Source organism: Melozone crissalis, unplaced genomic scaffold (genome assembly GCF_028551555.1).
Source record: "Melozone crissalis strain CALT ecotype California unplaced genomic scaffold, PUWL_Pcris_2 ptg000027l_1, whole genome shotgun sequence".
Classification (NCBI taxonomy): domain Eukaryota; kingdom Metazoa; phylum Chordata; class Aves; order Passeriformes; family Passerellidae; genus Melozone; species Melozone crissalis.
Window position 1 is genome coordinate 72,800,080 of NW_026535805.1, and position 576,716 is coordinate 73,376,795.

Here is a 576,716-nt window from a genome sequence, read left to right on the forward strand (position 1 = left end):
GGTTTGTACATGAAAAGTAATTTCCACAGGCTTTTTTTTTTCCACTTTTAGGTTAGAATTTCTTCTGAAAATTTTTCCCCAGGAAATTGTATGTTTCTTGGTATTGTGTGAAAAATCGTAGCATATTCTGCTGCCTGGAATGGGTTGAATGTACTGTTTTGTGAATATGCATTTGAATTCCAAACAATATCTGGGCTGATTGCGCTGGTAGAATATTTTATTGCATTTTATTCATAGGCATTATCATGAATGCAATTACTTTTCTGTCTGTGTTGATATTTGATATGTTTTCTTCTTTTTGGACAGAATATTCAGAAGAGACAGATGCCAACTTTTTCTACTACTCAGAGGAAAAGAGGTTCCTAATTTGCTCAAAAATACCAGAGTATTTTTTTTACTATGAATTTGGTCTTCTATGGATATTATCTTCCTGTAAATATCTCTTTTCATAGGCAGATAGAAATATGCAATAATCTTTATGGTCCTAGAAAGAAATAGTGTAAATAAATGGCAACTAGTTTTCAGGTTGCTTCATTTTACCTGTGACTCTTAATTATTATATGTCTGTTTCCATAATTTAGATTTGATTTATATGCAAATTCTAATTTTTTTGCTTTAATTTTATACACACAAGCTGTCTTGTTGAGCTTAGTGAAACTATCCATATGCCTAAAGTTAAAGCAGATGCATACATTTGCAAGATCTGGAGAGCTGAAAGGAAATAATGTGATTTAAAGATGGATCACACACTGCTAGTGATAAATAGCAAATAGTTGGCTTTATACAGAATATAGAGAACATTTATCTATGCATTTTGAAATATCCTTGGCATAATTTATAACACAAATATCAAATACCCATGCTGTTGTAATTAAGCTCTAGTAACATCAGGATCTCAAAAAGAAGATGAATAAAAAGTGGGAAATTTGCCCCTTGCATTCAGTTAACAATCTTAGCTCCTCTTCCTCAGTTTCAGCTCTCTGTGGCTGGGTGGTCAAAGAAGCGAATTGCAGCCTGCCAAAGGTGGTTGAACTCGGCCTCTTTGAGATCAAAGCAGAGAATCCTCCCCGCAAGATAATCCCCTGCCAGCCGCTGTGCCAGCGCAGCGTGGGCCAGTCTCCAGGGAAGCTGGGGGCTGCTCTCGGCTCTGCCTCTGCCCAACAACGTCATGCCACCCGTGTGGGGCTCCGCCTCGGCATCCCAGGGATGCATTCTTTTCTTTTCCCTATATACTCCGCATATGCTTAGGGCTAAGTTTTGCCATTGTGCAAGTATGTGCATAAAGTAGCTTTAGCTGAAGAACAGGCCAGAGGATACTGGAAAAATACAAGCATTGATTGAGTAAGAATGCCCAGCTTGATTTCTTAGCCAGCCTTCCTCTCTTTCTTCCCTAGTTTTGCACAAATTCCAGCCTTGCTGGGAAATACGGATATTATTGAACGTTGGAAAAACTGGTATAAAGTGGTAGCACTGATAGCCATGATTTAAGAGTTTCTGGGGAGGACTGATTGCACAGGTTAATTATCCAAAAGGCTTGAATAAGAAACAATCAAGAGATCATCATTAACTGCAAAAAGTTGCAGAGCCTAACAATTAGAAAGGGAGAAATATTAATTTTCGTAATAGAGAAGAATGTAAGATGTAATAGAGGGACAAAATAAAAAAAAAGTTATGTAGAGTGATTATCTAGGGAAAAAAGTGAGTTTACCACAGTCTTAGATAACAGAATGATCTCTAAGCTGTGCTAGTAGAAGGCTTTGTGTTCATGAGTTTAAAAGTAGCATTCACAAACTTAGTGCTGATGGAAAAAGGGAAACAAACCTTTAAAGACATGAAAAGATGGTATAAATTGGAATGTTCCAATTTCCTAATGTGTATGTCTTAGTAACAGATATTGGAAGATGAAGTTCCAATTATTATTATTTGTGGCAGAATCCACTCTGCCAAATTTAGACATTTATCTTGTGCCTGTATTTCAAATTCTCAGCAAAGATGTCCTACCGAAAGTGAGTCATTTCCCTGTGCAACCATCAAGGGGAGATTCTGTCTGCAATTTTAAGAACTCCCCACATTGATCATGTGAAAATTTGCAGACCGGCGTGGTTTTGTGGTGCTGAAGTAAGCTCTACACACCTGGGAGTCCCAGGGAAGGTGTAGAAATGCGGAGTTGGGCTATGACACAATTTAATAGACCCCAGGGCCCATATCCAGTTTACAAGCTGGGATGTGTCCCTGCTGCGTTTAGTCCAGCAGGGAAGTGCAAAGTCCGGCTCCTGGGGAAGAGCAGCCCCAGGCACCAGCACACACTGGGGGGCTGGAAAGCAGCTGGAGGTCCTGGTCAGCACCAAGCTGTGAGTCAGCAACGTGGCCCTGCTGCAGAGAAGGCTGATGGTGTCCTGGGCTGCAGGAGGAGTTGCCAGTGCTGCCAGCAGGTCGAGGGAGGTGACACTGCCCCTCTGCTCAGCAGTGGTGGGGCCACACCTGGAGCGCTGCATCTGGTTCTGGGCTCCTCAGTAAGAGAGACATGGGTGTACTGTAGAGAGTTCTGGGCCACAGAGATGATTGAGAGACTAAAACACACACAAGAGTTTCCCTCTGAACACCAAGAAACAGTTTTTCACTGTGAGGGTGACCAAGCACTGCCACAAGTTGCCCAGGGATGCTGGTGCTCATCCTTGGAGACAATAGAAAGCTGTCCAGATATGGTTCTGGGCAACCATCTGTGGGTGGCCCTGCTTGAGCAGGTGGCTTAGATCAGATGGCTTCCAGCGATCCCTGCCAACCTCAGCCTGCCTGCAATGCTGTGATTTTGTGAGAGCCATTAGTGTTTTGAGCTGGAAGCTGGTCAGATTATTTTGCATCAGTACTGGTTTGGTTTTAAACCTTTAACAGGAAAAATGTCAGAAGAGAAGAGAAGAGAAGAGAAGAGAAGAGAAGAGAAGAGAAGAGAAGAGAAGATGTCACTCACTCCTTCCTTAAACTTGCCCTCTTTTCTGCCTTGCTCTACGAAAAGTTTCATTCTGTCTGGGAAATGTATTTACTAAGACTTCAAAACAATATTTTTTAGTGTTTTAACTTACAATTAGAGCTAATTTAAGGGTCCATGCTAGAATTCAGTTTGAGTCTCTGCCTTTAGAGGGCATTTTGGATGTCAGGAGTGGCGGGAAGTATCACAGACCCTTAATCAGCTTGCAACTTTATGTACATGATCACTTCCCTCTTCCACCCAGGTAAGATGCTGAAAGAGGTCATACACGACATGAAACACTGCCACTTGCCTGGAAGGCTAGATCTCTGCTGGCTGTAAATCAGCTTGAAATCCAGAGGTATTAGAAAGCTGGTCAATAGCCTTCACAATGTGGGTCTTTTTGAGTGACTTATGAGTTAGCAGATCCTACTTAAAATCGTAATATGAAAAAATTCGCATATGTGAAGAAAAGCCTCCTCTCCCTAAGCATGCACACACACACTCTCCAACTCATATTTTTGAGTTATGGCTCTGTCTGCAGACACTGCACAGACTGCTGCGACCTTGGGGCTGTGTGATGGCATGGAGATCTGGATCTGCTCAAGCTCATCTGAATAATTTCTAGAGGAGTCAACTGGACCTTCTCAAAATACAGCTTCTCCAGGATGAAGGCTTTGAATGGGAGGCTAATCGCTAATGTGTGTGTTTTTGTAGCTGAAACTTTTCCCACTGCACTTGTGTGTTAGAAGCTGGAATTTGGCTTCCTGTCTGCCTAGTTTCTGCCTGAAGCAAAATTTTTATGGCTGAGCTGTGAACCCCTTAGTGGAGACGGTTGTAAAAGAAAAGCTTACAGCCTTTTTGACTAATTGTGGCCTTACCAATGATTACCATAATTTTTTTGAATTTATTTTTAAAATGTTTTTCCCCTCTGATCTCACTCCATGTTCCTGAGTGAGCTGGAGCTGAAGTGTGAGAATAAGGTACATAGGTAAAAAATATGAAAAAAAAAGTTGCTGGGAAAAGTTTTTACAACTTTCACAGCTTCCCACTCACCTCCCCAGACCAGTCAGAAGGGAAAGGGATGGCAAGGTCACAGAGACGCTAATGCTCTTTTTCCCAATGGAAAAGTAATCTTATATGTAAAACAAAATAATTCTCAATCCCGTTACAACCAGCAGCTCATTTAAAAAATTCATTAGTCATAAAAAAGATGTATTTATCTCTGGGAATTAAAAAAATCTCATAAATTAATCACCTCTGAGAATGCCAGAATGTAAGTTTCTTAAGACTGCACTCGGATCTGCAATTTCATAACTATTTTTTGATTAATTTTCCACCATTCTTTGGATAATCACCTTTTTCATGTGTGCTACGTAGTTGCTGCTTTGTTCCTTATAAAAATCCAGGGAGCACTTTATGCCTCTTATGACAGTAATATCTTACCTGAACTCTTTTGCAGTCTTTCTGGTACCTGAGCAGTTTCTTCAGCAACAAGCAATAAGAAGACATGGCAGGAGAGGGTCTGTTATTTATTAAACTGTTGATAACTTCTGAAAGACTGAACTCCATAACATTTGTCATGTAGTTTAAAATGACAGGATTCAATCCACTGGGGCAAAATCTAAAATAGTAGGAAAAAGTATTTTAATAGAAATGATGCAACCAGGTACAATATCAGAATTTAGAGTAAGCAGACAATACACTCCTTGTGGTGCAGCTGGAGTTGGCTAAGTTGCTTTTACAGGCAAATTATGATACACAGTTGTGCAATAATCTTCTTGTCTGGCTGTGCTAACTTCACTGCTGGGCTGAGGCTCTGTTACTGCATCATTAAACATCCTATTGTTGATATAATTGATTACTCTGAAAGGACACCCACCAGGATTAAGCTTGGAAAATTAAAATATGGAAAACAGCATTTTCTCATTTTAATCGTGTGTGTTTTTCAGTTCTCAGTACAGTAGCCTCACATGGATAAAAAGGGACATTTTGTGTGTGTGTGTGTGTGTGTGTGTAGTAGCAAAGGCAGGAAAACTTGGAAGGACAAAAGAGAATGAAAGAAAGTACAGAAGGATTCTAATGTTTACATAAATCATAAATAAAGCGTTTTATTATAAGGATAATTGTTTTACTCATGGGCTTCTGTGAGTAGCAAAGACTAGCAAAGGAATTCTAGAAATCATCCTTAGATTATAAGACTGCTGAAGCATTTTTTCAAATTTCAGTATGAATGAGAACAGCCAGGTGAGGGAAGAAAGGAGGGCAAAGGCAGGAGCAGTGGCAATTCTCACAGAAACTGCACACAGATTTCTAACAGTTCTGGCTGTGACTGGCAGTGGATCACCATGGTAGGGAAACCTGCTAAGTGTCCTCTAGACACCAGTGCAGATGGTGCAGATAACACTGGCCAAATTGCACTCTTTTCCAATTACTGTGAAATACTGACCTTTACAGAACAGTTTGGGAATAAAAGATGTGACCCATTACTGGCTACTTTCAGCTGTGAGTATGATGTAAAAGGTCCATCATTGAATTAAGGCATTTGAAGACACAAAAAGTATGCTTTGCAGCCTCCCAATGTGAAAGATGAATAACATCTTGAAAGCTGGCAACATTTATGTGGAGTGTTACATTGTGCTTATCTTCAAACTTTTACAAAAATCTTAAACCATAAAGTTTTGCTTTAAGAAAAAATGGAGACTAGTTAAAACCAGTTACAAAGATGGATGAGAATAAAAATTGTTAGAATAACAAGAACTTGGGTGTAATATGAAACTATTTCCTCAGGTGGGCATGTGAGACCTAGTTTTGTAGGAAAGAATTAGAAGCACACTGAAATTAGTAGCAGCTGTGAAGCATGTTAAAAACAAAATTCTTAATACAATGGATATAAACATTTCTACAAGGATGTTTCCTCTTAAATAAAATTTGCCCACAGTTAGAAGTGTTGATGTGGTGTTTTCTGAAGTAAAACTGTCATTTTGGAACAGCACACAGTAGATAATGAAAATCTTCTAAAACAAACAAACAAACAAATTCTAAAAAAACTTCCCTCCCACATCCCTACTCCTGAAATCCCAGGGTAGAGGACAGATGTCAAAACGGTTACCTGTTCTTGTAGGCAGCAGCATTCAGCATTTTCCTGGTGAAACCTTCATTCAACCATTTGTCTTGTATTGCTTCTTTGACTCCAGGCCTCTTAGCAGGGTCTGGCTCAAGTAGAGACTGCATGAAGTGTACAGCTCCTGTGCAGTATTCCAAGAAAATGGCTTGTTTGCCAGAAATATTTCACTATCTGACCTTTTTCTGTTTCAGAAATGGGGCACTTGCCCTGCTTCTCCACATTGCAAGCGCCCCAGGCAATATTCAGTCTCTAGGGCTTTCCTTTGAGTCGGCTGTGGTCCCATAGGGTGACCCTTTTCCCCCAAGAACAGGGTGGGCAGCAGTGGCCAAACCATGCTGGGATGCCTGTGAGGGACCTTTGGATGCTGCTGTAGACACAGTACTGGAATTCAGTTCCTACTTTTGTTGATTTACCCCAGTGAATGCAGCCAATGATACCAGCAGTAATCTCAGCATTGTGCTCGCTCAGCATTTGATCAGACTCTGATCAAAAGCCTCTGATCAAAAGTCAGCACTTCTGTGCCAGCTGACTGCACAGGAGTTGTGTTCCTCACCCAAAGAAGCCAATTGCATGGATAAAACTCTCTGTAAGGAGGGATGGAGATGGACTCCTGTGCCCACAGGATGTGCTTTGGCTCCCTGGAGCTGGGGCAGAGAGAGCTCAAACATTCCTGTATGTCAATCACTCCAACATTGCACACAGCCATACAGTCCCTCTCTCTTTTTCTTTTGTCCTTCTTGTGAAAACTTTACTGAATTCTTCCATATTCCTTGGGGAAGTGGGGAAGTTTTGAAAGGGACAAAGTGAGCATTAAACTGGGAACATACTGCTCCTTTCCCTTGTAATCTCCTTCAGAAGAATTTAGATCTAAAGTATGCAAAGCCAGTTTATTACTGCTCTCTCACTGAATTCCCAGTGGGTAAGAGAACAATGGAGTTATCCACAATCTTCCACTAACTGTGTGGGCTTTGTAGAAAAGCAGAGATAATGCATTTGTTAGTAGAAACTATAACAATAACATAAACAAGAAAAATTAGAAATAAAATAACTGTAACTATGGAGGGATTCTACAGAAATGAAGCTGCTATCTGGCAACTGATCTCCAAAGAAAGAGAAATGAGAGACTAATGCACAGACACTCTTGACAGCTATGGATAGATATCCTTATTCCATTTACTAGGGGAGAGAGAGAAATTGAATCATCACATTTTCTTCGCACTCCAGACTAGATCCAGCTAGCTTGCTCTGGAGCTGCCTGCTGCTTCCCAGTGCCTCAAGCAGCAGCCACTGGAGCTAATCCTGGCTCCTAGGATCATTCCTGCCTCACATCACAGCCTTGGTGTTCAGACCCATGGGGAGATCTGAGCACCTGCTGGTGGATACTTCGGCAGGACACGTCTCATTCTGCTCTGCTGTCCCACCTGGGCAGTGCAGGTAACACCTGTGGGAAGGGGCCTAAGCCTGTGGTGGTCACCAGAGAGGATGCTACTCCAGGTGGAGAGAAAATAGGGATTAAAGCCAGAGGTGGATAAGAATCACTGTAAAGCAGCAGGATTTTGACCTTTGAGGGAGCAAACCTTGTACTGCTGACTGAGAGTGAATGCACACCAATGTGAATTCTGGGGTTTAGAGCCATGGATTGTAATTCAGGCTAGAATTTTCAAGAATTATCTTTCTCAGTTGTCCCAAAAATACTTCATTGACTGTACCTCATTAAAGATTGCCAGTAAAACTAACTGAAAAATGCTTGTTTTCAGTTTTTTCTCATGAAAAATATGAACAGGATCTTCACAAAAATAGTCTTCCCATGTCTTTAATAATCTCAGAGTTGCAGGGTCTGTCAGTAGCCAAAAGATAAGGTCTCCAGGAAAAATATCTAAGGTTTAGATAACTTATTTGTGGGAAAACCAGGAAAGAATGCCTGGCTGTGACACACAGCATGGAACATACTAAACATGGCAGTGTTTTCATTTATTCTCATTTATTACAGAGCTGATCCACTCATGTTAAAGCAATGTACATTTTATTCCCCTGTAAATAAGAACCAAGAATAATGGTCTGTTCAAAAGACAACAGTGTTATTTTTCTTGTAGCCTGAGATAAAATGATATTGCCACAACCTCAAGAAAGCTATTTCTAAATGCAAACAAAGCAACTGGAAAAGGTACATCTTGATTTCCAGAAGGCTTTGTTATTGCTAAATTCACATAATTACACTGGTTAAAACTTTCTTGCATTGGTATTTTTTTTATAAAAACTGAAGTGCTTTACCAGGGGATATATCTGATGGAATAGGGCTGATTTCTCCAATTAACATCTTCTGATGCAGTTGCTTGATATTAAAAGGTTCCACTGTGAAGGGCAATGTGCCAGTTAGCATTGCAAACATGCTCACACCTCTGCAAAAGACAAGACAGACATCAGAGCTCCATATAATGCTAATAAACACTTATTTAAAAATCTCACTAAGCTATGAGTCAGTTTTTAGAGTTGCCTTCAGCATCACAAATGAGCTTAGAAATTACCTCCAAGCAGAAATTTGTACTGACTACACATCTTACGCCTTTTTTTCTTTGTGTAAATGCCATTTTATCTAGAAAAGAATGTTGTGGGAACTGTGCATGAAATAGAGTGTGCAGTGAGTGATGGGAAAGCCTGCAGTGTTGAAAGTGGAGACCTGCTGTTTATTTTAAAAATAAGCTAATTGGAGTGACAGTGTAATGTACCCAGCCCATCAGAATAAAGCATTTTGGTTTGGAGGCTGAGTGACAACACAGAGCTAGGACTGATGCAATAGATCTTGTTCCAAATAGTAATTCAGTTCTCTTGCTTTGCTCAGATTGCTAAATTAGGTGTGACTTATGCCTAGAAGGCTTTCGTTTGGTAACAGCTTGCTGTTGGCTAAAGACTTAAATCTTTAACTCTTGCAAAAGACTAACAGTCTGCTAGCAGCAATCAGCCAGCTTTGTGAAGGTTTGCCATTCAGTCTGGAAAAGTACCAACATTTGGAAAACTTGCTCAGCTGTCCTGAGTTTGTGAACAGGGAGGCTTCCTTGAACACTCTCCATGGTGCTTCCTTGCTCCAGCTGAGCTGCACCACCACAACAGCACTGCTCTTCACCATGGAGCGAACCATTGAACCATAGAATGGCCTGGGCTGGAAGGAATCTTGAAGATCATGCAGTTCCAATCCCTCTGCTGAAGACAGTGACACTTTCCTCTGGACCAGGTTGCTCAGACCTCCCTCCAATTGTCCTTTACTATTTCTCTACTGAGCTCAGCAGAGACAATAATTTTAGGAATTCAGGCAATTTTAATTTAATTGACTTGTTGGTACACTAGTGCAGATGATATCTGTAAAACAAATCTGTGATGTGCTCAACTATAATTTTTATTAATGTGTTCAAGCAATTGAAAAACATGAGATGGAGCTGCCATCTAAAATCTCTTTTAAAATGTTACACACAGTTACAGCTAGTAAACACTAGCACACTTGGTAGTTACTTGTAGATGGAATCTGATGGCATGTTAAACATGAAGGTTTATCAGGAGCCTTGGCTGTACTGCAGCTGGAACTGGTTGGTCTTTGTGTGGTTGAGAGTGTGCTTTTGACTGACTGGCTTTCTGGTTCCTGTTGTAATGACTCCTTGTCAGTTCTGCTGCATAAAGTCAGTCATTCTGCATTACACTGAAAGATTTTGATTCTAGAGCCCCACGAGTTTGTAGTCCTTTGCCTATTTTGTGGCAATAGTAGCAACTTATCTTTTCAACTAATATTTTAGTCCATCAGAATTCCCTTTCCCAGTATGATAATGTGAACAATTCCAATTTAAATTTTAAATATACTTTATGCCTGAGGTGCAGAACCTGTCTGAGTTAAACACCAAGGGCCATATAGATGTTTTATATGGACCTTGACCTGTTTTTTACTGTGTATTAACAGAGTAAGCTCAGTAAATTGTTCTAAGGTTACTGCTTTGCCCTCATTCAGATATCTGAAATGTGAAGTTAGTATTACCCTATTTAAGTACTGACAGCATCCTCTATATCTGATTAATCTGTGCTATGTTTACATAAATTCAGAGTCACACTCTTGAATACCAGACATATATTGAAGTAGTTTCATAGTGTATGTTCCTTCATCCATAACTTTGTGTTCCATTCATACCCTGTGCATTTAGAAGGAGCTGACATATAGGAATCATGGTTATCTAAAACCCCAAATACATAGTATGTCTGGCAAAGCAGGTCTTGAGAGGAATAACATACTTTATACATGTATGGAAATCCTTTTTACCTTTTGAGCACATAGGCAAACTAATCTTCTGTTTTAGGCACCTGAACCAGATGCCTGTATGTAGTACCAGCAACCCTTTAGAGCAAATTAAAACATTTTGTCCTTTGTGAACACACAGTTCAGTCTTTACTGTTCTTTACACTCTTTACTGAGAACTCCTCAAGAAGCCTCCATATCCTTGCAGATGGACAGGCAAGTGTGACACCCCAGTTCAGAGCAGCTGTGTACATCCAGGCCCTCCTTTCCTTTTTTGCAGGTGTCCTGAATGAAGTGGTTTAGATCAAATGCAGCATTGTGTGTTAAACACAATCATGGAATGGTTTGGGTTGGAAGTGACCTTAAACATCATCTCATTCCAACCCCCTGCCATGGGCAGGTTCACCTCCCACTAGAGCAGGCTGACTAAGGCCCCATCCAGCTTGGCCTTGAACGCTTCCAGGGATGGGGCATCCACAACTTCTTTAGGCAACCTGTTCCAGAAGCATAACATTGAATCCTTTAAATCAATATGCTTGTGGGCTGGGATGGGAGGGGGCATTTCTAAACCAAAAACTGCCATTACTCTTAAAAGCCTTGTGAGCTATTTGAAATCCATGGGATTTTATCACTGGCTTCAGTAGCTGGATTTTTATCCTGACACTTGTTAGTCAGGATACTGTAAGGAGCTATGGCCATAATTGTAAATAAGTGGGAGGAGGCTAGATGAAGGTGCATTTGACAGGCCAATTTTTTTTCATCTTAACGCTCTAGGCAAAGCTTTGATTTAGTCTATTACTCATGCTCATTTGCCCTGCCCTGAAACATATCTGCTAAAAATTGGCTTAAAAATGTCTCCTAAGTGGAGTCCCAGACACCTGGTTACTATCAAAAAGCTGAGGAGAAGCTGATACACTGGCGCATATATATATATATATATATATATATATATATATATATATATATATATATAGGTATATACACACACACACTCTCACATACATATATATACAGATAAACATGAACTGCCTTTGGCAAAATGATGGACATGGAGAGCTGTTCTCCTGTCCAGATCCATGAAGATTAAAGAATACAAAAATCAACTAATCAACTTAATAAATCATCATTTTCCCAGCTCCACCTAGGGAAAAAAAGTAAAAACCCCTATAATTTGCCTACTAGAACTACAAACTACAAATGCATTTGAAAAGTCTAAGATACTTTGTGTGAAAAACTGCTCTTCTCCTGGCACCTTCTGCATTCTTGCTTATTACAGGAGATGTATCCTGTAGATGTAATAAAAAAAGGACAATAGAGTCCATAAAGGTTTGTGTCATCTGTGACAGAAAATAACTCCACATTATTATCATAATTCAGTATGAAGGGCCTCACTAACACGTGGATGAAGATATCACAGCTCTGTTATAGCCACATCTTTGGCCTGTGTGTCCCTGAGACTCAATTTTTCTGTACAGATTTCTCTTTTTAGGCAAAACACGTCTTGGACAGAAAATGCCCATTTGTCAGTCCAGGGCTTTCAAGGAGTCTGATTTTGACAGAAGTTGCTCAGCTCTCAGCTGATACCACCTGCCAGGACAGGAGGGGAGGGAAGGTCATTTGAGGGGGCTGATATGTAAAATTCTTTCTCTGATTTTTCTGCTCAGGTTCCTATCTACACATGCAGATATACCCTACCTTCTGCTGGCCTCTTGAGGCACAGGGTTTCTCCAGAATAGCCTGTGTATTGACCACTCATTTTTTTCTCCAGTGTTTTGCAATGGAGGCACATTTCAAGATACTCTGTTTGGTTTTTTGCTGGCAACCTTTCCCTGACATATCTCTGCTTTTGCCTTTAATGCCCCAAAATAGAATGCCAACAACCCATTTGTATCAGTCTTGTCTAAACCAATCTGTGCTGAGAGTGTTTCAATAAGTACATTTTTACGTCTACTTACATGGACCAGACATCTACCTTTGGACCATATTTCTTATGAGCAAGGAGTTCTGGGGCAGCATAAGCTGGACTTCCACACTGGGTATGTAACAGCTCCTGGGAGAGACCCTCAAATCTTGCAGTATTGCTCAGTCCAAAATCTGATGGTAACAAAGCCAAAGGCAAATAAGTTTTGGTCTCTTTTCAAATTACTTTAACTTTACCACTTATCCAAAAATAGGAGAAAGACAAAACCAGCAGCTAGTTGTAGCATCTAACGATGTCTCAGCCATGGATGCGAATTTGAGTTTGAATAAACATGCCATGAATTAGCAGGGGCCTTACAGTGAAGTTACCCCGCCATGGACCTGTTTTGGTTGATCTTGGTTTAATTATTTTGGTTTTATTTTAATTATTTTGGTGTGACTGCATGAGCTCTGTTGACTGCATGAGCTTAAGAACACAGGCACATTAGCATGGCTTAATGAGCTATGACATTGGGCTCAGCTCTGTGTGCTTTAGCCCATGGTAAATGTGGGGGGAAAAGTGCTAACTTAAGCCTTTTTCTCTGTGTATGTGCATGTGTGCAAGGGGGAGGAAAGAGAAAAGTGTGATTGTAAAGGACTGGCTAGCTATAAAACAGGGGTGAAGAGTTGGTGCCTTTTTTTCTCAGAGGTGTTAAGCTTTTAAAAGTTTGAGAAACACTGGCTTAAACATGTGGCTTCTCTAAGATTTAGCATCCCTTGTAGGGATTTTTCTGTGAGGTTTCCATAGAATAAAATTAATGTTTCTCTGAGCTGTGTTAACTGCTTGGTGCAAATTCTCTCATTTTTATAAATGTTTGCTTCACAGGCCTAGCAAGATTTCTGTTAGTGACCAAACTTTTTTTTTTTTTAACACATGCCAAATGATGAGGTCTCTAGCTGAAGTAAGACTAAACAGAAACTAATGTGTCCATACCTGTGTTTCACCCCAGAAGATTTATTTCTTTGTCCACAAATCACTTCTGCTAGGAACAGCTTTCTACACATAAAAGCTGTAATTTTTTCTTGGTTCACCAGCAATACACAAGGGAAAACAATAGGCAAAATTGTTTTCCTAGTTCTCTTAAAAATACATTTTGCCAAACTTCAAATAACCAAACTGTTTAGGTATACTTCATAACTTGAATTCATTCTAAAATCTCAAATATATTTACTGAATAATCACAAGCTCACTCATCAAGTATGGTGTTTGAACAGTAGCTGAACCTGCGCGCACAAAAAGAGCAGAAAATAAGCCTCAAAGATAACGGTGCACGTACCAATGATTTTGATGTTGTTGTTCTCATCAAGAAGAAAATTTTCAATTTTTAGGTCCCTGAAATTAAGACAGAAAACAAACTTTAGGATGCCTGATTTCCCAGCTAAACATTTGCAGATAGTTTTGGGAAAATTTTGATTGAAATAATAACAATAGTTCTGCAAAGCTCTGCCTACAATTGTAACAAGATCCTTATTCCTTCCTGAAGTTTTCAGTCAGAAAAATGGAAACTGCATCTACATTTCAGGGAATATTTTATGAATATATATTTTAAATAAAGTATTAAGTTTAGGAAACATCTGTTCTACTGATTCAGACTTTTTTAAAATGAATTGCATTTATTTCTTCTTCTGAGTAAAAAAGTTGCACATATTGGACCACAGTTCTTTTGGCTTTTTCAAGTACTGAGCACTGCTGAATATTTCTGATTTCTTTGCAAGCAAATCGTGCCTGGGAAATGTGAGGGATGAGAGAGGAACTGGAAAGTGAGGTTTGCCTTGCTTGAAGAAGAAGGGAGATGTACCAAAGCTGTGTTGGAGACAGCTACCCTGAAAGTGGAGACATCTTCAGTGCTGTTTGTGTAAACAGAATCAACCAGTATCAGCCACCCACCCCACCAGGAGGATGCAATTCAAGCCGCAAGAAAAATGCTGGCTCAGGTACTTGTGTCAACATTTACATATTTCCAAATTAAAAGAAAAAGCCAGAATAGTGCCTCACTGTGGGGAGTGCCTGCAGTGGTAACTGAAATATTTTTGATCATGGAGGAGTCCTCAGCCAGTGTAATTTCAGAGCTGGGAGCCAGTCAAAGAGCCTGTGATGCTTTGCTAAGTCCTGGATTTGCCTTCCACCTGCTCTGAAGTTGTGAAGTGCTTTTGTGAGCTCTTGGAGAGACCTTGGAGGACAAACCAAAAGAAGTGATGGGACCAAGGAACAAGGGCTGGATGGCCTGGTGCTGCATGATCAGCACTGCATTGCTGGAGGGGATCCAGCCTGGAGGAGGTCAGGATGGGTGGGTTTGGGGTAGCATCCTTTTAACTCTGTGGCTCTGGATGGGACAGCATTGCATTCAAAACCCTCTGCTGCCCCAGGCTGAGAATGGGAATGGTTTTAATGATATCTCTTTAATACTTTTTAATTTGAATAGCATGTTTTCTGGAGTGGCAAATTAGCCAGTGCCCAAAAGCTGGGAGGTAGAATTAAAGTAAATTTTTTCATAGCCTACCTGTGTCATAACCCTATGCACTGAAATGCTGCAGTTTAAAACTATTTGTGTTTCAGGCTTCTGCAAATCTGACATCTCTATCAGATTTAGCACCCTACAGTGCACTCTGATGACTTTTACTCACTGCCATTAAATAATGTTATGTTGGACTGCTACAACTGCTGTTCTATAGGCTGAGCTGACTGCTCACAGTGCTAATAAAAATGTAGATTTTCTCGCCTGAAAAACCCGATAATGGTCACTATGAAAGTTTACATAATGTCAGAAGTTATCTTACATGAAAGATACATCATGTTCTCTTTTTTTCCCAAAGGAAACTTTCCAAGGAATGTTGTAAATTTAAGCAACACCATGATTTCTTTCCTCCTCATTCCCATGGGGACTTCAGAGAGAGAGAGAGAGCCTAGAGGGCAGCTTGTGATGTTTCTCCAGGACTTTGGTTCAGTAGGGATTCAAAGGGATATATGACATTTTTATATGAGGGAAGGGAAAATATCCAGGAAAAGCAGCCAGGAAAAATGAGGAGCTGTACAAACAAGTGAGTGGCTGTCACCTCGCGCGCGCCAGCTGCAGGGGCTGGTGGCTGCCTGCGCACGCGCTGCCCCAGTCCCGTTGCAGGGCAGTGGGATTCAGCTTACACATCTTTATTTGAGGTTTCTAAGCTCAGATGCATTACCTCACCACTTGGCTGTGTCCAGAGCAGGCACAGGGATAGTAAGCAGAACTCAGCTGATGAGTGTTAGCTTGTGGAGCTGTTGAGCCAGATCTTGTGCCTGAGACTTCTTATATCTGGCACAGGAAAATGCTGGGGGTTGATGCTCTGTCCTCTGGGTCATTTTGGTGACTGTGAGAAAAGATCAGCCATGATCTTGTATGGACAAGAAAGGCTACTACCCTTACTCTGAAATTCAACTCAATTTAACCTGTAAGGATTTGTTGTATCAGTGCTGATTTAAGTGATGAATTGGAGAAGCAAAGGTTAAGAAACCAAATAGCTGTCTGAATACAGTGTCAGATTTCTGTTGAGATATCAATTTGGACTAAAAACAGCTAGGAATTTGGCCAATTTTTCATCAAGTTAAGACAGTAGAAAACATAGTTTTTCTGAGATACATGCAGAGTTAAAAATTAGGAATGCCCACAAGACACTTTTGAGAAAAGTGAATTAAATTAGCACATTCCTAAATGATGAGTTTAGGGATGAGACCCTACCATCAGCAGACACCTCAGTTATCGGCATAGACCCAAGCATTGGCACACAATTATCCACCTCATGAACTCATAACTGGTGTCATTCTACCAGGACCCTCCCCATGGATCAGCAGCTGCTCCCAACAGACAGCTTGAGAACCTTCCTTTCCTTGTGTTAAAGCAGTGCAAGGAGTTGAGCTTTGCTCAGTGCTTAGATGGGAAAACCAGACTGGGTTTGTAAGGTAACTTTCCAACTTCTTCACTCATCTTTCTGGAAACATTGATGCCTTCTTTTCAGAAGAGGATACACCCAAAATTATCCTTGCTGGTTTAACCTCTGCAGCGAGTTGCAATAAATCACTGCAGCTGGAGCTGAGCAGGGAAGCCCTTCCAGATCCTTCCCAATCTGCTTCTGGCACAGGTCAAGGCCACGGCTCTGAATCTCAAAGCTAGCAGCAGGTCACAAGTTGTAGTAAAGCTGACTGAACGTACACCTGTGACTGGGCTCCTGGCAGATCATGGAAATTCATAAACCCTATGACAAAGTGCTGGAGAGCCAGGGAAGAATTTTTCTTTGGTAAGGGCAGTTTGATAGTAAATCAAGTCACCAGAGGAGTTCATGCTACTTTGTACCTGCCTACTTTCAGGGTATACAGCAAAGTTCTTCTGTCTCACAAAGCTTTTCCTGCAAACCCTGAACAACAGAAAAAGGAAGAAGTAGGGCAAGAAGTCAGGCTAGTCTCCAGCTCTCTGTGAAGAATTATTCCAAACAAAAAGATGGGAACAGGACTTGAAAAATTAATGATGAATGTCATCATGGGAAGAACATAAATGTTATGATCGTGAGCATTGAAGAACTGCTGTAAAATAGATTAGTAAGGGAACCAGCAAGTCAGAGATGTCAGCTTGGACTAAATGGGTGAAGCTCCTTGGGCTTGTTTTCTGGGGGTTTTTGTTGTTCCTTTAAATTCTCTAGGTCAGATACTGACTATTTCTCTCTTGACCATTCCTTGTTAATTGACAAACCCAGTGTAATGAAGTGCTGGATTGCAAGCATTTCGAGTCACAAAGCACTTGTAAATGCTGAGACATCACATTTACAGTGTATTTGTTTCATGGTTGCTGTAACAATGCAGTCAACTGGATTACTTTTTAGGTCCTCTGGGCTTTCTTGGTAAGTGCATTTACCATTTAAAATTAAGAATCTGATTGACTGTGAATCATTAAGTAAAACAGAAAAACAGTGGGAAAATAACTGTGTCTTGCCTATTCTTCCATCTAAAATGGAAGTCTCATTCTGCTGCTCTTGGTTCATGTGCCAAGATCCCTGATATGGGGGAAGGTCATCTCTCCTTGTGTGGGCTGCTCAGGTTCCACTAGCAGTGACTGAAGTCATGATCTCTCCTCGTAATGCAAAAGCCAACAGGGAGAGTCATCAGCCTGTCACAGACCCAGATCTGCAGGACATGTCCTCGTGACAAGCAGTGGGCTGTGATTGCTTGGATTTCAGTTCTGAATGATGTATGGTTATTTCGATATGTTGTGGCTAACCAAAGGACAACAATATTTATATGCATAGCCACACTGAAATATTTGAATTAGATACACATTTGTCATTAACTAATTCCAAGATAATTGTGGCAAAGTATTGGTTTGTTGTGCTCATCAGTTCTTGTCCCTGGGATAAGTATCTTTTCTACTTTACTGCCCAAGGAGTTCATAACAACTCATAACAGTACTAACCACTACTGAGAATAAAATGCTTTGTTAATATGAGCTGAGAGAACATAGTCTTCTTTGTAACCCCTGTTTTTATGATGGAAAAATAAAGAAATGCTCTTGGTGAAGAAAAGCACTCCATGTTCTTGCAAGCTTCCTTTTCTTACTGTTGGAAAGAAGAGAAACATCTTACCTGTGAACAATTCCCTGGCAATGCAGGTGCTCTACTGCAGACAGAATTTGCCTGGTGTATCTCCTTACTTCCTGTTCCACCAGCCTCTTTTTGTCACAAATTCTGTCCAGGAGGTCCCCACCGAGGCACAGCTCCATCACCATGTAATAGGAGTTGTCGGTCTCCAAGGTCTCATAGAGCTGAACAATGTTGGGGTGCCGAATCATCTGGTGTATCCGCGGCTCACGCTTCATGTTTTTTAAAACATAGTAATCCTGCTTGGCTTTCCTCTTGTCAATGACTTTTATAGCTACCTAAATGGCAGGATATTTGCAAATTAGCAGCAAGCTTTGCAACAAGGATTCGTTTTCAGGAGGATATGGAATAAGATGACATGGGGGAGAGGCTTTTTGGGACATGGTGTCAATAATCAGAATCACAGAGGGAGATATCCCTGATGGAAAAATGTTCTTTTTAGTTCTCTTTAAGGCCAAAACAAGAAGGCTGAAGTCTGTCATATCTGTCATTCTCATTGCATTAATAAAGATGGATATATGAAATATTCTGAAAAATTAAAATCCCTTTATATTTGACTTGTAACTGCATCAGAAACATACCACCTTTTTTTCCTAACATGCTCCCTTCTTAGTCTAAAAGCCATTCCAGGTACTGGCTATTACGGGCTGGGGTTGGACTCATTGCAGTTTGGGGAGCTAGCCAGACAGTGTAGCTACTGAAGACACAAGAAAAGTAAAAGTCAAAAAGTCACTTGAGAGTAACCCACCTTTCCACACTGTGTCTAGTGGTGTATTATTTTAGACCAACTGAGATATCTGAAGATAACTAATGCTATCCATGTCCTGCCGTATATAAGTGTTTGCTGTTGTAGTGGTTGGCTTTTCAGTCAGTGTTGTCCATGACTTCCATAACTTTAAAGATGCATGGCACTAATTGCTGAATGAGGAGTATTAGGCAAAGCAGATTTGAAATTGTCCTTATGCCAGCATCCTTTTCTCTTTCAGCGGGAGGATATCTTTGTTGTCTATATTTTATAATTGTGAAAATAGTTGCACTCAGTACATATTCACACATGTGATTGATTATACTCAATAAACTTAATTTATGAGGTTAATTTATGAGGATAAGGTTCAGAGGATAATTCACTGAGTAGATTGTGGTTTTCAGATTAAACAATCCGAAGTTTTCTGCCATACATTAGTGTGAGGTTACTTGTGATTCCATTCCCCTCTCCTTACAAGCTTACCTTCTCCCCCGTGGGGATGTGCAGTCCCTCCATCACCTTGGCAAAGGAGCCCTTGTTGATCATTTTGCCTACTAGGTAATTCCCGACTTGTTTGGAGTGAGGGAAAGTCTTCCCAGTTTCTTGGAGCATCTCGTTAAAAAAAGCAGGTATTTTTATATCCTTTAAGTTTTTCTCCCATTCTGGTAATATCTCATCCCAGTTGCCAGTATCTGTCATTTTGTCATCCAAGCCTGCTTTCATTGCCATGGGCATCCCTGGAGAGCTGGACTTGTACTGCTGTTTTCCAGATGTAGCTTCTGATTCACGGCAGATCCAGGCATTAGGTCTGAACATCTCGTGGTGCAAGTGCCATCCTGCTGATCACAGAGCAACTATTCCTTTTCCCCTGAGACTCCAGGTTTGTCAACTGATCCCTAGCTTGGGCACACAGATCTGCTCAAGCAGAACCCAGTGGTGGATTATTAATCTAACCTGATATGTGATGCCAGTTAATGCCCCAGAGCTACCAAGTCAGATGACACACAATCCCAGCCTTAGCCTGGAGTAAAAGGCTCTCTACCTCCTGCAACAGCTCCCTAAACACATATTCAGTGCAAGTTGCACCAAGCTAAACTGAGTCACAATTTTCCTGACATGCATATGGCTGGTGTGCAAGGACACACAGTTTACTCTAAAAACACTGTGGTAGCATGAATGCAAAGCTGCAAAGCTGAGTTATGTACCTGATGCTGTCAAACACTTATATATTTGCTGTGTAAAACATATAACTATTTATGCACTTGTAGCACATTTAAGTTCTGGTCTGGGTCGCACAGAGGTCTTATGTGTTTCATGGGATATAATTCTTGTTCTCTGTCCAGTGGGGACTCTGTGTGTCTGTGTGTACATGTGTGTGTGAGCTTTTTCCCCTGTACAGAAATGATTGATAAAAAAGAAGAAAAAAAGAAAAAGGATTTTTTTCCCCTACAGCTGTTGTCCATCTATATCTGTCTTCATCACCTGGGTTCTTTCAAAAGTCATGGAGAGAGAAGAGATCTTTTCCAAAGAGTGCTTTCACATACCTGCAATTTGAGATGGGAGTTGCCATCTCTCTCCACTGACTACAATGTTTGGGACCCAAAGCCCTTCCCAGAACTTAGTGCGATGACAAATCCTTTCTCCACCCGTCGTCACGTAGAGTTGAAAAATAAGCAGTGTCCTGCTTACCTAATTTGACTTGTGAAGCTCACTGAGGGCAAAAATTTCCGAGGATGAGTGAAAATTAGAAGGAATTAAAAAAAAAAAGTGTTCATACTCCCAAATGGATTTACTGTTTGCTTTGCAGCTCAAACTGTCCTGGGTGGGTTCAGTGCATCACCATCTGTACACAGCTGCTTGCAGGCACTGACACTTGTCTTCTAGTGTCTAACTAAAAGATAAAGTCCGCTAGGTTGAACAGGTTGTCACACTTCAAGGTATATCTGTTGGATATATGCTTTTAGCATATATCTGTTGTATAGGATGCTTTTAGCTATTCGTTACAGAAAGTCAGAAACAAATGAGACGTATTTTTTTAAGGGAAGACAAAGGAAATCATCCCTGATTTGTGCTTACTATTTGCTCTGCCTCTTTCCTGTCTTCCTAAATTACTGTTCCTACTGAAAACAGGACAATAAAAGTGAGGGGAACCACTGATTAGAACAGAAACCCCATATTTATGGCACATTTCTGAAGAAAGGGAAAAAACCTCTTAAAAAATATAACGAACATTTAAAACATGATAGCTAGCTAACTTAACTATTGCTATTTTTGGGGAAAGTCCCAGCCCAACACCTTTAAAAATGTTGAAATCAAAAAGCTTCCAAATACCTTTCAAAGTTTGGGGGGTTTTTTGGCACAGTGGAAGATTTTAAAAAGAGGAGTAGGGCAGAAAGAGCATAAGAGACCCCATCTCTCTGTTAGAGAGTCAGTGGCTACTGATCACAAGCCAAGTGAAGCTGAAATGCTGGATGAGAAGGGAGCCACCCTCCAGTGCTGATTGTGTCTCTGCTCTGTGGTTCAGCTGTTATGTGATGTGCTGCAACGCAAAGTGAAAAATGTGTGAGGAGACACCAAACAGAACAGTTCTCTGACAGAAGAAAGGTGCCAATGAGGAATAATCTCCAACAAGGAGAAGGAAAAAGGAAGGAATGACCTTCTGAAGGAATGACCCACAGAAGGAATGACCACCTCAGTGGCTTCAATAAACAAGCAGCCTTCCTCCCCAAACAAGCCCCACGGAGTAACATCCTTGCATTCATTTAGGGGTATGGTGGGAGGGGAAAGAGTTCTGCTTCCTTGAGAAATAAAACAAATAAAAGCAACAAACCTGCAGACCTGCAGATCTGCAGTTTTGCTATCAACAAGTGGAAAAAAAATCGATTTTTTTATAAATTGGAGACTAGCTCCATGTTTAAGAAGAAAACTTTTGCTTTATCATTCCGTATTCTTTCTACCTTCTACAGAAACTGAAGAGTGATTCTCATGATACCTGTGCTACGGATCCAAAAACATGAGGCCATCTGGGTGCAAGAGGCCAGTTTATGTTAATGCCAGGCTTGTTAAACACGCTCATTTGGTTCAGCAGAAATTAAACAGCACAAGCAGGAATCTGTCACTTTGCAGCCACCATCTTGGATTTCCTCCTGCGAAGCAAAATCCTGCCCGCAGCTCTTTCCAAATCTCTTCTTGGTTTACATTAGAGATGAGAAAAAGTGGTCTTGGCTTATGAATTTTGCTGTTGCAGGATGGAGCCTTGGCTTGATGAAAGGTTGGGGTTTATTTCTTGAAGGAATTCTTTTTGAAGTCCTAATGTATACTCTTGTGAATACTGCCAGTTTTGCAAGATCTAGTGTGAGATTTTTTGAAACAGCCAAAAAGTCAGATTCTTAGAGCTGCAAAGTCCTTCTGAATAGATTAAGGAGTTCCCCCAAAACCTGGACTTTGGGGATTGCAGAGCACATGCCCTACCTAGAGATGTGCTATCCACAGGTACTGAGGTGTGACAACTTGGTGGAGTCCGTGTTGCTGCACAGGAGTGATGCTGCAGGGGGCTGGGAAACAAGGTTCATTAGTCAGGGGCAGCATCCTACTGGAGACAGGTCTGATTAACCGGGAGGCAGCATCCTGCTCTCAGGACAAAGTCAGCATCTCCTGGATCAACACTGTTGTGGAGATGTACCAGCATGTGCAGAACTAATGTGAGCATCTCTTTTCCAAGAGTGGTGCTTTAATGCACGCCAATTCTTTGGTGCTTTGGCAATGCTCCCCACTTCCTTGACTTCCTACTTCCCCACTAGCTGGTGCTGTCTGCTGCTTGAGGTATTAATGGTGCTGGCTCAGGTTTTGAGCTTGGCCCACTGTAAAGGTCTTGAAGGTTGTGAACAGTTTGTATTTCCATGTGGCTTGGGTTACCTGGCTGTAGGATGTCAGCTCAGCAGCTCCTTCTAAGACTGAAAGCTTTTCAGGTTTCGTGCTGAGAAGTGGGGATTTCCTCTGCTGAGAAGGAAATCCAAGATGGTGGCACCTAAATGTGGTGAATGGAGCGAATAAAGGGGAAAAAATTGGTTTGAAGACATGGTAGGAGGAATTTAATCTAAATAGCAACCACACAGTCTGTATTGTAATAACTCTTATATCCTGGAACCACTTCAGTCTGTGTTTTATAATGTACCTAAGATATGCCCTTATTGCACTGTAACACCTGCCATATTGTAAGTTATTCCTGACTTCTCATACACTTTTTGGCAGCCATGGAGTTTACTTTAGAAGTTACTGCACGTGCAAGTTCAGCAGCTTTTCTGCAGGATTTACTTAGTGCCATGTGTTAAGGAGTTAAGAAAGCATGCACTCAAGGGCAGGTCACACTCTCCCCAGAATGGAGTAAATCAGAGATTGCTCTCTTTGAGAGTCCTAGTACTTCTTTAGTCAAAGAAGTGTCTGTTCTTCACCACCCAAAGACCAGTGGAATCAGAAACATATGGTCTGTTATTTTCTCTGTATCAATCTGGTCCAGCATTCACACAAGCGAATGGGAATATTTCTTTTGTCTTCAGGGCTTGGATCAGGTTGCTAAAGTGCAAAAGACTTTATTCTCCATAATATATTAAATTTTACTTCATGTATTTCCAAGATGTCACTTGTGAACATATTTCACTCACACCATCCATACCACTACTAAATTTACATCTGATTCTGCATGGATTCCTTAGGGTAGTGGTTAAATTTAAAGATGAATAGGTTTACTTTACAGATAGTCTTTGTCATCTGCAATGCAATATATGCCTACCAGATTTACAAAAAATGTTGTCATGCATGTTGGTATTTCTTTTAAGATCATTTTCCATTTCTAGGAAAGAAATCTTGCATGTTTCATTAATTGCCCTTGAGTACTGGCTCATGGTATATTTTAGATGAACTATTTATGTCACACATGTATTTTCTCCAAGTGTGGGTGTCTGTTTTCCAAACATATTGGCAACTTTGGTCTAGTAATCCTCACTTTATTCCTTGAGATAGCCTTGCCTTTTCTTTCGTGTTTCAGTATTGTCAGGCTCTTGCATGTGTTCATGAATATGAAATACAAAAAGCATTCCTAAGCCTTTGAGCAAGGCCAAAACCAGGTACCTGGAGTTGAGTATGTCAGGTGAAGCCTACGTGTCACCTCTCAAAACACATCCCAGCCTCCAACCACTTGCCACTCAAGGGCTTCGTGTGCCAAAGGTGAATTCTGTGGATTATTTGCAACACTGTTTACAACGGTATCTTTAAACACCTTTCAAACCCAAACCCTTTTACCCTTGAATTCAACATATTCTTCAATGTTATGCTATGATGAGAAGTGCTAGTCCTTCATTTGTGTGTGGACCAGGAATGGCAAAATTATCTCTGCAATCTACTTCCAATTTGGTTTGAAGGGAACACTACTAGTAGAGACAAGAGTAATTTTTCCAAATTCCCAAATAAATTGTATTTGGCGTCTGCCACCAAAAGTGCCCATAGATTATGTTTATATTAATCTTTTGGAAACTGAACTGAGACATTCTGCTCTTTTCACTAAGGTATTAAGAATGTGTGGTCAGAGGCATAAGGTGGACTCAGATTGCTGATAGAAGTAGAGAGTATCAAAGATTTTGCTGAAACTGGAAGAGATTTTTTTTCGCCGTATCAATTTTTTTTCTGTTATATGAATTTATTTCTACTCCCCAAATAATAAGCATTTAGTGAAGATTGTGAAGAGCTGGGTCTGTCGAGGCTTTTTTGTGACTGGGACAAGATACCAAGGTGGCTGCAAATACTATAGCATCTGGGTTGTTTTTCTTGTTTACCTGATGAAGGGAAGGACCAATTGTTACGCACCTAGAAACGGGGTTATTTAGATATTAATAACCCTAATAACCCTAGTTATTGGCTAGGATTATTTACTTTTTGACCTGTGGCAATTCCATCTAACTTCGATGGAAAAAGTTCAAGAATAAGACAGCTTAATTTCATCATTTACAGTTATGTGTCCTCATGGACACCAGTAAAGGGGGTCTGTTGTTTAACTTTAGCCACTTGGTGGTGCTTGAATTGCCCACAGATATCCATCCTGCCAGCTTTCAGATTCTGCTTAAGGCAGACATGGCTATCCCCAGGGTCCCATGTCGCATCTGCCAGCCCCAGAGGGTGTCTTGGGTACCATGCAGTGTCTTAAGTGGAGCTAGACATCTGTGTTAGACAATGGGACTGTTCTTTCAGTGCCAAGATAAGGATGAGATTAATCACTGCTGGGGCTTCTCCAGCTGTACTGGGATCTCCATGGCGTACAGCACAAACTCTGAGCCTCTTCTTGCATGTAGGAATCTCCATGTAGGAAATTTGATCTCAGACAATAGCCACTCCTCATGGTTACTGTCCAAAGTGTACTAAGAGTGTGTGTGTGTGTGTGTGTGTGTGTGTGTGTGTGTGTGTGAAGATAATCTCTTGCCCTTGATAACCTGCTAATTTAAAGGTGGTTTTCATCACTGTAGCATCGTGAAATTTTACGTGCACCATTATGATTGTCAGCAGCTTGATGACTTCAGGAGATGAAGTTGCATTGCTGGGGCTATTTATTCACTGATTAGATAAAGTCAGATCTCATTATTACCTTTCTTCATTCATGTCTTTTGGAAAAAGATAGCTATGTTCTTTTTTTTCTTGAGTTTGTCTTTATTGAACTCAGGGGAAATCAACAGTATCAAGCTGTAACTCTTAATGAATTGAACTTAGAATGAACTCCCCTTTATTTGTCAGTTTTTTGTTGCTTGTTTTATATTTGCTTTACTTCTCTGAATATAAGAAAGTGATACTATTATTGTCTGGAGCCTGTTGTGATCAGCTATTTTTTTTTCTCCCTTAAAACTCTCAGTATAGACCTAACATTGTCCTTGATCAAGTAAAAGAAAAACTACTTCTCACTGAAATGGGAGCAGAATCATGGTGATAAAAAGCCATGAAATCCCACTGAAGATGGGTGGAGATCATACCACTTCCTGATAGACTTTAATGCAAACATATGTTGGACTTTCAATTAATAATGGTCATTGGAGAGCAAGAGGAGGGTGGACAATGTAAAAAAAAATCTTAGATATTTTGTTTATGTTCAGAGGTTTAATATCTTGCTGGCAGAAAAGAGGCAAATGGGAGCCATTAAGTCCATACATTTGTGAGATTTCTCCTTGGTTTCCTTGTCTCTGAGTCCTCACCATCCAGAGATTTCAGGCATGCAGGAGTAGGAGTGATGCCCTCTGCCCAGCACCCAAGATTACTGACATCCTGAACATGTAGAGGTACCAAATTGTACAAGATCAATGCATGTTTTTGTGATGCCAACAATACAAAGAATTACATTACAGTATCCATGTTCTCAGCTGTCCATCTGCTGCTGAGTTCTGTATTAAATTGCATCTTCTGTTTGTTGAATTGTAGTTTGTAAGAAATGTGATATGCTGTTTACAGGTTGCTTTTCTACAGCAGCATTGTTTCGAGGCCAGATGGCCACCACATTCATGGTCACTGAGAGCAGGGAAAAATGAAAGCTGCAGAGATCCTTGCCTTTGCAAGCTCCACAACTTCTGCCAGGGTGAGTTCCCTGCTGTGATCTTGCAAATTAAGAGATCATGCTCAGGTGATAGCCAGGCTTCTGCAGTGGTATGATTTTTCAACCAAGCTGGAGTCTAGTCCCTTTTCCCTGGCTGAAGGGTAAGAAGATAGGAGAAAGGATGTATCCCTGTATCCCTTGATCTTTCAAGGTTCCTGCCATGGGAAAAGAGTGAGAATCTTTTGTGTTTTCTTCTTTCTGAGGGGTTAATCATTCCTGAGGGAGACAACTCTTATGGTTACACCTGTCCTTGCTCCCAGATGAGAAAAGATGTCAATACTGCCTGGGTGGTTAGGGGAAAACATAATACCCCAAATAGACGCATGAGATTAAATTTTATGAATGTTGTGAAGGACAAAGCCTTAGTGGAACTCTCCATCCTCCATCCTCTCACTTCTTCAACTGTTTTACAGGATCCTTTTCCTTATTTTGAAAGATCCTTTGTACTGTGCTCTAAGCATCGCATGTACGGATTTGTAATCTCTGAACAACACTAAAATGGTAAAAAAAAGGGAAAATATTAAACCATTCTCTATGTTTTATATGGGTTATCCCCTTAATGCTTTGCCATTAAATTGATTGGGTTTTGGATTTTTAAAGTAATAATAAGGACCACAGACCATGCTTACAAGTAAGTTATTTGATTTATTTCTTTAAATGAACATCTGCAGATTTTGTACTACAAAGTGAACCACAGGAATGGGCAGCAGAGTAAGGTCTATTGTGCAAACCTATTGACAAGCTGTCAGGTTTAAACTGACCTGGAACTTTTTATACCATGACAATACAGTGACAACATGACAGAGATGCCCATTTTCAGAAATAGTTACAAGAAAGAAGAAGAGCTAAAACCCTTTTCTTCAAAAGAACCTGAGCAGAATGAAGTTTGTACTGCCTTCAGGTTCTCATTCCTCTGTGGATCAATAAATTAAGGAGCACATCAATACCAGATAGGAAATTAATCTCTTCAAAGGACAGCTTCCCACTGTGGGTTTCTGTCTTGCCATGAGAAGTGCTTGATCTGGGTGTGCTGTCAGGAATAAAAAAAAAATCTATTTCATTGTCTTTGGGGATTTTTGATTTACTAGATAAAACAGATGGGATACCTGTTTCTCAGCCTTAATCTGAGATGGTTTGTTTTTATTAATTTATTCCTTCATTAGAGGGTTTGCTTTCAGGTGGAGAATAAATAACACACAAGTAAATAGTTGGAGTTCTTGACTGTCTCTGAGCAGGCAGTGCTGAGCTGGCAGGCAAAAGGCAGATGAGGGCAGAGCAATAACTCCTGTGAACCTTCCTTGTGCTAGCAGTGTTTGCCAGCCCCAGCCGGCTCATCAACACTGGATGCAGGATTTTGGAAATGGTTAATTCTCCTCATAGACCCCTCTGCATGGCCTCAAGGAGAGCTGGGGAGTGCCAGGCCCAGACTGCCACATCAACACTGGATGCAGGATTTTGGAAATGGTTAATTCTCCTCACGGACCCCTCTGCATGGCCTCAAGGAGAGCTGGGGAGCTCCACTGGGTGTGCAGGGGGCTCCCTGCCGGGCCATGGGCAGGAGGTTCCTCGGTTAAACTACAGCACAAGGTTTTTACACACAGCAAGGTAATTCCCCACTGATTTATATCAGGAATCCAGTCTGGGAAATGTCTGGGTGAGGTGGGGGTGCTTTCATGCACATGCTCGCGCTTTTGCCTCCTGGAACACCTTTCCTCCGTGCATCCAGAGCTGTGCTGTATTCCTTGCTGCTCTTTGGAGTAAATCCCCTGTGCTGTGGGGCTTCCTTGGGGTCTCTGCTGTCACAAGAGGGAGGGCAGTGGCTGGGGAGGGCATGGGGACACACACAGCACACTCCACAGCTGAGGGCATCTCTTTTTCAGTGAGGCAGAGGCATGTTAAGCTCATAACCTTTTCTAGGAGGATAATTTTGCACACTACCTCTGTCAGACAAACAACACGTGCATGTAACACATGCAACAGAGTTGCTTATAAATCAGATAATTAAAGATGTAGCTGACTATAATGTCTTGAAGGGAGTTTAGTATTGGGCAGTGACTTTTATTTACAATTTAACAGTTAAACGTATTATACGACATAAACCTTGAAATGGCTTGATTATAAAATGTGTTTTGGAAAGTCCATGTGCCTTCCCCACAGAGTGCTAAATCTGGTGAAAAATGGGTAGCATCAATAAACACCAAACCTTGTACCAATAAATGTGTTCCCTTCATTACTCAAAGAGCCCAGAGCTATGGAGGTTTAAAGGGCCCCATTCTCCCCTCCAGGGGAATAACACATGCAGGGTAGAGGAAACTCAATGAATTTCAGCATGCAGCTTCCTGCTCATTTCTCCATGGGAGGGGGATGGGTAAGGACTTAGTGCATGCTTTCTCCTTGGAACAAATTAAATATATGCCTCCCTAACTTGCAGATGGAATATCTTTTCTAGTTAGTTGTCCTGCTTGTGCAGCCACCATTAGATGCCCCTCAGAAAACATCAGGCAAATGAGCTCAGTGTCCCAGTCTCACCATTATCACAGGAGGGGTGGCAGCTCTGTGTCCATGCAGCACTCCAGGCACCCTGGCAGACCTTCACACCAGCACAGTGTTTGGCTGTAAATTGCAGCCTTTGAGTTCTTGCAGTCCTAGCAGGCAGTGTGAGGTCTGCTGTGTTTTTGAATAAAATGAAATTGCATTCTTGCCATAAAGTTATGCCAGATAGGTTTAATGCTCCTGATATTAGGTGTACTTTATGTATCTGTAGAGAAGATATACAAAGACGGGGGATGTGTAATTTCTCTCAAGTATCTAGAGAAACCTGTTAATCTGGTGCAGGTTTAGTGGCATTTGTTGCTTCCTCTCACTACAGCATCATCTCCCTCTTTCAGCCCACGAACTGAGCTTGGGGACTGCCCCAGACCCATCCCTGTGCACATGAAAGTGTCTGATGGGAGGCAGATGCTGACTCTGTGGGGGGAAAAGGAGAAGACTGACAATTCAGTCCGTGGTTTTCTCTCTGATTTCAGGTGTATGCGTGTGGGGATCATGTTTTCTACCCTCTCCTCCTCCCTCTTGCACTCTGCAAAGATGGATTCCTGAAAGACCAGGATAAAATTGCACTACACTACAGTGACTGAGTTCCCAAATGCCATTTTTTGCAGCAAAATTTCTTCCCATATCTCAGTTTGAGTCTAAGAGACATCTTTGCCCAGACTTTGAATCAGATCCAGAGATGGGTATATACATTTTCTGTGTATGTCTGTTGAATGTTTTAAAGTATCTACAAAGTTATGGCAACCTTATTATTTTTAGATTATTCCCTTTAGGTGAGGGGTTTTTTACCCAATGCATTTATTGAATAAGTCTTCTCCCATGCAGCTTTAGCCTTGGTGTGGAAGAAAAGGTTGAATTTGATTCAGTATTGTTTTTATTGTTTTGTTTTATTGTGGGTTTTTTTGTTTGTTTGGTTGGGTTTTTTTGTTTAACAAGCTTTCTTTTTTGCACCTGACATTCTCAAACACAAATCCCAAACCAAGCATGAAGACAGAAGCACTCCCCTCCATGTGTCTCTGCAACCTCTCCAAAAAGGCAAAGTGGGAGCCTCCCCAGACACGACTGTTGTTGCAGATGCATTGCCCCTGTGTGGCAGATGAGAGAATAATCAACATGTGGGAGCAGCGAAATGCTGCTCCAACGCTGCAGCAATGAGCACAGGATGAGAGCCCCTGTAAAACAAAATAGAATTTTTGCCCTGATCTCTTTCCAAGTGCCATAAAATTGCATTTATTTCAGGCACATTTCCTTAACTCTTGCTTTCATTATGTTGTTCTCGAAGATTTAAGCCACTGTATCTGAGCACAGACTCCATGCAGTCCCTTGGATAATCAGAAAGATGCTTATTCTGAAAATTCAGTTGAGCTGCTGAATTTCACAAACTGGCTTTTCCTTTTCCATACCAGGAGTTGCTTTCCTTATAGCATGGTAGAAGCTCAGCAGCTCCCAGCCATAGCTCATGTTTGTTCCCAAAATATGCCAGGAGACTCTGCAGACCCCCATGCTGCCTCTGCCCTGAGCCCCCCAGCCATGCCAGGAGTCTGCTCAATCCAGGGCACACTGTAGTGGCTGTCTCATCCAGGCAGGACAGACCTTCTCCTGTAAGCACTTCAACACAACTGTGTTACCTCCAGGAAAGGTGCTTTTGTTGCTAAATATCTGACAAAGATCAAAGAGCTTAAAATTTTGGACTCTGAACCTACTTGGTTAGTGAAAGCACAAGTTGTTATTTTCCCTTGCTGTAGACAGCTGTAACAGTTATAACAACTTTGTTCTTTTGTTTTCCCCACTTGGAGAAATCCTCATTACCTAAACATCACCTCTGACCTTTTATACTTTCAGCATGCATTTTATTAACTCCCTTTTCACATGGGGCATGTGGTGTCTGCCACTTGATAAAAAGAAGACAAAGTTTGCACTTCAGATGCGAAGAGTGACAGTGGGAAAGCTGGATCCTTCCCAACTGTTTACACAAAACACCCTAAAAATTGTGGGAGTGGGTGAACTCAATCTGTGCATACACAGCGAGATTTTCTTTGGGCTTCCAGCTGGAACAAACCTATTGGACTTAATGGGATTCAGATAGGGAGAGTGCAGTGCATCCCCATCCCACCCTCTGCATGCTCTTTATGCAGCGATGATAAATTTCAATCAGTTGCCTGAGGAATTTATTTTCACAGCACCTCTTTACTTCCCAGGCTCAGAAACAAGGCATCCAGCCCTTCTCTGCCAGTAACACTGGAGGTTTTGCATTTATTATACATTTGGTGAAACAGTATGCGACAGTGAAAATTTACTAGATGTTGCAGAGAGAAGCAAGGGAATGTTAAAGCACAGCCTAGAAATAAAAAATGAGTACTGTTTGCATGTACTTTTATTGATTTCTGACAGCCATGCTATTTTCAGGGACAACAGAAGGGAAAAGAATTCCAGTCTTTGAATGGATGAGTGATATACTACCCTCTCCTTTTTAACTAGTCTGATATATTTATTTTTTTTGTGCTAGTGTGTGCATGTGCAGAAGAGTGTCTACCTAATTGGCCTCAAGAGGGGATTAAACTAAATAAAATCACGGCCCACAGGGGGCCTCTAAATATGGAATTTTAATTTGAAAATTTTTGTGGGTTCCAGTGTAATTCAAGCTTTTCAAGCTTTATTAGTGCAGAGTCGCTTGTGCAGCTTGCAAGGCTCCCATCTCAGCCAGTTTGATACGGGGCAGAAGACGGAGCGCTGCCTGCAGCCGGGAAAGGCTCAGCCACACAGCCAGAGCCACGCTGTCAATGCAGCACACGCTGCCTGCAGGGACAGCCCAGGCACACCCAGGCACCGATGCCACTTGAAGGAGGCACTGGAGAGAGGCAGTGACAGTCAGCAAACATCCCTGCCCTGCCTGCCTCGGAGGCGCTGCGAGCAGATCGGAGTCAATACCGGCAATTTTTACGTGTTCGCTTGTAGTAAAAGTCAAAATATGCAGCTTGGTGTAACTAATTGCTGTGGAAGGAGAAAGAACCAATGGTGCTCGTTGCTGTGAAACTGTTAATGGAGAACTTATGGAGAGAAAGTCCAAGTTCTCTCGTCCAAATTGGAATGTGAAAGAAATCTGTTGGAAGGTGATGACAGAAATGAAGTAAAACAGTTGTTTCCTGATCCATGTGCCAGATGTGTCACATACTGTGATAAATAAGATCTGCATCTTGCACTCCAGAAATTGGGGAATATTACAAGCGTTTATTATAGTGAGGTACAAAAAAAATGTACTTGAAATGCTTTGTTTCTCCTGGCACCAAGCAGTGAGAAGTTATTGCACAATGCCTGGAGCTGCTAATTCTTTTGTTTAGGTTCAATCCAACACAGCCTATTAAAAGCTTAAATTCAATTTTATTGTTAAGGTATTTATTAACTGATTATGAAAAGACATTAAAGGGCTCATAATTAAACTATTAAAATGTTCCTTACCTTGACGAATCCTCAATTTTCCAAGACTGACTTCCACAGTATAAAATATCAGAGTTTTAATTTGGAGAAGAATGCCTCTCGCAGGAAAACCCCTGCTCTTGCTTCAGCCCTTGAGTTGATCCCAGGCTGCCTTGCTGCTGTTCATTAGCCCAGAATATCATGGCAGACAGCCTAATGCATTGGTGGCATTTCTTGGGAAGACTGCTCTGTACGTTTGTGGCATGTTGTCACACATTTGCAGAAATAGCTGCATGTTGATATTGGATAACCCAGTCTTATTACTCAGGAAAGAAGTCTCATTGACTTTTGGCCCATATGCTTTTGAAACTGTGTGCTGTGAACCGCTTGCTAGCCCTGCTGGGACCGAGGGCACGTGCTTCCAGGCAAAGCTGATTCCCAGAATAAGATGCAGTTCCCCCCAATTCAAAGCCTGGGAAGACAGTGGAAGCTGAGTGACTGGATCTCCCACAGCAGCTCAGCAAAGGACCTCAAAGAACCTGCAGACCCTCTGAGTCAATGATTTTATATAGGCAACTGCATTATGGCTTCATCCAGATGGTTGATGTTTGGGTGGGGTGAGATGGGTGCTGGAGGCAGACAAGGGAGCTGAGTCTCTTTGTGGTTTCCCTTTGGAAATTGCTCTATTCTTCAGAAAGACCATGTGTCCAGCACCTGCACCAGGGATAAAACATTGACTGGGTTGTCCTCCCAGAGGTCTTACAGCTCTCAGCTCTCTCTGGCTGCCTGTGTCCTCGCAGAGTTTACCTGCAGAGCTCCTTTCATACGGACTCCACCAGGAGGCATTTGCCATGAGAACAAACAGAAAATACGTCTGATTATCACAAGTAGAGATGAAAACTTGAAACCCCTCACAAATGTGATTTGGGTGAACCTCTCCAGTCCCAGGAAGCTGATGATGAGCAGTAATTCCCAGAATATGGGAGCTGTCTTTAAAAGAGAAAATCAGTAAGTTGGTCTGTCCCACCTTGATGATGCAACATCACCTACGACCTTTACTCACATTTCAGAGAAAAAGACCTCTGCATCAGTTTTATAATTCTTAGAAACAAATTTGTTCTTAGGTTATGTCTTTGCTGCTGGATGAGTGCTTGCTCACCCCATTGTTTTATCCAATGGTAGAACCCCAATTCAGAGCACAGGTAGCATTTACTTTGGGATAGGTCTTCACTCCTCCTGGGATTTGCCTTCATTAGCCACATACTGTTTTACCCCCCTTTCCACTGAAATTTCCCAGTGAGATGCTGAATTTAGCAACCCTATTGGAAAACCCACCCTTCATTTTTGGCAGAGAAGCTGCAGCTGTAAGTGTTTATGGGAAATAAAGATATCTGATTAGGGTTTTTTTTTACATGCTAAGCTGCATACCCTCTGGTAACCTTATTGTTTGTTATACTGTTGGAGGCTGTGAAAAAATGGAAAGACTGTAGTCTCTAAGCAGCACAGCTAGAGCTGGCTCACCTTCGAGAATAAAGGTGCTGCTGCTTTTCAAAGATACTTTAGTGAAGAAAGTGATACTGGTTTTGACAAAACCAGGCAGAGCCTTACAGAAAGGGCTGGTTAGGAGTCTCAGCAAAATGTTATTTTCATCTGGAGTCATATTTACCCTTAGGGGACACATTAGAAAAGACAATGGACAGTGGGCCACACTGACAGTTTATGGGAGGAAATAAATGAAAGAAATAAAGCTGCCCATACTTTTGTGAAGCTGACACAAAGAGGGCTGACAAAGGTCATTACTTTATGGCTTTGCAAGTGGCAAAACTATTGGTTGTCCTGACTTGTCACGGAAAGTGAAAACACCTACGGTGCAGGCTGAGTATATGGAAAGAGAGATGATACTGCAGTGAATGGTCAGTGATGAATGTGGTGAGTAACACATGATGCACGTTGCCTAAGCCAATGAGCAGATCCCCTTGAGGAAGGCAGTATTTTTGTGTTGCTTCTTTATACAGTGTATGATTTGTTTCTCCTGAGTAGAGAACCTAAGACCTAAAGAGTTTAGTCCAGCCACTTTTCCAACTTCACAGGAAGCTGAATTCCCTAAGTCCTTCCTCGCTTAGGCTGAAGGATGCCAGAGAAATGAATGTTCATGGCCAGAAATACCAGTTCTGGGAACAGGATGCTCATCTCCCCACACACACCATCCCAGAAGTCTGTTGTGACCCAGAGGTGATTGGAGAAGAGCCTCAGCTCCACCTGAGCAGAATCCAAGCACAGAGATGCAGTGGGGATGAGGGGAGCTCCATCTGCTACCTGAGACAGGAACTGAAACCTGAAACTAGGACACACTCAAGTCAGAATCCAAAGGACTGGATGGACAGGATTCCTTCCAGTGTAACCAGTGACACTATGATTCCAGTCAGGTTCACAGAGAATCTGTGCCACAGGGCTCATAGGTAACAACTGGGATTATTTATGTTTTCAAAGTTTACATGGTGGATTTCTTGGTCTAGCACAGGTTTGATCTAGCACAGATGGTCCAGCATTGCCAAATAAAGTACATTCCTAACCCTGGCTAGATAACCCAACTTTGCTCTTTCAATCTGAATTCACTGGGAAAACAACATGACTTGGGTTTTAGGCAATGCCTGTGTCTTAACACCAGGTTTATACAGGAGACTGGAGCAGCTCACTCAGGCTGTGGTGGCTTTGGGGCTTTTCTCACCCAAGTCAGGGAAAATGGAGCGGAAAGCTTTAGGGTCCAGGAACCTTGTAAGACCTCTTTAGAATTTTGTCCAGTTGTATGTGGCTCAGTGGCCATTCAGTCAAGGCAATGCCTGTGGCTGCAAGAGGTGCCCAGTGTGACCCAGGGATGGGTGTGGGACCCCAGTCCAGAGAGAGTATCCAGGGTAGCTTTCCTTCTGAACCCATGCACAGTTTGTCCATTCCTATTCCACAGTTTGTACTGCTCTTTGCACTTAGGGACTAAAAGCTGGCCCTGTCTTTGCAAACAGAGCACTGAATGTGGTTTGAGTGGCCCCTCAGTGAGAGCAGGGCAGCGTGGGGTGCATGAGAAGTGCAGTGTCTCTCGTGCAAGCCCAGGCCTGCTGTCAGCCTGGCTGAAGAAATGTGTGCTGGCAGTTCCTGTCCATACGTGTTACTGACTGACAGATAGTGATGGAGGCAGAAAAATGTCAAAGTGTTAGAAAAGTCAATATTATTAAGACCTTGCTCCCCTTGCTTCTCTGTTCTGAGTAGTTTCTTGAGTATGACCAATTACATTCTTTTTTTATGACCAGTCAGAAAAGCAGTTTTTATTAGCTAGTTTGCTCAATGATTCAAATGTATAGACTTTATTTCATTCTCATTTGAGTTGGAGGAAAGCATACAAAGATTTTTGCTGGCTTAAATTAGTGGAACTGCCCCTTTGGCTGAATGACAGGGCCCTCGCCTTGCAGAGCACAGCTCCAGCCCTGTCTCTGACTTTTGCCTGTAAATTAGTTTGTGAAGTGGTGTTTATTGCTACATTGGGAGGTTAAGACAGCCTAATTGTATGTTTGTACAGGAGAAAACATCACGCCAGAGCCTTAAGCAATTATTCTTTCCATGTCCTTTCACTGTTTAATCTTGACACTGTTCAGAGGGGAAAGGAGACAATTTGTCTTCACCCTACAGCCAATTAGCAGTAAAAGTGCAGAATGGCTAATGCAATATCCACTGAAGTGCCATCATCCATTCATCAAGATAAGATCCTGAAATAACATGCATCTAGAACCCCTTGTTGGGAATTGTTCTGAGTCCAAGCCTCATCACAGCCAAGGATATCTCTGTGATTTATAACCAGCATGTGGTTTCAACATCTGACAATGTTCTGCACCTCTCCTCCTACTTTTCCTCTCCAGTGGCCACCTTCTCTTTATGGAAAAGCTATTCTCCAGAGAATAGGTCTTTTTAACAGACCATTGCTCACTGAAATGTTTTGTCTTTTCTAAGACAAAGACAGTTCACAGCACATTTTTTCTAAGCTATGGGGAGTCACAGGGAATTACCTTTTGCAAGGAGGACATGCCAAATATAAGCTAGACATGTAGTGTCCTCTCTGAGTTGACTAAAAAGCATGACACAGCAAAAGTAGTCCTTTGATATGAAAGCTACTCTGTTAGAAAGAAGAAATCTCTCTTATAGACTTTATAATTTACAGAAGGGGCAAATGACTTAAAACCATCCAGATCTTGAGCTCCACATTTGCATGCAAGGATCCTACAGGGACACAGTCAGAGACCCAAGGTAAATGACCAACACCAGTGGAGTTCTGGCCATGTACAAGTGATCTGTATTTGGTTCTGAATGTCCAGGACTCAGTTTCCTGGAGAGTGACTGCAGGCAGGTTTTCTAGTTGGTTTTTTGTTTTTGTTGTTCACAAAATGCTTCCCCCTAAAGTTTTAAAAAACCCATCAGGTCTATCTTTCCTGGGGCCAGCTCAAGAGGGCCCCAAGTATTTTTCATTGTATGTTTAGGCATATGCAGTAAGAACAAGATCATGCTCCGATTTTGCTTTCAGTTGGCAGGGCAGAAATTTTCTGGGCTCTTGCCTAAGAGTGATCCAGTCCTATATGCTTTAAGAGGTTGAATTCAGCCCTTGACTGTTGGTTCAGGTAATTGCATTCCATCAGGAATGGGCATGACCCCTAATTTCACTGTTCACTCAATCCTCAGTGTGCTTCATTATCCTGACCCATTTTGCTGGAGCAAACAAAGTTTTCTCTAAAAGGTGCTGAGTTTTGATACAGGAAAACTACACTTTTTCAAAGAGACTTTATTTGCTGGATGGAATAAAAGGGAGGTGCCAAGAACATTTTAATCAAATGCTCGTTATGGAGAGGATCCAAGAAAAAAAGCACTGCCTGCCCTATTCCTTTCCAAGTTAACAGACTATTTTGAAGGCTTCAGCATCTTTCTAGCTATGTGTGCATGCACAAGATGTTCTTAAGCTTCCAAAAAAGGATGAGGTGGAGGAGGACTAGTGGCTAGCAAGATGGGAACAGGACTGTGTGTCAGACAGATCTGGGAAATGTGTTAGACCATTCCAAATGCTTCAATTCTGACCTTTCTTCAGGGGGAAAAAAAGTGCTTTCTGTAAAAACCCTCAGATCTTTAGCTTCTCAGAGAAATTTTCTTTTGCCAAGTAACACAGTCACTTAAATTCCATACATCTCTGCTAGAGGGTATGTCCCAGCCTGATGTGCTAATAAAATGGGGAGTGTAAATCTGGCCTGGATGCTCACGCCAGCCTTGTGGATGTGAGAGGATGAGAGACTGGCTTTAAAAGCGTCACTGCCTTAGGATGCTCCTGGGTACTGCAGTGTGTGTGGAAATTCTGCTTCCCAGTGCCCCAGGGACAGGAGAAATGACATCACAATGATGTCATGCTCATCCTGAGCTTCCCTAATGTTAAACACAGCAGCATCTGCCTCAGGGGAGCACTTGTGAGAGAAAGGTGTAAAAAACATGACACTTTCCAACTCCAGGCAGAGTGGGGAGCTCCAGGCAGCAGAGCACTGATGTTGTGTCCCCTGGGGCCTGAACCAGCTTCTCTTCTAGGTGTCTGACTGTCAAATGTGCCGTGGCGCGTTTTTCCGCTCCTTCATTTGCTTTATTGAGAGCGGCATCGGTTACAGCTGCTTAAAAAATATCTGAGCAGGTTATTATGGGAAAGGACAGAAGAAGTTCTTGCTGCTCAAATGCAAAACTCAGATGGTTTTCTTTGCAAGAGTGAAGATCATTAGTGGTTTTTCTTCCTGGGCTGTTTCTGGGGAGGGGAGGCATCTTTGGTGTGAGAGAGCTAGCAGAATGGGCAGTTGGGGATTTTGAAGAGCTGACTGCAGCTCTGGCACTGATTCCCTCTGAAACTTAGCTAAAAGTTTCAAACTGGAGTCTCTGAAAGGTCAATAATAATAAGTAATAGGGCTGGCCAGAAAACAAGAATTCTGTTTTGTGAAAAATGTTGCGGTTTCAAAATTTGTTTTCATTCCAGTGTAGAAAGAATATGAGATCTTTCTTCCTTTTTTTTTTTTTTTAATTTTTCAAGGGAGAGAGGAGAAAATAAAACAATAGGCATATTAAAAAGAAACTTAGTAGTCTAGTTGGGTAGGGCAATGGTTCAGATGAGGAACTTGACCTGACATCTCCCCATCCAAGGTGAGATGGGGGATCTTGGCGTTACAAAGGTGCTTTTCTCACAGAGTAATTCCATCCCAGAGAACACAAATTTTCCTGAAAACTTTTTTTTGAAATATTTGTGTTTCTTTAAAAAATTGTAATACTATGACTTTGTTTTTCTTATTTAGAAAGAGATTTAGGATATTTCTTGATAATTTCTAAAAGCCCTTTGCAAAAGTATTTTTATTTTTTATAACAAATGCCAGAGGCAGAGAGAGCCCTTCATCTCACAGACACTATTCAAATGCTTGTTGAAATTAGGGGAGATACATAATGGCAACACTATTTTGCCATTTACATATAAGGTTGTTAAAAATTCTGTTTGTGTGTCTTGTTCTGCAATTTCAGACAGATGTGCTAGAAATGCAGGTCTTAGCATCTCTGACTTCACCTCTGCCACCTCTGAGATGTTGATGGTAATACAAGGATTTTTTCCCAGCTGACATAGGTGTTGATAAGTTCATTTAAATCTGCACAGCTCTATGAATATGAATATGACGAATATGCAGTCTTAACAGCAGTTTAGAGTACCTCACCTCAGATAACTTCTGTGGACAAGACAGAGTAATCACAGACACTGTCACGCAAAAATATCAGAAGAGCACTCCAGACTGTCCAGAACAACTCTGCCCAAACAAAGGTCTGGTTGACAGGCCAGCTAATGGCTGTTCTCAGTTTTGGATGTGGTACAACAACACAAGGTTGGTTTTAAACAGTCTTTTTTTTTTTTTTTTCTTTTTTTTCACATTTTACCCAATTTTTTTTCATGGGAAAGCTTTGGAGGGTTGTAGGTAAAGTGAGCCATTATGAAGTACAATGGGGATGAAGTGCAGCTGCAGCTACTACTTTACTTGTTATAGTTAATATCAAGTGCATTAGTGGTGCTAGAGGAGATGAGATTGCAATTGTAGGAAACTGACACAAGAAACAGACTACTCTGCAAAGCACTGCAGATATTAGACTGACAAAAGCAGCCTGTGAACTTGTAAAGTAATTTCAAAATTCAACTGGGACTTTCCAAAGCAGAATAAATTTTCTGTAGGCAAAGTAGATTTAGCACCTATTCTTGCATAGCTGTGGGTCTCCTTTAACCACCACTGAAACCAATTCAATTAAAAAAAAATCAGACTATTGGTATATAATAGTCTGTACTAATTCTCAAATCACAATATTTTTAGCCCAGCAGAAAAAAATCCTTGACAGGCCCTTTGCAGGGAGTGCGAGATGCCACTTTGTATTTTTATAATAGGGCAGAGACTCTAACAAGTTAATCTTTAAAAAACAACCTCCAAAGTAGCTTAAATGGTTTGAAATGGGAAAATGGGTTAAAAGAGTCAAATTTGGGTTTACATGGAAAGGCAACTAAATATGAGAATCTGCAATTTTTTTCCTTAAAAGACAGCATGCTCTGAGCTGCTTTACTTGGTGATGTCCAAGTTCAGAATTGGTTTACAGGACACAGGATTTACTCTCTGATCTTTCTTGAGGAGGCCCAACGTGGGTTTTTCCCAAACTGAGCACTTCCCCAGCTGCCTGGGGACAGGCCTTGGTTCAGCCCTCTGCTTAGACCTGAGAACAGAAACATACATCTCTTCTTTTGGTGGTGAATAAGACAGTAGGTAAAATTAAACAAATATGATTATTTTACAACATCCAGATTTGGGGAAAAAAAGTCTGTGCCTATCTTCTGCCTTTGGAAATTCCTTGACATTTTATGGGCATTGCAGAAACAGAAGCAGACGGTCCATAATGCAGGACACAAAATTATGCTGTTGAATAAGGGAACTACATAGAATAATATCTGGACCACAAGCAATAATTGTTCAATTAATACTGTGCTGCACTGAATTAATCCTATTTAGCAGCTGAAGCTGGTCTAGCTGGTATTTAGAATGTGCTGCTATGTGAGGTTTAGGCGCACATCATGATTACAACTTTAATATCATCATTGGCTCAGAAATCTAACAAACAGATTATCTGAACTGTTAATGTTGCAAGAAATAAGCCAAAGAGCTAGGAAAAATCACCACATTTAAGGCAAGCCCCTCCCCACAATACCTATTTTGAGGCCTGCATCTGTGTTGCTGTAGGGAAAGTGTGTGTAACTGGGAGGGAGCTGCAGGGGATGGGTGGGCCCAGGAAAAGAGCTCTCACAAACTTCTTGTGACATTATTCTTGCTGCCTTTCTCACAAATATGGTCAGCAATGTCAGACAAATAAATACATGTATCCATGTGCTAGCAGAGCTATTGCCTCAGGACAAATCTTACAGGTTCAACAGGGCGCTCAGAAATAAACAAAAAAAATCCACCACAATCCTTTTCATAAACACAGGAAAGTAACTGAAGATTCTCTGCAGGGGTAGGGATCTATTGAGGGTGGATACTTACCCCAGGAAACAGAAGATTTGGCTGTTGCCACAGATCCTTTTTCCCAAGATTAAAAATAACACAGAGGAAGAGTTTGTGGAACCAGCTCCTGAGACATTAGGTTTTCGGAATTTGGAATCAAAAAATGATTCTTTTGGCCCACGTTTGGTGAAAACAGTGGAAAGACTAGATTTATTTAAAAGAGAAATTAAAAAAACACCAGCAGTAATAAAAAACAGCACTGACTATGACAGTAGAACAATTTATAATTGGGGGTCAAGTATCCTATTAGTTTGGGGCTATTTCTCTTTAAATAGAAGACCAGTCACAAAGGATTCCTGAGAGATGATATAATCTGAAACTATATTGGAAAAAAGTTTGCTCCTCTCTTAAATTACCAGAGCCTTTTGTATCCTAGTAAAATACTTTATTACTTGATCTGGCTCTAGAGAAACAGCAATTCCATAACAAACCTTTCCCAGGACTTTAATTATTTCCTTTATTATATCCTGAAAAAGGACTAGGTCACTTCTGAAGGCCACAGAAAGAGTACAATTTTTTTTTTCCTGGGCAAACTAACAAAAACCAAAGGAATGTGTCTTTCTATCACAATACCAAATTGAAGCTAGGTTGCTACATACCAAGAGTGCAATAGCTCTGCTCCCAGAAACACGTCTCAGATTATATTTCAAAGAATCATCTGACAATCTTCCAGTGAATCTCTTAAAAACAGCCCTACCCCAACACAACTGTGACTCTTCTTTGCCACTATAAAAATAAGGAGGGCTTTCAAATGAAAGCCCATGTGGCTGTGAATCCTTGAGGTGCTTCTATAAAGCGTTTGAAGTTCCAGTGATGGACCCACCTGTGCATGACAGCACATGTTCATGCTTTCAGGAGACTGAGGGGACACCTCATGCAGTTACAGCTTCCTCCTGAGGGGAAGAGGAGAGGCAGGCACTGATCTCTTGTCCTTGGTAATCAGTGACAGGACCCGAGGGAGCAGCCTGAAGTTGTGTCAGGAAGGTTTAGTTTGGATTTTAGCAAAAGTTTCTTCTCCCAGAGAGTGGCTGGGGACTGAACAGGTTCCCCAGGGAGGGAGTCACAACACCAACCATGACAGAGTCCAAGAAGCATTTGGACAATGCTCTCAGGCACCTGGTGTGCCTCTTGGGGATGGTGCTGTGCAGGGCCAGGAGCTGGATTCGATGATCCTTGTGGATCCCTTCCAACTCAGCACTTCCTGTGATTCTGTGAAATATCCGACAGCACTCCACCAGCTCCCTCTGTGACTGCCCATTACATATATTGTCCCCCTGAAATCTACCTGCTGACATGGGCACTCAGCACAGAGCAGCCAGTGAAAACCAGAAAGATGTGCAAAAATGTTTGTCACCTTGAACAATAAACAGGCAACTCAGGGCCCTCCTGTTTGTAATTCTACTGAGGTTTTTTTGTAACAGAAAACTAGAGATTAATTCACATCTCAATTGCTAATTTCTCCCTCTTCCCTCCCTCCTTCCTTTCTTTCTTCATTCTTTTCTTCCTTTCTCTGCTAATTCCTTCCTTGACAGTGAACTGAGAAGCATTTGCTTATCTACAAGATATGATTTCTGTGTGTGCAGGTCATAATTTACTTCCCCAAGAAGAAAAGGAAAAAAGAAAAACCACAAGCCATGCAACAGTCTAATTAAACATGTAAAAAAGAATCTTCATTATGACTCACATCCTGTTCCTCTATCACTATATTTCAGGGCACTCAAAACCTGTTGTTTATAGAAATACCCTGAGTAATATGTGGTCCCTTATTAACTACATGGGTAGAATGCAATCACAATCTTCTTCTGATAGGGGGAAACACCAGGGTACAACTTCTTGAGGCTTCTTGAATGGCAGAAAAGTTCCAAGATTGAATAATAATCCTGTTATTGAATCCAAGAATATGTTTTGTTATTTATAGCATATAAAAAATTAATATAGGGTTTTTTTTTCAGGTGAAAATAATGGAGCAACAAAATAATCACTTCTAATTTCAAGTGAAAAATCTATGGAGTAAGTACAGAAAGAAGGATTAATGTGCACATGATGCAAAATTATTAGGGTTTGATTGGAAGGGCCGAGGATGGTTTACAAGGAAATCAAAGGGAAAATTTAACTGGAAAATAAGCACTTTCTGTGAAAGATATTAGCTGACCAACTACTATAACTAGTCCTAAAACCATAGTAACAAAACCCAAACAGAAAGACAGATTTCACCAATGGCTTCTCCCTCCCAAACCACCTCAGGTCTGTTTTACTTTCAAGCATGCTTTTTATAGAGTTGTCAGAGGCAGTACCCTTCAGTATCTCCTGCACTTGTTGCTCTGGGAGTACTTGCAAGTCTGCTTATGCCAACAGGCCTGGCATCTCAGGGGAAAGCCAGCAAAGCACTGGTCTGACAGGCAGAAACTCCTGCAGACTCCTGACAACATGAACTCATATGTATGTTTTCTTTGTTTCTTTCAGTGTGTTTTAAAAAAGAAGTCAAATGGTCATTACTGGTTATTACTGGTTAGTTGTGAGGATTTTTATGGCCAGTGGTGATTCTCAGTTATTGATTCTCAGGCATGTGAAGCCTGATTCTTCAATGGACCGATTTAAACTTCTCTGGAGTGGCTTTGCAATCTGTTTACCTGATCCTGCTCTCCCACCATCTTTTCAATACTTTGAGCCTCATTTCCTATATAACAGTTAATAAAAACACACTGGCAAGAGACCGTCTTTCCAAATTTATGAAACTGTTGTCTTGCTGTTATTTCACTTTTTTTTTCTTTTTTTCTTCTTTTTTTGTTTCTTTTTTTTTTCCCAGGTTTTTCTTGCCTGTCAAACTCATAGAGTACAAATATTTTTGAATATTTTAAAAACCTAAGTTCACACAGTAATTGGAAGAACAGTCCCATAATTTCCAACTCCAGGGGGAAGCTATCTTGGAACACAACAGCAAAAAGAAATCCTTGGGCGAAAGAAGAGACCTGGTCAAAATAAAATCACAGGTCATTGATTGAAAATGTAGATGTGATTACTTTAATAAGAAATGAAGGAAGGCAATTAGAAGAAACTGTGTACATTTCTGGAGCCTAGTTGAGTAGTAATTTTTAGAGTGATGAAGATTTATCTGGCTTAAAGAAATAAATGCAAATATTGTGGGGACCTACTCCTTAAGTTATCCTTTAGGCATGTGCTTAATGTTGCATCACTGGGGTTTAACTAGTGGGTAGAGCTGAGGGGCTCCCTGATGACTCTGTTTTTACTCCTTCCATGCCACCCTGCACAACTGCATCTTTCTGGGTGGGAGAGTTGCTCTCACAGAAACTTTATTGGCAGGTAGTGTGTTTATTGCTCTGATCAGGAAAGCTGACAGAACAAGTGTGGTCTGGTGTTTCCCTTGCCAGTGTCTTGCTGGGAATACTGACATTATTCATTTGTAACCTGTCAGGTGAACATCAGTGCTCTTCTCAGCCCTTGAAGTGGCTCTCAGTCACTTCTGCTAATGCTTTAGAATTTTAGCTTTTATATTTTTCAAATCCTGTGTTGCATTAGCGTTTAACTCCAAACTCCATATAGAATGCTAGTTAACTGTCTTCACATTTTGGTCAGACAAGACAATCCCTCTAGGCCTGAGATTCAAGGGCACCCTACAGCCTCAGGCCCTGAAAAATAGAAACAAAAGTGAATTGACGAGGAGCAAACTGGAGGTATATGGCTTCATTATCTGAAGATGTAATTGGGGGATACCTGAATGGGGTAGGGAGTGTTAAGGCTCACTCTGTATTTTCTGTACTCGGGAAAGCTAGGGATGTTTTATCCCACATCATCTCTGCCTTCACTAAATGCAGCTTCTCATCTCCAGTCCCTGCTCTGCAGCAGGTAGTGATGAGGTGTTTCCCTGCCTGCAGGCAGTTCAGGATACATTTTCTCTGGCAGGAAGAGGCAACAAAAGCAGTTCCTGGCTGCTCTCTTCTGCTCCCCATTCGCAACTTGTTGCCCTGGCAGTGGGGCTGGCCTGGGGAGCCATGCTGTAACCAAAATAACAATAACAATCCAGCTTAAAAAATATACCAACACATCTTTTCCAGGAGAAGGTCATTTTTGTTTTCAGTCTAAAACACACATAGTCCCCACATGCATACTTGCCTCCTCAGGTAAGGGCTGGCAAACAGGATGCAGAAATGAACAGTTGCACGTAGAGGGGAGCAGGAAAAATGAGACTTGACTGCCAAAGGAAGTGCATCATGCATCAGCTTGGCTACTGAAATTAGACAGAGCAAGTCCTCGCAGTGTGCTCGCCAGGTCTGACTCAAGCACAAACAAAGGCAGCAGCCCTGGTTCTCCCTGGTCTGGGCTCTATTTTCATATCCCTGAGAAATAAATAACATAACACATACTTCCTACAGAAGGTAGCCAAGGACTTTTCCACACTGCATTGCACATTATCATATAATCTTCACATCCAAGGAAAATTATTCCTCAAATTATTCCTCTTTTTGCAATATGTGAAATATATCTAGCATGTCCATAGATGGGCGCAACAATTAGGAAGTACATTCCTATTTGTGAATTACCCTGAGATCCTGTCCCACTCTCTGTCATGTATAAAGTAAAAGTTTGGAAATTCAATTTAAAGCCCTGAGTTTATTCATTGGCGTAATTCCCCTCCTGCTTGGCAGGACCAGGATTTCACCCAAAGCATTGCTAATACCCAATTAATCAGCTGACACAGAGTCAACAAATGCAGAACTTTGTGAGCACAGGAAAGTAAAATGCCACAAGAATAAAAATTTATAGTGGCCAAGCTCTCTGTGGAGCAGACCAGGAGGCTCACTCCATTCCCCATAGCAATTAGGATCATGTCACTGTTCCCTGTCAAAGGAATGGACCTTGCCATGGCTTTTTCATTTCACAGAGCTGTTCCTGGGGATGCAGGAGCTGCTAACAGGCTCTGCTCCAGGTGTTCTCTCCTATTAAGCTGGTCTTAATCTCTGCTCTCTGTCTTGAGTTAAACAGGCAGCTGCAAACTAGAAGAAAGGAAGTGGTTACTCCAGTACCTATGGGAAAGGCATTGATGTTGCAAGAGGGCTTATCAACAACTTCTATATGTACAAAATTCATGGAACAGCTCCCTCCCCAGGGGCTGGCAAAAGCGAGTTCCCACTTCTGCTGCTTCTGAGACTGACTCTGTGCAGAGACTTCTGCTGATGCTGTAACATCAGTGTGCAGTATGGTAGCCTTTAGGAAATGTGTATATTGATAAAACCCTCAGTGGAACTACAGCTTGCAACTGCAAAGACAGACATTTGTTTTACAAACATTGTAGACTGCTTTCTTATTCCACCTTCCAGGACAACTATAAGATCAGGGGTGGGGAGATGTTTCTGCACTAACTCCTGCAAATGGGGTCATTTGCAAAGTGGCAGCAGTGCCCCAATAGTGCTAACAGCTGTGTCTGCCACCAGTTTATACACTATTATAAGCTCATAAGCAATTCAGGATTTTGAGTAGTAGAAGTAGAGAGCAAAAAGGCAATCTGCCTTCTCTCAGGTTTTGAATAATTGTTGCAGCTTTTAACTAATTATTTCCACCACTATTCAGTTTTCTGGGGGCACTGAAAAACTCCAGCTTAATATTGAAATATGCAACACTACATTTTGCCTGGAGCAGTGCTGGAGATAGCCCTTCTGCTTTCAGATGAGAAGCTTGACCGCTTCTGCCCCTCATGGTGAGAAGGCCCAGGAGCTGCAGGTTCAGCTGCTCAGCCCAGTCAGCAGCTCTTTGTGTGCTTCTGGTGTAGGTGCTACACACTCTGCCTGCCAGGGTCTCACATTAGTGAGAAACACTCCTGCCTTCTAGTCATACAACAGTTTTGAGGGGGACATCTGCATCCCCCAACACAGATGGGTGAGAAATCCTTTATGGATGGGGACAGATTTGGAACTGTTCTTACTTCCCACTACCTTTAGCAGCAGGCTCTTGGATGCCCAGGGATTTTAACTGCAGGAAATACTGGGACACATGGACTTCATGTCTCTGAGGGGATGGATGGGCAGTCAAGTGCAGTTCACAGGAAATGAATTTTGGGCTCAGACCTCCAGAAGCAAATAGTAGGATGGTTGTGTACTTAAACTCTGTTGTGTGGCTCTGGCCTTTCTGTGCATTTGGACATAAAAACATGCAAGAGTCATCAACACAGCTGGTCCTAGAACCACTAGAGATGTGCCTGTGGGTTCCCTGACCTCAGCAGAGTCATAAGGGTTTGACCAAAGCCAAGGGGAATTGCGCAGTCAAGTCCTGTGGCATCAGGTCAGATTACAGGAGGCCCAGAACTTTCCTGATGCTATTCCAAAGTTATCCCAGAGAGATAACTGACCATCCACTTTTGGCACACAAGTCAGGAGACACAAGACTTCTTCAACATAAAGGAATATATCTGCCGATGAATTTGGGCAGTGTGCCCTTAGACAATCTCACTGGCCTCTCATCTGTTGGCAAATCACAACTGACTTGGAAAATTTGGCAAATCACAACTGACTTGGAAAATTTCTTTCTGGAGTGGTAAAGGGCAGGTGACAAGGGTGACACGGACATATTTTATGAAAAATCCTTTTGACAGGATTTTTCTCCTGAGAAGGTGAGAGGCCTCAGAAATGAAATGTAAACAATAATTATCTGCTGCTGTGGAATGCAACAGGTGCATCTTTAATTGGTCTCATGTGGTTGTTTTTAATTAATGGCCAATCACAGTCCAGCTGTCTTGGACTGTGGTCAGTCACAGGATTCTATTATCATTCCATCCCCTTCCTTGCTGGCCTTCTGATGAATCCTTTCTCTATTCTTTAGTGTAGTTTTAATATATAATTTTCTTTTAATGTAATATATATCATCAAATAAGAAATCAGCCTTTTGAAACATGGAGTCAAGATTCTCATCTCTTCCCTCGTCCAGGGAGCCCTGCAAACACCACCCCACAAGGGCACAAGTGATTGCTGACTCAGCAGGGAAGGTGGTATGTTTTATCCTGTGCAAGGCTGGGCCCTGTGACTGCCACAGAATGGGGGAAAGGACGAGGGGGCCATTCCAGCTGGCAGCCAGCCACCCTTTCGCCCAGCCCGCCACATCCTGCAGGGCAGGTGGGCACAGCTGGAGGGGTAGCAGGGCCATGGCCAATTTGAGGCCACAAAGTGGTTTCACCACTTTCCTGTGCCTGTGCCCTCCTCTCCTTTCTGTTTGGCTTATGGCAAGGTATTCATTGTCAGTGAAGAAGCACAAGAAAATGTTTGAAGGATGCACATTTGCACTAGCAACCAGCCCACTGCAACTATACCAGCTCTTGCTTATCCAAAAATGGATGCACTAACTGCAGTTTATTAGACTCAATTACACATTGAGTCTGTCAGGGCTGGGTCCACACAGAGATAGAAACTGAATGATGAGACAGTCAGGTTCAACAGATACTGTGTGACAGCTTTCCTACAACAAATTGTATGGGGAAGAAATATGGAAACCTTATTGTGGTAATGTGGCTCCTATCTCCTCAGTTCTAAAGGACCCCCATATGAAATATATTTATTGCCAAAAAGGTATAATGTTATTTTTTTTGTTCCAGAGTCCTTTAGTAGGAAGAAAAGTCACACTGTATTTTTTCAAGGATGAAAAAAGGTATTTTCTCAAGGTATTTATGTATTGAGATATTTTCTCAAGGATGAAATTCTGCCGTTCTAGAAGTCAACATGAATTTCCAAAAGGAAAACTCCTACTGATTTCAGTAGGACCAAGTTTTCACTCTACAAGTTGTTTCATTTATCCCACAAGACGCAAATATTTTAAATATTTAAAAACATGGTAGAATTTTATTCTTTGATATTTGATTAGAACCTGCTAAAACAGACAGTTCAGTGAGATACCTAATCCACCAAAATAATCTAAAGCCACGTGCTTTTCAAATCACCCTAGAAAGGGTCAGCTCTGCACACAGGTTCCAACATATTTGGACAGTAAAATGTTTCTCAATTTATGTTCTTTGGCTTGTCTCCAGCAGCTCAAGCCTTCAGTATTGTGTTGATGCCATCCTCAATGCATCCAGTGCTTTGTTCTCCACAGGAATGGCTGTGGTCTGAAGTTACAGGTCCGTGTGGTTTCGAGTACACATTACTATGCCAAGGTGCAGGAAATTAATCCACAGTTCTACCAATAGTTTCAGTGAGGCAGACTGTGTTCAAATGCAAAATTCTGTGTGCATTACTATAAATAATCCTTGAATCTGCTTTAGCTCTACTTTGGGAAACACATTTATGATTATTTTATCTATTAAAGGTCTTAGGCTTTGTCTAAGCATGCAGAATTGACTAGTCTAAAATAGCAGTTCTGCTTGGGCACTTCCATTAATTTAACAGTAGCAGGGAAACTCCTTTATTCTCTCAGAGGATAAATACTAACTTATAGGATACAACTACTTACATTGCAAGATAAGTACAACTTTAAAAAAAAAATTAAAAAATGAATATTCAACGTGCAAAGTTGGAGTTTATTACTTTTTCTTTGGCAGAGAGAGTTTCCCTGAGGAGCTGGAAAGTGCCATGCCAGGCAGCTTCGGGAAGGGAGTGATGGGGAGGGGAGCTGGGGTGATTTTCTTGCTTGTACCTGGAGACATGAACCCCAGGGAACTCATTAAGGTAATTCTATACCTTTCCTTTGGACCCACTTCTCCATGCTCTTCCCTGTGTCATTTCCAGTTATAAAGCCCAGTCTGTTTATGCAACATTTTTTTGTGGGGGCTTTTTATAGGACCCATCCCAGCTCATTCCCCAAGTGCATTTGCTGAGGAAGTGAGCTCACTGGCTGCAGTGTGTGGAAGTTTAGGTGCCTCATCACTGAGCCCAGCCCAACGCCATTCCACGTGCAGCTGATGCTGCTTTAACATCAGATTACTCTCCTTTAATATCCTGAAGCTCTGCCCCCAGTGCCTTCCAGGAACCTGTTCCTCAGTATTCCATCTGAGCATCTGCAAACCTGTCCTCTTGCAGAAAGCCTAAGAATGTGTGAGACAGAAAAGATAAAGAAATCCAGACAAGTTTTTCTGCTTCAACACTAAGAGAGGATCCCCCTTCCCTGGAGCTAAGGAATTGTGTAAAAATGAGCATTTTTTTTCTTTTTTGATAGATTGACAGATCAAAAGAATGACTAATTGACCAAGTCTGAGTGGGTCTAATTGACTTCAGCCCTAGACTAACTCACTGTTCTGCACCTGTTTTGAAGAGCTGATTCACAGCTTGATCCAAAGCTCTCTATTGATTTTAGTTTTTATTAGGACTCACAATTGCAACTGAAAAGGAGAATTTCTTGCTGATTTTGGTGAATTCCATTACAGTGCCTTGGCTGTTTCATAGTGTTTTAAATAATTTCTTAAACTTACCAGTGAAGCATTATAAAGCATTATTGAGTACATCTGAGTATTAGCAAGACACTGAAGAATATACTGTAGGCCATATGTACAACATGAGTATCACAAAGAACAAGGCTACTTTGAAGTAAATAAATGTCTAAAATTCCCATTTTACTTTTTTTCCCCCTCAATGTGGAGAAACAGCTGCATTCCATTCTCTGCTTCAGAAGTGTTCAGTTTGCAGTAGCCAAATAATTTTATCAGCCTTTTGTGTTTTAGTATTTCTAGACTTGTAGCTGAAAATGAGAAACTATTTTGGTCTTATGATGATTTCATAGGATGTGCTGATGGCCTGAGAGCTTTCATCAAACATTTATTCTCTTAACCTTATTCCACATGATGCATCCCAGTCTGTGGATTCTCAGTACACGGAGAGACTTTTGAGTCCACCCTAACAAGAAGTACATGGCTGATTTTAAGGAAACTCAGATTTGTTTCTCTTCCATCATCCACTTGAACCTGCTGTTCTGTCCCCCAGGTTCCAGATGCAACAGGAAGCCTGCAGCATCCCTTAAGTGGGCAGAGTGCCTCAGGGAAGGAGTCCTCCCCTCCTTCTCTAGCATACCAGTCCCACGAGGTGTCCAGGCTCCCATTTCCTGCTGAATGAAGGGTAAGATAATCTTAATCTTCCAGGAAAACTGCCTTATCTGAGGTAGATGCTCTTCATACCACTGAAATTCTTTGTAAATTTCACCCTTAAAATTGTGTCAGGTCCCTGCACCTATGATGTCCTTTTCCTTTTCCTTTTCCTTTTCCTTTTCCTTTTCCTTTTCCTTTTCCTTTTCTTTTTCCTTTTCCTTTTCCTTTTCCTTTTCCTTTTCCTTTTCCTTTTCCTTTCCCTTTCCTTTTCCCTTCTTTTCCTTCTTATTGGTTTGTTTTCTTCTTATTTTTCTTCTTCTTTTCCATCTTCTTTTTTTTTTCCCTATCACTGCAGTATTTTAACACTTCTGTGCACTGACAGAAAACCAAGTCATGGTCTGGTCTTCAAGATTCTGTGAGAACTGACAGATTTAGTCAAGGGTGAGATTTTGCAAATGCTGTTAAAAACACAGCTTTTCATGTGGCAACATGTTCTTTTATACTGGAACACATCCTAAATTTTCACACATGTGCAGGAAGTGAAATCACACCTTTTTTATGGCAGAAACAGCTTAGCACAGTGAAATGACAGCTTTTGCCTATAAAAAATGCCTTTAGTTTTGTGGAAACCAGTGAATTACTTGAGGCAAAACCACAAAGTGTTTCATCAGCAGCACAATGGATTTTAATGCAGCTCCTCCTTGAAAGGAGCTTGAGGAAGGCAGAGATCAGGAGATGCCACCACCAGGTGTATCGGCCTCACAGCCGCAATGTGCTGTTCAAGGTCTGAGTGCTTGTTCAAAGACTTTAACCATGTCTTCTAAGTCTTCCTTTCTCTCCTTCCTCATCTTCAAAGTCTGTTATTTCCTCTCCTTTGATCCCAAAATTTCATCCCATGGTATTTTTAACTCTCCCTGCCCCCCCAGACTGACTCCCATCCCCAGTCCCCTCCACATGTGGCTGCCCAGCTGCTCCGTCTGCCTCCCACCACCAGCCAGGGGGGCCAAGGGCCATGCAAGCTGTGGGCATGGCTGGAGCTCCCTGGTGTGCTTCAGTGGCACCTGCACACCCTGGGCTGTGTCCTGTCCAGCAGGACATTTGATAACCCTGCCATCATAATCTTATTGCCTTCAGTGGGAGCAAGTGCTGCAACAACTGGAAGAGCAAAGAAATAACTCTTTGTTGGGAAGATCATTCTGTAGAGCTCATAGCGGGATATACAACCAGGAGGAAAATGTATTTTAATTTTGCTTCTTCATGGGGCAGGAGTTGCAGTTGTTGGAAAAAGAAAATAAATTTAGCGAAATGTTTAATTACAGTTTAGTTATGAGTTGTGTGTGAATTGGTTTGTTAAAACAGTTCTGTAGCCATTGATAGTATGTGTTGGGTTTTGTGTGTAACTTAGCAGGTAGTCTTAGGAACTTAATAAATATTTAAACTAGTGTAGGAAAGTAAGAATGCTAACCTGTCTGGAGACAGCATACAATGTTCTTAGAATAAGATAAGCAGAAGATTTATGATTTTGTTTGTGAACTAAAGAATGTATTACAAGGGGTCTGTTGCTAGTCAAGGGGAACTGTTTCTTGGAGACCTTGTTATGAATCACATGTATAAAAGGGAAGCACCTGTGCGTGAAGTTGGGGCTCTGACTTGGGACGCTAGTCCACAGGCTCCCGGGCCCTTAATAAAGCTCCGCACAAAACTTATCTGAGTTTTGTGTCATTTATCAATTGGGCAACACAGTGAGGCCTGGATGGGTTGCCATGAATGCTATGTTCTCTCCCAAATGACACCATTCTCAGACATATTTTCCTTTCCTTCTCCCTCCTCTTTAACATCTGTGTGTGCTTCTTTTCCTTAGGCTTCAGAAAAACCTGTGGATTTCGAGGAGGTTTACCATTGTGACTCATGGGGAGCTCTCAAAGGGGACTGTTTAGAAGCCCTCCAGATGCTTTCAGCAGGAGCCACAAAGAGTCAGTGCATGACCTCAGTGGGATGCAGAGTAATTCCAGTTTCTGTGCTGATATTGAGAGCCTAGACTGTGGCACAAGAGCAAGGAGAGGTGAAGCATCATTTGCAGTAGTTGAAATACAAAAGTAAATCAGTAAGTAGTCAATGAAACGCATGCAGGCTCTGTCCTGCATTTGCAGGTACATCCACGTGTGTGGGAAAGGGTACAAGTGAAATGGGCATTTGTTCAAGTTTCTGGGCAGGTTGAATGCGCTGGAGTTGAACTGCCTGTTTGCTGAAGGAGGGGTTTTAAACCTGCCTCTAAGTCCAATAATCAGCTTTCTAACCACACACATCCCACACCTACATTTTTGTGTTCTGCAGCTTTCATGTAGGTCAAATAAAAAGCATCAGCACCACATCTACTTGTTTGCATTGAGGACCAATATGTTTTCTTTGCACTTTAAATACTGTTTAGAGCTCTCTTTATGAGCTTCAATTAGGAGTTTGCTATGGAGGGCTTATTAGAGCAGTTTTATTGGTACTTTGACACATTTTCTTTGTTAAAAGCTAGTTTAGAAGCTAGTTTAAGAAGCTTGTAAATGGGAGCCACAGTGAGCTGTCTGTTCCACTGACAAACACTTATCAACAGGCCTCCCAAAGCTTCCTCACATCACCTGGTCCACCCCTGTGTGAGCATCTGCAGTGAACCCCAGCATCTGCCAAGCACTCAGGAAAGGGAGTTGCATGAGGACCTCGGGGAATAAATATTAATTATGGGGAAAAACAACCCCCAAGCTGGATTTTTTTCATTTAATATAAATTTAGGATGTATGAGACATCCAGCCAATATGGTATCCAGAGCAATCAGTAAAAAAACCACAAAGACATTACCCAGACTGATTTCACCAGCAGAAGCAGAGGTTAGGACTGAGAGTGAGGAAGCTTTCCTGCTGCCCAACTATTTCTTCTGGAGTTTAGGCTGGAGGAAACCACAGCATTGGGCCACCTTCTTTCCTAGTTGGGACCTGGGGAAAGTCTCCTCCCTTTTGTCTCTGGCTACTCCACACTAGGGAGAAGATCCCTTCCCTGAACAAAGTGCAGTGGAGAGCAGCCAAGAGCCATGTCCATCCTCATTGTCACACACATGTCTGCTTGCCTCTGGAGCAGAAACCATGTGCTAGTTTCTGTTTTCTTTTTCAGTATACTTCCTGATTTAAAGTCACCTGTATCTGAATTGTAGCTACTGAGGACTGTGCTCTGGGAACAGGGAAAGATGCTGCAGCAGAGGAAAGAGTGTGAATGTTTGCCCGAGAGCACTGCCCACCTTGAAAGGCACCAACAGCCCCTCTCAGGTGGCAGGACAATGGAAACTAATTCATGCTTTGGATTCCCCTTCATGCTGTAGCTGTGCTTGGATGTGGACACCCCATCCCCACTGGCTCCCTGCAGCTCCTGGCTGCCCCGGGCTGGGTTCCCCCTGGGCCGGATTCCCGGCTGAGCAGCTGCCCTGTCAAACATCAGCGGCTGCCACGTCGCCATCCTCCAGCCCCAAAGGCACCGTCAGTGCCCCAAATACAGCTTTCTGCAAAGCCCCTGCCCGCGAGGGTCTCACCTCAGCACCCCAGCCACGCCTGCCGAAGCGAGTTCAGGAGTAGGTGGAAAGTATCTCCCGCAGATCCCTCGGGGAGTGCTACGGAGTATCTAAACAACTCTGTTTCATTAGCTACACTTCTATTTTCCTAGGAAAAGTATGTAAGTAAATATTTTCTCCAGACTTTTTTTCTTTTCTCTCCTCTTTTTCTTGGCTCCATTTTTCTCTCTAAGCCTACAGTACATCACTCATGATGACTTAAATAGTGAAAACTGTCTACAGTTTATCTAAGGATCAAACAGCTGTTGTCTTCACAGGCCTTTTTTATTAATATGAATTAATGTTTTCCAACTTATTTCCTACATTTCTGCTGGGAAGAAAAACCCTTCCCAGAAGCATTCTTTGGCAGATAGCAAAATAATTTGAGTAGCAGATATATGATCTCATTTTTTTCTGGACAGATTACAAATTGGAGATTGGCTGAAAGCGGATGAGCACAATAAGTATTTTAATCTTGCAGTGATTTCATGTGCCTAAATGCTTCAGCTGCCTGCACTTTCCAAGCTATGAGCTGCATCCTTAAGCACTTAGAGTGTCTCTGATTACGGAGGATACCTTGGTCTGTTTCTGTTGAAATGGAAGAGGGAGTTGGTTGATTCCATTCGTAGGTCACTGCAGAGGTCTCTGAGCATTAACCACTTGCCTGACCAGCATTTCTCAGATGAAGTGCTTTGGAAACGTCAGTGTCCATGTTCTGCTCCAGCCCAACCGTCACAAAATAGGTTAATTTTGACAAGATGGGCTGGTCCTTCTCTGCAGCTGGATCCTGCAAAGTGGGTCTGGAGGTAAAGACCTAAGAACACCACCTTAGACAATTCCAGTATTATCTCCAGACACAGTCTTTACAACTTTAAATTTTCTTTAAACGGCTGTATGGAGAGTCAGTCCTGCTACAAGGTTACAGTTGGGCCTGGGAACCTTCCTAGGTTTATTCATGTGAGCTTTATAACCTACATGTGTGCCACAGAGACTTTTGCCACTTGATGCAGGTGCTTTTGGAACACACATAGTTACAGTAGTGACTCATGGACCAGCACACTCCCACATCTCACTATTTCTGAAGCAGGTAATTTTGCATATCTTTTACACAGAGAACTTTCCCCCCAGGGGAGTGATGGTCATCAGAGACGCAGCAGATACAAGAGAAACAGCTGACTCTCAAATACAATTATATCTCCTTCTGGAGAAGGTTTAGAATTTTCAGTTGCATTTCCTCAGTGTAAATATGCTGTTGGCTGTAGGCAGTCTTTGCATGTAAAGTCTGTGTTCCTCAGTAGTCCTTGCTTTTTCAGTGCTTCTCCCATCAACTCCAGAATAATAAATAACTAGGAACACAGTCTCCTCTGCATCTCAAATTATATTTCAGTATAATGCTTGGAAATAGCGGAGTAGGTAGTTCCTTCTCCTTCAGTGGTATTTGATAAGCAGTGTATAAGTTGACGGGAAAGCTCTCAGTGGTCTCTTGGAGCCTCGCACTAGAACTCTGCTCTCCCAAACCATGCAGAAAAGCTGATAGTGTGAAAGCTGCTCTTTTCCTTCTGAAAAATGACTGAATGGAGAATTCTGTTCAGGTATAACAGAACTGGTGCAACTCAGAGGCCCTGGCACTTGTGGCAGGTCTGTTACTGAACCCAGGCTGGACGTGTTGCATGTCATGACCAGCACTGCACTGTAGTAATTTAAACTTGAGTGATTTACTTAGATCTGTACCAATTTTGCACCTCGACTCCTTTTCATTTCTTTTAATTTGATATAATTCTCTCTGTTTTCCTACTTGCCTTCTTGATTATTTTCTTCCTTCAAGAGGGCTTTTCTATATGTAGATGATAGGAGCAGCTGAAGGAAACAACCCAGGATTCTGTGTCCTGTAAGAGATCCATCGCATTGGAGTGACCTCCACAAAACCGATTTCTTGGCGCCTCAATCTCCTCCAGGCCTTGCACATAGCTGCAAACCAGTGGGCAGGTTTTCATCAGTATCTTTAATCAGGTTTCAAGACACTATAAAAACACAACAAAAATCATAAAAATTCCTTTTGTCTCAAACACATACCTTAGCAGTAAGGGATGTATCCCTAAATATTTCCTCAGGAAAAATTAATGAAGCAAATTAAAAGAAAAATTCTTTCAAGCCATTCCAAACAAACTCATTTCACAGCCTTTTATCATACTTCCTTGCCGTTTGGGAAATTTATTTAAGTTATTAAAAAATTCCCTAAAATTCTCAGCTGAAAAGTTGGCTTCTGTTTTTTCTACAAAGCTAACTCACCTGATTTGTCAGAACAGCTCGAAAATGAAGTGCTAACTGGTGGGTTTTATTGAAAGGAAACCAAGTGGAACAACATATGTATTTTCTTAGGAAACTAAAAAGCTCACAGTCCTGTGGTGTTCCTTGGGGTAAATTCTTTGTTATGAATTACAACCTGCTTACTGATGAGTTGTTAATAAAAAGTAGACCTGCTGGGCCATTATTTTTTTCCACACAGTATACCCAGTTTAGCTTTTTTTTTAACGTTTTCATTAATACACTGAGTGTGAATAAATCTGTTTCCAATTTGTAATTGTTTTCCCTTCATCTGGACATTAATTTATTGCCAAATCTAACACTCTTCTATTTTTAATATCCCTACAAACTGAAGAGTTGTTTTAAAAAGAAAAAGAAAGTGGGAAGGAACCCTCTTTCTTTCCTCTTTCTTCTTTCTTTCTTCTGTCTTCTCTCTTTCTTTTTCTCTCTCTTTCATCTTTCACTCTTTCCCCCACTCATTATCTTCTTCCTTCTTCCTCTCTTTCTCTCCTAGATCATGTCCCAGGGTCTGGGACCAGGAGAATGGGGCACTGTGGTTCTCCTGGGGCCCCACTGTGTTTAGAAACAACAGCCGCCAGCTGAACTCATAAGTAGTAGAAAGAAACATTGGAATCAAAGTAGAAACAGATGGTAAACCTGAGGTGGCAGTACAACTTCATCTAATGTGGGATGGTGTTTTATTTATTTGATTAATTTGTTTATTTTCTGGCTAAGCCTCTCTTTGCATGTGGGAGCTTCCTTCCTCACTCATTACTGCTCTGCAGTCTGGGCTACAGCAGCAAATCTCATTTGTGGAAGAAAATGAAAGGATTAAGCAGAGGGCAGTCAAATGGCAGTATATTTATTAGCAAGTGGCTCTCCTCCTGTTTTGGTTCTACACATTTGAAAGTATTCACATGAACTGGGGGTGTGAGTCCAGCCCCTAATGAGGGAGCACTGATATGGCAGGCGGGAACGCCTCAAAAAATGAATCTACTCTTCCAGCCTGTTTCTGTTTCTTGCTGTGAGGGGAAGGAGGATGTATGGAGGAGAGAAAGGGTAAGGGAGGGTGTGTGGTTCCTGGGATGTTTTCAGAAGGAGCAGCTACTGGGGTGGCAAACCTCTTGGCAGGCTTTAAGCTGTGCTTGTTCATGGAAGGAGAGATGCCAGGAGAGGGATGGAGATGCATATATTAAAAGCAGCTGAAGCAGTCCTGCTAAGGTGCGGGGGATCCAGCCAACAGCTCAGGTGTGGTGGCTTTCAGGGACGCTGCACACAGCCAGTAGCAGAGTCAACACCAGGAGCACCTGGCACCATGGATGTTCATGTGTGATTTCACTGTGGCCTTCTGCCTACCACCTATTCAGCTTCATAAAGGCCTTTTCCCCAGCCTCCCCCAAGAGCCCAGGCTGTGGTTTTGAGGGGCAAAGAGCCACCAGTGGCCCTCAGGCTCCCTCTCAGTCAGAGGAAATCACAGAACTACAGAATCATTAGGTTTGGAAGAAACCTCTGGAGATCACCCAGCCTAACCTGCCTGCCAAGGCAGGGTCACAGGTTATGCAGGAACATTTCCAGGTGGAAAGTATCTCCTGCAGATAGGTTTTGAATGTTTCCAGAGAGGAGATCCATGATCTCTCTGGGCAGCCCATTCCAGGGCTCTGACACATCAATGTAAAGAAATTCTTCCTAAAGTTGAGGGGTGGAACTTCTTGTGGTTTAGATTACAGCCATTGCTCCTCACCCTCTCACTGGGCACCACTGAGAAGAGTCTGGCACCTTCCTCTTGGCACCCATCTTTGAGATATTTATGTTTTGATGAGATCTCCTCTCAGTCTTCTCCTCTCTAGACTAAACAAGTCCAACTTCCTCAGGCTTTCTTCATGAGAGATGTTCCAAATCCCTGATCATTTTTATGGCCTCCACTGGGCCCTTTCCAGTAGCTCCTCGTCTTTCTTGTGCAGAGGAGTCCAGAACTGGACACAGCACTCCAGATGGGGCTCACCAGGGCCGAGTGGAGGGGGGAGGATCACCTCTCTTGACCTGCTGGCCACGCTCTTCCTGGGCACCCCAGGGTCCCACGGGCCCTCCTGGCAGCAGGGGCACTGCTGGCTTAAGGTCAGCTTGCCATCCACCAGACTCCTGGGTCCTTCTCAGCAGAGCTGCTCTCCAGCAGGTCAGCCCACAGCCCGTACTGGTACTTGGGGTTATTCCTCCACAGGTACAGTACCCTGGAAAGGGACAGCAGTCATGTTTTTCACCTCTGAAAACCCCAGATTTCCAGGGAAGAGGACAGACACTGAAATCCAAACCTTTCTGGACATTTAAGCTGACATTATTCAAGGTTAATTTTCAAGCTGTAGCAAGCAGGCAGTCTTGGACTCAGCCCTGCTGCAAAAGCCAGGGGGCTCTGATGTTACTGACATTGTTTTGTTATGCACTAAACACAGTCAGGACATGGATGAAAGTGCCAAAATAGATAACCACATGTGTGGTGTTTGTGTAGCAATTGCACCCACTACACATACCAAAGCCAGATGCAGTTCTGTGATGGACTGGATGTGCTTATGCTAAAACTCCTGGCAGCAGTTGCAGGTACTTTAACCACTCAGATGCTAGCATGGAAGCACAGGCTACAAGACATAAAATAAAGAGAAAGGAAAAAGAAATAAGCTTTTCCCCTACTCCCACATGGCGCCAGTATTCAGTTCCCTGCTGTGGGGAGCAGTGGGGACCCAGCACATTGCAGAGAGCAGTTTCAGAGTTTCTTTGTCTCCAATGATTTTGACAGCAACTCCTGTTGCCTCTGCTCCCCAAAGAAGCTGGTTTTCTCACTCTGTGAACTGTACACTTTTGCAAGCCAGAGAAACTGATGCAGACACATTTTATATCTCAAATATTTTTCTTTTTTTTTTTGTTAAACCACAGTTAATTCTTCCCTTTTGCCCTGGGTTATAGGACTTGTTTCCGGAAACAATAGGAGCCTAGCACCTTCCCATATGATCTCTTTCTTCGTTTTAGCTGCTTGTAAAAACCTATCTTGGTCTCTTGAGTCCTAAAGAGTAATAAGTCCATTGCCTCCCCAACTGCCTACTCCATCTGGGACTCTCATTGGGATTCAGTCCACACATTCAGTTCAGGTGGGATCTTCAGAAAAATCAATAACCAACATGTCTGGCAGCACTTTACTGCATGGTATCTGTGTCCTGCTTCCTGGCTGGGATTCTCAAAATACTGATGTTCTGTTGAATTGGGTTTTTTTCCAAGGTTTCCAGCCACCTCTCTGTTGCTCTGTGATTTTTTTTTTCCAGTTGACTGTAATATATCTCTCATAATCTGTACAGAGATGGTCATTCTTCCTGCTTTGCTGTTTCCCTTCTAGCTGAGGCCCTGCAGTTTGCAGCGTTCAAATTACAGCCTTTGGCATCGTGGGATGATGCTGCTACTTGGGAAAGCTGCGGGTGACTGCAGCCTGACAGTGACACCCTCTGCTGCTGCCAGCACGCTCCTGCCACAGCACAGTGGACTCTGCTCCAGCAGGGGAGTGTGGCCGTGCAGGGCCTGTGCCCCAAGGTCACCTGGGCAGTGGGGGACATGGGAGGAGGCGTTTTTCCCGGGTCATGTTTGTACTGAAGCAGTAAGACAGGGTGGTGCTGTCACCCACAAATTCTAAGCCACAAAAGCTTTAAATTCCCTTGCTTGGGTACAGGTAACAGCCTGCCTGAGGCAGCACAGAGCTATAAAACAGCACAAGCTGTAAAACTGCTGAAGGACCTGGACCTGCTCCATACTGAGCTTTTGGATACTGCTGCTAGCTCGGGGTTGAGGGCTGATAATGTAGGTCTGTGAGGCTGCAGCTAATGTAAGGAGCTGCTGTGCAGCTGTTCCCCTAGGGAAAGGAGCAGAGCTCCATGCTGGACTGAAATGGCCCTTTTCGCCCCGTTCATGTGAATTTAGCCATTCATGCTTGGGGAAATATCACTGCTGCTTTTAGTGTGGGGGAAGGTGAGGCACGAGGAGATAATTGCCTGATTTTCAGCCACGCTGGCCATCTCTACCTCTTGCTCATGGATATATAATGAAACCTGGTCATCGCTGCTGAAGAAATCAAGCCTCAGCTGACTTACTTAAAGTCATACAGGCAGTACCTGGAGAAGTACTGACCCTATAAATGCTTAGTCCCTTGCCGGTGGGCCAGCTGGGAGAGCATATTTCCACTTCTCAAAAGCATCTTCCTTGAGCAAGCGCTAACAAAGCTTTGCCAGTGTTGAAAATGGCCTGGTTTTGTGTAATTGTTCATTCTGCTGAGGCTGGCCCTGACTCAGTGCTTCTGAGTGCTTTGGAACGTGAAGCCTGCAGAAAGCTGCTGGTCTGTGCAATAGAGAGTTAATGTTGCTGCTTCTGCAGAGCTCCAGCCTTGGAAGGAAGGAAGGAAGGAAGGAAGGCTGTTGATGACTCTGGATTTCAGTTTTCCCAACTATGACACTCGTTTCTCTTTAAGGAGTGGGAAGGGTGAGTACTGAGGTCCCCTGGAGAGATGGGGGCCCCTTATCTTCACTCTCCCTCCAAACAATGATAAGCAGTTGTACTTTTGCAACTCTACCGCCAAACACTGACATAATTTCAATCCTGAACATGAAATAATTTTGTTGTCATGAAACACAGCAAGTATCACCACTTTTAACTTGTACTTTTCCACTGCTCAAAAGTCTAAAGAGCATTTTAAGCTGGCCAGTGAAGGACTGAGCAGATTTCCAGGCCTGTGGAGAAAGTGTACGGGTTGGTTTTGGAGCACCTGAATTCCATCATCTAACAGCAGGGACAACTTCACAGGGCTGCTCTTCCATATAAGACAGGATGCCTATTTAATGCAGCATCTGCAAAAATTCTTTAAAGATTTCTGGAAATTTTGAATTATCTATAACTTTATTAATATTTATATTGGATATGGGTACAAAAGAAAAGAAATAATTTCTAAAAAGTAGCTTTAGGTCACTTGTTTCCCAAATTATTGATAGCTGACCATAATGCTTTTTAGTAAACATGCAATGACCTATATGTGGGCATTTCTTCTTTGGAAATTACTCTTTGCCATTATTTAGAATAAAACAATTTGTCAGAATAACAAAGATCTGTTTAGGAAAAAACATTAATTGATCTTAAAAAAAATTAAATTGATCTTTGGCTGGTTGAAATTGATAAAGTATCATCCACAAATATTTTCCCCTTGTGCGTTTAAATTCATGAAATAGCTGTTGTGTGTTGAGAACTTCATATGCAGGAAATCTTCCATCTAATAACCAATTAAGATATTCATAGCAAATTTCTTCTGGTACTACATCCATGCTTCTGGGGAAGAGTCAGGCACATTTTTCTCTTTTAACATTTTTTGGATAATTAGACTGTCTTTTTGGTTCTGTTTGTGATTGATGCTTAGCACAAGGTCCATGGTGAAGAAGTGCCATTGCTCTATAGCACTGTGGAAAACGCCAGTTTAGCAGATTCAGGATAGAGAAGATTTGTCCTGAGGACCACTGCCAAAAAAAATCTATGAGTAAAAGGCAAAGCACAGTATGACTATTCCATTTCCTATAAAGATAAAAAGAAAATCTTCAAATGACCTGAATATTAAAATGCAATTTTTCTGGATATATTACAGGAAAAAAAAATGAGTACGAATACAATATAAGACTTTGAATTACATTTTTCACCTCATCTATCCTGTGATTCATGTTAAAGGAAAAAAATATGCAGGACAAAGGGAAAAAAGAAAACTTTTATTATTTTATTATTTTTATGCCTTAGTCAAACTCAAAATATTCTCAACCATTGAAAATCCAAGGCACTTTGTGTTTAGCAAATAAGTCACTGGGGAAAAGTTCTGCTTGAAGAGGTGTGTTATTCTACAGATTTTTAGGTGGATTCTGTGTTAGCATTTACTAAAGTATCATCAGAAGCTGAAATCCCCAGCACAGTTTCCTGTCATACCATTCTCTTGTGTCCTAGTCCATGCCACGTAGCCCATTTTATATTAATCATCCTTCCCAAGCTCTGATTCATAAAACTGTTATGAACTGCAGGCATTTGCTACACGTGACATTTAGCAGGAACAAATTATCTGGGATGAAGGAATTTAAGGGGTTTTTTCCCCAATAAATATCTATATATTTTCCTTATGGCAATGAAGGGCTTAATGAATCTGATCTTATTTCATCTCAGGATGAAAGATGTTTCAGGGTGGTTAATGGAGAAACTTGTCTCAGGCCACAGACTCTGTATGAGAATTTGATGATTATTAAACCACAGAAACTGAGTGGAAATTCTGCTTTAGGTCCCATGAACACTGCAGAGCAGATGGACAAGAACACAAATGAATAACTTTCCCTTTACTGTTTCTGAAAATTAGAGTCTCACACCTGCCTTTGTAGTTCTCTTGTATGGGTAAGACAAAATAAATCAGAAAAACATTTCCAAAGGCAACTGTAGCACCAGGATACTGAAGTGTCAGTGGAAGCTAAAGGAAGTAAGCAAGTAAGTTTGGACCTCTGAGCTGCTATGTCTGTGTCCCAGGCCTCCACCCTTGAAGAGGTTGTAAATCTTATAAACTTTGAAGCTATTTTTTCTTTTTAATAGAGCAAGCAGCTTTTTGAAGGAGTTAATTGACCAGCAGAAATGTCTGGAAATTCAAGATTTCCATTTCGTGTGACAATGCGGCATGTTAAAAAAGATTTCACTCCCTCTGAAAGGAAAAATCTCTCATGAAACTTCTGGCAAGTTTTTCCTTTCAGGAATGTCAAGATAATTTCATCTGACTTCTAAAAAATGAAACAGAGCAGCCAGCTGCCCCAACACAACTTCCTCCATACAGGTTGTCATGGAGCCTAAGCGATCCAAATGATTTGGATTCCAGGGGGAATTACCTCCTTCTTGAAATAAAATGAATTGAAACAGACCTGAGATCGTTGTCCTTGTCAAAGATATTTACATGTATTTACACTGTTAATCAGGTCTGTTAGACAACAAAACCAAAATCTAGTTTTTAACCTGCCGGTCTCCAGATAACATATCCACTCCGATTGATAGATTGTCTCTGCTTGCTCCAACATTGCTTAAATTGTCCTCTAGATTAAAAAAACCAAACAACTAGAAGTAACTTCTAGCTTCTTGGCTAGAAGTACTCATCAGGGTGATCACAGAACTGCATTAAAACATAAAAAAGAGCCAGCCAGACTGCAATAGTTGCCTCCCTGACATCTACTCCAAAAGCTTTATACAGTTTATGGATGGTTTCTGACCTCACCAGATCTCCCTCCACGCCCATTGCTGTGTGGCCCCAGACACACCAAGCCCACATGCACTGTTTGAGCCAGAGCCTGGCCCCTGCTGAGAGGAGCCCTGTTCCCTGCCTTGAGGGCAAAGACCTGGCCATGGAGCCCACCCCTGCCTCTGTCTTCTCTGCAGCAACAAGATGTTGCTGACCTGTGCTCAGTCATCATCTGCCAGAAGCACAAGATCTTTCCCAGAATATCCATCCATCCTTTATTGTCCAGGTGGTTATTCCTGGCTAGGTGTTACATGCAGGAAGGAATCCAAAGTGAGCAACATCCTATCTCTTTGTCAGATAATTTCTCCAATTTGCTTCTTCTGTCCTGAAGCTTTTGCAGTCTGTATATTGAAATCTTCAATACACAACATCCAGATCATTAAGGAGTGTGCAAATGTTGCTAAGCTTATGACAGACTCTTAAAGAATACCATTTTCACAGTAAGTTAATGGTTAACTATTATCTGTGGGTACTATTCCACCCTTTCTAACATTTACTCAATAATGATTTCATCTAGACCATGTCTCAGTCTTTCAATTATGTGACAGTGACAAAAATCATGTTAAATCACAGTACACCAATACTTCTTCATTCTCTTCTATCCATCTATGAGATCTGTTACATTGTCAGAGGGAAATAATCTAAATTGATTCAGTGTATTCTGGAGAAATTCATGTAGCTGTTACTTGCATTGATAACTTTTGGGTTCTTTTGGATTTTTTAAAATTTGCTCTGGTCCTGTTCTGAGAATTCAACCCAGTGTGAGGTGGCTATGATTCCAGCTTTGCTCTTTTAGAGACAGGAATATTTCTTAGCCTTCATGCTTCTCTTGATTCTCACCTGAACTCTACAAATTCTTGCAGCATTTTTGCAACCAGTAATACTCTGAGAGCATTTTAGCCAGATGCTTTAGAGTAGAGGTGTGGCTGATCTGAAAGGCTCTTATTTATGTAAGCACTCCCTTGCTTCTTCTTCCCATACTCTAGCAAGAGATCTTATTTTCTGTCTGCTGTACTGTATTTAAGCCACTCAATTCAGTAATTAGCTTCAATGAAGGCTGAAGCAAAAGAGCTTTTGGCCTTCAGAAGATCACTCTCCAATACTGAAGTTCCCCTTCAGTACTTTCTTGATTTTCCTCTTATGGAGTGACTTCTCATACTCATTTTGTGCCTTTGCCTTCCTGACTTAGTTTTTTACTGTCACACTAATTATTTTTGCCTTTAGCCATCTAGCTTTGTTTTGACTGCTTGTGTGTATTCCAGTGTTTGAAGTCAAGAAAGAGCTTGTGGTGTAATCAATTTGATTTTATTATCATTGCTTCTTCTTCATTTGCTTTGGAATAGTTTATGCATCTATCTGCAATATTTGCTTCTCATAAAAATAAAAAAGTCAGTTTTCCCTAACTCTTTTTTTTACATAAGATGTCTTTACATATGCACATACTTATCTGTTCTCTGAATATATTGAGATCCATGTCCTTGAAGTCCCTTTTTGGTCCTTCATGAATATCTGCATCATTTTGTTCTATGCCAATCCTGAGTTATCATAGAATTCCAGAATGTTTTGGGTTGGAAGGGACCTTGAAGATCATCTTGTTCCAACCTCTCTGCCATGGGCAGGGACACCTGCCACTAGACCAGGTTTCTCAGAGCCCAATCCACCCTGGCCTTCAACACTTCCAAGCATGGGGCATCCACAAGTTTTCTGGTTACTTTCTTCCAGTATCTCGTCTCTATCTCAGTAAATGATTTCTTCCTAATATGTGATCCAAATCTGCCCTCTTTCAGTCATCCCACCATCCCAAGCATATGTTATGCCTATTAATTTTTGATCATGATATATGTACGTCCATTGCCTCCTATTAATCTCAATATTGACACCTCCAGCACACACTCTTTCACGCCTCCTATGACAGTTTTATGGATAAATCTGCAATTACCTTTGGCTAGAAACAGATATTGACAATTACATCAACAATAATAAAAATTAAGGAATTAGGTCAGGTATGTTTTGTTCAGCTTCAGATGAAGAAAAAACGTTGCAGAAACAGCACAGTGACGCCCCCCTCGATGTGAACGTGGTTCGTCTTCCTGGGATAGAGTTTGTGCTGGAAGCACACGATATCCTGGCAGTAACACAGCAAATGTCCAAGAGGGAAATGACACGTTAAAACGAAAAGACAAACACATTTTTCACCCTGACAGACAGCTGGCTTACATCTGTATTTTCACAGGCATCAGCAGTGTTGACTGTTATTGTTAAATGCTCAGATTCTGCACTGGAGTGTCAGAGGGCCTGAATTCTCCGCAGTGTTATTGCCCACGTCTCAGACATCCTGAAGTGATTAATGGGCTTTGGGGTCTTCCCCCCAGGACGCCCGAACGTCAAAAAACACTGGCGGGAAAGCAGGACGCTGTTGGGGCGCTTCATGTCAGCACCGCATCCACGGCAGAGATGGCTCCCGCTGGCCAGCAGGGCGGCTCGGGACGGGACGGGATGGAGGAACGGGACGGGACGGGACGGGACGGGACGGGACGGGATGGGACGGAGGAGCAGGACGGGCGCGCACCTGCGGCTCCACCGCCCACGCCCACAAGTGGTCACCCACGGCCGGGAGTGGGAGCGGGAGAGGAAATGGGAGCGGGTGCGAGAATGGGAACAGGAGAGAGAATGGGAGCGGGAGAGAGAACGGGAACGGGAGAGGGAATGGGAACAGGAGAGGGAATGGGAGCGGGAGCGAGAATGGGGAGAGGAGAGAGAATGGGAGCTGGAGCGCCGCCCCGAGCCCCGGCGCCCAGGAGGTGGCAGCACAAGGGGCGGCGCTGGGGGAAGCTGCGCCGGGACGGGACGGGACGGAGCGGGCTGGGGCGGGAGTGCGGAGCGGGATGGATGTGAGGAGCGGGATGGGTGTGTGGAGCAGGATGGGTGTGTGGAGCGGGATGGGTGTGCGGAGCGGGGTGGGTGTGAGGAGCAAGGTGGGTGTGAGAAGCAGGGTGGGTGTGAGGAGCAAGGTGGGTGTGAGGAGCAGGGTGGGTGTGAGGAGCAGGGTGGGTGTGCAGAGCAGGATGGGTGTGCGGAGCGGGGTATGAGGAGCAGGGTAGGTGTGCTGGGTAGGATGGGTGTGAGGAGCAGGATGGGTGTGTGGCCCGGCAGCCCTCGGCGGCAGCTGTCGAGGGAAAATCCCACGGTGGGCGCTCTTGCAAGAGCGGCAATGAGAATGCGAGTCTTTGGAAGGTCCAGTTTTGTCGGAGCAAAATGAAGGCACCAGCACATATTTACAAAGTGTAGATATCCTGGCTCTGTTTGTTGTTCATCTGTTTCCACAGCGTTGGGGTGAGTGTCCAGAACCTTCCCCAGCTCTACCTTTCTGTCAGCACAGGAGAATGCCGTAAATCTCGTCACCCCGGTGACTGCCCCTGGCAGCTGGGACAGTCGGCTCTCAGGCACAGCCACCCCACAGCAGCAAGCACAGCCCCTCTCTGCCGTACCACCCAGGCTGGACTGGGCACACCCACAGTCGGGGTGTGGAGGTGCTCAGGAAACGTCTCTCTGAGACAAATTGAACACTCAGCTATCTTGTCAGTCCAGTAGCTGCACATGTACCAAAAATTGTGTGAAGAAATGATTGTGAAATGTGTCAAAAAAGGGAGATGCAGACTGAGAGCAGCAGGTTCTGGGCTTATGCCCACATGCGGTTGTCCCATCTTAAATGGGTCCTTGTTCTGCCTTTATGGTGCCTTTGCAGCAGTCAGTTAATTGCATTGTAAGGCTTGTAGGTTGTGGAGTTATGGAGAAGCCAGAGTTTGATATAACAAACCAGAGTGACAACCTGCTGCTACAGGAGAAAAGAAAGTCCAGTGGAGGGAGCCCCAGCATGGACCTCTGGAGCTGGCCTGGAGGCACATCAGCAATTCCTGGCTTGGCCCCAGTTTGCACAGTGGAGGAGTGAGAACCATACTCTGCTTCTTCATCCTCTGTGTGGCTTCCTATTGCTTCTGAGATCATGGCTCCAGTGCTGTGAGGTGCATGCACTTAAGGGGTCTGAGTGAAAAATGAGCCCCAAAAGCTCTTCCCTTCCTACTGGCCTCTGAGTGGGGGCTGGTTTGTTTTGTGTCCTCCCACTTGGCAGGGTATAGTAAGAGCCTTAATGGATCCCAAAATGCAGAGTGATGCATAGTTATGTTTCTTTCCTGTGCCCCAACAGATTCCCTGGGAAGCCCCTCTGTCCCTTGGCTTCTGAGCCCCAGTGTCCTCCCAGAGGAAGGAGCATTTTGCTTTCAGAGGAGAAGAGCCATCACAGCAGGCTCCACATTCCCTGATGCTTCTCCGGGTGAAGGAATTTGCTTGAGAGCCACATCTATCCCTTGCCATGAGCTAGCCAAGATGCTGTCTCCTGAGGGCCAGCACCATTTCAAGGGAGAAGCCCCCTCCTAATTCAAAAAAGGAGAGATGCCAGCCCATCCTTCTTCAGGAGCCCACAGACTTCCTTGGCCCCTGGAGTGGTGAAAGGTGGGGACATTCAGAATGCACCATAAGATGCTTCTGGTTTTTAGTGGCCCTGAAAGGGTTCAGATGTACAAGACTCTGAGGATCTCTGGGGACAGTGGGATATTTTTGTCTGTCACTTGACTGATGTTTGCTGTCATGTAGAGAGAGTTTGTTATTCTTTGCTGTATGGCTTATATTCTTTCAGGAACAGCAAGAGTTCTGAGTCTGGGATAGGTGATTTTCCTGCATTCACATAGGAATAACAGTAATAATAACAATAATAATAGTAGATTAGTTACTTTAGAGAAATACTCAGTGTACCAGAATGCTCCATCTTCTTCAGGGTAGTTGCTCCCTTTTAAAAAGACAATCTTGTGTCAGCCTTTATGAAACAGGAAAAACTAGATTATGCAACTGGTGTTATAGACCAGTAGTTTGCCTATTGTGAACTTGTGCAGCCCTTGAAAACAGTAGTTTTTGGCTTAAAATCAGCATATAGCTTAGGCATGTGCTTAACTTTAAGCATGAGAATAGTCATATTGAAATCAGGGGGAGTGTTCACATGTTTACAGTTAAATCTCAGTCCAAATGCTTTGCTGAATTTTGTGCTATTGGGGACTCAGAATGCTAATACAGTTTTCAGAGCCTGACCCTGCACAGTATTAAATACAGCTGAGCTCTCTAATTCCCACTGAAGTTAATGGAATTGAGGGCACTTGGCATTCCTTGGGCATGTGCAGTCCAGCACAGAACCAAGCCCAACTGCAGGCACCAAGCTTGAGCCTCCTGAAATCCAAGCATGATGCTCCTTGACTGCAGGTCAGATGCGACTTGCCAGACGTGGAGAGCACTGTCAAAAGAGGATGTTTCACCAGGAGTTTTTGGAATCCAGAGGACCCAAGGTTACACACATGACAAAAATACAGCATACGACTGTAAGAAATTAAAAGAAGGCGCAGGGGTGACTTTGGAGGGTCTCTGCAATGCAGGATTTTTTTGTCCATGTTCATTAATTACGACCAGAATGTGATACTTCAGAGTCATTTAGAAGCACTTCTTCCTGACTTGCCTTGATATTTGTTAATTTGCCAATTTCTTGTAGCTGTTGAAGCAAAGTTTTGACATGAGATTTGGAAAAAGAGAACAGACCTGGCTGAAAGGACTATATTTTGTAGATTTTATTTTTATGTTTATGTTTTTATTGGCTTCCATGTCATTTTCTTTTTATATTTCTTATTGGAAATCAAAATTCGGATGAAGAAAAGCTCCAAAGATTTTCAAACCACAAATTCAATTGCATACTTAGTGCTTTTAAAACACTCTGCAGAACAGTCCATCAATTTTTGGCAATCAAAAATTATGTTGAACATTTTAAATATTGGTAAGAATCTGGTAAAAATGTATTTATGTTTTGTTACTTATTTTTCTCCAGCCATTTCAGAACACTGGCTGAAACCATTGACAAACCTCTTGACAGCAGTAATTTTCTGTTTTTCTTTAATTGCCACTATATAACATAAAGGTTTCTCAGTCAGGAATAGAGTTTTGGATGGCTTTGCAGGTGGGTTTGGGTTGGGGAATCACAAGGAGATTGCCTGGCACAAGGAAGGCTGCAGTGGTGACTGGAGGGACAGTTTAAGGGTTTGATGGGGAAGAGGGTAGTAAAGAAAGAAATGGAAGAATTCAATGAGGCATCAGGTTGCTCAGATTAGAGCAGTAGCAAAAATAATGATTCTGGCAGCTGTACTAGAGGCTATGGAATGTTTTTATCAGGGTGATTTTACAGTTGAGGACGCAGCTTCTCAGCAAAGAACATTTTCTGTAGCAAAAAGAAAAGGCTTAATTTGAAGTTAGCTTGACCAAATTGATTTTATTTTTTTTTCATTAAAATGATACAAACCATTTCATTAAAAAAAATCAGATAAAAGCATGATGTATCACTTAGAGGAAAAAATGGGATGTGGGACACATATCTCCCATTGTGTGATGTGCAATCAACTCACCAGGTTGCATGGCAGAGAAATGAGCATCCTTTTGGGGCCTGGCGGGAGCTGTAGGGCAGCCACGAGGCTCTGCTCTCTGTTCCTTTCTGGGTGGGGTCCCTTGCCATACCAGATATATTTCTCAATGCACATCTACATGCTCTTCCCACTGTACCATGCCACAGAGGCAGTAAAGACCACATGACACTGAAGTGTATTTTCCTATGGATTTTGACTCAGAGCAAGCAGAATCTGCAAGGGAAATGTAAGGCAGCCTGACATTGATTCTACTCTAAATAAAGCCTGCCAAATAAATAAAAAAAAAAAATTCAACATTTGGAATTTAGCAACTAGAAATGCTGGAAAGTTTAGCCTAAATATGTAAAACTTCAAATGTTAGACTTTCTGAGGAGGTGCTTTTAAAATATGATCCATTTATCCCATATTGGATGAGAATGAACATTGGAATTTTCAGCTGAAAATTTTGCATTTCAGTGAAGTCTGAGCAAAACTGATGGGAAAAGAAATCACAGGTTCAGATAATGAAGATATGAGGTGATGAAAACTGGATGAAAATTTTAGTAGACTACACGGGAAGTCTGAATGATTTAAAAATTGCAGAGGAAAGCACATCACAGCTTAGCTAATGTTCTTGTATTCTAGCCAAGAGAATAAAGGGAAATGGCCAAAAATTCTCCCCACTCTTGAAATTGCATAGCAAAATCATGTTAAAAACACTGGAGATAGAGAGCTGTCCTGGAGAAAATCTGATGCGTGTTTCATTCAGGCTGATACTGGAATCTGGAGGAGGCTCAGAGCAGGAGGCTGGGATGTGTGATGGTGTGAAGGGAAGCTGGACTGAAAAAGGCATCTGAAGAAATCAGATCTGAAGTCATGGGAGCAGGATGAATGCCCCAGAGAGGTGGGAAAAAAAAGGAGAAATCTGACACTGTGACCCTTTCCTCCTTTCCCATAGATCATTCTTTAATACAGATGGGCCTGACCCTCCTCCTGGGACTTCAGCAGAGCACAGAGCAGTGTGGCATGTGGGTCCCGTGGCACTTCAGAGAGATTTGCACCTCTTAATGCTGTAAACACCCCCAAATATCTCAAATTCAGTTCCAAGGTTTCTGCTGAAGGCAGCTGCCCATGTAGCCCGATTTGATTGTACAGATTTGCTGGCCTCAGTGGAAGCACAAACAGCTGATCCCGGACTTGATGCGTGGATAGAGCAGCCTGGGGGTGCACAACAGCATTGCTTGAGTGGGATCTCTTTCCCTGGGCTTTCTCATTCCCTCTCTCACATGTCCTGGGAATGCTCTGTTCCTCCCAGACCCCATGATGACCGAAATGCCACAAAACAAGAAAGAATATTTGCATTCGCCTGTGCACTGTTGCCCTCTGCTTCTCCAAACTGCAGGGGCCACCTTACAATAATACTTATATAGGGCTATATATTTTCTTAGCATTGTACAAATATTAACTAATTAATATCCAGGACTCCTGTCGCCCATTCTGCTAGACTCTACCAGCCTCAGGCAAGTCATTTAAGCTCTGTTTGTCTTACTTCTCTCATCTGCTGCATATTGTTTTTAATTGTCCTCTGAGAAGCCAAGCAAATTGAATGAGATCTCAGACATGTAAAAATAACTTGCAAAGGATAATGTGGAATGGCCTTGCTAAACTCCTTTTGGATCCTTTCAAAATCCAGGCTGTATTCTAGCATCACCACAAATGGCTAGACTAGGCACTTGACACATCTCATCCATGTGTGACTTCAAAGGGGAAAAATAAGGTTTTGGACAAGTGTACTTCACATCATGGAAGGGAAGGGGTATAAGAGACAGACCTAAATACTGAAGTAGGAGGTTGCTTAACCTGTCCTAGTCTACACAGGAGTGGATGCAGAGTTCTCCATGAGATGTTCTGGAGCTCTATATGAGTCATTCTGTGTGCTTCTCCAGCAGCCCTCACTGCCTGGAAGAGACAGCGAGAAATGCAGTAGCACTCTGGGGAGCATCCTGACAGAGAACTGGCCCCAGCGCAGACCAAAAGCGCTTGGATTCTAAGTTGTGCATTTATCTTTGGGCCCAGCCTAGCTACAGCTTGGGCCCCTGAGCCTGCCCTTCATGCTCAGGAGGAGCAAAGCTGGTGGCATGTGGATGGTCAGTGTTGTGCTCACCTCTGTGTGAGTACAGGATCTGAGTGGGAGTCTGAGGCTTCGCCACTGGTCATGGATGAGTGGGCTCATGAGATCAGTCTTGCACTTTGGCCCTCCTGGTCTGGAGATGTATTTCCCTGGACCACATGCACTGTGACAAAGTTGCAGATGGTCTGTGATGGTCTAAATCAGGTTTTCCAGGCACAGATTGTTAGGAGGAGAGGTGTAACGGGGAAATTTGGTCAGCAGTGGTGGAGTGGTGAAGACATGGCATCAACTTTCCCAGGAACATCTCTAGGTCATGGTAGAGCAATGTGATTCCAAAAGCTTTTCTGATTGGGTTGATGGACCCTGCAATATCAGACAAAATCCCCTCCTCCTCCCTTACTTTCTCTCTCTGTGTGCAAGGCACAGTGGATGGAAGCCCTTGTGCTGGTAAATTGCAATAGCAGCTCTGTAGGACTGAGAGGTTTTCCTCCTGTAGGGATGGATGCCCACCAGCTTGGCCCTCAAGATTGCTTTGCACTGCTGCTTGACTTTGCTCAGCATTCACAGGCTGGGAGATCTAATCTGTGTCAGGGGAACCCATTAGAATGACATGCTGCTGCCCCTCTCAAGGCAGAAATAATACAAAATCTTCCTATCAGGTTTTGTTTGCTTCACCTGACTTTCTGCTTAAACGGAGCTTGTGTCTCACCACACTCTTGAAGAAGACAGCTCAAAAGTCCTCTATCCAGGCAGCGTCGCTTTTGCAAAAGCTCAGCTTCTCCAGCACTGTTATTACAAGATAGGAATATAAAACTTTGCACTAAAATCCATTTCTGATTGAATGAAATATTTTGCACAGATTTAAGTGGCCTTAGGAGGTTTTCACAACCTGTATTTTTAAATGAAGGAATGAACATGTAGAACCTTGACCCAGTAAAGTGGAAGTACCTTATGCAGAAGGTTGCAGGCTGTATTCAGAACATTCTGAACATTCAGAACAAGTTTATACACAAACATTCACAAAGCTGGTTTTACTTTTGAATGAAAAACTGGCCCTTTTAATATAGTCTCTAAAATGGATCATTGCAAGTGCATGTATAGCATTGCGGGTTGTTCCTGGGCATAATCAATATGCACGTGAGAAAAGTTCTGAAATTGTAGCTTTCACAACGTGGTGAATTCTTGAAAGTATGGGAAATCTGTGTTTAAATCAAGGCTGAGTTAGACTGTGTTTACAGCTGTTAATATAAACAAGGAAACCTAGCTACAGAGCTCACAGCATGACTGCGACATCATGTTTTTGTTACACTGAATGAAAAGTATGCATAATAATCAGCAGATTATTTGGTATTTAAATTCAAGTATGGATTCAGTTATAAACCTCTGAAGATGGATATTGAATTTAGGCTTTTTAACTCTGTCATCTTTTTGCAAATACCTAATAATTAATTGATGCTTATTTTTGCTTACAGCAAATCTGAATTAAAGTGGTTACAATTAAGCAGTAAAACACTGTAATCAAGATTCAACCCAAAAGTTAGCTCAGCTCTCTCTGCTAAGCAGGGAAAGAGGAGACTGACCAGGAAGGCATGCATTAAATACACACACCATTAAAACAGCTTTTCTTCATGTATGCATCTTTCAGGTTGCCTACTGCTTTGTCCTGAGTGAAATGAAAAAAATCAGCCATAGAATCTCTATTGGACTGAGAAGGATTTGTTTGAAAGATTTATATTATTTTAGACACTGAAACAGGCTTTAGGCTTACAAAATGCACAGCTTCTCTAAAGCTTCTATGTAAATGGCTTTGGGATAAAAAATAGCACAGCTCCATTCCCTCTGTCCCAAACAAATAATAAATACTCTGGGAAGAATCAGAAAGGTAATGAGGATATTTAAAAATTATTTCTGGCACACGCATGACCTAATTTTAAGCTTGTGGGGTTTAAAGGAGCTTTTGTTTGAATGTAACACTTTGGCAGGAAAAAGAGGCTGAGCAGAGGTGTTGAAATAGCACAAGAAATCTGGAAAAGACGCCTCTGAACAGCCCTGGAGAACACATGGTATGTAGTTACATGTCCTTAGCTGGTGGATCCTTGTTTGGTTTTACTCCTTCTGTTTCCCAGTGGAAAACCCAAATATTTCGTACAAACATTACACACAAGGCCCAGAAGGTGCTCACTGTCCTTCTGCTTGGGGTTGTGATCCCGTGGTGTTCTGAGCATGTGCCTCATGTCACCTGTGTGAGAGGCAACCAACTTTTCTAAGGCTTTGTAGGACCAAAGCTTTCTTGTGTCTCAGTAGTTTTCAAGGTTATCTGGCAGAGTTCATAACTGGAAAACATCAGTTTTTCCATCAGTCTTTTTTAAGGTACTGTCCTAGTTTTGTGGAGGCAAGGGGTTCCTCCTCGCTCTGTGGCCTCCACGCCCCAGCTCCATGACCACCCAGATGTGTTCAGAGACAGGGGAACGTTCTTGCCTGCCAGCTGGCTGTTATCTGTGGCATTATCATGGCAGTGGGGGCTGCTGAGGAGGGTCACCGACCCCACCAGGCAGAAAGTGTTGGCTTTGTGGCCATGGTTAGATGAGCCAGGGAAGAGACGCATGCTGGAGGGAAAGGTAAGATGGTTTTTGCACAAAGGACTGTGTGAGAAGGTAAGACCAGACACCTAAGCTGACTGGGCTTTTTAGCCCTTTTTAGATTTTTTTTTTATAAGTTTCAGTGATTTATTTAGTGTTCTATGACTGAAGATCAGCACTTTCCCATCAAAATGGGAATTGTTCTCTTCCAGCTTCTGACTTCTTCACAGGGACCTTCTGAGGAAAATGCCAAATTTGCAGTCAAGCTGCCCTTTGAGAGCAGTGAGGAAACCTCCATGCATGTGGAGATGCAGCACTGTTAAACAACCTTGGCATTCAAATAAACACATTGCTTTCTGCTTTATTCTCTCCTGGGTCAGCCCCAGGTTTTCCTATGCTCAGATCTTTTCTTCATGACTGCTGCTGACCTTGTTTCCTCCCCAGTGGCTCTCTGACGGAAGAGAGATGTCCTAGGAGCTGGTGGGACCTGGAAAACCCAGATTCCCCCATCCTTCAACTGGAATTGTCCTCCATGACCTTTGCCAAGACATTCCCCCCACCTACTGCTTCTGTCTGGCATTGATAAAAGCAGAAAACATATTTATCTAATAAACGGTCTTGTGAGGATGAAATCTAGCAATGACTGCAAGAGACTCAGTTGCTGTGTAGTGAAGACTGTTTAAGTGTGTGGATAAAAGGCAGCTTTATGTTAAGGTTCTCCTGGTGCTTCCTCACTTGCTGCTCTTTGACTAAGCAAGCCCAAACATCCACATTTTCTGAATGAAAGAACTTAAAAAGAAGTCTCTGAAGGGAGGGAAAAGGTTAAAGCCTCCACAGGACACTGTGCAGGAGTACTTGCTTTGCTCTAAAAGTATGGATTAAAAAATATAAGACTTTAGGAGAGACCAAATTACATCCTTTCTGGCCTTGGAAGTGGGGATCCTCATGCACTCCAGCGAAGCACATCCTTGTCCCCCCACCCCTTTTATTACTGCAAACATTGTCTATATTCTGTTTAGAAGTCAATTTTTAAATGAATTGAGAAAGGTCTCATGTGAAGGCAGCTCTGCTATCCCAAACAAGCAGCTCTGCCATCCTAAACAAGGCTCCAGCATAACCAGTTTCTGCATGCTGCTCTAAGTTGCCTACTCAAGCACTTCCCTACAGATCTGGCTGCCTCTGTGGAGGGTGCTGATATAAAAGCACAGGGATGGCATTCCCTGATCCCCATTCCTGGGGTACCAGAGCTGCAGGCGTGTAATCACCCCTCTGCAGCATGCACATCTGAAAGCGGTCAGCTCCCAAATCCTCCTGTGAACCCAGCCCAAAAAATGGAAACCTTTTGTTTCTGAAATAGGCAAAGTCTTATGACTTTTTCCAATGATTTCCCCACGCCCCCCCTAAATTTTTTGGCTGGAGCCTAGTCACTAAATCTAACCCAAATTCAAAAATAGCTTCAGCTGTCAGTGGGGAGGGGAAGGCCTGACTCCAGTGTGATGTTCCAAAAATCTGGGCTTTTGTGTGAGCTTAAGTAGGGGGAGGTTGGTTTGGGTTTTTAATAGTCCATCAAACCTCATCCTGTCCTGACACTGGAGCTTTACTCAGAGCTGTTTCTGCTTTGTTGATGTTGTATACCCAAGAGTTTTGACAAGATGTTAATAGTGTACTCAGTGTGTGCTTGGTTCACAGCAACTGATGCTTATTGACATCTGAGCTGCTTTCTAAATGAGCTTTCCAAGTTCTTCATGATTAACATTTTAATATTTCCCACTATATTTTTTTCAACAGATGACTTCAATGCAGAGGTAAAAATCCTTTCTGCGTCCAGGCAACTAAAGAAGAGGTGGGAACAGATTTAACAGATTCTTGATTTGTTTTTTAGCTTTAAAAGATAGTTTGATTTGACTCTTTCCATGACAACAATTCTCTCACTCTTTTTCACATCCCAGAATTTCCTTTTCTAAAATTCTTTCATTTCACAAATATCCATGTTGGGGCTTTCTTAGCCAGGTTATTTTAACCAAAGTTGAAACCATAGGGTTTTTTTAATCTTGGGTACATGATCTAGCAAGGATATTTTACCTTCTATTTGGAGAACCAGAAACTCTGTACTTATTCCTGATTCTCTAGTGCAGAAGCAAGAAGGGCATCAGCCCTCAGTAGGATGAAGGGTGAAATCCCCAAATTAACCTTTGTGAACAATCTCTTGATTTGTACCATTAACTTCTATGTAGTAACTTCCAAAGAACAGCCTTAATTACTATGACCTGGGGCAGCTATATCTGGTCTTGGGGAAAGCAGGGACACTCTGTAAGTACATTAATGGGGCTATAAAAGTTGTCTCCAGGAAGGAGAGAACAAGTGTGATGAATTGAGTTAGCAGGAAATGGAGCCAGCCACAATAGTTCTGGGAGACCTGTTCGTGGTCTTGCTCTCAAACCATAACCAACTGCAGCCAAGCGTGACTTCACTATTGTTTTTGAGGTGGCCCTGGTGAGTTTTTTATAAGATTGGAGATAGGATTCCTTGGCATGCAGCCTGGACTCCGCTGCTTCTTTCGTGGGAGGGAGGCTGTTGGGTTTTCCCTGCTGTCTCCTGCCTCAGAAGTTGAACTCAGTTGCTACAGCACACTGAAAGCACCCTGGAAATGGAAGGATTTTTCCCTTCTATATGGCTGTTAAAATAGCCAGAGCCCTGAGCTACCCTACCACCGAGCCTGCATGCACATTCCACACAACCAGCACTTTGTGCATGTGGAGCAGCTCATCACCACGAGCACACCACTGCAGTCAGCAGCAGCTCCCACGAAGGGAAGGATGGATTATTTTCTCTGTGGGAAGTGGAAAAAGCAGTGCAGGGAACTGGCAGTGTGACCAAAACCATGTGAAGAGTCTGTGTTGGAGTACAGCTTTGAAGGCACACATCCTTGGCCAAGTAACAGAGGACTGACAACCCTTGTGCCTCTTGCTCTTCTCCTTAATTCCTGGTTAGGAATGGAGCCTGTGGCAGCCTGGACATGGTTGTCTGTCTTGCGGACATATTCCTCTAGCTGCAGACTGGAGTGGGAGCTTTATCATTGGCAATGGTGATGGTTTTTGCAGGTTTTTCTGGCTTTGGTCAGTCTTAGAGGTCTGTCATTACTCTCACCTTGAACTGGTGACTGTGAATGTCACTTACCCACTCACATGGAGAAATAAAGCCATAAAGCTCCTGCATCTCTCTAGATACTGCAAATCTTTCTGTGGCTGTAGAGCTGATCCTGTCTCCTCTGTTGATAACATGAGTGTGCTTATGCCATCCACCCCAACCAAAGCTGCTCTGCAATTCCTGTTTATTTGATTTGCTTTATAAAGTAACGTGCCAATTTGAAAATCATTAGGTATTCCTACCAGGAGTCAAAGACCACATTCAGAGTGGATTACACGCATGTTTCTTAAAAGTGTTAATGTGCTAATCTGCTGGTTACTTGATCCAGGCAAAATGCCATGATATTCCACATGAGCAAAATACCACGGTTCTTGGAGATTTCAATATAAATATTACCCACTGTGTTTCCACATTTGAAGTGTTATACTTGTCTATTAAAATCAACAAGCTGGAACTAGTATCTGGAAATAAGTGATATTACTATTTTATTTATGAACTTCAGATTCTTTTTAATAAAATACCTTACAAATAAGGAACAGAACATGAATCTTGCTGTTATTTCATGTATTCTGTGTAAATATTTCAGCTATGCCTTGCAGCAATAAAAGCACATTATACACACTGCGCATTACCATTGTGACCAATAATGTTTGACTTACTGTGCTGTATTTAGTCCAAAACCAAAACAGAGTCAGGGCAACATCGTGGCTGTTTTAACAGTATGCTGTAAGTAAGGCATGTAATGAATAAGGCCTCACACTAAATGAGAGCTTGCTCATTATGAAGCTGCTTGGATTATAGAGTACTCCTGACTCTGTTAAAGAGCAAAAATTCCTTATTTGTGCTCTGGAACAGGGGTGGGATGAGGCCACACAAACAGTAGCCAGCCTGTGCTTTTGCAGTTCACAGCATGGCCCCCAGTGTTTCTTGCAAAGCAAATGCATGAATGGGAGAATACACTAATTTTTGGCACAGAGGGACCCCTCCAGTGAGCCTGCAGGTATCACCCAGACATGCCCAGAGTTCTCTCTGCTAGGGAACACAGGGTCACTTCTGCTTCTTTTCTTTTATGCTTAAGTTGAATTATCCCTAAAAGGCCTTGTTGCTCTAAGGAGCAAAGGCCATTGCTGTGTCAGGATTCGGCTCTCATTGACTCCCTCTCCTTATCAAAGGGAGCATGAGGATGCAGGAGGCTCCATCACTGTGCAGTATCTGACCGTGAGACCTTCCCTCCTATGAATATGGTGCCAGAAGGGACAATTTTTTCATTTCTTCTGTTTGCTGTCATGCCATCAAGTTCAAGGAAAAAAAGACCTGTGTATTCTCCAGCTCAGCCTCAGATAGGCTTTTTTTTTTGTGTGATGAGGCTTTTTTTTTTAGCAAAGTTTCAATGGGGCTGAATGTAGATGTAGACACAGCAAAACTTCTGAGCCTTACAATCCGGGGCATGAAATTTATGTTGGTTAGAACTAGTAGGGGAAAAGTGTGTAGTTATTGGTTTCATAATAATCTGGTAAACTAACACACAGTATGAGCCATCTTTTCCTTCTTTTCATCTTTTTTGGAATCTTATTTTTAATTTTTATTAAAATGCCAGAGGAAAAATTATTTCTAGCTGTTTTAAACTCCCTTCAAATATTTTTTCAGGTCAATTCCAACTTGCTCTTCTCTCATCAGTTTAGGCCACTGAACTGGAAACCCTCACATTTTCTCGGTGCTACTATTATACATATACCCATCATTTAAGGCTTAAGTAGAAGTTGACTTATATGCATTCCTCGGGTATAGATTTCACTTTTTATGGCTGCCAGACACTTACATTCTTCTTATCAAGGGTATCACATGAGCCATAAGGAGACAATAGGCCATATATCTTTGTATTCAGTGATAGAGGCTTGGGCCTGCCCATCTGCCATCTCTTGATGTACCCCCTGCTACAGCTGAACTTTAACAAGTGTCTTTTATTCAGAGCTTATTCAGAGTAGATGTGGGATAAGAGTTAGGCTAGAAAACCACCTTTGGCTTAGAGACAGATGTGCAGCTAATGATGTCACAGCTGGTAAGACAACAGGCTTAGGGGATTGATAATGGCATACAGAGCCTGCTCTTTTGGATCATATTTTGCTTAAGATGCCAGTACATACAGTAGAAAATTACCATCTGAGATCCATTTGTGACATCTGGTAAAGGTGATGCAATCTTATCTCCTTTCTGAGCATGTCACGGGTCTGCAGTGTTTGACCAACATTGCTAGCCCTGCTGGTAGCCTTGACAGTCCCAGTGAAAATACTCAGCCACGGGGCCCTTGGCTCATGGTCCTCTGTCTGTCTGCTCTGTCAGTCTGCTCTGTCAGTCTGCTCTGTCCAATGGCCCAGGCTCACATCTCTGCAGCCACTCTAAGGTCTTGGCTTTGGGACCTAAATAATAAGTGTGGTAGGAGAATTGCCTGCTAAATGGATGATCTGTCAGAGGGCAACTCAGACCATGAAGGAAGAGGGGTGCTGGTCTGTCTGCAGGGATTACTGAAGGAGCCTTTGGTGTCACACACCATGCCAAGGGATCTCATGCAAATGTCTCAAATTAGGTGAGATAAATCCAGATATTTTCCTCTACGGCTTCTGTCAAGAGTTTTTCATTAATTTATTTAAAGATACTGGGACACAGGTACAGCTAGATTGTGAGGTCAGAAACAGAAGAAGGGGGTTTTACAGCCCTTTTTAATATCACAAGAAGTTCTTATTCATGGAAGATCCTATGCTCCAGTAAGAGCAACCCATATTTTCTTGATATTCTCCCTTTGTTCAGTCCTCTGTGAACCCAACTGTGCTTTGGACACAAAATGAAAAAAGCTCTCCAAGCTCTGACTTAGATGGTGTTAGAACTTCAGCTCTCTTGAGGAAAAAAAATTAAATAGCCACACACAGACTAAAATGGTAACACAGCAAATCAGCCAAAGCTCGTCAGCATGTAACCAAGGCTGCATTGTTCTTCCCTTCCTCCCTGCCAATAATTTTTGAGTCTAAGGATATTCTGCTATAATTCATTTCCTGTGCTTAAGTAATTCTGTCCACGATGCCAGAATATCTAAATCTGGTAATTACTTCCACTGTCCCACTTGGCACAGCTCTGTTTAAGCTCCCAATTAAATCTTGTAGCGTAGAAGTGAGAAGTGATGATACATTGGTTTAGAACATCACTAAAGTCAAGGTTAGCAGAAGACAGTTTTGCAGATTCCTTTGGAATGATGATGTCAAGGCAGGAGTCTCACTCAAAGCCTGTCCCTGACTTGTAGAAACATTTCTGTTGAGGTTGTTTGTAGTTAGTATTTATTTGTGCACATCTGAGACTTGGTCTTCCAGTGCCATTTTAGTGAAGTAGTAGAGAGAAATAAATGTTTTAAGGTTTGCTAGCTTGTATGAGACAGTCTCTGAGTTGTCAGAAAACTGTTTCAATCCATCTGAGATGAAACAAACAAGTTTTCACACAGATATTACTTCTTAACAATGCCTTTCCCTACAGCTATTCAATATTTAGTTTCAATTCATAGGCCTCTTAAATTGAGTTAGCGATACAGCATAATCCTGGAGCTATCCTGTCTCTAATCTTGTAACAATACATTTTGTCATTTCAAAAAATGGCCTCTCTTTCTTTCTATTTTTTCTTTTTTGTTTGTCCCAAAGGCAAACATGCTCATGCTCCAGGAATGTGTCTATTGCAGCCAAAAGAGGAAATCCAACTAATCAAATGTTATCAGCAATTAACAAAATAGTTTAATGATTTTTTCAGCATTTGAGAAAAAAGAAAATAAAACACCAGGTCTCACTAAGTTTATTTAGCTGCACTAGACTCTGGTATTCTGCCAATGTTCTTTATAACAGGGATTTAGAAGTTAATAGTATTGGAGATTAGAAATTGGTGTCAGTTACAGAACTGTGCAAAGGGATTTCTTTGCATTAAGACATAACAGCTGAAATGAATAAAATACATTTCATTCTTACTTTTTTCATTTTGCTGTAATTGCAGTTTTGGCATGCTGGCCAAGTCTCTTTGTCCTGGCGGGACGACCCCATTTCTCATTCAAAGAATACCGGGAAAAATTTTAAAAAGGAACGGATATCATAATTTGTCCTGAAACAAAAACCAGCCAACTCAACGAACCCACTAGCCCCTTTATTTCCTTTACATGTAGCGCAGAAAACCCTGATTAAAAAGTAAACAAACAAGAGGAGGCTGTGTGCCTGCTCAGCACAGGAGCCTGCTCCTGCCAGCCTGGCAGCTGCTGAAGGCTGTTGTCTGCAGTCTGGCCTGGAGTGGCCACGTTACACCCTAGGGCTGGGCCTCTCACCTGCCAAAACCATTGCCACTGCCCTGAGATGCTTTGGCAGTACCAGGTCTGGTTCCTGACCTTCCCTGCATGAACCTGGAGAGGAATGTCCCCTGCCTGCCAGCAGTGCCACCGAACCTGCCTGTTCCTCCAGCTGGGGCTGGAGAATTCGATGCCAGCCACGGCCATGGGCAAGGGAAAGTTTTGCAGCCGCTCCTGGAGGGAGGCAGTAAGATCAACGCAGGCATGTTTTCATGGTCTTCCATAGCAATTCACAGCTACAGCTAAAAATAATACATAGCAGCCTTTAAAGTTGCCAAAAGCTCTTAATTAAAGTTGCTGGGGGATGTGAAGGGGGTGGAATCACAGAAAACCCATTGATTAGGTTCAATAGGGCCTTGTTTTAAAAAATGGAATTTGGGGCCCCAGAGTAACCCTTTAAACAGATCTTTGTCAAATACCTCAATGATTCAGCACGTGCCATTCCACATTGAGGATTTATTACAAACTTAATAACATAAGTGATTTTAATGGACTAAGCGTGTCCACGTGTGTGTGCATGCGTACTTGTAAGGGATTATAGTTTTCCAACTACTAATTTCCTTGAGAATTAAAATGTTAATATTTGACACACACTTGAAAGCCTCACAACAACAAACAAAAGTTAAGCCGAGCTGTTAGCACACAGAGAAAGTACAGAAAACTTGCCAACATCACCCATTTCAGTTTTATATAACCAATAGCTTATAAACACTTAACTGGAATCTGTGCAAAAATGTGTTTCTGGGCTGAAACCACCTGCCATGTCCGGTTTCAAATAAATGCCACCTGCTGAGGATCAGCCTTTGACAAACATGTGGGCAAATCAGTTTTTAGGCCAGCAAAGTGCCACTCAAGAGCAGAGTGAGTCTCGTCTCGCCAAGGAACACAGGGTTTGGATCACAGATGAAAAGAACCCCATGCTGTAGCAGATGCAGCTGTGGTCTAGATAGCAGTGGTTTTAGTGGCTGTTTAACAAGGGCTGTCCCTTATCAGGGAAGCACTTCCTTAGCCATCCTTATTTACTAGTGATACCAGGCAGAGCAGGATAGAAAATTAATTTTTATTAGGGAAAAATAGTAACCATAACATGGCTTTAGTGTTTTCTTAAAGGGCAAGTAAAGCATGCTTTATTTGTTATAAATGGTTTTATGAACAAAAATTTATTTCAATGCTAATCTTCAGGTAAGACCCTGGCGCACAAAACCTAATAGCTGTGGGAAGGCCCCTTGTGTACATGAGCAGCTTTACACAGATGCTGTGCATGGATCACTAGCAGGAGGCACATCCTGGGTGCCCTATTTGGCTTTGTGGCTGCAGGAAGAACCATCCTGGCAAGACATGAGAGGCCCTTTAATGAGGATCTTTTGGAGAATGTCCTTGCAGGTCTTGCTTTGGAGCATATTCTGTACAAGGATGGCCCTGTTGGACGAGACCTATCATCATCCCCTGCCATTTTCTAAATAAGACCCATGACAGTGTTACCAGAAAGTCATGTTACAGTGCCCTTTGTATCTTGGAAGTGTTTGGAATGCTGTGATTGGTGACTAACTAGATCCTGCTTTTTACTAACTAGATCCTGCTTTTTACTGACTAGATCCTGCTTTATCTTTGCCTTTTTCAGTAGAAAAACATACACTGCATTTTTACAGTGCAGTATGTAGCTTTTCTGGGAAGTTTAGGAGCAAACTTTGGAGCTGAGTATGATTATCAGGAATTATGAAGCTACAGTGAGAGCAAACATGAATAAAGCAGTGTTTGATTTACAAACCTGTTTAGACAGAGGAGATGCTCCTCAGCTGCACTGCAGGACTGTGCAGCCCTTGGCCACGCTGAGCCATGCGGGGCTCCGTGCAGAAAGCTTTTTTGTTTCTTGCCAAAGAAAACCTTTGCCTGCTCTGAGACAGGCTGCAACCTGTGCTCCTCAGAGACCAATTCACTGCTAGCACTGGGAAGTGAACAGCAGCAGAAGGTGGGAACATGGTAAAAGGTTTTGTGGAGGTTTGCTGTTCATGGCCTGAAGAAATGCTGGTTCTATTGAAGCACCAGGGCCAAAGGAAAGTAGCTGGGATGCCTGACCAGACTCATCTGTGCCTAGAGAATGCCATCAGAGGCAGCAGTCGTAAGCCTGACTGGCATACATCAAATCCTGGGTATAGGTCCACACAAGAACACTTTGCTCAGAGCAGCATTGCAGCAAAATTGAATGTTACCCTTCTAACACAATGGCCCCAAATCCCTAAGTGATTGTTTGTCATGTCCTTAGTCCCCATGAGTGCCCAGGACTGATGGAGGCACAGCTGCAGCACAGTGTGGGGAGAGTTTTCCTTGCAGGTCAGGAGAAGGAATAGCATCTAAGCAGGCCAGGGAGGAAAGTGGGAATTTGGCAGGTCAGACATAGGATGGCATAGAAGCTCATTCCCTACTCGAACAAGAGACAAAGTAACCTTAGAGGTGCTGTCCTGACATCTGCTTAAGTATTTTATGGAACTTCTCTGGGACACAGTCTGTGCGTCCTATGACCATTAGCTGTTTTATCCCAGCAAACTCTTCTGCTACACTAGTACAAGCTTTACTTAATTTCATGAGACTATTACCAAAACACTGATTTCACTGAAAAAAAGAGGTGGTTTTGTTCCTGGTATGAAATACCATGAAATTTAAACTATTGAAGTTTTGTTCTGATTTTTAATGGAAAGCTTGAACATGCCAAATATGTCCAGAAATGGTAATTCCATTTTTTTGGACCATCTGTATTTCCAATGCTTGCTATTTTCCTGGAAGTACCCAAAATATTTATTGCATTTTTTTTTTTTATTCCTGCATATCTTTTTTTTCCAAAACAAGTTTTTGTTTATTTTTTTTTAAATATTAAATGGGAGCAGAGAAAAAGTAAAAAGTATATCCCACCCTGGTGAGTCCAAATAATGAAAATTAGGAAACCTTTCTTTTACTTGCATATTAATAGTAATTTCTGACACAGCCCCTTGGTTTTGCAAGGCTCATTGCCTGGTTTTTAAATGTGTGATTGTTTTCTTGTGTCCCAGACAGCAGCAGTAAGAGGGAAGTCTCAGTTTGCCCTACAAAACCACCTTTCCCATAGGAGCAAAGGTGTTACCAGTGGGGCTGTGGGAGTACAAGGAGGCTGACAGTCACACAGATGTTTTACATTAAGAAAGCTCAAAATCTTGAGTGCTATCTGTTCAGAAATTCCCGCATCATATTCCAGCCACCAAAGCACCATTTTGCACCTTTTCTGGGTGTTGCTCCAGTTATGTCATCCTCCTGATGGATTTTAAGTCAGGTCTCATGGCATGTGTTGTGTTTCCATAGTCTCATGGCATGTGACACGTGCAAGCCAGACCCCAAATGTAAGGGAAGAAAGAGGCTCAGGGTGCTTTTCCCACTATCAAGGGTGATCAGGACTCTCAGAAGGTGTTTGGAGCCCCACTCAATGGCTGGGCGTGTGGAATGTCAGCAGGAAGGGGTGAGACCAGAGAAGGGCTTGGCTGTAGTCTCCCATCTGGGATGGAGTGGAAATGGAGGTGGAAGAGGGGCTGGGACAGGAAGGCAGTGTACAGACACCCCGGCTACAGAAGAAAGTAGGACTGGAATCCCCTTTCCTGTGTAAATCTTGCTCTGCTGCTGTGGGAGATGGCAGGATTTTTGCATGAAAGCTAAACCCTCTGGTCCCCGAGATGCTGAGGGGATGAGTTGAGGTGAGAAGAGAGCTGAGGGGTGAGTGGATCACCCCCTGTTTCTGGGAGATTGTATATTGTTCCCAGCCTGATTTTACTCAGCTTGTCCAGAGAAATTTCCACATCTTGAGCATTTCCCCCAAACAAAGGAGCAGGGAGGTACCAAGGTGGCATCCAAGTAATTGTTCCATGGACTCCTTTTTAATACTGCTTGTTTGCTATATGAATTAAGGACTGAGTTCATAAGGCTTTAGGACCAGTCTTATGGGAAGAGACCTGCCTTTCACTCAAGAAAGGGGAATAACACTGCTTGAAGAACCCTTTATGGCTGGAGCTTCACACAGCATAAAGTCAGGATTAGATGTTTCAGGCAGTGCAAATGCGTGGACTTGTAATGTGTCTGCTTGGGCCCCAGCTAATCCCAACAGGTGCCATGCAGACATACTGCACATTAAGGATTTGTTGTGGGGATGAGGGTAAAAATAGCACGAGGCTGGGAGAAAAAGTGCATTTCAAAAGCAATTTTCCTCTGCACAGAAATTCTGTACTTGCAAACAAATTTCACTCCTACACAAGATCCACATTCACTAATTTTATTTATACTCATATGCAGTTTGGAGGAGAGTCTCAAATATGCCGATCCAGCATTGTTGGATTTAAAGAAATTAATAAAAACAACTCCAAGCAGCTGGTTGAAACAATTATGCTTTTCACAGAAAGCCTTGCAGACTGCACAGAAAGTTATGAAAATAATCCTTTCAATTAGTGTGTGGTCAGTGCACCTGCAAAGGAGACTTGTCCAAGTAAAAGTATCAACCAGTGTCAATGAGAACAATTCATGAATTCATCATGAGGGCCTTTTTCTATTACCACATTTACACAGATGTGAATCCCTGGGGTGCAGACACCAGAAGGGTAACCCTACTGTAATCCAAAGAGCATGAGAAACATGAGCTCAGATCAGGAAAGCTATTAATTTTTGTATATATTTGACTTCAGCATCTTTTCCCCTCTTGCATACACTGCATTTAATAATCATATCTATCTGCCTTCCTTGCACTTCTCAGCTCTCTAGAAAGAAATAACATATTAATTCCTGGTGAAAAATGACATCAGCTAGAGGACTCCAGAAGACCAAAGGGATTTGCAGCTCTGTAATTTTATCACCTGTACCACAGTTGTAAATGAGTTCATCAAGCTGGTAGAATAATACTCATATTGTAGTGCCGTTTTAACCCACTGGTGCTGGATGCATGCAGCATTATTATGTATAGCCCAATGGGTCATCACAGCAGGGTGATATTAGGGGGGATCAACTGAATCATTTGGAGAAAAGTATTGAAAGAATGGAAAGTCCTGAAGCAAAGACAGCTGAGATGAAAGTGGAAGTTGTGTAAAGTGTATAATATGTCTTCTTTGTCTTGATCTTCTACAATTTTCTTTTGTAATTATGCAAGAACCTCATATTTCTGTAATAACAGAAGCTTGCATAAAATGATAACAACTGTGTACATTTGATCTATAAAATAAAGAAAACCAACAAGTTTGTAGCTCAGTAAATTCCTGAAACAGCATAAAATATGAAAAACAGAGGACTAGAAGACTGTGATGTTTATCAGCAGCTTGCTGGTAGGAGACATTATTTTAATTAAAGTTTGTATTTATTGACTTCTTTTGTATCTGAGTATAATATTCTAGTGTTGCAGCACACAAAGTAAAGGCCAGCAGGGTGTATGTCAAAAAGCCAGGCCACAAAGGGATTGCTCTGATATCAAAGACCTCTGCACACTTTGAACATTTAGATAAACATTAGTTTATCCAAATTGCTTTAACAGTTTTTTCCAGAAAAAAAAAAAAAAAAACCAAAATGAAAAAGTGGTGATACTTTGTAAAAATTGCTGTTCTTTATATCTGGCTACCATTAGCACATTTTCCTTTTAATTCCTAATTAATAACTAAGAAAAATGCCCATTGGTATGATTTCATATGGTACATGCTTCCTCATGGCTTCTTTTTGTATTCCCTGCAAACAAAAGGCAAATAGAGGTATTTGTAATGTATTCTCTGTTGTGTGATGAGACCACTGAGAAAGCCCCGTGCAGCTGTAACGCCCATGATTGAGCTCTGCCCTGGGATTTGCTGCACTGTAAACACAGGAGTCAAGGAAGCTCCAGAGCTGCTGGATGTCAGTGACACCCCTGATATTGGAAAATTGACTCCATCTCCACCTCCAGGGAGGGGGTGGGATGCAGCAGGACCACATTGTACATATCCTAGTGAGCAGCACGCATGCAAGCTGAGGTGGAGATGGAGGGAATATGTAAACCCCTAGTAATGCTTGGAACACTTAAACGGTATGTAGAGAGCACTGGTAACAAGATGGTGAGCAAACCTCTCCTTCACTACTCCAGGAAAGTTAGTGTCTCCTTCAGCATGGAGGACACCATGCCTGCTGGTACCTTCTGGTCAAACCAGAAAAATTAGATATTAAGCTTTTTCTTGCTCAATCTGAGAAGGCTTTTTGCCTTGAGTCAGTAGAATTCAAGAGTGTTAATGAGAGCAAGGTTTGGTCCAGAGGTTTTATTTCCCTGCTTGTCTTTTTCTGGAAAAGAGGCTCAGTTTTGCAGTGCTTTGTCCCTGGAGAAGTCATTTGCACCTGTGCAGCATGTAGGCAGCCCTGCCAAATCGCAGGGAGGAGTGTTCGCGGTGCCAAACGGGCCTTGCTGATTTCTTATTTAGCAATCACATCTTAGCCCCTTTTCCCTTTCTTGCCTCTCTCTGATGTGCCTACTCAGCTCATTTGAAAGGTGTGCTCTGCAGCATTTGAAAGCAGTTTTCCACTGCTGCAGATGTGCACGATCCTGAGAAGGCCAAGAGCAGAGCTCGTCAGCAGAGCCAAAGCACAGCGTTCGCTTCCAATGCACGCTGGCAGGTCATTTCTCATGGATTTCAACAAAAGATGGGATTTAGCCCATCATCCTCCCCCCCCAGGATTGCCATTAAGGCTCAGGCCATGGAGGAAATGGTGAGTGCTTCCAGACTGTTAATCACTGCGTGTTTACAGTCTTGGAAACCAGAATGAAAGATCCTTGGAAATCCAAACCCGAGCACTTCTAGGCCTGATTCAGTACTGCTTTGTCCCCAGAGCAGGAACCTGCCGTGGTGCTTTGGCAGGGCTCTCCAGCCCCGCTGTGCAGGTGCGAGTGGCCACTGTGCCGGGAGCGTCCCGGGGACACAAACCCTCTGTAGCCCGGCCAGGGTGAGCCCACTGCAGCCACCGGAGATGCGAGCGGGAAGAGCTGCTCCACACATGACCTCCTTTCATCACCCTTTGTGACCATCTCAGGAAGCTGACTGCTGCGCTTTACACTTTTTCTTTACAGCTGGTTGGAAAGGTTTAGGGATTTTTACCTTGGGTTTTTTGGTTTTTTTTCCTAATGAAATGAAGAACCACTGAAATCTACAGTTTTCCAGAGGAGATGTGACAAAACAGATTTTAGAGTGTATCATTGCTGTTCTCTGAGTATTTTATTTCAGCACAGAAGGAAACTCCAGCTGGTCCTATTGTTTGACATCTAGACTCTTTTCAAAATTAAAATTTGATACAGGTGGTTTTTTTTGTAAGGCAGTATTTTGAAGATACTGACATCTGTAAATAACTCATGGCAACTGAGACAGTCTGGTTGAGGGTAAAGCTGGCACTTCCTACCCCTTCTGACTGTCCACAGAACTGCATTCCTATAGAGAAAACATCCCTTTCTTCTGAAAAGTCCTGGAAAAAAAAAAAAGACACAAAAATAGCTTTATCCATTTTCTTAGTTTAGCTCTACAGAGTTAGTCCTTTTGTTTTATTTGTATAACTGGATTCTGTAAATATTCAGTACAGCAACTTGCCAGAGATAAAAATTCATGTCATTCTGATGCCTCAGTGGGATACCATCTCTCCTCAAAGGCTGCTGTTGGAATTCTTATTTTTGAAAATAATAGGATCCCAGAAAAATAAGAAGTGCTTTACTGTACATGCTGTGTATGTAATCCAGAAAGTCCTACAGAGGCACAAGTTTATAATTTTAGTGGTTGAATGGCAAGTTCTACTCATTTCAGGTAAAACTGAATTCAGCTTCTCCTCAAACCAGAAAATGTCAAAATAAAAAGTTTGACCTTTGCCAAACGATTTCTTTCCAGCACCTAGAAATCAAAGCTGGATTTGATCTGACCTCACATTTCTAGAGCAGTTTCTAGAGATCTGAAATGGCACCATTTGACGAGTGCTGTGAATCCTGCCCAGCTCCAGAGGAGCTGCAGCTGCTCCATGGCAAGGCACAGGCGATGGGCAGGGAGGATGTGTCCCTGCCCCAGCCCCAGGCACAGGACGGCAGCCTGGCTGTCAGCATCACCACCTGCAGTGCCACACAGCTGTGTCCCAGCCCCAGGTGGCTGGAGCCGGGGTGCTCCCCCTGCTCCCAGCCAGCATCCCCCTGCACTGGGTGGGCATGGGGAGCTCGGTTCGCTTTCTGCCATAAGGGAGGCAGAAGGCAGCAGCAAGTCCCTGCTTTGGGAAGGGGCCACAGGTCAGGTCCTACAGCTGCTGTAAATAGTTGCAGCACTATTTAATTCAATGCAGCCTTTATTTACATCAGCTGATCTGGCCCCACTTCTCCTGTTTTCCTGTGCTTGTTTCCTTTAAGATATATATTTTATAGCCTTGTAAAACACCACTGTATATTCCTGTATAAACTAGTAAAGATATAAGCACAATGTGATTCTGTGGTTGTTATTACAGCAGTGCCTGGAAAGGGACCCCAGTGTGCCAGGCTCTGTGTGGCTCTCTGAGTGACAGGGAGTTCATGTCCAAAATAGGCAGGGCAAGCAGCAGGGGGAGGGAGGAGGGAATGGAACAAGAGAGGCTGGCCCAGCCAGGAGAGGAGAAGCAAGGCAGCAAGAGCCAGAGGCCAAAAGGAATGAAGCTGTGATGAAGAGCCATGAGCAGGAGGGGGAGATGGGCTTTGGAGCAAACAGCAATGAATGGCTGAATATGGCCAGCAAAAACTGTGCAAAATACTCTGGCATCTGACCCAGCTGCTCCTGCAGCTGTTCTGCCTGTGCTTGCCTCTGCCAGGCTTCTTCCTGAGCCTGAGGCAGGGGGTGGTGGGAATGGGGTAGAAAATGGTGAGAGGAACATGGCAAGAGCACACACAGAGGTACAAAGGACATTTCCTGAAAATCTCTGGGTCCAGCCACTGAAGGGAGGAAGGTGGCTCTTTAGAGTCCCAAATTCCCTCCTTCTCCTTCTCTGCCACCTTTTAATGCTGCCTGGGGCTCCTCAGCTCCCTAAGCAAAGGACTAGAAATAAATCCTGGCAAAGGTACTGATTCCTGTCGGCAGTTTGACTCATCTGCCATCCTGAGGGAAACTTTCCTTCTAAGGAAGAAGAAAATGAGAATATGCAGCAAGACCATCAATCTGCCTCAGTGTCCCCAAGTATTCAGGAAAAAGGACTTGCTTCAGCTGGGCAAGCTGGGCAGGATATGCAAAAGAGGAAGAGGTGAATTTTTTTTGCCATGTTATGACTTGGAGGCAGTCATGGACATCACATCAGCCTTCCAGCCCCTAGGAATGCCCAAAGAGAAGAACGCCTGGTGGGCTCTCCACAAAAACACCTGCTCACAGTCTGGCATAGGTGAGTTCTCTGTGCCCTCTCTGGAGGAGAGGACTATCATTTTAAAATACTATGGCAAAGGATAAAGGGTACAGGCTCTGTTTTATGGACAGCACTGTTGACCAAGTTTGTTTTCTCAGATTATCTGAAGTCCAGTCTACACCTGGAGCACAGAGTTTCACCCCTACATGCAGCCAAAACACAGCTGTGTCCAGTCCTAGGACACATCCTCCAGAAGAGAGGGAAAAGAGAGGAAAGATGCTGCAGCAAGACCAACTCAATAAGATCACAAATGACAGATGTGAAGGAATTTCTGAAATAACACTTATCTGAAAGCAGAGAAATCATTTTGAAAAAAAGATTGCTTGTGAAAAAGCAATATAGAGAAGACTTCTAGTTGCTGGACGATAATCAGTGATTACTCCAAGTGCTGTGTCTCGAGTTGCCGGTTTGAATCTGAGAAAGGTCAGGAACAACAGGGAAAGGACAAATCACAGGACAGACAGGAGGAACTGTGGTATAAAGAGAAAAGTTGTTTGTTTCTGTTGGCAAAACACATTCAAGAGCCTCAGGATGGGAGATTTCTACATGAACAAACACAGAATGTTGTGCTTCTGCTCTACTTGCTCTTGGAGCAATCCAAAAGCCCATTAGTTCTGACCACATAGCAGCCATGGCATAGCACTGTAGTCAGGCTTTGGGTTACTGATGTGACTGCATGTCTTGCAGAGGAGAACCGAGGTGGTGCCTGAACACATTGCAAACACATCTGCCCAGGCCTGGCTGTGTCAGTGTGCTGAGAGAGCGGATGTAAAAACACACTCACTGCAGCATCTGCTATTGACTTTAAAGAAATGCCTGTTTCTTCTTTATTCAAGCATATTTTACTGCTGGCTTGCATAATAAAGGGCAAGGAGAGATTTTATTTGTTCTATCAGAAAAATCCTGGTTTGTCTAAGCCTTTGTTTCAAGAGGCAGCAGCTCTGAGAAGGTTTGATGATGAGAAGATTCTCAGGTCTACAAGTGAATTTCTGATTAAAACACATCAAATTCATGGACTTTTGGGTCTGGTGGAATGCAGGAGGCTCATTCCAACCCAGCAATTGCCTTTTCTGGACTCCTTCAGTTTGCTGTGCACAAACACGCATTCCTTGGCATAGAAAACTTCATCCTGTCTTCCGGCACCCTTCAGGAGTACAGCCTGCATGCTCTCTGCCAGACTTTCCCTTACAGCCTCTCCTCCTGGCAGCAGAGGAGAAGCAGAGTCAGGGGACAGAGCAAAAGCAGAGCAAAGGCGTGTGAGTGGTGGGGCCATCACTCCTCATTACAGGGCCTGACGTGCTCGCTTGATGTGAGTCCTGCCTGAGACTCTGTGCAACAGCAGTGCTTGAAAGAACTCTTACTTCATTATTCCCATTTCAGTCTTTGACCATTTTAACCATTTTGTTTATTCCATTTTAACCATTTGTTTATTATCTGTCTCATTCATGCTGCATGCTTTCGGGCTAAGTGTGCAAGGTCACAACAGGACAAAAACCAAGGCAATGAGAAGAGGATGATGTGCATGGAAAAGGATGATTTCAATTTATACCTCCTTCAGCTGGGTGTAGCTTTTGTAACTTTTCAGGGTGGGAACAAGGGATATAGAATCAAAGACAGGTGGTTACATTTAGTGCAAGTAATTTACTAGCCTCCTGAATTTTCCTCTTTTTCCCCCTGGCACCTCAAGCATATTCCACCAGGGACTCTTATATGCTGTCAATCATCTAAAGAATTTATTTGAATAAACATCTTATGTCAACCTGAGATCCAAAAGGAAAGGATCCCAGCTCAGGAGAATAAAGTGCAAAAAGTATATAGAGGAGCTTTCAACAGTAGTAAAAATCAGCTCTCTTGAACAAAATTGTAAGGCTCCAATAATAGACCTTGATGACAAGCGGAATTAAATAAAACATGAGTGATGAAACCCTGTAATGTTTATGGTGAGGTAGTCCAGACAGATGATTATTAACTGTTACCAAAACAGTGTCTTGGCAGTAGATGTGCAGTAACCAGGATGGAGACTGGTAGCTAGTTTAAATTGCTGGTAAAGATCTGTTATAAGTTTCAGAGAATCCTTTTAACACAATGGAATAATAGCATGAAATCAGTAATTAAGTGTGTGGGTGAATAGTGCCTGACATCATGTTCAGAGGAGGGAAAGGAGTCATTTCCCATTTCATTCTGACTTGCTATCATATCTATTTCACAGCAAATACCTAAGGAGTTGGGTTGGGTCTCATGTCACTTTTAGCTAAGCAGCCATGAACAAACCATGTCACACCCTGCTTGGAATAGAAAATAAAAAGGGAAAAAAATTATGGGTTTTTTTTTGCTCTCTGACACACCTGGAAATAAAACATCAGTGATCCCTAGACGTAATTCACTGAGTGATTCCAGTCTGACTGAGACGCCCAAATCCAGCCTGTCCTTTGGCCAGGAGCAGTGACGCCTGTCAGGCTCAGGGGTAAGTGCTGAGGAAGCCTTTGGGGACCGGGAACACCTACATCTTAGCTCGGCAGGCGCGATCCATAAAAGGCTCCATGTGCGCAAACGAGCTGTGCCTGACCCATCGCAGACCCCGCGCTCCGTCACCGCGCGCTGCAGGGAACTGCTGTTTGCGTCCCTTATTGACAGGCTGCTCTTGGGAAGGCTTGGGAGCCCTCAGGGAGATGGACAGAAACTTCCAGGGCTTGTCACCCCGCTAGAAAACAGTGCTTGCCTCACATGTGTGCTGCACTGTGCCTTAAGTACCCCATTGCTTTTGTAATGTTCAGGGTCTGTGGTCTGCAGCTCCAAAACCTTCTCCCGAAGCTGATGAGGCAGTGTTTTCCAGACTCTCTTTGGCTGTACTCTTCCTTAATTGTTTTTCTGCTGTTGTTTTTCTGCTGTTATTTTCAGGCGTCTGCACCTGCAAATCCTGGCAGTGTTGTCAGGACAGGGCCTCATGGGAAGCAGCTCCCACTACTGTGGGATTTGACCTCCTCTCCTCCTCCTTCTTTGTCTCTTGGTTTGTATATTTCAGTTCATATTACAAAAAAACAAACATAGTCCACAGCAAAGTTAACAATAATAACAATAAAAGTAATAATAAATAATAATATACAATAATAATATTCAGTAAATTTTATCCACTAGTGTCTGTGCACACCAAAACTTAACAACCAGTCAATGTGAAAACTTTGCGCTTAATTAGCATGCTTCAATCAGCACAAACAGTGCTCTTCTTTACAAAACAGTACTGCAAGTCCAGGCAGCCAAATGGCAGCTTTATCCCAAACTCTTAATCTCATTCTGAGACTTCCCACCAACTAGCCCAAGTGACTTGTATAGTACCAAATCAGCTGAAGTTTGCTTGCTCAAAAACACAAATATCTGTCACCAAGATTTTTTTGTAGTACATCACCCTGACATCAATCCTGAAGTAAAATACATATAGCAAGTGTTGTAAACCTAGATAACTCTTGTTAGATCCAGTGCATGCTTCACATTTCAACTCAAAATCCAAGCATGTCATAGAAGATAGTACAGTTGTCTTCAGCAAAGATCAGCAAGCTCTTTCTGTTTTCCATACACAGATGCATGGCCTCATCATGTTAGTCCCATACTTGGATAGGAGACTTCTCCAAAAGCCATCAAACATCCTCATGTTGTCCTAGACCCCATGTCTAATTTTAGTTATTGCTGCAGACCCAGTTGTGGGCATTTCTCCTGGATTACAAGGGTTAATTGATCAGGTTTTAGCATTGCAGCTGAAAAGAACCATCTAGCTGAGAGCAATTTTGAGTCTGAGAGCCACTGGTCACTCCACAGACACAATGCAGCTGGAGATAGGACAAGGATTCAAGACATATGTAGGTTTGGTGTCAGAGTCAAACTTTCACTTGTCATTGAGCCAGGAGTTGGAGTTGTTGCTGAATCAAGGTGGTACTTATAAGATAGGTTTGGTGGATATTACTATCAGGCTCCATCTTCTGTATTCAGATGCAGTCTGACATTCCTTACTGGCCTATTCTTGGCTATGGATTTAGAGTTGAGTTTCATTTGTTCAGGAGATCAGGGTTTGACTGGCATTGGACATTAGTCCTAAGTTACTGTTCAATCAATAGCTACTGAGCTATTTTAATAACTTCAACAAAAAGTGCCAGGGAGCCCATGGTTATTTTGGTGTCTGTCAGGGTTTCCTGAATGGATTTTAGAATTAAGATTTATTCTAAGATTTAAATTTGTTTTTAGTGAAAATTCTACCTCTGTCCATCATTTAGTTTTTTAGATATTAGTTTGCATTTCTCACGTTCAATCCCTTTCCATTCCAGTAACCCAGCTGGCTTAGACAACTGGCAGCCTTTCACACTACCCTGTGCAAACAGTTCTCCTTTTACACACGGGGTGCAAAACCAGAGTCTGAGCCCACAGTCACCCACAGTCTGCTCCTGCATTCACCTGTGTCCTTCAAACTGGAGCTGGGCTTTCTGCTGCTGAGAGTGAGATGGGTGGCGTCTTTGTGCCAGTGTTTGGGCTCACACAAGATGCACTTGGACCTGCATTTTACTGGAAAACGTGTACTGTTTTTAATATCATCTTGGGCAGATGGGGTAGATAGGTTCTTAGTGTAGAAAATGAGACACCCTCTCCAGATGTCCAGCCCTAACTGTGACTGTGGGTTGCTGTAGACCATAGCAGACATCCTGTGACCCTCACCTCTGTGGCACTGTGGCACATGTGCTGCTATCAAGACCGTGCTGTCACCAAACTAAGTCTCTGCCTCATCTTGCTTGTGCACAGAGATGTGGAAACATCTGCATTGTTGTGGTTCCTGCCCAGCCAGCAGACAAGTCCCACACAGCCACTCACTCTCCCACCAGTGAGACTGATGAGAGAATAAGTAGGGTAAAAACCAGAGAACTTGTGGGCTGAGATAAAAACATTTTAATAGAGAAAGCAAAAGCTGCACACACAAGCAAGCAAAGCAAAACTAGTAATTAATTCACTGCTTTCCCCCTTTATGTGCTGAGCATGATGTTCCATGGTCTGGAATGTCCCTTTGGTCAGTTTGGGTCACCTGTCCTTGCCGTGTCTCCTCCCAGCCTCCCAAGTGCCCCCAGGCCCCTCCCCAGCCTGGCAGTACAAAAATTAGAAAAGGTCTTGGTTCTGTGTAAGCACTGCTAACAAAATCATCTCTATGTTATCAGCCCTGTGTTCAGGGGTTGAGTAGCCCCCTACCCGCCACCATGAAGAAAATTAACTCTACCCCAGCTAAAACCAGCAGATGCAAGAACTAACCTTCTGCTCTTGGGCAAGCTGAGATGGATCACACTGCCCTTGGCTGACCCTCTAAGCATGGGTGGATCCATCCCAGTATTTCATTTCAGTAGCACAGTGAAATGAGCATGCTTCATTTTTCCTGCTTCTCAAGGTGTCTCCAAAATAACTTACCAGCCTACCACCCTATCACCTGTCTGCTGAAAAGCTATAGTCCACTGCGGATCCTATACTCAAAAGTATTAGAATAGCGCAGGAAGTCTTCCCCAGAACAGTGTTAAGTACAGGCCAAATTCACATCAAATTAATCACTGCATGACAACAGCACTGTCACATGCACAGAGCTTTCATTAAGTGGCAGGAAGAACTACTTAATTTGCAATATATATTTTCTTGTTGCTGCCAGAGACCCCGAGTTACGTTCTTTTGCATGTACAGTCTGTGTTGCCAGAGAGCTCCCAGTGGCCCCCTGGCCCACAGCTGCCTATCATTTATTCCACACACAAAGTATGAATTAGCATTCTACTCCAATGTTAAAGCTGTTCATCATTAAAATAATTTGGATGAATAAGCAACACATTGGACAAACTTACGCCTTTAAAAATTGTTAGGTACTGTAGGGTTGAATCTTCTCAGCTCTGTTGTTTTTTCTGTGTATTGTTTTTTTTTCCTTTTTGAACTTTGCCGTAGGTCCTTTATTTCCTTATTTAACACCCCTCCTCACTCTCAAAGGGCTCAGAATTTTCCTTGCCCCAGAAAGCAAAGGACGATACATCAAATCCAGATCTCTTTGAAAAGAGCATAATGCACAAACCACAGGAGCAATGGGTGTTCTGAGAGCATCTTTTCAGTGCTAACTTTGTCCCTCACTTTGATGCCATATACTCTCTTGAAACATGGCAAATCTCTGTTAAAGGCGCTACCTTCTGGTTTTATCCCATGTTCAAGCCAGATCCTGTATCCTTGTAAAAGTTAGCAGTACAGGATAATAGAAAAAGTATGGAGAAGGCTTTCAGTCTAGAGAAGAAATTAGAGTTGACAATCAACATGCCACCCACTTCCTATTAAAAGATAGTGGGTTTTTGCTAAAGCCCTGAGGATTAAATCCTAGCATTACCTTTTATATCAGCTTTAACAAACATCTCCCACAAATCACAAGCAGATCTTCAGATAAATTAGACTAATTCCTTGTGAAAATTGCAAACACTGTCTCTCTCCAAGAAATTGTCACAGTGCAAGGGAGGCTGCTCTGCTTTCTGGGCTCTCATATCCCCTTTATTTTTTCTCCCTGCTTGATGTAATCCTTGTCAGATTGTCAAAGAGCATTTGCACAGTCAGTACTGGAGATGAGTCAAAAGGCATTTTAACAAATTGCTGAGCCTGGATGAAAGGACCATGGGTAGAACTGCCACGTTCCCATGGAAGACACAGTCCTCTCACTACCAAACTGCAGTACATTTTTGAGAGGGAACATCCTTCACCTGCTGCTAGGCACCCAAAGATTTACCAGCATATGGACCAGAGCCTTTTTTTTTTTTTTTGCTTTAAGATATTTGGCTGCCACATCTCACATCCACACAGATACTCTTGTGTCGTCCAAAAGATGGCAGGACTGTGGAAGTAGTCCCTGGCCCTGTGAGAGTCCTTTGAGCAGGGCTTGGCACTGCCTGGAAGAAGGTGGGTTGACATCAGCCCCAGCCTGGAGGAGAGAGCCTGCCAGCTATGCAGGCTGGACAATCCCATACCAGTGCTCAAGGCCACGTTTGTTTTTTAGTTACAGACACTGAAAAGACTCAAAGTGTGACCACTTAACTGGTGAGGATGATCAAACAGGGCTGGAAAATCTGCACCATCCTAGTTTTTAAGGAGACGAAAGCCATCCCAGCCACACTGGCCAGAGACTGCCCTGAGGAGGAAAACTTCCTGTTCCTTCCTAACACTTAACCCAAAAGCCCTTATAAAGAATCCCTGAAGTGTCAGAGTTTCCAGCACTGTCAATATAGGCAGAAAGAAAAAACAATTTTGGCATAATGAATTGTTTTCTGGGAGCCTTCAAAAGCATCCATCTGTAGTGACCATAGGGAGAAGGCTGGGGAGCAGAAATTACCTTGGCAGAGCTGGAAGTGAAGTAGCTACTTCTGAATACATGGAGCTCCACATCACTATTTCCCAAAACCAGGCTGCATTGCCAGGCTGATGCCTGATGCTATCTTACACTTGGCACCACACTCCAGAGCTCCTCTGCCTATAAAACACTTTGCAAAAGACTCCCGGGGGTGGTGGTATAAAACTGGAATGAAAGATGTAAAGAATCATAAATAGGAAGGTAGGTCAGATGCCAAAGCATAGAGAGGCTGGTGACAAAAAGGCTGTTCCCATGTGTAAGCACAGCTCTCTGTAGCACAGCTAAGTTCCAGCTTTGTTCAAATGGTGGAAAGTCTGAGAAGGGCATCAGCTGAGCCTTGAGAAATCTGGGACATGCTGTACTTGGTGAGCAGCACCTGGAAGCAATTGGGGATCACCCACAGTGTAAAGGCAGGGTTGGCCTGAGAATTGTGTCCCACTAGTGAAGCTCCAAGTTCACTTTCTGAGTCCCCAAAGAAGCAGCTGCATTAACTTGCTCCAGCAGAGATGCTGCAGAAATGACACAGAAAGGCATCTCACAGCAACATGTTCATTCCTTGCTTTGCCAGCTTCAAGGAGCACCATGATTTGAAGGGTCACTGGCTGTGAAACTGGAATCACACCTTTGGCCAAAAGAGAGGGTTATCAGGAAGGTGAAGCTTCTCTTATCTTCTGTATGGTCTCTAGTTGCTATGGAGGAATGATGAAAGAATTGTCCTGAGCTCAGACTCAAGGATCATGATCCAAATCTGGCAGAGGCTGTCCACGACTTGGGAGTTGGCCCTGGAGAAGGCACTTGTGCTCCACCTTACTGTAATTTGTCAACAGAAGTATGACTGTGTTCCTAGGAGCAGTTGTAGAAAGGGTTTAAACAAGAGGTAAAGAAATTTTAGGAACTACTAACTTCTAGTGTGGTTTTCATTTTCTAATGCAGGCTTTTGCCAAAATACACGAGCTGCTTCATCCAAAAAAAGAGTTTGGCCCCCACATTCAGACTAGCAGATTGAGCAGTGGTAGAGATTTTAGAGGCTGTAAGAAACTCTGAAGCAGGGAGATGACTGATTTATTGTTCACAACTTGTCCATCTAAGTATATACCAATAACCTAAGTGTTCATACTCTTTCCAAATACACCTATTATAATTCTGACTAAAGGGATATATACTCTTTTCTAGACAAAAAAGGCAATAATTTCCTGGGTTTTTTTCAGGAAAATATCTTGAAAGATGTTTCTACCCTGCCCTTCTTTTCTTCTAGTATTCTAGTCATACTGTTTTTATAAAAGATTCTGCAAACAGCAACCTTAGATTTAATTCATACATATTACTAGGAAGAAAGGATGCAACAGTAATAACCTATAGTAACAGGGACACCTGGAGTCCAGAAGGTCCTTGCTGTGTTGGGAAGAACAGGTATCATGGGCCAGCTTTCCCACCATGTGAGGAGTCTGTTCCACATAATTTTTCTTTGTTCAGATTTGTCTCAAAGTGGCCAGATTCTTGCTAACTGAGAAAATTGAACTTGAAAATCATTCTCAGGTCTCGCTTTAATGCAGCAGCAACTGGATGTGGGGATGTATGCACAAAGAAACCTTCCATTTATTCTTTTTGTTAAAAATTCCTTTTTAATCAAAGCCATGCTTTGGGGTATTTTGCTTATATGACTTGAGGTTTTTAACCCTTTGAAATATGTAAGAGTGGAAAAGAAGGAACATTTGAGTTTTTGTAACTTTTCCCTGTCCATATTTTCTTAGTTACATCACTGCTGTTCTTTTAAAGTGGTTTACTCAGCAGAAGATATTCTTTTTCAAAACCTTGTGTTTGAAAAATCTAGTATTTTTCTTTTTTTTTTTTCTTAAAATTCCTTTTTCTTTCCCTAGTTTGCCTTAGCAGGGATAAAGGCTTTGCTGAAGGCACAAAACTCTCCATCACAGCCGTGCAAGTGAAAGGGGCCACATGAGTGAAATGAGCTGGAACCTGGAACATCCTTTTCATGCTGGTACAGTTGAAACTGGCCTCAAATGAAGGGCTTTTCATCACTTAAGCAAGCAAGGCAGATGGAATAAGCTCAGGAATCTCACCAACTTCTTAGTGGTGCCAGTTTCACTTCACTAGTCCTTCAAGTAGAACCGCACATTAGCAACTTTGAATTTTCTTCCATTTCCTTGTCCTTACTTTGTGGCTGAGAACTTCTTGCCAGACCCACAAAGGTATTTAGGTGGCCCTTTCCCATATAAGTGTCCAGCTTGACAAAGTAAAATCAAAACCTTTTGAATCCCAACAAGCTATATCCTTCCTTTCCTTTGTTATTGTGGACTGTATTTGGTTTTTATGGCATTTATTTTTCAGAAGAGGATAAAACATTTTATCACTTATGAAAATGTGGTTACAATTTGTATGCAGCTCTATAGAATATTACTTGGAGGTGTAACTCTTGCCATGCCATTTTCTGAGTAGTCTATTTACTAAGTGTTAATGTGAGTCCCAGCAGGGTGCAGTTAGTAAACTTATGGGTGTTTAGAAGCTTTACACTAAAGGCCGTACTAAATGCTCGAGCCTGCAATTAGAAAACATGTAACTAATGCTTGCTCATACAAATTGTTTATATTGTCTGAGGTATTTGCATGCAGCTTTGAATTGAGGACAATTAGGCTGTTCCCTTTTTCAGACCCTACCCACAAGTACATATGTTGATATACACATATGTACTTACACATGTATGTGTGTACATGTATATGTATATATATACACACACATATATATGCATACACACAAAAATGTGCATCTGTGTATGCATGTGTGCACTCTCTAATGCATCCAGAACCCCAGATTTGGTTCAAACTCCCTGTCTGTAGTTCTGCTGCAGTGCTCAGCAGAAGAATTTAAGATTATTTATCCAGCAGGAGATGCCTACAGTGCTGCTCCTCTGGCTGCTTGTGTAACTGTGCTCTCAATCCCAGATTCACCATGTCTAACTTATGCCACCTGGAAATGAGGAGACAGGCATTGAGTGAGTGATCCTCTTTCCATTTAACTGCAGAGAAAACTCAGACTCATGCTCAGACACCTGGAATTTTGGTTGCTGTAGCTTCGTGAGATTTGTCATATCCCCAATGGCATGTCTGAGGTCTCACTGGAAAACTTTGCTGAAGCTAGACTGGAAACAGGATTCCCATGGGGAAACTCGCAGCCAAGCCCTTGAACCAGCTTTTCTTTCACATAGAATGGATCTGTGCAATTCAAACTATAGTTATTCTGTAGTCAGATTCTTGATTTTCTTAATTTAGGCAGAGATTTGTTTAAAACTAATTTTAGTCCATGGCCTGCAATAGTTTGTCCTAATCTATATAGCTGTAGGAAATAGAAATTAAAAAAAAATATAATCAAGGTCTACTTCTAAAGTTTATCTGAAGTCAAGTTCCTGAATTATGTCTGAAACACTCTTTACCATATTTTGATTGCACTGCTTCATAATGTACATATATAAAGCCTGTCTTTTTTCTAGAAAATAAACTATTATTAAAAGGGTGAAAAAATCTAACTATAGTGAACTTCTTTGCATTAATTGGTCACTAACTTTTATGCAGGCATCCTTAGTATCATCACACCTGTTGGCTTCATGGGCTGGAGTCTGGAGTTATTAACACTGAGAAATAAACCCAACTGCTGTTTTGTTTCACTGACCTCCTTTTCTGAAATGTTGTTTTAGAGCTTTTGCCATTACTGTCCGTGAGTGATGCAAAGTAAACAAGAACTCTCAGGTCCTCATGGATACAGTTTGTTTCTAATCCCAGATGTAACATCTTCCCAGTATCACAAGTCATTTTCCATCCCCAGCTCTCCTTACTTCCTAGCCCACAGACAGTGAACCTGCAGAAGGGGTGTGTGAAGGGGTAAGAGGAAGGGCTGACAATAAGGATCTTCCAGCAGATTAGATATATAAAATAAATATGTAGAGCAGATCAAAAGGATATTTCAGAACAGCATTTGTAATGAAAACAATGTAATTTTAATGAAAACCGTAATTGCACAAATCGTTTCTGAAGAAATGTCAGTATTTACTTAGCAGCAGGAGAGAGTCTGCCCAGAATGTCTAGATTTTGCTTGGTATTGGAGTTAATATTGCAACAGACCTAAATTTAACTTTTTTTTCCTAAGGGTAGGGTGTATGGGGGGGGGGGGAGGAGGGAGGGGAGAGGAGATCAATGACAAAGGAAACCCTCAAAGCTTTGATCTTTCACAGTGTTTTCTTGAGTACTCTACTACTACCTGCTGAAACCACACAACATTGTATTTTTAATTGGAAAAAGGATAGTATGTTTGTCTGTGATGGCATTTTGTAGGAATATGGGATCTGTGGATTAAAGACATGCTTGAAGCTATTTCTGTGGATGGTACCAGCTGCTTCTTTGCCAGTCTGGCATTGGAAGGGAGTCTACACCAGCGAAGAGCTCAGCTCCCAGAGCAGCATATGTCCCTCTTCTCATCCCACCACTGCCACAACTGCTCACCGAGCTGAAAAGGAAAGCAAGCCTGTCTAAACAAGCCTGACAGCCAGGGCAAGCATGGAAGCAGATAGGTCAGTCTTGGCAGAAATGCACCGAGTCCTTGCTAGACAATGCAAGACTTTCCTGTCTCAAGGATATTTGCCTGGCTGGAACTTTAGATATAATTATTGAAAAAAATATCAAAAACAAACAAGCAAACTAAATAAAATACAAAAATAAAAAATAAAAACCACCAAAATAAAATGAGCTCACTTACCATAACTGGGGAATTGCAAAGTGCAAGATTTTCCAGACTTCAGGCTAGGAAAATGTGTTGCTGTTTTTTCCCCTGAAATCTCCAGGGACATCAAGGCAATCAACAGAAAGCAGCCTGGTTTTGTCTTAAAACCAGTGGAAAGGGTTCCCTGGTAGGCAGTATTTCTAAGCCTAACTAGTATTTTTCAAGACAGGTAGCAAAGCTTGCAACAGATCAATTAGTTTTCATTGCAAAAGCCCCAAGTGTACCTCAGGGAACTTGATACCATTCTACTTTTTATTTCCTAACTAGCATTACTTGGGATAAACATTTATCAAATTAGGTTTTTAATGGGCAAATGCCAGTAAAATAATCAGATACTAAATATCAGACACACATATCTTTTTGAAATGCTATTTGAAGTTTTTTATTACTCCAGACAATAATATAAGGGTGACTTAACTTGAACTTCTGCAATCAAAGAAGGTTTAATCATATTTGTAAATTAACCTAATAGGCTGCCCACTGTCTCTGCAGGTGCAAAAGGATTCCAACTGCCAAAAAGCCATAGGTTTTAGTGATTGATTTTCCTGTAAACAAACAGGAAAGTGAAGCTACTGTATTGACCTTGGGATTTCCACCTATAGACAATTTATAAATATTTGGTGATACCTAAAATGTACTTTGAGCATGTGTTTATTATAATATACCATACTAAAATGAAAAACAGAATAAACTCCAATTACTTCCTAAACATTTTGCCTGATAAATCTGGAACGCGTTAAAAATATTTTAGGAATAATTGAAACATTTCACACATTCAGCATTGATGCAGCATTCTTTTTTATATCTAAACCATCTGTGTGCTACCCAATGCTTGTCAGATGGGCACTGTGAAAAGGGTCCGCTGATTTTCTGGGAATTGTTCTGGCTGAGAAAGCATTTGACCAGTATAACCACACAGGTCAGGATTTATTAGCCAAGGCAGCACGTCTCAGCACACAGGCAGGTATCCAACATGAAACTCGCCTCAGAACGCTGCAACCCCTACTGTTTTCCCCTGGAACCTAATCCAGAAAACATGACTTTAGGGAGGATCCAGCAGAGGAGTTTCACGATCTTCTGCTCTTTCATGGAAATGTGTTTGGAAGCTATTTTTCTGGAGTAATCCATCATGAAATAATCATGGAATGAATGTGTCTTATATAGAGATTCAACTACTCCTCCCTTGGCTTCTCTACCCACTGCAGTGGTCACTATAATAGAGTATCTCCTTCCCATTCCCAGACACCACCTCTGTATTTGTGATTATCATATTTGCCTTTTTAACCGCAAAACCATTTTAGGAATTCACGGATAATCGATTATTTTTAACAATTTCCACAGCCCTTTGCTACTTCCTGTGATGCAGTGCCCCATCCCGTAAACATTTTCATTTCTAAATATAAACCTGTACTTGGCTGCATTTGATTATACCCAGTTTATGAAGTGAGCCAGATCACCTTCACTCTCAGGAGTACTGTCATCTTTCTCTACTGCTTTCAAATCTGTGTAATCTGAAAAATGATGTATTAGAGATTATTTCTGTGGTATTTGTGTTTTAAATAAAGATTGTATTGGGTGGAAAGGAGAAAGGGGTGGATTCCCTTTCACAAAGTAGCCACCCATTGATATTTGCCCATAAAATATCTATGTTGAATTCTGGTAGGTACTTTTAAAAATGCTATTTCTTGGAATTTTACAGTCTGACTGGTTTGTCAGACTTTCATTTGTTGATATAATTTTTCTGTGAATAAAATCAGGTTGACTTGACAAGCTCCAGCTTCCCTACAGTCATAGTACTCTGCAGAGATTTTTATCTCTGCCTTCAGTACCACTATTTCCAGTGTGCTACTCTCAAATGAATGCCAGGGCAGTCAACTTACATTTATTTGGATCATCCCTCTTGCTTTTTTTTTCTTAAATTACAAGCATAGCATTTACTACCCACCTAAAGAAAGAGTAAGATCCTTAGCTGCTCTTCAAGACATCTTGGGGACAGTTAATCCAGCTGTTCTGAACTGAACAGAACTAAGCAGGCTTGCATTCTCTCAGTTTACTGCTAGATCAGAAAACATTTCATCAGCATCATATGATACTCATACTTCCTCCAGCTTTGATCCACCAGAACAGAGATACTTATTGAATGCATCTGTCTCATAACATCTCATTACTAGGAGTTTAACCATCAACATTTAGTAATGGACTCACAGAAGTTCTTCTCATACCTCTTGTAAATTTATGAAAGGCATTTCTTGTCTTATGCGGGGTTTAGCCTCTTTTGCCCCATGCAATGTATGAGGGGAAAAGAAGCTGGTTGCTACAGCTCAGGTTGGGAAGGCTCAAAGGAGGCAGAGCTTATATGAACCAGGCTTGGGCAAAAGCACTCAAACACCTGGGAGCTGCTTCCATAGGAAGTCTTCTGGAGGAGATTTTGGACAGAGCAGTCTTACAATGTGAGGGCTGGATGCCAACAGTAAGGCTCTTGTAACACACTTCTAAAAGTACCTTTTTTCTTCCTAGTGAGCTGACTGGGTACTTTCCTCCAGATCACAGTACCTGACCCGGGATACAGGATCTCTGTGCTCCCATGAGGCTGCTGCTTGTGTTGCTGAAGGCCTGGCATCAGCAGAAGAATGATGACACAAAAGAATGCCTTTGTCTTCAAAAGGGAGAGCAGAACAGAGCATCACTTCACCTCATCCAAGCTCTCATGCTCGGCAGACCATGATGCCTCACCCAAACAGGCTGTCACCCCAACAGCCAGCACAGGTGAGATCATCTCACTGCCAGCTCACACCAGGCTCTCAGTGCTAGACAGGAGGCTCAGCAGCCCCCAGAGTGCTCTAAGGAAAGCCAAGGATTTGCTGGCTATCAATAGGCCACGGAGATCAAGACACAGCTGGAGCAGAGGGACAAGGACCTGGGGGAGGAATGTCTCTGTGAAGACCTGTGGGGCATGAACAGCGCTTGCCCCCAGCTTGAGACTGCCCAACGTTGGCACCGCAGCAGCTGGTGCCAGCTCCTGGGATGGATGCCCGACAGGCAGGGCTCTGCCATGGTGCTCCAGACAATCCCTAATGGAGGTGTTGGTGTGATGCCCCTCACAGTCAGTGCAAACATCCCCTGAAGAAGCTTTTCCAAGCAGCCCTGGGTGTCTCTGCAGTGTGGCACAAGCAGAGGCAGGTGCAAGATGCCCAGGGTGGAGCGCTTGGTGCCATGGCTTTTCCCACAGTTTTGGTGGCAGTGCCTCTGCAGTCACCCCTTCCACTAGAGCCCCACCAGGACCTTCTCAGTGACCCAGCAATGAACCACCTCCCAAGGTCAGGTTCCATGTACAGAACTGAGCTGGAAGAGATAAAATAAACCCAAATCCACCCATCTGGTGCTCACTGCAGGACCTCTGCCAGCGTGGAGTTCCACTGGGATCCAGGCCTTACATGTTATATTTTCTGCAGATATTCTTACAATTAAAAACAGGACTACAAAGGAATCTGGGAGGGAGCTCTTGGCAGCATGTTGAAAGCCCCTGAATAATTTTTTAAAAGAAGATTAATGTAACTGTTACTGGTACCTCTAGGGAAAAGAACAGCTCCATTTTGCAGCAGGCTGTAATTTGTAAATTGAATCTAATACTGCCACATAAATAATACTGCAGAGATTAAATCTGGAGAAAGGTGTGAAATGAGAGAGCTACAGCATCTAAGAAGCAAATGCAGCAAACACTTTTACAGTCACTGCAGAGCAGAATGTATTAACAAACATTTCTATTGTTCTAGTCAGCTCTCTGCTAAATGAGAATAACATGCACTTTATATCACAGAGAAAGTGCCAAATATTGCAAATTTCTTTTCTGTTTCCTCGGAGCTAGCTTCTTTGGTCTCCGTGTTGCAGTCTTGTGTTATTGTTCAAAGAAAACTTTTGTGTCCTGAATGTGTTCTCTATGAACTGTAAAAACTCCAACTTAATACAAAAGCTTTGTATGTTTCCTGTCTGGGATAGGGGTCATGAAGCTACCAGAAGGCATAATCTCATGAAAACATTACCGTCTCTTAAAAAAAATGAGCAAAATGTAAGAATGTCCTGGTCTTGTCCTTTCATCCCCTGGCACCATGTGACATCCAGAAGCCTGTGCACAAGCCTGATCCCAGACTGTGAGATTTTATTGGTATTTAGATTACTCTTGTAACACATTACTCACTGCAAATAGTTATATCTACTAGAACTTATAACTAGTAAAGGAAAAAATGCGTGCTCTGTGTGCTGTTAAAGTGGTTAAAACAGTAATTTCCTGAGATATTAGCTCAAATTTGTTCAAAGGGACCATTTCACAGGCAAATATTTCTTAACTTCATCCTATGGTCTAAAGGTTTTTCTTTTGATTTCCTGTGTGTCCATCACCTCTGTCCTTATATCTCCAGGCAAATTTCTCCTTTGGCACAACAGGGCAGCAGCTGGGTCATCTCCCTTCCTATGAATTGTGCTAAAGTCTGGTCCCCTGCTCTGCTCCAACCCACTCAATATCCATAAAGAGGGAAGAAAGACATCAGCATTGGCTGTGAAGTGACCAAAGGTAATTTCCCAGCTTTGTCATAGACACTTCCTTGACTCCCAGAGTAGTCTGTCACTGGGAGTAGAGTGTGTGCAGGGTGATGAGTGAGTTGAATGCTGTACTCTTCATTCTATTAAGTCAAACAGACCATCTGTGTTCAATAAGACACAAAAAGTCCAAAAAGTTTCAAAGGTCTTCGCCTTGTTTTGGGCAGCTGCCATGTTCTGGTTGCATTTTTTACTCCTGCCAAAATGCTTTTCAATGCACAGGATTTTAGGTTTTCTGATTAGGAATGCTTGTGTGGTACCAGCCTCAAAAAACTCAAATTCAATAAAAAATGCGGACACAATTTTCTATTACTCTTTCCAGAGTTTCCTGAGACCTGTGAAAAGATTGAAAATTTCCAACCTGGAACAGGATATTTCTATCATTCCAGGAATTTACTATTCTTTTTCTTTTTTTTAGGGCTGAAAGACAAAAACTTTCCAAGACACCCAAGAGCTGCCAGTGTTTATGAGTATTATCATAAAAGATCAGAAGTGAGAGGGTTTCTAAACACATACAGCATTTAGCATTTCAGAGGGTGTCCAACATAACATTTAGTTGCATATACTGCTTCACCAACAACCCTTGGAATCTGATGCACTCTAAAAGTTGCTTTCTTGCAAAATTTCTGTTACTTCTTGCAAACATCTTGGATTTTATCTGCCTTTTTGAAGATGAAAACAAAACCCACATGGTACTTGGGCAAGAAGCCTTTTTTTTTTCTGGATTTTTGAAAGGCTTGAAGTCCCATAACTTACAAACATGAGAACAGCTGTCGTGGGTGAGATGAAGGGCCTGTCCATCCAGTATCCGACATCTAATGGTGTGACAGGACCAGAGAGGAAGAGCAAATGGGCAAAGCAAACGCATGTGGCACTTCTCCTGTTGTCTCCCAGCCGCCCACCACCTGCACCACAAGTATTTCTCATGGCAGATGTAGAGCTGTAATTTTTATTAATTTTGTAACCCTTGAGGGGATACCAACACAAACTGTGGATTGCTTTGTTTTTGCATTGGATTCCAATCATTTAAATGAATCCAGAAGGTAGGAAGAAAAAAGAAATAGGATAGGCAGGAACTCCTGATCTAGGCTCCCCAGTTGTGAATTTCTATGTAAGACTACTCGATTTCTCATTCAAGATGAGGTGACTTTGCTAAATCTGTAGCAGCAATACACAGACCATAGTTTACTTCAGGCATACTCCTGTGATACTTTTTTTTTGTGTCCCACTGTTCCTCACTCCTCCCTGGTCTCTGTGTTAGTGCTGTACAGTTTTACCTCAAATTTTAATAAGAGGGTTATCCAAACAGCTTTTTTGTCCAAGTTTGGAAGTAGTCAAGAACAGCCATGACTTGTTAGTCCATTATTGGTATATGCTGGGTACCCAAGGACTATCAACTACAGTGTCTCACCCTACTTCTTGCTATGGACTCTTTCATGGAAGGAATTCTATCCATCCTATCTCTGGTCCCCCAGGAGAAAGGTCTTCATTAGCTTTGGCAGGGTAAGAAAACCTGCTCCCCTCAGAGTGACACGTCCTGATTACAAGAGCTGCTGGGGATCCGAGGGTGGGATTAGCTCGCCACTGCACATCCCTGTCACACAGTTGGCAGCAAGAGGCATTTGGAGTCACTGGTTGTTCTCCACTGTGGGATTGCCTGTTGCAAGTGGTCCTTAGACAGCCAGATAGTCCTCCTGGGGGAAAGTACCATAATTATTCCTGGACATCTAGATGGGGTGTCTGTCATCTAGCCTCATAATTATTCCTGGACATCTAGATGGGGTGTCTGTCATCTAGCCTCACTGATCAAATCACACCATGTCCTCAAGAAGCGAATATTTGCTAAAGACCTGGTTCTCACTTTCTCAATGCAGAATCACTCTTCATCTCCCCATGTCCTGAAAAGAAAAAGTGGGGAGGGAAGGGGGGAAGAGAGAAGAAAGCCATGAAAATTCAAAGTTCATCTAAATCTATCAACATGTGCGTAACGCATGTTTGTGTCTATTAATCACTGCTGGGGAAACACAAAGCCACAATGCCATTATGGAAAAGACAACAGATCATTCCAAAGCCATATGGCCACCACCATTGATCCTCATATCCAGGAATCAATGAATGATCTTGACTGGTAAGAATGTAGAATAAGAGCCAATATTATAACTCCTCTGCTTCTACAGACTGTGGAGAAATATACTTGGACTGTAATTCAAAACTGCAACAAAGGGCACATGAATGTTCTATCAGTATTTGCTATCAAAGGATCTGCTCATGTGGCGTGATGTGCTCCAAGAGTGATTACAGCAACATTTTAAAAAATTGCATTGCCCTATTTGTTCCTTAATAAATCAGGTTTTTTAACAGAATCCTGACCCAAATCCTTGATATATATGATTCCATATTTTTGGGTAGGAATATATATATACTGAATATGACAAGTGGATGTGGGACTCAATGTCTTTGTTTTGGTGCTTTCATTGACGCAGAAACCAGATAGGGAATTTCCAGCTAGCATAACAGGCTCTAAATGTCTTCAACCATGTTTATAAGCTGTGTTAGAAGGTAGGTGGTCTCTGACATGGGCCTTTAAATGCAATGGGCCAGATATTCAGCTGGTCTTAATTGTGACTCTGTTGTCTTTGAGAGCACCATGCCAATTTTACCCAGTGTAGGATCTGGCTCAGCATGCCCTTTCCACAGTGTCTTCTTAATCTGTGTAAATCTGAGTTAATCTAAAGTAGCTTTCAATATCATTTAAAAATACCCCAAGGAACAAAATCCTCTTTACAAGGATAAAATGGCATCCAGAGATATTTCCTTATAAAATGGGCCTTCAAAAGCTCATCTCCCATTCTGCAGAAATATGCAGCAGTCTTCAGTTCTCAGCTGGCACAGAAAGAGGGCCTAAATTTGAATCTCTCATTGGACCATTCAAGAAAATTTGGATTTGTCCTGCAACTGTGTGTAATTTACAGTGTAAAACTTCAGATAAATAGATAGGAAAATGTCTTGTTACAAGACACTGTTAACCTCTTTAGGCAAGACCTGCAGCAAGAATGAAATGAAGCAGTAACACACGTTCCCCTTCACTGACATTTATGGGTTCTCTCCAGCCTGAAGAGAAATGTCACTCCCCTCCCAACTTTCATAAAGTTCAGTGTTCCCACTGGGTTGGCATTTACATATTTTTATTATAGAAGGCCTATGGGTTTTAGGTTTTTTTCCTGGTCTAGTTCAGCTGTCTAGTTCAAGCTGCTGCTGTCCCTCAGCTCAGCATGTTTTCCAGAGCTGAATGAGGAGCCACCAAATCCATTTTTCTTTCCTCAGTGTTTTGCTAGTTGGCACAGCCTCCCTTGGGAAGTGAGACATGATTTCAAATGCCCACTAGTCCAGGCCAGGAAGTGTTAAGGAGGGGGATGTTTGGCTGCCTCCCCATATGTTAAAACACTGAACTGGATATGCAGTCTGGGATTTTTCCCTTCCTGCCTGAAGGTTGTCGCAGGCCAGAGATAATTCCCAGAAGGCAAGGCATCTGCAGCCACCCTTTTTAAAGAGAAAAGGCAGTGAAACTGTATTGGCATGATCCTTGCTGCAGCACCCTGGTGAAGCTGGAGCAGGGCAGAAGAATATCTCCAGAGGCTAATTCCAGGGACTGTTTTTATGCTGTGCTTGGGACAGAGGTTGGAGCATGGGTTGCAAAATCCAATTTCCAAACACCAGTGATGTGATAGAATAAATTTGTGAACCTGTGGAGTTAGGAGGAGGTTCCTTGGATGCCAGTGACACCTCAGTATTAGACACCAGGCAGGGGTAACATTTGTGGTGCCAGGGGCCTGTGCAGGGAGCACCCTGCAGCACACAGCTACTCTGGGCTGTCTCTGTGTCCCAGATGCAGGAACTATGCATGTGCATCCCTTTGACCGACTATCAGGCAAGAATGCATGAAAATTAAACAAATTACTGGTTATTACGAGAAACATATTTCACTAATTGGCTTCTGAGGGCAACATTTTATTGGGCAACAACTATCAATAAGCAAAGTGTGGCACTTGTTTAGTATTAGAACTTTATTCTAGCCTAAGGGAAAGGAAAGACTAAAGGATCAAGGAGACAAATGAAAAACAAACACGGAAAGCTGCAAAGTTAAAAACACTGAGGGGAGGAAGCCACAAGGGAATGGGATTAGATTTCAGAGTCTCTGTAAGTGAGCACTAGGATCTTTCTTGTAAATTAATTCCACACTTAATTTTTGGAATTCTTTCTTACTTTTTCAGACTCCAGCCAAAACTAAGTCAGATGAAATGTTATAAGAGATTGGCATCCTGGGATGTAGTGGTAAACTAGTTTACTTTCCCAGTTTCCTTTCATATGTAGATTAAGCACTGAATTTTCTTTTGTCATTGCTTGCAAAGATCTAAGTTTCCTTCCTAAGGCATCATCTTTTATTAATCAGCTTATCCACAACAGAGTCCAAAGAGACTGGAAATGGGTTCAGACAGATGTTGATAAATGTCTTAAGTTTCTTATAAACTAAATCAAGGCCAGCCATGTTTTATTAATAAGCTAACCTTCAAACATACTTTGCCCTCTGCATACTGTATCACACTTTATATGCTATCCTGTTTACACTATTTGTCCCAATTTTATTCAAGGCTGTTAACATCCCTTTCTTAAAAAGGCAAATCTAACATATATCTATAATGCAGTCATAAGGGGTAAAAGAGATCATCTGCTAAAATACATGCTACATGCCAGGTGTGGTAAGGATTTGGAAAGACTAGTTTCCTCATTGTTATAACTCCTCTTCTTTAATTTTATTTAATTTTTTTTTGTACCTGTTGCTGATTAAACATGTTTAACCAGCGTGCAGCTTAGCTGATATTATCACCTTGCTGTGGAAAATAGACTTCTGTCATTCCCCTGCAGCTTTCTCCCCTCTCAGTGGCAATGTTGTGGCGTAGATCACACTATCCATCTTCTAAGAGCCTGTTCTCAGTCCAGACGGAATAGAAAACCCCAGGCCATTCCAGATCAACATGCAGTCTCATGGAGGATCCCAAATCTTTCAGCTGTTGCCTAGCATGAAGTGGACACTTGAACACAGACTTAAGATTTTTAGATTGTTAATATCATTAAGATCATTCATATAAGTTGTAAGCATTTAGAGTAATGCTTCCATAAAACAAATGTATGGAGGCACAGATGACTGGGCAGGCCCTGTGACAAGGGTGATCTGTGAAACCAGAGGACTTGTATAGTATTTCCAGTGGAAAATTTGATGATAGGGACAGATGACAACCCAAGGAAAACATTAGGGAGGTGAGGAGAGCATGGACAGTGATGTCTGGCTCAAAGTGTTAAGAGAAATGTTGATCTGGATGTCCCTCAGTGACCAGAACTGTGAATGTGATTGGTGACATTATCACCTTCATAAAAAAGCTTAGATTATTTTAGAGGAGGGACAGGAAAAAAAATCCCTCTAAATTGCTTTTGGCAACTTATTTTTTTAACCTATCCCTAGAGGTTGGTGTTTTAAAGGCATGAGAACGTTACTGAAAGAAGCATTACTGCAATTAGGGGAACATGACTGGTTAAAGGTGTCCTGTGATATGCCTTACAGCATGACATCTACAGGGCTGCATTTTTGTTCTCCACAAACCCAACTGTCAGATGTTTTGCAGTATTAATCCTCATTAGAAAGCAAGTTACAGAGAGAACATATCTTAAAGAGGTACCTTTTCTTTGTGATGGTGTTTTATAGAATTTTAGGCTTTTGCAAGATGATTTTTCAGAGATGCTGAACATTTAATCTTTCATTAAAGTGTTTTAGGGATGCAGAGATATCATAATTTTGACGAACAAAAATCCAGTACCTTCTACCTTGGGAAAAATCCTGTCTATATTGTCATGGATTACAACTTTATCATTGACTTAAACATTTTTATTTTAACATTGATAAAGTTTGCACTATCTCTGCTAAAGCTGGAAATTATTTATGTAAAAAAAAAAAACCAAGAAAAAGAATGTATAGTCAGAGGCTCCTCTCACAAATATGGCTCTGGGATATGCAGCTGAGAACAAGCACACAAGCACAAAATCCCAAGTAACATGTATCATGAAACACTTCCTATTAGGTCAGAGTTATACTGCTGATTCATTAAAATACAGTATAGCACTCAGATTTCAACTTTCAAATGAAATCTTCCGATAAATGGACCGTGTGGCTGAAGCAGCATGAAGTCCTGTCCTGTCTTCTATACTCCTCTCCCCTCCCAAGTTTCTTACAAAGCCTTCCTATGGGAAAAGTAATGAGAAGATAAGCAGAATTCAAGCCGAGAACCTTGAAGTGCAGCAAATTATTTATCTCAATAAAATGGAATATCCATGAGAGATCTGAAAAGACCATCAGATAATTAAAGTGATACATGATTGGAAAACTATTTCTGAATGTGTCAATTAAACATCTGTTAAATGTTTTAACAGAAACTAATGAAACTGTGGTGGAAAGAGAAAAAAAGAAAACCACCAAAAAGATGTCTCCAATTTGCTAGAGCTATTGTTTCACAAATGCATTCCCCATTGTACCTCAGTGTGCTAAAACGCTTTAAACGTCTTGCTCTCATCAGGTTCTTGCATAAAGGATCCCCTCTGCTCCTTAGGTGCTTTTTGACAAGTGTAAGATTCCCCTTTGCTAACCAGCCTCAAATCTCACTGAAGCTAATGGGAAATCAGGACAGTTCTTCACCACGCAGGCTTTGGCCCAGAGGCACAAATGAAAATATTTTCACCATCTTTATCGTGTCCAGGAGATGAAAGGAGAAATTTCAGTGGCGCTTAGCACTAGCCTTGTAGGCCTCATATTCTGTGCTTTTTCCAGGACACAGAAATCCCACGTGCCAATTCCTCTTATTTTTATTGTAGCTGATGAAAGTTCCCAGCATGGAGAATCATGAGAGTCTAACTGCCAACATTCCCTTGCGAAAATCCAACCTCTAAAAGATCCGTTTTCTCTCCAGAAAGAATATTCTTCTACACAGTTCATGACTGCTCAGTGCAGGGTGTCCTGCTGAACACCATTTCCAAGGACCTTCCCGTACCGTCCTCACATAAAGTTGTAGCATTACCTCCCACCAGGCTTTTCTGCAGTGATCACTACATTTCACTGAGGTTTAAGGCAGAAAAACTTCTCTGCAGAAAGAAAGTGAGCTGCACGATTCAATGGCCACCTATTCCATGAAAAGAGTGACTATCAGTGGGTGCAGTAAAGCTTGAAAAGCCTTGCTCTTTAAAATCAGTCATTTATTTTCCTATCAACTAATATTAATTTTCCTATCATAATAATATGTAGCAGCAGGCAGCCAGAAGCACACTTGAAGTGGACAGAAATTTTTTTACATTAAAGTTGTCAAACACCTCTTAGTTATCCCAGTGTCATCAATAGAAAAATTAGGACTATGTTTTTCCTAGCAAAATAAACAAGATCAGGACACAGGCCTGGGCTTTCAGCACAGGCCAACTATCCTTCTTCCAAGAACAGCTCCAATAAAGTAACAAAGACTTTCTTCTTCAATTTCTTGGGATGTTCTCAGAGGGGATGTTGACTGCAGTTTGTATTTCTTGTTCTGCCTAATTTGCTGAAAAATCTCAGCTGTACCTCTTCAACATAGTAATCAATTGGAAAGATCAATTGCTTTTAGTGGGTGAACTGCCCTTCCTACTCTCTGCAGGCTGTGTGGGACAGGGCAGGAATCGCCTAAACTCCCGTGCTCACTCTCTCTCACCTTGGAGTTGTTCAAACTGTGCTGTAGCAGCAGCAGGCACAAGCCATGGTCAGAGTGTGCTGTTGGGTGGTGTGGCAGTGCATCAGCCCTCCCCGTGGACATTAACAGCAGGGTGCTCAGTTTGGTGTGCCAGGGCCCTGGGGTGTCACTGCTGTGCCCAGAGCTGTGCTCTGAGCCTGGGCAGCTCCCACACAATGCGTGGCAAGGCAGCGGCTCTGGTGTGCAACGCATCCATGACCCAGATGTTGGGCCAATGTCACAGCTCCAGCTGCTGGCTTGGAATGGGGAACCCTGATCCCATGCCAGGGAGCAACTGCAGGGAGTAGCTGAGGGCTGTGCCTGTGTGTGAGTGTGTGTTTGTGTGTGTGTGTGTGTGTGTGTGTGTGTGCGCGTGTGTGTTTTGAAAAGCATTAATATGTCTGGCTGTTGGCGGGAAAATGACTTGTTAAATTGCTCAGAGGAGGCCTGGCCCACCTATAGTGAGACTGGAGCAGTGTATAATCACAGAGAGTGTAACTGATGGGAAAAATGTGCTGGGTTTACTGAGTGTAATAGATGCTAAAAGGTACAACCTGCTGTGTAGTTTAACAGCTCCTATTAAACCCACAGACAAAGCATTTGTTGGGACTGTGGAAATTCTACATCTCCTGTCCCAAAAGCCACTGGTGAGCACAAAACTTTTCTCTTTTTATAAACTGAATCATAAAAAAAATATAGAAAGGGCAATTTTTGAATATGTGACTGGATTAATGAAATTAACAGAGTACTACTAGTTTAAAAGAGTTTAATGATGCTCTAAGGAAAATGCAAACTGAAGGCATTAAAAAATACCAGCAACTGAATGAAGCTGACTTGATCCCTTCTGTGCTACAAATTGTTCCAGCAATGAAGACAACTGCTAGAATGCCAGGGTGCTCTGACAGCATCTGGTAATCTTTACAGCAGATAAACTGCTGGTGAGGCAGACATCACAGGCGGCTCTTGGACTATTCTTTTCCCTTCTTCTTGTGGTAAATAATCTTCAAAGCATGTTCAAGCACAAGCAAAACACTGGGAAAAAAAAGACAAAAAAAAGAACAACCATCTTAGAAGGGAAAGAGCAACAGATCGCAGATCACCTTCTGGAGACTATGGAGAGCAATGTGGCAGATCTACACTCAATTAAGAGGTGTTTGGACTTTGCAATTAGAGGAGCAAGTTGTAATGCAGAGCTCATTTCACAGTCTGCTGCTTGTAACTGCAATAAAAGCATCAGGGACTGCTCAAAAGTATATCTGGGTTTGACTTCAGCAGCGCTAAACCACACACAAAGGAAATCCTTGCTGCAGAGACTGCTTGTTGCTACAGAGAAAGTAAAAAAAAAAGAAAAGAAAAAAAAAGAAAAAAAAGAGCTAATATGCTAAATACCTTAGAAACCAGTTGACAATATCTAGCTCTGCAGCTGGGTGTATGGTTTGGTACTGTAAGAACCACTACTCTCATAGAGGTAGAGCCAGCCCACGAGAGTGTGGTGCTCCAAGGTTCCACCAACTGGGATCAGGGACATCCCCCCACCCCTGGGACAAGGCAGATTGTCCACATCTGCTGCACCAGAAAGGCAAGAGGTCGCAGCGCCTGTGGATGAAGGATGGCAGAGAGGAGGCACTTCCGACGTGGAGAAGGATCTCAATGAGAAGTTGATGACCACTGCAGCAGAAATTAGGCAGAGTTTAATGGTATGGAATTTAATGGCTGTGCATTGTGGTGGTGAAAGAATCCATGCTGGGTGTATGAAAGCATAATAAATCCAGGATGAAGAGAAAATCTTGACCATCGGAAAGTTATGGTATTACTGAGTAGCTTGTCACTGTGAGAAGACCTACCATGTCCAGACAGTTTACGCTATAGCAGCATTTTGAATGTGAAGTGCAGGTGCTACCAGACAAGGAAGGCCCTGGCAGAACCCAAGACTATTGATCTGAGCTGTTGATGGCTGCTTTGAACAGAGCTCTAAGGCTCCAGAGAACTGGTAGCTTTTCTCCAGTGGCTCTTCTGAAGCCAAGTGCCTCAGGTGTTCTCAGAAAGTTTAAATGGCCTGGGTTTGGATCATTTGGGTCAGTCTGTCTGACATCATCTTGATAATGAGCTAACTCTCATTACTCAAAAGAATAGACCTGAAAGAACATCATTTTGTGAACCATTGCTAAGGCAGTGAGTCTCATGATGGAAAAGCTGGATTGTGTCACTATAGGAACACAGCCACAGGACCCAAGTCTTTCACTTGTGCCTGTGGTTTTTACTGGGTTTGTGCATAGCCATTGCTTGAAAATGAAAAGAGAGAGACTGTGCATCCCTTAAGTACCTCATAGCACCTCAAAATGCATTTTGGGTACAAAGCAGCAGAAAAATAACTAAATTTATATCCTGCCTCACACCATCTACCCAAAAAACAAGGGTCCTGTCGAGTCTATTTCATCTCCTTATTTTCCTGCTCTTTCCACAGACAGAAGGCTAGTGACACCTGCCATATCATTTCCACTGTACTGCCTATTAAGTTTAATCAACTAGATCCTAGGAAGTTCTTTAAACTCAAAGGAACATTACAAAAAGTCCTTCCCTCAAAAGCCTACTGCTCACAGAAAGTGCTGATCCTTGGACTAAATTGGAGCTTGCGCAAATTGGGTTGTGAAACAAGATTTCACAGCCCTGATACACATTGTTATTTCTACAAAGACATCGGTGGATCCACTTCAGGTAATTTCCAAGAATCATGCCAGGCTGAACTTAAGCTCTTATATTTTCCCCTCAGTGCCTGGAAGCCCTGACTCACTAAGAAGTCATGTCCTTCAGTCCTTTATATATTTTCATTTTGTTTTTATCCCCACGTGCAGAAAACATTCAACAGTACATCACATTCAGGCGTCTTCTCTATTTGTACATTGGAGTGATCTTCCCTTTGTCTAAAGGTCAGATTACATTAGCAGTTCACATTCCTGGTTAAACATGCAGGCAGATGTTTTCTTCAGGGGGCAGATCATGTAGGAGGAGGCATCGTTTTCTCCTCCGGTCTTCAGTCAAACTAAACTTGTCATCTTCAGCTGTGTAAACGTGCATCTTAACTGAATGGCATATGCTTCATTTTGGATTAACATTTCAATGAACTTAAAACCATTTGAGGGTCTGTTATCTCTTTTCTTAAATCCTGGGACGCTGAAATTAATGGCAGGTCTGCTGTTAATTTCAGGAAATGGTACTGGAACTTCTGCCTCCCCCTCAGCTAAAATATGGTTCAGTCATGAAAAATGGAAATACATTTCACTCTATTTAGCAAGGACACATTCTGAAATGCAATTTGGCACTGAGGAAGTAAGTCTGGTTCATGAAATGGCTATGTATGTAGAAAAGAAATTACTTTTCCAAAGCCTCCAGCTTCTCTTTAATTAGACTAAAAACCCAAGACTGTGACAGGTTTTCTGTAGAGCCGGAGGTCCTTGTGGACCCAGCCTTCAGCTGCACATGAATGTTTCACCTCTACTAATTTTCTATTATTTTCTGTGAAACTTGCATCCCCTAGCTTCAATTTTCAAGGTCTAGAACTTGCCATACCTTAGACAAAGAACTTTATGTGAGTGTTTCACATTCGGGAGACCATAGCATAAATGCAGCTTTCTGAAACATTTGCTTGCAATTCACAGAGAAGAGAAATTTGAAATTATGGAAAAAAGATTGTAAATAAAGCAGTGTTCCCCCAAACAATATTCCCACAATATCACAGACTCTGAAAGTTGATTTTTTTAAGAATTAGGGTCGCTTTATTAGGAACTTCCTAGTGTCTACTTGGAGTCAGGAGGTAGAGATTTTCTCTGGGCATGCCCCATCACCTCTTCTCTAGGTGTTAGAAGTATTCACCTTCAAATTAACTTACCAGCAGGGTCTCCTGACGGCTTCTTTTAGTTCATTCATATGTTGTCAAATATCACAGTTGTCATATATCACCTCCACAGCAGATTGAGAGGAAGGCTGGAGTCTGGGCCAACACTTAGATTCCAGTGGCTCTGTGTATGGGGTGGGATTTAGGGTGACAGTGCAGGACTACCTGTACTACCATTTGCTATGAATATTGACACATCCCAACTGAATATCCTATTTTGCTAACAACTCTACAAAACTATGATCTGAATATTTTAAATTATCATGTGTGATTGGGTCAATCTTCTAATAAATAGTTGAACATATAGGCAGCAGGCAGAAGAAAATGTATCCATATCTATATCTACAGACAGGATTGGACTAGGAAAAAAATAATCAGCTCTGCTCCTCTTGAAGAAAGTGGTGACTTTTCTTTTTTAAAAAAGAGAGCTCGAGTACTGTCACACTGAGTGACCCATCCCCTCTTATGTGGCCTTTCTACCAGAGTTAGCTCTGCTCCTGTGAAAGCTTGCCCAGACTAGCTAAGCTTTGGAAACAAGGCTGTTTCTGTAGGCAGGAAGTTTTACTGGATCAGCTGGGAGAGTGCAGGGCTGCTGAGCATGCTGGCATTGCTCTCAGCCCACAAAAGTGTCACCACTCCAGCAATGAACATGTCCCAGCTCTGTCCCACATCCCTGGCTCCTCCAGGGCTCCTGTGGCCATCTGCCAGGGAATCCCTCTGGAAAAGGAGGAAGTCCTCTGATCTGATCCTAGTGCAGCCAGGTGGAAAGGAAAGAGACACATGATGGCAGCAAGGTGTTTCCTGTAGGATCACCGGCAAGTGGAAAGGAAATGTGGGACTACTTCGGCAAGAGGTATGGTCTGAGAGATGGAGACAAGGAAGGAATAATAGATCAGAAGAGGATTTAGGAGGGAGAATTGGAGGTGTGAAATCTGAGAAACAGGTCCTGGGATATTTAGGCAGCAGGGACAAACTTCTCTTTCTCAGCTGCCCTCTTTTCCCAGTCTCAGAGTCAGTAACTCAAAAATTAAGGATTTGGCAAAAAAGTTATCTTGCAAATGAAAATATTGCAACCCTGTGGGGAAAAATACTATGTGATTATGTAATTAAAGTCTGCATCCTGATACATATGTAAAGTAGGCCAAATTTAAATTGTGCAGACAGTAAATATTATTTTAAAAATTAAATTGTAGAAACATTTTATGACCTGTTGACTTTTTTGTTTTATTTAGGGGGAACAAAATTGTTGAAATATGTAGAGCAGCCAAAACAATGAGATGGAGAACACTAATACTGGAAAATATTCAAGCAGCGGATTGAAGTGACAAGAGATTATCTCAAGAGACCCACAGGCTACCAGAATTTATTTCTTCTTTACTTGCAAGTTCATATTATTTTTATTATATTTTTCCCCTTTTCTTTTTTTTTTTTTTCCTGGAAGCTGATCAAATATCTGTGGGGATAAATTTTAAGTCACAACAGTGCATTTCAGTGACTTAATACTGATGATGTCTCTCTTAATGACTCACTTTTCTGTTATTTCAAGAGGAAGTATGTGTCCATTCATGATAAGAGAAGAAGCCTGAATTTTGCAGAAATTTCTCAAGTCTGTGGAGTGCCATTACATCCAGCTTCAGACTAAACAAATACACCCAGCAACATATGGAATTAAGGGCTAAGGATAAAGTCCACTAATATCAAAGAACCTGTTTCTTCAAATGCTTTGCATCAGACCTCACATTTCCATTGGAAAAAACTTCAGAGCCCCATTGTATTAGGAGCATCTTAAGAGAGGATGTTGCTCCATGAACCTTCATGCTTTAAATTTGCTGTAAATGTTGTGTATCAGAGGTAGTTTCCAACAACATTTCTTTGTATGAAAAAATGGTAAATGGAAAATGTTTCCTGATTCCTAAAAGAACTGATTAGATGATCTGTGATGGCAGACTCTGGAAGAAGCAGCTCAGCCCTGGCCTTACTCTTCCCATGGAAATAAAATGGAGTTTTTTGGCTTTTACTTCAAAGAAAGACAAATACAATGATCCTGAGGATCTGTAAGAGTTGCACCCTCTGCCCAGCACTCCTGAAAGGGCTCAGCTCATACTGCCAAGACAGTGCCTTCCCACTGCCTTATAAATGCTCATCATCAAGAATATAGTATTCTCATTAATACTATATTTATTAAGGTCCATGGGGTTTCATACTTGAGGCCAAACTGTTTTGATTTACACTTTTTTCTGTTCTGGGAAGAATCTCACCACATTGAGGAGCACCTGATCCGTGGGTGAGCTCCTCCAAGCACACAGCCCCCATCTTCAGCAGGATGGAGCACCAGACCACAGCACTCCCTGGGAGCCAGCTCCTGAGCACCTCAGCAGCTCACTTTTGTGTGGCAGGGGTGTCAGCCTTTGGCCAAGAATATCTTGGTCCCAAAGCTGCACACTGTCAGATACAGCAATCTTGTGGTTTTTATCTACAGTGCCATTATTTTCCCTTTCCTTGTGTTTGCACAGTGAATTAAGTTATTTTGGAGCAGAGCCAGCATCATTCTCAGACTATATCTGAATATATTCCCATAGACTGTCATTGTATTTTGAGGGAAAACTAGACCAAATCTGCAGCTTTCTACTCCTTTTAGTATTAGTTCAAAGGAGAGGCTATCTTGCTGCTCTCTTAGATAAATGAAGTTTAGAAACATCAGTGGGAGTTTGGCTCTTCTGTCTGAAGAGAAGAAAATCTGGGAGATTTTTTAAAAAGTTAATGTATTCTTTTTAATTTGTGGGTTTGGCTTCTATCATGAGTTCCAAAAGCATATAGTCTTCTCCAAAATATGGCCTTTTCCTTGATTTTAATTAATTTGCCGGAGGATTAGAGGAATCAGCCCTTTGTCTTGCCCTGTTTGATAGTGTCTTTGGTGTTGAAGCAATCAGTGAACTTCTGTGGGTATGGATACAGGAATCACAGAATCACAGAACTGGTCAGGTTGGGAGGGAGCACAGGGTGTCATCTGGTCCAACCTCTTTGCTCAAGGAGGGTCATCCTAGAGCACATTGCCCAGGATTGCATCCAGATGGTTCTTGAATATCTCCAAGAAGGGAACCTCCACAACCTCTCTGGTTCCAGTGTGTGATCACTGACACAGTAAAGTTTTTCCTTGTGTTCAGGTGAAACTTCCTGTGTGGGAAAAAGGTTCCTCCACAGCTCCCTACACCTGAGCTAGGAGCAGATGCCGGGCTGGCTGTGCAAGACCAGGCTCTGCCCCTGCATGTGGGCTGCCACAGCAACAACCTCTTCAAGCCTGAAGATCCAGTCCCTCCTTAACCCTCAAGGGACTTCAGCAGCATTCATGCCTATTTCTTGTAAACATATGTTGCAAACATTATATGTAATTTTTGTATTGCAGTTGATAGCTTTAGTGAGTAATTATTCATAGGAGAAGCTGCTCTTTGAAGTCAGGGCTGGAGACCACAAACAGAGGATGTGTGCCCAGCCACTTGCAGGAAAATAAACACAGAGGCCCGTTCTGCTGTGCCACCTTTAACAAACATGCAGCGCTATTCAGGGCTTTTAAAAGAAAACAACAGAGTTCCTCCTGCCACCCAGTAAAAAATGTATGTTTGCAATCGCGTCTTGTTTTGCATATGATTGGTAGCATACTTTTAAACTGCTGTAAGTAATAAAAATATATATGTGCAAGTTGGCCATAAGAAATGCCAAAGTTTCACCTAATAAAATTTTGGTATGCCTCAATTTTCAAAGTAAATTTGATTTATTTGAGCCACCAGCCATCTGATGACAGCCTTGTGTTTTTTATATGAGTCATGTCCCAAGGGATCTAGAATATGCCAATAGTGTACCTTGGATCAGATCCAGTGTCCGCAAACAGGTTTTCATTAGACTTTGATGCCAGTTGCATTGGGGAGCAGGGAGGCTGCTGAAAACCAGCTTTACTTTGGGATCGTTTCTTTCTTTTAGAAAAAATAACAAAGATCTTTTTTAGAGAAGCTTTACGCCTCCACATTGTAGGTGTATGGCAATATTTTAGGGAACAGTAATCTGTTATTGCAGGTGGTCATGCTTCAAGCACTTCCGTATTTTGAGAATAGATCAGACAAAGTGCAACAACTTTTATTGAAAAATTGCCGAATTTGTAAATTAGAAACATATTTTTCTGTGGCTAAGATTAAGTTAGCATGTATTACAGTCACTGGCACTTCTCTGAAGCACTAAGGGGAATAAAATTACATAGACTATTCCACATATCCTGGGTTGGGACCATGGGCATACAAGAGAGCATCTCAACCCCCCAGTTCTAGATCCGGATGTTTAATATCTTCAGTAATACCATAGTGCCTTTAGACTGGAGGTCATTGACAGGCAATGCGTACCTCCCTTCCCCTTGTCCCCCCCAGTGTGGGCATTGCTGTCTCCCAGGTGATGTGGGAAGGCAACACCAACTGGATTTAAGTTCTGGAAAGTGCCATTGTTGTGTATTGCCTTACTGTTGTCTCTGTAATAGATTCAGAGGTATCATATTCAGCCTAAAAATGGACCCTGGTCTGCCTTCCTCTTCCTCTAAGGTAACCACACTTCGAAATTTTAACTAAGATAGGAGAGTAAATGGGAGTGGAGGAAATCCTGAGAGACTCTTGGAGGTGCTGATGGGGGCATACAGCAGTCCAGTAAAATAATGTCTTTGAGCCTTCAGATTTGCCTTCATGACTGGCAATTCTGTATGAATTCATAGAGACTTTGGCCTATATCTCTCACTGATAGCAGGAAAAATAATGATAAAAAAGAGAGAAGTTTTAATTGAGAATCTTTTTCTTTCATAATCCCAGAACACTTCTGATCTTTTCTTGTCTGAAGTTGTCATGAGATAAAAAACCTTGTGCTTCTTTGGCTGGACACCGCTGTTGACAAGGAGAGGGAATGGGGAGTGATTCATCCTCCACAGAGCCATGCAGTGCCAGATGGCAGCAGGAGGGAGGGACAGACGGAAGCAGGCTTTTATCCTGTGGGCTGCACCCCTACCAGGGAGGACAGGGTGAGCCCTGTGGCTATGTATCACTGTGGTCAGCTCCCTCCATGCAAAATTCTGTCCCTCCTGTTCCCCCTGTGCAGGCTTCTCTTCCTGATTCTGTATGGAGGCAGAATTACACCGATGCTGGAGATCCAGCATTCCTAGGGTGGAAAGCTGCTTCCCTTTCCCATGAAGGAGGACAGTGAGGGAAAGTGTCCTTCCTCTTCCCGAGTGGAGCCCAGCCCCACCTTGGCACAGGCCTAGGGGGAGGGTGGGCCCTTCTCAGCTGGGGCTTTCCATGTGGGTGCAAGTCTGACACAGCTGCAAGACCAGAGGCATTCCTGGATAGCGTCTGCTTGCTTTGGAAACTTTCTCTCAGCATTTCCTGAAGGCAACACTGCACAGGGCAAGGAAGGATGTGCAGGGCTTCAGGTGCCAGGGAAAGCCAAGCTCACCTTCCCTGTGAGACCACGAACAAACACTTTGGGCAGGATCTATGAGCCATTCAGGCCAGCACCTCAGCTGTTCCTGGAGACAGGCCTTCTCCACAAGCCACTCCTTCCTGCATTCTTTCCCTTCAGAATTTGGTATGTCTGGCTTTTACCCCCAGTGACAGGCAGCCCCAGAAATCATCTGTTTCCCCTCCTTGGGAAAGCACAGAAAAATGTGTGCAGCATTGTCTGAGAGTCATGCAGGTGGGGGCTGATGAAGGCCATATACAGGATCAATATCCATATATCTACAGGACCAAGAACCAGGGTTTTCTTCCAGTGACTCTCTAAAGATGCCCTGTGACTGAGTCCAGCCCACAGCAGTACCTGAGCACCTCTCTTCTCACTGACTCCAACCAGACATAAGGTGTCCCATGGCTGCTCAGGGTGTGTGTGCCAGCCTGACAAGTCTCTGGAATTTCTATTTTATGGCGCAGAGTGCTTATGGTAGAGGAAAGTCTGGAGCACTAAGTATCACATACTGAAGACTTTTTGGTGATGTGTATTATCTTCCAGTGGAATGAGCAACTCTCATAATTCAGGTTATTGACAAACACGTAGCATTAATACATGGTATTGATTATCTTCTTTCTACTACTCCTTGGTTTCTAAGCACAACAGTCCTTGCAGGAAAACCAGGTACCTCCCTCTCATTGGATGCAACCCAGCAGCTGCCCAGTACCAGGAGACACTGGCTGTGTTGCTGTGATTATCCTCCACTTAACATGCCTTTTAAATTCCGAGCTCCTGTCTGTGCTGCTTACGTTTTTCCTCAAATTATCTGGTTTCACACACTTGATGCTTGCAAACAGAATCCATGCAAATACCCCAGCAGTCATTAGTCATGCTTGGTTACACTTTTCAACAACTTCTCAGTGTGAAACCTGAAAGGCCCTGCTCTGTTTTGTGGCTTTTAAAGCTTGCAACTGGTAGAGGTGAAGGACAGATTTCTGGTGTGTGTTTATTTGGCTTTTTAATTCCACTAAATTTTCATGGGAAAGAAACATTTCTATGAATTCATGGACACCTACAGAGCACAATGCTTAATTCATTTTGATGTTCAGAATAAAAGAAACTTGCTTTATTTTCACATATAAGGTTTTCCTTCCGGCTGTGGTGAAAGCCTTTGAAAAGCAGCCCCAAGGAGGTGCAAGATTTCCTCCCGGACAGACATGCTTCCAAACTTTTCTGTGTGGAAACTTTAGCAGCATCTGCAACAGGAGAGAGACTAGGGCATAAGGCTTGCCAGACAAGCTTAGGAAAAACACTGTTTCCATAGCTAGCTGAAGAAGCTATATTAAAAACTGAGGTGAAGACTGAGGTGAAGAGTGCCAACTGCACCCACCCATAATTTACACTGTGAGAGATTCTGGTCTCCTTATATTATGCTTGACTGACTTGCAAAGAGAGGAGCAAAGGGACTGAAGTTAAACTGACATAAATTGGCCACATAAACCCAAAAAAGATTCAGTTTAAGTACCCCCCTCTGTGTAAATGTAAAGCACCCTCTAAGAGGAGATCTTTCAGAGTGCCTGGAGCACACATTGGACCAGCTTACTCCTGGCTTGCACATTAACAGATGTGATGCAAGTAGGCTTAAGGCTGCTTGAATGAGACCAAAGCTGATCTAATGCACAGCACTCCACACAATGGTTCTGAACGTGATCCAGTCTCTGCTGGCAGAAGCTGTGTGTGTATTCCTTTCCTGAGTTTATAGCCCCCTGTTGTAGCAGAGGCAGGCACCATCCATAAAACTAAAATCATCTTCCATCACCAGTCCCACTGGTGGCTCTGGGGCTCCTGCCAGTGTCACTCCCCACACAGAGTTCCTTCCCTGATCAAATGGACTCTGCCAATTCTGGCCTTTTTTTCCATTCCTTGGTCTGAGGAAGCAAAAGGGAAGCTTGAGGATTTTTTTTTTTTGTCAGAAGCCATTTTCCTTCATCCAGAGCAGACATACCATGACACTATTTTCCCAGCTATTGCCACCTGCCTGCCACCTCCTTCTTGTTCAGCTCACCTCAGTCGTCTTGTCATCTCCCAGCTGAGATGGTAAGCGATGACAGCTCTGTGTCTGGAGCCAGACATTCACTGGCCTCTCAGCTTTGCACCCTTCAATTCTAGTGGCCTGGGTGCTGGAGAAATGGAGGAGGGATGTTGATGTTTCTTAATACACTGCATATGAGGAATAATTTCAACTTTTCCTATAGATCTCAAAGTCAGCTGAAGACCTTAAGGTTTCTGTTGATAGCGTATTCTTTTTATTTTTATTCTTTCTTTTATTTCAGTACCCATTGAAGGATTTATGCCAACCTTTGGGAAAGCCTGCTTCTCTTTCCTGAGGCAAAACAAGCACCTGTGAAATTTGTGCTTGCAGAGTTTGCTGGGATTTGTATTGTGCTCACAAAATATTTTTGCTCCTTGCTTGGTGGATTCCAGAAAAGGTCAGCTCACCAACTTGCTTTATAACAAGGCATACAATGACCATGGGAAAGGATAGTATAAAACACATCTATGTGAGAAAAACTGGCTTGAAGAATAACTCTAAACTCTGGTTTCCTTCCTCCTGTCTTAATCAGTGAGAATTATAAATTTTTTTTTAAATCAATTATATTCCATAGAAAAGAAACCTTTTCCCCAGCTGCTTTTTTGACTCTTGTTCTCCAAAACATAAGAAAATATTGGACAAACAGGGAATCATTTACCAAGTCTGAGCTTACTAGAAGTGTTACAAAGAGAAGCTGATCTAAGTGTGTCCAGAAGAAAAGATGAAGGTAATCTGAAGATAGACAGAAGGGTTAGACTTGTCTCATCAGCTGATATTAATCAGTAAAATATTGAGAGGCAATGGGCACAAATTACAATGTGGCAAGTTCCCATTAGATATTTGGTGAATTTGTTCACACTGAGGATGGTAGAACCATCCAAAAGGTTGCCCAATATCCCCTTGAACATATTCAAAACTCAGTGATCTCACTCAAAGCAACATGATCTAACTTTGGAAGTGGACCTAACCTCAAAATATGAGCAGAGGTTTGGACCTGATAATGTCTTCCACACTAAACTAAATTCCAAACTATTCTATGACAACCAGGAGGCTTTAGAAAAGTGAATGAAGCTCTGCTTCTCTCATGAATATTTCAGCTGTAAAGCTGGACTCAGGTTGAAACTCTTGGGTGGGTGCAAGGAGAGCTCACATTTTTAGCAGTGCAAATGTCACTGGATTGTTATTGCTCTGTGTATAAAGGTTTGTCCAGGCAAGAACTGACCACTTGAGTCAATGAAATTACATGGGGTGGGTGTAGGAAGGAAAAGCACTACTCCTAGGACAGAGAAGCAGGAAAGCTCTGGAGAATTAGCTCATGGTACTGAGTGCTGCCAGAGAAAGTGAAGGATGGGGAGTTAGAAAATTTATCTTCCTCTACAGAAGTATTTACCTCCTTATATATACTCTCAGGCAGCCAGCTTGGCTTTAATGGGCTGTGGCACAGGCAACAGAGGCAGCTGAAGCAAGACTAATTTATGACCTTTGGTCATATTCAACCTCGAAGCAACAACAAGCTATTTCCTCTTCCTGAAACTGGCCCTCACTCATTTAATGTTATTGTACACTAAATTTTCTTCCTAGAGATGAATACTATAAGAATCTTTATCATGCTGTTAAGTTAAGATTTTGTTGATTTATGCAGCTTTTATTGGCATAGGTCTAATGTTGAGTGCCAGTCTCCTGCTCTGGTATCAGCTCAGAAATGCAGAAGCAAGGAAGTGCTAGTAGCAAACTCCCCAGTGGACCTACTTGTGAAGGCCCTGCGCTTCCCTTTTCCCATGCTTGTTCTGAAATAGACTGACTCTGGTGACATTCAAATGTGCTACAAACCCCATCTGTCTCCACTCTAGCATTTAGGAAGGCAAAAGAATTGCTGAGACAAGAGAAAGTTTAGATATCCAGCCTCCTTGTAATAGACTCCAGTAAAAGTTTTTGGACTTCACCATCAAACATCATGCTAATCCAATAAAAATCAACATTTTGAAAAATTTTTTGGTCTTCAACGTGGAAAGGCCCTGCTTTCCAGAAAATTGGATTGTCTGAATGGGTTCTCCTCTAAGTCAATCAAATAAGCCAGCCATGAACGGAAGACTCTTAAGCTTTCAACGTCAGTTAATGTTTTGCATTAGAATTATCTTCAGACATTGAGCAATGATTTAGTGATTTAACCTCAAGTTAATAAGTCTAAAATGTCTCTGAAACAAACAACGACTGGTTGCCCTAATTGTACTTCATTTTCAATAATGGGTATAAAAAGGGAGAGTTCTGAGTCTAGATCTAAGATATCTTGTTTATATGATAAAAACAATCTCTGTGGATTTGTGTTGGCTTGGAAACAAGCATTGACATGAGAATCTTTTCCCATACAACAACTTATTTATTTTGAGATTATTTTTAAACAACCACAGCACTCATTCTCTATCCAAGGATAAGACAAAAATCACTCAAAAATTTTTTCTTGATGATGTCTGCTTTAGCAGTTTCTTATGCAGTATTTCTTAGTAGTATTTCTGCAGTATTTCTGCAGTATTTCTGATATCTGTTTCCAGCAAATGTCCCACAGAAGGGACTGGACTGATAATTTGGGAAACTTCTTCACCTTAACTTGAAAAGTGTCAACATTTTTATTTAGAATTCATAGGGGTATATTATCTCTACATTGATGTCAGCTTACAATATTGCTGGGTTTCATGTGAGCCTCCTAAAACCCAAGTTCTTCCATCTCTGTATTTCCTCATACACACTCCCTTGAGATGGACAGGCCTATGTGAATAGGTTTTTGTCTTTTTACTTTTACTTCTTGAATATGTGAAAGGAGAAAATAAATTCTACTTTACAGCTGCTCACAAGATAATTCTCCATTTTTTTTCTGGTAGGATTAATAACCAAACTGTCATTAACTATGTCCTTATGCACCAACTGATACAAGGAAAGAACCATGATCATAAATGCTGACAAAACAGAAAAAAACCTTCGTCAGAGAAGGGCTAGTAGATGCAGAGGCAGGCCAGAATGGCTACGAAAACCAGTAAAATGCAGGAAAAACTGAAGCCCAGCCTCTGCCCTTACAGACAAGATGAAGATGAATTTTATCTATCAATTAAAAAGCTCTACCTAGAATCTCATTCTTTGAACACATCTCCACTGGCCACCTTGAAGAGAAGGCCTTGGATTCTGGTCTTCAAATTAATATAATGACTGAAGAAAACAGAGATGGATTTTGAAAGACCTAATTTAGATAGGAACCTGCCCATGGGATAATATTATCCTTGTGCTTTGAGGCCTGGTTAAAATGCCTGGGATGGATCCACACAGTTAAAATTCATTTCTCCATCCAATCTTGATTCAGGGCATATGTATTCTCTTCAAAGTTATATAGAAGATGCTTGGAAGAGCATTCACACAATTTTTGCTGTATTTCCCAGCCAGTCTAAGTCCATGCCCAGACCTTTCTCCTTGCAGATAGATAGGACTCACAGACAAAAGGAAAATTTCTTATTTCTCTTGATCTCCTGAACTGCCTCTTGTATGAAAAATATTTGACCAAAATAAAATAGCTGGCATAAGTATAGAGCTGCTGTCTGGTTTTTGTCTCGCTGCTCATGGAAATTTGAGCCCTTTTTATTTTCTTCAAGTCAGACATGCCTCTTCACCTAGTACTTTGGAAGAAAGGCAAGGTTTTCTTCTGATAGTACTGCTTTTATCCATGAGTTTAGATCCCTCCATAACATAAACTGCAATTTCCCAATTCCCTTTGGCAGTTGCTTCCCCCAGTAGTGCTCCCCTCCTTCACCATACAGATGTGAGAGATGGAGGAGAGCTCTTGAGCCACAGGAACCTTATGGACAAATCCTCCTCAGCTAAAAAAGCAACTCAGACTCCAGACCAGGGAACAGAAAACTTTTCTCATATCCTGCAAAGAGGGCATAAAAGGTCAAATTTTGCATTATTACAGTGGTGAAATGCCACAGACCGCAGTAGAATAACTTTGAATTTCAATGTATTCTTGTGCAACAAAGCCGACCCATGACCTCCTCAACTGAAAACTGGCTGGTGACCCCTATCCCATCACCCAAACAAAACACATTAGGAGATATAGTTCTTGGTTTGGATTTGGGAATGAGAAGATAAAACATTTTCTTGTCACTATGGAAATATGCAGTATAACATAGTTAAAAGTTAAGAAATTGAGAAAAACTGAAATGGTTGAACTGAGAAGCCTTTACAGCATTTTTCAACATAATGACACATCATTTTATGCATTGGTAGGAATGTGTAATTCTGATAAATAATTATCTAAATAATATAAACAGGAGTCACCATTGATTTTTTCCAAATTGCCACTGGAATTGATTCAGACAGCTAATATTTATAGATCTTCAGCAAAGATTCTGGTCCTCAGGCTGCCGTACTACCACTCACATCTGCTGGTCTGCTATACAGAATTATAAAACCTTCTAGTGCAGCCAACAAACATGACTCCAGAAAGGGAATCTGGGAAATGCTGAATAGACTACAGTCTGGGGTGCCAAATATTGCATTGGCCTGCAAGCTGGACTGCTCCCCTGCCCTGCTCTCAGACTGCTCAGAACTAAGGGCTGGGCATCCCATCAGCCCAACAAAGCCATCTCATACTTGGAGGCTTTTTTCTTTAATTACACTATGCCTTTTTCTAGATGAATTGCAGAGGGATAAGAATGTTTAAGTGGAAGATGAATCACCCCTACAGTCAGGCAATTTAATAAAGCAGAAAATATGAATGAAACAGCCCCTTTGACTGGTTCTGCATGTGGATTTAAAAATCAGAAGTGAAGCACTGGGCTTGGCATTCAGTTGGGAACCAGCAACACATGGAACAGGGCACCTGGATGACGTGCTTTTGGCAGCCCAGTTTGGGACATTTGCTTTCTGAGCCATCTGGAGCCTCTCTCCAAGGCCAGTGATTTCATTACTTAGCAATCTCAGTGATTCATCTGTTCTTGGCTTTGTGGCTCACTACAGGTGATGAGCTGGAACAAGTTCCTCTGCCAATAGTGGCTGTTCCTTGAATCTAGCAGCAGCCAAGTGGGAAGGGCACCAAGACAAGGGGGACCTTTTGAGAATTGGCCCTTTGATGCACTGGGACACCAGGGTTAGAGATACTTATACTCCTGTTGTCTGTGAGAGTCAGGAAGCCCAAATAACAACATAAATCTGGGCCAAAAGTCTCTGGAACATTTGCTCTGCTTGTGGCATCTACCACTTTTTAGCTATGTGAATATATTACACCTAAAAATAATCCTGGAGGATGGATATCTCATATCTGCACCATCCTGGTGTTAACTGAAAAGGTTACATGCAGGGGAAGACTAACAAGGAGGAATAGCCTGTGGACAAGGATGAAACCAGTGAAAAGCATTCCCTGCAATCTCCCAGAACACAGCACACCTTGTAATAACATCAAAATTATGTCTGAGAAGAGAACATTAAGGAAAAATTGGTAAGGCTCAAGGCTTACTCTCCAAAGCTGCCTCTGCAACTTAAGCCTGAACTGCAAACAAAAACTTCCTTGGAAAGCATCTCAGCGCAAGATGAATATCTGAGAAGAACAAAGGGAGATGCTAGGCTGCAAACAAAAAGCTTTTTGCTCAAGTATTCATGCACAAAATAAAGGTGGACATTGAGATCTCTTTTTAGTCTTTTCATAGCCTGATGTAAGTATTGAAGCAATATTCCTGGATAAAAATCAATAGATTGTAGCACATAAAATGAATGTTCCTTCCTGGAAGTGAAGAACTTAATTCAAATTTTCAGGCAAAGACCTGGGCCCATGTCCTGTGATTTTAGATAGGGTGCTTTTAATGGATAAATTTTCAGATGAATGAGAGGACTCTCCTCAGTAGAGGAAGATCAGATTAATGAACACAATGAACATGCACAGTTTCCTGGTACCTATAGGGATTCACACATGAGTGCTAAGGGAGCTGGCCAATGTGTTTGTGAGGCCACTGTTGACCATTTCTGCAATAAAATTATGGCAAATTGGAGGGATTCCTGAGGAAGAGAGTAAAGTATACATCTTCTATCTTCAAAAAAGGCAAAGAAAATTATGTGAGGAGTGAGGCCAGTCAGTTTCACCTGTACCCCAGGGAAAGGATGGGGCAAATAATAGTGAAAATGTTTCCAAAATATTGAGAGCAAAAGGGCTATTTGGAACAACAGCACTGCTATTCAATGGATAAATCATGCTTGACACACGTGACAGCCTTCTATCATAACTTGACTAGTTTGATGGATTAGGAAAGAGTGTGAGTTCTAAGTTTCCCAACACAACAGAGTGACTGAATGGAATTGAATCACAAAGATGGCTTAGGCACTGACACGTACTACAAATTGCGAGAGTCTGAAGAGAGCTGGCAGCGCTCAGCACACACATTAACATCACTTTACAGAACACATAAAACTATTGGCCCTATGCTAATGTCCTTTTGTCAAACCTCTGCTTATTTTTTAATGACTTGACACAACAGTATGTAAAATATATAGGGTTACATAAATTTAGTAAGCTATAGTGAACACAGTTACTGTTTGAGAAAGAATGAGATTTTAGGATTTGAGGAAAGAGAGGAGTTCATTAGTCCTGGGGTCTACAGGATTTTCCACCTTCCTCTTTAATCTGATCCTATCTGTTTCATGACCAATTACTTATGAGCATTATCTTCCCTATGAACACATCATGTTTTCTACATGACTTCAGCTTCAGATACGACAGCCATAAGGGTGGGGAGGCTTGTTTTGCTTCCTAGTTCTGGGTGGAGGAGGCACCAGCTTCAGCTGAAGGAGTTAATTCCTCATTGGTTTAAGTCTCTAAGAATTGGCTGTTCTGAACTACACATATTTCTGAGTGCAGTCATAGTTGTGTGAAACCATGTCACTTCTCACTTAAGCACAGACACTGAAGCACTGAGAGAGCCAGTGTGAGGCTTTCAATGGTAGGGTTCTTTGAAGGTATTTTTCCACTACTGACTCAATAAAACCAAAGTAGTGCTTCAAGCTGATTTATATTGTAGAGATCTTTAGAAGGGTTGACTAACCTTTTATTTAACTTTTAGGCCTGTCAGAAGCTGGGATCTCACAACCATAATTTATTCACTGGACAACAGTTTGCATAGTTGATTTCTTTCTGAAAAAAAGTCCTGACATATTGAATTGCTTTTAGAATTGGCAAATGGCTAATTATCCTTTAAGGTAGTCTTTAGCCATCTACACATTGTGATAAATCTCTGAATTTAAAAGAAGTATGTTCTGTACTAGCAGATGAATCCCAGCACAGTTTCCACAATCTCCATAAATAATTTTGTGTTACATGTGATATAACTGAAAATAACACATGATAAAGATGAAAATAGTTCTTGCACAATAAAATTTGTGGCATTAAAAACAGGAGCAAAAGTCACTCAAAAAATCTGCTTGAAGTAATCCCAGTGTCAGTATGGAAAATTACTCATTTTTCTGAGTGCTAGCTATGAAAACTTAAAGGGAGGAAAATTTTGCATCTTTATATTTATTGGCATCCCATGTGATAATATGCTGTCATTACCTAACAGATAAGTATTTGAAATCCAACTTTGCACTTCCCTGGAGCAAGGATCTGACACTTAGACTTTCTTTATAAAGAGAAACAGAAATCTTGCAACTTTCTCTGCTTCTTATAAAAATGGATGGTCTGTCGTTGTGTGAACAGGTATTTGCTAAGTATAACCGTACTTTCATTCATACCTCCCCACTCAGCAAGAGAGAACTCCAGCAATCCCCAGCAACACATTTTTCCCAAATATCCAGCCTCTTGTAACTTCCTGGGACTGAAAAATCCCCACTCCCAGTAAAAAGTTAGTGTCATGTTTTTAGGCTATTTTATTTTAAGGGATGTTAATATGTCACCAATTAAAAAATTTTGGTGGTTTTGTATATAAAATATAAACAGCAAGGTGAAGACAAATCTTTGGGTGAGAAATATCACCTAGCTGAAATATGGTTTAATGGGCTTCACAAAAAAGGATGGAAATTACATTTATCTCAGGGAACAATTATTGTTGTCCATCTACATAATACCATCATTTTGCTGTATTTTTTTTCTACCCTCTTGGTACTGGCAAGGCGAGTGACTAATATATTTAGTGTTATGAGAACTCTGCAAGGCAATGAGGCAATGACATCACATTACTCAATTTGTCTCTTGTGTCCTCTGAGGAGTCAAAGGTCTCGTGTACACTCAAAAGAAAATCAAGTGACCTAGTCAGAAATGAAACCACTTTCCAACATAAACAAAACCAAAGATCCAGTATTTTTGCAGTTATGACAAACTAATTTGAGACTTTTTAAAGGTTTTACCCTTGCTTTGAATTAGTAATTTTTTATTTTATTTTTCTGTTAAGTGAAAGAAAAATGCCAAATGCTGTCAGAGTATGAAACCTTTTGGTATGAGATTTCTCTGTTAGATGATGTTTCCTACCCTGATCTTATGCTGCCAATAACTCAAATACCTTTTAATGTGATCTGGCTTTTAATGTATAGCACTGCCTGCATTCCATATGTTTACCATTATCCATAGGTTCATCGGTCCCCTGTATTTTCAGTAGAGGCTGTTGTGGAAGGAGGCCAGATTGTGCAGCAACACAGTTCCGGTAGTGAAATTAGCAACTGAACAATATTCCCAGAGAAATAGTCCTGTTCACTTCTGGCCATAAGCCTGCTTCTGACACACAAAAAAGTCCATAGGAAAGAAATTGTATGTGCAGGTATGTTTGCAAAGCACATAATTTACATATAATTTATGTGTGTGCAACATAGCATATCCTGCACACATTCACAGAGAACACCTCATGTGCAGCTCAGATCTTCACCAGGTTGGGTAACCATTGGTGATTCCATTTTACTGCGTAAGAAATCCAGGCACTGAGGTGCTGGAGTGCCAAGCAACTTTCCAGAGTCCCAGTGTGAGTCTGAGCCAAGCTAGAAGCAGAATGTAAGGCTGCAGCTCTGTGGTGCCTTTTCCCCAGTGGCAGTAATGGCCGGAGGTATTGCTGTTTCATTCCATCCCCTGCTCATCTCCTGGTTTCCAAACTGCAGCACTGTGCCCCTGTAGCTTCGCCAGGACAGCTGTTTGTGTGGAAAGGCTGTGAAACATGTCAGGAAAGTGGCTTCAGGAAAAACTTTCAGTTTATTTTTTTTACGGAAAAGAAGGCATTTTGCAAATCCAGACCCCTCACCTGATCTTGTGCTGCTGCAAGAACAGTTTTGTCAGCATAATCTGAAAGCAGAGAGAGACAACAGGCAAGAGAGGATGAACAGACAGGATGCCATAAGCCATCATTAGCACATCCATGGCCTAAGCTATCCGTACATGCTGATGACATCCATGTGGTACTCTGCAGAACGAGGCAGTAAATTATCATATGCCTTTCACTTACCTCACTTCAAATTCCCTGTCTGCTCTCTAACATACTCTTCTTGTACTTCACTTTCCCTTAATGAACTATTACCAAAACAACCCTGAACATGGAATATTTATCCTCTGCTTAACCTATGTTTGGTCCTTGCATAAGCAATATTTAGGCATAGAATGCTGGTACTTAGAGATAAAATTTAAGAGTTTTCTCAGCAGGAAAAAGTATCTAAGGCATAAATGGAAGTCCCTGGCTTTGCAAGAAAATGACACTGCTTAAATGCACAGAAGAGACTGTTTTTTCTCTTTAGGAAACAGATTGAAGGTCACTTTTAAAGGCATTACCCAGCTGCAAGTCCTAGTTCATTCACCCCTTCATTCCTTCCTCCCCAGGTGAACTGTAAACAACATTTCAGAATAGCTGAAGCATGTGATTTTGCAGAGAAGGCAAGAAGAAAGCCCAGTAGATGGGCCATGTATCTTGGGAGATGGTTGAAGGTGAGCTCAAGACACCAAATATCACTCACAATCCTTGACATCCCACTAACACAGGGGTGAGCAAGCCCAGAGCTGCTCTGATTTCCATCTCCCTGCCACTCCCATGCTCCCCAACAGGCACATGGCCTCTACCGCCTCCTGCAGCTCAGGAGTCTCCTGAAGTCTTCCCCACCTCTAGATACTTCAATAACTGGGGAGGGACTTCAGTACAAGCCTACTGTAATCTCTTTGCTTTAATCTAGACCATCAGATCATCACTTTCCTTGAGCAGAACAAAAATAGATTATCTACCATTACCTTTTCAAAGATGTGGTTTGAATTGGTTTCCTTCTTTTCATTTTGTTCACTGGCTGGATCTTTCTTTATTTCATTAAGATTGAATTTCCCCATCATATTCCCACATACTTTTGTCTTTTCCTACTTAGTTTACCTGAGGAGCTAAACCCATAGTATTGTAGGGAAAGATGGTTTTAAGATGTGCTGGCTCCTCCTGTGCTGCTCATTTGGAGCTTGGAGCCTGTACAGAGCAAACCTCTGCCAGCTTACATGGTTCTGCTTGTTTTCTGAGTAACACAGTTATCATATGGGCTTTTATTACTTTTTCTCCATGGCTCACCTGAGACAAGCCTATCTTCTGCCTCCCAGCAATGCAAGGAATGCTCCTCCTGCTTTTCTGCATTCATACTCAATAGTTCAACCTGGAGTTATGAACATAATGTTGACATTTCCCAGGAAATCAGCCTAAAGGATCATGACTGGTTCCATCTGGCCTTGAAATCAAGGCAAATATTGGCGTTTTTTCTTAGGTGAGTACAGCCAAGTTGTCTGCTCTATCTGCCTTTCTTTTTTCTCCTTTCTAACGCAAAAATTGGATAATTTAACTTTATTCATCAAACATTCCAAACAAATTTCCATTGAATGTATGTTCAGCACATATTTAACATGTAGAGAATATATACTTGGAGGTGTAAATATAGTTTTACGTGTGTGTGTGTCAATATGAATGCATTTAAATACATAGCAGGCTAAATTATGATTTAATATAGGTCTTTGTATACAAGCCACGATCCTGAAGTTCCTTGACAGGTGAAACCAAAGAACATTCTTATCTTTCCTATAAGTTAGGATGAGTGAAGGCTGCTTGCAGATACCAGAGAGAATAAATATTCTACACAGAGTGCTCTGACAGCTCTTCAGCTTTCCCAGTTTCATATAGCTTTTAACCATGCAAACACTGCAACCACATCAAGATCCACGATTGCAGAGCTGGTGAAAATAGAGGATGCACACAGGCCAATGGAATTCCCATTTCATTCCTTACCCATTTGTTGATACTAATTATGCTATGTCACATGTCATCTCATGTCTCCTCAAGAATATAAAGTAAAAGGGGCTGGAGCTGGGTGAAGAATGAAGGAAATAGGAAATTGGGCAGAGAAGAGGTGTTTTTTATATTGTGTCTGTCTTGGTCCTGCTCTATGTGTTTGAAGTGTGAGTGCTCCCACTGATGCAGAGGTTTCCCACCTGTTCTGTCTTTTTAATCTATGCTTGTAGGCACAGCTGAGCAGTCTCAGCTCCTCAGCAGCAAAAAAAAAAAAAAAAAAAATCTGGAGAGAAATTTTCATACTGCAGAATTCTAGGGAAAAAAAATCCAGAATTAAGTAAAAAAAATAAAATTGATGGAAATCCTCAGTAACCACTGTCCTTGACCTGATCAAAAAACTCCATGCAAATTAAGACAGTAAGTGTAAATTAAGATATGGCAGAAATGAGGCTTGACTTCCTGAGTATGTTGGCTGTGTCTCTACTTTTGCACACAGTGAAGAAGCCATGTATGTGTAACACCCTATGAGGTGATCTGAATGCTAACTTGGTTCCAGCTGGTTACAAATGCACTCAGCTGGGTGTGTTTGATGGAAATGTGACCTTTGGAGTACATCCACCCTTTTTCCCTTGCTCTAAGTGCTGCTGGTCTATTTGCTCATATGTGGTTGTAGTCGTGGTGCTTACATTGAACACAGAAAAAGTAATGGAAATAATCCCTTTGTGGAGAAAATCTGAATTTCTGGATGCAGAGGAAGAATTTATTTTTCTTTTTATCTCCACATGCTGTTCCACTGATGATAGCAGTGGCCTTGCTCCGGGCTTTATACATGAAATACAAAATACAGCTGTAGTGAACAGGGAGAACTTCTACTTAAAAGGGAACAGATTGCTGGCATCCTTAGAGATCTAGAGTTCCCATGCATTGCACCTACCCACCAGGGCAAGGCTGCTCTAAGATCTCCTTGGAGCCTTCTCTGCCCCGGGCTGAAGGACCCCAGCTCTCTCACTCAGCCTGTCCTCATAGCACAGGTGCTCCAGCCCTCTGAGCGTCCTCGTGGCCACTCCTCTGGACTTGCTCCAGGAGGTCCACATCCTTCTGATGCTGGAGCCCCAGAGATGGATGCAGCACTTAAAAGAGCCGAGTAGAGATGAGGAACCAACTCCCTCAGCCTGCTGGCCGCACCTCTTTTGATGCAGCCCAGGACATGTTTGGCTGTCTGGGCTACAAGCACACATGATGAGCTTCTTATCAACCAACAGCCACAAGTCCCTCTCCTCAGGGCTGCTCTCAACCCATTCTGGGTGCTTTCCACCCAATCTGTGTTTGTGCTTCGGATTCCCCTGGCAATCCCAAGGCAGGACCTTGCACTTGGCTCTGTTGAACGTCATGATGTTCACTCAGACTCACCTCTCAAGCCTGTCCAGGTCCCTCTGGATAACATCCCTTCCCTCCAGTGTGCTGACTGCTCCTTGCAGCTTGGTGTCATCAGCAAACCTGCTGAGGGTGCGCTCAGTACCGCTGTCCCTGTCACTGACAAAGATGTTAAACAGCACTGGTCCCAACACTGACCCCTGAGGAATGTCACTCATCTGTGGTGTCCCCTTCCATGTTGAGCCATTGACTTAAACCTCTCTGGAATGTTATATACTCAAATCATGATTATATGATGAATATTTGATTTATATTTGCTGTATATTTGGGAAAAGTGTTACAAACTCAAAGTAACATTTTAACTTATTGAAGACTTAAATAAGAGTGCCAGGAATTTGAAATATGACATAATGGTGGCTAAAGGGAAAATTAAAAGACTTGAAACATTTCATAACATGAAATGTGATTTTAAAAAATGAATGGTCTGGGGAACTTTGCTCAGAAAATTGGATTTTGTAGGACATAATTTGCTGGTTTCATTCTTTTGAACACGACCATTTCATTCTTTTAATGAGGACTTTGAGTTCCCTTGTGTATTCTGGGGCTATTTGTTTATCCAAAGAGGCTCATAAGCTGGCATGAAGAGTTAGTTGCAATACAAATGGGCAAGTAAAACAGTACACATTAATAATGCAGAATGTACCATCAGAGGGAAGTATTACTGGTTGCTCTGGCTTGAGCTTGTGCTGGAAGGAAAAAAACCAATACAATAATTTTGAATGGGCTGAAGTTGATGGATTCCATGGAAGGCATATGAAGAAGAACACACAGTGGAGAAGCTGAAGGAAGACTTTTTCTCACATTGGAATAGAGTGAAACAAGTCTATATGTGAACAAGACGGTGAAGAAAAGCAATTTGATAAGGCCAAATGGTGCCTGGCTGAAGATAATACAGAACAAGACCTATGTTATACAGCTTTTAAAGCTGAAATAACTTAGAAACAAATCCAGAGGGGATGCATGCACCTCATTAAAATACTAGATTAGTTCTTAAGATTGTAATTTTTTATGCAAGAAAGGAGGTAACATAGAAGTTGCTATAATAAAAGAGAAAATTATTAGATCTTAGATACTCTGAATGAGAGGGCAATATGTGGGATTACACAGAGAGAGAAATGAGTAAAAAGTGACCAGGACAGAGAGGGGGAAAAAATTACATTGCTTAAACCAGAAAAAATATCAGCCACAGTAACATGAAAATGAAGAGCTACAGTTTCCGTAGGGTCACTCAGTTTTGAGAATTTGTTTCCGTATTTTTCAGCATCAGAAATCTTTTCCAAAGGGGTCTTCAGGAGCTGCTGTATCTCTATGACAGCTACTTCTTTATTACAATGCAGGTTTTAGTGTGAGTGTGACTTTGGGAACAGATTAAAGGATCTAAATTCTAATTTTAGTTTCCAATTTTACCTGAAGACTGACAGAGTCTGGATTCACCCAAGCTTTTGGGGAAGGTTGTCCCATCTAAATACAGTGAAAAGAATACGGCAGTTGTCATGTGCACAAAGCAGCACATGGTAGCTGAAAAGGAGAGGGAAAACATTTCTACACTCTGTAATGAAGTCCTTCATAGTCTTTCCTAGTAGTTCCCAGATGGACAAATGCCTCATGGCTGCCCACAGCCAGAAACCCAAATTCTTAACTTCTATCCCTGGGTGAAATACCCTGAGTGACTTGAAGATGCTGACCTTGTCAGCCCTCCTACATCTATTCCCAGCTTGATGCAGACAATGCATAAGATTCCCTTTTCTTACAGGACTCTTCCATGTCCTTTAAGTTCTATGCTCCCTCCCATGCTCCCCAGACATTCCCCTTTCTGACTTCTCTCTGTTGGCCTCATAATTTAGCACACTACATGTAGTTGTTAGTTTAGGTTGTGTCCCTGGCCCCTCCAAAACTCAGAACTTTTCAGAGCCATGTCCTGACCTCATTATCACTCGCACAGATCACCAGCACCTCCAGCCAGCACCCTGCCATGACACACAGCCAGTTTCCTGCCTCCCTCACAGAAAAGATCCTGAAATACAGGTTCTGTCCAAGCCATTCTTTCAGTAAATAGTACCCTGACCTCCAAGGGCAGAAGAGGTTGACATATCCAAAAGAAACACCCAAAACCCACTGAATATTTTGGGTAGTCCTGACCTTTGATTAAAAAATGTCTCCTTCAATTTTTAATTGTAACTTGGCCATAGCTTTCTTCTTTCTATAAAACTTAAGACAGAAGGATTCCCCTAAGGATTCACTTTGTTCTCGTTGGTGCTCCAGTCCATTCAGACAGTTTCATGTGTCTCACACAAAGACTGATGCAAGAAATTACTGCAAGCAGAAACCAACATCAGTTAGGAGGTCTCTGTGCCGTGGAGACATGACTAGGCAGGACATATTCAAATGTTCTGGTAGGAAATTAGGACTGTGTCATCAAACAGCTGGTAGAAGCTGGTGGGAATCCACCAAAGGGATTTGAATATAAATGATGTGTATATGGTGGCCTGAGCCATAGAGATGTGATATGTCTCTTTTCTGTGTCAGCTGGGGCCTGTGTATCGTCTGTGCATTTAGCTCAAGACACATAAACTAGAGTAAACCACGATGGGAGGATGGGGCTGAACCTGAAGAGAGTATGGGTTTTGCTCCCACCTGGAAGGAAGGGATTATCTCCCTGGAAAGTGAGGGCTAACACTGACACTGCTCAGTCCAGGTCCAGAGCATCCAAAGAGTTCAAAACATTTCAGATTCAGCTTCAATCCATCATTTCTCCTCCAGAAGGATGTCTGCATGTGCTCATCCCTTGAGAGTGGGCAACTCCCCCTCATTAGGGTAGGTGGACCCTAAGGTTTGCCCACAGGAAGATGGGGTGAAGTGCAGAATCAAACCTTGACTCCCCAAACTCCACACTAGTTCCTTCAGGAAGAACTTTCTTCCTCAATGTCAGCACAGGTGAGCTGAACAAACAGCGTGACTCTCCCAAGAAGTGAGGGCAGGAACCGAAATGCAAAGGGCAGTAGGGCAGAGACAGGTTTGATGAGGTTTCAGCACTGAAATGGTAAAAAGGAAAAAAAGGACCCATTTAACAATATTAGGGAATAGCAAGTAAAAGAAAATGCAGCCACAGAGAGACCCCCCAGGGACATCAACAGAGTGAGAGAGGAAGGAAGAAACCACAAAATAGCCTGCAGGCTGGGGGTGGCTGCTGGCTGTTGAGCTCTCTCAACAGTCTCTGAGCTAGGCTCCTATGCAAAGATTGCAGTTTTGAATTCCAAGGTCCTTTTCACTTCTAAACTCTCAAGGTTTTCCCATGAATACAAATAATGAAAAAGTGACTTGGTCCTTCTCTGAATGCAGGTGTATTGATTGTTGTGACGAAAAATCAGTTCCTTAGTCCAAAACCCATTTTTCTTGGCAAGGATGTGAGCAAAGGAACGGAGAACAATGACTCCAAAATGTCTGGGATACCCAGAGCTTTCTGAGAATCAGATTAACAAAGCACTTCAGTAAAAAAGAATTTTAAAAAACTCTCCTAGTAAACTAGATAATATAGAGAAAATATTTACTCTAGAAACTTATATTAATAAGCAGGAGATGTTTAGAATATGTGATCACACAAGGAATGTACTATCTGCTAGACATGAGTGCTGAGGGATGTGAGAAGATTAGCGAGGAAGCTTATTGTAGCACATGTAATCTATTTTTTATTTGAATTAAAATTGGGAGGTATGGGAAAATTAAAGAAAAATAAAAGGCACAAATACAGTACTACACATCCAAAACAGAAGAATGACTTTGGCTATCATTGTCCCAGGGGAAAACATTGTAAATGGCTATAGATAATGGGCTCCTGAGCAATACCAGAGCTCATTGTACACAACAGCTTTCCCTAGATATACTTGACTGTTAGAGGAAAGAAAAGTAGTAGCAATCATACTTGGAAATATGTGTTTGGCCCCCATGTTTTGTGAAGTAATAAAGCTGTCTCAGGCATGTCTAGTTCTCATGGAGTCTGAGGACTTGACAAAGAGCAGCTGATACAGAAATGGCAAAGTATAAAATATAAGGAAAGTGTCTAAATGTTCAAATCAAAATAACTAAATATTCTAGTTTAACTTATTTTTACGGTTTTTGTGTATATTCACAGCATGGAAGGAAAGAAGTGCCAAGTAGTACAGTTTAGCATCAACTGCAATGAACATGAAGGTCCTACCATGAATGATGATAGGCCCAGACCTGTTGAATATTTTTCTTCATGATTTAGGGGAGTGAGATACAAATACTTTATAAGAAAAGACTGAAAAGGTTATGACTGCATGAGGCTCTCTGCAGTACGGATGTAAAGAAAACAGGAGAAGGGAGCAGATGTTTGGAGGTCAAGGAAATTTCTGGGAATCAGATATCTCTAGAGGTAGCCACCAGGCAAGGAAAACTGAGCTCCTGTTAATGACCTCCAAACATCTGCTCTGCTCCCTCCCCTCTTTAGTTTCTACTATGATTTGGAGGATGTCTTGTACAACCATGATTTGTCACAGACAGGTTAGGGGTTTGGCTGACTTCCAGTCTCTGTTTGAAGTGGATGTTTCTGCTATGAAGTTTTTGTTGTATCCTTTGCAAGTGATTATCAATATTCAGTCTCATCTTCCTTGAAATAATACTGAATTGTGCTCCTGCCTCTGTTTCCTTCTCCTTATATTGTGACTTCTCTTTGTCTAAAAAGTTTTTCCTAATGTGTTGATCTGGTTAATCTCAAGTATTGAGATGACAGATTTGTTGTTGCAAGGTAGACAAGCCATGTGGCCCAAAGTTTGTTTCACAGTTTTGACCACTAAAGCAAATTAGAAGTTACCTCCAAGTGCTCTCTTGTACTGGTCAGTCACCTGAATGTAATGAAGCTTTACACTATGATGTTGTATGAGGCTCAGTGTCTTCAGCCAATTATGTGCCTTCTGTATCTTTGCTGCAGGAAAAAGGAAAAAAACCCCTCTAGTTTGTCAATGTGTAAAATTAAATTTTGTACTGGTAGAGATGAGGAAACTGGTGGAAGGGAGGTGTTTTTTCTTTAGTGGGCTAGTAAAACCTCAATGGTCAAGGCATTGGCTCTGTGAAATATTGGAAGGGCTTGTTTGAACAAGCTGGCTGGGAATGCATGGGCAGCTTTGGTAAACTCATCTGGTTCTTTTGCAAGGTAAGAATTCCCCACCTTGCCCCCTCACTTTTATATATAAAAGAAAAAGAAAACAAATCATTAGCCATGTCTGGTTTTAGCATATATTAGACTTTATATGACTGTATGAGTGGGAAACTACATAGCAGTCAGATGGAGAAGATGAGATGTGAGGAGAATACAAAAATAAGGAAACAGGGAAGCAAAAAGCAACAAGTAATGGCTCTTTAGTAGAGACAGTTACAGTAAACAGTTTGTTTACTATAGAGTAGAGCTAAAGAAACTTGATTTTCCCAAAAGCTTTGTCCAGTGCACCTTATCAGCTTTTCCAGCATCCTCAACTTCTTATTGTCCTTTCTCACCTACCTGTTGTTTTGTGTTGTGGCTGGTCCAGCGCTGATGGATCAGGCGTCACGTGGACAAGACAGGCCATGTAATATCTGTTACATATTTCTTGGTGGAGGTACTAAATAAGCACTCCCTCCTCTGTTTAGAAAGATATATTTTTAATGGTTTAAGGCACTTTGTAACTCTGAGGCATTCAACCATCTCTTGAACTCCTCTAAAACTGGACTGGTCTTTTAGGAGGACTGATGTTTGTGGGGATTCTGTCGATTGACAGACACAGATAAATGCTGAGAATAGTGTGTAAGTAGGCATGACATGCCAACACAAGAACATCTTAGGCAGTTCATCTAAATATGATGTTCAATGTGATAATACATGTGGACAGAATTGGAGGAAACAGAAAAGAAGACACTTAGAACCAATCTTTGGGAAACAAATTGCATTTGCCTTGTTACAGAGATTGGCTAACAGCCAACAGAAAGAGATTAACTACTTCTCATGAAAAAACTAAATTAAAGACTCATCTAATTCAATGAATAATAGCTCTTTAAAACGAGAAGCTGGCAAATTCAGCCCCACAAAAAAAATAAAAGGTATATAAAAAGTTGATAGCAAAGCTGATGGTTAAATGTGTGCTATAAACTGCCATATAGCAAAAGGCTGACATTTAGAAGGACGTTGAAGGTAAAATGTGAAGAACTTTGAATAGATGGAGGAAAGAAGAGGGACAAAAACATTGGAAAAAAGCATGGAAATGTTTTGCTGAAGGATTAGGGCTTTGACTGCCTCTTTTACAGCAGCAGGTGGACAGGGAAGAGGCACTGAAGTTCTGCTGGGCTTCATAGGCTCCAAGTTTTTAAAATCCAATTTAAAACACTTCAAAATATTATTAGAAAGTTGGCATACAGGTCATACTTCGCAAAGAGGTGAGAGGAAGTGCAAAAATTTAAGGCAGTTTAAAGATTTTTCTGTCTCCTTAAAACTGCACTTGTCCAAGAAAAATCTTGGTCCCACTTTTGGTCACACAATTGAAGTTGAATTCTGCTTCAATCAGTCTCTGTGACTTTGCTTGGCAGAAGGCTCTTTTGCAGTCAGAAACTGGGGGAAATTCACAACAGTGTAATGCTCCACAGACTGTTTTTTTCCTCATGCAAGTCCTTAAAAAGGAAAATTGTCTGTCTGAATTTTTATAGTTTAGGAGAATTTTGTTAATTTGAATGGGTCATTGAAAAACCTGTTCTCTCAGCAGCGTCTTCTTTGGCACCATGGATTTTTGAACTGTTTTCAATGTGGATTTGAATGTTTCCATCATTTAAGGTTATAACCTCAGGGAACAGACAACCTTGAAGAGAGCATTTCTGCAGGAAGTTGGTATGGGAGTCCTCACTAGGGGTTGGCCATTCCATTTACTAGAGGAGAAACTTGATTAGACTGGACAATTATGACACAGGCTTAGGCAAAATGAAGCCCATTATTAAAATATGCAGTAGTTTTGCTGAGGAAGGGACACTGTTCTATAAAATGCTGTCATTCACTACAAGGTGTTTAGAAAATATGGCATTGAAGGCACTAGGCAGTGTTGGGTTGAATAAAACCTATAAAACATAATGAAAGCCAAAGTATTGTTTCTGAGAAAGAGATTCAGATCTCCTTGGCACTGGATCAGTCACCTTTCAATAAAATGCTTTAGGTGAAATATCATGCTATAGATTTGTTTAGAGAAGTGCCAAATTTGATAGGCTCGAAGGCTAGTAATATGGCAAATCTCCTCTTCATCATTAACAATTCCAGGTCTTGCCAGAAATAACTGCTGTGCAAAGGGAAAACACTCTTCAATATATTAAAATTAGCTAGAATAGAGTGTCTCCTAATCAAATTTTGTCCTGAATTGCCAAATGATGTATAGTTGTTTGTGTTGTAGATAACACTCCAGTGGGGACTATGCTAAAATCCCTGAAAACTCATATTATGCAAGACCTCTGGCTGAACTTTAACTCTATGCTTAGAAGTGAGATGTTGGTGCTATAAGCCACCCCGATCTCCATCAAATACTATACATTTAATTGTACACTTAGCTAACAAAGACCAATTTATATTAAATGAGCAATGAATTCCCAGCTCCTCAAAATGAACACAACGACATTTCAGAGTAGCATAATCTTCATTTGAGGCCACACTCAGAGGTAGTGATGGCAGAAAAGGGACAAAGTGATCATCTAAACATTGGTAGGATTCTAGTATTCTTTGCCTTTACTTGCAACAGATGTTTCTGTGAGCTGGTCAGTTGTATCTAGAAGCTATAAAATAAAGACAGAAGGCTTAACAAATAATTGGCACAGGCCCAGCACTTAAATCAGCTTCATGTAGTATGAGAAATTATGCTGCTTTGAGGGCAACTATAAGGAAAATCTATTCAGATGGAGTGTACCTATTGAGTTTTGGATGATTGCTGTTTGAACTCCCACTAAGTACATTAGGGAGTATAAATTTCAAAAAAACATTGCACAGCATTGCTAAGGACTCTGCATGTATTTATCCTGTCAAAATGTTTGAAGCTATACCCGACATATGAGTTTTTAATTTCTTTCTATTTTTAATATTCCCCACTGGAAAATGTCAGTGCATCCACACATTGCCCTGGTAGTGCCATTCCAAACCTCTGAAATTCTCTGGAATGGAGAGTTAGAGGCTGGAGCAAAAATCTCCAGAGCTGAATGTTTGTACAAAGCACCCTTTATCTTATTTGTTCCTTTCTGAGGTCTACAAAGCCTGTTTCACTGTGCTGCTGTTCAGTCCTGGCTCATTTCTATTCTCAGACTGTACAAAGCAGATTTCAGATTAAAAGTTTCAGAGATTCCTGTAATGGAGATCTACATGAAGGGTTTCACAGTTGGATCTAAGCTGACTTGTACTGATTTCCTCCAGATGTCTGGTCACCTGGAGAAGGAGAAATATCAAAGGTCTCCCCACGCATTTCAAAATGTATCTTTTCCTTCTGCTGAAGGAGGCCCTAGTAGCCAGTAATGCTGCCATTGTTGGGACTGTTTTGGGAGAAGCCCCTTCTGCTGTCTGATGGAGTTATTCCTTCAAGGAGCTCACTGATCTCATAGTTTTAAATTATAAAGGTGATCTGGGACTCAATGCCATGCCCATGTTCAACCCCTCCACATGCCCCCACACTCAAGCTGATGCCATTTTTATAATGTGTTTGCATACAGCAGGCACCCCCTGAGGCCCCTCACCATGCTCACACTGGGGAAGAGTCTTTAGACAGAGAGGAAAAGAATGAACATTTGGATATCAATGCAATTCTCAGAGAATCTATTAAATCTCCTATAAAATCTCCTTTATGTCCATATCATTGGGGTTTTTTCTCAGAATAAAAAAAAAATTGGCCTTAAAAACTGGCATTTAACACAACTGCAGTGGAGAGCTTCTAACTCCTGAAGACTAAAGCCACTCTCTCCTGTAACAATATAAGCATCTTAAGGTCTTCCTTCCTGTGAACTGGTCCTTTCATTCACGGATGCTTTTGTTATTAACTATTTGATATAGTGTTTGCTGTTAGATGTTACTGTTGATATTTTGCATTTACTTTGAAGTATCCAAGAACCATTAGGACAACTTTTCCAGGTCAATACAGCCACCAAAACCCAAACCAGTAGATAAAATAGCCCTTTTTGTCAAGAGATCCTGCTATGGAAGTAGTTTACAAGGGGACGTGAAAGCTAAACCTCCCTTTAGCCCCTTGTCACCTTTGGAACCTGTGCAAGAATTCTTCTCTTGCAAAATTTCAACATATGAAATTCAAGTGTGTGGAACAAGACAACAGAGGTGGGGGACAGGCAACTGTCAATTGATATTTCAGTCAAGCAGTTACCTGCAGCAAGGGAAGAAAAAGAGCAAAAGACTCCATGAGACACATTAGTCACTGTCCTTTCATACCAGAAGACTCTGAGAGGCTACAGAGGAGGATGATGAAAGCTTTAGAGCAGATAGATGAATAAGAACCACAAAAGCTGGGTGATGGTGAATGCAACAGTTGCTAACACCTCCACGCAGTTCTGTTCTGTAATTCAACAGGGCCGTGGATGATAAGGACAGAAAAAGTTGTTTTATCCACAGGTTCATGTTCTTCTGCATAACATCTGACACAGAGCTTTGAATTCAGCCCTGACATAAGTGACTGAAGTGACTGGGTGGGTCAGCAGTGTGGTGTCTACAAATACATCAGAGATTTCTTGTTACCACAGGAAAAGGATGGCAAGATTAAACCAAGTGTATGGTGGCACTTGCAGTCTGGGTTAAGAATCCTCACAGTGGGTCCAAAGACTGGCAAGACTGGCTACAGATTGGTAACCAAGGCCACCACCAGTCATTCCTGCTCTAAATCAGCTCCTGCTCATCAAGTTTGGGAAATCAAAGATAGTGGTATGGGATGGCCATGTTAGTGTCCTGTTGGCCTCAGAAAACAAGGTTCCATGTTCCAGCACGACCCATCAAGACAGGAAGTCTCAGATGGTTCCTGAATTCTGGGTAGGTGAAACTGATTTCCAATATTTCCAAAATGCTTTAAATACCAGGTATGTGATCTGCTACAACTGCACCATGTTTATAAGAGCATCACTGCAAAATGCTTTTAGTGTTGTACCATCAAAGAGTTTTAGCTGTTCTCAAGCTCAAAGAATTTGTATTTATGCCCTGAAATAAACAAGAAAATATTTTAAAAGAAAGGGTATGTTCAATATAAATTTTATCATCTCCTTATGATTATTGCATTGATCCATTCTTCCTTTGCTCCGTCAGTATATAATATTGAGTATATTACTTTCCTACAAATGCCTGGAAAAGAGGAGTTAATGCATCATGGAAAATTACTTTGTGTGAAAGACATTTACTTTATGAATCTGGCTTTAAAATTCTCTCTCTAGTTTTAAAATTACTATCACAGCCAGATTGTGCATCAAAAAGATCCCACTTAGCAGAATATATGATCTCAAAAATGAATATCTGTTAGATTGTTCATACAGAGTGCTTTGAGAAATAATTTCTCACAGATGGAAAGCTATAAAAATGGCATTCTGCTATCTCGTAGTTTGAACCACAATCTCAGAACATATGAAATATCGATATTGAATCAAGCTGTACCTGGTTCCGCTTGAATGAATTCTTCCAAGTTCTTGACCTCTGTTCTAGCATTGTTTCATTTTAAACTGGAGTCCAATGGAAAAAAATCCCCAAACCTATACAAAGCACACACAAAAAACCTCCACATCTTCAACCTTTTCTCCATGAGCAGAGACAAATCAGGAATCACGTACTGTTTTCTAATGAGCCTATTTGATATTGTATACTGCCTTTGAAGAGTGCAATTATAATAAAGAAATGGCATTAACAGATCACACACGTGAACATTTACTTGGTGTGAAGTGTTTCACTGCTCTTCCTACAGAATAGATATGTCTTGACAAAGAGACCTGTCATAGAGGTCACTGCTGATGTTTTTAGGTGATGGAATAATGAAAATAAATGTTCACTACTGCTGACTTCTTCTGGAGATGATTCTCTATTGACAGAAATATTCTCAGAGAAAAATTCTAACATCATCAGTACAGAAGTCTGTCTGTGAATAGTGAATTTTTCTCTTGGATTCTCCTCTCTTCATTCAGCAATTCAGCCCTGGCACAGTTTTCAGAGTGTAGTGAGAGGATGCTTTCAAGCACATTGCCCTTAAATCACTACTTAGGCCACACTAAAAGTACCAGTATAACCATTTCCTGGAAAGTTTCAGTGCTCTCTCCAGGTGTTCCTAACTTTCTTAATAACAGTAATTCACAGTGTCAGGGTCCCATTAGTTACCAGATGGATCATTTAACCACTCACAGAAGGTATCCAGCATCTGCCCCACTGGTCTGTGTTTCCCAATCAGAGTCTGCTGCCTTTTGATCTTGGGCTGCAGTTTGGCTGTGACTTCTTGTGAACAGCAGCACTAACACTGACACCTAACGCCTCAAAGTCCACTCTTAAGCTAACAGAGACCCTGGAGAAACAGCTGGAGAAATGGAGCATCAGTGATCAGACAATTCTGCTCTTTACCACAGTCATGGTACCCTTCTTTTTTTTTTCTTTTTTTTTCTTTTGGGTTTTTTTTTTTTTGTAAATACCTTGTATAGAGCAACTTGTTCCAGGCAGGCTCTTATTTAGTTCAGCTCAGTATAGCATAGCAGACCATTTACAGGTACATTACTTTTATTTTCCATACCTTTCATTTGAACATATTCATTATCCTTCACCTAATAAATCTTTTATCAAGTTATACATAAAGCTTGGATTGATTTAGAAAAGTGTCTGTGGCAGGTTTTACAGCTGAAGATCTCCAAAGTGCTCTTTTATCACTACTGGGTTTTCCATGGCTGGTCCCTTTGTGCAGCGCAGGGACTAGCTGCAGGGACAGGGACAGGGGACACTAGCTGTGTCCTTGAGGGCATTCCCACTGCTTCTCCCAGGACAGCCACTCCTTGCCCTGTTCAGGACTCATCAACTTGAACAGTGCTCACAAAACCTGCTGCTAAAACTGCTTCTAAAAGCTATTCTTCAGGAAGCACGTGCTTAACAGGCGATGTGCCTGCAGATCCCCACATCAGCAGAAGCAGAGGTGAGATTTTCATGGCTATGTGGCTCAGTTTAGGCTGAGGGCCCTTAGGAACAAAATCTGTCCACCTTTCTGTGCAGGAGGTGGTCATGAGAGCAGGCAGGAGGCTCCAGACCACATGCTATGGACTAGCCCACCCCCTGCTGAAAGCAAGCCCAGGGATCTCTTCTGGGGCTGAATTCAGTGTCTAAAATCAGACAGATTCATAATTTCAAGGAATAGATTTGACGTGCCATTCAGATGTGGGATGGGTCTCAGCCCAAAGGTCAGCTGGAAGTTGAACACTACTCAGAAAGGGCCTGGAAACTGCGACTGAAACAGACAACCTCCTCCTCCCAGAATCCTTGTGTTAGTGGTGATGGGCATATTCCCTGAAAAAATTAGAAAGGGGGCTGTGGACTAAAAAGACTACTGCTGGATGAGAGGTGCAGCTGAGGTACATCATGCAAGGTGTGAAGTCAAACTTCCCCGGTGCTCAGAGGTGCTGAACCCTCAAACAATGTTCTGTAAGATGCACTCAGACAGCTTTGCACTGCAGAAGAGAGGTAGTAATTTTTAAAAAGCTTACTGAAAAGGAATTTGGCTCTCACAGGAGGTCAGCAGGATTGAGCTACTTTAGATCTACATTAGCATATTTCCTCTGTGTCCAGCCAGACATCACTGATGCATCACAGCTTTGAACTTTAAAGGAAGCTGAATGGCTTCTGCTACAACTTGCCCAGGGACTGCAAGGAGCCCCAGCATCCAATTCTGGGTCTGCCAAGGGAGCTGAGGACATGCCCTGGGAGCCCAGAGAAGCTTTTGGCTCCCAGAAGAGGATGTGAAATCCAGCCTCACCAGGCTGTCTGGAAACAGAGCTGTCTGGAAAAGCGTTAAGGAAGGGCCTTAAAACCTGCCCACTGCAGCAGGCTTAGATTAAAACAGGTATGTTGCAAGCAAACCTAAACCCACTCAAATGGCTGGAGACCCAGCTCCTGCTCAGCTTTCAGGGATTAAGTGCCTCACACTGACTAGCTTCACACTAGCAGCCAGCCCCCATGCTGCTCTACTCCCACCTTAACTGTAGATCCCGCCAGGACCCCTTTTTTCAGCAGGTGGTAGGCATTTGCTCTGCAATGCAAAATCTCTGTTGAACTTGCTAACTGATGGCTGATACAGAGCTGTAGGTAGTCCATTTTTTATGTTATTGCACATAGGCATGGAAGCATCAGCCTGTACCCAGCTGGCCTCGTGGGGCAGTGCTTGCACAGCACCTTTTTCCACTCACACATTAAAAATTGTCCTGTGTACACACTTCCACACACTCTTGTGAACACTTTGCTTTTGTTCTTTCTTGTTTTGTTTCCCTTAATGTAAAAGAAATTACTCAAACTGAGAACATATTGTTGCTCTTTGAGTGTGGAAAAACATAACATAGCAACTTGTCTTAGCTTTCTAATAGTTTCACGATGTGCTTTTAAACAATGTCAAACTTGTTCAAGGCTTGTGACATTTGAAGTTGGCAAGTAAGTCAACGTTTGGGTTTTTTCCCAAAAGCAAAACTTTTTAGAAATAAAATGGATTGCATTTATTACAAAAGAAAATATTCGTCCCTGTTTTTTCTGGTTTGGGGTTTTTTTTTAGACACAAAGTGCTGTGTATGCAGGATTATTTTTATTTTGTATGTATGTTGCAGTGCTCAACATTTTAATTGCCACTTCCTCAATAAAACTATTGGAAATCTTCCATCTTGCCATTAGCACTTACAAAATAACTGTTAACAATATGTTATCCAGACACAGAAACGTTATAATTAACATTGGCCTAGTCTTCAAAGTCTAGTGACTAAAATATATCCTATAAAATTACTGGACTTCATTCAATGCTATTCTGCTGGTTTAATGTTCAATAAATGTGTTGAGGGGAGATATTTGGCAGCATGAATTGGTCTCTCTGGCAGAGAGAATGACTACAATGGGGTTTGCTCTCTGCTCTATGGCAAGAGCACCAAGGCTCTAGTGGGCTGCCGAGCAAACACTGAAAGGTTGCTGCTGGTGTGAAATAACATCGCTCCCAGACACACTGCTGTGCAATCCTTCACTGCAACGCTCCTCCCCTGTCAGCTGACAAGCAATTGGACAGTTTTCACATGAGCAATAAAACACAACAGGCAGTGTATTTCTGGAGCATTATAGCACAACTGGGGTAGTGTCAGAAGGCTGAAGGCCAAGCGTCTCAACTACGGGAGAAATACAAGATTGGCTCTGAAGCGTCTTAATGCTATCCTTAAATGGAATTTCTACAGCACATTAAATAAGGACAAATACTTAGTCCTGTGACTTTAACACAGACATGGACATGACATCATTGGCAGCTAATTAAGACTTATTCCAGCCAGGATTGTGCTGCAGCCATAGCAGGCCATTGCACTGGTAAAGAGTTTGGAGGACAGGATGAAAAGGATTGGAACACACTTTTATTTAGATTAAGCTATGAAAAAGGCATGACAATGGATCAAAACCCACAGAATTTTGCAGGCTCTAGGTCATTTAAAGCAGTGTCTCCACTTAATCTGATCATATGAAGCTCTTTGCCCATGGGAAATATCTGAAAAAACTCTCTGCCTAGTTTCTGAGATAAACAAGACTAATGGACCAACAGACATGTGGATAGAGTTCTGGGAGTTATTTTTACTAGGATAGATTCTTAGTCCAGCCAAGAGTATCATTGTGTTTAGCACTCTAGCTGCTCGTGGGGTGAAGCTGTCACTGTCCCAGTATAATTTCAGTTCTTCCCATGTATGAAATACTTCACATGCAAGGTGATATCTGTGTCAGGGAGTGCAGAAGGCAAGAGTCAGGCTATACAGGGTTCCCACCTAGCAAGAAAAGTTGAGAAGTCAGAAGCAAAATTCTTGGTCTTACAGCCATTGGACTCCATAGGACACTGAAGAAAGGAGGGGTGTGAATGAGGCATGCACAGCTCTCCCACCCCTGCAGTTTTTGCCCTGGGTGGACCCAAACATATAAAGAGAAAATGCATAAATATGCACTATAAATATTAATACAGTTTTTCTCTATCCAAAAGGCAAAATTTACTGGTTCTCCAGATCACTTTACTGACCTTTTACAGATTTTTTTAGCAGGCAATATGTAAAAATATGACTGAAACATCTGGGCAGACTTTCCTTCAGAAAATAAGCTTTAGTAGGAGCTGTTTTCTTACACTCTCCCTGTTCTCTCCTCGCAGGTCAACTAGTGAGGCCACAGGTCGGAGCAAGGGTTTCAGTGGAAGAGCAGCACCAGGGAAGGGCTTTCATCTTTTGTGCTCGTTGCACATTTGAAAATTTCCTTTCTGTCAGCAATTTGGACACCCGGTCAGACCAGTTATTTTCAAATGGTTTGTCATTGTCTGAGCAGGTTTGGTCTCTTTGCAAAGCAGAATTTTTCAGCTCTGTCACAAGCAAGAACAGACATCTGAGCTAGTGGTTGGATTGCTGAGAGAAATTGTTTGGCCTCAGAAATACCCACTAGGACACAGTGCAAGGTCCTGTCATCTGGATATTTCTCTGCACTGAATCAGTGGGCTCCTTCTGTTCAATAATCTACTTATACTATAATCTAATAATACAATTGTGAAACTAAGTTACTGATCATTGTGAGGGTGAATGAATTGTGCTAGTATAACACCACTAGCAATCAGGTTTGAGATGAAAAACATGGACGGTTTTTAAAAGGGAAAAAATCCTTTGTTTAATCACTGTCAAACACTCAGACTGAAGAGAGAAAACTTATTTTGGAGGTTATATATTTTGTGCAATTTTTTTTGCCATCATCATACAGTTATCACTCACAAGGTCAGAGAAAAGGCACCTATAAAGGACACTAAGAAGTTATCTAGCTGATCCACCTCCAACATGGTAGGGCATATAACTACATGTACATCATTCCTACCATTTGCTTTTCTAACCTGTTCTTTCATCCTTTTGATAATTTGGCTTCACAGTTTCCCTAGACAATCTATTTCAATGGTTGGTTATTTATTATAATAGAAACAATATTCTTACTCTTCTGCTACCTAAGAGAATTGTTCCTTGTTTAAAGGAATAATTTCATTCCTTTAAAATAAAGGAATAAAATTTTAAATTATAAAATTTAATTTTATAAAATGATAAAATAAAATAAAATAACTTTTTTTTTTGCACAAAGGGCAAAGGAAATTTTTTTTCATTCTTTTTGCTGCTACCCTCATGTATCTGAAGGCTATTTTCACAATTCCTTTTGATTCTTCTGTGACTAAACAATCAAAATTCCTTCAGCTGTTATTTGTAAGATGTGATTTTAGACCTTTGCCCACTCTTGATGTCCTCCTCTGGTGCCCACCATGTCTTTTTGGAATGCAACACCCAGGGTTTACACACACTGAATAGAAGGAATATGACTTATGTCTTACATGATATCCCTGTCAGCTGGCTTCTTCAAACATCTGGGATTAGGAGGCAGAGAGAAGAGATGTGAATCATTCACACTGTGACCAGGGTAGGTATTGTAAGACAAAACATTTCTGTGATCTTTATCCAATAAAACCATTTTCATCTTAAACTCCATTTATTTTCCTGAACATTTGCCTGAATACACACGGAAGGTGTATGCAACTGAGGACACAAAGGCAGCTGTAACAAATTCAGACAGATATCCCTAAAATAAGTGTAAATGTCATCTCATCCTGAGTTAATATAGGTACCCTTCTTTAGGATGATGCAAGATTATAAATTATTCTGCAAGTCTGAGAAGAAAAAATTGCATATATTTATCAAACTGGTAGTAGACGTACATCATGGTGTAGTTTTAATGTTTTAAGAAAAATGAGGCAATGCTTATAAAAAATATGTGGTCTTCTTATGCTCTAAACAAGAAGGGAAAATACAGCAACAATGAGCTATCATTCACAAGCTGTCCTCAAAACAGGCCTCTGTCTTGGACCTGACAATGGGATTCTGACCTGAAAGCTTGTCTCTTTTTTTCCAATTATATTAGTCAGCCTAATAAAAGAGATGGCCTCTCTCCATAGATCTTGTTTCTCTAGTGGTTGTCATTGTGATATTTGCCACCACAGGCCCCTAGGAGTTTATGGATGACTGTCTCTCTCCCTCTCAAAAAGACAGAAAGAAAAAGGTCAGATGAAACCGTATCCCACGCCAGGTCCATACTCCTGTGCAAAACAGCAGAGTCAGGGGTTCCTGTGTCAGCCCCAGGTGAGTTCATGGGAGGATACAACAGGGTGCAGTGCCATGAAGAAACGTGACCTCGTGTCCCAAAGCCATGAGACCACCAGAATGAATGCTGCACTGGTGCGGTGACACCAGGGCTGGTTTTGGAGGCTCTCCTAGTGCTCCCTCTGCCCTAGTGCAGCTCCCAGACCCCAGCTCCTTGGGTGCATGGTGGCTTTGGAAAACACAATCTCCATTCACGAGCAGGAGAAAATCACCAAGTGATTTGTTACAAATTATTTGCCATGCTCTAAGAATAACCAACTTATTTCATTTAAAAAGAGGGCACAGAGGTTCCCTGCAAGCACGTGAGCACTTTTCCCCAAGGAAAATTTCATAATGGTTAATATAAGCAGAACTACAGTAGTGCATATGGTTAACAGCTGCTTTAACATGATATGGCATGACAACTGTCTGGAAATCATTAGCCTAACTTTTCTTTAATATTTGGGTAATTAACCAACAGAGAGAGCTATTTCAGCTTATCAGATAATTCTTTTTTATTTTTCCATTTTATTTACAGTACATACAGTGCTGTTTCTCAAAATAATACATGAAATGAATGCTGAGTGAATGAAAAAAATCATAAGTCTCAACAGATATTTGACATATATTTAGATCTTTCCAAAACATTGAAGCATTCATGGGTTCCAAAGAAGACTTTCCTTTAAGGAAATTAAAACATAAAACACTATTACTGTTAAGGTTGCATAGAGACTAGCAAAAGCCTGGAATATAAATATATATATATGTATATATATATATAAATGGTGTTAAATATATTAAACTGTAAAGCAGAGTTCTCAGGGACTTTGATAATGCCAATCATCTTTTGGTACAAAGATTCTGTAGCATGTTTTTATTGCTCTTGACAACTGTCACTTTCCCCCTTTTTTTTCTATCCATAAGAATTTTGTTAGCAGTACAGTTATTCTTCAGCTTAAACAGTGATATCAGAAAAATGTTAGCTCTTATAGTATTAGGCAGAACCAAAACTGAAGAGGAAGAGAGAACAGCACACATAGGGAAAGCAAAATAATCTTATTTTGATCTACAGAAAGCAAGAAGTCATTGTCGCCTGGTATGAAAACATATGAAAACATATATAAACGTGTGCAGCATACAGGAAGCATAGAGAGCTTGAAAAATATAATAGTTTAAGCCAGCAACAAAATATAATAGTTTAAGCCAGCGACTCTATAATGCATTGAGGTTGCTGGTCTAAGAATCAAAATTTTGTTAATTAAAAAAAATCGAAGTTTTGTTGCATATTAAAACTTTATTCATTCTACAAAGCAGTCACAATATAAGAATAATATCACTTCCAAAAGCTTATTTAGGAAGTAAATATGGTCAAAGGAAAGTCCAAAAATTTAGGATGTACATAAGTGGCAGAAATGAACACTCAAAATCCTAAGAGCTAAATTCTTTTCAACTTCATGAGTCCAAGTAGTAGGGAGCTAAGGACATAAAACTTCCCTTTTTGCTTCCCAGGATTTCATTTGGGCATTTGTACACCTGTCCTTCCTTGAGGACAGCTCAAAATTCATATTTAATACCCACAGAAGGCACCCTCTTGCAGGTGCATCCAGGTTCTTTTAAAGAGGGGAAGTGAAATGCTCCTATTAGTTTTGTCCCAATGAAGTTTTTTAAGTGGGGAGGGAGAAGTGACAGAAAAAAAATGACAAGGGGTTATTCATCTGCCTGAGAATAAACCAGAAATTAGTTTGACCCGACAGCTTCTATTTTGGATGCCACTAAATGCAACCTTCTCCAGCTGCTCTGCACAGCATGGCTTATTTCCCCGTTAACATCCTCACATGTACCAAAACACACTTTTTTTTCCAGCACACATCTGAAAGCAGAGTGGTAAATGCTAATCCTGTGATGGATTTTGGAGCACAGCTATGTTCTTGCTTGATAAAGATTCCATTTCAACGGTAGCTGTTTCGTAAGAAATATGTGTAGTGCACTGCTGTCTGAATCTGATCTATCACGTTTCTGCAAATACAAAACTTTCTAGAAGCCAGACACAAAAGACTTATTAAGCATCAGTAGCTTTTCCAGAGACTCGCCACTGCTGCTAATTAAGTGCATGTTAATGAGGACAGCATGCTTTCTAAATCCAAATCTAGCAATTTGGGCAGAACTCAGCAATAAACCCACCTTCCTGATAGGACTGGACAAACTACTAAAATGCCTGTTTGTGGTCATTGTTGGATAATATAATGAATAAAGCTACCTGGTGGTATTTCCACATCTGCCAGAGTCCCGTGTGTTGTGTGATGCATTGAGAGCAATGAGTGCAGTATCTGTGGAGTGACAGTGGAGATGGATCTGACCGCGCCTGGTCGGTGGAAGTTGCCAAAGCACAGAGCAAGAGCTCATGTAGCACGGACAGCTAAGCTTTGGGAATAGATGCAGGGCTGAATATGTTCCTAGTTTTGGTTCCATGGGAGACAAATAACTGAAAAACTAACATTTCCTCATAAATGTCACGACTTGAGCTATTTCTCCAAGATCTTCATATGGCAGAGAATGCTTTTGGGCTGACAGTCTTGCACAATGTTTAATACTTGACCCATAACTCTCAGGAGAGTATTTAATTACATTTTGTCTTCCCCAAGCTTGACCCAAGCTTCTGCTAAGTCATCCTGTGACTGAGAAGGACCTTTGGGGTGCAGCAGTGGAAGTCCTACTACCCTCAGCTGAGCATTCCCCTCCTTGCAGAGATCATGGGAATACTTTTGGAGCACCTAACATGAACTGCCATGCGCAAGCACAGTTTGATGACAGCATCTGAGCCAGATTCCCAGCCTTCCTGGGGAGTTTCTAGGAGTAGGATGTGCACTTTCAGATTGCTCCCATCTTCGTGCAAATAAGGCATACAGCCATTCATGTACAACAGGCCATTGCAGTAAACAAGCACACTGGGGTCTTGTGACCATGGATAAAAAGCAATTCTTACTGGGGGAAAAGGGTTTTTACCTCACTTGCCCTTTTTCACTCTCATAGGACAATAGTTTGAGTAAATCTGCACAACAATAGAATCAGATTTCTAATCACAAACTAATGTTTCCATTCACAGCACATTATTGGCCTCTGACCAAGTTACATGTGGGTCCAATACTGCAATATTCATTCAAATAAGAAGAGATTTATCAAAGTGAGGATCGGGACTTTTGTCTATAAAATCAGCTGGTTCCTGTTAGAAGATTCATTCAATCATGATGACGTTTGTAATATCTCCACCAAAATCAGTTAAACTCATTCCTTTTGCTTTGCAAGACTTGTCTCATAGTACATTATCAAAGTCTTTTTCTTACTCAGACCAGTGACTGTAAAGAATTATCAGGAAAAAAATCTGAAACTGCTTAGAAATACTGATTTCATGAGGTGGGTGGGATGACTGTACAGAAATCCCCTTCCAAATTAATAGCATTTGAATCCTGAAGAAAATGTAATGCGATAAAATTGTCTTCAATATCACAATGATTTTAATGAGTCTTAGAACACTTCAGTCACAGTAATAAAACACAGAATTATAAATAACAATAATAGTAACGGACAAATCTGAAAAATAAGTATTGCATCTATCTGGTAATAACAATAGTAAGAAAATGAGAAATTAAATCAAACCAGAAAATGAACTTTCAGTTGAAAGCTTGCTGTCCAGGCATTTTATAACTTAAAGTATGTCTAAACCAAAAGTAATAAGAAAATGTTAAATATACCATCATAATATTAATATTCCAATTTTTTTCCAGTTTCATAACTTCCATCTTTGTTTTTCAGTATTTAGGGTAAGATTCCTAGGAATGCTTTTCATAGTTAGCTTCCCATTTATAGTGTCTCTTCTGTTATTTGTTCCTTGGAGGTAAGAAATTACAGTAAAGGAAAAATAATGGGTCAGTGAAAGAAAATTAAAGAGAAATTATCTTGCTTTATTCTCATTTTCTATGACATTATAGGTAGTCTTCTTTTGTTAAAAATGAGAAATGGCACATTATACTTTCTAGATATTGTTAAATGCTGAATCTACCTGTCCACCAGACTTATAGTTCCCAGACTATTTGTGAATCCAGCATTGGACTGTAGCTTGTGCTATTCATGAATCCAACTGGCTCTTTTGCAAGTGACCCAACCTGTAGTTTATAAACCATTTGTGCATCCAGTGTTGGACCTGTAGTTATAGTTTTGCAACACCAGCAACATTTTTGAGAGGGCTGCTGCCAAAGAACAAATAATATCTATGCTACAAGAAACAGAATTTGTGTCCTAGCGCTTCCTCCAAGAAAAAGGAGAACATTACTTCCCGTCTTTACATGTTTCTGAAGAAACATTTAATCCATGAGCTAATTGGTTTATTTTGGCAGGAGAGTTGCCCTTTCCTCTTTCTCTTTTTTCATATTTTCCCTACTTTTCCATTTTTTTTCTCTTCCCCCACCCTGGTGAAACAAGAATGCTATCAGGACAGTTTTTTAAAATGTGAAGATCTGCTTAATAAACTTCTTTGAGACTATTTGGGACAGAGATATTTCTTACAGTTATTAGTTATGGCTAAAGATAAAATTATAAAGGCAAATTAGAAGGCTGAGTTTTTTACTGTGCAGCTATTAAATCTCTATTAATGACTTTATCTAGCTGTAAGCAACAAACATTACTGCAAAGCATGCATTTAATATACAGTGCACATGTAGCTAGATAGTTGAAGGACATTACAAATAATGCAAATATTTGCATTCTTTTTCCATGGGGATGCATTTATTGCTGTAACATAAAGCAGTCCGTGTTCATTTAATACAAGAATCAGTGTTTTTTTCATGGCAAATACATAAATCTTTCCCCCTGGATGTTTTCCTGTAAAACTCATGTGGCTCAGCCCTCTCATGCAGAACTAGGATAGCACTCACTGTTGACCAGGCCAATGTGGCCATGTTAGACCTGGACTTAGAAAACAGCTCTTCAGTATTAGCTGTCCTGCTGATGCTTAGAGGTCTTTGTTAGTGACCGGGACCTGCCTCTTCTAGGAACCTCACATACACATAAGAGCAAAATTTTTGCTTCCCTGAAGAGGTCAGAGGCTTGAGAAAGTAATTTGCTCCTCAGCCAGGCAGCTGTGGCTGCTACAAGCTCCTCACCAAAGGCAAGTGAGCATTCCCCAGCTGAGAGCAAGGGTACAAAACCTTTGGTGTCCCTCCAGGCTATGTTCTGAACTGCTGACTGCAAAAAATATTGTTTTCTCCATTTTTGACATGTCATAGCTGTGTTTGCTTTCTCCTTGTTTGTGAGGCATTTTTGATTTTGTTGGTTTGTTGGTTTTTTTTTTGTCATTGGGGAGCATTTTCCTTTTTCCCTCTCTCTCATTCTCTTTCAAATCCATCACTGTGTTGCCACAGAACTCATTTAAGCCATCAAGGATTTAAATTTAGCTCTGGCAAAAGTCAGAGGGTAGGCTTATGCACCCACCTCCGGTGATGTAAGGCTAACCTCAAGGTCCACACTTCCAGCTGGGCCCAGTGCTCAGCCCAGGAAAGCCAAACACACTGATTTTCCCATGCCCTCAGAGAGGCCTGAAAGCCTCTCTGGGCTGCCTGGTGGCAACCACTGGGGTAAACAAAATGAAAATTCAGCACAGTCAGTTCTTGTTTAATCCTCCTGCACCAGGACTGACCTGATCAACCCATCAAGGCTGTGCCAGGTTCTGTCACCTGAGGGACCTGGCCCCGGTCTGAGGAGCCTGCCTTGAAGTTCCCGGGGCAACTTTCAGCCAAAAAGCTTTGTGTTCCCTTTCCAACACTGACTGCTTTTTCCCACCCTCTGGAAATTCTCATAAAACATGTACTCCTGTTATTATTGTGGGACAGTAATGCTAATATTATAGTAGCACCCAGGGGCCTGGAATGAGGTGCACACCAGCCATGCCTGTTCTTCAAATACCCAGTCTTCTGTGCTCAGGGCAGGTTTTCACCCTCCTTTCCACACCCTCAAGAAGCCTGGTGGAAAGAAAAGTTACAGTATGTAACATAAAGCAGAGGGTAAGATAGAGAGGTCATAGTGCCCATCTCAGAAGTAGTAAGAGAATATCTGCTCTGTGCATCAGCATCAGTCTGTTTTTCAACAGGAATAAGACAGTCATAATTTTTCTGAAGGAGAGACTTTTAATGGCTTAGGGCAACCAACAACTGACTTGTGTTCCCTTCCAGGATTCCAAGATTACCCTTTCACATCCAAAAGGGAGAGAAGATGTACATGCTCCCAACTTCTGGCCCTCAGACACACCTTTAAAAATCGTACAGTGCCCTGGAAAAGTATTACAGAGGAGATGTCACCAAACAGAGCCTGTCTGAAAGAAGTTTTCCATGGTTCAGATAAGTGATCTGCTGGAGAGACATGGGAGCCCACAGCTCATTTGTTCATTAATTTATATCAAGAATGAAAAAAACAGTATTCCATTAGTTTTCACGGACTTGGTTAAATATTTAACTATTTTAGCATGAGAAAACTCTAGTTATTGTGCCAGGTTTTTAATGGAGAAGCAATTATTGATTGACACATGCTATTTATTGGTACTCTTTAAACAGATTTAACATTCCTCAGTCCTAGTTCTGCCATTTATTCTCCGTCCTAGGGCACCTGGAGACTGACCCAACACTTTGTCATTCTGCAAGGTACTCTGTGGCCACGTAATGTTTTGGAAACTCTGTTTTGAAGACTTCTAAAATCACGTTCATGGTTTTTGGACTGGTTTCTCTGTTAGTTTAAATTGGCAGCCCCGCACTGACTTCACTGAAAAGTCTGGCAATTTACACCAACTGTGAATTTTGATCTTTATTTCTTCTTCTTTTAATTTCTGAGGACAGATTGGTTTATTTTAAAATCTGGCTGCTGATTCAAAATGTGTGAAATAGCTTTTTTTTGCTGCATAAATATTTTCAAACAGTATTTTCAAGGATTTTGCAATGAGCTACATGAAGCTGGCAAAGCTCTGGTACCCCCTTCATCTTGTGCAAACAGAATTATGTAAAGAATAGGCCTCTGGGACATTAACATGTTCAAGCAAAAAGGACATTAAAAAGCAACTTTTTTCTCAGAGACCCTTAACCTTTCCCCATCCTGGCCCCTGGAGTGACATTCCATCATCTAGATATTTTACCTGATTTATCCTGACTAGATTTTCTTTACACCCCGATAGAACCAGCTGGCCAGTTCACTGCTTGCATTTGCCATCACTGCAGTGAACAATTTATCTCATGCTGTGAGTCCCTCAGTCTATAAAGCTTATTCCAGATTCAATTAAATTTCTAAGTGTAGGCACAAGGCCATTTGAAAGTTGTTTTTCCCTTGAATTTAATGGGGTTTGGCCTAGAAAGTTGATCCTCTGGCCTGGTAGTCTTTCCCACATAAGGGACGCCTTTCTTCCTTACTCAGAATTACCTCAAGATCTTCTTAGCAGTGAGTATTTGCTTAGCTATACACCTTCCTAAAATGCTTTAATGTGATGAAGCTGTTGAACATTTCCAAACATAGATGCAAATTTGAGACTGTACTGTAAATGGTTTCTGCATCCCTTTGAGCATTGTCTGAGGCCAAAACTCATAGCCAAGGAAGCAAGTCTAAAACCTTGCCATGAAAATCAAGGCTCAGTGTCTGGCTGTCGAAGGAGGGCTACACCCCCTCTGAGGCTGCAGGGATGTTCTTCCTCCCCCAGAGCTGGCGTTTGCCCAGCTCCCTGCACGTGCCTCAGCATCCTCTCCTTCCACCCAAGGTTTTCTTTCCCTTCTCAGCAGTGTTTTGGGGAAGAAATATCAACTTCATGCAACATCCACTCTCTTTCCTGATGAAGAAGAAATTTTCCTCTCAGCTCTAACCACTTTTATTCCAGGCTTCCAGTCAGTTGTACACTGGCGTTGCCAGAGGAAAAAGTTAACATTGGATAACAGCAAGACACAGACACTGCCAGGTACCTACATGCATGTGGGATGACTTTGATCCCTCCTTTGAGCCTAAATTCCTTTCACTTCCTCATCTCCAAAGGCTGTGGTGTGCATGGTGGTGCAAGGCCATGTGCAGGTGAGTGAGAGCTGCACAGCCAGTTCCAATCTCAATCTCAAGCCCAATCCTGATCCCCACACGAATATTTGTCACAGGTCTTTGGGTCATTAGATGTTGATGGATTCTCCTGGCTTTTGGTTCATTTGACAACCTGCATGCCTTGCACCGGTGCACTTCTCCATCTAACAACAAGAGATGCTGCTTGCTGCCCCTTTCCACCTGCCCCAGGTGTGCCTCCTGCCTGTCCCTGCTGCCCAGCTCTGTCTCTCTTTGCATTTCCAGCCCCGAGGGGCTGCTTCCCCAGCTGCACTGTGCTTCCTCACTCTCGCATTCCCATCACACATACACAAATGCGCTCCTGGTACATCTGCTCCTGCAGGGATTTCCACTGCTCTGTGCCCATCCTCCTGCTCCCAGTTTTCCCATTCACAGCATGGCAGCAGGGGCTGCCCAGGAAGAAAGCCCGGGGTTGTGCATCCACCTGAGCTGCTCCCTTCTCCTGAAGGTGTAGGGGCACGGCACAGGGGGCCAGGCAAGGAGGGCTTCCTCCCAGAGGCGAAACTGCAATTTATTAGAGGGCCGGAGTTGTGTCTTTAGATCTTTCCTGGCTCTGCTCCCGAGGAAATCATGTCAGCGAGAGGAGCTGGCAGCGCTGCCGGCGGCTGCCCCGGCCCCGCAGCCCTGGAGCACAGGCTCAGCTCGGCCCCGCAGCTTCTGAATCGCGGCTGAGCCGCACGGGGAGCTGGCTGCCGCCCCAGCCTCTCCGTGCGCCCTTCTATGAATCACAGGTGTTGTGCATTTCCCTCCACGGACTGAAAGGAGTTTTCAAGAGCTCCAAAATCACTCCAAGTTAATGGGAGCCGGGAGCCCAAAGTGCCCCTGAGGAGCTGCGCTGCCCCAGCGCCGCTCAAGCCCCGGTGTGTGCTGGAACTGGGATTCCTAAGTCACAGGATGCTCTTAAAATTGTGTTTCGCTCTCTCACACAAGTAGGAGCCAAGAGCTTGAGAGTTCTGGTCTGGCTTCTGCAATTAAACTGTTCTAAGTTTTTTTAGGCAAGTCACAATCCTACTGAGCCTCTTTCACCATCTGTAAACAGGAGATAACAATACTTAACATCCTTCCAAAGTAAATGTTAATGAGACTTCAGCAGCTTACGTCTGCATTGGGTCTTGGAGATACAAGGCACTGGGAGAGCATTATGTGCTGTTGTTACTAATTGTGAATATCCTTCACTTTAGTTTGTTGTCAATTATTATTAAAAGTGAGAATTTGTGATCCAGTGTAATATTGCTCAGAAAAGATTTAGTATCTTTCACAGCCTGTAAATAACTTGGTTGTATTTGTCTGATGCAGAGATGGTAATAGGAAACAGATTTCAAAAGTGGTGCAAAAAGGAATGTGTGGTTGTTCTGACAATATAGTTTTCTTAAATTTAAACCTGATAAATCAACTTTGGACTTATATTTTCTGTGAGGAGAATATTTTTAAGTGAGGCAACATAAATGAATTCCTTAACTGAAACATAAACATTGGCACAATGTTCCTACCCTTCTGTTGAATTCTAATGAATAAACAGACACATGTCAGGGCTTTAAACAACATTTGGCAAAGCAGTATAGAGAATTTGTTCACAAATTGCAGAAGGAATCTGAGGTGGCTCTTCTTTTTACCAACTTTTTAACCCCAAGAAGTGAAAAGTGATGCACACATTGCAAGTCCAGACACATCAGTGTCATGAGGGCATTGGGACATTTCAGCTGTTTACCAATGCTCTTTGTTACCATGAAATACTTATCTGAAGCCATATGAAATTTTGTAAATTAAAGTTAATGAGGCTGCAGTGAAGATATTAGATCAACTAAGCTGCTCACAGGAGAGCTCTGCTCAGCTCCCTTCATCTTTTTCCTTTTCTTTATTCCCTCTAGAGCCACAGGACACTAGATGCACCCACTCGAACTTTGTATCTCCAGCATGAATGTCTGGTTTTCCTCCCCCATCCTGTTCATTCCTATGGATTCACACTACCACGGGCCTCCCTGAAGTGCAGGCCATCCCTAAAATTCAGCCCTACTGTAAAGGGTGGACTAGCTTTTGGCTGTTGTGTCATGAAGAAGTCAGTTTAGGAAATGCAGACATTTTCCCAGGGATATGAGATTGCTTGTTAGGGTTTTCCTCTTGGAGACTTCCATCCCCAGTTGCCTGGGTCTACACTCCCCAAGACCAAAGGGTTCCCAGCCCTCCTGGGCCATGGTGCAGCAGCTGGAGGATTTCTGCTGCTGCTATAGTGCTTTGCACAGGAGCAGGTACGCACACAGGTACGGGTCACTGACGAGAAGCAGCCGATTTGTCTGCGGAAAATGAAGTCTGGGCTCCTTCTTTCATGGCTGAGGGGTTTTTTATGCTCTCAAGCCTCATAACACCACCATGTAGCTCCAGGTGTATGCATGGTTTTGTGCGTTTTTAATTTGGCTTCTTAAACGCTCTAGATTAAAATCCATAATATTTTTCTAATATAATAGAAAGTTTGGAAGAGTCAGCTCTAATTATTTTTATTATTGTTGGTAGCAGCTCTTGGCATACATGGATCTTTAATGGAATCTTGACTTCTGTGGAGCTGGAGCAGATAGGAATTTCTTACAAGGACAGAAAGGAGTGAAAATTCTAGTCTTTTCCATATTCCTAAGCAGCCAGTTATTTTGGAATCTGTTGCAGATGTATCCCATTAACTGTCAAGTTACTTAGTAAACTCACCAAATTACTGCACACTCACTCAATAAAAGTGCTAGATATATAAACTATCAAGGAAGTTCTCAAGGTTTTGTTTAAACTTCAACAGGGAAAAAATAACTGGTTTTGGTTTGAGGTTTTTTGTTTTGTTGATTTTTTGGGGATTTTTTTTGTTGTTGTTGTTGTTTGGTTTGGTTTGGATTTTTTTTATTTTTTTTTTTTTAAGCAAGGAATACAGCCAGGGAAAATGAATGTTAGAAAACTAGCAGCACAAAATGAGGGCTTACATTTCCAAACCTCGACATACCACATGTGCCTATAAAATACAGGAAATGGGTACAAATGTGAAGCTGCACACAGGATTAGAGGCACATGAACACATTTAAAGCAGGTGGAAATAATGTCAGCTGCAGCTGTGATGTTAGGTTTGTACCAGGGGGCAAAGAGTAGATGTGGCTGTACTGCTATTAAAGTACTCTTGATACAATATTCTGAGAAGAAAGCATAAACACAAAAAACTTCTGTCATCCTCAAACAAATGTACAGATGTTAGTTGCATCTCTTCCCATTGCTTTTAAAATAGGAAACCCTCCAGGCCTTCAGTTCAACTGCAAAGACGTCCAAATCCAGAGAGCTACTTTGTCAACAAAAGAAGCCTTGGGGAACAACACAGAAGTGACCTTTTTTTTGGTCAACTGGCATTACACTATCATGCAAGGCCAACACATGACATTAAGCTATTGGGAAATCTGTGGTCTGGTGCTAAGTTATCCTTCCATAGGTGTGTCATGCATTAGAACAATGATGGGATGTACAGAGAACAAGTAATAAGATGGCCTCTACTGCCCCCACAGACTCATCCCTACGAGATCATCACAGGCAGGGGTAATCCTCTGTAAAACTTCTATTTTCCCTCACATTTACCAATTAGGACCCTTTGGGGTATTCTATACCAGAAAGAGCCTGCCAGGATCAGTGTAAGGTCTACAGAGGAAACAAGGTTTTCTTCTCTTTTCAGATAACCCTACCATCAGGGAGGGCGAAAGTAATTTGTCATTAGCTATGCCCAGTGCTGCAATCTCCTCCCACAAGATCCTGGGGGCAGCTTGAGCTGTGAACCCACCAGCCAGGTGCAAGGGCTGTGAGATGGCACAGAGGCACAGCACAGGATGGGCCCTGGCCCTGTCTGCATCCTCTGGGATATGAGCTGCTCTCTGTGCACAGTTGGTAAAGTTTACTGCATCCTGTGCCTCTCCTGCCAAACTCTTGCTCACAGTGAGGATCCAAATCAAAGGCTCTTCTACTTCTGCAGCCCTGCCTCCTCGTAGCAGCTTAAATTACACATTTTCCATGGACTAGAGGAGCACCCATATCCTACAGCTTAAAAGCAAAACCTGAAGAATTGCCTGGTCCAAAGAAATTTGTGTTTCCAAAAAAAGACAAAATGAGAATGATTTCAGAGTCTGGAATCCCTTCAATCAGTACCTTCCAAAAACAACCCTAGCCCTGCATCCAAAATCTACTGAGGGAGAGAAAACAAACAAACCTTTCCCACTTCTGAAGATACGGCATACTTGCTTCAGTGCCCGTTAAATGAGATAGCAAGTTTTCCTCCTCCTTGCCAGGTTAAACTACAGATATTCCTTCCCATTCTCTTCTACTGTGCTCTTCCAGAGCACAAATAAAGCACCATCTGGCCCTTCATTAACTCTATTTGATTTCTTTTGATCTCATGTAAACGATGAGAAAAAGATCTAAGACTCCCTTCTCCTCTTTAGACATGTGCATAACTCACATCAGTGTCAATGAGAGTTAAACATGCCTACGGAGGAGAAGAAATAGAAACCACTGTGTGCTTCACTGTAGCATCTTTGCATTTGCAAAATGGAAACAAAATGGTCTAAAACCTAATTCCCAGATCACATTCCTCCAAGTTTCAAAGTGAACCTCAGAGAGGATGTAGAAATACCAGGATACTGTGACAGGACACAATGGGGTTGTTGATGTTCTTATTCATACAGAAAATCCTCTCGATTGTCATGAATTCAAGTGTTTGCAGCCCAAAGGAAGAGAAAAATAATAAAATTTAAAATGCATTTTGAAGTTTTCCACAATATACTTAATCTTCTGTTTATATACAAGACAAAATTTGCTGTAAATTAAAGCCCAAGGTCACGGTGCTTTCCAAAGCTCCTCTTTTATTTGCCGTCCACAACCCCCCTCCCTAAACAGCACCATCGCTCTCCAGATGAATGGAGCACGTTCAGCTTTATCTTTTCTCACTGCTGGTCAACTTGTACTGACAAAAGATGGTCTCTCTGTTTTTCATTGGGCAAAGAAGCAGCGGTTCTGGAGCGCTTGCGGTCGCCAGTCAATCCCTCACCCTTTCCAAGGCACGGGAGGAAGTTTGCGCCCATGTCGGGCAGTAAAGGCCGGGGGTACCCACAGCCCCGGCTGGGAGAACCCCAGTCACCCACGCAGCTGTGGTCAGGCGGGGGGAGGGATGTGGCGAAGCCCCCCACATCCCCTGGAGCGGGGTGTTTGCCGCGGGATGCCGAGGCGTTCCCTCCGTCCTGCACCACACCTGGCACTGCGGCTCCCGCTGCGCTCTCCTGCCAGCGAGCTTCTCAGCCTCCGCCCCGCACCTCAGCATTCCCTTCAGCTCCTTCAGCGATGGAACAGGTAATGGATCTCAGGGTACCTGAGAGTGGCAAGAACAGCTAAGCATCTCCAAGAGCTCATCGTTCTAAATACACGGCCCCTTGCAGCCAGCGGAAGCCCTCTCTATGCGTGTGTGCACATTTCTACACTCACACTTGCACATCTCGGGCCTGTCTCTGCGGTCCGGCACTCCCAGCCTGAGCGCCGGCGGTACAGCCGGACTGACGGACACCACGGGTGCTTTGCCGCCCGACCCGGACCGGAGGGAACGGCGAGCGCGGGGCTGGGGAGAGCGGAGCGGCTGCGCGGGGCTCCGCGGGTGCGCACGGGGCTCGGAGCCGTTTGGCGGCACCGCGGCCCGTCCCGTCCTCCGCGGGCGCGGAGCGCGGCCCCGCGCAGCCCCGGCCCGGCGAGCCGCGGGGACCGGCCCTCCCCGCCGGTCCGTTCCGTTCCCCTGGCTCTGATCTAGTGCAATAATCAATAATCATCCTTTAGTCTTTGAACACCAGGGGGCTGAGAGGACTTTTCAAGACAAATTCCTCTGGCGATGATGTATATTTCACACTTACTGTGCACTTTCCACTGAGAAAAGAGAAAGAAGGAGAAAGGAAGAAAAAGAAAAAAGGAGGAAAAAGAAGAAAAAAAACCAATAGAGTGAAAGAAGAAAACACTAAAGAAAATAATTTAATTTATCTACAGACATGAATGACTGAAAGAATCTGAACCGCAAGGCATGTCTATATTTAATATAGAATAGTGCAATCGATATACACGAATGTGTGTATATGTGTTTGGACATGCCTATAGATTTATGTTACTATGTATATGTGACTGAACATGCACACAGGCATTTGTTTGTTACTAAAAAGGCGCCAAGGGGTTTACCCACGCAAACTTAAAAGGATAGCGATTTTAAAGCCCCGCTTCTCTAGAGTCCCCCCCACTAGCGCCGCGTTCTCGTCCCGCTCCCCCGGTAATTACGAGCAGAGTGCTCGCACAGTTTTAATAATTGTCTTCTTTTCAGCTCATCATCGAGAAAAACAATATATTTAAAAGGTATATCTTGTATGCAACGCTTGATAGATAACTCGGGGGAAATGATCTCCTGGATGTTACTCTGAAAGCATTTTGGTCTGACTGATTGCGGAGGAATTTAATTTTGACGAGCCAAATCCCTTCATTCGGGTGGCAGGCTGCGCCGGGCCGTGCTCAGGGGCTCGGCCGCACCTCGCTGCAGCCGGCGTGCGTGGGCTGCACGGCAGAGAAGCGTGTTTGATGCCTGCTTCAAAAATCGCTGCCCATATGGAGCTCAGTTTTTCCCTTCATCGATGCCTTTCTAACCCTACAGCCTACCCGCCTGCATCTTTTTCCGCCGGCTCCCCGCAAACGCGTTCGCCCGCCACTTCTTTGGTGTCCCCATCCCGGCCGGGGGCGTTTCCCGGCAGACTGCCCCCAAAAAGCGAGCAGGCGGAACCGGGCCGTGGTGATGTTCCAGTACCGACACGGGACTGCGGGACCCGCGGCGGGTCCCGGAGTGCGTGGTGCCCCCATCCCATCACCGTGCCCAGACGTGGGCCGCCGCCAGCCCGCCGCTCGCCCGGACTTCGGGGGCGTTTGTGAGGGAAGGCAAAAAAGCAGAAAGCGAGCGCTGCTCCAGAATGAGCGTGTTTGCTCTCCTCGGCAGCCAGAGATGCGCGGGGCTGATCCGAAAATCCGGGCGTGAGGCTGCGAGGCGAAGCCTTGGCTCCCAGCGCCCCGTCCCACTGCTCGGGTAAAGAGCGATCGGCCAAGGTGCGCTTCAGTCAGCGAGACAGCGCAATTCCCCGCGCATATAAACACAGGAACGGCCTTTCATGAAATTCAGACAACTTTGTAAAACACCATCTACTCACACGTTCACACCGAGAAGAGCAGTAAAAGGATATGAGTGCAGGGTCTGGATTTTATATTTTCCTGTCCTCTGGGGTCTGGTTTTAGACGGAGGGGATTGTGTCTTTTTATTTTAGGGATTTTTTTTTTTTCCTTTTTCTGTGTGGAGAAAGATTAGCCTTTCGAGCTGAGAAATACAGGTGCTTCCAGGAATTCCTTTCTTCCCGCCCGCCCCCCGACTCACACATCTAAGACAGAAGGGCCAAACTGGGTTCTGCGGCACTGGGAAAGAGAGATTACAACGCTAAAAGTTAAAACAAAGGTTTCTCGTGTTTCCCACTGAGCAGTAGTGGGCTAGTCATGGCAGGGAAAAAGCCGAGTCCTTAGCAAGTGAAGGGAAGAAGGAAGAAAGCCAGTTCGAGACGGAGAGACAGGGACTTTCGTTCAGAAATTGGTCTACGCTTGGAACATGAAAAATTGACTCTTCCCTTCACATCTGCCCGATCATTTCGGTTTATTTATATCTGATGGAGAAAATATCTTCTCCTTCGCCTTCCTGGAAGCAGGAAAAGCACTGGTAGCTCTCTCCTACGGGATGAGCTTTTCTGCCGGCGAGAACAAGCGCTGCCCGCGGGATGCGCAGGGCGGGGGCTGCTCCGCGCCCTGCTGCCCCGCCGCTGTCCCTGCCGTGTCCCACAGAGCCCTGGAGCCCCTGGCACGGCAGGCTCGCCTTTGGGGGAGCCCTGCGAGGCGGGGAAAGGAGGCCCGAACCCGCAGTCACCCCGCACGGCGCTCGGACTGAGCACAGACCGTAAGGTCAGCTCCCGCAGCAGCCCGCTGGGCCGATTCCTGGCCGTAAAGTCCTTAGGTAACCTTGCATTGAAAACACGGGGGGAAAAACAAAACAAGAAGGAAAAAAAAAAAAAAAAGCCTTCTTTGATACGGTTCAGTAATAAAATAATCGGAAAAGTTAAATCTCTCCTACTCGGGCGCTCCAAGAAGGGAGTTCGCAATTAGCTGCAAAATCCCCTGTGAGTTAAGGACCTAATTTGTGAAGTATAAATTCACGAACTGTCTTGCTTTCTTCCTTTTTTTTCTCCTTCTTCATCTTTTTAATTTTTTTTTTTTAAATTCCCTGGACCTCCGTGGACATGTCTTTATTTATGTGTTAAAATACACGAAAGCTACAACTGGGACACTCCACAACACTGAAAGAACAGAAAATACACGCTAGGGTACCCTTGGCTTTGTAAATAACTGCTTTGCCAATAGATGGCATAGTGTCCTTTCCATTGTGAGGAAGCTCCGCTTCCCCGTTTATTTACCTGCCTTGTTTGTTTTGCATGCAGCATTTTTTTTTAAACGTGTAAACGTCGCTTTGCATTTCCTCCCCCAGAGTACAGAAAACATAGATATCTTTAAAAAGGTATATTGCAAAAATTAAAATTACAGATGTAATACATACTGTGAAACCTATAAAAATGCGTTTACAATGGTTACTTAAAAAAGAAATTTATAACTTTCATATGTACCTTACTCGTGCAATATGCAACTGCCATATGTTTCCTAGTTCCATAATTCAGTTTTTCCTGGACAGCTGGAGCAGGTAGTACTTCTTAAAGTACATTTCATGTAATATGAGAACTAGCCCTGACTAAAGACCGAGGGTTGCCATAAAAAGACACAAACCCTGCTTAAAAAATGTTGTTTAACTACACATCATTTCTTGCAATGGTATGATATAAATGTTCTCGTAGACCCACGTTACGATAAAAATGGGATATACCATATCTTTTTACCACTGAAATCCCAGCTTCGCAAACATAAATATTTCCAATTAGTGACTCTACCCCAAACTACAGTGATTTAAAGCTACCTGATTTAATTTTATTCCATGCACGTTTTCATTTTTTTCCTGAGACAATAATGAAAATATGAGTTAAATTTATAAGAAAGCAATAAAAAAGTAAAGCCAAAGGTTTCTTCAACCCTCATTTAGCGTTTGTAAATGCTTATTTTGTGACTGAAGTAATGAAAAGTCTATTTTTAAAAATCGTTTGTTTGAAACGAACAATAAATATAAGTGGGAGCGGCGTATTAAAGGCTGGAGATTTCCTTAAAAACTATTCATACTCGTGGCTGTGTAATTAGGAATTAAGATAGTAATAGAAGCGCTATAAAACGCAGTCACCAGAATGTTTATAATTTTAACACGGATGCCTTTAAACTGTGTTTTCAATGTTTTAATGTCGTTCCTCAGCATTTCCATCCGTCCGGAAAGCCGGTCGGTAGGCTGAGCGTTTATTTCCGTACCCTGATCTTATTTATACACCGCAGCAGGGGAGCGACTGTTTTTTCCCCCCTAAGTTTTAAAACGAGACCTGAGGCTGCGGGGGCAGCGCGCGGTGAGGACGGGCGGCCCGAGGGGCTCGGCGGGCGCACGGGGAAAGGCCGGTGCCCACCGCGCGGGAGACGCCCCGCGCCGCCCGCAGGACCGCGCGCCCCGCCGGCGGCTGCGCCGGGCTGGCCCGGACCCGTTCGCCTCCCTCGGTGCGCGGCCGTCCCGCGGCGCTGAAGCGGGAACAAATCTCGCCACGCCGTATCGATGAGCCCTCCCCAACCCCACTCGCGGCGGCTGTTTGAGGGCCGCCGTGGCCACGCTCCTGGCAGGTTGGGCTTGGCTTCGGCGCCACCGGCGACAACCGCAACGAGGCTCCCCGCGGTTCAGGCTAAAGCTGGGTCACTCCAGGCGACAAGGGGCTCTGAGCGCGATGAAAGCGCGGGGGGCTCCCCCTATTCCCCAGCCCTGTTCCCTTTCCTCGGCTCCTGAGCTAGGAGCACCGAACGGGATGCTGCATGCTCTGCGGTCCTGGGGGCTGGGTAGAGAGCGGCCTCGTCATCCGCTCGTTGTGGGACCCGGCAGTCGAGTTACGTAGTTTGAACCTGGGGAGTCGCAAGCGTCGGGAAACAGACCCGGCTCCCTCTCGCTCCGGCTCGGCCGCAAACCTAAAGCCCGGGCGGGTGCACCAGGCGGTGTGTCCGGGACAGACCCCGGGGCGAACACCACCGGGCCGGGGCACCGCCAGCCTGGGCCCTGCGCGGGATCAGTCGGCATCGCCTGCCCCCCGCGCTGAGAGCCGCGCTCGTTTCGCGCCCGAGGAAGGTGACACACACAAGTGGGAGCAGGGGCCCGGCCGCTCTCATCGGAAACCAATAAAGAGCCCCGCTCCGGACGAGCGTTCCTGCCGGCTCCCTAGTGCCACCTCTTCCTTCGGGCTGCAGCCCACCTGGCAGCGGGGAAAGCAGCCCGGCCGCAGGATCCCCGGTGGAGATGGACGTGAGGGCTCCACGGAACTTTCCTGCCTCTTTTAAGTTTAAGCCATGCTTAACCTTCTCTCAACCCTTTTGGAGGTCATCTCTGTCGCTGGGACAGTCGCTCTAGGCTTGCTGTTCACTCTGTTATAAAAGAGCTGAAAGTGCTAATTGGCCCTCGACACACGCTCAGCTGCAAGCAAGGGCAAGGGAGAGGGACGACGGCGAAGGTGCGCTTGGGATGTACAGAAAAAGGGTTTACAGACCAGTTTCTAACCTGCGCCTATAATTTTTTCTGGGGTTGATAATGTTTGCCTGACTAGCCGCCGTCAGCTCCTTGCTGTCAGTTTTACATGCCACGTCTCCTTAGGGTGAAGCGATTAGGCTCACTTGGGGGGTGGAGGGAAGAAGAGGCTAATGATATAAATATGTTTTCCTTAGTGACCGCTTCTCTGGATCCCTGCTGGGTAGTTACAGAAAATCATGTCTTTGAAGGGAAAAGGACCCTGTGGGTATTTTACTCTCTGGTGGCGTCCGGCTTCAATGTTCGCAAAAATTTGCAAAAATCCCATGTGAATGGAGAACATGGCCATAACCTTCCTGTAAATGCCCCTCAAGATTTTCGAAGGAAGGACAGGAAAATATCTTTCTGGTGGAAAACAATACATTTTTTTTCGCCTCAAGTCTAAATATGTTACTCTCCTACATCCAATAAGCATTGCCTCACCAATTGCCTAAAAACCCAGACTGCATTTTAAAGTCCGGAAATAAAAGTAACCCCAGAAAGGTGTTTTGGATATATATATTATTCTATTAGCAGATCACTATATATATAGATTCTTCTCTCTTTCATCATCCCATAAAAAATTAATCGGACAGACATATGGATAACAGGTTGTTCGATAAATTTAAATCCAAATTGTTATTTCAAAAAGTCAAGAAATGAAAACAACATGCCACATAGCAACCTACAGAAATCTAGGAAGGAGTAAAAAAAAAAAAAAAATCAACAACAAGGGGCATTCATCTAAAAACAAAAACAATCCGGGCGATCTGTCCATCCGCCGCAGAGCGGGCGAGCTGCGCGCACCCCGCTGCGCGGCGCGGAGCGGTGCGGAGCAAGGGCTCAGGGTCTCCTCGGCGGGAACGCGCGGCGGCTGGCTCTAGAGGGAGGGAAAAGAGTAAAAAACGGGCAGGATCAACCACCCCGTGCCCAGAGGCTTCTGCGGGACCTCCGCGGCACCACTGCCGCTCCGTCCCGGTCCCTGCCGGCGCGCCGCAGCCGCGCTGGCCGGAGCTGTGCACGGAGAGCCCGGCCGAGGAGCGGAGCGAGTCGCCCCTACGCCGGCAGGTCCCGGGGCCGGCCCGCGCTCCGCGCCCGGCCGCGTCTCTCCAGCAGCTCAGTCTCGCCCCAAAGCCCCCGCGCCCCCCGTCGCTCGCACCCGGGCCGCGCCGCCCGGATCTCGCCCTCCTCCTCCTCTTCCTCCGCGCCCGTCCCGGGCCGCGGCGGCGGAGGTGCTGTCGGTACCTGCTCCCGCGGGCCTCGCCGGGGCCGCGGCACCGGTGGCGGTGGCGTGTGTGGCCCGGCGGCCGCGGGCGGCGGAAGGCACCGTCGGAGATGGGCGGGCGGGAGAGGAGGCTGCGGGAGCGCCCTCGGACAGATAGCATCCATTTCCTTCCTTCCTTCCTCTATCGATCTCATCTCCACCGCGACGGCGTTTAAACTCCTGCAAGATCCTCTATCTTAGCACGTTTCGATCACTCCCGCACATCTGATTTCCTTCAGATTCAATCACGGCTGGAAAGGCAGAGCAGACTGACTTTAGACCACGGAACAGTTAATATGTCCCAGATTTAATGTAAAGATAAACTCCACAGCACTGTGCGTCGGTGACAGGCATTAAGCATTTTCTGCTCTCCTATCAATTCAGAGCGGCAGAAACTGCAGGGGTATTTTTTTCGTAGTGACGAATTTTTCTCAGACAAGTTGCCATCTCTTCCAATGTGGAAAGAGTTAGTGCTCCTACGGCGGTTTCGTTTCTGTTTTATTTTTTTCTTTAATTAATTATCTTTTTGTCACATACCTAATTTTTCACGTCTGGAAAGTACTTTTACAATTTTAACGCTGATAACCTTATTCGAAGGGATAATTTATCTCAAGGGTATATTTATTAATCAGCCCATTCCTCACAGCCTCTGATGAAACAGCTATTGAAATTAGCGATAAATTTGCATTTTACGGGTAGGTAAAACGCGATAGTGGAAACGGTTACGTCTCCTAAATGGCAGCTATTTCCGTTTCAGATTAGGATCAGAAATCTCAGCTGTGCCACTCGACGGCCCGAACAGGACCTCCAAGACTGTGACACAGGCGAACCACATCACGAATTTCCTTCTCTCCGTTCCCCAAAACAGAATGAGTTTGAGATCCTAGTCCCCTAAACAGTGAAATATTCCCTATTGATATTTTTTTACAGCTGGAGGGTTTCTATTCTGTTTCTTTCAAGGGAGCAAGTCACTCCATTTAGTTCTGAGGATTAAAAAAAAAAAAAAAAAAAAAAAAAAGGAAAAATGTTCCAACAAGAGAAGGAAAAAAAAAAAAAGGAGAGAAAAAAAACAAAAAAGAAAACACAACAAAAATCTCACTAGCTTTTTCATTTCCCTGGATATGCAAAGAAAAGAATATCTGGTTCCAAAACTTCAGTAGTTTTTACTCACTGGAAAGATACTAAAGAGGATTTTCCCTGTGACTATTTCATGCACCTGAATATGATTATTACTGAAGTTGCTGTGGCTGGATGCCTTGATGTTCATACAAGGCTCGGTTTAAACCTCGTTTTATTGCAGCCTCAGCGCTAATGGGTTGGGTTTAGCGGAGGTTGTGGATGCTACGCTGGAACCTCACTGCAGCCAGGGCTTGAATAACAACGCGATGAATCTCCAAGCGCAACAGTAACAGCAATAATTCCTGATTCCTTACAGCAAAACAGGGCAAAACGTCATTTTTTAACGTCCGAACGGTTTTCCCGGCCGAAGCGCCGCGCTCCAGGGAGCCCCCCCCTTCCCTCTGCGTTTCGGGGGAGGTAGGGCTGGGGGCGGGGGTGTCCCCTTGGCGTTCATTGCGGGCGCATCTGCCGCGGGCCGGGGCCGCGGGGCTCTCGGGCCGGGCGGGGCGGGCGCGGGTCGCGGGGCGCTCCCCCGGCCGCGGCGGCGGGGCCCCCTGGAAGGGCGGCGGGGCCGGGGCGGCGCTGATTGGCCTGCGGGCGGCCGAGCCGCGCCGCCCCCGCCCCGCGGCTCCGCCCGGCCCCCGCCGCCGCAGTGACACTAATGAGCGAGTTCTTCCCACAGGTCTCCTGCCTGGAAGTGCTGACAGATCAAGGCAACAAATTTCAATTACAAGCCCTAATTTGTGTCCGCAGAGCGTTTGTTACCCATGTCAGCCCTGCCTGGCCCATCAGACGGGGCAGAACGTGGAGGAGGAGGAGGAGGAGGAGGAGGAGGGGAAGAGAAGGAACGCATCTGCAGAAAGGAATAGAATTTTTTTCCACTGAAAAAAACCCCAAAACAATCCCCCCCCCCCACCAAAAAAAAAAAAAAAACTTGGCTGATAACTCGGATTTAAAAAGAAAGGCGAGGAAAAGCCCCAGCCCCTTGCCTGCGCGGTCGGGAGGACGGGAGGGCGGCCGGCGCGGCGGGCCGGGCGCGGGTGCCGGTGCCGGCGGCCGCGGGGCGCCTGGATGCGCGGGCTCTAGGGTGGCGGGCATGGCCGACAAGCGGAGGTCCTCGCCAAGCACCACCATGAGCCTCAAGGCTCACGCCTTCTCCGTGGAGGCTCTCATCGGGGCCGAGAAGCAGCAGCAGCAGCAGCAGCAGCCGCCACCGCCGCGGCAGCCCAAGCGGAGGAAGCTGGGCGGCGAGGACGAGGCGGCAGAGGACGAAGGCGGCAGCGGCTGCTGCGCCAAGAGCTCTCCCGCCGCCGCCGCTGCCGGCAGGACCTGCGGGGACATGGACCTGGGCTGCGCCGCCCGCGGCCCCGCCGGTGAGTGCCGCCCCGCTCCCGCTCCCGCCGCTGCCCGGCCCCGCTCCTCGGCCGGACTCGGCATCCCCGCTCCCCGCCGCGACCGGCGCTTTCATTCCCCGCTATCCCTTCTGTCTCTCCACGCTGCGTGGGCACCCACCACCCTTCCCGCCGGCCTGGCGGTGAGATCCGCGGCGCCCCTCGGCCCCGGCACGGGCAGGGCGGCTGCCGGCGGGGCTGTCGGGGCCGCGGCGCGGTGCAGGACGGCTGGGGCTGTCCCGAGCCCTGTTTCCGAGGAAAGGCAAAAGCTTATATGACATATATGTGTATGTGTGCTGCTGAAAGTGCATATGCAACAATGTATATAATTATGTGTGCATATATACATACATATATATATATATATATATATATATATATGTAAATGTATGTGTACACATAGACACACACACAGCACCTACATATATGTGTGTGTGTAATTTGCTGTGTGTGGAGGGGAGCGCAGTTTCACGCTGAAGAGCAGAAGCCCGTAGCCAAACGAAATGCGCCGCCGTCCTCGCACGCCGCACGGGCTGCGCCCGCCTCGGCCCGGGCCCGGCGTGGTGGCCATGGGGGCAGCTGGTCCCCGGCAGCCCGGCCGTGCTGCCGCGGTCCCGGCGCTCGGGTTTCCCCCTTCCCCGGAGTGGAGGCTGCGGCCTGGCCGCTCGGCCGGGGCTGAGGGACACCCGATGGCGACGTCGGCGCTGCCCCGGCCGCTATCGCTGCCCCGCTCTCTCCGCAGGCGGCTGCGAGGAGGGATTCCTGGCGGGCTCCCCGCCCGCCTCCCCCGGCGGCTCCCCCAAGGGCTCCCGGCCCGGCTCGCCGCTGCCCACGCCGCAGGCGCCGCGCGTGGACCTGCAGGGCGCCGAGCTCTGGAAGCGCTTCCACGAGATCGGCACCGAGATGATCATCACCAAGGCGGGAAGGTAACGGGCACGGCGGGGCCGCCACCCGCGCGCTCCCGGGCGGGCGGGCACATCAAAGCGGGCCCGAACCGGGGGAACCCTCCAGATTTACGAGGCAGGTAGATGGCGATAATGTTAGATGGGCACGGGAGCATGCGGCGTTTCGGGTTTCCTGTTCATTAGGGCGAGGTCTGGGAGAGCCGTGCCCTTCTGGGGGGAAGCTTTTCCCCTTTCCAGGGGACACACATGGTAAAAACCTGGGAAGTATAAAAGTATTTGAACTTATTAGAAATTACAAAAACATATTTTATTGAATCCATATGCTACCGTCTGCATTTTCAGAGAGGCTTTATTAATGATTGAAACGCAGTCTTAAACAGCACAAAGCTGCATTTGTCTTAAGAGGGTCCAGTCGGGGAATTTCTGTTTTATCTTACAGGTGCACTGAAATAACAGCAAAAACTAGTTAGCCGTAGTCAGGTTTTTACCCTCCTGCTCATTCAGAAATGGCAGAGATAGGATTTTTGTTTCCAGTAACTACTCTTAATGGATTGGTTTTTAATATATATATTTGTTAGCACAGCAGCAAATACTGAGTAAGCTGGAATAACTTTCAGGTTTATAAAATACAGAAGAGTATTTCATTGGCGTGCAGTTAGGACTTTTTGGGTTTTTTTGGTGCTTCAAGAATGAAATTTTCTGTTAAAAAGCATGCCAAGCTAAGAGCTAAAGGCAGTTTTATGTTCAAACCACCTCATTGGTTAATTAATCCGTTTCTCCACAGAAGGATCTAAATCTCGAACGTTTGGGTTTTCGTCGTTTTTGTTTTATTTTTTTTTTCCAGAAATTTGCTCGTATGTTCGTTTCTGCTTTCAATAAAGAAGTTTTACTATACCTTTCAAAGACAGAGTAGCTCTCGCACTTCACCTTTAGTAAGTTGCAGACAGGAAGTCCCGTGTCAATAAAGACCATATTGTTGGGTTAGAGCATGGCACATTGGCTTTTATAACTGCATCCTTGCGGTGTTATAATTGTATCACCGTAGATTTAGCTTTCTAATTCGCTGCTACAGCAGTGATACACCATTTTTCTGCTGTCACTTGAACCTTAATGGCAATTTGCCTTTTTGTAAGCCTTGGGCTTCCTGGGTGGAGGTGGTGTTTGCACATCTCCAGGAATACATTTCTTACTAATATCTCAAATGGGTTTTAAATGTGTGTACTGCTAAAGTAAAGTCTCAAACCCAAATGATTTACTGTCTAACAATAAAGTTGAAATGATGTGGTAATAGCTGTACTCCCAAAGCGTATCCCCAAACATACAAAGCATTGTTCGAGTAAATGCACTTTAGAAATCTGTTTTGACATATCGAATGGGCCATTTCATGGCTATGTAACTATAATCGTCCAAAAGGACTCTGTAGGCTAAAAGGAAGAACGAGGAAAATCCCACGAAGCGGTTACTTTTCTTAAACAACCATTCCCGAGTCTGTTTCGTATTAAAAATGACCTCTCTCTTTCCAATGTTCAGGCGGATGTTTCCTGCAATGAGAGTGAAGATCTCAGGTTTAGACCCACATCAGCAGTATTACATTGCTATGGATATTGTGCCAGTGGATAACAAAAGATACAGGTATGGTGACTTTAAGGCAAAAAACATATGATGTAAGCCATGGGGTGCTTGGCTGTTGGAGGAAAATATTAACACAACATAAATTAGCAGAAGATCATGTTTAACTCTCCTTGAAGGTTCTTATTTTCATCCCAGTGTATTTTAGAAGACCATATTGTGCCAAGTATGCGAAGGCAACTAAAATTTGTGTTGAAGCTCTTTATGATACATTTGCCTCACACTGTGTATGTACTGCGGGCAGATGCTCAGGTTTGGCTTTCAGAGTGCAGTTCTAGTGCAGTCAGGAAATGCTATAATATTTTATTCCTCCTCCTGTCAGTAGGAATTATTTCCTATTAACCAAAAAATATGAAAATGTACATTTTTTAGTGCCGAATGGTATTACCATTAACTGATAACATTATTAGCATGGATATCTGATTTAAATAACTTACAAGCTATGTAATGTGACTTAATAAGTAAGTCATGCTTCAAATAGCTTATAGAATTTAATTTAAAAAGCTCGATATTTGGTTGCTTAAACTAAAAAAGGTAATATTTCTAATTACTGTTATTTAAAGAATTAATGGCATTATTGTCTGGAGAATGATGTGAGGAACAAAAGAGGTTGTTCTCTGAACATTTAGGAGTAGTAATGTTGTGCTAAGCTCTCACTGTTTCGAGGGTAGTTGTGTTTTGAGGGAGCTGGTTGGGCTCTGCAGAAGCCACTTGTCCTGTGGAAACGTTTGCAGGATTGCAAGGAACGCAGCAGTTCCTGTGGTGAGCTGAAGCCGTTTCCAAGGTCCTGCTTTCCAGATGCAATCCCATGGTCCAGAGTAGCCAGGGGGGAAGCCTGGCCAGAGTAGCTAGAGGAGACAGGATCAGGTCTTTACCAATTGCGGGTTTGATTGTTTTAACCTATACTTAGCATAATGTAGGGAAAACCGCTGCAGATTTAATTCTAGAACTAGGAATATTTCAGACCATGATTAAAAGGTTGGTTCTGCAGGAATGCTGCCTTGTTTCCTAAGCAAATGCTGTCCTGTGTTTTTCCTGTACTTACCTCATTGACTCCTATTTTGCCATTTTCTTGTGTGGTGTATTAGACCTTTCTTAGGACCATTTTTGATTTTGAGTTTTTCTACAATGGGCACCAGATACCAGGGCTGATGATGCTCAGTATATACAGTCAGGGGATTATTTCCTGTGTCTGCCATAGAAGGAAAAAAAGCTTCTTTTTCCTTGTACCAGTGCAGCACAGTTCAAATGGAAGCTTTTTTGTTTTTTGCTTTGTGTTACATGTGTGCATTTGCTTAACTATCTAAACGTATAATTCCTAGAAGGTCTGAACAATTCATAAATCCATAGAAAAAGCAAGGTAATAATTCCAAATTTATTAAAATATTAATACTAAAAATTAAAAGCGGTTATACCGAGTATGAATTGTTTAAACCTCATTTCATTTAAAATAATTACAGTCATACTGACCTACACTGTCTTCACAGTGTGCTACATGGTGCCCAGATAACTGAAGTAACTTAATGAGAGTTGTAGGAAGGATGGTATTTTCTTAGTTGGCAAACTAAAAATTTTTTAATTCATGTATTAGTATGTATTAGCTTTTATCATGTATTCATGCCTTTAAGCTTTCCACTAAATGTTAATGTTTTACATGTTTTACTTGGTGCCTCTTCTCTTTCTATTCTGTGCTTTTTATTGCTGTCTGTTATTTCAACTCTGGCTGTTTGTGCAGCTTCACACACTGTCTTGCAGATCTTTAAATTTCATAGAAATGACAGCAATCACATGGAGCCTAGTCTTTAGACTGCTGACAGAGCAGATAGCAAAACTAATGGAAATGAAGAAAATTACATATAGGTCTGGACTTCCAGCAAAATTTTACCTTATAAATATTTGGAAGCTTACGCTGTAGCTCGAAATGTGTATTTATCACTGAATTTTCATTTATGTGCATTTATAAGTTTATTTACTTTTCCAGGAAAAGCATATATTTAGTATAAACCAAGATATATAAAATAAATGAAAAATGTTACAACAGTGCTCTGGGGTGGAGAATTTGTCTGCAGGAGAGAATTTCTCCACCATTCTAGATCTTAGCTATGCAGCTTGGTCTGAATTGTATGGAGCAACACCTGCATTGGATAATTTTTTCTGTTCTGACTGTGTTGCTTGTCCTTTTCTAATAAGGAACTGAATTGTGCAAATATATGGTTTGATGAAGTCTTTCTTGTTTTCATTTAAAAATACAGCTGAAGCACTGGATTTTTACTGTACTTGAAAAAGATAACTTTCAATTAATGCTTTTTAAACTGCTTTGTGAAGTGCCTGCCTTCAAAATAGGTTTTTAACCAAAGCAGGCACAAGTTTTGTTATAAAATCATCTTGTCAGCACTGGCCTATCAAATGAAATACAGACTCCATGTTTTCATTTTTTAGCCTTTTTGCAATACTATTTAATATGGTCTACCTATTAATATGGTCTACCGAAATATCAAGAGCATAGTTTCTCATACTTTCATTGTTTTTCTCTATCATAATGTTCTTTCCCTTCAATAGCTTTATTTATAGAGTCTTATATTAGACTCAACATGATAAATCTTCCAAATATGGAATTACTACTCAATTTGATAAAAGAAGGACCAGATTCTTCCCTATTTGCTGATGCCTTTTCAGAGCAGAGCTGTAGCAGTCAATGAACTGACACCAGTTTAAATCTCATTTTGAAACCTAGTGTTGAGACTGTGACTGATTTTAGAAAGAGCAAGGTCAGGTCAGAGCATGGATTTTAACTATTTTTGCAGGTGCCAGGACTATGTTTTGAAATAAACAAACAAACAAACAAAATTTCTTTTTATTTATGCAAAATTGAGCTTTTTCATGTTTTGTTAATTGATGGGCTTTTGCTATAAGCATGGGCCCTAATTTATTCATGCTGAATGGGTCTAATAGATTGTTTTGGTGCTCGTGGTTAGAGGTATTTGTTTTCTTTTTACAGGTATGTCTATCATAGTTCCAAGTGGATGGTGGCTGGTAATGCTGACTCCCCGGTGCCGCCTCGCGTTTATATTCACCCTGACTCACCCGCCTCGGGGGAGACGTGGATGAGACAAGTGATCAGCTTCGACAAACTGAAGCTTACCAATAACGAGCTGGATGATCAGGGGCATGTGAGTACTTGCTCTTTCTCGGTGGCATTATGTGTAGGCACACGTTGCTCAGCCCTGAGAGGCTCTGACGTGCAGCTGCAGGGTGCCAGAAATAGGCTTGACTTTTCAGAGCTGTTTTGGAACTTCACTGTCCACATCTAAAAGCTTCTTACTTTCTGCTCCAATAATTAACTGCTTATTAGAGCCTGCTGTTTTACTCCGCCCTCAAATAGAGAACTCCTTCTGCAAAGTAAGACTTTACAAGGCTAAATTGCCTAATACAGAGGGGCAGAATTGCTCTCAGTATTTCCCACCGAGCGTGTTACTCGCAACTTCTCCTCCGATCAAAAAGGACTCTAATTCACAAGTGGCTAGGAGAAACATTAATAGTGCGTAATAACTTCACGTGAATAAAAATACACATTTAAGTATTTTCTTAACCCAAACATTTGTGTGAAATCCCGTGAGGTGTTAATAATTGCAGTCAAAAACGAACAACATGGGAGCTGGGTTTGCTCCGATGATGATTTATTGCATACCTTATGAAGCAAGACCCTTTCACAGCTGAGGCTCATTACTTCTGGAAAAGCTGGCGAAGACGTATGCAGTATGAGTGTTCTGTTTGCAAGTTCTAAATTGTTTAGTTATGACATTATCTAATGTGACAAAATGTGTTATGTTAATATTTCCTTTTCTCTTCAAAACTGTTGAAACATGACAGATGTAAGCCAGTATCATTCCAGCAATCCCTAAAATAGTTTTACTTGACACCTTAAGAAATAATTAAAAAATGAGGATTGTTTTTAGTCGGGGTGAAGTCTTTGATTTTACAAACCCCTGTAATAAATGACAAATGTTGGCATCCTTTCAGAAGAAGCATCGAGTTCCAAGTGGTAGAGTTTTAAGATGTTAGAGGAAAGTTTTGAGACAGGATGTGGATTCCATTGTCCTTAGCGTAACCCAATTTATTAACCAGGACACTTTCTCCTTCAAGGAAAGGAGTGAAAGAAAATATACCTGGCATGGAGCACAAAGATACCACACTCATCTTTCGGTATGGTTGTAGCTCTGTGACATTGAGCCAGGTATTTTGCTAATACATAGTCAGAGATTTTTCTCCCTAATTTGTGTTTGAAAATGCACTGATCAGAGGCGGGAATACGGGCTCATGGCTGACCTAACAAATGTGATAACAAGGATAAAAAGACTTCCATTTGTGCAATAATTTTCATTATTTTATTTTGTTCTTCCTTAAAAGAAATGGGGGGGTATTCATGCCTCTTAAGTTAGCAGTGCTTTTCTTAGGATAGTACAAAAGAGGTTTTATATTGCTTCTTTCTAGAATTACAGTTATGGGGTCTTATTTGGCCGTGTCCATTTGAGTTAAGGTTAGCAATGAAGTTCCTTTAGTTTCCCCAGCATTTGTGTATTTGTGATTCCTCTAAAGTGGGACTTGATTTTCCCGAATCCTGAGTCTGGTGTAAGGGATTTGAAAGTGAAGCAGATGCAAATGGATAAAATGTTGCTTTTCCAGCAGTGTGCTGGTTTTTGTACTCAGTGGGTGCAGAGGGACGATCTGTGGGTACTGTGTGGTCCATCCGTGCACTTGCAGTTGCAAACTGCCCTGTGGTAAAATCTCAGCTATGCAGAGAATTGTGTTATTCTTTTTTTCCATCCCAGATTTTAGCTTTGTGTCTGTCCTGAACTGAAACCTGTGTAGTATACACAGCACACCATTATTTGTAATATGGGGGGAAATAAATTTTCTGGTCTTTAGCTAAGTATTTTGGCTTGGAAACGAGTGAAGCAAAGCTCAAGTACAGTGATTTGAGACACATTGAACTGATTCAGAGCTATGGCAGTGCCCCTCCTCCCCAAAATGGAAATTTAAGTATTAAAATAAAAGGACAAAAGAAGGATGACTGTAAAATAATTTCATATTTCTCAAATCTGGAAAATTGCAAACATGTCATTCATAATTACCAGAAAAGGCAAAAGCAGAAAGCAGAAAAGTGTCTCTTCCAATGGGTACATTTTTTCTTTTAAAGCTATGGTAGTGTGGAATGCTGTATTGAAAAAGCTATGTAGCCTCTGAATGCCTGTAGCAATAATGGAAAACGAATAATCATATTTTGTGATGAATATAAAAAAAACAATTGTTTCTCATAAGCAAGAAGAAACCATTTTTCTCAGGAGGGTACCAGGGGATGGATGGCGAATTAGAAGAGCTAGGAGTCAAGGCTGTAGAGTCCCTCCAATATTTACTCTTATATCAGAAGTTCTCACTCTCCCACCCCTTATGGGACATGGGGTATATTTTAGATTATTAGAAAGTAGTTTTTTTCCTCTTGTGGGTAGGCAGAGTGGTTCAGAGAAACCTCAGTGGGGTTTCCACCAAGCAGCATTGGCCTTTAGCTGTTGTTCTTTGGGAACGCTTTCCCTGCTTTCTGCTTCTGGCAATTTAATCCTTGTTGAACTTGTTCCTTTATGCTTCCTGTGCTTGTTGGAGGTGTAAGCTTTTGCAGAGTTTTTGTGTTAAAGTTCTGGGGGTCGGTTTTGATCTTGAAGGCTTTGAGGTAGGGAGCTTGCATTGTGTCAGTCTAGAGCCTTTTTACCTATTCTAGAGTATTAACTCTCAGGATCTCTGAGGGAAGTGGTTCATGTCAGTGGGAATAGAGACAGTATTTGCAAACAGGCTCTAAGGTAGAATTTGTGTGCAGTATTTATGTTGTGGCAGTAGTTGGTGGCAGCCAGTTCATTCCCCTTGCATCGTGTTGCCCTGGGATTAGCATTCTGTGGAAGGAGATCAGCCATCTCTAAGAGCCTCTCTGCTCGAGCATTTTCCAGGTTCCATGCTGCCTGCTGCTATTTTCATCAGCATTTCAAGTGTGACTTTGTGACTGTGCAGTTTTATAGTGCTGCTGAGCTCAGAGGTTTTTGAAGTACATGTCTGCACACAGGACACTCTCTGATACATGGGTTCCACTTGTAGTCTGCGGACATGAAGCAAAATTTGTACAGACATGTTTTCCTTGTGTGTTTCTGATCTCAAAAGAAGTTCCAGAGTGAATTTGCTGCTTTGGAAATACTATAGAGTCATTAAGACACACACTATAGCTTTTATGTGTTTCATCTAAGTTGTGATACTAAGAAAAAGTAAACCTGGATTTTGCAGTTGTCACTGAAAAGTGCATGGTCTGGATGCTCTTTGTTAATGCCTCTCATCCCTCTCTCATCTGTGGAGTGAGTGCTGCATTGTAAAAGCAGTCTCTCCCTCTGGCTGGTTAGAGCTGGCTAATTTTTCTATTTCAATGCAGTTTTTAAACTGAATTTCAGTGGAGGGGAAAAGTCAACATTTTTTATGCTATTTTCCATGCTTTTCAACTGAGTATTTTTTGATGCAGAGGAACATCTTTTAACTTTTAGTGAAAATGAGGCTGTTAGTGTGTTAATTGTTCCTTGGTGGTTGGGGTGGGTTTTTTCCCCATTTGAAAGTGGGGCGAGGCTGGAAGCAGAGGCGGACTGTAACTCTGCCCAGACTTGGCTCCAAGTAGCGAGCTCTGCTTACAGTCAATGGGCACTTATATGTTCTTGTCACAATGAAAAGCTGTGAAACATCAGTATTTGCACTTGCAGTTTTCGTCTTAGTACAGAGGGAATCTGTGCTCCTCAGCCCCACACACTTCCCTAACTGCAGAGAGCCTGAGTGCTTGTGCTTTGGAGGGAGGATAAAGGAGGATTTTCGGCAAAAGCAGCAGCAAGGAGTGTGTCGGTGGTGGGGAGGTGACCGTGTAGTCTTGGCACAGCCAAGTGGCTGCAGGATTGGTGTCTCCCTTGTGAAGGAGTTTCTGGCTCTCATTTGTTCTGGCTGAGATGGTTGTGCCATGGTGGTGCTCATGCTCAGGGTCAGCTCTGAGGCCTCATCGTGGCAGCAGCTCTCAAAAGCCATTGCAGAGGTAATCCCAGCTTTGTGTGGCTGCAGGAGTTCTGGTGGCCTTTGCTCTGCCTCCTGCCTGCAGTGTCTTCTGTCTGATCATGATTTCTTGACAGCTGCTGTGGCCAAAGTTTAATTTTACTTTTTGTGAGAGGTTTATTCCCGCATGAAGTGTTTTCATCTTGTTCTGGGAGGACTTTGTAGAGAGAGGCAGGCTCTTCAGCTGTGAGTTGAATGTAATGCCAGTTCATATTTGGGAACACAGTGAGATTTCTGATTGGGGTTTTTTGTGTTGGATTTTAAGGGCATGAAGGGAAAGTTGCTGTTACTGCCGATAAACTGTTAGATCCCATTGGTGCTTTTAAATGTGAAAGCCCTGTGAAATGAAATGCCAAAGTCTCCTTTCCCTTAGCTTTTTCTTTACAGTAGCTTTAGGTGATGCTTTGAATAATAGAACTAGATTGCTTTTGGAGTGGAGATGTTGCATCTCCCTCTCCTTTTATGTCCTGTCTGCATATGTTGCATTTTAATTCACAAAGGCTTTGCAGTTATGCATTATTTAGAGTTTGGAGTCCTTCAGATCACGAACAAAGATCCCATTGTTAGAAGACATGGTACAAAATCAAGAAAAAAAATATTGCTATGGAGTTGCTAATTGCCAAAACAGCACGTCAGCACAGAAAATTTCAGTAAAAGACAGAGGCCAGACAGGTTGTTCCTAGGAGATGACATGGATCAGTTTAGCTGTAATAGCCACCCAGATAAGCAGTGGGAGGTGTTCATCCATGGGCTGCTTTGATATCACTTGTTCTGATGTGTGAGCAGAGCTCTTTGTAGCTGCCAGGGTTATCACTGATGTGTAGACCAGCAGTGGTTTGCACCACAGAGCTGATGGGGTCAAGTAATCCGTGTGGGAGAGAACATGGCATGCTCAGTGGCACCCAGACAAATGGCAAGGCACAGAATTGCAGTGGATATGAACTGTGCAACATCTTTCCTTGATAATTTCTTTTTCTGTTGCACCAGCATCTCCCCTGGTACCACTGGGTGTTCACAGGGAAACAGGGTGAGGAATGTGCTGCCCTCTCTGCATTTTCATTTTGTAGATCTTTGCCATTGGAGAACTGAAAGGAGTGTTGTAAAAGAGAAAACACTTTTGCACAATAAAAAATCTTGCTCTGTTCAGAAACTCGAAAAAGACTTCATATGAGAACATCCATAGGACACTCCCTGAGCAAATTAATTGGAGCCTGTGATGTCATTGTCAAAACCTTACTTAAGGGCTAATAAAACCCCTGATTATCCAGAAACTGGCCTTACCAAAACAGGGTCATGTCATCTGGCCAGGACCAAGTGTATTAAACTAGCCAAACTCTTGTTTATCCAAACAAATGTAATGTCCTCTATATAATTTGGGTGAATGAACTTCCATGTTGTCTGACATAGGGGCTCTGTTGAGTGCTTGAGCACATGCACATTCTGAGCCTACTCAAGGAGCAGGAAATTAAAAGGCTTCCCCAGAATGTTGATTATTAGTGGTTCCACAGGCCAATAGCCATAGGACTATTTATTTATCAAGTTACTAATTTCTTAGGTCTTCCAACAATAATAGCTGAACTTCAATTTTTTTTTCTTGAATTTTTTTATTTTAATAGTGGTTAGCTGAAGTGGAGTAGAATAGAGGAAAAATTCTGTATTTTAAATGTCATTTAAAATTGAGGTACAGTACCAAGAGGTGTCTGTGTGTTTAATTTATGCAGTATGCATCCACTCCTCTTTTATGATTTATTTTTGATTGTGTTTTTTTGTATGCTGGGAGGGCTTTTTAATTGAAATTCGCTGTCTGCTTTATGGATAGATTGCTAGTAACACTTTGGAGCTTTGGATTTTGTTATCATTTTACTCTTAATTTTATGCTTCTTCAGAGTGTGAGAGTCTCAGCTTGTGTTCCAACCAAGACTTGTTTCCAGCCTTTGGGATATAAGGAAAAAATTTTTCTAATAGTACATCCTGAAGATTCCAAAAACAAAAGGCAAATTTATGCTGCTGTTAATCCTGTTAGGTCAAATCCAGACTTCAGTGGAAAAAAGTGACAAAACTTTCATAATTCTAGTGGGACCTAGACTTCATTCCTGAATTCTCTTTTTGTTTTTTGGGTTTTTTTGTTTTTTTCCTTTTTTTGAGCCAGTTTCAAATGAGCCAATCTCTGAATTTGGAGCTCCTGAGTCGTAATTTTTAAAAGCTTAGGGTTGGTAATAACATAAATGCACAGGGATTAGACTACTGTAACAAGAACCTTCAGAGGTTAAGGAAAACATTTGATTTCCAGTAAGTGGCATGGTAAACACATACCATAATGTGTTCCAAAAAGCTATTAGTCCTGAAACAGCAGGGTGTCCTTTCTAACAAATGTTATCTTTTTCCTTGCATGACTGCATAGATTATCCTTCACTCTATGCATAAATATCAGCCTCGTGTCCACGTCATCCGAAAAGACTGTGGCGATGATCTGTCCCCTGTCAAGCCCATCCCTTCGGGAGAGGGGGTGAAAGCCTTCTCCTTCCCCGAGACAGTCTTCACTACTGTCACAGCATACCAAAATCAACAGGTAATTCAGGCTTTCTGGGTAGCACTTTATGGGCTTTTCAGAGCAGACCAGAGATGTAAGAGATAGGAGAAAAGTAGACGCTGTCATTATATCACTTATGAAAATAGAGTTATCTATTTTTTACTACAAGTTGTTTTCACTGTTAGTATTGTTGTAGTGCCTGGAGGCTGTAGCTGAGCCTTCCGAGATAATGCATGTAAAAAACATCTTTCTTATTATTGAGATCACACAGTCCAATTAGCATGCTTAATGGTGTCTTGATTATAAAAACAGTATTGAAGAACAAGGCAAAGAGCAGTCTAATTTTTAAAGGTGTTTCTGTACCTTTAAATGTGGATATGTGTCAGGAGAGACTTTTTAAAGCACTTTTGTTCCTGACTCCAGTGCCTTTAATACTCCCAGGACCTTAACAGAGAAGCTGAATTCTGAAGAAAGTTGCAGTTATTTTCATTAACTGCATTCAGCCTATATTATTAAGGACAATTTATCTGGGTCCACATGGATTCAAAGTCAAAAGTGAACTGCAGGTTGTATCACTCAGCTCTTTCTACCTCTCGTTTAAGTTTCAGCGTACATAGTTATTATTATCACATTTTATTACTTCCGTATAAATTATGTCAGCTGTGTTTTTTGAAATTTTGAAATACTCATTGATAACTTCACAAAGAGAGGAGCAGGAGAGCTATGTAAATACTGAAATATAAGTTTTTGGTGATTTTCCCATTTATTAAAATAAATTACAGTTATTTGGGGTGTGGTGTGTTTTGCTGGGTTTTTGGTAGATTTGTTTGGTTTGGCTTTTTTTTTTTTTTTTCATGGAGGATAATAACCTAGAGATAATCTCTCTTTTCACATTCCCCTCTTGACAAGTACAGAAATAAAATTTAATTTAAATTTCATTGCAGTTAGGCAGTGAACTCTCTTAAATGAAGAATGACATTTGCCTGAAGTTTTTTCTCAGTAATTCCTGCTGCCATTTGACAGCTTTAAATACCTATTAGCTTCTCCAGGGACATGCAAAAATAATAATCAGAAGATTGGTCCCTTTTTTGCTATGTTTCAGGACAGCAATCTAAAACCATTCAAATATGAAGATATTTCCTCTGTCAGCTTTTTTTCTGTCAGTAGAGTTGTTTTCTGTGCTACTTATCTGAGTTTACAGGCAATAATTTTTCTTAATAATATTCACAGATAACTCGTCTGAAGATCGATAGGAACCCATTCGCCAAAGGCTTTAGAGATTCGGGCCGTAACAGGTAGGTGTTGGGGAGGAGCTGGGCTGCTTCCTGCTGACAGGATCAGCACTTGTACTTACAGACAAACTAATTTGAGAACTCAGACTCCTTGAGGGACCACTCAGACTTCCCAGCAATGTTCTCTGTGGGGAATCGCCATTGCTGCACCTCTGACCATCTGGGTCAGGAACAGACTGGCACTTGGCTTGGCTCATGTGCTCAAGTTTCCTTTCAGTGGAAGCCCTGACACACCATGGAGGCTGCAAATGGGCTTAATATACACTCAGGTCCGTGATTTCAGGCTGTGCTTGAAGTCTCCTCTTTCTCCTGGCTGGAGACAAGTTGCAGATGCCATTGTCAAACTACAAGCTCAGGTTCTCTTGCAAGTAAGGGGCACATAGGATGGGTTAATGACTGTTTCCTCGTTAAGGGGCAGAAACTAGTTTGTGCAGTAACCTTATGTTTAGTACACTTGCCTGGGAGGTGGGAGACCTGTATTCAAGTGTCTGTTTAGTCTAAAGAGTTTTAAATCCACTTCCTAGGTGAATACCTTTCCTAGCGGGCTATAGAAGGCCTTGAACTGGGGCTGGTTTCCACCTCTTCTGTGGTGGATGGACTGATTAATTGCTTGTTCTCTCTTGATCCGTGAATCTTTCAAAATATCAGTGGGAAATCTGTGTAGTGCAAAGTGAAGACTTAGGTTTGGTCCAGGCTGCCAGTGCCAATGAGGTATTTTATCCAATGACTTTAATGCAAGCTACTTAAGCCTGTTTTGAATTGTATGTTAAACCATTTCAGCAAAAAAAAAAAAAAAAAAAAAAGCAGTATTTCATTGTGGTGTACAGTATACATCAGTTCCAGCTACCACATTGTGTTTGGTGTCTGCAGCTGCTGTATTTATGACCAGGCCTTGCAGAGAAGGGATCTGACTGTGCTGGTAGGAATGATCAGAGAGTTTCTTTTTGATAGTTGTTTTATTGAGCTTCTCTGTTAGCAGAAGTTACAGCATTAAAGCCCATTTTACATAAAACCCAAGTTACATAAAACCTGAAGCTGGACAGTAAATGACAGTAGCTTTTGGAAAATGACTCCTTATAGAAGGGATGACGTAGTTGCAAAGATTTACAGACATTCACTGTATGAATTCTATTCTTTTTAGTACGTCTGAGATTTTGTCTTCTAGCAAGAAATAAGAATCCATGTTCTGGCCACTCACATAAATAGAGCTTTGCCCTCTTTTGTAGGTTTCTGGTTAGGAAATGAAGTGAACAGTAGCTTCCAGGTAAATGCAGTGACTGAAGAAGCAAAACATGCTGTGTGTACGTGCCCTGTTTGAAAGCTCTCTCTCCCCTAGGCAGTGTCTCTGCTGTGCTTGCTGTTTGCAGAACTATAAAATAAGTACTGTGGAATCTCCTAAGTGTGAAACCCCGATCCTCTGAAAAGTGCAAATTTAGATGGACCTAGAATTTCTTCCGTGAGAAACAAGAGAAGATATCCTTTTAGACAGCAAGGAAAGAATTGTTCAGAAATTAGTTTTGAACAGGTTTTGATGTGGCAGGACAGCTCTGGAATTATCTGAGGAGGATGTAGGAGTGCTGCACCTGCAACCACACAAATACAGTTATGGGACTGGGTGTATCCAGAGAGGGGGTTTTTGTTTGGCTGCTAGGAATAGTCTGATTCAGGCATTGGAAAAAAAAGCAAGATATTTTGATTGAAAGTTATTTTAAATGGAAATTGATTAGGAAGGGAAGTTCTGAAGGAAGAGCCAGCATCTCTAAAATGTTTTGGAGCAGCCTTTAGATGAGGTCTGAGTGTTTTTACTCTACAAACACACTCATTACAGAATTGACTCTGCAAACTCTTGTTTGTTGCAAATTGACATTGTTTTACTGAAGTCAGTATCACTGTTTTCTTTTGTAGTCTGCATTACTGGATAAGTATGTTTGGCAATTCAGCTCAGAATTTTAATTGTCAGGGAAAATTTCTATTGCTATACTCACAGATTATTGTTTTGCTCTGTTACTAAATACTGAAATTAAATGTTAAGGTTCTGTTATCCTCATTGTTCTAGCCGGTGTTTTTATCATTGAGGCATTTTAGTCTGCAACAAGGTAAAAAAATACTGTGGTTAAATTATACCAAACTTTTCAATATTGTTTTTATGCAGCTATCTCATTCTGCACTGCTGCATGCAGTAATCCAGTTTAATTAAAAATATGCCCTTCTAGGTCATTCCTGTTCAGTCCCATGGGCCATTTTACAGAAATCAGTAGCTTCACCTTTTAAAAACATTCCCAGTGCATTTGCAAAGTGCAACAGACTTTAGGTGCTGAGAATAGTTTCATTCTTCAGATGGGCCTTAAGTTTGACCCTATAAAACCTTTTACTCAGGAAAGAACCAGAATTTCTCCCTTAAAATACTTTGTGATAAACATAACTGTTTTGTTAAATAAACTTGGGCATTTGATAGCGCAAATTAGGGTGGTGATAAAATGTGGAAATTGTTCAAAGGCATCTTGTATGAATTATCGCCTTGGCTACACTCCTCCAGGAGGTGGCTTTTATCTCCGCTTTAACTAGAAATGAAAATTCACCATTACTGCAGAAAATTAAGGCTATCTTTTTAGGCCAGGTTCAGCTAATAAACGCTTTATAAATGTTTCCTGACAGGCATTTGTGTTCCTGGGGAAAGGAGTAGTACCATAACATGTGGTTGCTTCAGACTGGGCTATTTGCATAATTCAAGTTTACAAATACTGCTGCTCAAAGGCAAGCACTTGTATTTGGTGTGTGCCTGATGCTGACACTCAACAGGCCTCTGGGGCCCAGCAGCCAAAAATAACACCACAATTATACCTCTAAATTTGTATACCTCTGAGGTGTATTATTCATAAATAATTGTCAGAAAACAAATGGGCCTTTATCTTCAGGAAGCAGAGAGTTTTCTGAATAGTGTCTGACACCATTGTCTACACAGTTCTGATTTCTCAGGACACTATTGCAAAAAAATGAGCTAAAACTTTTAGTTTCTAAAGGTATTTTGCTTAGCAAAACAACATTGGTTTTTTCGCACATGATTTTGGTAGCAAAATAGCTGTACATCCTTGCCTTGCTCATGTTCTAAGTGCAATTTTCCAGCTCATCAGTAATGGCTGGGAATCCTGTTTTAATAGAAGTTGCCAGTGGATCACCTTTATTCTAACTAACTGCCAGAGCAATGATCTCTTTAAGAAATATACTAGCAAAACATTTAAAATCATTTTAGCCAAATCTTCCCACTCAAACAGCCCTCCCAAAAGGCACAAAATATTGAAATAGAGAGCCGGGCCTGTGGAATTGGAAAACACTTTGTGCAGCCCAGTGGTTGCAGGTCCCTGTGGTCTCATGGATGGGCTGTAAGACTCTTTTTTAAAAAGTAAAATCAACTTGAAAATAATCCTGAAATGTTTATATGTTTCTGAGATGGAATATTCAGAGTTGTGTGGCAAAATACAGCTTGCTTTCATGACACCATGATTCTTTTGTTCTAAATAGAATGGGACTGGAAGCTCTGGTAGAGTCTTATGCCTTCTGGAGACCTTCTCTGAGGACACTTACATTTGAAGACATACCTGGGATACCCAAACAAGGTAACAAGTGTCTTTGTGCTCTTTCAAAGCAAAAATGAAAGATGAAACTTTGCCCATCATACCTTACAAAGCTCTAGGTAAATGTGTCACTCACAAGGCAAAAGCAACCAACTAACCACAGTACAGCCATCCCCTCTCATCAGAGTTATTCTAAGTTAGAAAACTAATGCTAACTCAACCACTGTGGTAATAAAAATGTTTGATTGTAAAGAAAAATCAGATGACATGTGGAGGAGAATACCAGTTATTTAAGGATTGAATGACCTATTCCTTAGTGTTATGCTCTGGCTAGATACAAAAGGTAGAGATCACTTAGAGATGAATTCTGTTGTACACATCCAAACTGCAGCATAGGAATTACTTGTGTTTTTAAGAAAAAAAAATTTAAAATGGAATGAGAGAAGAAATGTTCTTTTAAGTAATGAATAAATAGGAGGAAGCCTAATTTTTTTTCTTCTTAGAACCTCTTCATGGTCTTAAAGACCTGAAAATTGTTCAGTAAATGGGCCAACAACTTTTTCTACATCCTAGAGCTTAAAGAAATGCATCACCTCTCTGTTTTGCTTTTTGCTGCTCTTCACTCTTTGTTGAAAAACTTTGTTTCCACTTTTCCCATTGTGCAGGTAGTGTCATGAATGAGAAAAATATTTCACTGGTCCATTTGGACAGAGAGTGGAACCTCTGTACTCTTTTCTGAGTTCTTTTATTTCCTGATTATACGCCAATGCACATAGAAAACCTCTTGGCCTTTTCCCAGCTAAATCAGACATTTTGCTCCCAATTCTTTGCATTTTCTGCTACCAAATTTACAGACATACAGTCTGGTTTCTTGATAATGTATTGATTGCAAAGCTGTTAAACATCTTCAGTGCAAAAACTCAGAACATAGAGAAATTCAGAAAAATTGCTTTTGTCAGCTTTTTGGTTCACTCCTTTGAGAAATCTTGTGTATCAGTCCTTGATGTGGGCAACTAAAAGGAAGATTTGTGCCAAGTCATTGGATGAGTGTTGGCAGAGTTTTGGGGGTGAGGGATGGTCTCATCAAAAAGGCCTTTAATGAGAAGATAGAATGAGACCTGAAATACCTTGTCAGACTGTGTAAGACTGAAAGGCAACTGATGATGCAGTTAATCCATTTAGGAGACAGAGCTGCTTTATTGGCTGTTTGTGTGTAGGAGCATTGTTTGGGAGCAGGGGAGCTGCTGCCATGAGCTTCTCACTTCCTTTTCTGCTGGTGCCTGAGGTTAAGAAGATTGTTGAAGTTACTCATGATATTATGGGAATGGAAACTTGCAAACTCTTTAGTCATCTATACCTTGGACATAGAGACTTTGTGAAAGACCCCATTAGAAATGTGTCCTGGTTGTTAATGCTGAAAGTGCCCATCCTCAGGAGCGGAGGCATTGATGGAGATTAAAAGAAAAATGTGTCTTATCATTTCTGTAATGTGGCAGTGCCTAATGACGCCTTGTGATTGTGGTGTCCTGTTAACAGAGAAGCAGTAGCAGGCAATGTCCTTTAATAATGTATTTTTCTTTTTACTAGCTCATCTATTATGATAATCTGTTAACTTATTGACAGAACTTCTCTCTTTGCAGCATCAAGCTGTTTGATTGTTAGTGTGATTCATAAACAGGACATCTTCCTCGTTAAGTGTCTTCTGCCTGGGAGACTGTAAAAGGCCCCAGTTTTCAGGAAGATGCGATCTTTTAAGAAAAGCAGGAGTTTCTTGCAGCTGGGAAACTTTCAGTCCTGAGAAAAGGCTTCACCTGTGGCAAGCATTGTGCTTTCAGGAGCATTCAGCTCAGTATTTGTGATATAAAGTTCTGATACCAGTAAATGAACAATTTGCAAACAGTTTGCTGCAAACCTATCCATTCCAGAAATGAAGCAGCTATGCGCAGTGTTCAGCCCTCACTTTTCCTGAAGTTATTCTGAAGTTTTTGGTTGTTCTCAGAATTTTTTTGGTTTGAAGTCAGAAGTTTTTTTGTTCTGAAGTTGGGAATTTTCCCGAAGCTGTTATCTGTGAGAGCCTCTGAGCTAAGTATCTGGTTCCCCAGCTGGTGCTCTGAGAGTGACAGGCACAGAGCATTTGAAACACAATGACTGTAGACTGTAGCAGGATTGTATACAAACCAAAAATCATAATTTTGAAGAAGGCTTCTTTTGATGGGGTACTCACTTGGCTACATCTTAACTGCCATGCAATTTCCTTCCACGTCATATAAGAAGCAGTTAACCTTTTGGGCAGGAACTCTAAGTACTGAGTGATGGTTGTAAAAGCATAACATAACCTAAATTCTCTTTCTCGGTCAAGTTGTTTCTTTAGAAACATGCATGTTGTTCACTCACACATTTTCCTGCACATGTATGTAAAAGTTTTTAATTAATATGAGTTGGATTTCATCTCAAGGGTTATTATAAAAGACAAAGGTGTTGATCTTTCACCTAGGAAGTGGACCTTTCCCAATGTGCTTCTTACACTGTAACATTCTCTTCCAGGAAATGCAGGTTCCTCTACTTTACTCCAGGGATCTGGCAGTGGAGTGCCATCTACCCACCCTCACCTTTTACCGGGCTCCCCTTGCTCCTCTCCAGCCTTCCACCTCAGCCCCAACACCAGCCAGCTGTGCACCCTTGCCCCGGCTGACTACACCGCGTGTGCGCGCTCAGGCCTGGCGCTGAACAGGTACAGCACCTCCCTGGCTGAGACCTACAACCGGCTCACCAGCCAGGGCGGCGAGACCTTTGCTGCCCCCAGGACTCCCTCCTACGTCGGCGTGTCCAGCAGCACAACTGTGAATATGTCCATGAGCGGCAGCGACGGGGATGCCTTCAGCTGCCCGCAGACTGGCTTATCCATGCAGATTTCAGGGATGTCTCCACAGCTCCAGTACATCATGCCCTCCCCATCCAGCAATGCCTTTACCACTAACCAGACCCACCAAGGCTCCTACAACACGTTTAGACTGCACAGTCCCTGTGCGCTCTATGGATATAACTTTTCCACATCCCCTAAACTGGCTGCCAGTCCTGAGAAAATCGTTTCTTCCCAAGGAAGTTTCTTGGGGTCCTCGCCAAGTGGAACCATGACGGATCGGCAGATGTTGCCCCCCGTGGAAGGAGTGCACTTACTTAGCAGTGGGGGGCAGCAGAATTTCTTTGACTCTAGGACCCTAGGAAGCTTGACACTCTCATCTTCTCAAGTGTCTGCACATATGGTTTGATGAAGCCTTTAAGTAAAAGTACAGTATGTTTGGTGTCTGCAATGTATTTCTTTTGGAATATGAAAGGACACTCGATGTAGCTTGTAAAGTGTGTGTATATATAATATCAGAGGAAGTTTCACTGAAATTTTGACTTGCTTCTGGCCAGATTATCCTCCTATTTTGAGTTACACAGAGTTTGCTACGGTGCAGACTGCTTTGGTTTTCTGGTATAATACACTTAGTTGTATAACACGTTGGGACATATGCGACAAATTAAGTAAGACTTCCTCCCCTTTACCCCTCCTCTGTTCTAACCCCTTTAAAGAATGAAGTGACACTTGGAGTATTAAACAACACAAAAAAGCCCACTTTTATTTCCTATAGTACTAGTGAGTTTCTTTAAAACATTCATACAATAAGCTGATGCACCAAAGGCATTTTACAGGTTTCTTCTGTTATAAGTGATAAAAAGGGTATTTGGACTTCTTGGTGTTAAGCATCAAGCATCCAGCCTACAAAGTAAATGGAAAGATTAGTTTGCCTTCTCATGATATGCTGGTTTTAGCTTATCAATGGCACAGCATTCTCACTAGAATTTTTTTTTCAGCATTAGTCTAGATTTATGATTATATATCTGAAGACAAATAACGCATATTCAGATTGTGGTGATAGGAATAATTCAAATCAACAGCACTAGAAGCAGCATTCCTTTGTATGAAAGGAACATTGGGGTGCTTACTTTTTGTCAAAGGTAGGACTTGATGCATTTTTTCCTCCATAAATATTGCCTATAAGACATTTACTGGACAGTAGGATATTTTAATGTATCTTTGTTTTTTATATTTTTACTTTTTTAAAGGAAAATTCCGTTTGATTTAGGGAAAAAAAAAAAGTAAAAAGTGAGCAGAATGAGAAATTCTGTTATTGGTTTCACCTGTTTTGTGTGTGTGACATGTTTTGGGTTTGTTTTTTTTCTTTTGTTTGCTTGGTTGTTTTTTGTTTTGTTTTGGTTTTTTTTTGGTTTTGGGTTTGGTTTTTTTTTTGGTTTTTTTTTTGTTTGTTTTTTTTTTTAATAAGGGCAAAAGGTCCTGCATCCTCAGTATTACAAAAGTGACCCAGTTTGCCCAAAAGTGTTTCTGGGAGCAGAACGTTGTCATAGCTGCCTTCCTGTTGCTCTGGTTTTGTCTTGGAATAGGAGAGGTTTCCTTCATTCCCGCCTCTGGTTTCTAAATGGCACTTGTAAGAATGTAGATCGCCATCTGCTCCTGACCAGACTTCTCCAGAGTCCCAAGGACACAGGGAGACACCATGGTGAAATTTCTGCCCTCATGTGCACCTGCACAGCCCAGGTGTGTATCAGTCCTTCTGCAACAGCTGCTCTCAGCTGCCCGTCTGTCAGAGCTGAGCCACAGGGGCTGGAAAGCAAATTTTAGTGCTTGACAGAACAGGTCATCTTCAACAGTATGCCAATCCTAATTTACACTGTGCAGGTGAGGTAAAGGCATTCTCAGGTGGGTACAGATGTGCTTGAAAACGCTTCCCCAGTCAGCATTAAAGGAGATTAAGGTCTTTCAGGTGTATGTTTGTTGGATCTTTTTGGTGAAGGTGAATTTTTATGTGTCTCACGTGTTCTTATATCTTTTCGGGCAAATAGTGGGCTTATCCACTCTCACTTCAAAAAAGACTCATTTCAGCTAATATTTCTTCAGTGGGATGGAAATAATATATGCAGAAACAGCTCTCTTGCTACCTCCTCTTATCTGGGAATAGGACAGCAATCTTTAAGCCTGTGCCTGAAGAATGCTTTATTTCTATTGGTTATGTATTTGTTTCTCTTAAAGATACATATAAAGTTCTCTTTCAAAGTTAGAAAGAGAAGATGATGCAATTGAGATGATATGGGCTGGCTTCTTTGCTGTCTTAAACTTTCTAAGTGACCTTTCTGAGTAAATCTAAGTTCACTCAGTCTCTATCAGATTTTTTTCTTCTGAAAACTGTGATAATAGCTCTTCTCTTCCTCTGAGGAGGGGGTGAGAGTACATTGAAGATGAAGGTCATCTTTACTTTTGCTGTGCTGTGGACAGTATGTTACAGATGAATGGCTGGGTGATGTTCATATATGAGGATAAAAAAGTAAATTCGTGTATTTCAACTCTGTTGCTGGTCTTGGCAGTGCAGTCTCCTTTGAGGCAAACTTCCTAGAAAAGACCTGCAATGCTAAAAATGCTGTTCAAACTCATGCTATTGGTTTGTGAAATGGTTCTAAGGTGCGTAGAAGATGATAGGAAAATTTTCAGCTATGCAAATTGTCATAGCTCTATTGGTTTAAATTAAGAAGTAACTTGTGTGTAGTTATTCCTACTCTAGGCAAAACTTCCAAATTTTGTAGTTGGAAAAACACTTAAGTGGAAAGATGGTACAACTAATCCATACTCGAAAAAGCATAAATAGCCATATCAACTTAAGAGCTGTGACTAGGTATAAATGTGGAAGAGCTAAATCATGAGTGTTCCTATAAGGAGAGAAAAAAAAAAAGGTTGCGCATGGATGTTCATGGTGGTGCTCCTGTCAAGACTATGTACTTTATTGTCTGGGAATTTTTTAGAACTGGTCTCTTATTTTTCCTCAAATTATTCTTATCATATAACCACCCAATATTGTTTTATTTGTTCCTTAAAATTTGAATAATATTGTAAATACTGGTTTGTCATTGTGAAAAGACTAGCTTTTTATCAATACAGTAAATGCTATATATGCATTATATCTATAATTATATATCTGTATTTTACAAAAGTGCCACAGAAAATATATTAAAGTGTGTATTCAAACACTTTTTACTACCTTTGGAAAACTGAGAGGCTTGGGCCTATTTTTTTCACTACAGCTTCAGCAAGACCAAAGGCAGTGACTCGAAGGTAAGCTCTGAATTTTAGAGATTTAATACAGCAAGACCAACAAGCCCACAATTCTTTAACCACCTGCAGTTGAACCTCTCTTGTTATTTCTATGTAAAAGAATAGTCCCAAAAAATGCTGTGTATAAGGAGATAGTGGGCTGGAAGCAGAGCTGTGAGGTTTTTTGTGGGGAAAAGGGGCTGAGCTGCTTGCCAGGATCTTTAGCCAGTGATGGAACTTTGGTACTTCTCACAGACCATGTTATCCCAGCTGCCAAGACCAGTTCAGCTGCCCTGTATCAACTGGATCTGAGAAGTTAGCACTTCCATACGACCATTTTCTTGAGCAGGAGCTTGGTACTCTGAGCTTTTTCTCTCTCTGTATTTCTTTGGTAATTGCCCTTTGGTTCTGCTAGTTCTAAATGCAAAAAGCCATTGATTTTGAAGGCAGAATTTACAACCAATAATCATGTGGGTATACTGTTACTCAGCAATGAGCAGCATTTCTCCCTCCAGGAATACTGTTAGGCACAGTGGCCTTATTTCCTATTGTACTGCAGTAAACGATTCCATGTGATGTAGGGCACAGGGCCTGAAAATCTGATTACTTCAGAGCCTAGGGTTTCGTAGTCACTTAACACCAGCATTGTTGCAAATGACCAGAATTAGGGCAAGAGAAGTAGGCATGAAATGCTTGATCATAAATATCAGGCCTCCAGGGAGGAAGAAAGCTTCTGTTTTTAATAAGAGAACAGTCCTTTTTTTATTATGATTTTATTTTATTTTTTTGCTATAGCACCATCAGACTCTAAGAGGGCTCATTTCTGCTTCAGCAGAGAGACAACTGGAGCAACTTAAAAGTCATGGACATTGTTGTCATTAATGCTAGTAAGCCTGTACCTTAAGCAGTTCAACAGAAAAAAATATAAATAATACTCAGAAGTAGCTCACAAGTTATATGGGTATATTTTTCTTGTAAAGATAATATATCTAATTAATCTGTATAGAAATATGCTTAAAAATGTTGCAATTCATCACAATGAGTTAGTGCTTTTTTGAGGCTGACTCTGCGCTTCAGATGACAAAACTTGTTAATTTGTCAGTTGAGCTCTTCATTAATGTGATCCTCAAGATTCAATATTTTGCCTTGTGTCTAACACAAAGTTGTCGATATGTCAATTTGGTATATGCTAAACTACAGGAAAATTTATTTTTGCCTTATATTCCATCATATTCCTCAACTACTTGGTTGATTCAAAACACTGATTTCAGAAGGTGACACACACTTCTAAGATATGATGACTTGCATCATTAGGAAATAACATTTCTAGAGAATTCAAGTTTCTTTAAATGCTTTCTGTCACTGCTGTTGTGTTCAACCTCTGGGAAGGTGTTTGTTGCCCAAAAAAAGGAGTCCTTTGCAGTCACCACTTATTTTTGAAATCCTATGTGTTCACCACTTACTCTTGAAAAGCAGTGTTGAATTAATTGGCCATAAAACCATCTCAGCTGGTGCCCAAACAGAGCAATTACAACAAAATGAGAAGCACCAAATCTGCTGAAGTACTGTGGGCATATAGAAACACTCAGCTGAATTTCATTTGTGTGTCACTTTCAGAGGTTTATTGGCACTTAAATAGTTAATATCTCACATCTTCCACTACTGCAGAATGAACATGAAGCTTCCATGAGATGGACAAATTTCAAATTTTTTTTCTTTGAAGCCTTTCTAAATGTTGGAGATAGCACCCAGGTTTCAAGACAAGCACCTGGGCACCATTTTTGCAGCAGGGAGTGGCAGGAGACATGGAGATCACACAAATGGAGCCTGCAGTGCCACCACACACTTTTGGAATGTCACAGGTGCTGTGGTGGCACCCACAATGTACAGTTCTGTCCAAGCACATGTCAGTGCACCTCTCACAGGAGGCTGTAGCCTAAACTGAGAACTCACATCAAAGGCTAGCCAGGAAGGATGAAGTGTGATGTGAAAATCCTTGCTCCACCAGAAAGCTGGGCCATGGCAGTGAGTGTTAAGCATAACCCAGCACAGACTTGGCCTTTGTCAATGCCGCTGCCACTTTGACTAATCCACACCCTTACATTCATTTGCACACCACTGGTTTTATTTAGATGCTATAATAGAGAGCCAAGAATAAATTTAGAGCATATTGAAGGAAACCTGGACCCACTGTGGCCAGTGGTAATGTTGCCACTGACTTGAGCTTTATGGATACCACATTTCCAGATCCTAAGACATCCCCCTTTCTGTTCCAGAGTGCTTTACCCACCCAGCAGCTGTAGTCATAATGGTCTTGGCCATTTTTCTGTCCATTTGTGATGTTTTTCAGATGGATAACTAGCTTTTTGCATTTCACATTCTTGTATTTTGTTTTTTAATTTGTGATTCTGCAGTTTTTGAGACATAGACTGAAAGACAAGGCAAGGTTGCAACTCGCTGCTCCATCCCCCAGATGCCCTGCCAATGGATGGTGTATCCTTTCCACTGCAGATAATTGACTATATACTTCCCCACAATGTTTTTATTGTATTTTACAGAAAAAAGTAATAAAAATAGAGGTTGTATCACAATCAAAGCAGTGTTTCCATTCCTCAGGCAATGTTTTTCAGTAACCCAAAGGAAAACACCTCCCCACCCTTTCCTAGTTGCTATACTTGGTATATGGCTCTCAGTAAGAAGAAAACCAGATGCCATATTTAAATGTAAGATGGCTGAAACCAGAAAAGCAGAAAAACGGAGTCCCAATTCAGGGAAGTGTTCCCAGATAGTCTTTGTATTCTTTGAAGTGCAATATGGACACTAATGCTTCCGGAGACATCTGCAAAGGCCCTTTGATACGTCCCCCAGACGTTTGCTGTTGGTGTGTGATAAAGGCCTCACTGATGGATGTAGTGAGCTCCAGGGATTCCCTGCAACACACTCAGGCAGGGTGTTGTCAGTGTCACACAAGGACGTGTAAGCAAATACCATTTATGTGGTTCTAGTAATTCTGTGCAGAAGTGGAGCCTCGCAAGTGTTAAACAGACCTCAGATCTGTGTTAAGAGACCAGGTTTTGGGGAGAACTCTTTACAGGCCAAACCCATGCAATCCAGTTACCCTTGTGGTAGTAACTAAAAAGCATCTTAAAGTGACTACAAAAGCAATTATCTAAGCAGACATTTCTTTCAGTTTGCTATCATTGGTGTATTAATTTCCTGAACATTTTGGGGAGGGTGAGAAGTAAACTAAATATCTATGGGCTATAGCACTGAAGGTTCCAGTCCCACACTAAATTTTTTGTGGAAAGAGAGGAGCCTTGGGAAAAAAAAATTAAGGAAAATGAAGACTGGTTTATGAGTAAGGACTGTTTAGACATCAAAATATACCATCATGAATGTCTAAAAATGTCCTGTCTAGTGTCACATCCTTGCATTCAGCAGAGAACAGAACAGTTAGATTAAGGAGTGATCTGTGAAGTGTTAGGTAGAGTGAAAACTTTTGGTAATTTGAACTACTTCTAAGTTTGAATGTCATCTATTTTAAGTCTTAACATTCTTGCATTCTTGTATGGTTTGTTTTTTGTTTTTGTTTTTGTTTTTTTTTTAAAGATGCTATTAGCAAAGATGAGATGATGCTTAAAAATTTCCAGCCAGATGTGGCTCCAAACTTTCCCAGAGATGACAGATATTTAGATGTAATTTGAATGAAACCCATTATATAGATAAGTTTGTTTTATAGCTGGCTGCAGCTGTGAAGTTTGGATTCAGATCTGTAGCTCCCCTCAACTTTGAAGACTGTAGTCAGATCTGTGGTTTTGGATTTGAATCTCCAGTTGCCAGTTGCGTCAGGCTGTCATTAACATCTGTTCCACCACCAGCTCGGTGCAAGACGGTGATACCAGTTTCAGCCTTGGCAGAGCTGAAGCTCAGAAAGGCCCCTTGTCAAGCTCACTGTTACACATGGGCAGAGACAGCAGCACTTTGTAGCTCTGTAGGTTAGCACCTCTCTATGTTCCATCTAATGGCCATCGATGACCCACCACAGAGCTCTGGCTGGTGGGCCACAGGCTGTTGGCTCCCACCCTGCAAAGTATGCTTTGTATACTTCCTTCGTATTATGTTTCTGTGTAAGTGAGAGCTGTAGCTTCCCACAGGGGTATTACATGATCCAGTGTGGAAGGAGAGAGGGTAGGTGTAATTGTAAATAGGACAAAAGCTGCTTCTTGAGGACCTCTCTGAGGGCTTATCTATGCAGAGTGGTTGCTGAGAAATAAACTAGGAGTGAATTTACAACACCTCAGCTCCACAGGTGGGCACTCTTAACATGCAGTTAGGAGAAGGTGCTCCATGTGAAAAATAAGAGAGGAAATATTCCACACAAGGGATGCTCCTGTGAGGATGCAGTGCTTTGAGGCTGAGGCAGCTTCCCTCTTGTTTGCTCTACAGGCAGACCTTAAGGCTTCAGCCACACTATAAAAATAAAAACCCACAAAAGTCTGTCTGGGAGGGTGTCACTGGTTGTCACCATGGCACAGACAGCCTCACCAACTGCAGTGACAGAGCCACCCATGGTAAATGCTGGACAACTCTTCTGACCTGTTAATAGCTGGCAGACTATTTGATGACAGTTGCAAGAATCTGATGCACAGCAGTATCCTTTACAGCAGTTTAATCTTTGTCATCAAATCCCCCAGCAGCCATGATTAATAGCAGCACTTGAGCTTGTTTCGAAAGTTGTATATTTGGCAGCTATGAACTTTGATCTATGGTTTCGCTTTAAGGAATCATTATGACACAAACTTTTCCTGTAATCCTTCCATCTAATTAAACCACACACAAATACTGTGTGGGGAAATATGATGCTATTGATATAAGCTGTGTGTTTATTACATTATTTTAGGCACTTTATTAAAGTGGATAGTTGTTCCCATCAAGATAGTAGATAAGCTCCCCAAAAACAATAACATCACCCAGAAAGAATATATAAGAAAATTTCCCAAGGCCAAATTCGATTAGAAACTTTCTTTGTTGATTAATACTGTGCCCTTGAACCCATTGAGGGCTCAGATGTTTTAACCTGGGCTAAAATTACTAGCATTTAATGAATTCGGCCTACTAATGTGTACTTTTCCACAAAATGTGTGCCTTTGTTCCAGATAGTCAAAGGACTTCAATACCTGGATGTGATAGTGTCTGTCTTCCTGAAGTAGTTCTTTCAGTATTTGGGTACAATTTAATCAGGGAGATTTCAAAAATCAAAGAAAAATTATTTTCAGGTAAATATTTTAAACAATAGAACATTCATCTTTTTGTAGATGAATCAACCATAAAGCAGCCATTTCTTTCTGATCTCTGTCCTGCTGCATATTTTGTAGAGAAATTCCCATAAGGCAGTTTTCAAGATGGGGCAGTTTTCAAGATGAGAATATGAATTGTGAATCAGTCTGATAATTTATTTTTTTTTAGGGCCAAAGTACAGGGCTACAGAGTCTGGCCTCAGCTGACTTGCTCATGCATTTCATCTTCATGACCCCAGCATTTGTGCAGAAGGGGTTTCTTTTCTCTAGAGCCACTACGGAGTCTCTGAGCAGCAGTTTTATGGAGCTGCCTGGGATCCCCAGAGTTTCTCCTGATTGGTCTACATGGATCTCCTAATCTGGGTGCCACCAGACTGAGAGACAACAGAGGTATAAATCACCACCTTGAAGCTTCTACTGCTGCCAGCGCCAACAGTGTTTATATTTGTCGATCACCATCTTGTCCATATTTTTGGGGTAGACTTTCTGCCAGCTGGCTTTTGGCTAAAACATTACTTCTGTCAGTACTGGTTAAGCCCAGTGACCATGCTTTCTGAGTCAGCTGGAGACCAGACAAAGTACCAAGTATAATAATTTTCCCAAATTGTCTCACAAATTTGCAGAGACTTCATATAAATGTAGAACAGCTGAAGCAACATGAGTGATCCTTTAGAGAATTCACAGCTGAGCACCCTCAAGCAGAGGAATAGCTGCCCATCACCACTCTCTGGACAGGATCAGAAAAGAGTGAAAGGGAACAGCTCTAATGCCATTCTTTTCCTGTGCCAGGTTTTCTAGTCTTGGTATTAATACTCTGTGATGATCTGTGTCCAAGACTACCACAAAACTAAGCAGAATTAGCTGGTACATTTGTCATGTGTCTGGTGTCATGAGGGAGGCTGGATCAGTGGCCAAAAGCGGCCTTGACCTAACCTGCTCCTGAATAGCTGGACATGAGCTACTTGAGCTGTCATCCTCTCTTTAGTGGCTCTTCTCTGAAAAGCAAAACTTGCTTAGGTAACCTGGAATCCCTCAGACATCTGCACAGCCAGGGCTTGAGTGACAGTCACAGCTTGGGCACAGCGGAGGTGTCACATTATTCTCAACCAGCCACACAAACTTGTGAGTGGATATGGGGTCAAAATGTATTTCATATACAAATAGAATAAAGTTTTGTATAAAGAGCTTATAAAACCTCATGAGGACTTTTACTAGTTCAAGGGCTGCCTCTTGTTCTTAGTGAACTCAATGAGAATTTTGCTACTGACTTCAAAGGAAGTTGAAAGCAGCCATGAGGGGTTGATTTGCACTCCTACATGTGTGCTTCTGCACACCAAATTTGCAGCTGGAAGGGCTGTGTTTTAGTTGTTTTTGTTGCTGTACTTACTTGTTGGGCTTTTGGTACTTGAGAGTTTGTATAATCACAAGATCCAGTACATGCAGATGGTCTACACACATGCAAAATGCATGCAATGCAAAAAGGATTCATTAAGCTACCTCATCTGAGTGGCTTCATTCTCCAGAGAGGCAAAAATCTCTTCTAAGCACATAATGGCTGGTGAAGAAGGTTCCTAACTTACCACTGGAGGATGCATAATACCAAATCAAATATAAATTATTCCCTTTGCAGGTACTTTCCAAGGCTCCAAAATGGAAAACTTCAGCTTCTATTCTATAAGCAGGCACCAAGCCCCAAGAGCAGATTCAAGAATCCAAACCTGTGAAAATGGTTTGGAACTTACTTTAACCACTTCTGAGTGCATCCTTTTCCATTCCTTCTCTGCAGCAATTTGCAGAGAATGAGACTTACCAACTACATCCAAATACACTCCATTAGGCAAGAGGACCCCTTGCACGGGAGTATGAGTTAAGGCTTTGATGGTTCAATAAGAGGAAGAAAGTTGTTTAGAGTGGGAGCACAATTTAAAACTAGTGATTCACTATGAATAGGGGAGTGATTTTCCAAATATCTGTCAGTTCTGTACAAACCATGTGAACACTGGAGGCTCCTGGGGGCCAAGGCAAAATCAGATAGAAGTAATTTCTGAGTCAGTAATAACATACTCTGTTTGCTTTACAGTTGACTGAGACCTGGCTGCTGCTAACTTTCTTTTAGAGATGATTTCATGAGCCATAGATCTTTCTGCTAGGAAATGCTCCTGGACTGTGTGCTTCAATAATTACCATCCCATTCTTGATAGTTACACATTCAACGTGAGTCTAAATAGCATTACTCTTGCATAGATTTTTAATGTACTTCATATATTAGCAGGCATTATCTATCATAACCTTCTTCAGTGATCCTGTAGCCAAGCAATATGCATTTAGCTCTTTCAACATTCCTTTGTGAAAACATTCCAGGGAGACCAGAAGAAAATTTGAGGCAGCTTGCTCAGAATCTCTGTGCAAGTGTGTAGCAGAAAGCAGAGTGGTTGGGCCCTCAGCCTCTCAAGAGAAAACTGCTTTGCTGCGTCTCCCATCCTGCATGACTCTTTTCTGAGTTACTCAGACCATGGGCACGGAGTAGAAGATTGCAGAAGCTTCATAGAGGATGACTGATGCAAAACCAGAGAGAATTGAGTGACCAGTATGATGTGTGTAGGAAGATCCTGACTCTGGAGATAGAGAGTATTGGTGAAAGCTTAAACAACCATGTGGTAAAGAGTTTGGGTAGTCCCATAAAGCACCAGCACCTGGTTGCTGATAAGAAACAAATCCAGTTTTCTGGGCTTACTGTTGTTTCTTTCCCCCTCATGAAAAATATGTACTTAAGATCTCACACTCTGAAGCCAATCCAGTCAACTTTTCAGAACAGGTTTAATATCTTTCCTTGTATTTGAGGTCAAAGGGCTTTGCTGCAGCTGCAGCTCAGTCAAATAATCTGGACCTGTTGCAGGAATTACTAGTCAGGGCTCTGATTTGTGTCAGCTGTAGGTTTAAACCAGATGTGACAGGGATACTTTCTGGTGTTGAAAGCTAGAGAAGGTGTCCCACACTTCCTGGGAGCTTAGCCTTGGGCAATAGATACTTAAAATATATTTAAAAGGCAGACAATAAAAAAGTGGCATTGGAAACAGAGTTATAACTCATGTAATAAACAGAAATATCCTATACCATGGTTGTGGTGGTGCCTAGTGTTGATTTTTATATGCTTTATATAAGGCTTGCTTTATGTCCAGGATTAGCTTTTCAACATCCAATAGTGATAAGGGCTTTTGAAGGACTATAGGTAGCTAGCTATAAGATAACGCCATAGAGAAGCTAATGGCTTTCTTTCTGTTTTAGTAAATATAGATACCAAACCTAAAAGTAAGTGTTCTGGAGACAGGTACCGATACAGAAGCCTGTCTTTGCCTGGTGGAGTTAAGACTAAGAAGGCTTCCTGGTTGAGAGGGAATGAGGAGACTGAAGGGACATTTGCACATATAAATCATCAATACATGCAAACTGGAGTTCCTGGTATCACAGCTTGGCTAGGCTCGCCTTTCAGCTCTGGCAGCCCTCAGTGTGAACAGGCAAGGACACAGCACAGATACTCATCATCCCTTTTGACCTGACAGCTGTTTCAACCAGAGCATTTGACACTATTTTGTCACCAGGTTTTATGCCTGTAAGTCCTGATGGGATCTCATGGATCCTCACTTTGCATTGACAACAGTGCTTCAGAATATAGTCAGTGACTAAGAATACTTGGATGGACAGTTTCATTTGGATAATTAGGAAGAATTTTCTCACATTGAGATATTAGACTTTCTAAAAAGCTGTTCACTTCACTTGCTGTCTGCTACGGGTCTAATACTGCACCCTGCTTCCCTGAATGTCAACAAAAAGGAGGAAATGTGTGAAATACCTATATGTTGCTGCCTGTGTCTTAGAAACTCAGAATACACCCTGCATATGTAAAAGCACAGCACAGCTCTCTTCAATAAGCAAAACGACAACACATGTATTTAAATATCAGAGTCTGCTTCTTTTCCCACACCTCTGTAAAATCAAAGTTTGAAACCCTGTAGGAGCTCTTTTAAAATATCCTGGCTGCCTTGCTGCAGACCATATGTTTTTTCAAAAACCAGGGCTGCAAACTCGAATAATTGCATGACTTGCATTCTATCACTGTAGACTGTGCTCCACTGGCTTCAACTGGCACGGTTTGGTAGCTGTTACAGATGCCACAATTCATTGCTTTGAAGTCTGCACATTAAAAAAAAAATGGGGGGGAGGGAAAAGAAAAAAAGCTTTCAAAAGATTGCCTGACTTTCTGTTATGAATAAGTCGATGTTTTGCAACATCTGTCATAGTCCCTGCCACTTCAGCTTCCTTCCTCTGCTCAGGCTTACAGGCTTTATGTTAATACTGGAGCAGCTAAGAATTCACACTCCAAGTGAGGTGCAGCAGAGTGGTAAGGGCAGGTAACTGCTTTCCCTGAGCATCAGGGCTGTAGGTGCTGCCTTGCTCCTGCTGACACGGGGTGGGGACAGAGACAGGATGTGTATTGCAGTGGCACTTCTCTGGAAGCACATTGCCATTGCAAAACCTGTCCTTGTGAAAGAGCCTCAGATCATCCCTGAGGAGCCTATGGGTACCCCAACCACCTCTCAGCGCTGCTCAGGCATTTACCCCTTCTTTACTGCTCTGCACAAGGTGTTATGGACAGCTGTGGCTTGGATCACTGGCTAACCTTCTTCTTTTCTTGCAGTTTGGAGGCTCAGGGCAGGGAATCCACGCTCTGCTCAGTCCATCATCACTACTAGCTCAAGTGTTGCTATTGGAGGAAATAAGCCTTCCCTGTGCTGTTTCTTTGGTTATTTTCATACTCCTAGATGCAATCTGTATAACCTCATTCAGCTGTTAAATGACAGAACTCTGAGGCAAAAACATGTCCCAGGTGGACTCGCTATCAGTTTGTTTTAATTAGTTTTCGGAAAATACTGCCAACAAGACAGAGCAGCGCTATTAGTGGTAAGATTAAGCTTTGACTATTGGAGTGCTTGAACTCTAAGAAAAAACACATTCACTTTGGCACCTTCAGCTGGAGAATTTGCAACGTGATAGCATTTTGCACGCAGTACAATTTCCCCAGTGGAAAAGTGACGCCAGGCTGTCCTTGGCGTGCGCCAGCAGGGTTCCTCACATAGTGCTCATGCCCGGGGAGGTGCCCTGGCCGTCAGCAGGCTCCTGACTGTGTTGAACTTTGGCTCTTCCATTCACACTCCAAATGGAATAATTCCACCCAGGCTGTTTTCGGGTTTGAATCTGGGGGCTGGAATTCATCACCTCAGAGGGCGCTTCCCCTGATTCAGCGGTGTGTTCGAGCACAAGCATCTGTAATCCCTGTAATCCATTTCACCCGGCTCGCCTTTTGCATGGAGGATGGGAAGAGGAACAGTCTGACTCCATAAAATCGTGAAACACTGCCTGTGACCCTGCTTAAAAGCCAGAGGAAGGTGTCCTTGAAACAATTAAGAGGAACTATGTGACAGCTCTTTACACAATTATTTTGAGTATCAGCTCCTTGTTAATTTCCAATATATTTTTTGTTTTGCTTCTATTTGCTAATAGTACTCTGAACTCTCTTTGCTAATAGTATTCTGAACATGGTGCTCATCTGTTTTAGCTGAGGTGGTGCTGCTGAAGTGGGTTCTTCCATCCCCCATTCTGTTGGTCTGTTTTATAGAACATGGGAAAAGGGTCAGGGCAAGCATAATTAAAATGCCAGCACATGAGCAGATTTTGTCCACATGTTCTTAAGATCTTGTTGTTCTCGGGTTGGCTATTTCTATACACCAGGTGTTAAGACCAAGCTATGTTATAAGGGTTTCCTATTAAAAAAAAAGGTATATTTGATGTGGTATATTATTAGCTGCCAGCACTGCTGTCTTATCCCAAAAGGTAAAATGGCAAGTTTTTGCATAACACTGCACTCTGCAATCTTTTGAAATGTGAAGCATCTAAGTTTTGGGAAAGTGAATGCATTTCAGCAGATACTGCTTTGTCTCTCCCCGTCAGCTATGATTGGGGAGGGTTTCTAAGTTTTTGCCACTTGAAATCACATCGAGCTGAAACTTGCCCAGAAAACTGTCAGCCTTGTTGCTTTTTTTTTTCTCTAACATACTGTTCATTACTTCCATATACCTTCCCCCACAAATAAAAAGTGGAGAAAAGGAAACAAAGGACATTTTAAAAACCCAGATTTCTAACTGGTGGTGATTTACAATCTTTGCAAACAATTAGACTTCAGTGAACACAGAGATTTTTTTATATATATTGATGATTAGCATTTCTAAAGAAAAATATTTTGAAGCCTTGAGATACTGATGTTTGAAAAAATTAATTAGAACCATGCTGTGTTTTTCGTAAGGATATGATTGTCTATCATGATGCTTGCAAAAGTTCAGATTTAAAATACAGAAACATTTATCTGTGTTTAAGTAAGAATCAAAAAAGAGGCAAGCGTGAAAGGAGAAGTAGTTAGAGTGGAAGGGAACATTTTCTTAAGTAAAATCCATGAGCAGAAACCACTTTGCTTCTGCTGCTCCTGCCCCTTTTAGTTAACAGGATGCCTAAGCTGCAGATCAAAGTGACACACGAAAGTGATTCTCTGAACAAGCAAGGTTAAGGATCAGCTCACCAATGCCATTATCTTTCCTGCATCATTTAGGATATGTCCAGGGACAGAATTCGGGGTGTGGGGAGGGGCAAGGCTGGAATAAGAATAGAATATTGAATAAGAATGGAATAAGAATATTGAAATAGAGTGAAATGTGAATATATCATGCGTGCAAGAATATGCCATGCCAGAGTCATGTCATTTTGTACCATGGAAGCTTTACCAGCAGCTGGGGAAACACAAACTGAGCAGCCACCATTTGAAAAGATGGGGTCTGTTCATGTACACAGGTTTTATACGTGTTTTTCATACACAGCTACAACACATGGATGGTTGTCTAGTTACTTCTTTATGGCCCACAGCAGAAAGTTGAAGCTTCTAGGTTTTGATTCCTCGTTTTCCCCCAAAGAAGATATATAAAGCAGGTCAGATAAACTACTTTCTACAAGCACTGCTAACTCTCACAGAATTATAAAAGACAATTGCAGAAACCCAGCTCAGATGTAACAAGATGTCTGTAATCAGGTGGGATGAACTTTGTCTAAAATCTCTGTGCTAATGATTCTGACTTCCTCTGGATCTCCTTAACACAGAGCAGCCCAGGCCTTGCACACAGCAACTGCTTGTCATTTGTCTAAGATTTGCTCATTCCAGTCCTGTGGTTTCTTTGGAAAAGGAAGTGCTTTTCTATCAATGCTTTGCAAGGTGCTATCCATTAGGCAGAGTGACATTTATACCTGTGCCTGGAGTAACACCCTCTAAACTTTGCTGGGCTGAACATGAGCTACTTCTATTTCTCCTCCTGAAGTGGCACTTGGGAACATTTTGCACTTGGTGCTGGACATGCACAACTGTCTGTTCAGAAACCTAAAACCTTAGTGTTTTGAACATCAGGTGTGGCCTAATTCCTCCAGCACTGTAAAAGAGCACTGGCAACACAACTCAGCTGCCTCTTCTTAAACCAGGCTTGACTAGAGTTTCTACACTGTGCCTTTTACAGAATCCTGAGAGATCAGTAATTTCACAAAGTTAAAATCCCTTTCCTTTGTCAAAGACCTCAAAGAGGCTTATTATAACTAAGAATTGGGTGTGACTGTCCCTCTCTTTCCTGCTTTTTTAGCAAAAATTGAACTTTATCAATAAAAAGTTCTGTAGTTTTGTAAATAATGGTAGTGTCCATAGAGTGGATAGTTGTTACTTTATTCAGTGTAATTCATTAGCAGTAAACTAGCCCTGTATATTTACTTATCTGTGCTGAAATAATTACATTGCTGCTGTTGTGACTGTTACAGTTAAGACTGAAGTCAAACTTCCAGTTACAGCTCCCACTTATATATCTAATTATAATGTTCTTAATCTTAATCTCAGTCTCGTATCAGCTTTGCTTGGCTGAAACCTTGTACTTGCACTCATCTGAGAAAAGCATTCTTGGTTTTACCAGTCATGAGTAATGTTGTCATTTCTATTTCATACCACACAATAGCCACACTATCTTGCCTTCAAATTCTATATATATAAAGTTTACATATATAACTGTTATTTTATATGAGTACTTATGAGTATGTACACGTACATACACAGACACATAAACTGATAAGGAAAAATATTTCAGCATTAGGCTTTCAAGGAATTGTGAAGTTAGAACAGAGTGAAAGATTCACAATGAAACTTAAACCTTTACAGGCTATAAGATTTCATTACTAACACAAAACTCAGTCCAATACTTTGCCCAGGCTGGAGTCAACTTATTTTTAGCAGGCAGGACAGTCTTATAGTTAAAATACAGAGGAGAATAAGGTTTGAATTTCCACACAAAAACTTCCCATGGCTGAGTAGCCTCTAAAAGAAAAAAAAAAAGAAAAAAAATGAATGAGGTCTGTATATTGGCAAAAATTAAATCTTGCTCAATTGAGTGCAACAACTTTGGTTTTCCTTGATCTATGTATATGGGAAGGATCTATATGTTTGTTGCTTTATGTGTTTTTGTCCACTGCACAACATCACTACTTTATCCTTCTATTGAAATTGCAGGGCAGAGATTGGTGTGCAGTAACTCATCCATGCACTAGCAAAAGCATCTCTTTAGATACAGAGGTTGGCATGGTTTCCTTCTGTGCCCTCCCTCCTTTCCCATGTGAGTGTATCTGTGAGAAGGAGGGGTGCTAATGCACACATAGCTGCCCCAAGTTCCTGAACAGTTATCTTGGAAACAGCTCTGCACTTTCAGGAGTCATCTCCTCAGGCAGGAGGCAGCAATGCTTCCTATTTCAGTCAGTCACAGATCCCAAGGTTTCAGTGAAGAGAAAACAGATCTTGCAATAGTAGTCACAGCAAATGGTCAGCATGAGCAAGTCTCACAATATAGTTCATTTACATTTGGTGAAGGGATCAGTGCTGAATTAAAAATTAATTTCTAAACTTTACTTATAATTGGGATGTACTCTCTAAATATCTAGAAACATAAAGTATGTATTAACAAAGTTGGTCTTAGAAAGATGAAAAACAGAAAAAGTGGCTGGATTTTCCCCCGTTAATTGCTTAACACTCTTCACTAAAGAATTTATTGTTATTAAAAAAAGATATCTTGAGCTAATAAAACAACATAAAAGTTGAAAACTTTGTTGGTAGATTTATATGTGAGAATTCTAAGCTGAGAAGGGAGAATGAGTCAGTATTTCTGTCATGCAATAAGGTTTCAGAACATTCATCATCAGGAATCAGATTCTTGCATCTCTGAAGCTATGACACAAGCTGTGACATTTTCCTCAAAGGATTTTGGGAAAATACATACACACACTGAAATTTTACACCTGCCATTGGTTCCCTCCCTTGCATACTGTGGAAAACAATACGTTGTGAGCAGAGACATTTTACAGCCCTTTTATGGAAAGACCATTGTGCCCAGTATTGTGCTAATATTTTCTTTATCTAAGCAGATGTTTAAACAAAGTTGTAAGACTGCAGCATGCGTGGCTGCTGGGACTTGCCGTGTTCCAAGGCAGAATCATGGAAAATTGCCATAAGGAATTATTCCTCCATGGCAATGAAGCATAGGTTTGGAGGTGACAGACTACCCCTGAGGAGAAACAAGGAACCCCTGAGGAAGTTCTTTTCTTTGGCACTTGGCTTTATACAAGCTAGAAGCCCCCCTGGGTCTTCTGCAATTTTTCCAATGGGTGGGAAACACAGTTAACATTTAGGAAAAGCAATTTTTGACTGCCAAAACTGCAGAGCCTGACAGTTTTTCATCCAAGCAGAACTGATGAAAATCCAAATATTGGTGGATTTTGCTTCAGATGCAAATATTTTGTATAGCTTCAATCCCAAATTGAAGTCCCAATGGAATTTTGATTAAAACTCTTGATATCCATACCTCAGTGTTTCCCTCATTTCAAATAATATCAAGCTGAATATTTTTTAATAACCTTCTGAGTGTATATACATGTCAAAAATATTTTAGCCTAGTACATGCTTGTAATGTGGTATGTGTGTTTTCAAAGCAGACTTCAGTGAAGATTTTTATCCAGGGTGTGTTTTAGGTCCAAAATAACGAGCAGAAAAGATGATTATTTTCCAGGAGGTATCATTCAAACAACCAAACCACACACTTCTTGGCCTTGGGTCAATTGTACTATCAATTGCCTTATGCTGTGGAGCAAAAAATGTCACAGCTTAAAACAACAGTCAGTCTTGTAATGCTGTATGGATTAGCAGAGAGGATATTGGTGAGGCTGAATAAGCATCACTGCCTTCTGTCAGCTAAGTAGACACGGCAGACATGGCAGAGCTGATTGCTGCAAGCAAGGAGAAGTATGTGTAGAGTGATCTCAATTTTAAAAAAATGTCTAAGGTTTTGCTCCATGTATTCAGTGCTTGAAGTTACAAGCTTTCATATTAGTTCTTTGAAGCACACAGATCAGGGAAGGTGAAGCTGTATTCTCCTTCATGAAAATTCAGAAATCTTTCAGCAAAGTTTCCTCACCAATGCCCGCTACAAACACTAAGCTGCCATGGGATGAGAACCAAAACTCTGACATGTCTCATCTGATTAAAAGACAGGAAAGAAAAGGTTAGGAATGAAAGGTGCAGAGAAGTCAAGAGTGAAATCCTGCAGGATCCGTGTACTGGCCTGTGCTGTTCAACATGTTCCTAAGTGATATGGAAAAAGGAGTGAATAATGAGGTGACAAGGTACACTGATGATAGTCAGTTATTTAGGGTGGTAAGGACAAGGGCCTCTTCATGGTTGAAGAAGGACCTGACAAGATAAAGTAACTGAGTAAACAGAAGATATTTGATGTAGGTAAATGTAAAATAATGTATTAAAGAAAAAGCAATTCTAGTTTTACCTGTTCAGTGGTGGGTCTCAAGGTCTGTTGCCACAGCCTTGCACAAATGAGATCTTTGTGTTACAATACACACTTCCATAGAGACACGATCTCAATTTGCAGAAACCATGAAAAAATAAATATTTGTTAGGCACTGGCTGCAAAGAGAGGGCAGAAACTACTTATGATTATGCTGCCAAAGAGCCTTGGTGGTGCTGTCTGGAGCAGTGCATATAGTTCTGGTCTCTGCATTCACAAGGGTGTAACAAAGCTGGGAAAAGGCTGGCAAAGAAGGACTGTCAAAGCAGGGCACAGCTTCTGTAAGGAGTAACTGAGGAGAGCATAAGACACATCTGACAAGAGATACAGTATTGCTCTCTAAAATCATGCTTCTGCTATAGAAGACAAATAGGAAATAGATATCCACTGTCTCTTGCAACACAAAAGCAGTCAAAATAGAACAATGAGACCTTCGATAGAACTAATGGGTGTGAAAGAAAAAAAGGTCTATTTCTTCCATAAGTCAGTGGTAAGCTGTGGAACACCTTGTGGCTGAATGATTTGGATGCTAACTGGCGGTTAAGTTGAAAACAGTGGACAAAAAAGCAGTTCCAGACTAGAACACTCCCTAAGCTACAACTACTGTGAGACTGAGGTTGTGTTTTGAGGAAATATTATTGCAGACATGCACAGCTCTTGCTGCCTTCCCTAGACATCTGCTACAGACACTCTTGGAGACAGGACACTCATCTGGATGGACCTCTGGTATGGACTAGACAAACTACACTTAGATTCCTGTATTTATGACTCAAGATCTATGTTAGCTTGTTTACACTTTCGTGGGAAAATGAACCTTTAATTAGGAAAAGCAAAAATGCTCCCTGTCTCCCCAAGACAAAAAAATCCCAAGTATTTGTGGTCAATTCTTGTATAACTTCAGATGAATAATCATTTACAATCAGAAAATAGTTTGATGGCCACAAATGTTTCCTTGGCCATTTGAATTTTATGTGGAGAACCACAGGTGACTGATGTGAATCCTTCCTTCCATGCTCAACAAACTCACCTTCATATTTCTCTTCTGCATCAAATCACCACAGTGTTTCCAATGCTGCTATTGGAAAGGCCACAGGAATACTTCCATGAGCCACTGTAGAAACTTCAGTTTCTTTCCATTTGCTCACTTTTTTACTCAAATAAAATCATCTTATATGTCAAACTTTTGAGATATACTGTTCAGTCACATAATGGAAAGCTAAATTATTACGGCATTAGTTGGGCAATATTCCTTATCCAATCTCTCTACAAGCCTCTCCCCTGCACGAAAAGAACTTGACCTGGCAATCACAGAGCACACCAGAATGAGTCATTATGTCAGTCCCACATAGGGGGACTGTGCAACAAACAGGAATAGCAGCACTGCCATCCATCCTAACAAAAATAAGAAATTCAGAGTCGTTGAAATGACAGACGTGAATACTGCTCTTGCACAGGAGATAACAATGCTGCCAACCAGAAGGAAGAGCAGCAAGAGCAATTGCTGCTAAACACAAGGGGATCTTTGACAGGCTGCAATGACAAGGAGTCCTCAGCTGGCAGGCAGACACAACACATCTCTGCAGAACTTCTTTGAGTCAGGGGATTCCTGTTGGCCAAAGTGTCTGCAAAGGAAGAGTGTGATGCAAAACAGGAGAGAAAGACAGAACTTGTGGCAGAAATCAGCATCAGGGGTGGAAATTTTAAAAAGTAGCACTGCCTTGTGCCACTGTGATGCCTGTACTTGAACTTGTCCTGGTCAAAGTTGCCTGTTGCAGCAGAATGTCTGTCCAACATTTCTGAATGTGCTGTCAATCACAGAAAAATTCAAAAGTTTTTAGGAAATCTTGGTTTATGAAACTTTTCTTGACCACTTATTAATTTCACTTTAATCAATGTGAGACATTTGTATTTGTTTTTGCTTTTGTTTTTCAGCTGCAAATGTCTTTTGCTGTAGCAAAAAATAATCCAATGCCATTTTCTTTGAGTTGTTGCTTGGAGAAAAAAAAGTTATTTTGCTTTTTCCTTTTGTCTTAAGTAGAGAAAGTAATTTGAAGGTTTCAGTATTTTTCATTATAAGAGAAAGAGACAGAGAGAAGAAAAATAAAGACTTTACCACCCGTAATTTCTTCCTCCTTAGTTCTAACAATAATTTTTTAAGATCCAGAAAATGTGCCAACTCAGACTTCCCTACAACTCTCTAGCTTGTCAGAAAGAATTTACAGGGCCTCTAGTTACAACTTATAGGGAATATAACTCTGGTAAGAGATATAAATATCCAATATCCTTCAATGACTCAAAAAAACCCAATTTGGAAGACAGAAACCTAACTGGCAATTGAAATAACCGAGTTGATAAAGGTTTTCTTCCGGGAAATTTTAATCGAAGGCTGCGTAATTATATAGAACACTTCTGATTCAATGTCAGCTTTTGATTTGCAAGTAAGAATTCAATCAGGAAAGTCCTGTATTACTGAGGGCCTCAAGAGCAATGTGTCCCCTTTATAGGTAAAGGTGGGGCCCCCTAAAGTGAATCCCACTTGTGACTGAGGATTGGCAGCTAGTCTGGCAGAACCAGCTATTACATGGGCTCTTTGGGGAGGGATCACTTTGAGTTCAGGGGTCTCAGGCTGTGTGAACAGCAATCTGAAGCCCACGCTTTCAAAAGCCCTTGGTGGCAGCTCGAGTATTCTCATTGCAAATAAGGAATTCCAGGTTGGTGGAAATTCTTTTCCATTTTGGAGAAGAGCTCACCCTGACAGCACCTGATCTCTTGCTCAGACACCACAAAGGCAGCATTCTCTGCACACTCTGACATCAGCTTAATCAAACTGAAATGAAGAACTTCCCATAGGCATAGGAGATGGGAGTTCTGATCCTCCTTTCTGAAGAAGGCAGGGTCTCTTTAAGACAATCAAGGTGATGAGATGGGATTTGTAATAAGTCTGAGCTCGTTCTCCTTGAGGGCTTCTTCTTATTCCACCAGCAACATGTTCTTGGGTTCTTTCTTACATTCCAGCTGTTGATGCTTTTAGTCAGTTCCTAATCTAACAGAGAAAGGAAAATGTCTTGTGTGAAAGGATGCATTTAGTAAGATGCCAATGAGGGTCTTATTTATTTTATTTTTAATTTTTCCCTAAAAGCTTCTGGCTTACAGGTTCCAAGAACCTACTTTGGCTCCTGGAAGGTCTGTTTTTCTGCACAGCAACATCAGAGAAGAATATGTAATAGATTTACCATGACAATAATTTCAAATTTTGATTGCAAGACCAAATGGGGGACAATAGTGATTTATATATGGTTCTAAGCACCTGATTAGAATAAACCCCTGCAATTTCTTTTAGATACCTCATCTCCTTGCATCTTTGTAAAGAAATCTTGATGATAAGGAAATCGGGAATATTTTGGAAAATTCTTGTCTTGAAAGGCAAAACATTGAAAGCAAATTTATCTGAGGGCAATAGGAGATGCCATAAAGCTTTTCTGATGTGAGGTCATGGATTTCCAGACACTAACTCTTTTTACTTCAGCATTTATCAGTAGCCGAGTCCTCCATAACTCTTTGGACACTCTTTCACTTACCATCTAAAAACACCATCTTTCACTTACCATCTAAAGTAATAAAATAGAAGCTGTTCAGAAGAAGATTATGACACAGACTTCCTGCCACCACAGCTATGTGCCAGCTTCTGCTGCCATCACAGCTATGTGCTAGCTTCAGCAGGGCTGCTGGCTGTTGCACTCAAAGCACGCTGACATTTGCTGGTGCCTCTGTGGACAACTGGCATGATTTGTGATCTGCTCTCTGGGCAGGAGAACAGCAGGAAAATGCAGGCAGTGCACTCAGCTGGCAGGCGCCTGCCCTCGCAATCCAAATCCCTGGCTGATATAAGAGAGACAGAGTATTGCCATTTCTGCCCTCTTGGCTGCTGCCACCACCACCTTCCTAGTTATTTATTTTTAGCAGGGACTGAGAGGAAAGTGGGAAAGCAAGTGACACAGCAGATTCAGATATAGTTTGCTACCAGACTCTTTCTTGGAGTTTGTCATCCTTAGTATCACTTGTGGATTGCTACCTTGCAGCATAAGAAAGGAAGGAAGGAAATGAAGGGAAGTCAGAGGATATCAGAAGCATCATCACCAGTATTCGATTCTCTGCAGTGCTACACTAATGGATAAGCAAAATGCATTTAAATTTCATTCATCTTCAATGTGATGAGCTGCTGGAGAATGCAGTCATTTTTTTACAAGGTTATTTTGCGTGTAACTGCCATTCTTGGACAGAATTTTTCATGTGTGGAAATCAAAAACCAAAACCAAGGAAAGAGAGAAGAAACAAAAAAGATATTAACATGTGCACTGCCCAGCTTTTTTAACTTGTGCTTTCTTTAGCACTCATCAATGAAAGGGCTGAAATTGAGTCATGTTCCTGCAAATATGCAAAATGTTGTTGAATTCACTGAATCTGCATCAAAATTTGGGATTCTATGGGTCATGAGATGACTGAAGCTCACAAACATTGGCTCAGTTTCAGAGTCTCAGAGAGTGAAATATAGAAGTATACCTGGTCCTATCAGGAACAAGCCTCTAAAGACAAACTGAAAGTTTGTCCCAACAGCAGAATTCTTGCTGGGGAAGGAGTCACTATTTCCCCTTAATGTTGTGGTGAGAGCCCTGAAATGGCTGAAGTCTCTGGGAGAAGGAAGCTTGCTATTGACATCTATTGATGAAGAAGAGAAAAGCAGCTCTGACTGGCCTGAGAGCACCACACATCACAGGATGGATAGGTCTGGGAGCCCCTTGTGAGCATCAGCTGGGGAAGAAAGGAAAAAGAAATGACCCACCCTAAACTTCTTTTTTATTTTAACCTCATTTTCTAAAAGAGCTTCTTGTTAGGGATCTACAATAAAAATCAGTTTTACTTTGTAAGAATTAAACTCAAAGGTTATATCATAAAAATCTGCAATTTACAGTTAGCTATGTGAGTAGAGTGATTTGTCTTGTGAGCCATTCAGTTTTTATCCTCTTTAGGTCATCAGCTGTTGTCCTAAAAAGTTATACAATATGGTGGCACTACTTTGCCTTTTTTTTACCTGAAATTAAAATAGCTTAATAAACATCTTTGTGATTGCCCAGCACTTACAGTGTTATCATTTAACAGTTACACATATACATAAATGCCAGCTTTCATTGTACATGCACATGCATGACCAGGGGATCATTTTCACATGTAATTATTTGCTATAGTTCCCTCATTACTAAATGTGGGTTTAGTCCATTTGCCAAATTTTCAGCTTTTGAAGAAGAAATATAGAAAGGAATTGCCATCAGGTTTCCATTTCTAGTGTTTCAGTTTGCCTTATGTCATAAAACCCTTTGATACACAAAAATATGTTTTCACATGCATGCAAAGAATTGTTTTCAAAGTACAGCACGGTCCCTCAGACAAGGAAAACTGCCTGAACATGCTTCCAAACATGGTCCCAATACAGCCAAATATGTTTGTCTGCAGCTCTTCACAAAGTTAGAGTTCACTCTTCTGAAAGTTAGCCCTAGCTTTTTTGAAAAGAACAAATAGATCCCAACAACAACAGCAAAACCAAGCTTGAATGTATTAAACAGCTATTTAAACCCTCAAACAATATGGGCTTTCTTGTGCATCAGCAGGGAGCTAAGCTTTCCCCAACAACACTCTGTGATGGATGGCCATGCATTTGTGTCAGCTCAGATGGCAGGTCCAGCACCTTTAAGGAGGGCCAGGCATTTTCCCGTTTGCACTAGGCTTGGAAAAGTTGGAAGGAAGAAAGAAAGAAAGAAAGAAAGAAAGAAAGCTTCTCAGATCATAGGAAAGGAGGCTTAGTGCACTGCCCTGCTACCTCAGGATCTGCCCCAATTAAAGGACAAAACCCTGTCACCTGAACTCAGGAAGAGCTCAAGTAAAAGACAAGATAAGAGGGGCAGGGGGATATGTGCAGTTAGCAAATCCACGGAGCAGCCAGAAGCCCAGGTTGTTCCCTGACACCCACTCCCAGTCGTTTTATGATTTTTTTTCTGTATCTAAAGAAGTTTCACCAGTTTTGCAGTGCTAAATAAAAAGGAGAAAGTATCAACAGCTCAACAAAAGCCTTTGCTTGAAACTGTTACAGCAGATTTTGGGAAGACTCTTAAATCTGCACAAATCCCAGCATGAAAACAATGGTAAGCCCCAGTCGTCATATTCATCCCAGGTTTTTTGCACATGTCAGCCTTCCACCTCGCATAGAGCCATGTGATTGCTTTTAGTCAGCAAAGCAAACTGCATGGAAAAATTAGGATGTTCAAAGCACTAAATAATTGACCCACATCACCTCTTCTGTTCTGGCCAAGTAGGGATGTTCAAATACAATATAATTTTGTTTAGTATGAGTCAAAATACAAATTTGATAAGCACAAGCATCAAGTTATATTTTGCTTTGCTGTTAAATCTTCAGATCTCCTTGAAATAATGAGGAACTGTCAACTCTGAGAGGTAGACTTATTTCTTGATAGGTACTCTGAAAAGGCGTTGCACTCTGATGTGGACAGAAGTTAATAAACTCTTTACCTCCTCCTGATCCCCTCCTGATCCCCTCTGTGAACACCAGCAGTTTTATGTATGGACAGAAATGTGTTTCTGTCTATGTGGTGTTATAACTGGACATTGAAATAGGACAAAAACACTTGGGCCACCTATGCTCTTGGATTAAACATTGACATTCAAATGTCCTGTGTTTAATCCACTAGCAAAAGAAGATAACTGCCTTTTTATTAAAACTTGGCAATCTGTTTCATATTAATATAAACACTGAAAAGAGGAGTATAAATTCTTAGTGAGAAATGCTCCAAATATACTTTTGATTAAAATGATGCCTCTTCAGAGAAGTAGACTGTATTTATATATATTGGATGGAACACTTATATTTTTTGGCAGACCCACATATAGAATTTGCATGTTAATATGCCAGTATGGATACACTCTTTTTAAGTAGCACACATCAGAACTCATATTGTTTTCCTTTGGGTCCCTACCACAACATCACTGACTGTAGGGGGTAGATGAGGCTTTTAAGAGAACCTAGGAACACACACTGTTGAGCTTCACAACTTCTAAAATTCATTAACCACCAGTCTGTGTAAAATTTCATAACATTTGAAACATTTAACACCCATGCCCATGAGGATGGAAACCTAGGAAAGGATAAGAAAAAAAGACTCAAGCATGTCTATCAGCTGAATCTACAGATCATAAATTCACAATGCATTTCATTGTCATTCATGCTACCAGCCAAAAAAAAAAAACAACTTACATGGAGTCTGACAGACTTCATCCTGTGGCATGTTTATGAGGCATCACTCTTTTAGTTCTATTGATCCTTTAATCCTACTCCTTAAAAACCTGAAATCTTATACTTGGAGTTCATCTGCTGTTTCTGAAGACAAGAGGACTCCAGAAACTGTAAAACACTGGCTATACCATATTATACCTTTCCCTACTGCAATGCCGTGTTTTAATTTTCTGTTTTATTTTCTCAGATTTTCAGTAATAATAATCATAATAATAGTAAGAACAGAAACACTTCTAGCTACCCACAGATTATTTCCATGTAGTCTTGGCCAAAAGAGAGGGTTTTTTTTTAAATTCTCCTCTTTAAAAAAGTAACACCTAAAACTCAAAATGTTCCCCATCTGCTTCAGACTGGAAATGACTAGCCTTAAAAACAGTTGAGCAAGATTTACTTTGCAGAATACTATTTTTTCATCAAGAGAGATCTGAAGAAAAGTGAGTTGGATATATTCAGAAATAAGCTAGGAAGTTGGCTGTATCATGCAGGTTCCTCTGAAATTGTCAGCTTTGGAAGCATCACCCATGCCTATGGAAATTGTGATCATATGAGGCTCGGGTGCTCTGGCAGGAGTGTGTGCTCCCTGGCCTGGTTCCAGTTCAAGGTTCTCACCCCGAGTGCTGCACAGCAAGAGTCAGCACTGGGCACTTCTTACAGGCACAGGGCACCTTCCACTGCAGGACAGGAGCTGTGTTTGAGAGACATAGCCTGGAGGGTAGAGTTTGTTAGAGAAAAGCAGTAAAACTTCCTGGAAGTTGGTGAGGGGAAGGAAAGGAATTCCTGAATATATTTAAGGGATAAATAGAATGGAATTTTTTTGCAATTTATGCTCGCCCTTTGCAATAACTTCAGTCAATCCTGAAAAAATTCTATTCCATTTGGTTGGATGAGGGTCTGAGCAATTTGATCTAGTTGAAGAAGTTCCTGCTTGTTGGAGAGGTGTTGGACTAGATGACCTTTAAAGGTCCCTTCAGACTCAAATCCACCTATGATTCTATGATTCTATTTAAGAACGAGATGAGACAAAGTATTTAGATGCTTATGGATTAGGTGTCAGACTTGAGAGAGGAATTTAGTCTCCATAGTCAGGTACAGAAATTTCCAGCATTGTGCAGTGGGAGAGAGGGGCTGCAGTGCTCAGTGGTTACACCTGGCTGGGCTGCAAGGAGTCACTGATGGCCACCTGCACACCTGGCAGCCACTCACACAGACAGTCCCCCAAACCCAGGACCTGAGAAAACAGGCAGCTTCTGCCAGCCCTGCTTGTCTTTTGGTAGTGTTCCAGTATTGCAGCCCTTGGCCAGGAGGCAGAGAATTGAATGGGAGGTATCAGTGCCCTGCTCAGTCTTGATGAGCTCAAATTTCCATTTCCCAGGAAAGCATCTTAATCACAAATAGGGAGGTGCTGTATAAATGTGAACAGCTTCTGAATGACAGGAATGGAGATTTTGAACCTTAATCTGCTTGACTCTGGTCACAATTCATAAATCTTTGAAGGAGAAGAGAGAGAAGAACCTGGAGTCCCCTACCCAGCAAGGGTGCATGCACATTGCTGGCCATATGGGGATGCTGCTTGAGTATCTGGGGTCAGATTGAGGCAAGAAGGACAGACAGAGCAGCTCTTCAGGGACCTCCCACAAAATTACTTCTGTCCCTGTGATATGTCAGGATGAATTGCTGCTCACAGTAGATTGTGCAGCTGTTCAAACTCTGATTGTGCTGCCCTCTGGGTGCCTGGAGCTTGGCTCTCTCTCACACTGAACATGCCTCTGAGCAAGAAATTCCCAGATAATAGTGGTTAGATAACATGCCAAAGTAGCTGATACTATTTTTTCGAAAGGTTTTATCCCTCTTCCCCTCCCTTAATCTAGGGGTTGACATCTTAGATATTGAGCTGCTTGGGGCAAGGCCCATGTGGTCCTATTTTTAGAACATACCCAGCACATTATAGGCCTGATGCAAGCCAACTATGTTATTTTAAGTCAGTATTGGAAAAAGGTTGTTAAGGGCAATGCACTTCTGAGGTTGCCAAGCAGGCTGTGGGGACTGCTGGATGGTACACAGTGGATCTGCTTCCTCCTGTCCAAATGCCCCCTTCTCATTTCAGTTGTTGGGAAAGTGGCTGCTCCACTGAAGATACTTGCTGCATGATTTCATGCCTGTGACACTTTATCAGAGTGTTTATCTGCTCCCGTCTCCTGAAGATTGGAAGAAAAAGGGAGCACTGGCTTCTTCCTAGTGATTCTTCCTTCTTCTGAACATCCTGGCAATGGCAGATTAATTTTCTGTGTGCTCTTTATGTAGTTCCAGGCTGTGGTTAATACGCAAGCATGTATGTATGTAGCACATTCTATTCTGCTTGGTTTTGTTTGCAGGAGTCTTATCTACTTTTGCCATTCAGATCTGGGATCCATTGCATCTTCTAAGTTATTGTGTGAAATTGTTTTTAAAAAATTGTAAAAAGCCAGTGAAACACCCTCAAATTAGTTCTCATTACTCTGTAGTTGATTGCTGTTGTTGTTGCTCATCACGAGTGAGCTGCTTCTCAAGTAAAGAACTAGGAACTGACCATAAAGCTGCATAGGGATGTTCTGTGAAGTGTTGATCTGGTATCTCAAACTCGCCCTAGTTTAAAAAAAAAAAACGCATCAAAAAAAACAAAACAAAACAAAACAAAAACCCCCAAAGAAAATAGGAAAATAATGTTTTTAAACCATTTATGTCCAAGAAATACAGAGTAATCCATGGAATTATTCAGATATTTATTAAACCCTTTCCACAGATCTGTTGAATATGATGGCCACAGCCACTGGAATACGTATGAGCTTCTCAAAGAATGGTATATGAGCCTAGTTTATTTCTGTAGTTGGAGCTTAATAGATATATTTCTCTGAAACCATTAAAATAAAAAAAAAAAATAGATGATATCCCAAGGCAAAGTCAATGCTGCACTGTGTATACTGGAATAGATCACTGAGTAAATAGAGAAAAAATGAAAATAAAATTCCAGCTGAAATTCTTGTCCAGGAATAGTCTACCCAGATTTAAAGGTTATAAAATGCCAAAACCAAAGAAGTCTTTTCAACACTAATCTTATTTTCAAATTATTAATGTCTTTCCAATAATAACATTGGTTTAAAAATAATAATAATATTTACCATCTACTAAGTGCCAGGAATCAAACTCTTTGGGATATTCATTTTTAGTTCCTAAGTGACACATGGCAAGATAATATTACTTTCCTGGATTTTCTGTGCTTGGGCTGGGGTCTCAAACAGGGCTGCATTCTTCAAATCTTTAAAAGCTGTCCCAGGAATGTACCAAAAGATTGTAACTCGCTGTTTTTTCTATTAGATGCTGCTACTAATTGCCACTGTTTAAATTGGTCATTAGCTTATAATAGGAGCGAAGTAGGAGAAAAAGGCAGGCTAGATGTGGGGTCAGGAGTAAAAATGTACCCTGGACAACATCTGTCATGTGGCTTTTTTCCCTTTTAAATATAACTCACATAGTTTCTTTGTAAAATGTGTCTCACTTCTGCTGCCCAAATTCACTGTGAAACAACACGAGATTCTCAGAGGTGAGTTTTTGGGAACATGTGTGGCACTGCCAGGCACCAGGAGTATGGGCTCTTGCAACACCACAGGTGACCTCCATGTGTATGGACATGACCTTGCAAGAAATCCCTGAAATCTGCCATGCTTGTGCATACTTTTCTGGGCAGTAAAAATGGGGAATAAATGTATTACCCTTGTCAAAGATGAGAAATCTTAGCAAGGAAATCCTGTTGGAGTGCAAACTTGAAAAAAATCCTTCCTGTGGATTTTGCAACATAACTTTTAGTTACTCTGTGGCCGGTTCCAAAGCTAGCAAGGCAGCTCTTCCTGGCTGCAGTCAAAGCAAGCCAAATTTCACCAGAAAATTATTTGGCTCATGCGATTTTTGAGAATGGCAGTTAAGTGGAGAAGAAATTCACACACATCCTTGTGAAACAATATCCAGTGTGAAAACCGTAAGTAAATTAGAGAAAATTTATTGAACAGGCTGATTCTTTCTACACTAAGCACTATTACTTGTGGGGTTTTTGGTGTTAAATATCATGGTCATACTTGTGCTTTCAGGGTTAACAGTGAATCCTGTTGTCAGCATGAGAAAATAAATGAGTAATCAGACATCTTCAGAGGAAGCATTAGTAGTTTTAGCAGCCTGATTTTTGTAGTAGTGTTGATTTTCTGTCCTTTAGTTCTGTACATTCCAATACAAAGCTTTAAAGTGCTGCTGAATGGAACCCCAGTTTGGTATATTTTTATGATTTTATCTTTGCATAAAAATCTGAAATGACCAAGTTTTGTCTGGGTAATGGCACTTCCAGAAGGTATAGAAATAAGCTCCTCTTTGCCACCCAGGCAGCCAGTTGCTGTGCTGACCTGCCAGTCAACTGAATGGGCTGTCCTGAAAGCTGAAGAAATTCATTAGTTTGGACGCTTGTGCAGTGTCAAGTGATCTCAGTTCCTGAGGCTGGGGATGATGTGAGGAGTGATTAGCACGGCACTTGTCCAAGACACAGCAAGGGTTATTGCCATCCTTATGGTCAGCAACTGCACAAATATGAAATGGGCTGAGTTTGTGGAAGTTGGTTTCCACAAATTATTTGAAGTGTGGGACTACCCCCTAGCTCTATTTATTATTGCAGTTCTTGGTGTAACACTGACTAAAAACTCTGTTTACATTAAGCTGTTCCCATTATTGGGACAGCACTATGGCCATTCTTCCCCAGTGCTGCCTTAGCCACAAGGTGCTGGCAAATGTGACGTTATGACAGCCTTGTTTAAAAATATTCAGCTTAAGATGAGGAGCTGTATTTGTTCTGTAAACTCCTTGGTGTTTTAAAAACACAAACTTGCATGTCTGTCACCTTCTGGGCTTAAACACTCCTGCCATAGGATCTAAGGCAAATAAATATTTGTCCATTTTGTGTTAAGAGTTTGGCGGGGCAGGGAGCACAGAGAAGCAGCAAGGGCAACGCCAATGGCCCCATCCATGGCTGTGGGCTTTCTCAACGTGGCCATGCAGTTCAGAAGAGCCTCAGATGAAAGGCCCTGTGTTGGATCCCCTTTGTGAGGGGCTGTGGATAGGCCTGGCCTGCTAAGGCCCTGATCTCATTTTAAGCATGTGAGAAACAACTGCTCACTTTGAAAATTTAAAAAGGTTTATTAAACCTTAACAAAAATACAATAAAGGATACATAAGGAAAAAGCTGCAGCACTGGGAACTGCCCCTCGTGCATACCACGTGGCCAGTGTGTCTTCAAGATGGACGCTCAGTCTTTTATACCCCAGAGGGGGTTGCATCAGCCTGCCCTGGCCCCTCCCAAAGTCTGTCAGTCAGCTCTTCTTTGCCATTTATTGCTGTAAACTGCTTTCTTGTAACTTGATTGGACATCAGGTGTTGCCATGCCACACCCCTTAAGCAACAATCTTTTCCATTCCCAACTGGCCCATGCAAGGGACACACGTGCAGCCTTCTTTTTACCTGTCCTAGACCACCCTGGCTGTCTGATGGTCACAATACAGAGGGGAAAAGGGAACCATGGGGAGAACAGAGGACATCTAAACTACAATAACATAACTATACATCACTAGAGCTTTTATTAATATTCACACAATAGTTATCTTTTAATTGTGAGAGCCAATCATCTCATTATCCATCTATAACAAGCAATACTGTCGGCAGATAAAGATGTACAAAGAAACCCATTTAGACAAGCTGTATTACCCTGGCTGCCTGGAGTACCCTTCTCCCTGTGACGGCAATAGGCTCGGCAGCCAGAAAAAAAGGGAGGTTCAGGGAGATTTTCCTGGTTTGTTGTCCCTGTCAATAAGTTACAACTCTGTTTCTAATAGCCAGCCTCTGGGCAGCAGTGCCCAGCAGACATGTGAGTAAGTGCTTTTCAGGGAGGGGGCAGATGGGGGCCTGTGTGTTACATGAACCACCATGGGACGTGTTAAGCGGAGTCTCGGATAAGCCCACGGAAAGCACAGGCATGCGGATTCAGGGCTGGCTGTAAATTCTGCCAGATGGCTGCTGTGCCCTGAGCCCAGCCACGCTGCTGCACCCAGCACGGATCAGAGGCACCCTGGCCACCTGTGCAGGCCATGCTGGGAGACAGATGTGTCTGTTTGTCCATGTGGAGGTGGCCACACATGGGCCTTGCTGGGGACACAGCCACATCTGGCCGCTCTGGGGATGTGGCCGCATGTGAGCCTTTCTGAGGACACAGCCTTGTTTATGCCTCTTACTGGGACCAGCAGGTTCATGGAGAAGAAGAGGAGAAGCTGAGTAACCACTGGGTGAGGGAATGGCCACCAGGGCAACTGAGGAGAAGGAGAATGGAAGTTCATGAACAGGAATTTTTTTGAGGGGCACTCATTGTCTGCTTAGAAAAGGACATGCAGTTCTCCAGGAAAGGGCAAAAACAGAGCGTTGCTCTGGGCATTTTCTGAACCTTGATCACCTGGAAAGCCTCTCATTCTCATTTTTCCCAAAGTTAACATGTCTGTTGCAGCAGACTACATAGCGACAACCATCTCTCTGCTGGACACTACCAGCTCCCTGACTAGCAAGAGTGGTGTGAGGGCTTCAGGAAGGATGGGAGCCTAGGTGTGAGCACTGCAGATGTAGCAGGGTTGAATATTTCTTGCTTAAAATTACAAATCAGATTTCGGAATGAAAAAAAATTAATTTAGAGCATTGTGCCTGTTAGTGTTCCAAACATACCTGATAATAAAATCTAGGTTTTACAGTCATAAAATTGCATAGAATTATAGAACAGTGTAAATTGGAAGGGACCTCTAAAGGTCACCTAATCCAATCCCTTTGGAATGATCAGGGACATCTTCAACCAGATCAGGTTGCTCAGAGAACTATCCAGCCTGTCCTTGAATATTTCTGGGGATGGGGCCTCTATCTGTTCCTGTGTTTTACCACCCCCTAGATCAGAGTATTTAGGTACCAAAATAGTTTATGAAGGAGAGCAGAGGGAAGCTGGCAGAGAAGCCCTGGCAGTACTGTTACTGCAGTTTAATGACTACTCCTTGAACGACAAGCAGTAACAAGTGTGGGCTCAGAAGTGGCTACACTCCTGGTTTGATGGCAACCCTACCTACTGAACAGGAAACTGAGAGGGAAGGCATCTTGTGCTTTTCTCTGAACTCAAAGCAAGTGTTATAATTTGTCTTGGATGTACACAGAGTACTTGGTCACGATGCTGAGGGTGGTGATAGAGGAACATGAGCAAACAAACAAATTCAGCTAAAGTACAGTACAGAGGCTTGGCTAACAAGTGGTGCTGGATCACGACCACAGCATCATCCTACAGAGAGTTCTGCATGTGCTGTTTTAATGGGGAGACAAACCAGTGACTCACCCAGTGCTTTGTGCTGTAAGCTGCTAGATCACGAACATGGCACAGCTCAGTCTCCAGCTAAGAAACACTTCATTCAGCAGTTAAGTGCGTTGTTATCTGGCAATCATTATATATGTGATTTACAAGGAACATACAGATCTCCATTACCAGTGTGAAAGACCACCAATATAAAATACAGCAAATGGGATTTTTATCTTTCAGCACACAGCAAGAGTGGATGCATGAGCACACTTTTCAGGCTGTATGTAATCAATCTAGTGGAAGACATTATCTCCAAAACAGACTAAACTTAGGACTGCTTTACATGACTTCTTACCTTTAAATATATTTGACAATCTGCTCCCCTGGTATCTTGCAGGTTTTCTGTGGCCAGTACAGGATGTTCATCGAGAACGTTAAATGGTTACTGATGCATTGAAAAGCTGTTATGTCAGACGAATCTGCTGACAGGCTAAGGAGCAAACGCTTAACAAAAATCAGAGTCCATTTCTATTTTATGTTTTAAATCAGCTTCAGTGATGTCTCAAGATGAAAAGAATCTTCACAGACTAGAAAAGTAGGCAAGAAGTGAAAGAATACTTCTAAACAGAGATGAGGAAACTGTAAAAAAAAAAAAGGAAGTTAAAAACAAACAGTATTTAGCAGTGACTGTATATCTTTCATATTTTTAACACGGAAGAATCTGAGAGCAGAAAAAGAAAACAGAACGTCTTAAACTTTGCATCTGGAGCAGATATGGGTATCCTTAAAGCAAATAATTTCTAGGGCTGGTTTTCAGAAAGTACAAAGCTTCTTAAGTGTAATCAGGAAACCATAACCAGTATAAAATTTGGACTAACAGTACTCTCCCTCTGTCTCAGAGCATATGAACAATCAAAAGACCCACAGACCTGCTGGGCACCCTGGCTGGGAAGTGAGAACTCAAGACATAATGACATGTGGATCATTTCATTCACTTAGGTGGGCTCCAATCTGGCAAGCACTTAGGATGTAATGATTAAGGCTATGTAAACAAATGGGAAATTGTATTCTTGCTAATTTTTAGTACTTTTTTTTCTCAAAAGGAAATTTAAAAAAAAAACCTACATTGAATAAAACATTTAGTTTAAGCTAAAACAAAATCTCAGGTGCATGCAAGGAAATTAAAGGAAGTATTGCATACAAGTCAGAAAAATTATTATTTCTTTATTTTCTACAAAAATCAAACCAAGAAAAACATTTTCACAGACAGAGCTGTTAAACATTCACCACTCAAACCTGCAAATAGATTTGGGATGACCAAAACCATGTGTTCTGTGGTTCCCTGATTTTTTTTTCCCCAGTTCTTGTGCCTAAATTTGCATATGCAGGCAGTTTACTTGAAGGCAGCAGGGCTATTCTGACCTAGAAAAATGCCAAGTATTTGCAATATGCAGCCTTTACATGTGTGTTTCAATCCATCTGGAGAATTTAGAGTCCATCTTGTTTTGGGTAATCACATGGATATTAGAGAAGGATTCTATGTGAACATTGCCTTCTGGTTTTGCTGTGTTAATTGATAATAAATGTTGTCTCTTTGCCAACATATTAGTGTGAACTCAGAAGCAAATGGATTTAAATTAGGAATGAATTTTTGTTTATATGTTTATGTCTCACACAGATTTTTAAATTTGTGTAATGTCAGAGCAGGAAATTAATGTGTCCTATGATCTCAGTGTTGTGTATTTATAACTTGGGTTAAAGGTGACATCATAAACCTCCAGAAAGTCCTTGTATACAGAAAAAACAATGAGGGGGAGAAGACTGCTGACCTCTCATTCACATCAAGAACATTCAACCATAAAATCAAAGGTTCATATCAGTGATTTTTGTAAGTCAAAAATTTCCCTGTGTGGCGAATCTGTGATGAGAAATGCATTGCTCCTGTCCTGGAGATAAGGAGTTTTCATGTCAAAATCCTTTTCAATTATGGGGATTTGAGGATTGATAATTTTATAAATTGCCCTTTCTACAAAAGCTAGTGAAGGAGAAAGGGAAGAAGAAAAAAGAGTTTCTTCCCAAATCAACCCGCAAGGATTAAGGGAAAGGGCAGTTTATTTTCTGCCTTTTCAGGGGACAGGTCCTGAGATAGTAGAGATCCTGGATAGTAGAACTCAGGGTCTTCCACTCCTTGTTTCAGTGGCAGTAGGAAAAAAGTCTTTCCCTGGGAAATTCAGCAATGTTATGTATATGTGTGGGCCCCTTCCACTGCTCTCCAGGAATGACCTGCTCCACTGCTTCCCCATGCACTCTTCTCATTCTCCCCTTTTTCCCAAAGTTAACAAGTCTGGAAATAATTAGGAAATCCAGTCAGCTCTCTAGCACAATATAATTCAATTTACTGCTCTGTGTGTGAAAATTTGAGCTCAAGGCAGTGTTTATCTGTTGTAAAAATGCTTTCTTGTAGGGGAAAAAACATCCTTCCTGGTTGCTTGTGGCTCACGTCCAGTTGCTTAAATCACTAAAATCACAAGATTAATGATTACAAGCTGCAATTTTTGCCATTGCTGTTTCAGCATACACAGTGCTTTATTTCTTGGAGCACGAAACACAAAAATATAAAGTGTCTTCACCATCATCCAGTCCAGATTTGAGAACAACAATGTGAGAATATCTCCACTGTGTCAGCATAATTCAGGATGACAGATTCTTGACTGGGCTTGAAGAATAATATAAATAAGGTGGGAAGTTAAGGAGCAATGCTACCTTGCAGTCTTTTTAGTCTAGCAGTCTCTTTAGTCTCATACTTCTAACAATATAAATGCTTGAAACTGTATAAGAAGTAATGTAAGTATTTGCTTTTTAAATAAATGCGCAGTGTTACGATTTTCTCATTTTCATGTTTTGAATATCTGCTGTTTGTTCAGCACTAGAACTGGGAGCATAGGAATGGTAGAGCTTGCTAATACCCAGGATCACACAGGCATGTAAAGGGCTTATTTAGATGGGGTTATACATAGGCATTTTCCTGCATTTCTTGCTTAGAAAAACACATTTTTTTAGAGTAGTATATTCTACCCCACCCATCTCTGGTCATGGTTGGCCTTGTGTCAAGATTGCCCTCACTGGCTGTATCTACGTGAGCAATTGAATTATAAGGGATCATTCCCTGGCTGTGAGGTCAGCTGTCACAGAGCACCCAAGCCACATTGCTGACATCTTGCAGGGATGATCTTTACCTCATACTGACTCCCACTGCTACAGGGAACGAGCTGAAACCATGCCTGGGACCATTCCAACCATTTAAACTATAGTCTGTTGAATCTATTACATTTATTTTAGTAGTTAATAAACTGATATTTAATTTATGGCCCCTGATGTTGAGATTGTTGTGCACATGGAAGAAAAGGAGTATTCCTTTTATGTGCATCTTCATAACCTTTTTGAGGTTCAGGACAGGTAAGGCAGCTGAGATGTGTACAGAGAGTAGCAGGAATAATAATTTTAAAGTGTGTGGAACAGTGCTTTCTTGCTCAGGTTGCCCAGGGTTTGCAGAGATGTGTAGACGTTGATCTTCCACTTCAGGCCACTTGGCGTTTGGAGGTAAAGGAAAGCAATTCAAAATACAAATACTTACTGGATATGGCCCTCTTAAAGCCATACTAAATTTCTAAAGAAATCTTGACTAGGAAAGAGCATCCTTCAACTCTTTCTGCTTATCCAGTCAACCTTTGTTGTATGACTTCTAAAACTATAAAGACAAATATGTGTTCCAAAAAAACCAAAAAAGTGTCCAACTGTTACTTTTAAAACTTTTCTATTTGACTTATTATAGAAAAGTTTTAAAAGAAACAGTTATTATTTTGTGACAGTTACGGGTATTATTTTGGTATGCCTCCGGAGGTGACAGGGTATCTGACAAAGCAATTTCAGGTAGCGTGGTTACAGAGCAGAAAGGTGGGTTCTGGAGGATCTGTACTTTTCAGTCTCATTCAGTACCACTGTGGCCTCTTTAGTGTTGTTGTTGTTCATATATATCATATGAACAATGATAAATCTGCCTGACCATGGACTTTCTTTCTAAGAGTTGGATAAGGTAAACATCTTTACTGTGAAGGGGTAGCAAGGAGAAGATAGTAATCCCATCTACTGGGATTATTCAGTGACTGATTTATTATTGCCTAGCCAAGATTTTCAGGAGCTTTAAACCTTGCCAAAAATTAGCTGGTAATATTAAAGTCCTGATAGGAATCATAGGCAGGTCAGGGTTTTACAAGCCAAGCAGCTACTCTCATTGCAGGGACAGACAGGCTCTCTTCTAAGAAGAGAACTTTCTGTGCGCCTTACTGCTGTTTCCTACATCCTCAAATATAAAGATTTCAGAGCATAGTGCAGGCATGACACCAACACCTCCAGACATCAAACCCACCCTTCTATCACCACTGCAGTTTTTCTGGGGTGCTGAGTAACATCCAGCATTCTGGGAAGGGTCATTAATGCTGAGATGGTCTGTGTTTCAATCACCTGCCTATCAATCAAATTCCTGAAGGCCAGAGTTCAATTAATTGATGACACCCTTGAGGCAACCTAAGCAGTTAACAAGTCAGTGAGACTTGGTAGAAAAACAAGCAGTAAGTTTAAAAAAAAAACCACCAACAAAACCTCCCATAACTCTCTTTTGCCGTTTTACCTCCCTCTGACTTGTCTTTCCATCACTGCCCCACACTTACAAAGACAACGCATACTTTTCATGCAAAAAGCATGGACTAGACACAGAAAAACAAGACATATTTTAAACCCAGACATCCTCCATGCCATAGATAGATAGATTCATGATCTTGAAAATGCCAAAGGGAAATAACCAGAGTTTATCGCAGTCATAATAGTTAATTTCACTGTTTTCTTTTCTTTTTAGCTGCTTTAAATTATTTCTCTGTAGTTCCCGAAGTTTCAGTGAGGTGTGCTTCAAGTCCCCTTTGTATAGGATTTTATTTTTGTTGCTTTGATTTAAATGATTGCCTTTTTGATTTTTGATAAGCTGATGTGGAAGTTTACATCACTTACATGACACTCTCAAAAAAACTCTGAACTATGTAAGAACCTCTCCCAAATACAGAATCATGTTCTTTTGAACAATAAATCAGACAAACATGGTTTTAACAACAAACAAATCTAAACCAGTGAAATTAGCTTGGTTTAATCAAGCAGTTTATATTGTCCTTACCAAAGCAAACATGCATGTTGATACAATATAGATATGTGTAAAATATAACATTTTTACTTTATGTAGATGTGTTTAAATAACTCATTTGGCCTAATTAGGCACCAGTTTTGACTGGGATTTGCTTTTAGCTGAAAAGTAACGTTTTGCTGGTGTAAGAGATTTTGATATTACCTTATGTTAAAATTCCTCAAACTCACTAGTTTCTCCAGCTATGTGTAACCATAATGGATGACTTTGCCTGACAAATTTCAAGCAAAAGTAAATTTTCTGTCAAACCTGTCCTGGTCTGAAAATGTATGATGAAAGATTAATTTAGCAATTTTTCCATAATTATGTTCTTATTAGTACTGTGAGCACCTCTAATCTGTGCAGCAAAGAAAAAAAAGTTATGCCATCAGTTTGCTTCAGCTAAGGCTTTGCTTCTCACCAGTGGTTTGTTTCTGACTTTGGGTTGCTGAGGGGGTGGAGCAGTGTCTCTTTTCCATGTGGAGTCAACTGTTTTGATACAGAGGGAATGCAAGAGGTTCTAGCACCTCTTACTGAGTGAGAACTGAAACAGATCTGCTGCATGAACATCAGAATATACAAAATCTCTTTGGGGTGGTTTGCAGCATGGGTTTTATTTACAACAGCATGAAGCAATGTGTAAGGGGTGGGGGTGGTCTGGGAGATGCCAGAAGTTTTGCTCAGCAGCAAATCCCATATCTGACTTTGTTCAATTGAGCTGTGTGGAAGGACCATGCTTTTGAATAGAAAGCACTACTAAATATTCTGAAAACTATGTGAGACTAAGCTATTGATCTGTAGAACTAAATGGATATACACAATTCGGGTACAGAGTTTTAATACAGCAGCATTATAACTTTGCAGTTACACTGATAAATGAGATGGGCTATTTATTTTCTTGTAAGTTGATTTGCAAATTGCCCTGCAGCAGCATGAAATTTGAAAAGCACATATATAATTATTTGGATTCATTGACATGTCTTGCATCCCCTTCAGTCAGCAGTTTTGGAGCCAGTTGCTACTCTTCTAGTCCCTTTTATCCATTGCATGCTTAAAAAGCTCTCCTTCCAAGACAAGAGAGAAGCCCTAGAGGTCATCAGAAGTCAGCTTGGAAGATCCTTTCGTAGAAGATGGCATTGGATGGTGGCATGTAAAGTACAGTTGGGATGTGTGATATTTGGGGTAGCCCTTAACTCACAAGGCAGCTTCTGTTCTCTGCTTTATTTTAGCTCTCCATGATTTTCTATGATGCTGAGATTCTGGAGAAAAACCAAATTCTAAAAGCACAAACTTGTCTAAAAAGTCACATCCAGCTTTCTTGCTTTCAATCTAATTTCTTAGAGGAGGTCTTCCTTTATAACTGTTGCTGATTGCACCAAGTTTATTTTCGAATAGTTGTCAGCAATTAAAATATGCCAGGGAGACTCTTCAGAGAAAGGAATAAAGATAATGGAAAGCATATTTGGATATGTGGAGACAAGAAAAGGGAGAACTGGAAAGGAAAATCTTTTAAGCATGCAAATGATCAGCTGGGTTGGAGTCCAACATTCATTCTGGACAAGGCACACAAGGTAAGCACCAGTTATCTGCGGGGCAGGAAACTCAAAATCTGCAGCCAGGGCAACCATTTCTGTACTACTGCAGAAGTACCCAAATAAACTTACCACAAGCTCTTGGAGCTTTGCAAGGGCATCCATGGAAGGAAGGTAGTGCCTTTTGTGGAGCTGGAGACAGGCTGCAACCAAAATGCGGTGTAAGGGACTGGGATTTTCTCAATTATTGAAAAAGACCAGTGCTTTAAAAAAGCTTATTTGATCAGAGTGAAAATTATTGATAAGCTTAAAAAAAATTAAAATATGTTGCTCTGGCTTCCAAAAAAGTTCCATTGTTCTGATAAAGCTTTCTGTCATCCTGGAGGCTTACAAAGCTGTAAAATTGAAGAGAAAATTCAGGAAAGCAAAAATTCTCCATCAGTCAGATCTGGCACAATCAAATGATGGAGGCAAGGTCAAGTGTTTGTATAACACATGCCATGGCTGTCACAGCTCCTAGGAGGACTGCTGTGGGTCACCACATGACAGCCATGGACCAAAACCCCTCCTCTCTGAATGATACATGTCTGCATTAGTGATTGCAAGCAAGAGCAAGGAGATTTCTGAAGTGTTTCAAAAGCTTTGTGATACTTTATTGATATGTATTGCTTTGTGTCAGATAACCTTACAAAAATCCTATCAATGGAAGACACAGTACAGGGCTTAGAAATGATAATGTTCCTGCAGTTCATACCCCTTCTCAATTCTCCCTTTCAGTAATACACAGTGAAATAAAACTCTTACATCTTCAAAATAAGGAAAAAAGTGTCCTGGGCTGAAATACAGTGAGATTTTTTTTTTCCTGGCTTTCTTGGGGTCACACATTTTTATGGGGCAGAAGATCTCATAAGCTTGCTAGTGCACCAGATGTTGGAGTTTGCTTCTGATTCAGATCAAAATCACTGGGTTGAATCCCATTTGAGAAATTGTAGGGTTTGCTTTCCCTTACAGTTTTGAGTGTTTTTAGTAGGCTACTCCTACTTGTAAGGAGACTGTCTTAGATACTGACAGCACAGAATTGAATACAATGAACCAATACTTTCCTAATTTTTTATTTTTCAAAAAATATTTTTATTTAATTATGAGCTCATCTGTTGTTATCTGTCAGTTAATTCGCTCACACAAAGGATGAAATGATCAGCTAAATTTTCAGACATCAGTTCCTGCAAGACTGGCACCTCTAACTTATAAACTATTTGACCTTCATATTGTAATGGGTCGCTGTTGCTGCTAGGGAAGACAGCAATGAAGAATTTACTTTTTGGTTTCCATGGTGTGATTATTAAAGCTTGTACATTGGTTTCATTCAGGTAACTTCTACATGCATCATACAGCTCTGAGATCTCTAGTCATTCCCTTGTCCCTGTTATTAGAAATGGAATTTCTTCAACAAGAATTTGCTAGGTATTTTACAGAGCTGTTTAATTTGGGCTGCATCATCTTTTCCATTTATTATTTGTATGTGAGTCCTATGCTCCACCGTTTCAGCTTCATATATGCCAGTTATATAATACATTTAAAAATAGGTATTTGCAGAAGAGCTATTCCAATGCAGTATCACTTTCTGTAACTGTAGGTCAGAGTTCCCTGTGAAAACAGTGGGTGAAGCAGTATCCCCAGCTCACCATCCCATGAAATTCCTGTACAGAAGCAGTCTTGACCATGAAAAGAAAAACCAAAATCTTCCTGAGGTTTTCTAATGCAGTTTTTTTCTAATGCATTTTAAAAGCACTTGTACTAAATAATTGTGTTCTGGTTTAGTTTGCATGGTGCAGGTATTGCACATCGCATTCACTTTCTCAGTAGTGACAGTCAAAGATACTTTTATGTTCATTATAATGAAAGAAATGTTACTGATATGATACCAATCATATCTCTGTACATTATATTTCAAATCGATTTGTCCTTTCTTGTGTAGTGGAAGAAAGGATTATTTGATTAACTGTCCATTCATCATTCCCGTTTTCCATTTTTTCAACTAGGACACATACTAACTTAGGCTGAGCATGTTGTTTGTTTTACAGTTCCACTCACACTGCCAAAACTGTATTCGTTTTTATAGAGTTCAAAGGTGGATTTTCTTGGCACTGTGGAAAATTGAACCTAAAAAGTAACAAAAGCTTTTTTTCTTTGAGTCTTTGTTACCCCAAGCAATATGTGTTTCTGCATTCAACCAAAACAAAACTACAACAGAAGGGGACTTCTTGTGGATAAACTAAGGCACAAGTAATCTTTCTGCCACAGCAAGGAGTAAAACTGAAGCAGGGCTTGCTTATGGGGCAGAACCTCTTTCAGCTGCACCTTTGGGCTTTGGCAGGCTGAGAGTTACACAAAGAAACCGTGGTCATTTTGAAGCAAGTTGTTTTCTGTAAATGGGCAAAAGTACTGGGAACAGTAAAGGTGTAGCTTCCAAAAAAAAGGGTTTCCCAGATTCATAAATCATGTTAAAGCAGTTTAATATTTTTCCAATGTATATTATTTATAAGAGAATTAATCCCATCTATTTCATTAAAAATCCCTTTCCTTGACTTTGGAAACGAGCAAAAAAAGAATCCTTGATTTGAAATTAATCTTGAATTTTGGTTTTGAAACATGCTTAATTTTCGGGAAGCCTTATCTTTGTTTCTAGTTATTTTTCCTGCTTCTTCCACTATTATGGCAGGGTTTAATTTTTAGAGGAAATTCTTCCTTTCTTTTGCCTCTAACTTTCTATCTTCCTTTTTAAAGATATCATGTAAATATAATTAAGTTTGTTAAAGGAGTCCAACGAAAGAGGGGAAAAGAGGAGTGTTTCTTTCTAAATACAGGGAGTATTATTTCCTTAAAACAATATTGTTTTCTTATTCTAACTTTTGTACATTTATCAGCAACAAAAAGGAGGGCTTTTAAAACTACAGACTTTAAATATGAAGATATGTGAATACTGGAATGTTCTGATATTTTGTTTTTAAAAAATTACAGATTAATATTTCCTTGCCAATAATTTCCCATTTTAAACAACTTTATCACAATAATTATAAATAATGCAGCAATTAGGGTACCACCAAAACAGTGCTCATGTATTTGCACTAAAGCATTAGCCAAAGTATTGAAAAATATTCTGTACCTTTTCAGGTGCCACTCAAACACTATTCTGAAATTATTGAGAGGCTGTTCTGAGAATTAAAAAAAAAAAAAAAAAGAAAGCTTCTTCCCTATTTCTATTTGAAGAAATTAATGTCTGTTTTAGCCTTGCAAAGAAGTGAAAAAGCAGATGGTACCCTTTTATCTTGTGCCCTATTTGCTGACCACTAGAAAGAGCGCTGGAGGCGGAATGCTGCGCTGTGCCTTAATGCGCGGCCGATAGCGAGGTGTTATCTCGAAGGCTGCCTCTCAACCTCTAGCCCATCACATTAGCTGAGATCAGGCCTTGGGGTTAAACACTCTGCGGCTGCTGAAAGGCCTCTCTCAGTCAGGGGCCACCACTCTGAACTTTCTCATGAGCACAGAGACTTTCAGGCCCAACCTGCCCTTCCTATCTCGACCGAAGCTCTCTGTAACCTGGCTGGTGCTGGGAAAACCTGCTCAACGCAGCTGACGAGAGCCCCCAGGAAAACTGGTCTGACTTCCAAGAGCCCTTCCTTGTCTTATGGTAGTTTTTTGATGGGAGGTATGGTAACATTTTAAATATTAGACCTTTTAATGGGAGGTATGGTAACATTTTAAATATATAGACCTTCAGGCTGGATTCAGGGAAAGGTTTAAGTTTCAGTTGCACAAGAATTTGGGGAAGGCATTTCAGCTCAAGAGAAAATGCTCCCCCCAACCTATTTACAGGAAGAAAAAAATTTTGAATTTCCTGACCCTTTGATTTCCATGGTTGATGTGTTTCACTCAGGGACCCAATCGTCCTGAATTCAAAAACTTCTATAGGTGTCCAGCTCAGCACTGTAAATCCTCTACCTTGTGTTCCATCCCCTGGTGCCTGAATCTGCATTTTCTATCTGGATAAATTGCTGTAGTTGTTCTCCAGTGTGCTCACCAGGCTGTAGGCTGAAAAGTCATGGTTATGTCACTTAGGAAAAGCACGAAGTGCTCAGATTCAAAATAAATTGTCTTGAACAGGAATCATACAAGAGGTGTTTTTGAGCGGGGACCAGTTGCATGTAGCAATGCTTTTGCTAGCATTCCTCCTCACAAGAAATATTCATGTGGAGCTAAATAACTTCCGACTCTATGTTTTGTTCTCTCAGGGGTGATAGTAATGTCAGCATTTTAGGCAGACTTCTGACACTGCAACAGGATAAAGTAGCTTCATAAGGACTGGAAGCTTTTCCTTGTATGTTTTGGACAATGGCCCAAATAAATAGTATTCATGTTTTTAAAGAATTGAATGTTAAGCTTGAATTCTTGGTAGGTCTTCATTTCAGTGTGCTTGATTTGTCTACTCAACAGAGATATGAAAATTTATTCTATAAAAGGTGTCATAGCAGCAGTCCTCTCCATCCTAGAGCTGGGCCACAGAATAGACAAAAACTTGTCCTTCACCCTCCTTGTCTTATTTTCTTCCTCTCCATTCTTTTACCACAAACATACATGCAGCCAACACTTTATAAATTGTGCTCTGGAAAATACAAAGGTTTTTTCTCCCAGTGGCAAATACTTTGCTGTCCAAATGATATTATCAGTCATATTTGCAGAACAATTTTACTTGAATTGCATCTGTTTGATGCATGATATTGCACTCTACATTTTGCCAAAGGTAGAGCACTGAAAGGAAGAAAAAGCAATAAAGAATGTAACCTCAATGGAAAAAACAATGAGTAAGGAGATGCCACTTTTCTATCACCTTTGCAAGCAAAATAACACTGTTTTAAAAGAAACTTAAATTTCCCTGAAGGTCTAAAAGAAATGTGTGTGATAGTTGAATATTTCAAGACCAAGAATTTTTCAGCTAGTGAACTAGAAAAATACCTACTACTAAGCTGATGGTCATCTTTCATCAATTTCTTGTCCTGATAAAAATATTTTTATTTTACCAGTCTGTAGCTGTTTAGATACTTCCCATAAGCCAGAGAGTTTGAGATGCCCTATTATTGCTGGTAATTTTAGCACTTCCTTCCTCCTGCCATAATAGCAGAGTCTGTGAGGTTCCTCGTTACGAGTGCCAGATACTGACAGAGTGCAGAAATCTGCCCCAGGCTTCCCAAGCTTGTTCCCTTATTACTGAAGTAGAATGGAAGTTGTGAATTCACAAAGATTTACTTGAATAGTGCTAAGGCATCGGGAGTAATGACAACTTTAAAATGGAATGATTGTCACTCAATGCACTGGAAATAAAAGAGCATACTGCTGTGTTAATATGCCCCACTTTCCTCTTTAAGCAATTGCCATCAGATTTTCTTCTTGCAAACAGGAAAGAAAAGATTTCTTCTCTTATGCCACCTCACATATCACACCCAATCCTGTAAACGACTTCCCCTTCTGCCTGTTGGGACTTAGCCTTAAATGCGTTGATTAATATGAAGTAAAATGTAACAGAATTGTCCCTAACTTCACATGAAAGGCTGACCTTGATTCTCTTTGATTTATGGTGTTAAATAAGGTTGTAGCTGACTACAAGGCCTCGTCATTATAGATCTCCATCTATGTTTTGGTCATCCACTAAACGAATCAAGTTGAGAATAAAAGTTGTTCATTTATGAAAACACATGGAACAAGGCTCTTGCACTCAAAAGGTATGGTCTGTGTGTGTCCATAATTTCTTCCCACTCACAAGTTAAAATCCACCTCCTCACACACTCCTGTCATGTGCTAGTGCTGTGATGGATTTAGAGCAACTGTTTTGCCTGGATGCACTCTGGTCCCCAAAGACCCACAGAGAAAGAGGTAACATCAAAAAATGAGGTAATCCTGCCTTTATGGATGATGGGATACCAGAAGACTCATTTACTTGGTGTTTCTGTATAAAGTATGTCATGATTATGTATAAAGTATGTATGAATCCAACACAGTCTACATCCTGTTTTGAAACTGAAACCTCTTAGAATAAAAGGAGAGCAAGTAGTAAAAGGGCAGAATAGCAAGCAGTAAAAATCATGTATTGGCAGGTATCTTGTAAGTATAAAACCTGTGTCAGCAGTTTGCACAAAATATTTATTAGCAGTAATTAATAACTGATTGCTTCCCTGGTGAATAATTTTTTTAGGTGACTAACAGCATCTAAAACACTCCTTATTTTTAGTTTGCATGCCTTCCACACTCCTTTCGTAGAATGGTACTATAAAGTAAAGCTCAAAGACCAAAATATGTAAAACCATTATCAAGATGCTCCACAGGCAGGTACATTCCTTTAACTGGAAGGGTTAAGTAACTTTCTTGGAGGATATTGGCTGATTGGTAGTGGAGTGTGGTGGTTTAATTAAGTTCCTGTGGGAGACATCAGCCACAATTCACTTTTGTCAACTGTGAAATACATAACTGGCTCAGCTGAGGGGTTTTATTTTGGAAAACACTCTCCCTTATGCATTCCCTGATCTGGATAATGAGGTTGACCAGCTTGTAGTAACAGCATGAAAAGAACATTTATTTACTATCTACTGTAAAAGTCTTTGATTATTTTTCCTCAGATGAGCAAGTTTTTGTAGAAGCTGCAATTCATCATCTGACTCAAGAGGGGATCCTTTACATGTCACGAGCAGTTTGATCAGACACTCACAGTCTGTGATTTAATATGAAAAATGTTCTGCATTTATCCTACCAGACCACCAGCAATGTTATGTTCAGAACATACAGAAGAAAATGGCAGGATGCCTTCCTGAGCAACATGTCTCTTCTGTCCTGTGGAGCAGCTTAGGTGGAGAGGGTTGCAGGATGGTTAAAGACTTCTAATGACTCAAACCAGATGGGAAACAGGGCTTCTAAATTTCAGCAGAGTGTTTTCTTGTCCAGTCTTGCTCCATACTTTAAAATGGACAGTAAATAAAAGGCAACAAGATCATGACAAGCTCACTCATTGTAGGTGACTCCTTACCTTCTACCTAATGGTAGTGAGGGGCAAGGTGACATATGAAGTAGTCACTGAATCTCATTTTGTATTTTCAATTTAAAATGTTTTCCTGAAGATCTGAATGTACCATTCCCTGCTCAGATGGACTGGATCAGAGACGAAAAAGAATTGCCTCTGCCAGACTTGTGACTTGATTTGTAATGCTTTAAAAGAGCAATCCATTATAGACTACAGTCATCAGAAGGAGCTGAAAGAATTATCTGCTGGTTGAGGGTTGGGGTTTTTTTTTCTTATTTTAATGCAGGGTGTTTGGTACAAGATTGTTAAGCATTTTTAGATGAGCACTGGACAGAGTGACTCAGGCTGCCACTGAACTTCATCCATCTCCTCATTTACACCAGCAAACACTGCTGCCCTCCTGTCTCACAGAATAAAAGGGAAGCACACAGATTCCTGTGCTATTTACACAGAGAAGTCAGAGGTGTGACAAGACCTTGGAACTGGCATCTTGCCAGGGGAATGCTCTTCCCAATGACCTAGAAGGAATCGTTCCACAGTACTCTTATCTCTCCCACTTCAGAAATTTGAGGGTGACAAAGTAGCCCTGCAACTTTTAGAGTGGCAGTAGCGGGTAACCCATAATGACTTGGCTTTCAGTAGCAATGGGATTCTTAACTTTTCTAACATTCTGTACTAATGGAAGTCTGTAGTCTAAGCAAAATGCAGCTTTTCTCCAGAAGATATCTGAAATTAACTTGGAGCCACTAGCTGCATAAAAGGAAGTTTAAAGCAGCACAAAGCCTCCCTTACTGCCCTTCTTAATATTCCCTTTGTAATAGCTTTGGAGATTTTTTTTTACATTCTGATTTTAGTTCCTTCTTTTGACCTTTGCAGCATGGCTAGATTTGCCATGAAATGTCAGGATGATACCTTCATCACATTTACAAATTAGATATTTGGTAGAAATGAACCCATTTCTCCAATAATAACCCCTTCATGGCTTTAATACACCTTGAGCAGTACCATTGACTCATTCATGTCTTAGGCCAGAATCATCAGGGAAAACGGAGGCTACTTATTTAAGTTTTGGATTTGATCCTTGGTATCTTCTACCTTGTGAAAGAAATACAAAGCTGCAACAGTATTTGTCTCACAGATTCAACAAAGCAGGAAGATTTTTCCAACTTAGTAATGCACAAATGCTCAGCCACTGTAGCCAAGCAATACTTTTAGAGATGTAAACATGTGTTACATACAATATAAGAGAAATATTACAATATCTATCTATCTATCTATCTATCTATCTATCTATCTATCTATTTATAGTAACCAACAGTGCCTTATTAACAAGGAGGACATAGGTCCTTCCTTGGCTGCAATTCTGCCCTTGTTGAGGAGCACTTTATTTTAGGCATGGACCAACTGCAAACAGCAAGACCCGCTGTGACATGTCCATTATTCTGATTGAGGGTGACAAAATCTACTCCAGAAGGAGGAAGTGTTTCATGAAGTTTAAAAAGAAAAAAAGGATAAATATTTTTAAAGAAAAAAACTGTCCTATTTTAGCTATAAAGAAACTTTACTTTTACACAGTATTTTATTTAATTTCTGTAAGACATGGCAGTGATCACATGATTCTATTTATCTTAATTTCATTTTTAATATGGTGCCTAAACTTCCATTAAATATGGAGGAGATAAACTTCCTTAGTTCCTAAAGCTATAAATTACAGTAGCGAGCGTCCTTTATCGTTTGAAGTTCAAGTTTACATCCTAAATAATTTAAAAGAATTCCAGATTTAAATAGGGATTTATAACACAAGCACAGAGTGTGAGATGCCATTCCCAGCCCAAACTTGGAGCATTTGTTCGTGATGGCAGAGCCAAGTGGACAGAGCGGTGTAAAATATCTTCACTCTGTTGTACTAATTACTACACGTCTGCCAAAGATACAAGTAGAGAGATAGGACTTCAAGGGATGTGCTGGTGTTAGACTGCAGAGTCTCTTTCTGAAATTAGTGAACATGAAAGGAATGTGTTGCGAGTTCCTATCTACTGTTTATCTGTGAGGGCCCAGCAGATAGTGAGCTTGACAGTGAAATTCTAGCCCTGAAACTGATGAAATGCCAAAGTTTCCTTAGTCCCTGGGACCTCTCAGTGTATCTTTTCTTGCTTCATAAGGGAGTGACTGGTATTTGAGCACTGATAACAGCAATCTTTCTGGTGGTGCCGAGTTAGAAAAGACATTCCTCAAAAATAAACAGCAGAACACAACTGCTTTTTTTCCCCTGTGCGAGTGGCAACCCATATAAGCATCAAGTAATCCATCAGTTTATGGAGCAGAACAATGAATTTTGTGCAGATCTAAGCATCCATTGCAGGATGAGAAAATTTCATTCACTTTGATACTAAGCTTAAGGTGAGCACAGCAAATGAGAGGAAATGTGTTGCAAAAACTTTCTATAAACTTACAAGAGCCATATAAAGGTTCCTTTTTATGTAAATTTGAACAATTGTGTTCAGGAAAGTTTATGACAACAATACTTAAGCTCTTGTCATGGTTAAAAATATACTCTAAGTAGAAAAATAAATTATATTCTTTCCTATATGTAGGTACTGCAATTTAGGTATCTTTACTGTTCTTTGTCTCACACATATTGTATATAAGAAAGATTTTCCTACTGGGAATTGAAGTTTCTATTCAGTGATTATTACTTGTATGTCCTCCACACCTCCAGCATTTTCTTAGGAGAAATGTTCAATTACCAGTCAGAAGTTACTTTAAATTAGTAAAACATCCGCTCTGAACAAAACATTAAGTAATAAAATTAATTCATCTCCTATCTAGTCATGTACAAGTAGGTAAGTAATATTTAGCTTTTGAGATATATTTTTTCTCAAATATTTTAATTTTCTTTTTTTCCTTTCATTTTCACTTTTTTTCTGAAAAAAACCAGCCTATTTCCCCAGTAACCAAACTTTTTAATGCTTTACCCATGGCAATCAACCCATGCCCTTGGCATTACATGCAGACCATGAACAGTTGGAGGGAATTTCTAATAAGGATGCCATGTAACCAGACCAACTTTAAGATTGCATGATCCCAAATCTTGAAGGTCTCCTGGGGCTGATTTCATCAGCTTGATCCATCTTTCTGCTGCACACCCAGCTCCTCACCTCCACAGTGAAGTAACGGGACTCCAGGAAATTGCCATCATCTCCCTTCTGATTTGCTCCCAGAATTTCCCAGGCTAGTCAGCTTGTGTCTCTACCTCTCAGGCATATTGAAAACCACTTGTTATATCTCAGTCTTGCTCACCCATCTTCCATCTGAGAAGGCACAACCTCTGGTCAAGTGTTCATAACATGTTTGTCCTGGACAAATGGACAAACAGGCCATCTGGTCCACTTTGCCAAACTGAATGCTGATATTAATTTATGCACCTCATTCAACTTATTCTGGCAGGTAAAAATGTTATCACTGGTAACATGGAATATCTGTAGGCATTGTCAAAAATGTTTAGATCAAGGACAGTAACCATAACAGTAGATTGAGATGTCCTGTGTTTCCACGTTTTCTTGGAAATGGATGTAAAGGATGATGGCAATAACAAATATAGGTATAGATTATCTGAAAACAGTCATGTCAGATGCACAAGAAGTTACATGCTCATTTATAACAGCATTTTGTAATTCAAAAATGGTCCTGGAAAGTTCTTCCAGCTTACTTTTGTAAAATATGAAACTAATACTGAAACATTGAGGAAGCAAGTGTTTGCTTGACATGCTTAACACTGGTTTAAGCTTTTGACTATGTGTAATGCTGCCCCTGCCCATACCTTGATAAATCAAAGAAATGGCTGCAACACATAGTAGAAGTAGAATTAAACAAAAAAAAGTTATTTTATTTAGTTAACTTTAAAATCACATGTACAGAGTATAATTTCACCGTAGAACAGGCCAGCATCTGACTTTATTGAGCAGTGAATGGAAGACACTGTACTTTGTCATTCTTTTCGATATTCTTCCCTGGGATGATGTCCCTTCTAACTCTTCCAATTTGTCTCTTGATTTTAAGCGTTCAATGCAATTTCTATAGAAAGTGAACAAGGCAATTATGTAGGTGTTTTGAAAGCCTCTGGAAGATCTCTCCATCACCTAAATTGAAGATTGGTTGCTTGTAACTTTTTTTGGAGCACGTGACTCTAAACAAATCAACTTCAATTTGAAAATCAAAATGATAAAGTGAAGCCTGTTAGCCTTAACAAAGCAAGAATGTAAATCCCCACTGATCAGTTTTGCTTAATGGTCCCCCTCGTAATAACACAATTTTTTTCCAAACAAAAACCTGTTTTTTAATAAATACTGTTCTATGCAATGACAGTGTATCATCATGAAGTAAAAATATATTTTTTGGCTGTACATATCCACCATCTGCCAATTTTATCTAATGTGAAATTCCTTTTCCATACTAACTTCATAGCACAGTAGGTCTTTAGGTCTTTAAATGGGATTACATGAGTGTGAAAATTATTTGGAAAAAGAAGAAAGAACAGTTATTATGGCATACAAACACATATACATACATCTAGGTAGAGTTACACATATAATAATGTCTGTGCACATATATAATATATAGATACAACCCTGTAGACATCTATGCAGATATTTATGCAGCTGGAAAGGTTCACCGAGCCAGACAAATACATATGACCAATGGAATTTTTAGCAGCCAGTGATAATATTTCTTCAGATTATGAAACTTTCTTCAAATGCCTAAAAGTTAGGAGTTTATCAATGTTAAAAAACCTTAATGACAGAAGAGCACCTTCAAAAAATATCTGTTCATTCATTGGCGAGCATTTATCACTTTCTCTGTAATGCAGAGCTTATCCGCTGGCAGACTCAGCAATGTTTCCCGACAAAAAGCACAACCTCTAAGCATTCACAATTTTGCTATGTGTCTTCCTCCTACTCTTAACTGACCTGTAGGTGAAAATTTCATCAATTTGTGTCCATATGGAACATGATAAATTTAATGCACTGAGGTCTATTTTACTTTTTCTATTTGAAAGTGAATTTCTAAAGTTGGGTCACAACTTATATTTCTAAAAGAGCTATCACTATGTTTATACTTCTAAGCAAATTTATTAAAATATTTACTTTGCCATTTGGGTGTATGACAAGTACTTTATTGTTAAACAAAGGAGCTAGAGATAATTAAAGTGTTGACTTAAATGAACAATGTGTATGAAAATTATTATTCCTTCAGAAAATGTTATTTGCAGAAAAAATTCCCAAGGAAAACCAAGAAACCAAATAAAAAACAACCAAAAGCCTCCAAAAAATATCTGAATCTCAGAGTCCTTGACCAAAATGAAGCTTTTCTTCCTGGAGGAATATACTCAGTATTTAACACGTCTGACGACAAACCTGTAAGAGATTGATATTTTCTTTTTCTAAATGTAATATTTCCTGTCTCTGCTGATGAAATAGTAGTATTAGTTTAAATTTACAACTAAAGAGGTGCATAAATCCATTCACTGCAGTAAGCTGCTTCTATAGCATGAAGTGCCATGATTCCTCTGAAAGGAATCTCCTCTATAGAAAAATATGTTTAAACAGCACTGTTTAGTAGTCCTTTTACATACCCCACCAATTTTAAACATTTCCTAAAGGAATTATGATTTCAAAACCAAACCAAACCAAAACAAAAGGATTTAAAGTGGATGAAAATTAATCATTTTTGCACAACTTTCATAACCCTAATTATTAATTATCCCTGGTAATTTTTTTCCCCACTTGCGGTCTTTGAACAGATAGAACTGGGGGAAAGAGGCAGCACAAAACCATGGCATAAATAACAGTCAGATTTGGTACTATGTGCGGTCCAGAGGCTCATCAAGGGTGCAAGTATGTCTAAGTGATGCAGCAATTGTGAGGTGACAGAAGTGGGGTGGGCACTTTTGGGAGTACCTTTTCCACAGTGGTTACACAGTCAGATTTTTTACCTGGTAGAAGGGTAAATGTGATATGTGGAAAATAACTTCTGTTACTGGTGGGAATTCTAGAATGTTTTCCCTTAAGGACATTAAGAGCTGCTAACTGGAGAGATGCAAATTGCTTTCGAGTCACTGCTTTCACCATCAGTGAAGTCAAAGGCCTTCAGGGAATCAATATTTTTTAAGTGCTCGCTTAGTGCTTCTGTTAAGTACAACATTCATAGTCAGTCTCCCTTATAGGCATCTCCAGAAGTAAAAGAAACTCAATATGTGAGTCAAGGAGGACTAATTTTCTGTCAGGTTATTTCTTATATAAACATAATTGTGCAGACTGTCATTAAACTCTCCAATCCTGCAAATGCTCACAGCAGTGGGGGCAGCTCATTGTTTTTGCTGTGACAATCCTGTAGTCACTAAGCCCTTGTGGTCATGAATACTTGATTCTTGATTCAGAGTTTTCCTAAGAAAAGCGCCTGAATTTAAAAAGCTATTGAAAAAATAGGCAAGAAAGAATTGCTAGAACTATGAACATGTCTCTGGAAAGAGGCAGACAAACATTCCATCCTCTCTCACACTCTTGGTAGTTTTCACTTCAGATCTGCATACAGTGAAAATAATCTCTGCTTTGGAAGAGCAAATGGTACCTTCTGGTTCTGGTTGAGAACTCCCAACTTCAAATGCTGCTTTGCACATCTCCATTCAGAGCAATACCAGGCAGCAAACGCAAGCATGGAAACATGGTTCTGTTCTCACCTGCCCAGTGGCTACCTGGCTGCAGCAGCAAAGGACAAAGGTGCTCCGATTCACAGCAGGCAAGGGACAAAAATGTGCAACTGAGCCACAATGTGGCAAAGTGACACTGCCCCTTTTGCACCCTCTTGGCCCTCTGAGACCTCCTTCTCCTTGAAAAGAAATGAGTGCAAAACATCATCTGCTGCATGAGGCAGGCTAACACAGCAGAACAAGATGCCTCCACAGAAGTCTCTCTAGAGATGCAAGGTCTCCTGAGGCTGGTTTGACCCCACCCTGAGGTAAGGAGATAAAGTGTCTCTGGGGATGCATTTCCATCTCTGTCTTCACAGCATGTCTAAATGACTGCTCGGCATCATTTGCCTGAGTTACTTACGTGGGGTGAGATGAACTCCATCTTTGCTGTTAAGTCAGTTTGGGATTTTCAGTGTTTGTTCACCACCTTCATTTTCAGATTGTCATGTAAAAGAATTCCAGAGCATATTTTAGTACTATTTATTTCCCATTGAATCACACACCGTGGGAGAACATGAACTTAGCTTTATTGCTCTCAGCAGCAGCAACAGTAGACATTAAAATGATAATATATCCATTTTCTGAGGCAAAGAAAAGTTGTGGACAGCTAGCTATTTAAAATATTTCAGAAGACAATAATTCTCCCAGGGAACCTTGAAATGGCCATAATTACCAGTCATAGATTAGAATTTAAGAAAACTACACTGCTGTTCCCAACCCCTGAGACTGGAAAATTGTTTTCCCTTCCAGATTTGTACTAGTTATTAGAGAAAGATAAGAAAATATGAAGCAAAGTAAACATAATGAAATCTCAGGTTGCAAAGAAAAGTAAAATGAAACAGATTCTTTAGAGAAGATGTCAACTTTTTCTCACAGGAAAAATAGTTTGGGCTATAAAATACAACCTGAGCACTAGGAAAACTGGTGTGACATTTCCTGCTCTCCCAGGGATTTTCTGTTTGACCCTGGTGAAGTTTCTTGCATACAATTGACAACTGTCACAACCTTTGGCATTTTACTAAAACCTGAAGTTTTTCAGTCTTACTGATTATTGAAGAATTTAATACTTTATTGAAAAAAAATAAAGTAGTTAATAAACTTCAAGGTTGCTCACAACATTTTTACCTTGTTGATTTTCAAGTAACTTTCAATATTATTATTATTATTATTATTATTATTAGTAGTAGTAGTAGTAGTAGTAGTAGTAGTATCAGTAGTAGTATCAGTAGTATTATCAGTAGTATTATTACTAAGACATGACATTAGCAAATTTGACCATTTTAAGTAATGTCTTTGGGTAAGGATAATGATTTTTTGCATTTTGCTTATTTTTTTTCTTGTCTTAATTGGAATGGTTTAAAACTGTAAAGTCAGGAAGAGATACAAGTACAGATACTGCAGGAGTCCTTTTGTGTTTGTGTGAAAAGTTTAAAAAGGCTGATCCTTTAGGGGTATATATTTGTCACAATTATTCGTATCACTGTGAAGATGATGCAGAAGGGCCATATTTCTGTTGAGAGACTGTCCCAAAATGCCCAGCAAATAAGGAGGACAGAGCATTGTGCTTTCAGCATCAAATGTTTTTTAACTTGGAGCTGGTAGCAAACAGAACCCACTGCTGCTTGGCTTTGCTTCTCAAAAAGGAAAGGATCTGCTATCACCAGTATTTACTCCTGTCCACTGAATCATCACACAGCATGAAAACAGAGCCCCCTCACTCAGCCTAGATGCGACATGCTCTCCTGAGTCATGCTCTAAGGATTGGTTAGTGTTGCTTGGACTGCCATTCCCAAAGTGGCAAGATCTCTCTCCTGGCATTTTAACACAGTTGAATTTTTTTCCTACATGGCTCCCAGCTTAAATTGTTTGTTTGATCAGAGTCTCTCATGCTTTATCCTTCAGGATTCTTATACCTAACTATATACATCTCATTAGGCTTTTGACTGCCAGGAATAGATTTATATTAGCATATTTAGAGGGTTTTATCTCTAAATTCCCCCAGTTCCCTGCCACTGCTCTGTTTTTCCTCACACTTTGACCCTAATCAATAGTTTAATTTTAGAGAGTGTGGTATATCAGGTGGATGCTCCTCCTTGTTCACAGCCCTCCTCTTCTTGGGCCATAGGACCTCCAGTCACACAAGGATCCTACCAATCCCCATAACCCTCTGCAGTATTGAACCCTAAAGGCAAAAACAAGAACACTGAAAAACAGTGCACACCTCTTGTAATATTTAATATTTCTTCTTTTGCCTTCTCCTTACCTGTTTAGATGGCAAATTCTGTGGTTCTCAAGTTTTGTCTACTGTAAATCACCCAATACATTCATCGTATTGGTAGGGAATAAATGAAACCACTGAATTTGTAATCAAAAGGAGTGCTGAATAAAAACATTCTGGAGATTTTGACAGAGCAGAAATACACACTTTCCAACCAACTATGGGCTTCACTGGAGTTACAGAATATGAATTTTGGTTTTGTGGCTTTCATATCGAGAAGAAGAATAAGAATGGAAGAAGCATAGCATTTCCATTGGTGCCTTAGATCAGAGCTAATGAGCCCTGGGAAGCAGTAATTCCCTTAATCTTGGAAGAAAAATATTTCATTATAATGGGATCTACCTTGTGGGTGCTGTCTCATTTAGGCCCAGATATCTTGCATTCTCTTGATGACAAGAGTTCAAGTTCATTTCATCAGCAAGAGGTCAGATATCACAACCAAATGGGCTGATACTCATTAGCCTCATTGTGTCGCTCCCAGCTCCTTGTTGTCCCAGTTTGTCAATAGTGATAGCCTGGGCTGGTTATCTGCCTGCTTTTCCAACAGCAAGTCTTCTATATTGCTCTTGGATTTTCCCCTGAGTCAGAGGCCACTTGTCCTGTCTTTCTGGGACTATTCAGGAAGCCTCTGAGGAATCTGTCAGCTAACGATCAGCCAAACTTTTATGTAATCAATATTCATTTATGCAGAGGTAAGTGAGTGGGCAAAAGCCTGTTTCCATTGAAGTCAGTAGAAAAACTCCACTGTTTCACTGTCAGAGGAGATAGACACTAAATTCACCATTACACACACTCAATTCATCATTACAGACACTCAATTCACCATTACTATGGTGAGCTATGTGAATAGCCTAATTCCCAGGCAGCCCTGGTCCCCAGGCTGGGATGGGAGTCATGGTGCAGAGGCAGGATACACTCAGGAATGTCTTCAGAGACCCAGTGCAGCCAGGCTCCTGCCTTCCTATGGCCATTTCCACTGCTCCTCGAGAACTGACCAGTGGAAGTGCAGCAGCAAACTAGTCCTTGACCATCTCTGGGCCTACCTGGCCCTCCATTATTTGTTTCCCTCCAAGGTGTGATGCTTTGTGGTGACCAAGCCACAGGGCTGGGGTCCCAGCAAGGACCCTTTTGGCAGTCTGACTTGTGCTCCTGCTCAGTGCTCTGCAGGAAGCTGTGTAGCCCAGGGTCCTGAAGATTTTGTCTCAGATACAGCTCTTCCTCATGCAAACTGTCAGTGTTTACAGCCTCATGGCCTCTTGGTCTTTCCTTAATTGCTGGCTTCTCTTTATTGGAGGAATGTGTTCACCTCCTTCTCTCTCCCACAGACTGACACAGGAAAGATTCCCTGTGCCCCTTGAAAACAGTGAAAATGGACACCATCCACTTAACTCTCTTGGTTTCTGAGTTTATGTAATACTTCATCACCACACTTAGAGGGCTGAAATTAGCCAGCAGTTATTGTTTGCATTATTACAGGCAGCCCACAGCTAGGGAGTCAGTATGTGGTAGCCAAAGTATGCACTTTGCCACCAATCACAGGTGGTGACAATACAGTGTACACTTCGCTGCCTGCTGTCATCACTCTCAACAAGACATTTCAGTGGTGTTGAGCTTTGAAATCAGATTTCAAGGCGACAAGAGCCCTCAGGATTGTGGAATTTAAAGTCAGTCTTTATCTTCAAAGCAGCCTATACAGCTAATGTGCCATATTTGTGTTTACTCTAGTGCTATATCTGTAATCCTTCAGATTTGCCAAACTGATCGCAAGGTAGCACAGGGGAAGGGAAAAGGAAAGAGAACAGAGAGATTTAATCAGGGCTATATTTCCAATGTGTTGTCTATTAAAAACAAGTTTGCCTTTGCTACGTGAGGACTGCAACACGGCAGATCTGTCTAGTGCTCTTGTGGCACTGACATGTTGAAAGCCACATCACAGGCACGTCAGTTCCCCGTCTCCCCAGGGGAGAGGCTTCTCTCTTCAAATATCCTCTCCTGCTTTTTTCTGTGCTTGTTTTGAAGGCTTTCACCTCTTCTGTTGCTATTTTCAAAGGGTGGGAGGAAAGATAAGGTTACAAGGCAGCATGGACACGGTTACATGGTCTAGTCCCTGGTGAATGTGCAATGGCTCATGGGGAAGGGAAGGGAAGGGAAAGGAAGGGAAGGGAAGGGAAGGGAAGGGAAGGGAAGGGAAGGGAAGGGAAGGGAAGGGAAGGGAAGGGAAGGGCCAAGCAGAGATGCAGGTTTAGAATTAATCTTTACTTTCACTTTTAAGAATTCACACCCACAATTGAATCACACAATAATCATGAAAGAAGTAACTTCAAAAGAAGGACACTTCTTCAAAGGAGTGTCCTGGTTCCTCGTAGGCGTTTGTATGGTACAATCTACATTTGATTTCACTGTAGGGTGCATTATGTGCCCCGTGGATGGAACTGGCCCACTGAAGTGTGGTGGTGCTCAGGGATAGTCCAGGTTTGCCTCTGTCAGAAGAAGGTGACTCTAAGATCTATCCATCTTAGGGAAACCATAGGCTCAGATTCTGAAAGGAGAGTTTGGGAAGGTGGGTTGGAGCAGGGAAAATAACAGAAACTTTGTTTTAAGTACCGTCCTGTTATTTTTTTGTCCAGCATACAAGAGAAGTGATAATAAATAATTTATCTCTTTTGCTGATATCTTCAACAGCTCAATCTGGAATAAGTTGAAGTATAACAAGGCATTTTATTAAACACACTTGCACTTTTTTACAGTTCATGGTGGGACAGAGCAGCAAAGTTGATCTCAGGGCGCTCAGGTGGGCCAGACTGCTCTGCCCTCTGTAGTTATAATGCTTCAGTCAGTGAGGACATCACTGAGAGATTTAACTGCCACTGGATTTCACCCACACACCACTGAGGCCAGAAGGATTTCTCTATGAGCAGAAGTAGTAAAAATTGAACTTTAAACATAAATGAATGTCTACATTTAATTGGGAAGTTAGCCAAGGGGCATGCCACTGAAGAGAAGAGCCTGGGCTGTTAATGACGCAGCAAGACAGAAAAAGGTAGTCAGCAGTTGCCAAAAATTTTACTGGGGAAAATGTGCAAAAATCCCCTTAATCTGAAAGTGCCTCAGCTCTCTGGCAATGATATTAAACACAGAGCAGCAAATTGTTGTCCTTCACTTATCTCTGCTTCTAATTCAGTCATTTCATTTACTGTGTATTTGTGTACTGAGCATTTTTATGGGGATCTGCGGGATTTAACTGTTACTGGTTTGGCTGCTGCACTTAATGTCATGCAGCAGCACCGCACACATGGGAATAATTTCAGATATGCTTTCTTTATACAAGTGGAAATGGATTTTCTGTTTGCTTTGTCATAATCTGGGGTAACTCTGAAATACCAAGATAACTGCTGCTTAAGGAAGAAGTCAATCCCTCTACTCCCTTCAAGCAGAGTCTGTGCTCTGTGGTGGCTGCTGGGGCACCCAGTTTGTCTTCAGACAGCAGACAGCAACACAGGGTCTTGTCTTCAGTCTTCCTCCTTGAGATGCCCTGATACACCATGAGCTCATTGAATGGTTCTCCCTAAATAGAAGAGAGGAGAAGGCAGGATGCTAGCAGTGTCTCCAGTGACTTGGTCATTCAGAGCATATTTAAATGACTTTGAATAACACAGAGCTGCCCCATTGCAGTTTCCAGAACCAGAATTAGGCCATGCTTTCAGAGCATGGTCAGCATCCTCTTGTTTAATGTCATATTGTACCTGATTTTCATTTGGCTTAGTGAGTAAAGCAACCCTGGCAGCAGCTCCCCTATGTTGGCCTGCTCTGCAGTGGTCACAGCCAGCACTTTCCTGTAAGTGACCCTGAAGTGGAGGGCAAATAGTGATATAAAAACCTGTGTGCCAGTTTTGAAAGGTTAAGGTGACATTTTCAGAGTCTCAGATTTGGTTAGTGATATAAATAGTAGCAGAGTTCGGTCAGCACAGAGTCAAAATGAAACTCAGACTTCACCTTGCTGATCAGCAAAAGGAGGACATTTTCTCTTTGCAAATGCCTTGCTAATTGGGTCCTGTGTGAGGTCCTGTCCTCTGGCCACCAACAACCTCATCACCACAGCCTCTGGTCACTCTTCACTGGCTTCCAGCGTCCTCTGGGGTCTGCACCTCAGTATGGACCCTCTCTGCAAAGTACCCTGAGCAAATCTGGGATAAGTAGGCTAACTGCACCCTTGGAGAACTGATGGACTTCAAAAATATGTATCTCAGATTCTCTAAGTAATGCCAAGGTAAACTTTCACTTCCTATGAATAGATTTGACCTGACTGAAGTCAGTGTGAGTTTGCTATGGACTTTAGTGTGAGTATAATTTTATGCTGTTTGTGTTCAGCTTCTGCCCTACTCAAAACCTCCTTGGAAAAATGCAGCCCAGAGATACAAAGAGGCATATGAAACCAGAAGAAATTGATTTATTTGAGAAGCAACAGAGAATGACTCCAAAATGGCAATAATGAATAGAAATGCCACAAGACTTTAATGATAATTTTCCTTAGAGAGTGTTTTTTTCAAAAAGGCAGGTCTCACCTGTGAGAAGCACATGGGCACTGTCTGGCTAAAGGGGAAATTGTTAGTAGGAATCCCTCAGCCAAACACACCAGTACAGATGCTCCCAAAACTGCTACATCTGCTTCTTTGAAAAACACTTCTTCCACATCCTCTGCTATAGTGCCAATGTGCACTCTTGGGAAATGGATAAAAGCACACTCCAGATTTTCACATGCCAAAGTGGGAATAATGATTCACTAATTAATCCCTCCTTAACAAAACAACAGAATACTTGAAGAAAAGAAAAAACAGTAAACACTGTTAGGATTTTCTGCAACACCAGAGAAAAATGGGAACCATTCTAAAATTAGGTACGTGTGTGCAAGAGGAACAATATCCTGCAGCATTGCCCAAGATGCTCATGAGATGAGCCTTTCCTTAATTGGGATTTGTCTCACGCTAAAGAAAAAAAACCGAACTGAACACAAAAAATTGTTTCCTAACAGCGTGTTTATGTTTATCCCATTATTAAAAAATTGCTCAAGACTTACATTATCAACAAAACAAAAAATACAACCTTTACAGTCCTTCTAGGGTCAATGATGACAATCAACAAAAACTAGTGTGAGTTGTGCAAATTGAGGGTCTGGAGGCACTGAACTTACTCAGTCAAGTTTCTCTTTAGACTTCAAAGCATTCTGGAGAGCAGAATACATGCAACAAGGCTGTTTGGGTCAGTGCTTCCTTTTTTAGTATTCATTTTCTGTCCTCCTTTTACTGGCTAATTTCCAAAACATGGGCCAACATCTTGGAGCCTAAACACAGACTGCAGAAAACAAGCCATGCAACCATTGCTTGTTTTGGTGCAAAAATAATGAATTTAGTCTGGGGAAAAGAAAAGGGGAGCCTGCTTGTAGCAGCATCTCACCCTATCCTGCACAGAAGGAACAAAACAGTCATCCATCTTATTCTAACATATATAATTTATAATATGCTTATGCCTTTTTTTTTTTGCTGACAACTTTAATAAGTAGTTGCCCTATAGTCTTGCACAGAAAAAATGCTACAGTTCTGGGCTCAGGTTTAACCCCATCCTTCCAGCTTTGCTGCGACAAGTTTTTTAGGAGAGAGGGACGACTTGGGATATTCCCGTCCATCATGCTTTGTTGATATGCCTACCTGATGACAAAGAAACCACCCACCATCCCAGGCCTCTCTGCATAGAAAAATTACTGGCCTATCCATCAGTCCAGTGGAGAGGGCTGACAAGACATACTACACTCAAATGTAAAACACATGGCTGCAAAACACTTAGTTTCCTGGCAATAATTAAGAATGCTACTTGGCAGGTTGGCAGCCACATAAAACAACTGTTAGTCAGCTTTAAATTTATTGCTTTCCCAGCTTATTGAAATGAAACCCATATTATAAACGTATGTATGAAACGAGGCCTCAGATGATGAAACGACATGCACATAAAGTCAAGGCAGAAGTAAATTGTCTCAGGAGAGCTTTAAAAGTTGCTGTGTCCTAGAGCGAGCAGAGAGAAGTACACCTTCTGGGGTGAGCCACCTGGAAACTCACCTGACTCTCCCGGCTTGCTGCCATCGAGCAGACAAAATATCAAAAGCTTCAAAATGCTCGCTAATTTTTGTGCAAAACAAAGAGGAGAAAAGCTAATTGACATTAAGTTTGCTTTCCCTTTTACAATTATCTAGGGAGAGCTGCCTTGTGTGGGATATATGCATGGAGGCAACCTTATTACACCCTTTGCAATTACCATAAATGAACTAAAACTGCTGCTGGCCACATTCCTGATGTCTCTGTGCCATTTTATCTGGCTGATGTGGCAGCCCAGCCCGGCATTACTGTCCTGGTGATCCCCATGATCATAACCCCTTCCCTTTGCTGATCAGCAGGCACCAGCTCTGACCTCCCACAGCCTCTGTCCTTGTTGGTGGCCCAAACAGCTCAGTCTCTGACCATCCCACTTCCTGAGCCAAACTCTCCATTCCTCAGCTTGCCTTAGAAAAATCTGATCCACCTTGACTTTGCTTTGTGAACTTCTGGGAATGAACACAGGCTGCCAGGGAAGGGGACAGTGGCCTCTCCTGCATCATTTGTGATCCCATGGCTGTCCTGCACTTGAGGGCTGCCTGGCATTCCCTGACCTCAAACACTGGAGGGGATCCCATACTGCTCCGGGAGTCCAGGCAGTGGATTCAACTGCAGCACAACAGTGCTATGCATTTGTTTCCTGCTGGAAAAGAAAAAAAAAACCCAGGGAATTTACAATTATCTAGCGCCTGCTTTTTAGAGTCCTGAAATGATTTCAAAATTTAGATCCAAATCCCATAAACACTTTGCCATATGACTGACTTGACTTGCATGGAGCAACACTTGCCGGCTCTCTTTGAGGTTTCTTGTAAAGAAAAGCTGTACATGTGCTAAAGTGTTTGCAGAATCAGCTCCTTGGAGCTAAATTCTGATTTTGAATAGTTGCACTGCTCTTCCTACATTCACTGGCCTCCTGGGGACATTCAGGCTTCTTCTAGGGTGGAAGAGCTGTGGATGTTTGTGCTGCAGTAAGCCAATGCTGCAGTTTGCTGCTCTGAGACCTTCCCTCTGCCCTGATAAGAAGATCAGAACAAATCTGCCTGCGCCAAGACTGGCTTTTCTGGTGAAAAGTTCCCAAGGGATTCACTGAGGTGACATAACCTTAAGTATACTGAAATCAAAGGTAATCTGGTACCCAGAAACTACACTAAGAGTGTGTCTGATCGTCTGTTCACAAGTTCTTGGCAGATTTTCCAATGGAGATTGTAGCTGATTTACTTAGACCTTAGTGCATGTTCCTAGGAAGGGCACACAGAATTTTTCCCTGAAGAGCTGCTGCATTTGGCTTGGTACAACCAAGAAGCCATGAAGCAGTATGTATGCTCAGTTAGTTTTGCTACTAGACTGAGACTCAAGGGTTTGGGTTTTTTTGGTTTTTGGAAGTTTTTCGGTTTGGTTGGGGTTTTTTGAGTTTTGTTGGTTGGTTGTTTTGGTTTGCGGGTTTTTTTTGTGTGTGAGGTTTTTGTTTGTTTGTTGTTTTTGTTTTGGTTTTTGGAGTTTTTTTTTTTTAGTTTTTTCGCAATAAATATTTACAAAAAAAATCCTCAAAATTCCTATGCTGGAATTTGAACAAAGCCTTCATGCACATTTGTAAAAATGGTACGTGCCAAAATTCTGGACACACTTAAAAAAGCTAAACAAATCAGATTTTGAAAATAATTAGTTAAGTGTCCTTTTCTGAGCATGATGTTAGTGTTCCCCTAAAACATTATCTTAATGTGTGTTCTTACTGACAATGTGAGCATCTAGGTACATGATAAGCATAAAATCTCAAGGAAGGGAGCAAATAGTGTCTCCATGTGAAGAGGAGATACCTCAGCAGTCATGTGTTAGATAGAAAGGAGTAGGTGCAGGAACAGCAGAGAGGAGATGGATATGTAGGGAACTGACAGTAAGAGGGCTGAGCAATAAAGGAGCCAAAGGAAAATTGTAGAATACAGAAAAGGCAAGATGAAAAGGAAGAAGAGAGAAAGAGAAAGAGAAAGAGAAAGAGAAAGAAAGAAAGCAGAGGAACATAAGGCAAGAAGAAAGTGAAAAGGGAAGAAGAAAAAACATCCTAAGGCTGGGGGTCAAAAGTAAGATGATAATAGAAGAGTAATTTGAGAAAAAAAATAGAAAAGGGGAAAAATAGTGTAAAGCAGTAAATTGTAAATTGATGTGCCTTTTTTTTTTTCTTTTAAAGAAAGCTTAATTCCAGGATGTAAAATTAAATTAAAAGGCACTCAAGAATTTTCTATGCAATATATACACTTCTATATAGATAGATGCACTTGCACACAAATGGACATCTTGAGCAACGTATAAAAGTGTGCCACAATCCCCTCCAAAATAGACAGCTCTTGGCTGCTTGAAGATATTGCCCAGACAGCTTTCATCCCTTCTAGCCAGCCTGCTACAACAGGAAAAGCACAAGAAAAAGGACAACAAAGTCCAGAGGCAAATAGTTTGCCCTGAGGTCTTCATATTGGCATAGGGAGCAGAGAGAAAAAGTAGTTGTGCAGTAATTAATTACTAAACTAGCTACCTGGAAAGAAAAATTAAATAAGGCATAAGAATTAACAGAGCAACTTTGGGGTGTATAACAAAACTACCCTTCTATGCTACATGCAAAGAAAGACAGGAAAAGATTGCTGATAAGTGTTTCAGGAAGACATTGCTTTGGGCTGGTACATAGACCCATATGTTTAGATGTTACCGTAAAGAAAAAACCCCAAACCTCCCTTGACCCCAATCCACCATGAAAACAAATGGAGGAGGAGAGAAATAAGGGAAATCAAAGCACTACAAAACCAGACTATTATTTCCCTTCCATTTTCTTAGACTTCTGCTTAGCTGAAGCACAAGACAGTTTGCTGATATAATGAGTGCATTTCCATTGCAATTCCCTGCTTTAATTTGTGAAGATTTTCTTTCAGTTTGGGCACTTTGGTCTGAAATTTTCCAGTATGCCCCCTTCACCTATGAAATAAAAAGTTACATCTTTCTGAGGAAAGGTGTTGAGGCAATGCTGAAAATTATGCTAAATTAAATTTTTTAAAAGTTGACACATTTTTCCCATTTCTAAATACTAGGACTTGTACTTACGTGTGCTCCAGAATCATGAGTTTAGGTTTCTTTTCAAAAAACCAGTCAAATGTAGACACTACGTTTTAATTTTGTGAACTTTTTGAGTGTTTTTTTTTTTTTTTTGCTAAAACTGTTGCTCTTGCAGGAGTATATCCTCCCTGCCTCCTGAAATTTCTGATTTCCATCTGATACAGACTCAGAGTCTGCTTTCTGGCAAGTTTCCAGCTGCCAACTGAAGTTCCAGTCAGTAATGGCATTCTTTTAAAAAATGTCAAGTGTAGAAGTTTTATGATGTACTGTATACACGTGCTACTAAAAATTTGCAGCAGGGCAAGTCATTTGTAATGAACTTTTTCACTTGTGAATTATCTGCAGACAGACTGACTTTTTTTCCCCCCTAATCTGATTTATTATTTGCAGTTTGTTTCCAATTTCCACTGGTAATTTTTGATCTGCACTTTTTTCCCACTGCCATCTTTTAGATTTGAAATTCTGATAATAAAAATTTGAAGCGGAGTCTTTCAGCTGGTTGTTTGGTTTCTTTTCATCGTCTGGTTGGATGAGATAAGTTGTCTAGGTTTGTATTTCTGGGGGACACAGCCTCGTCATAATTTAGATACTAGCTTTTCATATGCCACAAAATTTGCTTTCATCTAAGAAAAGACAAAAAGCACAACACAGGCTAATCAAAACTTGTACTCAGGTTTAAAAAGGAGTTTATGCTTTGTTAGAAATACAGATTTTTTTTCTAAATCGTCACAGATTTAGGGTCTGCTAAAAACAATTGATGCTGATATTTGCTGTGATTAAATCTCAGGGACAGAAAAGAAGCTGCAGAAAGATCCCATTTACTAACAGAGTTACAGCATCACTCATAAAGATGGCCTCTAAACTACTGTGGCTTCTTTGGATGTTTACATTTTCTCTTGATCTGTGATGGTGAGAGCAAAGGATGTGGGACCAGTCAGTTCCCATTTTTTTGGGAGTGCCTGCCTTTTGGGGGGTCTATCGTGGCATCCACACCAGCACCAGGGGTGCAGGACAGCTGTGGGGTGGTCCTTGGCCGGGGATGCAAAAGCAAGGCAGAGACCACGAACGGGGTCCCGTGTTTCTGGATGTCAAGCAAATGTTTAATGTCGAGGCATGTTTTATGTCAATCAAACACATAAACCACTGTTACTGTTACTGGGACTGCATGAGCCCATAAAGATGCACTTTTAAACCTTTAAAAGTAAGGTTCCGTAATTACATCTCATAGAACCCTCCAGGTCCCAGGGGTGCCTTTCTGCTTTTAAGATACCCAAGGTGGATGAGGTAAAGGAGGAAAAAAGCCCCTTCCTTAAAGCTCAGAGGGCAGAAAAATGCAAGCGCTCTCCAATTCCATGCACAAGATCTCTCAAGCTCTGATTTATTGGCTTTAATAACTGTGGGATTTCTCTCTGCTTTTTGGCTGGAGAAATTGAAGCCATGATGTTTGAGAATGTCTTTCTTCCAGAATAATCTGCTCTAGTGCCAGTCATTGGGGGAAGCCAGCAGGCTCACTTTATTCAAGCTGCAGGATCCTCTTTCTAAACTACTTTTAAATCTAGCTTGATGCTAAAGCAGCCTCATTTCACAATAAAAAGGCCTCTTCTGGGCAGCAAAAGGTGAGGCTTTCCCTTACAAATGGTGCAAGTGACTCAGCTATGGTGGGTGTTGTGTAATAGTGAGTGCTTCTTCGTGAGCAAGACATCTGAGCTTCAGGCTGCCACACTTACTTTCTTGGAGGCACTGCAGCTCAGTCACCATGCTGGACTTCTTCAGGAAATAATGATGGCTCCTGTCAGAAAAATAAATGATAAAAGGAATTAGACATCTGAATTTGAGGAGACATGCAAGCCATGTATTTAAATCAGATTGCTCAAGCTGTTATTGTCCACTGCCTTTCATTACCCCCCACCCCAGCAGACACTGCTGCCTTTGAGGCAGAACCTCTCGGCTTCAGTCCTGACCACAGGGCATGGACATCACCTCCCTGCCAGTCTGGAGGTGGAGGGCAGTCCTGGGGTTTACTTCCAACTGGACATGCAAAATCCCACTATGGATTTTTGCATTGACAGTGAAAGGATTTAGAGACAGTGTCAGAAATGCAGGGAGAGAAACATTGACGGCGCAGTACAGTGCAGTCATTGGATAAGCTACATTATTTTCCCAGGTATATCTTTAAACTGAAACAAGCCCCAGAGGTCACAGCAGCACTTTTTGAAATTCTCCAGCAGCTGTAACTCACAGGGGTCCATAGACCAGATCCACAGACACAAAGCTTTCCACTGTCTTCTCCAGTGGGATGGGGGCAGTTAGCATTGGTTGGGAATTTTCCAACAAAACACTGTTGTTATAAAATGCCAGGTCATTGGCCCCTGTATTTTCATTAAAAGAAAGGTTTCTGAAGTCTGACATGAAAATTCTGAGCAAAACAAGAGAGTACATGGCAAAATAACTTGCTTTTCAGTGCACTCCAACCGGAACAGGATGGAGTTGAGCCTGGAAACTGTATTTTTCATATTACAGGTGAATTTCCAAGCACCAAGCTTGGAAGACATATGTTAGCTTCTTTTTTATGGGAAAACAGAGCTAGTGGATCTGAGTGTTGCAGTCATTAGGATTCAATAAACCTAGGCCTCCACAAATTGGAAAGCTCTGCTACCCAGTTCTCTAATGAAAATCTTGAAAAACATTCTGTAACAACAAAAAAAGAAGTTTAATTTGCATTTTGTTTCTGTGCAACTGTTTATTTATATGAATAAATATCTGTGAATAAAGGAAACAAGAGCAGGAATGAGTTCTGATCTAACTAAATTACACATTGTTTTAGGAGCAAAAAAAGAAAAAAATTAAAGAAAAAGCCAGGAAATTACAAGCTGAGGTTCCCAGTTGACAGTACATATGTCATTTGCATCTTGATACATTTCATATTTCCCATGACATCAAGAATTTCCATTTATGAGGATTCTGTTTAACTTTGAATTTCCTGATTTTTTTCAGAATGTCGAATATTTTAATGCTCTACATGTAATGAGCAGTTTTAATCTCTTGGTTGGTTATTGGAGACTACCCTAACATTATTTTACACACCCCTACACAACTCCAAGAGAGTATTTTCAAGGTTGAAGCACAACTAGACTTTCCTGAGTTGGCATTAACACTTTGGCAAGGAGATCTGGGTGCACTGTGCACCTTCTTTTCCCCGCAGGAGGGCTCCTCTCTACTTGCCAGGCAGGTCTCCCTGGCCCCTGGCTGCTGCAGCCTCTCAGGGTTTATTTGCAGTGTGTGATAATTTAAATTCCTCATGAACACCTTCCATCACTCGCTTGCTGATCCATGTCCTGTTCTTTTGGCTGAATTATATTTTAAAGTCCCTCCTGGCTTCCCTCAGTCGGGTCTGATGCTGTCTGCTATGAAATGACCCTTGTCCCGAATGACTATCACTCATGTTTGCCCTAAAAAAATACAATGTACCTATAGTGTTAAAGCAAATAAGCCACATGTCATATTAGCAAGTATGTGCAGTTAAAGACCAGCAGACCAGAAAAGACCCACCTCGTATTGTCTTATGATTCATATTTAAATATTTCTTCCCTCCGAGGTGGGAACTCAGTCGGACACGGTCTGTGTGGCCCTTTCCCACCTGTCCTGAGTGACCAATAATTAATTTATGCTGAATGTAATTACTCCCTTGTTAACAGTAGTTTTTCTGCACTTTCTCTCAGTTGGCTCTGGAGACGTACATGTTGAGTGTGATGTATGACTCCTGGCACAGAATGAAACCCTAGTCCTGTGAAAAGACATAGATAAAGTGAGGCAGCTCCATTACTCGCTAATGAATTTATAGGCTCACCGCTCTTATCTGAAGTGCAGCAGAGAAAAATTCTTAGAGGCTATTAGTGTAGTCTTGAAATGAAGATATTGGGACTTGGGTTTAGCCATTCTTCTCTGTCCTGTCACTTCAATAGGCACTTCAAAACAACAACAAGAAGAAAATGTTTTTAATCTAAAGGCAGGAGAGCAAGACAGACAGCTGCTGCGGCCTGGGCTACACATTTGCCAAGAAACGCCGGGGCTGGAAAAGCGAGGAATAATGAAAACCCTTCCCACGTGATGACCCATTAATGGCACACGGGCGTGCGCAGAGCGGCGCGGTGCAGCGCGGGATGCATTTCAGATCCTGAGCTGCTGCAGCTATTGTGTTTCAAAGCAGTAGTCATGTTAATGTGGTGCTGGCAGGCAGACGTGAGCCTTTTTGGAAGGCGCTATAATAGCTTCCTAGAAATTAAAGACAGAAGGGGCTGGCTGATCATATACCCCGTCCTCCTAAACACTGCAGGCTGCTAGGATTCATGCAAATATCCTGTACCACTACCAGTTAAGGCAAACATTTCAACCTTAAAGACATTATCTTGGTGTCAGCGGCAGAAGAGATCCTGGACCTGGTGCCTCCTGGGTGAGAGGGCCTTGTGCTGGTGGGGTACAAAGCACATTTACCAATCTCAGACAATCCTGCCAGACAAAAACTATGCCCCAGGCCACAGCGGTAAGTAGAAATCTGCCAAGACACAGTAAATCTGGTCTAGAAGAGAAATTCTTCATCAGCTGAAAAATCATCATGCAGGCTTGGGCTTGCAAACAAGGTACATCAGCAGTGGTGGGAGCTCCATGTGCCCATCAGTGATTATCCAGTGGAAGCTGTGTGGAGAGGGAATCAGGAGTTGAACTGTTGGAGGGAAGAGGTGGGGGGAAATCCTTCCTGATGTTACCTCATGGAAAACTGCACATGGTTTGGCAGATGCGTGGGAAGTTTCTTGAAGGCCAATCAAAAAATTATATACATCAATAACCAGCTAGCTGTTGTGCAGAAACCTGGATTTTAAACCATAGCGGGTAACAAAGGCCCTGTTGCAGTCTGCTGGGTAAAATTTGATTTATACCAGTTAGCAGACTCTAGAGAGCTAACCTGATACTGCCACACACTGAATGGGTTTGATGAGAAGATCCCCTAGGAGGATGGTGGGAGGGTCAGATGACATGGGCTGTTGGCTTCAATGTAAGTTGAAAAGAGCAAATGTGAGAAAATATTTACAGCTGAACTCGTCAAAGCAAGCACTAAGTGGTTATACAGGAGGCAACTAGGAATGGTGCTGGTCCGACACTGGCACTGGCCTGTTGGGGATACTTTGTCTACGAAATTGTGTAAGAAGGCAACAGGTCAAACAGAGATTGTGGCACTGGTCTGCATATCTCCAGCACTGCTCTTTTGGTAATATGGGCAAGCAGGGTCTAAAGAGATGATTAAAGCCATTTTACCTTCCTGCAGCCAGAAAAGCCATCTCAACTCTACAACTGTATTTTAGAGAGTGACCACGACAGGGTGCTGCCTGGTCTCAGAGGGTCTGACCCCGTGGTGTGTTGGCCCAGCCACACTCACATGGTGGAGTGTGACGGAGAGCAGATCTGCTCTTCAGATCTGCTCCCTTTCCCTTGCTGCAGACTTCCTCCTCGTTTGTTTTGAAGAAAACAGAACTTGGCTTCTGCACAGCCTGGAGAAGGGGCAGGTTTTCCCTGTGGGCCAGTGGGGATGGAGGAGCTGGGTGGTCGGAGGTCTCTGTCGGGGCACCCCGGCAGGGCTGGCAGCCGTGGGGCTGCTGTGGGCCTGCCTGGCAGGACACAGCGCGCTGCACTTCCCTCCCTTCCTCACGGCCTGGCCTGGTGCTCGGGGCTCCTGACCGCAGCCGCGGCTTTTTTTCATGGGGAACAAAGCCCTTTTTATTTCTCTTTTTTTTTTTTTTCCTTTGGATTTGGCTGTTGGAAAGGAGCTAGAAACTATTTGCACCAGGAAATAGAGGCTGAAGAATGAGTGTGTCAGCCCGAGTCCGCTTGGCAGGGCTTCTCTGACTGCCAAAGTGAGGCGGCAGTGCGTTAGGAGCCTGCTAATTGTCACTGAAGACATAAAATGAATAGCTGTGGATTAACTGAGAGCTTCTACTATTGTTTTTCTAGAAGAAAACTTCTTGCTTCTAGGAAAGAGCTGGGGATGGTGTTTCAGCTCAAGCACACATTTTTCTCGATTAGACAATCAGCAGGTCTTCTGGGGCTATACAAAAATATATGGAGATTTCCAGAAATATCCTTTGCCATTGAATTCTCATCAGTACAATGCCAAATATCAGACTGGCCAGTTTGCTTTTGGAGACTGTCATAATTATATAGCCTATAATTAAAATGTTTCTTTAATGTAAAACATGAACATACTACTGAGATGGATGTTTTAGCAAAAAGAGAACTGACTTCATGTTTTGAAGGGAAAAGACTTGCTGTAATGGATTGTCTTTGGTGAGCAGGGAATTACAAAGCAACTCCAGGAAGGCAGTGGCAAAAGCAAGTAAAACAGGGTGAAGCCCATCTGCTCCCCAAAATCAGGTTTAAGATTTTGCATCGTCTAAAGCAGAGATCACAATGTATCAGCTTTAAAACAAGGCAATCTTCCTTCACTGATAATGAAGGCCTCTGACAGAAGAATTCTGTCTGAAAGCAAAAATCCATTTTGCACAGCCAAGAACCTCTGTACTGCCAGCAGCAAAAGGTTTTAGCATCAAGGTCCTGAAATGGGGGCAGCTATCTACATTATAGAGTTTGACAAAAGAGAGGCAGTACATATTTTAAATTGTTTTATGCAGGCGGCTTTCATTTCTGAATCTTTATATCATTTTATATTTGCAATACTGCCGTTTCTGCTGTGCAACTGCTTAGAGAGAAGAAATGGTTCATTCGAGTAACATGGGAACCCTTTTGGCATGGCTCAACATTTACATCTAACCTGAATGTGCAAGATTTTTTTAAGCATTAAATCTTGCAAGAGGAAGGAAAAGAAAGAAGAAAAGTTTTCCTTTTCACACCACACCAGATCTAGTTGAGACTGGATACATGGAGTAAATACCAAGAGTGAAATTCTAGCCCCATTGAAGTTAATGGCAAAATTCCCATTTACTTCAGCTGGGCCAGGATTTCACCCTTTGAGTATTTCCAGCTCAACCAGAAGCAGGAAATAGTGGAAAGCTCTTGACAGAGCCTGTTCTCATGATATTTCCAGTCCAGATTTTCAGGCCTTCTTACTCTGCATTATTTTGATCACACAGTAAAATAAGAAGAGTGTTGGGAATATGCTGTGCTAGAAATACTTCAGAAGGTAAATGTAGAAATAGAGATGAGATTGAAATTAAAAGGGGAAAAGGATGAATGAGGTGACATCATGTAGAATGTGATATAGTGAGTTTTGGGTTGACTTTATTAGCTCACTATTACATAACAGAATGGTTGTAACGTTCTGTGGAAATGACATATGAGCTGGTATACTACATTTATATAATTTTCACTGAACATAACTCCTGTACAATGCGGAAATCAGATCTTTGTCCCAAGTCACACTGTTGTGCTGTAGCTGCACAAAATGCCTTCCCAGAGCTCCTCAGTGCTTCTGTTACAAAATGCCTCGGGAAGGACAAAAGCAGCGGAATACAGCGGTCTTTCATGTACAGGTAATTAAAAGGAAATACAATTGCTCTGACCTGAAGGCTTTGGGCAGGAAAGGTGCTCTCTCTGCCACCATCTGTTGGTGAACAGGGGAAAGAAAGTGTGTTGGATGTTGTCATCTCAGAGACCTGCCCACACCCCAGCTACACAAATGCTCCCCAGAAAAAACTTTTCTCCTTTTAGCTGCACTATCACAAAGGCAATGTGGCAACACAGAGACTGCATCTGCATGCATCCCTACTCAGAACTCCCCTGTGTGTTTCAGAGGATTGTCTTACACCAGTACAAACCGTGTCAGCCCATCAGGGAAAGGAACAGGAAAGAGTTAAAGGAAAGATGCCCAGAGCAATGTTTGGCTTCAGGTGTGCCTCCCCAAGGGATCCTGTGGACCCAGCAAAACTTCCTCGTGTCCCAATATGAGCCCAGACTCTTCCTGCCATGGTATTTCGCTTTGACATGCCTCGCTGCCTTTTCTCATGGTTTTCCTAAAACCAGACATTAGGAATTGCCTCCTTGACTGAAGTTTTCATGTGTTCCCATAGGCCACAATCCACCCTGAGTGCTATTCTCAATTTATTCTCGAAAGGGTGGCTCCAGGATTCATGTTTCTCTTTCCCTCTCCCATCTTGTCCTCACTCTACAAACTCTAATTTCTGTGGGGAACTTGCCTTTGGGATAGAAGCATTGTCCTTATCTAATCACAGGGCTATTTGTTACAGCAGAATAGTCAGTTCAGGGGTCTTTGGATATTCTAAGTGTCCATAATGTCCTTCATGTTCCCACTAATTTTCAGTAAATGTCATGTTGCAAAAATCTCCGTCTGCCAGGTAACTTCCTCCTAATTATCCACCAATCACAGGCAAAATCAGTATGCCAGGGTTAGTCTAAATCAGTATGCCAGGATTAGTCTCAGGCAAACTTAGGAAGCATTCCCTAGGAATGAAGATTATGTCTGCCAGAGCTCACATCAGGGTTTTGGCCTTCACTAGCCACTGAGAGTAGCTACAGTGAATCTTACTGGGTAAAGAAAAGGACATGATATTCTGTCATTTATTGAGCTACTTATTTGCCAGCACCAGTAATTGATACAATTTCTAGAACATTCAGTCTTGATTTAAAGATATGAAAAGCCAGACTCTCCCCGATCTTAGTAAATATTTTCTGAACAATAATTGTGAAAAAGCAATTGCTTTTCCAGTTTTAATTTGCCTGTCTTTCAAGCTTCCAGCAATTTGTTCTGGCCATGCCTTTCTTTGCTTCTTTAGTAAGTGGAGTGTAAGTAAACCACTGGTTTCTCCTGGTGAATGTATTACCCAGTGTAATCAAGTGGCTTCTCAGTCTTCTTCTTGATAACTTAAACAGATTGAATTCTTTGAGTGCTTCAGTGTGGGGCGCTTTCTTCAGTCTCTGAATCATTTTTACGGCTCTCTTCTGCACCTTCTCCAGTTTTTCAATATCCTTTTTTATAATGTGAACATCAGCAGCCTGTATGGTGCTGGAGTATCTGATTAATAGGCTGCAGATAAATTTCTTGGTCTGTTTTCTGAAGCCTGCACTGAGTTCCCTTTTACCTCAAGTAAAATCTTTGTCATTCCCTCACAGGCAGGAGGCTGATCTGCATGATCTGTGGCAAGCAGGGGCAAATGTGCTCTGCCTTCAATGTGATGCAGCCAGCTATGGGCTGTCTCAAACCCAGCCAGGTTTGAGCCAGGTCTGACTCAGTGAGCACAGAAATATGCTCTGGTTCACAAGCCTAACTACTCCTATTAGCTTGGGCTCAGCTCCAGGCTAACCTGGTGACGCAGTTTTTGGGCAGAGCATAGGGAGAGCAAGTTCCTGCCTGGCAGAAGGGTATGAGGAGGTTCTTAGGGGTTTTTTTGTCCTAATACCAAGCGCAGAGACTATAATCTGTTAAGGTATTTCATGCAGAAGTTATTTAGAAAAAGAAAATTTAAGGAAAGCTATTTAGTGAGCCTAGAAATGTTGGACAAATAAGCTTATTTCTCTTTAAAAGGATGCCAGGTTTATTGCTGCTGACAGCATCTGGCAAAACTCTTACAAAACTGCATAACGTGAGTGGAACTCCCTGATTTTGTTAGATTTTTGTTGGTAGAAGGCTTGCATAAAAGAATTTGTGACTCTCTAGGTTCAGACTACACATTCACTTATTTAACAGAGCAGGATGACATAAGTGCCTATTTCAAAGAAATCCTGCCATGCCTTTCATTGCTAGAATAGCCTTTAGTTTTTTCATATATCTGCAACTTCAAAAAAAAAAAAAAAAAACAACAAAAAAGGAGGAAGAAATGATAGCAGCTATTCTTCATAAAAGGTACAACCCGTATGTGAGAGAACAATACAACCCATATGTGAGAGAACAGTTCACAGGGCTGTCAGAAAAAACATGTGAAAAAGACTGGTTTTAAACAGCACAGTTAGAGATGAACAAGGTACCTGGAGAGCAGATCCCTTTACCAGGGTGCTGGGGCAGAGATGGCCTTGGGGTGCTGCTGTGCCCATCCCTCTTGGGATGTCCGTGGCACAGCAGCCAAGGAAGAGCCACACCTCTAATGACAGCGGCTCCTCAGGCGTCATCTGCCACACCTGCTGCTGCAGACACTGGGCTGAATTTAGAGATGCAGGACAGGGCCCTGAGAGGAGACAAGAAATTAGATAAGATAAAGTGCTTTAGCCTCCCACAGTAGGGAGAATAGTGGTTCTGATTATGCTGATAAAAGTCAGGAGTCTGAGGAGAGCAGACTCACCCTAGGAATAACTAAAAGGACATGTATAGACATGGTGGGGCAAAAGGAAGAGCAGGGAGCTTAAACATAGAAAGGTGCCCTCCAAGAGCTGGAGAGGCCTGAGGCAGCAGTGGGCTGCTGTGTTAGTGTTTCTTGTTAAAAATATTTAATGGAGGAGCATGTCTGCCCACCCTGACAGCCTGAAGTCTGTGGCTCTGAGGAGTGAAGCTGACTTGCATCCACTGCATGCCAACTCTAGGGGTAAAAGAAGGAAGATGCTCCTTTCCTCTGACTCAAAAATATACAGTAGGCAAGAGCGTGCCTTAAAATACAACCACAAACTGTGAGAAAACCAGCCCAAAGCCAAGACCAAACTTTTTTGGACGTGGAGGCCTCTATTAACATAAGAGATGAAAACCAGAATCTCATCTGGTCAATCTATCCCCCATTAAAAGCCAGTTTCAGGAAACCCAAGTACTCCCCCTCACTGGGAGGGCTTGGGCTCAACCTGCCTGGATTAGGAATGCAACTATCAGCTCATGAGATGAAGATTGATGTGCTTCTGATCCTACATGCAGGGTTTAATATGAGGGCAATTTCTGTGGGCAAGCCAGACGCTCGGTCGACACTGAATGAGAGGGAGCTCAGGAACAGCTCTGCCACTGCTGTGCTTTTCCACTGCAGGATCATTACAGATGGAGTTTCTCCCTCAGTGCACTCCCAGACAATTTGCTGGTTTTGTCCAATCCTCCTTAGTTAACAATTTATTTTCCCCTCAGATATTTCCTTGTACATGCTTGTTACATCTAAACACATTCCTGAAGATTTCTACTTTCCTGGTATAGAAAACTGTAAGAGTATTGAATGATAGTATGGGACTTAGTTCCTTAAAGTGAGCCACAAGGAAGGTATTGGTGCAGGATGTTTGAACTCTTGCCTGTGAATGATGGTGGGGGTTTTAATTTTATTTGTGACACATACAAACACAAGCACATCTGTAGGCAAGACCTGCGGCCATTGGCAACAAGTCATTTTAGCAGCTCCCCTCACTCTTCATTCAGGTGAAGAGGGATCTGTCTCTGCTATGGCTATCACCTAATAAATGACATAGAGGCCTTGCACAGGGCAACTTTTAGATTTTTGGAATTGGTGGGGGTTGTGAAGCCTCAAAGATGCTTGTTGAGTAGGGGAATTTGGAGCAAAACTTCATGCAACTAAACCATGGTTGTTACAAACAACCTCATTTGTTTTAGATAACAGAAGTTCTCATCCAAATCTAGGTTGCTTGGTCTTTTAGTTGTTTAGACTTAATCTTTTTCTGGATGGACTTTAAAAAGCCATATTGGTTAGGGAATTAGTGAATTTGTTAATTTTTGTTGCATCATATTTCAGAAGAAGATAGATTGAGAGGCTTTTCATGCACCTGATCTGATTTAGAAACAAAATTCAAAGACTCCATGGGAAGTAGGTAGAACATTTCTCTGTCAAAAATTCATAACTCTAGACATAATTCACCTCTAGACATATTCAAAACTGTTTTTCTTTTTTGAAAGGTTTTTATTTTAATGCTTTCTATCAAACTTGGAAAATATTCTTCTCTCTTAATACCTTTAGCCTGAATTTAAGAAGAAAACTTTTGTTCATCTCTTAGGAGAACTATCCTATTTTCTGACAACTTCTGCAGTTTGAAAACAGAAACGAAAATCTTCTATTCTAAAGGAAAGAGATTCTGCCAAATCTTCCCCCCCCCTTTTTTTTTTTGTATCAACAGTCTAAAGGTTTGACTTGGATAGCTCTTTTTTATTATTTTTCTGGAAGAGGCCAGATATTTTTTCCAAAAACATATGCATTGCTACTAATAGTTTGGCTTTCATGCAGCAGGATTTTTCAATAAAAATACCTGAATTATTCCAACAACTATTAAGGATATTTATTTGCCTCCAATTCTCCTTCATCTCTTGAACAAAAAGCTTTCAAGACTTTTTGAATGCAGAATGAGTTCACAGCTGGCCTCCTCCTGCTGTTTGTTTTTAAGAAATAATGCGTGAATATTGTATTATTTGTGAGATCATAATGCTCAGATTGTGGCTGGTACAGATTAGTGCCATTGCTAAAACTGGCAGCGTGCTCTTACTCAAGCTCAGCACCTCAGTGAGTCCTGCAGAGAGGCATGTGAAGTGACATGGAGCTGGGGCTTTCTAGATTTCTGCTAAGCTTTGCACTTCTTTTATTTCATCATCATCTGGGGAAACAAAATAGTTCTGTTTGGGAAGCTGTGGCATGATCGAGCTGCCTTATAATGTGACGATTGAACCTGGAGGCAAACATGGCAGCTGAAAAGAGGGTTCTGTGCATTTGTTTGGTTCTACCTTATTGTAAGATTCTTTTGTAAAAAGGAAGACTTCAAGGTCCTGATTTACAAGGATGACAGGAATATGTAATAGCAGTAATTACAGCTGGAAAAAGTAATTTATCAGCTTAGCTCCAGAAACACTTGATTTTCCTCCTCTTTCTCATCTGGTTCCCCCTTCAAACTTGATGCCTTTCCAGGACAGACCATTTTTTTGTCTTTTATTATAAATATTCTACATTCCTTTTTCTTCTTTTCAAGGACATGTGTTGTCTTAGAAGTTTGTGTCACCAGTCAAAATAATGCCATCGCTTCTGAAAATATTTTCATTTTCTGACATGTACGGAGGTGCCACAAAGCAGTGCTGACAACTTCATCTCTTGCATTCCACAAATCTTATCAAGATATATCATCAGAAAACCGCACGGGCTATATCCGGGCTCTGACAAACCTGAAACATGGCCTGCCAGCCACAGATAAGGCTTGAAATGTTGGTCAGTGAAAAGGTGATAACAGCAACAAGGATCAAATGCATGTACAACTTCACCTTTAGACAGCTGTGGTTTTTGGCTGAGTCACGACGCTGGAGAAATCTTTGCTCTGCCTTCGCCCGTACCCCGACATCTGCGTGCTGCAGGTCGGACACACAGCATGGCCACGACAAGGGCCAGAGGTGGCCCACGTTTTGGGAGAAGCCCTGGGCAAATGTAAACCTCATGGGTCACGAGGAGCGCTGAAAAGCTCCACTGAAAGCCTGGCGCTTTGTTCGAGGGATCAAAAGGATTGTGGTGCTTTGTTCTTCTAAACGTGGAGAAAAATTGCAAAATGCCGCAACAGAAATAATAAATGCATCCCATTCCTTCCCCCTGAAAACCTCCTACAGGAGGTCTTGCCACCTTTTTTAGTCCTCAGAGGAAAAATGTGAAACAAAAATACAACTACTCAAAAAGATTCCACAAAACAGTAAACTGGCTCTGCACTTATTTTTGGTTAATCTTGGGATTTAAACATATCACTATTATCGTAAAAAAAATGGAGTTCTTAAAAAAGAATTTATAATCATTTGCTTAATGGTGCTTTCCCCATGCCATCCGTTTCCAAACAAAGCTTAGTTTATGGCTATCATAAGAGATTATGTTCCCTTACAGTTGCAGTATTTCTTCTATAATGATTTATTTTAAAGGGCTTCACCATGATAGCTCTCCAACTTTGTTCCTTCCTGTATATCACTGTTCAGGGTCAAAAGCTGGAAAAAGGGCTGGTCCCAGAGGCCTAACATATTTCACCAGTGGAGACTCTGGCTTTTCACTTCTCCTTCTCTCCTCATCACTTTATGCTTAAAGAATAACAGATGTGGAAACATTTAGAAAAGAACTAATTGAATTTCACATAACACAATTTAGCATTGTTTGAGGAAGTACCTAAATCAACAGCACATTTTCTGAAAGGCCCAGCGTTGCCTAATTAGAACACCAAACGTGTGACTAATTGGCCACACTTACACCAAAGGCTCTGTCGCAGATGAACGGCTGCCTATTCATCTTAGCTAAACTTGGGCCAGCGGTTTGGCTGTGAGGTAACTGTGGTTGTTTTAAATGAGCTGTGCCAAACATAACGGGGAAATTCAGCTATGGTAGGAGAACAAATCCATGTAAGAGCAGAGGAGTAATCAGGACGCTTACGCTCCGGCAGCACCCGGAGGATTACCAGGAGATTATCAGCACATAAATTATTGGATTCTTTGTGCTCCGTAATTGGGAAACTTAATAGCCTGCTCTTTATCATGTCTACTCCATTGTCTTTAAAAGCTCAGCATCTAATTAAAAAGTAAACTGATATTATCAAGAAAGGCTCCACTCTGCCCAGCTCTTGCCACTGCTGGATCTGTTTTTTGCATGCAACAGGATGCTTTCTTTTCTTCCTTCTCTTCCTTATTTCTTTCCATGCCTGCCTCTTTTCTTTTTTCTTTTCTTTTCTTTTCTTTTCTTTTCTTTTCTTTTCTTTTCTTTTCTTTTCTTTTCTTTTCTTTTCTTTTCTTTTCTTTTCTCCTAACCTCCTCCCCTCCCTCCTTTCCACATTCCTTCCTTCCATTTTTATTTTCTTGGTAGATCCTTAAAGATCTCAGCCACCTTAAAGAAATGAAGATCATTGTGCTAAACTGTTTCCTACTAGAACATGGCACTGGTGCTGTTCATGCCTGGTTATGCATGTTGCTTTTTAATTGTTTCCTATAAAACAAGGTATCAGCTTGAAAATAAGCACAAAAACAATGGGATTTGGGGAATAGGATTAGATGGTTTCACCCATATCTGCTAACGCTCCCAATTTTATGTAGGATCACTGGATGTTTTATAAACAGGTTCTGAGAAATCCAGCACCCCAAGATTATTGGGGTTTTTCGTCTTTATTTAACCATTACCACAGCCTTCTCACCTCTATACCTTCTGGTAATTCTGAAAGATGACTTCTCTTCCCCAGCACAATATCCCTGCAGCCTCCTGTCTGTGGTCCTGGTTGTGTTCTTGTGGTGCCTGGCATAGGGGCAAAGTTTCCTACACACATAATCCCCATCCTGCAAGCAGCTGAGGGCTTTTAACCCTGTGCTGGAGAGCAGTCAGGGGAGATGCAGCTGGGACCCCCTGCCCTGCCCTGTTGCCCCAATTTACCCTCCTCAGTGTAGCCTGCCCTGGACACACAAGCTGGCTGGCTCTGCTGACCCCAAATACAGGGGGAAAGGCAGGACCTGAACAGAGGACTTGGTGGGGAGGTGCAGGAGGCAGCTGCATGTTTTGTTTGCCTCAAGGCCTGGAAGAGCTCTTATGGCCTGCACAACCTCTTCTGGTCACAGTACTCATACACTCTACTGGTTTGAAGGAAATTTATTTCCTCGACTTGTGTATCACATTAATAAGAGAGAGGATAGAGCTGCTGAGTTTGCAAAGCTCTTTGTTTAGCATTCCTTGAGTGATAATTTGTGGATTGCTGCTGATGGGAAAGCTGTTCTAGAAAATCTGAGACTTCCAGAAAACGATGGAAGAGATATGTGCAAAATGATGGAAGTTGCAGATGAGTGCAGTAGCTCTCTTGCTCTGAAACCCTACCTGCATTTCTTAGCTGTCTGCTTTTTCTCTTGCCCCACCTCTCTCTCTCTCTCACTAAATTTTAAGGACAGATGTTGTCCTTTCACATAAACTTGTTGTGTAACAGAGGTGAAAAGAGCACCAGAACATCAGTACATGTTGCAGTGGACAAGCTGCCATCCAGCTCCCAACACAGAAGACAAGGGCAGCCTCGGCCTCCCTAGCAGAGTCCAAGAAGTTCAGAGAGGAGAGAGGCAGCCTGTACCTGCCTCATACAAACAAAGCCTGTACAGAGAAAATAGTTTTACCTAAGAGGAAATGGCTGCAGATTGACACAGGAGGAGAGAGAGAAATTCTGAGTTAGGCCAAGTTCATTTCTGGGGTAGGAGTCCATTTATTTCCCCCCTGTGTTCAGAGGAGTTATTTGGCTGGCATAACCAGTTTAAGTGTGTGTCATCTAAAGCAAAAGATAATGGAAATTAAAATTTAATAGGCCACTAAATTAGGAACGAAATTTAAGAAATCATCTAAACCATTGTTCTGTCCATATCTAGGTAATCAGATGTAAATATTTGCTTAAAATCCTTCTATATCAGGTCTTTACTACTACCTGCGAGTAGCAAGGGAATTTTTAAAATGTTTCACCTCAGCCTTTTCTGGGAAGTAGTGAATCCTTTTATTTTTATGTCTCACCTATCATGGACATGAAAATCAGAAGCCTTCTTCCTCTTTGCAGTGGTGCTTTACATATTTGAAAATCATTAGCATGTCCTGTCTTCACAGGACTAAACAACTCCATTCATTCATCTTTCTTTAGGGGTCATGTTTTTTCTAGTCCTCTGGTTAGCCCCTTTGCTTTCTTCCCTACTCCCATGCCGTGCAACTATGATCTTTCAGTCTGTCAGCAGTGTCAAAGACTGGAGATCCCAACCCACCCAAGGATACTGAGGGTGGGAGCCCACAGGTGCCCAAGTAGTATCAAATAATGAGCCCCAAAATGACCTTTAAGGATGATGAAAATTATTTGCCTTCAGGATGCTTAAGGCAGAACCTTTTTTTAAAAAAATATTTATCTAGTCATTTTCTGTTGCTCATACTTTCAGCCGAAAGCAAGAATTTTACTCCAACTAGTAACATAATTCATTAATAAAATCAGTCTTTGATAAAATCTGTCACATAATTAAAGGCAGGATATAAATACGTATTTGTGTTTGTGTGTATGCAAATATGAGTCTGTTCGTATAGTAAAGCTGCAGTACTTAAAAATAAACCCTAATCTGCTTGTTTCAGTAACAGGGACCAGTTTTTCTGTTAGTTCTCTGTGGTAATTTGCTTACCACAAATTCTTCCCAATTTATGTTGGAAGAAGGTGATGAAATGTTCAAAGCATGCACAGCAACGAGAACCAGTTGCATCAACTTTCATTTCAATTCTACATAATAAGAGCAACCTAATACCTGAAAACTGGAGGAATGCAGTTAATTTTGAGTACCTGAATTAGTAGATAACAAAAAAAGTGTTAAAAGCTACAAGAAAATCTAACAGATACTTTCTTATTAAATGCTTACAGGTATTAAATACATCCACGACAGTGTTCTCCCTTGATCCCCAGGGGATCCACAGGAGGGGTCACTTAATGTGCTTTATTGTTGTAGTGTGTTCATTAAGTTCATTTAATTCCTCCCCCATTTTATGTATCTGCTCCTCCCCATTTTGTGTAAAATGGTTCTGCCCTCCTCAGTTTTCCCGCCACAGCCCTGCCAGTTATATTGTCAATCTTTTAGGTTATATAATTCCTCCTCCCCTTTTTCCCTCATATGTATGCTTTTTCTCCTCCCTGGGCCAAGTCAATCACTCCCTCACTCCACCTAGTGTTCCAGAAGCTTCTCTTTGGGGGTTGTGGTTGGCTGTGGTCCCAGGGCCCCTCCCATACCTGGTACCTATTGGGCTCTCCACTATGTCATTTGTGTTAAGCTCATCCCCTCTTCTCCCCCTGTTGGTCTTCTGTAAACCCCTCCCGGGTCCACTCCTTCCCTTTATAACCCTGAGGCACCTTTTGTTCTGGGTCATTCGCTGATACACCGTGGGCTTTCTCATAAACCTGTTTAGCCCCCAGCGAGTGTCCAGCTCCTTCCTTCTCGTCGTTTAGCACCGATCCAGTCCGCAACCAGCACAGCCCGAGGCCTTACAACGCTGAGGGGTGCTGGTAGACTATGCAGCTGGGTGTCGGCCTTAACCTCAGCTAGCCGGACTCTGACCTTCTCAGCTCTAGAAGGCCAAATACACCTCGCTGCACTTTATGTGTATTATCCATCACTCCTGAGCTCTGCAATCACTTACTCATACCAGGCAGTCACAACAAAACTGCCCAAAGCAAAGCAAAGCAAAGCAAAGGAAAGCCACTTTCTCAGTCATATTTTGGGCATATTTGCTCTGTCTGTAGCTGACAAAGGGTGGGCCATTGCTCCAAGACCTGGACAGATTTCAGCGGTGGTGGGGAAAAAATGGAAATCTGCCTGATTTTGTGAACATGGCCTCTCTCAATTGATGCCAACTCGCAAAATATCTTTTAATTATAATGATTGATTACTCCCTTGGGGAATCTTCACTCAGGTTTGGAGCCCAGTAACTTGTTTACACATCATACAGATTGATCCTAACAATACTTGAAGAGAAACTTGTTCAGGCATACAAGTCTCCTTCCAGTCTTCTGCCAACCTCCAGTCCTGCAAGGTTGCCCAGTGCTTTGGGAACACTCAAAACAGCTTCCAAAGCCAGCAAAGATGCCCATGGTGTGCATACCAATTCTGCTTCTGCCCTTCCAGAGTTAGATAAATTACTCCACCCACTTACCTTCTTGATTTAAATATTGTGTCTAAATGTGTGTGTATTGAACAAATATCATTTTCTATCACTGAGAATTTGAAACAAAACCTTCTCTTCTTGAATACAGGGTGGGTGATTTTCATCTTTTTTTAAAGCAAGATAAACCCTTTTTTTCCTTTTTTTTTAATCACTTGTAGATGATACTTCACTTGCTGCTGTTGTTTATAGATGCATCCTGCTCATATATGGCAACCAGACATGCTGTACTGCCTGTTGCCCTGCATTTGAGACAACTGAAGCCCTAAGCTTAAATGTAGGTAGTCACTGTGAGCAGGCACTAAAAAGCTGCCATATTTATTTGGTTAGTGCTCTTGATTCACCTTTGATTCTTGCCCCCAGAAGAGAGAGAACATATATTATGTATTGGTGTCTGAAACCATTTGTAATTAATTGTCAGCTGCCAGTCACAGTTGTGCAGTTTTGCTGTTGCTCCTATTCAAGCACAGTCTTTAGTCACAAGAGCATTTTGGAAAAATCACACGTTGCATGACTTGAACTGGCCAACCCAAGCTAGGCATTTTGCAAATGTGAACATTTCACCCTGTGCCTCAGCTTTTCTGCTGTAAAACACAACTAATTAAAAACCTGCATATTCATTTTAGAGATTCGCTGTTAAGAAAAACTATTCTGTGTTAATGAGGATGTGAAGGAAGACAATGCCACAAAAAAGCCCATGAAGAAATGAATAATGCTTCATCCCATGCCAAGCATAGAACATTAATTTTCATCAAACTGCACATCATGTTGTGTAGCTAAATCCAAAAAGCAGACCTAATTAATTTAACTTTTATAACTGTTAGGGTGGAATGGGTCTATGTAGCACCCACCAAACAGCAAAGAGAGGAGGTAAGAGTGAAGCAGAGAGGAAAAGGGAACTTGGGACGTCAAACAACATGCGGGACTTTAGTCCTTCCTGAGCTTCCACCACAGAGGAGCTGAAGTTAAACACCATGCAACCAGCCAGGGAGTGTCTCGTTATATAGAATATCATTACAATATACAACTCATTGTCATAGCACACTGTAGATATAGAAATTTTCCTGGGTTGAAAAAGAAATTAGACTTGTTAATGGTAAAAGAATCCCCAAGAAACATCAAAATCACAGAAAACTGGAAGCTGGTGTACTGCTGTTGTGGTTTTAATCCCAGCTGGTGATGAAACACCCCACAGCCATTTGCTCAATCTCCCCTTTATTCTCCTTAACCCTAGTGGAACAGAGAGGAGAATCAAAGTAAAGTTTATATGTTGAGATAAGACCAGTTTAATAATTTAAAGTAAAATACGGTATTAATGGTAAATAATAATATCATAATAATATACTATTATTATAATATAATATAGGCTATGTACTATAATATATATAATATATTACATAAAAATATAATATTTAACATATATATAATATAATATAATATAATATAATATAATATAATATAATATTATATTATATTATATTATATTATATTATATTATATTATATTATTATGGTATACACAATATATATATTATAATTATTGTTATATATCATAATAATAATATGATATATGTTGAGATAAGACTAGTTTAATAATTCAAAGTAAAATACCATATTAATGGTAAATAATAATATAATAATACTAACATCATGATGATGATGATGATGATGATGATGATGATGGTGATGATGATGATGAAATTATCCTTCTGGGTAACTCCCTCCAGTTTATATACTGGGTATGATATTCTGGAGTGTGGAATATCCGTCTGGTCAGCTCAGGTCACCTCCCCCATCTGTGCTCCCTCCCAGTTTTAGGGTTGTTTTGAGTACCTCTTCACTAGCAGAAGACGAGACAAAGTCCTTGACTTTGGATAAATACAACCTAGAAAGAAAACCAAAGCATCGTTACCCTTTTTGTTCAAATCCAACACATAGTACTGGAACAGCCACTGAGAAGAAATTCACTCTTTAGCTGAAATCAGGAGAACTGGTAAAAACATCATTACACACACCCATCATGTTGGTACATCCTGCTTTGTGTATCTACCCATGGTCACCACCAGAAAAAAGGAGCTGGGACAGGGGGAGTTCTATCCAAATGTTTGGACCATTCTTGGATACACAGAATCATTTAGGCTGCAAAAGACCACTAAGATCATTGATTCCAACTCTTAGCCCGGCACTGCCAAGTGCGCCACTAAACCATGGCCCTAAGAGACAAGTGAACATCTTTTAAACACCTCCAGGAACAGTGACTCAGCCACTTCCCTGGGCAGCCTGTTCCTGATATCCATTCTACACCTCCCCTAGTGCAACTTGAGGCCATTTGCTCTTGCTGAATCACTGGTTACCTGGGAGAAGAGACCAACCTCCCCCTGGCTACAATCTTTCTTCAGGTAGTTGTAGAGAGCAATAAGGCTCTGAGTCTCCTTTTCTCCAAGATCCCTCTAAGCTCCCATTTTCCTTAAGACTTGTACTCCAGACACTTCAACAGCTTTGTTGCCCTTCTCTGGACTCACTCCAGCACCTCAATGTACATCTTGTAGTGAGGAGCCCAGAACTGGACACAGCACTCAAGGCACAGGGGGATGATCACTGTCCTGGCCCTGCTGGCCACACCAGGATGCCATTGGCCTTCTTGGCTACCTGGACACACTCTGGCTCACATTCAGCCACTGCCAGTCAACACCCCAAGCCAGCTTTCCTTTCTTTTTGGCAGGTTTCCATCCACTGCCCCTCCAGCCCGTAGCTCTGCATGGGGCTGTTGTGGCCCAACAGTTCCTAGGTACTGTTAATAGCATTACAAGTGCATCTCAGTGGATGCTGGGGTACTTGGAAAAGGAATAGCACTTTTTTTCCATGTTAGTCACAGCAAAGGCATCTTTATAGCCCCTGTGCACAAGTCATCATGTAGTTCTTGAGGGAGATTTTATGAGCAGAGCTCATTTCCATTTTAGAATAAATAGGCTTGGATTTTTGCTATGCCCTACTGACATGATGAACAGGATGTGAATAGCTACTCCTTTCACATGGCATGAAAGCAGCTTCATTTGAATAGACAGGACCAATCCACTTGCAGTGCAGACTGTTCCCTACTTTTGTTCCTGAAGTGGAGATATTGCCAATGCAGAGCTCCTGCTCCATTATGTATGTAATGAAAACGAATTGGATTTGTCTTCACCAGCAGGAGGAGATTTCAACAACATATTTAACTTATAGGAGAAAAGCATTGTAAATTTAACTATTGTTGCTGGTAATTATCCAGAATATATTTTTGTTCATTCTAAAAATGGCAGATAAAATTCCATATTTATTCAGTAAAAAGTGCTTTTAGATATCTGCTACCCACTTTGAGCTTCTCTCAGAAGAATTTCCTGCAGTAAAGAGAACAGATTCTACACCCAAAATGATTATCTGTTCTGAACATGGATTTCATGGGCAGCACCTACTATACACTTGATAGAGCCTCTTGTCCACATTCCTGTTCTATAAAGTAACCAAAGTCTTAAGATGCATAGGGTTGGATGTGCATGAGGTCAGTTTAAAAATGCTCCAGGCTCATGAACTTTAAGACTGAATATCAGTTTGGCTTGCACCATGAAACAAAGCACATGATGATAGGTAACCTGAGGCCAATATTTGCAGCAATTAAAACAAGACACTTTTCATCTGCTGCTGAAAATGCCAATACCCTTCCCAGTGTCCAGCCTGCTGACATAAGAGATTTCAATATGCTTTTTTTCCTGCAGCAATTGAAAACTAGAACTGATTTATGAAACAAACTTGCCTTTTTCTTCTTTTTTTACTCATTTTTCATATTCATTGTTGCTCACACTTAACCTTTTGACTCTAATTCCTTAATCTGCATGATGCACACAGAGGCTTTGTTCTTTCTGACGAGTCTTATCATTTTTTATCTCTGTCATCTATTTTTTCAGCCATTAGCTGGTCTCAGACTCTCTGTATCTATAATCTGTTTACATTCTTCTTCATTATTTAGTATTAGTGTAATTCTTCAGCAATCTTTCTCTAGAGCTAAGGTTTTTTCCCTGCCCTTTGCTTCTTCTGAGCCAAATTTCTGTGACAAGAAGCCCCCAAACCTATCTGAGGATCAAGACAAGTTAGGCACGTAATAGTGACTGTGAGCTAAAGCTTGGGCTCATGCTGTAATGTTGTTTAATTTACTAGTGTGGACATAGCCTGTCTGTGAGTTTCTGAGCCTGTGCCTGAACTCTTCCTGCAGTTTACTTCAGGGAAAAGTAATCTAGAAATTAATATTAGCAGTCCAGCAATCAGGAGTAACTCTGTTGTAATGGATGTTGTAATAAATATGTTTAAAGCTGAGTTTGGATTGCTCAGAGGTTTTTAAAAGTTATTTATTTTGACCCAAATTTGTTTGGACTTTATTTATATGTGTAGTGTCCCTTGGCACTGTGCTCAATCAAAACCATAAAAAAGATGTTGGCAAATATTACATGTTTCAATTATTATCACCTGTAACTTTTGAGGCAATAATGGAAATATTAAATGTTTGGCCTGAACTTCTGACTGAAATTCCCTTGGCAGTTCACTGCATGTCTCCTCCAGCAGTGTTGCAATGTGCATTGAATGACATCCAGCAGATGATGTTAAAAAGACATCAAGATCAGGAGATATTTATTCTTTCTAAACGCCCACATGACTGTAAACTGCTCACTTCATTAATCAACATTTTGAGTTTTCAAAATATCTTTTCTATGTGAAATCTTAGGCCATTTTTCCTCCTTAGTGTTCAAACATTTTCTGGAAATGTGAACCCATTACAAATATAATCTGATTTTCACCCTGACCCCAAAGGACAGAAAGACAAAAATAAATAAATAAAACTCAAATCCATTCCACAGCTATGAAATGGAGGCACAGAAAGACTAAAAGAAAATGTATCTACTAGTTTGGGGTGTCTGTTTTACATTGCTGCAAATCAGGCCCCTAGACATGCAGCAAGCCAACTGTATTTCATTACAGCTTGTCTATGAAGGCCTTTTTCCTGAAAAAGACATAAGATAAATTTGTGGTAGAATAACTATTCCAAAATAGTTTTATGAATAAGTAACTGTCGGCACCCATGCAGTAAGAGGTGGATTTAAGCAGGCTGTGAGCACCAGGGTGGAGGTGCCTGTGCTGGGGCTGGGACAGAGCCTGGCTGCTGGGGATGGGATCCTGCCTGACTCTTTTTGGGTGCAGAGCCCTCTCCTCTGCACAGCATCCAGCACTGGCTCCTGGAGGCCCTCGCTTGCTCTCTCATGCACCCTCAGATCATTGGGTGCCACCACACCATCCCCTGGGTACAATGCCATCAGCCTCCAGGCCCTCATGCCCTCTCCATCCTCACCCAAAGGCTTCCCCAGAGCAGCTGGAAATTATGGCCCACATATTGCTTCAAGAAATTAAATTAAGAAAAGAGCTGATATTTACCGTTAATATTGACTACAGAAAAGACCAGGAAAATGTATTCTCTTTGCCAGATTCTACAAAAAAAGCTGTTCTTTTCTTTCAAAAGGAACAAATGTTACCAAAGATGAATGAACATAACAGAAAATGATCGTCTGTTCAGAGGAAATACACATGGAAGGTAAGGAAATCATCTAAGCTGATATAAAACTGGAGCAATCCCTCCATAACTATCCAGACTTCTCTACATTTTTTTTACACAGAACACCAGAAACACACAGTTAACCCTAAGGAAGAGCTCAGTAAAAACTGTGGGATGTGTGAGGAGCTAAGGAGGAAGGTGCAGCAAGCTGGAGGAAGCTGCTGATAAGCTTCTGTCAGTTTCGAGATGTTCTTGCTCAATTGTGTTCAACAGTGAAACTGGGCAAGAAAATACAGTGCATGCCAATGGATGAGTGGAACACACAGAAGAACGACTGACAGAACGAGAGGACAGTCTTAAGCTGTGCCAGGGGAAGTTTAGGTTAGACATCAGGAAAAAATTCTTCACTGAAAGAGTAATTGGTCACTGGAACTGTCTACCCAGGGAGGTGGCGGAGTCACTGTCCCTGGATGTTTTTAAAAAAAAGTCTGGATGTGGCACTTAGTTGATGAGGAGGTACTAGATTATAGATTGGACTCAATGATCTCAAAGGTCTTTTCCAAACTAGCTCATTCTGTGATTGTGTAAGAATATCACATAAGGCAAACAGGGTGGCCTTTAGAGCAGAAAGAAATTAAACAGTAAGGAAATCATGTTCAGACTAATAATAATTTCTAATATAAGCAGGGTGTTCCTCAGCAGGGAGCAATTGAGGAAGAGAGCTGCCTGACTATTAGAAGGACACCAGATGAGTATGAGATGGTTGTGCCAAAAATCTGAATTAAGTTCAAACAGCTACTAGCATATGTCAGCGGTGAGTTCAGGCAGAAGCAGTGTGTACAGGAGTCCAGGTCTGCCTTTGTGTGTTGCATGTGCTGCTGCTTGCAGCCCAGGCTGGGTTAGAGAAGCCCACACTGCACTGAACACCCTTTGGTAAAAGACACTGGGAAGGATATCACCTGACTGGTTAAATGTTGGTCCCAGAACGAGTAGGGCATTACACTGGTGACAGGCAATTTTGAGTGGGAAGCAAGAAGGTTTGGGTCTGTTGGAGCAGTGATGTCTGGGAGGGATCCTCCTGGGAGCACTGCAGCCAAACTTCAGTGTCTGAAATCCCCTGTGTTATGCATCTGACTCTCTCAAGGCAGCAATGGTAATGGCTGTTTGAAAGGGCTCTGGTAGCAGCAGGTATTTGGCACATCACTTCTGTTTTTGAGCCACGAGTCAGTGCAAGTTTTTCCCCTGTGAGCAATGGGAAGTAATCAAGACAAGAAAATAATTCTGAGTATAGTGCAAAATAACACTTGAACATTAACAAACTACCAGGAAAGCAATGTTCTCTTAAGTTTCCCCAACTACAGGGGAAAATTCAGGATAATTCGGTGAAAAATTTCACAGTGCATGTGATTCCCTTGAAATAAATACAACATGATTGTGGATGCATTTTTAAAAGACACAAGTCAAAATATCGCAACAAAGGCTGGCTATACTGTCCAAAAACTTTCCTGGTGTATTACCAAATATACACACCTCTACAATGATGACAGCTATAAACATCTTATCCCACCCTTTCCTAGATGTGCAAAATGTGTTGTCAATCCTTTCTGCAATAAAAGAATGCTGAGGCGCCATCACACAAAAGCTTATTTTTTTCCAAACAGCAAATGTCTATAAAAATACAGTCCTATGTCTCTGTGATAGATAAGAAATACTAAAGGAGCAATAATAATTAATGGCCATACGAGATGAAACTCCAGTTACTCAGACGGCTGTCTCCACATAATCTGTATTTTATACAAAAGGAGAAAGAACTCAATGGAATTTCAGCTGTGACCGGATAAAAACTGCCAACAAAAAGTGATAAGGAAAGTCTAATGTGCATATTAATCATGTTTATAGCGCCTCATTTGCTGATATATTAGCCTAAACTCTCTTTCAAAATACATTTTTGATCATGGGTAGAATTATTTAATACAATCAAATTTTAAATAGGACCAATTAATGTTTCCATCTTCTATTAATTAAAAGTAATTGATTATGATAGCCTCTCTAATAAATCACAGAGGAAAAGAGTTTGAAAATGTACTGTTGGATGAGTTGGATTTTTAATAATGTGGAAAGATTTAAGCCACACACTGTATCTTTACGTGTTTATTGCCTTAGTTTGCATTCCATGTTTTTATTATCAAAGTATTTTTTGGACTACAATTCAGACCCAACAGTCACATATTATGTTAAAAGGCTGCCTGAAAAATTCTGCACATCCTAAGTCAGTGACTTCCTATTTCTTTGTATAAGTAAGCAGGAACAGATAACTAAATAAAGCCTAGAAAAGTGTGTATAAATTACACCCCCTTGGTTTTTATTTTTTTCTTATTCCTTTAATTTCTGTTTTTCAACATTTATCTTTTCTTTCATTTCTCTATTGCTCCCAGCAAATATCCACTACACCATGGCATGACTTAAAGGTGGCCTAGCCTTTTCTTTCTAATTGTCATGAACAATTTATTGGCTGTCCTGTATTCTGTCTGATCAGTACTTCGCACAATCTTATTTGCAATTTTTCATCATGTGAGGCAGACAACATCAATAACAGGAGACATCTTCCTTTCACTTCAGTGGTCGTGGACACAGTCAGCAAGTGAGGGCATTTTTGCCTGTTAGCTTGAAGCACACCTCTTGTTTGTGCTTTTGGTGAACTGGTGTAATATCTGCTTCACAACTGTCTGGGGATGCATCCACGTTTGGATGCATTTTTCTGCCTGGAGACTGAAACAATAAAAGAGCAGGAGAGGGAATGACCATTGCACTGGGCAAACATCCCACAGAAAGCCTCTGCACTTGAATAGAAAGCTTCCCTAAAGAATAAATGTTCTTACACATGGAGAGTAAGGAAAATACTTAGGGCTGAGGGAAGCTTGTTATAGGTTTCTAAGACATATTTGAAAAATGCCTCTTTCATAACAGCAGCAGGGAGATGATTGTTTTGTACGTTTCCTGTGTGATTTGCAAAGTTGTCCTGCAAGCTCACATGACTCTCTGCATCTTTCCACGTCTTCCTTTGCATCTCCTTTCCAGCCATTATTAGATTTCCCCAGGGGCACCAAGACTGGCCCATTAGTGGCCACATTCTTCACCACAAATATTTGCCAAATTAGTACTCCCTAACTAAGTGCATGCTAGAGAATTGGCCCTTTAATAGTTTCTTCAGAAGTAAATGGTTCTTATCACACCAGATAAGACTCAAGGCATTCATTTTCCCCTCGCGTGGAGCCGTTTTTCTGCATCCCGCATTGGTGTGTCCCTGTGCGTCGTCCTGTTTACGTCAATGGGCTGCCGTGATTATTCTATCACCACGTTCATGTTACAGTTCTGGACAGTTCAAGGTTATGTGATTTACTGGCTAATCCTACTTCTTTTTTTTGAGAAATTAAGTGTCTCTGCTCTCCTAGCCTTTCACAGAGAGCCGGCAGATCCTGCTGCAGTGGGCCTCACTCCCACACACAGCCTGGCTTCAGATGAGCTTGCCTTCCTCTGTACAGAGCCTTTTATTTGTGTCAAGCTAACTCAAACAGACTGAAAAAGAAATCTTTTACTCACTTAGCTCACCTGCATAACTTGTGGGCTACCAGAGTGAGGCCCAGCCTGGGATGGGGTAAGATGTGACCTAGCTCTGAATGGAAAACTGTGTGTCACGCTGCATATTCACTTTTTGTTTCTTTCTGAAGAAAAATGATAATTTCACTCAGTAAAATTATTAGTGTGAGTTCAAGAAATTGTTGGGTAAATAGTGTACCAGAATGACTTCATGTTCCCAAATTACAAGCTTAATCTACTGGAACTTTTTGTAGCTTTGGTTTCCTACTGATAACACAATGATGTGCATGTTACCAGTTAATAAGGCATTTACAGATGCCCTAAATTCAAGAGTTAAACTAAACCTCTACTCGTCCCAATTCTGCTACATTGCATTCCTGAGAATGTCACCATTGTATGGTTTATGTACAGCACAATATGATTTAACAAATGACAAGCTTTTTCCCTAGATGCCATGACTTCATTCATTCAGTTATGTTACTTTTCAAGTGATAACACTCTAATTAGCTGCTGAACTTTGGTATCCCTTGCATACCCTTCCCAGTCCAAACGTTCACTTATCTCTCCAGAAGTGCTACATGACATCCTTGTTGTTTCAGGAGAACACAGTTACCATTCACTGACTGCCCCCACACTATCTAAGATAAGTGTTATATGACACATCTTCTAATTCAGAGAAGTGCACAAGCAACAAAAGCTGTCCCTCTGTACAAACTTCTCAATCAGCAAACTCAAAGCACCACCATCTTATACAAAGTACTGAGTTACTTTGCTGTAACATTGCTGAATATTTAAGTCTGGCCCAGGCAAGGCAGGGTATATCTTTCTCTCACACATACAGTGTCTGTACATGTTATGCTCTCATTTCTAAACAGCAGTAACCTCACAGATCAGTGAGGTTTATATGTTATATGTTATACAGTACTGTGTTATATGCTATAATTTAACTTTTGCAGTCCTGAGCCAAAATCCCCAAAAGTGAATTCAGTTTGATTCACAGCAGCAATTCACTCTTTCATGGAACCCCAGTTCCATAAATTTTATGTAAACAGTTTGGGTTTGATATTAATTGCATGTATACAACAACAGTTTTTTCTCAATTTGCTCAAAGAACAGTTCTGGCTTCATTTCGACTGTTTCTTTCTTTGTCCTGTTTTTTACCCAGTGATGAAAAGAATTACAGGAATAAATCTGCACCACACCAAGTAACACAGTGCAGACACAGCCTTAGACCAGAGCCCTGTGAGCCCTTTCATGCTATTCTCCACATCCTGTTTGACTAGTCTTAATTAGTCCCCTACTGACTTTGGACTTTCTGCAATTCTTGAAGAAGCCTGACGCTTGGAAAGGAGCACTTCCAAAACCTGCTGCAAGCATCCAGTTCTCTCACTGGGATTCTCTCAGTCCATCACAGGAGAATACTTACAAGAGAGGAAGAAAAACACTGTGTTGGAAGTTTCAGCACAGGGAATGGGAAACACATTAGTGATATTCCCCTCTAAGACAACTGCAGGAGACTCCCTTGCATTTTGCCATCCATAGATTGAGGACTTCTTGCCAGTGACATAGCCCACGAGAAGGACCTCAAAAGTAAGCTTCACAAGACATTTAAGTGCAGAACTAACAAAATGTTGAATGAATTCCAGCTGGTGAAAACATATGGCAGATTCTCAGTTTTATCTTCACTATCTTTGTTTGCAAACAAATGTGCATTTGTTCTCCGTTTGTTTTTTACCCAGTGACTTCAAATGAGCATCATTTTAACTCTAAGTCCCTGGTGAACATACAGTCCCATAAAATCACACCAAATTATATGTCAAGTATAGAAAGGGCTGTTACAAAGAGGAAGAGTACAATCTGTTCTCCATGCCCATGCATTACAAAGCAAGAAGCAGTGGGCTTGTATTGCAGGAAGAAAGAATCGGATCAGACATTGAGAAAACCTTTCCAACAGTAATGCCAAGAAGTACAGAAGAGGTTGCCTGGGGAGGTTGTATTCTCTATGCCTAGCAGCCTTTAAGAACACGTTAGATCAAGATCTGTCAGAAGTGTATATCAGTATACTGAGCCTCCCTTTCCATAATTTATGATTTTCCTTTGAACTTAATTCATCTTGCAAGTTTTAGAAAGCTTGCATCCAGCTGGAAAATAAATTACCACTCAATAGTATTGTATTTAGGAAGATTTACACTTCTAGAATATTTAAGAAGATTTACACTTCCAAACTATTTAGGAAATGGAATCAAAAGTTTTGCTTTAAATATAAATGATCATTGAATGAATCTATAGAAATCCACTGCTGAATCTACTGAAACACACTCTTGGGAAAAGGATCAAAGTTGGAAGACACCATTCTTTTGTTGGTGGTAACTCCCGTGTTCTTATTGCTCCTCCCAAAAAGCAGAATGTCAATAAATAGTGACATTGAAACATTCCCAGAGGTCAGGAGTTTGAAGAAAATGGATTGTAGTTAGACACTTACATAAAGAGTTCTGAGCTTTTCAATTTTCAGAGTCAACACTGGTATACCTGTCAGAAATGATCCCACATTAGCACCTGCCAGACAGGCAATCCTAGTGGTGTTTCTATTCTAATTGTGATGTATTTTGATCCTACTGATACCTGCTTGGTTATTTTTTCCACTTTTGGAAAGGGAGGTCTCAGCAGTCTTCAATCGCGTGTCCTACCACCTTTACTAGACAGCAAACATCATCATTTTCTGTGTGGCTACTGGCACAGAGCATTTATTCTGCATTTGGGCATGGAGCATGTGTGTGCAGCTGTGACTTCCCCTGTGTGAGCAGAGCTATGAAACAAGGTCTCACAACAGAAGTTGTCTCTGTGCCTGATCCTGCAATGTGGAAGTGCAGGGAAGAGACAGCACAGACCTGGTGTTGCTGTGGAGAGCTGGTTGATGGCTCTTCTTCACCTATGCTGATCATTGGCTGCAACATTTTTTGGTATCCCAAAAGTCCTGAACTACCTGGTATTCAGTGTGATAAATTGTGACTTGGAAAGAGTCCTGAAACAATAAGAAACTGCAATAGTCCACAACTAGAGTTTTTAACAGCGTAAGAACAGGATGTGTATTCTCACCAGTTTTATTTGTGGGATTCAGAATGCCATAAAAGTAGCAGAAAAGGGGGTGGGGGGGTTTCTTTGCTTTGCTGGTAAGGGTGGATTGGTTTATTACTGCATTCATTATAATTAAAATTCCATAATATACCCACATAAAGGTATATGTCGCAGTTAAGTTGATATTTTTCTTGCTTTATTTATGACCACATAAAGTATGGTTTCCTGAGCATAATCTCCAAAAGCTCAGGGATTTAAGCTCCACCCCATTTATATATCTTAAACACTACACACAAATGTAATTCCTGTGGCTCCTCTACTCACTCTCCACACTTAAAAATGGTTCAGGCCAAAGGTAATATGTTTCTTACATGCTGAGTACAACTCAGAGAGCATAAACAGTTGGTTCTATATCTAATCTTAGGATAAAAAGTAAATATATATTGGATTTGAGACTACTAATGCTCAAAATGCTGACCAAAACCTGTATCTGAGGATATTCTGTATTCATAAACAGGAAACAACCAGAAGGACCTAGCTCCTCAGAAGTTCCAGTGACATGTTCATGTTCATGCTCCCATTGTAGGACAGGTCAGAAAGACATATTACAGGACAGTTTTGGATGGAAGACAGTGTTGTGAGTGGCTGAAGTTCTTGAGCAGTCCCACAGAGAGGCTGAGACACTCTGTGAGGTGCCTGCAGGAGCCTGTGCCTCTGAGATCATGTTTTGAGATGCAACGTGTTTTCCCTCAGTTTGCAGAAGATCCAGGAAACTGGAGGGCTTGAAGCCTTTCAGCACAGGGGCAGAAAAGAAGAGGAGGAAATAAGAGGAAGAAAATTCCTTCTGGCCACATGAGAGCTTGGAAATGCCACCAGAGGAAATTAATTTTTTACGTTTACTGACTAACACCTGGCTCTGCTGCAAGGCTGAATTTCTGGTGGTTTTTTTCATATCTTCCAAGCTTATACAAGAAAGAGGCAATTCTGGGCTCTCCTGCAACCAGGTTTTTAAAGTGGACTGTTAAAAAAGCTGTGCATATGACCTCAGATCAAAATCTTCAGTCTTATAAGAGGATTTTGACAAAATTCGTAGGGCTCAATGAAAAGAAGAGAAAGAATCTGGAAAAAGAGTTTTATGAGAGCATCTAGATAAATTTGTGAACCTTATTTTAACAAAGAAAAGTATGAAGAGGTTCAATTCTTCTTCTGCATAGGAAGTCTATGATGGCAGGATTTTTTTTTTAAAGTCTGTAAAAGCTTACCAGGTTCTAGTAACTGGCAGGCCCCAGAAGACATCCTGTGATATTTCACACTGATGTTCATTTACCGCTGAAATTATTTATTTGGGGGTTTGCACTGAAATTATTTGTTTGGGATACTCCTTTTATCCCTGATGTAAACAATGGATGCTGCCTGAAAGATTTTTGTCAGCCTGTCAGTTATGGACTTGCTGAAGAAAACCTTGCTGAGGGAAGTGCCAAATTCAAAGCTTTGTAAGGTAAATATGGAATATTGTAGGTAATGGATTATTACATACCAGAAGCTGCAGATAGTCTGGTAGTGAAGATAAGGGTCTCTTGCATTGCAGTTGGAAGATGGTAGCCTTTCCAAAAATACTTCCAGCATTGGTTTGATTGTTTTGGGGTTTTTTTTTTTAGATCTGTCCCTTTTACTGAGGACACTGAAATGTTCCAGAGATGATGATCCCTGACAGTAAAACTGTCACAGAACCTCGCACTGATGTCATGGGGAGAGAAAAATACTTAGAAGGAACAAATAAGATTACAGTTCAGAGGAAAGAGAGCCTTGTTGCATTCACCTGGCCTGCACATGAGCCTTCACCTCACTGGTGAAATGGTGTAAAGACCACACAGCCAATGATAAGATTGTGAGTGCATTGGTTTCTTTTCTCCTGCTTCTGATTAGAAGACGGTTTATCTTTAGGGCAAATTTTTATCCAAGTGACCCAGAGTAGATGCTATCTCAGTATCCAAGGCTGGAAATTTTCATCAAGAAAGATGCATGATGAAACAAGTTGGAGATAAATGTCCTCCAATGAAAGAACTCAAAAGCTCTTTGCCCTTACTATTGTTTCATTTGAGGCCTTTTTCTAGACATCTGGTCCCTGAAGGTTGAGTGCTAAGGTAGGGAAACCCACCAGCCATGCCCACATCATGCCTGGGGTCTGGCTCTGGTGTTATTAGTTATTCCCTTAGCACTGATGAAATACTAAAACTCTGTTTCCCTATTACTTTATCTTAATAATTGCTGAAGAAATGCTTGCAGACATTGAAACAGTGGTTTGAAAAACCATTCAGTAAGCCTTTAGCTTTGATGTTAACAGATTATACTCTGCAACTAATGGTAAATTTTGCTGTTATTTCCTTTCTAAAAAAGGCAGAAAAGATGGATTTTTAGTTTTTAGGGGCCAAATTGATGAGATTAACTATGTGCATTTCATTTATCAAGAGCGTTAAGTGTTTTGCAGTGAATGATGAGTGTATTTTAGATATACTGAAAACACATAGATATATAGTTTATTTCTTTTATGTTAGAAGTTGTCTACAAGAGAGTCATTATTTACATCCTTTATATCTAATCAAGATAAACTCTCAGTCTCATAAATAAGAACATACTTATTTGCTTTAGTGACTTATTTGAGTCTGGAAAGATTTGCTGAGCAGGGGCTGGGCTCGATAATATTTCACAAAGCTAAAAATTCAGTCTTGATACATTCTTGACATGAGACACATCATTTTTCACATATAAGAACAATTACCTCATGTTTACACAGCATTTAAAGCATGGAAAGTGATTAGATTTTACCATCTCTGGCATGCCCGGGGATGTACAAATTGCTACTGGCTCTTTATATATGGAAAGACATCCATTTAATGCTCTTTAATTTGGTGCCACTTATCTGCCTGTGGAAAGGTTCACTCCTGGTGCTGGTGATGAGTATAAAGTACAGGCCTAGAAACAACTGTCAGAGAGGGAGGAGGCTTTAACAGGGAGATAAGTGTTAAGATAGATCTGCCTCCTCGAATCAGTGGGATGAGCCCCATATCCCAGGAAGCCCACTCCTCACGGGGTTGATAACACCTTCCCGTGGTGGGAGAGGCCAGTTGGCTGCTGCAGGGAGCCTGTGTGCTCAGGAGGGAAGGGGGATCCCAAGGAGAGAGAGGAACTGACCGTGTGACGGATTCGAGCTCGCCAACAACAGCTGTCTGGCAGGTGAGGGTGCTCCAGCAGGACCTCCTCCAGCAGGGAGGGCAGGGGCATCCTCATGGCACAGCAGGAACCTTCTCCGTGGCAGGCTGGGAGCCCTTCAGAAGGGAACCAAATACATCAGAGGGGGGTTCTCATGCCCATGTCCCAGTTCCTCTTCAGAGAATATCTCAGCTCAGAAGTGGAGTGACAAATCCAGACTGCAAAACCCACTTTTCTAGCTGTCTGCCATGCTTGTCCTGTGCGGCCTGTGAGGACCAAGCCCATTCTCCTTTCTCCAAGTGTCCTTGCCATCACTAATGGAGCACCTGAGCTGTCATCACCAGAGTTAAGCTCTTCTTCATTTGCACTGACACACCTGCAGGCATGCTGCCACATTTGCAGTATCTGTGCATGTCTGTACTTCAGTAGCAGTGAGCAGGTTTGCTTTGCTCTGAGTGCAGTTTGCTTAATAAACAGCCCACATATCGCACTTTCTTTAAAGCACATTGCATGCATTATCTAATGCCAAGATGAACATGTCCAGCAATAGACAGCTTGGCTCAGGGTCTGGGATATTAAGTAGCCTGAGTTGATCTCCTGACCTCCTCCCCAAGTAAGGGCTACACTGCTGGCTATCCCAGACTAATAGACTTGTTATTTCTCCAATTCCTGTATAGCAGTGTCTGGCACGGAGAGCAGGCCATGTGTAGTGTTTCTCTCAAAGATTATGAAAATAGCATGAAAATGCTTCAGCTTTGCTGGAGTGGCCAATTTTGTGGCTATAGTTTTTGTTTGTTGACATTAAGTGATATAGTTTCGCATTCTGGAAACACCTTCATGAACCATCCTTTGTTTGCTTTTGCAGTCTCATGAGCATTAGTAAATAAATGCAAACCAAACATCTGGGGCAGTCAGTTTCATCAACCAATGTGTGATATATTGGCTTTCATGAGGAGAGTTGGAGACCTAACTGATGGGCCTCAGTGGTCTGAAAATTAGCAACATGCTAAGCAAGCCCTTGGTGCTTTGGCCACTCTTTGAGGTACACAGCCCTTCACAAACTTTCAGATCTGTAATTCTGTATTGCAGTGTTGTTATTGAAGACATCAGGGGGTGGATCAAAAAGGAAGCGATGGGGTGAGCTTTTTTCAATGAAATCCATGAAAAAAAATTTTGAGGAACTTTATTTTTCTTGTGGAATATCTGTGGCTAATCAAGGGAAATCAGCACTCCCACACCCTGTCCAAGCTTTAAAAATATGGCTTTAATGGAAACAAATGCTAGTATTTTTAAGTCTGGGCAGGCTGGAGGCCCTCAATGTTTTCAAACAGAGTAAATCAGAGAGGGCAACACCCTCATAATTTATATCAAGTTTACATAGCTTTCCAAGGTACTAATTAAACCACTTGGTCTCAAACAAAATTTCTTTTTCAATAAACCAGAAATAATACTCATTCCAGAGGCTTTGTGCCCCATCTTCAGAACAATTGTATGAGTTGTCTGTTAAAGTCAAATATGTCTGGAGCACAAAGACTATATGGATTCTCCTCAATCATGTGTTTAGGAAGGGTGTATATATAGAGTGGTATCACAATCTAAAGCATACTGCTGTTTAACTCTTTTGAGCTCTGGTCTCAAAGGGGAGGGATATGTGGCATTGCATCCAGATTGCATCCAAATTAAGCTCCTCAAAACAGCTCTGACTCCATGGAGATGCACATGCATGGCTCCAAACCCAAGTACTATGACAGATCAGCGATGCCTCCAGGGTTTGTCTCATGGTCGGAACACCTAGAAAGCCGATTCTTACCCGGATTATTTATTCCCTTGGCTGTTTACAGGGTGATTCCAGCCTTGAGGGGCTGTGTCTCCAGCTACCTTTAGCCATCATTTAACCCTCCCTCTGACCTGCTGCTGCAGCAGGGAAAGCTCTGTGTCAACAAACTGCACAACATTGGCAATGCTTCAGAGCCTGCCCAAACCTCCACACGGCCGCCGCTGCTGCCATGAGCGAAAGTAATTAGGGACTGTTTGCAAGGGCTGTTTGGAAATGTGTAAACAGCAGTATAAACAACAGCAGGTCAGGTCAGGGAAGGAGGCTGGCACTTCATGAGGCCACGGCTGGAGCCTGCCCAAGTGTGAAATTCCCAACTGGGAGAGAACATTTGGAAAAACAATGCACTCGAGGTTTATCAACACAAATCATCTCCTAAGTGGCACATTTTATTTAGAGTATGTGTGGCCTCCATCTAGAAGAAGGGAAGTTTTTATCAATCTGAGCTTTATCACTTCCAGATATCTCTTTCTTTGTTTACTGGCGGCATGCACAATGCCTTCATTTTGAGCAGTCCAGTTTAAACACAAGTGGGGCTGGCTTTTCTTGTGGAGCCCGCAGTGAACTGCCTGTGCTCCCTTTTCAGAACCGTGCTCGTAAATCTTCCCTTCAAGCCCTGAAACGCCTCTTTGTGACCGTCACCCTTGAGAAACGTGGCATCCTGGCCCCAGTGCATGAATCTGCTTTGCTAGAAGATCATCCCTGCTCAGGAAAGCACTTTGAACCCTGCTCAGCTTTGAGGAAAGGCTTCAATGCCTTTCTGAGGAGGAGGAGGGGGTTTCTGGCATGGGTCAGAAAATCAGAATCACAGGGCAGTCTGTGGAAGGACAGGGGTATATAAATAAACCGTGCATAAACCTAAAGTAAGCAGGATGAGAATTGCCTCTTAAAATTCAATTGGGAAAGCTTCCTGGGTGTCCTGAGCTCCTAGGTGGCCACAGCACCCTCTGTGACACTATGGTCCTTCTCCCTGGTGCCAGCACTGGCCCTGCAATGTGGCAGTGATCCCCATGGATGGCTCCCACCACTCTTTCAGGTCCCCATCATGCAAAAATTAAAGGACATCTGTAGGTGTTGAACCAGAGTCAGCTGTTATTCATGGCTTGCCTTTCAGCATTTGTTATAAGAGGGTTTTCAGCAGTTAAAAAATACCTGGTTTTTTTTCTCTGTGAGGCAGCCTGGCATTATTACTCCTATTTTACAGAGGGAATAATGAAGAAGCTTGCTTAAATATAACTGAAAAAGCCAGGGGAAGAAGTGAGAAAAAACATGTTATCCCTCTGCCTCGGGTCTTCGCCCAGAAGAGCTCATCTGTGTCCCTGTGTGTGGGTAACACAGGTGTTACAACCTAGGCCTTGCCACCACCACAAAGCCACTTTTGCCATAATTTGCAGAGCTCCCTGGGAGAAACACAACATATTACCACAGTTTAGCTGTCACTGGCCTAGTCACACAGCCACACAATGCCGTGTGACCAGTTGGATAGGTCAGCATTTGGGCACAGTGGCTGGAGCTGCCCCTTCTGGGAGACCTGCTTCCCACTCTTCTCCCTGCACTCAGGCAGAAAGCACTGCTGGCTTTTTTCAGGCGGAAAGTACTGCTGGCTTCACTTCTGGCCAGTGGCTGCCTGTGGGCAAGAGGAGGCATTCAGCCATGTGGGCTGAACACAGTGCCCAAGCTGTTGTTCTTTGCCTCAGGGAAAAGGCAGCATGCCAGATGGGCTTATCCTCCCGGCCACAAGTCAGACCTTGCTGGGTTGAGCCAACAAGAGTTACTTCTTGCCCATTCCAGCGGAGTTTTCCAGCATTGTAGTGTCAGTTTGGGACATGAATGTTTGATGAATTTGTGCTGTAGCAATCTAGATGTACCAGATCAGTATGATCATACCTTTAAAAGCCTCTTCTCATACTGTACAGATCACGTGTGGAAGCTCTTAGTAAACATTTGTCCTCACCTTCTCATTTTGCCTTAACCTTAAAATCTTCATTGTCCTAAGCTCTTCCTGAGGAAAATATTTGGCTCACACTGTGACACTCACTTTCCTTGAAGTATCTAGACTAATAGAGTACCATGGCATGGTACTGGCCCTGCAAGTGGCTTCAGTGTGCAGGCAGCATTGTTTCCATGTCAATACGCATCAAGTGCAGTCCAATAGGCTTTCTGTATGTCTTTAAATAAAGAAAGAAAATAAATAGGACTGAATTATTTGCTAGACATTATCCCTTCCAAAGGTCACAGAGAAACAAGTTTTAGGTACAGAAGCTTGTGCTCTACAGTGTGGGACAATGAACAGACAGAGAAAAGAAAAAATTTCACAAAAATCTAGGCAATGGTTGGTGAAGGGAGGCCAGCAGCCACTACATGGTGGAAAGTCAGTTGCTGTAATCATTTGAAAGCTGCTCTTGATGACTTTCTTTGCTCTGTAGCCAACACCTTTCCTATGAGACAGGAGGACCATTCAGCAGGTGACCCCCTCTGCAAAGGGAGTGGGCATCTAGGAGGCCAAGACAAGGTTAGGCTGTTGCTTTTTTAATCTGGATGCCATTTATTTTCTGTGCCTTGCATGGTGTTTATGAGAGAAAGAGGGACAAAATAACTGAAAAATTAGTGTCAAAAGCTCAACTGGAACCATGTCCAGCCCTATTGAAAACAGTCCAAGCCATTCAGGCACTATGTGGGGAGTGGTTTTATGAATGGTCCATCATCACTGCTCCCCATGCTGTAGTACCATATATTAGCTCCTCTTCAAAAAATGTGAAGGGATAAGAAGAAGAGGAACAAACTAATATAACTCATGTATCCAAACAGAGCAAGGGCATAAGACAAACCTAGAGAATCTCACTAAAAAGAATTGGACATTTGCTCTTAACTTTCTTTTCCTGCCTTGTAACCACTTATTCAGCCATTAATCAACCTTACTTTTACACAACAGCACTTATTTGCCCTAAAGTTCCAAATTAGGGAAAATTTTTGCCAAAAATCTTTTGAAAATACATCAATTTCATCAGGCAAATCATCATATGCTTGCTGACACCTTCAGAAGACACTAACTGGTTTTTCAGGCAGGACTTCTTCGTGTAAAATTGTTATTAGCTCTTCCTCAGGAACTCATATGTTGCAAGGTATCCTCTAGCTTTGCCTTTTGTTAAACTTTGTCTCAGGTTGCTTGGCATGGCCATGATGCTTCCAGGTCTGTATTTCTTCAGCATCTCACAAAGCCCTCTTGGAAGTCAGCATCACTTATGCTTCATTTCAATCTTCAAGGACCAGTAACATTTTAAGCAAGAGGTTACACAGAACCCTTAGTAATTCAGCTATTTTACCTCTGACTTCATTTAAATATGGCCCAGTCTTGATGATTTTGATGATTTCTGGTTGAGTGTTTTGGCAATTTGTTCCATAACTTCTTCTAAAGCCAGATACTTTGGTTAAGTCCCCATAAAGAAGAGTTTAGACTTGGCAAAGGAATAAGAAGTAAACAAATAAAAAACTATAAAATCCAGTGCGGCAATAAGCCTGGATTTTGCTGGCAAAGCTGGCCCCAGCTCTGTTTCTGGATCCTGAATGACTTCTCAGAGTACATGAAATTCATAGGGTTTTTCCCATTGTCTTCATTTTTCACTGTGAATAGTTGCATTACAATCTTCACATTTCTTCTTTCCCTTGGAAGACATCTTAAGGAATGAGGAAGGTCCTGGACTCCCCTTGAGAATATTGACTATTCTCAGAAATTATGCTCATATCCTAATTTTAGATGCGACCTGTTTGTCACACCTTCGGCTGTAAGCAAACACAAGGCTGGGGCTGATAAAGGGCCTGTGTGTCCATAAATGTGACATTGTGGTGCTAAAGCAGAGAGCAAGAAGGGACGAGAAGCTGGGGGTCAACTGAAGAAGGTCCAAATATGTCTGGGGAGATGCAGGACACCTAGCTGAGCCAAAGGTCTTGAGACATCGGCCACTCAGCTCCTCCATTGGCCACTGTATGATTGCTGCATTTCAGCTGGTGTCAGACACCCTAAAACCATCTTTACTTTCTCATGGAGTGTCAGCCTCAGTGTCACCATGACTGCTGGAGCATTATGGCCTCTTTTGAACCCATTAATACTGGCAGCACCACGCAGAGTTCAGTACCCAGTTTCAGTTTACTTAAGGCTTGTTTTAAAAAAACATTATGTGCTGAATTTTATTAAATCAACTTAATAGGAGCTGTGAAGTAAAACAAATAAATATGGAACTCATTTCTGCAGTGAGTGGGAATTATTCTGTTTGTTTACAAAGGCCATTTAAAGCTTACTGGAGGTGTTCATTTCAGCAAGGAGGCCTCATTGATGGATCAGCTCAGCCTTGTCAAAACTGTATCCAAAATTTCACAGCAGTACTCTCATTAGGCTCTAACAGTTGAAAGAAAACACAACTGAAGAGAACTATTAATGTTTCCCGGTGGCCTCCAACCTCCTTCACATTAGTTTTTCCCAAACCACACTGCATAAAAACTTTTCTAAGATTTTTGGGGGCTGGTAGCTCACAAAAAGGACAGAAAAGGGAGGAGCTGAGTGCTTTGTGTTCTTAAAACAAGGCATATTAAAACAGAAACCTTGATAACTGCAGAGGTGCTTAAGCTGTTGGACAGTGTAATGTCTCTGATAAAATGCGCAACAGCAGAGAAAGAATTATACATTAGTAAAAATGTAAGAATAATACCACAGAGTATTAAAATCCCCATTTTAAAATGTGAACTAAGCTTTTCTTAGGTGTGAGAGTTCAGGGTTGACCTTAACTGCTAGAAAACAGTAATTTTAGTTGCATTTCAATATGAACACATGGAGCCATTGTTTGTTTTCCCCCACAGACTTCCATAAGCACATCTACTTTTTTCATGTACATATTTTTCATATCAAGAAGTCAGAAATACAGGTCTGGAATAATCTCTAGTCAAAGCAGATTCTATATTTGCTTTTAAGCACTTAATCATTTTCAAACACAGGTGATCACCTCTGTTGCCTCCATCCTTAGCCAAAGTACCCAAAGAAATGATCTGATTTTAGAGTGGTAAAGAGCCTGCTGCTCCACCAGTGTCACAAAGGGCCTTGGGTACTTGGCATTTCTGGATGTAGCACCTTTGCATGGCTGCACACCTCCTGAGCACATTTCCAAACATTGTAAGCAACTTTTTTGAGTACCATTTCAAAGACAACCTGTGTTAAGGGCTGCAGTGGGGCAGATGACTTCTTCCCACCAGTAGCTGGTGTAGGGATCTTGAGACTCTGGTGTGATCCTCAGCAATGGGATGAGCACTCTCAGTACAGTCTGCTATAGATCATATGATAAAATCTGCCTTCTATTTAGGCTTTTAGAAACCTCATACAATTCACTTCCTTTTTGTCTTCAGACCAGTAACTTGCATAAATAACTAATGAGGTCATTTGTGATGTGATGGCTTTGCATCTCTTACATTTTTCCCTTCTTCCCTTCTTCTTACTTTCCCCAGGTGACAGTAACAACTTCTTGCAGTCATGTGTAAAAGCATGTGATTGCAGTTTCCAGCTGGAAGAGGCAGGTTACAAGGCAGCGAGCACCAGGTCCTCAGAAGAACATCACATGCCCTGGGAACCTGGAGGCCTGCTGGCTGCCATCTGAAGGCTTTTCTCAATGTCATCTCCAGCCTCATCACTGTGTCAGCCTAAAATGTCCATGCCTGGATGGTCTGAGAGCACAGTGCTGTGGCCATGAAGGAGAGAGATGAAAGGAGGAGAAGGAGGTGCTGGTCATAGTGGCCATGTTTGCTGTCATCTTCTCATTTTAGAGTCTGACCAAGCACATAGGGTTGCAGAACTGAGCCCAGCATTGCTCAACCGATTCAGCATCTGCCCCCCTCTGGCCCAGACTGTGTCTTGTGAAGGCAATACTGAGTGAGCATCACAGGAAGGGCAAGGCAAGCCACAATGTGGAGCTTTCACAAAGAGAGTTTCTTAGTGTGTGTGTTGGAATGCTCTTGGGAGGTTTCTGTGCTCAGCATGAAACAGTCCATGGATAAAATACAGAGACAAGTCTGGGGACATGAGTAGGATCCAGAGCCTTGAACAGGAATGAGATAAACTAGAGAAATTGAATCCAAACAACTCAGAGGATACAGTAAATTCCTAGTGTGGGAGGAAGAAAAACAGTATTGTACAACTTTCAGCTGTGAAGATATTCAGACGGTAAATATCTTATGTCAAGTTCTGGATTTCCATCAGTTTTATTTTATCTTTGTTTCAATAGAATTTTTTTCCCTAAATGTAATCCTCATTAAGTCATGTGAAAGATCCAGGCTAACTGTTGATGTTACAGATTACAGAGAACATGTGAGGAACACTGACTGTCCCCTTTCCATAGCAATAGTCAACAATAATCCCTGAAAGCTGTGGCCTTTTAACGAGCAGCTATTATACAACAGATTTCCTAGAAGACTATTAAACAGAGATAGAAATCTCTTTAAAATCTTTATTCAGCTTTGCTAATCAACTGCCACTGTTGTTTAAGGTTGGAACTTTTTCTATTCATTTTCATTATTTCAGAACGTCCCCTGCCAGAACCATTGTAAAGCTTTCTATTAAAATCCTTCTTACTGTAGTGGGATGAATTTTTTTTCTTTTTCCAAAAGACTGATTTAATAGAAACTTGGCACCAGAAAAAGTGTTTCTGTTTCATTACTATGCTATATAAAAGTTCATGGGGTTCTCAGAATATTCTTTCTAAAAAAAAAAAATATCCTCAGCAAATGCTTGGATACAGAACTTATTGGCAATTATACAGTAGTCATCTTTCAAATACACACTTCCTATGTTGTTGCTGAGACTGTTAGCGATCATTCTTAAAATGCAGAATGAGTACTGGAATGCAGTTCATACTCTGCAAATTTTTTTCAAAATGTTACTTGAGTCACTCTTGTGGTAGTTTGTACACAAAGAAAGAGCTTGAATTTTTTTAAAGCCTATTTAATTTACACTTCATGTTGCTTTGCTTAAACCATATTTCTAGCATTTTTATTATAGCAACTGTTTTCAGTGTAGCCCAATAAATTCTTGTTTGGCTCACAAAAACAATAATAATTTTTAGCACTTACATAGGACTTTGCACTTACATAGGACTTTAGGTTTCTAAAGTGTTACCCAACTATTAACTAATTAATGTTTGTTCAACCCAGATTGGCCATATAAGGAGGCTGCAGTGAGTGAAAGGAACATTTTCTCTGTCACTACTAACAAGATTAAAGGTGTTGATGTTGCACAAACTCAAAAGTGAGGCACAGTTTGAAATAACCCACCTGCTATTGATTTTGGCCAAATTATTGGCAATCTCAAACTTGTAGATTACTTTTCAGTTCTATCAAAGGAGAACATGAGGAAGTGCTTGTTTGCCTGCTTTGGTACCCAACAGCATGTGCTGACAATGGGAAAAAGCCTTCCATCTTTCCGTTTTTGAGTACACACAACTTTTCAGCAGCACAGGAAGCAATTTTTTCTAAGTACTCTCTGGGTCATTTTGTCACGGCAAGGGGCACAAGGCCCACAGAGGATGGTGTCCTTGTGTGCTGTTCTCCTCCCACCTTTCCTTTCTTCCCTTTCTCACAGCCAGGCTCAAGCCTTCTCCTCCACTGACTCATCGGGACTTGGACCTTAGCTTTGCATTAGAGATGCTTTCTAGCATCCATTTAGTTTCAATATATTAAAAAGTTGATTGAGTAATCTTTATGACAGATGGGGTTTCCTGTAAATCAGGACCAAAAGATTACCTTATTCAGCCATATCCAACGTGGTTGCCCAGCAGTCCCCTCTACAACGCTTCCCGCAAGAGTCCCTGCCTTTACTGGGCTTCTGGACCCACAATAATGATGTTGCAATAATTTAAAAGCATGACTCTTGCATGTGTTCTGGAAATAATACGGCCATAAACATAACTGGAAGTTTCTGACTGTCAATGATTTCATACTGACTTTAACAATAGCCAGTAAACATATAGTTCAGACTTTAATCCAATTTTCTCAGCAAAACTAATTTCAGTAAGATGCTCCAGATAATACTTTCTTGTGGGATTACTGCACAGCTTGGGTGGCGTATCATTCAATCTTCATCTTTTATTAATGCACTGTATATGTAATATATGACCCCAAATCCTTGCCAGTGCTGTGTTCCTAAACCCGTGGAATTAATTAGCTGCTTCCATGTTCAGTTTTGACTGCTTTAACACCACTGGAATTTCACTAATCACATTAGACATTAGCACCATTCACAGATTCCTATTCTTACGACTTGCCAGTGTTTGCAGCCATCCGCAGCTGACGTCTACGGGGGAGGCAGAAGCACTGTGGAGACTCCTCTGCTCACGAGACGGGATGTGCCCCAATGCCGCGGAACACGCCACAGCTGCAGGGCTCCACGCTGACACATCCACTAACAGGATTAGGACTCTAAGTAGAAAAAACATGTGTCGTTTGCAATATAGCTGGAGAGCTACCAACAGCTGTAATTAAGGATGCCTATGCATTTCCATGCTAAGCCCCTGTTTTCATTTGCTCATAACTTTCCAAAACTTTCACCTATAAGGCTGAACTTTTACAGTCCTGGTCCTGCTTTCTGCCAAACTGTGGCGCTTTTTTTCTTGCTTTTTTTGAAAGTTTGAGGGAAAAGGAGCATGTCCATTTTTTTTTTTTTTAAATGAAAGAAGAGAGAAATTTTTGCTAAATTCCCTCATGTAAACATGTGGATTGGAACTGATTTATGCTAGATTGCTAGATTTTCTATTTCATTTAATTTTCATATGACATTTTAAACTATTAACATATGTCCCAGCAGCTGGCAAGTGTGGGATAATATTTCAATAAAGAAACAGGAATAATGCAACACACTTTTCCTCTTCACCTTGAAATGTCCAGGTACAGAATTTTAGAGTCAGTGTAATTACCAGCTGAAAAATTATTATCCCCTCAGTTTTCTCTCAGGCACAGAGAGAGCTCAGCCCTCCACTCTGTAAATGCAGCTGTAATAAAGCTTCTCTTGTGTTTCTCAATGTGGAAATTGGGAATGAACAAACAATACCAAACACGCAGGCATGTCACGACCCTTTCTTAGCCTGTTGGGATAACATCGTGTGGCACACAAGTGTTCACTGGTGCAACTAGAAATGTGTGAATATTTTTGGCATTTGCAGACATCTCAGAGTGTTTTGAACCTGAAGGACTCTTTCAAGCCTCTGTAAGTCTATGTCTCATGTGCTCCTTTCTACCTGATGAAAAGCACTCAGTATTAAAAATAATGTTGAGGTTTTTTCTAAGATAGAAAGAGTTTGTGCCTAACTAACTCACTTCATTTCTTTCTCTCCTTGTCCTTGATCCTCCCTCTTCCTTCTCGCTCTCTGGATACTGAATTAAGACTCTTGTAACTCAGCAATCTCACAAGTTCTTGCTGTATGATGTGCACACGCTGTTCAAACAATAACATTATAAATTTACCAATGAGTGACTCCTCTTTGAAGAAAGAATAGGTCTTCTGTGCTTATAGTAAATATTTAATTTAAAAGAAAAACCCAACCCTCTCTTGTACTGTTTATTACTCTTGTGGGGAGAAAAGAAAGACTGTGGGTGGGAGATTTCTAGGATTTTTTAATTTTTCTGACTTTTTTTCCTCTTTCTGTATTAGATACATTTTTTATTCACTTATTGCCTTCTTCACCAAGTTTTTCATTCACAGACAGAAAACTCATCTTTACTAATGAGGCATTTAGAAGCAACTTGCTTTTAAAATGCAGTTATGTTCTCAAGCTTTACCTTTGCAAATTACAATTTATATTTCTGAACATCCTGAGAGGGAGGCAACTTTTTCTAACAGTACTGATCTAGAAAATATTTACAGAGGATCTCCTCATGTTCTTTTGAAATCTACCAATTTAAGGGTAATGAGCACTTTAAAATAGAATCAAATTTTTCTAATAACATCAATGAGGTCTTTTGTTTGCTTCTTTCATAGTTCTCAAAAAGATTCTGATTTAGATTGCTCACAAATTAGATTCCTTATAAATTTAAAAATTCTCTTAGACCTTCAGAATTACATGATGGCTGTTTTTTAATTGCTACAATATAAGACATTGTAGTAGAATATTAGTAGGATAGAAAAAAAACTAATTTTAGGAGATGAAAAGACTCTGAGAACCTCAAATAACAACTTGCCCTGCTCCCCTGAATATACAGTGTTATGAAATGGCCTTTAACTAAGTTTCGTGTACTATTATCTGACTGGACTGTCATCCCACTTAGGGTCAGGGTGGCTAGTCAATATTTTTTCACTTCCAAGACTTTTGTAGAGTGGGCTTCTTTAATGTACACCAGCTTGCATGAAAATGTTCCTTTCTTCTTAGGCACTTTAAGACTTCCATGACCCTGGCTCAGTGGCTGAGAAGCTGGGATGAATCTATCTCCCCAGCACGCTCCAGCATGATGTTCTCAGTGCTCCCTCCTCCTAATTAGTCTCCCCTCTCCAACTCCACTTCACAACAGGTTCCCTACATCCTCATGCATTAGCTGAGAGGGTGCTGCATCCACAGCCCCAGATGGGAAGGTGCCCAGCTGCCCTCTATGGGCTCACAGGTGCTGTCTGTCTCTGTGGAAGCAGCCAGAGGCTCTGGAGGACTCAGCAGTCACCCTTTGAAGAAGTAGGTACTTCAAGCTTTTCACTATTTCAGCAATTTGTCACAGAAATTCAGTGAAAGGCACATCCCTAATACAAATCTCAGGCCTCTTCCCCAAGGCACTGCTGTGCAGTTCTTGTCAATTAATTATGAGAAGAACTTCTTTTAGCCTTCAAAAAGTAATACATTCTCTCCAAATCTCTTAGAAACACCAGAACATCTTTGCTGAAAATTTTCCAAAGAATAACGGATACAAAAAGATATCCCGGGAAAGAAAAATTGTCATTTCTGAATGGTTGAAATGTGGTAAAATTATTAGCAACTAAAATAATATTTTTTAATTTATTTTTTTAAACTAAATAACTCAGTATAATGAGAATGGTTTGAGAAGAGATGCAGTAGTTCCGTCTTCACCTAAAATATTTGTGCATCCATGTAGGATATGAATACAGGATTGGTACACAGGAAAACAGTGTCTCGTGATACTTGGAGCATATAATGTTAGATCTGTGATTTATGTTTTTAATACAGACGCTCCTCTTACTCTATCTACTATGGAGCCACAAATGCAGCTGAAAACAGGCTTTAGCCCAGCATTTAAAAAGGATATGGGAGAAAACAGAAGATGTTTGTTGATTCCCATCTTATCCTTGGCCAATCCCCATCAGTGTGACCCCAGCCTGTTAAAAAAATCAAACTTCTTGAAAATGCACATAGTTTCTAAATTAAAAAAAAAAAAAACAAAAGAACAAAAAAACAAAAAACGCCAAACCAAAAAACAACCAAAAGTCATCAAGGAAACTTTTTGCTGTAAATAAGTCACTTAGCTGTAGAACTCACCAGATAAATAGCCTTATTGTTTTACCTTGAACTGGGGAAATGCTCCCATGGCATGTTCAACATTTTACCCCAAACTATTTCAATTTGCTCTTAAATTCCATGTAAATAACCTTCATACGGTAGGGGTGTCTATGTGCTTGGTTTGGGGTTTTTTCCCCAGAGAGAACTCCTACTATCAGTTTGGAAAAACAATTATCCTTCTTGTACGTCTCATCTTTTTCCAACAAATGAAGTGGAGGGGTTTTTTGTTTGTTTTTGCAGCCAGCTTCAATGTTGGTTCAGTCCCCGTACTTAAGCAATTCCCTTAGATTTTAATGCCCAAATACCTGGAGCCAGGTCTATCAAGAATAGCTCTCCAAAGCCTCAGTGGATATACTGGAAGCTATGAAGTGCAATGCAGTCATTTCAGCTAAACATTACCAGCTCCTGACCCTGGAACGGGAAAAGTCAAAGTTCTTTTGGAAATGACACATTGTGACCTGCAGTCTGCTGTAGCACATTAAGTCTGATAAATGATCAGAAATGATGACTTAAACAAGCATCTAAGAGAGAGTATTTTGCTTAATGTACCCAGCAGTTAACCTTATGTAGTCACATTGCATAGTGGGCTCATTTGGAAGCCTGTAGGCTTAGCTGAGAATAAACAAAGCGTTGCAGCACCATTAAACGTTTTCTACATCTTCCTTCTGTGTTAATGTGGTTCAGTGCTTCTGTCATGAAAATGAACCGAATGGAGTTTCCCACACTCTCGACCACAAAGAGTGCACTATATTGCCTTTGCGAGAGATGTTTTGTATCTTCCTGAACACATGCCTGTTTCAAGAGCAAACCCTGATTTTCATAGCACTGAAGAGGTCTGCAGCATAGGAAAGAAGCAAACTCAAAAGCAGAAAAGAAAAAATGGAAGTGATGTCAAAACCATGCAACTTCTCCAGGTGGGAAAAAAAAAATCCTATATATGCACAAAAAGAAGTTATTTTATTTTCCCACATCCGCAAAATGTTCTCCAAGTGAAATGGCAAATCTAATCCTCCTGCCTAATAAGTCCTCAAATTTTTAATTTAGACATTTTTGCTAGAGCCCTATACGTACTAGAATAATGTGAGCTTTTTCTCTGTATTAAGTTGCTCAACTGTAATGACTTCATCATTTCATTTAAGCACCTGTTCTGGAAAATAGGTCCTTATCCTCCAAACACTCACATCTAGTAAGTATTCCCATTTGAACTCTAAAAATTGTATCCCAGCTCTTTAGGGTGATTTACGGCATACTATTAGAAACCTCTATAAGCACCTGAAATGTGTCAGTGGATGAACATGAGCAATAATTGTAAATATAGTTTATGAGTTAAGCAGTGCACTGATATTGATGGCCAGTGCTCAGCAAAATATTGAATCTCCCAACTCCTGTTCAAACTCCCCACTGACTTGAGCTGGAATTTAGACTTCAAATGGGGAGTCAGGAGGCCAGATGCTTTGCTGATCATGGGTCTTTGGCTGCAAAATGCTGAATCTTCCCAAAGGAGCCAGTGGAAATGATAGTGGAGAGGTATTTTATGCATGCGTGACTCCTCCTGGAGTTTGTTCAGTGGAGGGAAATCTCTCTTGAAGTTCAACTGTCTTTCTTGTTTCTCTCACAGTCTTTTTTTCACAGGCTTTTATGAACTTATATGAACAACAAACTGAAGGGGTGCCTGTGACCTGGAGGAGGGGTTAGGATATGTGCTTTGGCCATCAAGACAGAAAACCCAGCTCGTCAATGTCAACAGGAAAATTTCAACTCCTTTATCCACAAAAATAATTTTATTTTCTTATGAAGAGGAAATCTACTGTCTTTGCTTCTTCTCTGCCTCTACCACTTCTCTGCAGGTGTCCCTGACCTCCATGCAGAGCAGGGGGATGAGGCAGGATTCTCAGAGCTGAACTTTCCACACACAGGGTGTAACTGTGTTCACAGAGTGGAAGTCCAAGTCCCCTCCTTTGCTGCTGCCTGACCAACCTCCAACTTTGTCAGCCTGGTGAAGACATCCTTCATTCATGGCGCTCCCTTACTCATGTGTCAAATATCTCCAAGATTGGCTCCACTATTTGACAAGATGTAATTAATGCAGGGGTGAGCTTGGCCCAACACACTTAAATATTAGTTTATGTTCCTACTTCTACAGTAGCATTAGTAGAAGGCCCATACCCATGTAAATACCAGAATTCTCCCTGCTACTTTCTGTCTTATTTTAGCCTCCTACTTGCAAATCTGCTGGAATCCTTTGCATTATGTATCATTGAACTGTTTCTGTGAGACTTGAGCTTGGCTGCAACTGGGATTCCTTTACTTTTTGTTTTTAAAGTTAGTATCTTAAAGAAAGGAAAATAAACATAAAGTCAGAACTTCCTGCGGGACAGTGGGAAGGGGAGAGATCAGATCAGCTGAAAGATGTTGATGTTATTTTCCCAGGATATGCTTCTTTTTCAGTTGTTTCTTTCCTTTTTTTCCTTTTTATTAATTTATTTTTTCACTCTTTTTAAAACCACCTGCAGGCTCTTAGACAAAACTGGAAGATTTTCTGGGTTTCAGATATAGCAGAGTACAAATTGCCAAAAAACCATCTCTAGGGTGAATCTCCCTGTGCTCAGCGATGTTCTTACAGCATGGATGCTTCCATAGGAAAAAAACATCTGGAAATGGAAGACCTAAGCTGCTCTTTCCTTGCCCAACCTGCCAGCGAGCAGCTGCTGCTGTCCTGTCACTGGTATAACCATGTCCTCACCCACCTCTGACTGGCTCATGAATATTGCAGACTCCTGAGAGTGGGGAGAGCCTGCAGCTGGGCTAGCATTGGGTCAGCACAGTTGGATGAAGTTCTGTCCTTAAGCATCAACCTCTAAGTTCCTATATGGAACAGGAGCAAGAGCAATTTGTCTCCCTAGGAACTTTACCTGCAAAAAAAAATTTTTCTATCTAAGCTAGTTAACCCAACATACTTATACTAAAGTGTTTCTTTGGGCACTGGCTTGAAATATCTACTTGGGAATTGCCCTCTTGGAAAATTGCAGTTTAACATCTGAGATGAACCTGGCATACAAGCTGTCACACATGAGGGCAAAACAAGTACACACAGCTATCATCACGTCCAAGACAAGACACTGTGGAGGCTTTGATGCAGAGCAGGAGGAATTTCTCAACGGGTGCATTCTTGTCCCTTGAGCAGCTCCTCTACTTGGAGATACCACATGCAGAATTTGTCTACTATGAAGCTGCGGTGATGTTCTTCAGTGTGGACATGGGCAGAAACAGCTATAAATAGCAGAGGATATTAAAAGTGATTGCAAACTGAAAAATGAGAACTCCACACTTCATTTATCTGTAAATGGCACAGACTATACACTTTATTGCTTATTAGTTTTTTCTCCTAAAGAGAGAACACCGGGTGAATCATCAAAGGGCAAGGGCAAAGTGAAACTAGGATTGTGCCTATCCACAGGGCCAAGCTCTAAAGCTGTACTTCAGGCTTTTACCTCCTCTCCAGTTTCAGTTTTCCCTGAAGAAGATAAGCCATGGAATTTGCAGGGCCAAGATCTTCACTGCAAAGTCTCCTCCAATGTCTCGATTCCCCAATGTGTCAAGAAAGTTTGTCCCTCTCTTTGGGAGCAAGGGGACATCCTTCCTTGGATGGACCAGCCTCTGCACACTGAGGGCCCTGTGCACACAAGGCTCTGCATCCCTGAGGAATATATACCCAGACCAGGTTTTGAGTATTTGGCTATGATCCTGGAATAACCTCAATGAAGTCGATGGATTTTCCCCAGATTTACTTCAGCATAATGAGCTAAGAATTTGGACCTCTGTGCCATATTGTGTGGAATTTTATTAATTCTAAATAAAGTTTCCACCTTAAATGAATTGCAAGTGTTATCTGTTTATATATATAACTTCATGCTCTTTATTATTTAAAATGTCCAATTTGCTAGATGAAAACATAAATACTGACTGCAGCTGTAGAATTTAATAAAACCTCAGGTTTGAGCTAGCAAGTGAAAAAAGTATATTATTGGAAACTTGTGGTCAAACTCGAAGCTTGAAGGAAATATTTTAGCACTATCACAATATTAAATTGCAATCATTATTTAATTTATCTTCTCTGAAATGACTTAAGGGAAGTGCACCAAAAGTCCTATTTACCTAAGCCAGGAAATAAGTCAGTGATCAGCTAGGTTGATGAAGTAATTGAAAGTTGACAAGGGACAATATAATGCCACTATTGTAACAGCACTTAGAAGTATTGTTTGAATTTGACCTGCTTAGGAATAAATGTTGCACAGTTTTCATTTCATATAAAAATGGAAAAAGGAAAAAGGAAAAAGTGTATAGCAATAAAATGTGTTCGTTGTACTGAATTATTGATATTTTTCTTTAAAATGAAAAGTATCAACTTTGGCACATCTGGAGGAAAGGAATGTTCTCCACAATTACTGAGATTTTGAAAAAAAATATAGATATATTAGAAATTAAGGTATTCGCCAGTCAGTACTTCAAGCAAAAAGTCTGAACCCCTGGGCAACCTGTGCATTTCAATTGTCACTTTGAACTTTGGAACAAAGGGTAGACTGTAAAACCAGTTTATAAAAAGTATTATGAGATACCACAACTGGCATTTTTATGACCTTATTAAACTACATCCAAGTATCATAAATTTTATGTAATGAAAGTCAATAGGATCGCTGACTTGATTTTAATATTAGGAACATGCTTATTAGTTTAAGAATTTTTCTGAATAAAAGGGGTATTTTTGTTGTTTTCTTACCTTAGCAACTGATGTTATGTGGAAGTTATAAATGCCAGATTACATTAATTTTTTTTGGTCACATAATAATATTGTTAGTAAATTACTTGAGAGTAATGAGCAGCTTTTCTCACTAATTAAAGCTAAAGTTGTTAATTTAGACTCAAAATATTTACCATTCTTATGACAAACAGCAACTGACCAAGTTTAGATATGAAAACTAAATCATAGTTTAGGAAAAAAGATCTATCTATCAAGAATGAATACTCAAAATGTCTTGTAACTTTTTTATCCCCAATGCCCTATCTCTGCAGTAGGAGAGGACCTACAAATGTCAGTTCAAAGTAAACCCATTTTTAGATCTGTTGCTGTTCTAGATGGAGAGCTTATGCCCAGAAGCAGCATAAAAATGTACTGATATATCAGGAGCAGTGTTCACCACGGGGGGATATTATCTGTGCTCTTCTCTTGAGAACATCAGCCAGCTGAACCAAAGGTCCATCTGAGCCAGCAGTCTGCCTCCTACACTACCCAAAAGAATAGTCTAGGGAAGAAGATAAGAGTCATGAGAGAAGAGCGTGCACTTATGGGACTTCCTCTCTGCTCCATCTCCCTCCTCCAGTCATTTGCAACACTGCAGGGGGAGTTAGAGTGAATGCTCAGTAGCTGCAGAGGCATTCCTGGCAAATGCTTGTCTCTTGTCATGAGAAAATAAGCGGTGATTGCTATTTGTACATCTATATTCCATCCAGCCAGCCTGCCTGGCTTTCCTGAGCATCAGGAACAGCAGGTCTGTCTTCCCCAGAAGTCAGACATGAGCATGTGGGGGTGGCCAAGGATCCCCCAGCACTTGTTCTCAAACTGCTCAATGCATGCTCACTGTCTCTTCCAAGAGATCCCAGCCACTGACAGAGCCAGGCAAGGCAGGTCTGCAATCCAGCCCCTTGCTGTCCACAGCAGCCTGGACAACACCTACTGCTGATGTAGCTTGCCTCCAAGGGCATGACCAGCAGGAAGGTCAGTGCTTCCATCAGCCAACACTCCTAAAAAAGGCAGCAAGCAGCAGACAGCTGTCAGGATATGGATAAAGCTATGGCTGATGTCCAGGTGTGCTTAGTGGAAATTTTGCTTTTACAGAGATGACAGAAGGATCTCATATTATGTTCCCATAAGAAATTTGTTTGAAAAAAGCGAGAGGGGAAAACCACCACAACACCAAAAATATGTTGTGGCCATTCCTGAGACGTGTGTCAGAAAGCACCATAAAATTTACTCAGTGTATTTTAAACATTTGAATTATTGATAATTTAACTGGGCTGGGTTTGTGCTAGTGGAATGGCAACAATTTTTCCTCCTCAATTTTTTCTCATGTTGCAGGGAGAATCGCCATTCTGCACTGGGACCTGAGATTTTTGTGAACAACTAGACTGCCATTTTCTCTCCCACTTTTTTCTGCAATATCCAATCTTCTCCATTCTCCATATCCATTTATCAAGGGCCAGAAGAGCACAAGGTGGTCCTGCAAAGACAGCCACACTGACAGCTCTTCATGGAAGGAGCTTTCTTATGCCCTTTTGTGACAGCCACTGGCTGAATGCCATGTTGTAGTACATAAATGGCTGTACATGGAGAACATGGGGTTTATTACCTTGTAGGTTTCCCTAAAATACCTAAAAGAAAGCTAAAGCTTATTATAAATTTTGGAAGAGAAAAAAACCCAAAAACATTGATGTAATCAATAAGATATTAGAGAATTTCACTCATAGACCTGCTCCAGGATTGCCAGACTGAAGGGGAGAAGAGTAAAGAGAGAAAAGAGAGAAAGGAGAAAGAAGCGAAGCTCCTTAAAAAGCCCAAACAAAACAAACAAACAAAAAATAAACACAAAAAAAATCCCCACAAAAATGAACACGATAAAAAAAATTATAAAAATAAACAAAAACAGAATAAAAGGTAAAGCTGGAGAAGGGGGAAAAGGAGGCATCAGAATGCCAGAAATAACAGACTTAAAATCTGCACAAGTTAGGAAAATAAGAAAGATTTATTTCTAACCAAAAAGGGACACATAAACATAGACAATTTGTCGTGAGTGAAGTAGTTCAATGCATGGATAACTACTTGTTTTTATTATGATCACACAATTTGTCCCCACTAAATAGTCTGCCTGGCAAAAGACTGTATCTTCATCAGCACATCTAAATGCCTGAGAAAGAAAATGAGTGAACTCTGGAGAAGCAGAGCAACAGGAGGAGCACCTGTTAAAATAGATAGCAATTTGTTACAGATACTGTTAAACTGCAGCTGTGCATAGGAATTCCCTGCACCAAAAGCAAGAAATGTTAAAGAAATCTTGAGAAGGATGGCATACCTGCTGCATTAATGTCAGGAAAGCTGTAGTTCATTTTGTCTTTTAAACTGTGTGTGTGGGATGTACCAGCCTTAAGGAAAAGATCATTTGCTCAAATGGGAATGGAGGGAAAACCTCTGCAGGAGGTTTTAAGGAGCCTATCTGCTGGCACCACAGGGAGAAGCTAGTAAAGCTAAGAAGGTAAGGTAAAAAAGGTGGTTTTATAACAGTGGGATACATCTCACCAGGAATCTCCTGATCTCACTGTTATGTAACAGATTCCTAGCTGCTACTGGCACACCCTGTTTTGAGGTCTCAGCTAAATTGATAGAAAATTACAGACGACAATTCTTTCCTTATTTGAATTAATTGTCCTAAGAAGAAAAAAAAATCCCTCTCCTCCCAGACTATCTTTCTCTGCTGACTGTGTGCTTGAAACTAGGTTGGTGGATTTCTGATTCCCATGCTGAGTGTCTACTGAATCACAGAATCACAAAATAACCTGAGCTGAAAGGGTCCCAGAAGGATCATCAAGTTCAACTGTTAAAGCACATTTTGTGGCAGAAGATCACCATGGCAATACACTGCCAGTTTTGTAGAACAGAGACCTGAGAAGCAAGAAAGATGACTAAACAAGAATTTTCATCTCTATTAATAGGAATTAGTAGAAATGGAAACTACCCTCTGTTTCACATCAGTTCAAAAAGAGAAATGATGCAAGAAAAATGTTACAGAGTAAACTAAAATACTGTTTTTCAAACTAAAAATTTCTAAATTTTTAGAAATTAAAGTTACTCAGAGAATAGAATATGTGCTTTTGGAAATACCTGCTAACTATGGAAAAAAATTGTCCTATGTGTATCCTGTGCATGTAGCCCAGGATGGTGCCTAAATTCACCTGCTAATCAAAGATCTAACATGTTCGAGAGCCTTTAAATCTATTCTTCTAGTTCTAATTCTTCACTGACAAATCATAGCTCAGAGATATGTTAAGGAAAGAGCTGTAAACTCTAGATAGTACTCAAAAAATTCAGTAATATCATTAAAAGTAAGCTTATAAAGCAACCATGAGAACTGCTGGGGTAGCCTGTCACTGTGAAGGGCACAAGAAGGGCGATGGGGTGAGGGGTGTGCAGTGCAGTGTAGTGTAGTGCAGTGCCGTGCAGTGCAGTGCAGTGTTGTGTAGCAGGGGCTAATTTGTGTTTTAGATCACTCTTTATCCCAAATATGCTTTGTGGCTCCATCCAGGGTATTTCTGGGTTCCATGGAACTCACAAAGTGAGTTATGCTGTCAGCCAGGATTATCTCGAGCAGGGAGAGCACAGGAGAGATGTCTGTGCTTTTCTTCCTCGCCAGCTGTGTGCCAGGGCTTCCCATGGCTGCCTCCCCTCCAAGGGCATCCCTGCCTGCAGAGAGGGAATTGCAGTGCTTATCATTGGGGAAACAATGAAGATGATTGGAAGGGTATATATACCACATCACTATGTGGTATATAGACCCTTCCATTACTAAATTACTACTATTACAATACAATGCATTGTTATACTATTGCTTTCTCTTATAGAGATGGTAATTGTATAATACAATTTTATTTTGATATTACCAGCTTTCTTGAGAAATAGTACTTTTTCTAATGCTTGGAGCATTAGGAAAAGCACATAAGAACAAAATCAGTAGAACAAGCACAACTTTTTCTTGACAATGGCTCTCTGTTGGAACATAGGTGGTCTAATTTGAAAATTAAAAATGAGGGGTTTTGTACTCTTTCTTAATGCACAAATTTTCTATTGGTGTTGTATCTTTTATGTTCAATCACTAGCTTAGAAATACAATTAATATTTTTCCAAGTTATATAACACTAATAAGTTTAGTAATACCAAGCTTATTAATGAAAATATTGCTTGTATTTCTTTGGAGATGAATATTTGTATACTTGATCACCAGACACAGGGGTTTCACTTAGAGCTTTGCATTCTGAGACAGGAGTAACAACAAGCAGCAATTCCTCTAGTGTACTACATCATCTCTGTCCTTTTGTAAAACATACATGCCCTTTGCTGTCACAGTAACCCTTGATGTAGAAAGGAGATGCAAGGACTGTCTGTGGATCTTTAGAAAACTCAGTTCATGTGTCTTTTTTCCCAGTGGATCAGTAAAACTGAATTTTTATGCTTCTTTTGAAATATCTGAGTTGGAGGGTTTCCTTCTTTATGAATGTGTAGACATGTCTGATGGTCAGGGTTGTACAGTGCATCCATCTGTAGCTCCAGGTGTCTAAGGCTGGTCTCTAGGCACTGATAACATAAGGTGTGGTCTACAGAGGGGGGATTTTATTAGTTACATCTTTAGCTACTTGAGGAAGGAAAGCATATTATTTAAGACACTTTGAAGCCTTAAAAACATGTGAAATATGTTTAAGGCATCAAAGAAATTGAAATAGAGGAAAACAGCATGAAACTTGAATAAAGCAGGACTGCTAAATGAGTTTCAAAAACACCTAAACAAAACTTCAGAGATATTAGAAGAGAAGAAAAGGAGAGAATGAAGAAACAAGCCTACCATAAGAAGTGCTAGTGCTTTCTGAACTGCATGGTGTAAAACCCACTGAAGAAGCTGGACAGAAAGAGAAAGAGGAAATGCACAAAACCAATGACTGTGTAAACATCTGTCTGTCCTGCAAGTAATTCTTTTCTTACACTTATTAAAGGATGGTGCAAGTCCATCCTGTGATCAAGGCGCAGATACAGAAATACACATCACATGGAGTTGCTGTTTGCAAGAGGTGTACTCTGATATATTACACATTCATACACAGCTGACAGCGTGTTCTGCCCCTAATTCTGTAGCCCATGACATTGATAGAAATGTTAGCATTACCATTATTTGGCTCTGAGATGGAAGGATTTGACTTAGATTTGCCACTGAGGCAAGGTGAGGTTACCCATTTCTGACCAGCCTCCTGCATCTGCCAGTGTGCTGTGGGGACCTGGAGAGAGAGAAAGCTGTGTCCATATGGCTCTGAGCTGCAGCACCTCTTACAAAGCACCTCTTCTTGCATGCCAGGTCAGTCCTGTGCAGCAGTGAAAACACAGGACAGACTGGTCCGACAGCTGAGCTTTCCTTTAGACCCCTTTTACCTTTGGCCACAGCTTACCTGCAGGAGTCTGTGCTTGGGGGGTTCATCACCTGCCCAGCATGACCAAAGCTAAGGTCTGGGATGGTGAGGAACAGAAAATAGAGCTCTGCAGATAGGAGCACATCTACTGAGGGTATCTATAGACAGGAAAGGTGTGTGACAGCAAATGCCCATGCATAGGCATTTCCCACAGTAAGCTAAACATCTTATTCCACATTTGATGGGCAATAATCAGAAGCATTGTTATTTTAGGGTCACAAAATTTGCAGTTACATATCAAATCACTGTTAGCTTTATATGCCACTCTATACTTCGGTGCCAAAGAAAAGGCCTTGTTAGAGATGTGGAAGTTGACTTAGTTCTTTCTGGCCATGTTTTATTGTGGTGACTTTCCTACTACACATCCTCAGGGGGAAGAGCTCCGCTCTCGTCTTCTGAAAGTGCTCCTTTGAAATGCCAAAAATACAAAAGGGAAAAATTGCTCAGGCTAGGGATAGTTCTGCAAAGCAGCCACAGGTCAGTGCAGAAATTAATATCCAGTGTCAGCTTAACTCTACCTTCAAATAAAGATTGGGATGAAGAACATTGACTTTTGACTACACCTGCATAGAAAGGACTCCCAGAAAAAAAATCCAATGGTAGTGGCACACTCCCAACATCTGCTCCTTCCATTGAACTTAGCTGTAAATTGAAATTCCATTGCAATGTTTTTAGAATCAGTTGAAGTAAGGAGACTGTCAGAAATCCTCTTTAAACTCACCCTTATCCAAACAGGAAGCTGACCCCTAACCCCCGGACGTAACAGTACACCAGTGGAAATTTCATTATCCCCGTTTCGGCTGTACTAAGTGAAAATTAATTGTGTAATTATCTGGATGAGCGCATGTGTAAAATTTTACAATGTGCCAGTTAGATTAAGTAACGTGTTAGTGGCATGGTTTAGTGCAGAGTCAAGGCTGTCTTATAAAAACGGCATAAGAAGTCCAACAAGACTTGAAGGAAAAGAGCATATGTCTGAACAAACATTAACATGAGAAAGTAATGTAATATTTAATGCCATAACCTGAGTAAGATCTTAGGTTCCTCTGATGGAGATTTATCTGGCATAGAAGAGATCTTTTGTCTATCACTTTAAACTCACTTGATTTAATGGTCAAAATACATAAGTGATTACAATATTAAGCTTTTGTCTATACTGTACTGTATCTACTTCATGCCTCTTTCATGTGTATGTTGAAATGTTTCTCCTTTTCTCACTGTTTAAGTAAGAGAAAAAACCCTAAAACATAGAAGCAAGCACAGTACTCAAGAAATGCAATATGCTGAACCCAATTCCTTCATAAAGAATTCAGGGACAGTTTTTCATGCCTCATGGAAATCCTAATACAGCTATTTAGAAGAAACCATTTCCATTTCAAAGCCATAGACTTGTTTGGATAAGGAGATCACTGGGCAAAAGATGCTGCCTGGAAGAAATCTAGTCCTTTGAGAAGTAATATTATCTTTAAACAATCTGGTAAGTAATATATTAGGTTCTATCAGTCTTACTGCCAAAGATTTTTGTGTAGAGTTCCTTTAGCAATATCAAATAAATACACCGGTAACATATTTTAAAAACAGAGGAATGAAAGTAACCTATAATGGGATTTCAGTGAAATCAATAGAACAGAATATGTGCAGGAAGGCTTGGCGTTACAGCGAGAAGTCCCACAGCAGCGCTCTGCTACTAAATCTGGATGGAGACAGGAGATGATCCAGACATTTCTGTACACAAATGAGGGGTGCATAGAGGAACCAGATCTGAACGAGTTAGTTCCTGTCATGGATTTTAGGTATGGTAGGATTGTGCTCTTTTAAGGGCAAAGCTCAGGATTTTCATTTCTTGTGCAACTTAGTCTCTGAAAGGCTTGTGAAAACACAGACAGAAATTTTAGTTTTACAGTTCGGTTTTTATCTGTAATTAATCCAGCAGACATTTTGAGAAAAAAGGCTACACAAAAAGTATAAAAATGATAAAATCTAAACAAAACCATAAACAAGCAGGAAAGAATGTGTGTGACTCAGAAATGAATGAAACTTTGTGTTTCATTATTACAACCTAAGATTTTTGTCTCACATGTCTTTTCAAAAGTCCAGATGTTGACCCAGTATATTATTGCATTAACAAATATGGATGCTTGAAATGGGACATTTGAAATGGGATGTATGAAAATTATGTTGTAGAACAACACCTAGAGAGACAGGTCTGTGTCCTGGATGTTTCGGCTGCCTCACTATGCTGCTGCAGAAGGGATGTGGGAAGAGCTTTGGCACGTTGCTGGGAACAGAATGTTTCTCTTACAAGCTCACTATTCATCATTTGTTCTGGTCTGGGCTGTGACACAAGGTAGGTGACCACACAGGAGCACAGTGTAGCTGCAGGAGAATGTTTAAGTCAATAAAAAAGTGTGTGTTTTTGTAAAAGAAACCAACCTGCAAGCGTTTTTGGCTGTATCAACTTGAAATCCTCTGTCTGTAGCATATGAGCAGGGCTGTTAGAAATGCTCCTGACTGAGCTAACTCCAGACCTGATGGGGCCAAGGGCAAATAGATTTAACTTGGAAGAGAATTAAAGAGAGTTGTGACTACTTGTGCTAATCTCATCTCGAGCACTTCTGTGCATTTCTCAGTTGATGGGAACAGACACAGAGCAGGCTCCTGCTTCTCAGTGCTCACAAAACTGAGTTCAAGCAAGTCCAAGGATGCCCAGAGCTGGGTTGACATCAAGAGTGGGAACAAAGGCAAAGCTGAGGCCTACAGTCAGGGCTGCTGAAGTTCTTAGTCAAAAACTCACCCCTCACCACAAGCCATCAGCTCTGTCCCCCAGCCCCACAAACAGAAACCACCCACCTTGCTTTGCCAGGCTCTCACACTCCAGACAGACAGACAGGCAGAGCCCCCACACCCCTCTTCTTGCTGTCAGCTGGGAGGCATTCACCTCCAAAAGTACAGGAGATTGTACATCTGTGAATGCTTGAATGCTTCTGTGAGGAGCTGGTGTTTAGGAGAAGGGCACAGAAAGATCCAGGAGCTTTCTGACTTTAGCCTGACAAGTAAAAATACCATTTGTCAAGATAAATACAGTTTTGCTGAGATTAAGCAACTATGGATCATGTGTGTGGATCATCTCCATGCCAATTGTACCTAGTTTAACTGAATAAGAGGATAAAGCTTTTGGAAAGATTTGCCCTTGACATTCATATTGGGTAAAAATGTGGGGTATAGATTTGCTTTGATGTTTGGGGCGGGGTTTCATTGGTGTTTTTTTGGAGTTTTTTTGTTTGTTTTTTTTTTTACTAAAGAACACGTGGTTCTTTCTCGCATGTTCATTATATCACCTCCTGATAGCTATCAGCTTGCTACAGCATAACTTTTTCACCAGCACCAAACCTTTCACATGACACTACCAAACAAATGGTCTCCTGTTGTTTTTTTGGCAGTTTATTAATGATAGTTATATTTTCTGCACTTTATGGGTTATTGACTCCTTTGTTTTCTTCAAAGACAGGAAATATACACTGAAAAAAAAATCAATGAAGTGTGAAAAGCATTATCTACACACCACACAGAAAAAGAAGCCTATAAAAAAGGCCAGGAGCAGGAAGCAACAGAGGGCAAGATATTCCTCTGTGGAAAAAAAAAAGTAAAATAATACTGTCACTAAGTTAAAAATAAACTACAGAATATCAGATCTTAGAAAACATAACATATTTTCCTGAAGAACAGAAATCTAAGACAGCAAAGGGAATTCTTTTTTTTTACTGTTCCACTTTTATCCCAGAGATCTGAGGAAGTCAAATGAAAATTTCCTGGCATCCTGGGGCAATAAAATAATCTCAGTCTCCTTGTGAAACCACATTAGTGTGGAGATCGAACAGAAGTTCTTTGAGAACTGTAAGTGCTATGTAAGCATCATTTTTCCCAGGAAACTAAGGCTTTGTTTATTTACACTGAGCTATGCCACTAATGTAATAAGAAATAAACTGCTAGGACAGTCCCAGACCCGAACACCTATCACGTAGGAACACACCAGCACCCAGATCTGTGACAGAGTTGATCAGCCCTGCAGAAAGCATGAGGACTCCTGAGGACAGTGACTCGGCCCGTCACAGAGTCTTCTCTGCATCCAGCAGCCCTGTGCTGAGGAACCAGGAGGAATTTCAGCCAGTGCACAGCACACTCCACTGAGTCAGGGCCTCTTGGCTTGCCACTAGCAGGTTTTTTGGCTGCTCAGAAGTAAGCCAAAGTAGGCCAAAATCAGAAAGTAGTCTGGTATAGATCTGGCTCATCTCCACTGATGACACAATAAACACAGGTGATTGTTTGTTTATGCACTCTGGCACGTATCTGCAGGCAGAGCTTCTGGTAAATGTGGCTTCTGGATCAGGGCTTTCATTCCCCAGGATAGAATGGCCAAGGTTGGAAGGGACTTTAAAGATGTTCTAGCTCCAGCCCCTTTGCAGGGGGCAGGGACACATTTCACTGAATCAGATTGCCCAGAGCTCCATCCAGCCTGACCGTGAACAGGGATAAAACATCCACAACTTCTCTGGGCAACTGTTCCAGTGCCTCACCACCCTCCAGATATCGGATCTGCCAAGGAAAGGAGATCTCACCAGAGTTCTCTAGGACCACCGTGTTGCTGATCCATGAGCAAGACTACGAATACTGTCATGGCACACCAACAGAAAAGCAAAAGCCCTGTCAGCTCCTCTCCTTTTCTCTCCTGCAGCCATCAGGGAACATACTACTTCAAAATGGCAGTCACTCTGTCTTAATGCTCTGGTGGCAAGAGCATTAAGACTTCTTGAGTTTCAACTCCTTTAGTTTTAAACCAAGTTGTGGCAAGAGCACTTCAAAATTTCCTGTTTTCCATATGTGAGACAGTTTTTCCTGACTCCTCATGTAGCAACCATCCCAGACATCAGAGCCACAAGGGCAACTGAAGCCTACAGCTCCCACAGACGTTGCAGGCTAATTCATGTGAGGTGCTCCTCTACTCCCCTGTGCCTTTTAAATATATTACAATTAATAACACTAGATTTGCACATGAGAAAAGAAAGCCACTAAAATTTTCTCTAACCAATATACTTGCTGCTACTGAAACATAAGGAAATATGTGGAAATGCATTCTAAAGAAAAAAATGGGTTTATGTAATTCAAACATGTTCTAATTTGTCATGAAAACTTATATCCAGGCACTTATAAGTTAAGAATGAATAAACATTGTGTGACAGCCCTCACTCATCCCAGCAATACATGTAACATCAAAAGCATGCAAACAGCATGCAATGCTGACTGAAAGCACTGCACAAAGGGGTCCTGCATATAAAACAACCACCAGCCTTCAGAACTTTGTATCTCACAACTGTCCCAGCCATCATGTCTCCCAAATTTTTCATTTTTTTCTTATGTGCTTCATTCTTCTTATATAGTTTCTCCCACAGTAAAAACAACTGAGGACACTGACCATTTTGGAAGACAGCAGGTGGTATATGAGAAGACTTGGAAAGAAATATGACTGCATTTATACAATCCTAAGAGAAACAGCAACAAGGAATCCTTAAGAGACATTCTGCTCACAGGAAAGCAAAATTTAATAAAACAGAGGAGTCAGACTCCTCTTTCTGGTGCAATAGCATGCTCCAGAGAGGTTACTATGCTCTTTTGACATCTTCAACATTTATTCCCATAAGAAGATGGCACAAAATGTTTCTACAGTTTGACTTCTGATCAAAGGCTGCACATCTGCAATATTCAGTCATGTTTTGTGAAGGTCGCCTGCCCCTGCTGATTCCTTTCCTTCTCTGCTATTTCTTCCCATTCCTCCTCTTTCAGGGAAAACTGCCACCACTCATGCCAAATTCAGCAGCAGAAACATGCCTGGTCACTTCCTACAGAGGCCCTTCCTCTTTGCACTCACCCACCTTTCTTCTGCTGATACCTCTTTACTTTGATTATCTCAGAAATAATCCTGTGTCTCCCCTCAGCTGACCTTGGATCTGATAGAAGCAAGTTGTTTTTTCTAATTCTTAAATACAGGCTTCTTTATTTCACAATGAATTTTTTCAACCCTCTACTCGTCAGAATTGACGGCAAGTGATGATCTATTCACATGTACTGTAAAATTTCTGTCCATTTACTATAGGTGTCAAGACTGGTACAGGAAACTGTTAAAAGCAATTGCAAGAATTATTACTTGCTATATCACTAGAGAAATTTCAAAAGCTAACTTCAAGTGTCTTTATCTGCTTGCTGAATTGTACAAGTCTTCATTTTCTGTGTGGTTACATTCAACCCAGTGAGTGACTAGCTTGCAAATGTAGTTAACATCATTTTTCTCCCAGGGACCTGAGGTACCAGAGCATGATCCAGCAAGGGACTGCAAAGCCCAGCTCCGGGAAAAGATTTCAGAGAGCAAAGACAGGAAAATAGGTTTCATAAATGTGAAGAGCTGCAGACACCCACAACATCAGGGCTGAGGGCCCTGAAACAGATTGTGTCTGAAATCTTGTCTATATCTTGTCTGAGCATGCCTAAGATTCAAGGTTTAGAAGTTTTGACTAGATTTAGGAATGTAGGTCAGTCCCCTAATGGTCTTTTTGACCTGTTCTCCAAATAGCACTGATCTTGCTTAACATGCCCTCGTGGTAAGGCCCCTCTCCCAGGAGGGAAAGGCTGGGGCTCAGGTCCTTCCTCTGCCAGACAAACTCAAACACAACCCTCTTGCTTTCCAGAAACTGTGCAATTATAGTGGCTCAAAAAGAGCTCATTAGGCGTCAGCCCTCAGACCTAGGCTTGCTGCCCTGAGGTCAAGCACAGCTTACCCAGAGCATTTTGCTGAAGGGGGATGAGTTTTAACACTTGTTAAATGCTCTGCTAAACTAGGTTCATAAAGAAATGAGACCAACAACCACCTCATGGCTCTGTAAGAATCATTACATCTGAGGTGTCAGGCCTGTGTGACTCTAGAGCCAAAATATATTTCCATGGTAAGAAGAAGAAAGATCCAAAGTAATTATGAAACATAATATACCAATAATATTTGGATAAGTTCAATCAAAAATACTGCTCTGTCCTTACGTTAGGCAGATTGGAGCCTGTGATTCCAGCCACGAAGAGAGGGCTTATTTCTGTAAACTTTTAGCCAAAATCAGAAACCTCCCTGAGAAAAAGGGTGCAGGCCAAGAGTCAGGGGGAAGTTGTGGGCTGGCTAAAGCCCTATCACACTAATAAGGCAAAGCATGTTTTTCTTTAGTTTCAGTTTAACTTCAGAGTTACAGCAGTTTACTGTTCTGCGGTACAATATTTTCCCCCTTAGTCTCACAGTCAGATTAATTTCTGAACAGCAGTGCAATGAAACTTTTGATTTAAGAGATTTGCTGAGGAAATCTAGATTGAAACTCAAGGTTTAGCCAGTACATAAATCAAAGGTGGGATTGCTTCAAAGATTCCTTCATCTACTTGGCACAGACTTGGTTCATTTAAAACCTCTTTTCTTATAATTGTGCCCTTATTAAGATTTGAACATTTATAAAATGAGGAATGAGGTCTTATAGAGTTTTCTGTAATCACTTCCCCTGAAAATAAAAGTCTACAGAGAAGGGGTGAACGTGGGAGAGAGCAGGTCATCTCCTGGCTATCATGGCTACTGATTTTATGGGGTCCTGTCGTAGAAGTAAAGCCCTGCAGTAAAGTTGCTTCCTGGCTCTGCCATGGATTTCCTGTGTGAGACCAATTCAGTTAATCTCTTAGGGCAAAAGTCATCCCATCACAATTCAGAAACTTAGCTGAAAAGCTGAGATTAGGACCTCATTTACCCTATGGTGTCTTTTTCACTTAAGCAAATGTAGCAAACCCTACCTGGTTTAGTCATCAACAGAGGAATCTATTAAATTACATACTTTAAAGAAGTGCCCTTAATTTTTAACATTTATGATGTTTAAGCATTTACATTGCCCATTTCTGAACCAGAATGTTCCTTTCTTCCTATGCTCCACCTTTCTTTCCAATTAATATTTAATCCTTCTGAGAAACCCATCTGTACTGGATTTTATGCACTTATAGTGTGCCCTCCACATAGGACTCAACATATCTGCACAAACTAAATTGAAAACCCCTTGGAGCAGTTTCCAACTGCTGTAAGGAAGGAGATTGTAGAAGGAAAGTGTCAGATATGACAAGTATCTTGTGGTTATGCCTGAGTGCTTGCACGTATTTAATTGGAAGAACTAGAGAGTGTCAAAGGCCAAAGACCTTAAATAACATTCATGTGTTTCCTTAGCCTGGTGAGAGCCTTTCCATCCCTGTAGGTGGTAACTAGCATGTCTGTGGCCAGCAGCAGGGCTGTGCTGCTGCTTGACTTCACGTGGCTTCTCCAGCTTGGCTCAGCGTCCTCAGTCAGGCACTCAAGGCAGCTGTGGCATCTGGCCTAGGGGAAAGAAGGCTACAAGGACAAGAAAGAGCAGAAAACATAGTCTGAAAGAGAAAGGTGAAACAAGGAAAAAGAGGTCATTTGACAAGTAACCAGAGCAAACATTTACAATTAATTTCATGGTGCCAGCATGCCAGCTTTGTTACACGCCTATGTGATGAACCCGAATTTAAAGTTAGGCAGACTGAAAAATATGAAGTAAGATGTAAATAAATCTTGACACTAACTTATGGTCACAAAGATAATTTTCTTTGATTTGGCCAAGACTTTAGGTAGAATAGTGCAGGATCAGCAGCTGGTAACTTGTGACTGGTAATAGATGCAACCTGGGATTTGCCGACTGGGGGATGGTCCTCACTTAAGCCAGAATTCTGCTTACAGAGTTCAAATTATTTCAGTTCAATATAAATTCCAACAAGTATTTAGCTTACTCAAGGGAAATTTTCAGTGAATGACCAGAAAATCCCAAGGACTCCCAAGCCTTCATTCCAGGGGTACTGAAACAAAAAAAGGGGAAAAAAGACACAAAAAAAAAATGATGACATTACATACGTAAACAATATGTGCAGAAAAGGGTCTTTAAATAAATGGATTTTGATAAATATTTGACTGAATGAAGTGCTATTAACTGTATGGAAGTTGTATAAATAAGTTGAGATGAAAGTCCTTTGCAATGCAATGAATCATCTAAAAACAGGTTTTGATATACAGAAGCAATGTGTGCTCACATCATTAATTTTTCATACTTAACACAAACAAAGAACACACCATTGCAAATACAGTGAGATCTATCTAAGGGCTCAGTAATTTAAAGTTTTGACATAGTGTCTCTATCCATCCCTAGTTGGGTTCAACATTACAGGGCCATAGCAGTTCACTGTGCTGTTATTTCTTGTTATGTCATCCTTTGGGTGGCTGCTGTAATTTACTGACTCCTACAGATTTTATGCTCCTCATCCTCACCAGCTCACAGGACATCACTGACCTGACTGCAAGCAACAGGGTAGTAGGGAAACCCTGCAGATCCTGTTACAGACTCGCTATAGCCAATTCCTATAAACTGGAAGATGAGAACAGCCTTAGCCCCTTCACAGATGATGGATGCAGATTAGCAGATCTAAACAATTAGTTAGGGTGAGAGAATGAGCCCTTAGACAATTAGAGCAGTTAAGCATCCTGCTGACAGCTGTGGTGACAGCAGACAGTAAAACTACCCCTGATGAAATGAGAAAACTCTCTGCCTTTTTGATTTACAGGCAAGTTTACTTATAGGCTTTAAGGTGTTTAACTACAGTGGTCACAAGGCAGGCACTAACACCCTTCTGTGTGCAGCCAGCAGTGCTGGACAGTGAGGCAAGCTGACACAGCCCAGCTCTGGCAGGGTCTGTCAGCCGCACTCGTCTGAGAGATGAAGGCAAACCTGTCAGGCAAAAGGAGGCAAACTGGCTGCCTGCTGTTACCAGCGCAAGGAAAAAGAAGAGGTTTAGGAATGTGAGGATCAGAGATGTTTTGTGCTCCCTCTCATTCATATTTTATATTAAAGCTTGCCGCGTGCAAGATTTGTTTCAAGTCGCACGACAGCTGTTTGGTGAATGTGGGTTTAGTATCCATTAAGAACAAATGATCCCTTGTTTTTAACCCTTTGATTTGGGGAGTTTGTGTATCCAGGTGTGCACGGTTCCCTTTCCATTCCCATTGTGCTACCATTACCCAGGGGAGACATTTTAAATATTTGTGGTCAGTTTCACGGAATTTGCTTTAAATGCCAGCAAAAATTAATTTGAACAAATTGTAATGGCTTTTGTGTATGGTTTTTGTCTCAGAGTTGTTTTCTGGAACTGGGGGAGAGAGGGGATGTTTTAAATGACCATGCCAAGCTGAGAGGCAGATGTGAGTTTTCTTTGATCCAGGAGAGGATGCATTGTTAAATGCCTCAGAGTCTTCAGACAACACTTGTCCATGAGATCAAGGAGAAAAATGTATGTCACAATACATTTTTTCTCACTTAGATGTTATAATTATCAGGTACTAAAAACTATATTTAAAGGTACTGTATTGCTTCACAAAGCATCTGGAAAAACAGGTAATCACTGCCAATTGTTAAGGTGTAATAACAGCACCTTGGTGTTAAAAAAATCAATGTAAATTCTTAGATCAGGTGGACAGAACAATAGATAGTACATCTTTTAATTCAATTAACACTCTAAATATTGTCCTAATGGGTCAGTACAGCATAGTATCATTCATTTCAGACACACTAGGTAGCAACAATAGGACTTATCAATTAGAGATCTGCAATATTCACCTGGTTTCAGGTTTTATTGTAAATGTGAGCCTCAGCTAGTGTTTGATGATGTTCACTGAGACATGAAGCAGAGCTCTATTTTGTGCATGTCATGCCTGGTTGATGGTTTCAAGTAAACCTTTAATTGTGTTTCACTTTGGTTTCACTTACCTGTGACACCGTTAAAGGAAGTGCACTGGGTGCAGAGCTACACTAGAAAAACCTGGTCCACTTTCATTGCCATCACTAGGATATCCTTGGGAAATTCTGCAGGAATTCTTGCTCTATTCAATTAACTGTCAGTAAACCAATATTTTTTCAAATGCCTCAGGCTTTAATTTCAGTAGGTCTTCCCAAGCTTTAATGATAGCCACCATTGAGCTAAACTCTGAATTTAGGGAGAGATTTAATTGTGTAAGATTTTCAGCATTCAGACCAGAAATAGAGTCTATTTATCTTTTTATTGGTAATGTCTTTTTCTTAGGCAAGCCACCTGGATAATAGATATGTTTGCATGAGGGAGAGCCTGTCTCCACAATGTGGGCTTGTTTTTGTTTTTTCCTGAAAGATGTAAACAAGTTTCATTACATGGCTCTATACCAAACAACTGTGGACATAAGCAAAGATGTAGGAAAAATTGTTTTCACTTTTACATGGAAATTACTGAGAATGGTTAAGAACTATAAGTGAGAGACTATCAACAAAGCAATACTGTTATGACATGCAGAAGGTAATAAGTAATTAGTTTAACTATTCACTGACATGATGTTAGTGGTCCTTTAGTGATGAGCAAATATTGAAGAAGAGCACAATATTCATCTGAACATAGCAGGTCTGTAAATACTTTGGAGTCTCCAGTGTGACTTACCAACTTCTGAAATTTGGGATCTTTCTCCAGCTAAAGCATTGCAGTGCTTGGCTTGGTCTTCTTCCTATTTCTGTGCCTGCAAGGGGTACAATTAGCAATTTAGCCCTTATTGCTGGCACTTTACTGTGTTCATCTCTTTCCATGATGATCTTTGTAGACAGATAAGCTCTTCCACTCAGTAGGACGGTCCCTCACAGTGTGGAAAGGACTGTCACCTGCAAGGAATACTCCAAAGGCAAGTCCAGAGATGAGCTCTTTTGGTCAGTTGATTAATAATCCGATAAGGAGACAACTCACCTCCTTTTCATCTCAAAAGTGAGAATTAATTCCAGATTTGTATTTCAGATGAGGGTTTTCATTTAGTCTGGGAAACAAAGGAGAAAACAGATGTTCTTACATAAAATCAGCATTTTTATTACAATATAAAGTGTAAATATGTGTGCCTCATAACTACCTAGGAGCATCACAACAATAATTATCTAGTAAAGATTAGGTTTTCATTTTAAGAAGCTTGAATTGCTTTACAAAAATTACTTTGCAGAGTATTTTAGAGGACAGAACTGAGAGACTTTGACTTTCTCATCATTAAGAAAGGTTGGGATAAAATGTAAGTATCCTGATCTGTATAATACCCTGTTCTCTACTGCATCTGAAAGTTCTGGCAGAGTTGAACAACTGTCCCAGCCATTCTGTCCTGGACTGCAGATGACCCTATATATGACACACCAAGATATAAAGCAAGGGGTGTCACATGGAAAGCAAGCAGCTAGCATCATCTAATCTACTTTTTTTTTTTTTTTTAATTGGCTTTTAGGGGCTTTGGGTTTGTTCTGTTTGTTTTCAAAGAAAAAAGATATGGCCCAATACAAACAGGTCTCACTTTGCATGCAGCCACATGTGCCCAGGTAGGACAGATTAAGGAGGAACTGGTGAGGACCTATGATGAGCCCCTTCAGGAAATTTTGATCGTCCATCTGGAGAGTGAGGGAGAAAGCAGAACAGTGCAAGACAACTTGAGTTCAACCTTGTTCATATGTTTTTGCTCTTGTTGTTCACCCTGCAAGGAAAGTCATTCAGTTTGGTGCCTTGAAGTCGGCTGGCACAAAGGTTTTTGAATAGCTCAGCAAGATGCAGTGCAAGAAGATGAACAGTACCTGAAATACAACTCTTCCATGGGTGCTGTGGGTCCGGGCACTGGGACCAACAGCAAATTCTCTGGTTCATAATGTTCACTGCTAGTACTGTTTTTCCTTGTGCTTTCTCATGGATGTGTTTACTCCTAAATGTGTCTCTCCTTCTGTCTGAATGCTTCAGCTGATACCAAGTCATGGGCCTACTTCCCATCTGATGCCCCCAGAGGACTGTCTTTCTGTGTCTAACCATCAAGGTCAGAGGGGACATCTTCCTTCCCACCTTCTTTCTTTGTCACCCCCTCAATTCTGAGACTGTGTAAGCTGCTAGGAGAAGAACAGGACCAGGTTGTCTTCTGACGAGGTGCTGCCCAGCCTTAAACCAAGCCCAAATGCAATTGTTTTCTTTCTCCTCATATGTCATCATTGCGATTCTGGACTCCACTGTTGTGGAAAGCTCTTTGCTTTATTGTCCTTTTTAATTATGAAATCCTTTCCTCAGTAATTCACTGTGACTCGGTAACTGACTCCACATGGCTAAGACGTGACTGTCCCGATTGAATTACTGGAAGAACAGAGCCGGCTGAGCCACATGCATGCGAGCCATGGCGCAGCACGAGCTCCCTTTGGCGGGCGCCTCGCACTCACCCAGGTGGGAACCGGAGCTCCTTCCACCTCCTCAGTCCCTTCCTGCCAGGAACAGCCTGTGGCCACCCCAGGGATGGTCCCCTCTGTGACCCTTCCCTCCCTGAGGCACACAAACCTGTGGTGGTATCTGCTCCTGGCTCTGGCATACCCACGAGGTGTTGTGGGCGTGCACTGAGCCAAAAGCAGCATTAACACCATGCAGACACGACACCAACCCCCTGTGATTTGGGCCCACCATGGCTCTGGGCATGCACACACCCATCACTGGGTCATGGTAGCAACAAGTAAGTAACAATGAAGGTAACAAATGCAAGTGCAGCACACGGTGCACAATGGCCACCCTGGCACCAAGGATGGGAGTCAGTTGTGATAGTCCCGCCACAGATCCACGTCCAGCTTCCTGGCTTCAAAGGAAAAAGGGGGTGATGTGCCTAGCAGGGATTCCAAAGCTGTGGGTGGTTTCCTTTAATTTAGGAAAGCATCTGATACAGTGTGTCACGACACATCACATTTATTTAATTCTTTCTTCGTTTGGATGTGATTACTGTCACGTGGAATGGAAACTGAGTGATGCACCATGAGCAAAAACATATCGGAAGATGGTTTAAATCAGCTCATGCTGAATGAGGGCAAGGAGAAGAAACGTTCAGCATAGGTCCGAGCAAATTATGATTATTTAATTTTATTCTTAATGAGTTTAAATGAGGAGGTCAAATTAAGCAGGCCATTGACATAGTACACTGATAGTAGTAATTGCCTTCTTCAATTTACCTCAGGGAACACTGGTGAGACCTCAAGGAATTACTTATTTAATAGGATTTATCATGAGAACACAGAAATGGAATCCTAATAATTAAACATGTATGTAATTTAGCTAAGGAGCATATAACGTAAGTCCTAGCAGTCTAAGGATCCAACAAGGCTGGATGAAGTGGGAAGTTTTATAGGAGAAGAGCATGGGTACAAGACATGGACCATTACAGAAAAGCTGCACAGATGGAAAGATGAACAGGAACAGTGACTTTGCCTGATGAAGACTGAAAAAGGAAAAAGAGAAAATTGAATAGCCAGAGACAACAATATGGCAGAAGTGACATGCACGGACATCCCAAAATGAGCATTCCATGAGCAAGTTCAATTAAAAATACTTACTCTTTTTCTCTACATGTTTGAGATCTAAAGCGAGATGGAACACATTCTTTCATGATGTTTAGAAATTGAAGAAAGATTGTCTGTTGTTGTTGTTTTTGAATTCCACAAATTATTTTCACCGGGAACCTAAGACAAAGACAAAAGGAGCAGTCACAAAAGTCTCATGCAGCACAGGGACAGATCACAGTGCACAAAGCTCCACTCTTTGGAGCTTGCTTGTAGTTTGGGACTGGCCTGGCATATCTGGGGGGCAGGGGGCTAAAAACCAAACCACATGCAAGTAGAAAAATGAAAAAGGCAGGGTGTGGTGGAGAGGGAGAGAGGGAACAGCTCGTGAACATGCCCAAAGATTTCAGTCAATGTTCAAAAAACCATGGCAGAATATGAAGGTGCTATGTCACTTATCTTCCAAAACTATTTCAGCACATTCTCTTGAGCTTTCGACTTCTGCTATTATGTTGATCTCACCTCTCACTTTTTGTCTTACCATGCTTTCAAAAAGAATCATCATTATTGACAGAGATGAGGCATACGGCTCAGCATTTTGAAAAGCAAGTCCTTTGCTTTCGGCAATGGGAAAGCACCAGTGGAGCAATATTTGGATGTTTTATTTGTGGCTGCAGTCACAAAGACGAAAGTGCCTGGTGAACGCGTGCCTTAGGCTGCCACCACATGGTGAGAGCAGGGAATAAGGGGATGTGGCCGCTTTATCTGCAATTTTCCCGGCATCGCAGTCTTCCCGCAGCTTTTACTGAAACGAACTTATTTTCAAATCTAACTCGAGAGAAAAATAAACAGAAATTGCATTGGCTTTATTAGCTATAAATTCATTTCTTCCAGAACCTCCTTATATCAATTCTTTGTTTCATTTTTTGCTTGGTGAGATCGTGTTAGAGTAAAAAGCATCAAGGCAGAAACTACTTGCTAAAATGATTTTTGAGATTCAGTTGGTTGCCATGCCCCAGTGTTATGGCTTTCATCTGCTGTCTAAGTCCCAGGTGCTGTTTCTTAGCCTACATACAGATGCTAGAAAATAAAGGGTAATCTTCCACATTATTGCAATTTTTCCTTTGTAAATGTTGACACTGAGTAAGGAAAAAGGAGATTGCTTCAAGAGGCTAACATTTCAGTTTTTAGTGAAGATTTTCTATACAAATATATTTATGAGAAAAACTGTGCTACTGGGGCTCTCTCAGTGCCATTTTTAAATAGTAAAAGCAATTTAAATTTTTTAGATATAAAGGGAAGAATTTTTTCCCCTTGGTTGCAACTGCTGGGAGAATTTTTAGGGACATAGAGTGGCTAAAGTTCAAACTGTGACTGTGCCCTGGTGCCTGGACTAAAATATGCAACACATTTAAAAAGATTAATGAATTTCATTGTCCTTTTAGTAGCTAGTAACAGAAATCAAGAACTACATTTTACATGAAATCTTACAAAAACCTCCTGCCATGGTTTCAAGCAAGTCACAGACCAACACCAGCAGGGGACAAATTTTGGATTTTTAAAAATATTGCTGCATGAACAATTTTATTGAATTGCATTTTTAAATTTTTTTTTTAACTTACAGCAATGGAAATTCAAATAATTCCAGGGGAAAAAGTATTTAACTTAAAGTTACACCTGATCTTCATTAGTTTAAAAAGCTGTTCCTTGGATCATTTATACCAGCATAACTGTGGAGTTAAAAATGTCCTTGATGAATGAATGAGACATGCTATATTTTTGAGAAAAAGAGAGTAAATCACGCAATATGTCGTCCATTTAAAATACTTTATATTAGACCTTTCATTATTGCAATACAATGAGCAATTTTTTCGTTAATATTAGTTTCAAAAACATCTAAGCATCTGATGGAAACATCTTCAACTGAAAAAATATTTCCATTCCCTTTTGTTCTTTTTTCTTTGTCAACTACACCACAAAATAATGCCGTGACTGACACAGATACAGATTTTTCCAAGCTCCCTCTCCAGTCTGTACCTATAAGCAGTGATTTAAATAGGATTCCCAACACATATTCTTCTTATAGACCTCGAAGCCTCATTTGGAGTTTTAACAGAAACAACATGTGAATAAATATGTATTTGGGGAGTTATAAAAGCCAAGCTCTGACCTGACGTGCAGGGAGCTGTTGCTGGGAGCACACTCAGGCTCTCTCATCTCAGCGCTTTTCAGCTGCTCGCAGCAATGAGCTCGTCACAGGGCAGCCTCCAGAGGAAAAACACTGGAACGTGCATGTTTGACTTGAGGTGTTCCTAAACATTGAAAAGCTGTCTTTCTTTTTATTTTGCTCTTTTTCCATAATCTGCACTAGGGGCAGGCTGGAACTGTTTGCCATTAAAAAATCCCAGTGTCAAGCAGGAGCTAGTGGAATTTTAAAATAAATAGATAAAGACACAGATAGTACCCCTCTGTACCTCAGCTTCAATATTGTCTTTTCAAAGCTCAGCAAAATAATAAACAAGTGAATGAAGACATAAAACCAGACTCAGGAACTTTCTTGTCTCATTTCAACCCAGAATAAAATTTTAATAAGGAATTAAATAATGACAATCACTATGACTCCTTGTCCCCAGATCTCACAGTGTTCATATCAAGATGTTCTGTGCCTGCTGACTCCATAAAGCACTTGAAGGAAAAAATAAAACACCTCCTTCAAACATAAGTGAAGAGGTATAGCTGCCCAAATTCTTGAACTGGTTTTCACTTATATTGAAATGAAACATTCCTTTTTATCTTCTTGTTTTCAGAAAACAGAGAGAGAGCAGAAGTAACCAAAGCTCCAAAGGCAGAAAGTGCCACATTCACTTCTAACACACAGTGTTTGAACAGAACATTCAAATGATATTTTAAATTAAAAACACAGACAAAAATCTAAGGCTTCTCAAATGTTAAGGGCCATAAGGTATTTTCTGCTTTGGAAGTGGGAGAAAAAACTGCTAGGCACACCCATGGCAAACACCAGGGAGGGACAGGGCTACCTGGCTTCTCTGTCCCAAGGTACCTGAGTCTCTGAGCACGGCACGGCACAGCAGTGCCCATCTCCAGCAGCTATAAATGCTTTGCATGCTTTAGGCACAGGAAATATGCTTTAACCCCTTCCCCAGGTATGCTTTCACAGCACCCCCAGGCAAGCCCAGGGGTGAAGCAGCTGATGCTGCAGCCACGCTCTCCAGAGAGCAGGGAGGGCTCAGCAGAGAAGGCAGCAGCTCTCAGAGGCTCTGCAGTGCCCAGAGTGCTGAAAGTCACATCCCTCCTCCCCCTGCCTCAGGACACCAGGCACTGATGGCAGGCTCTGAGCACCTGAGGCGCCTTTCCACATAAACATGGTCTAGGGCTGCTCAAACCAAACCCAAAGGGGAACTTTTACCCTCATGGTTCCTTACCATAACACAACTAACCGCTCACAAATTCATTATCTTGGTTTTAGTGCTCAAAGAATAAGGAAAGGGGATTTCCAGAAACTGGAAATAAATGTGAAATATTGCTATGTCACATGATGAACTTCATTCCTGATGAGGAAGTCTACCTACTACAATTTACCTTCTGTCTGGGACACATTATCTCTGCACAGAGGAGCAGCCCAAAACTTAAGCAGTTCTTAAAACTTCCAAAAAAACTGATTAAGAGGGAGTTAAGGAGTTTATTGGTCTTGTGGGACTTTATTACACGTGTCTGAATTTTAAGTTCATAGTGGCTTCAAGACAGAAAGTTCAGCTGCATTCTAGATCTTTTAAAATATTTTTGATTTCCACTCTTTCTTTACCAACAACCTTAAAACAAAAAGATTAAAAAGGACATTCTGCATTAGCACTTTCTATATCCATCTCTAACTAGTACATGTTATACATATAGCACTTGACACACCAGATTTATTGTTTTGTTGTTTTTCTTCTAAAAAACTACATGGGTTTAAATTGTTTATCTCACTCAAAAAAAAAAAAGCATAAAATGTTGGCTTGATTAAGCAAAACTACAATTCTAGTACCTTTTCAACAGTCCACCATCCTCTCATCCCCTGCTTTCCTTGTGAAAACGCCTCTTTTAAATTATCCCTCATGAGTATCAGACTTCTGCAGGACTTTGGGGTGGAAAATAGAAAAAATTGTGTCCAGCTTCTATTAGTAAATCAGTGGAAGTCTGGTTGCTGGTTTGCTTAAAATTAAAGTAGATTTTACAAGGAATTTTTAAATGTTGTATTTCATATTCTTCAGTGTACTTTTTGTCCAGTCAGAGCTGTGATATTATTTAAAGACAGACATTCAGTGAAAGGACGCAAAAAGAAAATGATTGGGAAGCAATCTTTCCAAAAATGTCTTTGTGTAATCACATTTGATATCTGAGCTTTGAATCTGGGTGTATCTATTTAAAAATTTAAAATAAATTTTAAAAAAGAAAAGAAAAAAAAAAAAGGTAAGCAGAAAAATTAGCAAGCTGTTTAAAATAAATCTACTGTAGATTTCAACACAAAAATGTGGGCTTAACTAAACAGAACTCCTCTGTCCCAAAAGAACTCTGAATTCAGCTTAGGGTTTATTATTGTCAGCTTCCTGTCCAGGGATTTACAAAACCAGCTCTACTTGTTTATATGGTAAACAGCATTTGAAAGTAACAAAAGTGAGCTGTATTAGTCTTTTTTTTTCTTTTTGTCTTGCCTTAGATGTGAAGTTGCATATCTTACACTTGCAGTGTTGGGTTTGATGAAGTGTGAGCTGTGAACTGCTGTGTGAAACTATTTCATGCTTGTTTCTTGGACTCCTTCATGTTCTACCAGTGTTAATTTATGAAACCACATCTCTCATGTGATCAAGTACTAAAAAACACTCTAATTTTAATGGTAAAATAAATTTTGCATTTCAATGACAAATTTTGACCCCTAATCTTTGTATAGGATTGGAGCCCAGCTTTTGGCGTTCGAAGGCAGTGTAAAATTTCAAAGGTGCAGGCATTGTCTGTGCGGAGCTCTGGGCCGGCTGCTCTGGAGCCCCCCACACACCAGCACCGCCACCACTTTGCTGAAGATTTGTGCAGATGCCTCGAGGCTTCTTTCAGCAACAGTATCAGATTTGCTTATAGTGCTGAAGCAAATGTTTTCATGGTCTGTCACCTTGATTTTATTAAAGGTGTTGGGCCAGGCTATTATCCAGTGCTGGAAAAGTCCCCTATAGAAGCTTTATAATAGCCTGGGAATTCAGAACAGCCAAGCATTTTGAGCCCATAATAAATTTTTTTCTTCATGGCACAAGGCAGAGCATTTTCACAATTAGTCTAAACCAGAAAAAAGCTCTGCAGGTACTTCAGGCTTTAGACTTTTAAAATATGTGCCTCTGTGCTTTAGATTCACCATCCCTTTTCAGAGATCTGATTTTTTTTTTCCCCAGAGTTTTATTTCTCCTGCTGAAGAAAGGATTCATGCTGAAAACCTCTCTTTCCAGATAGCTTAAATGCATGGTATCATCAAAGTAATATTTTTTATAAATAGCTTGATTAATCATTGCTTTAAAGAGAAAGATTTGGACTTATTCTAGAGGTTCAAAATGGAGTTTCTGTTTTGGTTTTGCTTTGCTTTAGCCACAGTAATATAAATAAGAATAACTTGAGATCAAAGATTTCCTCAGAGCTGTAGGAAACATATTGTGTGTGCAGGTGCCATGCCCTCCTCTGGAATTTGGGCACTTTGGTAAAAGGAGGCCGGGGTGATGTTTTCCAAAGGACACAGATCATCTTCAAGAAAAACAGGGATTTTTCATTGAGGGCAAATTCTGAGGTGCTGAGTTAAATGGAATACTTTATTAAAGCTGAGACGTTCCTGTGTACCAACATAAAGAGTTCAGTTGTCTGCTGTTTATACAAAAAAAGGCAAAGCGAATGTGTGCAACGGGACCCACATGCAAAGCAGAGGGATTGTGTGTGGTCCGAGTGGACTTTTTTTGTCATCCTGTTTGGGAACCAGTTCAGGATCTGTTTCTGTTGGCAGTTTCCTCCTGTTGTGAATATATTAGTGCATTTCTCAAGGCCTCTGTGCAGCTGAAAGACTAGTAACTTAAGCCTGGAGTATGACAGACAATCATCTTCCATCAGTTCAGACACGGGTGATGGGATGAAAAAGAAAAGATTACATCTCTGAAAACAAAGGAACTAATGCAGGCCAAGACCAGCCACTAGGCTGTAATCTCTGTTTTACCATAAATGTACAAAAATGTCTTATCTCTGGTTTTACAACGTTGTGCAAGAGTGGATGCAGCTCTTGGGCGCACCAGCCAGCTCTAAGTGGTGGCTCAGAAAAATGACAAGACTGAAAGAAACAGTTTAGGGAATGAAAAAACACACCTCGTAAAATTTCAGATACAAAGAAAAATAAAAATCTCTGAGCACTGCTGCTTAATGAGTTATTTTAAACATTTCATTTCACATTAAAAGAAGATTTATGCAAGATGTGAGACTTAAAAAACCCAGCCAGTAGAAGCACGCAGCAAGCCTTGCATTGAAATTCCTCATTTGCCACCCATGCCAGTGGATTATGAAGGCTAAAGGTTTACACTAATTCTTCAACTGACAAAAATCAAGTGCCAGTTCCTTAATGCAAACCGCATTGAGATGCAAGTGTGCCACAAACCTCTCTCACAGTTCACATCTGCAAATATTATTTCATACCAAAAGGAGGAAAGAAAGCAACTCACACTGAATTTCCACCAAGGAAGAGGTAGCTCTGTGTATTTCTTCTGTGAGCAGTTCACTCAGTATCCATGGGTTTGGAGGAATCATTTCCTGGAAAATTTGTGGATGATATCTCGTGGGTGCACAGTGAGTGCTGTCCCAAGCAGCACCTTCCCTCTCTCTTGCTAGATGTCACCCCTCTGATTTTCCTCATCTTTTTTTTTTTTTCTTTTTTCCCCTTTTCTTTTCTTTCCAGATTTCCAGCTCCAGGACTGAAAATGAAGCGTAAATCTTACTGCCTAATAACCACGGCAGTTACTTCAATAAAATGTTACTTAAAAGTCAATGGACTGCACATGTTAAAGACATTAGAGCTGTTAACAGACCATTGTAAAGTAAGCAGAATCTTTAATAACCTGCATGTAATGCACAACCCCGCGATTTTTGGCGCAGAGCAGACGGTGAGCCTGGCCTCTCTGTGCCAGGGCTCCCAGCAGAAACCACTCTTGCATTCTTCACTCGCATGGCAAAAGGTGCTAAACACTGAACCCTGTGGGACAGCTCTGAGCACAGCCAAAATCCTGTATTTCCCCCAGATGAAGTGGAGCACTGGGATGGCTGGAGGGTTCCTTGCATTCAAGGGACAGTGGAAGGTCTCTGACCCTCTTCTAGAGCTCAGCCTTCAGCACAGACACAGGAAGAGGAGCACTGCTCCAGCGTGAAGGCAACATAATCCTGACATTGCAGTGTTTTGTAGATTATTTTTGGGGAAAATCTTGCCCAGGAAGTGATCTAGGGTTGATAGATCAAAATCCAGCCAAGACCATGGAGGGAGGTATTTTCTGCTTCTTTTCTGCTCCTGCTGCACTTCCATTCTCTCCACATCGGTGGAAGGCGCTGTTAAAGACTAGCAAAATAAACACCCTTTGTATTTGCACTGTCCTTGCCCTTGAAGCCTTCTGTCCAGCAGGGAAAGTATGTGCTCACAGATCAGCTAAGCCTTGGATGTGTGACATCTTCACTGTTTTCTCTGTCTTGTCCCATTTTTTATTTTTGGTCAAAGCTTCTTCACACCCCTCACCCCTTCAAAAAAAGACTGAGGCTGGAAAAACAATTGCCATTTAAATTTTCTTTTTATATTTGCTAAGTGGAAGCATTTATAAATAAGCTGGAGGAGGATTTATGCATCAGTCTGCTATGATCTGCATGTGTGAGCATGAGGCATGCAGCAAAATTTACATGAGCCAGAATATCTGCCTCCCTCTATCTCTCTGTGTGCACATATATGCATGCCCTTGCCAGTATAGGATGGATATACTGACCTCATAATTTACACCAGCACCTTTTTTGGCCCTTTCCAGATGCACATCAGCATTAACAAAATGTTGAAACTATAAAGTACCTAGGATGTCCTTTCCATAAACCTCTGAAGCATGAGACAAGTGTTTTGTTTTTCCTTTCAAACGAGTGCCCAGTAATCATGATTGCTGGTTTTAGCACACAGAAATATGAGATGTAAACATGAGAGATCTGTTGGTACACCTCAGCAGTACAGAGTGTCTCCAAGAAACTACTTTGCTCAAGTCATCTCTCATTCAAGTACTCTCCAAGAAAGAGTTTCACCCTTTTTTTCAAAGACTAGATCTGTAGACTTCACAGTATGGAAAACTGCCCTTATATTACACCTCAAGGCTTCCCAGTCAAGTTCTGGCCCCCTGTTCATTCTGCAGGCCTGCAGTGTCCACCCAGTTCCATTATCATTTTGTCACATTTTGTCCAAACCACCTTGCCCAGTCCCATAATTGAGATGTAAGCACAGGTGATCTATCAGCGTGTCTCAATATTATTCCAATCTCTTTTGCTGCTCTCCTCTGATGTCTTCCAATATGCAGCACATGTGTTTGATGGGAGTCCTTGAAATGCACACAACAGATCAGGGCAGAGTTCCAGGGAGAATATAAGATCTTTTTGTAAATAAAATATAAGACCAATTTTCACATGAGCCTACTTTCCTGCCCAGCTATGCCGGAAGTGCCATATTAATTAGTTCATTCTCAAGTATTTTCAGTCTGCATCTGTCTGTCTGAGGAGCTAAGGCAGCCTTCATGCCTTCATGCCTCCTTTCTGGCTTCTCCTTTAGCTGTATCTAGCACAGCCCCCACGTCAGGGAGGCTGGGACAAGCCATGTTCCTGGCAACCTCCGTACCCACTCCGCAACTGCATCCAGCCCTGTGTAGCATTAACACTTTCCAGGTTTCTCCCCTTCCAGATGATGTTGTTTTAAAGCAAAGCACTGTAAATATTTTGGAATTCTTTCATGAATATTTTGAAAGCTGTCTCTCCTATCCCAGGCAATTCTGAACTAATTTTGAGGCAAGGTTTTATAAAACCCTACATCAAATGTTTGAGCATTTATTATTTGTTATTTATTTTGCCAAATGTCTCAAATGCATCTATAGGCGACAGGCCAGTGCTCTGATGTATAAGCCAAATACCATAAAGCTGTCTCCATGCAATTTAGAGAACTCTTTGATTATGCATGCTTTGGCTATATTTTTTACTAAATAATGATCTGGGTAGTTAAGTTGCTCTAAAAGGTTCAGTATTTGTTGGTTTTAAGTACCTCAAGAGTCAATCCAGTAATTTTTCATGCTTACTTCTCCAGGCTCTGTGATCCGTAAGTGATGGTTACTGATTTCTTTCTCTTTCTCCTGTCCTTCACCTCCCTCAAAGACTCTTCTCTTCCTTGGTTTTCATAAAAACACACCCGTAAAAAACCACATGGGAGAGTTGAAAGCTTTAACAATTTTTGATCTTCTCTAAAGGCTAGACTTAATGCCCTCATGTATTTGTCTTTGTGCATATGATGTATGTGCATACATATACTTATATATACTTCAGAACAATAATGCTCAGTCAGAACTGAGGCCACTGGGCCTCAGAAAAAAAAATAAGAAAAACAGTGAAAGAATAACTTAAAATAATTCATCAATAGTATGCCACAGATGTCATCAATGATTCTGACAAATAATGCCTGATTTTGGTTTTTGCCGCATTTTGACTGACGTTTTTTGAAGATTTTCTAATCTGGTTATGTAAGTCTAGATTTTGAAAAGGAATATGGGAGAAACTTTTCTTATATTAACTAAAAGTCTGCCTTTTATTTAGATTAATTAAAGAGCACTAATGGCTACGTGGAAAACAGATTATATTGCTTTAAATTTTTTAGCTGGATTCACTTTCTGATGCACAAGGTCAGCTTATTTCCCACAGTATCTCATCAGCATGGGATGTTTTCATGTCATACATATCCTGTAAAGAAAATACTGGAACCATACCTCTGTTTCGAAACCCAAGGAACAACACATAGCAGTGCAGCCAATATTTAAATTTCTCAGATTTTGTTGAATGTACTGTAATCATCTTTGCATCAAACTAGATTTTCTAGTAAGAAATGTGTAGACAGCCCTCAAAATCCTATCAAATGCATGCAAATGTGAAACAATATGAATATTTAACACAATAGCAATGAACAGCTGAGAGTCCAAAACAAAGTAATGTAGCAATAGGAGTATTACCAGGCCATTTCAAGAGCATTTTTCACAAGAGGGTTAATGCACAAACACTTGTAGGAGGAACAGAAAGGCAGCAAAAAATCCCTGATCCCTCTACTAATCCACTTGTGTCAGATGAAAAAAAGTATAAGTGGTCTCTTGTCTCTTGAAAAAGTGTAAGTGGCCTCCACCATCTTCTCAGAAATTTCATCAAGTATTTTCTGTAGCTTGAACTGAGTCAGACATGCAAAGTTTCCTGTGAAACTGTATTGGAGCAACTCTTGCTTCATAGGCTCAAAAGCAAAATGTTCTTTCGACTCTGTTACACCTCTCTGTGGTCTCATGATTGTACAAGCTTTTCCTATGTAACCCTACACAACTTTTCCCAGAGGAGTTTCCTGAGAAAGTGACATTACCTCCAGAAATGCCAGGATGGACCATATTCTGCAGCATTTCATGTTATGCCTATGGGAAGTGCTCTGCAGCACATTCAGGAATTTCTACAGTCCCATCCCAGGTGTTGATCTAACTATGAAGTGAACACAATTTCATGGTGTCTGTTTATCACATTAGTTCACAAAAAGTACTTTCAGGTTTGCCTTCAAACGTTACTGTGAAAGTGGGTGGCATAAAAAGCAGTGCACATGAAAAGGAGAAGGAGGGAGCTGAAAGGGAGAAGCCTGGAGATGGTTTCAGCCATCTGGAAGTAAGACCATCTGGTCAATCTCAACAAAATGTAGATTCTCTCCAAGACCATCAAAGTCTCCTTTTTGAGCCTCTTTCTGCCTAAGACATGCTTATAAAGGGTAGTGAAGGGGATGAACTCAGTTAAGTTCCTACTTCTGATCCATGCAAAATTACTACAAACCACAGAACAGAGTGAACGCCAGCTGCTTCCTTGGGTATTTAATATTACTTACTAATAAAACGATTAAGTTTAATAGATTAGGGGAAAACTTAATAACGGGATAATGACTGGCTTCCCCCAAGAACTGCCAGTCTAGCAGCCTCATGGGCTGTTCTGCTGCACTGAAGTAGACCCTGGCTTTCAAGAAAAGAATTTTAATATCCATGCCAGAGTGACCTCCCACGGGATCTACTGCCATGGTTTTGGAGAGCAGCTGAAGACCACCCACACCATTGGCTCTCCTGCTCATCTGGAGAAGTATTTGTGCAACCAGATGAGAGTGCTGGGAGGAGGTTTCAGCCTCTCTAAGCCAGCACCAAAGCGTTTGGATGCCACCCACCTTTGAGGAACAGACAGCAGGGATTGCCCCAGAGTGTCATCATCCATATCTCCCCTCAAAGCATGATGCCAGTGCCCCTGTGTGCCCAAAGAGCTGCACTATCTCTCACCCACAGGCCCTCACAGTGCTGGGGCACACACCCTGGGGCACACACCTCTTACCAGGCTGCCAGACACCACTGCAAGGTCTCACTGAAGAAATTATACAAAAACAACCACAGCCAGGCAATATTTCAATGCAAGAATGCTATTACCTGCACAAATATCTTTTGTTTATCTGATGCCTTATTTCGTGTAATATATTCCCTGTTTTGTCTACTGACTTATGTAAAAAACTAAAGAGACTTATCAACTTTTAGCATTTGTTATAAACTCATTCAAAAGATTAATATAACATTTTCTTGGCCAGTTCCATGCTCACTAGTTGGCCATCTGCATAGCTTTCTTGATCTCCACTGTGTCTGCAGTCTCTATGAAAGGACAAATATGTTTAATTTAATTTTGATGGTTTTAATTTTCTGCTCCTAAGAGTACTTCTCTCTGAGCTGGGCTTTTTGTTAAATTGGTACTTTTTTTTTTTGTTTCTTTTTTTCTTTTTTTTTGGGGGGGGGGAGTGTGTGGAGGGGGTTCATCTCATCTGTAACTGCTGCTTAAATGTGGATCTCTGGGAAATGTCTTCCACTCTTCAGGATAGTTGTTTGGCAAAACCAAGAAACAGTATTTTTTTCCCTTGGGCTATTGATTCATGCCCCTTATTCAGCAGTTTTCATCCAGAATTCATTAATTTTATTTTGAATGTCCAGTAAGTCCCTCCTTAATAATTTTTTTAATTTTTGCTCATCTGTTATAGAGACTATTGCTCACTGAGGTTTTTGAATCAACATTAAATGGTCTTAAATACATTTCCCATTTGTACTTTCTGGAGTACCTCCTTTCTTTTTTTATTTTTTTTTCTTTGTTTTTTTCCTGTTACATTGCTTTATCATTCCACTGTTTTGGTCTGGGTTTTTTCCCCTGCCCCCCTTGTTTCTTAATCTTCTGCCATTTTCTTTCTTTGGTTTTCCTGGTGATTTTGGTGACCTTCCAAACCCTTCTAATGCTTTTTCAAAGTGGAAAACACCTTCTATTTCTTTTGCATGTGGGACCCTGGTAATGTTCTTCCTGGGACTGGAGTGCCAAGCATGGTTTATACCCCACTCACATGAGAAGTTTTCTTCAGCAGGACAGCTCCAGACTTGATGGAAGCGTTTGGCCACTTATAACTTAATAAGGTCTTAGACTGCTACTATTTCCTATTCCCCACTCCCTGAGACCTGGCCCATTCTCTTTGCTGACACCACTGTAGCCCCAACAGACAGGGATGGACAGGACCCAGGTTTCTACAATGCAATCATTTCTATGAATTTATTGTTGCCATTTGGAGAAGTGCAACAGCCATCCCAAGGTAATCCTTGACTGTCTGAGACCTGACTGATCAGCGCCATGCAGTTTCTGCAGCCTGCTGGTTCTCCCAAGTCCCCTTATGGCCTCTGATTTGGTCTATAATTTTTAAATTTCTCTGTTGCATGTAGTAAAGTTAAAAGACTTAATAAATCTTCTGACAGCTCCTAAAAACACCAGCTTAGGCTCTGAACATTGAGGTATTTCATTTACTCATAAGTTTTCTGGCTCCTTTTCCATGCTTTCTTCTACACCCTTGTTAAACTAAGTTCCTTTAAAAATGCCCCAGCTAGAAAAATTCTTGCCTCTCCAGGCTCATACACAGCTTTCCATTGGTTGGGATAATTGGCAAGAGTTTTAACACATTCCTTATTTATAACTGCTAACAGTTTGTTAGGACAAATACCTAAAGCCTTTTTAAAAATCATTGATCTTTTAAATGATTTTTTTGTAATGAATAATGCCCTGCAAACAGGAGAGCACATTTCAGGCTTATGAAATACATCTGCCCATATCTTCTTCTCTCAGGGATTTTTTTACTACACTGTGGTGGTGTAGAAAATATCAGCCATAACCAATAAATAGCTGCAGATATTTCTGCTGGTGAGGCTTCTCCATCTGCCTGTTCATCACTCTCCTGGTGACTTTTGTATATATGGGGCAGTTTGCACTGGCAAATGGATAAAAGAGGATATATGACTGCTTGGCTTCTCCCACATTTCGGGGCAAGGCAGAGACTGCTTCCAGAGGGAAAAACCACATGCACTGCCAGAGTAGGGTCATGGGTATGTAGGAAAGATTTAGCAGAGTTATGGGGGGACACCTCTTTATTATAGGGGACACTGAAAACATAGGGATGAACACTAGCAAGAGGAACAGAAAGGCAAGAGTGTGTGCTAAAGCTGCAGAAGGAGTATATGGGTGCATTAGGCAGAAATTATAAGACACCAGGCTTTGTTATTTCTGCTCTCACAGAATTTTTTTAATCTAAACCAGAAAGGAACACAATAATGGGGTTAGCAAACACAAAAACAATAAAAACATGGGTGACTATGGCCTTGGAATCGCCAGCTACATCAGAGCAACATGACTTTCTCCATAGTTTTTCCTTTATTTTTTAAAGCTTTCCAAACCAGTCATGTCTTTTGACAGCATAATCAGTTCAGTCTTGGAGCTGCCTGGGGGGCAAAGCTCATATCTGAATACAAGACTCATACTTTTCTCAAATTAGTGAGTATTTGAATTCAGTCAAGACTTAGATTGAGCTCATCTCTAGAAAATACATCAAACAGCCTGTGGAAAACAGTTCCCACACCTCATATTTTTTAACTGCTCTGTCAACTGAGAATATTGAGCTTTTTCCTGTTATACGCTTACACCACATTGCTGAATAGCAGATGGACAGTGGCTGTCAGTCTCTTCTCCCAGCTAACAAGCAATAGAACAAAATGGCCTCAAGCTGTGTTGGGCATATTTAGGTTGGATACCAGGCAAAATTTCTGCACCAAAAGCATTGCCAAGTATTAGAACAAACTGCCCAGGACGGTGGTGGAGTCACTACATGTAAAAGATGTGTGGGTGTGCCAGTCAGGGACATGGTTTAGTGGTAGATTTGGCAGTGCTGGGCTCATGGTTGGAGTTGAAGATCTTAGAAGTCTTTTCCAACATAAACAGTTCTACAATTCTATGACAAAAATTACCTACAGATTAATGTAGGTTCACTAAAGCATGAACATGGCATTTCAGCTACATTGTACATATTTACTGGAGGTCCCATTAATTGTGATTACATCAAAACAGGAAGAGATTTAGGCTCAGTAGGTAAGATTTATCCAGTCTAATATCAAAGGAGACTAATAGCTAAGATTCCTTAGATAACCAATACAGGAAGAAAGAGATGGGTTCAGGGAAAAAACAATCTTAGACACTTAGACACTTGAGACCAAACACTCCCTGGAGCTAGCTCCTCTCCTGGCAGATAACAAAGGCAGCCTAAATGAATATATCAGCCTTAAACAACACACCTATAGATAACTGAAGTTTGAAGAGATGAAGTAATTTCCTTTGAATAAAATTTAGGGAATTGTAAGATGAGATGACAGTTCACAATAAAGGTGAAAATGATGGGAATGGTTGACAAGACTTAATATTTATTTTAAACAAGATGCAACAGTTAATGTACCACAAAGCATACAGCTCTCTGGTTAATACATGAAGCCATTTTGTCATGCCTCTAGAGTCAGTTATATGAAAAAATTCACCATGAGTTGAAAGATACAAGCCCTTATAGAAGTTATTGGTTTTCTTTTCACTTGCCTCTTTCCCTCCTCCCTTTTAGTTGTTCCTTTTTATTTTTTAAACTTTTTTCTTTTCTATTTCTTCTTGCTTTTTCTTTTTTCCTATTTTTTAAATTTTTCTTTCTTATTTTCTTTTCTTTTTTCCCCTTTTGTCTTTTCTGGTTTTTTTCTCTTTCCCCTTTCTTTTTTTTTCTTTTACCAGCACTGAAAGGAGCACCAAATGCACATTCCTCTTAGCATTTCAATGAATTCTGTGGGGGATGAATAGCAAGCGTGTACATAACCACACACATATGTATGTATAAATTTACAAGCTACAATATCCAGACATCATGAGGCTCTGCTAATAATTTTCTCAACCTTGCCCAGACTGTAGCTACATTTATGATCTGGAGATTTATTGATTTTAGTTATTTTATACCTCCCATAATAGGAAACTACCCTCTGGACCATTGACCTATTCTTGTTATAAATATACTTGAGCTTGCTCTCATCATAACACTATCCCAGGCATCTAAGGTGTTGTTATGAGGTAGTGGTGTTACAAGGAAGGTAACCATAACAGAGTTCTAAAGAAAATAATTTAACTCTTCCAAATGAGTTTTCTTTTGCACCCATTAACTATTGGCACAGACTTTGGTCTGCCACATATGTCAGGACTCTGATTAACCACAAGAGCTTCTAAGTGTTTTGGAAGCACAAATAATGTATAACAAAAGTTGCAATTTATAACAATATAAACAGGATAAATGCATGATGCCACTCAGCAGCTTGCATCTGAGAAGCTTTGCTAAAGCTGCATGGCCCTAGGACCTCCAGTTTACAATGGCTTTCACAAAAAGAGCCATTTGGAACTCATCCTTTGCTTTGGCCAAACTCCTCCAAAATCTGAGCCCTTAGAGGTGGCCAATGCTTGTGCTTGGTTTGGTTAATAGTATAGACATGGAGAGCATCAGTTCTTTCCATCTTAGAACAGCAACACCAAAAACACTTGCTGGTTTTTAGTACAGATAGTACATGAAGACCACAGGTCATGCTGTATCCTGTGCTGGACTGGGTCAAATAGTGAAGCATAAATGGCATCCTGTCCACAGCCCTGGCAGGGACACCTCTGCGTCTGTGAGGAGCATGGCAAGTGTGGGTGGTCACAAATGTCAAGGGCCCAGCAGTCACTTGGTTGTCCACACACAATGTGAAGTTCAAGTTTTGGAGCAGTAGACAAATATAAACACCAAGTAATTTTCTGACTTGCCTGTGTAAGAGGTGATGTTGGAAGGCTGTTATTTTTTGGCTGTGCTGAGAAGCTGACTGAAGCCCACATGATTGAAGTGGGAAATTTATCCTTCAGACCAGTTATATTTCTGTAACTGAAGCCAAAGGCCATGGCTAGGAGGGCCAGTGTGACCAGGTCAATGCCAGACATGCCTCAGAACCCAGCATGGAGCCTCTGACACAGCTGCAGCTGCTCAAGCATCAGCACCAGTGAGCTACAGGCTACACAAGAGAAAATGTCTTAGGTACTGACCTTCCCATTCTATATTGATGGTATGGGCATGGTGTGAAGTATTTTCCTCTTCTCATAACCTAACTTTGAGCAACAGCTCTTCAGCTTCATTAAAAGTTCTCACTGCTGGTTAGCTGTCAATATATATTAATCATGCTAATGTCTTGTTGCTTCACCTATCTAGATCTCTTCTGCAATAACACATTAAAAGTTAAACTTCTGTGCCATCAGAGTCAAAACTAGTAAAACTTCCAGAAGAAATGTAAATTAGCCCTGTGAAATAGGAATACAGAGTATTGTCTATTTTTCTTCATAATTTTTTTCCCTTACATTAAACAAAATGAGAAGAAAGAAGGAACTCTTAGCACTACAGTTGCAACATGTAAAGAGAGAAGATTATAAGGACAGGGAAGAAAATATGTGGATTGTTTGGGATAATGCTTTAGAAGCGAATTGACCCAGATTCCAGTCCTGGCTCAGAATGCAAGAGTACAGTTGAGGAGTTACCACTTGTAGCCATGGAAAATTGGAATTGTAAAAAATCAAATCCTTTGAGTTTACTGTGTTTTCTGCTATCTCTTTTTTTTCCATTGAGTGGTATTTTTATATTTTCAGAAGCAAATTTAAACCTACCCAGCATCCTGCTGAGTACAAAGCATGAAAAGTCCACTCCTCCACCACCAGATTCAAGCCCTCCCAAAACACTGCGATGCTGCTTCCAAGATACTTATGAAAAAGCTGTACTGTCATTTAATTTATTTGAGGATGTGTTGGAATAGCAGAGGTAAAACATATATTATCCTTGGCAGCTACACAGAATAGGGCATCATCATCACCCATGGATGGTATTATTCTTGTATTGATTCAATATTTTTGTGGTTTAAAAATCTAATTAATAGGTCTAGGCTGAATTACCCAGTGTAGTGATACTTGCAGGAAAGGAAAAAAACACTTATGTTTTAGCAGATGAGAACATCAAGGAACTCAGAAGAGTACTAGAGCAGATACTGTCATGCTCTTAAGGGTAAAAAAGGATAGGCTATAAATACAATTATGTATATGTGGATTTAGTGTCTCCACTTCTTCCTCAAGTAAGGTTACACATAAGAATATATTTGAAATACATATATATATATATATAATATTTTTTATATTCTATTATAATGATATAATATATACATTACATATATATTTCATATATATATATACACCAAATTTTAAAGACTTACTCCAAAATGGAAGTTAAGAGAACAAATAACTGTATCAGTTCTCCCCTGAAAATTTTGCCTATACTTGGTATTATTGTTTTTTCCAAATTGAGACCTTTGGAATTTCTGTAATGTTATTAAAACTTATCCAAATCTTGAAAGATTGACATTTTAGATTTATTTCATCATCCTTTGGGTTTTGTGTGAAATAGCTTTTGTTTGAGCCAATTGCAGTACGCTGAATAGTTAAATATATTAAGAGCAGTAACTGAAATCTGACATTTTATTGTTTGCACTCTTCCAAAAATACATGAGCCATTTTTACTTGAAAAGTGCAAAGAGGGTTTGAGAACATGCTTTAAAAGAATACCATCCATTTATGTCTGGCTGAAAACAAGCTTATGTCAGACAGAAACTGAAAATAAATGTTATTGTGGGGCTTAAAGATTCTCGTGCTCATTTGTAAGGAATGCAAAAAAAAAAAAATCTGATTAGTTTAAAATTACATAGGGGACCCTTGCATAAAACTTCCCAGTGAGTTTGTGAAAAAATGTCCATAAAGCACTAAACAGGACAGAAAAATCTAAATGGCTAATCTAAACATGAATAGGGAATAGCTGGTGTCTCCCAGTGGGTACATTGAGGGATGAAGATGCTGAGATGTGAACATTAGGGTTACCTTCAGTGCAGTGTGAGAGCATTAAGAACTGTGCCTTGGTATGATGGAATCAGGGTGGGAGGGAGCCAAGTTCTCAGTGGTCACAGCGTGTGGACGTGGACATGATGCATGGTGCTCCCCAAGAGCTGCCTGCTCAGCTTCCCCACCACAATCCCCCAGCTCTGTGTAGTTCTCCATCAAATGGAGGAGGAACCTTCCTGTCTCTCCTCCCACCCACATTTTAACAACCTTTTGAAAATCCATGCCCATTTTTAATGTTTTGGATGCAACACTGAAATGCTTTGTTGCCTTGACAAAGGCAAAATCAACAGCACCCATGGAGGAGCAACAGAGGAAAAACCAGAACACATTTTCTAGCTTGTGTTTATCCAGCATTTGCCATGGTACTGTGAGCCTCCTACAGGTGTCTGTGGAGACCTTCATTATCCAAATCTCAGCCAGCTCTCTAGTTTCTAGCTCTTGTGGCTGCAAGGAAAAACAGAACACTTGAATCCCTATTTTAGATGCATATGCAAAAGCCTCTTAGTTATTATCCCTTTCCAGACTGATAATTTGTCTTAATCAAATGGTTTTGGATATTTGATTGGAGCTTGGTGATTGTTTTAAACATTATATTTAATAAAAATATTTTATATTTAAGCATACACAGCCTTCCTATAGATAAGAGAAAGCATGTTTCTCACCCCAGAGTCTCCTGAGTTTAGGAATTAACTTGGAGTTCATTGCCAAAACAGGGAAGAACTGAAAGAAGATACAATTACCTTGCAGCAGGTACTGACTGATCAGTTTTTCTTGCAAGATTTCCTGAGCCCATCTAATTGCACCTGAAGCCAGTTACTGTTCAGCTAAAGAGTCCCAGGAAAATCAAGGGAAGCTGTACAGCTAGGGTTTGGTTTGGCACACATCTCTGCTCTCACAGAGCATCCAGTGATGTTTGGTTCTATTTGTAATGCTGGACCACAACCAGATCTGTACTGCAGCTCAACAAAACATGGCTCCAGTGTTACTTGGTAAAAGCCACCAAGAGGTAAAAGACAGAAAATAAATAACTAGCATGTTTCTAGTTCGTTTTGTGTACTTCTCAAGCCAGGCAGTTGATTTACATCTGTTCTTTCAAGCAGTTTTTCTTGCGCTGGACCATCCTTTGCTAGTATCCCATGCAGCTGAAACTAGAATAGGAGAATAAACAACTTGTAATGCAGAGCTAGGACACTAGATGGTCTACAACTGAGGGTGCAGGACCTAGGATAGGCAAATGGTGATCAGTGCAATGTAACCATCTACACAAGGGCCCAGTTTCATTAAAGATGTGTTAGAGCACACATCCACAGCCATCTGTTTCTATTTTGCCAGCTCACTTGATTGGCCATCACAAGCATTCCCATGTGTGCTGAAGCATTGTTGAGCAGGACATCTGGCAATAACCAACACTGCTGTTAAAAAAACATGATAACAACAGAGGCATTAAAGCAAATATATGTACAATAATTTCGTTGTTGTAACCTTTACCAAGGCAGGCCTGTTGTCCAACCAAGTGAACATTGAAAATGGTCCTTTCCCAAATTTTTGCTTTATTAGCCATGCCAACACTTCAATAGGAAGATGCTTCAGTGGAATGTCTTTTTTTCCCCTCAGTCCTGGCTTTTGACATTGCTCAGAAGGCAATCAAAAAGAAAAAAAACTAAAGCATTTACAAGGGAATAAAAAGCATTAAAAGCAAGTCTGAACTTTTGAATAATTTTCCTGTATTAAATAGAAAAGAACATATTCATTCCATATGTTGCCAGAACATAGAAAAACTGCATTCTAGAAATGGAACTGAAAAATCAAAACATCTGAATCTTTATCTTGGCAAAACAAAGAATAAGTGTTGAAGGAACCTAATGATCTTTTGGGAGTGAGAAAAGTTGCTCTCACTGAAAATTCATGGAATCCTTCCAACTTTACATTGTTGTAACTCCAAGCGGAATTTGACCAAAGTTTAGTCAGCAAGTAAACAAATGAATCTATTTACAGCTGCATTTTGCCATACATAGAAACTTAGTGAATAAGCCACTGGTTTTCCAATTCATGTTTTTGAGGATAACTTTTAATGAATGATGAGGATTCTCATGTTGAAAAAAGTACACAACTTGGAAAAAGCAGGATCTCCTCAGTCCTCCTATGTTTCTTGATTCTTATGTCACTTTATTTTCTTTTTCCTCACATAGTTTAAGCCATTCCAGAATAGCCAAGCAGCTACAAGAAGACAGAAGAAAAGATGGACAAAAGATATGTCTGTCCTTAGAAACTAGAGTTATGTTTAACATCCTTAAGCAAACACAGCTGACATGCTCACAGTTTGTTTATGCATTTCAGCATTCGCCACACAAACCAAACTAATGTGCATTGATCTCACTTCTTACACTGTAGTATGTAACAAAAAGCTAAAATTCAAGATACGTGTGCACAGTCCTGACATCTCCAAATGGCACAGGAGCAAAATAAATATTGCCAAAAAAAGTCCTTTTTTTTTGGTGAGGCCACCATAGTATCTTTCAACAAGTTACTTAGAAGTGTAAATCCTGAAGTTGCAAGGCTAAGGACCTGCCTCCATATGCTGACCAGACCATCATTGGACTATGATGCTGTACCCAAAATTTCTGTTATACAGGACTCAAGGTGAAAAGAATCCTCTGCTTTTACATATTATTAAAATAAGGAAATGCACGGTTTCCACCCTCTGTCTTCTGGAGAATACAAGAAGAGCTGGAGCTCTGTCTTTTCCTGCCCTTAGTGCCTGAGGATGGTCCCTTTAAATTTGCTAATAGTGTCATAGTTTGGGATGCTGCTACCCGCTGGTAGCCAACCATGAGGAAGGCTTAGGGGAAGGAGAAGGGACAAGAGTGAAATACTTTTTCTTATTAACTCACAGTGTTGGGAGAGAGGGAACAGAGTTCCCTTACATTTACTGTCAGAGACTGTTATCTTAACTATACACATACACTGTTCCAGGTCCTCTCCACCATTAGCAAAATCCTTTTATTTCACACCAGATTAGTAGAGAGACCAGATTTTGCACAGATGCCAGGCTAAGTTCCTCTGTCTCCTCAGATATGCTGGCTGGTTTTTAGAGAATATGTCCAAGCAGTTCTGGGAATCCCTGCCAGATCTCTGTTGGTAGAAACTGGCTCACATCCCCACTGCCCCACCAGGGGAAGGGGACCTCAGCATGAACCATTCTCTCCTCTGTGTTGTAGCTGACTTTTGCAGAAGATGGTTTGGTTTGATCCACAGTTGAGCCCCAGAGCAAGCTACAGGTTATGCAGAGATCCTGGAACTAAAAGAGAGCAGGAATAAAGCTGATGGAGCTGTCACATCCACTTTGGACGACCCCAGCTGCTTGGACCTGGCCCTTGTTACTACTTTACAACCCCTGGCAGAAGGATTAAGTAAAGTTGCTTTTACTGGCAAGAGTGAGATAAGGTTGAGAGGGAACATTACTGATGAATGATAAAAAGTGAAGATGGATGGTCACATTAAAAATACAGTGGTCACAACAAAACTTTTGAGCTGTAACTCAGCGAATGTGATCACATTTCCCCTATAACCACCTCTGCTGCCTGAGCATCTGTACCACTCATTTCTTTCCCTGGTGTTTGAAGGCCCAAGTAGCTGGGATCAATACCCAGCCTTTGCTGAGAACTGCAGTACATGTGTTCTGCTCAGCTGATTACAGGTTGGATCCACCACCTGAGCAGCCAGGAATATTTGCTTTAGAAACATTAATTTGCTACTGAAGTAAATGGTTGGCCAAGGTATTTATTCCCAGATCAAACTGACATCAGTTAGAAATGCCAGGCTCTCTGACCTATTGTTCTAATTGGAATGTCCCTCCATCTCTTCTGGAAAGGCACAAACAGAGGTAAACAGACATCCTTCTTCTCCCCCTTTGGATCTTCTGCATGGCTGAGGTTCCCACATAATTCCTAGTATTGAGTTCCCACAATTTTTTTTAGTACTGAGTTTTGGATCAAGGCCCCTAGTCTTCCTGCAGCTGTAACAACAGCAGCAACTTAGTGGTAAATTCTGTCAGAAGGATTATGAAATTCATTGATAAATGTTCCCATATAGTGTGTCATATTTGTAGTATAACTGAATGGGAAAAAATAATCTTACTCCAGAAAGAGTTTAAAAATATGTGCTGTACATTGCATCCCTATTTTCTTTTTTTTTTGTTGCCCAAGGAACCAATTTTGGTTATATACATATTTCTTTTGTCACTGGTTTGTTGGACCAGATCTGGTGGCAGCTGATGGATCTGTTTTTATGACACTGCCAAGTCCGGAGTCCAGAGGTGTGAGGTGGGAGTTCTGGCTCTATGGTCTAATAAAGAGGGGGAAAATACATTCAAAAAGTGAATATAGAAGTTTGAGAGCATAATAAGAGTGTGAGAGATGCAATGGGGAACATTTTTTTTCTCCCTAAGTAACTTTCCTTTATCATTGCCCTTGGGATGGTAAACAGACCTAGCCAAATTATTGTATCCTTTCCCTTTTGCAACTAAGGCTTTGGTGTTTTGCTGTATTTGTGACCAGAAACAGTCTATAAAAAAAAAAAAAAATTGAAAGAAAAAAAACCCCAAACTGCTTATTCCCTTATTCTTTAGTACATGGAATCTGTCTGTGCCTGCCACTGAAGTGGGAAGAAGAGATAGAGAGTATTTCTCTGTGTGAAGGAAATACAGTAGCTTTCTCAGTATGTTACCAGGGTACGTTCAACAGCACATTCAAGAAACTGTAGTTTTTTGTTTATCTGGTTTTAGAGTTTTTTTTTTAATGGTCAGATTTGGCTTAAATCTGATACCATATTCTTCAAAAATAACAGAAATAATCCACTGGTGAGTTCTGCAAACCTCATTCTTAATTGTCACCAAAAAGAGAAAAATGCAGCCCTAGGAGAGCAGTGGGTCATGTACAGAAGTTTAATGAAGGATATCTGGAGTCCTGTTTTTTTATTTAGAAAGCCCTTAGATGCAGTGGTGAGTCAGAGGCATTACAGAAGCAGGGCCTGGTATCATGCACAGATTAGAGATGCCAACCAATTCTCTGGGTAAATTGGGAATAACTAAGAATTCTTAGTTAGGAAAGAGAGATGAAGGACTCAGGACTCAGCTCGTATTTCATGGAATGGAAATATGCACTTCTGGAAGTAGGCTGCTGGTTTTTTATTGCAGGCAGCTAAACAAAACAGTGGAAAAAGAAATAGAAATGGCCACTCTATGACTCTTGAGTTTTTTCCTCAGCTGACTATGCTCTGCATGAATGGCAGCAGCAGTGTTTTGGTGGGACAGGAAGAGGGGGCCTATCAGAGGTTACAGCAGCTGGTGGTCTCCAGGTTTCCCAGGATCCTGGTTGCTTCCTTCCCAGTGGGACAGTGGACACCTGCAGACAATCAGCCCTCTTTCACTGCTTTTTCTCCCCCTGACTTTTTAGTGGTACATACACTGGGCTTTTCAACCAGGTGAGGAGCTTTACCTACTCAGTGGGGCATCAGGGCTGGCTGGAGACCTCTGTTTGTTGTAAGTCCACTCCTGTGGGAGCAGCAGACACAGTAATACCCAGCTGGTCCCCCACTCACTGTATGAAAGACAATACCTCCTGCCCTAGTCACTGTCCACTGATTCAGATGTCTAAAAATGGGGAAAATGGATATGGCAATACAGGATTTCCACACAGGGAGAGAAGGCTAGTGGACAGGCTGTCAGACTTAACCCCTGCAGGTACATATTGTCCACTCTTCAGAGAGAGGTCTCCTACAGTAGGATACTTCAGCTTTGTCTTCAACTGCAGGACAGATAGAGAATCCTGAAAAAGTTCTTTGAAGAAGACAAGTACAGGTCTTTCCCTTTTCCATCATACACATTAGATAAATTGACCATTATATACTGCCTCCCGCCTCTAGTTTCTTCTTAACCAAGTATGATCCAGATGAATAAAGTTTGAAATAGGTATTTAGATCAATACGGATTGCAGAGTCAAGCCCACTGTCTCATTTCTTTGATATATTGTCATGTATTTTACACCTATTATGATCCCCAGATGATTTACTGAACCATGCAGTTGGTGTCAGTAAACTTACCAAGTGAAAACCATGAGAATTTAGAATGAAAATAATCAAAATATTCTTTAGAAAAGTATTCTTTTAGGGCTGTGTCAAGTTACGCTTTTGAATTTTCATTGATAACAATGGGGCTTTTGATGGGATGAAGAGACAAATACTACAAATTGTGCAAGCTGATCCAATACATCAGAAAACTCAATTCAATTTGGTCTTCAGCTGTACCAGCTATGACTGAGGACATTGTGGGATGTACCCTGTCTCAGTTGCTTCCAAGTGTTCACTGCAGGTCTGAGGACTTGTGCTGTTTACTACCGTTAGTGTTTCTACACAGGAGATTCATCAGAAACTGAGATTCCCTTACAAGTCATTGATCCATGTGTCCTTTTAAATTGAATTTTTATTACTGTACCTCTTCCTGCTTCACTTATGAAGCCCCTAAAAGAGAAATTAGAAACACTTTGTCACCTCCTCCAGGAGGCATACTCCCATCCCATCCAGCAAGCTGCTGCCAATCTCAACACCTACCCCCACGTACAATGGGTGTTTTTCACAAATGTTGCCCAACTTATCTTTTGATAGCTACAGCCTTGCCTTGTGTACTGCAAATGCTTAAGTAAATACATTAACCCCAGATCTATAACTTCACAAAGCCTCATTATAGTGTGTATGCTTCACTGAAACCTTACCCTGTAGTACTTAACATCTGTGATTCAGGGTGTCAAAGTGTTAATCAGCTGGCATGATCAAGATTAAACAAGTAGATTATTTTGATATTCTCCAGTAATATATTAAAAGTGAAATCTGATCCGCTGGCCCTTGAGGCTCAAATCTCAGCACAAGCAATTATACAAGGAGTTCCCTGTAAAAGTGATCTGGAGAGCTGAAAAAAGCGAGTCCTTCCCAGATGTGGTCTTAGCAGTGGACCATAATACATGACATCAATGAGTTAAACTAAGGAAACTAGTGAAGGCAAACATGTTGGTTTTAAGTTTCAGATGAGGTTTTTGCTTATGCCCACCTCAGGAAATGAATATTGCATTCATAAATTGTTTTTCTTATCCAGGAGATGAACCTTAACATTTTCATTCAGCCCCAGAGTATTAGATTTCTTTAACACTTTGCCACATTAAAAGATGTTTTCCATCTGAATCTGATGATGCAATATCTGAAGAAAAAGTTGGCTGAGTGGCATTCCATAACAAGCAATAAAAGTTTATGATGCACAGAGTATGATAATTGGCACAAAATGAATTGAATGCTTCCTCGTGGATAATATTTGATAAGATATAGTATGTGTAGCTATCATAACATTTCAATCAACCCATGATTGCTACTTTAAACTGTATTTATTTTATTGTCTCCATAATGGATTTTACAGTGCCAAAAATTGGTCTGACTTCACTGGAAAGATGAAAAATCAGTGTGTTGTTTTCCCTGGTGAATTTATTTCCCACTGAAATCTTTTTCTCTTATTTTCTTCTCATTTTTTCAACCCACCTCCTTGCCATAAGCTGTTGACATATGATTTGTTGAAAGTCGAAGCTAGTGGACACCAGTGGTTGTTTTTTTTCCCTCCATTCTGGCATTATATTTGCATAGGGGCTTTTGCAAGGTTAATTAAACTATAATGGGGAAATCATTCATGGACAATGTGCTTTCCCAGTTTCCAGATTTTATAAACCTCACACCTGTTTTTCTTAGGTTTTTGTGCTACGTCAGCCTATAAATCCTCCTGTATTTCCCAGTGTAGTTTCGTATGAAATAAAACTTTTTTCCCTCCATTTGCTCAACTGTTTTCAATACTTGCAGTCAAGCCTGAAGTTGTCAATCAAGGAACAGCTTATCAGTCTGAGCTTTTCCTTTTCAAACTTATACTCAGTGACTTTTGAGACCTGTCAACACCCAGTTGATTTTAGCCTTAACAATAAAGTCACACTCTATCTCCCACCTAGTAGCTTTAGATTAAATTCTGATGTCATATACGTCATATTTACATAGTTAAAACTCATAACAAAGCAACCCACAGGCAATAGGATGTAATAACCATGCAACAGAGCCATTTCCTGTCCCCTTTTTTCTCTCACACTATGTTTCGTGTAGTTTATTGGATGTGAATGTTTTGAAAATGAAAATCGTCTGGGAGAAAACTGCTAGCCAGGCGTGAGGTTTAGAAGAATTCAACTAAAAGAATATATAGAGTTGTAAATGCATGGCCACCTCTGGTATTGTAAAATAGAAACTCTTTCAATATTCCTTTCATTTCCACAAGAAGAATAGATGGGAGGCCACAATTATGTGCTCCAGCAGTCGATTTTTAATATCTTTAATTCTGCTCATATTAAAGGAAAACAATTAACTTGGAGTCAGAAAGCCTTAAACACCAAAAGTTTTACAGTTTTCATTTTAAAGCACAAAGGACCTACTTCAAATACAATGCAACGGGAACTTTAACCACGGGCTATGTTTAAAAGACAAATCCACCATGGTACTTTAAACAATCAATTAAGGCAAGTTTAACAATTTTTTTTCAGCCTCGCAAAATAGCCCTATTAAAAGTAAGAAAATAAAAGCCACTATGTTCTTCTCTCTCTCTCTCTCTCTCCCCCCCCCCACACACACACAGAGTATTCTTTAACCACAGTATTCTTTAAGTCATATCGAGAGATTGTGTCTTATCTAAACTTAAAGAGTAAGCCCTAAACTTATGTGAACCTTATGTACAGCAATGCAGTACTTTCTGCAAACTGTTTTTCCAAACAGAACAACTGAAATGCTGCCATTAATTTGATTATTGATAGCACTCTGTTAAAAAAAGCAAAATATCCCTTCAAACTATTTATTCAGAGAGATTTGTGTTTCGCTATATGGATTTATTTTAGAATTTGAATCTAATGTCCAAATAAGAGACTACAAAGAGTGAAGGAAAAAAGCATCAGTGTCTACCAGAAGGCCAAAGAGTCTTCCTTTCTGATGAGAACACCCTGTGACTCTCCCCTTATACCCTTGCTGTGCCCTTCTCCATCATGTTCCAACACGGAAATGAGTGGTCTCTTAATGCTGAAGAAGGCCACTCCAGGGGATCCAATTGCTAAAAGCTCACATGTAGGCTGGACTTAAATGCACATGTCTGTTTGCATCGTGCAGGGCTTGCATCACAGGTTGTGTGCAATGGGCTTGCCCAGATGTATGGCCAGCATCCAGATCCTACAAACCTCGCTGCTTCTGTTTTCCTTGCTGCCGCGACTGCTACTATTGTTCCAGCAGCTTTCTTTGCTACAGGGGCCTGGCTAGCAGAGGTTAAACTAAACTGGTTTTGGGGCCAGGCAGCTCTCCATGGGCTTGGGAGAACAGTTTTATTTGTCCTGAGTTCCCCAGTTCTTGCTCGGTAAATAATGGTCCATTTCAAAATGAATCATGTGTCAAAGCCCTGGCTTTCTAGCTTGTTCTGAGTGCTTTATTCCTCAGCAACTGGCAGCCCGAATTCCTCAATTCCTCAGGAGGCACAGCTTGTTACACAGCAGGCCCCACAGAAAGAGGTCTAAGGTATGTATCTCATACCTTAGACATCAAATGTGAGCTGTTGGTGCTGGAAACTGCAGAAAACAGGAATGCTGGGGGTATAAATAGGAGTGACATTTGTGATACACTCTATGGCATGATTGAAGGACTTCTGCTGAAGTATTGAGTCTGGTCTTGAATGCAGCTCTTCAAAATGATGTGAAGGGAGGGACTCAGAGAAAGACAATAAGAATAAGCTGAGATTGAAAAGCAAGGGGAGAGAAGAAATTTCATAATGCTTAGCAAGAAAAAAAAAAGAAAACTGAGATGAGAAATAGTAATGGGCTTTGAAGGACAGTTGCCAAAAGAGAAAAACCCATTCTTGCTTTTTTCACCTCTGTTTAGATGCAACAAGCAGTAACATACTTAAATTTGAGCAGAGAAGAATGAGGTATTGAGGCATTAAGAAAATCCATAAGGATCTTTAAACACTGGAAGGGGTTTCTGAGGGAGGTTGCACAATTTTGAGTACTGGCAGCATTTGTAAGAAGAAATGCATCAGTCAAATCGAGTTTCAGTACCGACGATCCTGCCTTGACTCAAGAAGTTGGATAATGTCCTCCCACAGCTTCTCACACCTCTGCTATCTCTAAGTCTATGCTTGGCCTTTGTCTCTCTTCCTGACTAACTCCATATCAACACCTGTTCCTCCTCCTAAGCCATCCCACTCAACCCTGCTGACCCTCCTAAGGTGAAGTTAATTGTCAGCAGGCAGTAGCACTCATTGGAAAAAGCTAACTCTATTCCCCCAGCTCCTTCTGGTGTTTCCTGACAGGAGCTTACAACTGCAGGGAAGGGATTGACCAACAGCAGCAGCAGAGAAGGAAACTCACCCAAGGTCAATCTACTGGTCAGCAGCTCTGCAGTCATCTTGGGCCTCCTGTGCCCATAGACCTGTGAATCCAGTGGATCATGTTATGTCTGTCAGTCAACTGGCCTTCAATACCAGGGCTTGGCTATCTCTACAGAAGGAAAAAATATATGGGTATAGTTAACATGTGTAACTCTAATGCATAACACATGTAGCCATGTATGTAGCCAGAAGGTGTTCATTGTGCTTGCTGGAGTGATGATTGCCTCAGCTTGCACCACATTTTTTGTGCCACTGCTGCATTTCCTCCATCAATTGCCTGTTTGGCCACAGAGCATGAGTGCTTCTTTCTTCCCACATATGAAACAACTGGTCTCGCGCCAGCATCAAACCCACTGTGGACCTCCTTGTACCACAGGAGACTCCAGGATGTCACGCAGCCAGTCTGACATTCAGACTTGCTGAGCTCTTGCTGAGCTTTTGCACAGCGCGCTGAAATCAGCAAGAACAACAGATGTTCAGCAACTTTGGAAATCAAGCCAAGAGCATTTGCTGGGGTTGGTCTGATGGCAGAAGGATCCTATTCTGTGTATGTGATTTAAAGCTTAAGCCGTAGACTCCTTGCTCCTCAAATGGACATGCCATGTACATTGAAATTGCAATCCAAGTTTCCTGACTGCTTTATTTCATTCACAAGGTGGTTGATGTGAAGCCTTCAGAGAAAATATGAAGCCAACACAATGAAAGACTTGACTGAGTTGACATAGACTGCTAAGGCCTGAAGCAGGCAAATTTTTATGGGAGATGAGGTTTTTCTTTCATGGAAATTATGTGTTCCCATAGGAATAGCTGCTGCTCACTAGAGAGGCATGAGGCCACTGAGCAGCCTCTCTCTCCAGACTTGTCATGGGCTGACATTAATGAAGGTGGGGTGCAGGACCTGGTGCCTCTCACAGGCACCCCCTCCACAACACTGTGGTTCCCATCTTCAGACCATGCAGCAATCCTGCTGTGTGTCAGCCACAGCCTGCTGGGGAGCAACGTTAGCTCTGGGGTGGATGTTGTTGACTACCTGATGTAAGCTACCCACAGGATCCCAAATCCTTAAGGACTCAGTGGGAGAGCTTTTCAGCTAACCTGAAGAAGTATATGCATATAGGTGAGAAACAGCTACTTGCCTTCTTGTTTTTTGAGCTTTTGACAAAATAGCTGAGCAAGAGCTCATGTTAATACCTTGTGTATTTCAGTCCATAACAGCAATCAGCCTTCTCAGCTTTGCACACAGAATGATGCTGAGGAATGAAGTCCCTGCTATCCTCTCAGCTAACAGTGACCTGAGTGTGCAAGGGCTTGTGTCCAGCAGGGGTGGGACACTGGCCATATCTCTGCAGCCTTGACCCCTAGCTCTCAAAAGCCTTCCATGCTGCCTGCTCTTACTAACAAAGCTTTGTCACAAAATTTCAGAGAAAGGATATGTCTACTCTCTGCTTTCCTTGCCTTCTTGTTTATTTAATCAAAACATTTCCTCATCTCACCTACCAAGATTTTCATTTGTCTGTGACAGAGCCACTTTCTTTCAACATATCAATCATTTGTACTGTTGCTGAGAAAACAGTGGTTTGAACCACTACTGTTCTTTAAATATTAAAAGTAGGGGTTGATGATAAGAATAATAAACACTTAAGGCTTTATATCTCAGGGAGTCATGAACTGGGAGCTCCATGCTTGCAGGAAATACTGGGAAAAGGAAGCAAGAAGTGATTTGCTTAGGAAAGAGATCTCTACATTTTCTTCCACGAGTGTTGCATCATGCATTAGGCTTTCTGATTCCTTGGAGAATGAGGTATAGTTTGCACAGCATGGAAAGGAGACACTGCACATGAGAAGTTCAGGATGATTACAAGGGCAGAAGCAAGAGTGCAGTAAGTTTTCTTTAGATAATCTTCTAGTAAGGAAGAAATACAGGGTTAATAAACTGAGTTAAGAGAGAAGAGTAACTGAGACAGTTGGAGGAACAAAGCAGATTCACATTCAGCATGCCCAGTTTGTGTCTATCAGATGTGCAAGTGATAAAGTGATCAGGCTAACAGAATAGCCTCAGATATGGCAAACTGTTGCACAAGTCAACTCCATGTGTCACATTATTGAGTATTTATGAAAATTAATGTGAAACAATGGTAAAATTCGATTGTTAAAAAATGACCTGTCAATTGCTTCTACCATTGTTTTCACTACATCCCATGAAACAAAGAACATTTGGAGTCCAGGCCTCTGCTTCATTTTCATTTTGTCCCAAGCTTGTGATGTTTTTGCAAATTTGTCAAGATGAAAGAAGATGGTAGCTGGTTCCACAACCAGCATCTTCCAGCACACTACAAGAACACTGAACTGTCACTTCTCAGACAGTTGTGGCCTAACGACATTCTGCTGTGGGCCTAAGGACATTCTCCTGTCCTCAGTTATGTAAGACAAGTCCTGGATTGTTTTCAACTAGCAACTAAGTCCACAGCCATGCTATAAAACAGCAGAGCAAGTAATTGCAAGCCAGAATTGAAACTAAAGCTCTATTTCTCTACTGAAGCCAGTCAGACCAAAAGACCTCAGTTAGTATCATCAGCATTTATCACAGATCTAGAATTCACACAGAAGGATATCTGAGATTTGTATGTTTTTTCTCTACACTTTGGGTAGAAGATATCAGTGGCTACAATGAGGTAATGACTGGCCAACACTGTTTTTCCAGTGACCTGTAAGGACGCTTGCTCTTGATCTCAATTCAGCACTCCTGCAGCTATGTTTTCTTACCCTTTTCTAACTTACAGTCTTGGACTGGCTCCCACACATCCACACTTAATTCTCTTAGGCTACATGTAGAAAATGCTGTACCCTTTCTGCAAGAGCCCTTTTTTCTAAATTACATTCTAGTCTTCAACACGTTTTACTCCCTTTTTTTCACTTCCTTTCTCCCTCTATAATATACCTTTCACTGCAGAACACACATGTCTCAACAGACATATTGAGCCTTGATTTCCACCTTGGGCTTTCTGCACTTGTTATGCTCTGCCACCCTTTGTCTTTGTCTGGGGGGCTTCTTTTCCTTCACCATGCCTGTTCAGGGCCACAAAAGGCAATCTCTGGCTAGCATCAGTTCCTCCAAACCAGCTCTTTCACTGCCTCATGCCCCTCCTACTTCCCAGAGCAAAGAATACAAAACAAAGTTAAAAATCATATTCTTGACTTGGGGTTTTTTCCCCTCTTTGGTCCTGGCACCTTCCATTCTCCTTTAATCTTACCCATACCTCCTCCATATGCCATTTCGGAACTCAAACAAAATATGCAGTGTATAATCATAGAATAGTTGGTTAGAAGGAACCTTAAAATCATCTTGTCCCTACCACATAATTGGCAGTGACACCTTCCACTAGACCACGTTGCTCAAATGCACCTTTTCCTTGCTTCCTGTTTTGACAGCTTCCTTGCTTGCAGAATTTAAATTGCCAGGACTCTCTCCTAATGTCTGAATATGATTTTTCTTGATTCCCCTCTTGGCTTCAAAAGTTTTCTTCTGCCTTTGCCTATGCAATTTATCTTTATCTTACAACTTAAGATACAACTGAGATGAAGGAAGACCTGGGCAACTGTGATCAAGTGAGAAAACTGATAATTTGAGGACAATAACGCCTCAGACTTTTAGGAGCATTTGAGGAAAAAAAAAGTTTGTTTGCTTTGTACATAGCTCTTCCTTCCAAAGACAGCTGCAAAAGACAGCTGCAAAGACAGTGGGGTTTTTTTGTTTGTTTTCTTGGCTCAAATGGTAGATTTATAAAGCAACCTGAAAAAAAATCATCTTGACTCTAGATACATTCTGTTGCCACCTACTTTTATCTCCAGAGATAAACCAGTAATGCAAGCACAGCTCTGAACATAGCTGGAGCCTGAACATAAATCAGGCTATGCCCAACAGTCCCAAAATCAGTTCTCCCCTATTTGGGGTTCCACTGGCATCACCAGCACAGGCAATGCATGGGTTTAAACAAAACCAGGAGGGTTGGAGCCAGCCTGGATATTTCAAGTACCTGTTCATATTGCCTTGTCCAAGCTCATTGTCCTTCATAATTGCCATCATATGTTTCTATGTGCAATGTGACTGAAGGATAGGTTTATATCCGTTCTGCTATTTGCTTGTGCTGCATCACAGCATATGCAGCAGAAGTCCCTCAAAGCTGCACAAAAGTGGGAACCAAAGTGTTCAAAAACAAGCACAATCAGTAGCTTGGACTAATTTTCGTGAGCACTTTCATTTCAGTTGTGTGTTTTGTGAGGGACTATCAGCTCAAATCAGCTTAAATCAGCTCTCTACTTCTACTTATATTAACTGCAGTATTTTCCCTGCTGCAATTGTGTCTCTTCCTTTAACTGTTATTTGGTTAAAGCAAAAGTGTATTATAACACATTTTAAAGTAACATTTCTTTATTTTTTTCCTCACATGTAGCAATAATACTGCCTCAACATGACAGAAAAAAATTGCATTATTTAATTCTTAAAAAGCTAAAATGCAATTCAAGCTATGAGCATAATTTGTCTCAGATTGTTTCTTACTTTAATGACAACGCCTTTTTTTTTTTCACATTTTTGTTAATTTTAACACTCTCTAATCTCAAAATTGCCATGAGGAAACTTTCACGATTCTTATGCTCAAGGGAAGTTGACGTTACTTTACCACAGACTTTTCTATTTGGAAGTTAAAATAAAATAATTCTGAATGGATAGCAGGACGAAGTTATAAAATGAAAGACACTGTTGCAAACTTCACAGTACTGCTATAAATCAGGATTTTTCAATCTCTAAGTCCCATGGTCACCATGGTTCCCTACCTCCTCAACAAATTAAGAATATCCATCAAACAACAAACCTTTCCATTGATAGGGAATATTGTGTCCAGACTCAGTAAATATATATCCAGATACAGAAATGCAGTCATATCAACAAGATCCTGAAGATAAATAGAAATTAAAAGTATCCTATATTTTTTTTTCATCATCATACCCAACACCAACCAGACAAAAAAAAAAAAATACAGAAAATACTGCCTGAAATCAAAGGACTTAAACTTTGAATGTCTTGGAAAAGAGCAGTTCATTCAGCAGGCACACAGGGGATTTTGATATTTTTAGTAGATATTTTTTAGCCACAGAAATATCTGCAATGCCTACTACCTTGTGCATGGCCAATTATTGCTACAGTGCTCTGGCAGACAGAGATTTTAATGGTTAAACAATTCTGGAGGACCAGACAAACATGTCTATGCAGATCTCCATCTGCCTCTCTTGATCAGCTCCTTCTAGATTTCTATAGAACTGTGTTTTCTCTCTGCATCAAACCATCAAAGGAGGCTAAACACAGTCAGGGAATCCATTAGAAACCTCAAACCACGGTCCAACCTGCTAAATATTTATTGAATTTGGAAAAATGTGAGACAAATTTAGGCTGAACTTGGGCTGAATTATTTTGTTTGGCAAAACATTGTTGTTTTGTATGATTATGACTCTCAAACCAGACAAAGTTAAGTGGTTTAATTTGAATGAAACAAAGCTTAAATCAAAGCTGGAGAGACATTACTGGAACAAAAGTTGTTGGATTTTTCTCTCTTTTTTTTTGTTTTTTTTTCTTTTTTCTTCACAGGAACAAAAGTTGTTTTGGTTTGATTCTTTTTTCATCTTGAGCCAAACTCTATAAAATATTTTATCTGTGCCTTTCGTCTGCCTACATATATGAAAATGGAAAATCATGCTGATTTTTAATACAAGGTTTTCCCTGATCATTATTTACCTATTTTCACCAGAATGTAAGAAGTCCTACAATTTTGTCAAGGTTGATTTCTTCACAGCAAACAGATTCTTCCAGAATGGAGACGTGGTTTTGCCTAAAATAAGCAGTCTTTCAACCAAAAAGACAGAGGGAAACTCTTATACTTTTATTGAAGAGGTTAAACCAAATTGCCATTCCAAATGTTAAATTACAGGGAATAGGCACGTGAAAGCAACAATAAAATAGCAACAGTAAGATTTTAAAAAGAGTTTAATTCTGCCATTCTGGAATTCACATGCGTTGCAAAATTTATAGCACTTCCTTTTTTCATCATCACTCTTGTTATTATTTGTAATCATCAAGTGGAATGTTGTTTTCTAGACAGAGGTTTTGTAGAATGCAAGTTGCAAGCAGTTTTATTTCCATTTCTTTAAAATTTTTGCATAAATTTCATTTTCTCCTAGCAATAGAAGTAATTTGAAAATTAAATATATCCATATCTTGAAGCTAATGCAGATACATGGCAAACTGCTCAAAAAACCAGACACAAAACAGCAAAATATTAAGAACTTGGGCAGGTAGCACTACATTTTTTCCTCATTTGTTTGCACAAAATAATTTCCTTTCAGGTTTGAATCATAAAATTCACCAAACCAAATATAACTTTGCTTTGAATTGCAGATGTTTTCCTTGACAGAAGACTCCATTTAATTTAACTTAATTTAATTTAATTTATAATGCAGTTGATGGTGGAGTAAATATTGAAGTATAACTGTACTTCAATTTGTCTTAAGAGAAAACTAAAATATATTTAATATTTTCATCACTAGGGGCTAAAGAAGAATATTTTTGTATCACCTTGGCCAAGTAAAGCAGAATATGATGTAGTTATGAGTTCATTTTCATGACTGGATGTAGAATCAGGACCTTTTGGGTGCAATTCAAAAAATCCAGTGATTATGTTTGGGTTTAAAATCAATAGGGTTTTTATATAGCTAATGAGACTATGAGAAATGTAATGCATTATGCTTAGGAAAGAGACAGTGAGAAAAGTGTTCCTCAGAGCTTCAGCCTGGCCTTGTTTCTCCCTCTAATCCTACTATCAGAGCACACCCCTGTTGGAGTTGGATGTTTGTGTACAAGCTGTCTGTGCTGCCCAAACCTTCCTGCATTCCTGCAAGGCTGATGGGGACACTGGCAAGGCACACTGCTGGGACTGTGTGCCCACAGCAGCTGGTCAGTGACACCAAATACACAACATGGCATGGCAGCCTGTGCCACCCAAACCTTCCTGCATTCCTGCAAGGCTGATGGGGACACTGGCAAGGCACACTGCTGGGACTGTGTGCCCACAGCAACTGCTCAGTGACACCAAATTCACAACACAGCATGGCAGCACAGCCGTGTGAAGGCCAGTGTGAAGAGAAACCCTGCAAGGTTTCAGTACAAAAATGCAACAACTGCATGTGCTCTGCAGGGAGCTGCTGGCCAGCAGCAGCCCCACCAGGCTCTCCCCCCTCACCTCCTCCGTGTCCTGCTGCTCAGGGGAGCAATGCTCCACAGCCTCACCGTTCGCAAGGTCCCTGCAAATTAAGTGTTTGCAGAACAACAGCAGAAAGGTAAAGCAAGGCGATTTTACACTCCACCATGAGTATATCTAAAATAATACCCACTCCCACTGTGGCAGGAGAGGAAGGCTAGCTGTAATTAAGTTGCTGAAGTATAGCACTTTCATTCATTAAAAACAATTCTTTGATTTAGCGCTTAACACAAAACACCCACAGACCACAGGAAATCTCTGGGCTAATTCTCCTGCCCTTTCACCTCTCACACATTCGAGCTTTCTGCTTTCTTCCTCCTGTCCATCTGCTTTAATCATTAACAACAGCCTTGTGCAACACCTCTAACAAGTAAAGTCAGCTGTCATCAGAGCATATTTAAACTCTGGCTGTTAGTTTCCACTAAATCAGCTCTATGCCCACAGGCCTTATTAAGCACACAGAAGGGCAGTAGTTGCAGGTCCCAAAAACCTCCAGGGCCAACCAGCCTTTCCCAGGCAAAATTGTGGTCCATGCACTCTGCAGACCAGGTTTATCCTTTCCTGAGTTTTCCCAAAGCTTTGAAGTGGAAACACAATGGCTGCAGAAAACAATCACTGCATGACCGGCATGCTGGGGGTAGGCCTGAGGATGGTGGATTTGCACTGTGGAGATTTGACTGCCAAAATATACCATTGTTGGGAGGGAAAAACAAGAGCAGCCCTTGACAGTGGTCTAACAGGGTAAGTACAGAGAGGACTGCAGCACGAGACCTGGAGAGAGTTTGATTTTGCTTGGGAAATGAGCATCCCTTTCATAATATACTTGCTTTCATAATATACTTGCTTTTCATAGTAGACAGCACGATGACTGTAGGAATAGAATGAAGGCAATGACAGGGGAAGCTCTTGGTGTTCAACCAAAAGAGATTTGGAAAAGTCACAGTGCTTTTCCTTGAAAACAGCACTGGCATTCATAATAGAGCACATAATGTGAAGATGCAGTCCTACATTGTGAAAACATTTACATACTTGGTAAATGTTAACTACTGGGTTATTCCCCCAAAGAAATCAGGCAATCAGGCAAAGCATCAGATAATCAGGCAAGCTGAAGGGACACCAGGGCACTTTAGTTTCCATTGGCTTAAAATAGCCTTTGGGTTTTATTGCCTGTAGTCCTAAATGTATGCATATTATCTGCTTTGCACATATCCTAGAGTGTTAAGTCAACCATTGGGTAGGCCTAGAGGAAAAATATATCAATGGAAAAAAGTCAAGTAAAAATCTGAGTTATTGGTCCTGGATATTAATTTTAAGTGTATATGTAAATACACATCTTTGGACCAGGTCCTCAAATGTTAGGAATCTATGTACTAAAATAAGGGAAAATGTCAAGACAGACAATCCAGACAACCACATAGAATCATCAGAATAGTTTGGATTGTAAGAGATGTTTAAAGGTGACCTAGCACAACCCTCCTGCAACAGTAGGGACATCTTCAACTAGACCAGGTTGCTCCAAGCCCTGTCCAATCTGATCTTGAATGTTTCTAGGGATAGGGCATCCAGTGTTTTATCATCTTCATGGTAAAAAATGTCTTCCTTATATATTACCTAAACCTACCCCCTTTTGTTTGAAGCCTTACTTCTTGTCCTATCACTAAAGACACTACCAAAATTCTATTTTCACAGCTCTTTTATAAGTGCTCTTTAAGTACTGAAATGCCACAATAACAGAACCTTCTCTTTTCCAGGTCAAAAAACCCCAGGTCTCCCAGCCTTCCCTCACTTGAAGGTTTCTCTGGCCCTCTGTTCATCATCCTGGCCTTCCTCTGGACCTTCCCCAGCAGATCTATGACTTTACTGGGTTGAGGACCCCAGAGTCAGATGCAGCACTCCACAATCTCTTCCCTTGGCCTGCTGACCTCTCTCCTTGTCATGCAGCCCAGAGTACAGTTGGCTTTCTGGGTTGCAAGCACCAGTTTATGTCCATTTTTTTTCCATCCACCAGCACCCCCAAGTACTTCTTGGCAGGGCTGGTCTTAATCCCTTCATCCTCCAGCCTGTGTTGATATCAGGAGTTGCCCTGACACAGATACAGCACCTTGAGCTCAGCCTTGGGAACTCAAGAGGTTCACATGAGCCCACTTCTCAAGCTTGTGCAGATCCCTCTGAATGGCATCCCATGGCTCAGGCATGTCAGCTGCATCACTGGCACAACATCTGCCATTCAAGAGAATGCACAGGTTGTGTGTCTTCAGTTTGGAAAAAACAACAGCAGAAAAGGGATATTACAGAGCAACAGACAGCATTGTAAGTGGCAAGGCAAAGAGAAATAAAAAATTATTATTTACTGCTTGGATGTAGCCACACTGTCTTTGAATCTACTCTTTGGACTGTGCCACCTGTGAAATTTTCATGTGGTTAAAATGCCTGTAGAGAAGTTTTTAACACTGCATGTGGTTAAGCTTCAGAGTCCAAAAAGAAACAAACAGATTCATGGGAAGTAGGTCTATCTCAGGTTACTGATCACAGTGATGACACTGTCAGCTATCACTAAGGCACTGATAACTAAAGGCGGGGAAGGCGAGTGAAGCTCTCTGTGCCATGAGTTAGTATTCTGTCTCTTCATGCCTGCTGCCAACACTGTTAGAAACAAGATACTGTGTCTGACTGGTCTTCAGCTTTTTGCAGTGCCAAGACCATGTTCATGTTCTCCTGAGAATTTAACAACTCGTAGGACATCTTGCCAGGTATTGAATTCAAACATTAAAGTTATAGGCTGAATCAGTACAAAGCAAACAAATTAATAAGCAGTGAAAACTTATGTTCCCATCACAGGATTGCCAAATTATCACCTGATATCTTGAATAGTGCTTTTAATCTCCAGCATACTTTACTTATTAGCTGGTGGAAGGATGGCAAGTCTATGGACGAAATTACCCTGAGCTTCAGAAAATAAGGTATGCTTCCCTTAGGGCAGCAAGAGATTTGGGTTACCCTGACCATGCACTCTATAAATGAGTATATTGAATGAAATAAGGTTGAATGTTTCCATAAAGTTGAATCACTAGCATTAATATAAGCATAATTAAAGTTATACCAGCACCTCTGTTCTGAAATTGCATCTTAGCAGGTCAGTTTCAAAGGTGTATTTTGGACAGAAGTTATATTAAGTAAAAAAAAATCTGTGCTGAGGATGGTGCTAGAGGTGCTCCAGAAGGTGTAGCTACATTCAGAGCTCCTGACTTCAGGCACCAGACTCCCTCCCTCCACCTCCCTCTGGAAAAGCCTGGAGCTCTCAGTGGTTAGAGAGCGGGGGAAGGCCTTGGACCAGCCTCCCAATGAAGGCACTGTTCCATAGATCTGCTGAAATGAATCTGACTGGTTTCTGCCTTCTTACACCTCTCTAAATGGCCACATTTTAAAACACACACATACACAGTGCACATGAGAACATTTCACATTTGGTTTTTGCAATGTAATTGTTTTGCTTGCTCATCTATGGTTTCTTGCACCAGATGTAGGAATGTTGAGACATATGGAAAACAAAATCAGCTACAGTAAGAATGAGCTACCAGTCGTCACTGTAGGTTCCTCAGAGGTAGATGAGCAAGATTAAAGACAACATCAACAAACTGGCAGAAGGATTCTATGGAGCACTAGTGTTTCTGCTTTCATTATCAGCTCCCGCAGGCCATAACACTGTAATGCTGTGCCACGCTTGCTCAGCTCTTCAAAAGAAGCAATTCCAGAAGAAATCCTATGATAACAGTCTGTAACTATATAATGTGTTGTGAAAGTTGCAAGATGACAGCAATTGAAAGAAATTTAAGGCTCTTCACTGCCCAGTTTGGGTCTCTTCACCAAACACTCAGGGAGCTTAAACTGACCTCTTACGAGCAGTCCAGCCTTAGAGATGGTACACACAACAAACATCAACAAAGTTTTAAACCTTATGCTAAGGGAAAACTTGGACATAGGGTGGAAAAACTAATGATGATCTGTTTAGTCCTGGTTTACACCTTAGCACAATGCCTTACACAGCACCTTCCCTGCGATGCTTACTAAATATCATTGACTCCTCACCTCTGTCTGCCTGGGAGCCTCAGTGTAAGCATGGACACCCTTGAGCTACCTTTAATCCCAGCCTGCCAGCCTGTGGCTGTGGACCACCACAGGCACAGTAAGGGAAGGCTGCAGGGAGCCTCTTGGGGCCAGAAAACACCCGCTGCTCTGACATCTGCCCTGCTCAGCTGCTGCTGCCCCAGAGGTGGACACGTGTGGAGCAATGACTCTTGCTGAGACAGTTGGCCAGAGTTGAGCTTTTCTGCAGCTCCCCCCTGTTCCTCCTCCCCATGCTCTGTGCAGCAGCCAAACCAAGCAGTGCTGCTGAGAACCTGGAGGTGACAGGATGTGCACAAGTGGCTGTGGTGGTGCCAAGAGCAAGGTGGGTCACTGCCCATGGGTTTAGCCAGCCTCTCAGTTGGGTTTTGCAGCCCTAGCCTCTGGCCTCCTCTCAATACCTCAGCCACCTTGCTCAAAACTGGCTTAAGTATGTCTGCACTGCTCACACTGCCAGCTGCACTCACCATCCCAAACACAGCGCAGGCACCCTTGGCTCCAGAGATAACCCATTGCCTGTGGTCACGCACAGAAAACTCTGGTTTTCCAAAGCATTGCCTCAAGCCTTCAGGCAGGCATTAGGAGCACTTACAGAAGCATACAGAATACTTTGTTCCAGCGCTCAATGGTCTGTTTGTGTGTTTACCAACTGGAGGGGCTCGCAGCATGCAATTTTGCCAAAGCAAAAAGGTGTTCCAAAAAGAGCAGCAGCAGCTGTAAGCATGCTCTGGGAATTAAATAATGGCATCTTATAAAACTTCACAAATTGAGCCAATAAGTGTGCAATAAGTCAGTTTTGAAATTACTGTCTTATATCAAGTTTCTCTAATAAAAGTCAAATTTGTGCTTAGAAAAGCTTAAAGTCCATATGTAGGGAAAGTTTACAACACTAATGGGAACCATGATAGAGCAGCATGTTAGTAAATACATGTGTAAGCAGCACAGTACAAAGAGAAAAGTAGCAATATGTTAATTATCTCCCTCCTGTATTATTTTTAGTTGTCACTGTGGATGCAACTGCAGTGGAACACATGCACATTCTGACAGCTGCTCTGTTCCACAAGGATTAAAACAGCAGGAAGACTGGCAATGTGAAAGAGATAAAACAGAGACTTTTCTTCTATAAGAATTCATTGCATGTCCATTTAGAAATAGAAATAACCTTTCTATGTTCTCAGTGATTGATCCAGAGGCAACATTTTTAAAGGAGATATATGGGTTGGAAAAGAAAGCAGTCTCATGCTGGAGAGCTAATCCACAGGGATAGGTTCCTTACTAACAACCATGGGTTCTCACTTACCTTGGATGTGTTGCAAACAGTCGTGCTAGCATTGACAGAGGGGTAGTCTTTCACATCCCAGAGGCCTTGGCAGGCTCACCCAGCAAGCTTGGAGCCAGCCTGGAATTGAGGTCTCCACCAGAGGAAAGGTGAGCAAAGCTGCTGTTGCTTCACAGGTGTGAGACTTGGACACTGTGCAGAAGATCTGTCCTGCTGCTGGAGAGGTTCCAGCCTTTCCATATGGAGCACCACTGAGTAATGACAACTCATCCACTGGCTAACTGCATTTCCCAAATGGGCAAACTTCCCATGGCCTGAAATAGAAGTGAGCAAACTCGTTTTGCTTGCATTTTTCCTTAGCCAACAATATGACTCCAACTGTACAAGGCAGAACCACTCTGTGCTGTCTGAATTAGGTAACCACAACTCTATTGGTTGAGGTATAATAATACAAGTTCATCTGAAAGGATCCAGGCAAGCCCTTCGATGCCCTCTAATCTGAGATTTTAGAGAAAAAACATCTAACAGAGCACTGATATAAAGGACACTGTAGGCCTTTTTCCACTGAAAGACCATACCATTAAATAGGGAAGGAGGAAAAAAGAACTGAGCAGTTTACTAGGTGGTTTCAAATGCTGAGTTAATCCAGCAAATTATGGGATAAATAGAGCCCATTACCCATGCAGTCATCCCTACTACACCCACCAAACCTCATCAATCTATCGCAGGATAGAATCACTTCTCACCTAGAAGACATTAAACACAATGAGGCAAATAAACAAATGCTTCTCCAAAGCTCTGCATAACTAAACTGGAGATGCTGCATAAAGAGGGTTACAGAGTACCTAACTCCAAAAGGATATTCATGGGTAAAAGTCTTAATGAGTCCAGAGTCAATAACTGAAATTACACACTAGGATGAGACTTTAAGATATACCTTCATCATTTCTTAGTTTATATGACTCCAATTCAGCCTATTGGATTTTGTGATTTTGGTTCATAGGCATTTGACCCATGCATCACATTGAACAAGTACTAATCCTAACATTTTTATATAGATGACATCTAGAATCTGGGCATTAAAACACCAAATTCTTTTAAGGAACTACACTTAGACTTAATGTAGGGGACCTGGTCAACAGTTTAGATATATATTTTTGTTTCATCATTTTGAGTTAATAGACAAGGCCATTTCAAAGATTTTCTTTGCCTTTGAGGTAAAAACAAAACAAAAAAAAAGATAGCTTATGTAACTTTTTCTTATCACCAGACCTTCTTAAGACCTACTGTTCTACTTTAGAAATTGACAAATTATATCCTCTTCCTGTGATATGTGACTAAAATTGTATAAATGAGTGTTTCAGACAGTAATGCGTGAACAACAGATCAGGTCCTCCCACTCTGCAAATACAACAGAACTCTGACATTTCCTGGGTCATAGTGAGGATATAAGCAAAGTAACTCCTCAAATATGCTCAAGGTCTGGACTTGGAGGCCAGAAAAAAATCACTTTTCCTGTTATATTCTACATAACTTTGGTCATCACAAGAGCATGCAAATATGGGAGCTGATTTCCTTAGCACAGCGTCTGCCATATATGGCCCATTTGTCTGGACAAGAGTTGTGGATGTGACAATGCTTTATTTGGTTGTTGGGCCCTTCCTTTACTTTGCTTTTGGGTACAACAGGGAGCTTGGATATGTTGGAAAGACACATACCCTCATCTTCAGTCAGGTGCAGACGATCCTCTCTTATTGTAGTGGGTTATTCCACAGCTATGGAAGGTCCCTGCCTCAGCAAGTCTTCAAGGTGAAGACCAACAGTCATTCATGATCTTTCCTCCCCAACCTTCTGGCAAGTCCTCTGGAAAACCTGAGCTCAGGTCCTGCCTGTTTTTTGAAAGCAAGAATCAGCACCTTGAATCTGATTCATAATTCAGGGGAAAAACTGTTTTCCTGCGCATCCTCAAGATGGAAGAGTTCCTACAGCTCCTTGGACCAGGTTTTGGGCAGACTAATTTCACATAAATCCCCATACTTAGGGTTTCCTGTGGTGGGCTATAGGCCTTTGGGCATCCAAGGCAATACAAAAACACTTAAAACTTGGTTTTGGAGGCAAATGGGGCTTACTGGCTTGTACGTTTCCACTCCTAAAGGTTTGAGGTTTTTTCGATGCTTTATTCTACAGCATGACCAAGATTGGCAGGAAGTGTCCTGGATAACAGCAAATTACAGAACAACCAGCTGCAACTAGCTTGAGTTAAAAGCACTTGACTTTCAGTGGGACTTTTCAGCTCTAACACACTGGATCCAACTGTTGCTCTTTCCTTTCGGCTGCAATACAGCAGCAGAAAGCTGCAGCTTCCTCTAGGTGCAACAAGAGGAGAATCTGGGGATATTTTTGTCCGATGTAGTGAGTAGGGCTAAGATAAATTAGAATCTCAAAGCCCAGTACCTGAAACAGCAATTCTTGACTAGAACTTTGCAGATTTTTATCAGTGGCATTGCAGATTTTTCGCTCATTCTCTTGATTTTTTTTTTTTTTTGTGTGCATCTACAACATGAAATGGAAGAAGGTTCTGGACCAAATAGTACAATTTCGTTTTGTACAACAATTCACACAGATCTGTGAAGTTGTAGTAGAATTTGATTTGCATTCTATTAGTAAAATAAATACACAGTGTTTTCAAAAATGTTTTTTATTTTTCCATAAAAATACTATACCGTCTATCCGTCCCTTTAGAAGCTGTTTTGCCTTTGAGATGCTAAGGCTCCACAAATATGTAACCAAGAAGGTTTTTTTCCTAGAATGTCACAACATTATCTTCTCTTAAAATGGAAAATATCACTGTCTCCATATTTCATGATATTCTGGGGAATATGAAGTGAGCTCTTTTATGGACTAGGACAGTGGGGCATTGGAACAGCATGTGCAGGAAGTCACAGTGCAACCACTGGGGATATGGTGAAATGCAAAAAAACCTCACATTTCTACTTACAGTGCTATCTGGGAAGGAATTTCCCAATAATATAAGAAGATATATGGATAGTCTGACCTATTTTTTTGTAGAGACTCACTGCAGCTGAGTATTTCCTGTACTGACCTGGATCCAATATCATAGAACCTAATAAATCAGCTAATATTTCAGGTAACTAAAATATTAAAAGATGCCTTAAAGATTTAAAATTTTTCCACACATCATACTCCAGCTTAACAAACAAAGGTAATGTGAAACATGTAAAAAGTCCCCTCCTTTATTAATTTTTCATTCTTTTCTTTCTTTTTCCTTGAAAGCTATCCAACTGAGCAAAGAAGCCTTGGCCTTAGAAAGCACTTTTCTCTTTACCAGAGTGTTCAGAGACAATGTGTGTGGCACATTTAAGTGATACATAATCCCCAGTTCTTTCCCTCTGTCTCTAAGGAATAAAGACATAATCTCTTGTTGTGGTAAGAACTATTCCCCAGAATACAGATTTCATCTATACAGTGCATCTAATGTTGCTCCAGTTATTAAACATCCTGTTCGCTTTCTTATCTGTTCCCAAATACAGGATTTTTTCCTATCATTTGACTCAAGAATTCAAATTTTCATTTGTGTCACATAGGCTCCCTGTTGACCCCTCAGTTTTCCTATGTATGGCAACTCTGTGTAGGCACCCAGGAATAAACACACTTGGACTAGAACCAATTAATTCACTTTGTTAGGCTTTGCTGACCATGATGTAACTGCACAGGCATCACACTGCTTAGCCCAGGAGAATCTGTTCATATTAAAAAAAAAAAAAGCCTTCCTATTGTTTTCATAAAACAAAAGGATCTCAGTTTCATAGAGCCAAGACTTTTGTAATAACCCAGTCACTACATTTCTTGGAAGTTCAAGAAACAGTTAATTCAACATGATCTCTCAGAAAAAGCCTAGTAGCAGAAAAGCACTTGCTGAAGGTCTTTTGCTTTACTCTGGGTTTTAGTTAATTTTACACATGAAAACTAGGTCATAATTCATTCCAGGCCATTTGCAAGCCAAGGATTCTAGGATTTGTATAATTCTTTTGTAAAATAGCCAATTTCATACAGAGCATGCAAACATTCAGAATTGCAACTGTCAGGAGACAAAATGTGCCAACAGCCGAGTGGAATTAAATTCAAAAGCATTTCAGTCACTCTCTTTTATATTAAGTAAGCATAAAACAAAATTTTACAGAAAAAGAAATAGTTGTGACACCAAAATAATATTTTGTCATTGATCCCCAGATACTAATTGAACCCCAAATCCTTAAAACTCAAGGCATTTTTCATGAAACACTGATGGAGGTTTCTATGCTTTCCAGGCTTTCCTGACTCTCCCAGCCCTGCAGAGAAACAGGCAAATGAAAAGCCCTTGGTATAGCCATAGCTAACAGTTTAGTTACAGATTTTAGGTTTTGGCTGTTTTTTTCCTATTTATAAATATCCTGTAATTTGTAATTTGCTGCAATTTGACTGCTTATTTCTTTAATATAAAGTAATATCATTTTCAGGTTGCAGACTAGACACAGAATATTCACTGCAAGTATCAAGCAAAATCTATCTAAAATTTGAGCTAGATTTCAGGTCTAACAAAAGCAGTAGACAAAGACCTAACTGTGTTTCCATGAAATTTAACTATATAATATCATTGTTTACAGATGTGCCCAGTGCTAGAAGTAGTTAAGCTTTCAGCTGGATCAAGGAACTTGTCATATGAGGAACATCAAAATGTTCTTTGGCATTGTTTTTACTTTAGAACAACAAATAAAAGGAGTTTTTATCACATTCATTTGTGCTGCATTTTTTTAATAAATTCAGACTTGACAGCATAAGGTTTATAAATACATGAGGTTTATGAACACATAGTTTATGAACATATTTTGCTTTAAATAAATCACTTATATATTAGGAAATCTTTAAAAATGCCAATCATCCACAGTGATATTGCATAAAAATATTTCTATGTTTCCTAATTAAATAGGATGTTTCATTTCACAATATCATTCTATTTGTTTTTTACAAAAAAAGGTTAAGAAGTCCACAGATCAATAAATATTTCTAGTGTTTTAGAATTTTAACTATGCTATCCACCAAAACTATCTGAATGGTTTAGGTTTGGAGTAACTTCACCCCCACCCTGTCACTCCATCCCTGCCACTGAAGTCCAAACAAATTATCTGTTCTGGAAGAGCTCAACTGAAAGACAAGACAGTCACAATTGTCAGTCTGAAATTAGATGGAATGCCAGCCTGCCTCAATGCCACTAGCAGGGTAAGTGATGCCCATGGGAGGGTGGTGACACCTTCCCATTAGACTGCAGCCCCCTCCACACATGGCCTGGGCAGGGCCCCTTCAGCCAGTCAGTATTACTCTGTTGCCACAGGTGAGTCAGAGCCTGAAGACTCCCTGGGGCAGGATTGCCACTTCAAACCAGCCTTGCTCTGAATCTGGCCAAGCCAAGCAGCTGCAACCCTGCATTACTCATTTGGCAGGCAGGTCGATCCTACAATTTGTTGAGCACATATAGCAGTCCATTAAATAAACCCTGATGTGTGTGAATTCCTCAGGTTCAATGGGAATACTGCAGTGACTGAGAGATTTTGGTTTCAAGGATCCCCTCCTTCCCAGTACTGGTCCATTCCCAGTTCGTGGGAATTTTGCCATTGAATTCCACTGGTGTTGAAGGGGTACTCCAGGGTTAGGTCAATCCTGTAACATGGAGGAAAACATGCTTTTAACCACATAATCTGTGTTTTAACCCAGCACTGATATTCTACTGCAGAAAATTTTCCTGCATGCAAAATCTGCATTTCCACTTAGTAATGTTGTAGTTGCAATCCTTGCAAGTGTCTGCTTGGATCTATTATGAAAGTGGGGTAAAACTGAAACTAGTTGAATTAAAGGTGTTCCATGTTTGCATTGGTTTAAAATACCTTTTTCTCATAACTCCTCACAAGATACATGCTCCTGGCTAATCCTGTGAATCCAGGGAACAAAAAGCCACTTCACACAGTCTGTTTCAACTGTACAATGAAATATCCAAAGGAAATAGTTTGGACAAATGCTTTGATTTAGAGTTATTTGAAGGCAAGGCAAATTAATAGTGCCACTGGTGAAGATAATCCAAGGAATTTGAGATAAACAGGAGGTGAAATGTCTCTGGATTAAGGGATAGCTGATACTACACCTTGCTTTTCTTTCTAAAAGTCTGCACTTGCTGTCAGCAACAATGGACACAGCAGACTTGAGCTTCCTCATATCCACCAGACAATCCTGCTCATTCCCAACAATCACATATTCCCTGACTTGCAGCTACTTTTCAATGTCTGCTGTGGCACACGAGTTCTGACTTACCTCAATTTCAGTGCATGTGGAGGCTGCTGTTCTGTGAGCACTGAGAGCCAGCCAGTGGCTTTACTGTGGAGCAAAAGAAAAGGTCACTACTGAAATAGCTTCCCAACTACAGGCCCTGTCTGCAGGGGCAGATGCATCTCCTCACACACACTCTGCATCCCTCTGTGATCAGGGGGCTCCAGGAAGAGCAGCTGGGTCTACTTACATGGAGAAACAGCAAATAAGTGCAGATACATCCCTACAGATAGAAGAGATGGGTCAAGAGAAGGGGAAATGAAAATGGACTGGGAGAAGCCATGCTCATTACAAGGGTCTGGAAGGCAGTTTGGGTGATTTTTTCCTCTGGTTTAAAAATGCCTATTCAAAATGAACACATACAAGCCATTTAGAAAAGTCCATTTTAAGGAAGTGATTAAAAAAAAAGAATATAAAAGCAAAGTCAGGCAGTGACTCCAGGCAAAAGAGAACATATTTATCAATGTTGCTTTATTTGCAGAAAAAAACAATGCAATATTGGTCAAGTAATTTCTCCCCACTGAAGACCACAATAATATTAATTGAACAACTTACTTGACAAAAAAAAACCCAGCTATTATTTAGTCAGCTGTAGTTACAGCCTAATTTATGTCCGTTTCCATTCTCATTGTTATGAGAGTTTCCCTCAGGAGCTAACAGTGTGAGATAGTACAAAAATGCTTTTATTTATTTTGTATTATTGCCTACACCCAAATGCTTGCTAATTGTACTAGGTTTTTTCAACATGACAAGAGGAACATGCTGAGTGAGAATTTTAACAGCAAAAATTATTTAAGAAACAAAAAAAATCTTGTTTTCCCCAACTCCCAACTTCTTCGACACCAGCAAGTAACTGAGTAGAAAAACATGAGCCAGAAAGAAGCATTTGTGACCTCCACAGTGCATTAACTGGCTTCAATGAGATGACAAAGTACCCAGAATCCAGCTGTCTACAGCAAATCATCCAGATCATCAAGCTGAGGGTACCTCCAAGTTATAAAACTGTCTCCATACAGCAGGCCCTGAGAAACCCATTTCAAAGCATCCCTACAACCTCCTCTTCTCACATACACACAAGGAACACATGTCATTTTTAAGAGGCCCAGAAAAGTAACCACAGTGTGGAACAAAAAATACAACAAAGTCTATGGGTATTTGGGGCCACTGGAGACTTTCCTCTCTTTATTTTTTTGCTTTTTCCCTCTACTTTTATCCTCCTCCTGGCAGCAGCCCTTTCTTGCTCTCGACCCTTAGCTATGCTACCTCTCTGCCACAATCCTACTCTCATCCCTGCACATCCCCATACACCCCTGTACGTTCCCACACATCCTGTGGCAGCCAGCAAATACTCAGCAGCTGGCCATGGCCTGCCTACCCAAAAAGGAACAGCTGAAATATCCCCTCCAGGGCTTCCCTTCAGCATCACCATCAGGAAACTTGCTGCTGACAAAGGCTCCGTGCTGGCCCCGGGAATCAAACAGTGGCCAAAGAGCAGGGGCTCTCCCTGTAGCCCAAACAAACACAACTTATTGTAATCTCTTGCTGCCTCCTGTGCTTATACAGTACAGGCCTTCTTGGGTTACAAGACACTTTGAAGATCTCACCTTCTCCCATTACTTGTCCTTTATATAAAACGTCCGCAGATGTGAGTCTGCTGGCGTGTCCGAGCGCTGCGGTTAATAACTCACAAAGCAATCCTCCCTGTCGGGCTGGCTGTGCAGCGCAGGGCCCTGCATGGCGGCGCTGCCCTGCTGCAGGAGCCCCCTCTGCTGACTGCCACGAGGGGCCGCAGCCCTGAGGCCGCTGGGGCCACCTCGGGCACCTGCTGGGGGACAGCCCCCGGCTGCTGGGACGCTGCATCCCAGCTTCTCCGGGCTCACAGACACTGTCAAAACCCTTGCAGCAAATAGCAAAGCTTAATGTCCCGGCAAAGACCACAGGAAAAGGACCCAAGTGGGAGTACACTGACGTGTTACCCACAGAAAGGCCATGCAATGCAGCTCCAACTCGTGAGCATCACCTGCAGACAGCCCAGCACATTTCCGTGTGCACGCTCCAGCAATCACACTGAAAAGGCTCCCCTTGAGCCAAAGGCACAAGGAAATGGTCTAGACAGACACAACTAACATGGGCCATTGTGTGTGATACTGCACTCCCAGTTCAGCCCAGGGCTGAGGGGAGCACAGGAGGGGCTGTGGGCCATGTCAGACACCTCTCTGGAGGTGGGACTGATGCTCTGGGCCAGCAGTCACTGACTGAGAAGAGCCTCCCTAGGAGTGTGCACTGGGTGGGTCTTCAATGCCCTGTGACAGCTCTGGAGCTGCAAATGGCAGCAATAATGGTGAGAACAGTCAAACAGCATCTTCCTGCAGGATTGTGTGGGTTAGGTCCTCACAAATAAACAATGTGGTGCAGCAATGGCTGCTGAATAAGGAAGCATTGTGTAGCTCAAGAGAGCTGGTGGCAAGTGCTTGTCCTTCCTGCTCTTGCCACATCTATCTCTATGAACAGTAAGTCTATTTACTATTTCACTTTGAAAAATATTTTTTGAATATTTAAAACACTTCCTAAGTGCTTGCTAATTGGAGAGCAAATGGCAATATACCTCACCAGGAATCTTTATGAGATGTTAAACTGATGATTAATTTCAGATTCCCAAAATTCATTTAAGTGGTATAAATATTACAAAAAAGCTTTCTCAGGTACTGTGCAATTTCAATTTTCTTTCAATTTTTCTTACACCCTAGGACATTTTTTTACCACAAAAGTGATTACAAACACAAAACATGAATGGTTCTCTAGGCATACTCTTACTGACCTGAGGAAGACTTTGTCTGTTGAAATCTTGCCTGCTTTTTCAGACTAGTGTAATAAAAGATATTTCACTCTCTTACAAACATTGATCAAAATGTTGAAAATATTATTACCAGCAATTCTTTAGTATTCAGATTAGAAGGGCAGAGGCATGTTCTCATTTAGTTAGAAACCAAACTGACCTCCTCATGCCTGAAACCTCTGGCTACTTATCTCCAGGCTGTGCTACAGAGCCCCTTTTTGCACCAGCAGAAACTATGAACAGCTGCTGGACACCCTTCACAGCAGTATGGAGGCCAAGGCTTGAGGACAGAGGGACTGTCAGGCTTCAGGACCCTGGCGGGGCTGTTCCTCCCTCCACACTGGTGCTTGTGAGCCCCATAGTGCCCCTTCCTGCTGTCTTTAGGCTGGGGATGCAGCTGGTTGATGCAGAGTGGGAGGGGTTGTTGGGCAGCCTTGGCAAGTGGCTGGTGACACGTGAAAGCTGCTGTGCTGATGTTGCCACACTGTCACAGACTCCTTCACATGCACAGCACCTGAACTAAGGGCTGCTGCACCACCAGGAATACCTGCAGGGACTGCTGTTACCAAATTTCATTACACTTGGCTTTCTCAGATTATCATATGATGGGGAATGGCTTCAAAGTGAAAGGGAGTAGGTTTAGATTAGGTATGAAGAGGAAATTCTTTACACTGAGGCACTGGGAAAGGTTGCCTGGAGAAGCTGTGGATGCCTCAGCCCTAGAAGTGTTAGAGGCCACACTCAGAGGAGCTTTGAGTAACCCAGTCTAGTGGAAGGTGTCCCTGCCCATTGCAGGTGGGGTGGAACTAGATAAACTTTAGTGTCTCTTCCAACCCCAAGATTCTATAATTGTATAGTAGAATTTGTCTGGGCAGTCTGTTGTTAACAGGGCAGGGATACAGGAAGATTTGTGGCAAATGCTGAGTTCTTTCCCACTCACTCATCCAGGGAGAGCCAATACCTTCACAGAGGAGAGGCTTCAACCACTGCAAGGACAGCCAGTAAGCCAAGACCAACCACAATAAGAAATATTGTGCACATTGCACTGCATGGAGAGGCAATTTATTGATCTCTGCTTCAGTGTGCCAAGTTATTTTATATTTTTAAAGGAAGTGGGAAGCATACAGACAGCTTACTTCTGCCAAAAAGTACCTGTTAAGAGACCTTGAGGTATACTTAATTGGAAATATATTCTGGTTGATCTGGCTTTCAGATTTTAATTACAATTCTGTTAGTCAGTGCATCAGAACCACACATAGCATCTCTCATCCACACCTACTGTGAATAGTCAGTCATCAGGTAGGGACAAAGGGTGGCTTTAAACACACATTGTTTCACTAGAGCTTGTTACAAAACAGCATCTGACAAACTCCCTGGCTCACTCAGGAAGCATTCACAGAAAATGAGGCTCTCTGACAAAACAACTCCCTTGCAACAGCAGTAAGAGCATTTGTTCTGAAGGTCTTTTATTTAGGAAGAGCAGCAAAATGTTAAGAAGTGCCAAGATTTTTCTTTTGCATATAAATCCCCTCACTTTTTTTTATTTCAGGGGTCATGCACCACTGAGGTATGTGGTAAGGAAATAGCATCTTGAACTTGCCTTATACTGAAAAATGAAACAGATCTTCAATATTCCATGGAGAAGAGGGTGTGCATCGTTTCTTGAGAATAAGCCCTTTGTGTCTCTATTATTTTTACAATGCACTTTAATGACCTGAAAGCATGTGTGTGCCTTCTTAAATCATCACATACAAAACTACATTTTGACTGTAAAATGTACTAAGAATCTTATAGAGGAAGTTATGCCATGTGTGGAGGGTTTTTTTTTTCTTTTCAAAGATAGCATGAGTTTTGTCCGTATTATGAGGACAAGCTCCAAAAAGGAAAAAAACTAAAGTGGGAAGGGGAAGATGGTTGGTTTGGGGTTTTTTGTTTTTTTTCTTTTAAAGAATGAATCCTAGCTCTAGACACCAGTGTTAGAAAAGTCACCCTTACCAGATGGCTAATACAGACAAGGGAAAACAGCCAACTTGATTTCAAATGTGAGAGTGATTTTTAAAATGAATGATAGAAACTACTTCAGATTCATTATTTTAAGCAGAGAAACTCATGTGTTTAGCTTATGGGTCTGGTTTGAATAAAAATTTGTCTTTCTTGAATAGAAATCATATGTGATTCAGGCAGTGGCCTGGGCCATTTGCTAATACTAATTGTTGAGGGTTGAAAGTAGGGTAGAAGATTGTTAAAGTCTTCCCTGGCAGTAACTTGATCTGTGGAAATGTACTTTACAGGATCTGTGATGAGGTTTACAGCTGGCAAAAGCTTGTGATAGGATGGCCACATGACTTCACATCTCCCTTTTAATAATGGAATAAAAGCTCACATGACACAAGTTTGGTAGGTAAAGGATGGCAGGGATTGTATAAACTTAACCAGGAATATATCTTTTTATAAATATTTCACATCTTGAAAGATACTTGATGATGTGGCTATTTTGAAATAATGCTATCACAATATGCTGAAGTAAAGCTGGCAACTTAGAAAACCACCAACTGAGGCCAGATGGGCCACTGAAGTTTTCACATGAAACACTGGCAGAAAAAAAAGTGTGAGATTTTAATCACATCAGTTTGCCCTTGCCCAGTCTCAACAGAAACCTGGTCAGTTGGTAAACACTTCATTTGCTGATTAGGAAGAGCTCTAACCTTAGTTTAAAAGACAAAATGTGATTATTCCACCTAATTTACCTGTTAGCACTGGTACTCTGGTAAATTCCAGAGCGAAACCTTATCTTCTGTTTCTGAAATGCCAGTGTTGCTGTATATTCAGCCTTCAGCCATAGTCCTTAGTGCACTATTGCCATCCATATCCACATCCAAGCTTGCTGGAGCTTACTGCTGCGTGAAACACCTAGTGCATTATTCAGTTGCCCAAAAATAGGTTTCACTGCCCTTCAAATGCCCTTGTGTGTCTGAGACATCCCCAGTGGTCTGGCAGACAGGGTGCACAAACCACTCTTCATGTCCCTGCCTCCCCTTCCAGAGCAGCAGCCAGCTGCCTTGGGGAGGCACACACAGACAGAGGAACCTCACAAGCAGAACCAGACACCACAGGCTGAAGTGCTGAATCAAATCCTCTACATCTGTGGTGTAAACCTGCTAAGTCCCTTTGGAATCAGGCATTACAGGGACCCATCATGGAATTGTGGCTGCAGGGCAGAAAGGAGCTGTGGGTTTGATGCCCAGGTGGAATGCCACAGCTCCTCACCCATGGGGAGCAAGACAAGTTTGGCCCCAGTCAAAGGGAAGAGTGGCTTTTGGTTAGTGTTCATACCAACAACACATCATTTGTGAGCTTGTCCAGAAGAATTTCAGCCTGCAGTTCCAGTCAGAGAATCACACACTTATTTTCATTGCACATCCAATCCGTATCCCTGCGTTTCCTGAAGCTTTGTCATGCTTGGGTAGACAGAAACTATTCTTTTCACTAATATTTGTATTGTTTCACATCTGGTTCATAATAATTCTCATGCTATTGTCAGTGGAATTGCTCTGCCATTTCCTTTCATGATGTGCTTGATGGCTGCTCTGGAAAACAGTTTATTTACAGGTTCAAGAGGATGCCGTTGGGTGCATTTTCCATTTGGCAAACTACAAAAGTAACATTTACAGTTATAAACACCTGCATAGACTAACACATATGTTGTATAACTTTCTTCACAGAGAGGTATACAGCATAAATGTCATGTAAACAGCTTTCCACAAATCAAAATGAACACAGAAAAAAACCCAAGACACTTAGGGAAATAAAAAAAAACAGAACTGCAAGTTTTTCCAAACTTTTCTTTTCCATTCCTTCCCAATCCTAGTCATGGTTAGTTCAGATTTTCTCCACTGACTCTCTTTTGAAAGTGGTGAATATTGTGTACTCATTTTGTGTTCTATTGAAAAACCACAAACTTTCAAAAACATGGGGTTTTTGTTCGTTTGGTTTTGGGTTTGTTTTTTTCTTTAATGATTTTACTTCTTTTTCCATTTGCAGAATACCAACTGCTGTGAAAATACTCTGTGTTGTGTCCTGCTCTGTGTCCTGCTCTACAAGAAGTTAGGTGCTCTTCTTTGGAGGAAGCTGAGCTCCTTGGTTGAGTCATGTCTAAGTTCTTTCACATTTTGCTGGTTCTCACCTGAACATCCCCTGGCATTTTTAGGCAGAACGGTGTCCTTGCCCTAAACACAGCTAATCAGTTTTCAGACCTATTGTTCAGCTGGAGAGCAGATATGAATGGAGCTGATTATGTAATGGTCACTTGTGAATAAAGACTGCAGCACCCCTGACTGTGGGGTTTCCAGAAGATGGTAACAAACTCACAGTTGCCCACAGCAAAAATGCCTGAGACAAAATTCGGCTCTTACACTTGTAAACCTGACATTAGTGACTGAAATCAATCTCTTGTCTGCATATCTGTCAAAAGAGATGGAGATGACTGTGGAATAGACCTTTCCTGCTCTGATTCAACATCTCAGTTATTTTCCTAGCCCTCACATTCCCATAGGAACACGTCTTTTTCTTCCTGCTTGTTGTATGTCCTTCAGTCCTCTTCCATTGACAACCCTCAGGGAAACTGGCACAAAAGGTCCAAAAAGCCTCATATGTCTGCCTTTGGAGGGTGGGGTCCTACTCTGTAGAACTCTCCTGCCTCTGCTCCTGAACACTTCTTGGAGGTGCAAAGCTACTCCAGTGGTGTGGAGAAACAGATCAAAGGACTAGCAATTTATAGCTATTCATTATGCACAAGGCTGCAGCATGGACCTCTGGGCAGGGTCTTGGAAAGAACTGATTTAACTTAGCTGGTCTCCAGAACTGCCAAGATTATAGAAAAGACCACTGAGACCACTAAAAAAGAACAAGATGGAATAAGCCACCTGAGCCCCATACTTCCTAAGCCAGGCCTCTGAGAGTTTCTGCACGTGACAACCTTTCACAGGCAGTTGGGTACAAACACTGAGCAAGGAATGTAGGCCTTTGCCAGGAATATGCTTTAGAGAACAGCATGGACAAAGGCTAAGAAAAGCTTTCACAAACAGCACAGAAAACAGGAATTAGTGAAATTCCTTTCCCAGCTGTAATTCGCATGTGTTCTAAGCATGTTCTAAGCACTATTAACACAGACAAAAACAAATTTTCAGATAGTTTCTGTAATAGCAAAAGAGGTTGCTCTTGTAATAGGTTATGACTCAATGTTTCATTTTCTTTCATGCACTATAACTTACATCCAGCCATCTTTAGCTGGCTCTGTCAGCAAGTCCTGATTCCCTTTTAAGCCTCAACCCCTGGCACTCAGAACTAAAGCAATGAGACCAAGTCCTTAAACTTATCCACTAAATGTGTTGGCTTTGAGAGCTTTCTCCAGAATTATGTCAACCCTCCACTTATCACCTATCTTCCTACCTCCTGCAAGTGCCCCTATTCACCACACTTTGTATACAGCCTGGGATCTTTCATAGATCATCATGTAACATATTAAAGCCATTCTAATCTGCTGCTTCACACATAACCCCTCAATCACAGCTCGTGATTCCAACCATCAGACTCCATAACCTTTGTAGCATATTAGCCAAAAAAAAAAAAAAAGAGAGAGAAAATCCATTTTCATTCTATCTTATCCACAACATGTGCAAATATTACCTCATCCATTCTTGAGCTGGCTCCAGAGATTAGCTCAAAGTTGACATGATAGATGTCTAATTTAAAAAATAGTCTGTTTCCTGGCAGTTGATTTTGTTGTCGGTTTTGTTTTAAACTTCAACTTTGGGTCTGACATTGCTACCAGAATTTCATATTTTTAAATACCATTTCACTTTCAAAGGCTGAAGCCAAGGATGATGTCATGTGTTCTAGTAGCTTAGCACATATCTGCAGTGGGAGCTTAAAGATTAAAAAGAAAATTTTCCTTCCAAAAACAAGAGCAGGAAAAAGATTTTTGTAGGAAAGCAACGTGACGCTATTTAACCTTCTTATTTTGCAAAGCATTACATGAGTGTTTTAATTGAGGGAACATCACTTAAGCAGTTTACTAGGCAGGAAGTGGCTGCTGATGCCTGTGGAAAGCAGGCTGCATGAGGTTTGAGGCAGCATCCCTTCAAGTGAATGGAAAGAGTTTTACTGAGCTCAGTGGAGGTACTCTGTATTTGTACTAACGCAATTCCAAGCACAGTTTGACCCATGGGGATGAAGGGCACTGGCTAAATGAAAAAATAGCATGAATCCTTTGTTTATGTTACAGAAAAGCTCTTATTGTATGCAATATTACTAAGAAATAAAATATCCTTTGCAGAAACAGTTTGTTCTTCATAATCCAGTATTATTGTTATGCATGTGTTAAATCATAGGATACACATGGTTGTAAAAGCTGATTTATTAACTAACTAAAAATCAGAGGCATCCACCCAAGTGCCACCCAGCATCTGCTGGGACTAACGTCTCTCAAAAACGTCCCATATGTCAAGAAGGGTATAGGTTCAGAAAAACACTAATCCCAGCTTGTCAAAAGGAGCCAAAGGAAAACAGGTTTAGCTTTATAGACTACAGTATTTTGTTTGTTTTCATTAAACACTCTTACTGATTTTAAACATCTGTATTTGTTAACTCGTCTAGCTCTTTCAAACTTAAGAGTACAAACATTGCCATATGTGCTCACTGCTGGCATTCCTGTTCCCAGTCCTAACGTTTGCCTCTAGAGACAGGCCTATCTCTGACAGCTCAGTAAACACGGCTCATGATGAAATCCGAACTATGCAAGGTAGTTTGCTGCCTACAGAAGGCAGGAGGGACACGTGGAAGTCTCTCTCTTGAAAGCCAGGCCAGCCCCCGCGGCACCACGGGCTCAGCTGAGCGGAGCTGCCAGGCACGGAGCTGCGGGTGCCGGCTCCCTTGGCGCTCGTCGTTCACTTTCCAGTTGCCGGCATTCCCTGCTCCAGCCCGCACAAGCAGGTGGAAAGGTAAACTCCAGTGACTCGCACATCCTGCTGCTCTATTCTCATATAAGCTGGTTTAAAATGAAAGCAGAAGCTCCCCACTGCAAGTCTGCTGACTTTAAGTCACAGCTGGTCAAGAAGAAGTGGTTTGGCTTCCATGTATTAGTACTGCCACAGAAAAGAAACAGGCTGCACTTCTGAGCTCCTTAATCTAACAGAGGGGGTCTCACAAGTTGGAAGGCTCAAGTCAAACACACTTCAGTGCTGAATTAGGGTTTTTATCCTAATCATATCCTAAAAGAAGTAATCATTACTACTGACCAGAACCAATTACTAGGGAAAGCAACATTTTTACGGCTGCCTTCCTAGGCGGTAAGTCACGGTCAACAAGTTACCTGTCCCAGTACCACAGTACTTCCAACGGACATAAGATCAGACCTATCTATGCTGGGAGCCCACCAAGCTGTAGATACAAAACTCACACTGCCCAGAAGTATAGGGAAATGACAGTCATGCTTCTTCTTTCACTGTGGGACCAATGGAGAAAACAAATCCCTTAAATTCTGCTCATTTTTGGCAATTTGAACAGCCTGCTCTGAAAGGAAAATACTTATTTAAGGCATTTCCCATAGACTGCCGTCATTTTGAATATTCAGACCACTTTTTGCTGCCATTAATCTAATTTCAGGCTGATCTCTTACAAAATATTTTGACTTAAGCATTTTTTTCTCCTGTGATCAGCTTGTCATATCTAATTTCAATTTCTAATGTATGCTCCCCTGGTAGGCATGTAAACTTGGACCCTGGACTGGAATTATCCAACCTAATTCTTGGCAGAAAATTTCCAGCAGCATGGAAATGGGCACATCTTAAGAAATTATTCTCAGCTTCTTTTCTGAGGTAGTTTGCACCTGCACACAGAGTCCATAGATACTGACATTAAACATTTGTCTATATTTAGAATCAGGTGAAAGTGTGTGCCTTTTGTCCTCAACACCTGTCCCCTTTGCATTCCAGATCTATATTTCATACTATGCCTTTGCTAAACTGGGTCCTCATTATAGAGACACAAGCCCATGTTCATCCCTTCTGCTTCATTCTCTGTGATCCAGGGAACCCCTCACTCCTGGAGACAGGGGACAAAATGCCCTATACATGAGAGCATGTGTGTGCACATGTGTGTGTTCATGGACACACACTCACTTTTTAAAGACATGCAGCAGCTCTGCCTGCCTCTCTCCAGCAGATGACCCTGGAAATACTGATCCTATATAAAGGCTGGGAAAGCAGTGGCTGGGAGAAGGGGTGGTAGGCATACATACATTTCTTCCAAGGAAAAGAGCAATGGTTAGTGGAATATATATATATAGGGTTTTTAAATGGAAAACTAGAGAGGAAGAATAAAGCAATGGGAAAGTTTACTTGTCAAAGGCAGAGGACACAGAAAAAGTAGGCTTGTGGATATGGAACTGGGGACAGCTTCTGCTGTTCGTGTGTAAGTGTTTACATACGTTGGAGTAAGGGAGAAACATGCTGCAAATACAGAAAAACCTCTCCTGGTCATCTCTGGACACATCCCACGTGAATCTAACAGCAGCTGGATGAGGCAACTAACAGAAGATGAGGTCAGGCAAGCGAGGTATGATACAGTCTTGGTTAGGTGAACACTTCCCAGAGACAGGAATCCAGTGTTAGGTGAGGTGCTTTACAGTCCTTCAGAAGTCAAGTAAACAACCTGTCAGAGACACTGAAAATCACCACTGCTCCTGGAGACTTTCTGAAGCCTCATGTAAAGTGTATGAAATTGTCTCTTCTACCCTTGTACTTCACTACAGGAGGCACCAGCAATGTGAGCTGATCAGAGATTAAACAGTTTCATGTACGTGTAGTCGATATCTTTTTCCTGTTCCTCATTTTCCTCCAGCATCCCTTTCACTCCATTTTTCATTAGCTCCAATGACAATTAACTTTTGGCACATCATTAAAAATGTGTATGTTAATCTGATTAGACTCAAAGTCCCCTAAAGAGGAAAAACAGCACCTGACAAGATTATCAAAAGTTTCTAGGCAATGAAATACATCAAGAAATCTTTATTTTCTCTCCTGGGTCTGGACTGTAGCTTGTATAAGTTTCTGAAATGAGAGGCAGGTGTCTGGGAATGCTACTGCAAAGAAAATATGCAGGGGATTCTAATTCATATCACTTTTCTGAATTTGCACCTCTTTCCAAGCCCAGCTATTGGGTGGGTTTTATCATCCATTACATTTTGAACTTGACACTGTGAAGATCAAATAAGCAGCCAGTCATCAATTAACTTCCCAGAGCATATAGTTCAATATTCACAACACATATGCATTGCAGGCATAAAGGGGGGTGGTGAGGGCTGGTGGTGTGGGGGGTGTTGGCGGGGTGTGCACACATGTAGAAGGATCCAGGGAATGGGCTGCTCAGTTAACACAAAAGTTTCCAAACATGTGGATTATACACACTTCTTTTCCCCACATCTTTCACTCCAAATGCAGGCAGATATACACACACATGCTCACCTTTGATATAAAATTGGGCCTGGCCCTTGCTGTGAATGTAATTTTCTTCTGCTCAGTGGCTCTCTTAAATGCTCTTCTGTAAATGGTCTGAGGGGGCCACCAGGTAAGGGAATTTTGGCCCACCACATTTTAAACCTCATCACACATTAGAGCCAGAAGCAGCAATAGCTTCTCATTGTAAATTGTGCCTGTTATTGTAATTTATCAGGATCAAACAGTTGCTGGCAGCCCTTTCCATAATATCCAGTTTCAGTGTCTATATCAGCATCGAGCAAAATCAAACATGGCTTGCGAACAGAGGTTTAGTGATAAATAAATCACTCAGGGAGCTTTAAAGAAACAACTCTTCAGACACACCAATGTTATAGTACTTGTCTTTATTTCTCTTCCAGCTTTCCTTTCTTTTCTTTTCTTTTCTTTTTTTTTTTAGTTTTTTTTTTTTTTTATTTGATTCACAGTGTTCAGATGACATGTGTTTTGCCTTATTCAGCCATTTGGAGTACAGGTGCATGACTGTGTTTTTGATGGAGTGTTGCTATTCTGGAGTGCTCCATCCAAAACACAATCCCACACATGTAATCCAAACTGCAGAAGATGAGTCAACCATCTTCTCTTTTCCATGATAATTAGACTTTTTTTTCATTCAAAGTTATATAGTTATTAGTTGCAGATGCTAAGCTTGAAAAATATTGTTGAATCTTAAAAGGCTTTGACACCATGCTATTTTATCCCTCAGAGTGGAGGAAATGAACAAAAAGTCCAAGTTTATCCAACTTTAAATTAAATCACTTCAAATATTATTACACTGTGAGACAATTATGACACCTAAATACCTTTAGTATGCATGTAAAAATCATAGCCTAATATTCAATTAAATAAATATAGCAACTTGCCACGGAAGGTTTGTCAAATTAAGGGATTCGTGGAACAGCAGCTTCCAGCCTTACTAATCCAGGCAGGCCACACATCTAAGTGTCTTTTCTTTGAAAACATTTCCCAGTTTCTTATCACATTAAGAAAATGACCATTCCCAGAAGCCTGAAATAACAAAGAAACCTCAGTAGGTTTTAAATCCTTAAGCTAGGTATTATTTTCCAGACAAATGATTACAAAAGGCTGTTTTCACAGGTCTTAATATACACTGTCTGAACCTAGGGAGTGCTGGTGTTTATTTCTGGTACCTTAGGAGCTAAAAGGTGATTAGTGGGGTAGATATGGAGAGAAAGAGAAGACACAGGAGAACAGGTGCCATGGTCCTTTGAGGCTAAGCATTAAGGACTATTTTAGTCCCATGACAAGCTGATCTCTTGGCATTTTTGGTACTAGGTGGGTGGTAGACAGACACCAAAGGTTCCACTGCTGGAAATCTCTAAGTAATGACAGGTCATATTCCTAAAGCACTGTTTATAGAGAAAAAAATAAATAAATCAATCTGTCTGTCCAGATTTGAATTCCAGAGTAGTGAGGTTTTCTATTCCATAGTCCCTATCTGGCTGGCTCTTGTTTCACATACACAGAACATCAGTTTAGATTATCTTTTTTTCCAGGTAAGGAAAAATTAAACCAAAAAAGCAGAAGTCACATGCTGACTTCAGAAAAGTGGTTTCACACAACCTGGTGCAGAATGTTCTTCGCCACAACCTGGTGCAGAATGAAAACTCCTTATACCAGCACAAGGCAACAAAGGCATCATGCTAGAAATGTGCTCAAGGTGAGGGACCTGCACCTACCTGAAATGTCTCCAAGCAGAGCTGGGGATGTGCTACAGAGAAGGAGACCTCAGATTTCCCTGACTTCCTCCCCCCCCATTCTCTGTACCAACAGCATCTGCACAAACAGCATGGGACTGGGCCCTCTGTCTCCACGAGTGAGAAGATGATGAGTGGGACAGCTACATTAAGTAGACAAAACATGTAAACTTGCTTCTCACAGAGAACAGACTTGTAACAGTCACCCTGTCCTCCCCATCAATACTGGTTAACACATCCCAGGGTTTTTGTTATTACATGTGAACCTGGTTGTGAGGGGGTTATTCCTCCACTGGCCAAAGAAAAAAGGGGTATCCATGTCCACTTATCTATCTTTTTTCCGTTCATCATGGGAAAAAGTCTTCCTATACATTCACCTGGACAGTCCAGAGATCAGCTGGTGAAGCATAACTTGTATTGGCAACAATCCCTGGCAAGAATCTGATTTTTCCCCCTCAAGCTTTTAAAATCTGATGCTCAATTCCCTCTGCAGGAATATAAGACTGAACCTCACAGAGTGATAGCAAGGAAAATTAAAAACTGTGGAGCAGATTATTTTCTGATGAAATTACAATGAGAAGAAACTTGAGGAGAAAGGTAATAGGGATAAATTTCACACTCCAGCTCTCCTGCCCAAATGTACACTGTAACTACCTTTAGCCTGATGAAAAATACCACTTACAAGCCCCTTAGTTCAGCTGAGCCCCTGGAACAGTGCAAACTGGTGTTGGGTTAGCAGTGGTTATCACACCTGGATGCATATCCTGTTCCACACCACGGCTGTCCCATGGGAGGGAGACAGACCTGCAGTTACTGCAGGAATGCCACAGTTACACACAGGGAAAGAGCAGTTTGGAGGGACTTTTCTCATATGCCTCCAATATGAGGAACAAGCACAACATTCCTCAGCTGCAGGACTAGTTTGGGGCACACTTAGCAGTGGGCTTTAAACAGGTAACACTCCCAGCCTTTGACATAGACTGAGCTCAACACTGTGGATGCACAGCAACTTCACAAACATTTTGACTGATATTCCTGAGGAAGTGCACAAATCTCACTTTTGATCTCTTCCAACCCAAAATAAGCATCCTACACTGAATGAAGGGAAGCACAATCCTTGGCTGAGTGGGTGTTTCAAGTTTCCACCCCTCCAATAACAGATAATTTTTAAATCAAGCCCCACAAAAAACTGAACACCTCCCATTGGCACTAAACACAACAGTTTGATTCTTTTTCTGTACAATATGATCAAATGTGGTGTTATGACTAGCTGTATTTTAGTGGAAAAATCCCCTGTGTCCATCCCTAAGCTACCCAACTTTCTGAGGAGAACATTGAAAATTGCAAATCTATCCCTTAAAATCTTACACAGTTTCTGTACCAACAAATCTAATTGCACTTGCCACACTGTACTTCTTCAGATACTTATGTGAAGAGAAACGATGTTCCCCTAAATCAGCTTTTTAATATAAACACACACGCATGTGCTGTTTATTGTACTTTAAAAATACCAAAAAAAAAAAAAAAAAAAAAGTGGAGCGCAGCAAAAGTTCTTCAAACTGCATTTGTAGAGTGACCTAAGATGTGGGAAAGTTGTCTATTGCTTATGTTATTTTTTCACCCACTTTTGAGTGCTTTGAGGCTACATTTCCCCTGAGTTATGACAGATATTGCCACCCACCTTAGTTCTTCCTGCCTCTGCCCTAACAGAACCTCTTTGTTGTTTTATCTAATCAGATTCAGAGGCCCTGCTAGAGTTGGCTCTTTCAGACTGTTCAAAGCGGTTATATTTCTTATTTCCCAGGCTTCAGAAGAACTAAAAATAACCAAGTGAAAATCTGAAATGCAAAGCTAACATTCCCGCCAGTGCTAAGCAGATATGTTGTCAGGATCAACGAAGGATGTTACAGATCTGAAAAATTTTAATAAATCAGAATACTTAGTTTTTCTCTGCAGAATTTTCTGGGTTTGATCTTTCCTAAGCCACCAAGAAATTTTTATAAAAATATTTACCTTGACATTTTCTGAACAGAACACATGCAGTGTGTTTTCACACAAAGAGAAAAACTTACTACAAAACTTTCTATATGCAAAGGAGAATATTCAAGGCAGATGAGGGTTTACACTTCAAATGATCTCAGGTGGAAGCGACCCAAGTTATTTCTCCAGTCCCACAGAGTAGGAATTGTAAACATGTTGCCTGATGCCAAGAACTGAGAATTTTCACTGGCAAAGAGGGACCTACGGTAGGCACAGGGCAGCATCATTAGAGTAAATTAAAAGTGTGACAGTCTTTGCACAATAATTTTCCCAGGACTTCACAAAAGCAACAGAAGGGATCTTGCTCCACTAGCTGGATTACAAAGGGGAGCAATGTTTTCCAACAAGTTTATAGAGAATCAGGAGAAGAAAGAAAAGGCAGTGTTAAACATTGGAAAATGCACTTTAATCTGAGAGAGTGATAAGCACCTTTAATTACTGACTGCAAACAATCACCCTCTTGAAAGAATTTTTAATTGCTTACAGTTGCTGGCAGTAGGAGAGTTTCCTCTATGATGGTGAAGGATTTATTCCTGCAGCCAGTAATTACAGCAACTTTGCACTCTTCCACAGAAACTGAAAACTTGGCAGTGCAGGGCACAACATTAAGGCAATTAAACATTTACACAAATAAGCCAGAGGGAGGATCCATTTTCAAAAACCATGAGAAACAGTGCATGTCTGCTAACTTCCAGAAAACGGGAAATGGCCAGCAACAGCCCAGCTTCCAAACTCTCAACTTTGCGGCTCCCTTCAAAGGATGCAAGAAGAAACAAGATTTGTGACCAGTCTGAGTCTCTGGAATAATCTGAAACATGACACAGAATTTAGTTCTCAGCCCGTGGAGAAAATTCATGATGGAAAAAACCCTACAGTGAGACACTGAGTTCAGGCTACTGTAACTGAATCAACCAAAAATTCAACCCTTGGGATCTGAGGACTTGCTATCAGTGACGGAACAAAATGAGACCTGCAGCGAGCCAAAAGTGAAAGTATTAAAAATGCTCTTTTAAACTACAATTCTAGCTATGTGAACTATTTTATAAATAATCCTAATTTGACTACCATTTTCTCTCACATGGAATATGGTTCCACATGATTCTTTATGTTCTCTGTACAATTTCTAGTTATGGAAGGCTTTTCTTTTTTCGGATGTGCATACTGGAAAGGGCTTTTATTGTATCGTCACTTAAGGAAGTCTCATCCCGGTGAGCACACACAGAGAATGCAATTTTAACTTCTTAGTCCACCACTGTTTGCTTTCTTTTGATTCAGTAGGAAACTGTTAACCCTTAAAAAAACATAACCAAGAATATGGTGAAATATTTATTATCATAATCTCGTATTTCACATATTTGCAGGCTCAGAACTGAAATACTATCTGATGCAATGCTTCAGCCAAAGTGAATGTGGGAGAGGTTTTCCGTTTTTATTTGGTATCTTTTCCCCTATTGGCTTTTATGGATGATACAAAATTGAAATTAGACAACAGAATAAAAGTGTGGATATTTTATTCCTTTTAATTTTGCCATTAATCTTTGGAAATTACTATAATAAACCATGAAGCCTCATATTTTTGCTGTTTAGCAAAAAAAAACATATGTACTATGTTTGCATATGCCACATATTTAAATGAAAAGCCAATGACTACAGCAGGAAAATCTGGTTTCATAGAAGCCAACAAAGGCTTCCCACCCATGTCAGCAGAGCCTGAAATTTACCTTATAATTTGGGGCTCTGTCCAGCAGGATCTATTCTAGCATTTGCACCCATCCTTCTGCCTTATTAGCACTGTTTCCCAAATTGCCATGCTCCTGGCTGAAATTCATGGCTAGCCCCACTCTCCCACTTTTTAAGTTCTGCTGTTAAGAGCTCTTGAGAAAATTGCTCCAACTGGATGGCATTAGAAGGAAATGAAAATCTTTTAAGTGGCTATTGTGCATGTTATTTGAATGCACTGGATGACATTTCAACACCAGGCAATGCCTCCTCTCCACCACAGTCATCAAGAGTGGTTTAGGTTTTTTTTCTTTCCCATATGGGCACTGAGGTTTCCAACAGCATTGATCCCTCTGCACATTTTTCTATACTTTGTACAAGGCTCTTTGAACATATTTCAGCAAACAGAAAAGCTTCAATGTGCAACAGTTTTTAGCAGCTTGAAGGACTGAGCCCTTGATGTGATTATTTGATCATATATGAAGTAACTCTCATGATCAATGAATGATGTCACAGCTATCACTTTGAAGTTAATAGTAAAATTTGCATTGGCTTAAATCTGAGCAGGATCAAGGCATGAAGCATGACTGACATTCTTTTAATTAATTTCCATATTTCTTTTTTAATTCTCGTGCCTCACTCCATGCTTTTTCACGCAACAAGAGAAAAGAGTAAATGTTGGAAATTGATGTTTTCACCATCAATGGGCTGTCGTGTGTAACAAATTGTTCTAGTATATTAGTTTATGTGGGCATTCTGTCCTTGATCAGCTCCCACATTTCCCACAGCCAGCAGCAGAAGTTGCACATAAAGATGAAAAAAATACTTTGCAAATGGAAACATAATACTCCATCTGCAGACAATAGGCCTGATTGAAAGAAGTGCTGCAGCACCTTTAGCAAAGTAATTCCTATAGACTTGTGTGAAAAATACTGAGCCCATATTTCTTTGCTTCTTTGAATTTAAACTATAATTTATGCTAGCATTAAAAAATCTGGGATACATAAAGGCCACATTGGAAGCGCTGTCTTTATCTCTCAAGCTAACAGGAAATGAGAGGCAATAATAGGACTTTAACTGGTTTCTCACTTGCAATGAGGATCCAACACTTGTTGAAGAAAACTTCCTTTCAAAATCTTTTCGTTCCAAGTGTGCTGAATAGAGAATCAAAACGTGTGTGTGTGTGTGTGCATGTGTGAACAATGTCCATTTGTATTCTTAAGTGAACTTGTTTTATTTTGCCATTTACTAAATGCTGGCATAAAAATTCCTGAAGCAACGTGACTCTCACAACAAACACAACTGACAGACCTCGCTGGAGAGCACATGCAAGCACAGACTGCAATTGTTCTGTGGTTATTTGAGAGGCAGTGGTCAGGGAAACAGGGGTCATTAATTTCCCTGCGTGTTTTAAACATTTCCAGAGATGTGCTAAAATGCATTAAAAGCACAACGGCCGACATCTAAGGCTGAAATCCCTTTAGAAAGGGATTTGTGTGAAAAAGGGAGAAGGGATGCTTTGAGTTTGACCCTTGCATTAGGGAATTAAACACACTTTTAACCCTTTTCTTGTTGCTTTTCCTGAAGATCAGTTGCCCGACTTCTGGAGAAGCGCTTGGGGCGGAGGCGGAAGGAAACCTGCTCCGACCGTGTGGCTGCGGGGTCTTGGAGCAGGTAAGAGCCTCCGGTGCCCGCTGAGGTGGTGAGATGTGAGGCCAGGCTGGTTCCTGAACCCGGACATGGAAACCTCCCGATCCCAGGCTGGTTCCTGAGCGCTCGGACATGGAAACCGCTCAGACCCAGGCTGGTTCCTGAACGCTCGGACACAGAAATCCTCCAAACCCCAGGCTGGTTCCTGAACGCTCGGACATTGAAATGCCCCCAGGCCCAGGCTGGTTCCCGAACGCTCGGACCCAACCCCGTCCGCCCTGACCGCTTGGGGACCACCCCCACCCGCCAGGGGGCGCCGCTCCGCACGCCGGCTCCTTCCGCCAGTGCCCCCCGTCAATGGCGCCCGGGCTCGTCCCCGTCCCTGTCCCTGTCCCCGTCCCCTCGCGTGTCCCGCGGCGGACATGGCACCCCGGCCCGTCCCCTCCCGTCCCGCACGGCCGCCCCGGTGCCGTGTGTCCCGCGGCGGAGCGGGCGGAGCCGAGGGAAGCGGGTGGATTTGGCGGAATCACGTGGCGCGGTCCCTGCTGGCGGGCGGGACGGTGGCCGGGAGGGTTTCCCGGGTAACGGCGCCGCCGGCGAGCGGGGCGGCCGTGGCTGAGCGGGGCCCGGCGCGGTGCAGGTACGGGCCCGGAGCCCGGGCAGCGCTCGGCTCCGAGCCGCGGCCAGTTCCCTCTCCCGCTGCTCCCCGGGGCGCCCGTCGGGCCTTGGAGCCGAGCCCTGCCCTGCGCCCCCGCGCTGCCCTGCGTCCGCCGCGCGTGTGCTCCAGAAAAAGCCGGAGGAGGAGGAGGAGGAAGAGGATCAGGTCACGGCTGGGATGATTAAAAGGTTACGTGAAATGTGTTAGGCTGTTTAAGTTTCCCTCCATCCCCGTGGTTTAGCCATACCTCCTCAACACTTCCGCCTTTTGCGCTGTGTTGTAGCATATATCCCAGCAAGTGCCGCCTTTGTTTTGTGCACGAAGTCATTTGTGAGCCGCCAGGTCTGAAGATATGGCTGAAAAGTATATTTGCTAAGGTTAATGTTTGCCTGTGATCTTCTGTTACCGAAATTGTAAACATGTTTGTGGCCCTTTAAGTGACATATTGTTAGTTTTTATAAAAAATGTAATTAGGGGGTAGGCAGAAGAAACCTGTCATTCTAATGTAGGAAAAAGTAAAGATAATGTCAGGAGAATCACTTGGTTTTTCTGGCAAGGCTAGAATGAAATATTCCCCACTTGGTAAGGTAGCTGGCACAGTTAGTAAATTGCTGAAGCATCCTGCGTTTAACATCGAGTGTGCTTTGATGTGCAAGTATAAAAGGATGCTGGATTATGTGTGCCCTGAGAGGTAACGTTCCTAATCTCCTTACCATGTTTTCAGAGATATTGTCCAAATGCTTACATAAGGATATCGTGCTGAATTCAACGCCTTGCCAGCCTGCTATAAAACTTCTTTTTTTTAACTGCCAAAGCCGAAGTGTCGGGTGGTCTATGGATGGATAAGGAGTGAAAGCAGGAAACAGTTGTCACAACTCGCCTGTCAGAATCAATTTACTAGGTAGGTAACAGTCCTGTGTACTGAGTGGGCTCCATACTGGGAGAAGTTTTATTTAATGGTAAAAGCACTTTTGCAAATGTTTAGCCCTTTTATGTTTACATCACACTTCTCGGGCTGGAAGATGCTAGTGCAGTTTAATGCTGCCATACATCTGCAGTTTTGAAGGCAGCCATATGTGTTGAGCAGTGTGATACACAAAAGCTTTGCAGCCTCTTGGTTGTTGGGCATATTTTGTACCTGAGAAGTTTATGCAGACTTAGGGGAAGGAGAGGGGTGCAAATGTCATTGGCTTTCTCCATCAGGGCAGATCAAACCAAATGCCATTCCCTAACCTTAAAAAGATTTACATGTATTTATTGTTTACTAAATCCAAAGCACAGCAGAGATGATGAAACAAAACTAAGAGTGCCAGATGTTCCCAGTGTTGGAAAAGAAGCATAGAAAGGAATTAAAAACCCTTAAAAGGAAAATATTACTGCATTAGATTCTCTTTTGATTATTAATAAAATGCTTGGGTTGCTAAGAGAGCTGGGTTTTGAAGAAAAACATAAAGATGATGAAGTGAATCATATTTTATTTACCCCTCAAAGTTTAAATGCTGAAGTTGGTGTTTTGGAAATGAGTATTCTGCTTGTAAGGAATTTGGGTGATCTAGGTACATTTGTGCTGATTGTCTCCTTCAGTAAATAGTTTTATAAGCGATGGGAGAATGGTGTTTGTCATCTCTCAAGTTCTGGATTGGGGTTTTTTTGTTTATAGCTCTATTCAAGCAAATCATTAGGTTTCATCAATTTCAGAATGCATTTAATTAACTTCAATTTAAATTTTAGTTTTTAGACTCAGTTGTTTGGAAGGTAAAATCCAGCTGCAAATTATGGCTCATCGATTTTCAAAGGAAGAATTAGATGAGCAGTTTGAAGAGTTTCTGAAAGAGGTATGTTTGAGAGCAAGGTCACATGCCTATTCTCTGTTAAAAATGGGGAAAATTGAGTATGGAAGAATATGAAATGTAAGATTCAGCTCTCCTTTTATCACATAATTAACACAGCTGTCTTATCTATGGGTCTTAATTGCTAAGCTAAATTCATATTATTTTGCTGTATAGAAATCAAGAGAAGAGTTTTGTAATTAAATAAATATTTTTGTCGTTGCCTGGTTGTATCTTCAGAAAGAGCCCTTGGTTCTTGATTTTTGTTTCAGTTTTATTGTTGGTGCTACTTAGTACCAGAAGCTTCAAATTGATGTATAATTGGAAATGAGGTAAAAAAAATCTGCCTGTATACAAACACAAGCCACATTTTTAAAATTTCTGTATTTTTCTGTGCAGTGCTTACTCTCACTGAATTATATTCAAAAATTCTTGTATGAAATGAAGCATGTTGTAGTGATTAGAAAATTTGAATTAGATTCCTTTAATTCCTCATGGTGCTTCATGGTTTTGAATACTGGCAAAATCATGCAAGTCTGTGGGTTGTGGCTTAATCTAAGAATAATCAGACATGATCTAAATGCCCTGACTAGGTATGTTTTTTTCAATGCAAATAGACCTTTCATTTCAGAACTTGCCCTCTGGTCTGTCAGAACACGGTGTGGTAACCCTAAAGCATAAATACTGCTACGTAAGGCCTTCACTAGATTTTAATTCTGTATATAAGCAGAACTAGTGACGGCAGAGAATATTTGTGGAGTCTCTGTTATATGTAATGTATGCATGAATTTTTATTTTTTTTTTAAGTAGAGGCTGTGTTACAATTTAATGACTTGTGAAAAGTAATTTAATTTAATGATGTAACTAAGTTAGCACTCTTGAACTCACTGAAATTATTAATGTTAGTAAAATTAGAAAACTAGTCTTTGCATTTCCTTCAAAATTTTTTACTTACAGTTGTTACAGAGGGAGCTGCTCTGGGGAAGAGAAAAGAGTTTTATTCTTTTATTTGTTATGTACATCTGTCAAAACTCTGCATGTGATTGCTTCTGGTATTCCATTCCTCATTTGACACTCTTCTTCCCCCTCAGCTATTGCCCACATTGAGGATGCTCATAAAAAAAATTCATATAACTATTGAATTATTCTAAGTGGCATTTGGAATGTCCCAGAGAATGTAACTTTAACAATTCATGTCTTAATTTTTTTTATAATTTCAATCCAAAATTGTTTTCAAACTGCTAATCCAGTTATTAAAAATATGCACTGTGATTTTTGCTAGCTAGATAGAGACCCAGATAACAATTATGTTCTCTACTCTCTGTTATTTTTACACAGGCATCTTCTGCAATGTCCTTCTCCTTGCTTTTGTTTTTTATAAAAAGTGTTTGGCCTTTTAATACTAGAAAGATGAGAAACTGATGTGGTCCATTTCTTGAAATCTGTCTGTAGGTGATGTTTGTGTTGAGAGTGTCGCAGCAGGTGGGGAATAGTAAAATCTGTTTCTCAGTAGTTTGGGGCAGACTTAATATTGTTGAAACAAATCTTTCAAAAAGGAAATGGAGCAGGATTTTTCCCTTTTAAATAACTCTTAATGAGTCTGTGTTTGGGGTGAGGCTGTGTATGTATGTTTGTGATTAAAACATATGAAGTTAAAAGAAAGGCTGTATATACAGCTGGATGATGCAGGTCTAATAGGAGGATTAAACTAAGTCTTTTGGCATATACACTGAACTTTAAAAGCTATCAGTGGATTTTCTAGACTATTACTATGCAGAAGGAAACACAAATGTGTAATAACAATGACTGCATGTAGGATAAATCCTTTAATTATTCCCTCTGCCTGGTCATGCTTATTCCCAGCCCCTTGCCAAGACACCCTGTTGTCATCCATAATTCTTCCCATAATCCTTCCTCCTCCACTGTCTGTGTTCCTGTCCATCCACTCCTCACCATCAGTATCTTGTGTTGGTGTGCTTCCTCCTATTGTCAACTGGATTTCCCTTGAGCATCAGCTGTCATACTGGTTTAGCTCCAGGTTTTCAGTGTTTGCTGTGACATTCTCTTGGGATATGCTATGTGAGGAAGTCTTTCTAATACACAGTGCTTCAATTAATTGAATTAATTGCCCTTTTTTGATGACTCAATGCAATGTTGTGAAAAAGTTGTTGTCTGCTTCTAGTATTTTCAGTTGACCTTTGTTCTACTTGATATTCATGGATACTTGAGAAGGAAGACTCAAAAGGAAAGACTATACCATCCTTATTAGAATATCTGTAGAATTGTATCTGGAAGAGAAAGACTGCACATTAAGCCATGTTAGAGAAACATTTTAAATTTTTTTTAAAAGATCAAATAGATTAATATATTGTATAATAAAAGCATATTTTGGAGTAAACTTATTTAATTGAAAAATACTGGTTTCATGGATTAATTAGGACAACTGGTCATGAAAGTCCGAGTGGTTTAGAACAAATTCTGTATTACCAATCTTTTTTAAGTTCTTTCACATGCAGAGGAGGTGGTAAGCTGATGATGTGCCTTGTAGTTGTTCTGATTCTTAAAACTGCCTCTTTAGGCTTTTATCAATGTTGAGATTAAACAACTAACACTTTTTGTGTGTCTGTGTTCCTGAAAGGCTGAGAGGCCATCTTATGGAGGAGGGGAAAGTACAAATTGATGCCACTTACTGGTGCAGAGAAGTCATTACAAGTCCAAAAAGTTGATTGATGATTGATTGATTTACCTTTTTTTCAAAGGAAGGAAAAAAAATCTGGAAGTTTTGCTGTTGAGACAACTGATATGTTGGGGAAAATACACCAGTATTTTTGTGTCAGCATTTCTCTCCCAGCTGCTGCACCTTTACTGTCTGCAGTTGACAAGATGGCTGGATATGGAAAGTTTCCAGAATTTGAGCACAGCCTGTGGGAGTTGCAGGTTCTTTAGTTACAATCCACTAAGGAGAGTGAGCATTCACTGAAGTTCTGCTTGCAGAGCAGAGGATCCTGTTAGTTGTAAAAGAAACAGCAAGTGATAACAGAGCTTGCTTGCATCAAGCACCTGTCAGTGCTTCCAGCTAGCAGGAGGTAGTCTGACCTTTGGGGACAATGGCACCAGTAGTTGTGTTGTGACTAGTGTCAGGAAATTGTTATTAATGGGATATTTATTAGAAATCTAATGCTGTTTTGTTCAATGTCACAGAGCCAACTTAGAGAAATTACAATACATCCTGTTGTCTAGCAGTTTCATAATTTATTAAAATTGTGGGTTTTTTAAAGTGCAAGGCTCAGAGCACTTCTTTCTTTCTAAGATGTATGACAGACATTTAGTTTTCTTTAGTGAAACTGAAAGCTCTAAAGATGTTCTTCATCAGAGATACTAAAAAGAATATTTTATTACAATTATTTTTCCTTAAATTATAGTTTTATATAATTGGCATTTGATTTTTGAATGAAGAAGTTGAAATTTTAGTCATATAGTAAAAGTAGGCTTTTATGGCAGTGTTTTTAATGTAATAGGAGGCAGTAGATTGCAGAGGCTTGTTTTAATAAAACATACCCTTGTGTTTTCTATGTTAAGTATCCACAATCCTGTTGCCTCTAATACTGGGTTTATACTATCATATTTTCTTATTTGTGACTATTACAAAAGCGAAGCTTTTGAAATTTTCCCATGTGATGCATTTCATATGCGAATTCTTTGTTTCTTACCGTTTATGGCTTTTACTAACTCTGTGCACCATGTTCTCTAAGACACTTTAGGACAATTGGTTTTAACAGTTGTGGCTAAAAATTTAGATTTAAAGTATGCCATTCCCCTTAACCCCAGTTTGCTGCACAAAGAATATGTAGAACATAAGGATGCAGTGCAGTAGATTAATGAGTATTTCCTTGTTCCATGTGTGGATAGCTAATTGTGACTCTGAGCCTGCTGTAGGCCATAAAGAGCTTTATTAAAAGAAAGGAGCAGAGGTTAGTTGTCTTTTCCTTCCTGTTACTTATCAGTAACTTAAATTCATATGGTGTCCATACTCAGATTTTTTTTCCATTGATTCAAGCCATCAGTCAAAATCAGCATGGATGACTAACACATATGAAAGTTTAATACACAATTGGGTAGGAATGGCTCTGGCATTTCTATTATATTACGTGAATACAAAGTATAAAATTAATTTCTGAAGTCTGATTTGCTGGCAGCCAGAATGTTGCTAGTGCACATTTATTTTTAGAATATTAATAATAATGTTCACATACAAAGCAAGGATAAGGTAAAATTGTTTCTGCTCCACTTCATTATCTTCAGGGATATAGTCAGAGTTTTGGTTCTTATATGTCTTAACTAATTGAAAAAGAGCTGATTTTGCTTTTCATTTGAACTTAGTTTCTCTGAAGCAATCCACTTTTAATATATCCAAATTCTGGCAGTGGGATTATTAAAATATACAGTATTATTCCATATGAATATAGTTATTGTTCCTTAATCAGTTTTGTCATGCATATACAAGAACGGCAAACAGTGGGGAGTAATGAGAGGCATCTGGACTCAGAAGTCCAGAACTGAGTGGCTGAAACAATGTAAATATGTAGAAGATCTCTTTAATCTTGTATGCAATTTATTCAGTCTCTTTCAGATGATTCACTTGGAAATTCAAAGAAGAAGTCCAGCATTCTTGAGAAATTGGGACAGCCCAGGAAAAAAGAAAAGAAGAAAAAGGATTCAGTGCCCTGGTGGTTATCTGAGGAAGACTCGGATGATGGTGGTAAATTTAAAGTTTTGCAATGTTTTGTCCACAGGGGGTCAGGCTAGTCCTTTCTCATACTGCATGTTAGGCCTGGTGTGAGATTAAACTGGTGCCACTCGTGTTTGAGAATGTTACAGTGCAAGTTTGTAAAGCATAAAAGTCAAATAGAATTGTATTTTTAATGGTTTATATTCAAATTGTATGCAAGCTGTTTGATGGAGTTTTTTCTGTAGCTTTTGAATTAATCAAACTTGTAAAAAATAAGCACATTATAAATAGTAAAATAGTTAGAAAATATAACTTACAAACTCACAGAAATATTGGTATATGTGTTTTGTAGCCAACCTGTTCTTTATACTGACTTTTTGTAACTTTCTGTTTTCAAAACTGTAGTGGAAAAGACCATTTTGTATAAACATGCTAACTGCAATATTTGTAGTAGGTTGGAAAAGCACAAAGAAAGAAAAACTTTTCAACACCAGCTGAATCCAAGATGTATGTCTTCAGTATTCCCAGCATTTCCCTTGCCAAGAACGGTGGCTCAAGGCGAAATGGGCTATGATGACATGATTGCTGGCTCAGTATTGACACGGCCACATAGTTCTGGAAGAAAATACATAATTGTTTGCAAGCATTCCACCTCTATTTTTTTTTTAAATTTCTACATTGTCTTCTTGTTTGATAGTAAAACCTATAGTAGTGAGTTTCCACAGGATGTTTGCCCTCTTCTTCGTGTAGTAATTGGTGGCTTCTTAATTTCCATGATTTGTATTAATTGCAAGTGCACCCTAACAGAAAGTTACAAAAATAATTTTTTTCATCTGACAGAGTTAAAATACTGCTGGTAGTCTCAGACTTTAAGACTATCTGTCAGTGTCATCTTAGTGAGGAGTCAAATCCTAGTTAGCAGTTGCGCCATTTAGGTTTAATCCTGATAGGTGGTACCCGGACTTCCTGTCTGTCTTGGCCTTTTAAGATGTTGATGTAAAACTCACATGGATATGAGAAAATTCTTATCAGGTGGTTATGATATATGATGATTTACTTTCAGCTTTTCAAATAATGTAAGGATGGAGTGTTCTTGCTGGGCAGTGTGAGAATTAAGAGGTTACCATGACCTCATTTTTCTACATACTCAAAGAAAATTCTGATTACTTTAGAAGCTCAGCATGTTTCCATGGTTTTTCTGAGATGCTTGAGGCAACCCAACTTTGATACTTATGGTAGAAAACACACTGAAATAGGTTCCTAAAGGGCAGGGTGATTACAGGTTTTAGAGAACAGTGCCTCTGTGGATTAAGTAAAATTAAAAACGGAGTCACAAGAAACAATGTGATTATATTGAGATGTTCTATCCAAACAATTTCTACCACTGTTGTTTTTAAAATTAAGAATATCTTATCAGTTGTGCAGGTTAACTAGAGGTAAAGCTATTAGAACTGGAACAAATTTTATCTACAATTTACTGATGTGTGAAATACCTGGTAAACTTTTCAAGGTCTCTCTTAAGAAAAGCTTCTCATTTAATGGAAAAACATTCAGAAGCTGAGCCTACCCAGTTTTGCTAGTATGGAATCAATTTACATGCAAAAGAAGCTAGCCTTTTCATATTCATACTGTTGATGAGGGACTGCTTTTTGGGGTTTTTTTTGGAGGGAGTTGAAAGTAATGTGTGTGTAATGCATTTTGACTCCCAAGATCCAACATCTTGTTGGACATAACAAAGCTGAGAATATAGGAGTGAACACCAAGTGTGCCAGATCCGTGCACAGAATTCTTCCCTGAGCAGTGTTTTTGCCTGGCAGATTATTCATTTTATTTCATTTACTGCTCTGTCACCACTCTGCATAGAATACCACACTCATGGAGCATATGCAATAAGCTATATCCCACCTACTACTTTAGTACTGCCAAGCAGAGGGGCCTTTAATTCCTGCTAGAGGGCCTTCCTCTTTCTGTCTTAGCAAGAGGGTGGTAACTCCATGGCGTGAAGTGGATCTCCTAGTTGTGGCATCCCATGAGGAAAGGGATGTATTTGTCACACTGGACATTTGTAAATGGTATCAGTTGCAAAATATGTGCTATGATGAATCCCCTTCTGCAAGGTAGGGTCTAGTTGTAGGGCAATTAACCTATTTGCCATTTGCAGAGACCACCTCTTGACCACCTTTGGGATAAATTGAGTTTTCCTCTGCAGTTTTATGTGGCTATGATTTTATTTCATGTAGACATATTTGTGGTGTTTTAAAATGACAGGTTGGGTGACTGTAAGGAGTTCAGTGTGGATAGGCCTCCAGACCTGCTCATGTTTTCCTCTCTGTATCTCTCTGTTTTTCTTGTGTGCTTCCAAGTACTTTGTCACATACCATTTTGCCATGTCTAATATTCTCAGCATGTGTATGTTGTGTGGTGTGTTGCTCAGACCTATTAAAAGTGGATGATGGCACAGCAACATTGCAATATAAGTTACTGCACTGGATGACTGAGAAGATGATGATTTAGACTTGTAGTTCTTTGTAAGGTTATATGTAAACATCTCCTAAACAACAAAACAATTTCTTATGGGAGAAAATAATAACACTGCTGTGATGCTAACAAACATGAAAATAAACTAAATTTAATTTCAGGAAAGTGTAATGTCAGCATGCTTCAAAAATTTTCGGAGACCCTTCTGTGTCCTTCTAGGTTGGACCCTTTGTGTTGGTTTCAGATAGGACATAGTCAATAGACTATCAGCAAATAGAATTAATGTTTTTAAAGTTGTTTTATCATCATGAATCAAACTTATATAAATGTTTGAATTTTACCTTCACCCACAGTGTGGCAGTGCATTTATTACAAATGCATGCTCCACATGTAGAAGTTGATGTCTTTGGGTGTGACTGTTTAGAGATAATGTTATCTGAAGAAAGCCTGGATCATTAGCTTGTGTAATACACCAAGCTGATAAGTTGCTTGCGGTTTGAGTTTTGATTTTGTGTTACTTCATTATCTATATCACACTTTCTTGAAAGACAAAGAGAAGAAGATTAAATATGTGCTCTACACTTACTTGTTGTCTGTTCTTTTTGTTTCCCAAGGCATCTTGTTGCAGAAGTGCCAGGAAATAGGTGGAGAGTTAAACTAATAGCCTGCTTCACTGACAAGTATAAAGTACATTTTAAAATAACTACATGAGTTATTCTAGGCACGTTTAAACTGTTTGCTCTTCAGCTTTAAACTGAAATGTGCAAATTATGATTCAAGACACTGTCTTCCATATTGGACAGGTTGCAGACCTAGGTGATGTCCTTTCTACTTGCTTTTGTCATTTAAATGATAAAAAGAAATTGGATACTAAGAATTCCTGTCCTGTCTTGCTTGCATGTCTGTTCCTGCTGTTTGTCTTTTCAAGATTTTCAAATAAAATTTGTTAAAGTGAGGAAAGAGAAGAAACTGACAGAAAGCCATGCCGAAGTAGTGGAGAATACTGAACAAAAGAGTCCCCATTCCCAGTCTGGTATTTGATTAAATATGTTTTGATATATTTATTCAGTATCAACCTTGTATTATTAGTGTGTTTCCTGTAGAAAATCCTTAGCAAACTGTCCATTTGACCAAGCTGCCACATACACATTGTCTGTATAAAAGACAATAGCAATCAACTTGTCCTGATTTAAGCGTGGCATTGGTGTTAAATTCAAGCAGATCAGTAATGTTTTGGAGAGCCATGAAAATGTAATATTTGGCACTTGGTCTTTGGATCACATTGGTGATATAGTTTGTAGACTATAGAACATCTCCTCTGCTAGTTTTCTAGAGTGTATGTGCAGTCTAGAAAATGTATGTTTTCATAAGTCTCATTTGCATAGAATAGGTGTAAAGCATCTAGGTCTGGGAGATAAATACTAAAAATTAATTAATTTCTCAAATCAGGGTTAATATTTTAAATATGAGCAATATGAGGATCTCTGTACTTATTTCAAATTACTCTTTTAAAAGGTATCAGGTGTTTGCATTATTTATAATAGATGGTATGCTGAAAAAACTTCTAGTTTCCCGGTAAATGTGGGAGAATATAGATTTAGAGGAGTAGTGCCTTGCTAGTGAACTTACACATCAGTTTAGGGAATAAAGAACCTATGCATTGTATCAGAATTGATTTATTCCATTTCTCTCCTTGCTGCACCAGCTTCCTTTAGTTATCTTGGAGTATTTGGCTTGATGTCCTAGACTACTCTCTCTTGTGTCAAGATGAACTCAAAAGACCCATAACTAGGAGTTTTATCAGAATTACTCCATTCTGAAGCCTCTTCCACTGTGACAATTTCAACATGTCAAAATCCAGCACACCCTGTCTGGCTAGCCTAAGGTATATGGAGGCTGTAGTGCAGCTGTAAGAGTCCAGAGGAGGCCACTAGGGTGGTTAGAGGGGTGGAGGACCTCTTCTATGAGAAAAGACTGAGAGAATTGGCTTTGTTAAGCCCAGGAAAGAGAAGCCTTCAGGGTGACTTAACTGTGCCCTTGCAGTACATTAAGGGAGCCTCCAAGAAAGATGGAGAGAGACTTTTGACAAGAGCATGTAGTGACAGGCCAAGGGGGAATGGTATCACACTAAGAGACAGCAGCTTTCGATTAGGTATTAGGAGGAAGGTCTTTGCTGTGATGGTGAATGGGTTGCTCAGAGAAGCTGTGGATGCCCCATCCCTGGAAGTGTTGAAGGCCAGATTGGATGGGTCTCTGAGCAATCTGGTCTAATGAAAGGTGTCCCTGCTCAGGAGCTGGATGGTCTTTAAGGTCCTTTCCAAACCATTCTGTGGGTCTTTGATCATGAGAGCAGTTTTCAGCATAGCTGCTGTTATCTAAAACTTAATTCTGCTAACATGAATGAAATTTGCTTTGCTGCTGAGCAGGTCCCCACAAGGGTTAGAGCAAACAAATGCAGTTCTTATATCTGACAGTGATAAAGACAGTAGTAATTTACACTTATGTACCTCTGTTTTCCCACTTTTCTTTGTGCCAACCTACATGCTTCCTTTCAAACCTCGTAGTAAAAACCTTTCACTGTTGAAGTAGTTTTACTAGTTTTCTTTGTTTTCAGGTCATTTATTGAGCTCCTAGAACAGTGCAATTGAATACAAAGTATACCTGTATCAAGAATCTTTTTAAAAATAAGAAAAAAAGGATGGAGAAGAGTAGTTCTATTTCCAGAAGTTATAAGTATTAACTTTAGTTTTTACTTACAGGTAGAAAATCAGAAGTAATTCAGTGTACAAGAAACTGAACTGTATTACTTTTTCAGAAATGTCACTTTGAAGTCTCACATCTTGTTCTTCTCTTTATTCCCTGTCCACTATGCATTAAATTTTATAATGTTTATGTACACTTAGAAGTAGTTCCCTCTAAATCTTCCAGTGCATCTCGCAGCAAGGCTTTGTCTAAATCCAAAATGTTGGAAAAAATTCATAAGGACAAGAAAGATTTGTATTTAAACAAAGAAGAAGGAGCCCTCACTTCTGACAGTCCATGCAATTCTGAGGGTAACAAATTTACTTTATTTTATATGGTATTAAAAGTAAAATGACTCAATTCTGACAGTCTTGGTCAGATTAGGAAAAAAAGAAGTTACTTTTTTGAAGTAGATGTTTGTCATTATCAGTTTGAGTCCTTTGTATTTGTTTTTAAAGGTTTCTCTGCAAATATGGTCATTATAAATATTCAAAGTGAAACTCAGGTTCTTATTTTAATTCATTTCAAGTGGCTGTACTTGAAAAAGGAATACCATATATCATTAGCCTTACAAAATGTTGCTTAGAAACATACAGGTAGTGAAATCTTTGGCATTCAAGATAACTACTTAAGAAGCTTTTAAGAGAAGTAACAAGTACCTACCCCACAAAAACAAATGGCTCTTGCTAACCTCACTGAAATCCTTGGGACTATTCAAACACAAAAACACAATGAAGAGACTTAAATCCATATGAGTTGATAATTTCTCCAGGTTTGATAAGTTTCTCAGAGTTCAGATTGTGTAAGATGAGAGAAAACAAATATTTTTGCCTTCACTAGCAGTGAGTGGTGTGTGTGGGTGTTGAGAGTGGCTAAGTTGCAAAGTTTAATGGCTGCAGAAATAGTATTTGATTTTCAGATTATTAAGGAAGGTGCTTTTTAAAAAAAACCTCTGATTTGACTCAAACTCTGACTAGCAAAATATTTAAAAATTAGTAGATAGCTTGCATAAACCCTGAAGATAAACCCTTGAAACCTTCAAGATCAATGTACATCTGCTGAGAAATTTCACTCTATATAAGATGATTTAAATTTAAAAAAAACAGGAAAATGTTTTCTTTAAACTTTTGTTTTATTAAACATTTTAATTGGGTTTTTTTACTGTTGCATAATCCCTTCTTTCTTGCAAATCTCCAGATAGGAGGTCAGTTGCAGTTAGCATTTGATTCTGCTAATATATTCTCATTCAAAAGTAGGGTGCTGGAGGTCTGGCAAGGGTATGGCTACTCTAAAGCTCTGCAAAAAACCTGTCACCCAGCTGCAAACAGACCCCTATTTGCTGTCTTGATAACTAGAATAGAGTGCCATCTGAGTAAATTACTTTAAATTACTGCATTTGGCTACCTGAGAAACGGGCTATTTGTAGTTCTTTACTTCTGTTCAGCGCTTTGAGCTTTCCATTTTCTGCTTTTCAATGTAGCAATATGTATTTATATAGGCATTAGCCTTTGTACATGTGGAGCTTGCCTTTTAGACAGTGTCTCTGACATTGTTTGTTGCGTGCAGGGCAAGTCAGTCAGAACTCTATATTGAGGACAAAGCTGAGGTTAGATACAGGGATGTGGATTTCCAAGGTGTGGAATCTTCTGCGCTTAGCCTCCCAAAAAGACATGCAAGGGGACTTTATCATTAAAATCCAGAAAATAAACCTATTATGTTTTTTTAAAAAGGAGGCTCTTACAATCAGAATGAATATGCTGAGGGCTGCCCAGTAGGGAGGGAAAAGTTCACCTTAAGTATATTTTCAGTACCAAAGGGAAAGGATTGTCCATTGTCATGATATAGGCAAGTATGGCATTTTTAAATGGGACTTGTATGGGCTTGTGTAGGGAGCAGAGGAAGATCTCAGAGCTGAAGCACTTGGTCAGCACATGGAAGACTGATTTAGTGTAATTGATGTATGGATCTCCTCCAGTCTCTTGCAGCAGGAAATGAGCTGTTGTCAGTGTCTTCACCCCTTCTGCTGTGCTCAGTACAAGGACACAAATGCATCTCAACATCATGTGGCCAGGCAGGATGAAAAATTCTGAGTGTTACCAACTGACGATTCATGTTGGAAAAAACAGACTTAGTTTCTGTTCCCTTCTGTGAGAACTGTTAAAAAATTTCATGTGTCATTTGATAAAATGCGTAAGCAGCTTTTCTCCTATCCCTCCTCCAATGAGAACTTATCCAGAATCTGAGTATAAACCTGTGTGTTTTTCAGGCAGAAGGGAGTTTTTGAACTAGGAGTGTCCTGCGATATCTGGCTTTTAGTCTTCTGTAAGGAAGTGGATATGGCAGTCTTCTGCCTGAGAGCCAGCAAAAAGTTGTTAAGGTGATGTTGAACCCTCACAACAATGAAATTGCAATTAGGAGAGAGCAGCTACAAATTGTAGTTGCATAAATGCGTAGAATGGCATAACTGGGTGTTCATCAGTGACTTTTAAGAGACTTCGATTACTATTTTTTTCCTTACAGCCTTTAAGCAACAAATGAAATGTAGCTGCCAAGCCAATGGCTTAGCAAGTTTAAAAAAAATCTATGGTGATCTGAGGTAGTAAATCAAATGAAATGGGCTGGGTTTTAAGAAAGAAATATCAATTTCTGTATAGGGTCTGTGTGTGAGATTGTCTTTCATGAGTAATGTGACAGTAACTCAGGTGCATTTGACTCACGCTGAACCTTAGGTATGTGTGCAAATATGAAGGATAGGAAGATAATGTTTATAATAGCTTAATTATTTAAACAAGATTTACATATAGAATCAGTGGAAATTAGGTGAATGCAACTTGTGAGACTGCACATCTTTGCAGTTGCAATGCGTGATTAAAACTAGTGGTTCTGGAAGGAGACTAGAAAGATGATGTGTCATACAAGTAACTTTTGGATGGTAGTCAAGAATATTGCAACTTTGTTCCTAGGAATGCTTGAAGCCAATGGAAACTTTCTCAAGGTGCAGAACACTTCACAGCCTGTGGGAGAAGGTCATGAAAACATGGATGTGGAAAAGATGCAGCTTGAGAAAAGTAATGAAGATGCTGTCTCTTTGAGTAGAGACAGCCTGGAAACAAATGGTGAGAACTGAGAGCCCAACCATTTCATCAAGTTAACTAAATCTAAATAAGTTACTATTAAAATTTTTACCTTAATTCATTTCAAGATGGGATTCTTCGCTTCTGTCAGCTGTGTCATGAACTGAAGTCTCCTAGTACTAGTCTGTAATGATTTGATACCATTAGTACTTTATAAGTCTGTCTGTAGCTGTTGTTAACTATTTTGGCTATTCTGTATGGACATACAGCACAGACACCATTTATTTTCTTTTTTGAAATTCAGATTCAGTTTTAGCTTCTGGGCCTAATCAAAGTATTATAGGAGTTGGATTGGATACCTTGGAAGAACAAGAAGAAAAAGAGATCTTCTTTGCCAAGCTTGAACGAGAAGCTTCCTCTACTATTGATTATTCAAGATTAAATAAAGAGCTGGATTCCAATGATTCTGTTGTACTTGCACCATTTGTACGGTAATTTAGGAGGAAGAAAGGTTGTGGACTGTATTAGTGGGCACATGTGGGTCGGTATGGTCACTGAGATTTTGTTGGATGATATCCTCTATATAATTTCAGACAGGTTTTTTTTGTTTATTGTGGTTTGCTTTTTTTCTTCGAGACAAGGGAAGAAATGAGCTTAATAAATAGAAGTGAGAGCATGAGTTAGTGATGAGTGGATGTAGCTCCACAGTCTTGTGCATAACTCAGTAGAAACAACTCAACATTCATAATTATACAGAGTAACTAAACAAAGAGGTAACAACTGATAATAACAAGAAAATAGATCAGGAAACATTCTGTGTCACTTTAGATGTGATATTACAAATGAATCTAGAGGAAAGATACCTAATCTTCATAGACTAGGGCAACCCATTTATAATCAGTTCCGTGAAAATAAGTTCCAACATCTGTGAGAGAAATGGATGAAGGGGAAGTTCAGGCTGCTCTTGGTGAAAATGCTGAGTTCAGAGGCAACTTCTGATGTGAAAACAGTTGGAGGAGCAGAATTCTGGAGAGCTTTAGATAAGGGCAAAACTTCTGTTGTATGGGAAAAGGGGAAAGAAAGGAGAGGTGGGTGGTTTTTAAATTTATTTTGTTAATCCAGAATGACCGGGTCAGAATAGGAAGCAAACCTTGATGGTAAAAATATTTTTTGAGAAGTTAATGTAAATGTTGAAAAGAATGCAGAAAGGGAGTGTTTTTAAGAGTTAGATTGAGAATTTTAGCTGTGAAATACTTTATTTTAATAATTTCTGACGCTTTTACAACTTTTCTTACCTTTGATTTGGTTTGTTGGACAAATTGCAATTTTTTCTTTTATTAATAATTGTAAGAAATATCAGAGTGTAGAGTTCCAAGAAAAAAAAGTATATTTATTTGCTGTCCAAAAAGAGAGTAGAATTTTCATTTTATTTCTCAGAAATGAAAATGCTGAAAAAGAAGAAGAGCCTGCACATGAAGAGAAATCTGGTAATACAATCTTTTATTTCACCTGGAGTTCTTACATCAGCCTTTTAGGCTGCTGTTGCATTATGACTGTGCAGCTGTTATTCATACAGAGGGTTTAAGGTGTTTACTTTTGCTTCTGTGCTTTTTCTTTTCTTAAGTGGATTTTAATCTATTGTAAACCAAAAGACAAAAGGGGGAAAAAACTAGTAAAAATCCTGCATCATTCATGAATGGAAAAAAAAACCCCTCTGACTTGAAATTTGATTTACTCCAGTGTCTTAATTGTCATCTGTATTTTTGTGCCATCCTCTCATGCCTGAGTTTAATCTCTGTAATCTGCAGTATTACTCTTATCTGATTTCCCCACAAAATTTTCATGCTACATTTCTTGCTTATTTGTCTTTCACTTGTCATGTCTCTTTATTTTATGCTTCATTGCTGTCATATGATGGTGTGCATTCATGTAATTTAATGGATTGTATTTTCAAATGTATATATTCAGCTGAACTTTTGAGAGGTCCTGTTGTCAGGATTGAATTTCCCAAGCATAAGGAGGATGTATTTGTAAACCATAAACACATAAAGAGCACATTATGATCCAGTGTTTTGCAAGGGTTCTAGGCTCTAGTGTTACAGATAATGCAGACACTGGAGCCTGTTAAGCACAGGAGCTGAGTGGGAGAGATACAACAAAAGAGAACTGAAACTTGTGAAAGGATCTAGGTAACTGCAGGAAAAGCCTTTGGCTTGCTTGTAAAGTTCATTCTCTGACACACTTGGGTTTAAGTAGTGCTTTGTCTTAAGAGTGGCTTTTGGCCCACCAGAGCCGGTCATAAGAAGCCAAATTACAGATTTTGAGCCTCAAAACTGTCTAAGTGAATGTACAGAGTACTTTATCTACAGGGTTGGAATTGCATCATTTCACCCCTAAGTGAGAGAGAGTAATTGAATAAAAGGGGTCAGTTCAAGTACACCTTGAGACAAAGCATGTCTGATCACAAGGCAGCTTCCTTTGAATTTAGAGATATTATGTGTGACTTTCACTGTAGTTTTAGTACCACACTCAGTTTTGGAAACTTTCTGTTGCCTTTGTAAAAGGAGTTACATTAGGAGTAGCTGGTCCTTGAGTATTCATTCTGTTTGACATTTACTTTTACTCTTTTAGGTAACTACAGTGAAGATTTTGAAGAAGAAACAGATACTAATCCTGCCCTTAAAACTGAAGGAGATCAGGTGAATCAAAACATCATGTCAGAAGTTGATTTAAGTCTTCAAGAACAGGTATAGCTTACTAAATGTTTCTGTTACTTGCAGGAATTTTAAAAGCTCTGCAATATGTAACTACATATAGTAAACCTTTATATGATACATACTGTCTGAAAGAATATTGTGGCTCTCAGACTATGTCTTTCTGTTAAGGATATGCACTTCCCTGTGCTAGATCATAGAAGGGGTTAAGTTCTTCACAGGGTTTCCTGCTTACTCCTCCTTTGAGTTAAGAAATGAAGATGGAAGTGCACAAATTAGGAGCTCAGGTGGAAACTCAGCCTCAGGATGGGTAGTGATTATTCTCTCAGAGCTTTTGAGGTGCAATTGACTCAGACTACTGCAGTTAATTCTGTGCAGAGAAGCCCTTTGGACAGAGGACCCAAAAATCTTCACTGTATGAGCTGTGAGGGCACTGCTGTCCACTGGCTTGGTCAGGTCTTCTCATGTGTAGCACATGTGGTTGGAGCACATGGCTGCATCCCTGGAGCACTCATTCAGATTTGGGCTTTTTTCAAAAGAAGTCTATAGGGCATCATGTATTCATTTTCACTAGGTAAACTTATTTGGTTTTTTTTGCTCTTTTTAAATAAATTTATTAGAGTGGTATTTCTAGTAAATGTTTGAAAAGTTAGAATGGAGCTGTAAATAATGTCCTTACTGCTACTTAACTTTTGTTTCTCAAATTACAATAAAAGAGAACCAGGAAGGTGCCAAATGCTCCTCTATGCAGAGGAGCATTTCATTTCTATTCACCTGTGAAAATATTTATAGAGCACAGGATGTTGAGAACTTTATGGCATTCTAAGGAGGATTTTAGAGAAGTGCATATTCCTGGAGAATGAATAACTGGTTAGTTCTAAGTTCTAAAAACTGTTTTTAGGTATTGGACCAACCTCTAAAGTTTGTCCAATTTTTCCCCTGATATTCAAAAAGTAATTGTTTGGGTTTTTGTTTTTTTTGTGTTAGGAAGAAGCAGACACTGGCATGCTGGCTAAAGGTAAAATATAAACTTTGTTCAGTGGAAGAAGATTAAATGGAACTTTCTGAAACTTGTTTACTTGATTTTTACTATTTTGATATTTTTCACCTCATTTTATTGTGTTCTACTGAAAATACATTGAATTTAAATAGTTAAAATAATCTACATATTAACACTTCAAGGTGATCATCAATGTATTTTTATATTTATTACACCTGTTCAGAACTCAGACTTGTAATCAGAGTTCATTGGTTTTCCACTAATGGCAATAAAATAATCTATGTAGTATTTTTTGTATACTTAAGGCATCAAGCTCTGGTATACTTCTAATTGAAGTATAAATAAGAGAATTTTTGTTTTCTTTAACATTTATCTTCTTAGTTGTATTGCTTGATTCACAAGATTCTGCAGTAGAGCTTCAGAAGGCCATTGAAGCATCAGATGCAGCTCCAGGGGAACATGATCAGCCTGAAGAAGTCAGTGCAGTTGAAATGAATGAAGCAGGTAAGGGGTACTTTAGAAAAAGATGAAAAATGAAAAAAACCCACCACACAACAAAACTCAAAACCTAAAATCTTCCTTTTTTAAAATAGGTGACTTTTTAAAATAGGTAACTCACTTGTTCTTAGATTACTGGGGAACATGAAGCCCTTTGCTTTTGCCAACAAATCTTGAAAGCAGGAGGAAATACTTCAGGAAATAGTGGTGTTTCTGCCAAACACTTGGTTATTGAAAAGTAGTTTTTGATGCTGCAATTTCATATTTAAATACCATCGCCTCTGGTTATTTCTCATATCTGAAATTCTTCTTTGACAGCATTGAACTGAATTATTGAATACATTCTCTTACCAAACTTCACAAAACAGTACAGGCCACTAATCTCCAGATTATGGCTGTGATGGCACCTGTTCAAATAGGCATTTTGGTACTGTTAATTTGGTACTGTTATAATATTGAGATGGGGAAGAATGGGGGAGAGGAATGCAAATGGTAGATGAGATAATTTAGTAGGCACTAATTAACTTGGCAACTTTTCTTTTTTATAGGAAGAGTAAGATTTTAAATTATTTTTTTTAATGTAAGTGATATCACTGTTTTCCCCACATAATAGATCAAGCTAGTAACTGAAACACAAGCTCCAGTGAGGTGTTTCCCAAAACAGAAAATGCAGTTGTGTCTCTTACAAGGCTGTTTTTTTCTCAGGTACTTCCTATGGACAAGCCACCAGTGACATGGAAGCACTGTACCAGGCATATCATCACATTGATCAGTCTCTGGGGGACACTGGCGAGCAGAAACTGCACAGTTCTGCAGTGGAAGTCTCAGAAGGCTTAGGGCAAAGCATTGCACAAAATAATGATATCTGTGCAAAAAACATGTCAACTGTTGATTCAGGTAAATAGCTCAAAGGAAGGCATGCATTGTACAAGCTTATAAAATGACTGAACTACTGGTATCTATAAGACTTATAGATAAGAAACATTTATGAAACATTTTTTAATGTTGTCCTTGTAACGAATATTTTTTCTAGTTTGTCTTTTAATCTATTTTATATTTATTTCTCATTGTTTAGATTTACCTACTGTGGAAGAATTGATGAAAACAATTACAGGACATATGTATAATACCAGACATTTTGATGTGGACCCTGAACGGTATTTATTTCAAGATGCATTTTAAGAATTGTAGTAATCTAAAGCTGCTAATAATTTATGAAAAATAGCTCACTGAATAACTTATCTGTATCTTTCTCTAATTAAATTCGGAAATTTTGTTATATCCTGCACTGGCAATATGGCATTTGCAGTGGAATGTTAAATTAATTATACAGTGTTAGTAGGTTTAGACTAGGGATTCCCATACTTACTTCAGGTAATAAGCAGCAATGTTTGGCAAATCATTTGGAGGAGTGTTCATCACTCTCACAGCTAGGATCTCTGCCTTCGCAGTCTTTTGCTCTTTCCCCTTCCCCATACAAGCATTTCAGCCCACACACATCCTATTCTAGCTCTCCAAACTCCATAATTTTCATTTCAAATTCTCTTAAGATCAAACCTCACTGTTGTGATTCTTACTAACCTATGCTCCGTACCTCCCTCTTATTTGCTGCAACTGTTCTGTCTAGAGCAGACAGCACAGGCCTGGCAGCTGTCAGAAATACAGCTTATGCTTAGCAGATGAGTTCAGGGAGCTTATCATGTAACTGCACTCAGCAGAAATACTGCTCATTTTTTAATTAGTGGTAATTGCAGGCTTACAGGTGTTTATCTTGTAGCCAGTTTTGCTACCTCTACAAAAACAGTTGCTGCTGAGAAGCAGCTCTTTTTACACAGCATGGGAGCGAATCTGTATGACTAAATCTGCAAGATGAATCTTAAAAGAGGCTTAGTAGCTCTTTGAAATTCAGGCAATTTTTACAGCTGATACGTAAGGAAAAAATGTCCTGCTTTTTCTAGAGTGATAGAAAAGCAAAAGGCAAAAGTCTTATTATATATGACTTCTTTTTTTCTTGCAGTCCTGTGAAACTGGTAGGCAGCACAGACAATGACCTCATTAGCCACTCACCCTTGGAAGACCCCCAGAATAATACATCTTGGGAGAAAAACTTAGTTGAAAAGTTTAGCAGAGAAGAAAGCATCTTACTACAGACAAGCGTGAATGACAATAAATTTCAGAGGATGACTGAGAAGGAAATTCAGACCAGTGAAGTGCAGCCTGATCTACTAAGAGAAAAAACAGGACAAAACTCTCTGCTTTCACAAGGAAACAAAACTAAAAAAGTAAGTATTACCAACCAGATTTTTGTTGTATGGAAGTAATTTTTAAAGGTATGTATTTTAGACTGCCTGTCACTTGATTATGCTCTGATGTTAAGAAATTGAGAGACTGTGTTTGTTTTTCTTGAAATTCTCATGTTGCCATTGCTACTGTTAGAGGTCACCAAATCCAGTGTACATTGGGTCCAGTGGGATTCTTCTTATCCCAGCCCAACATGTGGAAGGCTGCTGCAATGCCATGTTTCCAGCTCAGGACAGTGATGTCTCTGAGCATGTGAGCATTGGGGGAACATGTGTAAATGCACAACAGGCTCAGAACAGGGAGCATTTGTACAGAGAGAACAGTTAGAAATGCAGTTCAGTGAGAATATAGGAGGGGCTGCAGTGGTCACTGTCCAGCTGAGTCAGACAAGTGTGCTGACCAGCAACCTGCTCATGTCACCAGCTTTTTTAATCTGTTTTTTTCCTCTATTTCCCAGACTTGTTTCTTACTTCTATTTTGTTATTTCCCTAGAGATCCTGTAAATTTTGCATATTTTTGCAATCATCTCACATCCCAGTACAAGATTCATGTAATCCCAAATCTTCTCCTTGTATCCCCAAATTATTTTCTCCTTGCATCCCCTAAATTAGCTTCACATTCCTTTAAGGAATCACCTTTTGTGTGTGTAAGGCATTGTAGGGACAGAGGTTTGGCTGATTTATCCTGGTGGATTGCTCTTTAGGGCAAACAGGCTAAACTTTTTCATCTGTTGGCTTTGGGAGTTGTGTGCTTTGTTTTTGATGATCAAGTTTAGCAGAGTTCCTCTGCCTGCCACTGTTCCTTTATTCATGGCTGGGTTTCTATATCCAATGTGTTTATTAGCCTTTAGTCATGACCTACCTTATTTGGTAAGCAAAAGACCCTGTAGTGTACAGTACAATTAAAATAAAGATACATTTTCCCAGATCAATTAAATAGAGCCAGTACAAAGTACTTGCCTTGTGTAGTTCTGAAGTAGTACAATTCTGCAAAATTACTTACTACTAATTTGTTTAAAAACAATGCTTGCCATTACCCTGAGTCTTATTGTTGTGTAATTTTGGTAACTGTTTCTATGTTTTTCACTAGTGAATGCTACCCTCAGTTTACAGCAGAGCCTAAAACTTGTTTTAAACCAATGTGTTCTGTCACAGGCTCTTCGGTCTTGTTCCTTGAAGAATGAAAGATCAGAATCAATGTCAATCAAACCAAAGAATATTAGAAGTCCAGCACCTGTACATAAAAAGAAACCTTCACATGGTCCTCATGGACTGGTTAGAGGTTCTGGCTATGGGAAGCCCAGTTTACTTTCAAAGCAATCTTTTCCAGTCAGTGATAAGAAAACACCAAAAGAAACTTTCAAAAAGACCTCTATGAAAGCCAAAAGTCCTGCAGATAGAGCAAAATCTAAAGGTAATTGTAAGTTTTGATTCTGAGTTTAAGAGCCAGAGAGATTTGCTTTTTATGCTTCACATCAAAAAAACCCCAAATGTCGTAGAGAAATCTAAACTCAAATGCAGTAAAGTACTGATTTTTTTCTGTATTAGCATGAAATAGCTGTGTGAGAGACTTTTATATGAATCTTTTTTCCACTCACATTTACCACCACTATATTTGAGACATCTATTATTCACCAGCAGGACCGAAAGAGTAAAAAAAGCTGGTGTTCAAAAAGTAATATCTATGAGGTGACATTTTTCATTACAGTAAATGCAAAGATTTGCTGACTCACTAATTTATATGTTTGAGGCTGAATTCCTGTTCTGAGCTTCTTTTGATCTTTGCTTTCCTAGAGTACAAAGAAGGTACTAAAAAGGAAGTCCTATTTTCTGTTCATGTCTCTTGGAAACACTATGGAAAGGAGAATGCCAGTGTAATACTGTGAAAGCTGGGTTGCAAGGAAACATTTATTTTGGGGTGAAGCCCAAAGAGTTTCATGAGATAATTCATCTTATGCTTATTCAGCTCAATTCAGACAATGTTTGCTATCCCTGAGGCATGAGCAAGTAACACCACAGGTACCCAGGCTTAATGCACTTTTAGCATGCAGTGTGTTTAAAAGCCCTGCAGGAAGTGTCAGGAAAAGCAGTTCAGGATTATTCACCTGTTGTAGGGAGGTGCTTCAGTGGCAGCTGTTGAACTGAGGGACCTCAGTTCCTCAGTACAGTGATGTGTCTCTCCCTGAGGAAGAGGTTTTACAGCCTGGTGAAGGTGGTAAAGTGAATGACAAGTACTGAGAAAATAAGACTACAGGCTTCTTTCACAGTTGCTCTTCCCTCTCTAGCGATAATTGTTCATGACAGTTCAATTTTATGTGATTTCAGAAAATTAATCTAACCTGGCTGCATTCTGCAGGGGCCTCTTCTATAGCTAGGAGGAGAATAGCATTGAATCAAGCAATTGCCAAGTCATCAGTGCTAAGGGAGTACCTTTCTGAGGGGTGTGTGACACTAAAAAGGCATGAGATTTGGAAAAGAATCATTGTCTGGTGGGGTTTTTATTCAGATGTAGCATTCCTAAGCAGGAGCAGTTGAAATGGCAGTTGTAGTTACTGTCAGAAGGCTGAGATGTGAACAGTTCCATGTATGTTAGTGACTCTGGAGGGATCTTGCCTGATTTCTTCCTCCAGTCATTATTTGATGCAACAAATAAATGTTGCATTTTTTTCTGTACTGTCTGCACTCCAAAGTCTGTTTCGAAAATTGCTGTGTCTTATCTTCCCCATAGCTTGAAATATTTTGTGTTTATATATACTTAGATAACTGGCTGCTTCTAAAGTGGAGGAGTGAGATTAACCTTGTTTTGTGAAGGATTTATTATCCAGCTGCATGTTTCAGTTGTTCTCTTTGGTTTTGTTCATCTTGTCATCAGTTCTTTACTTAAAAAAAACCCCTCCAGCTTTTCCATAGTATATCATTGTTCTCAACTTTCTATATTTCATTCAAAGTTCAGGTTGTAGAATACTTTATATACCTACAGGCTGGATCACATGAATACATATTTTTCTTAAAGGACATAAAATTCTGAATATAATTTGTTCTATTTTACTTTCTGCCTAAATGAAGAAGCCTTATTTGCTACTAGGATAATAAGATCTGCAGCAAATGAACCAACTTTGGAGGGAAGTATTAACAGAGTTTTGTCTGGCCAATCAGTTGTTAGTAATCTTGGACACCAGGCTGAGGATTATAACAGGCAATATCATCATGTGAGTAATAACCAGTGTTGCTCCTAATTATAGCATGTACAACTTGGTTTGCAAGCCTATTTTTTCAAGGCTTTTAACAATTATCACAAGGTTGGAAAATACTGAAATAGTGAATGAAGACCTCCCTTTTGTCAAATACTACTTTTTGCTTTTAAAATATGCAAATATAATTATACTGCTTTTCAGTTGCTTGGATAGTGCTGTTGCTTTGGTGGGTCTATATAATTAAAGTCGCTTATTAAATTCTAAGAATTACTATTTCATTGTAAAAGAAGGTTAAATATAACTTCTACTTCTAATATTCTGCTATGAATGTTTAAACAGTACTACTGTTCAGGGATTTTTCCTGTTTGCATTGCATTAAATATTTAATAGTACCTTCTGACTTCTCCAAGATGACTGAATTTACAGTGCCATAATGATTTTTCCTTCTCCCTTATCAACTGCATAAAAAAGCTATTCATTGAATACCTAAAGCATTGCTGCTTTTCTAAAAGTAAGATGATGCATAATATAATAATTATGGTAGCAACATAGTGGCTGTCATATGAGATGTATTTGTTTCTTTTTGGATTTTTTTGTCTTGTTTTTCTCATATATATTTTGAAAATGAGGTCACTCATTAAAATAAATATAGGATGTTTTGCTATTAAAGTGTTGGGGGGGGTTGTATTTTGGGTTGTTTTTTCAAGTGGCTTGTGTTGTTGCTGAGAGCTAGACAAACCAGTTAAATAAAGCTGATGAGCAGAGTTCTGGTAAACAATCAGCTCAGTGTAATGTTTCCCTGAATTGTCTGCCCTAGGACTTATCATTTTCCCCTTTCAAAAGCTGTGATAGAGAGCTGTACTTGTTAAAACGACTACAAACAGCAGAGGAGGACCTGAGCAGAGCTCGGGATTTGATTCAGCAGCTGGCCAGCAAGCTTTCACAAAAAGAGAAGGAGATGGAGGCCAAGGTAGTGGAACTGAAAACACAGCATGAAAAGGAGCTCTCCCGTCTGGGTCAGGAAAACTATGTTCTTCAGAGTAAGGTACTTTATCATCTTGTATCCTGTGCCTATAGAAGAGAGGAAACATTGCTTTTGAAAATTGAATCAGTGTTATTTCAGATGAGGTGTTGATGAGGAGAAAATCCAAATTTACACAGACACCCTGTAATGCATACCTGTAAGACATGATTTTTTTTTTCCTGGAGATAAACCATGTTATCCTGAGTTCCTTTACTTTGCTATTTTGAGAGTCTTGCTGCAAGTTTTTGCAAAGACTTGATTCACTCCCACAGATACCACTTGTTACTGATAAGTACTATATGCTGAGATATTGTTTATAGTTCTTGATGCATTTTTCAGTGTTGTGTTTTGTCTGTATGAAATATTCCCAGACTTATTCCACTATACCCTTGTTGAGAATAACTCCCTGCATCATAACATACCCTCCTGTCTAGAGACATAAGAACAGAAACTTCTAGCTTTTCCCAAACATTCTCTCTTTCGTAATGCTTCTGTAAAACTCCAGTTAGAGCCACTCGTTGGTCTGCTCTCATACCATAATGAAGAGACCACAGTCTTGTAAGTCTTGTAGAAAAGTCCGTGTTGCTAACAAAACTTTCTTATTGTTTGTGTGTTCTGAAAGCTAAGAAGTATGGAAGAGCTTACCCAAGAAAAGAGGTGGACCCATGCAGCAACAATTCCTATAACTGAGGAAAAACTGGCCCAAATACAAAAAGAAATTGAAGATCAAGAGGTCATTATTCAAGGTTATCAACAGGTAACACCACACATCATGTTGACCTGTGTTCTATCCAGTTTCAGAAACAAAATTGTTTAATGATTACTACTTTTCTGTTGAAAAAAAGTATCTTGTTTTCTGAAAAGTGGATGGAATTTGGGTGTGAAAGGCGAACATATTGCAGATTTAAAAAGTCTTTCACATGTCTAGTTTGGACCAAGTTTTTCCACAGATCCATGTAAATGTTCTAAATTGTAAAAATCAGTAACTTTACAGTTGAGAACTTTATGGTCAATGAGAACCACAAACTTTTTCCCAAATGTAGCTGAAAATTAGTACTTTTAATCAGCATTTGAAATCTGAAAAATTTTGGTTTTTAAAATGTTTTTCTCAAGATCTGAGCATGCAGATTTCAAGGTAACCTCATTAGCATGCCTGATTTGTATTACTTAGTCAAGTGGAGAAATAGATAATTCAAGCTTAATAATCCTTTTGAATACTTGCAGCTGTAAAATCCAGTGGGTAGCTCAACCAGCTTCCTGCTGATGCTCAGCATGATTCCTTGATATAAACACAGTGTCTTTCCAACATATGGCTGTGAGCATCCCAGACAATGACGATTTGTGTCCCCAGGACAGGAGTGTGGGCAAGCTGAGCTCTGATCTATCAACACTCACCCCTGAACACGTTTTTAGAATATAGTTGGGGTAGTGAGCAGAGGATCTGTCTTAGCTCCGTCCTGCAGAGTGAGCAGACACTTGGATGAGATTGTAGATAGTGAAAGTAGATACCCATTTTAGAAGCTCAGTAATTAAACATTCAGTGTTTTCTTCCACTGTTGCAGCAGGTAAACTATGTGATTCATAGAAAATTGTTTTATAACTGAAGAAAACAGTAATCTGTGAATATTCTTTAACTTTGTCTGTCTCAACTTAGGAAAATGAGAGGTTATACAAACAAATGAAAGAGCTACAAATCCAAAACAAAAAAAATGAGGAACGAATGTTTAAGGAGAATCAGTGCTTAAAGTCTGAATTAATACAGTTAAGGTAGGCTCATTTGCATATCTGACCTAAAATCTCTAGAATTTTCTGCTATTTTTTTTTTAATGAAGAACCATTGCAGAGTCTATCAGGTGCATGTTTTCTAGTGTTTCTCAGGTTCGTGGTCTTGTTTCTTCTTTTGAGAATTGGTTTGTGTTGATTATGGGTGCTTAATTCTTTGTTTTCTTGATGGTGTTGCAGACCTGTGGGAAGACTGGAGACTTCCACTTGGGAGATATTTCAGTGTTCTTACTCCTATCAGAATACATAATACATTACGCTGCACTTGTTCTGATATTTTGGCTCTGCTGATGTTATTAAGATGTTTTGATGCTCTTGTAAGACACAGAGTAAATCAGGGGGCACAAGAGGTTCTGCTAGTGGAGAAACAATTCTATTCCCTGCATTGTAGGTCCTGTGAGATTTGCATCCTGTGCTAGTGAGGAGAAACAACCTAGCAATTGTGTGTACTCCTAATCTACAGATCTTTGCTATGGAGAGGCCTGTAAATGAGTTCCACTGATGCAGGGTAGAACTTTATTTCCTTCCCTTACCTTCCTAGTCCAAATAAACTAGTTTGTGTGAGGTGAGAAGACTTCACCTTAGAATGAATTTTGTTTGTGTATAAATATTGTGTATAATTATGTTTGTTTCTCTTTTTGTTTTGAACCTGCCCAGATTGACTGTGTGCTACAGTTTTGGGGGCAAGGGGTTGTGTTTGTTTTTCAGTGGCCACTGATAGTATGCTGAATCACCACATTGCATAACTGCTTTTCTGTTGTTGTTTAGAGAAAAGCTGGAGAAGATTAACAACCAGTCACGAGCCATGCAGCATTCTGAACCAGCCAGAAATCAGAGTTTCACAGAATTGATTTCAGAGCTTCGAGTAGCACAGGTAGGGATATACCAAGCCTGTAAGATAACAGAGTGTAGTGCCTTTGCATGTAGCACAGAAATACAACTAATACCACTGGAAACACAAGGAGCACATGTGGCCCAATGCACACAGGCCTGAGATGGCCTGCTCAGCAGTTCAGGATAGGAGCTCACTAGCAGTGACATACCTACATGTACATGCCTAGACACTCAGTCTGTTTACTGGCTGCTCCCAAAATCTCAGCCCCCCCAGCTGGTTTCTGATGTACCTGTGCATACCTAGGATCAAAGGGCTCTAGAGGTGGCTCTGGCACCGAGACCTTTTGTCCTACTTGGTCTTGAAGTTTCCTAGTGTTTGTGTGTAGCAAAAAGAGAGACTGCCTGCAGGAAATGGCAAGAAGTAGAATGTAGTAGGGTGAACTGTTGGACCATCATTTGACCACTGATCCTACAGTCTTCAGTCTCAGAAGTAAGTCAAGCCATTTTCTTTACTGACCCTTTCAAAAGGCAGATTTTTTCTACTTCTATGACAGTTAAGTAAGGCTTAAAAAATCTAGAGTTTGGATTTTTTTTAATGCTTAGCTTATGTTTTCCCATGGTTTTCTATTGCAGGGCCTGACAATAATACCAAAATTAAAATACCTTATTGTTGCTGTGGTTGGATGTAATTGTTGTGATTTAATCTTTGTGTGATGAAAAAGCATGCTCAGGGGTTTTGGGTGATATTATGTGTTTAGTTTTTCATGTTTTACTGTTTTCTTTATAACCTAGAAAGAAGAAGCTAAATTACAAGAAGAGATAAGACGTCTAAAACAAGATAAGCAAGCTCTTGAGGTAGACTTGGTACAAGCCAAGAAAGAGAGAGATTTAGCCAAAGTCCAGATTGCATCTGCATCAAGTAAAGCACCTTCATTTTGTTGAATAATTTTGCTTACTTTGCATTTCAGTGAATAAATATGTAAGAAAAACTTGTTTCTTATTAAAGTATTACTTAGTGAAATGCATCTAGACCATTTACAAATACTGTCTAAACTTCTAACAAAAGTATACAGTGAAGGACATGCTGCAGTACTTTTGGTACCCTATTAGAAAGTATCTTCCTGTATCCAACCAAACTCTTTGTTGTGACCTGTTAGGTTTGATTTCTTGCCAGTCTTTCACTGGATGTGGAAAAAAAAATTATTTCAATTATGTGACAACTCTGTTCAAAAGAAAAGATTTACTGTGTTACATCTTAGTCTCCTATTTAGTTCTTCCCCATTTTTTGCCTATAACTTACACCTTGGGACTTTTTTCAGCATTCTTATCAGAGCTTTTTCCAGTTTGAATTAATGAGAGAAGGCTCAAAATTGGACTTTCCCATTTCCAGTGTCAGGCATCACAAATGCTAAGTGCAGTAATACTTACCTCCATGTCTCTTCTGAAAATGCTTGATCCCTAAATGGGAGGAGTATGATCAATAAACATCAAAGCATATATTCTGTGTTGTCATTCATCTTGATGATGAAGGTCTGTTTATTAGAGCACGATCAAGAACAGATCTGCCTGAGATTCTGTCTTAAATACTTTCTATAGTGAACTGTAAGCCATTGACTACTGCTGTGTATGAGAAAAATAAAGGGTTTTTTACGAATACTGTTGCTTTTAAAATCCCAATTAGGATCTGGTTTTAAAACTGCTTCAGTAACAGTGTTTTAAAAATGGTAAATGTATGAAATCTGCGGAGGAAGACAGTGTTGACTAATTACTTCATCAATACATAATTACTAATAAAACAATTCTAAGAATGTTTTATTCTTGTAGGTGAGAAGTCTTATGAATTTAAAGTTATGGAAGAATCGTACAAACAGGAAATTACTCATTTAAAAAAAAGACTTCAGTGGTATGCAGAAAATCAAGATCTTCTGGATAAAGATGCAGCCCGCCTTAGAGATGCAAGAGAAGAAATTGAGAAACTAAGACTAGAGGTGATAATATCTAGCTTTATGTAAGAAGTTGGAGCTGAAAATTGTTTCTTTTTCCAGTGATGAGTGTAATGTAATTATTTCCTTCATAATAATTCCATTTTTTGGTATATTAGATTGGTTCTATTGGACATTGTGCTGATGCTTCTGGGAACACAAGTAACGTGCTTCCCTAAAACCTTCAAATTTCTTGACCTAAGGGAAAGAAGTATATTTTTATGTTAACAACCAGGAACACCCTTTTTCTCATTCTCTTTCCCTCCTTTTTGCTCCATAGTGACCTAGGCAACACTTTTTTATTCTCTTAAGTACCAGTTCTAAATTCTTTCTTAGGAAAAGCTCCCTGGTTACTGTGGCAGGGGGAGAAAACCCAAAACATTTGAAATCTAAACAAAATTAATACATGAATCTTGAATACTGGTGAGATTTGCATTGTCTACTTGTCAGTACGTTAGACTTAGGATTCATAAAAAAAATTACCAGTGCTAAAATATAACTGACCTTGGAATCTTTTATGATCTTTTATTAGAGAGATCACAGATGAAAGGAGATGCTTCTGAAGGAGCAGCCAGGGACAGACACCACCATATCAAGATATCAATGGTGTCTGATCAAGAAACCATTCCTGTGAAAGCAAATATTTTTATTGGCATTTTCTCTTGGCTGGACTGGTGTCTAAAAATTCTGGTAGCTAGAGCTGTGACTTCATAGAAATAATCAAATCAGTCAAACTATAAAAAGCTGGAATAAAAGCATGACTTAGCATGACTTGGTAATATTACCAATCTGGGAGAGAATTCAAGATAGGAATATTTTTAAATATCCAGGATATAATATCCTTGTACAGAGATCATAGTGGCTAATAAAGGTAGGAAATTCAATTTTAGATTAGAGCTTTGAGTCCTCATGACCAGGCATCACAGGAATGCAGGAACATGAGTTAGCCAGGTCCTGATTCTCAGCTGGGACTCAGCTTTTATTTAGGCACAACATAACATTGCCTTTTGGCTGTTTCTGTATCTCATGACATAGTGTAGCATTGCAAATCACAAACCATTTCCTAAACTCATCCTGGAATCATGGAATGCACTGTAGCACTTTATATGACAGCTTACTAATCAAGCCTGTATACTGGCAGTATGAAAGAAAGGAGCAGTATTCCTGGTATAAAGACAAGAGTGTCCCAGAGCTGAAATTCTCTTTTAGATTTCCATATCTAGTTTCAGTTGCTTTGGAGAAGGAAGCTGTCATGGAGGTTTAGAGTCTGAAGAATCAGTTAGTACAGAAATTACCATTATGAGCTTTTAAATGGCAGCATACTTCCATTGTACTGTGTGTGTTTGAAATGCTTTTGTACTACAGGACAATGTCTCTGAATACATGTTCCAATTTGTTTTCTCATAAACTGGGCAGGTTGAGAAGCTCAGAGCTGACGCAGGAGATCAGTGTGTGCAGCAGAAGAAACGTTTGCGAGACAGAGCAGCAGATGCTAAAAGAATTCAGGATCTTGAGCGACAAGTATGCAATAAAAGAACTCTCATTTAAACTTTGTTTCAGATAAAGTCTCTTAAAGCCCCAGTGTCTTAATAAGAATAAAGCATAGCATGAAGTTCTGTGATAAAGTAACTTGTGTTATTGGAAACTCATAAACACAAGAGCAATTATGTACTTAGAATAAGTAAGTCTTCTAGCTACTATATTCAACAAGCTGGTATCCCTTTTAAAATCTTTTAAAATAACTGTTTAGATTTTCTTTAAAAGGGGCAAGAGGGAAAAAGCCAAAGCTTGCTAAGACTCCTGTCCACATTCAGTAATTCCTTAACAGTATGATGAATTTCAGCCAAGTTGATTCAAGAGTAGGGGTTTAAATTCTGCTGGATTCATACAAGATTCATGAAAACTGGGGGAGTGGACACCTTAAAATCCATGTTTCTACTAAAAAAAACATCAAGTGGAAGTGAGCCTTCCTGAATTTTAGGAGGTAGCAGTTGCATTGGTTAGAGATGTGGGACTCATGGGCGAGCGCCTTTGCAGAATTCTGATATGAATATCTTATCTATAGATAAGAGAGGGACTTGTTATTAATGCTGCATGCAGAGTGTTAGTTTTACATGATTGCATACTACAAAATAAAAGACATATAATCTGCTATTGGGAGAATAATTCCAATATTGGTATGAAATATCCTTAACAGTTGGAAAAGTAGAATGTGAATGCAAATCCATAAAAAAAGCATATTCACAGCATTAAAAGCCATTCTCAAATCACGTTTTTTGACTTTCTTTAGACTATTGATATAGGGTAATCTGAAGACCCGAGCACTATTTTGTTTAAGATCATGTGTAAGTTAGTCAGTAAGAGACAATGAGTCTTGCTTTTCTGTAAACAAAACCATCAATGGGAGGAATATAAAGTAATTCTCAATATATGCATCTATGGTTTTCATTCTTCCACCTTAAGAGAATGAAATTTGTTAACATTCTGTCACTTACTTTTGTTCCCTTTTTATTAGAACTTTATTATTTTTAACCTTTGACTTAATTTTCTTATGACTAGATCAGAGAAATGGAAGGAATTCTAAAAAGAAGGTATCCAAATTCTTTGCCTGCTTTGATTTTTGCTGCTGCTGCTGCTGAGAAAACAAATGATCTTTCAGCTAAAACAAACACAGTTGAATTTTTGGAGAGAAGAATAAAGAAATTAGAAACAGAACTTGAAGGTAAAGATGATGAAGCTAAGAAAAGCCTTCGTGCCATGGAACAACAGTTTCAAAAAATAAAGGTAAAAGTTGAGTAGTCTACTTTGCAAGTAACAGTCACAAGGCAGCTAAGTGTAACAGAGGGTAGTGGTTAAAACTGAAGGCAAAGACCACATTCAAGGGAAAAAAATTATTCAAAGAATTCAGAACCGGAATTTCAGTACCTTCAGCACCTAAGATAAATAAAAATAGCATTGAAATTGTTAGAGTAGTGTTGAAATGAAGAGGGCATGTTCTCAAAGCATAATAATTTAATTCTTACAATTAAGATAAGTAGTTTTCACCCTGTGGGTCAGAGTAGAGCTGCTTCTCTAATTCCTTGTTGTACCAAAGGCTGTGATTTCAGAGGTCTGCTGACTAAGCATTTCTGCAGAGAACATTGGGAACCACTACACATGTCCAAAAATTACATGATAGTGAGCCTAAAGACTTGGGTTAGGAAGCCTGGAAGTCTGGAATTTTACTTTAAGGAAAAGGTGAACTGCACAGGTGCTTAATGAGCAAGAAAAGAAAGCATTGGCCAGCTGTTCCACCTTTTCTCCATAAGTCACTCATCATACTTTCCTCAAAGGCCATCCAAGCTATTAAGAAGGTTAGGTTTTCCTCAGCTCATTAGGGGGAAAGATTGTGTGTCTCTCTGAATTCATACTTCTTTCTTCATACTTATAAATACATAAAAAGAAAGATCTGTTCTGTTAAAATTTAGCATGTTTTGAAAAATGTGAAATACAACTTTGAACATGTGACATGAATGTTTGCCAGCTGACATATACCAAGTACATAATGACAAAATTAACATTGGTAGAATCTGAAGAGAACTCAATTACATAGAAGTGAAATATTTTCTTGTCAATATAATTGTGTATCCCATAATTACTTGCATCCATTGTGATTAGATTCTTTTGTAGCAAATTCTTCAAGTAATTCTATTTTACAGCAGACTTAATTATTTCACTCACTAATTTCTGAACTGATTGAGTAGTTTGTTAGTAATCCTGATTTGTGTTTTGTCTTCTGAAGTCTTTCTTCAGAAGGGCAGTAACTTTAAAGAATAATAGGAAGAGCTAATAATAACAGTACACTTACAAAACTGCTTTTTTGTCCCTACTTTTTACTCCCCTCCTAGATACAGTATGAACAAAGACTTGCGGAGCTTGAGCAACTACTTGCCTATGAATTTATGAATGAACCACCAAAACTGAATGGTGATAAAGCCACTTCTGCAGAACTTGAGCAGGAGCTTCAGAATCTAAAGAAGACCCATCAGATCACTGTTGGAAACCTCCAAACAGAAATTGAAAATCTTAAAAGTCAAAATTCCCAATTAAAACTCAGAAGCAAAAATGATAATAAAGACTTAGATTCCATGGACTCCAAGATGAAACAAGGAAGCATAAAAGACAGGTTGTTAAAACTAAACGAAGAACTGGTCACCAAAAATAGAGAAATACAAGACCTCACAAAAACTGTTGAGAAACTTCAAAAAGAAAGGATGGTGATGTTGTCTGATAATAATTTGAGAAATAAAACAAACACTAATGGAAATTCTACAGAGGTCGTGAAAAAGAATACCTCAGCCGCAGATAGAAGGAATTCCAACAACACTGAAGCCTGTCTAAGCATTTTCAATGATGACAAAACACAGCAACCACATACCTTCTCTGATTCTCATCTCTCAGAAGTTGTGCAAGAAAATGCCCATCTGAAAGAGGAGCTGGAGAAACTGTCCCTGGAAATGAGCCAGCAGCGGGTGAAGTCTCAGGCTGCTCTGGCTTATTCTGAAAGCAACATGCGAAGGTAAATGCTCAACATATTCCTTTAAAAGCCTTCTTAAAGTGTTGGCAAGCATAGGATTGAAGTAGCATATTAACATTCAGCCATGTGTGAAGGTTGCTTATACCTTCATTTGTGCTGTTTCTGGCTTTGGGAGGGGTTTTGGGAGTTCTTTTGTTACTTTGGGGTTTTTTTAAAGCAGTTCTTTCCATAGGCAAACCTGTGTTAATGCTTTTATTAATGCTACAATTTCTTACGCTTTTAAGTAAAATATCTCAGTTTAAATCATCATATCTTAGATACTTTGTGTTGTATGGCATTAATACTTGGTCCATGTTCTTTCCTTCAAACCTGGAGTGTGCTTTCAGTGGAATTTACTTGGCCAACAGTAGAAACCTTATACTTTACCTAGTATCCCTTACATCCCTTGACAATCAAAGTAGAAGAAATTGACATGCAATTTAGATTACAACACATTCTTTTCTAAAATAGATATCTAAAAAGTTGCTGCATTATGATTAAAAAGCATGTGTTCTCTTGCCACTGTTTTAATAAGAGAACCAGCAAAGATGATTGACTGAATTTTTTATATCCTCACTGCCTCTAGTTAGATGATGCACATATCCACCACTGTAGGTTTCCCACCCTTTTCTCCCTTCAGAGCAATAGAAGTAATGATGATCCTGTCTTGCGAGGTTTTGTTATGAAATATACAAGATCTGCTGCCTGTAACATTTTGGTTATTTTGTGGCTTCAAGTGAGAAGCTGCTGCATTTTTGAAGAACTGTCTGTAGCTGCACTACTACATCTCACTTTTCTCTTGCTCTGTTCAGGATGCAGGAAGACACAGCAGAATACATTGCATCTCTGAAAGCTTCCCACCAGAGGGAAGTTGAGAAGATTGTTTGCCAGCATGCAAAGGAACATTCTACTTCTAAAGTAGCTGAACTAAAGAACAGAATTTCAGCACAGGAAGTAAGATACAGTAGATACATTACTTACATATAGATATATCTTAAAGTTACTTCTTTCTGTATTACTATAAACTTACTTTCTTGGAGGTCGGACCTGTTGTTTCAAAAATCATCCTGTGCCACAGTATTTATAAAATCCCAGAATGGCTGAGGTTGGAAGGGACCTCTGAAGGTCATCTTGTCCAACTGCTCTGCTCAGGAAGATCATCCAGGACTACATCCAGATGGCTTTTGAGTATGTCTAAGGAGGGTAATTCCAGCACTTCTCTGGGCTATTTTACACATGGTATAAAGGGTAGAAAGAGCTGTTTCATTCAGATTATTTAACATTTAAAAAGGAGGAAAGTAACTTGAAGATTGAGGCTTGTTTTCATATACTACATATGTAGTTTATGTGTGCTATTTAACAGCCCATGCACACACACACGTGTTGGAGGCAGTGTTGTTAATGCTCACAGCACTTACATCTGCAGTGCTGCAATCACAGAAACATAGAATGTTAAGGGGTTCAATGGACCTCAGAGATCATTGATCATACTTGTGATCATACTCACAAGCCCCCTTGCCATGGGCAGGGACACCTTCTACTAGAACAGGTTGCTCAAGGCCTTATTCAGCCTGGCTTTGAACAGTGCCAGGTTTGTGGCATCCACAGCCTTCCTGGGCAGCCTGTTCCAGTGTTTCATTGCTCTCACAATAAAGAATTTCTTCCTAATACTTAACCTAAACTTCCTCCATTTTAATGTGTACCCATTATTTCTTGTGCTATCACTACAGTTCCTGATCATGAGTCTCTCTGGATTCCCTGTAGGCCTCTTCAGATACTGGAAAATTTCTATGAGGTTTCCACACAACCTTCTCTTCTCCAGGCTGAATGGCCCCAACTTTCTCAGTGCTGGTTATTTTTTTCTGTACTTCTCCTGCATTGGTTTTCACATGTTGTCATGGGTGTGTATGCTAATGACAAAATATTTTTAAACCTTTTTTAGATATTAATAAAACATCTTCAAGAACAACTTGGTGAACAAGAGAGACGTCAAGAAGCTCTTTTAGTTTCACAGATAAGAGAGCAACTTCTACAAAAAGAGGTATATTTAAATTTCAATGGGGATACCTTAGTCTAATGAGTTTTCATCGTAATTCATGTCAAGCATGGAATAATATGTAGTAAAATAAGTCTTAGAAACACAATTTTTGTCAATTGCTTCTACATCAGTTATCCCTGAGAATGAAAGGTTATTCTAGTGTGACCAGGAGAACAACACAGAACAGAATGCAGAACTTTGACCTTTTTTGATGTTAATATTTTTATTATTATGTTGTTTGAAATGTCTGACATTTGTATGAAGTTTGATCAGTAGGTTAATCCAGGTTTTCATATCCTCTGAGAGTTATGGTGGGTAGTGGTAAATAGACCACAGGACTTATTTTTTATTCCTCTAATTAAGGGGATTTTTTAATTACTGTTTTTTTCAAAAGCTTTTCTTTTTTCATCCTCCATTGCTGTAAAACTGACTTAGGCAATTGTATTCTTGGTTTTCTCCTCTGCTATCTCTGAAACTTAATGTGTCTTAAGAAGGGAGAGTTAGCTATAAAATCTGTGAAATTCAATGGGTTTTGAGAGAAGTATATAGGCTGATTTTTTTCCACTCTTCTACTTCATTCAATAGCAAATAATCTAAAATTTACACTTGTTCTTATCTTTGCATTTGGGTTAATGTTGGATCAAATTGCTGTCCACCTTTTAGCTCCAGCTTTTAGAATCACTGGCTACGCACTTTTTGTTCTTGAAGTAGTGCCAGTCTTTGTTGCCATTTCCTGTTCAGGAGGATGTAGCCTGTCTCAGCATTGTGCCTGTACTTTATTCACCATCTCCCTGATGTATGAAGATCACTATTTTAACTTAATTTTGGTAATACTCTAACTTGCAAGGGTTATTAAAAGTGATTAATCTTAATCTTGCTAAACTCATCCAGGTATTTGTCTTACATGTGCAAAATTCCACCTCTGTTGTGAAGTATTTCTGTAAAACTGTGGGTTTGTATGGGGAGAAAAAAGATGTCCTATTAAACAAGTTCTGTGTTTGCAGAATAGGGCTGAGACTTTGGGTTTATATAGATGTTGGCTTTCCTTACACAGCTTGTTTCATTCCAGTGGTGTCCGTTTATGTAGTACTTCTTCCTGGAAAAACAGAGCAAGAGTACAATGAGACAAATGTTGTTTCCTCTATGACTGCTTTACAGGTTATTGACAGTGATGGTTTAAGAGATCATCCAGTCTGACCCACATGGCAGAGGCCAACTTCAAGGTGCTGGTATTTAAGAAAAAGTAAAGGAGTGTCTTTGTTACAGAAATCATTGCAAGACTGTACAGAGAGAAATATCTATGCCTTGCTTTTGCCCTCTAGCACAATTTCTGTGCTGCTTTTAAAATACATCTTTGGCATTAAATGGTTCAATAAGTTGTGCTGAGAAAAGAAGACAACCAGACCTGCAAATGGAAATAGCAGTGATAGGGGAAAGCACCTCACTGGTAATAGTGTTGAGTCCTGTGTCTAAAATGGTGGTACATCCAAAAAGGCAGTTTTTCCTGTGGCTTCTTGGAAGATTGTTATTTGAATACTAATCTCAGAAATGCTGTTCATGGATGTTTTCCATTAACTGAGTGCTTCCTTTCCTTTACAGCTTGCACATAGCACTGAATTGTATTTGATGTGGTTCTGTCGCTGGCAAAATACACAGAGCCTCTTTTCTCCTGGGGCTTTTTTCCCCTCATGAGATCTTTCCCCTATGATTTTTAAACTGTGTTTAATTATATACTTGAGACCACACATCAGCCCTTCCCTTCAGTGGGGCAACTCAGCAGCCAAGCAGCAGACACTCATTTGCACAGATCTTTTGAAACTAAGACTTCTGCTCCTCTGAAAAACGTGGCTGAAAAGTTTTGTCTGCTGGAGTAATGGACAGGCAAAAACATACTGACACAGGCCTTGTTATTTTAGAAAGCCACCTTGAAATGTGTAAGTAATAGTAAGCTGCCTCAGAGTCACTTCTCAGTAAGAGTGATAACATCTTATGAAGACACAAAGCTGCCAGCTACCTGAATTCACAGCAGAGAGGCAAGGATGACTGAGTGCTTGAAGAGGGGTAGCAGCTCTCAAATATATTGGCTAAGGGAAGCTGAGGACTATCATAAAGGATAAAGATGTCAAAGTTGTCACTTTAGTTTACTTATATACATTAAGAGTGACCAAAAAATACTTTGGATGAAGGAGTATCAAGTTACTGAGAACAGGCAAAGAATGAGAATAAACCACTAGGGCTTTATAAGAAAACTTCCCTGAATTTCTGGAGGATTAGGAAATCAGTTTTAAGTCATTGTCAAATTATTTTACCTGGCAATTATTAAGCTTACATGCAGGCTTGTAATCATCTCTCTCAGCAGCATGTCTAATTAATTTAGTCCTTAGAAATACATTGGTATCTTTTATATTTGGTCTTTATCTTGGGTGTGAGAAGGGAAAGTGTAAGAACATCTAATCATAATATTCTCTGTTAACTTTTGTTGTATGAAGTAAAAAATGTGACAGAACACAATCCCTTCATAACATTATTAACAGCACTGGATTTATCAGAGAGGACTAGACTTTCATGTCCTCAAGCTACTTCTTAGAAATGAAAAATCCTAGCATAAATCCCTGAGTCCCTGTTAAAGCTTTTGAACAAAGGAGATTGCTCTTTTATGTCTTTTTTTATTCAGCTTTTGAATGTAACAATTAAACAATGCAAATACATTTTTAAAGGAATCTGGTTTATACACTGCCTAACACAATTATAACAATTTTCATCAATTCTCTTTTTGACTGTAGGTGACAAAATTGTTGGAAGAACTGAGAGAGGCTAGGGAGAGCCAGAGTCCTGAAATGAAACATTTCTTGTGCCTGGAAAAGAAAATCAAGCATATAGAGAGCAGACATGCAGAAAGGGAGCATGAAATTCAAAAGGTATACCAGTTCATAGCTGCATTTACTTCTCAAGAGCAATTTATTGGTTTAAATGTAATTTTATGGTATTTATTCAGGCTTATTTAGCTCACACTGCAGGAGGAAAGTAGTTTTTATGCAGCCATGGTTTTGTCTTTGCCTCTGATGCAAGTGAGTGTAGGTGCTGGTCTGGTCAGCTTGACCCTGCTGTGCTAATTAAGATTACTTGGGTAACTTTTTTGCTGCCTGGTCTAAGGAGGTCTTGGTGTCCCAGAGGGTTGGACTCCAGACAGACCTTTGGAGTCAATATCATTATTTCATACTTCAGTTTCACAGTGAAAGCAAGCTACTGAAAACTGACAAGAGTTTGGAGTGCAGAGTCTAACCTATGATATATTCCTCAATGGAACTGTGATTATCTAGTCCTTGCAGCCCTATTCAGAAAAGCTGCATTAAAAGTATAGGAATATCTTATTTTGTTTTAAATTTTAAAACCAGGTCTCAAGGAACATGCTTTTAATGTACAGATTTTTTTTGCTGTAGAAGGATTTCTTCTTGTACATTCCTATATCAGATCTTTATTTTCTTTCAAAAAAGACCCATGCATAAAACAAGTCATTGGATTAAAAATAAATCCTATTGCCACTTTGTTTTTTTGTTATTTTTGTTCACATTCTGTCCTCCTAAAGGTGACTGTAATACAGTTCATTTTTTGCTATTAATTTGCTTTTATATAATGTGAGGATGTCTTTACCATTTCTGTGAAGTGTTTGCTGCTGCCTATTCTGTGATCTAGCTCCACTGAATACCAATAGTATTTACTAAGATATTTTGTCATGTTTGGGGTTTTTTTTCAAGAAATAATAGTATACATATTTAGTACTAAACAATTTCATCTTTTTGTGGTGCTCCTGTCCTTGTTATGTATTATGCTTTGGGTTTTGATTTGTCCCAGTTTTTCTCCTTTAACCATCAGCACTGGGGCATTGAACAGTTGCCCAAGTGAATTATATCAAAATGAATAGTGTTGAAAAGGAAATTAATGAGCATGAAGTTAACAGTTTATCCTTAGTATCAAACTGCAAATATGATAATTTATGGCCTATCATTAATATGATAATTATAACCTCTCTTTAAAGGATCTATTACAATTAATTGTGGAGCTTTTGATATGTTATGATACTTCTTATGTTGTGTAACTTAATAGGATTGTTAGGGATTCATTAAAGTTATTCATACCTTTATCTGCAGCAGCATCAGATCTTTTTGATTACAGGACATTTTCTGATAATTCATAGAATTTGTGGTTTTTAAAAGTAGAGTAGTAGGCTATAACATGTCATTCAGATTTACTTTGTTTTGCAGAGCATTATTTTAATTACCACATTTAAGTGGAAATTTAAAAAGTTAATTTTAATTTATAGAGGGTTTTATGTTATATGCTCAGCTTTGCCTTAAATATTCAAATTTAATTGCTGCTTTGGAGAGGATAAATTAAATTCTCCTGGGGCTCATTAGTCAATAATCAATTCTACCCTTCTGTCATTAATGCAAATATTTAAAGGAATTCATTGCTATCAGAATGATTTTTGTAATATTCAGAACAAATTGCTTCCACTTAATGTGAGCATTCAGCTTTGAGACTGAGCATCAGATAAAATGACGTGGCAGATTTTTGCAAAGTGGCAGCACTGGCTGAGTATTGGCATAGGAAATCACCGTGCTTTCCTCTAATTTGCAGGCTACCCAACTAAGACAGCACATTTCTGAAGTAAGGCAAACCCAGGAGGTTGAGAAGTGGCGAAGGCTGGCCCAGCAGAAGAATCAGGAACTGGAGAAATTTCGAATGGAGTTGGATTCAATACTCGATGTTTTACGTGAACTGCAGAAACAAGGGGTTGTGATTCCTGCACCTGATTCCACTGGATTCAGAGTGACAGGCAGCTGTTAGAAGGCATGATTAGGTAGTAGTTAAACAGAGCAGCAGAATTTTAATATTCAAAGTTACGGTATAGAAATGTTATTGAAAATCATTATTGCACCATGTATAAATTGCATTGCATTTTGATCTTCTCTGGAATCTCTCATGTCCAGAGGCAGATTTGCAATGAGCAATACTCTAGTCATACTGTATGTCTTCTATTTTATTAGTAATAAATTTACATAATTTTTTAATAATAGAAATATTGAGGTTCTTCTGTAAATTCAACTACCATTGAAAATTTCCTTTTTCACAGACTGGAGAACATGCCTGTATATTTCAAAGTTTGATTTCTAACTTGTCTTGTAGTATTTCCTTTGTGAAAATTTTAGTAGTAAGCTGTTCGGTTATATAGCATTGTTGTATAGCATTGATGTATTTCATTTTTTACATTTCATTGATGTATTTCATTCCATAGGGCAGGAAAAGTGTATTTTTCCAACATTTGCTTCTCTCCCTCCAATTCATATAATACTCCTTCCCTTAAGACCACTTCCCACTTTAGTGAATGATTGGAGGGCTGGAACAGAGCAGGCATTCCTGGTGGTGCTCGCATTCAAGCTGTTCTTTGTTTCCTTTTCAGATTATTCCAGCTGTGCTGGTAAGACTGATGGCAGAGTGGGTCTGGCTGAATTCTTACAGGGCAGATACAGAAAAAACCTATAAAATACAGTGTGAGTGTAGTTATTGGTGTCCCTTTTAAAAGGGAAGGCTGTGCTGATAAGGTTTTTGCAATGGGCTGTTCAGGATCTGACACAGTAAGTACCTCTTTAGGTGAGCTTGACAGGCTAAGAAACTAGTCAGATGTGAAGACAGTGGGATAAAGCTCAGACTTCAGGGATGTGTAGGTGGGGAAATTTAGAGTTAAAATATTGAGCAAGCTAGGAAAGGGGCCAGGGAAAAAAAAAAAAAAAAAAAAAAAAAAACAGAAAAGGAAAAAAAAACCAAAAACACCCAACCGAAAACCAGACCAAAACACCAAACAGGGAGGTAACTTTCTGCTGAACTGACAGGCATCATGGCAGGTAACACCCTGAATGTTGGAGGCTGTTGCTTTCTCCCTCTCCTCAGGCCCTGCCAGTTACACACCTGTGCTGTAGAGCTGGCACATAGGAGCAAATCCTGCTGCAGCACAAATGTGTAGCTGAGGGTGCTGCACTTCTGGTCTCTTTCAAGAAAGAGATGGACCCAGTGGAGGGAAGGAAGACTCATCACTCCAGGAAATGTAGCCCAAGGAACCTGTGAAGCCATAGGAACTACACTGCTCCAGAGAGGAGCCTGGGGGGGATGATGAGCATGGCTATTGCACTTAACATATATGAAAAACCTGCTGCTAAAAGGAAGAAGCAGCAATTAAAAATAAAGGAAATTCAAAATAGATGATGATAACTATTTGGTGGTTGGAAGGCATGCTTTCCCAATGAATCAGTACATTATTAGTTTGAAGTTTCAGTGGCTGCAAGTCCTTAAGAATTCCCAAGCACATATATTGAGGTTGTATCTCAATCAACTCTACTTATTTAGGGCAAAGAGAAGATGAAAGCTAGACTGTACTCCTTAGGTCCCTGAGGAACTGCAGTATTGGTTGAACCTAGCATTTAAATCAGATGTGAAATAGTTCAGGTCTGTGCTTGTCTGTTTATGTAGTATATTCTTCAGGGACCAGAAGTAAACCTGCATTTTCTCTCATACAAGCATGTGGCATAGCATGCATAAAAAACAAAAGAGTATAACAAATTATACCATATAGACATAGACAGTGCCTAAGTGCAAGGTTTTTTCTTTTTGGCACATACACAAACATAAAATGAGCCTGTATACACATATATATATAGATATTTTAAAAGGATAGTCAGTTGCCAGTTAATATGGTAATCTTGATTGTTTCACGTTCAGATATTGTCAGTATTTTTATTTTGTCCCCATCTAACAAAGTATTAGTCTACATTCAAAAAATGTGTGAATATAAAAATGCTTTGTATATAAAATATCAGCTATGTATAAATATAATGCATTTTCTTGATTTGGGTCTGTTTTGCAAAGGAAAAGGATAAAAATTGAATCATTTCAACTAATTTATTTCCTGTATAATTTGCTGTATGTGTAATAATGTATTAAACTGTGTGACCTGGAGTCAGAGATGTTTTTTCAACTACTGCAAGCCTTGTGTTCCCAGAGAGGCCAGGTCCTGGATGGGGGTTCCTAGGACAGGAATCCTAGAGGAAGCATTTCTAGTTACTGGAAACTCTCTCATGTGTGTGGTGCTTAAGTCAGCAACAGAGGGCTGCCCTAATGTTCTTGCAGTTCATTCAAACACTTTTTACAATTCTTACAGTCAGTTCTCAGCAATTGCTGTTTTCTTACATAGCTGGAATTAAATTCTCTCTCTGAGTGTGTTTTACTGAGCAGGGACAGTGTTATTTACCATTATTGTAAACTATCAGATGGTTTATACCATTTTCCTACAAGTATTTATGCAGTTGTACACTCACTGAAGCATGATCTTCAGTTTTTAGGCATTTACCATGAAGTGGTCCCTCTGCACAGAAACAGACTCCCTGGGCTTCAGTGGCTGCAGTTAGGGTGTCATTTTAGAGAACTAAGGTGCAAGTTTTAAGTTCTCTTCTAAAGTTGTTACTGACTCTCTGAAGATTTCAGTGTGATCTTTTAAGGAGTTACATAATTATATACTCCTCATGTATATTTTTCCTCTTCTTGTGCCATCCCGTTTCCAGGAGGCATAATGGATAGATTTAAAGAATTACATGTAGTATCTGTAAAACATTGCCTAATGCTTAGCTGGACCTCATCTGTTTACAGCAAAGAGCTGGAGTATAATAATTTGAATTGTCCTGTTTGAAGTTTTTAAGAACTCATGTGAACAGCTGGCTAGGTGACTCAATGACCTACATTGCTTCAAGAGAGAAAGCATGATGTGCAGAAAAGAATCAGATTTCATCATGGCACCTGAGGCAGCAGTATATTCCATTTCAAGTTCTCTGAAATACATGTCAGAATTGTTCATGTAACAAATTCAGTAGGTTATTGTGAATGAAGACTTAATGTGATAGCACATAATACATTTTCAAGTCTCCCCCTCTATCCCATATTTAACCTGTTCTGGAAAATACAAGGAAAAAGGACAAATACACCAGCACTAGCTGTGCAAATCCACTACTGCAGGGAATGAGGGGGTCATGTATCAAGTGCTGCCCTGACTCTTGAACAGAAATCCAGTGATAAGTCTGAATTGAAAGTAGCTTTTCATATAGCTAACCACATATCTCATCCAAAAATAAGAAAGCACAGGCCTCTCTTGCTCTCATTGGAGAATGTGAGGTAGAAGGTTCTTCTCTGCTGTCCTTGCTACCTGTCAATATCCAAGGCTAAAAATTGGCCAAACATGTCAGTGTTACAGTATTCAAGGTTCAGGGCTCAGGTGCATAAATACTTAATTTTATTACAAATATACCCTGTTTAATTCACCTGGTAGTCTCAGAGACTGAATGGCTCTGGATTGGAGTGGAGACAATCACAGTTTTACCATTCTCTTTCTCTTCTCTATGAGCAGGCATTTACTGATTTTACATTATAGGTTTTGGGGTTTTGCCTTCTTTTTTTTTTAATACACAACTAAAATTTGTTTATATAGAAGATAATTTGCAAGTCTTTACCTTTGAAAACTGGGATAAATAACTTGACCTAGTAAGTTCTTCCAGAATACAAGACAAGTTTAGGTAAACAAACATAGATAGCTGGCTTAGAGGAGGTATGTCTCTCTGCAGTTAAATCTGCTGCAGGTGATGCATTTGTATTGAGTTTTGAGAAGAGGCTTGAGGCCAATCACTAAGAAAACTCACAAAAATTCCATTTTCAAAGACCATTATATTCCAAGTACTCCTTTTGAGGATTACTCTGATTAGGACACTTTCTATTCTGTTTCTAGTGCACCAATGAGTTGATTTTCTGAGAAAAGATGATTTTTTTAACAGGTTATATATTGCCCTTTCCCCTGAGGCAAAATATGTGTTTTTATTTAAAAGGGAAAAAAAGAAAGGACAGCCTTAAAATAGCTGCTTCTGAAGACTGCAGAACATTTTTGCGTTTGCCTTTGGTTCTGCTTTGCGGCAGAGCAAAAATCTGAATCAGATATTGCTGCCACAGTGTCTCTGGAGTGGTGTGGGAGCTCTACAGTGGGGACTGACAGGTTATTTTTCTGAGAAAAGCAGCATGAAGGACTTTAAATATAGAAGGGAGATAAGATGAAAAAGTAGATCTGTCATCAGGAAAGAACAGAAGCAGGAACCAAACACTTAAATAGCTCTACAGGATTAATACATGCTGCAGAAGGATATTAACTATGCAAATATGTTGTAATTTAAGTTGGCATCACCTCTGGGTCATTTTATCTAGGCATTATTGCCAATATCCATACACAAAATGCTTCTTTTCTCCCCAGAGTAGTAGTTATGTACCCAAAGAAAAGCCACTGAGATTTAAGGTAGCAGAAGAAAAGCATAGGCTAGCCTACAGGGAATAACAGCATTTTCTAAAACCCCATCTGCATTATTTGGGAACTTCTGAAACTTTTGAGAATTTTTCCCCCCAAGGGGGTGTGGAGCAGTGGAACAGACTGCCCAGGGATGCAGTGGAGTCACCATCCCTAGAGGCTTTGAAAAGCCTTGTGCCACAGGGTGAGATGATTTAGATGGGGACTTGGCAGTGCTGAGTTAATGGTTGGACCTTTATGATCTTAAAGGTTTCTTCCAACCTAAATGATCTTAAATGGCTTAAAAATACCCTTAATTTCTCTGTTGCAAAGGAGATGGATTCCATATAGATTCACCCTTCCTTCAGGCAGCATTGCTGTTTTCAAGCACAGCAAAGGAAAAAATAAAATAAAAAAATAAAACAAAAGAAAAATAATAGTTCAAACATTACTGAAGGCAGCTCACATGCAGAAAGCAGCTATAAAAACCCCATTTAGTACAAGTCCCACAACATGTTAGCAAGAACAATATTGAGCTTCAAAGTTTAACCATCAGATAGCCGATAGTTACTGAGGTGCCTCAGCAGGAAGTAGATGCCATATTCAGAGACAGATTTCCCAAATTTAGAAAAAGGAAAGTCCACACCTATAGCCTTCATAGTTGTAGTTATGTACTTCCTGTGAAACAAGGCTTTTTCTGCACTGGAGACATTTTACTGGAGCTGTGCTCATTCAGAACAGGGCTCATTTCAGTCTTTGGAAACTATTTTCAGCAATAACCTGCTAGTCTTAAAGAGTGTCTGCTTTGTTTTAACTGTAATCCTGTTGCTTTAAACACCAGCAAGTCCTGCAAAAATCACATTTGAAAACAGGAAATTGTGCTGTAAGTGGTGTCTAATAAGGGTACAGGACATAAAAACAAAAAACATTTCCTTGTACTCTTCCTACACAATTTGTATTCTTTAAATGCTTAACCCATTCACTATTTGTAAGGTGAAGAAAGGATGAATTAATCAGCATTTTAGTGGCTGAAGAATGTATCAGCAGGTCTCTAATCTGGAACACAGATGTGTTGGATACAAAGCATGTTAATTTCAAGAAAATCCAGTTAGGCATGTCCGGAATCCATTCTTTTTCATTTCAATTAAGGACTTCCTGCAGAGCATACTCGAAATCCAGCAAAGGGTTTGAACCTGGTACCTCTGCATCTTATATGCTTGCTCTAAAACCATTCAGTCATTTGAAGAAAGCTGAAATACAATTTTAAGTACTCTCAAAGGTTCAGAACTTAATTCCATCTCTAAAAAAAATAAAGATTGAAACTATACCTATTCAAATCCTTACCAAATCTTTCACTGGAGAACAGCTGGGGTTGCAACACTAGCCCAGCTGAGGACAAAAAGAAGGTGGAGCAAGCCCAGTTTAGCTGTACTTTTGGAGTTGGTCCTCTCAGCTCAAAGCCTGCTAGCTCTTCAGTGGCCAATGAATAAAGGAATTACCTTTTATAAAGGCAAAAAGCATGGGAAGGTTCAGAACACATGACACCAGCTTAACATACCACCACCATTTGCATGTAGTAACTTTATTGGCAGAAGAAAAATAGGTTTTTTCTTATTTCCTATGATTTAGCTACTGAATCCTGTAATTACTGAACTGGAATTTCACATCAGCAACTAGCAGGGAAAAAAAAAAAGAAAATAGTCAAATCACAGTTTGTGTGTAGAATACTAATTTATGTCATCAGGGGCAGCTGCTGAGGTGTCATTCTGAGTTATAATTACAGGCACCAATTTGTTTTACTCAGCAGCAGGTGGAGATAGCATTTTGTAAACACTGTAACCAAACAATTTCACTTGCAAGGTATTCCCTCTGGAAGCTTTGTAAAATGGGTTTAACCTGCACCAAAAAGCAGTTAGGGATCAGAAAGTGAAGTTAGTCCAAAGCAGGATTTATTGTGGTGCTCAGCTTCAGGCATCTTTATTGGGAGCAGCAGAAACCACAGAGCATCCCCAGGGGCTGTTTATTCCTTTCTTCAGTCCCCTTGGAGATTTACACTTTTCTTGGCCAATGAATTTTCACAGACCTCCCAATGCCAGGCTCAGCCTTCACAGTCCTTCACAGTGGATTATTATCCTTCAGAAGCTGGTCATGAGTAGTTGTTTAAAAATGAAGAACAGTGCAAGAAACAAAAAAAAAAAAAAACCAAAAAGCAAAAATAATACTGGGCAGAAGTTTTAGACCACAGAAGGCATCAGAATAAAGCATTCAGTGTCTCTCTTCTTGTCTAAACTGAGCTCTATCAGTACAGCCAGTCTTACATACAATGAAAAGCACAGGTCTGAAATGCTTTCCGTCAAAGGAGCAGGAGGCCAAGAAAGGCTTCAAACTGGACAATAATGGAGATGTTTACCTTAAAGGATTCTTCAATCAAGGATCTAATGTTAAGATTGCATAACCAGTTTGCTTTATAAAATGATTGGTGGCTCTGAGATGAGGAGATCATCCTCACCTAATGAAGAGTTCTGCTCAGTGTTCACAAAGTTAGGAATGTTAAATTTTGTAAGACAATGTAGGTCTTCCTCAAACATTGCACTGCTCTTGGGAACCTCCTGGAAGTGGGTATTACTCTCCAGACTTTGACCTTTCTGACTTTCTTTTTCTTTGTTCATATGGTCCACTTCATTAATGCAGAAATGGAAAAGTGACTGGGATTCTTCAGCCATTTGGTGAGAAAAGACCCTCTCAGACTCCAAAGGTCTTCCGAATTCTGCCACAAAGCTCTTCATGTGAAATCTTTTTTCAGAAAGCTCTGCATTGCTATAGAGGAAAAAGAAAAATGCAGTAAACACAAAAGTAAAACTATTTGAATTCTTATCAACTAGCTTGGTTTCAGGAACCATTATGATCAGGATAAAAGGAAACCCTACAGTTTATCTACCACAGACTTTTAAAGCCAGCACTATTTATTATTTTCAGCTGAAGCAATGTTAAGTCTTCATTTGTCATGACAATTTTCCATGGGAATAAGTTAATGCCAGCACTCTTAAATGGCACTTCTAGTAATCAACAGACTGTAATAATCACCTCACTGAAGGAGTTTATAAACACTCTTGATTTCAAGTAGTAACAATTGTTTTAAATGGCTCATAAGAACAGTTTGAGAAAAGTCCTTGATAGACAAAATGTTTCTGAGGCACAGGCAGCTCTGCTCTCACTGAGGGCACCGAGTGCTTGCTTGTCCAGACATCAAACCCTCTTTTCCACTGACTTCAGTCAATGACATTCAGATTTCCAAATTAGGAGAGCTGGAACTAAAGACTGCTTTAGACACTGGCAGTCTTAACCATCCCAGCAGCTGGAAGGATAGTTTAACATGTTTTTTGGCAGTTTTCTTTATAAACCTTAGCTCAAACCAGCACCAGTCTGCATGGACTCAAGCAGGAGCCATTTGCAGTTGAGGGTGAGAAGAGCTCAAGCTAGAGAGCAGTTCTACAGATTCATTCTTTGTCGGGCTGAATTTACATGCTCTCATCACAAAATGCAAGTTATTTGCATTTGGAAGGCAGTAGAGGTATTCAGAGAATGAGCCATGAAACACATTCTCAGAACATGAATTTTTTTAAGAACTAATAAGTCATACTGTTTAGATCTGGAGATGTAGCAAATGATGCTGGAGTCAGATAATTGCACACCTAAAGGTCCACCCAGCACTGAAGAGTTTTTCAGTGAAATTTCATTTCCTCAAGCCTGCAGAGGGAGATAAGTGCCTCAGATGACACCTTCAGAAATCCACCCACTAAAATTTTCACGGGATACCTACCATTAGTCTTTCAGGCACAGTTAAAGATCCCTGCCTCTCAAAAGCTAATTTACTTCCATTACATGATGGGGGAATTCTATCCTCACAAAATCACTTCCACTAGCCCAGAAATCAAAGCAGTTCTCTAGTTTGTCAAAACTGTATTGGCTCACTCTGCATTTCAAAGTGAACCAGGTAGAACAATAATGTTCAATTGATGTAAGACTGACCAGTAACCAAGTAATAATCTGCTGTATGCACAGCAGGGGCCAAACAGCCTGGAATAATTCTGAGCTGACAACTGACATTTATGTATTTATAATGCAGTAAAAAGCACCACTCTGAGTTTAAGTTTCATATATAATTTGGCAAATTGTCTGTGTTGCGGCACAGGCAACAGAAGTGGCAAATAAGGACAGAAAGAAGGACAAGCCCTGTAAGCCCAGGAAGAAGCAACTGCAGGAGAAAGTTTAAAATTAATTCACTGCAGGAGTGGAATTACTTCATAGGTATGGCAGGTGCTTCATAATCCAGTGAAGTGTGAGGGAGCAAAAGCTGACCATGCAGAGGGGCACACAAGACTGGCAATGGCAACCTGATCTTAATGGAAGATGCAAATAAATTTCACAATGCCTCAGACTATTAAGGATCTATGATGAAGCATAAACCCTGCTCATGAGCAGGGAAAACATGATCTAATATATAGTGATATTTTTGGATTTTGAAATTCACAAACACCATCTTTGAAATTCAGAGTGCAATTTTATTACATTTTTTAAAAACTAGACTAGAAACTAGCATAGTCTTGCTCATTACAATCTGCAATAATTCCTCAGCAGGTATCTTTTCAGCCCACTCAAGAAAAGCAGCCTCAAAAATCCCAGGTTTACTTAAACAAGATCAACTGATTTCTTAAAAAAAAAACGTTATCTAACATTTACTGCTTTGAGATTACACCAGCCATTATTTTGTACAAATAGGTTGCGTGATCTCTTGCATTTGTTGCACAAATGTGCTCTTAAGGATGTGTTCAAATGCAGAAACAAACATGGCATGCTTTCCTCTCCTAGTGATTAATAAAAGCATTTTTTGGAAATTCAGATATTGCGAAATTTTTTTTTTCAGTTGCTACAAGCTAATGTTCCACACATACTCATGCATGCAAGGAAACAAAAGATAAATGCAACAGACTTAATTTCCATAACTTCTTTAAATTTCTGTCAGTCCCCATCCATACCCTATCCATTCTGGTCTGAGAATGTACCTAATTCTGAACATCTTGTGTAATTTTGAAAAGTACATCCTATCATGGCCCTTTATATTGAGCCAAGAAAAGCCTACTACTAGGAAAAAAAAAAAACCAGAGTATTCTACTTTGGATCCATCCATCTGAGCCCAGACACACCTAATCTCTCACATTAATGGTACTTCAAAGAGCAGCCAGATAACCTTCCTGAAGTCAGAGACCTGGGAATCCTGTTAACATCTATTTTCTGTTTCCTAGGAGGGCTCAAGGCAGCCCACTAATGAAATACCAAGCCAGGAAGACTCCAGTCAGGCATGGAAATAGAAGGTGCAGGCAAACTAAAACAAGTGGTTTACAGGTAGCTGTTCTCCAGTTTTTATACACATGTATCAAAAATAAGAGAATCCAGCTGTATTCCCTGCCCTTAGCATATTCCCAGAGGATCCATGTTCAGTACCATGAGAATTTCATTACCAAATGTCAAAAAACTGCTCAAATTTGTTAAAGATGCCAGCTCAGCATGCATGGCAAGCACTCAGGCACACAGCTCCCAAAGCTGCAAACAGATCCATAGCAAATATAAAAAGGAACAATTGGTCTTACTCCAGCAACTGAAGAAAAATTATAATAAGGCATAGAAGGGACTTCTGGAAGTCTCAAGAAAGGCAAGTCTGAATCCTGATTACATTATCTGGATGAAGATAACCAAAGGTGGGCATTTCACAAACTCTTAAGGACAGTGTTCTGAGAAAATTGATGAAAAAAGCAGAAAAAAGTGGGAGATATGAAGCAAGCCTCTGCTACCTGGAAGTAAATTTTTACAAGTATAAATTTTTTTGGCAAATATCCATATTAAATTCTCTCAATATATGTATTTTTTACTTCATCATGTTTTCCCTTTTCAGATTGTCCACATGAGATCCAGACTCATGCTCAGCTAATAAATAAAATCTTTGTGAAAAGGAGGCAGCACACCAACAATTACAGGGATTTTAAATCTGTTTGGGACCAATGTCTGGCTACTTCATAACACTCTGTAGGGGAAGCAAAAATACCAGCACATCAGTTCTGGTAAGCTGGATTCTTCTGATTCTATTTTTTTCTCACAGGAGCAAAACTTCAGGAGCACAGAAGAGGCTGAGGATGTACATCAGCCATCTCTAACATGGCCCTGTCTCTGGAGATGTGCTATTACACAGAGTTCCAGAGCCAGTTTACATGTGATTAAATAGCAAAGGGGCTCCAGGAGGCAGAGACAGGCTGCTTTAGGAAGTGATAAACACCAGCAATTGCCTTTTACAATCATCTTCTCATCACTGCTACCTGCCTGCAAGCAATCTCACACTCCAGAGAGGCTTTTTATTTCCACTTTATGGCACACAAGCCTGAGAGGAGATGTGGGTTCACACTTTCTCAGAGGAAGGGACACTGACAGCCTGCATCCTCTGCAAATGCAGATAAACCACTGAGGCAAGGCATGGTCTGCACATACTTATCAGCCAGAAAGAATAAAAAACTGAAGACTTTCAAGGGACCCTGGCTTTAAAGAAATGTTGAGCTGGTCTCTACTTCAGCATCTATTGCAATTTCTCAGCAGAAATCAACACTCGGTCTCAGGGGTTAAGGGAAGATTTTGCAAACACTACCCAAATCTATCCTTAGACTTGAACAAACAAACATTTGGAAACTAACCAAATTCAACATCTGCACTGCATTTTATCTGTACCTACTCTGTTGATATTCACAGTATCACTCCATGAAAACTTGAGCCTACTTAGAACCATCCCACTAAAGGCTCCTGTTTGGCAGCCCACCCAAAACATCCTTTTAGAATGAAAATGCTAAGATTTCTTGAAATGAAGACAGGCTGCACTGTTTCATAAGAACAGACTAAAACAAGGTGGTAGAGTGTCAGCACTGTCACTGCTGGTCTAGGGCTGCAAGAGCCCAGGTGTGCCACTCAGCAGCCTGGATTTGTTATTCCCATTTTCAGACTCACTCTTGATGTGGCGCTCCTGTCTTCGTCAGCAGGGTCAGGACAAAAAACATGAAGATGACAAAAACTGCAAGACCAACCCAAAATCCAATCACAATGGAATCTGGTGAAAGAAAAAGAAACAAAATTATCAATATTTTACTTGCACTTGCAAAAAGTTGCCTTCTACAGGCAGCATGAGTGCAAACCCAAAATAATTTGCAGCTTATTTCTGGGTGACAAAGGGAAAATCAAATTTATTTTTATCTATTTTTAAACAGAAAGCTGCCACTGAGAATCTCATTTCAAGACCAAATCTTACTGATATCTATGCAAACCAGACAGTAGATAACAGAGGGAAGACAATTCTCTTGGTAAGTAAAATAAGAGGAGCTCTCTGTGTGATGCCAGGCCCATTTCCAAGCTTTGGAACTTCAGTGCTAGAACTAGGAAGGGAGGATTATATGATTTTCCTCAAAATCCTCTGTCTCTGTAGAACTGAACTCCTGCTATTTTAAGTTATTTCTGCCCCAGACCATTAAGTTTCCGGATTCAAATATAATTCTTTGACAAAATATGTTTAGGAAGACCTTTAAGTGGCAGGACAGAGGGTTCTGCAAGAAACAGAACCACAGATAAAACTACTTGCTACTTCAATAAATATCAATAACCAACAGATACCAGATGTTTTTGAATAATTTTCAATTTGGGTTTCCAACTAAAGTATAGAAAAGTGCAACACAGTGTCAAAGGAGCACAATAGATTTGGACAAAAAATCAAACCAGCAGTTAATCAATAGGAAAACCAGTGCAGTAGCCAAATACAGCAGCCATTGGGAAGAGCATGGCCTTTTGCCTGTGTGCTTAAACTCCAACTACTGTTCTCATTTACAGCAAATGGATGTAGGCAATTTGCCAGCACTACTAAAAACAAATCTATGTCCATTTACAACTTCAAGGTGGGTCCACAGCTGCTCCAAGCTGTTCAGAGTCTCCAGGAATTTGATTTAGAGAGGTTCAAGTGGAACAAAGATATTTCCAGACACAATCAACTGATTAGCACGGACCAAAGTTAGAGAGCACCAACACTCAATATTACCTGGCCCAGGACCCATCAGCACTCTGGTTTTTTTCACCTGTCATTTCAGTAAGTTATTCTTTACCTATACAAGTATTCAACACTTCCACTGTAGAAGATAAAAAACAGTAACATACAAACATTCAGGAGGGAAGGCTTGGTCAGGAATCCTTTCTACCCTTACCTCTCCTGACACAGCCACTACCAAACCTCAGAGACCTCACTGGCTGTAATGTCTGACCCAGTGCAGCAGGCACAGCACAAAACTGCTAAATTTCCTGAAAAAACAAGGAATCAGCTATCCTACCTGGTGTTTGGCCCAGCTGTTAATCATGCTCCCACTGTGGAATATCTCCCATGCTAAAAGGCAGATGTGGAAACTGGAAATCAACTCAAACCATTCTCTCTTTTTTCTGCAAAGTCAAAATGCCTGCTCCAACGTGAGATTTTCTCACTGAGAAAATACTCTATCACAATGAAGTCTCTTCTTAATCCCTTTCTTAGGTAGCTAAGGAGGTCAAGTTTCAAGTCTCCCACTGTAATATTCATTCCATCTCTCCTATGCCATCTCTCCTCTCAATACCTTGTGTAAAATAACTGGAATGTGGCTTGAGTATAGATCTCTGTGATGGAGGTGAGGAGATTTTAATACCCCTTTCTGCTTAAAGCATTCTGCCATGAGCTTTTTTCTGTAATTCCATATATTATGTGCACTAAATTACTTTCAGAATCATTCTGTAAGCACAGCCTGTATTCACTGGTTAAAGATGTACCTTACCTTCCTAATATAAAATAGACTTGGTAGTACCTGAAGATTTAATCTAAAAATAAGTACTGCCTTTAAAAAAATACCATTTAAGCATTTATAGCTACTAGTACCTTCCAGTTAGTCAGATATGCTGGGATGGTATGCAGCTGCATTAACAACCAGAATGTAAAATGCAATCAAGATGACTAAAAAAATATACACATAGATTATTTCAATCAAGCTGAAAAACTTAACTAAAAGGAAGAAAGAAAAAAAAGAAAATCAAGACTCCAGTAAACTACTGCTCCCCACAAAAATCACACCTGCTATTGTGTGCTGAATAACAAGTCTGTTTTTTGGTTGGTTTGGTGCCCCTGCTCCCAACAGAATTCTTAAGTTTATTGAGCCTAATGCTACTCCTTCCTTGCTTTATTGTGCCTCCAGACACACTTCCAACTCTCTGCTGCATAAATTACATTGTTTGAATTAATTTAAAATTCAAGCAGGTATCCTGAGTTCTCTTCAATATTTGATTTAGGTCTCACTCACTTCAGTGGAAATTATTCAAACCTACTAAATTCTAAACACTTATTCAAAATTAACAGGACATAACCTAACTTTTGTTCAAAAAATATGGTATGAAGGACATTTATGCTGCCCAAAGTTACAAGCAGATATTCATACGATACTTTTACATTATCAAGTTGCAGTTTTGACCTTTCTTTTCTTCATTACACAGATTCATAACATCCTGGCAGCAGTTCCAATCCTCTGATCATTGCTACCTATTTTTCCTCTCACTAGCATAACTAATATGCTGAGGCTTCCTCATTTTCAAAGGCACAAAAATGTCATTTTGTTCTTATCTCTGCTAGTCACAAGTATCTCCTCACTATCTTTGTCTATTTACTTTCTAAAGCTTCTATGTATAAGATATTTGGTCCCTACTTTTCCAGATGTTTTGATTTCTAGTTCCTGCCTTTGTTCTCATCTTATCACAGGGGTTCCATACCGTTGTCTCCTTATCGCAAAAGTTCCATACCTGCTTGGTGTTTCTCGTGGGCAGCTCCTCAGAGCACTGACTCTCTTTTCCTCACAAAGCCACCAAATGACCCCAATTCCCATCTCACCCACCCACCCCACTCTTTTATAGCACTCTTCTTCCCATTGGTTACAGCTCTGGCCTGGTAAAGTCAGGCCTGTTCCTAATCTTTGATAATTGGCCCAGCTGCAACTCCTTAGGGGTAAGATTACTTTCTACACTATCTTTATTTTCTTATAGTCTATCCCACTACATAGCTTCACTTCTTTTCCAACAGAACATACTTTTTGCCTTTTTTTTTTTCCTTTTGCAGTCATATATTTGAAACATCATTGTGGCATCTTATTTTTTTTCTGGTGTAGTAGATTATTTGGTCAATTCTTTTTCTCACAGGTCACTTTGAATACATTTTTCTCTGCTTTCAGAAAACAGGCTTCTGAATTTCTTTATATTAAAATCAAATCACCTGTACTGGAGTCCATTCCCTGTTGAACTCTCCAACATAAGTTACAAGTATTCATTGACACCTTTTCTTTGTAAGTATTCAAGGTCTCCCTCCTCATACAACCCTTGTTTAATCTCCTGTCCTTCTCCCCAGTTTAGGATTTCAGAGAAGTTCACGTCTGATCACATTGCCTCCACATTTCACAACAATCTCAGCTCAGCTGGCAATAGCTGGAACAAGAACACACCACGTCAAGAAGTATCATTCCATACACAGCACAGACAATTCCTTTAGTAGATTAAATTCTGCCCTCTGGGGAATGCATGCAACAACAGTGAAGGAAACAGAGGCAACTCCAATCTATCAGTTAAAGCAAACAAAGAAACAAACAAAAACTAAAGAAAATCCACCCTAACTAGAAGGACTGCCTAGATCACTGATTCAAGTACTACTAATGCCATCTTTCATCAAGCTCCACATGAAAAGCAGTTTTTACTTCTGCCCCATTCTCTAAGACCTGTTCAGGACCTTCTGCTCTATGAACAGCAGACAGGGAAGCTCAGCTGCCATGCTCAGCATGGCAATAACCTTGGGGGCAATCCAAGACCCGACTTGCAGCTGTGCCTTCTGCAATCCAGAGGCAGATGTCATTTATACCTTTTTGTCCCATCATGCTGTTTGAGACACTGAGATGAAAAGAAGCGTGCATAACATTTCAGCTGATTTTTGCAATCAGGTCTAACCTCTGATTAAGTGGAAGAATGGAAGATTAATTAAAAACATGATGAAAGCTAGCCCACATTTTTCAATTACCTATCACTTGTAAAAATACAGACAGCAATCAGGTTTAACCTCTGATTAAGTGTAAGAGTGGAAGATAAAAACATAATGAAAGCTAACCCACATTTTTCAATTACCTATCACTTGTAAAAATAGAGACAGTAATCAGCAGACTTTTTTTGAGGGAAAAAATAAAAAGTAAATTCTACTCTCGTGTTTTTTCAGAAGTGTTAGTAATTTCAACAAGTTTCTTCTGTCCCTTGCAGAGCCTCCCCAAAACCTTCTGACTGTGTAGAGGAAAGGGAGATTTGCCTTTCTGAGCTGCTGTTTGCCAGTGCAGGCACTACTTTTTCCCAGGCTGAATGCTCATTGGGACAAATGAGACAAAGTATATAATCCATCCTGGACCAGTGCTCCAGCACTGGATGGGAACCCTTCCCCAGAACTTTAAAGTCTGGGATCAAACCCTTCCACAGTGTATCTACCTCAGAAACAAAGAAACAGGAGGGGTTTTTTCTCTTCTGCAAAGTGCTTGCAAGACACATCAGGTAATTGAGTCAGTTTCTGTTACTTTTTCCTCCCTCTTTTATTGTTTGTCCTTCACAATCATCTCCTCTAAAAGGAAAGATCGTCAAATCCATTGTCTACTTTTTAGAAAAATGTTAGTCCAGCTGTATTAGCCTGTCCTAGTTACACCTTCTCCAAGTTCCAATCCACAGTTTTCATCTTTCTGGTACCTATCTGCCATTTTTTGCTTTTACTCTAAAACAACTCCAGTATTAACAGAAGTGAATTTAGCACACTCCTCCTACAAAGAAAGTACCAATGGCAAGTTTGTTCATAAGGAGAAAATTCTTCTCCTATTTTCAACATTTTAAAAACCGAAAATTTATTTTCTATCAGGAAAACCAAACACAGCTAGTGCAGGTAAGGCTCCCCATCACTGCCTTTTTACCATTAACAGAATCGAATATTACCATTAATACAAACAAATAGAACCAAAACAAAGCAACACTGATCTAACAAGTAGTCACCAGAAGCGGCAGTTTATCTGTATTTGTTGCTGTTAACTTTTCCTGACAGTGAGATATTCCTCAGTATTGACAAATTCCTACCACAGCCAACAAATCCATGGTTCTCTCATGCACAAGTCAACAAAAGGATACAGAATAATAAATAATAATGATGATCTAATAGAGGGATACTGCTAATTGCAGAGACTCCTAGGAATTAGGAGAGGAATGTTTTTATACAATATGCAGTCACAAGTGAAGAACAGGAACACAGGAAGCTGAGCTGCATGAAGTGTGTCTCCACTGAACTTACACTTATGAGCCTTGAGGCCTTCAAATGACACAGGTCCGTACTCATAGTACTCGTAGTCCCAGGTGTAATCAGAGTTGGACAAGGCCTGCTGGGAGGTCCTGTTAGAGATCAGCCTCAGGGCAGACATCCTGCACCTCAGCAAATACAGACCTGTGGAGATGAAATGTGTTAATGGAGATACACCTAGCAGCACAGCTTTTGGGTTTTTGCTCTTTCTCATCTATTGGATCACTTCCCCACCCCTGCTCCCAAGAGCAGCCACTGCCTCTTCAGGCTGCCCCATCCCATCCCCTTCCTTCCCCTAACTGCAGACACAGACTCTGGGGCCCAGAGAAAGGCAACCAAGATGTTTAGGGAGCTGAAGCACAAAGGGTTTGTTCAGCCTGGAGAAGGGACAGCTGCAGGGAGACCTCAGTGCTGTCTTCACTTAGAGGGTGCAGAGATGCCACTGCCAGGCTCTTCTCAGAGGTGCACAGTAAGAGGACAAGAAGGAATGGACAAAAATTGGGCAACAAGAAATTCATATTAGATAAAAGGAAAAGCTTACCTGATCTAGTCAAACATGCTTTGAGTAGGAGGTTGGACCAGATGACCACCAGGGGTCCCTTCCAACCTAAATTTCTCTATGCTGATAAACGGGCTCAATATGCCACTACCGAAGGAAAAGAAAACAGGAGTGATTTCCCTCACAGACTAGCAAAAAACTGCAAAGCAACACTGAGCATGATGAAATTATCTTGATAGATATCTCTATCATTACCACCATTCTCTACCGGAGTCTTGCATTTTGCAGAGTAATTTTTTTCAGAATATGAGACAGTTTTATGCATGCCAAAAGAAGCCACATCTCTGCACAAAACATGCTGCAGTAGCTGGAGTCAGGAAACCCAAATTGAAACATATTTCAAAATACTTTTTGTGAGAGCAAGCTGAGCTTTGGGTAATTCTGGATTCAATTAAAACCCAGCAGGATTGACTAATGCTTCATGTGCTAGGAGAGCCATCATAAAGAACAAAAACCAGGCACAAAATAAGAAACACTTTCACTCAGGTAATATGAACAACATTTTAAATTTGTAAAATAGTTCTTTCTGCAGCTGTTTTACCATGACCAAATGCTGGCAGTAATGCCTCAAAGCAATTTTAAATAAGTAGCATGCCTGAAAAAGTAAACTTCACACTTAAATACAATGTTCAGAACTTTAAACACATGCCAAAAAACTTGACTGGCAAGTTATAAATCTTTTAAAACAATAAATGGATCTATTTTTCAACCCAAACCAATTGAGTTTTCAGAATGAGCAACCTGACAGCAGGAAAGGTGAAGGGGTGCGCTGGGGAGAGAAGTGACCAACCCCATTCTCGGATCAGGATAAGAAGCTTCACCACATTATCCTCACCCTCCCCTTAGCCATTTAGAAAGCCTCCAGCATTAACAAATAGCCTGAAGCACAGAAGAGAAGGAAAAAAAACATGGATATCACTGAGAGTGCAGTTCATGGCTGAGGATGTTTCCCATCTTGTACTTCCAACCCTTTCAAAATGGACAGAGAGGAAGAGGTAAATCTAACTAAAAGTGCCTGTGTTGGCAGTAAAGTTCCTCCTTGGCTTTCCCATTTCTTCAAATTAAAGAAAGAATGTCTGATTAAGCTTTAGACAGAAGCTTTCTTATTTTAATCAAGTAAAGCAACTGCTGCCTCTGGGAGGAGGTGGCACAGAGAAGACCCTAGGATCCCTGTCCTGGTTTGTTCCCATCTCAGCTCCGCCAGTTGTTTGTTAAAAGACTCTGTGTTTTGTTTTGTGACAGAACATGGAGCCACACAGGGTTCCCACCATCTTATTCCCCCTTCTCCTCAAAGTTTTGTTGATGACATGTCTCTTGACAACATTAGTCTTGTTTAAAGGCTGTTTTTCTTTTTTATAACTTTCCATGAAGCATTTCATTTCAATATTCCTCACATGGCATCAATAATGGCCATTGTCTCCTCCCTTCTTTTAGTACTGCAAAAAGAGCTGAAATCCACTTGTAGAAAAATTCAGAATAGAGTATGGGAAAAATCTGAAAAATGTTGTTTCTTCCACCTTAAGTGTTTCTTCCCACCTCAAAGCAGATGGGATTCACTGGGCCACACGCAGAGCTCTCTCCCACTCTGGTCACTAGTGTCCATTTATGATTTATGGGGAGGATAGCCACTTCCAGGACACAAAGAATCTGTGTCCTAATAGCATTAGGTTAGGATTAGAAGCTCCAGCCTTTCACCACTGACTGCATGCATGTGGAGACTTGCTTTCACTGTAGACAAGCCACTGTCAGAGGGAGAGGTGCTAACAAAAGCTGATTCACCAGCTCTCTGGCTAATCTGTGCTTTGACGGACATATAAACATGCTTCTAAATCAACCAGCAGGGCTAAGCATGAGCCCTGCTCCAAACCAACTTTCAGCTCACTTGTAAGATTTGTCTGTCTGAATGGCTCCAAAAACTCAGCCCCAAACATGTGAAAAGCTTTTATTCTACTTGAAAAGCCAGTCTAGCATGGTGGTACAAGGACCAGCACAGTGGAGGAGGTGGCTATTTAGACCTTACATCTCCTGGGAAGAGCAAGGCAGGCTGAGCTGGCAGGGTTGCAGCCTGTCAGGGGCATCTGCCTGGCTGCAGCAGGTCATGCAGGGATTCAGGTAAGAGCTAAGAGCCTTTAAGAAGGAATTCCTCCAGGAGATGCTCTCAGACACTCCTCTGTGAGACACAGAGAGCCATGATTCATCCCACAGCTCTGGAGCCTCACAGGGACCTCCTCTCACTTGGCTGAGGGTTTTTCTGGAAGGTACAGGAGCCTTTTGAGGCAAACATGAAAGCCCCTCTATTGAATTTGATGTGTATGGATGCAGCCAGGCTTCCCTCACTCCAGCTCTCTTCTTTCAGGAGCAAGTCAGGAACAAAAAGCTTCACTTTGATTATTTGAGAAACCCCACGGCAGGACTTGTGTTCAGTGCTGCCAAGCAGAAATTTAGGCAGGTCTGCATCCTAAAAAGGGCAAGTGCTCAGGGTTTTCTTCTGAAGCATTGGGTTGCTCTCTGCAGATAAATGTAACCAGATGTTCCCCATGGAGACCCAACTGCAACTCTTGGAGCTGAATTATGCCTTCATGAGAACTTGTTTGCAATCTGTATGAAAGTCTGTAAGGTCTCAGCTGGCCTGACAGCTGCCAGTGGCACCTGGGCAAGCTAGTCTGGCTGTCTATGTTTGCATAAATCCCATGCCCTTGAACAGCAGCAGCAGGATATCAAACTCTGTGCAGCTGGACTATTTTCTCCAATGTGAACATCACTGATACATTGCATGAGGCTCTCAGCCACTTACCTTTCAAAATGAAAGCAAAACGGAACACACACCACATCTGCAACACAACTTCATGGCTTCCAGCACTGAGACCACAAAGGTATATCTGGTTTTGTGTAAGTCTGAAACTGTCCTTGTAACCTGCAGGAACTCCCTCCAAAGCTGACCTGCATGCACAAAAAAAAACCCATGTGTATTGTCAATGTACTGTTTGCTTCTGGAGCAAGAGAAACTACCAGTATGGTAGACACACAGAGCTTGGTGAATTTTCAGTCACAAACTACATCTATTTTCCACATACTTCTGCTCTGCTTAGTGCCACAGATTCTAAGCACTCTGTGGTTTTCAAAAGAAAAAATGAACAAACCATTGCCTGCTTGCAAACTCTGAAGATCCCAAGGCCCACACAGGGGAAAAAAGAAGGAACATTTCAAACTGTGGCAAGTCCCAGGCTGAGAAAGCTTAGCACTACACCCTGGTGCATCAGCTGGGCAGTACAGTTAACCCAGAAGTTGTATGCTATGAGAAACTAACAACTCAGGCTGTTCCCACATCTTTGTGTTCTCATACCAGCACCAACATTGTGCATGAGGGAAAAGGGAGTCAGCCACCCCCACATTCCTTTTTACTCCATCCCAAAGACCAGGAGGTGAAGCCACAGAAAAAAACAAAGGAGAAAACCAACCACAAACTTATGTACATTGCTGCACTGCATCAGCTGAAAAGCAACACAGCCCCCATCTTTCTACAGCCCTGCCACGTGGCTTTGAACAAGCTGTGCTGCTCCCAAGCACAGACAGCAAAGTCTGCAGGAAACACTCACCTAAGGGTCCTTGTTTCTTGCTAATTCTCAGTACCCTAGGTGGGCAGGGTTTGAGTTCAAATTTGTGATCTTTTCAGGGGAATACCAAATTCCACCTGCAATAAAAAAGTAGAAAGCAAGCAATAAAAATGAGTTAAATTTAGGGAAAAAAAAAAGAAGAAAGATACCTGAAAACTGACTTTACAATTAAAAATCAATCATGAATGCCAACTCTGATACCTAAGTCTTTTCTTGGAGAAAAAAGAAAGTACAATGTTAACCGTGGTTGTGTTTGCTACTGATGTTCACAAACAGCAAGGTCTGAGCTGCTGCACTAAAGTAACAAGAATAATGTTGGATTCAACACAAAAGGAGTTTATAACAATGGAAAGGAAAAAAGCTGGTTTTAGTCACTGCTTAAACTGTGAACTAAGGAAGAGGGGTTACAGTCACAGACATCTTTGCCTCATAGCACCATATTACACATCATATAAAATGTATTTTATTGTCCTATAACTGTGCAATGTAAACTCCAACAACAAACTTCTCTTATGCACCCCAAACAAACTCCACACCATTATATACAATTTGCTTGCTAACTGTATAGCTGCTGTTTGTACCTAGTTAAAAAGGGATGACATTATGACTTCAAAGTGAAATTTAATAAAGGCTAAAGAGATTTGCCAACTATTTTCCTACAGACAGTAACAATATAATCAAACAATAATGCCCACTTAGCAGTCCGACTCAGTAGGTGCCACCTGGAAGTTAAGGCAGAAACTAATATGAAATAATACCATGCTATGAGTTCACTGACAACTGTGTGGTTCTAAAAATGAATAAAGCAAATACTGCACAAGCCCACTCATTAGCCTTGTCTGAGAAGGCAGATGAATTATACCTAACATGGTATCACAGAACAACTTCATTCCTCTTTCTCTTAAAATTTTCAGGCCTGCACTGACAGTAAAGGGACATGGAACTGTTAGTGGGAGCTGCTGGGACTTGTTCCCAAAACACACTGAAACTTAGCTTAACTCCAGTACCAAAAGCCTTAGATACTGCAGCCAGTCTTAAGAGACAGCATTTTCTAAAGTATTAAAGATTAGCCATAATTCCATTTATTTCCTGCATCTAGGGCAGGATTACACCAACAGTACTGAGCCTATTTTCCTCTCCCCACTAAAAACCAACCTCCTCTTAGATGAGCAGGTATGGCAGCCTCAAACCCAAGCTCCCTCACGACCAACCAGACCAGAAGAAGCCAAATCAGTAAGCATTAAAGCACTGACCCTTGTTCAGTCCTATAATGTTATAAATGCTGCCATCAATAGTATATATACATATATACAACACTTCCCAAGAGAAAGGCTGCCTTTCCCTTAGCTATTTATAATAATGCTTATTTTAACCTTTCTCACTGGCATTTTTTACCCTCTCAGGCTGATTTGTTGAAAACCTTGAAGTGAAAGAGCCCTGGCATATCTACTAATGAGGTAAGATTAAACTGTAAAGCAAGTTATAATAAATGTTTATTTTTATTAGCTTTATTCTCACAGAAAGCTCTGTGCTGAGATGGGAATGTTCTGCATTCCTTTCAAGCCTGAAGTCTGTCAATCCAATACCTTATTCTGAGCAGAGAGAAAGGAAAGCTCTCTCCATCTGCTCTCACTGATCAGCACACTGCAGCTCAATTGGAATGGCTCCATCAGGATATGACCTACCTGTAAGAGTTGCTTTTAAAATACCTCCTATTTCTGGTACCATGTAAGAACCTATTAAAAAAAAAAGCCAAACAAAAATACAGTCTCTGCAGGAGGGACAGAATAAACACTGCCCTTTTTTTAATAACTAAAAGATGGCATTCAATTTGAAAGCAAAAAAAAACTCACTGAGAAATTATTTCAATGCAGAGGGTTACCAAACTAGACTGACTCAAACTGCCTAGTCTGCAAGCCATGAGGAAACACTGGAAGCACAGTGTTCTGTGCAGCCAGAAAACCCAAAGGAGCCCAAGAACCAGGTGTGCTTCAAATACCCCCACCTAAACCAACCATTTGTGACAGGGGCAGACTGAAGGAAGGGACTACCCTTGTGTGATCACTCCCGGGAAACTCAGCAGCGATTAGCAGCTAAAACTACCTGGGCTCCCTTGGTGTCAGAGACCCAGAGATGTCCCCAGGGCTGCTGCTGCTGCGGCACAGGCAGCCCAGCCAACCTGCAGCGTGCCAGGCTTGGGCTCAATGCTGCCGCACAGCCCAGACAATGGATGAGAGTGATCAGGCCTCATTTCATAGCTCTGTTTCGGCTTTGCATCACTGAAAAAGTCACCACAGAGGCTGGCAAGCAGAGTGGAAACCAATGTCAGTTTCCTCTCTCTCCATTACAAAATAATTCTCTAATCTTCACACAGCATTCATCTGGTCTGAAGCACAGGACACAACACGCTTCCCATAGCACCTCTTCACTTCTCAATGTTTTCCCTGCAAATATAGTTCTGTTCCCAGCCTCTGCTGAAGCCAGAGCAAGATAAACCAGCCAGCAGGGATGAAAAAAGCCCAAACAACACAGGTATGGTAGACCATTTATCAGAGCTACTCCCACACGTGGGTACATCACAGCTGGGGTCTGACACTGGAAGCCATAATCTTTCAGATGCAAAATAACATATGAGCTTTTTCATTTGAATCATATACTACATTTCCTCAAGAAGTAATAAAATTATAGAGATTTTCTTTAAAATTTCCACACCTACATGACAAATATTTTCTTAACTTTTGTAGTTATCCTACAACATAATGCAGAAATATTGTCTTAATTTGTTCAGTGACAATTTTAAGCACTCACTGAAATTGAGCTGCTTATCCAAAGTCAAACAGATCTCCTATTGTTTCAAACAAGAATTGGGGGATTTTTCCATTTTTCCTTTAAATCTAAGTCTTCTCTCCAACACTGCTGAAGAAGCAAACAATTTATTGTGGTGCCTCAAATACAAATTTCTCCTCAGGTAAATCAGACAGCAGTACACAACTCACAGGCACATGTCTGAATTTTCCCATTCTTATCCCTGCCATGTCTCTGTGTTATAAATAAGTAACTAGATGCCAAGAAAACATCAATGAACCAATACAACCACAACCCACTGCAGTGTGTACACAGAATAAAGCCTTCATTTTTTTTGTAGTAAGATTTGTGGTATAATTTTGCCAGTAAGCACTGCTGTTATAGGTACAAATACTTTAAATTTGATTTAAACTCTTGAACAAGCTACAAGTGTATAGTCTGTGTTTCACTCAAAACCTTTTCCATGGCAAAGTGTACATGGGAGACCAGGGAAAGAGTAGGCAGTAAATTCCTTTGTCCAGCTATTAATATTCTGGGGTTTTTTTTCCTTAAAAAAAATTTCTTGCAATAGCTTGATTTATTTTATATATATTTGGTTGTGATTGAGACACCCAGAATGTCTCATTATTTTGACAAGAATGGAGCCAGGCTGTCCTCAGTCAATGGAGACCTGCCATTCCCCTGGCATTCTTCCAGGCATTTACTCCTGCGGTCAAAATTATCTTGACTCTCTGATTCAGAACCTGAACAGAAAGCCACAAATGGACAAGAAAAGCAGCCAGAATTGGGGACTATTACCTGATTATCTCTGGGTAGAAACCAAAAATCTGTTTGTTTCCACAGTGGTTACGTAAATCTGCACCCCTGTGTGCACAGCCTCTGGCAAAGTTCTAATGAGAGGAACAGACCAAAACAGGGAGACACTCCAAGACAGAGCAGTGGGCTGGGAAACACACCTGGAAATAAAAGTGCCTCAGTGCTCCTTCCAAAGGAGTCCACCCAGCCCTGCTGGGGCAGTTTGAGGCAGCACTGCCACTGCTGTCCCATCTCTCTGTGAGTGCACCTGTCACAGAGGTGCCAAACTTGTGGTGTGTCTGCACTTGCAGTCACTGTCCAGCTTTATGCACCAAACAAGGCAGGATGAAAAGGCAAATGTCAGGGAACAGGGACTGCTCAGAAAGAAGTCTTGTGAGCTTGTCACTGAGGTGATTGTTTCCAGCAAAGAAAGAATGGCAGACAGGTCAGGAGAGAGCCCTGAACTTAGACACCAGTCACTGCCAACTGAGGCTGAGGCCAGAGGAAGAAACCACTGGGATGACAACTGTTAAAAACAGATTGTTAAAGGAAAAGGAAAGGAGGGAGGGGGCAGGGGGAAATTATGAGAATCAACAGACTAGGGAAGAGCACACAGAGAAAGGGACAGAGCAGGAGAAGTAATCTAAGGCTGTATTGAGGAGAGATGTTCACCCCTTCAGTCTGAAAGCACAAAGGAAGAGAGATGTTACCTGGATGGGGAAAAAAAGGCAAAAAACCCCACAACAAACACACAACAAACTTATCTTGTTGGGTTTTTTCCCCTACTGATATTTTTTCAAACGTTTTCTGTTCAGTTGTTAAATTCATTCAAACGCTCAGCAGCCGGTGTGCTTTCCAGCTGTTCTGCTTTTGAATACAGAAGGAATCACTCCGTTAGAATCTCAGAAAGGAGACACAAGCTTTTCTACAGCTGACATTCCCCACATCATCCAAATGAACAATGCCACCTCCTGCATCTTATTATTATTATTACTATTTAAAATGAAAGAAAAAATTGGCAGAGCGCTTCAGACCTTAAGGCTTGCGGGAGCCGCCTGTCCCGGCTCGGAACCGCCTGGGGCACCTGTTACCCGCGGGCTGAATTCCAGGGGCTTCCCGCACCGCCCAGCCCGGCCGGGAACATCCAGCCCCGGGCAGGGACACACGGCGGGGCAGGGAGGTGCCTGTCTCTGGTCCGCTCGCTCGCCCCCCGCCCCAGCTCCGGCTCCTCACCGCACTTACCGAGCCGGGCACGTCCGCCCGGGCAGATCCCGGAGCGCCGCTTCGTCCCAGCCTACAGGCGCAACCCCCCCGGAACGCCCTGGCCCCGGCGAGCCGAGCCGAGCCAGCGCTGCGGACGGGATGGAGCGGGCGGGACGGAGCAGGCAGGTGGGAGCGGGCGGGATGGAACGGACGGGATGGAGCAGTCAGGCTGGAGCGGATGGGATGGAGCGGATGGGATGGAGCAGTCAGGCAGGCTGGAGCTCCGGGGATGCCGCCGCGGGCTCGCTGCTGGCCGAGCCAATGAATCAGCAGCGGGCGCGCTGCCCCGGCCCGCGCGGGCGGCATGGATGGGCCGCGTGACGCTCCCGCTCCAATGGGCAGCGCGGGAAGGAGCGAGCGAGGGAAGGAGGGAGCGGCCGCGGGTGCGGGCACGGAGCGGGGCCGGGGCGGGTGCGGGCACGGAGCGGGGCCGGGGCGGGTGCGGCCGTCGAGGGGTGGGAGCGGCGAGCTTCGGGCGGAGCAGCGGCGGGGAGCGACACCTGCGTGTGCTGGCCGGGCCGGAGCTCGCACATCCAAGGGGAAATATCGATTTTGGACGAGGAGGGATGGCGTACCCTTTCCCCGTTCCCACCGGGGACAGAGCGGCCAGCGCGCTTGCACACGGGGAGTCTGTGAGCGGGAGCTGGTGCGGAGCAGTGAGGGTGGTTTAGGTGCTGTCTCAGCCGCCAGGAGGTGGAGGGCAGTGCCCTAAATCTTCAAAGATCTGGTTCAGGTCTCTGGAACCATAGCACAGGATGGATCAGGTTGGAAGTGAAATCACGCGGTCCAATCTCTCTGTTAAAGCTTGCGTCCAGATGGTTCTTGAATGTCTCCAGTGAGGGAGACTCCTCCACTTCTCTGGGCAATCTGTTCCAGTGTGTGGTCACCAGCGCAGTAAAGAAGTTCCTCCTCATGTTCAAGAGGAACTTCCTGTGCATCAGTTTCTGCCTGTTGAAGAGCCTGGCTCCATCCTCTTGACATCCCTGTTTAGATGCTTATGCACACTGATGAGGTAAACCAATCATCTGAACTTCCAAACCTATGAATTGTTGCTTCTTCAAACAAAGGGACCTTTTGGAACATAATGTCTGTAGCTTGCTCTGACAGACTCGCTGGGGGTTGGTAGGACATGTGGAGATCATCTAAGCCTGCTAGGTCATCTTATAAGTCATAGAGTGTTTTGCTCAGGACATGAGTTGGGTCTTCAGTAGCTCCAAAGATGGAGACTCCACAATCTATCTGAGAAACCCTGATCACCCTCACTGGAAAAAAAAAATAAAATCTCATGTTTAATGGAAGTGTCTATTATTCCAATTCATGCCCATTTTTTCTTGTCCTGTCACTGGACACCACTGAGAACAATCCCATTCCATCTGCTTTGCTCCCGCTGTAGGTCTTCATCCACATCAGTACGAGCTCCCTGAGCCTCCTCTAAGCTAAGGGATCACAGATCCATTAGTCACACACCCAGGCTCTTCATCATCTTCATGGAAACCAAGTGTTGTAAGGAATCACATGGCTTCATTTTTCAATCCAGTGCTAGGAAACAAGTCTGAAACATCACCAATCCAACAAAGCAGCCAGCCCCCTTTAATGGGATGATGGATCTTTGCCTGGGCTCTGTAACTTGTTAGCACTGTCTTCATCTGTTCTTTATGGGCAGGACCTGGCTCTTGGACTGTACTGTCCCTCTCCAGCAGGGATCATAAAAGCTACCAATACTGTCATCTTCATCTCAAAAACACAGAACTGATGCTTATGCACGCTCATGACTGTAATCAGAAATGTGAATAAGCACAATGGCAAGTCAGGAACTTCCCATCTCCTGCTATTTGCGCTGCTGTTGAAAACACAGAATGACTAATGCTTTTGATCATTTTTCTGAGCCTTAAAAAATAATTGGCATTCAAATTCTCTCTAAAAAGAAGCCGCCTCAGGTAGCCAATACTCCACCTCCAACACATCTCTGCTGTGTCCTGAAAGAAAACATTTTAGAGCTTTTATCCCAAATGCAAAGAAGCCAAACAAAACCAAAACACAGAGTAATGAACCAGAATTGTAGCATTTTTCTAAAGATTCTAAATTTTGTTTCTAACAGTTCTTATTAGTGGAAATGCAGAATTAATGACTGTTCAGTAATAGCAATGCAGATGAGATTACAGCAGAAGAAACACAATATTCTTGCCTGATGAGATGTGGAACTGCAGGTGCACAACTGCAAGTGTGGATAAGGGCACTGCACAATGTTTTTTCCATTCCTCCTGTCATTTGGTTTTCTGACTCTTTGTGCTCATCATTACTGTCTCTTCCTCTTAGCAGGGACAGCAGTGGGAATTTTTAAAATGCAAAGGAATTCAGCTGAGGGAAGAGGAGAGGTAGCACAGAAATTCAAATTGTGGCTGACCAGAATGAGAGTGGAGCTTTATCTGCAGCAGCTGCAGCATCAACCCCGCGTTTAGTGACACATAGCCAGAAACTGCATTTACAATTAGAGCACAAATTCTGCAGAAATTCATTCCACCAGTCCTTTTCACTTCCCAAATCTTTAGATTTGTGTGTAGTTAGCAGCTGCCTGAGGTTTGGCAGACACCTAGAAAGCAAAGGAAAGTAAACACCACCTCTCACTGCAGCTGATTTAGAACTGACAACAAAGAAAAAAAAACAACAAAACAACAACAGAACAACAGCCTTGAAAGGAACATTACTACAGAGCTAAAAGCTTTGAATTCCTTCCATATCTGTGGTAGTTTAAACAGAAAGAAAGAGTGAAGCTTTCCTGCACCACTTACAACAATTAGGACTATGTTATAAGAATAAAGCTGTATGGTTGCATTTGCATGTTAATAAAAATGATATAAAGAAACGAGTTTCTGAATTTTCGTCATTTTTCTGTACTACACTCTCAAAAAAACTTTTCAAGGTTGCAGATCTACAAACCAGCTGTCCAAGCTGACTTTCAATGGTGTTGTTGACAGGCAATCATACTTACAAAAATTCAGGGTTCTAAGTTGCCAAAAATGGATTCTGATTTTCCTTCAAACTCTGTTTGTCACGTTTTAAAAGAAATAATATTCAACTGGAAAGCATATTTTATATACTTTACAAGATGAAACTAGATTAGAAGCTTGGACTAAAACATTTATGGATGCAGAGTGAAGTTTTAACAGAAGCCACCCCTTCAAGTTTGATGCGAATCTACAGATATAAATAATTAATAAAAAGTGGATAACTCACACACTGTGTTCATATCATTGCAGTGATATCACTTTCACAAGGGATAATTTTAAGGTGGGATTAATATTAAGTGGAAGCTGCAGAAAAACAGTGGGGAAATGGCACTTTCATAATCTAATTTAAAAACTGACTTATACTTGTTATATATACCCTACTTCCCTTAAAAGTACGAGGTGCTAGTCAGGCTTTGAATAAGCTCACCTCTCTACTCTCAGGGGTTAAAACAGTTTCTCTGACAGCCAGCAAATATCAATAATCAGATTCTTGGATAATTGTCCCAACTTCCCCAACACTTGCATTTACCTCTAGAAAAATTTAAATCCTGAAGAGAAAGAATAAGTCACGCACAGTGCTTGCAGTTAGTCTTCGCTTTAATTTTATTTGATTCATCCTGTGCCAAACTTTGTGCTCTTTTGTCCACCTGTGGCAACCTATCAAGGTTGTCCTTGTACAGATCCTCTCATCTGGTCCTTTTGGAAATGCCTTAGCACAGCATTCTTTTTTCTTGGTGTTTTGATCACAGAATGAATTCTTTTGAGGGATCATATTACACCCTATTTCATGAAGAGCCTTGTTCCTGGAACAGCTCCTATTTCTGAGGAGTAGAGGGGAAAACAACTTTAAAGGCTTCTGGTTCAATCTTGTAAGCCACACAAGGAAAGAGGGACAGGCAGACTTCATTCTAATAAATTCCAGGTATTGTTTTCTAAATATTGTGTTGTGTATGAAGAGACTTATTCCAACAAAACTACTCATGAGTCACAGGCATTATATCCTAGTTTATCCTGCAGATGACAGTTCTGTCATAATTTATCATAATAACCTGCAGTGCCTGCCAAGCCCAGCATTAGTAAGTAATGAAACAGAAATGTGCTCCATGTCACCGAGATTTGGTAAGCTACATGACACAAAGCCTTTCCAGAAGGCCACGCTCACCCACTGAAATTGGTAAGTCATGTCAACACACATCACGAGTGTGCCTGACTGCCCAAAGCTCCTCCAGGTTATGTTTGCTTTATTTTGGAAACAGGTAAACCTAATTTCCTGTTACTGCCCAGATTTTGCTGTGCTGTGCAGAAGAGCACTTTTGCAGTGGAAGCCAAGGCAGTTGTGTCTTTCCACAGACTATTGGAAGGGAAGGAGTAAGCCTAAGTTCCATTCTGCCTTCAGACATGAGGCTCTCAAGTCCTCACAGACCCTTGCACTGAAATTCAGCTGTCCTGAGGTTGTCTGTAAGGAAGTGGCTGATCTGAGACGGGAGGAAAGGAAGTGTTTCATTGCAATTATCCCCAGGCTTCCTAGCAAGGGCAGCTCTCTCTGCAGCTCATCTGTTGTATTTTCACAGATTCACGTCCTTCTCTAGGCAGGGATGACCTGCCAAGCATGTTAATATTGGTGTGCCTTGCAGGTATTGACTCAGATGTCCAGGCTGTGATAGGCTTTAGTGCACATGCTGCTTGCTCAATCCCTGTTCTCCTTCTTGTAGCCCAAGTCATAGCTCAGATGGGCCTGTGAGTGGGGCATTCTCCCCTGCAGGGGTAAACAGTATGTGATCAGACAGCTGGAGACTGCAAAGGCAGGACATGAATATAATTCCACGTTCCCTTAGATATGAGAGAAAGGACATTCAGGTACTCATTCTCTGATCCTCTACAAAGGCTCTCATTTTATGCTGAACCCTTAAGGCAGGTTGTGAAGCTCCAATCTAACCTAGAATTTGTAGTATTTTCCTTCCTGCTATCTCCTCCATAGTAAAGGAGGATACTGACATCAGGGATCACCTTCTGCCAGAAGCATGCTTGCTCACAGAAGATTTATAGTCATGTATTCATTGCTGCAGAGAGGATGTGTGTGGGATCTCAGTCTCTCAGAACTGGGGCGCAGAGTGAACAAGACTACCCCTGGGGGTCTCGGGAGTCCTGGAATGTTGCCAGAAATGTCTGGTGGCTGGACTTTGATCCCACATGGGAGATGACATCAGTATGAGGACGGGAGGATTTCACTGGGGTGAATGGTGAAGGGATAAGTTAATTGGAGTGTGAGATACAGGGTTTAAAATTTCTGTACAGGGGGGTCTAGAGAGGTAAGATGGAGGAATTGGGGCGTGCCCTTCTCCTCCTTCTTCTTCCTCTAGGCCTCCATTTTCTGTGGTGATGTTGGCACTTTGGGATTGGTCTTTACTAAAAGTGCACTGGTTAATAAGGGTAGAGGGTATTGGAGAAAAATGATAAATATTGTATACGTAACTCCAAGTATAAAGATAGACGACCGCCCCAGGGGCTCTCAGTGTGTGCCCATGGCTGACCGCTGAGCAGAACTCTGTCAGGCCAAGAGAAAATCTTTTAGATAAGCAATTAATAAACACCGAGACCGAGAACAAATCTGAAGCTTCCTCTCGTCCTTTCGAACCCCGGGGACCCAAGGCCATCTTTGGGCTTTTCCCAGACCATCTAGACAGCACCAAAATCCGACAGATGTGGATCAACCAGGTCTGCACCTCTTCAGAAATCACGTCATTGAACTAGCAGGCAAGCCACCATAAAAAGTTATTACACTGCCTTCTGTGGGGTATTGTTTGCTGGGAGCCAATTTCTTTTATTAGATAAACCAGGAGAAACTCATATAATCAGACAGGCAGACTAACATGCACACAGTACTTGTGGTCTGAAGGAGAACCTACATCCTCAAAGCCAAGTGCAATTTGAATGAGGTTTTAACTTGATTTATGTTAATCTGTAAATGGTTTGAAAGAATATGTGATTGAAACTTGTACAGCAGAGGATGATATTAGAGAGACATACAGCTCTAAGACTGGTAGCTCCAAAAAAGGAGAGAAAAGTAGTTTACTCCTTACAGAATAGATCTGGAAAGGTAAATAAAGGATGGGAAGTAGGCAGAAACCAACATTCTTCTTCAGTCTGTGGTTTTCAGTATGCAGCACAGTTATGAAGGATGCTTGCCAGACTCTTCTGATTAAGGTAAGCACTTTGAGGCCCATGAGAGAGGTAAAAAAGGAGCACTTCTCTGAAAATGCTGACAATGACTGTAAGGAGGTGTTTGCTCCATGCTATGGCACAGCAGCAGTTTGGTTTCTTCAAAATTCATAGACCAACATACCCATTTCTACAAATACAGCTACAGTCCAACATAAAGAGCTCAGATACGGAACAGTCATTGCAATGACAACATTCATTTAAGGATGTTCCTTCTTAAAACATCATGGGATTGGGGACCCCCTTAAATAGACCTTATTATGTTATAGGAACAACCCCTGGTTATAATACATGCCAAGTTGCCACATAGCATCAGCACTGGTGAGTGTATGGAAGAAATACACAATCAAGAGTGACCCACCATCTATAGACAGAACAAATTCTTGGTGGGAAGGAATTGACTGCTTTCTTCAAGATGGTTAGCAGAGACTCCTAAAATTTTAAGAGTTTCCATTTTTGTTAGGCACTTTAAATACTAAACATCACTTTAGAACATCTCTCATTTAACCTCCAGTGAAAATATAGCTCTTTAAAGTGCTTGCTGTTGTAACAAATTCATTTTGCACACACAGTTTGTGTAAAACCACAGCTCCCTGAAGTCTGCATGTAACTGGCTTTTAGCCCTCTTCAGCTTTGAAAAGTTTTCCTTGATAAAGCAAGATATTCTGCACTACAAACAGGTTTTAAAGCATCTAATCTTTGTAAGTCATATTTCTTCAAAGAAATAATCTTTCTGCTTGGACTAGAATAGAGCTTGGAAATAGGTATTAATATTTAAGTACATGCTGTTTGTATAGCAAAATACCTTCCATCTAGAGGTCTCAAGACTTTAGGCCAACTTCAAATCCAACTCTTGAGTTCAACAGAGTGGTTTGAGCTGCCTCCTGTGTCACAGAAAAGGTCTCGGGCTCTTTTATCTTCTGCACAATCAGACTTAAAGTGCTCCAGAGGCCAAATAATCTCTGTGGCTGGAGAGCATGGAGAACAAGGATGATCAATACAGGAATCCTTCTGGCCAGCACAAGGACAGGAGGTCAAGGACTTTTCCCCAGCAACTAGGTGAGCTATACTCATTCCTTCACCTTTAAATGAGGCTGCCCCCATCATAAAGGTCTTGCTGGTAAATTGAAAAGGCTGAACTTGCTAACCTGCAGGCCCTTCCTTCCCTGAGGGTCTGCCAGTTGTAGCTTCCAACAGTTCAAAGATTATTTTATAGTATGGAAAAGTTTTTCTCTACAGCATTGCTAGGTAGCATGCAGCCTTGCCTCAGTGAGAGTCCTGGGTCAGAGGCTGTGTGAGTATGGAATTTATAAGTCTGTACTCAGAAAAGGTTTTTGGTGTCCGTCCAAAATCTTTCTTAGTCAGAGAAAAACCAACTCTTTTGAACTCCCTTAGGTCAAAAACAGTCTAATGACTCTGCCAGGCCTAACCCAAGCCACACTGTGTTTTGAAGTCCACACTGTTCCCGAAATCCCCATTGACAACTTGTTCTCAAATGAAACTCAGTGGGACAGAGAAAAGGGCAGAGGTGAGTGCCACCAGCTTCAAGCAGCATTCAGTCCTCCCTGGAGTCTGGGCAAACACATGGCACAAGTATTCCCAGAAAGAGCAAAACAAAGTGCTACAAGAACATGCTGTAGTTAAGCAAATGGTTTAGAAAGTTAAGCTAAAATGAGAATACCAAGTATGTTCAAACTGTCAAATATGATAAAGCCCTTCAGTGACAATAGGCCTGATATGCTACTCCTCTTGCTAGGGTGGTGTCTGAGAATGGAGTGAGGTTCTAACAGCTCAGTAATATCAATAATAGGCAGCTTTTTGAAATCATACTGTACACCTTGTAATGAAACTAATGGACCTTATCTGTACAGATCAAAACAAAATAAGATTTTAGTATTTAAAAAGAACATAACAGTCATAAATTGGCACCAGCTTGATATGGATATAAATGTGAAACAATTCACAGTGCTGGTTTTAAGATCAGTGTGAGTGGAAGTGATATGCCTGAAGCCTCCTCAAGAGAGACAGAATTAATGCTGCAGTGCTTCTCTCCAGCAAGAGCTGATTATTAACTTCTTGCTGCTTCTCCGTGTCTTCAAGAAGAATTTTTGGATTACATGGGAGAGAATGAAAATGAAACTTATAATATCCATATATCTCCTTGTAACTTAAGCTCATAGTAAGCAAGTTCTTGTATATATTTGCTAACTCCATTATGATTATGAAAAGTGACAGAGGTCCTCTGAGGTTGTAGGATACAACAATCCTTATATCTAATTTAGAAGTTGTTTATAATGAGAGTGGTAAAACCCTGGAAAAGGGGTTTTAAGGCCAGATTGGATGGGGTCTGAGCAACTTGAAGATGTCCCTGCTCACTGCAGAGGGGTTGGGCTAGATGGCATTTAAAGGTCATTTCCAGCCCAAACTGTTCTATGTTTCTATGATTATAACATCTAGGAAAAAATCCTTTTCTTGACACTTCATAGTAGGAAGCAGAGTACAATTCCATGTAATGGGGCAGCTCTGACCTGAAGCAGAAAGAGGGTAAATGGGAGGGGGGGATACTATAGCAAGATGCTCAAAAGGAGATCTGAGAAACACAAAGCATGAAAATATGTTCACACTTTGTGTCCAGGGAAAACACCCCAGCTATCAGTCCTGAGGAGAAATATAAAAGTGCACAAAAAACCTTGTTCCCAACTCTTACCTTTGTCACTATGATTAAATCCTCCATCATGAGCAGTGAGATAATATATTCTGGTGAGTTGTGGATAGAGTATCCTGCCACTATGCTATATTGTTTGGCTTCAAATATTTCTATGACTTTTCAGGAGGGGGAAAAATCCAACCAACAAGTCAGTTACAGGAGTAAAACATAATTGAATTCAATTTTCTTACCATCTTCACAGAAGCAACAAGGGCACAAAAGCAAGGTATGTCAGGAGAACATAAGGGTGGAGATACCAGCACAACCTCATGGTTAATAACACCACTCTCAGATTATCAAAAACTTACAATTGGTATCACAAAAGAAACAAATGCTGTGGCTGGACCACTCACAGTGCTACTAGCTAGTACTGAAAAGTGCGGGACTGATGGCACAATCTGCTCCCTTGCTGAGAAGCTGACTCGAAGACTTCCAACGCTGATGGATAACAATGGGAAGAATTTATGTCATGAAAGCTACTCACAAGCAAAATACTGGACAACAGCCAAGGAAGATGGAGAAAAGATTGCTAAAGCTGAGAAATACAATGTGTACTAAGTATTAAACAGTAGGAGAGTGAAGGGAGCTAGGGAATTAGATAATAAACAAGTGACAAGTAGAGCCCTAAAATAATTTAATCAGACAGGAAAAATCATAACAAATTTTGAAGAAGAGTGAAAGCAAAATGCCAAGAGGCTGAAAATTAAATAAAGGTGCAGAGAAAGCACAATGGGTTTAAATTGCTTTAATTTAAAAATGAAACCACAGGAGGAACATTTATCATTGTACAGGGGAAAAGAGACAAAGAGCTCTCCTTCATCCTTCATTCTCTATCATCCAATTTGGGCAAGTCAGCTTCAAAACATGGGAGAAAGCTCCTTGTGTGTATCATTATTTAAGCCTAATAATAAGCTTTTCTGTAACACTCTCTCATTGCCAGAGTACTGAAGCAGACTGAGGGGACCCCTGGCAGAGATGTGACCCAAGCAGTCCATGGCTAAGCCAGGAACCAAAGCCAGATGACACTGGAAAAGCCATGAGCCAAATGCTGCTGGCGCTTGAGACCGTTCTTTCTTGCTGCTGCATGGGTCTGGCCAACATACTGGCATGGCCAGACTGGTCATCCCCAAGCAGCACCAGAGGACACCAGGGCTTTGCAAGCTCTTGTTACAGCTGTGGAGAACACCCAGGCTCATACAGGTGTTCCCAGATGCTCCTGCCTGTGCATCTTTAGAAGCTCTCTGGCTTTGACCAAAGAGAGCTGATTACTGCATTCACTGTTAAGCTCTATCCTGTAAGAGCTGCTTTGCTTTAGTGGCCTCAGCAACCTGCTATATATAAATGTGCTAACAATTACCATTCCAACCAAGGCTTCAGAAACTCACACAGCTTGACTGGAAGTGGAGCTGTCTTCTCAATGCAGAAATGTTGTGTTGTGCATTAACCTGGAAGGCAACTGAGCACCACACAACTCGTTTGCATCCCACTTCAACCCACAGTGGAGCAGAGGAAGAGGAAAGGAAGAGCAAAAGCAAGATAAAAATTGTTTAATAAGCAAAGGAGAAGCGAAAGAAGAAAGAAAGAAAATAAACTGAACCAAACCAAACCAATCACTTACCACCTCTTATATATATCAAGAGTTCTATTATCATTATGGTGCAAGGATTCCATAGCGCTAGAGTTTCATACCTCCTCAGTGTTTCTAATAGACAGCTCCTCTAAGCACTAACTTTTCCTAGTCCTTGCAACAGCCATCTGACTCTAGTTCTCACCAATCCACTCTTTTATAATACTGCTTTTGTTTGCTACAGGTGTGGCCTGTTATCATCAGGCCTGCTCCTAATCTTTAGTAATCGGTCCAGCAACTCATTGGGGGATAATATTACATCCCATACCACCTTCATTTACCCATACTCTATCCCCCTACAATGCCAGCCATGAGCAAAAAAAAAAAAAAAGAAAAAAAAAAGATGTCTCATCTCTTTAAATACCCTTCTGTCCATTTTGTTGCTGAGCATGACATTATATGGCATGGAATATAATTTTGCTCAGTTTGGGACATCTGCCTGGTTGTGCCCTCCCCACCCTCAATCTATTCCCTGGTGGGGATGGACATGAAGAGTGAGAAACCAAGGCCTTGATGCTGTGCAGACACTGTTCATCTGCAGATAAAACATGCAGACACTGTTCATCTATAGCTAAAACATCACTATTATCACCACTCTGTGGTCACAAACCCAAGCAAAGCACCATATGAGCTGCTATGAAAGCAATAAAGAGCATTCCAGCCAGGATCAGTCCAGGGAAAGTGGAGGGAAAGATGGGAATCATGGTCTAGTGGGAACATCTCTCTGCAATTGACACATCCACTGTAGGAGCCCTTTCCTGTCCTTCTCCCCCTGACTATAAGCAGGAGTGAGCTGAACATCCTACGCTTGATTTCTGGGTAGTCAAGGAAAGTGATTCATGCATCTCACTTTTCTGTCACCCCCACTACATATTAAGGTAGAACACTTTCCTGTTCACTGATGCTTTTGTTTGAAGGTGGATCAACAATGGCAGTTACTGAAAAAACAAACATCTGGAATGGAAGAAATTCCATTTCCTACAGCAGGCTTAACAAGAATTGTCCCAGTTTTGAGATGCTCTTTATCAGAAGCTGAAGGAAAAATTTAGGCTCATACACCATGTGAGAGCAAGAAATTCCATTGCTATGCAACTCCTGAAGAAGTGTTTAAGTTCAACTCTTACCCTCCCAAAAGCAGAGAGTAACACTAGGCTTACTTCTAGATGAGCCCTGCTGTTATGGATGTCATAACTTAAAAAGGAATAGAGTAGGTTGTACAGTTTACAATTTTCCCATCCTAAGCTCAGGTTTTTCAGTTATTAGAACAATACAGAAAGATTTTCTATCCAATTTAACAGCAAAGAGCACTTGTGCACGTTTGCTTGATGAATTTGATTATTTATCAACCAACTTAATGGACAGTGTTTGGGTACTGCCTAATGCACAAGGAATGTCAGGTTTATAAGTGTCAGAAATAACTACAGGATACAACCCACAACAAAAAAGAAAAGTCTTGATGGGAGTGTGGAACTAGATGATCTTTAAGGTTCCTTCCAATGCAAACCATTCTATGATTCTATGTAAAACTAGCTGATAAAAAGCTGTGTCTTCGCACATTTTCACTTCTTCAGCCTTTTTTTGCACACATCCCACCTCCTATCCAGACTGGTCTGTTTTGTCCTTACCCTTTTCCACTCTGGAGAAGATTGTTAAGTTGACAGCTGGGGAGGAAACATGGAAATTAGATCCAGTAAGTTCTGGGAAAACTTAAGTAAATTAGCAGTAAGTTCTGGGAAAACCATGACTGCTGAGGATCTACCCCAAGCTAAGGTTCACCTTGTCACTGAAGGCTTGCTGAGGACCAGACTGACAGAACAGTGAGCTCCAGCTCAGCAAGACTCAATAAAGACACTTCAAGTATTCCACACTGCAGGACAATGATCACTTTGGAAAAAATATCTCATGTCTAAAGAGGACAGAAAAAGATAGCTAAAAGGTAACTTCTTGACAATGCCATTCTTCAGCGCCAACCTACCAGAGTATGGTTTAAAAGAGTATCATGCTGCATAGCAGATAAAATAACAATTGAAATATTTAGCTGGTGGGTTTTTTAACAGAACTAATGGCAATAGCAGCCAGGTAATATGTTTTACCAGCTATTTCAGAAAGTGACTTGCACAGACAAGATAGGTCCATAGTGCCAGGATAATTCTTTGATGGCCGACTATAGAAGCAAAGGACAGAGTAAACAAGTCTTGACACATTTGCTCTGTTATGTAAAGTTCCTTACCAAGAGTGAGAAGCCTATAAGACAGAGACAGTAATTGGAATAAATATAAGACAGCTTGCCAGGAAATTTAGTCATAGGCAAAATAAAGATGTTTTAGATCCTTGAAGAGACAAAGAGGCCAATGATCAGGCAGGCAGGACACACAAGATCCTCCCCACAGACCTCCAGGTCCTTAAAACAGAATTTCTTGGCAATGGCAATAAAATAATATATCCATGAATATGTGTGAAAGGAAGATGGGACATATTTTGTAAATAAATCTTCCATCTGTCAGCCTAAACATGCATCCCCAGCAGCACTGGCTGCCAATGATCCAGGAGGACATGGTTTACTCTCATCTCAGAGTACTAGCAGAGACTCTGCTTTAGAAGATGTTGTGCACAGAGACTTTTTTTCTGCAAATTAAGTATATACATTCAGATGCCTGCACTTAGCTAACACAGGAGCTGAAACAAGGCCTCACACCCACATCTCCCTGGGGGTCACACAGACAAGCTTGCAGCGCTCATTGGGATGAGACAAGTCATTTGTCACAAAAGAAATTAATTTCTTTTAAGAATCTTGCTCTTCCTAAATAATGGGAATCCCTGCAATAATTAGTTCCTTTTCTTCCATGGAAGAAAGGGATAAAGGATTTAAATTATGCAATTCTGACAGTGACTGTGGTAATTATACCTCTTCAATGCATAACAGATTGTTTTCACAGATGATGTAGATTTTATTAAAAAACAGTTTCAGGATTTGTTTTCAACAGCAATGCAGACTTGAAAAAATGACCATGTTTACAGGAGAAGCAGGGGAGACCTGAAACAAATTAGCACTTAAATTCTGTCTGTGCCAAACATTTTTTTCCCCAATATGAAGCAAGGAAGGAGAAGACATTTACTGCTTATGTTCATCCCCTGCAAGCCCAGGTGACAGCAGGAGAATGTGCATTCAGGGCCTGACCTTGGGCTCACTGACACCAAAGGGAAAAAAAAGGTAACACTTTGCTCCTTGGCATCGCCCCTGGATTTCTGCATTACAGAATTTCATGCTGGTTTCATTTTCTTTTTCAAACACTTCTTCAGCCATCACACTCCCATCTCTAAACACCCTTGTGAACATGTCCGTAGAATAACACTCACAGGTCAAAACATTTACATTTAGCTCATCTGTTTTCCCTGGTTCTTGGCATTTTTTCAAGGCATACTCTGAGGCATTTTGAAATTGCCTTTTGTGTCAGGTTCATGTCCTCCTCAACACCTGTGTCTCTCTATTATGCTGCCATTTCTTCTCTTCAGTAAAGGCTGAGGTGAGGAAGAGAGAAGGAATAAAGTGTTTGCTGCCCTTCACTTCCACCAACACATGAAGTCATCCCAAGTTAATAAAAAGACAGCAGGCACTATTTTCAAGTCGACATTTTTGTAAGTGACAGATACTGAAGAGCCCAAGTCAACTTCAGATAAAGAACTGCAGTTCTCATTGTTGTTTCATTCCAGTTTTAACCACCACCCAGGCTAGGCAGTACATTCATTCCCAGCACAGACATCTATACAGCCAATTGTGTACTAAAATAGACACTATCACAGGATCAGCCAGAAGTGGGTTTTTGTCAGTGCCTAGGAGTTCACACTCTCCTTGCCGGTGACAAAACTACTGCTAAAACTATTTTCTGCACATTGCAACACAAAAACCTAGGCTGGAAAGAAGAGCTCTCTCACTAAACCTTATGATCAGGAGCATCTTTAAGTTCCAAAGGGATGGATGAGTAGTGGACATAGAAGTGGGCTAAGCCAATTGTACCTCAATTTGCTTTTCCAAGGGTGCGATGCCAAAGCAAGTGCTGAGGCCCATGACTCGTAGGTTGCAGCCATGTTTGGCCAGGCCCATCCCTTGCTGAAAACAGTGCCAAGGAAGTGTGGACTGGACCTACCTTCCACCATACAGAGCAATGAGTACAGTAACAGCTGCTCTGCAAAAGTACTGAGAAATGTTTGTTTCCAGCAGAAACAGGACAGGCAGCTTTGCTGAGCATTACCTGTCTCCTCTGGGCTAAAGGGAGCACTCTTTTACAAGCCCCAGAGAAAGACCATCTCTACAACAGGGCTGCCTTTGAGGATGCTCTTCCCAAGAGACCACCCATCTTCATCCATCTTCTTTCTACTACAACCTTTGACCTGCACTTGGTTCCCAAGGTGTTTGTGCCACTTCACTGGCAGGATGCAGGTCCACCCTGCATGACCAGGGGACACGGAGTAGACTAAACCACTGGTGCCCTGCATGCTTTTACGTTCTTGGCTTCCTGGCAAAGCTCCCCAGCCATTACTGGGCAAGGGATGGCCAGCAGTTTTCCATTCTGTGGGAACAAGTAGCCAATTTGATGAGAGAACTATGACAAGACTGAAGCATCTTCACTATATCAAATTTGCAACCTAGATTTAAATCTGAGCTAAGAGCAGAAGGTTAGGACTGAGGATGAAAGAGGAATGTCCTCCTGAGGCTGTGCCCTCACAGAAGACCAGCAAGGTCAGAAAACCCCACAGGAACCCTGCTTCCTGAACCCAACATGCATTGAGCAGAGTGCACAGAGCCCCAGCCTGCACTGGGGGTCTTTCTGCAGCGGCAGGGTCACCTCCAATGCCTAACAGTAAAAAAGTAACCTGTGCCTGAGTGATGCATGCATCCTGCTCTCCTGTCAAGCAGCACACGTTAAGAGACACTTCCAGATAGCCCCACTTCTCAGGGTCTTGATCTGTCAGCTCCTTTTTCAAATGTTCAGGTTGTGTGAGCATCCCAATACACAATTCACAAGCATTGTTCCAAACTTAGAATTTGATTGAAGAGCTTTACTAGGAGGAGATTCCACTGCATTAAAAAATGTGTATAATAATTATTTATTATCTTTATAAAAAACATATAATTATTTACTGAGTAAAATTCCACTGTCTTTGGCTCTCACTGTACACAGCCTAACAAGATACAAATTCTGAATTTGCCTCACACTCATTCTCCCTTGAGTACATAAAATTTATTTGCAAACAGTGCCGTGATACCAGACTATTTGAAAGGGGAAATAAAAGCAAACACACTTTCACTTAGGAAGCTGTCTGGACTGCCAAAACTGCTGTATGCCATTATAAATACAACTGTGCATGGAATACAAACAAAAATTGTATCCTGTGACTTTTTCTGTAGAATTTATTCACCTGAGACATACTGTGGTCTTGTTATTTTCCTGTTTTATTAAATGTGACATTGTTCTGTTGGCATTATTCCCAGTGAATGGAATCTGAAGCGAGTGCTGTTCCAAACCACCCATGGCATGATCCATCAGTCCAGCTAATTTCTCTCTTATGCTGGGCAACATTTTCATTGCTATGGTAACTATACAGCTGTTATATGACTGGGGTAGGAAATCAGTTTAGGTCTTTATTTCTCAATTCCCCAGATCCAAGGGAACTCATGCCTATTCTGCTATATCCACTTATGTTTTGGGGAGCAGGGATATTCACTGATGACTGAACCTCTTTATAACCACATCTGCAAACGGAAAAAACACATGCCTGCCACTGTCAAGAAGGCCACACTTTACACTGTCAAAGGGAGCTCAGCCATATGCAGAGAGGCAAGGTTACAGGCATTTTCCATAGGACAGTTTTCAGAGTTGGACTAGAGAAACTAATACAGAGAATCAAAGTGCCTGAAAGAAAAAAGTTCTGGTGCTTTCAGCTTGTGTGTCAGATCAGGACACCTCAGTGCCTTGCTCTAAGACATTGCTTGGCTTTTTAATTGATTTGACTATTACCACAGTCTAAGCTGTCCATTGGTCACAGTTTATGGCTTCTGGTATAACAACCAAGGTTCAAAGGTACCACAAAACCAACCTCTATGATGCATTACAGGCAAAACTAGGAGCATTAAATCTGCTGCATAATTTTACTGGAGAACATATTGGGATATCAAAGTAGAGCTCACTGTAAGTTCTGTCCATGGCAACTGATGGGCTGAGGGAGCTGAAACCAGTGTGTTTACTACTTGCAGACAATAAAAGGTTAATAATTGATGAAAACTCATTTCAAGCAGTTCTTTTTAATTGTCCTTAGCTTGCAGTATAGAATTTTTTTTTTCTGTTACCTTGAAGAATATACAAAATTATAATTCCTAGTTGAAAAAAGTAAGCAGTTATGCACAGGATTCATGCATTTTCTTGACTTCTGGCAAAGGATGAAAAAGGAAAGGAGCTGCACTCAATTTTTCTTTGTAATCATTTTGAAGTAGTCATACTAATCATCAGAAAGAGACTACATAAACGTTTGGCCCTTACGTGCAAATTTTGTTGCCAGATCTGTATTTTCTATGAATGTTTTAGAAATTATTTTCCAAGGCAATTATGTGCTAGGCTGGGAGAAGCTATTTTTTTTAGTTATAGATACACTGGCATATTTTATTACTAAATTATTCTTATTTTTCTAAGAGCGTGTAAGGAAGTGCTACACAGAATTAAATGCTAACCAAGGTAAGGTATACCCTAGCTCAAGGCCTTATCAAGATTGGCAAATATCTCCCTTACATATGCAAGACACCATGTTCCTATGTCCTCAACACATCCTAAAGGTCTGTGTTGAGGTTTTATAATCTTAACAAGATGTGTTTTGCTGGGAGATGCTATTTCTTGTCTTAGATAAACTGAAATAAGAAAAAAAAAAGGAGTGCACACCACCTTTGTGTCTGAAACAGAAAGATTTCCAGCTGAAATTTGAGATGGTTGATCTGAATTTAACTTGATTCTGTTCCTCAGTTACTCAGCTTAAGGGGAAAGGAAAGAGAGCAGCATGGAGCAGAGGAGAGTGCTCCTGAGGAGAATGGTGAGCACAGTGTTAGGCACAGGGGACAGAGACACACACACACCAGTCAGGAGTCCTGTGGAGTATATAAGGAATACAGGTTCATGCATATGAGGTGGTTTGAGACCTTAGGTTGGAGGGAGTAGGGTAGAGAGACATTTTGAGACAACAGCAAGGCAAGCTATGCTAGAGATTAGTGTCACTGGACAAACTGATGTATAAACAAGTGTGAAAAATAATACACCAAACATCTGGTATCTTATCAATACAGAATTCCCTCCCTTGCCCTTGTTCACCAACCCTCTGTGGCTGTGCAGAACACCATTGAAAAGGCCTGTTCAAACATCTCCTGAGTGGAGTTTTTGAGAGGTTATGTCTCAAATATAGAGTCTAGGAGATGAGTTCAAAAGTTAACCAAAGCCTTATAGGTTCACATTTAAAACAGCTGGATTATTTATTTATTTATTTTTATATGAATAAAATACATCATAAGGCCTTACTTTAACTGAAGCAGGTAACTCTTCTCTAAAATGGTTTGTCTCCTCTTCATCTTCTATGGAGCTGATGCTCAACATTTTACTTTGTGCTCTGCACTGACCTTCATTTGATCAAGAGGGACACAGTTCAAAGCACAGATCAGCAAGATCAAAAGGAAAAGAAGATGAGCCCCTTCTCCCCATCCTGAGCTGGTCAATTGGTTTAGCAATTTTTTTCCACTTTACTGAGAATGAGCCAGGCACCATTCCCGACTTAGTGAGCAGAAAGGTGGTATCATACCGTGCTTTAACTAACATACCTGTCTTTACAGACTTTGGCAAAAGCTGCTCTTGTATGACTACAATTAAATGAGCATGAAGTCACTTTTTCCTCTATCATATAATCTCAAGTGCTTTCCCACCCCTCCATTTTCTGACAGGTAAATATTTTTGTATCTTTTGCAAGTTGATTCAAACTTCTTGTTTTACTTGCTTTTAAATGCACAGTAAATGGATCTTCCTTACCTCATCTCACTGCATTTTAAACTGATTTCTTAATTCAAATAGGGGAAAATAGTTCCAACAGGATCACCTTTTCTATGGGAAGATGCAATACACTCAGGATTACCAGCAGGCACATATCAGTTAGAAACATTTGCAAGTTGGTGACAAAATCCAGAAATTCCTCTTAGACCTCTACATGCCCAATGATCAATAACAGAATCAATACATCCCTTGAGAAGTTACAAAACACACAAGGGAAGTGTATTTCTCATGGTTAAATGCAGAAATAGATGCAAGTTGGGAGGAGCATTCTGCTATTTTAAGGTTTAACACCATCATCTGCACCCTAGGGAGCGTGTCACTCCCTTCTGGGGCACCCAGCAGCAGCTCCTGGCAGATGCCAGATGCTCAGGCTTGGCAGCCAGCATGGACTTGACAATTCTCTACACCTACTAGAATTTTTTACCTGTGTTGCCACAGCAACTCAGCATGTCCAGTTTGTGTGAAGACAGTAATATGTTTCTATGGGAACTATGCATGCAGGCCTGCCCTAAAATTTCAGCTGGGAAAACATGACATTTATCCAGTAACAAGAAAGAAAGGCAGGTAGCTAACTAAGAGAATCTGTATACTGCATACTCATAGGACTGTATTGAGAGACAACCACAGAACATTTACTCTGGCCAAGAACTAAGTAAATCTGGACTCTGACTAGAGTGTTAAGCCACTGATCACACACTCTAGGACAGCTACGTAAAAATATGATTTCCTTTACCCCTCAGTGATTGGCAGCTTTAATATTTATAATATCTGCTTAAGAAGTTGAAAGGGCTGTGGTACAGAGAGTTTGGGATTTTGTCAATCCAAATTTCTCCAGACTAGCCTAGGAAAATTACATAACCCCTTCTCCAAGTAGATTTAAATATCTGTAGAATACGAAATGAAGTAAACTTATTCTTGCTGCTGTTTGTGTGAAAACAGCTACTTTAATAGGACCATTTAAAATAAGATCAGGAAAACCATATATTAACTCTTTAGGAGTGCAGGTATATTTTTAAAATAAACATATACTAGAAAAACCTAAAGACAGTTAAAAAACAAAACCACCAAAAAACCTAAACCTATTTTCACAGTACTATTGTGACTATTTATCAGTACTATTTACATTACTAGTGATCAAAGACACAGATATTGAGACAGATTTAGGCATCAAACTGGGCTGCAGATGTATAGAAAACATTGTCTGACAGGCATAAATGGAAGGAAAAACAAAGAGACAAACAGAAAGGATGATGTTGACAGGTCTGGCTTGTCACTGAACATTTCAAATGGCCCTGGGCATCCTTAATCCCACATCCAGCACAGCTGAAGCAGCTCTCAAGACCTGCACAGGCTGTGCTGATTTGAATTCTAGCCATTACAAAGAGCTCAGAAACGTAGCTCTGCTGCAGGCAGCTCATTTTAGACATCTTGTTTTCAACCTAAATCCTGCTCTGGGGAGATCAAATAGAAAAAAGCATTGAACTGCAAGGTGTTTAATACTTTTTTATGATTTTTTTCCCCTGTCATTTCACCCCTTGCACACGTAATGCAAGGAATGAAAGAGTGGGAAACTATCTCAACTTGACAAGATCAGTCATGGTACTTTCAATATCATCCTTTAAAGGAATAAAGAAAAGCTATAAGGTAGTGCTTATATGAGCAGAGATAACTGCTTTGTGTGTAAAACATTTTGATATTCACCTAACCACAGAACACTGTATTGAGTACTGAAAGCACTCAACTGAATATTTTAAGTACTTTGTTTCTCTTGCTTGTTTAAATCACACAATTTGCTGTGAGATATCAGCACCAGCTCACACACTAACACAGAAAACTTTCAGGAATCACAGAATCATTTAGGTTGCAAGAGACCTCTAAGATCATCAAGTCCAACCTTTGAACAATCACCATCTTGTCAACTAGACCATGGCAGTAAGTGCCATGTCCAGTTGTTTCTTGAACATTCCATTGCATGGTGACTCCACCACTTCCCTGGGCAGTCTATTCCAATGCCTGACAGCCCCTGAAGAAATTCTTCCTGATGTCCAACCAGAGCCTTCTCTGGTGCAACTTGAGATTATGCCCTCTTGTCCTGTCACTGTCTGCCTGGGAGAAGAGGCCAACCCCCACTTGGCTCACACTCCTTTCAGGCAGCTGTAGAGTGAGAATGTCTGAGCCTCCTCTCCAGGCTAACAACCCAGCTCCCTCCTCAGCTGTTCTTCATATGAGCGAGGCACTCTCTAGACCCTTCATCAGCCCTGTTAATCTCTTTTAGACTTGCTCCAGCACCTCAGTGTCATCCTTGCAGTAAAGGGGCCCAGCACTGGACACAGCACTCAAGGTGTGGCCTCACCATTGCAGAGTACAGGGGGACAATCCCTGCCCTGGCCCTGCTGGCCACACCAGTGCTGACACAGGCCAGGTGTCATTGGCCTTCTTGGCCACCTGGGCACGGCTGGCTCATGTTCAGCCATTGTCAACCAGCACCTCCACATCCTTTTGCACTGGCCTGCTCTCCAGTCAAAACATTTTGTGTCTGTTTGATCTCATCACCAGCCAAAAAGGTTAATTACAAGAAAAAAACCTTGCCTGCCAGCAGCTCCATTTTAACATCAGCATTAAGGCTGGGATAATTCCTATGCAAGCACCCAGACCATGAGCATTGCTGCCTTCAAAAAACATTTCACCTTTATTTTAGATGCTCAGCCTGGTGGCCATCACTTTAGAAATGTATTATAAAATTTATGACCTGCAACAAGTCTTTCAAGTATTTGAACAATATAAGCAAAACTTAAAAGATCCAATTCAGGCATTTTTAACAAATTCTATCATATCTGGATTAGCAAGTTGAAGTCAAATGACCATTTGTTGCTGAGCTACTCACACAAAGATCTGTTATCAGTAATAACAGATCTATTCAAAACTCCAAAGAACATCTGAGGTTTTTGGAAGTATAATAAATCCTAAATTACATCTGAAAAATCCTCTAAGTGCCTACTGTTTTGAGAGCCAGTCCAGGGGAAAACACATAACTCTGCTTATCTCAGCAGAAAGTTCACTCTGGGACTTGGAAAAGTGTCCCTTCACTTAACTGCACTGTAGATACCAAATTATGACTGCTCTCAACCACAGTCTTCTGAAATAACTTGTGACCTATGGGCAACAACTGAAAACCAGATCCTTTTCTAACTTCAAGTCCAATAAACTGAGGAGGGCCACTCAGTTTATTGAAGAGATGACAGTCCAGTTAAGCACAGCCAGTCACTATCAGATAGCAATTTTAGCCTTTTTGAAGGGTATAATTAAGATATTTTTCTTGAATGTATTAATGCCACAACTACAAGTGTTGCTTCTTAGGAGGAAGCAATATCAATTCAACACAACAAGAAGACAGAAACAGTACTAGTCACACAAAACAACACCCACATAAAATAATGACAACATCTAGAAGGGGATGAACAGCTGCTCTACCGCTTTTTTCTCTCAGATACCATTAGGCTGCAGATTACTGCCTCCTGATAACTCATTCTTCATACTGGAGTGTAAAAAACCACACTGATGGAAATAACCTCACTTAATACTAGTGCAACCCGTCTAAATATCTAAAAATATTTTTAGATATTTCTGTGGTCCCGACCCTGGTATCTGTGATGTCATGTTTTTATCTTCAGATTGCGTCACAACAAAGGATGCCTGACATCAGTCAAATGGTCACATGGGAAGTTTTGTGAGAGACCAAGAATCCATGGCTCTGTTTTGATTTCTCAGCTGGAGTACTAAGCTTGTGGAAACCTTTCTTTATAGCACTTAAATGAAAATATAAAAAAATTTGCAGAAATACATGAAGTAATGTAAAATTATTATTTTTTTATTATTTGATGTAAATTTTATATTTTACCAAAGGTACTTTTCTTCTCTGTTTACAAAGCCAGAAATGTATCTGGATCACTTGCAAGTCAAATAAGAGACATCAGACGAAAAGGAAAATTTTTCAATGACTGATTACCTGAGTTGCAGTGCAATATTTAATTTCAGACAGTATTGCTCTTTGGACTTTTTACAGTAAGAAATAATAAGCTTTATCAAGTCAAAACCTTAATCAGAGCTTGTCACAAATTTCAGAATTCTCATGAACCAACAACATGAAACACCTGACATAATGTATACTACACTTTTTTGCTTGCCTCTACAATAAATTAATACCCTGGATGATTTAAATATTAGCAAAAATATTTACAAAAAGAAGATAAAACACAATATAAAACTTCTTTTCCAAGATATGCTTCTTCCAAGAAACAGTTTGGTACCAAGAGTGAAATTACAAGTCTTACAAAATTGTTTCTCACTTATTTAAATTCATGAAGATAAATAAATGACACTGAATTATACAAACAAACATTGATATCCTCCTATGTGTTTATGCAGTAAAAGCATGTATCTCTTCTTGAGAGTATCCAAGGTCCTTCAGATATCTGAAAGTCAGAAATCAAGTTGGCAATATTAATATTTGGAACTCAAAACCCACCACAGACACAGATGAAGCATAACTTCAGCACCACTTCCTTGTTTTTATTCAGACATGCACATTCTACTTTATCCTTGCAAATAACGTTTAGAAAACAATCAATGCCCAGGAGCTCAGATATGCTACATAAACTTTTTGGGTGATGAAAACAATTTCTAAAAATAAATACAGATATAATCTGAATTATCTCAGATTTCTCAAGAGGCAGCATAATTATTGGCCAATACACAGTGACTTCAGTAGGACTGCAGAAATGCAAATGACATCATATTCAATATTTTGAAGCTGGGCTTCAATGAATTTCAAGAGAAATTTAGAGGACCTTTTATCTTAAAACATGTATTAAAAAAGGAAAATACTAGGTACAGACACAAATAAATGCATTAATTTTAAAAGAATTGAGAAAAATGCTTCTGATAGAACAACTGCTTTGATCTTCTGTAACTTAATATATCAAGCTAACACCAAGAAAGAAAGCTTATCTCCTATTATTACAACTTTTCTATGAACATCAAATTAAAAGCAGCATTTAAAACCTTGGAGGAAAAAGGTCACTGTTAAAGAGTTGCTTTTAGAAAGTTCTGGACAACGTACTAAGAAAACTCAGGAAACTTATACATTGCTGATACTTACTTAGCTACACATAAATATAAATATACTCCTCAAGTACAGCACAAGGTGATTTTTAACTCCTTTTTTTGTCTGTTTAAATTTTGAAAATTTTCTTAGAAAGTAGACAACAGAAGGTCATTTTTTAAAGACTACCAAATCAGAAACACTACAGGTGATTAGGTGATCAAATTCTAAAAAATTTCTCACTTTCCAGTTCATTATTTAAAATACTCACTGTACTCCTTGTTCTGTAAAAGGTACTGGACCACAGATGCAGATAAGCACTTTGGAGTCTCTTCTGCTTCTTTTCACAAACTCAGACAGAAGAGATGGAGAAATCTTCCCCTGTTTACCTACCCAGTCTTTTGATGGTTGTGAAAGAATGAACTGAACCTCAAACCTGGTAAGGAGAAGAATATTTCATAAATATTACCCCCAATTACAAATCTGCTACACAAAATGCTAGTGACCATGACACTGATGTTTCCTATGATTACCTTCCTGGTCTGCTCAGCTCCCCACCACAGTATCAGATCTCACAGATATTTAGTCATTCCTACTGATCAAGTCAGTCAAATCACCTTCAATATTGTGTATTTATTTAGCCAAATCTTCCAATGTTAAAAATTCCAGCTTTCTATTTCACCTTACAAAAAGCCCCAGACATTAAGCTGGGCACCAATGAAGATACTTAAGCACAGATTTTACTATTCCATTAGCACTTTTACACAAACCTTGGGGCAGCTCAGTAAACAAGCAGTGAGATAAGAATGCTTGGCCAAGCTTGTGAAAATGTCAGTACAATTTCAGTAATGAGAAAATACTCATTACTGAACGTTGGTTTCAAAAACTCACTAACAGAATAGTAACTGAGTAAAAACCAAACACTTCTGTATCTGAGGCTCCTATGGAAAGGGAGAGCAGCCTTTTACTCTCACATTTGCACAATATCTAGACTACAAAGCTTTGAATGTGCCAGACATCACTAGGGTATGAAATAGTATTGATTTTTCACTTCAGTGTTGTGAAGGAACAAGTGGTTTCTACTGAGGAAGAATTCAACTAAGAATTAACCATAAACAAAACATATTTTTATCACATAAAATCTAAGCAGTGACAATTTATTTTGTGGTAACAGCAAGGGAACTGAAATTAAAGGATAATCTGATAATCCTCTGTCTCCTGACAGAACTATGGCCTGCTGAAATAATTTAACATTACACATGCACTACTTGCATTTTAATCTGCAATTACATAGTAATTGAGGGCAAAATGCAGCAATTATTAAAAAAAAATTAAAGTAATGAGTCTATTTAAACTCCGAATTTCTATATAAACATTTTCATAACCAGTAACACCAAAATGATTTTTAGAAGACTTCTCTAAATTCAGAATGTTTCTCCTGCGGCACATTCTCCTTCTCTATTTTGTGTTCCTTTTTGCATAACTATTTTCTATCGTTAAGGCTAAGGCAAATTTTTTCTGTATCAAAAAGCTTCTCAACTTTTTTGGTAGATGATTAGATGATTTTAGAAATCATCCAAGCCAACATATCATCTCCAATAACCATCTATTAAACACTGCAAATCAAATCCCTGGCTTCCCATGGGACCTACAAAACATAACAACATAGCCTCTGCTACGCATCTGTGAGCAATGGATCTCCTTCCACTCCCTAGGTCTTATCATATTCTTAAGTAAGAGCTTACAGAATCAGAATCTGGCCTTGTGCCAAAGCTGAACAGTTAGTCTAAGCCCAGAGATGTTACAAGTTGTTCTCCACAAGACTTTTAATTACCTTTCATCTTTAAGAGCTAATTGCTCTAGCTGGTTTCTCCAGAGTATGTCATCCTCAGTTTTGTTGAAGAAGATCAGCTTCACTGTCCTTAAAAAAACAAAACAAAAATTAAAATTAACTGCAGATTGTTTCTGGTAAAGAATCAGAATTTAATGCATCATACAGAAACCTTTTACTTATATTTTTTGTTTTCTCCAGAGGCATTATAAGTCAAAATGAGGCTCACTGAACAAGCTTTGAAAAACTTGCCTGGTATAGACAAAACAGTCCCAAATCAGCTACGCTCCATCTTTAAATACTAAAATCATCTTATTCAGAAACTAGAATGTGCCAGAACCTTTACATGCTTCCCAGGGCCCACTTCTCTGAAAACATGGAAAATAAAGCCCACTACACTAAAGTAGAGCTCTAAACAGTGGCACGGTGCACCATAGCATTGAGTGTTACTCAGGTGGTGGAAAATCAATAAAAAGTGCATAGGAAAGCCATGCTTTTTGTTCATGGGCACAAAAGTAGAAATTGATTATTTGGAGAATGGTGCTTTGAGACACCCTATTCCCCAGGGTAGACAAAGGTATCTGCTGCAGTTCTGCTCAGTACTCAGCACTATAAAGAACAGAAAATTGCAAACTTGGAATAAACTGGTCGCAGTCTTGCTGGAAATAAGGGAGAACACAACTAAAATGAAGAAGTGTAAATTAAGTATGATCACCACCAGTAAAGAAAAACTGGTTGACAGAATGATAACAAAAATTTAGACAACAAATAAGAAGCTTCATCAACCCTTTGTAAGGAAGGAGAGTGAATCTAACATATTGGAAACTACTTCAAGGGATGTAGATTTTAATGAACTAAAAACACTGTTATGCAAGGTCATATGGAAAACTGCTCAGAAAGAGGAGATGGAGACCCTTAAAAGATTTTAAAATGGAGGAAGGAGATAGAAAGCTAAAAAATTACCTTCTGAACAAGACTAATGATGAAAGTGGGACACTATATTAAAAGTGAATATGACAACAGAGGGGTAATTTAGGAATGAAAAGCTGGAGACAAAGATACAATGATCAAGGAGAATCAAGAATAGATTACCAGCATCCTATACTTGAGAAGAGAATTAGCCCTCTACCTAGTGTTTAGTGTCTTTGTGCTTCAGTCTTCTTTAAGAAATGCACCCACCTGACTGCAGTTATACACAACCAGTAAAAGGAGCAAAAAATCCTCATATGAAAAAGGAAGCATAGAGGACCAATATTCTTTTATAGTTAATACTTTGGCCAAATTTAATTTGGCCTGTAAGAGAGGAAACAAGGCTGCAGAAAATGCATCATGACTTGATGCACAAAAGGATGGTGCAGCTATGAAGGGAACAAATTGTTTTGCCCATTTACAGTAGGCAAGAAATAGACTGACAAGACAATAGGCAGACTTTGTCTAGACAGTAAGAATGAAAATCCAGTTGTCTAAGCCCATTACAGCAGATGCTGCCCAGGAAAGCTGAAGATTCTCCAGCATTCACAGTGCAGCCCCAGAGGTTCAACACCACTCACCCAGAACTCCAGACAGAGGCTGCTCTGGCACCCTCAGGAGACAAGTCTGTCATTGTACAGATTATTCCTCAGCTTTCTGCAATTTGTGTCCTAGCATATACAAACCAAGCTTATGGCTAGTTACTTTGCAAAGTAAGATCATTCTACGCAATACTGCTCATATATATACACACATATGTATCTCATACAGATAAACATACATATATTAAAGACAGTCTGGGAGTACTTCCCCAAAAAATAAATTGAGGGTTAAAGAACAAATGTAAGGCCAAGGAACCAAATTGCCTAGAACAGTCAGAAAAACAAATCCTTAAAAATGGAACCTGCATCAGTTCAAGTCACTCCAGCACCTAACCAGCCTCCACAGCAAGAAGGAAAAATTCATTTACTTTGACTAGTAAGGAAACAGATGCTGCTGCACCCTAAACTAACACTGAATTCCCATATGAAATTGTGCTGAAAAGAGCTAAAAATGTGTTCCCACTCTGTCAGATGATAGACTCATCCTTTGGCTTCACAAAGCCAGTCAACCACTTTTTATCTGCTACTGACAATACAGGACATTTTGGAAGAACCAAACAGTACAGTCTCTTTGCTCACAAAACAGGATTATATGTAACTGCTGAAATATAACAATCTAAAAATAGTGTCTGGATTTGGGGTTTGTTTTTATGGAAACAAACTTTTGCAGTCTATGTCATCCTTCGTAGCTTTAGTATGAAGATTAGTGTACAATAATCTCTCTGTGTTTCAAAAGCAGAAGTGCTAGTTCTGCAAGACATAATAACAACCTGTTCCCTTGAGCAAGAACAAGTAATGCTTTCTTCTGTAGATTTTACAGAGTACAGAATGCATATGCAATACATATCTTTTCATGAATTCAAATATACTTAATGTTGTATTTACATAAGTGACATATAAATCTGTGAAAACTGGAACTCGTCTGGGAACAATGTGTTACTGCTGCTTAGCAGGTGAAAACCATTAGCTAACTATTCTAATGTATCAAAGAGAAGCCATAAGTAAACAGTTGCAGCCATCCTCAGTCCAAAACTCAGTATCTACACTGTAGTATTTCCATACTAAAAAAAGACACTTAAATGTAAAGGTGATAAAATAAAAAAAACAACTCCTTGAAGTGTCTACTCAGTGAGCTCATTTGTACCACAACTAAAATTCAAAATGCAAATGAGTCCACTACGTTGATCGTAGCCAATAAGCAAATAAGTGGAAGTTGCCTCAGCCTCAGACAGACTCTTCCCTAAAGCATGCCAGAAAAATGCTTTCATACCATTTTATTGTGTTAATTGTTTCATTAGCACTGAAGCTTGTGTGTCAAGAAGTCCACATACCTCAGACAGCTGACTTCAGTCAGAGCAAAATTCAGCAGCTTAACCATTGGTGTGAAACCTGTGCCTCCTGCCAATAAGAGGAGATCTTCTGAAGTTTGAACTTGTGACTTCTTGAAGTTGCCTTCAGGATTGCTGACAGAAATATAGTCTCCTTTATTAAAAAATAAAAAGTAAACATTAATTTGATGAAAACAGGCTAATTAGCATTCTGATTTTTTAAAGGCCATTTCATATTGCCTTCATCTTTGTAATATTAGGGTTTCTTTCAGAAAGGTACTATACACAAAAGGATCATTCTTGTTAAAAGAAGAGATGTACAAATAAAATGTTTTGTCTTGATGAATTTTACACAATGAGAACACAAACATTTGCAAAGTCAGTATTAAAAATCTACCTCTGTATCTGAAATAGAAAAGGAAGTACATCCTAAGTCCCATAAAACAGACCTCCTTTCTTTATGCAAAAGTACAAGAAGTTGTTCTCAGAGCATATGACATCAAAGCCATCAACTATGATGTGTGATACAGCTCACACGCATCACTCAGGAGAGAGCTTTCTGTAATGGACAACTCCTGTTTACAGTGAGGACAAGCCTTTACACTCAGGAAATGGAGAGTAAGATTTAAAAGAAGTTTTAAGTAATTCCTGATTAAGCAGGTAAACAATCAGAACATCACAAGACTCAGACAAATACTCAGTGAATCTTTAAAAATAATGCAATTGTTGCAAAACCAAACACAACCCCCCAGCATATATTTACCAATTTGTAGGTGGTCAAGTGCCTGTGTGAACAGTCCATGGGAATAAATTTTAATCATTAAATATATATGCACACCATCATGGCAAGGTGATTCTTCGAAATCCAGTGGCAAAAAAGGCAACACAGGTGTGTATGGTTTTACTACCTCTGTCCCTAGAGAGCAGACAGAAATACAGCTCAAAAAATATGAGAAGTACTCTACATCCAGATACTACAAATACCAAAATAAGCAAAGATTAAATAAATAACCTATATTTAACATGAAAATAAAACCATCCCATGCTTTTGCACAAGTTATTACTTTCCACTGCACCAGTTTTTATTACAGAATTGGAAGTCTTCTACTTCCCATTAAAAACTTGAGTATGGTATTTCCATGCTACTTAGCAACTCAGGACACAGGATGAAAAGATCTTGAGTCATCCCCAAAGAATATGAAAACCTAAACATTTTCATTAATTTTCAAGTATCACAGCTTGATTTATTTTAAATCTAAACAGCAGATTTTTAATACTGCAGAAGTATCTTTTCTTGCAGAATCATTTCAAAAAGCTATTGTATAATGATAGTAATACCTCAAGAGCTGGACACTACTAAAGAATTAGGAAGGGAGGAGGAGGAGAAGGTCATAACAGTTCTAAATTAATGGATGCTTAAAAATTCTTCTGAGAAGTCTCCACCATGTATACTGCAATCTAAGTGCAGTGACCAGTATAACTATTAATATGCAAATTTTAAGAAGTACCCTTTAAAATAGTAAATTGGCTATTTCTTTGACCTTCTGTTTTCTAAGCTTCTGTAAAATTTTGAAGAATAGTACATTGAAGAAAAGCACATGATTTTCAAGACACATTCCTCTCTTAACCCCTATTATTATTAATATTGCACAACTGGAGTGTAAAGCAGAGTAACCATGACTACCATAAATCCCTCAGAAGAAAAAAAAAAACAAAAAATTGCAACAGTACCCTCCTCACTTCAAAAAAGCTGCAAACTAAAAGGAACTGACTAATGATACATATACATGCACTGCATACATATACAATAACCTTCCCACACTTCAAAGATGAACAGCACTGCTTTGGCTTTTTTAAAGGAAGAGATGGCAGTAGAGACCACCAGTAGGGTCACCAGTAAATGCCAGCCATCTCAATAACTAGCTGTCCATTAATATTAATCCAGTCAGTTCATTATTAATTACTGATTGTGATCCTGGAAGCAGAGATTTGCTGAGGACAATCAGGGAGTTAGTGGCCACGGACTTGGCATTTTCCCAAAACTATGAAAAGAATTAATGTAAATATATCCATTACAACATTCTCAATTTTTCTTACCTGCAATAATGTGCTTGAGGTAAACATGTTGTCCAGTAGGAACATGGAGATGTGTTCCCTTAGGCAACATTAGGCAGAAGAGTTTGGTGTCATGGGTAACTTCTGTCTTAGAAACCAACTTGCATTTTCTGTAGAACAGTCCTAAAAACATTTAATTTGTTAGTTAAGTCTCAATCTGTCATTCTGTAATTACGTATCTTTCAATAAGAGAGACAAATGTGTGTATGACACTATATACTTATAAAAAGACAATAAATAGATGCATCTCGTATGAATACTTGTAACAATTCTTATAATTTTGGACTAAGGACTCATTTATAATGTTATTTTAAGAGCCTCTGAGTTATTGACTGGGAATAAGTAGAAAAGCACCAAAAACTATCAGAACCATTTGTACCACACTGCACGTGCACTGAGCTCCCCATACAAGTACATCATGGGTACACACCTAAGCAGACCAAAAGCAGCTGGTGGGATGCAAATGAAACAGAAACCAGCACAGCACCAGACTGCCCACAGCCAGCCAGCAGGCTGAGGGAGGTGATTCTGCACCTCTGCTCTGTTCTTGTGAGCCCTCACCTGGGGTACCATGTTCAGTTCTGGGGTCCCCAATACAAGAAGGATGTTGTGGACCTGCTGGAGCAAGTCCAGAAAAGGGTCACAAAGATGAACAGAGGGCTGGAGCATTTCTCCTGTGAAGATACACTGAGAGAGTTGGGGTTGTTCAACCTGGAGAAGAGAAAGCTCCAGGGAGCTTATAGGAGCCTCCAGCAAAAAAGATGATCATGAGTGATTTTCTCTCCTCTACCTTTAGGAGAGCATTTTTTAGCCAGGCCTTTGTTTCAGCACTGCAATATTTTAGCTCCAACCTGGAATACCAATGTGCTCACAGCACCACACTGCCTAAACAGGTTTATAACTCAATCCCAGTAGATATTTTTATGTAAAGCCTCTCAAAATTTGGCAGGTTCACGTATGAGAATACTTGAGCATGACACCCTTCTAACAACACTTTCTACATTGGAGCAATTTCAGTGAAGCAACGTTTTATTCTCCCTTTTATTCCATGGTATTGAAAAATACTCATGTTGCTCACATAAAAAGCTGAGCTACTCATGAAACAGGAGAAGATGCTAAGGAAATTCCAACCATGAGGATGGTCTGGTCCAACACTGGGACCAGAGCTCAGAGAGAGTCTGTCCTTGGAGTATTCAAACCTTGACTGAACAGCTTTGAGCAGGAGGTCAGATCAGATGACTTCCAGAGCTCCCCTTCAGCTAAGTCAGTCTACAATTGGCATTTTTCTGCCTACACTGGTTTTCTTAAATTATTCAAATAGCTACTAGTGAGTTATCCACTACAAATGCCTGCAGAAACACGATGTAAAGCTTCTGACGTGGAATAAATATTTCTTTATTAAGATTTTCTCACATCTTTTATCTAACATCCTACAAATCCCTTCTTTTGAAGGAACAAGCATTTCAGATAAATCAAAAGAATGCCTAAAGCCCTGAAAAAGTGGAAGTCAGTAATTCTACTTCATACCAATCTTAAAGTCAAAACATCATCTCTCCAGCTATATAAATATTATGAAAAGTTTGTGGGAATTTGTTTTCTATCCTTCTTTTGAAAAACAATACACAATAAGATTGCAAAGTACAATAGTCAAATAAATATGCCAAGATTGCTGTCAATTCTGCAGACTTAAAAACTGCTTAAAAGGATGTGTGAGGTTGGTCATGTAACCCTTAACACTCATCAGCTAATACTCTTACATATATTTGGGCGTGGAGAAAGAAGTTAAAAAACTGATTCATCAACTGATTCACTGTTCCCTGACAATTTTTTCACCTTTCCAACCTGACTAATTCCAGCCTTTTCCTCATAAATAACCTTTATCTCCCTATTTTTAATACACATATTTTCACAATTGCCACACAGAACTTTCGTCCTGATTCATCCAATATAACTTTTGAAAACTTTCTAAGTAAACTTCTACTTTAGACTGTACTCTTTGCTACATTAAATAAAATTAGTTCATTATCAGTCATTCCTATAAAATCTGTGGCCACAAGCAAAAATAACTGTCAAAGCAGAAAAGCCTTTCAACAAAAGGAGCTAGCCCCTAGTAGCAAGCTGAAGCGAACCAGTTGGTTTTGTCAACCCACAAAGCCACATTACTGCCAGATGCCAAAGATTTATAATTTGCTACTATACAGAAGCAAAAGGTACTGTTCTTTCATCTTGATGTCAGTGTCTAGCAGCAAATCTCAATTTTTCAAAGTGACCAAAGTAGTTAGTGAGCAGATTAGGTTGGATTAAACACTTTGCAGACATCAAGTGGCAGAACTGCAGCTCCTGATCTAGGAGAAGCAGCCCTGCAGCCTCTCACTACCAAAGGCTTGCCACAAAAAACAATACAATCGTGGGCTAGAGATATCAGTCTCTAAACTCATCTTCCACCTTTGCTGGATTCAAGAACTACAGTACCTTGATTTATAGGCATACAAATTCAGTTTTAGTAACAGAGCTGCTGTACAGATAACGATAGCTTTTGGAGAGTATCATTCTTCTGCATAATGCACGTTCTTCCTTGTCATGAAAGGGAGCTTGAGAATTTTTCTTTAATTATGATTTTTGCTTTTCTTCAATGATAAAACTTCAGTGACAATTCTTATTTCTTAGTTACTAGTCATAAAACTAGTGATGCTGCAGTGGCAACATTAGCCTGTTGGCTTGGGGAAAAAAATTAATAGCTCCACTACCCTTCCATCTCAGGTAGAGGAATTCCACCCTATTCTCAGAAAGCATTTACCACCCAAACATGCCCACCAACCAATGTTAATCCTTATTTTGTTCAGGTTTCTTGGTTATGGAGCCTCAAGTACTACTCCTGCCAATGGAGTATGCTAATGGAGATAGTACAGCTAATGGAGGTTAGACCACAGCTAAAGGAAGGTGGCTTCCCACCACTTCCAGCAGCAGCCCAGTCTTAGGAGTTAAGACAACCACGACCCCTCACTGTTGACCATCAAATCATCAGTACCCTCAAATGCTTCAGTTAATTACCAGATTTCACAAGCTATTTGATATTACCTAAGAAGGCCAGCCATGCTCTTCCTAGATGGCCTTTCTCCCCTCCCAAAATAAAGTTCCCACTGAATCAACACCTTCTAAACTTTCTCAGGTTATGCAGCACTCTGTAAAAGTGTCAGTCTTGCTGATACACAGTACGTGCAGCAGCAGCACTCTGCTCCCTTCTGGTATTTCCAACCAAAAAACCTGTATGATCTTCCACTTGATTGTACAAAAAACATTGCACAAACCAAGGAAAACTGGATCCTGCTTCAGCCCTCAGAGGCAGCAGCACCTTATTTCTTTACTGAACATCTGCCAATAGTTGCACACTCTTTAAAACAGCAGAAATTAGTAATTAGATAAATTTTCAAAACAAGAGTCTGAGTAAAAGTTCAGAATCATTTTCAGAAGGAAGAAGCAGTTTATTCTCCATGGGAAAAGACACACACACACACCTCCAAGTCATCCCTACTAACATGTAATTTTTAACTGCATATGGTTACTGCATTTATGTGCATGCTCCCTCATGAGTGGGCTTCCATACCTTATTTCCCAGAAAAAGCAGCAACAAGAAAATCACATCTTAATACCTACATGAAAACCTGCACTCTATCACTGTGCTGTATGATATTTTTGTTGGTTGGAAGGGGTCAGGTTTTAGGGTTTTGGTTTTTTTGTTTGGTTAAATGAGAAAGCTCTATTTTATTTTTTATACAGCATTTGAATTTCACAGGATGCCAGACCTATGACCATAAGTTTTTGTTTGCACCTTTAATGACCAGTGTCACAATACCTACCCAAAAGTAATGTCCCCAGCCCCCTATACTGACAATCTAATTATACTGAATTCTGTTTTCTATGGAATACTGTGGATTATAAATAATTATTTATCCAGAAAACCAAGCACTTAATCCTTCTTAAGGAGTAGAAGCAGTATTGAATATTCTTCTGTGTCTCTTGACCATCCTAAGACACAGTGCAATTAACTAGAATTGAAGTCATTTTGAAAAAAAAAATCCCCTTCAACTTTGAGGAATTTCAACAATTCTGTTAGTTCCTTCCAATTAACTAAAATACACTGGCCAAAATGTTAGTATAAACTCAGCAGGAATTTGAGAGTACATAGGCAATTTATCTGGGAGTATTGCTTTCCCAGTTTATGGAGAAAAAAGTAGGGGTTATTTTAATTGTTTCTTCCATAGGCTTCCAGTACCATCTTTGCATTAAGTTGTTGTTCCTGAAGAAGACCTTTATCACTTTTTTGTAGAATTTAGACATGCCTGCTTAAAAAATAATTATTAAATAACTTTATAAAGTATAGATGCTTCTGCACATGTGGTAGTCACACACCCATCCTTTACAAACTCATTTACGAATGCTGTCTTATCAACAAGTAATAAAGACATAACATCAAGCGAACTTCCAAGTGTCAATCTTGGCTGGTTTTCAGCAATTCTTCCCGTGCTCTGAATACAAAGAAGTGTTTTAACTGGTCAATACACACAGAAATACTAAAAACTCAAAGACAAGAAAATCCTAATTAATTAAACACCATTGCTCCCATAAGCACTGACTATTCACAGCCTTGCCACCAAAGTGGAATCATTTTGGTTAAAATGATCACTCATATTAGAAAGCACAGTTACCAAAAGAACTAGTAATACACAAAAAATGAATAAAATAAACTACAAAAAAAAGTGTAACAAGATAACATTATCTAGAAAGCATTAGTTACTAATGCTCAATATGTATTTTGTCAATTGCATCTAACCTTCCTCATTTGCAAAGGATCTACAAAGCCACTATATCCTATATCTCTTATTCTTTTAGATTATCTTCTCTTTGTTTCCTATAATTACAAAAAGTGATGAGGGAGAAAATGAGCAACAGACAGTGGACAACACATTAGATCAGGCTGCAACCCCTTAGATACAGAGCGTTGTATCGAAAAATCTAATTTTAAAGTGGATGACTCAAAAGTTTCTGAAACTCTTAAAAGGAAAATTACATTCAACATAAGCTAAAGGTAGCTAGAGAGATGAGTTTTCCTGCAGTCTTCCTTTTTGTACCACAATAATCTCTCAACTCTAAAGGCCCACATAGCGTAACTGAGGGCCAGTAAGAGGTGTAAAACATGGTGAGCAACATTTCATTAGCTCTTAAAAATGCACAGCTTTGCTTTCACACAGAGTAACACACAGAGTAAAGAATATAATCCAACAGTCAATTTTTGAGCATTATTAGATAGAGGACCAAGAGGGCTTTTGAGAAACTAGGTGACAGCAATAACATCAGGAGTGTGATTATATTACACAATGTAATAGTGCAAAAATTTTTAATTTAGCTGAAAAAAACCCCAAACCCATACGGATTACTCTAACATACTTTGGTGCTGCAGCAAGTTCATACTATTCTGTTACTACAAAATGAATCCATATATAACATTTACTGCTTCTTGTAGACACAGCTTATTCAGAGCTGGCTTTAGTACCTACACGACTTCAAGTCTCTAATTTAATCTGAGCTCAAGTTACAAAGATGCAGAGTATTGGAACAAGCTTGCAGCACTGACAGATGTTACTGTATCTACAGTAACAATTGCAAGTGAAGGTTTTTGATACTTCACTCCAGTTACTCTCATAATGATTGACACATGTCCAGGCACGCTCTCCTCAGGGTCTACTGAGGTTTTCATATGGACAGAGAGGTCACCAAGCACACAAGTAACCATGAGATGGAACAACACTCAGGCAGTGCTCCCCTTCCAATATTAGGTTCACTTTCAACTCCACTGTGGGACAAAACAAACAAACAAACTAAAGCAAAACAAAAAACCCTCCTCCAAATCAAACCCTTTCTAGGGAAATTCCTGAATAGCTTTCAAGATCAGAATTCCAAATTGTAAAAGAAGTGAAGGTACAACAACAGAAAAAGAAATCCTGAAAAAAACCAAATATCACTGACAAGCTCCAAGAAGTCCTAAAATAGCTGGCAGCTGGCTATAAAATTGCTTACCTCTGTCTGTGCGTTTGATAAAAGTATTATGACCCTCAGAGGGCTGGCCCAGATTTTTCCAATGAACATTATCCTTTTTCTTTAAGACAATCTCTACTTTCCCTACTTTTTCAGCAATATTTACTAAAAGAGAAAAGATTTCATATTGTTACTTTTAGTTACACTTTGTACAAAAAAATATTTCACATATAAACTATAAAGAAATTCAGAACAATTACTCATTTCTCAAGACACTTGTAATTAATTCTTTAAAGCAGGGTATCAAATCAAATTAGTACTTCCAGCTATCTCCCTATAATATTTTAGAGTGCAGTTAAAACAAGCACTAACTGGATATGCATAATTAATACACATTATTTGCTTGACAGTTCATGGAACCAGGACAGCTTCACAGACCATCTGGTCAAGAAAAATACTCATGAACCCAGAGTCCTCATGTACTGGAAATTGTTACTACCTTCTTTTCAAGGGCATTTGAATTTACAATTAAATCCAAGAAAGTCTCAGTCTAAGAAAAGAACAGTTTAAAAATACACAACAGATCTAACTTCTGGCTCTTTTAGCCTTCAGTCATACTCAAGAGGGATCAGAGCACTATCAGCTTATTACTTTCACAGGCCCAAATGCCACAATTAAGAAAAAATATTTCATATTATGACTTGATTTGATTGACTCTGTCAGGACCTGGTGGTAAGTAAAACTGTGAAGTATCTGATGAGTCAGAAAAATAAACTGAAATTCCCAATTTAAATTGAATTTTGGTATCAGAATCATAGAATATCTTGAGTTGGAAGGGACCCACAAGGATCATGGAAGTTCAGCTCCTGACTGGACTATCCTAGAAGAGATACAGAAGTGCTGCAAGAGACAGAAATTACCAGCCACATCTTCTGAAACTGCATGATCCAAGTCTGAAATAAAAACAAACAAACTGTGTGTTAAGCATTAAAGAAGTTCTATTACAGCCATCATATACACACAAAGTATAAGTAAGTCTAGGAATACTGAGTGAACTACTAATACTTACAAAAAGTTATGCATGTTTATTTGGCCTTGGAATTTTACTCATGACTTCTACAAGCCTCATGCATTAAGGCAATCTGCAATTATTGCACTTGCCCTTGTGAATGAGGGCTTTTCAATAATCATTAAAAACACACTTGAAGAAAAATTTTACACAACTTTAAAATCAATTTCTTGCTGCATTTTAGTCCATATGTAAGAAATTTAGTACATACTAAAAAAATGAAGATGTGAGTTGATAAACAATGTAATTCCTTTACATCAAGGCACTTTAACCATCTCTAATGAAAGAGGAATAAAATATTAATTGGTGCATGTAAAATGCTAATGGTGTGATGAAAAGGTTTTAATACAGTGGAATGAAAATACAATACTTTCAACTGCAAAATTACAGTACCTACCAACTTGTACAAGATATGAGTGATCATCCATGATGATTTCTCCCCTTAATTGTTTGTCTTGACAGTCAACTATCACCAAGTCTGCATTCATGTCCTTTCATAGCCAAGGGGAAAAAAAAACCCAAAAATTTTTATAAAGTTCTCCCAGAATTCAAGCTAGATCACAACTGCGTCTTGTAATTCTTCCTTCATGAAATATACTTACCTTCTGCTTAGTGTATATGACAATGGTGATCAAACTATCTGTTTGGAACCAGTCGTAACTGTAAAACAAAAATAAAATAAATAAAAAAGCATATATTTTATTTGAGCATATCAAAACATATTTAACCCCAAGCCTTCAAACAGAGCTTGTATAACAAATTTACAAGCCAAACATATTACTTACTACTTTTGAAGACTAAGTTCAAAGTCAGTAATTCTAACAAAACTATTAAAATAACTATCTAATTATGTATTCTTATAGTCAGTACACTGTAGTTAAAATTGTATGGCATTAATTTTACTTAAAAAGCATATATATTCTCTTTGTAGTATATGAACCTTGCATATGGATGATTAAAATCTTAAGTCCAGACAAAAGCATTAAATAGGCAGGGTGGCTTTCAAGAGTTAAAGATTTGATGCACATACCACAAAACCACAATTCCTTTCACCTCCACAAATCAAGTTTTTGCATTCATTCCTATGTTCCCAAGTCCAAACCTTGTAATAAATCCAGTGTAAAGTACAAAAAGAAAAGAAAGCTTTCAGTTGCTAATTATTTGCATGGCCTTACACTTGCCAGGAAGTAACTTCCATCAACTCGTGGACCAGAAAAACAGGGACTCAGGGAGGAGAAAATACTCCTGACAGCCAACACATCTTAGGCTGCACACCTTCCAGTCACCTGCCAGAATATGCCAGACACACATGGAAAGAAAGGCAGCAAGGTTTGGAGAGCACTTCAGAAAATAAACCTCATTCCAATTGTTTACAAGCCATAGTATTTCATGACTGCATGCAACTAGCCCAGAGAACACATATTTCCTGGGGATTTTGATGCCAGGTGAGAAGCTAGATCTTGAGGACCAAAGGTATCATGGAGTAAAATGATGCATCAGTGACATCGGCAGGCATGTCACAGTGAGCTTTCAGGGCCTGCTTGGCTTTACATACTGTAGAAACTTGAATGCAGCTATCAATCTCAATACATTCCAGCTTGAAATGATGCCCTTTCTCAAGGCACAGCAATTGTTTATGGACAAATTCACTAAAGTCAAGAAAGTAATCAGTCCAATTGGAATCCCTTTCCATGAGTTTTCCCAAGAAACAAAGGTGAGGAGCCTGCAAATATAAGCCAAGCATTTGTATACAATCAAGGCAGCACAAGATTTAGGAATCAACAGAACAAGTAAAGAACCATCATCTGCCCATATGACCTCTGGCAAGTTGTTTTAAACCTGAACTTCAACTTTTCTACTTATACAAGGATGGTAATGATATACACTCATTTTACTGAAATTTCAAGAGCTACCCATGGAAGAACTTGCCTTGTATTTACTAAGAATTGTACAGAATTCTTAAACAGAATGTTCAACAGACAACTACAGACAAAGGCTTACCTCGGACTTAAATCTTTAGCAGAAGAAGCCAGTACTTTCTTCTCAGGAAGCACACCTGCAAAGAGCAGACAGTCATTAAAATATTTGCTGGGATGCTTGCTTAATATAAATAATACTCAGGTATGTTTGGGGTTTATGGTTTTGGTTTTTTTAATTGAATGTTCTAAGTGTTCTCAAACAATATTTGGTGGCTTTATTTCCACAGCTAGACTATATACATTTTGTACTTAGTTCTTATTCAGCACTTTCTCTTGGAGAGCAGTGTTCTAGAATATGGAGGTATACTTCAGAACAGAGAACATGTTCTAGAACATGGAGGTCTACTTCAGAACAGAGTTGTACACACCACAGTACCTGTGTTGTACTCAATTTCATCTGTTAGCAGCTTGTGTTTTTACACTTTGTGATAGTGTAGCACAAAAAGGTTATCTGAATGATTTTCCTTTAACAAACTATTTGTTTATACAATTCAGATGAATAAATTCAATTTGAGATGTCTGATCTAACCTAATTTGCAAGTAACATTTCGTGTCAGTCAATTAAGCAAAGATAGCGGCCCAAATCTTTCTACACAGCATTTGGCTAGGAATTTTCACAGAATTCAGACATTCACTTGAACTACTTAACTGCATGAAACAGTCTGGAACAGCTTTTGCTGGGAAGCAACAGTTGGTCAGTCTTTCAAAATGTCAGCTGTACTAATCTCTGACAGAATAGAAATTGAACATATTTGGCAAAAACTTGAGGACAGAGATAGATAAAAGCAACTGCAATCCTGCATCAGTTTTAACACAAAGAAGCTAAATGGAATGATGATGGAGGAAGCTGCAGACTGAACAGCTGGTAAGTGCCGGTTTCAAGCCCATTCAAAGGCAAACCTTGCAAACCTGAAATGGCTATGCATTAAATAACTAGCACATGAATTCTCAGTTACCCAGATTATTATCTTCTAAATGCCAGTAAATTTTCTAGTATGACTAAAAGCTTAAACACATAATTGAGTGGCTCTAACACGTGGGAAGTAGATAAAAACAAAAAGAGCCACTCTGGTCTAACCCAATCTGTCAAAACTATTTGATCATCCAGAATTAACCCAAAGCAATTAAAACTCAGCCGAATTACTCATTCTTTGATCCTTAATTACTCCTAAGTACACAACATCTGCAGCTGCCAAGGAAGCTAAATGTCAGAGCAGTCAGATCACTGCAAAAGAAAACCAATCACCTAATGATAAAAGCCTTCTCAAGGGCTAAGCCTTTCTTGAGGACACACATATGAATTGCTTGGTCTCCAGGGATAACAGGAATCCATGGTCATACATACTCTTATTTGCTTTTGCAGGTCCAGAGAAATATATGAACAGCCACATTAAAACAGAACATTCTGGCAAAACAAGTTATTTATGAATTATTTTGAAATACTGTAAGATGCTACATGAAAACAGTGATTCATGCTGCAATAAAAAGACAATGATTCAGGTGATCAGTGAACCAATTAAGCAAAGTGCTCTATTAGTCATGGTGATCACAAATAAAGAAAAGCTGTGGGTGAAGCCAAAGGCTGATGGCAGGCATGAAATGAAGAGTTTAATGTGACTAGATGAACAGCACAATTATAAATAACCCTGCACATCACAGGACTGCTTTGCACAATCCTATGGGACAGCAAGGCTAGTGACAGAGGTTCTCACACCACCTTCACAGCCACACTGGAAAGAGCTGGGTTTGGTTGGTCGATTGCATCACAGACAGAAAGTGAGTAGAACTGCCAGTCACAAAAGGTGTGATCAGCATACCAAGTCCAGCTGGAGGGTAGGTACTGCAAGCACTCCCTAGAGAAGAGGGAATGCTGATATTGTTTCACACAGTCACCAGCAACCTACAGGGCACACATTCTCCCAGTCAGAACAGTAACAAATCATGCAAACAGGCAAACATGGAAGGTTAAGGTTATTAAGGGATGCAGAGAGTCTGGAGAAATGGGCTGACAAAAACTTCATGAAGCTCACAAGGAAATGCAAAATTTTGCACTTTGAAAGAAAAAAAAAAAGATCTGGCAAAATAAGTGGAAGACCTGACTGGATAGAAAAACCTTGAGCAGAAAATTTTCCTAGCATTTCACAGACAAGATGACCTTGTTCGTCCATCTCATATGTCCCTTATCTACACTATTCTACTGCAGTCTTATAATACAGAATTCACAATACTTGGGTAGGATTTCGCCTTCTGAAATTTCCATAGATCACTACAGCCTGACGACTGGATTCAAATGCAAAGAGAGAGAAGTGTGGATAAATACTGCTCATTCAATGATATTCACATAAGTTTGAGATTCACTCCCAACTTTGCTCCAGGTGAGAACTTACCATTAAGCTGTTTCTTGTCTTCAGACACAGCAGAAGAAATCTCTGCAAGCATTAATAAAAAACAAGCACAACAGTTAAGAAGCTGCAGTATTTCCCCACATCATGCTAAATTAGCCAAAGTAAGGATCTCTGAGTAAACATTCCAAAAGTCTTAACGGAATGACCAGGATGCTTCAGACATCAAGAAGCAACAAAAAAATGCAGCACTGATGACCATTCCAAAAGAGTATGTCTAATTAAAAAATTGTTACATTACAAGCACCAAAAATTGCACAGCTCCAAAGGATAGGATATGTAGGAACTCTGACACTTCAAAAAAACCATCACAGATTATCTTGTGCAATTATAAACTTCATAGCTAAGAAGCTCACTGAATCTGTTAAGAATTCCAACTATACCTGTCTCACAACATCACATAGTACATAGACTGCAAATCTGACCAATCCAATCCTTAGAAATATGAACCCAATCCTTGGCAGGAACATAGGAAAAAGGAAATATTTCTATAAGTGTCCTCTGCCAAATGATTTTATTTTCAAGTTATTATCTCAATTTTTCATTTATTCTACAGTATGCTACAACTATTCCAAACCAACTGACTCTAGCAGAAAATTTTAAAAAAGAGAGACCAAGCAGGTGAATTGCACAGCATCAATTCTTTTATAGGGTGCTCACTTTGATGGGAAAGGCACTTCACCTCTCAGCCACATGTCCTTCCATTCACAGTAAATCTGTGGGGAAACTAGACCTCTGGATATACCTGGGGCCCCTTTCTGCCCTTCTCCACATTGCACATCTCAGAATCTCATTATATGAAAGGCCCCATTTATATTCTCTCTTACAGGAGCCAAGTTTGGGAAGTAGGAGAAACAAATCTGTTCTTCCTACTCCCTTTAATAAAAACCAAAACAGGAATGTTTCTTCCCTGTTCTTCCATATCCTTCCCAGTGCTCTGCATCACACTAGCAAGGGTTAGAGAAAAAATGCTAGAAATAAGTTAAGAAAGGCTTATAAAGCAAAGCACCAACCAAATGGTATCCCAAAATTACTTGAGAGCTCTTTAAGAACACCCTTCTTCAGAGGCTTTCACGTTGTGCCATTTCAATGTAAGAAGAAAATACTCCACACATTTTTAGCTGAGGTAAAAAGAAAATACTCCATAAAATTTTGGCTGAGGTAACATTTTCTGCATATTCTGCTATGCACCACTTTATGGTTTCTGCCAGGATGGGCAAGTTGTTCACAAAAACTGTGTTCTAATGAAAGGTAATTCTTTGTATTTAGAAGCCTATTCTCATTTCACTATATTTTAACACATTGCACAGAAATCAGCTCTGCAATTTTAAGGATGACGTGAGATACATCGAAGGCAGAGCCCTACCTCTCTTCCTTGGATGACATCACAGTTCCCAGTCTAATCTTGTTGAATTAACAATAATACAACACACATTCTGACTCCCAAGTAACCACTAAAGTAACATAGGGATTATGTTACTATACACACTAACCAGTGTCTCTGGAAACACCAGCAGTATTAAAATATTTCAGACTGTGCTAATATTTACAGCTGAGCACCCTGAAGGGACAGCAAACGGTTTCAAGCTGTACAGGTTTGCTGAGGGAGATTCTGAAATCATCCTTTACATACCTAGGTACGGCACTGGCCTTCTCAGCAAGTACAAACACCACATATTTCAGTGCAAAGATCCACTGTAACACTACAGAAGGGACACTTCAGAATTTCCTATTAGTCACCACCACAGCATGAAGCAGCATTCTCAAAATACAAGTTGACAAAACATTAACTATTATTAGCATTTTCAAAAGACTCTTCCTCAAAAATCCCCAACCTAGAGTGTGCAAGGACAACTTCAGCTTCATTAAGCAGTTCAGTAAGCAAACCATTGTACCATCTCCCAAGAAACAACCACACCACAGGAAATATACCCTAAGGTAAAAAAAACACAAATCTTCCAGCAATGCCCTAACAAACCTACATCTGCCTTCCTTGCTCTGTACTGAGACTGCACCAAACAGCAAATACTAATGTTCATCTTACTGCTGAACACTCATTCTCTGTCACAAAAAGAAAGCAATGTAATCCATAATTTGAAGTTTTGTCTTCCCTCTATACTTATGGGACCCATTTAATCCTCTACTAAAAAGCATGCACCTTAACTTAGTAATTTGCTCTTCTATTCTGAAATGCAAACTTTGCAGAATATGGTCTCAAAAGATAAAAGACTAGAATTATTGCTGGCTAATAGTGAAGTAAGTCAATCACTTTTTGATAATTCAAAGGAGGAGGATATATAACCCCACAGGAATCAAAGTAAACCTTGAGAATCTTAGAGTGAAGGATTTCAGCAAGTCCAGTGCTGGAGTGTTCCAGAGAAGGGCCAGAAAGCTGGTGAACAGTCTGGAGAGTAAATCCTGTGAGGAGTGGCTCAGAGAGCTGGGGTTGTTTAGATGGTGCTGAGGGGGGGCCTTACTGCTGTCTACAGCTCCCTCAAATAAGGGTGTAGCCAGGTGGGGGTCAGCCTCCTGGCTGTGCACGGAGAGGTTCTGGTTGGAGATCAGGAAGAACTTCCCTGAAAGAGCTGTCAAGTATTGTATTGTATCAGGCCCAGGGAGGTGGTGGAGTCACCATCCCTGGATATGTTCAAGAAATAACTGGACACAGCACTTAGCCATGGTCTAGTTGACAAGGTGGTGGCTGTTCAAAAAATGGACTCGATCTTGGAGGTCTTCTCCAACCTAAATGACTCTGTAGTTCTGTTACCAGTTTGATTCTTTACTAACAAAATTAAGTATTTTCAAGTCTGAAATGGTTAAAAGCAACACAGGCAACAGAACTGGTTGTATATAGTTGACAACCTTTATCCCGCAAATTTTACTACAGCAAAACAGACAGTCCTATTAACAAACAAAGCAGAAGAAGGGAACAGCAGAAAATGGACCACCAGAGCCAGCAGGGGTGAAGATGTGTTTATGTTTTACTGACTGGCTGTGACAAGAATTCCTTCCAGTTGCAGAAAAGTTAGATTAATAAAATCAACAAAATGCATGCTTACTTTTAGATTTCTAACTCAGTTGACAGAGTAGCAGTAATGTCTCTGTAATGCCTCAACTCGTGAGGCAGCTATGCTGCTGAGGTTTCTCCATACTTTGTAGCACTTACTTTAAAGTTCCACACTGGAATTAGCTACTTAGCATCATGGAGATGTAAAATACTATTCCACTTCACACAAAGACCAAACTCAACTGTTAAAACAATGTTATCTAAGTATTAAGCAGACATGCAGTGCACTTCTTCAGGAGCTGAAGAGTGATCAGATAGCTGAAATTATGAACTAAAGCATGTCATAGAATTGGAGAAAAATAGTTGTAATCATTAATCCTTTCATGTTTCCACTGCAGTTTTGCTAAGGGTCAATACTGAATAACAGTGTCTGCTTCCCAGGTATAGGAAATTTTGGCTGTGCCTACAAACCAAAAAACAGACTGAAGATTAAACTTTCTGGAAACCAACACCTGCATTCTAAGACTATGCTACATTTCTTGCTCTCCTGGCTCAGAGGAGTCTATTGTACCAGCAAAATTTTCTCAAGGTAAATTCAAATGAAAGGACCTCTGGAAAAAATAACTGCCCATGAAGTGTATTCAAATAACTCAACACATATGCAATTTGCCAGATGTATGTAAGGGGCTGAAATCACCAGACTGAAAATACTGACTTTTATTTCAATATATGAAAATTATTTCAATAGCTGCCTATGACAGTTTTCCCTCTGGGATCAGAAGAAAAAGAGAGCTGGCAGGACAGTAAAAGGTCTTTTCTATATACACAAACATATAACACACGTGCACAGCTGTTTTCTAATTACTAAAAACAAAAGAAGAAACATAGCAGTACATTACTAAAAGTCTTCAATTATACAACAATTTCATCTTCAGGTATCTGGTGTAAAAAAAGTAATATACGCAAAAGCCTTCAACTCTACACAAGAATAGACATTCTCCTCATAAATATGAGGCGATTTAGGATTTCTCATTTTTTCCACATAATTTTGGAATAAAGTATAATAGACAATATTTCTTTCTTAAAGCAACTCACCTTTTGGAACAGCAATGGGCTTGACAGCCATTCTCCCAACAAGACATTCCTTTAGCATTGATTCATAATTGACCCAACGATGAACCTACATTAACAAAATATTTTTCATAAAATTTGGAATTCTTACTATGTTGTTCTATGCACTGAAATAGAAAAGTTCATTTTTGTACATTGACTAATATAATTCATTTAGCAGATTATTTTTTAAACACATTAGAAGTCACTATCCCATCAGTCAGTACTTATTTTTACTACTATTACAGATATCATGTCATTAAGTGAAACAATAGGATTATGAAAAAAGTAACAAGAGTTTAATTTACTCATTTATGGTTTGCAATATCTGAACATCATAACCTTAACAGAATATATTTCAGAACAGCATTTTTATGATGCATGCTACACAACTAACAGAACAAAGACCTTGTCACTATCACAATGCTTATTAGTCTTGTTTAGACAAGTAAAGGGAAAAAGGATGAAGGAAACAAACAAAAAAATAATAGTTAAGACAAACACCTCCTACCAAGCTGGTGTATTTCTGTTTGCTTCTGTCTTACTATCACTGAATCATTTGGAAATTCCCTATTTAAGAAAGTAAAATAAAGTGAAGAAAAAGCAGTAGCTTTACAGACCAGAACTGGAGAACTTGTAGAGGAAATGGATGGCAGAAAAGCGAATTCTGATAAGGCATCCAGGATAACATCACAAGAAGAGAAAAGGAAACAAAGTGTTGCATGACAAATTTGAATGGTACCTAGATTTAAAAATATAAACTTTCAACTGGACTAGCTAAGGAGATGAGATAAAGAATCCCATCAGTTGCAGTTTCCTCATATACAGGTAACAGAAAGAAATGAAGGATTATGAATGACAGTTAATTTTTCCAGAAATTTGGGGAACACTAGCAATCTACCAAGCTCTTAAAAAAAATACTATCTGACAGACATAGAATGCTAAAGCAGAGGGGAAAACAAACATCTCCAGTAACATAAAAGTCATAAACCAGAAACAATAGAAGTGAAAAGCATATTTTCAGGATCTAAACCTGCTTCCATTCCCATCACAAAAAATTAAAAAGTTGCAAGCATATATCTGAACTTAACTACAGGAGCTTCCCCAAATACTCCTGATGTCAAGACTTTTGTTTTCAAGGACATCATATAATGACCCAGCAACATAATTCCAAGCCCAAACTTGATAATGGGTACTCAATACTAGAGATCTCTTGAAATCAAAGAATTATGCCCAAAACCAACACTTCATTTGTTAAAGGACTAACAAAGCTAAACAAAGGACTCAACAAAGCTAAAACATTATCCATCTTTATTTACAATGTTAAAAATATTTGCAAATGAAGACATAACATATTATGATACATGACATGTAAAGAGGTAACATATTTCCTTTCTGAAACAGATTTCTTTTCTGCTCTTTTGCAGTTTCTCAGATAAACCTAGTGAGTAATGAAGATCCACAGAATGTCTAAACAATACCAACTCAGCATTTTGAGTTTGCACCAAGTTTGCAATTCCTTACAGAAAGCACACCCATGCTTCAGAGCCTTTATTTTGAGTATTTTCAAAGCATTTAAAGAAATAGTAAACATATAAGAGACCAACTGTCATCTTGTGAGTTGCTCACCAGTTAAAGTTAATAGAAGCTCCAGCATTTTTACCGATAATGCATCTGCCAAGTAAATAGACAAAGAATTCTACAAGCTTTTGTCAAAAAGTGAACGCTCTTAGAAAAAACAGGTCTCTCCAACAACAGCAGTCATTGAAGCAATCTAGTAAGAAGGTGGTATCTCAAACTGTTGCTAGCTTTACTGCTATTTCTGCTAAAAAAAAAGCTAATTGAAGTGTAATTCTAACAACATAAAGTAACATTTTCATTACTGTCTTTTGATACAAAGTTTAAACTACATGTCTCTTCCAGCACATTTAAGTGTCATTCTGAGCAGTGACCTGCTGCCTTTCCTTGGGACTGAAAAAGTTCAAATCACCATTTCCACGGAAATGCCCTAAAAATGATGGCAAAACATCCATTTTTCAAGTATGGTGAGCAAGTGTCATTTGCTGCCAGTTGCTCTCACCTGATCAAAGAGATCTGTACCATCAGTTCCTGCTGCTTTCATTAGTTCATCCTCACCACCTGGATGGTATTCCATGTACGGCGTGACATTATATACAAATCCTGAAGAAAACAGAATATAAAAGCATATGAGCAGCATTTCTACAACCACTCCTGTCTCCAAAAATAATGGAAAGGATAGCACAAATTAAAGAGTGTACTAGCAAACAGTAGGCATAATTGGAACAGACAGTATGACTTCACAAAAACAGAAACGTAAGTGACACAATTGTATAGAGCACAAGAGGTATCTTATTACATGAAGATGCCAGCCCAACAGATGCCAGATGCCACACCACTCGCCTTGGGTTAAGACTTCAACCTAGAAATTGAATATGATGTATCCTAGCTAGAGGGTAAAAGTACCACAGGCAGATTTAAAAAGAGACAAAATTGAACCAGGTAGTGTATAAAATGGTTTTCAGTTTCCCTTCCAATTAAGCTCTCCCTGAAGTGTTGTCATTCTGGTACCACCCCACCATCATGGAATGAAATGCCTACAGGAATGAACTGTCCCACACAAGGAAATACTGTCACCATCAGCAACAAAACTTTCATTCTTCAGATTCAGCAATACAAGAAACTTAACCTAGCTCGTGCTCATTAAAGGCTTACAAGTCTGGCTGTACCTGTCCCAGTGAAAGGGCTCAGCATTGTTTCTACACCTCCAGTGACATAAAACAATGTTTCTTCACAGGTCTGAAATGATGAAGGCTAATTATTGTTGCTAGGCAACTGGCTTAGTTGGAGCCTGAAGCATGCAGCTATAAACAGAGTTAACTGCAGACATATTGCTCCTAACGTGATCATTGCATCCCTACCTGCATGAATATTTGAAGATATTTAACATTATCAAAACAGGAAGCTACCAAAAACAGAACTGTGCCAGTGCTTGAAGAAAAAGCTTTGAAGACATTAGGAATTGTACATTAATTACTTCAGAAGAAGAGAAAGGCATTCAGCACTGAGCCTGGGCCAGACATATTTGGAGCAATCCTAGTTGGCAAGAACAACCATCCCAGCCAACAACAAAGACCCAGTCAAAAACAAAGGAAGGATCTGCACATTTACCAACCTGCTCTTCTGATGGCTGTATTCACTGGGCCATCTTGTGTGCAGCAATGATTACTGCACACAATAAATTATAAGATTCTGCATAGCCATGGCCTCCTGAATATTACTCAAATTTACCATCAAACTTGCTGGAGCAAAAAAAATATATCATTTATACACCCTTCATGCATTTTTTAACTTCCCTGAACTCTCCTTTATGTACAAATTTGTGCTCTATATGACACCTTTCTTTGATCACACTGGGGTTTTGAACCAAGTTAGTTCCTGTTCTTCTTTTACTTCACACTGCTCTCATGGGTTTCTGCTCTTTCTTTTAGAGATACAGTCTAACTACCAACACAGAGACCTAATTTAGTCTTTTCCATAATTATATTCTTTTACTACGTGTCCACGTATGAGGGCTACTGTCATTTTTGGTTATGATGCTTTTTTCACTGGTCATCTGAGAACACAGAAAAGGCAGACCTGGAAAAATTTAAGGAAAGATACAGCGGCAACTTGATGGACTTCTTGTAAAACCCAGCCTCAGAGATGCAGTCAAGGTAAAATGAAATTAAAAAGAAAACAGAAGCATCTTTAGGCAGTAATTCTGTCTGCAGTAGATGTTCCTTTTTCAGAGTGAAAAATGAACCAATGAACATGGCAGACAAGGTTTCTTCATCTCTCCTCCTACTGTAGCTTTACTAGCATGTGAAATTGCAGCACAGGAAATTAACAACCTTATTATTTTGGTCAAAGGCCAGTATTGAATAACATTTTACCTTTACTTTCACCCTCATCACCTTTAACACCCAACAATAATACAATCACCTTCACACAGAAATTCTTAGCTTTCTTTTGCTGAAGTTCAGATATGACATTTTATTAAATATCAATGCTGCTCCTTACCAGATCAATGTTATCACTAAGAGATTAAGAAGATCAGAGACACTAATGGGACATATCTGTAGAAAGAGTGGTTCTATCTTCATAGAAATTTGTGTTACCTCCTAATAAATTTACAGTGATATTAGTATATTTTAGCATCTAAATGACTAAATTGCAGGGCAAATGTTTTGCTCCTTTCTGTAGGAAAATTAGGAACTTCATTTCCAACTCCAAAAATACTCTTCTAGCCACAGCTATTGCTCCAGACCACCTTCACACAATGCTAAACATATAACATATGATTCAACTTCTGAGCTAAAATTTCATTAATATAATAACAGAAATAGAATTGCATAGTCACCACAGGTATTTGTCACTGTAGTCAGAGATTACATTTGCTCTGTTTGGCAACTGTCATTTGCACTACTAAGTTTTATGAAGTAGTACGTGTGCTTTCACAATTATTTCCTAAAGACCATTCTCCAGGTTTAAGTAGTATTTTTAATTTTTATGTTTTTGGATGCGCTAAAGCAATCCTTAAAAACAGTCAACTGCTCAAAATAATAAACTGTCCGAGACTGACAAGTGTACATGTCAGCATTTTCAAAGCCCTGTTTTCTTGCTAAGTCCTTTTTATTTGATACATTGCCTAAAATTTTGTATTTTATTATTTTCATAGGCAGCTATAAAATACGTATAAAACATGCCAATTTGGAAGATTTGTTTTGAAAGGCTTGAAAGCAAAGAAAATCTTTGTAACACAAAATCTCTTACTTGAAGTTATGCCAAAGTATGTCAAGATTACACCTGGCCTAAACACAGGAGGTGCATAGTTTCTCTCGGAGCACGGCTTTTATTCTTGTTTTTTGAGTTTTATTGCTTCTTCTTTAAGTACAGAAAAGAGAAACCAGGTAAAAAACGCAGAAAAAATGTCACAACAACCAACCTCTTATACATATCCAGCAGTCCTCCTTTTTGTTGTGTTTAGAGAGCTCATCTTCAGTGACTTCAAGCAGCCTCCCTTTCAAACCAGTCAAGTCCTTCCCACTTTTAGTTAGCCGAATCCAATCCATAAGACTCCTTCCTGGTTTTAAAGGGACCTGAAAAATAACAAATATACAAACAACTTCAACCTCTAAAGGAAGAAAAAGCCATTCTAAGAATACACTTTTCTAAGCTCCATAGGAGGGCTCAGACAAAAACAAAAGAGAAATAACCCAACTCATATTATTCACCAATATTTGGGCGCCCTACTCAGTAGAAAGGGTGCTTAAGGGAGTGTTCTGGGTAGTGACACAGAAATTACTGAACAGCAACAAACATTCAGCTGACTCTTCCCAAAGCAAGCTGAAGACACCAAGTCTGCCTGTGGTGGCAAATCATTTGAGATACTGTCTGGAAAACTATGAGCAATAAAGAAAGGAAATTTAAAAACCATGGTCAGGTAAGACAAGTTTTGCCTTCACAGCATTCATAAAGACTTTTCACAAGCCCTACAGCAACTGGAAGCCTGACCCAGAGAAAGCTGGGACAGATCTAGTAGCTTTCCAGAGAAGTATTGCCATGGCCTGCCTGTCCTGAAAGGCAGAACAAGATCTTCAGGGTATCTAACACCTTCCTTTTCAACAGCACCTAGTGAGTAATGGAGACCCACTGCCTGTTTCTAAAAAATACCGACTCGGTGGATCACAATTTACAACACCATGTTTGCAATTCCTTGCAGAAAGCACACCCATGCTGCAGAACCTTTATTTTCCAAGCATTTTCAAAGCATTCGAAGAAATAGTAAACAAGTAAGACCACAGTTTGGGAACCCTTTTGATCCAAGCTTTAACAACAGGAAACAGGGTTAAAGAACTGCGGTCTTACAAAACCACAGGAAAAACAGAAGCAAAAAAACTGAAGCGTAGATAAACTAACATTTCTTAAAGCTACTTTAGTCCAAGTCTGCTTTCCAAGCAAGGTCTCTAGACAACAAGTGTTCTCAAAACCCCTCCAAAGACGAAGATCCAACATTAAAGCATGAGCTGCAGGCAGTAATTCCAAGGTGAAAGCCTCCATCGCGGCACAGCAGGCACGGCCGGGGCAGGAAGTGCCGGAAGCGCTGTCACCGCCGCCCTCTCTAACCAGAAGTACCAAGTGTTTTCCAGCAGCGCAGCCGAGCCGGGCCCTCGCCCGAGACCCGGCCGCTGGAGGAGGGCGGCCGGCAGCAGCCCTGCCCCAGCTGCAGCCGGGAACTGACCGGGAACCGACCGGAGACCACCGCAGCTCGGCCGGGCGGGGCCAGGCCAGGCAGCCGCCGCCGCAGCGGGAAAAACGCGGGCCCGTTCACCTCCCCCCAAGCGACCAACAGCGGCAGAGCCGCCCGTACCTTGCTGCGGCCACCCGCTGCCGCTCGCTGCTGGGAGCCGGGCGCGGGGAAGGCCGACGGCGGCACGTTCAGCATCGTGCCGGGCCGGGCCGCAGCCGGGCCCCCGCGGGCGGGCGGGCGGAGCGCTGGGGCACAGCGCGCAGGCTCCGCCGCGGCGGGCGGGGCCGCGGCCCGGCCGGGAGCGGAAGCGGAGGCTTCGGCTCGGGGGCGGCGCGGGGGAGACCGGCCGGGAGCGGACATCGCTGTGGGCACGGAGCAGCGCGTACCCACCCCGGCGGCGAGAGGGTGCACGCCCCTGCACTAGGATTGGTTTTCCGTCCAGGGGTCCCAGCGCCGGTGCTTAGGCCGGGAGGCTGTGGCGGACACAGCCGGTGCACCCCGCGCTCCGAAGGTTCAGTGTGGGCAGGCTGCAGGTGCGGGCCCGCTTCGATCCTGCTGCAGGCCCGGGGAGCACGGGGCAAGCGCTCCCTGAGTAGTGCCGGCACACTGAGCCAGCGCGGCCTGCAGCTGCACACACAAGGCAAGGGCAGGTCCAGGTAAGTGCACAGGCGCTACCTGACACAGGCACTGACTGCCTTTAATTTAAAGCTTTGGATTTGTTCTGTTGTTCTTTTAGGGGCTTTGGCCTTCACGATGATTGATACCCAACTTTGTTTCAATTGTTAAAACCAAGCTCACTATTATAACAACTCAGATCTGTTTCTCGATGTCCACTTTACAAACAAATGCAGAAACTATTACTTGTATGTATAAGAACGCAGCACATATACATGAGAACACAAGTGATGTGAGGCAAACTCTTCTACACAACAAGAGCTAGATTAGAATTTGGACTCTTTTCTCCATTTCAAAAATAGCTGTATTGTTTCTCTTCTCTATGTTTGAAATGGTTGTAACAGCAGGCACTGCACAATTGGAATACTTAATCCAGTGATTCCTTGATACATTTCCATATGGAGCCTACTAAATCACAATTACAAGCTTTCCTTGTGTCCTCAGCCTTTGAGAAAATCACAACCACAGAGCCCTTCAAAATAAGGCATCTGTTCTCCGCTTGGTGTTCAGCTTATGATCTACAAACTATAGGACCTCAGACAGAAAAGTACTAATCAATACCTTCCCCACTTAAACCAGGACAGGAAAGGAACCAAGGAAAAAGGATAAAATTACAAGGCATCTCAGTTTTATTAAGAATAACTTACATAGAAATAAATTATCTTTAAAAATACTATAATACATATTTATATTGTTTAAATTAAGTCAGAAGTTGCTGCAGTCAGCAATCTGATTCTGTTCCTGAATCTTGTTCCAGTTGATCTTCATCATCTTCACTATCCGAGTCTTCATAAAAGGAAATTGTAGCCTGAACTGGGAAGTTTTTCAGAAGTGCTTCAGCTTCCTGATACAAGTAATCATAGCACCTTGATTTGGGCCAAAATAGTCTGAAACAAGTATACAATAGATTTGCTTATTGTTATTATGTATTTTACATGGAGGGACATGCAAAAAAGCAAAGTGAAATTCTATTAAAACAAGCATCCTATAGAGCTTTTTCTTACAAGCTCAATTGCTAAGTTGCTTTCTATATTCAATTAAGAAAAAAAAAATCTTAATTCCATCTGAAGAGAAAAAGATGATTTAGAGTGCGAGTTTTGCAGCAAAACTACGAAAGCCCAAGACTCTGCATCTGGAACTTCCCACTCCAGTACCTCATTAACTGTACTGCCCCTACTGGAACTATTCATAGGGAATATAATTGGCATCAAACAGGATAAAAAAAACCATTTGAATCAAATTAGAAGTTTTCTTACTGAAGGTCCCCAGCCTAGGTAGTTGTTGATACTTGTTTCACACCATTGTAAAATTCAAAGGAATGATAAACGTCTAGGGGTGATCAGACCTTGGTATTTCATCTGTCTTTCCAAAAACAATCAACAGGCTCCATAAGGAAGATGTCCCATGGATGTAGATTTTAAAGCAGTCTGTGTTGTATTCAGAAATTAACAAAATATGCTGATAAGATCACAGTTAGCATGGGCTATCAGCTAATGACAATATATTGCAATTGATATACTCCAAATTCCTGTTCCTTTTCAACTAGTGTCCTCTTTTGCTTACAGTTTAGAATTAGCTAGAAGGAATAGACCAAGGAAGTCCCAAGAGCCAAGAGACTAGCACACTACAACATAATGAAATGCTGACTGCAGATTGTTTAAAATAGAAATGCATGAAGAAACAGAAGTAGACAGCTTTCTAGCAATTACAAGAAATACTTTTTTAGGCTACTGTTTAACAGACCACTGCTTCCTTGGCAGCACAAAGTCACTGACATTGGCTTTGTAACAGGTCGCCATTCCCAATGTTCCCAGCATTCACTCAAACCTAAGCATTGGAGCAGTCACAGTGAAGTCTGCCTGTACAGTTGCTTAGCTAGTGCATCACCATTTGAAGGTTGAGAGCCTAGATTTGAAAGAAAGCCACTTCTTGTCTGGAAAAACTACCTGTGCAATTATTTTAAGCATCTTGCAACACCTAGCAGCATTTCTGAATACAGACTCTCCTAGAGATTCAACTGCTGTTAGTTTCTTTTATTTCCTTTTCAGAACTGACAGTGCAGATACTATCATTGCCTTTATCATTAAAGCAGCAGTTACACAAGTATTTTCCTCGGCAATGGTGGCTTAGCCAGTGCATATCTTCTCTTCCTGCCACTCTCTCCCACGCCTCCACCTGCTTCTTTGCTGTGGGAGGGCGCTGGATGTTTGCGCAGCAGCACAGCCTAGGAACTACAGCCCCGTGCCTTTTTTAATCACGGGAATGAGTAACAGGGTGCTTCAGCCAACTCCACTACCACCGAAAAACACCCACGTAACCGTGTAATACGTTTTAAGTCTCAAACCACAGAAGCACATCAACAACTCAAATATATTAAAAACACATATCCTGGCAATCATTTGCCCAAGGATCTGTCTGTTAAAAAACACGTAGACGGCCAATTCATTCGCAAGGCACTTTAATATCTACATAAATATATGGGTGGAAACAAAAGGGGCGGGAGAGCTAAAGCTACGACACTACACTGGCGAGCGAGGGACTCTCTGCTGGCCGCGCAGCGCCAGGGGCCCCTGGCGCCCCGAGGTCCCCGCGGGAACCGGCGGGGCCGGGCACTGCCGCTTACCTGACGGGGTGCGTGTACTGCGCCAGCTTTCGGGAGGCTCCTGCCAGCCCGCCGGGGCTGTGAGGCTGCGGAGAAGAGAGCAGAGGTCAGCCCGCCGGCACGGCACAGGGCCCTCCCCGAGCATCCCCGCCCGCCGAGTGCGCTAGATGCTCCGCCACGCCGCTCCCCACTCACCGTGGCGGGGCCGGGGCTCCGCCGGGCCGCCTCACCCGGCGCGGGCACCCACGGTCTCCAGAAGGGCGCAGGGCTGCGGGGCGAGGGCAGGGCCGTCAGCGCATGACCGGGCCGTCCCCCGCACCGAGAGGAGGAGAGGGGCGAGTAACCCTGCGGGGGCAGCGCCGCCGAGAGCGGGCGGGGACAGCCACCCTCCATCCTCCACCGGTGCGCGGCCGCTCGCTTATCGCCGCCGCCCGCGGGCCCGGAGGCTTTTATAGCCGGCGGCGGGCGCTGCGCGGCGCGGAGCCCCCACCTCCCCCGGCTCATCTGCCAGCGCCATCCGCAGAAAGGCCCCGCGCGAAGGCGCCGCCGCGTAAACACGGGGCGCGGGCATGCCCCAAATGGCCCGGGGAGGGGAAGCGGGCGTGGGGGGGATTTGGCGAGTCGGTGTTAATCGCACTCGAGCAGACACATGGCAGCTGCCCGGGGGCGGGCGGGGACAGCCCTGTGGGAACGGAGCGGGGGGCGGCGGCACCGGGGATGCGCCCGGCCGCTCTGCGCCCCGGCGGCGGGGTCCGGCCCCCGCCACCGCGGCCTTGTGTTGTTCTAGCCGTGTTTGTTTATGCCCCGGAGCGGCGAGTCACGGCGTGTGGGCACCGCGGATGGCAGGCCACGGACACACGGACCCCATCCCGGGGTGGCGGGGGACATGACGCCCTTCGGAGGCGTTCTTACTCAATAACGCGTCAGCCCCAGTGCGCTCCCTGACGTGTTCCCCCTCAGGCAACAGTGGTGGCTATTTTTATATATTTGTATCTAAATATATGCGCACACCCCCCCCCCCCCCCCCTTTTTTTAATAGGGTATTTTTACCGTGCCTGCCTTAATTCCTTTTTATTGTGGTCCAATACTTTGTTCCGCTGCCAGCACTGGATGCTGTCACTACACGTGCAAGGTTTTACATGGAGCTCCTGCCGTTTCCATGTTCCCCGGTACCAAGGGAGTTTACTTTTTTTTCTATTTTTATTTATTATTCTTGTTTCCCCTTTTTTTTTCTGAGGTTGCAATCAGTGATGCATGTGAGAGGAGCAGAAACAAGTTACATAAGAGCTCATAAACAGTAATAATATCAGCCTTAAGGACTAGGAGGGTTGGTGGGATGGAGCTGCCCTAGATGCTGAAGGAGGGTTTAAACCCTAGGTAATTTGTTGTCCCATTAAATACCCACATTACTGAGGCACTGTTTGGAATAGTATTTTGCCTCCTTGAGTTTGTCTGAGGCATAAGGAATGTGTCTACCTTAGCATTGCCCAAGAGTAACTGCAAGTAGCTGCTGCTCTAAAAAGAGTAGCTACAGGTTTGTGCCTTCTCCACATCATCTTCAGCACAATCCATTTCACTAAATAGCACCAGCAGTACCAGTTGTAAAAAAATGTTACGTGTTAGAAGCTGTGTGGGAAATGTAATCAGGGTCATCTTTCACATCCTAAAGTCAAAACCAGATGTAGACCGACTTGCCTTTCTGAAGGAAAGCAACCACTTATGTTGAACAAGAAATAGTTGGAAGAATGCACACATTCAAGCTTGTGTGTGCTGTGATATATTCCAAATTTATCAGTGGACATAGTCTGTCATTTTGGAGATTTGTGCCATTTGGCCACTTGGAAAAATTGATAATTATGACTTTAAGAGTTAATAAAAGAAAAGGTATTTTCCAGTGAAAATCCAATTTAGTAGGACGTGATGTTTGTACCCCTTTGTGTTTTTCCTTGCCTCATTTTCACTTTGACCTAGAATGAGATTAATTAAAATCAGTGAACAAAAGGCTCAAACTACAATTCATATTCATCTCACAGCTAAGAAATAGAGAATAGAGCAAAGTATAATAACTCGTGCAATAAACCAAATGTGATCATAAGCAAAACTGTTTCTACATTTTTTTCCAAATAGCTACTGTGATGCTTGTCGGTGAGGTAAAGCATAAAAGAAATATTTAAAAGCTCTCTGGTACTAGATTCTTCTTTGGCTTAAATGAAGTGAAAGCAGTAATTTTTATATTTCACATTTCTCCTTTGAGAAGTTTAACACAAGCTATGTAAGGGAAAAGAAGAGGCAAAGTTCATTGTCTAAAGAAGAAAAGCAGAAACATCCTCCATCGCATTAGTAGTGACAAAGGGCTAGAAGAACACAACATCAGCTTTATCTGTTTGGTAAAGCATAAAAATTAATTTTAATGTCTACAGTGAAAGCAAGAAAAGATGAGGTGTCTTTGACCAATGACTTTTAATTGTCTCAGGATTCTTTTTAGTACCTGCCTGAAATGAGAAAATATCCTAGGGAGAAAGTGTGATTTACCCATTAGAGAGCAAATTGAAATAGAGGTGTTGAAAGGATAAGGAGAAAATAATGACTAACAGCTGTTGTTCCCCTGCATATTTTCAAACTGTGTCAGTCTTCTTGGCTTTTCAGTTCAGTAATGCAGTCCTATTTGTTGAGAGAAATACAGAAGTCTGTCATTGCAATAATTACTTGTTATCATTGACATCATAAAAAAAAACCAAATAAAAAACAACAAGAAGAAAAAAACAAAAACACCACCAACAAAAAAAACCCCAAATCCTTAACATTTTGCTATCTTCCCATTGACCTTGAAATACAGACTGGAAACTGGTAAATCAGGGATAGAAGATGCTTTGTCATGTTTGTCTCTTCTACAATTTGTGCACTGTGTAGTAACAGTGCATTGTTCATTGTTTCATCATGCTAAAATCTCTTCAGGTAGGAGCTACATACCACTGCTGAACAAATAGTTGGTGTAATAGGAGTGATGGAATACTCTTTAAACTGGTTCTTTTAATACAGTAGTGGAATACATAGCTCTGAATTCAACATGAAGTCCAATAGAAGCAGTTCCTTCATGCATTCTTGACTCATCTAACTAAAGCAGTATTTTTCATTCTCTGCCTTAGTTCCTGCTTTTTTGTATTTCCACTTTTTAAAAAAAGTGCAAGTCCTGAGTTTAGGTTGTGCATGTATAACTAGACTGCCTCTAGGAAAGGAAGGCTGCTAATCAGGATCTAATACACTGCGCTTTATTATACTGGAATGAAAAAGAACAATTGTGGTTTATAGTTTTATTTACTCTTGTGCAATAATAAAAATACCTGGGCTTTTTGAAAATTTCTCACAAGGTCATAGATTTAGAAGATTTCCTTATACCATTTTCCAAGCAGATCATAGCCAGTCATTTACAGGGTTCAAACCTGCTTAGCCATAAGTTGATTTTTATAGGAATTTTTGTACAAAATTGCAATTGAAGAATTTCAAATGGAGTACAAAAATTCTTGTACAGTGATTCTTCTACTTTGATTTTATAACAGTGGAACAAAACCCTGATTTTGTTTTATCAGAATTATACCATGTAGTATTTTTCCAGAATGAAAGTAATTTTTAAAAATTTGGTTTAAATTAATTAAAAGTGATTTTGTGGCTTTCTGTGACATCTTGAAATGTAGTGCACTGTTAATAGGACACACAGAAAAGCAAACACAGAGATCTGTGCAGATTTCAGTGTGCTACTATAAACAAAAAGGTGAAAAGGTGTTCACAAATGGCTTAGAGCTAAATTTGACAAGACAGTGCTAATCACACTGGGCATGGGAATATCTGGACAGAGAACAGTCAGCTGGCTTCATATTCACCTCCCTTAAGGCAGAAATACCTCTCACTTATGAGTAAAGCAGGGACATTTAATGAAAATTATTGCGTGAGTAGATATAGGGAGGGAATTGGCTTGATCTAGTCAGGAATTTGTTTTAGTGACAAAAGCAAGGTCAAACACGTGAAACTGTTCTTCTGCTTACTGAAACTGAACTGAGAAAACTGATTAACAGACAAAATTTGATCTTGATTATTTTATAGCCTAGCTTCATCTTGATGCTTCCACTTTTAGCAACACTTTAGGACCAGGTTTTGAAATTAAGTCTGACTGATATTTGCATATGGGTACTGACTGTACATGCATATGTCATTTATTTATGTGTTTGGTCTGTTAGCTCATAAATTGATCTTTTTTTTGCCCGCTGAAAGCAAAGTTCACACAGGAAATTTGTGAAAAACTTTGATAGATGTTCATCTGTGTGCAATAACATTTTACTGAAAACTTTGCAGTTGTATCTTATGAAGCCTTAAGAATTTTTTAGTTGTGATATGACACAAAGGGCATTCTTTCTGCTATAGTTTGAAAATAAAACATCAATTTGCAAAGCAAAAAGACCACCACAGATGTGTTCACCAACCTTTGCCACTGTTTGGATTTGATACAGTATTTTCAATAGACCTAATGTACCTGAAAGTGGGCTTCATTCAGCATTTCCACAAAATTATTTCTTTTTGTCAATAAATCATATGAGATCCAAACTACATTCCAAGAAATAAAATAAATACAAATTAAAAAAAAAAAAAAAGGAACAGAACTATGTCAGCAGACCAATCTATTCACATTACCAGTGTTACCAATGGCTATAAAATGATTGCTTGGCTAATAAAGGTGGTGCTTCTCCTATTGCTGGTGTGTATTTTTTCCATCCTATTTATGTACAAAAATGCAGTCTATAATCAGAGTCATTCCACTTAAACCAAAGTGCCAGGTGATTCCTACAGAGGTGTATGTTGGAGATCTAAAGATGGAATCCTTTTTCATGGACATATCCATCCCACTTCTCCTCATTTCACTGGATTTTTACTAGATCACAGTAGTATTAAACATCATTCTTTCATTTTATGGAGAAAATTATTCTCCCCCTCCTCTATTTAACTGAAACACCAGAAAGAAAACTTTGTGAAATGGAGGGATGCAATTCCAAGAAAGGATGTCTTTTCACCCTCTTTTTGCTATTGGGAACCAGCTCCTGGTGATTCAGGAGTAAATGGCCTCACTTGAAGGGGCACAGCTCTACATTTCACTCTGCCAATGAGACTGAAACCCTCCAACTTCCTCAGGTTTATGCCAGAGCTGGTGCTGTTACAGACTTTGTGCTGGGGCGGTCGCTGCAGCCTGCGGGGGGACGAGCAATGTGCTGTGTGTGTTCATGGCACACGTGCGAGCCCCGCGTGTCAAGTGGCAAAGTGTGACTGCACACAGCACCTTGGGCTTCCTCCTTTCCCTCCCCCTCTGCTCTCCACTCCCAGGCCCAGGCTGGCAAATGGTAAAGGATAATGTATCCACATGGGAAAGCAGCACATTAAGGGACTGAGAATGTGTAATGGAATCAGCCACCAGTTACAGGGATCTTTTTAAAAAATAGGAGTATCACTTGCTATTGAGTTATGGGCACTTTAAATTCCAAGCAGATAAGGAACAGAGACGTCAGTGCTGAACACCAATCTTGTTAACTTCTTTTAATAGAATGGGAGTCAGTGAAACACTGATATATCATTGATGCCAGGGCTCAGCAGAAGTGTCTTTCTGGCTCAGCATAATGCAGCATAATGTCACAGTGTTTGCTGCAGTTGGAGCACAGAGTGCTGCAGTGTGGCACTGGCAGGATTTGCCCTCTTGCCTCTGGAAATAAGTGAGAAGCAGCCAAATGAAATTAAGTCAACAGCTATTGACAGAAGAGATGGAGAAATTAAGATAACCATTGGAATGTCCTGATCTGACCCCTCTGGTAATACAGTCCCTAACAATGTCATCTCCTCTCTCACAATGTTCCATTCAATTAACTGTTTCTTCAGATGTATTGCTTTCCTAGCTACAAAGATAGCGATGGAAGCAGAGTGGTTGTTTTTCAATTTCCCTTGTCTCTCCAAGCTATCAGCACAGCATCAACTCTCCCTAAAGATGCATGCCACTAAGCATGATGTATATAATGCAGAATGATGTATATAATGGAGCATTTAACCTCTGTCAGGAGGGAATGAATTGCAAGAAACAGAGCTGTACCTCTGAGAAGCAAGCACCTGAGAAAGGCAATGTGAGTCCTGAAGATAAGTAGTGCCAGCCCGAGGCGCACACTCGGTATCTCGTACTGCACTGCAGGGATGTCAGAGCTCTTACTCAGATGCCTGCAGATAGGTGCTGACAGAGACCCTCTAAGCCTGCAGCTCCTCACTGGCTTCTTGTGACTGATGTTATGAGGCTGCCAATTCCATCGTGTCAGAATTTCAGCACTTCTTTGAGCATGCTCCCAGGGATCCTGAGTGGTAGCACTGAGCACAAGGGATAGGCTGCTAGCCTGTCTGTTATTAATGAAGATGCAGATAAGTGCCAAAGGTACCAAAGGTAAAAACTGTTATCACTTGTTTTTCAGGCTGCTTGACAGTACCCTTAAAACCACAATTTCCATTGCTTATAATTTTCCAAATTTTATTTGAGCTAAATTTTCCTGTGGTAGAGGACTTAGTTGGGGGCGGGGGTGCAGGAGGGAATGTGGGAGTGGAGGAGACTGCAAACAAAACAAGACAGCTCAAATCACTGAGCCATTTTCAAGAATGATAGAATGTTTTGGGATGAAAGGGACCTTAAGTATCACTTAGTTCCAACCCCCCTGCCAGGGGCAGCAATGTCACTCATTAGATCAGGTTGCTCAGGGCCCCATCCATTCTTGGCTTGTACATTTCTGGGGACTGGGAGATCATCTTGCAATATGAAAAAGTTCTGATGCCTTTTTTTTTGGAGAGGAGTAGGTTTTAGTAGATATGGGGAAAGTCATTTAAAGATGTGGGAGCAAGGAGACTGGATCCAAGTCCCCGATAGGCATCAGAGAACGGGGAGAGAGAAGAGGCAGGACAGTCACCAAAGAGCAAGGCTGCAGAAGCAAAGCAAGAGTGACTAGAATAGGAGCTGGCAAAAGAAGGCATTTAGCATGGGAAGGACAATTTGGACTGGAAAATTATAACTTGGTGATGTTAGAACAGGGTAAGAAGATTGAGGTGAAGGATTGGGGACAGGAAGACATCCAAGTGCTTACAAATGGGAAAATACTGGGAAAACAGTCTTAGTGAAGAACATTGAGCCTGGATGTTTTGTTCCCGGACATAATCTGAAGAGAGTCTGAAAGCTAGAACCTGGGACTGGTTAATAAGAAGTAAGATGAAAAGTCAAAATTGGGAAGATACATGTCTAAAATATTGGTACATTGAGGAGAAGGGAGAGGGTAATTGAGTTGGGAATAAAATCAATGTAGGAGTTGTAGCCCAAGTGTACGCCTTTCCAAAGCCTGTGTGGACCTCAGGAGACTCTATTCCAGCAAGGCCTGAGAAACCTGCTGCAAAGGTCCCATAGTCTTCTAGACAGGCTCCAAGTTAGTAACACTAACAGTTACTCTTTTACCTCAAAGAACAAAATCCTGTGTCATAGGCCTGAATTTTTCTGTTGCTGGGCTTGCATGGGTCTTTCAGGGTGAAGAGAGAGGCGACTCTTGACTCCATGATCAGAAGACTGGATTTATTATTTTATGATATATATGTTACATTATGACTATACTAAAAGGAGTAGAGAGAAAAGTCTCAGAAGCTTGCTAGCTAAGAATAGAAAAGGAATGAATTAACAAAGGAGCTCTCTCTGATTCTGTCCCAGAGAGAGTTTGTCTTTGATTGGCCCTTAATTGTACACATGCAACATGGGCCAATCACAGGAGCACCTGTTGCATTTCACAGCAGCAGATAACCATTGTTTACATTCTTTTTCTGGGGCCTCAGCTTCCCAGAAGGAAAAATCCTAAAGAAAGGATTTTTCACAAAAGATGTCTGTGACATTTTTCTATCTAGGTCCTATTATTGCATGACCTGATGATTTTTCCCACCTTGTTTTTCCATTTGTATTTGTATAACATAGTAAAATTCACCTCTAGACTGTAATGTGGAACAATTTTAATGCTGCAGTCAGTCACCCAAAAAAACAGAAACCTAAAAAAAATTCTGTGAGGTTCACATATGACCTTTAGCTCATCATATATAAGTGTTTAATAGTTCTTTATTTAAATCTAACATGAATTCAGGCTGCTGTTCAATAGAAACCTTCAGACAACTGATTGTGTCCTAGAAGAAGAGAATGTCTTCTAAAAATGTCCTAAAATGTCAAAAATGCAACGGGCAGGCAAGATGGCAAGCTCTCTGGCTCAATCTGTGTCTCTACTGTCTCTGAAAGATGACCAGTTTAACTTAGAAATGCCTAGGTTTAGCTTGACAATAGCTTTTAGATGTCTCAGGCTAGGTAATGTGAATCCAAATGACATGTCTCTCTATTTGTTTGTCTGATATGAGGCTGCAGTAAGATTTGTAGAAGTGCTTAAGTCCATCCCTCCCAGGGTTTGCAAGTGCAAATTCCCTCTTTCATTTTTGTGTCCTAAATAGCTTGAACACTATGGATCTGAGGCTCATGAGTGCATTTGAAATTAATGAGAATCATGCCTTTAATGCAGTACTATATAATTCAGTACTATATAATACTATGGAAAAATGAAGTCCTAATTATCTCAAACTGGCCAGCCAGGCTTAAAGAGCCTTTGTAGCCACTTGGTATAAAATGGCAGCAGTAGTCCCTAAAGGCTCTGTGGAGTCTGTTTAATTCCTGCAGCCACCACGGCTACTGGCAGAATCTTAATATCACAAATGGTTTGGGATGGAAGGGACCTTAAAAATCATCTAGGTCCAATTCCCCCAGCCATCAGAGCAGCATTTTGAAATCTTGTCTTGTTTTTGCTAAGAAAGGAAGCCATCAGAGTGTGCAGGCTGAGCAGAGAACAAATGATTTGCTGAAAAGCCAATCAATACCTTCTCATCACCTATTCTGAGCACTGAGAGAGGGAAGGGACTTGTGAAAAACAGGAGGTGGTGGTGCCATTGACTGCCATAATGCATAGACACATGCAAGCTGAATTTAGGTTGTGTAGATAACCATAATCCTGGCATTTTTCTAACTTTCTGATGCTCACTCTCACAGTCTTTATAATGTTGTTTTGACACACGATTGTCTGTGAGTGTAAGACATTGTCTGTGGTGTATTCCAGCTGGAAATTTTGCCTAAGATCCTCCCCTTTTTAATTTCCCTCAAAAGCCTTTGTGCATGTCTTTATATGCCCAGACATAATATTCAAGATACTATTCATCACCAAATTTATCAAAATATTCAATATATTTCATATCAAGCAGAAAACTATGGGATACAATATTTGGTTTTGACATGAATGTAGATACTCAGATACAGGTATCATATACAGGTAAAAGTTTCAAAATACATAATTGAAAATTTTCTCTGATAGTCATAAATTTGTCATTTTTAAAGACCTTGAAGAACACTATCACAATGTTTTTAAAGCTGCATCCTCAACATTTTAATCACCTTCCTCTGCTCACATTTTTATTGATTTCTTTCCTGTTTAAGCTATAGCCACAGTCTCATCAGGAGACATTGCCTTCCTGCACATCCTGGTATTCACAATAAGAAATACAGGATAGCAATAAGTGTGATATCACATTATTAATAATTTTTACTGTCTCATCTTTTAAATTTTCTCTTGGCATTTTTTTTCATTAGCATGCTTTAAGAATTCCGCAGATTCCACTTTCCAAGTTACTGATGTGGCTTTACTCTGTGAAACAGAAGTCTCTGGATAATTAGCATTTTGTTAGTCAGCCAAGTATCTCTCTGGCCTCCAGGCATTGCTGCAGCATGAGTATAAAAAAAGAGTCTGACATTTTTCCATTACATTTACCTTCCATCTTCCTAAACTGGTTCTTTCTTCAAATAGCAGTTCATATCATAACAAATTCGGGGATTTTTTTGTTACTGAAATACTTTGTAGCTATAACAGACATAAATCATTGTTGTTTCTCTGGTTTTCACCTTTACAGAATTTATATTTATTTCTAGCTATATTTATACTGTAAAAATATACTGTGTATAAAACATACATTATATAGGAGAATATATATATATATTCTTACCATCCAAGAATACTGACATTTCATATATATATATATATATACCATGAAATATATATGGAATTTTTGCATATGTATGAAGTACATATTAAATTAACTTTCACCTAAATATATATGGCCTAGTTGGAAACTGAAAAAATAGGAAATCTAAACTTTGTCAGATGTATCTTCTAAATAAAAATTGCAAAAAATATGTATTTTTAAATGGTGCTGTTATTAGAGGAAATTTAAAACACAAAAAATTTTAAGAATGTTTTCCATCTGAAATGCAGAGCTAATCCTGGAAATTATTTCTTTAGATATTCATTCTCTCAGTACTGCAAGAAATGTCTCATATTGTTGGCGAATACTCTATAATAAAATATGGCTTCTCATGCACACCAAGTACCTTTCTGCTTAAAATAAATATTTTAAATACATTGAAACTTATATATTTAATTGTGGGTTTATTAATTTATTTATTTACTGAGATACATAGAAAGGATTAAGGGGACATGAATATGGAATGGTAGGCATAATTTTAAAAAATATTAAGTGAATGTTCTGTTAAAGCAACTTTTATGCATAAGCATTCTTAAGTACCTTGTTGACAGCAAGTTTGGGGATTCTTTTTGCATTTGAACATATATTAGTATGTATATTAACATATCATTTTCATGATAAATGAAACCCAGCACTATGTTTAACTCAGAATAACTGAGAGTTTCATTTCCAGGTGCACATTGTGCTTTTATCAGAAAAAACCATATGTTGATTGGCAGCACACTGGAAATCTAAAAAGGATTCAATGACCTCAAAAAAAATGCCTCAAAAGGAAATTTTAAATCCTGCACTGGCTGCCTCTGAAACCTGCAGTGACTTTACTTTGACCTGCAAGGGAGCTATATGAATTCTCACGTGATGCCACAGTGCCAACAAACATGTAACATTCAGAGGTAGGGAAAGAAAACCTGTTTTGACACTGCAAGACCTGTTACTGTTCAATCAGACAAAGAGAAAACACCAGCTTCTGAGGATCCATCCTGTCATTTCAATTCCTTTAAGAACTATAGATCTGAGATGTCTTCATGAATTTTCTTATAACATGAGCAGGGAAAGAGTGGAAGATCCATGCTTGTTTTTTTTCTCACACTGAAGCCAGGAAAAAATTTGTTTGAATAAAAACTGATGGTGCTTTTCTAAAGAGGTTACTATTTTTCTTCCCTTTCCTGATGCAGCTTCTGTTCTCTCTCATTTCTCTCTTTCCATGGTAGGAGAGCAGGTGCAAGGCAGACGCTTTGGCAGATAGAAATGTTCTAGTACTATAATTATAATCAACATTTCTGTGTAAAATACCCAAGGGTTTATGCATGCACAACACATACAGGATGTTCCACATGGAGTTTTCAGTTTCTTGCTCTTAGTCATAAATACAAATACCTTTAATTTTCTGGAGAATTCCACTTTTAGAGGAATGAGGGTGTTTGAGGGGGGATGTCAGGAGTGAGATGCCCCTGAAAGTACTGGCTTGACCAAGCTTAATCCTCCTTTGTATTCAAGGTGCCCTTGGTATTGTGGAATGAGAGGAAGCATGGTGAATATTCTGCAAAGGCTTGGATTTATGAACGGCATCAGCCTCCCAGCACACCCTTTAAGTATGCATGTAAGGTTGACTGTGGAGGAGCACGTGCAGCACGTGTTATTTCTATGGGCTTCACAGGGACATGGGATTCCCTACAGGCTAAGTAGCAGGACAAATCTGTGATGGAACTCAAGGCTGGAAAGCTTTCTGGGAGCTCTCCCTGGAGGGGGAGGACGCAGGTTTTGTGTGTTCCTCTGCGCTGCACATGCAAACCATGGTGACAGTTGGGGTGATGGCTTTCCAAGGCAGACACAAGAAATTAGCTCAGCTGAATAGCATGCCTCAGTGAGCACCTGAGCCAGGGATATAATTTTTAATAAATCATTTACTTCAAAAGGTTCATCTCTGTGTGTGCAAATGTGTCCGTTTCTTTATTTCTGTTGTATAAGTATGTGCAGGTGGAGAAATACTTGAATTTTGTTTGCTTATTTAAAAACATAGATCTCCATTTTTTTGATAAATTATGCACAAAGTGTGTTTGCTGTTCCTTCTACCCAAACTGATGTGTACCAAGGAACTCTGTCAGCAAGATCAACAGACTCACCCCATCTCTCTGCTCTCTTGTTGAACTGGGCTGCTATGATTGAGTGTCCCACGAGGACACTACACAGATTCATATTTATAATTTAAGATTTCTATTCCCTGAACATCCCAAGTATTGTGTTTAACAGTCTTTATTTCCATAAACCATCTTTCCAGTAAATAGAGGCAAATGCAGAATGTGTGAAAACCCCAGCTTTCAGTGGAGAAGGGAAAGGGTCTGCTAGCATTGAGGATTAAAAGAAAAAAGAGAATGTAGAAGTGCTTTAAAATGGAGGATTGAAGACAAAGTGACAGATGCAGGAGAGCACGCCAGTTGGAGTGACTCATTATTGAAACGGCAAATCTGAAAACACTCTGCATGCCTGAGAGAAGATGACAAAATCCAAACAGCAGACAACAAAGATTGGTGCAAGCACTCAAAAGGAGTCAGGCATATAAATGGGTTAGATCAGCACTCCACATGGAAGTGCTCTGTGTGACTGCTGGGATGGAGATTAGTGAACAGGAACATTTCATTTTAAATGTTTATAGTAGTAAGAATCTGATCGAAAATAATCAGTGTGATACTGTACTACAGTGGAGTTCAAATACATCTGAATAACAGAGAAGCCTTATAGGATCAGTAGTGTTTGTTAAAAGAAAGCTCAGCTTCACATTGGTAACAGAAAGAAGATGTGCTGTAAAATCAATTAGGGTTGGAATTCCCTACCCAGAAAGGAACAATAGTTAAAAACCAGTTTTAATCATCTGATTTTTCTTCAGAAACAAAATAATTATTCTGTTTAGATACTGGGAAGTCAGCCTGGACAATCTAGAGGACAGCCCCTCCATCCCAAAGCTGGTAGAACCAGCAACACTCTGTGCATGCCTGACCCTCTCTGTCCATGGCAAGCGTGGGAGTCTGCCTGGCAAACTCTGACAAAATATTTACCTGTTCAGTGGGAAAAGTTCAGCATGATAAATCCAGCTGACAGTCAAGGCTGTGCTTCTGGTGACTCACACAGAGGGTGACAACAGCTGCAAAGCACCCTCAGATTAAAGGCTGCAAGGGTCACATAGGTGCAAGGGGGGACTGCAGCTGTCTGCAGGGGGATTAGGAAGAGCTCAGAGCACGCTATTATTCAGAGACAACCGGTGTAGATAGTTTCAGCTCTTGGCCCAACTAGTCAGATGATCCACAAGAAGAAAAGCCATTCTAGATTTAATCCTAAGCAGTTTAAAGGAAGTATTTCTACATATGACTATGGAAGGATAGCACTGGAGCAGTCTAAGGTGTTCAAATACAGTATCCCTGCAAAAAGTGGAAAAGGCACCAACATCCCAAGTTCAAGAAGGGAGCTTCTTGCAAATGGCGAAATTAGTCAAAAATAAATGACAAGAATAAAAAAAAAAATTAAAGATGAGTTAATATGTCTTTATAATTGAGGGTGTAAGCCTGAGTTGTAGAGGTTGAAGTCAGACTTCACCAATGAACTAAACATTGTTTATCAAATCTCATTAGGTGCAGGCATAAAAATGAAACAGAAACCATGATTACTCCACCCTTTGAGCCACTGGTGAAACTGTATCTTGAGTATTGCATGGACTTTGGCTCCACTGATACAGTAACTAAAAGAAGGTACAGATAGGTAGCAATTAGGATCAGAGAATGGGAACCACACTTCGGCAAGGGGAGAAAAAAATACAGACTATTTTCTCTTATGTTACTCTTCAGCATAGAAAAATAGGTGGCCAAAAGAATTTTATTGGATATCCATAAAGCATTAATGATATAGAATGTAAATAGCTATTTTTACGTAGCTGGGGGGCATCCCAGCTTAAAATTATCAGAAGATGCTTTTTAATATAACATGTGATTAAAATTACAAACTCATTGCTAGAGGGTTTCACAGAGACCAAAAGCATGGAGAAGCTTAAAAGCTACCAGACATAGATAAGGCAGATCCATCACATCCTTCTCAGCATCGAGTGTCAGGGGCTGAGCTGGACCAGTGCCCTGCCTATCTGCAGGTTCCTGTTCTCACATTCTAACCAAAGTTATTTTAAAATTGCAAGAAAAAAACTCTAAGATATTCTTTTCCCCACTTCTAGCCATCAGATAATAACTTTTGATTATTGCAAACCAGGCTGGATTCCAAATAAAAATTTCAAGATGAACAGCTCCAGCTAAGTTATCATATCCCAGGGGTTCTCTTTTGTAAATGGAAAATAAACATGAATACCAAGTCTTTCTAACTGAATGAAGCACAGCAGCTGTCTGTCAGGTTATTTTAATGAAGATAAGTATCTTTAATTCATATGAAATATATCTATTTCAATGCATAATTTGGTGATTTCCATTTCCACATTCTTCTTTCATAATGAGGATTTGGTAAGAAAAACTGTTAATAGCATAGGGTTGTTTTCAGACTGATGTTTCCACTTCTCACAGTTACTTGAAAAACACAGTTAATGGGGTTGTCCTTATCTCCCTTTCCCTGGTGCTCTGTGTGTGAGACACCACAGGCCAAGAAAGATAAATTTAATTAAGCTCCTTAAGCAACAGCATTCTGTCTCAGTAAACATTAACACTTCCCCTTATGCCTGAGCAAACACCAAGATCTGGTCTCAGCTTGGGAATAGTTCAGAGTGCTAATGCAAACAACACAACTACAGCTATTTCTACAAATGGTCCTGAAATGCTTTCAAGAATGTGTTGATCACACTTCTCATTTAGGAGAAGTTATTCTGTATCTTATGAGCAGAATCTTTCGTGTCAATAAGTGGGGATCAGGACAGGGGAAATGTGTGCTAAGAGGGCTCTAGGTAGTCCTCCCATAGCTAAAAAAAAAAAAAAAATTATAACAAATCCCAAACCCTCAAGTTACTAGAATTATATCTGCAGTTATTCCCCACTGCAAGAAGAAGGTCAGATTTTCACAGCTTCACCACCAAAGTCGAGAAAAGTGAAGTTACTTTTGTCCAAGTGTGCATCAGCCCAATCTACATCTTACACAGAGAAGTAAAAGGCACATATATGCAGATGTGCATGGTTAGATGTGAGTTTGTATATTGGTCAACAGGGGCCAACATTGGCACATGAGCATTGACTGCATCTCTGTGCCCGGCCAGCCACTTGCTCTGTCTGCCCCAGCAGACCTTCCTCTCCATCTGAGGGGCTGTGTAACACTCCACTCTCCAGAATTCCCTTCATTTGAGTTGTTCTTTTATCTGCTGACTGGTGTTTGAGGTGGGGGTGCAGAGGAGCTGTACAGGAATTATCCATCCTCATTCTGTGGAAGTGCCCCATGATCTCACATGTTTGGAGCTCCTGGGTCTCCTGGGGAAGAATGGCTCTGCTCAGGCCAAACTCAGAGAGGAAAGCATCAGAGCCATGAACTCACCCATGAGAGGAGTATTGGGGAGCTACAATATGGTGAAGTGCTGCCTGACCAGTGGCAGCACAGCTGAGGTCCCGGGGGCCTGCTGGAGTATCTGAGGTTCTTCCCAAGGGATTTTAGGCCAGGCATCTTTGGAGCACTGTGGGGATGAATTAATTGCACATGGCCCAGTGATGCATCAGAAATACAAGAATTTTTGCTTTTTAATTTATCCATGTTTAAACTTGGCAGTGTACATATGGTAATGTGATTTCTATTGTTGTTTCTTATGTCTTTGACTACAATGGAGACAAAGAAAGCTGAAGGGGTTTATATATTGTCAGTATTTCTCTAAAAGGAAACCAAAACCTGCATTTGTTTACACTAGAAGACATCAGGCCTTGACCTGGTATCAGGCCTTGCCTCAATACTTTTTATTGTTTCTATTTCTATAAACAGGATGCCAAAAAATGCAGATACACTAGATGAGTCTTTATGCTTGCCATTTTGTGTTCTACTGCTAAGCGCCAAATTCCATTTTGCAAAATCTGAAAACAGAGAATTGCTTGTGTCCAAGGTTATTTTTCATTTGAAATACAGGATAGCTATATTATTTAAACAGGTCTTTGAAGTTTTAGGAGTACTGAAGTTTCAATTGACCAAATTAATGTTCCATTCAGTCAGCACATCATGCAGCCCTGACTCTTTCTGACTCCAAACTACACCTTGTTTACAAACACATAAATATTTAGCAATCAGCCTTTTTGGCCTATGTGAATTTTGTGTGTTTTAGGTTCTGCGGGAAAGCACCAACTGTTTTAAAGGATCCCTATTATTTCACTATCTTTGCTTGCAACTATGTTTTGTTTCCTCTTAGGAGCCCCACTCTCATTCATCACATTTCTTTTGTTCCCTTTTATTATCAGGCCTTGTTCTAAGAAAACATGAGCTAAACACCAAACGCTCCTTTGTCCTTATTGTTATCATCAGGATCAGTTCCCTTTACATTTTCACATCTGACCAGCCTTCCTGAAACTCAGAATTATGTTACAATTAGAAATGCTCTAGACATAACGTGCACAGGAACTTCCTATTCATATTCACAGAGTTGTGTATTTTGAACTGAGTAGACAAACAAGTCACTGCCTTTGGAGTGCTAAATTCAGGGACAAGGCAGGGTGGACTGCGAACTGCTCTGGGATATGTCCATTTCATCTGCCACAGTTATCAGTTGAAAAGGGATTATTGATCCTCATAAACTATAGGAGGTCTCAGCTGTGTTTTGCACCTGAATGTGTCTGTTTGACTTATCTCAGACTGAAAGGACTAAAGCTCAGGTTTTCAGCTTCCCCAGAAAATGGCCTATCAAGAAACACCAGGCCATGCAGATGGGGAAGGGTTGGTTGTCCTAGGAGTAGGAAAGTCACACTATGCTCAAGGTCCTCATTCACAGATTAGGTAGTTAAAATGTAATTTGTAACTCAAATATGTATGTCTATTTTTCCTTTGTTTTCAAGACTTCCTTGTGCAGATCTATTTCCAACAATGTCTTGCTTCTTCCTGGAGTTCCAATTTTAACTCCACCTGTTGGCATTTCATCAAGATGAGAATGACCTGCCTTTTCTTCAGAGATCAGCAGAGAAAAGAAACTGATGTGTGCTGTCTGCGTCTCTTCCCTCATTAACTGTGCTGGTAGTATGAAATCTTCCATTATTTTCCTTCCTTGCTGTAAACTTTGACAGTGTATTTTGAAAACCTTGACAATCCTCTGAGCAGATCTTGCTCTACCTTCAATCAACTCAGTGTACAAAATGAGGCAAGCAAAATGCAGGGTTTGCAGCTATGATTACTTGTAAGTATTGAGACTTCTTGTCTTCCTGTTGGCCAGAACCTATGGAGAGATTCAAGGTGAGCAGTTCTTTAGAGGATGATCTTTATGTTCTATCTTAAACCATGGAGATTTTGGGTAACATTCTTATAATCTTCACATTTCCATAATGAAAAATAAAAATAGATTCTAAGTACATTCCTTGTTCCAGATACACAAAAAGCTGAGTAGGAAATCTGCAGATCATTGTGGTGCATCCAATATCTTTTATGTTGTTTCTCATATAACCTTCCTTTTCTGATAAAGATCCTTGTGTCTAATAAAAAAATTATCTGTACAGTTATTGATTTTTTTTCTTCTTTTCAAATTTTAACAGAATAAGATTAGATGTGAGCATTCATGAGTCAAATTTCACTTCCTGTGAAACAAGAGGGAAGTGGAGGAAAACAGCAGCTGGGATTGAAAGAGGTCACGACTTCTTTGTGATGAAATAATACAAAACCTGGAGTCACACCCTGGCAAGAGAACAGATGACATAAGGCAGGTCCTGAGGATTCAATCATTTTGCAGAGCATCCCTTTGCATTGCCATGAACCATGCTATGCTGAGCAGTGCTGGTGCCCTTCTGACTGGGGGATCCTGCCACTGCACATCATGTGCTTCTGCAAGACAATTTGCACAGTTTTATGCAGAAAACGTAGAGCCCAGGATGAAATTTTTGTTCATAATATCTGACCTTGTGTCTCAAGCCTGAGGAGACTTATGTAAGATATTTGAACACATTGAGCCTGGTGCACAAGCTAGTTTTCAGTAAGTAGCAGGTACCAACATTTTTGAAGAAATTAATTTGAGATTATTTCTCATACACCCTGAACATTCTTCTTTCTAATTCTTTTCCTTATCTCAACACTTTACTCATTACCCATTTGATACGTTAGGGCTGACTCAGCTCTATGTCATATAAACTGAGGAAAGGGATTATACAATGTGGTTCCCTGTGTTTCTGAGTTGAAACACATTTTGCCAGCAGTGAGAACAGCATCATATCATATTCCCACGACAGACTGTGGTGACAACAGGATTACAATCTGTGGCTTAGGATAGGAAAGAAATAGTGGAAGGAAATAAAGTCTTAGGAAACAAAGGTCCTGTTTTCTTCCAGCTACTTTCAACAGCCAAAAACTAAAGCAAAGTCTTGAGAATTTCAATTTGAGGCATACCTGACAGACATTTTATCCTAGAATTTTTTTTATTTCACATTTGTTACAATCACTAAATCATCAAAGTTGTGGTTTTCAGGCTGTGCAAACACAACTATGTGTGTTACATTTTTGTAATTTCTTTTCACATTTTAATATTTTTTATTATATCAGTACGTAGAAATAAGAAATCTGAAAAATGGAAACTTAGTAACTGAATATAAGATAGAAGTAAAAAAAAATACAAGCCTTGGACCTATAATTAAATCTCCTTTATAAATCTCCTCTAGTTAATTTCACTGGAGACTGGTACTCACAGGGATATTGGAGCATCTAAGGCAACAAAAACTGAGGCTGAAGGTCTGTAATGGCACAAATAAAGAGCCTTATTTTTTAGCTTCTCAGCCATACAGAAAGTCTCAGAAATGCCCATTCAGCTTGTTTTACTGCAGATTTAGTTACATTGGGCGCTTGATATACAAAGATTTTTAGTGGTAATGTTTCATTTGAGCATGTCCTGTGTTTTAATGTTTATTCTATTTTCCTACTCAACTAGCTTAGGCATGTTAGAAGTGAACATCTTTTTTTAAAGTTACTACAACCAAATCTATAATTCAGGTTAATTCCTCAACTGCCACTGAGGAGTAATTCCCAGGTCTGGTCTCTCATGGAGGATTTGTAACTGCTCTCAACTTGTGCATGGCTCCTGTGTTTGGGAAACTTCTCAGGTTTTCCTGTTTCTTGAAGGGCTGGCTTGGCTCCTTTAGGAAAAAGAATTCACCTTTAATTACATGTTTACACTTATATTGTTCTTCACCTGATTCACATGCTTGGCTCACACATGCCAGCATTTAATCAACATATTTTAGCATTTCTGATGTGTACCAGGGACACATTTTAATTTATTTTAGTTTTTCTACTTAGTATTATGTAAGTTCCCTGAGCACTGATTGTCTCAATTAACAGCAGTAAGAGATTATACACAAAAAGTTCAAACATAGCAAGAATGAGTTAAACTCACACACAAATGCCTCCAAAGCTCTGTTCTCTTAGAAAGATATTGTAAAGCAACTAAAGTCCAAAATAATATAGTGCAATATTTAAGCATATCTGAATTTATCTCAGCTGGAGATGAATTTTCCAACATGTTCAGCTCTTGTGGACAATTTTGGTAAAGCATCAGAAGTTTTACAAAATCAACTGACTGTAGAAATCCTCTACAATTTATTTTAATACTTCAGTTGAAGCAGCTGGTGCTTAGGTTAGAACAAAACCAAAGCAATTCTGGGAACTTTTATATCATGCCATGAATTTTGTTAATCAGGTTAAGTGAGGCTGTCTCAAACTTCTGGAACAGGTTACCCAGGCAGTTGTGGGTACTCCATCCCTGGAAACATTGAAGGCTGAGTTGGACTGGGTTCTGAGAAACCTGATCTAGTAGAAGCTTTTCCTGCTCATTGAAGGAGGGTTGGACTAGACTACCCTTAAAAGTCCCTTCCAATGCAAATTGTTACGTGATTCTATGAAGCAGCAAGATTTCTTTTGGGATTTTTTCATTAGTTGTGACAGTTAAGAGGAAAAAAGCTACTGATTGTCATTGTGCAATGTGACAAGAAACAACCAAAGGTGGTTGTGGCTCCTGTGATAAATGTTGGAGTGCACAGAGCAATCCTGAACCTCCCCACCAGTCGCCTTCCCAGGGCTCCCTTGGCCATACTGCGATATCTTCTCAGACTTCCCTGGAATGATGGGAAGCTAAGCTCAGAGGGAAATTCCTAAGTAATATTTCTGTTTCCAAGAGTGGAACCAACTAGCTGTAGGAAGCCTATTTCCACACTGAAGGAAAAGTTGTTTAAATAATCCACTAACATCTATGTGGTTTAAAATACTATACAGTAAAAAAGATAACTAGTATTTGGTGCAATCTGAGAGCAAAATGCCCTACAGGAACAGAGGCAAGAGTTCTCAAACCACAGTCATCAGTAACATCAATATCAATTAAGATATCTGGGGGAAGGCCTCATATAAGTATCGTAAGTAATAACTGTGGAGAGAAAAACAGAACTGCTAATGCAATTAGTGCCAAGATACACAGTAAGTGCTTTGCAATCTGCTACATTTTGTGGTGCTTAAATACACCCTGAAGATCAGAAATAAGTGTTGGGGAAGAAAAACTGTAGAGCAAGGGAGCAGTAAAAGCACAGTACATCATTAAACTGTGATTAAAGTACTAAACCCAGAAATGTTGCTTTCTTTGCAGCTCTTTGAATGCTTAGAAAAATCATCTGTTGAACCACATGAGATCAGGATGCAAACACAAACCCTGCCAGCTATGTAGCCGAAATGTATTTAGTTTGTGTTGGCTTCTCAAGAGGAATCTGAAGATGAAATGGCTCTGGGCATTGGTAGGTGTGGCAGGCACTGAGGAACTGAGGGCAGCCCCAAACACTCATCACCACTGTGGCAGAGAGGGCCCCCAAATCTACTTCCTAAAAGCCTCTGGGTGAAGCTCTCACATGAAGCAAAGATTTCCTTTGCATACTTTGGTGGTATAAAAGGACCAGTTCTCTACTCAGTCCTCTTTTCGCAAAAAGAAAAATATAAACCACAGCAACAAATTTTCAACTGCCTCAGAAGTTTTCTTTTCCATTTTTATAAAATTAACATGGGAAAATTCAAAGCAGTGCCTGTCAAATTTACACCCTTTCAAATATGCCATCCTAGAAATGTCACACCTAGGATTTTAAAGGAAATAAACAAAGAGATTTTTTCATTACTAGCACTAATATTTCAATGTATTGAACTATTTCATTATATTCATTTGCAACATCAAAAAGATGGAAAAATATGTGGAACCTGATAGGCAAAACACTGAAATGGTTTCTATAAGGATGTATCAGCAAAGATGTGAGGCTAGAAATGTGTTCAAGATGCATCTGCATCTGCTGGGTGATGTGATTTAGCGGTTTAGGGGTTACACTGGCATTGCTGGGTCAACAGTTGGACTGGATGATCTTGAAAGTGTCTTCCAATCTCAATGATTCTATAATTTTATGAAAAATGCAGGTAATCAATGTCACAGTTACATGACAGATAGATCTTCTTAAATCAAATTTCACTGTCTTTGGCTTAACTACAGTTTGGACAATAGTGACAATATGTCAATAGCATCTGCTTGGGTTTTGGCAAAGTATTTATATATATTTAGTATATTGATATGGATCTAATATATATATACATATTTAATTTATATAATTTATTTATATGTTTAGAACTAAAAGCTTTTATCTGGTGAAAAAAGGCAAGTGCTAAATCTAGAAATTTACAGACAGGTCCCAAGGTAGATGAGAATGGAAATCTCTAATGAATTGGGCAGGTTTTGATAAGTCTCCCAATACTCAGTTTCTGGTCCAAGTCTATTCAGCATTTATGTTGATGGTTCACAGGATGAGTCACAAAGTCTTTGCTGGCAAGATTTTGGATCTCAGAAGATTGCATTGGTAATGTGTACCAAAAATCAGCTGCTTAGCACTCTGGATCTGCTGCGTGCATGGTGCCGATGCAGCGGGGTTTGCTCTAACATCTACAAAAGAAAGATCCTGTTATTGGGGGGAAAAGCATATTTCTACACATTTTCAGTGTAAGAGAATATGCTGGAAATTAGCAACTCCAATGAGAAGGAATGGGAAAATGAGAAAGACAAATCACGGTGCTGCAAGGAAGGAGAGGTCATGTCAGGATGAGGGTGGCCTGCAAGTGAGGGGGCAAACCTGTCCCCCACTCAGCCCAGCTGGGAGAGTGCCCCACACTGCACCAGCCTTGGGAAGAGATCCACAAGAATTCCAGAGATTAGGAAAAACCTTTCACAAAAGAAAGGTGGGAGGTGTTTGGAAAGCCATGTCTCATATGCAGAAGCCACAGTGGTTCCACTCTTGGAAACAGAAATATTATTTAGGAATTTCCCTCTGAGCTTAGCTGAACAGAGAGGGGAGTGAATACCTGAATGCTTCACCAGGAGAGAAAGAGATGCTGCTTACATGCTTCCAGGTGAATTAGCTGTCCCCCTCCTGCCTGTGGGTGTGGTAGGGAAAGCTCTGTGTGTCTGTGTGTGCACTTGAAATGTGAGGGTCACCCTATATACCCACTGGTGGTCTTCTACAGAGAAAAGGAAACTTCCTGCCATGTTCTTCATACTCATAAATTCTCTGCAGCTCTGCAATGGGACAATGATTATAATCAAATCTCATGCTTGAAAGCTTCAGGGTCAGGAAAAAATAACACCCTCCATGCCACCATCAGTACATGCTCCAAATACCTCTGGGGCCTGACAGTGGAGTCTTTTCATTTTCTATGAGCTCAGGCATGTTGAGGACATTGGGAACACTCTACCTGCCTGTGCACGTGGGGATGGTTTTGCTGCCTGAGGTCATACAAAACCTGCTCCTAAGTTTTGGAAACCAGGTAATATTCAGCCTATCTAACAGACAGCAGTTTGATGCTAGGTTTCCTGGGGTCTGCAGGGGAATTTATCTGGTACTCTGATATGGACTTAATTTCTGTGAAGGAATTTATGGAAAATATATTCCAAGCTGAAGCTGAAAATATTGTCTTAATTCAGAGGGAGTCACTGTTAATACAAAATTTTTGGGCTAAGCCAATTGGACCTTTTTAATATTCTACTTCTGCACTTTGTGTTGCACATGTACCAAGGCAAAACTCACAATGACACTATAATTGATTCCATAGCTAAGGTGTTCTACAGAATACACACAAACCCCCTGACCTCTGGAACTTATTGTTATTATTGTTTAATGATATACCTGAACAAAGTCTTAAAAATCCAAGTTTGTGTATGCAAAATAAATTTGCTTATCCTGTTTCCATATTCATGTAGTACTTTCCCCTTTTTAGTCCCAGTAGCAATCATTCAGTATCAGTCAATACTAATTGACTAAAATGAAATGGACTAAAATGAAAGGAAAGGAGTCTTCCCAAATATAATATTGGGCATCGAAGTTGAGGATTATGAAAGCAGACATTCAGACTTAGCAACATGCAGTCTTTCTAGCCTCCATTCTTAACTAAGGATACACAAAGCTTCACTCAATATATGCAATTAAGTTTGCAAAGAGAGCTAACCAAAATATAGCAGCTCTGCACAAATTGCCCAGCTCTGGGTAAGTATTGTAAATGAGTCCCCAGTTCTGCCTGCTCATCAGATTTTTGTTTAATTTTCATCCAACTTTTCTAATTTCAAAATAAATGACCTATTTCAGAGAGGAGAGAAGCCTGACTCTACCCTTGCAATGTTTGCAATAAGCCTCCCAAATGGAAAAAGCTGTCAGCACAGCTGTGCAAGGAGGGCACTGTGAGGGGAGTGGCCATAACTGAGGGAAGGAGAAGGGATGGAGAATAATGGCACACCGTGCTTGAAGGCAAGCAAATGATTAGGGAGTGTATTCTGAGAAATGGAGGATCAGGCTGGGATCCATTTGCTGGCCAGGTTTGGGGAACATGTGGGCTCCAAGGTGCACAGAGCTGTGAGACACCAGCAGGTCAGGGGACCAACAGGCCAGTGAGCTGCAGGAGGCTGATGACCCTAAGGCAAGACTCCAGACAACAGATAATAGTGAGCTGAGAAAGGCCTCACATGTGGCCCAAAATGTCTGTTTCCTAGTCTCCCTGGTATGTCTGCAGCAGGCAATGACAGAAGCCTCCAAAGCTAGTCAAGAGAGTCTGGCCCAAGCTATCTGCAGCACTGTCCAACCCCATCACCTCTTCTTTAGAGATCCCATGACCTCACTTCTTCCCTTTCCTGATTATTCCTCACTCATCCCTCCCCTGACCTTAGCTGAATCCTGCCCTCCAAATGGCCTCATAGAGCTGATGTCTTTATAAACCCTTCGCCCATGAAGCTCTAGACCCAATGGCAGATGGATATTTTGTTGGGAGACAAGGAGGGAAAACCTCTGGGAATATCTTCAGGGTATGGAAGAGAAGGCTAGAAGAGCAAATGTCTTCCTCCTAAGCCTGTGGCTATGTGGCTGCAAGTTACACTGTCTAATGGTGGGAAGCTCTGTTGAGGAGGAAATACTGGGTAGGGAGAAGAACATTTTAAGCCAAAAGACTAAATTGGTGCAGAAATGAAAAAGAAGAGCATAATTACAAATTAATTTGAGCTGGAATTTATAAACTCTCTAATTTTCAGAGAGGCACAGGAGAAACACAGGTAACACATCCAAGTAATTATTGTTGGAATAAAAACCAGTGATTAAGTTTTAAAATACAGCTTCATCATTTTATTAATAGGATTATTTTACCTAATTGCACAAAAATATAAAAATTAGGCTTCGTGGCATTCAGCCCTTTGCAAAAACCTATTCAGACTGCTAGATCTTCAAGGTAGCACTGGTCCTGTTCCACACTTTTTCCAAGTGTCAATATTCTCTACCTGTGACTGCAGTAGGACTATGTGCTGCTGTATTTAAAAAGAAATAACCCGGGGGTAGGGAGGAGAATTGAACAGATAAAAGTAATTGTGACACTCAGGAAGGTTATTTGATGTGGGGTGATGTACAGAACCGTGTCTTGGGAGGAGCTGAGACGTTCCTGGCCCCTCGTGGCAGGCAGCGCGTTTGCTGGGGCTGTCCCGGCTGCAGCCGCAGGCGCTGCTCCCTCTGTAAGAGGGGATTGCTTCGCTCGTGGTTGTTTGGTGCCATCTATGGCCGGAGACTGGCTCCCACACCCCAGGATCATTTTCGGAAGAGAAGCATGCATGTGGATGAGTTTAATGAGACCAGCAATGACACTGACATACAATGCACCTTTATATCTGTCCATGGATATTAACGTGTCACTTTTCTGCCAGCTGTTTGATGCTACATGTGAGCTCCTAAAGGCTGTCGGTACCTTCTGGAGTGGCTAAATAATTTCAGATTGGCCTTTGTGTACAAAGCACAGAACATGAATTTGGGGTATGGAGTTAGGAAACTTCATAGGAAGCTAGGAAGTTAGTTTCTTCTTTACTGAAAAAAGGAAGCAGAGTGCTAGAGAAGGTACAGCATTTGTTTTCTGACACAAATGATGCATTCATTATAGATGGCAGCTGCTGTGTCATCCCCCTTTTCCTCCCCTGCATCCTCAAGGACAGCCAGCCTTCAGTGCCACAGCCAGAGACCCCTGTGCAGTTTTAGGGGTGCTGTCTGGCCATGCCCATGGCTTTGCAAAGGCAGCTCCCAGATGCAGAAACCACGGGGTGACGAGCCCATCTCCAGCTGTGCTGCAGTGTGTCTGTGCTTTGCACATCCATCCATGGCAAGCCCTGCTCCCCATGGACCCCTGCCCCAGCAGCAGCTCCTCCGAGGGGAGCACTCAGTGGTGCTGGCAGGGCATGTGCACAAACCCAGCACTGCCTGGAGAGCTTGCCCAGCCCGAGGCAGAGGTCTGTTGTCACGGACATATTTTATGAAAAATCCTTTTGCTAGGATCTTTTCTCCTGAGAAGCTGAGAGGCCTCAGAAACAAAATGTAAACAATGATTATCTGCTGCTGTGGAATGCAACAGGTGCATCTTTGATTGGTCTGGTGTGGTTGTTTTTAATTAATGGCCAATCTCAGTCCAGCTGTCTCGGACTCTCTGGTCAGTCACAAGACTTTATTATCATTCCATTCCTTTCTATCCCTTGCTAGCCTTCTGATGAATCCTTTCTCTATTCTTTTAGTATAGTTTTAATATATAATTTTCTTTAAATATATTATATATAATAAAATAATAAATCAGCCTTCGGAAACATGGAGTCAAGATTCTCATCTCTTCCCTCGTCCTGGGACCCCTGTGAACACCACCACAGTCTGTGTCTTCTCTCTTCTCCCTCTTGGTTCAGTCCCAGGGTCTGACTCTGAATTTGTGGACAGCTTGTGGATTTGTGAGACCTCCTAAAGTATCTGTGAAGAAATGTGCTCTGCAGAGCACCTCAGAGCTAGGACCAGCCCTAGGTATGTCTAAACAACCTCTTGAAACGAATCTCTCTCCCTCAATGGCATACAGAGAAGGAGGCAAACACCTGCACATAGATGTCTGCATATCGAAGTCCACATGTGAGACAATTGTCCCAACTCCCACAGCCCCTGGGAGAGGGCAGGAGTGGGACAGCACCCACACACCCACCAGCTGCTTTTGCTGTTCAAGGTGCTCCTGTGCATCTCACTCATCCACACAGAGCTGCCACATGCAACAGCAAGACCTGCAGGAGACCCAACCCCTCCTGCAGCTGGAGCTGAGGGCCCAGCAGGATGCCCAAGGGATGTTCAAAAGGCTCTAGATGCCTGTGTGTGGGCAAAAATAGGTGGTTGATTTCAGATGTATTGTCCTGAGCTGGACCCCACTGGCTGCATTGCCATCTTCTCTGAGCTACCACAAACAGCTGGTGCAGTCTACACTAAACAGATTTCAGAATTTCCTCCAGTTACTCATAATATTGCACCAATAATTCTACTGATATGACTAATGGCTGCAATGATGGTTAGTCAGTTTAGGTTGTGGGAACTGCTTCTGAATTTAAAAGAGGGATATTTTAACTGGCAATTTAAATGGCCTAATTATTCAAAATTTGTCTACAGATCTGAATCTATAGCTTCAGTCATCTGATGTTTACCCATGCAGCACATCTCCTGACAACAACAGTGAGGTTTCTGAGGTAATACTCAAGTGAAGGTGCTGTACATCTGCATATATTGTGTGTGAACCAGGAAGGGACATGGAAGATGCATTCCTGTGTTTTGAGTAGGATCAGCTGTGTCACATTGATAGTTACACTGCTTTAGACTGCACAAGAGCCAGAATAACACTAGCTAGGGGATTCAAGGTTCGGAATTTGAAAGTCCCTCACTATTTGTGACATTTGCTTTGCAAATAAGCCCTAAATTACTTTTCTGGATTTTAGAAAATGATGATATTTAGCAAAAAGTATGGCTTCCAAGTATTCCAGGATCAGAAGGAACCAAATGCAATGAAATAATGCTAGTACCCTAAACTGTGTAAGAGATATACGTGTAATAGAAAGCAATAAGTGTAGCTGGGGAGTAGGAATTAAAAAAACAAAAGAGGAAAAGAAAAGGGATGTGTATCCAAAACATACCATAAAAGAAAAATATATAGACTATTAAAGAGAAACAAAAACCAACTGAGAATATGGCAAAAATGGGTGCAGGGACACTGAAAGTTTAATGTGATGAAGCTGTCAAATGACAAAAACCATTGCAGTACTGGGACCTTTTCTTCTCATGGTGAATTGATATAACATTTCAGCAGTACCTATAAAGACTTTGATGGTTTTTGTAATATCAAAAGTACAGAAAATTGGATTGGATATGGCACTGTCATGTCTGAATTTGGTCAGTGATGGTAAAACTATCCCGTAATAATCTAGTAATCATAGACATTTCCTAAGAAGACTTTTACTCAATTATCTTCTTATTTTCCAGTCTAGCCCAGAGGCAGAAGTACAGCTGGACCAGCCAGATTTCTTTGACATGCTGTCATTCTCCTACCACCTGAGAGAAAGGAAAAAAAGCAGAAAAGGGAAGAGCAAGGTGCAAGGAACTTTAAAAATACAAATATTTCCATTGAAGTGATTCTTGGTACAGCTTAACTGGCATTGTATTTTTGGATAAGGAGATCGAGAAGCACTGAGACTATGTGAATTATTTAGATCATAGGTCATGTCAGAAAAGAGCAAGGCAAAATTTGTATGTCCTAATTCTAACTATCATGAAAAAAACAGTGCAGCTTCATGCAAATAAAATGTGATAGTGAATCACTGATTCAGTGAAGCACTGATTCAGTGGAGCAGGCACATAATCTTTGTTCCAGAACGAGGTTGTTACAAACTCAGTTTGGAATTTCAGGTTTTCTGAGAAAGGCAGAGTTGATAAACTGGAACCCATTTATTTATGCTTTTCTTTTCTCTCCATTTTCAAAGATCTAAAGCATAGCATTAACCATTATTCTTTGACTGTGCTGATGGCTTCACTGTATATACTCACTATCAAAAACAGTTGATGTTGAAATTCTTTTACAGGACACTTCACAGACATTTTGATCAATTACATGTTTGTGGTTTTGTTTGTAGGTGTGCACTTACTCTGGATATACACCCATGCTTTACTGGATTCTGTTACCTTAGAGGGATCTCTTGCATTTCATTAACCAGTCCATCAAAACACAAATCTAAATGAAAACAGGAAAATCACAAGTATTCCTTCAATATCTTCAGTATCATCAGACTATTTCCTGTATTTGACCTTTAACAAATCTTTTTTTAGACCAGACATAATTTTTTATTATAGAAAGTTTTCTAGCTTTTCTTTCCATGGGAGAAGGTAAATAACTCATCAGCCATTAATGAGCAGAGTATGCTGCTGCCATGGTGCATCACCCCCACGCCCTCAACAGAGACAGAAAGAAATAGAAAATGTGAAGATTTGTAACATTCAAATGTGTCTTATTAACAGAAACTAGTACACAGCCAGCAGCCTCACTTCTGGCAAGGCACCTAAATGCAGCTACACAAATAAGCCAGTTTCTGAAGTTGAAGCAATAGTCAACCCCACTGAAGCAGAAGAATCTTTCTTTTCTCTTGGCTCTTTGACAGAGATGCAGTCATCTCCAGAGTCCAGAATTATCCATTGCTGTTAATCCTGCTTCTCTTCACTGAGAATGTAGTTGACCTTCAATTTGACCCATCTTTGACAACCTCCCTTGCCTTCAATTACCAAAATTGCATCCATTCTTTTTGCAAAATCTGGATCACTGGGATCTCCCCCTCTCATCTGCTGCTTTTCAAAGTCGCCGATGCAGCTCTGGTTCCCACTGTGTGCAGGGTTATGTCCCAGAAGAGCTCTATAATTAGAACTGACCACACAGATGTGCTTCAAGAGACTATGCAGATGAAATGCAGAAAATACTCACTTAAAAAAAAAAAAAAAGTTGGTTTCAATTTACATCATTGCTGCTTCTGTTGGCAGCTTTTCTTCTTGGTACTGCACATCACTCTGACTCCTTTCATTTGAGCAGAGGTAATTAATACCTTTTCTATTATTAAAGCCTTGGGAACAGAAGATGAAATCCTGCCTTCGTTCAAGTCAGTGGCAGAACTGTGAACTTCAGTTCCTGGAGTGTCAGGCCAAAAGGGATCATTAGATTGTCCTGCATATCATTGATATTGATGTTTTTGTCTTGGACTACTGCCTATCCTCCAGATGGCATCCAAACTGTGACTCCTAAAGGACAGAAAATCCACCACTCTCCTTGGTGGGGATGTATTTCCATTATTAGTTACCAGCTCACTAAAAACCCCCTGAATTTTATCCTATTAAGCTTACCCAGTTTAAAATTACAGGCACTGACTTTTCTTATAGCTTTCCTTCTCAAATTGAAGAGACTTATCCCACCTATCATATTTTCCCCAGAAAGATACCACTTTAGAGGAATTTAATCTCTTTGTAAAATCTTAACATCTACCCAAATTAGCAACTGTGGTTTCTGACCCTTTGCCAGAAATTTTGCTTCTGTGCTTTTTGCCTGCATTCTCCCCTATGTTCTAAAATGATCAAAGAGCTCTGTGGTATTTCAATATCCATCTCACCAGTTCCACCTACAGCATTATCTTCCAACACTTCTGCTGCCTGCAAACCCCATTCAAGCACATCCTGTGTGGTGCTGGGTTCTCCTGGAGAGCTGCTTGTCCCAAACACATGGCCCTCATAAAGACACAGCTTGAGTGAGTTGCTCAAGCTTGAGTACTTTTGCTCCTTGTATAAGATTGTTTTGGACTATATCAAAATATATTTTGGTGCAGGTAACCAAGTAGTTCAGATCAATGAGTAGGACAGCCCAGAATGTCCTACAGTGTGTATTTACTTGTTTTTCTCTGGAGGACAGCTCTGAAGCCAGGCAGTAATGCTGCACATTTTATATTCGTCATAAGAACTTTGGTACCTAACCATCATGCTCAAGCGAAGACAAAATAGTGATATTAATAAAGATGTCTTGTACAAACAATTTTAAGGGCTTATTTCCTAATACAATTATGCCATTATTAGTATTTCATAACAACACTTTGTGTTTGACACTTCTGTTGCAGCATGCTGTTGCACAATACTTCACACTTTCATAGCACCTAAGAATCTGACCCTCTACCAAGAATAATGAGTCAAGCACCACAAAACTACCCTGAAGCAGCCCCTGTGCTAGTCCAAGCCTCCAGATGATGAAAGGGAATGACAGCAAGGATAAGGAGTGCCCAAGGTCACTAAGAAAGTCTATGGCAGAGCTTATTCTGGAAATAAATTTCCTATTTTCTTGCCTTAGGCTTTTACCACACGGCCATTTCTCTCCAGAACAGAGCAGCGAGAAGAAAAAAAAAAGCTAAAAGGTCATTTTATTAAGAAACTATTTCAATATTTTGCATGAACATGTTCCCATTGATTTATTAGAGAAGGCAGAGTTTGAAATGTGAGGCTCATACGCAACCTGCTCTGTTTTCATTACAGTGTTTTTCTGGAGATCATTCTTTCTCTGCACTGAATAAGCTGGGAAAAAATTATCTGCAATCAAATAATTAAAGAGGGTTTCAGGGTCATGTATCTGTTCTCATTGTTGTCAGCATGACTCCTGCTTCACAAGCTCCAGAAGTTATAAAATGTGCAGAAAATGAGGCAGGGGACTGCAGGCAATTGAATGCTGCCCTGGAGAGATTGATGCTATCCCTGCCTCTGTCATTTTTCATTTTCTTGTGGCCCAATTGGAGACATCTGGGTCTAAATTAGAAAAAGGCTCAACATTCACAGCTGCACTTAAAATTGCTAGCTGCAACTTGAACAGATAAAAAAAATAGTCAGGCTCTGAGTTTCTAAAATTGGGCATTCTCAAATTTAGATAATACTTGATAATTCTGGGTTTCACATCTGTTCTTCTGGTCTCTCTGTCTCAGGTCCCTGGACATAAAATTATGGGAAGAGTAACTTCAAAGCAGAGCTGTAAGAACACATTAAATAATGTTGGTAAACATTGATAATATTGCAAAGAGATCATCACAGTAAATCTCATGAGGAGATTAATAATTCAATAGAGGATGTGAATAATTTTGTTAAAAAATGTGTAAGTAATGCTTGAGCTTACTGAAAGTGGAACATTTGATTGCTTGTCCCTCAGTGAGGTCTGTCCATCCTTCAGACAAACAAGGCAGGAACACTGAGGGAAATGGATGTGACTGTGCCATTTGGTATGATATTACCAAAAATTGAGCTGAATTCCAGTTTGTCTTTGAAATTTGGCACTCCCTAACTCTTAAGACCCTGAATAGCTCTTTAAAGCATTCTTTTATTACATGCCTCTGCAAGCTAAATTCTATGTATACTAATTTTTCAGTATAATGTGGCTGTGATTGCCATACACCCAATGCTAAATTGCAGCTTCCATGAACTTGCAATTTATGTGACAAGTACAGGGAATTATGTCTAGAGAAGACAAGGCAGATTGCTGTTGTGAGCAGACAGAAATACCACGTACAGCTAATAATCAGTAACTCCCCTTAATTTTAAATATGTATATTTTTGCTGTCTTTCTCTGCTCAGGCTTATTTGCTATGAAAATCACATGTTGCTGCTGCTCCTGAGAAGCAGGACAAGCAGGTACACTTTCCATGTGGAAAAAGCCTTTGGTGTCATGATGGGAGCACAGGCTGTTGTTAGACACGACATACAAACCACTGCCTTCAATTCCACGTGAGCTGCCTTGTAACACTGCATTACAGAGCAAGGCATAAAGTCCTGGTCATGCCATCAACATGGGATTTGGTAGACCTCATCCTGGGAGTGCCACAACAGGCAAAAACCAGAACCTGCTAATTTAAAAGGGATTTTTGCAAAAGGATGCATGGATGTTGTATTTCACAGTGCTCATGGCCGAGGGATGCTGCCAAAGCTCACAACCCCTGTGCTGCTGTTCCTCCAGCCCTTGAGAGGCTTTGCCACCACCAGCCTGGCTTTGCCTCTCCTAGAGTCCCTTCCCACCACCAGAGGGAATTCCTTGGCGGCTTCATGTTGAAGAAACCCCATCCTGCTGCCAGAAAGCACCAGTATAACAGAGCTGGAACTTTTTCACTGACAGTCATCAGCTCACCTATTGCACTGCCCTCCAACTGCTGCTGGAAAATCAGGCTGTGCAGACCTCTGGCCACAGCAGACCATGGGCTAATATACCAAAGGGATGATGTGCCTTGAGGAAACGCTGCATTTTGGGTTAATCTTCAAATAACCCATGCTCCAGTTGAGTCTTCTGATGCCACCAGCTGTCTCTCTTTAACTGCTTTCAGGTATTGGCTGCCCAGCTTCAGTTTGGGGTCAGACCTTGCAGAGCAACTTCCACATTGCTAGGGAATAGTGATGGTACTTTTAAGAATTTTCACCTATCCAAATATAATGAGAAATTTTTCTTTCAAAACCCAGTTTTTTTATCAATATACAAAATTACACAATCTTAAAAACTAGAAAACTGTTATCTGTTCCAGCACCAAACCAGACAGCTTAATTCTAGTGCCAGCTTATAATGAAAGAGTCTGGTTTATATTACTTCTGGTGTAATTTCATATCGCAGATTTTAATAGATTGGGATTTTTTTTTACAATATATGTTTTAATTTGGAGAGGAAGGACTTTTTCTTCTAGCTTCAGAGAACTTCTAAGGCAGTCAGCCAACATAGAAGGTGTATTTGGAAAATTTCCCTTTGTTCAATTAAGATGGCTGGGAGCAATCCAGATTCAATGCAATGTTTTCTTTAACCAGCTCTCATCAAATTTATTATTCATTTTTTTAGCCTAGCTTTCAAGTGAAACAGATGAGGATATTAAACTATGAAAAAACCTTTCAGATGAAGGGCTGGCTTCATCTCTCAAAAAGCAGGAAAGTCAAGGTTAAAACTGTCACTACTAGGAGACCTCTACAATATTAAAGAGACACAATGAGAGCAAGCTAAAAATGGTATTTCAGGATTAACTCAAATTTTTTGTGTGTTTGCAGATTTATTACAGAACCAACTCCTACTCATGTTAGGTGACTAATCTCATTGCAATGTAGTAACTCGCATAAGTAGGAAAATAAGACTTAGCCTTTACTGATTGTTAGATTGCTGAATTAAATTATAGCTTATTTTAAAACTCTTTAAATATATTATACCCTTAACTACTGCACTGATTTATATTTTTGATATTTAGTCCTACCAATGACAGAATGAGTTGGATTTTACAGAAAAAAATAGCAACATGTGAATCATGTTAAACAAGTATTGCCTGGCATGCTCTGAGCACTGCCATCCCAAGTGAGCAAGAGAACAAGAACAAAAAATAAATGTCATATTTAACTGTGTTCCTTGACCTTACAAATTTTTAATTAAAAAAAAAAGGAAAAAAAGATTAGCCTCTCCCACTTGTGCACAGATGGGACTGAGTTGAAGGTTTAGAGTGGTAAATTGTTCCATAATTGGTTTTGATAGTAGAATTAGTATTATGTCTAGACATGGCTTCAAAATCTGTGGCAAGAATGTTGGCTAGCTGGTGATCAAATACGAGTCAGTTTTATCATAGAAACATGGACTGAAATATGTGCCTTACTAGTCAATGGTTCAAACTTAAAAAAAAAATCCAGAAGGTAAAATACTTATTAAAGTTTATGCCCTGACAGTGAAAACATTGTGTTTTCTTAAATTAAAGAACTAAATGCAAGAAATAAAGGTCTATTTTTTGCCAATCAAATGCATCTTGAAGCCACAGAAGGTACTGAACCACAGAGAAAAACATTAAATGAAATGACAACTGTTTTCAGTTCTGAAGGATTTTGTATTGGCTCTTGAGAGGGTTGGAACAATCTATGTGGTGATGATCTATGTCTGGCACTTCTAGACAAGTTCAAAAACTGGGGATGGGAAATCTAAACATATTCAGGATGCTATCTTATATTCAAGTTCTAAAACTTTTTTCACATCAAAGAATAGTTTATTACCTTTTTAGCCCTGTAGTCAGTGCTCACATTCCACAAGGAGGGACTTGTCAGTGGATACAAACAATGACCTGCATCTTTTCTACCAGTTGCTTTCCTGGTGCCTACATATAAGAAAATCGATTCTATTTTACATCAAGGGAAGATTTTTTTTTTCCCCCCCATTCATCTAAGCTAAGATAAAGCGCTGAGGGCTTTGTGTGAGCACATCTTCATATACTTCCAGGTTTTGTGGTGCCTTCATGGTTTGTGCAATTGTGACCTCTCAAATTTCCACCACGTTACATGTGCTTGTCTGTGCATTGATGCACATGCACACACACAGTCTCCCACTGTGTCTCTTCTGCCAGCCTTGCCAGCTGACAAGGACAGAGCTGCCACTGGTTCTAAATGTCACCAAACTGGGTACAACAATACAGAGAGTCTTCCTTAAATTTTGCGGAATTTCATCTCCCGAGGTAAACAACCCCGATTTACACTGGAATTTACATTGGATGAAGATCTTAATGTTGTATTTCTAGAAAAACCATGTTAAAGTCTACTTGCTGAGGGAATGAGATAGTGATGTTAAGGTAAATCTTTCACCAATCTTAAAGAGTTGTGCTTACAGGGGAGGCATTACCTGTGTGCCACAGTGCTGTGTGAGTGGGAAATCCCTGAAGCAGACAGCACATCAGAACTTTCAGCAGGTGTGCAGACAGCACATCAGAACTTTCTCTGCTCTAGTATTACTGGGTCATGTAAGTAATGAGATAAAAGCACTTGGCACAAATAGGTCAGAAACCCTCCTGGATGGTCTCTTCCATGGAAGCAGCTACTACTGCAGCCCGCTGGAGGTGCAGATGTCCTGTTCCTTCTCCATCTGTGCCTGCAAAACAGAAGGAATTTCCTTTCCCTTGTCTTTCCCCATCTCTCCCACTCAGTTTCAAGGAAGAATATTAAAGCCTATTTACTCGGGATTTGTGGGGAGCTCTAAATTCACCCTTCTAAAATCTTTTTTTCCCCATAAAAGAGGGCTGCAAAGGAGGATGTTCTGGAGTATTTTCAGCAGCTCACCATCTCAGATATATTGACCATTGATATAGCCTGGAGCTTTTATTATTGCTGAAGGCCAGGTGTGCACTCGGCACTTGAGAAGCCTTTGCAACTTTCAGCTGTAAGGAACAAGTGACTCTCTTGAAATCCCTGGTTGGATACAAAAACACTGTGCAAAGACACTGGACAGATTCCTGTATGTTATGTGTTTTGTAGAGCTAATACTTTTCAAGGGTCCTGTCCCATTGTCTCTGCTCTGCAGAATTCATTCAAGAAAAGTAACAGTATTAATGGGGAAGTAAAGGCCACAGAATTTAAATTAAATTGGTGAAGCTAGGACTAGCACTCATCTTAGGTCATTTTAGGTGCCTGCACCATGGGTATTTGTTTTTGAGCACATTACCTGTCTTTCCTTTATTGTCAAGGGAGAAATACTTGCAGGATTCATCTGATCTTCATGAAAACATCTATTTTATGGTAAGATTGAGTGTAGCTCAGAATTGCTACTTCTTGGCTGGAAAGCAGATAAATATCTTAGCTCAGTGTCCAAATTTCAACAAAGGAATTGCATTCCTAGAGGTAAATCTCCATCTCTTCCCACTTTTGGCATTGCAATCACAATGCACTCTGTCATAAAAGTGACCAGTGTGTGAATGAGAGCTAAAACCACATGTAGCTTTGAAGAAGATTATGGAGTACAGGAAATGCAGCCAGAGACAAGGATTTCACCCTTATGTGTAAGAAATGGAGAGTAATGCTTCTGCAATGATCTTGTGTTTCACCACTTGCAGTGGAACATTTTTTTACCCTTTTTTTTTTCCTCTAGGGATTATTTTTCCAGGAAAATGCCACATTTTTTACTATTTTAAGACAATACTTACGTTTAGGCACTGTAAAAAGCATCACAATATTATCTATTTAGGAAACCTCCTCTTAAAATACTTTCCCCAAAGCATCTTCAGCTGATTTCAAGCTGAGTATATGTCAACACATCATTTTTACACCATCAAATGTTAAGTGATTGGTTTTTCACTCGTTTCTTGAGTGGGTGCTTAAAGCAGGTTCACTGCAGTTTTCATTATTGTTTTAAGTGGGTGCTTGAAGCAGGTTGACTGCAGTTTTTGTTATTGTTTTAAGAAAATCCTATTTTATCTTCTTTGTTATGAACCTTATGTTATTTAGTCTTGTCCTTTTGGGAAAACAGAAATATAATGACCCAAGCTGAAATGTATCTAAATCCACTCAGAAATATTATCTGATTCTTTATTTACTATGTATGTTACATGGAGAAAAAAAGTTTAATTATCCTTGCTTAAAACCCCAAAAAAACCACAATCTGAAGATGCATATGCACTTGAACAGACACGTTGGCTGTATAATTTTCCTGTAAAAGACTAAAACAATTTATTGTTGTCTTGAATTGGACATAAGCCACAAGCAACTTTACAGACTCACAGTGCTGAGAGATCATGAAGAATCCACTCATCCAACTGCTTAGAATTAGCAAATCCAGTGCAAGCTTCAAGATGGCTTGGTGATTTTCAGAGGGAATTCTTATTTATTTACACATTTGTGTGTCAGGATTAACAACCAAAGTTATATTAAACCTGACTTCTAGACCTGTGAAGGGAGATATTTCTGAAAATTTCCATAAACCCCTAAGCAATGCAAATGACAAAAGGGTAAAACCCTCCCCGCTCCCAAAATTACTGTATCTGGTGTATTTGGATTCCTGCACTTATGCTTGATTTTCCTGGAAATTTCTGCCTCTCTTAACCTCACTCTGTCTCAGAAGAATCCCATAATTCTTACAGAGCCTTTGTGCAAGGTTTTACACTTACTGTAATGAAGCCTGTAAGACCCAGGTTCTTCTTTCACATCTGCATCAAACACATAAAGAAAACCTGTCAAAAGTTAACCATTTATATTCTATACTTTTATAAACGCTTCTCTTATATTCAATGCTCTCATAAAGCATCTATATGAAAACTTTCTACCTGAATAGTGGACCAGAACATGGCTGATTTGTAAAACAATAAAATCAGATATTAAACCTCCAAGGTAACTAGTGCAGAGAATGTAAGTGTGTGAGGGATGCATGGGCAAGGCTGCCTGTATCTGATTTATTTGGGCGAAAAGGCGTTACCTCATTATCCTTTTCTGCCACTGCACAATGGAAAAAGAAAGTTTAAAGAGTTCTGATTTTGTTCTTCCCAGTTTGTGAGCAGTGATATACAGAAGAAACCTTCCTTTTTTTCCCCTTCAGATTTTTTTTGAGGCAGTTGAATAACATTTCAAGGATTTCTGAGTGCAGTGAAGAACCAACACACTAAAAATCAGAACATGCAGGGATATTCCTCCACTGCCTCATATCATCCAAACTGTCTAAACACCGAAGTGATCTCTAAAGTTTGAATTAATTATACAAACTGCTCTAGCATTTAAAAAAAAAGGCTCAACGCTTAATTTAGGCTTAACCTCAACAGTGCAGTTGAGCTGGGGTCTATTTGATGCATTTCAGTCACCACTGCGATTCTCTCTGGCTGGAAAAACCCATGATGAAGGGATGTAGCATCCCCATTACTGTTATTTCTGGTTAAGATCAGCCATCTTTTCTGCTGAAGGGCTGGAAAGAGACAGCATGCTATCCATATGTTGTTTTTATTCCACTAAAAATACTTGTGGGATGAGCCTGGTAGGTTTCCAGTTCATTTATAGGGCAGGAGTGGGGCACTGGCAGTTCAATTATTCTGCTCAATTATTTGTTTGCCAATCCAGATCCTCAAAACTACCTTCAATCTTCAAAAATGGGTGGTTTAAATTAATAATAATGTAGACAAGATGCAATGTAAAAGAATTATTCCACTTCATTACATCTATTCCAAGGTCAATATTGGTAATTAGAATGATTGTCAAGCATTCTGGATATTAAATATTCATAATGGATTTGCTGAACTCTCCAATGTCAGTCTTGAGAGAAAAAGACCACCCCTAGTGAGAAATTAATTTATTTAATGATGACTCTACTATTAAGGCACATAAAATGCACAACTTACTGGTCTAAATGAAAGGGATGAACATTCTGTCTTTCCATGAGTAGTTATCAAATAGCTTTATAATCCAGGTGAAATTCCGTGTAAGTAAAAAGCAATGTCTTCATGTCATAGAGAAAAATCTGTTTATTCTATGAATGCTTACTAAAGCATTATAAATAATCAATTATTTGAAAAGACATGTAAATATGTTAGCATTATGCAGTGAGCTAGCCTCCCTCTACAGCAGTCCCACTCAAACTCATCAAGATGAAACACCCACAAATACTGAGTGTTCTGCCCTGATCTGCCAAGTCTGACACTGTAAATGCAAAAACAAAAAAAAAGATGCAAAGGATGAACTTCCATACTCTCAATTGCTAAGTACAGCAGTAAGACTTACTGACTTTAATTTACACCTGAAAGCCACTCATGTGCTTATCAATGCTGTTTGTATACCAAAATACAAATGGAGCGTAACACAATATACATATTTTCTACATACCACCCCTGCTGCATCTTCTCAATTTTTTTTCATTCAGCTGTGTTTTCCTGACCAATTTTAGACTTAGTGCCTAGAGATTTATTATCAAATTGTTTCATGTTGAACAAAGATAGTGTTTTACTGGTTCTGCTCCTTAGGTGTCCCGTGCTGCAAACAGCTTATTATGGAAGGTCTCTAGCAACACCAGCAATGTGGTGAGCACTTCCTTGGCACAAAGAGAAGGCAGTCCCTGGGGGTAATAACATTTACGTTCCACACAGAGAAGCTGGGAGTTTAAATTAGCATTTGTGAAGTACTTGGAGCTCCTTGAATTCAAGACACCATAGAAATTAGGGCAAAAGCAAGTGGAGGAAAAGCGTCAACAATCAATATTATTCAGTAATGGCTACAATTTTTCTATTAACAACACATAGAAATGAGGCTCCCACTAGACGTGGATCTGTTATTATTTTAGATTGAAATTTTCAGATAGGTACTTGATTACATACACAGGGATATAAATAAGGAGCCCAGTAGACATAATGTTAGGCAATGTCTGTCTACATATTGATCTCAACCCCTGTTTGCTTCTAGAGGCTGCTCCTCTCTTTCAAGCATAAAAATTTGTAGCTATCTTTAACCTTCTGCTCTTGCAAGCTCTGCTATTCTTCCTTTTATGTGGCTCCACTCTGGAGTACTGGATTATCACTTCCTTTATCACACTTCCTGGAGATCATTTTCACCATTCTGCACCCTGGAAGCAGTGTTTCTTGATCAAACCATGCAGGCTACATATACAAGTGTGCATGCTAAATGAGCATTGCATTTTTCTAATAATAGCCTTGAATTTTCTAAGTCACCGCAAATTTAGCACAGTATTAGCTCTCACACATGTAACTTCTAATCTGAGGTAGGGTCAATAAATTGCTCCTGTCAATCTTTGCATCTTAAAAAAACAACACTTTCTAGAGGTGCAAGATACTCTCAGTACCATCACTTTCAAGGAGAGTGCTAGCACTCAGCACTTCTATAAAACTCTCTCATTAGACACCTAAATAAAGATTGGAAAATATCAATAATGTTGTGCTTATTCTTCGCACAGGATTAACTAAACATAGCATCGGGAAATACTTGTCCCTTTTTCTGTACTCAAAGCAATTAACAGGTAATTTGTTTTCCTCCTACACTGAGTATTCCACAGCAGCAGGATAAACGAAGTTTGGCTTTGTTAAGGACAATGCTTAAGCACTTCTTATGGTAATTAGTATTTTTCCACAATGTGCTTACCCAATAACACTAAACTTGAGAAGAAATCAACCTTGATGCATATTCTTTAAGTAGTAATTTAATTCACTAATGTCAGGTGCTGCACCTCCTGTAGAAATTAGGCTTTTTTGTGATAACCTAACTGTGAGGTAATGTGTGAAGAAACAGTCCTACCACAGTCTTAAGAATGAAATGAGCTCATCTCCTCCTCTATGGCACTGTTCCTTTATAGCCCAAATTTTCAAGAAGTTGAGGATGGCTGTTCTGGATCTCTCTTCAAGTATATACAAGCAGTTTTGATGAAACTAGAAAATCATCTCACAACAAGAAGCCACATGGAAAGAAATGAGGAATACCCCATGGGCAAGAAAGAAGGGTCTCATTTTGTGCTCTAGATAGAAGTGCAGAAGGAAGAGCAGCTATGAGCACCAGGGTTGTATCATTGGCATATCCAATGCCAAATACCTACTTGCATGGAGTGTGTGCACACATAGGAGTAGCCAATTTTCTTCCTGTGCTGGAATATGTTTTTTTCCAAATAGGTGGTCATTATCAGACTGCACAGTGAGCTAAAGAATGGGCAGGGGAACTTAACATTTAACACTGTTCATTACAGTCTATGTTTGGAAATTGTAAAAACCCTGAGTACAGTCCTGGCCCTGTGAGAGCCAGTGGAAAATCTTTTGGCTTGGGTGTAGTTTGACCAACCATTCTCTGCAAAAGGATGAATCTCTCTCTCTCCACAGGAAATCTACATGTGGACAGAAAAAAGTGTCAAAAATAAAGCAATGCTTACAGGTGCTCCTGACAAAGATTATTTGTCCTCTTCTGCTTCCACTTTATCAAATGGTTTAGCCAATTTAGAGAAGAATTCTTCCCCTTTAGGGAAAGCAGCCTACAGTCATGGTATACAACTATCTGAGAGAGTATGCATGGACCTCTCTATAAGGAGGATAGATAGAGATTTCTAAAACTCTAATGCATTTCCTGAAAATTCCATAAAGAGGACAAGAAAACAGGAATTTAAGCAGTCTTGTACTGCCAGTGACATTCCAGTCATATATAGAAATGGAAATGACACCCCAATCCTGTTGGGAGTATCTGATTACAAAGTCTTAAGCCTCACAAGGTCTTTCCACACAGCATCACACTGAAAGTTCAAATATGTTGTTTGCCTGCAATGACCCCTAATCCTTTTTCAGAGTAAAAGCTTTCCAGCAAGTAATCTTATAGGATTTGCTTCTAGATATATGCACTTGACTGCATTAGTGTTGTTAATGATCCTAGTTTATCAAGCAATCTGAAATCAGAAGGGTTTAGTCTTTTACATAGTTGTGGCACAGTCAGTATTGTGCAACCAAGACCAATTAAATGTGAGAGTCATAAAGTCAAGAAGAAGGCGTGAAGGAGTTGATTGACTACATCTCATAACCAAAATGGTTCTTAGGTTGCCACTGGAGGCCAGTACAATCAAAAATGTCCTCCTGTGGGTGTACAGATTCAGTTAAAGAGCAACTTCAAGCCTGGAAGAGTAGGAAGTGAGAACTCACTAAGCTCCACCAGTCACACTACCACTTCAAAAGCATAATAGATGAAGAATTTGATCTTACATTAGTAGACTGAGTTTTAGGCTCACAGCCCTCAGCAAAATTATTATGTGCACTGAAAATACCAAAACTATTTAAAAAGTAGGTATTAAGTATTGCTAAATGTATGATAATGATAATATACCTATTTGCATATGTAAATCTTAGCACAAGTTCATATATCTAATTGCATAAATCAGCTTTTTTTTTTTCAAGTGAGCAGAGGTCATAGTTGGTCATAAGGTATCACAATTCATAATCTCCCTTCCCTATAAATACATCCTTATCTTTTTTTGCTTAAAATTTATTTTACCCTCAGGGTTGAAAGTTGTACTCCTATTTGACATATATCTGGCATCTATTGAACTTCTGCTGAACAAATCTGTCACTGAAATTATAACTTCAGAAATTTCCTAGAAGACTTTGACTGTCACTTCATTATACAGCTGAGGGTTTCTGAGCCTAGAGCAGCAGCAGACAGGGCAGGCAGTACGTGCTTGAAAGCTCAGTCCTGAAGTTCAGATGGTACCACACTTCCATGGACCATCAGGAAAATTATTACTGAATCCCTACAGCCTCCTTCTTCTGGGTCAGCTTCATTCTTAGACACACCAAGTTCTTCTCTGTATCAAACCTGCTTCTGGGATGTCAGAAAGCTCAAGTAATCAGTTTACATCACCTGGCAGAGCTCTTAAAGAGAAGGTGGGTCACCCCTCCTGGACCTGGCTGAAGGCCCACTGTCTTAACAGTTTTTGCCCCATACTCTCTGTCCAGGAGCTCCTGCAGATACTGGACAACACGTAAAATAAAAAAATGCTGTAAATACACATCAATTGCAAAGGACTATTCAGCATGTTAACAGTTACCTTTTGAAAGCAGCCCTGCTTTTGCAGAAATTGGGGATTTGCCAAGAGCCAGAGAAGCAGGTGAGAGACCAGGCTTAGGCTTCAGGATGGCAGCCTTCACTGATTTAGCAGAGCAAAGAAATGGAATTTCCTTCTCTTGAATACCTTTTCTTTTTTGGAAGAATATAGAGAGGCTTCTTCCCTTGAAAATCATTGCTAGCTGCTTCTCAGGCCCAGTTTGTACCAGTTGTGCTCAATGTAAGATACAGCATTTAATGCTTCTGGCAGAGCAGACAAAAGTCAGTGAAATATCCCTGGTTCTATGCATGATGGTCATAGCCAGGATACAGCCACTATTGTATTGAAATACAATTGTTATATATTAAAATACAATTGTTATATATTAAAATGCAATTGTTAAAATATAATTGTTATATATTAAAATACAACTATTAAAATACAATTGTTATATATATATAAAATACAATTGCATAATTATTGCTATTATTAATACAACAATCCCCCATTTATAGCAAAATGCTGCCATGAATGAATACCAAAATAATGAATACCAAAATATGAATACCAAAATAATACATCTTTGCAAAAAAAGTTGTTTTTTCTTGAAAAGGAAAACTGAATATCCACAAAGCCAAGATAGCTTAAAAGCCTATCGTCTTTCATTAGATCAAAATTTCTGTGGTACATGAAATTTGGATTTTGTTTCAGGCAGCATCCTGCCCTCTTTGTGGAAATGATGCAGTTGTGATCAATGCCTTCAGAGTTACTTTGTATTCAAAGACATGACTGGCAATTAGTCAATGAGTAACAAATTTTAAACGTCAATTAGCACTCAATTATCTGTTTCTCTATACTCCTGCAAATCTGTTTTATGATGTCTGTGAAGCTCAGTATGTCCTCATCTAATTTTTTTGATAAATGTTCTTCTTTCCAATATCAACAGCTTCAATGGAATACAAAACGCTTGTATTGAAGCTGACTTGCAACTTTCTTAAATTAATTCTCCCCTCTGTCTAATATGAAAAGAAAGCTGCTATTTCCACATTGACTATATTAGAATACATATTACCTATAGAGGCAGGAAGCTTTTGGTACACAGACTTTTTAAAATAAATCTGTAAAAGATTAATGCTCTGTGTAAAATAAAAGGTTAAAAAAAAAAAGAAAAAGACAAATTTAGGCCTAGTCTGAATGTGTTGTGTGGAAGTGCAATACACTTCATACCTCCAGACTTTTGCATTGGAAGCTCTATTGGGAAGCTCTATCTATTTTGTATCTACAAAATACTAATTAGTGAGGAATTTCACAGGTACTGACTTTCACAAGTACAGGACTTTTGCTCCATTTCTGACACATACATCCATCTGTCCCCTTTCTGGTCTATTAACCTCAGTGTTATTGCCAGACATAACCCAAAAAACTACTCCAGCAGCAAAAGCTGTCCTTGTGATGTGGATGATGGTGTCCATTAATGCATCAGTCAACAGAGGTCGCAAAGAAAATACAGATTTTAAGGTGGTCCTTGTGGGAACCAGGGTGCTGGGTAAGGGGAAGGAACACACCTTTATCATCTGTACAGAACATGCCAATTGCCATCTCTCTGTAACCATCAGCTCTGTGATGTGCAGACACTCAATATTCTGCAGAACGTGACCTCACTCTGACATGGCTTAACCAGCAGTAAAAGAGCTCATTAGCTATGCTTTGTGTAACTTTTCTCTTCTATTAACTCTCCCTCTTATCTAAATTAACTTTTTAATTTTCAAAGTTCCTCAAAGACACAAAAAAGGCATTTCCTATGGGATGTAGAGTATATACTCATGCCACCAAGCCTGTACCCTTACCACTGTGTATGGCTGTTCTCTTAGATTCAGTAGCTCAGGTAGTTCTCCAAAATGAGATGAATCTTCTGCCTGGGATGTACAAACACATTCAGGCTGCATCCTTCTCAGACCATCATTCTGACTGGAAAATTGACAAACATCTTTAATTTGTCATTGCTGCTTTTTATCACAGCAACCAAAGGAAGTACTGAAACAAATGCCATTAAGGAGGGTGAGGACAGAGGCTGAACAAACAGCTGTGGACAGAACCTACACAAGACCAAACAATGAGGTTATATTTGACAGCAGAAGCGCAGAAACTCCTGAGTATTGCATGATTTGAGTACCTACTGCTGTTTTGCAACTTCTGTTGCATTGTAGAGAAAGCATAATGTGAACTACCTGGCTCCATCAACCTGATACAAAGTCTGGAGGATGCTTCTCCTTTGAAAAGTCTTTCCCCCCACTCCCCAGAGCTAAACAGATCTGTTCAGGACTGCTGCTATCACTATGGTTACAGCCAGCCTCTCCAGGAGCTCTGTTTGTACCACTGGCCCTAAGAGCCAGAGGGAGAAGCAGAGCAACAGCACTGGGTCAGATGCAGGCTCAGGCACAGACAGGCTGGGGTCTCAGTCTCTGCCTGGCCTGTGAAGGCAGGAGGAAAGGGCA

At 40.7% G+C, this 576,716-nt stretch overlaps 5 protein-coding genes across 9 annotated transcripts; 2 read left to right on the plus strand and 3 right to left on the minus strand.

The window, feature by feature from the left end:
- Positions 1-180,713: 180,713 nt before the first annotated feature.
- TBX18 (T-box transcription factor 18) lies at positions 180,714-201,327 on the plus strand. Its single transcript, XM_054279198.1, has 8 exons — positions 180,714-180,990; positions 181,751-181,934; positions 183,444-183,545; positions 186,541-186,712; positions 193,066-193,233; positions 194,425-194,489; positions 198,006-198,100; positions 200,603-201,327. Exons 1-8 carry the CDS (start codon positions 180,714-180,716, stop codon positions 201,325-201,327), a joined length of 1,788 nt encoding a protein of 595 aa, XP_054135173.1.
- Positions 184,509-449,783, plus strand: CEP162 (centrosomal protein 162). Of its 4 annotated transcripts, none has more exons than XM_054279194.1 (28): positions 184,509-184,520; positions 408,563-408,739; positions 409,570-409,673; positions 414,288-414,426; positions 422,580-422,732; positions 422,995-423,181; positions 424,128-424,177; positions 425,322-425,437; positions 426,392-426,422; positions 426,786-426,908; positions 427,608-427,799; positions 427,978-428,059; positions 428,920-429,184; positions 430,358-430,616; positions 432,269-432,411; positions 433,214-433,441; positions 434,043-434,177; positions 435,075-435,187; positions 435,971-436,076; positions 436,829-436,955; positions 437,861-438,024; positions 439,435-439,539; positions 440,578-440,802; positions 441,906-442,576; positions 443,386-443,527; positions 444,516-444,614; positions 447,395-447,529; positions 449,250-449,783. In XM_054279194.1, the coding sequence occupies exons 3-28, from the start codon at positions 409,614-409,616 to the stop codon at positions 449,457-449,459; spliced, it is 4,260 nt and encodes a 1,419-aa protein (XP_054135169.1). In that variant the 5' UTR covers positions 184,509-184,520; positions 408,563-408,739; positions 409,570-409,613; the 3' UTR covers positions 449,460-449,783. The 4 variants fall into 4 exon arrangements, with proteins under 4 accessions (XP_054135169.1, XP_054135170.1, XP_054135168.1 ...); XM_054279195.1 differs by lacking the exon at positions 184,509-184,520 and adding an exon at positions 407,772-407,820; XM_054279193.1 differs by lacking the exon at positions 184,509-184,520 and adding an exon at positions 407,951-408,026.
- Positions 449,784-455,533: 5,750 nt separating this feature from the next.
- Positions 455,534-466,584, minus strand: MRAP2 (melanocortin 2 receptor accessory protein 2). Its single transcript, XM_054279976.1, has 3 exons — positions 466,418-466,584; positions 461,023-461,122; positions 455,534-456,795 (listed from the first exon to the last, which is right to left on the minus strand). The coding sequence occupies exons 1-3, from the start codon at positions 466,542-466,544 to the stop codon at positions 456,444-456,446; spliced, it is 579 nt and encodes a 192-aa protein (XP_054135951.1). The 5' UTR covers positions 466,545-466,584; the 3' UTR covers positions 455,534-456,443.
- Positions 466,585-497,945: 31,361 nt separating this feature from the next.
- Positions 497,946-528,176, minus strand: LOC128938776 (cytochrome b5 reductase 4). 2 transcript variants are annotated; one of them, XM_054279220.1, is made up of 16 exons: positions 528,075-528,176; positions 526,650-526,803; positions 523,725-523,825; positions 521,630-521,714; positions 517,513-517,554; positions 515,148-515,202; positions 513,749-513,806; positions 513,544-513,637; positions 512,998-513,030; positions 512,120-512,242; positions 506,027-506,167; positions 504,693-504,845; positions 503,933-504,083; positions 501,034-501,120; positions 499,471-499,635; positions 497,946-498,570 (listed from the first exon to the last, which is right to left on the minus strand). In XM_054279220.1, the coding sequence occupies exons 1-16, from the start codon at positions 528,147-528,149 to the stop codon at positions 498,516-498,518; spliced, it is 1,572 nt and encodes a 523-aa protein (XP_054135195.1). In that variant the 5' UTR covers positions 528,150-528,176; the 3' UTR covers positions 497,946-498,515. The 2 variants fall into 2 exon arrangements, with proteins under 2 accessions (XP_054135195.1, XP_054135194.1); XM_054279219.1 differs by lacking the exon at positions 528,075-528,176 and adding an exon at positions 527,624-527,719.
- Positions 528,177-529,253: 1,077 nt separating this feature from the next.
- RIPPLY2 (ripply transcriptional repressor 2) lies at positions 529,254-531,867 on the minus strand. The gene is made up of 3 exons (XM_054279221.1): positions 531,427-531,867; positions 531,253-531,317; positions 529,254-529,516 (listed from the first exon to the last, which is right to left on the minus strand). The coding sequence occupies exons 1-3, from the start codon at positions 531,733-531,735 to the stop codon at positions 529,351-529,353; spliced, it is 540 nt and encodes a 179-aa protein (XP_054135196.1). The 5' UTR covers positions 531,736-531,867; the 3' UTR covers positions 529,254-529,350.
- Positions 531,868-576,716: the final 44,849 nt, after the last annotated feature.

Excerpts from the sequence above, each read along its gene's own strand:
- RIPPLY2 (XM_054279221.1), bottom strand. The coding sequence starts at position 531,735 with ATGAGCCGGGGGAGGTGGGGGCTCCGCGCCGCGCAGCGCCCGCCGCCG. Across the intron at positions 531,318-531,426 it reads GGAGCCCCGGCCCCGCCACG|CCTCACAGCCCCGGCGGGCT; the intron begins GTGAGTGGGGAG and ends TCTTCTCCGCAG. Across the intron at positions 529,517-531,252 it reads CAGTACACGCACCCCGTCAG|ACTATTTTGGCCCAAATCAA; the intron begins GTAAGCGGCAGT and ends TACTTGTTTCAG.
- TBX18 (XM_054279198.1), top strand. The coding sequence starts at position 180,714 with ATGGCCGACAAGCGGAGGTCCTCGCCAAGCACCACCATGAGCCTCAAG. Across the intron at positions 181,935-183,443 it reads ATCATCACCAAGGCGGGAAG|GCGGATGTTTCCTGCAATGA; the intron begins GTAACGGGCACG and ends TCCAATGTTCAG. Across the intron at positions 198,101-200,602 it reads ACCTGGGATACCCAAACAAG|GAAATGCAGGTTCCTCTACT; the intron begins GTAACAAGTGTC and ends ATTCTCTTCCAG.
- LOC128938776 (XM_054279219.1), bottom strand. The coding sequence starts at position 527,719 with ATGTTGGATCTTCGTCTTTGGAGGGGTTTTGAGAACACTTGTTGTCTA. Across the intron at positions 523,826-526,649 it reads CTGCTGGATATGTATAAGAG|GATTTGTATATAATGTCACG; the intron begins GTTGGTTGTTGT and ends TGTTTTCTTCAG. Across the intron at positions 504,846-506,026 it reads CCTCAAGCACATTATTGCAG|GGACAGAGGTAGTAAAACCA; the intron begins GTAAGAAAAATT and ends TCTGCTCTCTAG.
- CEP162 (XM_054279194.1), top strand. The coding sequence starts at position 409,614 with ATGGCTCATCGATTTTCAAAGGAAGAATTAGATGAGCAGTTTGAAGAG. Across the intron at positions 428,060-428,919 it reads TTTGATGTGGACCCTGAACG|TCCTGTGAAACTGGTAGGCA; the intron begins GTATTTATTTCA and ends TTTTTCTTGCAG. Across the intron at positions 436,077-436,828 it reads CAGAGCTTCGAGTAGCACAG|AAAGAAGAAGCTAAATTACA; the intron begins GTAGGGATATAC and ends TTTATAACCTAG.
- MRAP2 (XM_054279976.1), bottom strand. The coding sequence starts at position 466,544 with ATGTCTGCCCTGAGGCTGATCTCTAACAGGACCTCCCAGCAGGCCTTG. Across the intron at positions 461,123-466,417 it reads AGGCCTCAAGGCTCATAAGT|ATTCCATTGTGATTGGATTT; the intron begins GTAAGTTCAGTG and ends TTCTTTCACCAG. Across the intron at positions 456,796-461,022 it reads ACAGGAGCGCCACATCAAGA|CAATGCAGAGCTTTCTGAAA; the intron begins GTGAGTCTGAAA and ends TTTCCTCTATAG.